This window comes from Macrotis lagotis, chromosome 8 (assembly GCF_037893015.1).
Source record: "Macrotis lagotis isolate mMagLag1 chromosome 8, bilby.v1.9.chrom.fasta, whole genome shotgun sequence".
Taxonomy (NCBI): Eukaryota; Metazoa; Chordata; class Mammalia; order Peramelemorphia; family Peramelidae; genus Macrotis; species Macrotis lagotis.
The window spans coordinates 42,780,724-43,283,296 of NC_133665.1; the positions used below are offsets into that span (position 1 = coordinate 42,780,724).

The window sequence follows — 502,573 nt, forward strand, 5'->3', positions numbered from 1 at the left end:
TTAGGAAATGTGGAGTCGATGAAAAGATTCAGAATCGAATGGGAACCGGGCAGAAAGCAGGACATTAGTCCAACTTTAAGGAATCCTAAAGGGACATAAATCAGGCAGCTAGACAGCTCCTACAAGAGCCTTCCTTGATCTACTTTCCCCATCTCATGATATTCTATTCCCCCCCCACACCCCACCCCCGTCAGGAAAATGTAAACTCTTGGAGGACAGGGATTATTTCATTTTTTTTTTTTGGCTTCCATGAAAGGAACTTTGGAGATCTTCAAGTTCAGTCCTTTCATTTAACACCTGAGGAAGTTAAGGTTTACAGGTTATGTGATTTGCCTTAGACGCGGGGTCACACAGTGCTTTTCACATCATCATGCGGATGGCTCTATACTTCTATTTATTTATCTTTTGGGGTTTCTGCAAGGCAAATGGAATTAAGTAACGGGTCTGAGGTCAAATTTGAACTCAGGTCCTCCTGACTCCAGGGCTAGTGCTCTATCCACTGGGCAACCCAGCCGCCCCCGGCTCTGCACTTCTAGTAGCAAGTTGTAAGTAGTAAGTAGCAAGCTGCTAATGAATTCTTTTTGGAGAATTTCAAATTCAAAGGAAATTGTATTCAAATTTCTTTTTTTTTTGAGAAGGCAATTAGGTTAAGTGACTTGTTCAGGATCATACGGCTGGTTCAAATGCATTACCTATACTGTGATTCTTTTGTTAACAAATGGATGCATTCCAGCCACATCCCTTGATCAGAAATTTCAAGATCAAATAATAATAATATTATAAAGGACATAAAAATGTTTTGTCTCTACAATAATATTAGTAAATGCTAACTAAAGTACTGTCAGCTGTGACTAAAGACTGCATCTGGAAGTGAGGAGGAAGGTAGAGGTAGAAAGGACTGGTTGATTTAGAGTTTGGTGAAGTCTAACAATGGTAACTTCTTTACATGAGTTGTGGCTAACTTCACCTTCATATAAAAAAGCTTTGTTCTCAGTAAATCAGTTACTCAAGGTACAATTGGCTGTTTTCTACTCTAATTGACCTTAACTTTGTCTTATAATATAGAAGTGTGCTTTCTTTAAAAAAGGTTTTTTTGATGCTTTTAAAAAAATTTCTAATCAAGCATTTATTTTCTCTCAAAATGAAAAAAAATGTTGACTCTATGCACAAATAATTTCCCAAATTGACCATTTTTAGAAATGTGTGTTGGTGTCTTGAGGCTACCACCTTTCTGTTAGGAAATGGGTTGTCCATGTTTCATCATAGACACCCTGGAATCATGATCTCCTTTCATTGTTTACTCTGGTACCAGTTGCAGGTGATGGAGAAAAATAATTTAAAACTACAATATACCATTAGAGCTGTACTGTTAAGAAAACTTGACATATGAAAATAAGTTTAACAAAGTATAAAACTTAAAGTGGGAATTATTTATTTTACTGAAAGATTCTTCCAGTTTAAAAAGTTAATTTTAGGGTAAAAGTACATTTCTATGGTGCAATAACATTCTCAAATTCTAACAGTATAATTTCTTAGTACACTTCTTGAACAAAGCAAGGCTTAACTGTAATGGGCAGCTGGATGATGAAATGAATAGAGCACCAGACCTGGAGTCAGGTAGATCCCCTCTCCAAATTTGACCTTAGACACTTATTAGCTCTAGGTGACCTAGGCAAGTCACATAATATTGTTTCAATTTCCTCATCTGTAAAATGAGCTGGAGAAGGAAATGGTGAAACCACTCCAGTATCTCTGCTAAGAAAAACAAATGGGGTCACAAAGAGTTGGGTATGACTGAAATGATTAAATAATAACAACAAAAGGCATTTGGAACTGAAAAAAATTGATCACCAAGAGGCCAAGCTTCTACTGATGAGCATCTGATCAAGCTATACTGGGCCTCTGAAAGTCCAACCTACATACAGTTTTTCAGTCACCTGGTTAGATGTGAAACCTTTCTGGCTGAGTAAGATGGGCCAGAATTTGTCCTCCACTGGCATAAGCTCTAAGGAGATATGACTTGTTGAGATATCAGATCTGTGATATTTTAAAATGTTTTGAAGATGGTCAGGCCAGCAAAACTGGCCCAAGGAGCCACAGAACCCAGAGGGACAGAAGTTCTTTTAAGTCTCCCTTTCAGACATCCTATCACTCAAAGAGTTGTCCTTGTTTATTTGTTTAATCCTGTGATACTGTATTGGCAACCACCAGAACTGAGAACTAGAATCCTCATTCACTGGGAGCTGACATCTCATTCCCTGCTTCATTTCACACATTCTTTCCTCTCACTCACAAGTATGAAAATGACTTTAATTTCTTTCCCTTCTTTCCCTTCTCCTTCCTCCTTCCTCCTTATTACTTCACACAGTCTGTTGTAGGCTACTTTAGGGGGAAAGTTGCATTGTGATCATCTCATTTCCAGGTCTCTTTTCCCTTCATAATTTACCTGTCCTGATTCACAATATTTCAGCACCCTTTCTGTGACCAGATGATATAAATTAATTTGATAATTTAATCCATTTTTGAGTTCTAATGGATAAATGTATTAACACTATAAAGGATCTTTTAAACACAATGCTTTTTTTTAAACCCAAAGGAATGATTTTAATGATAGAGAAAGTAAAGCTATGGTGGATAGAGCATTGGACCCACAATAAGGAAGACCAGAGTTCAAATCCTACCTTGGACACTTACTAGTTATGTGACCCCCAGGCAAGTCCTATTTGCCTCAGTTTCCTCACTTGTAAAATGAATTGGAGAAGGAAATGGAATCTTGGGACAATGAAGAGTCAGAAACAATTGAACGACAACAAAAAAATTATAGAGATTTCAGGCATTTTGGAGTAGGCTTCTGAAAGAGATATTTTTGGAGGAAGTCTACATCAAAGTCTAGCTTACCCAGATTCACAAACTTACATGAATATTAAAAAACAAACAAACCATATGTATCATATGCAATTCCCCAAAGGACAGAATAATACATAGAAATGCAGAGAGGAACAGAGGAAAGGAAAAGTTAAAAAAAAAAAAGTATTATTGCCATGGAAATAATGTAAATGTAAAGGAATTATGGGATGCTCACAAAAAAGAAATGATACAATAAGAGGTATGGAAAGAAAATGACTGAGTGGATAGTTAAGAGACAACAGAGTAGATATGGAGGATTGGGTCTAAGATAGTAGCATAAATGTACTCTGGGCTTCGATTTAGGAAGACTAGACTTCATCATCTGTCTTTAAAACTTGCTAGCTGTGGAACCTTCATAGGTATGTGCTGAAGCCAGTTTTACTGGCTCCTGAGAGTCTATTGTTAAATTTTGCTGCTGTTGTTGTTGTTGTGTTTGTTTTGTTTTTTCCAGGCAATGGAGGCAAGTGACTTGTCTAAGGTCACACAGCTAAGTATTAAGTGTCTGAGGTCAGATTTGAATGCAAGTCCTCTTGACTCCAGGGCCAGTGCTCTATCCACTGTGCCACATAGCTGCCCCTATTGTTAAATTTTTTTGGAGAGCATTTACTTACAAAGTAAAAATTGGCAAGTGCTTATAAATCAGTGTAATTGTTTTATTGATTATCTGGACTCAAAGTATGATGGAGAAAATGTTAATTATGCAGACTAAACTTAAAATTATGGTGTGTTTTTGGAGAGCCAGTTGTTAAATATTTAACAGCACATCCCTGAACCCTGGACATGTATCCTTTCTGAGCCTTCATTTCCTCATCTGTAAATTGAGAATAAAAAAGCACCTGTTGTATTTACCTTAAAGGGTTGTTGTGAGGTTCAAATGAAATATATATATATATACATATATATATATAAATATATATATATGATACATATATACATATATTTTATCTGTTAGATAATCTAAATCTATGTATATATTAAATTTATATTTTATATATGTATAGATAAGTGTCTATTTATCTATAGCCATCAGGCTTTGTAAACATTAAAGTGTAGTGTGCATGTCAGCTCTCACTATTCTAACCATAAGATTGTCAGTGGAAGAAAAGTGACAGATGCTAGTGTTAGTGAGTAGAGATATGTCACCACAGAATGTTGGATATTAAGTACATTCTATGACTGTGCTAAGCAGAAATAGGCCCTGCCCTCAAAGAGCTTATGTTCCAGTCTAACGGGTGAGACCACGTATGCATAAACCAGTACCCACAAGATAAATACAGAGGAGGTGGAAGATAGCTTTAGAAGGGTAGGCACTAAAGAAAAATCCTGTAATTCTAAATAGTAATACTTTACAGGGGCAGTTAGATGGCACAGTGGATAGAGCAATGGCCCTAGAATCAGGAGGACTTAAGTTCAAACCCGGCCTCAGACACAATAATTACCTAGCTGTGTCACTTAATCCCATTGCCTTGCAAAAACCAAAAAGAAAAAAAATAATAATACTTTACTACATCGAAACTATCATAAAATCAGGGAAGCATCATAAAGTGTGGCAAAGTATTGGGGAATGTCTCTGTGAATACATATCACAAACAGTTTGGCCTTTCCATTTGATATCAGGATGCTAATAATAATAGCTCATGTTTATATAGAACTTTAAGTCTTGCAAAAATTCTTTACCTATATATATCTCATTTAGGGTAAAGGTAATTCCATTTGCCAGGGAAGTGAGACAGTGGTGCTCATTTTGCTTTAGGTCTTAAAATAGAAGTCAAAAGTTTGTAGTTTTGTGACATCCTTTTAGTGTAATTAATAGCTGCCTATCACATAGCTGATCTTGTAGGGTTAAATTATAGGTATCTTCTTGAAGCTCTCCAGGGATGAAAAACTCATTAACTCCTGAGGTGGCTCTTTAAGTGTAAATTATTTTTTTGCATACCAGGTCACAATCTAAGTTGTCCCTACTCCATACCAAACATCCTCAGTCTTTCAACTAATTCTTGTATGGGCTGCTAAGTGATACAGGATAGAGTGCTGGACCTGGATTCTTTGAACTCTAAGTTCAAATTGGACCTCATACACTTGGTTTCCTGTGTGACTCTGGGCAAGTCACTTAATTTTGTTTTACTCAGTTTCCTCATCTGTATAATGAGTTGGGGAAGGAAGTGGAAAACCATTCAATTATCTTTACCAAGAAAACACCAAATGGGGTCCTGAAAAGTTGGACATGACTGGAATGCTCTCCTACCCCCTCCCTAGCTTGGTCACTTTCCTATGAGCACATTCCAACTTGTCGTTGTCTAACATGTTACCAGAACTGAATACAAACTACAGAAGGGGTCAGACTAAGGAAGAGTTCAGTTATCATCTCCCTGGTTCTTGATTCTACAGCATCTTCAGTAGAAGAGAGATACTGCTAGACCTACATTTTAAGGGTATTAATCCAACCTGGCAGCTGTACGGAGGAAGTACTGGCTTGCTCCACATCTTCATGAAATCACAGATATAATGCATAAAATACCACACCCCAAACAAACAAACAAAAAACCCACTTATTGGATATGCAGAATGAAGGGGAGGGTTGAGTCAGACTCCTAAATGAATAAGAATGCTGATGAGTTTTGTGAAGAGCAGAGAAACAAGTTGGGAAAAAGCCCTTAAAATAAAAGCAATAGTACAGTAAGGAAGAAGAGTCATCATTCACCCTTACAACAATAACCATTAACTTTAGTAAATGGAGTTCAGTGATCTGAGCTATGAGTGAACAACTCCTTCCAAACTGAATAAGAATAGAAACAGGAACTGAAACTGATTTCAATGGCACAGGAGGCTCTCAGGTGAGGATTTCCTTCTCCAATGCAGGCAACTTTTAATTCTCCTACAATCTAAAGTCTTAAGAGATTTTTCTAGAATACAGAAAGGTTTATGACTACCCAGAGTAAGACACACACAATTAGTAGAAGTCAGTTAGGACTTGATCTGAGGCCTTCCTACCTCCAAGGCTGACTTCTCCATTGTATAATATTTCTTCTGGGGATCTCCAAAGGAGACTTATTTCACATCAGACTATGGCTCATCCTGCCTCCATGAAACTCTGCCTCATGGACTATCCAGAAAACTGCCAAAGCTAATTTGAGGTAGCAACCTGACCCTACTATAGGGCAAGTCTTCAGCTTAATTGTTAAATTGATGAAGTTTTTTTCCTAATGTTCTCTTACTTCACCCTAGAGTCAGGAAGACTACTTTTCCTGAATTCAAATCTAGCCTCAGACACTAGTAATGTGATCCAGGGCAAGTCACTTACTCCTGTTTGCCTTGGGTTCCTCATCTAAAAAGGAGCTGGAGAAGGAAAGACAAACCATATATTCTGGATTTTTGAGTCTAGACCTGATTTCAAATGGTCTATCTTGTTATCTCAGTAAACCATTGAAAGATATTCAAAATATTTTCTATGAATATTAATTTAACGAATCAAGTCCAAATGATCTCTGAATCCAAAGTTCTATTGCAAAATTTTTATACACAGTCTTGTTTGGCATAGAGATGTCAATAAGTGTAAACTAAGACCTATTCCCTTCTGCTCACTAGATAAAGTGTGTAAAGCTGATGGGTCTTCTTTGACTCATTGACTTTTGGTAAGATACTGGTGAAGTTTACAGCTTCAAAACTGCAACATACTTAAGAACCATTGAGTTGACCTGTCAGAATTGACAGAGGTCATATACTTAAGCTGGACCTTGGGCTTGTTCTTAGAAGAAAGGATGAGACAGATTCAGAGCTGAGTAGAGACCCAGTGAGAGTTCTGCAAAGGAAATGGTGAAAGAATGAATGAAAGAAAGAATGAAGCAAACCTAAAGCTTTGTTCTTGCCAGTTCTAAAGTGGTTGATGCAACAGTGAACTACATTCACCAAGAGGTAGCCTGAATCTCCTTTTAATTCACTGATATTGTAAGTCACACTGACTGTGTTGGTAGTGATGGAAGGTGGAATGCAAAAGAGAGGACAGTTGTTTGAGACCTTTCAGAAATGAGAGTTTTGGGGTGGCTAGGTGGCGCAGTGGATAGAGCACCAGCCCTGGAGTCAGGAGTACCTGAGTTCAAATCTGGTCTCAGACACTTAATAATTACCTAGCTGTGTGGCCTTGAGCAAGCCAGATTGCCTTGCAAAAAAAAAAAAAACTAAAAAAAGAAAAAAGAAAGAAGGAAATGAGAGTTTTCCTGACTTGCCATATGGATATAAGCCCATTTTGTGATTTGTTGTTGTATTGTTGTTGTTTAGCTCAATAAAACCAGACTTATAGTCAGTATGTGGAGCTGAACCCCTCTAGGGAAGAGCCAAAAAAGCCTTATGTTCCTAGGGTTTCCCTCAGTTAGGATATGAGATTTTGTGAAATATTGCCCTCAAATTATATCCATACACTTGGCTCTTTTTTTTCTTTTCTTTTTTTTTTTAAGGTTTTTGCAAGGCAAATGGGGTTAAGTGGCTTGCCCAAGGCCACACAGCTAGGTAATTATTAAGTGTCTGAGACCAGATTTGAACCCAGGTACTCCTGACTCCAAGGCCAGTGCTTTATCCACTATGCCACCTAGCCGCCCCTATACACTTGGCTCTTAAGCTCAGTTTACCTGGTTTACAATTGAGAGACATAAACTAATATGCTAATTTTGAAGTCAGAAGAATTGAGATTGAGTACTAGCCCCACTAGTCTTTTAACCTGAGGATTAACCCCCCCCCCCCAAATATTTGTATTATCTACTTTAAATGCCTGCTTTAGGAGTATAATTAGATAATGATAATATATGTAAAGCACTTTATAAAGACATGAATTTACTCACCTACAGGTCTATATGTCCCTAGTTATTGAGGAGGCAGTGCATTATGGTGAAAAGAGAACTAGATATAGTGTGGGTGAAGTTGAGTTCAAATCCCCCCTATGCTATGCTATTTATTTCCCATGTGACTAGATACTTTTTCCCTGGGGGGGGGGTCTCAGTTTTTTCCTCCTGTAAAATGAGGGAGTTGGACTAGATAACTTTTAGTCTTTTCCAATTCTAGAAGCTATGATCTCCTTGAAAAATATGAGTATATTATTTACACCTTGTGATGGTTGGAGATGTGGTGACAATGAGAAACTACAGTGTATGTTGGAAAGAAAGTATAGGGAGCTTGGAATCAGAAGACCTGATTCTAGACAAGTCCTTTTACTATCCAGAGCCTTAGTGGCCTCATTTGTAAAATAGAAATGCTGATTCTTCCACTGCCACCTTATGGAGTTCTTTGTAAATCTTAAAAACAACTATAACAATATGAGCTTATTATGATTGGCTCTGACATTTCTAGTCATAAAACCTGTGAATACCATGCTCTAATATCCAGTTATTATAGTGACCATATTTTTCAAACCCAAAACCAGGACACATGATCTGACAGATTATTTTTTTTGTGAAGCCTTATTAAAAATAAACTTTCTTTTCTTGAAATCAGAATTATCCTAGAAAATTTTGAGAACATAGGATCACCATAGTGTGGCAGGCAAAAGATGAAATAACTAACAAAGGTCTGAGCTTCCAAGCATTTCAATTCATTAAGCAATGTGTGTTAATTGTATAACAAATCAGAACCAGATTTCCTCAGCTTTGACACTGACTTCAAATACAGAATAGATATTTTTTTTTCATTAAAAACAATGTCAAGTAAGACCATGAATTAAAATAAAACAATTAACCATGATACAAAATTAAGTGATCTGATTTCTTACTGGAGGAAAGATTAGAGACTTTCCAAGTTGGGAGGAGCAGAACTAACAGGTGAAGTTCCCTGAAATCAGAAAAAGAGGTACCCCCTCCCACTCCCTACAAGTGTCTGTAAACAATCAAAGGAACATGAAAACAATAACTGCTTAACCAGTACTGGGTTAGTTTTCAGATAAGACAACTGGGCTACTTGAGATGTATAATTATGAGAAAGTGCCTTGCATCATCAATCTTCTAGTTGGTATAACCTGGGTTCTTAGTCAAGGACCTCTAAGCAGGAGGGAGAGGTGGTCTCCCTTTCCAGCCAAGCAGGACTGGGTTGAAACAATGAAAGCTTCCTCACAATTCCCACAATTGAATAAAGTTTTCTCACCAGGCAGAAACTGGACCAAGACCCATAACTAAATAGAAAGGGAGCTGAGCTAGCTCCAGAATTGAGTCACAGGATGGAGTCAGTTCGGTTCACTCAATTCCCACTACCATTTGCTGTTTTAATTCCTTCAATAGCAACTATAAAAGACTGCTGATCAGCTGTGGCAACAAGGCAAACATGATAGTCTATGTTTTTAATATCTTAATTTGGAAAATAAAGTCACTGTATTTTTCAGTTCCCTAGGAACTCAGTACTTTTTTACCCCCTAAATAATTCTCTCCATCCAAACCTGCTCTCATCTAATTGTTAAGTTGGAAACCTGTATAAATGAGAGCTGTTGTTGGTTTTGTTATTGAAAAAATATTAATAATCTTATTCATTCTACTTTAGGGGTGTGAATTGGTTTTTTTTTTGGTCCCAATCAATAATTCCATTGCAAGGTCCATCAGGAAAAACCCTTCTCTTTTGTTTTAGAGCTTTTGCTCAGGAATTACAAGATCTTAAATGATTTGCAAATGATAATAGTATAAAATGTCAGAGGCAATTATGCATATATTGCAAAACCTCATTAAAAATAAACTTTTATTTTCTTGAAATAAGAACTCAAATATTTCTGAATACAAGGTTGTCTCTTTTTCTCCCAACTACCTCTCCTGTTATTATTTTAACAAATTAACATGTTTTCTAAAAGGTTTTTTGGCAAGGCAATGAGATCCAGTGACTTGTCCAAGGTCACACAGATAGGTAATTAAGTGTTTGAGGCTGGATTTGAACTTAGGTTCACCTGACTCCAGGGTCAGCGCTCTATCCCCTACACCACCTAGCTTCCCCTGTCTTCTAAAAGCTTTTTAAAGCTTTTTAAAATTTTATATCTTTTTAATAGGACTGTCACACATTTGACTTGAACTCAAAGCCAAAAATGTCCCTCTACTGACTTTGATCCACTATCTCTCCTCCTATTCCTTTAATAAGTTAAAATGCTTTTTAAACCATGGAAAGACTTAAAAACTAGAGTGATGTAAAGGTAGGAAAAATGGCAAGAGATTGATGAACTCCAACATCTTGAATCACCAGTTGCCACCTGAACAACTTTACCTGGAAGATAAAGTCATCTCAAACTCAACAAAGCCCAAAATGGAGTTCATTCTGTTTTAGTTGATGAACTTAGGAAAAGACGTTTTTTATAACTGCATTTCAATATAATTGGTTTCTTTTGTAATCCTGTGTATTTTGCTTTATACAATTAAAAAACATTATTCTTAGAAGGGGTGCATAATACAAAAAAGATCAAGAAGTCCTGTTCTATTTCTATCCAAACCCATCCCTCCTCCAGACTTCCTTTTTTCTTATCATCCCAGATCAGTCTTAGAGTCATCCTTGATTTTTGCCTGTCTTCCTGATAATTAATATCCAACCAGTTATCATATCTTTATTGATTCCATTTTCACACTCTCTCATTTTTCACTCTTCACATCCTTCACTCACATACCCACCACCCTATTGCAAGCCCTCCTTATCTCTTGTTTGGACAATTGTCATAGCCTCCTAATTGGCCTTCATATTTCAAGTCTTTCTCATTTCCATTCTATCCTCCACAGTGGTCAAATTAGCTTTTCTAAAATACAGATATGCCTATGTCATTCCCCTACTCAAAAAATCTTCAGTGACTTTCTATTGCCTCCAGGATAAACCACATAATCTTCTACTTGTCATTCAAAGCACTCCACAACATTGCTTTCACCTACATTTCCAGTCTATTCTAATCAAACTGACTTGTTACTTGTTAGTCCTATATGACTTTTAAATGCATAAATCTTTGCATAGGTTGTCTCCTATGTCTAGAATTCACAATTTTGCCTGAGGCCAGTGCTGAGTCACAAGCCTCATTTGTGGCTCAGTGTTAGTAATTTTAACCCCTCCATGGGGTGCCACTAACTCAATATGGATATAAAATTCCTGTTCTGGGGTGTTTCTCATTATTGTTCTAGTTGACTACATAACCTTTGTCAAGTGTTGAGCTGTTTGTGCCTCACTTTCCCCATTTGTAAAATGATTGTATTTCAAACTAGAGAATCTTAAAAGATCTTTTGGAGCACAGAATCTGTATGTAAATAATCAAATGGATCCAAGATTTCATTGATTCATGAAGTTCTTACCAATATTCAGATAATAACCCTTGTTCCCCTTGCCTAGTCTGTGTGACTCTTCCATGTTTTCCCCAAAATCTACCAGAGGGTTCCCACCCAACCCTTTCTCAATCCCTTCTGACATGGCAAGGGTACCTGGTAGATCACTCTGACTACCCACCTCTCGTTGCTCCCACTCACTAGGATGTCATCTTGGATTTTGATCTTCCTCAGACTTCCTCATTCTTTCTATTCTGTAGCCTGCCCAAACCTACCTTGTGCTTTTTCCATTGCTCTCTGTGTGATGCTATCTATAATTTTTCTGAGGCAATGGTATCCATGTCTCACTGATATATAATGACACCCATAAAGTATTAATATTGATAATATGGGCCTTGGCTATTATGAGAAGCCATTTTACCAAAAGCAATCCAACCCATTCAACTTTTTTTTTTAATTTCTGGCTCCCTTTCATTGTATTGTCTTTCTTGTATATTTACCCATGTTGATAAAGTAACTCTATAGAGTATCTATTCTGAAGCATGTTGAAATCTAAACAATAAATATTCTTCATCTGTTTAGTCTTTCCTTTCTGGAAGATCCATGACTCTAAGTTGATATAATACTAAACATTCCCACAAATAAATCTACTTTTTGCAAAGCACATGTTGCTACTTTTGAAGTGAGGTTGTCTAGGCAGGTCCCTTACCTACCAGTTGCTAGTTTTTCAATGTTAAATTCTACAACAAAGACTTGATTTTCACCTCCTGTCTTAAATCAGCTGGGGTTACAAAGTCAGATTTTCTTCACACTTGCAATGATGTTTTAAATTGTTCTGGTTGATTCAGAATTATTTCATTTGATCTTTCCCTTTTTTGTCTTTTTTTTTTTGTATGCTTCACCTTCCTTTTCCCTCTATTGACTGACTGACTGCCCATTGGTGACTGCTTCTAGGATAGGGGTGGAAACTTTTTCTGCCAAGGACTATTTAGATATTTATAATTTCATTTGCAGGACATATAAAATTATCATCTTAAAAATTAGCCTGCTTTATTTGGTCAGATATTTAATTAATTCACTTCTTTAAAAACACCTAGATTTATTGAATTAAGAGTTCCACCAGTCCAAATGATGCCATGGTCCTTTTATGGCCTAAGGGTCAGACGTGATCTTAAGTACCCCTCCCCAACTGTTATTTTGATGAAAGGACCAGTACAGTTGTGCTTCATTCTACTGGCTTTGCCATACTCCCCATGCTTTCCCATCCTTCCATATCCCCTTCCCCCATCCACACTTCAGCTCCTTCTTAACTTCTCCTAGAAAATAAGCTCTTGAGGGTAGATAGTTGAGTCTTTGTGATTTGAATTATATCCTGAAGGCTTCACACAGTGTCTGGCTGCAGCTTCCTTATTTTGATAATAATAATCAGTTCTCATGATCTTACCTTTGTTTTAAAGTTTTCTCTCTTCTCTACTTCCAGCATTTTAAGTATTATTTTTTAGCTCTTAATCACCTTTAAAATGAACAAATAAATATACTTTCAAATAATAATAGCAACTCCATACTGTCTTCTTAGCTAATGGTATTTTTATATGGTTGCAGTCCATGTATACATAGAGTTCTTTATTCTGCACTGTTCACTTTGCATTATTTCACATAAACCTTTCCATCCGTGGTATGATCTTCCTATTTGGCAGTCTTGGTGGTGGTTTAGTAAGTGCATTGCTGCAGAGACCAGTCTGTTTAGTCGTTTTGTCACTGTCTGGGATATTTCCAAGTTTTGGTCCATAAATAACACTACTGTAAACACCTTTGAACAAATAGACCCTTTTTCTTTTGGCTAATTTCCCTGGCATATTACTAGGTCAAAGGATATGACCAATTCATTGCTTTTTCTATCACTTGCTAGATGACTCTCCAGTAGGGTTAGTCTAGCTCCAAGAACTTGGTTGTTATTGTTGTTTAAATAATTTCAATAATTGACTTTTTTTTGTTTTGTTTTTTTTTTGTAAGGCAAACGGGGTTAAGTGGCTTGCCCAAGGCCACACAGCTAGGTAATTATTTGATTTGAACCCAGGTACTCCTGACTCCTGACTCCAGGGCCGGTGCTTTAGCCACTACACCACCTAGCCACCCCAATAATTGACTTCTTTTGAAATGCTGATGCATTTAAAAAATTATTGTGAGAACAGACCCATAGACTTTGTCAGCCAGTCAAAAAATCCATGACACAAAAAGCAATTAAGAACCCATGTTCGGGGGCAGCTAGGTGGTACAGTGGATAGAGCACAAGCCCTGGAGTCAGGAATACCTGAGTTCAAATCCGGCCTCAGACACTTAATAATTACCTAGCTGGTGTGGTCTTGGGCAAGCCACTTAACCCTATATTGCCTTGCCAAAAAAAAAATTAAAAAAAAAGAACCCATGACCTTCAGAAATGTTTGATCAATTTGTATTGCTACCAATAATATGTGAGTGTACTTGTTGCCTAAAGTCTTGCTCATCACTGTGGATTTTTAGTATTTGACTCACTTTTTGAATTTAAAGACTATCAGGAATTGGTTTATTTGGTCATATCATTATATTATTATTATTATAATTTTATATTATTTCATCAAGTTTTATTTGTTTTCATCAGATTTTTAATTTATTTGGGTCCACTTCTGGGATCTCTATTCCATTCTACTGGCCTGTTTTTCAATTGGATGGTTTTGATAGTTGTGACTTTATCATGTTTTAAAATGTGGAGGTGGTTTAAACTCACCCTCACCTCTTCCCTGCACTGGTACTATGTTTCAATACTTTAGGACCCTGTAATTTCATTACAATACTTCTTCCACCAAAAAGTGAATGAATAAATGAAATGGCATTTATTCTAAATTATTCTGGGGATGCAAAATAAGGTAAAAGGCAGCCCCTGATCTCAAGGTACTCACTGATAACATACAAAAAAATTTGTAAAAATGAATACAGAATAAACTAGAAATAGAGGGAAAGCAATTGAATTGGGGGGGGATCAAGAAAAACTTCTTGTGGAAGGTGCAATTTTAGCTGGAACTTGAAGGAAAACCAGGAGGTGTAGCTAAGTGAGTGGAGAGAAGAGGGAATACTCAAGAGGTGCTGGGGAGATAGAAATAAAAAGATTTAGCAATGAATTTGGTATGTGGAGCAAGGAGTCACAGGAGGTTTTGAGACAAAGACTTGGGGTGATAATGCTCCTCTTAATCAGGGTGAGAAGAAAAGATAATGAATTCTGTTTTGGACATGCTGAGTTTGAGATACCTATGGGACATTTTAAGACATTAAAAGCCAGTTGGTGATGTGGAACTGTAACTCAGGAGAGAGATGGGCTGCTAAATATTGATAAAAGATCATCTGCATAGATTATAATTGGATTCTTGGGAGCTGATGAGTGAGACCACAAGTGATATTACATAAGGCCAAAAGAGAAAAGAGTCTAGGTCAGGCCTTTGGGGACACCCGTGGTTGGTGATGGCATGATTTGGATGAGATCCATCAAAGAAGACTAAGAATAAAGAGTCAGAGAGACAGTAAGAGAAGATTAGAAGAGACCATCTGGAAAGATGGTATCCAGCAGCTGATCCATAGAGTCAAAATACTGCAGAAAGTTTTGAAGGATGAGAATCAAGGAAAGGTCATTAGACTTGTCAATTAAGAGATCCTGATATCTTTGAAAGCTTCGATTTTGTTATCATCTGAGTATGTATTTTGATCTTCCATGGGAATTCTCTTTGGTCAGATTCTTCTTTTTCTGTTGTTTACTCATTTCCTCAGTCCAAGACAGCACTTCCAAGGCTTTGGGTTTTTTTTTTTTGGGGGGACACCCCACTGGGACCTTTATTCCTCCAAGGTCTTATGCTCTCTTGCCTGTGCTTTGAAATGTAGATGACCACCTCACTTCCCTTTGCCTTGGAGCTGTAAGGAGGCTCCTGCTTGGCTACTTAGTAAGGAAGCCCAAACTGCAACCTGGATCTGAGTGTAGGCAACAGTAGAGTCCTACCCCCAAGGGAGAGCAGAGAAGTTTCTGCAGTCTTTCCTGGCCCCCTTACCATCTCTGGGGGGTGCAGGATGCTTTCTCCAGATTCTCGCTGTAGATTCTGCGGCCAGTGTTCCTCACTGGACACTCATTCTGGTGTAGCAGAATTCTCTCACCACCTGTTAAGCTGTTGCGGGTGATCTCTTGGCTGGGCTGTGCTGGGCTGTGCTGCTTTTTTCCAACCCCTGTCCTGGTGAAACACACCTTCCCCCCGAATCTTCTAAGTTATCTTGAACTGGGAAAATGTATTACTCAGTCTTTCTGTGGGTTCTGCCCCTCTAAATTGACTAGAGTCATAATTTGTTGACTTTTGGAGTTTTGGGGGAAGGAGTTCCTGGGAAATGCTTCCTTCACACCACCATCTTGATTCTGCCCCCCCCCCCCCACTGATATCTTTGGAAAGAGCATTGAATAATGAAACCAAATTGCAAAGGGTTTAGAAGATAGTATAGGAAGAAGAAACAGAGGCAGGGATTGTAGGCAGTATTCTCAAAAGGTTTAGGGAGAAGAGGAGAGACCTAGGATGACAGCCTTTGGGTATGGTTTTGATGAAGTTAGGGTTTATTTATTTGTTTTGGTTTTTTTTTAACATGGCAATGGGGTTAAGTGACTTGCCCAAGGTCACACAGCTAGGTAATTATTAAGTGTCTGAGTCTGGATTTGAACTCAGGTACTCCTGACTCCAGGGTCGGTGCTCTCTCCACTGAGTCATCTAGCTGCCCCAAAATTAGGATTTATTAAGGACAGAGTAGACATAGGAGAGAGGAAAAAAGTCAGGAGATTAGAGAAAATGGGGATATTGGAGGAGGAAATCTGTTGGAAGAGATGGGAGGAGATGAAATCAGGGGTATATATTGAACAGTTTTCTTTGGCAATGAGAAGGGGTGAGTCAGGGAAAGATAAAAATGGTGGGAGGGAAAAGATGGGTGAATTATGAGAGATAAGGATGAGGAGAGAAGAAGCTCTCAATTTGGAATAGCCTCTTTGGGAAAAGACAAGTCAAAGCAACCTAAACAAGTGGCTTTGATACATATAGACCAAAGAAAGGAACAATGTTGCTCTCTGATTGGAGTGCTAGAGCCCAAGGCAAAGAGCTTGTTCCAAAGCCATAGTTTTAAGAGGGCTCCTGGGCCAGCCATCTTGTTAAACATATTATATCACCCATATGTTACACGTAGCATATTTATTACTCATGCATACTGCCACTTATTACATATTAGTATTATTGATTATGCTCACATTATTTGTTATGTTTGTTTTATCTATTTGGTTACATAATATATGCTAAATATGAGTTATATGTTTATAATCTTTATACTTTCAGATGTCACATGCTTTATGTTTTTTGGTTATGTATCACACATGTATATGTGTATACAGCCATAGAGATAAGTATAGCTATAGATGATATAAATAGAGATAGATATAAGTCAGCCATTGCTTGTGGTTATGGTTGTTGTTCAGTAGTTTCAGTAATATCTGACTCTTCAGGACTCCATTTGGGAATTTTCTTGGCAAAGATACTGGAGTAGTTTGTCATTTCCTTCTCCAGTTTATATTGCAGATGAGAAACTAAGACAAATGGGGTTAAGTGACTTGCCTAGGGTCACTCAGTTAATAAGTATATGAGGCCTCCCACTTTATTGGTTTTCTACAGACTATCTACTACCTCTGGCCCTTGATTGGAAACCTGAACAGCTATAAGACAAGGGTTAAAAAAAAAAGTCTTTCCAAAGCCTCCATTCAAAGAGGACTCCCAGGATATCCATCTCTTCATGACCCATTAGGTTTACTTATCTTCCTCAGCTCAGTCTTGTCCTCAAGAAACATCATCATCATCATCATCATCATTATTATTATTACCATCTCTTCATTAGGCTTAGAACACATGGGCCTCTGACTGGAATGCTAGTGTAAGAGCTAGGACTTGAAACCAGGGATTCTGATTTTAAATTCACTGGTCTTTCATTATACAAGTCTATCTAGCTTTAAAAAAAATTTTAAGGCCTGACAATATTTTTAAATTTTATTTGTTGGAATATATGAGGAATAATTTGACACAAAGATTGATGCAAGATAATCTATAGTGTAGTAGATGGATTGCTGTATTTGGAACCACTAAGCCCTGGAATCAGATCTCTCCTCATGGCAGGTATTAGCAAGTTATCTAGCACCTAATTTATTTGCTGTAAGCATGAAAAGAAATATATGGAAAATGAGTTAGGTGTAAAAATATTTGTAAACCTTAAAAACCCATATGTCAATTTATTATTATTAATCACAAAGTTATATTTTGAAAACAATAAATTTAAGGATATTATTTTTTTCTTAGTTAATAGAGAAGAGACCATTTAAATTTTGAACTTTACAGTATTGTAAGGATGATCAAGACAATGACCCAATAATTCTAAAAAAAAACTTATGAAAAATGCTGTTCAACTCGAGAGAGAACTGTTAAACTCTGAATGCAGATTGAAGCATACTTTTAAAACTATACTTATTTTTATTGTTTCCTTTTTCAATATGGCTTATATGAAAATGTTTTGCATGACTCCATGTGTATAATTGATATCAAATTGTTTGTCTTCTCAAGCAGGGGGAAGGAGAGAATTTGGAACTCAAAATTTTTAAAAGATTAAAAAATTTTTTTCACATTTAATTAGGAAATATTTAATGAAATAAAAATAATTTAAAAAATAAAATGATAAATTTAGGTCTTGTGATTAGACTAAAATAATTTATTGAAGATTTAGTTTTATATATATATGTAATTATTGTTTAAAACTTCCTTTTACAGGATTCTTACCTCCTGGAGGAAAAGAGTAGAAAATGCAAAACAACGAAATTATAAAACCTGCCAAATACTTTTCTGAATTGGAAAAGAGTATCTTGCTTGCATTAGTGGAAAAGTATAAATATGTGCTTGAATGTAAGAAAAGTGATGCCAGGACAATTGCACTTAAGCAGAGGACCTGGCAAGCCCTTGCCCATGAGTACAATTCTCAACCGAGCGTCTCACTACGAGATTTCAAACAGTTGAAGAAGTGTTGGGAAAACATCAAAGCACGGACCAAAAAGATAATGGCCCATGAAAGGAGAGAGAAGGTAAAACGGAGTGTGAGTCCACTTCTAAGCACACAGGTAATAGGAAAAGAGAAGATTGCCAGCATGCTACCTGAGCAAATTTACTTTTTACAGAGTCCTCCAGAAGAAGAGTCAGAATATCATCCTGACACAGCAAACCAAGGTACAAATGCGCCTATTATCCCTTGCTTTGTTCATTGAGATGCCATTTTGGGGGAAACATCCCTATGGGGTCCCCATTGGTGAAAGCCATAACGTGGACCCCTTAAGCAGGAAAAGCCACGAATAATCTGCATTTCCTAGCAAAAGTCTCTAGCAGTAAAAACCATGAATAACGTGAGATTCCCAGCAAAAATTTCTATTAGTGAAAGTTGATGATGATGATGATAATATGGAGTCCCTATCAATGAAAGCCATGAATAATATAAATCAAGATCAGCATAAAACACTACAACATGCCCACAATGACCAGAACAAGGCCTTGCATGCCCAGTACTCCTGTCCAAGCAGCATTTAAGGCATCCAGGTCTCTGGGACCCGAGGCCAGTGCTGAGCAAAGTGAACCCCAAAATATCAGCCAAATCACACTATATACTCTAGAGCTCTTCCTCCCTTTGTCTAATTTCTATAATTACCACAGGGATCTTGGCAGGAATTTTTATATGTAGTCTGGCCCCCCACCCCAGACTGCCCTGATTGAGTATCACACTTTATAATCAATCTGGAGCTCCCCAGTCTCTTTCTTTGGTATCATATTGGACCCCTTGTTTTGGGGAAGCCTTAAATATCCAACTTCAGGGGATTTTCAGGCAAAACATTTCTAATTGTTACATAAACTTTGATTTTTTTTTTTGATTCTGAAAGTTGAGGACCATGGAGTTGAGTAGAGGGGAAGAATCAGATGCATACATGTTTGCATCACTTTATCCTTGTGACATCTTATTACAGTATCTATAGGCACTTCTAAAAATGGGGGAATTTTTAATTTACATTTTATATTATTATTTATAAAATTTTAAAACATTATTTTATTCAATATTTTAAAATATATTTAAATATATTATTTAATTATCAATCCAAGGATTCCTGTTGATTATATCAATGGATCAGAATGCATAATGCAGATAGAAAAGGGCATTCTTCAAGAAGGATTTGCATTAATACGTGTTATTAAATAATGTAAAATAAGCAATTATAAAAGTTTATTGCAGTGTTTTTTACCCCAATGATTCCCAACTTCTTAACAGTATGCTAGGGATCTCAAAATTTTTCAGAAGAAAATTAATTTTAAGATTTAAAGAAATAATATCTAGTGTTTACATAGCATTTTAAGGGTTTCAAAATGCTTTACAAATATTACAAATATCTCAGTTGATCCTCACAGCAATCTTGTGAAGTAGATGCTATTATCCCTATTTTACAGTTGAAAAAACTATGGCAGACGGAATTTAGGTCTTAGACTTGCCCACATAGCTAATAAATGTCTGAATCTAGATTTGTCTTCCTGACTCCAAGAATTATAATTGTTTGACAGATTTGCCATAAAGAACTCATTTAAGGAAAAGAGAGGATTGTTGCAAAAAAAAAATGCCTGGATATCACAATTCAAATTACTAGACAAAAAGACTGGTGATCACTGAGCTGTTATAATATCTATAGATAAACAATAGATTTAAAAAATGACTATGCAGAATCCCTCCTCTTTAGAATGGTATCAGAAAACATTTACATATAGTTTTAGCAACCCTCAACTTAGATACTGGGTTGTTGTTGTTTATTTGTTTTGGTAGTTTGGTTTTTTGGTTAAAATTATTTGGAAGTCAGTTATTTAGAATTGGGAACACATTTTTTCCTTGGAATCACTCCAACAAATGTTTATCATTTATTTGTTGTTTATAAAGCACTGTGTGTTAGGCTGAATGTTAATGGCTGTCAACACTATCTCAACACTATTAGGTTTCATAATTTCATTTTTTTGTTTTTTAATAGCTACATAATATGCTTTTCTATATTTTAAATTTTATATAATAGCTCCAGTATGGCTCTTCTTAACTGGTGACATCAGAACTTCTCATTATTTTTAAAAACCATTTGTTTATGTTCTTTCTTCTTTTTTATAATATCTCTATCACTAATTTGCTGTTTTCCCTAATTCCTATCCCCCTCTCCTCAAAATAAAAGTTCTTTCTTTGTAGCAAATAAGTGGTCATACAAATCAAATCATCTGTTTGCCATATCCTAATTTGATTTTCTCATTCAATACCTCTAGCCCATCACTTCTCTGCTAAGAAGGGGATCTTCTTTGACTACTTAGCAAATGGAATTGCTAGGATCAGGCATATCACTATGTGTCTGGACAATAATTTTGAAACAGTTTTTTAAATTGGTGCCTACTAGGGATTTGTTATATTAAATTCATTTGCCAATGTACTTTTTCCATTCCCTAGCCTTGAAACATTTCTTATAACAGTTAAGCAAACCCAAGAGTTGGTTAACATTTTTGATCATATATATATACATGTTTATTTTTATATATGTGTGTGTGTGTGGTGTATTTTCATTTTTCTCCCATGTTATTCTTTGTATATAGTAAAATATTCAGGTGCAGTTCTAATAAATCATCCTTTCATGAAAGTGATCTCATCTTTCTGTTGCTAGGGAGAAACTTTTGGCAAATTAGAAATGCTAATAGAGTGAATTTGGCAAATGGACTAAGAATCTATCGTCTTATCACCAACCTAGCCAAGTTTAAAAAAAAACAGAGAAAAACATTAAAAAGTGATGAATTTTTTTTGACCAGGGTAAATCTTGAAACTGATTACTAAGCCATCAAGAGATTGAGAGCATAAGCATGATCAAATCTTTCAAAGTATTGAAGAGGTATCCATTCAAATATGTCTTAGCTGGTATCCTCTATATTTTCAGTAGTCTTGAATTTATCTTTCTGCCTTAAGCTAGGATAAAATAGACAGCTAAGTGGTACAGTGGTTAGAGTGCTGGACCTGGAAGCAGAAAAAACTCAAGATTCTTACTAGCTATGTGACTCTGGGCAAATCATTTTACCTTTGCCTGTCTTGGTTTCCCCATCTGCAGAATGGGAATAATAATAGCACTTACTTCCCAGCAATTACTTTATTCATAAAGTAATGATAAACTATATAAATCCTGGATATTTGTTTTCCTCTACATTTTAGAGAGAGAATTTAAAAAATATATTTTTTCTTTGACCCACCTGCAATATATTGCATGTATTATAAAGTATGGAAGCAAGCCTTCTTTTTGAATGGCATCAACCCGTAGAAAGGTCTCTAGTTGAAACTGTGTGTTAGGCTGAATTTTAATGGCTGTCAACAATATCTCAACACTATTAGGTTTCAAAGTTTCAGTATTCTAGTTGAATGTTTTTATCACTGATTTGAAGGCCATAGGATGGGGTAGGAACATGCATTAAGCATCTGCTGTATACTAGATACTATGCTAAGTGAATTGTATACTTTCTTAAAGCAACGCTATGAGATAGGTGCTGTTATTACTATTTTACACTTGGGGAAACTGAGGAAGACAGGTTAAATGATTTGACCAGGGTCTCACTGAGAATAAGTAAACATATGAGACATATTTGAATTCAGGATTTTCAGACTCCAAGCCCTGCACTTAAATGGCAACATCAGTGGCATACTTGTCAGATTCTAGGAATAAAGTTGACCAGTATCATCAATAAATTGGTTGATTGGGGACAGCTAGGCAGCGCAGTGGATAGAGCACAGGCCCTGGAGTCAGGAGTACCTGAGTTCAAATCCAGGCTCAGACACTTAATAATTGCCTAGCTGTGTGGCCTTGGGCAAGTCACTTAACCCCTTCTGACTTGCTAAAAACCTAATAAATAAATAAATAAACAAACAAATAAATAAATTGGTTGATTGAATTTAGATTTCATCAAACAATAGTAAATACAAAAACTATGAAATAAGATTGGAAATGTAAATTGAGGACAGATTGTAAAAGTCTCAAATTCTAGGTTGTTGAGGTTGTTTTGGTGGTAGAGGCAATAGGAAACCATTGAAGAATTTTAAGCAACTCTTAAGATTGAAAAGTATGGTAGAGGGGCGGCTAGGTGGTGTAGTAGATAAAGCACCGGCCCTGGAGTCAGGAGTACCTGGGTTCAAATCTGGTCTCAGATACTTAATAATTACGTAGCTGTGTGGCCTTGGGCAAGCCACTTAACCCCATTTGCCTTGCAAAAAATCTAAAAAAAAAATAAAATAAAAAAACAAGAAGATGGTAGAGTAAGGATATAATTATTTTCTCTTTCAATAACTTAGCAATCTTACTCCTCCTAGATAATTTTCACTATCAATTTTTCATCTCCTTTAAAATTCCCCACAGGGACTTAAATTGATATTGTATTAAGTCTCCATTAATTTAGTTTCCCAGGCATAATAAAGTAAGTCCTTCATTTAATAATCCTTTCTTTTAGTGCTCCCACAGAAATTTAATTTTTTATTTACATAATTTCTTATTACTGAGTTTAATAACTATTAAATATTTTCTATTGCTCAATTTATTTTTTCATTGTATTGTTATTAGTATAGTGTTATTGTTAATTATAGTTGCTAGTATATTGAAATACAGTTGATTTTTAATTATCCATCATAACTTTGATGCTCATTAAAAATGTTCTTCATTGATATCTTTTATTTTTACATCATCTTCATTTCCAAATATATTCTATCTCTCCTTTCTAACAAAGAAGAAAACAAAATGATCAGACTACTAATAGTTCACTAATGTGACAATTCTTCAAAAATGGTCATTTTACTTTTTTTTATCTTTGTCCATCTAAGTAGTATGAGGTATAACCTCAGATTTGTTTTAAAGTGAATCTCTTTGATTATTAGTGATGTGGGGAATTTTTTTCTCCTTATGGTTGTTGAGTACATGGATATCTTCCTTTGGGAACTATAGCTGCCTATTCATATCCTTTGACCATTTATTGGGAGAATAGCTGTCATTTTTATGTATTTTAATCAATTCTATCTTAAATGTTGTCACTGAGTCATTTTCAGTCTTGTCTTATTCTTTGAGATCCCATTTGAGGTTTTCTAGGCAAAGGTAATGGAATTGTTTGCCGTTTCTTTCTCCAGTTTATTTTACAGATGAGGAAACTGAAGCAAATGAGGTTGTGACCTTTTCAGGGTCAGACAAACTAGCAAATATCTAAGGCCATATTTGAACTTGGAAAAAGAATCTTCCTAACTTCAGGTTCAGGATCTATCCAGTGCACCTACCTAGTTTCCCCTCTTTCTTATACATCAATTTGCTTTTGGAGAGCTTTCTCTAACAACTTTTCTCCCAGTTAACTGTTTTTCTTCTAATTTTAATTTCACTGATTTTGTTTCTGTAAAAATATTTCAATTTTATCCTATCAAATTTGACTCATCTTCTGTAATCCTCTCCATCTCTTGTCTTGTCATGAATTCTTCCCCTATCCATTGTTTTAAAAAAAATCTCTATGCTCTTCTAATTTGTTCATGATGGATCTTTTATAGCTAGATCATATATATATATATATATATATATATATATATATATATATACATACATATATATATATTTGGAGCTTATTGAGGTATATGGTATCATATCTTGGATGTAATATTGGATTAATTGGATATAATTTTTAAGCTCTGACTTAATTCATTACTATTTCTTTTTCTTACCACTTCTTTTTTTTTTTTAAATAAAGAGGGCACAGGGGCGGCTAGGTGGTGTAGTGGATAAAGCACTGGCCTTGGAGTCAGGAGTACCTGGGTTCAAATCCAGTCTCAGACACTTAATAATGACCTAGCTTTGTGGCCTTGGGCAAGCCACTTAACCCCATTTGCCTTGCAAAAAACTAAAAAAAAAATCAAAACAAAACAAAAAAAACCCCCAAAAACAATAAAGAGGGCACCCTGATCTTCCTGCCACTATATAGTGAGAGAATAACCAGGCTGCATTTTTTATAACATCTCTTGATATTTTAGGCTTAGACTAATATATAGGGAATTATGAACTTGAAAGAAGACCCCTCTCTGCTATGAACTTCCTGTGTTACCTTGAATATGAGATGTGATTGTGATATATTTCACTTGAAAAGTGGGAAAAATGATGCCCACAGCTCCTTCCTCTGTCTCACAATTAGCAATGTAATACAATCATGATCAGGAAGCAACTTATCCCTAGAAATGTTATTGGGCATGTTTGGAATGTTCATTAACTTTTTTTAGCCATTAAGGTTGTTTCATTGCTTCATTAAAATGATGGATGTCTAGTTGATAGCTTGAAAGAATGAAGGTAACTGGGGCTCCACAAGACCTGACCTTATCTTAGACACTTCTAGTTCTGAAGCACTTTACCTCTCTCACCTTTAATTCTTCCATCTATAAAATGAAGATAGTAAGAGCACTTACTTACAGAGATGTTGTGAGCATATAAAGAAATCACATGTAAAGAGCTTTGCAATCTTTAGAGTTCTCTATAAATCTTAGTTATGTTGTGGTGGTTGTAAAATTTAAGAAGATTATGGGCCTTGGCCATAGGAAGCCAGGATATATCTTTCCTTTGATACATCCTGTTACTATGGGTGAAACCACTAAACACTCCAGTGTCTTAGGAAAAAAAAAACTATAAATTACTGACAAAGTTGTTGAGTTGCATCAAGGAGGATATTCCCACTCTAGAACTTCTAGACCTTACTTATACTCGCAAAAACTTTATCCTATGGAGAAAAGACTTCCTCTTGGCAACCAAAGATGTTATGTAAATCCATTTTATCTGATGGTTGTGGTTTGAAATTTCCATACCATCTGTTCCTTCCCATTCACTTTGCCTTGCATCACTTCCAGGACACTGTGGAATTGCTCTTCCTGATCTGACCTCTGCCTTTATAGCCTGCTGATACATAAGAGAACAATCTTTGACTGTTTGTTTTCTGTTCCTGTCTTTCAGAACCTTTTCCTGTTTCAAATAGAGAATTATGTGAGGAGGAGAAGGAACTAATTCACTTCCCAGTGTGTGAAGGGACCTCTCAACCTGAACCTTCGTGTTCAGCAGTCAGAATAACAGCCAATAAAAACTACCGGAGCAGAGCTTCTCAAGAAAGTGCTTTAAAAAAGATGCACGAGGAAGAGCACCATCAGCAAATGTCCATTTTGCAGCTGCAGTTAATCCAGATGAATGAAGTGCATGTGGCCAAAATCCAACAGATTGAAAGAGAATGTGAAATGGCTGAAGAGGAACACAGGATAAAAATGGAAGTTCTCAATAAAAAGAAGATGTATTGGGAGAGAAAACTTCAGACTTTTACCAAGGAGTGGCCTGTGTCATCATTTAACAGGCCCTTCCCCAATTCACCATAGAGCAAGGGGAATGGACACACACAAATGAATTCACATTTAATTAAGGTGTTTGGAAAAAAGGGTGTGCAAGATAAATCTGTGAATCTACCACTTGTCAAAGTTGGAATGAGACCAATTAAGTGTCTGAAAAGTAGTAACTTTTCTGAGATTGCATTCAGGTAACACCCACGACTTGCCCCCTTTCTGAATCCTTTATCTATAATCACCTCTACTAAGGTGGAAGAAAGAAGTAATTTTGGTTTTTGAAATTATAGCTATGTGTGATCATTCTGAACGTGATGTTGTCTTTAATTAGGATTCATACTGAAACTGTGGGTTTGTTTTTTTGGTTGTTGTTTTTTGCTCAAATACAAGATATTTATAATGTGACCATTTATTATTATCATTTGTATTATTTTTTTATAAACATCCAAGAATTTGTACATGCAAATGAAGGTTGTTTTCCTCAAAGGGATCCTCTTGGGAGGCCAAATACTTGGTCCAATGATTCTACCATTGCTCTGAACATATCTGAACCTCTTCTTATGGAATTACAGAATTGTGGCATGGTCTTTTTAAAAAAATTGTTTCCATTTTCATTCTTTTAAGTGAATTTGACTTTTTAAATACCAGTCAGAAATCATCTAGAGCCCGGACTAATGCTTGGGAAAGAGTGGCACAAAAGCAAAGCATGAAACAAGATCTTGGTTATAAGATGTAAATGATGGAATGAATCTGGAGTCTGCAGAGTAATGGAGGAAGATTTTGAAATAGCAATGAAGGACAAAGAGTGTATACCAAGGAGACAGTATAGTGAGGTAAAAAGAGTGGTGGGGTTCAAATCTTGCCTCTATCTGTGGGATCTTGGGTTCGAGGGGGATCACATTCTTCTTGGGCCTCAGTTTCTTCAACTATAAAATAAAGTTGCATTAAATGACCTTAGTCTATAACCTGAAATCTAGTTCTTCTGACCATGTGTGTCAGCAGGTAGCAGAGAGCAACCAGCACTGTACAGATGCACCAGGTGTCTTCCAAAGAGAGCCAGGATTATGTAAGCATAATAAAATGGACAGTGTGGGAGACAAATTTCAGATATTAGGGAGTTTATTGAGACAGACATATGGTTGATGGAAGGCAAGGGGGGGAGGGAATCTAAAGTTATGTGATTGGTCATCTTGGAAAGGTATTCCCAAAGAAAAGTTGGAATTCCCCCAAAAAGTTGGAATTCCCAAACCGTTCTGAGCAATGGTAGCTTATATCATTGAATAAAGTGTATGGTCTCTAGGGTGCTTTGGAAGAAGGAAGGTATACATTTGAGCACATTTGTTAGAATAGACTATTATTTTATAATTACATCTTGTATATTTTAAGAAGGCATTGTCCCCCTGGCAATGTTTTCAAGGGCTCCTACTTTTTCCTCTGGATTTTCCACCTACTTCTATAGTATTAAATTATTGATTTCCTTTTATTTGGGCTTCCAGTCACATCCAAGGAGAGACCCATTCGCCAGCCTTGCCAAAGGTGCTAGTTTATAGTAATGGAATAAAATGGTGCATATAAGAGAGAAGTGAACTGATTGTCTGCTTTTCCATCACAACCCATCTTACCAACATGGACTGATTCAAAAGAAACTTTGAGAAGTGCTTCCTGAGCATAAAATGACCATTTGGAGAAGAAAAAACTAGGACAAGCAAGGTGATAAACACATAAGAGATAGCAAAACTCAATCATTAGAGAACTGAACTGCTGATTGGAAGATTTCAGTTTCCGTTCTCCTTCCGTCCTTACTAGCTCTATGACCTTCAGTTTGTCACTTCACACCTGAGCCCATTTTCTCATATGTAGAATGAAGGGATTGGACTCAATGACCTCTTAAGATTACTCTTCTAGCTCCAAAACTACAATCCTATGACCCCTCTGAGCCTCAGTTTCCTCATCTGTGAAATGGGGTTAATAATGGTTGTCCTATCTACCTCACAGGGTGGTTGTGAGGAAGAGTGCTTTGTAAAGCTGTGAAGCACCATGTAATTGTGATCCATTATTATTATTATTATTATAAATTCTGAGGTAGTTTATTAGTTTCCCCAAGACAAAATTTCCCTAGGTTCTCTGTGATAAAATAAGGGATAATGAATGAAATATAATTGATGTGAACCCTATGGAGAGTGCTAGACTTGGGGTTAGGAAACCTGGGTTTGAGTCCACCTCAGACACTCACTGGCTCATTCAGTCAGACCCTGGGAAAGTCACTTCACCTTTATGAATCTCTGTTTTCTCATCTATGAAATGAGGATGATAATACCTGTAATCGCCTACCTCACAGGGTTGTTGTGGGGAAAGAACTTGGCAGATCTTAAAAGATATAACTGTGAGTTATTATCATGCTTAGCTTCCAGAGGACAAAGCCGTTTTGTTTGGAGCATCAGTATCAAGAATATCCTAAAACCACACATCTGCAGAAGGGTTGTGTGCAACAAGTCAATGGACTCCTGAGGCAACTGACATCTTCTGGACTTTGAATGCATCACTTGTTTTTTTTCTTTTTAAAAATTTTTTAATATCCCCCCAAATACATGCAAAAACCATCTTTACCATTTTTTGGAAGGTGTATCACTGGTTTTCATAGGACCCTAAGCAAACCCCATCCCCTTTCTTGACCTCAGTTTTCTGGGAAACTGGGAAAGGGTTGGACTAAATGACAACTAGGTAGTATAATGGATAGTGAAGAAGACCTGAGTTCAAGTCTGCATCAGTGAAATTGGATATATCACAACTCATAATTCCCCAAATTTCTTATCTGTAAAATTAGGGAGATTGAATTTCTAAAATCCCTCCCATTGCTAACATTCTATGCTCTTGGGCAAGAGCTTCAGAGTTGGAAGGAACCTTAGAAACCATCTAATCCAATTCCATTCATTTTATAGATGAAGAAAAGGGTTCAGAGATTATGTGATCTACTGAAGGTCACATCTTTATTGTTCATTCATTTCAGACATGCCTGACTCTTGGGACCTCATTTCAGGTTTTCTTGGCAGAGATTGGAGTGGTTTGATATTGTCTTCTTCAGCTCATTTTACAGATGAGCAAACTGGGGCAAACAAGGTTAAATGATTTGCCCAGGGTCACACAGCTAATAAGTGTCTAAGGCTGGACTTGAAATAGGGTCTTCCTAACTCCATACCCAGCACTCTATCCACTGCATCACATACTTGCCCTTTAGGTTGCATAAAGCAGTGAGATTTTAACAAAAGTTCTATGATTTCAAAGCCATTACTTGTTTTCACACTGTACCACATGTACAAAAAAAACCTCAAAATGAAAGCAATATGGATTTTTTTTTCTTTTGTTTTTTGGTTAAAGAGAAGCACATCATCCACTGGATGAGTTTTCTCAGCTTCTGTTTTTAGGACAGTCTGACACTGTGTATGTTTATTTGGGTGCTAAGACTGGTGTTAGAGCTAGGCATAATCCTAAATCCCAGGCAATTTGATTTATGAGGAAAGAATCATAAGGAGATATATGGGAAATTAGTGTGAAGTGACTGGGTGGATGAAGCCAGATTATGTGTTCACCTTGGATGCCAGACTGAAAATTTTCAGTAGGTAGGAGGGAGTCACTGAATCTCTTTAAGCTGAGAGCAGACATGAATAACACAGTGCTTTAGATAAATTCATCTTGCAATGATCTGTGTAATGTATTGGAGTAGGGAGACACTAAGGGCAAATGGTCATCTTTGCCTCTGCTGCTGGAATCATTTCATTACATTATCATGTTCCTCTCTGCAGCTCCTGATACTGTTTATATCCTTAGCTATGGCCACCTTTAAGTTCTTCATTCCCTGCCATCATCCATCACCACCATTACCTGCTGCCATTAGCTTTTGTGACCAGGCAGCTGAGCCTCCAGAAATTATGAAATGTTGATATTTTAAAAACATCTTTTTAAAAAGAGCTTTGAACCGAGGGAATTCAATGGAATAAATGTACAATTCATCACTATCTGTTATTCAGAGAACCTACGAAAGTGAATGTTTCCCTGATTACTGTTATAATAGTCATCTTGCATTCACATTAAAAATAAAATGCAGGACGGCTAGGTGGTGCAGTGGATAGAGCACCGGCCCAGGAGTCGAGTAAATGAGTTCAAATCCAGGCTCAGACACTTAATAGTTACCTAGCTGTGTGGCCTTGGGCAAGCCATTTAACCCCATTACTTTGCAAAAAAACTAAAAAAGAATAATAATAAAATGCGTTTTGAGGAAGGCACATAAATTTTTTTATGCAAACTGTTTCCACACTAGCCACATTTTTTTACAAAAGCAAAAAATAAATAAATAAAATGAGGAAAATTTTGCTTCACTTTGCAGGCATAGTTCATCAGTTCTCTCTCTGGAAGAGGATAACATTTTTCCATCATGAATCTGTTGGCATTGTCTTGGATCATTGTATTGATCAGAGCAGCCAAGTTTTCCCAGTTGGATCAGTGACCTCCCGGTTCTTCTTATTTCACTTTGCATCAGTTCGTATACTAATGTTTTTCTGAGACCATACCCTTCATCATTTCCTACATTACAATTGTATTCCATCATAATCATATACTACAATTTGTTCAGCTGCTCCTCCAATTGATGAGTATCCCCATTATTTCCAAATCTTTGCTAACACGGAGCTGCTATAAATTTTTTGTAATCTAATCTTTTTTAGAAAGGTAAGTGAATGAAGTTTTACTTTGAAGAGCCTCTATAGGGAAAATGGTTAACATGTCTGGTGAGTGAAGGGCAAGAGATCAAGGGAAAAAAGAGACTTGATAGGTTAAAAACTCACAGGCTTGAAAAGAAGAGGAAATGCATTTTTACTGACACCAACTCTTGCCAGTAACCTTCCTCTTGCTTTTATACCCTATGATACTGACATTTTTTTGCTCCCTTAAAAGAAATATAATGAGGCAATTCTACTTTAAGTTTCAATGACTTAGGGAAGAATAACATGCATCACAGAATTGTATTTCATAACATCTTGGAAGCCTCAATATCAAAGCGTATAATCTAATTGTATCTCACTGGACCCCTTGGATTTCCTTGGTCTCTTCTCTGTGACTCATTCCTGGATGATCATCCCATTTTCCTCTTCACATCCCTTGATGTCTTCCCTATTTATCTTCTCTTTCCATTTTTATATGACTTCCTTTTCTTATTTTCATTTCCCCAGTCTCTAGCTCAGCACTGTTTCCCCTTGCTTAACATGGCTCTCAATTCTTCCACATCTAGGAGGTCAAATTACTGTGTGTGTGTGTGTGTGTGTGTGTGTGTGTGTGTGTGTGTGTGTATGTGTTTAAAATGAGATTGTATATTCGTACATTTAGTATGGGTGGGCTGAAGGTGACCCTTGCAAGAACCAAATAAATGGGATCCTACTGTATTGTACCAACACTTATGTCAGCAAAATTCAAGAGCTGTTGAAAGCCAGGGAGGGAATATTGGGATTGATGGTCGCAAATTCTATTCTTGAAATTGTGCCCTTGAATGCAATCTAATTTTTCTCTACTGTGTTTTTTTCATTAGTGAAATTGGTGTGATGCTTATCTACCTCCCATGAATATTGTTAAGATTAATTAGTTGATGGTGGCAAAACATTTTTTATAATAAAAAGTGTTCTAAAGTATGTGACATCATTGTAATGCTAACATTCACTACTAGTCTAGTCTTTCTGTGTTCCTTTTCCCTGTTCTAGCAGCATCACTGATGTGCCCACTTTTTAAAAACTCAACATAGTTTTGTGCAGTTGTACACCCTTACCCTCTTCTTCCTATTGGGGAGGCTGAGACTGGTAGATTGACTTTAGAAAGCTACAAATCTAAAGTTGTTGGGTAAATACCAGAAGTCAAGGACCACTAGGTTGCTAGAGGAAGAGGGAGCCAGCCCAGTTCAGAAAAAGGCAGCAGGTTAAAGATTCTAGGGTGATCACTACCTCAATGGAACCCCTTAGAGGCCAACTCTACTTTCAGCCCAGATGAGATAGGAAGAGCCCATGTCCCCACCAAAAAAAATATGACTTACATGTAACTTATTTTTACACATAACTTTTAAAGGACAGTATAATTTTATACTGAATAAAGACAAGTATATCTGATAGGCTTCTGAAATAATTGAGAACTCAGGAGCAGAGCAGTCAGCTTATTACAGTTCTGTGGTAATCTCCACAGGACTCTGGATAGTGGCTTTCTTGTTATTTATGTGAGAAGGGTGACTCAGTTACTCCCTTAGCACAATGAAGATCTGGTTGGACTAGTAAAATGTCTGAAGGTTTCGGGCTTATAAATATTCTTAATATCAACCTGGCTTAATACAATTTTGTTTTTAAAGCAATGGACTGGGAGATAGAAAGTCTAGGTTTGACTAGATTCAGTACTTACTGTCTGACTTCAGGGAAGCCACTGAAAGTCTCTGAGCTGAAATTCTCTCCTCTATAAAAAGAAGGCTCATCCTTGCAGTGTTTACCTTTATTGTGAGCCAAATACTTTGAGGATGGCAAAGTACTTTGGAAACCTATAGTAGTCACCTGGAAGTCCAGATTTCAGATGTAGATTTTTCTGATTTCTATTTTGCTGCAAAGCACAAGATGAACTCCTTGGAAGTTGAAGAGGAGGAGGGAAATCCTTTTCCTCTTCTTTTTCTGTTAGTTGATGGGTTTTCTAATAGTGGGCTAAGTGAAAGTACCTAAGAGGTTCTTTTGAAAATCATTTAAGGGGGCGGCTAGGTGGATAAAGCACCGGCCCTGGAGTCAGGAGTACCTGGGTTCAAATCTGATCTCAGACACTTAATAACTACCTAGCTTTGTGTTCTTGGTCAAGCCACTTAACCCTGTTTGCCTTGCAAAAAAAAAAAACCCTAAAAAAAAAGGAAATGTTAAATTTCTGTTAGAGGTTAATAAAAATAAAAGACATAATTTCTTTAAAAATAATTGAAATATATCCATGGACCTTGGGGTCCCTACCTTGAAAAATACCAATTCACACATAACTGTATCTGATCATAATTACTCTGGTCTCAACCCGCCCTCTTGATATTTACTGAGATAGCAAGCAAGAAAATTCTTTTTTTATATTTAATATTTATTTATTCTCATTTTGTACAAATAATGTTTTTATACCTTAATAAAATATTGTTGTTCAAGATTAAACAAAATACCCCCTCCCCCCATAAAATATAGACTCGCTTGAGCGATAAAGTAAAGGGGAGAGGAAAAAAAATTTTAAAAATAATAGTAATAATTGTAGGTATGGCCAGGTGGCGCAATGGACACAGAGCACCAGCCCTGGAGCACCCGAGCCCACATCCAGCCCCGTACACCCAACAATCACCCAGCCATATGACATGCAAGCCATCCCAACCCCACTGCCCTGCAAAAACTAAAAAAAGGAAAAAAAAAGACCCAAAATAAAATAAAATAGTAATAATAGTAGGGGTAGCTGGGTGGTGGACAGAACATTGGCCCCTGAGCCAGGAGCACCTGGGTCCAAATCTGGCCTCAGACACCCAATGATCACCCTGCTATGTGGCCCCAGACAGGCCACCCAGCCCCATCTGCCTTGCACCCCCCCTAAAATAATAATAAAAAATGTGCATGAGTCTTTGTTCCAACACCAACAACTCTGTCGTGGGTGGATCACATTCTTTATGATAAGTCCACGGCAAAAGTTACTTCCATATTTTTCCAACATTGCCATTGCTGATCGCAACTCCCTCCTTTTGTTTTTCTCTACTACCATGTACTATATTTTCTCTCTCCTTTCACTCTGTCTCTGCTATAGGGTAGCTGAGTTGTGCAGCAGACAGATCCCTGGCTCTGGGGCCAAGAGGCCCTGAGCCCCCATACCACCCCTTACGCCCAGCATCCACCTGGCACTATGGTCCCGGACAGGCCATCCAATCCCAGCCCCTTGCAAGAAGTAAAAAGGAAAATGTGTTACATCTGACCACTCTTCCCCCCATGGACCATCTTCTCCTCCATCAATCACATCCCCCCCTTCCCCCTGTCCCCCCTCTCTCCTTCTTACTCCAGATGTCTATGCCCCATTGAGTATATATGCTGTTTCCTCTCCTAGCCACCTCTGATGAGAGTAAAGATTCCCTCATTCCCCCTTGCCTTCCCCCCTTCCATATCATTGCAATAGCTCATTGTAATAAGGGAAAAAATCTTATTATATGAAATATCTTGGCCTATTCCCCCTCTCCTTTTTCTTTCTCCCACTACATTTCCCTTTTTTTCCTATTGACTCCATTTTTACACCATATTTTATCTTCAAATTCAGCTTTCTCCTGTGCTTCAATTATAAAAGCTCCCTCTACCTGCTCTATTAACTGAGAAGGTCCATATAAGTATTATCAGTGTCATTTTTCTATACAGGAATACATACAGTTCATCATCATTAAGTCCCTCATATTTTCCCCTTCTCCAATCTCCATGCTTCACCTGAGTCCTGTATCTGAAGATCAAATCTTCTGTTCAGCTCTGGCCATTCCAACAGGAACATTTGAAATTCTCCTGGTTCATTGAAAGTCCATCTTTTTCCCTGGAAGAGGACATTCAGCCTTGCTGGGTAGTTGATTCTTGATTGCATTCTAAGCTCTTTTGCCTTCTGGAATATTATATTCCAAGCCCTACAAGCTTTTAATGTAGTTGCTGCTAAGTCCTGTGTGATCCTGACTGCAGCTCCATGATATTTGAACTGTGTCCTTCTGGCTGCTTGTAATATTTTCTCTTTGACTTGGGAGTTCTGGAACTTGGCTATAATATTCCTAGGGGTTGGGTTTTTGGGATCTCTTTCTCGGGGGGATCGGTGGACTCTCTCCATTTCTATTTTGCATTCTGCATCTAGGATATCGGGGCAATTTTCCTGTAGTAATTCTTTGAAAATGATGTCAAGGCTCTTTTTCCTGATCATGACTTCAGGTATTCCAATAATTTTTTAATTATCTTTCCTAAATCTGTTTTCCATATCAGTTGTTTTTCAATGAGATATTTCACATTTTCTTCTAATTTTTCATTCTTTTGGTTTTGAAGTATTGAGTCCTGAATTTTAGTAAATTCATCAGTCTCCTTAAGTTCTATTCTTTGTCTGAAGGATTGTTCTCCTCAGAGAGTTTTCTTATCTCTTTTTCCATCTGGCCAATTTTGCTTTTAAAGCATTCTTCTCCTCTATAACTTTTTGAACTGTTTTATCCATTTGACCTAATCTGGTTTTTAGCATGCTATTTTCTTCAGCATTTTTTTGGATCTCCTTGACTAAGCTGCTGACTTCATTTTCATGTTTCTCCTGCATCTCTCTCATTTCTTTTCCCAATTTTTCTTCTGTCTCCCTCATTTGATTTTCAAAGTCTCTTTTGAGCTCTGTCATAGCCTGAGCCCAATTTCTGTTTTTCTTGGAGTCTTTAGATGCAGGAGCTTGTGCTTCCTCATCTTCAGACCAAGTATTTTGATCCTTCTTGGGCTCATTTGCAAAATATTTCTCAATGGTGTTCCTCTTATTTCTCTGCTTGCTCATTTTCCCAGCCTGAGCCTGGTTTTGGGGTGCTTCCTGAGCTTTTGGGACACTCCCATAATGATCTCAGTGTGTGAGGCTCTGTCCTCCCTCCTGGTCTGTGAATGACCATAAGCGTCCCCCTCTGCCACAGGGCTGAGGTGGGGGGGCCTGCTGTTCTATGGGGGGGTCTAGACTGCGATCAGAATGTGAATATGGTCAGAGCCCTAGAGCACTGTTCCAGGGGCAGAGCATTGCAGTCTCTCTCTTCACTCCCCTCCCTAGGTTCAATGGGCTCATGCCCAGGGGGCTCCTGCTTACTGGCTCCACATGCTTCTGTTTTCTGGATGTGGGCTTCAGTGGCCACAGCTGCTGGCTGTGTGCCCTGAGGGCTGGGCTTCACATGTCCTCTTTCCTGGGGCTTAGGTCAGGAAACTCCCCCGGCTGCTGGGAGCAGTGTCTTCCAGTGCCCTGGGGCTGCCTCCAGGAGGCTGAAGTTCTTTCACTCTCGTGGGCCACCCCTCCGGCGGGCCGCCCCTCCGACCCCAGGGAGCAGAGCCTTTCTGCTCTTTTCCAGGTTACCTTGAGAAGGAGAACTGCCTCACTGGGTCCCTGTGTGGATTCTGTCTCTCGAAAAATTAGAGTCCTTAGTTTCGAAGATTTATGAGAGAGCGCCTAAGACATGATCTGCTCTTGTCACCATCTTGGCTCCACCTCCTAAAGAGGCTTTTTCTTAAGGAAAGCAGGTCATAAACCCAAACTTGGGGCTTTCTGTTTATGCCTTACTACATAACTTGTACCTAAAGTGGATGCTACAGCCCTAAATGTAATGGAGAAGACAAGCCTTCTCATTAACCTGAAAATTCTTTTATATTGCAGAACATGCTTCTGTGAGTTGCTACTGGCCATTGGCCCCAAAATCGAGTTCATAATTTCAAAATTTTAGAGAGTGCTGCTTTCTTATATTATTCAACCTGTTGGGTCCTGAAATTTATTGCTGATATTGGATACTAACCTTTAAAAACATTCACACTAAAAGAATTTGACCTCAAAGATACCTTGGAGTATAGCGGTAATGGAGAACAGTGGTAATGGAGAAGAGGAAAAATAGGGTTAGAGGTTTTAAGGCACTGAGAAAGATATAAAAGATTATGATTAGATAAAGGAAGTTCAGAATTTGTGAACAAGACTTAATTTGTGAAAAAGGACTTGTAATACTTGTGGATGAGGATAAGTTCAAGGATTTTAACCAGCTCTATGACTAGCTGAAAATGGACTGAAGAAGGTTAAGGGAAGTAAAGGGTATTGGAGTGGGGTCCCAATATATATAACTATACATATACATATATGTGTGTGTGTGTGTGTGTGTGTGTGTATGTGTGTATGTATACATACATACATACACAGAGAGAGAGAGAGAGAGAGAGAGAGAGAGAGAGAGAGAGAGAGAGACTGCTAATTGGCATAGTGGATATAGAAGGATAGAGGGCTGGGCCTGGAGTCAGAAAGATCTAAGTTCAAATCCAACCTCAGACATTTACTAGTTGGGCAAATCACTTAACATCTGTCAGACAGGTGAAGGAAGGGAAAGAGTTAAAAAAAATCACAAAGTTTTCAAATAGGAAATTAGAACAACAGACGTAGTGATGGCTGAAGAGAGAGTTGAATGTAGAGAGAAATGTAAACGAGTCAGTTTTGTAAACTTTTGAGTTTAAGGTGCTTAACAAGACACCAACATTGAGCGGTGTCCAAATAACACCTGGAAATGTTGGAATTCAGGAGAGAGGATGACGATGGAGATAAAGATTTGGAAGTCATAAATAGTAGACTGACAATATAAAAATGAATGATACCAATAAAAAAAAGAATGTGGATTAAAAGAAATAAAAGAGGATCTAGGGCAGAACCTGAGAGAATGTTCATTCTTAAAGAGTAAGGAAAAAGATCAAGGGGTTAGAGACAAAGGAGTGTGTGTGTGTGTGTGTGTGTGTGTGTGTGTGTGTGTGTGTGTGTGTGTGTGAGTGAGGGGGAGTTAACCAAATGTAGTTGTCTGGATTCTGTTACTCAATGTGTCTTAGCAGAAAAATGCATCAGTTATAGCAGCTAAATTACATTGTGTGGCCTCGGGTAAATTACTTCTTCCTCTGAATAATTGCTGACATATACACAGCACAGCAAAATTTTCAAAACAGAATAAAGGTTCCCAAGTTGGAAGGAGCCATGTGACTATCTAAAGCAACCCACCCAAAGAAGAATATCTAAGATGATCCCCTTCCAATCCCTGACAAGTGATCCTCCAGGTCTTGCTAGAAAGTTTTCAGTGAGAGGAAATGCACTACCTAGAGGCAGTCTGTTTTATTTATGGACAGCACTAATTGTTCATTAAGTTGTTTTTTTTTCCCCTGATGTAAACTTAAATTTGTCTCCCTTAGATTTGGAAGTCATCTGTTCTTCTGAATTCTGCCCTCTGGAATTAAACTGTGTAAGTCTAATAAATAACAGCCCTTCAAGTATTTGAAGACAGCCATTATGTCTCACCCTAAGACTTTTCTTTAGACTAAACATGCCCAGTTCCTTCACAGATCATCAAATGCCAAGGAACTTTTTTCATTCTTTGACTTTTCAGTTTTCCAAGTTGCTACCCTCTGGAAACTCTCCAGTTTCCTAAAATGTGGTGCTCAGAACTGAACACAATACTCCAGATGTTACCTGTCTAGGACAGACTGTTAACTTCCACCTTATTCCTATAAGCCAGGAATTCTTGACTTTTTTTGTGACATGAACCCCTTTGGAAATCTGGTGAAGACTAGGAATCCCTTTTCTCAGAAGAATGTTTTTTAAAGGCATAAAATTATGCACATAAGGAAATTATGCACAAGGAAAACTCAGTATACTGATATATAGTTATCAGAATATTTTTAGAAAGTTCATGGACCTGAGGTTAAGAACTTCCATAAGCCATGATTCTATTATTGCAGCCCAAGAATGCATTAGCTCTGGGAACTGCTTCATTTGGCCCCCCAGAATAGATCATGAGTACAATTATACCCATTTTACAGATGCTCAGAGAAGTGACTTGCCCATGATCATATAGATATCAAGAATTCCATTGTGAGATTTGAACTAGGGCTTCCTCACTCTAAGTCCAACTGCTTTTCTTTCACAATATAACCTGTGTTATAAACTGTAGAGTTGCATGGAGGAGTGAGGGATGGTTTTTACCTTTTCTAATATCCTCAGCATTTAACACAGTTCCTATTGATTATCCCAATAGGACTTTTCCCCCTAATATTCTAATTTTAATTAATTTGACACCTCTATGTCCTCTCTAAGGAATTACCCTAAGATAATTATAGAATTATTAGAACTAAGATCCAGCCCAGTTTTTCATATTTCTATGACAGAATCCAGTAGTGTGAAATCTCTTCTACTGAAACAGCTTGGTTTCACAGTTTCACATTGACATTTCTACCCTAGACATTCCAGAATTCTGCTGGCATCCTTCAAGGAAGTAAAAAGCACTACTTTGTTCCCATCTGAATTTTCTAGGGAAAGATGAGACCGGTTGATGTCTCTCCCTTGTCATCTCTTCCTGGCTTCTCTGGGTTCTTTTGCATCTACACTGAAATTCCACCTTCTGCAAGAAAACTTCACTACCTTAATCTCAGTACCTGCCTTTAGAGACTACCAATTAATTTATCCTGTATATAGCGTGTTTTCGTCTCTTCCATGAGATTTTGACCTACTTGAGTGTTGTTTTTCGTTTGGGCCTTTTTTTTGGGGGGGGGGTTATCACCAGCACTTGGTAAAGTGTCTGACACAATGTTAGTAGAATAACAATTAGTTGCCAAATCCTGTCAATTCTACCTTCACAACATTTCTCCCAGTTTCTCTGCCAAAACCCTAATTTTGGTCTTCTTCCTTTCTCACTTGAACTATTACCATAGATTTCTTTATTGGTCACATTGTTCTATTTCCTCTTCAACCTATCCTCCACACAACCAAAATAATTCTTCCTAAAGCACAGGTCTCTGTGTCATTTCCCTGCTCAAAAACCTTTGGTGACTCCCTAATACTTCTAAGGGGATAAAATACACACTTCTTATTTTGGCATTGATGATCCCAGTAATCTGGCTTCAGTTTACTTTTCCAGATTCATCCTTCTAGGATAAACTACATTACTGATTATTCTCTGAACTCAGCCAATCAGTCATGTGCTAGTGCTAAATGATGTGGGATACACAGAATGGCAAAAAAAAAAAAAATCCTAGCCTTTGAGAAGCTCATATTCTTAGGGTGAGAAAAACATGCAAATGGTTGTGGGCAAGCAAGATACAGATTGGTTAAACAAGCAAATAATCTCTGAGGGAAGACACTTGTATTCACACAAGTCATGTCTAGAATTCACACCCTCCTACCTATCACAAACATGATCTTCCTTCTGGTCCATGAACTGTGTGTGATCCTCCCAGTTTGTGTCCACTTCCCTTTCATAATACCTGACATTACTACATATCACATCCACCTATTAGAATGGAAGCATCCTAAGAATATGGAATGGATAATTTTTGTTTTTGCATCCCTAGTGTCTATCTACTATGATACATTGATATACACATTTTTTTTTTTTAGGGGGGAGCAAAAGATCTGAGCAAAATTCCAGCTCTACCTTTTTCTACCTGTATATTTTCTGGTTTTACTTTCCTCATATTCTATGGTGGTTGTTCTTGAAGACAGCCATAACATCAGGTGGTGATGCCATGACAAGCAAGTGAATTGGATTTCAGTGAGGCGGTACTGTGCTAAGTTACCAGCCTCACTTTTCTCTCTGGAGTTATCTGAGTCCAGTGGCCAGATATAGATCAGAACGACTAATGGCCCTGGATATGAGGCAATCAGGGTTAAGGGACTTGCCCAAGATCATACAGCTAGTATGAATGTTTGATTAGAGATCTGAACTCAGGTAATCTTGACTCCACGGTTGGTGCTCTATCCACTCCATCACTTAGCTGCCATTGGACCCAGATGTCTCTGATGGAGGAGAAAGTGAGGATGGTGACTTAGCACAGCATCCCCCTCACTCAAATCCAATTCATGTGCTTGTAAAGGCATCACCTCCCTAATGTCATGGTCTTCTTCCAGAATGGAGGACAAACATCATTTAAAATTAGAGGGTCATACTAGAAAATCCCCAAGGTCCCTTAGAATCTAAACACTTTAATCCCCTAGAAATAGGGAGACTCTCTGAAAGACCCTAGTAATCTGCATGCATTAGTATAAGTGTAGCAGAGGTTCTGCATGAACTTTTAAAAAATATTTTTGATAAATTATTTCAATATAATTTGTTTTGCCATCTCATGTGTTTTATTTTATGGAGTCCTCCTGACTCCAAGGTCAGTGCACCACCTGGCCATCCTAGTTACAATAATTTTGAAATTCTATCCATCTATGTCTATTTATAAATAAGTAACAGGGAAGGGGCAGTAAGGGACAAACCTGTCACATGGAGAGATCCACAACAAGGAGAAACTCTTAAGGGTTGGGCTGTTTGGATGCTATTACAGATGATAGGGAAGTTTTAGTTCAGGAAGCAGGTGCTTCATTTGGATTGTTTAAAGAAATAAAACTAGGTCTTAAAACTATGACTGTCAGTCAAAGAAAGGGAACTTTTTAGCTCTTAAAGCTGTAACTTTCACAATATGAGAAAAAAAGGGGAAAGATAACAAAAGGGCAGCTGGGTGATGGATTGGGCATCAGCTGTGGAGTCAGGAGGACTTGTGCTCAGATCTGGCCTCAGACACTTGAGTTACTAGTTGTGTGACCTTGGGCAAGTCCCTTAACCCTGACTGCCTCCCATACAGGACCGTCTCCAGTTGTCCAAATTAATATCTGGCCACTGGACCCAGGTGTCTCTGGAGGAGAAAGTGAGGCTGGTGACAGCACACACCCCTTCAAATGGCTTTGGAGGGGCCCTTAGGTTACAATCTCAGCTTTGCTACTTATTAATTATATGCCCTAGTACTTATCTTCCTCTTTGCCTGGTCTTCACATCTTCGAATCCTGGATCTCAAAGGTTTCTTTCTGCTCTAAATCTCTGATCCTATGAATGTGCAGACATAGGAAACAAAGTTATTCAAAGTTCTCAGGGACTAGCTGCCTATATTTAGATTTATATATTATATATAATATATATATATATTTTCAGGGTTTTACAGGGCAAATGGGCTTAAGTGGCTTGCCCAAGGCCACACAGCTAGGTAATTATTCAGTGTCTGAGGCTGAATTTGAACCCAGGTACTCCTGACTCCAAGGCCGGTGCTTTATCCACTGCACCACCTAGCTGCCCCTATATTTAGATTTAATTTTATTTTCCTGTGTTCCATCATTTAGTTCCTTTTTTAAAAATGAATTTAATGTGTCTGGACCTGTCCTGTGCTTTACTTTTCTTCTAAAGTACTGACTGGTGTGGTAGTTACTAGAATTTTTTCTCAAATTTCTATTGCTGCTTATCACACTTTGCCTTGGTTGTACTTGGATCCCCTCTGGTAAGCTCCAGGAGGCAGTGGAGTGATCACAATATTTAACTTAGAGTATGCACACATCAATGTTGATATTTTCTGCCAGCAATCACTTCTAATGTTTTTGTTATACAGGCCTATTCAATCAGCAAGTTCAGAGTCTTGTCATTCTATTGAATAACTCAGAGGAACTGACAGCAATGCACCATGTTTTCAAAGTTCTATGTTATATCATAACCCAAACATTCTATGCTTCTCTCATAAACATGGAGCCTAGATAGCCAAAGAGTTTATGAAAATTGAGGTAGAAAAAAATTCTTCCGGTTTTCTGGAAAATAGATGACTTAGATTCCAGGCCTGGACTGACATTTATAAGCTGTGTGACCGGGGCAAATAATTTCACCTCCTCAAGTCTCACCTCAATTTAAAAAGAATGTTTATTCCACTGTAACTTATTTCTGAGGCTCTCACTACCTGAAGGCTAGCTAGATTCTACCTAGTTTCTCCTTCCCCTAAGAAGTACCAGTCTAAAAGAGAAGGCTCTATGCAATTGGTTCTAGACCTTACCAATGATGTGTCCTTAAATGTAGGGAGTGTTCCTGACACCTCAGTTATATTTAATCATTAAGTAGTTTTTACAAAGGAATGTTTACTTCAAAGGTCATTTCTTTTTCCCCGCTCAAAGAGAACCAGTGAGGAAGGGTTGTGCAATATCACCAGCCTCACTTTCTCCTCCAGGGTCATCTGGGTTCAGTGAAAAGAAAACAATTAAACCCTGATCAGACTCAAGTTCCAGGTATTCTACCTTCTCCAGGCTCCTTTGTTGGGCAGTCTGGCTGCAAGCTTCTGAAGGAATCCTGGCTCGAAGGACCAGGAGTGAAGTGGTAGGAATCACCTCTAACACCTGACCCAAGAAGAAATTACAGAGAACACATACTCCACCACTAGACCCATTTCTCTCAGAGCCAGGGTAAAAGAGGTAACTTTACCCTCTCACAAGTTCAGTTTATGGCATCAAAACTCTGGGCGAAAGGTATGATCTTCACCTTCTGAATACTGGCAGGAGGGAGGTCAGAAGATTCTGAGAGTCAGAAAGAATGACCATATTATCCTGCCAGTGTTAAAAATGCAGCCTTTCTGGCTATGCAAAGGCTTCATTCATTTACTTGGTAGAGAATGCAGAGCACTTTGGTTAATGCTCCAAAGGCCCCTCAGCATGCCTCTTTAGAACACCTATCTTATAGAGAAGGCAGTGCTGGCCTGGCATCTGGAAAACTGAGTCAAGCACCATTTTTGCTTTTTAGCTCTGAGCAAATCACTTAACCTCAGTGCTCCAGACCTTTCTCGAAAACCATTTTAATCTGTCAGTGGAAAGAGTTGTCAAACTGGGAGTTCCTCAATGTGATGGAAACCATGAATCTGAAGCAAAGAAACCCCCAAACCTGACCATAGATTTAAGGTTAGGAAGACCTTAGAGATATCTCTTACAAGCCTCTCATTTTACAGATGAGGAACTGAGTCTGAGAGATGTTAAGTGACTCGTCTAAGGTCACAAAGAATTAGTAAATATCTGAAATAGAATTTGAAACCTGGTTTCTAGGTGCCAAGGACATAAACTATCCATTTATACATCATACTGCTGTGAGGAAAGTACAAATTTTGTAAAAATTAAAATACTGAATAAATGATTATTCCCATCCCTCCCAGGTTGCAAAGAAAGCATTTTATACAGATTTTAATATATTTACTGTGATTACCACCACTATTATCCTCTCATTACTGTGAAGATAACTTTGTAAAAATTAGAATGCTATAGAAATGCATACATATTACTGCAATTAATATCACTGCCACCTAACCACCCTTCCCTTCTACTACTACCTAGCTAGCTACCTCAAAAAGTTCTTAGAAAAGTACTTCGTGGACTTCAAAATTCTTATGGTAACTCAAATTATCACAAACTTTCACAATGCTGCCACCTTATTCACAAATCTGACAAATGTGCCACCAAAGCAATTCAGGGTAAAGCTTTATGTGAAAGTCGGTAAATGTGTAATGTGTTAACATTGTCATGGTATTGCTGCTTGGGGCATCTGGGCCTCTGTGTGGCTTAGCATTTGCTGTAGATAGCAGCATTCCCTCGTTCTTCATATTCCTCTTTGCTGACCCAGAGCTGCTGGAAGGCTTGGAGTGAGGCTAGGATGGAGCCTCCAGTCCATACAGACGTCTTCCTTTCTGGTGCTGCTGCCACAAGGGGATTGTCATTAGGAAAGAGCTGGCTCAGCTCCTTCTGGAAGCGATCTGGAAAGCCATCCAGCATGGTGCAGCCCCCACATAAGAGTATGTTGGCCATCATCTCCTCTTTAAAGGAGGCCTCACATTTGTCAAGACAGGCAGCAGTCATAGAGGTCAGGCCCTGCTGGTTGGAACCAGCTAGGGAAGGCTCGAAGAGCATTTCAGAGCACAAGAACCTTTCTTTGCCAATAGTGATCAGTTTCCCATCCGGGAGTTCATAATCTACCCGTATGTCTTCAAGGGGCAAACTGAACTCTTCATCCAAATCAGATGCTGCGTAACAACACTTCTTCTTGATGTGCTCCATGATGTGTAGGTGTTCATCGTTGAATTTGTGCCCAGCTTCATTCAATAGCTTCATTAGGTAATTGGTAAGGTCACACCCAGCATAGTCCATATGGCCTATCAAGCCTGGCATGATGTCCCCCTCTGAAATGGGCACAACGTGGGAGACACCATGGCCACTCTCTACCACCAGTCCTGAGGTCTTGCCATAGGAATAGATGGAAAGCTGGGACTGAGAAGCAATATGCATGGCTGGAATGCTAAAATTCTCAAACATCAATTCTGCATACTTCTCCCGATTACTGCTGGGACTCAAAGGAGGGTCAGAAACAAGGATAGCATGTTCCTCAGGGAGGATCTTCATGGCTGAATGAAAGATGTACTCCCAGATATCTTGGACACAGTCCCAGTCCACCACTATACCATGTTTGAGAGGATTGATCAATTTGAGGGGTATTTCTGTGCTCAAAAGTTCATGTCCAACATAGGTTTCTTTTTGGTTGTCTCTCGAGTTGGCAGTCTCTACAAAGTGCTTACCGACTGTCGATGAGATGAAATAGGTGGGCCTTGGTTCTCCTGCATAGCCACACTTACAATACTGGGAGCCGAGGTCTATGATGAGTGCTTTCACCTTCCGGGTTTTCTTTGCTTTCATCTTCACCTGTGTTGGTATTCCATTATCCATGGATTTCTCATCTACATTAATTATCACACTGGCTTCCCCAGGATCACCTTTGGCAGATCCTATAGGCATGGGCCTAGAGCTGGGGCTGTTCCTCATTGCCATTTGCCTCCCTGACTGAGTATTCACATCCACATACTTGAGAACTGTGGAGAGAAATAAGCTAGGATCACTCCCTGGTGGATGTCATGGTGATCGCTATAATTGTGATGTAATAAACATTCATACTTAGAGTTTTTACTCTCTCAGTGATGATGCACTGAATGCATGTGAACTCTTCGCTTAAAAGTTTTTATCCAGTGGAAAATGCATAATCAGTTCATTTTAAACCTCCAAACGTCATTTATTCTCAGAACCTCTCTTTGTCTCTCCCCTTTTTATTCCTTTGCTAAGAAGGGATGAGTCCTCTAAAGGTGTTGTTAACACTTATATTTAAAGAATCAGGCAGGTCCAGATTTAAAGTTCCCCTGAATAATTTCTTTGAGAAAATATAAAAATTTATAAATTATGATTCACATATATTGATAAAATATAGGATTATTATTATAAGATACAGCTCATAACTTTATAAATCTTAATTGAGTAACTATAGTTGCAGAGACATAGGGAATAAAGAGCAAGTCTTGGAGCAAGGAAGAACTGGGATCAAATTCCCTTGAAATATATATTGGCTATATGACTCAAGGTAAATCACTTTAAGAATACAAGTACTTTTAAAAACTAGAAGTCGCAGAGAAGATACTGACTTGTAAGGAGCTTACCTTATTAATGAAATAAATCCAGTATTCACTACTTTAAGAGGCAACATAGAATAATAGAAAGTGAGTTTGACTGGTAATCAGAAAACTTTTTTTTTTTTAAACTCCAGTCACTAATTGTGTGACTAGATTTTTTGTTGAAGAAACTGAGGCTCAGGAATTGTATCGAAGAAAATATTAACTATCTTGTCTGCCACACAGTGTGGTTTTGAGAGTGAAATGGGATCCTTTTGGTAAATGTTGTTTGTCAAATTAGAGTACTATACAAATGAAAGCTGCTAATGCTATTTACCAATACCGTATTCTTTTTACTGTTCTACCTATTTGGGAATGCCTTCTTTTTTCTTTTTGATGTTCATAAGGTCAGTATAAAAACAAAATGTGAAACTAGCATTATTATTAAGCTCTATAGCAGCAATTAAAAGACAGAATAAATAAAAATTTAATATGTTAAGGTCAGGGGTGAGGAAACTTTTTTATGCCAAGGGTCATTTGAATATTTAGAACATCATTTGTAGGCCATACAAAATTATCAACTTAAAAATTAACGTGCCATATTTGGTGAAACATTTAATTAATTTACCCCTAAAAAGTTCCGAAATTAATTGAATTTTGAGTCCCATGTGTGGTTGCCATGGCAGCACCAGACCAAATGATGTTATGGGCCATGTACAGCCTGAGGTCATATGTTCCCAGCCCTGCTCTAGGTAAGGTGTTCTGGGGAACATACGAATATGAGTAAGACATGATTCCTTCCCTCAGATTTTTAATCTAGGTCATAATACACAAGTAAGTTTAACATGGAACAGAAAAGACAAGCATAAGTGGGGAACATGTATAAAATCTGAGGAAGGGAAGATAATTTTCAACTGGAAACCAGAAGAGGCTTCATGGAGTAAGTAAGCATTTGGGTTAATTCTTTTTTTTAAGGTTTGGGTTTTTTTTTTTTTTTTTTTTTGGCAAGGCAAATGGGGTTAAAGTGGTCTGCCCAAGGCCACACAGCTAGGCAATTATTAAGTGTCTGAGGCTAGATTTGAACTCAGGTACTCCTGACTCCATGGTGAGTGCTCTATTCACTGCACCACCTAGCCGCCCCTGGGTTAATTCTTAAAGGATGAATGATATCATTTTAACAAGTGTTAAAGACAGGATAAGGAGAATTTGTTAGTCATGGAGGATGGCGTGAACCTAAAGGCAGGGAGATAAGAAAGTTCAAATTCATACAGGAGCCAGAGGCTAGTAAAAGGGTTGAAGCAACAAGGAAACTATTTTAGTTTTCCAGGACAGAGGTGATAAGTACCTGAACTGGGGTAATGGTTATGTGAGTGGAGAGAAGGGAACACATGTGAGATATGTTGTGAAGATAGAAGCAACATTTGGCAATTGTTTGCCCATGTCAAGCAAGAGTGGTGAGGGGAGGATGACACCACGGTGGCAAACCGGGGTGTCTGGAAGGATGGGGGTGCCCTCTACAGTAAAAGGGAAGTTTAAAAACAGATAGGTTTGAAAGGAGAAATAATGAGTTCTGTATTGGACATGGATAGAGCATTTGAGCTGCTAATAGAACATCTAGTTTGAAACACTCAATAGGAAACTGATGATTCAAGCTTGGTGCTCAGGAGAGAGAGGCAAGGGTTGGATCTATAGATCTGTACAGATATGACAACCAAACTCAACGGGAGCTGATTAAATCGCCAGGAGTGAGAGCATAAAACAAAAATAATAGCTAACATTTATTTCAGATACAACTGCTGGTATCTAAGCACTCTATAATAATCTCATTTAATTCTCTCACAATAACCCTGGGAGGTAGATTTTACAGATAAAAAAAAAAACAAGCAGCATCTAAGTGACTTTTCCAGGATTATACCAATGGACTCTGAGGCCGAATTTGAACTTTGACTTCAGGGTCTGGCACTCTAATCACTGTGTCCTGGAAAGGGCTAGGTGGTTAAGGAACTTTGCTGGTCCCCCTAGCTTCTTGTGCCAACCTTCTATCTAGGAGATGCATACATACACACACATATCATATGAACTAAGTTCTTTACATGTCTCTCATATGTATATGTATAATACCTTTTTGTGCCTATTTTCTATCTACAATGTTTATATTTCTTTACATGTTTATCTCTCACATCAGAATTTTATTTCCTTGAGGACAGGGACTATTTTTTTTACTTTTTCTGTAAGGCTTGATGATCAAATGGATGATGAGCTAGCAAAGGAAACAGTCAGATCAGTAGCAGAATAACCAACTACATAGCAGATTGCATGTAACACTGAGGTTACAAAGACAAACATGAAGCAGATCTTGACTTCAAGGAACGGGCATTATATCAGGGGAGATAATGAATGAATGAAAAGGTATTTAAGAAGTCCTTAATATGGTGAAAATTTGTTGGGCCATGGGTAACTACCAGGAAGTCTTGAGTTGTTGGCCTGGTGGGCAAGATAGTTTTTAAAGTTTTTAAAATGTTTTCAATTTCCTAGTAATCTTTCAGGCTCATCTCAAATCCCACCTCCATGAGAAAAACCTTCCCTGCCCTACTGGCACTACCTTACCTTCCCCAAAATAATTACCTCGTATTTAAAACCTGTAAGCTCCTTGAGGGGTAAAGACTGTTTCATGTTGTTTTTTAGCCTAGGGCAGTGTCAAGCACAGAGTAGTATACATTTAAATGTTTGTTGATTGTTATATACAGGAAAATGGGGAGAGATCAACTAGTCTAGGGTAAGACAGATTGAATCCCTAATAGCCAAACAGAAGTCCTTCCAAAATCTGGTTTTAAGCTCTATTTGCCTAGCCTTTTCTAATACTACTTTCCATCATGTACTGTGTATTTTAGTCAAATTGGATTACTTTTTTCTCCCTGGAACAGATCTCATGATTCATGATCTCTCTCTCTCTCTCTCTCTCTCTCTCTCTCTCTCTCTCTCTCTCTCTCACACACACACACACACACACACACACACACACACACACACACACACAAAGCACAGCTCTAAAGTGTTGAAGATACTAGTGCTTCCCCCCCCCACCTTATAAAAGTATATATAGAATATATATACAAGTATAGTGGGGATGAAGGGTAGGTTTTGTTTCCATATAACTAGTTAATGTGATCACAGAAAGCAAAGGATAAAAAGACATATTAACAACATACTGTTAACCTTTTGTGAAATGTGAAAATTCTTCCTGATAGAATTAGGAGAGCCTGGTCAATGACTGAGAAAGAGATTGGCTATACCAATCCAGAATACCTTTTAAAAGGCAGTTTGACAATTGGAGAGATTTTAAGGCCCACTTGATGGGTAGCAGACACATGCACATTCTGTATGGAGATACATACATTTTAGACAGGAAAGAAGATTCAAGCGAGAACTAGTCTGGCAGTAGGGATCAGGCCTATACAGTTCAGTTTCACAATCTGCCTAGTTTTATAGTACTATACCTCAGGGAGAACAGTATGCAGACACCTTGTTTAGAGGAAAGAACACTGGAGTCTTGCAGACTCAGAGGTAGAAGATGCCTTGTCTATATGTCATTATCAATATATTTTAAATCTATGCTTCACTTGTCCCACTGTATATAGGGAGAATGCTTTGTAGGGATGGGGAAAAAAAGAGAGAAGGAAGGGAAGGAGAGAAACTCAGATGAGATTGCACTGTGTAAGGTTTTGGGGCAACAGGGCTTCCAATTGGACCAAATATGACCCATGAGTATCTGGGACTGATTTATTGAGCTCTTTACCTACTACTCTTGTAGATGGTAGCAATTATATATATATATATATATATATATATATATATATATATATATATATGGTGAATATTAACAAATTTTATTCATCTTCTGGAAACAAGTGCTATTTCTGTAGCCCATTATTGTGCTATTAGAGCAAGATAAAGTTAAAGAGGTTGGTCTTAGAATTAGATCTAGGTTCAAAACTTACCTCTAATATATATTGACTGTGTGACCCTGGGCAAGTAAGTCACCTAAACTCTCAGGTTCCTAGAGCTTTTACTAGGTCTGTAAGTTCAAAAATATTTTTATAATAATAATAATAAAATATTATTTACCTATTGAAATATTCCCTTTTCCAACTACATATGTGAGGCTGAATTTTCTTTATATACTTCAATCATAATATTGTAAGAGATTGAAGTGAATATGAGAATCTAGTTCTAAGCCAAATATGAAAGAGATTTGTCAAAATATGCTAAACAATTCCATTCTCATTTTTTGTTTTAGAAGACATTTTCCATAAAAGATGTTATATATGCTCTTAACATGTAATGAGCTTATTTTGAAACAAATAATTTAAAATTTATCTGCTTTAATTTCTAATACAGTAAATATTGATAGAATACACATACCCAAAGTTTTTGAGTGTATAAAAGAGTCCTGATTCCAAAAAGTTTGGGAATACCTTGTTCTGAGAATAAAAGTTGAACAGAAAGTACTAATATAAAGAGAGGTAAAGGGAATTTCCTCATGCAATATTTCCTTAATATACTCACTGTTCCATTCAATTTTAAGAATAGAAAATATATAAGCTTCTCTATTATGAACAAAAAACATTCTTGAATATTTTTGTTAGTTTTATAGTTGTTTATAATAAGCTTTTTCTAATATTACTTTAAATTGTCTTCACTGTAATTTTACAGAGTTGTAATGCTGAATAGGACCATAAACCAGAATACTTTTAATCCCAAAGGGCAATGGTGACTAAGGGTGCAAGTAAGGGAATGGGGTGGAGAACAGATTCCAGGAAGCTAAATTACCAAGTACTGGATCTTAATTTTTCTTTTTTAGGTTTTTTTTGCAAGGCAATGGGGTTAAATGGCTTGCCCAAGGACACACAGCTAGGAAATTAAGTGTTTGAAGCCAGATTTGAACTCAGGTACTCCTGACTCCAGGGCTGGTGCTCTATCTACTGCACCACCTAGCCGCTCCTTGGATCTTAATTTTTGAGGGACTTTTCATTGAATAGTAAGCAAGTCTAACTGAACACTGTCATGACAGAAAAAAATATTTTTATTTCTGGCATGAATAATTTTTATATTTACCTTAAGAAATGTCATTTAATCTCATTTTCTAAGGGATATGTATCTGGTGGCATGTGTGTGTTTCTGAGGGGTGGTGGTAAATAGGGATACTAGGAAGTAGGTTAGTCCACAATGATTTCCCCCATTGTAGTCATTTATCATAGACTGAGAACCACTGAGAGAAAGAGATAAAGAAAAAGAAACTACCCACAGTATTGTATATCAAGTGGTATAGAAAGGGAAAAAAAGGTTTGAGAGATTTAAAGTAGATAACCTCAGGAAAAGAGCACCCAGAAATGACCAACTTCTTTTTAATCCAAGATTTATCCTAGAGCAGGACAAAACTTCTCAGTGACTGAAAATCATTTTTCTACCAGGCTGTACCAACAGTTGCCTTATGTCACAATCAGTGATGTCATTGTCAGGAATATTCTGAAGTCACCATTTTGATTTTGGCCTCTTCCTCTGTATTACGCCAGTAGAGTCTAAGGAAAGAGCCATCCATGAGAGGAGGGGAAAAAATATGGCATTCACAAAGACATGGGTTCCACAGGTAGCGACTATAGGGGAAGGTCCAGCAAAGAGAGCTCTACTGGTTAAAGCAACTGAACAATTTTCAAAGGAGCCTGAGACTTTCCAGGTTGCCTCCCTGACAGAAGGTCCTGCAAAAAAGGCACTGCTTATCAATAATAAGAAGAAATCTGAAGAAAATGCCCTTTCCACATTAGTTAAGGAGAAACCAAAGAGAGTAAAGAAAACTAAAGCAGTGGTTGTTGACATTGGAACGGGCTACTGTAAATGTGGCTATGCTGGAGAGCCAAGGCCTAGTCACATGATTTCATCTACGGTAGGGAAACCTTATATGGAGACCGCTAAAACTGGAGACAACCGAAAAGAAACATTTATTGGACGTGAGCTCCTGTACCCCAATATCCACCTTAAGTTAATTAATCCCCTGAGACATGGTATTATTGTGGATTGGGATTCAGTACAGGATATCTGGGAATATCTTTTTCAGCACGAGATGAAGATCCCTACAGAGGAACATGCTGTTTTGGTGTCAGATCCTACCCTGAGTCCCTATACCAACAGGGAGAAGTATGCAGAGATGCTCTTTGAAACCTTCAACACTCCAGCAATGCACATAGCTTATCAATCTCGACTGTCCATGTACTCTTATGGAAAGACAACAGGTTTGGTAGTAGAAGTTGGCCATGGTGTTTCCTATGTAGTCCCAATCTTTGAGGGATATCCTTTACTAAGTGTCACAGGTAGGCTAGACTATGCTGGCTCTGACCTTACTGCCTATCTAATGACATTAATGAATCAATCTGGGAAGCACTTTACAGAAGATCAAACAAACATTGCAGAAGACATCAAGAAGAAATACTGCTTTATGGCTTCTGATCCTGTCCATGAGAGCTCCTCCATCAAAGATGACATGATTAACTACCAGCTTCCAGATGGAGAACAGATTACTATTGGCCAAGAACGTTTCCTGTGCTCTGAGATGTTCTTTAAGCCTTCCCTTATCAAATCAATGCAAATGGGCCTTCACACCCAGACTATGACCTGCATCAACAAGTGTGATGTTGCCCTCAAAAGGGACCTCATGAATAACATTTTGTTGTGTGGGGGCAGCACCATGTTGAATGGCTTTCCTGTCCGTATGCAAAAGGAGATGTCTAAGATATGCTCAAATGACACACCAACAATAAATGTGTTACCTGAAAGGGATACTTCAGTGTGGACTGGGGGCTCAATCTTGGCCTCACTCCAAGGATTTCAGTCGCTCTGGATTCAGAGGTGGGAATACCAGGAACATGGACCTTTCTTCTTATACAGGAGATGTTTCTGAAGCCAAGTTGTGCCTGCTGGAACGTGTGCTCGTAACTCAATTAACTCAGCTGCTTCTCAAGACGGTGGCCGAATATATATGTAAAATACCATAACTCGTGTTCTAGTCAATAATTACCATGTTCCAATTCCCTGTGTAAATGATCTTGTTGCTTGATTTCACAGAATTAGCAGACATCACAAATATGTCATCTGATTTAGGTATTTGACAAAATAAAAGAGTAGGAGGAGGGAGGGAGGTTTAAGGGCATATACTATATTGTTTAACCTAAAAGACTTATTTTTTCTTGGGGGGGAAGCATCTAGTTTATTTTCATATATATATATATATATATATATATATATATATATATATATATATATATATATATATATTTGCAATACTTGGGCAATTTTGTAACAAAATTGAGAGGGAGGGTCCAGTAGTTACAATACTGACTCCAACTTACTAAGGGAGATAAAAAAATTGCACATTTTCTCCTCAAAATTGGGGTAAAATTATCAAAGATGACAAATGTTCAAGATAAGAGTTCAATCATTTGTATATATACTCTGTTGGAAGTGGGCTGGCAAGGTTCAGCAAGGTACAGACATAAACAAGAGAACCAACAATTAAATAGAAGCAACTTGGACCCCAAATTCACAAACCTCTGCTTAGGCCATTCATAGAGAAAAGCAAATTGACATTAAGATTTTCCATACAGGGCCATACCAAAAAAATTTGAAATTATTCTCAGAACTTGGCCTTTCAGTAGAGTGCAAACTTATAAAATAAGTGTAAATAATTTCATATCCTTCCAAACTGGGAATAGAGCAGGTTGTATTTGTCAAGTAGGATTACAGGAAGGGGTCACTTACACAAAGAAGTATAATCAATCTGCATGTATTAAGCAACTATTGTATGCTATGCACTGTGCTAAGGGCTGCATAGTCAATATCAAGATGGGTCCTAGACGTAATCATTCCCATTTCCCCGGATAATCAGGATACAAAATCTGACAGTAGAAAGAGTTCCATTTGTCAACACTGTCAACCTTAAGCAAATCACTTAAATTCCCTGGGCAGTTTCCTCACTATCAAGTTTTTCTAGCTCTAGATCTATGACACTTATTTATTCCATCAATATATACTAAATAGCTTTGTGTAAGGTACCATGGGAGAGACAGTATGATATAGTAGGAAAAGTGTTAGATCTGGAGTCAGGTTTCTAATCATGGGATATTAGACAAACCATTCAATGTCTCTGAATCTGTTTCTTCTTCTAGAAATTGAGGGAACCAGGGTAAACTCCCCCCAGTTTTAAATCTGTGATCTTTGATTTTGTATATGACACAGTCCCTGCTACCTTCAAAAAATTACCTATAGGCAAATTATATTTTATCTTAGGTTTCCATTTTTGTTACTTGCAAAATCAGAGTTTTGAACCTTTATCCTTTAGATTTAAAATTCTGTGATTAGCTTAGAGGAATGCCTGCTATTATATGTGCTAAAGGGTTAGCTAGGAGCTTTGTCATCATGGGTTTTGTATTCAAGTACTTTGAGCTTTTAGGGAAATGAGATGCATGGAAAAAATTTGTACTAGTGTTGCTATGGTAGAAGGCCAAAAATTGTAGCACTATATTACATTGTGCACTGGAAATGTTCTCAGGAGTTCGAGGTGTAGAACATTACCTAGGCTGGGATACTCTACAGCCAAGTCATCTGTGCATCTGATCCTCGGTCTATTATCATTATCTGGTTGTAACCCTTCTCTCTCCCCACTCCTTCCTACCCTCCACTAAATAAAAGGACAAATTCATGAACTCAACAGAAATCTAGACTGTGGAATAAACTTCTGGTTCTGCTTCTGAAGAATCTGGGGGATTCAGGGTACTCCTGGGAAAAATTAATCTTATAGAGCAATTTGCTACTACTCAGGGTCATCTACAGTAAGTTTCCAAAGTAGGAACCTTAGCCCAGTGCCACTACCCCCTAAAGCAATTGATGGGGGAGGGATGGTTCACGACAATCTAAATGGAGTGAGAAAATAGGTTATCTCACTCTTACTATGAGAATCAACATCATCACCCTATTCTCACCATCCTACAAACTCCTTACCCCTGTCCTTTCCTAGTGCCAAGCATCAATTCCTTAGGTGATTTCAACTTAATACTGACCCCAGGCATCCTTACCTCCAGGTGCCACATTTCCTAATGTACCATGTCCTGTTCCCAAAGCATCTTATGGCTATGGAAGGTGCTCTGAGGTTGTTGGTAAACAGTGGCTTGATTTGGTGAACAGTTGTCACATAAGACGAGTAGGCATGAATGGGTTACCACATTGCTAATCTCATCTGTTCCTTTGTATTTTCCTATTTCTATCAAGGTTACTACCACACTTAGCCATCCAAGTTTACTTATTCTGTTATTGACTCTTATGCACTCCACATATCCCACCAATTGCCACATGTTATTTCTACTTCTGTTATTTTTTCAGTAGATACCTTTTTTCTATTTTTCTAGTTCAAACCCTCAACACCTCTTAGCTATATTGTTACAGTAATGTCCTAATTGTTCTCCTTGTCTTTCCCCATCCAAATCCATTCTCTACACAGATGAGAAAAAGAATTTCTACACATAAACCTGCTGTCCAACTCAGTAAACTCTTGGAGCTTTCTAGTCGATCAAATATAAGCTCCTTTGTTTGGTATTTAAATGCCTTCATAACCTGGCTCCAAACTACCTTTCTAGGTTAATTATATATCACTCCCTTTCTCTCGCTCTCTAATGTAGCCAAACTGTCCTCCTTGCTGTCCCTTACAACACTCCATTTTCCCTCTTTGTGCCTCATGGCTGGAAGGTTCTTTCTCCTCACCCTTACCTCATAATATCTTCTTTCAAAACTCACCTCAAATACTACCTACGTCATGTACTAGGCTCTTGAAATGCAAAATTAAGCAAGCCATGTTCCTCATGTTCTCTAAGAATTTACAATCTAATAGCAGTAATAAAATGTGCAGATATACAGATAATTAAAACTAGAATATGTTTAAGAGGAATACAAAGTGTTAAGAAGGAAAGCTCATTTCAAATTAAGAGAATGGCTTCAAGGAAAGGGTAGCATTTTACTGATCTTGAAAAGGAGGGCAATAGATCAGGGAGAGAGAGTATGGGATCTATAAGTCCAATTTAGCTGAAGTACAGCCAAATGTACATGATGAGAAATAGTATTAAAGAAAGTGAGAAGGGCAGCTAGATGGCACAGTGGACAGAGCACTGGCCTTGGATTTAGGAGTCCCTGAGTTCAAATCCAGCCTCAGACACTTGATAATTACCTAGCTGTGTGGCCTTGGGCAAGCTACTTAACCCCATTGCCTTGCAAAAACTTTAAAAAAAAAAGTGAGAAAGATAATTTAGAGTCAGATTATGGAAGGCAATAGTGAATAGACAATAATGAATCATGACTGTACTTGAAATTAGCTTATTTAAGCTGGGTTGGGCTATAAAAAAACTCAACATGCCTCACCCTAGACTAGCCAATTTCTTCCCATTTGCTTATATTCAATCAACCAATCAAACACTTGTGTCTACTATGCACCAGATTAAAAATACAAAAATGAAAACATATGCCTTCAAGGATTTTGTATCCTAAATAAAAAGTAATTTTTTTTAGAGGGGAGGGCAGGATGAAGGGAATGTGGGGGGGGGGTGGTACTGGCAAGACAGAGAAAGGCTTCGTGCAGGTAGGGTTTGAGGTGAGCCATGAATAAACTAGACTTGAACCTCAAAAGCTAAAACATACACACCTGCCAACTCCTGACATCCTGGTAGTTATTCATGGCTCAAGAGATTGGTATATTGTAAATACTTGCTAAATATTTTTTCACTGATTGTCTTCTCTGTTAGAATATCAGTTTCTTTAAGTCAGGGTCTGTTCCATTTGTTTTTGTATGTTCAGGTATAACATATAATTGGTTTTATGATTCCTTCTCAAGATCCTTTACCAGCTCATCATTCATTTAGCCCCAAACCTAGTTTCAGGGCTTACAATGCACCAGGTCTGTGCAAAGTACTGAGAATACAGAGAAAGCAAAAAATAGTCCTTGTTCTCAAGGAATTGCCACTCCACCTGGGGAAACAACATTCAAACAACTATGTATCTACAAGATAAATACAATGTAAATGGGAAGTAAACCCAGAGGCACCTGCAATGGCCAGACAAGGTAGGCTGGCAGAAGGTAGGATCTTAGTTGAGTCTTAAAGGAAACTTAAGAGGGGGCAGCTAGGTGGCACAGTGGATAGAGCACCAGCCCTGGAGTCAGGAGGACCTGAGTTCAGATCACTTAATAATTGCCTAGTTGTGTAAGCTTGGGCAAGTCACTTAAAGCCCATTGCCTGAAGCCTAAGAGGAGAAAAATGAGGATGGAGAACATTTCAAATATGGGAAATAACTAGTATAAATGTTTGGAGACCTCCAGGAAAAAGACAGCGAGGTCAGTGATATCAATGGTAAGTGTAAGATTAGTAAATAGGAAGGGGCTAGGCTGAGAGGGCTTTCAAAGCCCAAGAAGAAATTCTAAATGTTAAGAAGCCACTAGAATTGACTTGAGGCTATGGTCAGTTCTGCAATTTAGAAATATCACTTGGGCAGCTGAATTGGGGAATGGACAGAAAGGGGAGAACTGGAGACAGGCAGACCACCAGCAGGATACTACAATAGCCTGTCATGTATGAGAAGAATATCAGCTCACTGTGGTGGTGGCTACGTGAGGAGAGGCCAGGGGACATAAAGGGAGAAATTAAGATTTGACACTGCATTCAAATTTTTCACCTTTACCTTGTACATACTGAAGGGTATTAAAGGTTTTTGAATAGGAGAGTGAAAAAAATAAAAGCATTGTTTGGAGAATATTAAATTTAATGGTTGTGGAATGAATGAGAAAATGAGGCTGAAAGAGTGAGAAGTCCAAAAGGTGGCAGTAGAAATAAGTCATAAAACATGGGAAAGGAAGGATTATAAAATGTCACCAGATAAAGGAAGGTAGTCAAGGATAACAGGTTTGAGACTGGAGACTAGAAAAACTAATTTTGGGGAAGTATACACATGTGAAGGGATAGTTCATGTGTTGATTTTGACATTTATCAGTGAATTTATTTTTTAATACTGGGTTTTGAAATTCTGATTTTTATATTTCAAGCTTTCTTAAAGTGGGGGTATGGCTGCATTTGAACATGGCAGGGGTAACTCTTTTATTGCTAAGCCCACCCAATGTCTGATATTCTTATTCCTGCATGGTTTCTGAGCTTTCCTTTAAATCTTATTTTGTCTTCATTCCCCAATCACCACTTAACTCTCTCAAGAATTTTCTCCCCATCTTTATCAACCAAAAACTAAGTTTTTAAGCACCTTTTATATTACACCAGGCACTGGAATAAACTCTTGGTTTGGAGAAGCTCACATTCAATAAGAGAGAACTTTGCATCCATTTCCAACATATTTATTTATTTAAGATGGCTATATGTCCTCCTTGCAAGTTGACAGTTTCCTGTTGATTTAAGGAAGAAAAAAAGTCAAAAGGTGTAGGATATAGCATGTAATTGCACTATCTTATACTCTATTTTTCTGGGACAACTATTTGTAGAGAACAGACCTTAAAAAAGGAGAAAAACAGGCTGACCCATAGTTTCATTATCATGTTTTGATTTACTCTGGTTCTCTCCTTTTTCAGTTAGAAGAGCAAGAAAGCCTTAATGACTAGGCAGACAAGTTTAAAGCTCCCCCAAATTCATTTCTGAAATCATAGTTTAGATTCTAATTTATCTTTCCACAAAGTAAATACACAGATGACTCATTTAAGGAACTATATTTTATTTTCTCTAAACAAGTCTGACTTACATGGAACACTATTGTTCTATTAGAAACTAGGAGGGATGGGAATTCAGGGAAGCCTGAAGGGATTTGCATGAACTGATGCTGAGTGAGATGAGCAGAACCAGAAAAATATTGTACACCATAGCAGCAACATGGGGGTGATGATCAACCTTGATGGACTTGCTCATTCCATCGGTGCATCAATCAAGGACAATTTGGGGCTGGCTGACTGCAATGGAGAATACCATCTGTATCCAAAGAAAGAACTGTGGAGTCTGAACAAAGACCAAGGACTATTCCCTTTAATTTAGAAAAAAGAAACTGATATCTTATTGTCTGATCTTGCTATCTCTTATACTTTATTTTTCTTCCTTAAGGATATGATTTCTCTCTCATCACATTCAATTTGAACCAATGTATACCATAAGAAACAATGTAAAGACTGGCAAATTGCCTTCTGTGGGAGGAAGGAAGTAAGATTAGGGGAAAAACTGTAAAACTCAAAATAAATAAAATCTTTATAATTCAAAAAAAAACAAGTTTGACTTAACTTGGCTAGGTTTATAATTTAAAGTGAAAGTTTCTTTCTAAATTTGAGAATTGTCAAGATACTGACAATTTTCTTTTTCATGTTTCTCATGCAAGGCTAGTGATCTGATGGAAACAAAGTGAAGAGTGAAGAATGACTGGGATCTATTCTCACCTTTTGCCATTATAAATCACCTTGTGAGATACTGCTGGGAAAGTGGATAGAGTTTTAGCTGTTTGCTTCCCATAGTTTTAAAGAATGTCTTTTACAGACTGAGCACCCACCAATTTAGAGAATTCTGTTTTTCTTGTTTACCTCCATTTACCCTGAGCAAAGAGCTTTTATAAACCTTAAGGAGCTGTAGGGGAGTAGAGTAGTACACAGGAAAATGCACTGGATTGGGGATATAAGAAGTGGCTTCAAAACATGCCTTAGATAAGGCCTTGGTTTCAGTTGCCCCATTTGTAAATTGCAGGTTTGGTCTCCATGGTCCCTGAGGACCCTTTTTTAAGGTTGGGTCTAAAATCCTACATTCCTTATTAATGTTACTGACTTCCAGTTCAGAACTGAACCGTTTCTTCCTACTTTCCACCTGGTCTCAGCAGAAAGAAACATTACATTGTGATACAGTAGCATGTTAGAAAAAATATTGAACTTAAGTAATTTATTTTAATTAGCTTGCTATGAACTACTACAGTGATCAATAAAAAGGGGAATTATATAGCAGAACCATACATATTTATACACAAAACTATATAGATTTCTCCTATTTTAATACTGCAAAACAAAGATCTTTGGAGTACTGAATGTCTATTATCTAATAAAAATTAGTAGCTTATCAAAACACAAATTCACCGTCATTTCTGATTCTTAAGTATTAATCCTCTAAACTATAAATGAAAATTACAGCTAATTTAGCATGTCACTTAGGTACAATGTTAGTTATATTTTAGAAAAGGATGATTATAAATTGAAGATATATGTGTATGTGTGTGTACAAATATATACTGATTCAACTTAAATATTTTTATTGACATCTTTTATTTTTACATCACTTTAATGTCTCAATATTTCTTTACCCCCTCTCTCCTATAGTATATGCAGTGTTCTACACCTATGGGTCTTCTCTGAGGTGGGGTACACTTTCCTATCTCTTTTTTGATCCAAATTTGCTCATTCTAACGACAGATTTTTTTTTATTCTTTCCATTTTTACTGCTGGAATACACACACACACACACGTGTATACATGAAAAATAAACTACTTGTAGTTAAGATTTATATCTCTATATCTATACCTATATATATGTATATATGTATTTTCTTTTTGCCAAGAACTTAAAGCATGTTAATGGCCATGAAGTCATTTTCCCTTTGCAATACTCTTCTGAGGTAGGAAGCAGAAATTATTCTTATTTTCATTTTTGTTATTTTGCAAGGCAGTGGGGTTAAGTGGCTTGCCCAAGGTCACACAGCTAGGTAATTATTAAGTGTCTGTGGTCAGATTGGAACTCAGGTACTCTTGACTCCAGGGCTGGTGCTCTATCCACTGCGCCACCTAGCTGCCCCCAATCATTCTCAATTTCAAGGCAGGAAAATGAGGCACAAAGACTAAGTGATTTTCCACTGTATGTTAAAAGTGTAGTGAAAAGAAAAGCCAGTCCTGAATACTGTAGTAAAGAGAACTCACTAACTTTTAAAAACACCATGATTAAGGTAGTTGTAGCTTCATACTGTATACAAGCTGAAGTTTATGCTTTAAAAAATATAATTTTTAGGTGTTAGCCAAGGACTGACTCAAAAAGCAACAATAATTTCAGAGGATATTCCTTTTGTATTTTTCAAGCTTCAGAATTTAGAATATTAAGATAGGGAATAGGAAAATATAGAGATGATTTTAAAATAAAACTATTCACCCTCAGAGCACCTCCAAATGGCATCAGAATTATTCTAGAAGGCTCAGTTTCCACTGGATAGTTTTATTGATCGTCGGAGGTATAAAAAATTCTACACCTAAAAAAAAGAGTAAACAAAATTGAAAAATCTGAAAGATGTTGGAAAGAAAACATTTATCTTTAGTGGGAAAATTGAAAATCATATGCTAAAATGAAATGAACTTGTGGATTCAAAGATCTTGAAACCTGATATTTCAACACTTAACTGATACACTGTTAACAAAAACCAAGAAAACACTTGTTTCTAATTTTTTTATCTATTATCAGAAATGGGTTCCACATACGCATGGGAAAACAATACTTAAGTAGTTCAACACTAAGAACTAAAATTTGGAAGTGAGTTATTCTTTTTCCAATCCTGCTTGCTTATTGGTCATTTTTCCACTTTTCTTATGTCCCCAGTAGCCAACAAGAAGATACTAGAATTCACTGAAATTTCTTTGATCAGATTTCATGTAAAATCTTGATGTAGCAGAGGGCTTTCATTCTAAAGCTCTACCAAATTTAATACAGTCAAATTCTAATTTAATCAAGGTATTGGATACTCTTAATTACCCTCAAGTTTTCTACAATGAAATTTAATTTGAATGCTAAAACATATTTCTATCAATCAAAAACCAAGAACTTATGAAAACAGTGACCAGAAACTTAGAATCCTATTAAGTTTTTTCCTTAACTAACTAACATTTTGAAAAACTAACCCTGGAATACAGGAGCTGAAGCCTTTTGTTGTCGATAGGAAGCCATGATGCTGTTTGCAGTTGAATTGGGACCCAGAACCTAAGCAGAAAACAGAAATATTATAGTTAGAACATTCAAAAAGAATTATTGCTTTTTTTTTTGTGGGTGGCAAACTGTCTTAAAGATCTATCAAATGAATGAGGACAGGGCTTCTCAAAGACACTTTGCCAGCATGGTCTCACAATTCTTGAAGAAAGAATGTATGAATTCCTGCAAATGGTTTCATTTTGGCCTTTTAATTCTTCCTTAACAGAAGGAAAAACCTTGATTTTAAGGATCTGAACCTTGTTATGTATGAATAGCAAAATATTTGCTGGAAATTCACTAATTGATGCTATTTTAGAGTTGATTTAAAAATCATCTGTTTGTTCTGTTATTTCACCAAAGTTTCATACATTTGGTATCTGAGAAGATTATGAATGTTTAATGAAATTCTAAGGAGAAAAATAGACATTATAAACTTTTTTTTTTAGGTTTTTTGCAAGGCAAATGGGGTTAAGTGGCTTGCCCAAGGCCACATAGCTAGGTAATTATTAAGTGTCTGAGACCAGATTTGAACCCAGGTACTCCTGACTCCAAGGCCGGTGCTTTATCCACTATGCCACCTAGCTGGCCCCCCTACATTATAAACTTTTAAGCAGTTTACCCCAAAAGCTTGCAATCTCAATGAAGTTTATCCTTTTAAAAAAAAAAATACACACACACACACACACACACACACACACACACACACATCGTATTTTATTTTTTTACTTTCAACAGATGACAAGTATAGGTAGGTATTCAAATATGTGAACAAGAGATAAGAAAAGAAGAAATTTATGTGAACTAAAACCTAGCAGGAAACAACCCAAAGTGAATCACAAAAGATTATCATGGCCTAGTAAGGCAGCATAGCAAAGTGGGTAAAGAAAGAGCTGGTCTCAAAGTAAGGAAGAACCATGTTAAAGTCCGACCTTTGTGACCAAGGGTCTCTGAATGCCTCAAGTAATTCTATAAGACCAAAAGTTGCAGAACAATTGCTGACATCCTCTACCAAAGACATCATAGGTTCAAGCCACCACTATCCCCATTCCCACCATGTAATGATGAATATGAGAAATTCGGAGAATATGAGAAGGCTTATATAACCTAATGCACCATGAAGAAAGCAAAACTAAAAGAATATATTCTGATGACTAAAAAAAATAAAACAATACTACAGGACATTTAAAGTCAAGAGGACTTCTTCAGAACCTCATTTGAAATACTGGGTCCAGTTGTGGAAATCACAAGTAGAATATGCTCTATAGGATAGCAACCATAATCATGAATCTTGAGTCAACAGAAGGTCCCAATACAGTTCATACAGTTAATACAATTTTAAATTTAACTCTGTAAGCTAAGCTTAGCTTAAAACTGCACTAGATTTTTAGGATCAAGCTGAAGGAACTGAAGCACTTTAGCCTGAAAAAGAAAAAACTCAAGGGGAGTATGTGATAATTGTGTTAAAAAAAATCTAAAGGGCTTAATATATGGAAGAAGCAATAGACTTATTCTGTGGGCTCCAAAGGGCAGTGGGTGGGAATGGCAAAAAGACAAATCCTGCCTCAGTGTCAGGAAAAACTTGCTAATAATAGTAAAATAATAGATTAGAATGGGCTGCCTCTAAAATTGGTTAAGCTACTCTTGGAGGTCTTCAAGCTGGGGCTGGATGACCATGTGTCAGATGTGTTTATAATAGGAATTCCTTTTGAATAAGAGACAAGATGGTCCCTTCCAACTCTCAAATTCTGCTATTCTGTGAAAAGTTGTGATCAGCCTTGGAGTCATATATGACCTTTTTTTTAAATTTTCTTTTTTTGGAAATATTCAGTATAATGGCTTGTAATTTAAAAAAAAAAAGACTCACTGTATGTTCCAGGCAAGTCATTTAATTTTTTTTCAAAACTCAGTTTTTTGATTTGTAAGGTATTTTCCCTACCTACCTCAAAAGGGTGTGTGTGTGTGTGTGTGTGTGTCTGTGGATCAAGTGAAGTAATATGTCAAAAAAAATGGTTAGAAAAACAGAAAGTTCTTACATTTCAGGGATTACAGTAATCATGCATCCCATTTTTTTTTCATTTTTATGCTTTTCCTTTATAGGCAAGAGATTCTGTTCTTTTTTACTGAGTTGCCTTAGATAAATTTTCTTGATTTTTATTTTTGTTTACCAATCAGTTTACCAATGGGGAAAAAAAAATCTAAGCAAAATTACTTTTGGTAACTCAAAGAAAAGAACCAAATCCCTTACTTATAAAACTATAAATTCCTTTATAAAATAAAAAAAAAACAGAGCAATGGAATACAAATACTGAGAATTAAGTTAATGAAAACTTACAGGAATGGCTGAATTCTGCTGGTGGGAGGGGGACCAAATTTCTGGGAGTGAACTTTCCATCAGCTGCAGGGTATCCTCAAACATTTTCTGTAACTCTCTTGCTTGTTCATCATACTCAAAAAGAAAGAGTACCTTTAAAAGTTGATAAACTTCATCTAGGGAGAATAAAATAAGAGATGTCATCAAGACCTGAGAATAAAGAATTGCATCCTCAATGCCTTCAAGAAGTCATGGACTATTTTCCCCAAAAGGAATGTGGACAATATCATACACTATAGTTGTAATCTTTACATATTCCTCTCCTCCAAATAACAAGCTGCAGTTTTCAGTGGTTCTTTTTCAAGGGAAATAGTCATATTGTGATTTTATCTACCCTTCCACTGGTTTTCTTTAATTCAGTGGTGGTGTTAAGAATTCAAGTCTGATTGCTGGTTGAGAGAATCCAAGGTGAAGTCTTTCCTGCTGTGGAGTATTCATTTCCTATGAACTACATTAACTTCAAAGGCAGGGACATTACATGAGAGCATCAGAAATAATGTTCCTTTTTTTGGAAAGCCTCCTGCTTCTTATGCCTAGGATATCATGCCAGTTAGTTTCTTATCAGTCAATAAATCTCCTAAATAAAAGTTTCTACATGAATCAACATATTTGTCACATGGGCATCAAGATTATACCTTTCAGTTTTTCAATGCTGTTTATCACTTCACTCAGGGCTTCTAAGAGGGCTATGTCTTCGAGGGGACTTCCCTCTTTCAGACTGTGCTTCTTTCTTTCTGCTTTTCGGCGATTCTTGGAGGATCGTCTAATGGAAGATTTGAGAATTAGTTTCAAAAAGGAGAACTTTTCATGAGAGAATCAGAGGACCTTAGGAAAATGGGATAGTGGTGACCATAAATGACTGAGAACTACTATTAAAGAAGAAATTGACTAAAGGATATTTAAATTTGAAATAGAAATGAAAGATTTAAAAGCCATCTAGTCCAGATTCTTCACTGAGATGACACAATTGAGGCCAAGAGAAGTTTAGTGACATGCCCAAAATCATGCAAGGAGCATGTGACAGGGCAAATTCAAACCCAGGTCCTGTACATCTTGCCCCCTCCCTGTAGGTGATTTAAAATCAAAATCCCTTTGTACTGAGATACAGAAATCTGATTTAGATAGGCCAGCAACATCAAACACACACACACACACACCCCCCTAAAGTGATGAGACCTTGGGGGAGAAAAGTGGCTAAACCATGATTATTATCATCTGTAATAAATAAAAAAAAAAGACGATATTAGGTATAGTTCAACTCAAATCCTAGGCTCAAGGAGAGCAAATTTTACAAATTAGATAGATCCTTTTTTTTAGGTTTTTGCAAGGCAAATGGGGCTAAGTGGCTTGCCCAAGGCCACACAGCTAGGTAATTATTAAGTGTCTGAGACCGGATTTGAACCCAGGTACTCCTGACTCCAGGGCCAGTGCTTTATCCACTGCGCTACCTAGCCACCCCAATAGGTCCTTTTTCAAAGCTTATAATTCTACAAGGGAAATTAGTTTAAAAGGGATGGGATGCTCTCAAGAAAGAAATTTTGATAAAACAAACAAAAATGATTTCAATATCCCAAAAAGTAGAGATGACTAAAGGACTCAAGTTTCTGAATGGGGAAGAATTTACTGACCAAGTATACTGAAGCAAGGTCAGGTAACTGTGAATAAATGTAAAAGAATAAAATATTAGAATATTTAAATTCATCTAACATAAGCTTGAAATGAATGTTAAAAGATTTTTGATGGGGCGGCTAGGTGGCACAGCAGATAGAGCACCGGCCCTGGAATCAGGAGTACCTGGGTTAAAATCCGGCCTCAGACACTTAATTACCTAGCTATGTGGCCTTGGGCAAGCCACTTAACCCCCACTGCCTTGCCAAAAAAAAAATAAGAAAAGGGAAAAAAAAGGAAAAAAAAAGACCCTTGAAAGGGTTTCTAACTGTTCTGGGAGAACCACTTGGTGATCTTTGGATGAACAATAATAATAGGGATAATGAAGAAAAGGCAGAACAATTACGATTTTGCTTTTTTTCTGCCCCCACCAAATAAAATTATCTTCAAATAACTAAATGAGGGAAAAAATATGAGAAATTAAATCCCAAGATAGTTAATTGAGGATATGGTATTAGGGTAGACCTTAATGAGTTTACATTATTATTCAGATTGAGTCTAAATATCAACTAGTCCTAACATTCTATTTTATTGATAAGGAAAATGAAGCCTGAAAGCAAGGAGGTAGCTTGCCCAAGGCTAGATAACAAATTAATGTCAAGACTAGGTTTCAAATATAGGCTCTCTGTTTCTAAAATTAGAGCTCTTCCCACTACTGCATGCTGCAACTTTTGCCCTAGAAATACCAAACACCATCATTTTATAATGGGAAGGCTATAGTGCTAGGAATACAGTAAGTTATTTAAAAATCAGTATACACACGCTGATATCCTGGAGTTACTATGAGAGTATCTGCCACTCATGTCACTACCACTCATGATACTGCTAGTTTCAGAGAAGAGATCTGATTCCTGGCCATGTAGCATGTCATCATCTGTAAGAGAAGAGGAAGAAATAAAATTTTCTTTATTCACAGTTAAAAACATACAAAACTACTCATTCATTTCTGGGTTTCAATTCCAAATATTTTAATTTAACAGATAAGATGTTCTTGGTTACTGGATAAGGAATGAAAAATACATGATTTGAAAATAAATCAAAGTCAAAAGTTTACATTAAACAAGATTATATAAGATTCATTATAACTACAATTATCTTTCAATTATTACCATGAAGTACAAAATACAATGAGAAAATAAGCTTTTGCTCATCCTTTTCAAGCTCTTATGCAAATTAAATCATTTGGTACTTACCTAAACTCCCTTGCTGTGCTTGTTCCTTTAACTCTCGAACTACCAATAAACGCTTTTTATGGCGAGTGAAAATTGCTCTCTGAGAGTCCATAAATACCATGTGGTTTTTTTGGGCTGTATTGTAAAATGGAAAAAAAGTTTTGGAATAATTTTAAAGGCAAAGGAGGTACAAATTAAGGTTGAAAAACAAAACAAAACAAACTCCAGGAAAGAACAAGGGTCTCAAGTTTTTTTAACCAATATAGCAAAACTCTTCACTAACAAATGTATCTTACAATTTTGTAGTGGAAAAAGGAAAGTGAGATTCTAGCCTCCACTCTGTGAGGCAGTATTATGGGTAATAAAACACTAAAATCAATATAGAAATTAAAATTAAAAAGATAATTTTGTCACCTGACCAAATCTTAGAGAGAAAAGTTTTCTTAGGGTATCAAGAAATTAGCAAAATGAATAGAATGAAGCATCGGGGTGGCTAGGTGGCACAGTGGATAGAGTATGGACCCTAGAGTCAGGAGTACCTGAGTTCAAATCCAACCTCAGACACTTAATAATTACCTAGCTGTGTGGCCTTGGGCAAGCCACTTAACCCCATTTGCCTTGCAAAAACCTAAAAGGAAAAGAAAAAGAAAAGAAAAAAAAAGAATGAAGCATCAAAGTGGAAGAGATAGTAGAGCATGATATCTTGAAAATCAGGGAAGAAAACTCAAACAATGCTAAATGATACAAAGAAGTCAAAGAGTATAGGAACTGAAAAAAAATAGCCATATTTATAAATCTGTGTATATAATAATTGTTTTAAGCTTTAATAGCTTAAACTGCATTAAGACTTTGAAACATTCAATAGTGCTTTAAGGTTGGTCAAGTGCTCAACAAATAATAACTCATTTTTCTTGTAACAACCCTAATAGATAGGTACAATTATTAAAGAGATAAGTAAACTAAGGCAAACATGGTTAAGTGACTTGCTCAGGATCACAGGGCTAATAAGTGCCTCAGGCAAGATTTGAACTTGAACTTGGGTCTTTCTGACTTCAGGTCCAGAATTTTAAGTACTGTGCTGCCTAGCTTCAGTCTCCAGAGTGTGAGAACACTGGAAAAGACAATGGTCAGGATCTATCACGTTCTTAACCTCTGCAGTAAATGAGATATTCCAAAGCATGAGTCCCATTTAACAAAATGAAAAACTTACCTTCTAAAATGGAAGGTTTAATATTTGTCTCTATGATGTCAAGCCTGTTGTATTTGTAAACCTAAAAACAAAATTTCAACAATAATAATAGCAACAATGTAAACAGGTCTCCTCCAGTGATAAATAAATTTTCTTTAAATGGCAGCTTGGAATACTGGGGGTTAAATAAAAGCTAGGAAAAATTAAGTTTACTAATTTCAGACCAAAGATAAAAATATTTTAATATTTATAATGAAATGAAAAAAGTGAGCTAACTCAATATATTTTTTCATATCCTCAGACTAAGAGCATGAGCTCACAGGTGACTTTCCTTCCATTTTTATTATCCTAACTCAATTTGACCTATCACAAAAAGTTTAAAAATGATCTTACCAATCTTAGGGCTTCTTCCCAAAAAGCTCCTTCTAATAACAACAGTACACTCTCTTCATAGTCCTGATAGAGAAATAAGACATGATAATAAAGAGCTTTCAAAAATAAATAAAATTAAGAAATAGTCAAATTCTACAACTAAGTCAGATCAGCCTCTGTATTCATTTAAAGGACAACATAAACCAGAATTCATATTAGTTTTTATTAGCTTAAATAGTATTTAAATTGTTCCTCAATGTGTACTTGCTGAGAAAAAGAAGAGGGAACCAAGAACCCCCTGTCTTTGGAATGACATTAGGAAATAAAAGTATTACATTTCACTTCCAGCTCATGCACTGGCTCACATTGATTTAATTCATATTTCCCTAAGTATACAATGGATATTTAATAAAATTTGCTCCAACCATAGTAAGGATGAGTGATAAAATGTTATGTGAAACCAATGATCATAATAGTAACATTTATAGTTTATAAAATATTTTAAATCTTAAACTTGGTGAGAAAGATACTGTAAAGATCACTGCACTCATTTTACAGGTAGTAAACTGAGGCTAAATGATTAACTGATTAATCTGAAGTCATATAGCTATTAATCAGCAGAGCCAGGATCAGAGTCTACATTTCTTCATTCAAAATTTGGTGTTATTTCTACTATAACATGTAAAATATTTTGGGAAGAAATACAAGTTCTGTGTACCTATGATATCCTAACAATTGTATAGATCTTTGGAAGTCAGAATCAAAAAAATGTTAGAATTTGAAGGGGCAGTAGAGATGACCTAGTCAAAGGTCCTTACTTCAACTTGAGGGGTCCAGGGAAGGGACATTCTCAAAGTTGCATATCTAGTTCCATGACAGAGAAAGGATTTGAATTTATGTAAATGCAATCCATATTTTTACATTAAATCAATACCTTCCCCTCTTTTTAAAGTCATTCTATTAATTTATATGAACCACTGTATCTTGAGTCTCATTTATAATTATCTCTTATTTCTAAGTATTCTAGGAATATAGCTATCTACAGCTATGAAAAGTATATAATTTATCTTAACTAATTTTTTTAAAAATATGATCTTTAATATCAAAGCTATGTTTCCATTTTGAATTAAGGAATATGGTATAAGGGATGGTCTAAGGCTAATTTCTATCACCCCTTTCCAGTTTTCTCATAAGTTTTATCAAATAGGGAGTTCTTTCCTAAGTAATTTATATTTTGAAATTTATTGAACACTGATTACTGAGTTTCACTGTTTTTACATCCTCCCTGTCTGGTGTGTTCCACTGGTTTACTTAATTTTTTAACCAAATGGCTTTGATAGTTACTGCTTTATAATTTCCTACCATTTTCAATAATTTTCACTACTAACATTTAATCCTCCTCACTATTTTCTTCCTTACCACCATCCTGGCAGATTTCAATTTCAGTAACTAATCACTCATTATAATGAATAAGCTTGACTCCAAAGAAGAGTTAAGAAACTCTCCTCCCCCCCCCCTTTGGCAGATGTGGCTTCAATGGATATGGAATATTGCATATTTTGTCTCACAAGATTATGTTGGTAACTTTGGCTGAATTATTTTTAAGTTTTTCTTGGGTGGAGTCAAGATGGCAAAGTAAAGGCAATAAACCAACCAAAATCTCCCAACAATCTCCCCAAACAACTTTAAACTTATGGTTCAAATCAAAGTCTGGAGTGGTAAAGTCAATAAAAGAACATTTTCCCAGTCTAAGACAATTTAGAATAATGGCAGGAGAGGTCTGTGTACTGGGATAGGGGTCAGCCCAAAGAGGCGATCAGATGGGCAGCAGTCTTGAAAGAAGTATTAACAGTGGCTTCTAGAACTGGTAAGGGCATCAGAAAGCAATCAGATAGAGATTACAGGGGACTCTGATGACACTGAGTGCAGCTGGTGCCAGTTGGCAATTCTTCTGCCCATAAGCAGATGTGAGTTGCAATTTCAAGGGAGGAGTGCATGTGGGGAGCAAAGACCCTAGCTGCAGCTCTGTGGCAGAGAGGAGCACCAAGGTTTGCAATCATAGGAAAGCAGGGAACCTTGGTCCCAGGATCAAGAAGAGTGCTATGGGAAAGTTAGAAGCTGCAGGGTAACAGGAGATCGTTCTGGGGAAAGATCAGAAAACAAGCCAGGAGGGGTGATCATAACACCTTGGAAGCACCAAAAACTTGCAGATCCCTTAAAACTAGCTATGAAAATGTAATACCAAAAAAAGTCTGAAGCATGAGATCCCCCCCCCACCCCAGGTGAACTGAGCCCAATCTTAACATAAAGCTAAAAAAGGCAAGAAATAGGTCGGAAAAAAATGAGCAAATACAGAACTTGATGATTAAAAAGATACTCTGGTGGCATGCAAAGACCTACACCCAAATTCAAAAAATAACCGAAAAAAACAGCAATAAGCAAAACCTCAAAGAAAAAAATACTAAATGAACACAAGTTCAACAAGAATTCCTTAAAGAGTTAAAAGAATGGGGGGGGGGGGGTAGGTGGTACAGTGGATAGAGCACCAGCCCTGGAATCAAGAAGTACTTGAATTCAAATCCAGCCTCAGACACTTAAAAATTGCCTAGCTGTGTGGCCTTGGGCAAGTCACTTAACCCCATTGTCTTGCAAAAACTAAATAAAAGAAAATAAAAAAAGAAAAAGAGTTAAAAGAAGCTAAGAAGAGGGATAGAGGAAAAATTGAGAAAAGAAATGAAAGTGAAACAAGAAAATTATGAAAAGAGAATTAACATCTTGGTAAAAGAGGAATCAAAAAATGAATGAAGACAATAACACTCTAAAAAACAGAACTGACCTGATAGTAAAAGAGGCACAAAAGCTCATTGAAGAAAATAATTCCTTAAAAATTAGAATTGGGCAAGTTGAAGCTAATAACTCTTTGAGACTTCAAGAAACAAAGTTTAAAAAATAAAATAGAAGAAAGGATAAAATATTTCACTGGAAAACAACTGGCCTGCAAAATAGGTCAAGGAGAAATCATTTCTGAATTACTGGACTACCTTAAGTAGTCCAAAGACAGCCTTGACATATTTCAAGAAATAATTATTGGGAAAAATTGAAAGAATTCACCAATCACATCCTGAGAGAGATAAAAAAATAAAAACTTCCAGGAATGTCCTAGCCAAATTCTAGAGCTCCTGGGTCAAGGCAAAAATATTGCAAGCAGCTGGAAAGAAAATATTCAAATATCATAGGGTGACACAAGATATAGCAGCTTCCATGTTAAAGGAGCAGAGGCTTGGGAATATGATATTTCAGAGGACAAAAGATCTTGGATTACAAGAATTACTCAACAAAACTGATAACAATCCTTCGGGGGGGGGGGGGGGGATGGATATTCAATGAAATAGAGGACTTCCAAGCATTCCTGATGGATAGAATAAAAAAGATGACATTACAATACAAGACTCAAGAGAAGCATAAAAATATCAACATGCAAGAGAAATAATAAGGGACTTAAAACCATTTACATTCCTTTATAGGAAGATGATACATGTAATTTTCAAGAATTTTATCATTATTAGGGCAGTTAGGAGTCTACACAGACATAGAGCATGAATGTAAGTCAATTATGTTGGGATGAAAAAATGAAAGAGTGAGAAAGAGGATACAGAGGAAAGGGAGAAAGAAGAGGTAGAATGGAGAAAATTATCTCACATTAAAGAGGCATGTGAGGAAGAGCTTTTACAATAGTGGGGAAAATGGGGAACTGTGGGCAGTGTTTGAACCTACCTCTCACTGAACTGGTTGAAGAGGGAAGTGTGTGTATATATACATATATGTATATATAAATACACACACACACACACACACACACACACACACACACACCAGCTGCATATAGAAAACTAACTTACCCAACAAGGAAATAAAAGGCTAAGAAGAAAGTAGAAAGGGATGTATAAGTTTATATGTCAAAGAGAGGTGATCAAAGGGAGGATGGATTGAAGGAGGCAGTGGTTAGAAGCAAAAGAGAAGAAAAAAGGAAGAAAACAGTATAATCATAACTGTGAAAGGAATGAATTCATCTATTAAATGGAAGTGGAAAGCAGAATTCAACAATTTTTTTTCTTCAAGAGACACATTTGATACAGATAGAGATGGTTAAAATAAGGAGATGTCAAATTTATTATGCTTCAAATGAAGTTTAAAAAAAGGAAGGGTAACAATCATGATCTCAGATAAAGGGAAGGCTAAACAACAATAACAACAAAAAAGATCTAATTAAAAGAGATATTCAGTTTTAGTTGTGCCCAAATCTGCATGACCTGATTTCATTTTTTTTTTTTTGGCAGACACTGAGATGGTGTGCCATTTCTTTTTCTAGTCCATTTTACAGATGAGGTAAACAGGGTAAAGTGACTAGCCCAGGGTCACTCAGCTAATAAGTGTCTGAGGCCAGATCTGAATTCAGGTCTTCCCAACTCCAGATCCAGCACTCTCTCCACTGGGTCAACTTTTTGGTTTTTACTCTCTCATGTTATTAGTGAATAATAAAATCATCTGTAAATAATGACACATTTTATGGAAATAAATATCCCTTAAAGAGACAAATCTTAAAGAAGAATAAAAAAGTCTTTTATGTTTTAATTTATTCTAGTCTATCAATAAAGGAGAGTGAACACTTTGCTCATTATCTTAAGTAGTTTATTTTTTCTTTTTTAATTTTTTAAAAATTTATTTAAGGCAATGGGGTTAAGTGACTTGCCCAAGATCACACAGCTATAAGTGTCTGAGGCCATATTTGAACTCAGGTCCTCCTGACTCCAGGGCCACTGCACCACCTAACTGCCCCGATCTTAAGTTAGGTCTCCAAATTTTGCTTTTTCAATAAAAGTAAGGTAGTGACATTCTAGTCATTCATTTTAAAGTCTCAGATTTCATATATACATAGTGACCCAAAACTACTGAAGATTATACTTTCCCAAAGTCTTTTTTGGGAAAACCTGCATATTTTTATATTAATTATTTCCAAATCATCTATCCCATGACTGCCACTAATATCTTGTGAACTTTAAGTTTCAATTATTTTTTCTTGTCACCTCTATTTGAATAAAAAAAGTTGAGATCAATTAAAAACAAGATTATCAGGTAGACAGGGTCACCTCAATGAGTTATAGAGATTTGTAATGAAATCATGTACTTTGGGTATTTATATATATATGTGTATATATATATATATTTGCACCTATGTAACAATTAACTTTTTTTTTTTAAGTTTTTGCAAAGCAATAGGGTTAAGTGGCTTGCCCCAAGGTCACACAGCTAGGTAATTATTAAGTGTCTGAGGCAGGATTTGAACTCAGGTACTCCTGACTCCAGGGCCTGTGCTCTATCTACTATGCTACCTAGCTGCCCCCAACAATTAATTCTTACTATTTAACTGCATAACAATTTACTCTCCCTTATTTCCTAGTCAATAAGTGATTATTAAAAACACAATTATTAAAAAAGTAAAAATGATAATTTGTAGCAAACAAATAAGATATTAGTACAATTTTCAGAGCAGACCTGTGCTCCAGTAACTACTATAAGCATGTTCAATAATATAGAGAAATTATACTAGATTTTGGGTTCCAAATATCAGGTCTTTCATGTTTATAACATATTAAAGAAAAATGATACAACACATTCCCCCAAAAGAAAACGTATAATAAATTTACAAATTATGGCATACTAATTTTTTACTTTATTGACTAGAACTAGTACAAATTGGATTTTTTTTTCTTCTATAGTGAAGGCAGTTAGCATGACAGAAAGAAAAGAGGCTTTACCTGAGCATACTGCTCCAAAACTAGGGCTGCATCACTGTGTTTCCTTTGTTCTGCTAGTTTTCCTGAAAGAAAAGGATGTCATTAACACATGATTTGTCGAGAGAAACCTATTAGAAATCCCTTCAGTAAAGTTATAAGTATTTCATTCATACTGCTTTAATATTGAAAAAAAGATATTTAAGCCCCAATCATTTGAAATTAAGTTATCAGAGTGCTCAGATAAATGCCTCGTTAGAAAGGCATTTTAGCATAAGGACAATCCTGTATAGAATTGAAAAACAGTGATCTGAAGAGAGATGAGAAAGACACAAATTCTAAACATAGCTAATTTGATTATGAACAGTTTACTTTACTTACTCCTTAAACATGAAAACTCACTGAATGAAAGGAACAAAAAAGATAGAAGGAATTTTATATTTCAACAAGATCAACACAGTATTTTATGAAGAGAAAAGTTTTTATATATTGTACCATGGATCAGAACATGAGTTGCTTTTAAAGTATTCATTATGAAAACAATCATGTTAGCGTTTTCCTAAGCAATGTGGGTGATTTTCCCCTTTGGATCTATTGCTTCATCAGAAAAAGTCCCAAGTGGCAAAACAGAGAACCAAGTTAAATTTTATAGTTTATTTGGAATGAAATATTAACCTGCAGCAAGAGTGTAGATAAATATTTCTATCAACAATAGAAAAAAAAGCCAGAGAAAGGAATATTTAAAAACAATACCTGGATCAATTTCAGAGCTTAATTAAAAGTACACAGAAGAAAAAATGAGTCAGGAGGACCTGAGTTCAAATTTGGCCTCAGACACTTAATAATTATCTAGCTGTGTAGCCTTGGGCTAACCCCACTGTCTTGCAAAATCTGAAAACAACAACAAAAAAACAAAACAAAACAAAACGAAAAAACACAGCATTTTTGGAAAACTTAGGCAACATCCTTATTACCTAAATCCATACCTGGCTAAAAATTCCATCTTCTTGCTCCATGTGAAAAATAATTTACTGTACTTTGGAAAACATGGGCTTCCAGGACCCCAAGGAGAAGATGGCAGAGGCATACTTCCTCTGATTACCTAGGGCTGTTTTAACCTACAGCTTAGTTAAAGTGGCCTTTATGGCCTTTATAGCCTTAGTTGAATAGAGCAGCAGAGAAGTGGGAGCAGAGAAGATCTTTAGAATGTCTAGTCACTGGAAAAGCAGGACCCAGGCAGAACCCAGAGGGATTTTCAGTAGGGGGAGAGGGAAGATGCATAACTCTATTGTAGACGCCAAAGAAAAGCAAGTCAGTATCTCTAACTTCTTCCACAAGGAAACCATGGCCCAATGATGTCTCTATCCCTTTGGGGAAAAAGATTACTGGCTACCACCAGAAACCAATTCAAGCTGCCTCTTAAGGTACATACCTCTATGGTGCCTGTAAATTAACTCTTTTCTACATATAGTCTAAGGAAAACTGCTTCTTCCAGATATGACAAGACTAAGATGTGGGGGAAAAAAAAAATGAATTCTCTAAATCATTTGGACCTGTACAATTGGTCTTCGGATTACAGTTCTATACTACTAAGGTAGCTGGATGACTCTGATTTCAAATCCAGTCTCAGACATTTAGCATTTGCTAGCTGTGTGACCCTTGGCAAATCTCTTACTCTGAATGCCTCACCAAACCCTAAGAATTTTAAAATATATTTCTGCACTACTCAAATATCAGTTTACTGTATGACCATGACAAGTGTTTTTCAACCAGAATGTTATGGATAGAAACAGTGAGTTGAAAAGATCTCTCTGCTATAAATCAGGTTTCCCTAAAGCTCTCTGGCTCCATTTACAATTAGTATACTAAACTAATACAAGAGTATTACTATCCTCCCATTTTTGTATTGCTAATAGGCCAATTCTTAACCTGTTTATTCTGAACCTTTCCTATTTACTCCATAATCTACTGCCTTCTTACCCCCAAATTAGAAACTAGCCCTGTTGGAACCATTAGTTTTAGGTATTCTACCACTCCCAATCCTAATTAACAGCTGTGTAAATTACTTAAAAATTACTAAAAATGTGGCATATTAAAGTTAGATTGTACAAATGTGTCAAAGAAATAACAAAAAGAGCAGATTTATGCAGAACTGGTAAAATAAATATCAAGTCTTACCTGACAGAGTTCTGCCCATACTAGCCAACTGGTCTTTGGTATAGTTCAGTTGAGCTGCCATGCAGAAGGCATGCTGCCAGTTGCTACTGGTTACAAAAGCATCCAGAGCTTTCTCATAGGCACCAGAGCGTGCAAATACCAATCCTGCTTGTTCAAAAAGATTCTTTTGCTTCAGATGTTCTCCATAAAGGTTACTGATATCCTGAAGAGAATTTAAGGGAAAATTAGACTAAAAAATCCAGCATCAATAAAACTGCCGCAGTACAGGTTGGCTTAGTGTCTGTCTGTCTGTCTGTCTCTCTCTCTCTCCCCCTCCCTCCCTCCCTCCCTCTCACACACACACACACACACACACACACACACACACACACACACACACACATATACAGTGTGTATGTATATCTATACCTATAAAAATTTTTTAACCAATTATTTATTTAGCATGATAATATGCCTAAATAGTTCAAAAACTTGGAATAACAAAATCACCTACCTTGTACTGTTGAGAACTTGATGGGTACAATTTCAGAGCTTCATTATATAAGTTTTTGTCCTTTATCAAATTTAAACATTCTGGAAAATACTCAGGTCCTATGCAAATAGAATTAGTTAAAACATAGAATTTGTAATTAGAAGGGATGCAAGAAATTATCCATTTCAAAACTGTCCAAATAGTGAGAGATTTCATTTAAAACTCTTGAGAGATAAATGGAGTTCTAGCATCTGTCACTATCTTCAATGATAGTCTGTTGGAAAGCTATTTACTAGATCATTCTTGCTTATGTTGAACTGAAATCTGCCCCTTTTGTAACTTAGTCATTTTATTGGGATAAAAGTTTCCTTCATAAATGGCAGATCTAGGGGAGGCAAGGTGGCGTTAGTGGATAATGGGGCAGCTAGGTGGCATAGTGGATAAAGCACCGGCCTTGGAGTCAGGAGTACCTGAATTCAAATCTGGTCTCAGACACTTAATAATTACCTAGCTGTGTGGCCTTGGGCAAGCCACTTAACCCCATTTGCCTTGCAAAACCTAAAAATAAATAAACAAATAGAAAATAAAAAAAAATAAATGGCTCATCTATCTTAAGATTTCAAGATAGTAAATTCAATGTGTATGGGTGAACATAACAAGAACTTCAATTACCATATACTTGTATATTCATATATATGATATATATGTATATAATATATATCATATATACACACACAAACACACATACACGTATATACAAGCTGTCTTGAAAGTCTTAATGCAGCTAAGCCATTAAAACTTTGCTTTACAGCTATTTTCATAGTGGCAAAGAATTGAAATTTCCATACTAGAACTTTCTTCTAAAAATACCATAAAATGAACCCATCAGTAAAAAAAAAGGGTATTTATAGCTGTACAAAAATATTCATTAAGCTATATCATTTATAGTGATAAAAAATTTGCAAATAGTCTACTATGCATAACAAAATGGCTAAAAAATTTAGTCAGTATTGTAAATGTTGATTTAAAAAAAAAGGAACTACGTATACAAAAAACCTGGAAAGACCTATATAAAAGACTGCAAAGCAAAATGAGTAAAAACCAGAAGTGAATACACGCTCATCACAAATATGTACATATACACACAGATACAAATATATAAAAAGGAAGAAAGCCAAAGGAAGTGAAACCTCAGATTTGGAAACCTTAGAAATTAGAATTGAAAGGGAGAGAGAATGAACAAACATGTTTACTTTCTGTTACTTTATTTGTTTCTGTAGTGCTAATTAATTGTCTTTAATGCCTTACTTGGTATGCATATTTGATGGTCTGTTTTGGGCTATAAAATTTACATAAAAAATTTTAAAATGAGAATCCAATTATGTTGTTAGGTCCTATTGATTCTACCTCTGCAACATTTCTATGGACACTGATATCATTCTAGCACAGGTTCTCATCACAAATGATTTCGTGGCTATAAACTGTTAAGATGCTCTGATGCCAAACTACAATTATATTTTCAAAAGACAACAGAGCTATGATACTTAAGAAATATTAGGTAGATAGAAAATACATTTAATTTTTGCCTATTATCTTTTGTTAATTGCTCAATATTTGAAAGAAGTACAGTATAATAATCTTGATGACTTTATGCATAAATATTTCTTACTTCGTATGTTAATTTCATTATTTTTATTAATAAGTAAGTTTCTAGTTAAAAAATTTAAGCATTCACATTCCCTAATTAATTTTAAATATTCAATTTTTAAAACAAAAATGGAATGATAGCTGATTAAAGTAAGATGTGCAGTTACAGTAAATAATACAGATTTTAGATAGGAGAAATTATTATCTACATTGAATTTTTTTTTTTTATCAATGCTACCTTTAAAGAACTGAATAAGAAACATAACAAATATTATCATGGACTTACCACATTTACTGAGATGGCCAATAGCTTTTTCATATCGTTTCAAGTGTTTATCTATTGTGTATCGTTGATAATTGGTTTCCATCTTTCTAAGTGTGTTTAGAAATGGAAGATATTCTTTGGGATCCTAAAGAACCAAACAACAATGTTATATTCATTTCCCTTGAATATCAAATAATACAAGTCAATTTATGTGAAATTCTTCAAAAACCTAAAACAGTTTTGTTTTTCATGTGGAACAATACATTTTAATATTCAACTAAAATTTCACCTCATCTACTCATTCTCATGCTTTAATTTTATAAACTAATATCAAAGTTCTCTACTAAACAGTATTAGAAATAGATTTCTCTCACTATATTTCCTTTATTTTCAAATATTATATATGATGTTACATAGGAAATAAACTGAATTTATATATACTATGTATATAATGCAAATTTAAAAGATTTAGGATTCATTAATTGTTTTTACTGTCAATCTCTAAAACCAGAGGGAGCTAAAGCAGATTTACAAAAAGATCAGTAAGCTTTAGTGGAAAGAGCATAGATTTTAGAGTATAAAAATAACAATAAAATCATAGATTTTAGAGTATAAAAATAACAATAAAATAGCTAACATGAACAAAGCTCTTAACAGTTTACAAAGTGCCTTGTATATTGCTTGTCTCTTAACAATTCTAGGTTAAATGCTATTATTACTCACATTCTGCAGATGAAGAAACTGAGGCTGATGACTTGCTCATACCTGTGACAAGATTTAAACTCAGACTTCTCTTGACTCCAAGTCCAAAACTCTTTCCAATAAATATATCATTTAGGATCTGGGTTAAAACTCTGGTTCTGTTTTGTAGAACTTGTATGCTCTTATCTAAAGTAATTAAATCTTTTCCCCAATTCCCTTATATGCAAAATGAGTTTGAATTAAATTCTGTAATCTCTAAATTAGTCCTAAACCTGATGAGCCTTTAAGGACCCTCTCATCAAGGTCACCTTGCCTGATTAAATGAAAAGATCCAAAGTGCTGTCACTAATGGATCACTGACAACTTGGAGAAAGCTAACTAGTGGAATCCCAAAGAACTGATGTATGGTTCAATGCTATTCCCTATTTTTTATTCATAATGTAGATGTGGACCACCTGTCAAATTTGAACAAGACAAGAAGCTTAGAGAGATGGCTTATCAGATGACAAAAACTAGATCCCAAAAAATTACATAGGGTAGACTAATGAGCTGAACTGAGTAAGAAGGAATTCAACTTGTATAAATATAAAGTTCTATAAATGAATTGAAAATTTTAGCTTCACAAAAAGCAGGAGGACGACAAAGGTGAAGATAAAAAACAGACTGTGTGAAAAAGATTGAAAGGTTTTAGTAGACCACAAGCTCATCACAAGGCAATAGGGGTGACATGGTCGTTAATGATGATATTTATACGATATTTTAAGGTATTCAAAGAACTTTATGGATGTTAACTCATTTTAATCCACACAATGACCCTGTGAGATAGGTACTATTATTAACTCCATTTTACAGATGGGGAAACTGAGGTCAAAAGAGGTTAAATAACTTACTTAGGGTTACAGAGTGAGCAAGTACCTATGGCAGAATCTGAACTCAGATCTTCTTTAACTTCAAGTCCTTAGCTTGAGCCATTTTTCTGCTTAGCTAAAAATATTTATTACTATCCTATGCTGCATTAAAAAAGGTCTAGGATGTCTAGTATGAGGCAGGCAATGACTAGTTTCACCAGATACTATTTCAGTCAAGTGACAATTGTTTATTTCTGGGCAATGTGTTTTAGGAAAGACACAGAAAAGGCAAAGCATGTTCAGAAGAGGGCAAGCAGCATGTTGGGAGAGCTGGAGACTAGTTAAAGGAGAAGAGGATAATAACTCCAGAGAAAAGACAGGATGGTTACTTTTAAATATTTAAAGACAGTGATACAGATGAGGAATCAATCTTGTTCAGTCGAATGTAAACTCTGAGGATAGAAGCGATTCCTTTTCATCTCAGTATCCGCTGTGTATTCAACAGCTACTTTACTGATGGTTATGATTGCTGTGGCTACAAGTAGCAGAGAGGACGAACATGTAAGCTTTAGATACTTCCTAACAAAGTTGTCTGCTGCCGAAGAGTGCGTGGGGAGGGTCCCTCCCTTTAATTAACTGTTGGAAGTCACCAGTGATGATTCCTGTAGTTTCCCTTCCAGTTCTTAGATTCTGTGATGCCACTCTACCATGCTAAGCTACTGGGCAATTCATTTAGGTCCCCTCTGGCACAACAGACTCAATTTAAATGGGTCATTCATACCTAACTTGGGAAAAAGAAGATGAGCATTTCTATCATGTGCTTTGAAGAAGTTATTAAGATGGGAGTAAATTATATTCTTCAGGGTCTTGACTCATATACAAAATCAAAAAGTACTTCAGCAATCAGAAACATTAACTTTAAAAGAAACCATAATTTTAATCAAAGTAAAACATAGTCCTTTCCATTTTTCTAGAAAGGCATAAAACATGCTAGGTTTACTTAGCATGAAAAATATTTTACCTATTATTTTGAAAAGGTTCTTGAACTTTGTGGTTTCTACTAATTTTTTGAAATGAAATTTCAACTTCCACTATCAAGGTAATAAGGATAAAAAGATATAGCAAGGGGCGGCTAGGTGGCATAGTATATAAAGCACTGGCCTTGGAGTCAGGAGTACCTGGGTTCAAATCTGGTCTCAGATACTTAATAATTACCTAGCTGTGTGGCCTTGGGCAAGCCACTTAAGCCCATTCACCTTGCAAAAAAAAGATATAACAAGCAAAAACTGATATTATTCATACCTTCTGTGACTTCTCAGCTACCATGAGCACCAAGTCAAAGTCATATGTCCCTAAAGAATGGTCATACAATTCATTAACATCCACCAAAAGCAGTAAGTATTTTAAGGCTTCCTCTGCACTCACAGCATCAGGAGAAGATGGAGTATTTCCTATAATTATTTAAAAATACACAAGTCAACAAAGCAAAAGATAATGATTATCTTAGGTCTATACTAAGTTTTATACTAATCTGTTACTATACCAACCATCCTCCTAAAAGAAAATCTCATTGAAGAAAAAAATGTATACAAGTATACTCAGAAAAGCAACAAAAAAAGTATCAATCACAGTAGGATTTTATACAAGACAGATTTGGAGATAAGTACAGCCTGTATTTTGAGCAGTAAAGTAGTATCATATTTTGACAGAGTTGACAATATTTGAATATAAACTTTTCTGACTTTTTGCATAAAACATGCAGCACTACCTCTGCCCTCTCCCCCCCTTCCCTACCCAATTCCTTCCCATATGCAAAGATTATACCATGATGATTTACTTTGTTATTTAAAAATAATTTTAGTTTTTTTCTTGTGCCATTGGTAGAGCTACCCAGAAAGATTTGTAGTAAATCAAAGATGCAATTGTAATTGTACCCTGAAGCTCATGGACCTTCTGCAAGACAATTTCCAGTTCTGGTTTGGTCTTTTTAATGTGAGATGTCAGTATACATAAGCAGTACCTGAATGAAAAGAGGAAAAAATAATGAAAAGCATGTTCTCGTATTAATTAGTATTACTAGAGACTTCATTTAAGTTTTACTTAGAAAAATTTTACTTTTGTTCCTTTTTTAATATATGATATTGCAATAATAGTTTTAAAAGTTTGCCTTTGATAAAATCATTTTATCTATAGTCAATAACGATTAGGGTGTTTTATAACACATCCATTAAGGCTTAACCTTATTATTTAAATAGGTGACTAGGATCTTAAGTAACTGAGGTCATATACAAGATCACTAATTTTCAAAGACCTAGACATAATATATGATTGACACTAAAACCATGAAAATAATTTTAAACATTTTTGATGATTCAGAAAGAACTTCAGAATCACTGATTAAGTTAGAGTTACCATTATACACTGCAAATAACATTGTCTAATACTATCAAATGTTCAGATCAATATTTTGGAGTGGATCTGGTATGTCCATTACATACTCTGAAAGTTGTTCATAGGAATAAATCCTCAATATTATTTTTTTACTTATGAGAAACAACAAATAAAATGCAATAAAAAGTTTCATATCACTCTAACAATACACAGTTCCTCCTTTAATTTATCTTGAATAACTATTACTATAATGAACATCCTGAAATGCTATTTTGTATAAGCTTCTCAAACTGTTCAAATAGTTTCCACTTTACCCCACAACTACTGGTGAATTCCAAACTCCCTAATTGGGTAATATCCCTTAAAGTCACCGTAACCTATTTAGCCTATGTTTCCCCCATTTTTCCTTGTCCTTTATGTACTTCTACTAGGTTAGTCAAGAAGTCAAGTTCTTTCTGGACTATTCATCTCTTTGCTCATACTTCTCTTCAAAAATACCTTTCTATTTCCTCTATGGTTATCTAAGTTCTTTACCTCAGGTCAAGGTCTATACATCTTGGGAAAATTTTATGGGTCACTTAATTACACAATGATCTTATAGGATGTTATTTGCATCATTTCATTTGGCAATTAATCATATGCTATCTGGTAATATGTCTTGTACCATTACCTTGAATCGTTATTCACCTATTCATAAGTATTATTTTACAATATATTAGATTTTCAAATATCTTGATGATGATTTATACTCCTCTGTATTTCCCATGAAACCTAACATATAAGAATTATTCACTAAGCATTTGCTAATTGTAAAGGATTTGCTCAGAACAGAAAATTTCCAAAATAAATGATCCTGTTTTACTGTTTTTATTTTTAGATTTTAAGAACAAAATCTGAAGTTGATAAATATATCAATATAATATTTAAATTTATATATGAGAAAATATGATATCATTTAAATTTATATATGAGAAAATATTCTCAGTGGAGGAATAAAATCATCTTTTATTCATATAATGCTTTGAAGTTTTTAAAAATGATGTAACAATTTTTTGATATAGACAAAGTAAGTATTAAAGTAAGTATTATTCCCCCATTCTTCAAATTAGGCTCTGAGAAGTTGAGTTAATGTTGGATGTTAAGAGTCAGACTCAGAACTCTTGATTATAAGCCAAAGATCCTTTCTATAATTACTACATTTCCTCTTATGGTAAAATTCAATAAATGTAAACTCTGAATTAGATTCTAGGGTATAGAGATGGTTCTCACTTTCTACAGACCTCTCCTTCCCTCCTGGGCTCCATGTGGCCCCTATTCCCTACATGGCTTTGCAGTCTGGATTCAGTGTCTGGCACCTCCTCCCAAAGCAGCTTTAGAGCTTGGAGTGGAGAACCTTTGGTGTGGGGTTGCAACTGGGCCAAGGTCCTGTGGCTTTCCTGCCAGGTACTTGAATTTGTATAATGCAAATTTAGGTAAAGTGACAACTGGTTATATACACAAAACACAAAAGTAACTTCTAATTTTGATGAACATTAAAGTTATGCAAGTATAATTTTGCTATTTTATAATTTCTCTACGCATATACTGTACTTACTTGTGAGGATTTATGTTTTCCATGGCTACTCTCATGGCATCACAGATAAGATCTATTTTTTTACCATCAGGACCTCTGGTTATTTGGATATTGCTGGCAACTGGAGGAGGATACATAGTCTTGGTAATGTCTTCTTCCCTAAAAGAAAAAAAAAATATATGTATATATAGAGTATTAATATATGTGTATATGTGTGTGTGTGTGTGTGTGTGTAGATATGTGAATATATACATACAGTAGAACCCCACCTCATGAATACAGATATTTACACCCAAATGTGCCTAAGTAAAACAATGAAAAAAGTTACAAGGATCAACAGTATGGTTCTAAAGAGTTAAAAAGAATCTAGTTTGTCTCTATCAAATGATGATTTGCCTCCATACAAATCCTAGATGCAAATTCCAGATGCAAATTCTAGCAGGTTATTCATGTCACCAAAAGAAGTCATTCAAATTTTTTTCAATTCCTAATCATTGTTCAAAGAGAATCATAGACTCTTAGAAATCTTCTAAGGAACCATAAAAATCATTATGTCTGAGTTCCCCGCTTAAGAGATATCCCCCCCAAAAAACATCTCTTTTAGGAAGTATTCTTACTAGTAAAAAGGTTTAAGGAATGAGGGTCTCCCCCAAAATCTCCAGACACTTACTTCAATTCTGTGAAAAACAAGTTGATATGATTTACAGAATCAATCTGCTTTACAAAGGTTTCCACATTTTCAAGAAATGCCTGACCAAAAAAAAATAAGAAATGATTTCAGTTTATCAAATAAACAAAAGGAAGACATGTTTAGAGTTAATTCGCTTTTGGCCTTGAAATGAGAAAATAATACATAAATATATAATTTTTTCCTTTTTTTTTTGAAATGTATAATTTTAAAACAATTGTATTCTTGGTCAGTTTTAACTATGAAAATTTTCCCCTTTGTTTTTCTTCTCTCATTTCAACCTTAATTTTTTTGTTTCAAGATGGAAGACTTAAGTGTAGGATAGAAGTCATTTATTCCTTTATGTGATTTGAAGAATGTATATATGAAAATATTAGAGATTTACCTGTGGGTTATGGTCATGAATTAGATTTAGATTAATTCTCAGCTTTCTCATACATTCAAATGCTTCTTTAAACATAAGTCTGTGGTAAGATTAAAAAAAAAGGATGGAAAATACATATTTCAGAAAAATTCATTTCACTGGAATGGTATGCTTTCATGATTATAAAAAATTTACAAGTAGTTTATCTCCTATATACAAAAATATGAAAAAAAAAAAATATATATATATATATATAAAAATTCCAGAGTTCATTGGTTTTCTTATAAGATGTTGTAGGGAAAGGAATAATAAGACAGAAAGAATTCTCAGTGCTGTCCAAAGGTTATTTTTCTTTCAGTCTTGAAAATTTTCCTAATGTCAATAAAAAAAAAAGGCAAAACCATATATGGCACTCACCTGTCTAACCACTTCCGAATCTGAGCTAAAACCAAGGCTTGATGATAGACAACTTCTAAGTTTCCCCTTGGCATCTTTAATACAATAAGATAAATGATATATTAAATGTTATGTCTAAAAAAAGCAGACAAATAAATAGCACCCCAATTCAAAGAAAACTGGCATAACTGCTAGCACAAACTTGTAAACAAAGTAGCGGCTCAGCATTAAACTATCTTTTAATAATAACTTTCTTCTTGCCTCTTACTTTGCTACAGTAAAAGGAGAGCTTGTTAACAAAGTTCCTAGTGGGCAGGAATTTTGTCTACACTGTTCAACAGAGAAGACACAAAGACAGGCTTTTAATAAATACCTTGGATGACTTCTCACAGAAGAAATCTTAAGGGCAAATCTGGTATCAAAAAATACTCAGAAAAAATTACCTAGAAAAATTAGGAAAAATTACTTAGAAAAAATAAGCTGACCTGTAATATGAGCTTTGTATCCTGTGGCACAACAGTGACAATGCGGGAGCCTCTTTCTACTTTCCGTAGAGTTTCTTCATTAGAGGAAGTACTGTTGGTCAGACCTGCTTGAAAAGCTGAAAACACCAAAACGGCAAAACAAGTTGAAAAAACTACCATAATCACTCAATTATATGTAGTGAAGGCCTGTAGAAAAGAATGCAGATGTGTTATATGAACATCACAGAATTATACTTAGGCTCAAGTAGAGGAATAAGAAAAGTCTATAAGTCATACCAACAGGCAATCAAGTTATTCATGAATATAAGAGTTTCTGTACCACAAGAACCAACCAATATGAAGCATTCAGAAATGCAGAGGACAAGTTTATATAAACTGATGTAGAGTAAAATAAGTAGAATGAGAGAAACAACATAAATAGTAAAGATAATATAAATAAAAAACAAAAAGTCAAACTTAACAAGGAAAAAAGTTTTTCTGATTAAAGGGCTGATATCAAAGATAAAGAACTTATTTAAATTTATAAGAACAGGATAAACTGACTGAAGGATATGAAAGGATATAAATGTCAGTTCTCAAAAAAAGAAGTTATCAAAATGATATAAAAATGCTTCAGATAACTAATAAGAGAAGAAGAGTACATTTAAAACTTTTGAGGTTGCCCCTCAACCTCATGAGATCAGCAAAGAAGAAAAAATGAGAAAAGGATAACTGTTGGAAAAGCTGCAAGAAAACAGACCCATAATATACTGTGATGGAACTATAAACTTTTCTAACCATTCTTGAGATCAATTTGGAATTATAACCAAAAAGTAATTAAATTCTGTATATCATTTGATCCAACAACACACTATTAAGCATGTACTCCAAAAGAAAAAAAGAAAAACTTTTTTTTAAAGAATGCAGGAAGGAGCAGCTAGGTGGCGCAATGGATAGAGCACTGGCCTTGGAGTCAGGAATACCTGAGTTCAAATCTGACCTCAGACACTTAATAATTACCTAGCAATGTGACCTTGGGCAAGCCACTTAATCCCATTGCCTTGAAAAATCTAAAAGAATGCAGGAAAGGGCTCACATATAGGAAAATATTCATTAGCAGCTATTTTTTTGCAATGATAAAACTTTTTTTGAATTTTATTTATTTAAGGCAATGGGGTTAAGTGACTTGCCCAAGGTCACACAGTTAGGCAATGGTAAAACTTTTGCAGTAGAAACTGAGATGTCTACTGATTCTCAATGGGTGAACATATTATGATAAGTCAATATAACAGTATTATTGTAAAAAAGTGACAAAAGGTATAGATTCCTCTGAAATATGAGAAAATATGTATGAATTAATGAAGACAGAGTGAGAATAAAAGAATCAGGAAAAAATTTATGCAATGTCTACAACACCATTATAAAAACAACTATGAAAGATTTGAGAGCTAGAATCAAAGAATGAACTACTATGCCAGAAGACTGATAACGAATCATGCTTCCAAACTTTTGACAGAGAGGTAATGGACTAGCAATGAAATATACATTTTTGGACATGGGCAATGTATGGGAATTACTGACTAGGCTAAATAGATACAAGGGAAAGTTATTTTTTGGGTTAATGTTGGGATGAGAAGGAAATTAGTACTAGAAATACTCCTTCAAAAAATAGAATTAAAAAAAGAATGTCAATGCATGTGGAAGAGATCAGAAGGAGTTTCACAGGTCAACAGAGCTTTGAAATTAATGTGCTAAAATGAAGACTAGTCATATGTAATTGAATTTGTGAGTTTACATACAATCTATTTTTCTAAACTTACATACAGAAATGCAAATGATTGCTGATACTTATTAAGTTTAGAATAATAAAACATTTAAAAATTAAAAATACTGATTAAAAAGAAAATAAAGAAAATCTAATGCAAACAATTTTATCTATTCCCCAGTCTCTTCCTCAAAAAAAAAATTAGTTTCTACTTTAATCTTGGGTGTTCATAAATACTAAATTAATTACAGGTGGAACTTCAAATTCAATAAATCTGCTAAGCATTTTAGAGGTAAATTAATTAAATGTTTGAACAAATACAGCCCACAAATGATGATATGAATATCCAAATGGTCCTCATAAAAAAGGTACCCCATCCCTGTGCTAAATACAAAGAAAGACTAAACACAGGTTTGACCTCAAGGGACTCACATTCTAATCAGGGACATGATTTGTAAACAACTCTCAACATATAAGACTCATGTAGCATAAAGAAAGGTGATCTTAGATAAAGACACTAGAAATGGGTTGAGAACTAGAAAAGCCGTCTTTCTGAAGGTGAGACTGAAGAGAAGTATGAAATAAAGTTAGGGAACCCTGGTGTAGGGGAGGAGGAAGAGGAGGGATGTGAAGGGGCTGATTGGGTAGTAGGATCAGCAAGTAGTAGACCTCTGAAGCTGAATTGTACTGAGAGTAGAGGGAAGTAAAGCACAAGACAACTGAGAAGACAAAGACAAGGGGCCAGGTTGTCATAGGCTTTAAATGCCAAACATAATTTGCTATTTGATCTTGGGGTAAAATGGAGACAGAGAATGGTAAATAGGAAGGGAACAGGGTTAGACTTGTATGTGAGGAGAGTCACTTTGGATTGCTGAGTAAAGAAAGTAGAATCAGGGGTGTGGGCAAGAGAGGATCATGTCTTAGGCACTCTCTCATAAAACTTATAAACTAAGTTCTCCTACTCAAGGTAACCTGGAAAAGAGCAGAAAGGCTCTGCTCCCCGGGGTTGGAGGGGCGCCCGCCAGAGGGGTGGCCCGCTAGAGTGAAAGAACTCCAGCCTCCTGGAGGCAGCCCCAGGGCGCTGGGAGCCGAGGCTCACAGCAGCGGGGGAGTTTACTGAGCTATGCCCTGGGGAGCACCAGACACAACTTGGGGGAACAGCAGGGAGACCTCTGCCAAGGTGTGCACATGAAGCCCAGCCCTCAGAGCACAAAGGGAGGCCAGGGCAGTCCAGAAACAGAGGCAGGCGGAGCCAAGCAAGAGCCCCCAGGGCATGAGCCCACTGAACCTAGGGAGGGGAGTGAAGAGAATGCAGAGCTCTGTCCTCTGCCCCTGGAACAGGAGGCTGGGGTTCTGACCACATTCAAATCCTGCTCTCAGTCTAGGCCCCCCTATAGAACAGCAGGGCTCTCCCCACCTCAGCCCCATGGCAGAGGGAGGCAGTTACGGTCATTCATAGACCAGGAGGGAGGACAGAGCCTCATACACACTGAGATCCTGGTGGGGATATCCCAAAAGCTCAGGAAGCACCCCCAAAACAGGCTTAGGCTGGGAAAATGAGCAAGCAGAGAAACAAGAGGAACACCATTGAGAAATAATTTGCCTATGAGCCCAAGAATGATCAGTCTGAAGATGAGGAAGCACAAGCTCCTGCATCTAAAGACTCCAAGAAAAACACTCAGGCTATGACAGCTCAAAAAAGACTTTGAAAATCAAATGAGGGAGTTGGAAGAAAAACTGGGAAAAGAAATGAGAGAGATGCAGGATAAACATGAAAATGAAGTCAGCAGCTTAGTCAAGGAAATCCAAAAAAATGCTGAAGAAAATAGCATGCTAAAAACCAGTTTAGGTCAAATGGATAAAACAGTTCAAAAAGTTATTGAGAAGAATGCTTTAAAAATCAGAACTGGCCAGATGGAAAAAGAGATAAGAAAGCTCTCTGAGGAAAATAAATCCTTCAGACAAAGAATAGAACTCAGGGAGACTGATGAATTAACAAGAAATCAGGACCCAATACTTCAAAACCAAAAGAATGAAAAATTATAAGAAAATGTGAAACATCTCATTGAAAAAACAACTGATATGGAAAACAGATTTAGGAAAGCTAATTTAAAAATTATTGGAATACCTGAAAGTCATGATCAGGAAAAGAGCCTTGACATCATTTTCAAAGAATTACTACAGGAAAATTGCCCTGATATCCTAGAAGCAGAGGGCAAAATAGAAATGGAGAGAATCCACCAATGCCCCCTAGAAAGAGATCCCAAAAAACCAACCCCTAGGAATATTATAGCCAAGTTCCAGAACTCCCAAGTCAAAGAGAAAATATTACAAGCAGCCAGAAGGACACAATTCAAATACCATGGAGCTGCAATCAGGATCTCACAGGACTTAGCAGCAACTACATTAAAAGCGCGTAGGGCTTGGAATATAATATACTGGAAGGCAAAAGAGCTTAGAATGCAATCGAGAATCAACTACCCAGCAAGGCTGAATGTCCTCTTCCAGGGGAAAAAGATGGACTTTCAATGAACCAGGAGAATTTCAAATGTTCCTATTGGAATGGCCAGAGCTGAACAGAAGATTTGATCTTCAAATACAGGACTCAGGTGAAGCATAGAGATTGGAGGAGAAGGGGAAAATATGAGACTTAATGATGAACTGCATGTATTCCTGAATAAAAAAATGACACTGATAATACTCATATGAAACTTCTTAATTAACAGAGCAAGTAGGAGATTTTATAGATGAAGCACAGGAGAAAGCTGAATTTGAAGATAAAATATGGTATAAAAATGGAATCAATAGAATAAAAGGGAAATGTAATGGGAAAAATAAAAAGGAGAGGGGGAATAGGCCAAGATATTTCATGTAAGATTTTTCTTTATTACAATGAGCTATTGCAATGATATGGAAGGGGGAAGGCAAGGGGGAATGAGGTAATCTTTGCTCTCATCAGAGGTGGTTAGGAGAGGAAACAGCATACACACACACACACACACACACACACTCAATGGGGTATAGGCATGCGGAGTAAGGGGGGGGCAGGGGAAAACGGTGGGGATGTGAATGAAGGACGAGAGGAGAGGATGGACCATAGGAGAAGAGTGGTCAGATATAATACATTTTCTTTTTTACTTCTTGTGAGGGGTCGGGATTGGATGGCCTGTCTAGGACCATAGGACCAGGTGGATGCTGGGCCTAAGGGGTGGTAGGTGGGCTCAAGGCCTCTTGGCCCCAGGGCCAGGGATCTGTCTGCTGCACCACTCACCTACCCTACAACAGAGACAGAGTGAAAGGAGAGAGAAAATATAGTACATGGTAGTGGAGAAGTATGAAGGGAGGGAGTTGCAATCAGCAATGGCAATGGTGGAAAAATATGGAACTTTTGTGATGGGCTTATAAAGAATGTGATCTACCCGCGATAGAGTTAGTGATGTTGGAACACAGACTGAAGCACATTTATTATTATTATTATTATTATTCTGGTGGGGTGCAGGGCAGATGGGGCTGGGTGGCCTGCCTGGGGCCACATAGCAGGGTGATCATTGGATGTCTGGGGTCGGATTTGGACCTGTGTGCTCTTGGCTCAAGGGCCAGTGTTCTGTCTGCCACCAAGCAGCCCCTACTATTATTACTATTTTATTTTATTTTGGGTCTTTTTTTTCTTTTTTTGGTTTTTGCAGGGCAGTGGGGTTGGGGTGGCTTGCATGTCACATAGTGGGTGATTGTTGGGTATACAAGGCTGGATATGGGCTTGAGTGCTCTTGGCTTCAGGGCTGGTGCTCCATCCACTGCGCCACCTGGCCATACCTACAATTATTACTATTACTTTTTTAATTTTAATTTTTTTTCTCTCCCCTTTACTTTATCATTCAAGTGAGTCTAATTTTTTGGGGGGAGAGGGGGTATTTTGTTTAATATTAAACAATAATATTTTATTAACGTATAAAAAAAACATTATTTGTACAAAGAAAGTAGAATCAGAACAATTCAAACCCTTACTTGAGCCTTCCATACCTGCTGTCATCCTAATTCTCTTCTGCTCCTAAAAGATAATCTGTAAACAATAGATGTCTCTTCTTTTTCTCTTCTCTCTCTCTCCTTTACCCATTATAATCTGGTTTCCAAAGTCATTCCATAGGAACTTCTTTCCAAAGTTTCTAATGATCTCTTAGTTGTCAAATACAACAATCTTTTCCTCAATCCTCATTCAACTTGACTTCGTCCACCTTTGTCAGTGTTGATCATTCTTTTCTCCTTAATATTCTCTTCTCCCCACCTCCCTATTTGACTACTCCCTCTGTGTCTTTTGTTGGATCCTTTACAAGCTTAGATGTCCTTCAGGCTTCTGTCCTGGGCCCTCTTCTCTTCCCCTTTTATACTATTTCACTTGAACTCATCAGCTCCCATGGATTGAATTAGCAACTCTACACTGAAAATTCTCAAATCTACCTTTTCTGCCCAAACTCTCTAACCTCTAATCTTGCATTCCTAATTGTCTTTTAGACATTGTGATGTCCAGTCAGATATTCAGGAAACATCTTAAATCCAAAGTGTCCAAAACTGAATTTTTCCCCTTTAAACTCTCCCCTACTTCAACCTTCTCTATTATTATAAAAGTAATACCAACCTCGCAGACCTTCAGGTTCACTGCCTGGGAGTCATCCTGGCCTCTTCATTATCTCTCACACTCCAATATGCAATCTGTTTTGTCAGTCTGTCCATTTTACCTTTACAATATCTCTCATCTGACCTGCCCACATTCTAGTACAGGCTCTCATTAACTCACTTCCAGACTACTGAAATAGCCTGCTGGTGGGTCTACCTATTTTTAAGTCTCTCCCTGCTCTAATACAGCTTCCTTTTGATGACCAAAATGATTTTTCCAATCATGTCACCCTTTCTCAATAAACTCCAGTGGTTCTCTATTACTTCCAGGATCAAATATAACACATTCTGGCATTCAAAGTTCCTTCCTTCCTTTCTGGTCTTCTTACATTTTACTGACATGAACACTTTCATCCAGTAATACTGACCTTCTGTCTGCTTCACCTCTCAGTTCTAGACATTTTCTCTTCTCCTCAGCTCTGCCCACTGACTTCTCTGGTTTCCTTTAAGTTCTAATGAAAATTCCATCTTCTAATGAAAGTTTTCGTCAACTCTTCTTATTTCTAGTGCCTTCTCTGCTAATTATTTCATATTTATCGCATAGTTTACATTGTATCAGTTACATATAATCTCTCCCACTGAATTGTGAGCTCCTTGAGGGGAAGGACTACCTTTTGTCTCTTTTGTATCCGAAGTCTGTAATATGGTGCCTCACACTTATACACAAGATTAGGAAGATGGGCAATAAAGCAAAGAAACAAAAACAAAAAACTGCTTGACCTTCCTTGTCATTAGAAAGCGACTGTAGCAGTGGTATGTGACAAGGGTTTGGATAAGTTATAAGCTTCCTGAAGCCTTGTAACTTTTGATGATTCAAGTTCACAAACCTGAAGAAACAAGTAAAGGCTGCAGCTAACAGAGAAGATGCTATGGTGTATTAGGATTGACTCTGCCTATTTTTGTCCAGGGAGGAATGATCATGGAAGTAGGGTGGAAGGTACTATATTGGTTCATGACACTCAGACCTCAATGAACCAGACTGAGGAACTAAGAATGGTACCTTTATCTACAGAACTTACCAAACATCTATTTCTGCTTTTCATTGCTATGGAAATACTATAAGCTGAAATATTTGTCTACTTAATAACATCTATCCTACCCAATTTAGAAAGAGTGAGAAAACAAAATTCCTTATGTTCAAGAATGAACCTTTTTCTGGAGATGGAGAAAGGTGACAAGGGAAACTTATGTCCAAGTCCCATCAAAAAACTATTATAAATAAAATACCACCTGGGATCTTTTTGCTCCTCAAGCAAAACTGAAAATATCAACTTCTGCTAGTAAGCTTTATTTCATTAATCTGGAAGAGAACCCTCTTAAGTAATGTCCTCAAAAACTGAAAAAAAAATTTATGAGCAGTTTTTCAACTTTTAAGTAGAAAGGTCTAAATATAATTATATTAAAAAAGAAAAGACTCCCAGAGATGGTGATAAATAGGAAGGAATGGTGGTTAGAGGAATATATTAGTATTAAGTACAAGGCAATAATCTTTAAAATGCAAAAGAAAGAGTAGAAAGACACTTTCAACAAACTAGAAGAAAACTGATTGCTCCAGATGATGGACAAAATAAAGGAAAAGCTGAAAGATGAAAATGTTAATCAAGCTATTCTTTCTTACTGCTACTGCAGACAAAATATGAATAGACCTAAGTCTGTAGAACGATGGATTTAGGAGGTTAGATATATGGCAAAATATGCTGACAAGACGAGCACTGAATATTAGAATGAGTTACAAATGGGATCTTTAAAGAAGGCTGCAGAGTCTTCCTCTCTAGAGTCTTTTCATGGGACAGATTACATATATATATATATATATATATATATATATATATATATGTATTTTAGGTTTTTTTGCAAGGCAAATGGGGTTAAGTGGCTTGCTCAAGGCCACACAGCTAGATCACTATTAAGTGTCTGAGAGGCTGGATTTGAACCCAGGTACTCCTGACTCCAGGGCTGGTGCTTTATTCACTGTGCCACCGAGCCGCCCCCATGGGACAGATTTTAACTGATTCAGAATGTCTTTTTTTTTTTATTAGTTTTTTTTTTTTGCAAGGCAAATGGGGTTAAGTGGCTTGCCCAAGGCCACACAGCTAGGTAATTATTAAGTGTCTGAGGCTGAATTTGAACTCAGGTACTCCTGACTCCAGAGCTGGTGCTCTATCCACTGTGCCACCTAGCCACCTCTATTTGGAATGTCTTAATTATCTTGTATACAAATAAGGAAAGTGACTAAACTATATTTCAAGATTTACACTCTTGGGATTCCATATTTAAAAGATAATAATAAAAAATAAGCAAAACCACATAATCATCAAGTCTTTAGAAGGAGACTGAGAACTTCTATCACAGTTGATTATAGTTCCTATCTGAAAACTTACCTTTAAAAGAAGTATCTCTCAAGTACAAACACTGGCAGGTATGAGAGTGAGTTGTCAGCAGCAAAAACTCATCATATACAGCAAATGACATGATATTTGATGCAACCTACAAAGTGGAAAGCAAAGCAAGAGGGAGAAAGTCAGCATTTAGCCTGTACTCATAGCTACGTTCAATGGGTCAATTTTAAAAATTAGTCTAGATACCTCAACGTCATTAATGAAAAAGCGACACCTATCAGTCAGTCCCAGGATACACTCCTACAAAAAGAAAAGAAAATGTAGATTGTGACATTCACCCTAATTTTTCAATAGGCCATATAAAGGGACCTCTTACAGAGGATACCATTTCTACTAGAGAGCTCAGTTGGATAGTCACATGACAAAAAATGATCAAGTTTCTCCCAATGCCCATTATTTTAGTCTAAAAGATGAATTTTGTGAGCCAATTTGATAAGCCATTTCTCCCTCTCATGTTCCCTCCTAACCCAACTTTGAGAAGAAAATAGAGAATGCTTTGCTTGGTGTGAGGAAGAAGGTGTGATTATAATAGTTGAAGACATACAAATCACTAGAAAGTATAAATAGGATTACTTGAAAATATATTAAGAAAAGTTAAACTGCTCTGGGTTCAGAGGCTCCACTTGAATTCAGTCAAGTATTGCTGGCCAGAGAAGCTGAATTCTTCATCTTTTTTGTCAACAGTCAGAGTCTAGAATAATTTACATTCACTATATTTTACTAGCAAAATTTTTCTCAAAAGAATTCAAGCAGGGATGCTAATAATACTTCCATGAAAGTTTTAAAAATCTATTAATATAAACTAAAATTAAATGTAAAGGACCTATAGAAAGCTATTTTATATAGCATCTTTGCTATTACTATGTTATGTACATGGCTTTAGAGATGATTAGTATGTAAACTCATTGACAAATTTTTTCAGAGGATGACTATGGATGATTCTCAGAGGTACAACCTGACAAAACAGCAAAGAGAAGGGGCAGCTAGGTGGTGTAATGGATAAAGCACCAGCCTTGGAGTCAGGAGTACCTGAGTTCAAATCCAGTCTCAGACACCTAGCTGTGTGGCCTTAGGCAAGCCACTTAACCCCATTTGCCTTGCAAAAAACCCTAAAAAAAAAAAAAAGAGGGAATGTAGGCATATGGGTTCTTAGCTATTGATAATCATTTCAATTTTTTTTTGTTAATATCCATTGCTTTCATTTTTGTTAGCATCCATTGTTTTCCCTTCCAGGTGTTAATTGCCTTCCTCTTTTTCAGCTATATAGATATCTCTCCTTTAAGTTTTCAGAATTCTGTCATCTCCAATAATGACTTCTACTATGTCCTAGTTCAATTATTCTTTCTTTGTTCTTCATCTTGAGTATCATTTTTATTTTTTCCTCTAGCATATCAAGTACTGAGAAGTTAGAGTCCAAATATGGTAAAGTATCATTGATGATCAAAATAATTTATTATGGAAATATTGATAAGTGTTTCGCTTTTTTTCCACTTTCAGCTTCATATTTAGTTCTTGGTATAATCTGGATTAATTGGGTCTCTTGTAAGCAATTGTCAGACTGATTATTTCCTCTATTTCTATTTGCTGTTTTTTTTTTAATTTTTAGTTTTTGCAAGGCAAATGGGGTTAAGTGGCTTGCCCAAGGCCACACAGCTAGGTAATCATTAAGTGTTTGAGGGCGGATTTGAACTCAGGTACTCCTAACTCCAGGGCCGGTACTCTATCCACTGCGCCACCTAGCCGTCCCTGCCTACGTGCACTCTTCAAAAAAAATCTTTGAGAATGATCTATACACATATCCAAGATATCTGATTAAAAAATATTACAAAGGAAAACGCAAACTTTTGCAAAAAAATTACGTAGAATATTTCATACCTTTATAGCTACATAATCGACTAAGAGGTACAGAAAATACAAGATTTAACAGTGCTTACAGTTTACTCATTTCAAAAAATAGCCTTTAAAGTTCTCTTCCAACAATCTGCCTCCCATATGTACTTTGATATCATACAAGATTCCTTCATAGTTGCAATAAAATATTATGATGATCCTGATTATCAAAACTAAGGAAAGCATAAAATGGTCACTAAGACTATCTGTGCTATCATGGAGAAGGACTACCACAGAGTTCAATTGTAAGAAGCTGCTGTTTGCAGAGAGCATTTTGATGATTGTATTAAGTTACAGAATACTACAAAGTTACCTTATTTATTAACAACTCAAAGTAATTAGACCTAACAACCCTCACAGGAAAAGATGGTAATAAAATGTTTTAGACCATGACATGCAAATAGGATTGCTAGTCCACTGAGCTGACCTATCAGAACACATGTTTGTATACTCAATGCAGATAAATATAAAATTAGCTTGGCCCAGAATTAAAAGGGAAGGAGATAGTAAGCTGGCTTGTATCTGGAAAATTAAATTACACTTTCAAATACCCAAGTTTCTCTTTGAAATGAAAACTTAACTTTTTAAGACTTAAAAACCTTCCAAAAATGCTATATGACTGAGAATACCATAATCTCCAAAGGATAAAAAATATGGATCATTCAAAAAGAGCAATGCGGAAATATATGGCAGGCGCTAAGAGGCTGCAGAATATTGCCAAAACAGAATTGCACCCAAGAGACAATCAAAGAGAAGAATGGATGAGGATGTGAGCCAGGTATAAAACAAAAATGAATGCTATCAGTGGACAGTCTCTGTGTTGCACTGGTACCCACAGAGTGTTTTAAAAACCATGGAGGAAGGTTCCCAGTCTGTTGAGTGGACCATCTAGGGGGAATATATGTGAAAAACACGGGACAAGATTCATATAGGCTAAAAAAAGCATCAATAGATGATGTTGGAGGAAATACCCACATTGCTAAGAGCAATGACTGACTGAATTCAAATATACAGCCATAGGACACCATATAGGAAGGATCTAAATTTCTGTCATGGCTACTAGAACATTTCACATTTAAAGGGGATAATAACATGTCATAATAATAGCTTTTTCTAATTTTCTGTGCTTTTTAATCCTGATTATTTCCACTCAATTCTACAGAACCCAAAAAAGTAAGTTAACACTACCTCCACCCTTGAAAATTTTGTGCAATGGGAGATATACACTTGCACAACAAGCTTTAGATATTATCTCAGTACACTCAAATAATGAATAAAAATCATTATTAAACTCTTTCTAGATCTCTACCAAGCATGCAGAAGCCAGCAGAAGAGCTGCTCTAGCACAGCATTCTCTCTTGGAGAAGTCCTTTCCCAGGATCACTTACTTCACCTCCTATCACAGCCAGTGTAGTCTGTGTACATGGGTAGGGAAACTGGACTGCAAAACCACTATGATCCTTCCACATTTCGATAGTAGGAGTTGGAGATTCTATAAATATATACAAGAACATTTCTTTTTGGATTTTGTTACTTTAAAAAAAACAATAGTACAAGGTTTAAGGCACTTAAAGTAGTAACCAAGTCACTTATACCCTCCAGGATACACAGAAAGAAGTAGGAATGATACATTTAACAATATGCATATTTTTAAAAGGCAAAGTTCAACCTCTGAGAAAGGTCCAGTAATATATATTACACTTTTCTAAAAAACTAATAAAATAGAAAAATAGTAAAGTAGTCAGAAGTTCCAACCATGGTATAAATAATATATTAAATTCTTTAATGGCACACCCCAAAAAGTAAGAATTGAACTCTAGCATTTAAATTTATAAGAAAAATTAATAAAACTTATAATGTGGAATTTTGATAATTACCCCAAAGGTATCTAAGGATCTGTCCATCAGCTAACTGTAGTGCCACTGACTTGGTTTTGGGATTGTAACACAGACTGATCACAACTCCATCCACAGTCACTGATGAGCTAGCAGAAATTAGAGAAGAACAAATGATTAGTTGACAAGATTTCCTGGTTTAAGCAAGGGAAAGAATAAAAAAAGCCAGTTTCTAAATGGCATGACTTCCATTTCCATAGAGAGGCAAGTAAGATATAGAGGAATAAAATAAATAAAACCCAGATCTACAGTAAGAAACCCTCAATTGTACATACAAGTTCTATGGCCTTGGTGAAGTAACAGTTTCTTTGTATCTTGATTTCATTACTATTATATGTCTTGCTTTCTGTGTAACTACATAAGATAATTTCAAATTTGAAAAAAAGTTGCATGGTTTTGACAGCTCTACCTAAAAATATTTAATTCCACCTGTTGCAGTATTGCACACTAAATGAGAACTATACTTTTATAGTAGAACTCTACTTTCTTGGTTGCAAATACTTTGTCAGAACATAAATATAAAAAGATTCACTTTTTCTGTTGTTAAAGTTCTTTGGTAGAACACAAGGCATAGAAAACTCAGAATAACAGAATCTAGGATCTCTTGAATTTATCCACTTTCCTTTCATTATTTGTCCAGGATTTTATTACTACTCCTCTGACCTACTATTACCTTACCATCTTTTGATCTCATAACTCTTACCACTGCAATCTATATTACACACAGTAATTCAGAGTTCTGATCAAATCACTCCCCAGCTCAAAAACTGTCAGTGGTGCCTGATTCTATACAGATAATTTTTTTGGGGGGGGGGGCTAAGGGGCTTGCCCAAGGCCACACAGCTAGGCAATTATTAAGTGTCTGAGGCCGGATTTGAAGCTGTGTCCAAACACCTTCCACATTTTAGATCACACTATTCTATTCCAAGTCACACAGACCAGAGCCTATTTGCCATTTTCATCCTTTCCTTTTCTATCTCAAAACCAGAACTCATTCATCTCTCTTCCTGGAGGGGAATACCAATTATTTCCTTACTCCCATTCCCAACATTTGCCTGTTTAAATCCTACTCATCATTTAAGATCAGGCTCAAATGAGTATTTTCTTGTCCTCTTTTATCTCCAGAAAAGGAAAATTAAATTCTCCCTTCTTTTGAAATCTCAGATTTCTTTTTTATTATATATATACATATATATATATATATATACACACATATATATATATATATGTGTATATATATATATATATATATATATATATATATATATATATATCAGGCTCTGCTATGTACACTTGTTCCTGTCATTTCTTCGATCAGATTTCAAGCATATATATCAGTGAATTTTGTATTACCAATGCATTACTAAGAGACAATTAAATTAATAAAGATTTGTTCAAACAGCATAATTCCATTTTGTTATTAATGAATCAGAAACATCTAAAAGTTCCTAATACCTGATATTCAGATGTCCACTTTTGCCCTCAGTCTCAGAAAAAGTCACAGTCAACTGAAGAACAACAGAGAATGAGCCAGTCTGACCATGACTGATAGCCAAGAAAGTACCTTCTTGGATCCAAGTGAGAAGGCATAAGTTCAGGGGATTTATTTCCTGATCTTCTCTGTTTTCAAAGTGAATTCTGTTTTCAAGAAATTAAAGATAAAAAGTTTTGAAGGAAAATAATTTTTGTATGTAATTTATAAAATACTTTTGCAATTTTAATTGTTCCATGTAAATTTAAAGCAATTTAAAAATTTTAAAACTAACATTTTGTTATTATTAAAAACTGAACAGCTAAATGACTTTGTATAGTTAATCCTCAAAAACCTAAAGCGACAATTACACAGAAAATGCAAAATGACAATTAATCTAAAAATCATTTTATACTTGGATTTAGAATGTATTTTAATTTCTTCTTGGAATTCACAGCACTTTAAAAAACAGTCAATGAGGTCAAACTGTAAATGTATTACATAAGAGATTAAAAATCTTCTTAAAATCTTGCCACTTTATTTCCTTGCTCAGAACTCCTTGCTATAGATTTCAAGTTAAAGTATAAAAGAATCATTCCTCAAACCATCAGAAAACACTATCCTAAAACACGTTATCACTTCTCAGATTGTTATGCTGTTTCCATCCGCTTTGTTACAAAAAAGAAATAAGACAACTGGTTTTTAAATCTTTCCATCTGCTAGGCTTTAGGCACCTACCTGAATACACAAGTATACAAGAACTTTTACGTGATACATTTTACCACTTAATTTTGCCAACAAAAATCTAAAGGCAAGATGTGCAGGCAATTTATCCAAAGGATGATAATGTGCAATAGAATAAACTATTCAGGTTTCTTGGCAACTATATTTCTCTTTGATAATATAAAAGTCCAGTGGAGAGATTTCTGGTCAGTAAGACCTGAGTTCAAATCAACTCAGACAGTTACCTGATATATGGCCTTGAACAAGTCACTTAATTCAGGTTTGTCTCTGTCTCCACGATTATAAAAAAAAAGGAAGTAACAGCATCTACTTCCCAAGGACAGCGTGAGGATAAAATGAGATATTTGTATAAATTCTAGTTGCTGTTTTTATTTTTTACAAAGATAATCAAGGTCAAAAGATAATAATGACCAATCTCCCCAAAAGAAAAGGTTATTTGCAAATTAGTCTTTTGTTTTGGTCTGAACTTGTGATTTCATCTGTGCAAAGAAATACTGATGTGGAAATGCCACCGACATGTCAATCTGGAGTCAAGTAACTTGTCTATGGTTATACAGCTAGCATGGGTCAGAAGCAAGGTTGGGCCTTTTATCCATTATTCCCAGCAGCATATAGTCTTAACACAAAGAACTTTCTTTGTTGGAATGGATTTTTCTTTATTTTGTTAAACACTTCCCAATTACATATCAATCTGGTGGGCAGCACTCAGAAAGGCTTAAACCTCTGAAGTACACTACTTCTCTCTTGAAGTAGTCATTAGCATTCAATTAAAAATTGTTTAATTTTTAAAAATTAATTGTTTTAATTAATTAAAAACCTAATAGGCTGAGTTTCAATTGTACATCAGTAATAAACTTTTTATTTCAACAATATTTTTGAATTTCATATTTTGTATGGCTAAGAGCAAACACAATTTTAAAGTAAAAGTTTGCCAGAAAAACCATCAAGATGTGAAAAGGGTACTTATATGTTGAAAGAGTGTACTGTTAATTTCCTCTATACAGGGCCTAACTTTTTGTGTAAAACTTTTAAAATGGGACAGAAAATACATAGAATTATAAAAGTATCCAATTATACTGAAATAGTTATCAAAATATATATATATATATATTTTTTTTTAAAAACTCAAGTTCTTGGAGCCCTAATTATAAGCTGTTTTATGATATAATAAAGTAAATACTGTTCAGACTAGCCAGATATTCATATTTCTGTTATAATTTCTGTATTCCCTAAGTGAACCTTTAGTTCAACGGGCACAAGTGTAGTTGAATAGTTGAATAGCCTATATACAAATTATAAATATAATGTTTTACAATCTTATTGAATTTTAACATACATGATCTTATTTTGCATATTTGAAATAACTTGCGAACAGTTTTAAGGCAAACTATAAGAAAGAGTAAAAGAAAACAGATCAACATCTGAAGTGCTAAAAGTATTTCATTTTCAGCATTCAAGTATTCTATCTATACCTCTTGATTTTCTTCAAGCGATCTGGATAAAAGGAACTCACATAGAGAAAGACAGCAGATAGTATCACCAAAAAGAGGAAAGCAGGAATGAGAGGATATGGTTGGGACCAAGAAGTATTTGAAACAACTGGCAAACATTTATTTTTCTCAATGGTGACTTAGCAACTAAGGCTCTTTCCCTTCTTCACCTTGTACCATCAGATCATAAAAAAATTGCCTACTTGTATATTTTTTCCAGGTGAGGTATCCTAACAGAAACTTTAAATCCATTTCCCCCCACAGCTCCTATTTTCACTGTAGGGTCTAAATCTGTAGCATCACCTAGAAAACAAATATAATTACTATTATTATTATTATCACAAACAGAAATAAGAATACAATAACTCATTACAACTTTTCCTTCATTTCCACCAAACTACTTGACCAATGCATTACTACACAATAAAGGAGTTAAAGTCAGAGGGGTCACTATCCCTCCTCTCCCATATACAGACATTGATCCAGTCTCATTTACTTTTGGAATGACTAAGTGACATTAAGCTACATTCTTTTTTTTTTTTTTTAGGTTTTTTTGCAAGGCAAATGGGGTTAAGTGGCTTGCTCAAGGCCACACAGCTAGGTAATTACTAAGTGTCTGAGACCAGATTTGAACCCAGGTGCTCCAAGGCCAGCGCTCCATCCACTATACCACCTAGCTGCCCCCAAGTCACATTCTTTAAAAGCAAATTAAAGTGGAGATCACAGCTGATTTTCCTAAGCTATTCATGACTCTTCCACATTATTTCTTATTTCTATAACAAATATTAAGTGGAGGGTTGGGGCAGAGGAGAAGGGTAAAAAGCACGAGCTGAGAGAATGACTAACAAGGATTTTCCAGTTTATACAAATTAGTCTTTTTAACATAAATCGATGCATTTATAAAATAATTGTAGAAATCACAAAACTAAATTCAGTTCATTATATCAAAAAGCACTGAATTTTACTTATTGATAAAATGTTTTGACATAGCAGATGCTTCCCAACATTTATTTAACTACCCTCACAAAGTATAATCCTTCCCCAATTTTAAGTAAAATTGCCTTAATAGTGAGTTAACTCGGAATACAAATATCATTTGGAATTTGTATTTTGGTTTTAATAAATAGGAAATCCCATAGTTACTATACAGCTCCCAGGTTCCATCATACTTAGCTACCTGCTCTTCAAGATGCTTCATAAACCAACAGAAACTTAAAGTACCCCTTAGTCCAATTTAATATGAAAACACACTACAAAGGCAGTATCAAATTTAAAATTTTTTTATATAGTAAAATACAACACTAGGGTTTATTTTTTTATTTAGTCCAAGTATTATTATATCAGAACAAAACAATGAAAAATAAAATCCCAGATATTTAAAACAAAAAAACACTCATACCAGATCTATAGACAGAAATCTGGTTATTGGCATCAAGAACAGCAAGGGCACTGCTTGTTTTAGGATGAGCACAGAACACGACTTGGTTCACAGGATGTGGAAGATGCAACTCATAGGTACAGAGAGGTGGAGGTACCACAGAATGTTGAAAAGCTGTCACCAATACCTTGGCTTCAATTGAGAAACAATTATTACATAAAGGGTTAGTTACAATATTGTTTTCATTAAAAAGTAGTCATATATATACATAATATCGCATAACTAGAGATGGCAGTATCATATTTCTATTAATTTTCCTTTACAAGCTATCTTTTTTGTCTCTGCAATAAATTTAAGTATAAAATGAAAGAAAATCATAATAACAAGTTTATAAAAGATTATGGGAAATGTTTGTTAGCTTTAACAGATAAGGAGACACAAAGGGTACCCAAATAGATGCTCTATATTGGGAAGGTTTCTCCTCCCTCCAGGATGGCCAAGAACTGCTGAGGTGGTCAGTGAAATCTAAATGACTCTGGAGAACAGGAAACACACATGAGGAGCAAAAATGAGGAAACAGTCCAATTTTCAAAGAAGGGAGAAAGGTTTTTAGTCTTTAAATTATAAATTATTGATATCTTCAATTAGTGACAACACTCTAAAATAACGATGCCAAACTCTAATAGAAAGGAGGGGAAGGGATGCTAACATGGGAAGCATACAAAAATTTTTTTATAAAAATTACTTTTTGTTACCATTTTACACTACATATTGAGTCAAAACAATTAAGAAACATTTTTTGCAGGTGAGGTATTGTAACAGAATTTCCCTTTCATGAAATGGCTACCATTTGACACATATCTCTCTCTCTCTCTAGACCATATAGGACAGACTTTGCAAGGAGTCTTTCCCAGGCCTCCTTGGCACTAGCACCCTCCCTCTGAGGCTATCTCCAATTTACCCTTGAATATATTTGCCTGCATATCAACTCTCCCTGATTAGTATGTGAGCTCTTCAAGGGCAGGGGCTTTATTTGCTTTCTTTGTAAATCCAGCACTTCGCACTTTTTAAGGGCTTAATATGTGATTACCTAATTTCCTTTTTTGACAGGATAAAACAGACTTGGTAGGTCAAAAGAATGCAGTGTATGTCATTCATCCAAATCTAAGCAAAAGCAATCTGACACCAGGAAAGCCAGGATGAAGAGGTGATCAGACAGATGAATGAACTCAATGTTTTTTGAATGGCAAAACCACAGTCATCATTAATGATTCTAGGTCCATTTGGAAAGGGACCTTGGGTGGACTGCCTCAGAAACTTCTGCTTAGCTGTATGCTATTTAACATTTAAAGGGACAGACCTTATCAAATTTGGAGAGGAGAGGTGAGGAGAAGAAAGGAGAGAATTCAAATGCTGCCTTGGAGCACAGCTTTCTGCTTGGAACCCCCTTTGGCCAGGCTGGGCCTATCTCAGCCACAGGGTCATGTTCTGTATGTAGAAGAATCAGTACAGACTTCGTCCCCCTCATGGTCCAGCTTCACCCCAGCACCTATGCCAGGGACCTTCTTCTGCTCCCCCTGCCCATCAGAACAGGCTGGTCTTCTTCTAGCATGTTTATACATGTCTTCTATGTGTGGAGCCTGGCCCACAGAAAGTCCTTAATACATACCTTGTCTCCGTCTTTGCACACCTATGACACAGTCCTGGTTTTTACATCAGCAAAATTTCCTCTGTCCTATGCTTGCACAGTTGTTTAATCTAAGCGACCCCTGTTAAAATTAATCTTTATGGCCTGAGCTATAATCTCTACACCACTCCAGAACTACATTTAGCCCTAAGGTCTTATGTACCATTGGTCCAACAACATGCACCCAGAGTTCTAACATCAAACTTCAAATGGTGGCCTACAGTTATTACATATTAAAGTACAGCAAAAACTCTATTATATCTGAATTTGTGTAAATCATTTGTGAATGTTTTATTATTAAACATTTTTCTATATCTAAATTGTGAAATTTGGTGGCGCAGTAAATAGTGTATGGAACTTGAAATCAAGAAGACCAAAGTTCAAATCCAGTCTCAGTCACTTACTGTGTGTGACTCTGAGCAAGTTACAACCTCTTTCTGCCTCAATTTTTTTTTTTAGTTTTTCAAGGCAATGGGGTTAAGTGGCTTGCCCAAGGCCACACAGCTAAGTAATTATTAAGTGTCTGAGGCCAGATTTGAACTCAGCTACTCCTGACTCCAGGACCGGTGCTCTATCTACTGCGCCACCTAGCCGCCCTCTCAATTTTTTTTAATCTATGAAATGGAGATCATGAAAATACCTATCTTTCAGGGTTGTTGTGAGGATCAAATAATATATTTGTAAGATGCTTAGCAAACTTTAAAGCATTACATAAAGTTATCTATTATGATGATACTCCAGATTAGTTTCTTATATACATATTACTATATAATACTTTCTTATTATAACATTGAACATTTATATGATAGGTATAAATTTCAAACCCCCCAAATAGAGCTATAATCAGTTTTTTCAATATAGACTATACAATAAAGTAACTATCTCACATTATATATTATCTTAATAAGAAATAAGAATTCATTTTTTTTTCTTCCTTTTTTCTTTCCTGCTTTCCTTCCTTTTTGCAAAAGCTAACAAGTTATCTATTCAAATCTTATAATATGCACTGGCATCTATGTTTCACACATAAAATATGAGGAAACAAAGTTCCCAGGCAGGAAGGAAGTGAAGAACATTGCTTTAATTATTAGATTCTCCTGTCTTCTAACTTAGTTCACTTAGAAAGGTTATCAAAGTTTCCAAAAGGGAACTTACCTCCATCAATGACAGCCACACTTGCTAGGTCACATGCATTCTCTCCAGTGCTCCGGTCAGTACTCCAGTGCCAATCATAGCAGAGGTAATGCCATCCTTGACAGAGCACATGTAGTCTGTATGGAGTCACTGGGTCCCAAGTCAGGGACACAATCTTGCTCTTTTTCCAATCACTAAAGTGCAGGCTTTGCTTAAGGTACCAGTGATAGTTCCCAACTGTCCACAGCTGAACTACAGGAGAAAATAAAAAAGTTTTTAGAGTAGAAAGATCAAATTTCCTTTTATTTGCTAGTGTGTCAAAATATGGACTCTGACAGTTCCTTTAGTCATTTAACCTGAAAAAACAAAAAACTGACAACTAGGGTAGAATGTGATCAGAAGTAGTCACAGTGCTAAAAGTTTTGCTTAGTTATTTTTGGTGTTGCTAAGATAGGGTTCAGTTGGGGGGAAAGGGAATAAGAGATAATAACTTCCTTTAAAAAATGGTTCCTATGGAAGAAAAATATCAGGTATCAATCAGGTATGAATAAGGTCCTTCTTTTATCCTGGATTTGAATTTCAGGGTAATAGAAATTCAGAGAAAAAAACAAACCCAAGGTAAGAACATGTTCTTTTCTTGGAGGGCTGTCAACAGAGCAAGAGAAGATATCTTGGCAAGATTCTGCAAATGTTCCTTAACTAATAAAATATCCCACTTTTGATATAATTGTGAAGTTACTGCTATCACTATAAATTTAGCTACCACCAAAAAGGTTTTTATTTTCTTCTAATTACTTGCCCTGAAATTAAGGTTACATTGTCAAGATAGTAATAATCAGGTCATATTCTTGCATTAGTTACTCAGGTAGCTGAGAAACATAGATTAGCAATAAGAATTCTTTGAGGAAAAAAGTATATATATTAAATTATTAAAATAGTTAAATATCATCTTGTTGAGCCAAGTTAATATGAACAAGAGACATTTTGGTATGGTAAAGAAATAGTCAGTCTCAAACCTGGGAAGAACTGGGCTCACCCAGGTCCTGCATTTGATACATATCAAGCTGTGAGATCTTAGGAAAAGGAGAGGAAAGGGTGATGGTTGATTATTTTTATTTTGAATTTTATTTTCAGTTCTACATTTTCTACCTTCTCTCTTCATTGAGATGGCAAGAAAGATAAAACTCATTACAAATATGTAGCCATCAAAAAGGAAGGAAGGAAGGAAGGAAGGAAGGAAGGAAGGAAGGAAGGAAGGAAGGAAGGAAGGAAGGAAGGAAGGAAAGAAGGGAGGCCAACTGGGGCCACTCTCTATCTGGAGGAGGATAAGTGTTTCATCATGAGGCCTTTGGAATAGTATTGGGTCATTGCTGATCAGTTACTAAGTCTTTCAAAATTGATTGCTGTCACATTATTGCTTCTTACATTGTTCTAGTTTTGTTCATTTCACTTTGCTTCATTCAAACAAGTTCTTTCTGAAATCATTCTCTTCATCTTTTCTTTATTTTTAGGTTTTTGCAAGGCAAATGGGGTTAAGTGGATTGCCCAAGGCCACACAGCTAGGTCATTATATAGTGTCTGAAGACGGATTTGAACTCAGGTACTCCTGACTCCAAGGCACTACTGTGCCACCTAGCCACCCCTTCCACAATTCTACCAACAGTGTATTAGTGTGCCTAAATTTTCTCATATCTCCTTTAGCAAGTTATTTTCCTTTTTTGTCATAATAACAATCTATTGAGTATGAGGCAGTACCACAGAGTTATTTTAATTTCTATTTCTTTAGTTTTTAGTGACTTCAAAGCATTTTTCATAAGACTATCAATAGTTTATTCTTCTGAAAATTTGTCAATTCGTATCTTTTGACCATTTATCAATTGCTCTTATTCTGGGATATTTGACTCGGTTTTCTATATAGACAGTTCTTGATTTATATAAATTTATACAAATATATAAATTATACAGATTCTACTTGATGTGAAGAATTGTGAAAGAAATTTGCAATCCCAAAAATCCTTATGTAAACTTTATTGTACAGTACCATGATCTCCAGCTCCTCTCCTGATCTTCAACTTGGTACTCCACAGTCTCCCAATACCACACCAAAAAAGGGGAACCCCAACCCCCCCATCCCCACCAAAAAAAAAAAATCTCCAAGTGAAAGCAGAAGTATGGAAGGGCAAAGAGCTTACCTCCAGTTGTCGGACTGGGGGCAAGACTGAGATCTCTGGGTTGAGAGAGGAAACCTTCGCCCTGCACCACCCACCTGCGTCTATCTTCTTCCTGGTGCGTTGCCTGTCCTCTCTTTTCTGTATCTATGTTTGGCCCCCTAGGTTTCTGCCTCCCAAGTGTTTGTTCTTCATGTCACTGAATCATATACTGGTCTCCTCCCGTAACTGGCTCAGCCCCCTTCATCCCTTCCTTCCCATGTACATAGGCAAATTCATATTATAGAAAAATTACTATATCATCTGTAGAATGAATTACCTATGTGAGAACTGTTTACATGTACATGCATAATTATTAAAAACAAAATAAGCAAAATGGTAGAAAAGAGGGCACTGTAAAATCCATGAATAAAAACAGAGGGCTCAGAGCTCATGTGCTTCTAACCATCCTAATATTTTTATACATACTCAGGATAGTTAAAGCTATGACTCTACAAGCTCTCACCATAGGATGCTGGCCCTGCATTCTCTTCATATTTAAGGTCTTCAAGCCAAAGTGCGAGGACTGTAGAATCCAAATTCCATAGTAGTTCATTCACCTGTTAAGAAAGATTTTTGTTGTTACTGTACTTTGTCATTGACTTTTCACTCAAGTTTCCAAAAGCACCTAACATTGGTAAAGTTTCTGCTCCATGTACTTTAAAAGCTAAACTCTTCAAGCCTATATAAACCAAATAGTTTTGAATGAGTCCAACCTCAAGATCAATTCTTGAGAGAAGTCAACTAACCCACTAAGCACCTGCTTATTCATTAAGTGTTCATAAAACCAATTAGCTAGCATACATTAAGCATGCACTATGTGGTAAGTGGGGCAGTCAGGTGGTTCAGTGAGTAGAGTCTTGGCTCTGGAGTCAGAAAGACCAGAGTTCAAATATGACCTCAGACACTTACTAGCTGCCTGATCCTGATCCTGGGCAAGTCACTTAAACCCTGACTGCATAAGACTGGAGAAGGAAATGACAAAGCACTCCAGCATCTTTGCCAAGACATTGTGGATTTGGTCCACAGGGTCACAAAGAGTTAGACACAAAAGAACAACACTGAAGTACAAGGAATAATATACACACAAATATAAAGTGAACAAACATAAATATATATGAAGTAGGTGCAAAATAGTCTGGGAAGAGGGGGAAGACCAGCCATTAGGGGGATAAGGAAAGCTTTATGCATCGGACAGTACTTGAACTCTGCCATAGGAAGAGAGATTTTAAGGAAGAAATGCATTCTTAGGCTAAGCTTAGTGCCTGGGGAGACCTGAACTAAATCCTTACTGACTTGATTTGCTACAGGTACAGAAAACAGTACAAAGTCAACTAAGTCTTGTAACCTTCAGAAGAGCAGCAATATTTGCTATACGATTTACAGCTGCTCTATTAGCTCTAAGCATTTTTCTGTTCTTTATAGAGAAAGAGTTCATAATATACATACCAAAGAAAGGATTCTGAAAATTTAACAAATATTTAATAGACATCAAATGAATTCCAAATGCAATTCTATCTACCAAGCCACGACATCAGACTCATTTAAAATGGCACAAATTAAATTTATTCTCTCAACACAAAGTGAAAGGAGATATGTTTTATTTTTTAAATTTGTTTTGTAAAAGCCATTTGATTTTTAAATAAAATAATTCTGTAGTATATGACATAAAATGTTTATTAAAAAGGTTATTGAATGAAATGTCAGCTATAACTGATTTATTCTTCTTATTAAGAATTCACATTTTATCAGCAATTTAATTATACTAGTTTATAAGACATCTTTTAAACCAAAGAGAAGTATAAAGGTTTCCAATAGCTACAGAAAATTCACTCAACATGATAAATTCAATATTGATTCCTCATGTACCTATTTACTAACCTTCACTTGACCTTTCTGGAAAGGAAGTATAAAATCTCCATGAAGAAGTCCATTTTTTTCAAAAAATACAACATCATGTTGGTTAGGTTTATTCTGTGTAGATGCTATCAAACTACCAGAAGGCCTTAAAAGAAAACCAAAAGAATATTACGAAAAGGACAAGAGATTTTTTTCAACAGCTAATAAAGTGGAAGTAAAAGGGGTACCCACTTATTGGGAAATTGATGAACAAATTGTAAATATGAATATAATGAAATTTTTTTAAATGTAAGAAATAACCAAATGTAAAGAATTCACAGACAGAAAGATATGATTAAACAGATTAAGAGAAAAATAAGCAGAACTAGAATAATGATGACTATAAGAACAAAAAAGAAAACAACATTAAATATTGTTATAACTTTTATCAATGCAGCAAAAATGCAGACGACTAAGCATAAATCATGTCTTCCTCTCTTGAAGGGAAAGTGAACTCTAGGTATGGAATGAGGAGTCTTTTATCAGACATGGTCAATTGTAGGTTTTTTCCTTTATTGTATTTTATTGTATTTTTAAAAAAGAGGGTACAATTTCAGAGATCAGTGGGGTAAAAGAAAGGATATTAACATTTAAAAAATTTAATATTTTCATAGAAATCTCCATATTAAACGACTTCATTTATTTAGTCATAAAACTCAAAAAATATTCTTGGCTCTTTTACAACTATTAAAGATTTACCACTCTTTTAGATAATTTGCTTACTACAATTTCAAATAAGCAGAAGCTACAGTTGTTCCTTAGGACTTCATACTTTCCTTAAAATAATCAGCTCAGAATTTTCCTTGTTTCAATTACTCCTTTCTATGAGAATTTACATATACATTACTAATTATAATAGAAAAAGAATTGTATGTAAAATTGTGAATCTCTTATTATCAACTATTGGCTTTTCCTTTTAATATGTCGATGTATGACACAAGGATGGACAGATATTAAGTTTATTTTAATAATTTAAAACTGCTTTCCAGAATGGTTGGACCAATTCCAAATTACTTTTTTCTGTGCTCAGAATAGCATATATATATATATATATATGTATCAAACAGTGTATCAATGTGTTTGTCATCCCTTATTTACTGTCCCCATCCTTTGCCATCATGGCTGTGAATTAAAACCTCAGGGTTGCCTTCTTTTGCATTTCTCTTATTATTAATAAGGTAGAGCATCCTTTCCTATGGCTGTTAATAGTCTACAATTCTGGGGGAGGCTAGGCGGTGCTGCGGATAAAGTACCAGCCCTGGAGTCAGGAGTACCTGGGTTCAAATCCGGTCTCAGACACTTAATAATTACCTAGGTGTGTGGCCTTCAGCAAGCCACTTAACTCTGTTTGCCTTGCAAAAAAAAAATAGTCTACAATTCTTCCTTTGAAAACTGTATACAGGGAGCCAAGATGGCAACAAGAAGGGATCAAGTCTTAGGCGCTCTCTGATAAAACGTGAAACTAAGGACTCTAACTAAACTTTCGAGAGACAGAACCCACAAAGGGACCCAGTGAGACAGTTCTCCTACTCAAGGTAACCTGGAAAAGAGCAGAAAGGCTCTGCTCCCAGGGGGGCTGGGAGCCACGGATCACAGCAGCAGGGGAGTCTCCTGAGCTGCACCTCAGGGAGCACCGGACACAAAGTGGGGGAACAGCGGGGGACCTCTGCCAGAGCGAGCACGTGGAGCCCAGCCCTCAAGGCACACAGAGAGCAGCTTGGTCTTTCCACAGACCAGATCCAGAAACAGAAGCAGGCTGAGCTGGTAAGCAGGAGCCTCCAGGGCATGAGCCCATTGAGCTGAGGGAGGGGAGTGAAGAGAGAGATTGCAGAGCTCTGTCCTCTGCCTCTGGAACAGGACTCTGGGGTTCTGACCACATTCAAATCCTGATCCCAGTCTAGGCCCCCCCCCCACCTCAGCCCCGTGGCAGGGGGGGGGCGCTTATGGTCATTCACAGACCTGGAGGGAAGACAGAGCCACACACACTGAGACCCTTGTGGGAGTGTCCCAAAAGCTCAGGAAGCACCCCAAAACCAGGCTCAGGCTGGGAAAATGAGCAAGCAGAGAAATAAGAGGAACACCATTGAGAAATATTTTGCAAATGAGCCCAAGAAGGATCAAAATACTCAGTCTGAAGATGAGGAAGCACAAGCTCCTGCATCTAAAGACTCCAAGAAAAACAGAAACTGGGTTCAGGCTATGACAGAGCTCAAAAAAAGACTTTGAAAATCAGATGAGGGAGTTGGAAGAAAAACTGGGAAAAGAAAGGAGAGAGATGCAGGAAAAACATGAAAATGAAGTCAGCAGCTTAGTCAAGGAAATCCAAAAACATGCTGAAGAAAATAGCATGCTAAAAAACCAGCTTAGGTCAAATGGATAAAACAGTTCAAAAAGATATTGAGGAGAAGAATGCCTTAAAAAGCAAAATTGGACAGATGGAAAAAGAGATAAGAAAACTTCTCTGAGGAAAACAAATCCTTCAGACAAAGAATAGAATTCAGGGAGATTGATGAATTTCCCAGAAATCAGGAATCAATACTTCAAATCCAAAAAAATGAAAAATTAGAAGAAAATGTGAAATATCTCATTGAAAAAACAACTATTATGGAAAACAGATTTAGGAAAGATAATTTAAAAATTATTGGAATACCTGAAAGTCATGATCAGGAAAAGAGCCTTGACATCATTTTCAAAGAATTACTACAGGAAAATTGCCCTGATATTCTAGAAGCAGAGAGCAAAATAGAAATGGAGAGAATCCACCGATCCCCCAGAGAAAGAGATCCTAAAAAAACCAACCCCTAGGAATATTATAGCCAAGTTCCAGAACTCCCAAGTCAAATAGAAAATATTACAAGCAGCCAGAAGGACACAGTTCAAATATCATGGAGCTGCAGTCAGGATCACACAGGACTTAGCAGCAACTACACTGGAAGCTCGTAGGGCTTGGAATATAATATACTGGAAGGCAAAAGAGCTTAGAATGCAGCCAAGAATGAACTACCCAGCAAGGCTGAATGTCCTCTTCCAGGGAAAAAGATGGACTTTCAATGAACCAGGGGAATTTCAAAGGTTCCTTTTGGAATGGCCAGAGCTGAACAGAAGGTTTGATCTTCAGATACAGGGCTCAGGTGAAGCACGGAGATTGGAGGAGAGGGGGGAAATAATGAGGGACTTGATGATGAACTGCATGTATTCCTGCATAGAAAAATGACACTGATAATACTCATATGAACCTTCTCAGTTAATAGAGCAGGTAGAGGGAGCTTTTATAGTTAAGCACAGGAGAAAGCTGAATTTGAAGACAAAATATGGTGTAAAAATGGAGGCAACAGAGAAAAAAAGGGAAATGTAATGAGAAAGAAAAAGGAGAGGGGGAATAGTGCAAGATATTTCATATAATAAGATTTTTTTTATTACAAGGAGCTATTGCAGTGATATGGAAGGGGGGGAGGCAAGGGGGAATGAGGGAACCTTTGCTCTCATCAGAGGTGGCTAGGAGAGGAAACAGCATATATATTCAATGAGGTATAGGCATCTGGAGTAAGAAGAGGGGGGAGCAGGGGGGGGGGGGATATGAATAAAGGAGGAGAGGATGGACCATGGTGGGAGAGTGGTCAGATATAACACATTTTCTTTTTTACTTCTTGCAAGGGGCTGGGATTGGAAGGCCTGTCCAGGACCATGGGGCCAGGTGAATTCTGGGCCTAAGGGGTGATATGAGGGCTCAGGGCTTCTTGGCCCCAGGACCAGGGATCTGTCTGCTGTGCCACTCAGATACGCCACAGCAGAGTCAGAGTGAAAGGAGAGAGAAAATATAGTACATGGAAGTAGAGAAATAAGAAAGGAGGGAGTTGCGATCAGTAATGGCAATGTGGGAAAAATATGGAAGTAACTTTTGCGATGGACTTACCATAAAGAATGCAATCCACCCATGACAGAGTTGATGTGGGAACAAAGCCTGAAGCACATTTTTTATTATTATTATTATTTGGGGGAGGGTACAGGCCAAATGGGGCTGGGTGGCCTGCCTGGGGCCACATAGCAGGGTGATCTTTGGGTGTCTAAAGCCGGATCTGGACCTGGGTGCTCCTGACTCAAGGGCCAATGCTCTGTCTGCCAACCAGCCACCCCTACTATTATTACTATTTTATTTTATTTTGGGTCTTTTTTTTTCTTCTTTTAGGTTTTTGCAGGGCAGTGGGGATTGGGTGGCTTGCATGTCACACGGCTGGGTGATTGTTGGGTCTATGGGGCTGGATGTGGGCTCAGGTGCTCATGGCCCCAGGGCTGTTGCTTCGTCCATTGAGCCACCTGGCCATACCTACAATTATTACTATTATTCTTTTTTTAATTTTAATTTTTTTCTCTCCCCTTTACCTTATCGCCCAAGCAAGTCGATATTCATGGGTGGAGGGGTATTTTGTTTACTCTTAAACAAGAATATTTTATTAATGTAAAAAAAAATTTGTACAAAATGAGAATTAAAAAATAAAATTAAAGTATATACTATTTAAAAAAAAAAGAAAAGAAAACTGTATACAGGAGCAGCTAGGTGGCGCAGTGGATAAAGCACCAGCCCTGGAGTCAGGAGAAAACTGTATACTGATGCTTTTGATTATTTCTCTATTTAAGTCTTCTAAATTCCTGTTAACTCCTATAAATTTTAGATAGTTGACCCTTATCAGAGATTCTGATATAAAGATTTCTTCTCAGTTAATTACTACCTTTCTTATCATAGTTGCAATTTTAATCATGTCAAAGATTTTCAAATTTATGTAATCAAAACAAAAATCACTGATTTTTTAATCCACTCTGCAGTTTAATGAAATATTCTCATTTATCTCTTGTGAAAGGCTTATATGGCATGAAACAGAATTGTACAATTCTATATTTTGTGATGAGTATGACCAAAATGTAGTTTAAAAAATAAATCTTTTTTTTGTTTAATTCTCTGCTTAAGTTTATTTCACAGAATGAGTTTAAGCAATGGTGTCAAGGACAAATAGAAATGGAAGCCATTAATCAAATATAAGGATTTGCGTAGGCCACATTACAAAAACACTTATTAACATTATCTTTGTTCCACCATATTTTTATTTATTTTATTAAATATTTCCCTATCAGGTGCAGTAGGTGGCACAGTGGATAGAGCACCAGCTCTGGAATCATCAGGACCTGAGTTCAAATCTAGCCTCAGACTCTTAATAATTACCTAGCTGTGTGACTTTGGGCAAGTCATTATAACCCCATTGCAAAGGAAGGAAAAAGAAGGAAGGAAGGAAACAAAGATTAATTTCCCTATTACATGTCATTCTGGTTCTGGAGTACAGATCGAAAGGAAGATTTCCCTATTACATGTCATTCTCGTTCTGGAGTACAGATCACATTTGACTCAAAGATCACTTGTTTGGGGCTAGTACTAAAATATATGTTGCTCCTTCTATTGTCATCTAAGAAGAAGCAAGATAGCAAAAACAAATATTAGAAACCTAAAAGTCCAAATGTTACCATATGCAATGGTTATAACAAGTTAACATTTATATGTGTCTTTAAGGTTTGCAAAGTACTTTACAAAAAATATGAAATTAGTTTAAAATTGCACTACAACTTCTGGAACATTCTGTATATTATCTCACTTAATAGTACTTCTAAGGAGGTATGTATTTCATGATCAAGGACTAGGTTGTTCAGAGTATTTATATAAAAGAGATTAAAATATACAAACAGAAGAAAGGGCAAACATAAAATCTTTTTCAAGACTCATTCCTGATGGAGAATTGAAAATTAAAAGCAAATCTTTGACCTTTACCCAAATGAGAGCTACAAACAGTACTGAGGTCAGACCTCATCAAAGACAGAATTCAAAGAATACATAAAAATCTAGCAGTATTACAATTCTAGATGTTTACCCTCAACAATGTTTCAGGAAGAGCCCCAAAATAAGAAATATCACAGTTTTGAAGTAACCATGAGCTGGCAAACAGCAATATTTATCTCCACTCACTTCCATGCTAATGCTTGTCCAAGACCTGCAACAGGTTCACTGGTTGACTGTAAAACAAGCTCTCTATTCCATACTCTGATTTTCCGAGCTCCTAAAGACAAAATAAAGTGAATCTTTGAAAAAGAGTGAATCTAATTATATATGTATAAACTATATCAGATTACTTACCATTCTTGGGGGGGGAAAGGAAAGATGGAAGAGAGAAAAACTTTACAATACTGAATGCTGAAAATTATCTTTACATATAATTGGGGAAAAAAAAGAAAAAAGTAAAACAATAATTAAAGAAAAATGGAATGGGGCGGGGGAGACAGAAGGAAATGAAGGGAAACAACAAATAAATGTCAATTCAGCAGCTTTTTGAGGAATACCTTCGTAAACATAAAGTCCAAGATTAAGTACCAAATACAAGTTAATATACAAATAGATTGACATTTCTCGGTGAGATCCTTAAGTCTTTTTGAATTTAGAGTCTCTCTCATGTTGGATCACTTCTGTTTCTCAATGGTACTGGATCAAATTTTATATACGAAAGAAAAACTGAGTTAAAAAAAGAGCTAAATCTTTTCAAGTATTATATCTTTCAAAAACAGTGATGAGGGAGGACTAACGGCCAAGATGGCGGAGAGAAGACAGGCACACTTCTAAAGTCTCCTGATCATTCCCCATCTATCACATGAAGCAAACCTCTTAAAAGAAATCCGACCCACAAAACCCAGAAAGAAAAGCCAGAAGAAAGAACATTGACCTCAGGATTTGTCTCCTGCAGCAGCATTGGCTGAATTCGGGCAGGTGAGTCTGGGCTCAGAGGGAGGATCAGCCCCAATCAACCATTTTAACAGCTGAATTGGAGCCCTCTGAGGGCCCGGGAGCCAGACCTGCTGGATCAGCAGTGGGGCTAGACTTCAGGGGCTTGAGTCAACCAGGGAGCAGAGGCACTGGTATTGGTGCTGTCCCCCGGGGGCTTGTGGACAGGACTGGGGGCAGAGTTCCAGAGCAGGAGAGATGGGGACACCATCCCTGGGCTCTTCTGGTCTGAGGAACTCAAGAGTCCCATTACAACTCAGACCTCTTCCCAGAGTAAACAAATGCAAACTACTTCTGCCTCAGGCCCAGGTGTGTCAGCAGAAGAACTAGCCCAGCTGAGGAATGACCTCAGGCCAGGGTAAAGCCCACCATTGATTGAAGGCAAAAGAACTCAATAGCTCCAACCCCTCCCTTCAAGCAAAGGGAGAAGGCCTCAATCAAGGTCACAGACACTCCAGAGAAAGCAACCAGCACCTCCTACTGGCCAGCCAGAGAAACTGGACTCAGTGAGTAAAGCCTTTAGTGTTCCCAAGCCCCTCCCCAACTCAATGTCTTAGCAAAATGAAGAAGGGTCAGCAGAAAGGTGGATCCATAGAAAAATTCTTGGAAGGGAAAAACCCTAACTCAGAAAGACCTGAAACCTCTGAGGAGAATACAATCTGGTCTTCAGCACAGAAAGACTTCCTTGAAGAAATAAGGAAGGAGTTTAAAAATCAACTGGAAAATTTGGGGGAGACAATACCTTGCAACAAGAAAACAAAACTTTGGAAAGCACAATTGGACAAATACAAAAGGAGAATAAATCTTTCAGATCATCAACTGGACAATTACAAAATGAGAATAATTCTCTCAGATCCTCAATTGGGCAAATGCAAAAAAGAAAATAATTATCTCAAAACTTCAATTGGTCAAATGGAAAGCTCTTTCAAAAGTAGAATTGACCGACTGGAATAGGAGTTGCAAAAGGTTAATGAAGAAAACTCCTCCCCCCAAAAAGAATGGAGTCTACAGAATCTAATGACTCCATGAGACAGTAAGAGTCAGTTAAACAAAATCAAAAAATAGAAAAAATAGAAGCAAATGTAAAATACATCATCAACAAAACCACTGACCTCAAGAACAGATTGATGAGGGGCAACCTGTAAATTATAGGACTTCCTGAAAACATTGAAGAGAAAAAAAGCCAGAACTTAATATTACAGGAACTAGTGATGGAAAACTGCCATGATATCATGGAATCAGAGGGCAAAGTAGTTATTGAAAGAGTACATCGGCGGCTAGGTGGCGTAGTGGATAAAGCACCAGCCTTGGAGTCAGGAGTACCTGGGTTCAAATCCGGTCTCAGACACTTAATAAAGCTGTGCGGCCTTGGGCAAGCCACTTAACCCCATTTGCCTTGCAAAAACTAAAAAAAAGAGTACATCTATCCCCACCAGAAAAAGATCCTAAAATGAAAACACCAAGGAATATTGTGGCCAAATTCTAGAACTAACAAATAAAAGAGAAAATCCTGCAAGCAGCCAGAAAGAAACAATTTAAATATCAAGGAGCCACAGTAGGGATCACAAAGGACCTGGCTGCATCAACATTAAGGGATCGAAGGGCCTGGAACAAGATATTTCGAAGAGCAAGGGAGCTTGGAATGCAGCCAAGAAACAACTTTCCTGCAAAGCTGAGCCTTCTCTTCAAGGGAAAAAGATGGACATTCAACAAAATGGAAGAATTCCAAAAATTTCTGATGAAAACACCAGAGCTAAACAGAAAATTTGGACATCAAACAGGAGGGCCAAGAGGCACCTGAAAAAGTAAAAAAAAAAAACAAAACAAAAAAAAAAGGGGGCAGTAAAAGGAAAAAAATGCTATATAGTAAGTTAAAACTGGCTATATCCCAGTATGGGGAAAAAGATTCTCATAAATCATGAGAATTATTTAACAGAGAGAATATACCTAGCCAGAAATGAAGGACATTCATGACCTATCCATGAGACTACTATCTAAAGAGATGTAACTGGCTTTACCCCCACTTGGGAGAAAGACTCTAATAACTCTCAGGAATTTTGACTCTATTCAATAGAATATACTGAACTAGAAGGGACAGACACACAGAATTTTCTAGGACTTAGATAGAAGGATCTAAAAAAACACTACTTCCTTAAAAAGGGGGACAGGAAAGAGATGGGAGGAGGGAGGGGATTGAAAGGGGTAAATCTCATTACACTAAAAGGTACAAAAAAAACCTATGGTAATAGAGGGGAAGAAGGGAGCAGAGGAGAAACACCTGAATCTTCTCATCAGACTTGGCTTAAAGTCAACCTACACATACTCAGTGAACTTATAAAACATCTAACCTTTCAAGTATTAAAAGGGGGAAAAGGGGAGGGGGGATGGAGAAAGGGAAGGGGAGTAGGGGGAAAAGGAAAAGGGGAAATAACAAAAGAAAGGGAAGGGAAAAGGGAAAAAGGGAAAGGGGAAAGAAAGGGGAGGGTGTGATATAGGAGGGCAAACACACTGAAGGGGGAGTTATTCAGAAACAAAATACTTGGGAATATGGATAAAGGGGGGGAAGGGGGGAAAATACAAACAGAGGGAAGATAGCATGGAGAATTAGTAATCTGGCGGCTAGGTGCCACAGTGGATAAAGCACCAGCCCTGAAGACAGGAGTACCTGGGTTCAAATCCAGTCTCAGACACTTAATAATTACCTAGCTGTGTGGCCTTGGGCAAGCCACTTAACCCAATTTGCCTTGCAAAACAACAACAACAAAAAAAAAAAAAACAACTAAAAAAAAAGAATTAGTAATCATAACTTTGAATGTGAATGGGATGAATTCTCCCTTAAAACCTAAGCAAATAGCAGAGTGGATTAAAACCACAATCCTACAATATGCTGCTTACAAGAAACTCATTTGAAGCAGAGAGAGATACATATAGAGTAAAGGTAAAAGGTTGGAGCAAAATATATTTTGCTTCAGCTGAAGTAAAAAAAGCAGGGGTAGCAATACTTATCTCAGACAAAGCAGCAGCAAAAATAGATAGCACTAAAAGAGATAAGGAAACTTTATCCTCTTAAAAGGTACCATAGACAATAAAGTCATTCCAATACTGAATATGTATGCACCCAGTGGGACAGCACCCAAATTCTTAGAGAAGAAGCTGAAAGAACTACAGGAAGATATAGACAGCAAAAATCTACTAGTGGGAGATCTCAACCTCCCACTATCAGGTCTAGATAAATCGAACCATAAAATAAACAAGAAAGAAGTTAAGGGGGTAAATAGATTATTAGAAAAATTAGATATGGTGGACTTATGGAGGAAACTGAATAGTGAATACATCTTTCTCAGATCACAATGCAATAAAAGTCATATGCAATATTGGGCCAAGGAGATATAGACCCAGAACAAACTGGAAACTGAATAACCTCATTTTAAAAAAATGAGTGGACCAAAAAACAAATTATAGAAAGAATTAACCATTTTATCCTAGATAATGATGATAATGAAACAACATACCAAAACCTATGGAATTCATTCAAAGCGACTCTCAGGGGATATATTATAGCTCTAAATGCTTACATGAATATATTGGAGAAAGAGGAAATCAATGAACTAAACATGCAACTAAAAAAATTAGAGAACGAACAAATCAAAAATCCCCAATTAAATACCAAATTAGAAATTCTAAAAATTAAAGGAGAAATCAATAAAATAGAAAGCAAAAAAGCTGTTAAATTAATAAATAAAACCAAAAGTTGGTATTATGAAAAAACCACTAAAATTGATAAAACTCTGGTCAATTTGATTATCATAAATGAAAAAAGATGAACTCAGCACCAGTTTGAGAAGGAAATTATAGTGATAATTCGAACTTATTTTGCCCAAATCTATGCCAATAAATTTAATAATCTAAGTGAAATGTATGAATATTTACAAAAATATAAGTTGCCCAGGTTAAATGAAGAAGAGATTAAATACCTAACCAACCCTATCTCAGAAAAAGAAATTCAACAAGCCATTATTGAACTCCCTAAGAAAAAATCTCCAGGGCCTGATGGATTCACAAGTGAATTCTACCAAACATTTAAGGAACAATTGGTTCCAATTCTATATATACTCTTTGGAAAAATAGGGTAAAGATAGAACTCTGCCTAACTCTTTCTATGAAACCAATATGGTGCTGTTACCTAAACCAGGAAGAGTTAAAACAGAGAAAATTATAGACCTATTTCCCTGATGAATATAGATGCAAAAATCTTAAATAAAATCTTAGCAAAATGACTACAACAAGTTATCAATAGGATAATACAGAATGATCAAGTAGGATTTATTCCAGGAATGAAGGGTTGGTTCAATATTAGGAAAACTGTTAGTATACTCAATTATATTAACAACAAACCAATCAGAAATCATATGATCATATCAATACATGCTGAAAAAGCTTTTGACAAAATACAGCATCCATTCCTATTAAAAACACTAGAGGGTGTAGGAATAAATGGACTGTTCCTTAAAAGAATTAGCAGTATCTATCTGAAACGATCAACAAGCATTATATTCAATGGGGAGAGGCTAGAGGCATTCTCAATAAGATCAGGGGTGAAACAAGGGTACCCATTATCACCACTACTATTCAATATTGTATTAGAAATGTTAGCATCAGCAATTAGAGAAGAAAAAGAAATTGAAGGAATTAGAATTGGGAAGGAAGAGACAAAACTCTCACTCTTTGCAGATGACATGATGGTCTACCTAGAAAATCCCAAGAAATCATCCAAAAAACTACTGGAAACAATTAGCTATTTTAGCAAAGTTGTAGGTTATAAAATAAACCCTCATAAATCCTCAACTTTTCTATATATGTCTAGCAAGATACAGCAGGAAGAGCTAGAAAGAAAAATCCCATTCAAAGTAACCTCAGACAATATAAAATATTTGGGAGTCTATTTACCAAGACAGACTCAGAATCTTTTTAAAAACAATTATAAAACACTTCTCACACAAATTAAATCAGATTTAAATAACTGGGCAAAATGACAGTTCTACCAAAACTAAACTATTTGTTTAGTGCCCTAGCAATCAAAATTCCAAAAAAATTACTTTAATGAGGTAGAAAAAATTGTGAGTAAATTCATATGGAGAAATAAAAAGTCAAGAATTGCCAGAAGCTTAATGAAAAAAAGTACAAAAGAAGGGGGCTTAGCCCTACCTGATCTAAAATTATATTATACAGCATCAATCACCAAAACTGTTTGGTATTGGCTAAGAAATACAGTGGAGTACCAGTGGAATAGACTAGGTGTAAAAGTAGGACATGATTATAGTAATATGCAGTTTGATAAACCCAAAGAATCCAGCCATTGGGATAAAAACTCCCTTTCATAAAAACTGCTGGGATAATTGGAAGTTAGTATGGAAGAAACTTAGATTAGACCAACACCTCACACCCTTTACCAAGATAAGATCCAAATGGATACAGGACTCAGACATAAAAAAACAATACGATAAGCAAATTAGAAAATCAAGGACTAGTTTACCTGTCAGATCTATGGAAAGGGGAGCAGTTTATGACTAAGGAAGAGTTGGAGAACATCACCAAAAACCAATTAGATGATTTTGATTATATTAAATTAAAAAGCTTTTGCACAGATAATACCACTGTAACCAAGATCAAAAGAAATGTAGTAAATTGGGAAACAATCTTTACAACTAATGATTCTGACAAAGGACTAATTTGTAAAATATACAGAGAAATGAGTCATATTTTTAAAACAAAAAGCCATTCCCTAATTGACAAATGGTCAAAGGATATGCAAAGGCAATTTACAGATGAGGAGATCAAAGCAATCCATAGCCATATGAAAAAATGTTCTAAATCATTAATTATTAGAGAAATGCAAATTAAAGCTTCTCTGAGGTACCACCTCACACCTCTCAGATTGGCCAATATGACCAGAAAGGATAATGATCATTGTTGGAAGGGATGTGGGAAATCTGGGACACTATTACACTGTTGGTGGAGCTGTGAACTCATCCAACCCTTCTGGAGAGCTATTTGGAACTATGCCCAAAGGGCAACAAAAAATGTGCATACCCTTTGACCCAGCAAAACCTCTACTGGGTCTATACCCTGAAGAGATGAGGAAAAAGGGTAAAAACATTACTTGTACAAAAATATTTATAGCAGCCCTGTTTGTGGTGGCAAAGAATTGGTAATCAAGTAAAGGTCCTTCAACTGGTGAATGGCTCAGCAAACTGTGGTGTATGTATGTCATGGAACACTATTGTTCTATAAGAAACCAGGAGGGACAGGATTTTAGGGAAGCCTGGAGGGATTTGCATGAACTGATGCTCAGTGAGATGAGCAGAACCAGAAAAACACTGTACACCCTAACAGCAACATGGGAGTGATGTTCAACCTTGAAGGACTCGCTCGTTCCATCAGTGCAACAATCTGGAGCAATGTTGGGCTGTCTGCAAAGGAGAGTGCCATCTGTATCCAGATAAGTAGCTGTCGAGTTTGAACAAAGTTCAAGGACTATCCCATGCAATTTAGAAAAACACATATATCTTACTGTCTGATCTCTACGGATATGATTTCTCTCTCATCACACCCAATTTGGATCAAGGTACAACATGGAAACAAAGTAAAGACTGATAGATTGCTTTCCATGGGGGAGTAGGGGGGAGGGAAGTAAGATTGAGGGGAAAATTGTAAAACTCAAATAACATCTTTAATAAAAATTAATTTAAAAAAAAGTGATGAGAAAAACATGAATTTAGGATAAATATTCGCTAGGAAGAGAGAGGAAACAAGTTTCGAATATTAAGTTATTGAAAAACTAAAATCTACTAATTAGTCACTTAAAGGAAATAAGCAAAGAAATTAGGGAGAAAAGTAGCTACTTTTCTGAGTCACCATACTTTATAAAAGCCTCTGCCAAAATAATGAATAGGGAGGGCAGCTATGAAACCATGTCAATTAAGATATGGCTGAAGGAAAATAGTTGAGAGCACAAGTGTTATCTAACTCATCTGTAGGGTCAAGTAGTGTTTTATAGACAGTAGAATGCTCAATTAAATAATTGTTGAATGACAATCACTTTATAGCCTAGAAAGAACTGAGAAGACTTGGGGGGAGAGGTTATAACCCTTCAAATATATGAAGAAAGATTATAAGGAATAAAAATCAAATGTTAATTACTCCAAAAGGAAGAACTAGATCCAGTGGGTGGAATACAAATTATTTAGTATGCATTCTCTAATAATCAGAGGATTTAGATGGCCAAAATTAGAAGAACTATAAGAGGGGTTCTTAAATAAGGAACAAATGAAATCTTGATTATCCTTTCATCAATTAGATTCCATAATTCTTTAGCATTTATGAATGTATCTCTGAAATTTACAACTAGAAAAAATTATCCCAAATGAAATGACAATTTCTTGAACTTACTCATAAAATTAAATTTTAAAAGGAATACTTATGGATACAGTTCATCTCTATACCTGTCTCTGGGCAAACAGCACTCACAGCAAAAAACTGCCCATCTCCTCTCCAAGTAACCTGAGGTCTATGATCATCCCAGGGCAAAGCAGGCTGTTCATTCTAAGTGGAAAAGACAAGAAAAAGCAACAAAAAAATATCATTTAGATACCTGCAACCATGCATGTCTCCTCCCATAAAAGTATTAGGTTATTAAAAATAAAATACTTTGTATGTAGAATAAATCCCGTGTGAAGGTCAACTTTTTTCTTTTATTAAAGATTTTGAGTTTTATAATTTTCCCTCTAATCTTACTTCCCCCCGCCAAGAAATCAATCTGTCAGTCTTTACATTGTTTTCATGTTGTACATTGATCCAAATTGAGTGTGATGAGAGAAATCACATCCTCAAGGAAGAAACAAAAAGTATAAGAGACAACAAGATCGACAATAAGATATGTTCCCCCCCCCCCAAATTAAAGGGAAGAGTACTTGAACTTTGTTCAAACTCCATGGCTCTTTATCCAGATACAGATGGTATTCTTCACTGCAGACAGCCCAAAATTGTCCCTGATTTGTTGCACTGATGGAACGAGGAAGTCCCTCAAGGTTGATCATCACCCCCATGTTACTGTTAGGGTGTACAGTGTTTTTTCTGGTTCTGCTCATCTCATTCAGCATCAGTTCATGCAAATCCCCCCAGGATTCCCTGAATTCCAGTCCCTCCTGGTTTCTAATAGAATAATAGTGTTCCATGACATATATATACCACAGTTTGCTAAGCCATTCCCCAAATGAAGGACATACTTGATTTCCAATTCTTTGCCACCACAAACAGGGCTGCTATAAATAATTTTGTACAAGTGATGTTTTAACCCTTTTTCATCATCTCTTCAGGGTATAGACCCAGTAGTGGTATTGCTGGATCAAAGGGTATATACATTTTTGTGGCTCTTTGGGCATAGTTCCAAATTTCTCTCTAGAGAGGTTGGATGAGTTCACAGATCCACCAACAGTGTAATAGTGTTCAGATATCCCACAACCTTTCTAACAATGATCAATATCCTTTCTGGTCATAATTGGCTAGTCTGAGAGGTGTGAGGTGGTACCTCAAAGAAGTTTTAATTTGCATTTCTCTAATAAGTAATGATTTAGAGCAATTTTGACTATGGATTGCTTTGGTCTCCTCATCTGTAAACTGCCTATGCATATCCTTTGCATAGCATTTGACCATTTGTCAATTGGGGAATGGCTTTTTGTTTTAAAAATATGACTCAGTTCTCTGTATATTTTAGAAATGAGTTCTTTGTCAGAATCATTAGTTGTAAAGATTGTTTCCCAATTTACTACATTTCTTTTGATCTTGGTTACAGTGGTTTTATCTGTGCAAAAGCTTTTTAATTTAATGTAATCAAAATCATCTAGTTGGTTTTTTGGTGATGTTCTCCAACTCTTCCTTAGTCATGAACTGCTCCCTTTTCACAGATCTGACAGGTAAACTAGTCCTTGATCTTCTAATTTGCTTATAGTATCTTTTTTTATGTCTAAATACTGTATCCATTTGGATCTTATCTTGGTAAAGGGTGTGAGGTGTTGGTCTAATCTAAGTTTCTTCCATACTAATTTCCAATTTCCCCAGAAGTTTTTATCAAAGAGAGAGTTTTTATCCCAACAGCTGGACTCTTTGTGTTCATCAAACGGCAGATTATTATAGTCATTTCCTGCTATTGCATCTAGTCCATTCCACTGGTCCACCACTCCATTTCTTAGACAATACCAAACAGTTGTGATGACTGGTGCTTTATAATATAATTTTAGATCATGTAGGGCTAAGCCCCCTTCCTTTGCACTTTTTTTTCATTAAATCCCTGGAAATTCTTGACTTTTTATTTCTCCATATGAATTTACTTACAACTTTTTCTAACTTATTAAAGTAATTTTTTGGAATTTTGATTGCTAGGGCACTAAACAGGTAGTTCAGTTTTGGTAGAACTGTCATTTTTATTATATTAGCTCTACCTATCCATGAGCAATTGATATTTGCCTAGTTATTTAAATCTGATTTAATTTGTGTGAGAAATGTTTTATAATTGTTTTTAAAAAGTTTCTGAGTTTAGACTGCCAGGTATTTTATTTTTTATATTTTATTTTTTTTATATTTTATATTTTATTATTTTATATTCTCTGAGGTTACTTTGACTGGGATTTCTCTTTCTAGCTCTTCCTGTTGTATCTTGCTAGACATATATAGAAAAGTTGAGGATTTCTGCAACTTTGCTAAAATTGCTAATTGTTTCCAGTAGTGTTTTGGATGATTTCTTGGGATTTTCTAGGTAGACCATCATGTCATCTGCAAAGAGTGAGAGTTTTGTCTCTTCCTTCCCAATTTTAATTCCTTCAATTTCTTTTTCTTCTCTTAATTGCTGACGCTAACATTTCTAATAAGATATTGAATAGTGGTAGTGATAATGGGCACCCTTGCTTCACCCCTGATCTTATTGAGAATGCCTCTAGCCTCTATGTTTGTTGGTTTCAGACAGATACTGCTAATTATTCTAAGAAACAGTCCATTTATTCCTACAGTCTCTAGTGTTTTTAATAGGAATGGGTGCTGCATTTTGTCAAAAGCTTTTTCAGCATCTATTGATATGATCATATAATTTCTGATAAGTTTGTTTTTGATATATTTGAGTATAGTAACAGTTTTCCTAATATTGAACCAACCTTGCATTCCTGGGATAAATTCTACTTGATCATAATGTATTATCCTAGTGATAACTTGTTGTTATTGTTTTACTAAGATTTCATTTAAGATTTTTGCATCTATATTCATCAGGGAGATAGGTCTAAGATTTTCTTTCTCTGTTTTAACTCTTCCTAGTTTAGGTATCAGCACCATATTGGTTTCATAGAAAGAGTTAGGCAGAGTTCTATCTTTCCCTATTTTCCCAAAGAGTTTATATAGAATTGGAACCAATTGCTCCTTAAATGTTTGGTAGAATTCACTTGTGAATCCATCAGGCCCTGGAGATTTTTTTTCTTAGGGAGTTCAATGATGGTTTGTTGAATTTCTTTTTCTGAGATAGGGTTGTTTAGGTATTTAATCTCCTCTTCATTTAAGCTGGGCAACTTATATTTTTGTAAAGATTCATCCATTTCACTTAGATTATCAAATTTATTGGCAAAGAGTTAGGCAAAATAATTTCTAATTATTACTTTAATTTCCTCCTCATTGGTGGTGAGTTCATCTTTTTTATTTATGATACTAGCAGTTTGGTTTTCTTCTTTTTTTTAAATCAAATTGACCAGAGGTTTATCAATTTTATTGGTTTTGTGAAGATCAACTATTAAAAATCCTTTCTGAACCTTCAGGCTTCCATAACTAGTACATACTCAGAAATGGTGGGTCCCTGGAAAAGTAAAGAAACAGAACCTTCTTTGGCAATGAAGTAGAAGACTCTGAATAATAATGGACAACACTGAGAAGACTGAAAAATGAAGATTACATTCAATGAATTATAATAATATTTAATAACTATTACTTATGTAGCATTTTAAAGCATTTTATGTAAAGTACTTTACATATATCATCTCATTTGTTTCTCACAATAATCCTCTGAGGTGCCACTATCTTCATTTTCCCGAAGAAATAGGTTATTAGAGGTAAAGTGACTTGTCTAGGGTCACAAGGTAAGTATCTGTGGTGGGGCACAAAATCAAGTCTCTCTGACTCCATGTTCAATAGTCTATCCACTGTGACAAATTACTTCCCACAGAAGGTTCATTGACCCAGTAGTAGAGGATGCTATGTGGTGATCGCTGATATCTATCAAGTCATTTTTTTTTAAATAGGAAAGACAAGAAGCATAGGAGAAGAAATAAAAGAGACAGGAAAAAAGACAGCTGCTAACAATAGCAATGACAGCAGAGATTATAAAGAATAAAGAAGGCAACAAGCAACTAACACTGGAAGAAAGAGAATGAAATGAATAGACATGAAATAAAATTTTATGTTTTCTCTCTGTGCGCACAACCATCTGCACCTCAGGACAACAACCCTTGATGGATGGAGCATTTCTACTCTATATTTAGGGGAGGGAGAGGGAAGGGAGACTAAGAAGGCACCTGTGCTACATGCCCCAAGAAAACCTAAGACAACACCTTCCTTGCAGAAAACAACAATTGGAGGATTGGGGACAGGATACACTAAGTCCAAATATAGTGGAATACTTTGGTCCATAAATATATAAAAATCAAGCAGTAAAAAAGAACTGATTATAAAACAAGAATCATACTATATAAGATTCGATGTGTGCTGTCAAAGCTTAAGCAGAAAAATATAAAAAGACTGCATTAATCTTAAAATATAAAATGGGCGCTTGTATGTGTTTTGAAAAAGGGAATCACAAGAAAATGTTGATGATCAGGATTAGGGAAAAATTGTGAAACTCAAAATAAATACAATCTTACAAAAAGAAAGTGCTGATGATCAACTAAAATATTATGAATCTCCATGACTTAGAATGAATACCTTGTTATAATTTACTTTGCAGATTTTGAATAACCTAAATATGGAGAAGTACCATATAACACACAAGTAGAGAACTTGAACTAACTTGTATATGAGTGGTTTTCAGAGGAAAAAAAATCTGAGAGCATCCCTATTTCTAGGCCAATGTTTATTAAAAAATAAAAATATTTTATGAACAACCAGATAAGTTTGTGTCTCTCTTCTGAAGGATGACAATGCCACTTTTAACTAAGACATGGCATAAGGAGGACTAATGTAGCTGATGAAAAAATTCAACTAATCATGTGGACAAGGAACTATGTTTTTTCCCTCAGGTAACTCATTTGGGTACAGTTAATTTTGCAGTGATAGTAAAATCTGTCTATTCTTAACCAATGAGGTATTAAAAAATTACCTGTACAAACTGCTTTTTTCTTGAGTTGATTAATAAGCTATAAAAAAATAAAACTTCACTGAAAACTAAAAGCTTCACAACCATAGAATAAAGGCATTATACATTTACCTTTCACCTAGGGATAAACTAATGCACAGAGAGTTAAATTGTTTTTAACTGCTTTGTAAACTTCTAATAAAAGATCATTTTAGGACCATGAGTTTATCTGAAGAAAAGAGAACAATGCTGGGACACTTAAAGATTTCAATTTAAGGAAGTAAATTATTTCCTAGGAATAATTTTTATTGTCTTCCTGCCCTTCAATATTATCTTAATAAACGACAGACCAAACTGTTATTAATGACATGAAGTTATTACAAATAGGATTTCAGGAGAAAACTGATTTATAACTTTGTTTACTCTGGGACCATCATCTTCTTTCCCTCCCACTGAAACCCTGGGCTTTGACCTGGTTTCATTTACTCTGTGGACAAGTGAGTTTTCAACTTATTTTGCAGGAACCCAGGAATCCAGCAGTTGAACCCCCTACCATCCTTCTAGAACTTTCTTTTTTAGGCTAGTAATTTCATGTTTATTTTTCACTTACAAGAAAAATGAAGAGTGTTTGGAACAAATGATACAAAACGAAGGGTCATATCACAATGGAAAAGTTGTCTCATACATATTTTATATAGTAATGTTGTAGTGGATAAGTCATAAAGTATTCAGAAACGTACTAATCTTTCCAACTGGAACCCTCACCCAAAATGTAATCCATTATTTTTATTCCTCACAGTATCTTTTCATTAGCTACTCAAAGTAGGAAATAATGGACTGGACCTGACACCAATACATCCACCAAGGAAAAAGGGGGAAAGGAGATGGTACAAGTTGGACATTCCAACTGATGTATAGTCCTTTTCAGTTATTATAGTCTAATATCTAAATACAACTTCTTTGGTTAAGGAGTCTTTTCCAATCAAAACAACATGGCAAACAAAATTGTTTTAATCAGGTAGTTACATACAGTATACATAGTTTCCTGCCTAAAGAGAAAACATTCACTTTCATACAAGAACAGAGAGATACTCAATAAACAAGCAATGCATTCTCTTAGAGATTATATTCTGCTTTCATACATTGGTTTGAGGGGATACAGTAAAAGGAGGTGGCTTTCCTTAATAGTTTATGATTAAACTTGCCTAATAAGGTTCATTTTCTAGGTAGTTCACAACAGTACCATTTTGTGAAACAACCGGGAAGCTGAGAATAAGACTTCAGAGGGGTTAGGTCCTTCTGGTTGAGCTACAATTTCTTAGTAGGGGGGCAGCTAGGTGGCGTAGTAGATAAAGCACGGGCCTTGGAGTCAGGAGTACCTGGATTCAAATCCGGTCTCAGACACTTAATAATTACCTAGCTGTGTGGCCTTGGGCAAGCCACTTAACCCCATTTGCCTTGCAAAAAACTAAAAAAAACCCCACTAAAAACAACCAATTTCTTAGTAGGACAGAGTCTCTCTCTTCTCTTTCTTTGGCTGATCCTTTTGGCCAAGACTTTAACATCCTACTATCACTAAAACCTTTCCAAAGGGTGAAAGCAGAGGAACTGCATATTTTTTTCTAAATGTTATTAAGACCATTTAGTGATCTCTCTTTCAGGGAAGGAAGGCAAGAATAAAACAACTCCTAACTAAACAAAAAGTTGTTAATTCCTTTAAAAAAAAAACCCCAAAACCCATTTCCAGCAGTTCTTTTAAGTATTATCTTCCCTCATTAGAATTTAAGTGCCTTCAAATCAGGGACTGTTTTGCTAAGTGTTTAGCATGGTGTTTAAGTATATAGTTAAGTACTTAATAAATGCTTGATCTCTTTTTAATATGCAAGAAACAATTCTCATAGTTCTTTAGACTTGGAAATTTGTTCCAAGTCAAATAATCCAAGAATGTTACAAAAACTATGGTCTGAGAGTGGCAAATATATTCAGAAGTGTCATCAGCTTTAAATAGCAATTAGAAACCACCTAATAAAACTTCCTCATTTTGAAAAGAAGCAAACTGAGGTCTCCATAGATAAATGACTTGCTCAAAATCACATAATAGATTGGTAGCAAAGCCAGTACTAATATTTCCTTTCATTACTTTCACTATGTTTTTAATGGTGAACATTTTATAGGTTTTGGAGTAAGCTAATCTTAATACAAATTCTTAAAAAGAGAACTATTCCTTATCAACAACCTTGTCAACAAATATACAAGTGAGACAGCAGTATTTAAATTTAAGATGTCAAGGTGATGCCTGTTACACACAATCAATCTATATAAATGCTATTAAAATTATGATCCATAAAAAGGCTCAGCTAGGGAAAATTTAACATGATAAAACTCTTTGTCTCAAGAGTTCCAACAGGTCTTGAGAACTGAAAATTTATTATACTACATAAACCAAATAATTTACCATCATTTGTTGGATACTTTGGATTTTCATAAAATATTTATATATTTGTTAATCAAATCTGTTACCACTTCTAGAAATTCACTCTTTTGGGTCTAATCAGACCACTTCAATTAAAGAAATAACTTAGAAAGGAAGTCACCTTTGAAGTTCATAACAGTCATCCACTTAACTGAGATACATTAGCAAACTGAAGAAAAGGATTACCATGTGTTTGCGATGTGCAGCTTGTTTTCCTTCTGATCCATGGAACTGAGTCTCTTTTTTACCCCATCCAACAGTGATAAATTTGCCTAGAGAATAAATTTGAAAATAAGAAAGATAAAACAAGCCAAATAAATTACAACAGAAATTTCCATTATTTTACTTCTAAGCTATTAAACAGCAATTATTTGAGTTTTTAGAGTTCTCATTTAACAGATCCAAAATGATTCATTTGAAATACTTTGTTTCTTAATATGCATATCTACTATTCTTTTTTTTAAGGTTTTTTTTTTTTGCAAGGCAAATGGGGTTAAGTGGCTTGCCCAAGGCCACACAGCTAGGTAATTATTAAGTGTCTGAGACCAGATTTGAACCCAGGTACTCCTGAATCCAGGGCTGGTGCTTTATCCACTGTGCCACCTAGCCACCCCCACATATCTACTATTCTTTAAAACAATTTTAGAGATTCATCTAACAATTAGGTCAGTAATCTTATCTCACTTCTTAAGTGAGCATTTTTAAATATGATGTATCCATGAATACTGGAAAAAATAAAAATGAATTTTATCATTTTTAAGCTTTCAACTAAAAAACTTTAATTCAATTTTATTTTCAGCTCCAAATTTTTACCCCCTTTGGACTTCTGCCCAAGAAACGAACTGTGAGTGTTCTCTTGGGTAGGGGTAAATGAGGAGATAAGTTTCTGAAGAGGGACTCTATCTCCAAGTCATTCACTCATGTCTGTAAGCACAAGCTCAGTCATCAATCTGCTATTAATCTACCATACACAATTATTTGCTTATAATACAGCTAAGTCATTATTGCCCATCTTTAAAACCATTAGATCAAATGGCATTTCAAATTTAGACTTGCACTTACTTTCTCCAAAATCGTCTTGATGGATTTGCCTCTCCATGATTGGTTCAAAGTCTTTGGTCATCAAAATTAAGGTCTGTTGGCCTTTGAGGTAAAAGAAAAAAAAATGCTTTGTTTCCCAAGTTTTTGCTATTCCCTAAAGACAATAATCATTCCCCAAAGAAAATGTTTAGTCCTCAAAAGGATAGGGAACTAGATCTATGATTTCATACTAAAACATAGCACCACCAAGTGAAGAGATTAAAAAAAAGGTAATCAAGATGTTTAGAGAATCTCCAAGTTAGCATGTGCCAGAGGTGAGACTGAAGCCAGTTCATTCTGACTCTGAAGTTGGTCCTCTATCCATTATAGTAAGCTTTCTTTCATCAGAATCAAACTATATTCTAAGATTTCCTTTCATTCATTAGCTTGTCAGTGCTAGAGCTCATATGTATACCTGGGTGCACATGCTGGCTCTCATTCCTGTAATTACATCAGGAATCACAATTCTGTTTCATGAATATCAACTACTATTACTTTTCATGAAACAATACTAAGGATACCAGTAATATACTGTTACAGATAAAATTACACAGGGGGATACAGACAGATATGAAAGGGAAAAACAGAACTTAAAAAAACTTGTTGATAAGGGTATCTCATTCTGGCATCTCTAAATGCCTAGATATGAAATACTGAACTGGTCATGGAGGATTAAGCCTCAAACTGCACCCTACATTCTCATGCTCTCAAATATTTTATGACCTTGCTTTCCTTTTCCATAAACTAAGAAAATAAGGTTTTAGCACCACATTGTGCTATAAGCTCTAAAGACACAAATGGGATTCCTGCTAGACTATGATGCTAAAGTCTTCCTTTTGATATATAGTTTTTAATGATACCACTTGAAGGTCCCAAGTGACTGAGTCAGAATATTTTATGAGGGTGAATGTAGGTTAAAACTGTGACAATTCAACCTGTAACAAGAAGAACGAGTTCCTGGTCTGGACTCCAACTCATGACAGACAAACCACTGGCAACATTCCCAACACACTCCAGCTGAAAAACACAGGGGAAAAGAAAGATGAAATGAAATTCAAGTGATCAGAAACTGGGAACAATAGAGTGCTTGTTTCAGTTTCCTAGCCCTGAATCAAGACAACAAGAAAAAAACCCTTAAAAGTCCTTACCCAATCTTTTTTTTTAAAGTAATAATGCAATCTGTTCAAACTGACTCCTATCTTTATGAGCTAATTTTAAAAGCTCTTCATTCTAGCTCAATAGTATTTACTGAACCTTGTACACAGTATTATTGGTCTCCTGCCTCCCTGAAGATGTTTTTCGCTCATTCCTGGGATGTTCTATTCTTAATCTCAGCCTCTTAAAAACCCTAAATCTCCACAAGCCATGGCTCAGATGATACTTCTTACAAAAGGCTTTGCCTAATTTCATGCCAATCCCAATAGTCAGGGCCCTTTCCCAACTCAAAACCAATCATCTTGGTTTCCTTGTAAATTTTCTTTTGTTTTCTGCTGTCTACTTTAACTTTATTCCCCACCCCACCCCACCCCCTTCCCTAAGAGGGCTATAATTAAGCTTGAAGATATGTACATGTACACACACACACACACAATATACATATATATAACCTACGCACATATATATGTATATGCATATATATATACCCCTACATTTATACATAGATATCTATAATAATATATACTTACATGCACAAATACATTCATATGCATATATGTAAGACTGTAATATGCTTATTTTCACTAATCCTGTTTCTTTAAAGGTAGATAATAACTTGCTTCATATGGTTAAGTTTTTCCATATTTTTCTAAATCCACCACTTTATCATTTCCTACACTACAACCTTATAATGCCTAGTTATTTTAAATAGTCTAAATAGATTAAGATTGTTGACATATAGTGTGGCCTCCCTAGTTTTCTCTTTTGATTAAATCTGGTTTAGCTTTAACTGACATCATGATTACTACCTCTGCTTTTTTTATATAAGATACTTGTGATCTTTATTTTATGTTTGTGTGTGTATCTCTTGTTTTATATATATATATATATAATTTTTTATTTCCTGAAAGCAACATATTACTATATTCAAATTTTTATCTAGTTATTTGTTTCTATTTTATGAGTAAATTCATCCAATTCACATTCTAAGTTATAATTACTTATGTTTATTTTTCTCCTTCCCTTCCTATTTTCTTCCCTATCCTTCTCACTTCTCTGCTTTACTTCTACCTACTACCCTTGCCCTATTCCTTAACCTACACCCCCTCAAAGAATTCCTCCCTTATCCTCTCCTGCTATTTCCTTTTGTTCTGTCTGAATTTAGACTTATATCCTTCCAGATATATATGTTGTTTCTTTTTATCCCATTCTCATTAATCTACACCCTTCTATACCCCCCATCTTATTCTTCACCTTCTAACTCAGTACCTTCCCTATCCCCTTATTCCTTTCTGACTTTAGAAGACTTTTATACCATTCTAGATATATTTGAACTGTTACCCCTTTAACCTATTCCCAATTAGAATAGGCTTCTGAAGCTACATGCCCTTCTCCCCATCAATTATAACTCCTTTGCATCAGTTCTTCCTCTTGCACCTCATCTGTATAATTACTCTTTTATCTTTTCCTAGGCCATTTTTTTCTTTTTTCCCCTCCTAAAACATTTTACTCAACCCTAGTCCAATCTTTTTTTTAACTATTCAATTACTAATAACAATCTTAGACAGTTTATAGTTCCACATAAAAAAAGTAAAAAGTTTGTCCCTATCGAATCCCTTGTAATTAATCTTTGATACTTAACATATTTCTCTTGGATCTTGTATATCAAATTTTCTATTAAGCTTAGTTTTTTTGCAACAAAATCCTGAAAATCTGGCAATTCATTGAATGATCATTTTTTTCTATTAGGATTATACTTAATATTGCTGAATATAATATTTTTGGCTACAACACCAGACAGAGTTCTTTTGCTCTTCAATAAATAGCATACCAAGATCTGCAATCTTTTAATGTAGCTTCTGCTAGGTCTTGTGAATTTCTAATTATGTTTCTGTTGTATTTGAATTGTTCTTTCGTGTTGTTCATATTGTTCTAACTTTAATGAGAGGATTTTAGAATTTGGCTATAATATTCCTGTAGGTTTTCCTACTAGGATCTCTTTCAGTTTGGTGATAGGTGGCTTTTTCCTATTTTGTTCTAACACTGCAGGAAAATTTTCTTTAATTATTTCTTGTATGACTGTATCAAGATTCTTTTTTAGTTGCAAGGGAATGGGGTTAAGTGGCTTGCCCAAGACCACCCGGCTAGGTATTATTTTTCTTTTTGATCTGTTCTCCAGATCAGTTGTTTTTCTTATATTTCACATTCTCTTCTCTTTTTTCATTCTTTATATTGTGTTTTATCAGTTTTTTTGATTCTTAAAACTTTACTGTCTACTTACTCAATTCCAATTTTCAAGGATTTATTTTCTTCCTTAAGATTCTAAATTCATGGGCGGCTAGGTGGCGCAGTGGATAAAGCACAGGCCCTGGAGTCAGGAGTACCTTGGGTTCAAATCCGGTCTCAGACACTTAATAATTACCTAGCTGTGTGGCCTGGGCAAGCCACTTAACCAAGGAAGAAAAAGATTCTAAATTCATAGGGGCAGTTAGGTGGCACAGTGGATAGAGCACCGGTCCTGGAGTCAGGAGGACCTGAGTTCAAATCAGGCCTCAGGCACTTAATATAATTACCTAGCTGTGTGGCCTTGGGCAAGTCACTTAACCCCATTGTTACCAAAAAAAAAATCTAAATTAACTAGCTCATAATTTCCTACACCACAGCAATATTCAAACCTTATACTGTCTAGTTTTAAATAGTCTAAAAAATAGATTCATATAGATGACATATAGTATGGTCTCCCTTTCTTGTTAATTGACTTTCTTTTCATAATCTTCTTTGTCTTGGTAGTTCTTTTTTTTTTTAATTTTCCTTACTTTCTCTTATTTTAAAGTCTTTTTTTGGGTTCTTCTATGAATTCTTTTCGACAGATAACCATTTGACCTTTGGGGTAGGAGAGACTTTTTTTTTTTGCTTCAGTTTTCTTCTCTGAAGATGAACCCCAGTCTTCTCTATTCTTATACCAATAGTCCACAACTGGGTTCTTTCTCCTTTACCTAATCATTATTTTTAGCAGCTTGTTATTATATTCACCTCTAGTCCTGGGGGTGGGGATGGTGCCTCTAGCCTCAGGTCCTTTCTCCTGTAATCTTTTGGAGTTTTGTCCTGGGCCAAATCTCTGCACTTCTTCCCCCCTCCAAGCCACAACTGAGTTCTTCATCACACTATACTGGAAATGCTCTTTACTCCCTGTGAACTTTCCAGTGGCTATAATCTTCAGCTCTCTACTGTGGCCTAGAAGTGAGACCAATAATTCAGTTCTCCTGTAAGTGCCCTCAGGCAGTAGCACTCCCATGCCATTGCTTCTGCATTCCCTGGGTGTGTGCTGGTCCCTTCTCGTCTGGGATCATGTCTGGGCAGCCCAGCTAGGCCTGGCATCCCTTGCCAATAAAGGTTCCCTCATTCTTCCCCCTATCAGATAGATAGCCAACTCCCAACACACTGTTAGGGAGGTGAAAATCCTTGTGCCCAAGGCCGAGGCTACCTCTCTCAACAGAGTTACACCCAGGGATCACCTTACTGTTTTGGGGTGCTAACCTGAAAGTGTTTGCATTTCACTAAAGCTCAATCTCCATCCTGGGTCTTTCTTCAGAGCCTCTCCATTGTCCCAGGAGAACGACAGTTTTGCCCCAACTCTTATTTTGCCTTGGAGGAAATCTGGAGAGCTGGGGAATTTACTGACTTACTCTACTATCTTCCCAGAATTCTTTCTCTCTAACCCATTAATCTTAATACTGTGTAACACTGATTTTACCTGACTAGTGCTGAGGTTACAGAGCAGAACATCTCCTGCAGCTGTGGCCACACATACAGACTCCTGATCGAGCAGGTCCTGGACCCCCACGATGCAGCCACTGCCATCCTCTGGCAGAAAGCCCTCGGATGCCAAGGAAATCTCACAGGTTACCTTTGACCCAGAGGAAAAAAATGAGAAAATCAAGGTTATCCAAACAGCACAGAGCACACAAATCATAAAATAATGTTTAATGGGTTTAAAAGAAAACAGAAGTTTTGTAAAATGCTTTCAACTAGGAAAATTTTAAAGCTCTATATAATAAAGATTCAATGAGATCTACTTAGAAAGATGATAAGCTAATGGTAATACACTCTGTCTTCAAATTGGGTAAAAGCTGAAATATAAAGACTAAATGCTCACCTCCTGAATGACAGAAAGGATGATGGAAAGAGAGAATACATTAAAAGGATTTCTACTTTTTCAAACCAATCCTATTTATTCTAGGCAGGAATTGCATTCTGAGTATTCAGATATCTTCATTGAGTTCAAGTCAATAGGTTCAGCCAAATTACAACATAGGGAAATAAAAGAAAAGCCATGATAAACAGGAGAGGTGCTACAGAACTGAAGATGGGCAAATGTTCCATTTTTTTGAAGTCAAAAAGTATATGATTTAAGCTGTAAAATGATGGCCCTGATTAAATTCCAAGTAAAATTCTAGAATCTATCATTAAACTAATGTTTCATCAATATTCAGAAAAAAAGAGGTGTTTGGGGACAGCTAGGTGGTCCAGTGAATAGAGCACCAATCCTGGAGTCGGGAGAACCCAAGTTCAAATTCAGCCTCAGACACTTAATAATGGTCTAGCTGTCTGATCTTGGACAAGTCACTTAACCCCATTTCCTTAAAAATAAACAAAATATAAAAAATATGTGATTGTTGTGTCCATCAACAACCTCATTCCCTTTCTTGGGGAGAGTTATTAAACTAAAAGATCCAAGGAATGCTGTAAATATAACAAATATGAATTTCATCAGGAAATTTGGACAAGGAACAGCTAGGTGGTACAGTGGATAGAGTACCGGCCCTGGAGTCAGGAGTACCTGAGTTCAAATCCAGCCTCAGACACTTAATAATTACCCAGCTGTGCGGCCTTGGGCAAGCCATTTAACTCCATTGCCTTGCAAAAACCTAAAAAACAAACAAAAGAAAATAAAAAAGAAATTTGCACAAAATATCTAACACTATCCCTGGGGGGAAAAAACAGATATGCTGTAAATGACAATGTTTGAGTATACTTACAACTAACTGAATCCCAAACTGGCCCCAAAGGGTAGTGATTAATGAATCTGTGTAAATTTGAGGAGCTTTGTAGAGGAGATTTATAGAGAAGTGCCATATGGTTCTGATGGTTTTTCTCTTTCAAATTTTCATCACTGACTTTTAGGGAGGCATAGATAACATGCAGTTAAGTCAGTAAGTTGGTATGAAACCTAGAAGGATAACTAATATAGTATATGATAGAATTAGAATCTCAAAAGCCCTAGAAGGCTAGAATAACAATTTAGTTAAAAATAAAGACCTACTACTTGGACTTTTAAAAATTAACAGCATACTACAGAATGGAGGTAATAAATATAGGGAAGAACTTATGTGAAAAGGATTTTGGGGATGTTAGTAGAGGTTGAGCTTAGTTTAAGTGTGTTATGACAGATTAAAAAAAAAAACTAACATGACTTTAGGCTGCCCTAGAAGAAATATAGTATCCAGAACAAAGCAGGTAAATGCCCTACAGTACTACTGCCCAGAACACAGCTAGATGATATCTGTTTAAATGAAAAGCAGTTTAGGAATGGATAAGCCAAAAAATGTCCAGAAGACGATCAGGATGCTACATGAAGGGCTGGTTAAAGGAACTAAATAATTTTAACTAAAAATGGGAAGATAAAGAGAAAGTTGGTGACTGTCTTCAAGTATGTGAAGGGTAGTCAAATGGAAGCCTTGTTCCACTTCATTTCAGATGATAGTTCTAGGAACAACAGTGGAGGCTGTAGAAAGGATTTTTAACTAAATAACAAAGGTAAATTTTTTTTTTAACCAAACTGGTCCTATCCAAAAGCAAAATGAACTACCTGGCAAGACTATTCAGGAAAGGTTGTACTACATGGCTCCTGAGGTCTCTTCCACCTCAGAAATACTAAGGTTTTGATTTTAATTATTCAAAAACTATAAGCAGTGATTCTAAAACTAAAGTGAACACCAGTACTTCGATAGCTGTTTGTAAGAGTGGTATGGTGTGGGGAGGGAATGGGTTTTAATAGTTCCTTTCAGTTTGTTTGCATTTTCTTTTTTAGATAACATTGTTTCTTTCCAATGAAACCCCCTCCAAGGAACAAGAAAAGCAAATCAATGGCTAGTTCTGAAAATACATGCCTTATAACAAGATGGTGTTCCACTATTTCTCTTCTGAGGCAAGAGACATATTTTACCATCACACCTCAATTCTAGCAGTTCCTGAAATAATTTTGGGACTTTACAAGCCCTCAGAAAGCAAAACCCAAATTTATATTAATATATCAAAGGTATAAGCTATTTCACTCAACAATTCAAGCAACGAGTCATCTCTAATATGCACCTATAACATCAATAAACAAAAAGATTGATGTCTATTCTCCCACCCCATTAAAGTTCTTTTAGAATATCAAACAAAAGAAAAACATGTTAAGAACATGTTAACTCAAAACATGTTAAGAATATATAACATAGGGGCGGCTAGGTGGCGCAGTGGATAAAGCACCGGCCCTGGAGTCAGGAGTACCTGGGTTCAAATCCGGTCTCAGGCACTTAATTACCTAGCAGTATGGCCTTGGGCAAGCCACTTAACCCCATTTGCCTTGCAAAAAAAAAAAACACACCTAAAAAAAAGAATATATAATAACATAGATGAGTATTCATTCAATGGAAATGGAACACTGATTACATATATACCAATACATATATACATTTACATATCTTAGGCTAAATTTCTGCCAACTAGTCTATAGAAAACAGAAAGAGATCATGACTCAAAATAAATCAGTAGGGATTTTTCATGAAAGGAAGACTGAAAACCATACAGTTAAAATGATGCCACTGGAACCTACTTAGAGGAAATTTAGAAGAACTAGCAAAAGGCTATGACAAGATGACATAAAATTTTCACACAGTGACTTACTTCTCTTGCAATAGGATCCACTTCTATAAGCCCATATCCTGAGCCAATGAGCAGTGTCCCCTGATCAGTGCGAAGGGAAAAGCACTGGGGTTTCCCAAGAGTCTGAATATCCTTGAATTCCAAGGTCCGAAGTAACTTGAGGTTGCGCATGATGAATGTACAGCTGTTGAGAGAAATAAACCTTCAAATTTAAGCAACATTCAATCAAAAAAGGAAAATGAAAGTTTAAGTTACAAAATTTATGAGAAAATAGTTATCAGAAGAAAGGATTAGAAAAGATTATCAGGCAATCACAATACTTAATGCACAGATCTCTCTCTCATTATATGGAAGCATACAGCAGAGGGTCAAGAACTGAAATATATTTCTGACTGCCATTTAAAACAAGCAAATTTGTGAATTTCATATTTCTTTTCTTTAGCACTGAAAAAAAATTCTGGATACTTCAAATAATGGAAACATGAAAGCACCCAAAAGCTTATTTTTATCTACAGATTATTATCATTAATATAATCTATGTATTATCAAATGAGTGACAAAACATATGCTCTTATATAAAAGAAAACAAAATTATCTGCATGACCTTGAGCAAATCACTTAATTTCTCTATAAAAGGAAAAATGTTGGACCTAATGACTTCCAAGATAATTTCCAGGTAAAATCTATTATCCCAAATTCTCAAATTATGCTGAACAAGAAGCATTATAAAATTACTACTATGAAAAATGTCTTAGAGAGTTCAATGACCCCATAAAAAGTTGTTTAAAATAATTAGATCCTCCTAGTGAGCATTTTTTCAGTCCAATACTATGAAAAAATTCCAAAAGACTGCCATATAAACTTTTTTGAATTGATATAAATCAATCTTTATGACTTCAAATTTAAAACTTAATTAAATAACAGTAAATTTTTTGTATAGATCACTTTAATGCTGGTAGTTAAAGAACAGTAGAAAGTTCTAAATTGATGTCAGAAGTGAATAGCAAGCACTAGAATCTCAATAGTTTTAAGATTTCAAAATATTTATCCCATTTGTTCATTGCAAATAAGCAAATGATTCACTTCTTACATGTATCCAAAATCTAATCAAGATTATTCCCATTTATCCTCTTTTTCTCAAGTTTCCTACCTCCTTCCTATTCCCCATATTTACTACAGACAACAATTTCCTATTTCCCTGAGAAAATTCAGAACCATCTGACAAAAAGCTTATTCACATACCCTCCCTGCCCCCTCATGTTCTTGGCACTTCTCAACATTGCCAACCACATTAAGAAGCCTAATAATCTTTCTGACTGTACCCTTGTTCCTATCCCCTTCCTACTACTTCCAGAACACTGGATGGATTTCTTTTATTAGTTCCCTCTTAAGACACTTGGATACATCATTTGACTTCAATTGGTCTCAGTCTTCTCATCTGTAAAATGCAGATAATAATAGTGTCTAAACTCCTACAGCTATTGTAACAATCCAATGGGACCGTAGAGTGCTGGCCCAGTCTGGCACACAGTAGGTACTGTATAAATACTGGCTACTTTCATTATTATTACAAGCTTACAATCACTTTGGCCTCTCCAAACCTTTAAATTGTTTCTCTGACAACTGTACTCTAAACCAGAAACTGATCCATCTTTCATCCCTTCTCACTGCCAAATTTCTTAAAATCAAAAATTTCTAAACACTTTCCATAACTATCCACTTCTTCATTCCTTGTTTTGTTTTTTTCCTCAATGCCTTGCTATCGAACTCTTCCTCGTCCATATCATCACTTGCTCCACAGTTAAGAACAGCCTACTAATTGTCAAATCAAAAGGCTTTTCTTTGGTCCTCCACTACCTCTCTGTAACATTTCCTAAATGACTTGCTCCTTCTAGTGTGTGTGGGGGGGAACAATTCTGGCAGTTTGGCAAAATTTATAGAACAATATTTTTTAATTTAATAAAAATCCAAAGGATTATGAAGAAAACTAGTATTACTGAAGTTCACTGACCCTAGAGGTTAAGAACTCTTGTTCTAAAGGTTATAGAGCCCATCACAGAGATGTAACTAAAGTACTCCACACAGAATCAGGAAGCAGCATGGTCAAATACTACCTACTGTGGAGTGGGGTGGGGGGCTCATTGTAAAATCCCTGGCATGTCACTTCTCTGAAGCTGTGTTTCCTTACCTGCCAAATAGGGATAGCTGCAGTATCTACCTCTCTTGGCTTTATGAGACAAACAGATAATAACAATGTGGGTAGAAATCTTTGTAAAATCTAATGAGCTATATAAATATTATTATCCTTCACTTCAGAGAAAGCACATTCCTTTGGTTTTTATTTGGTCCAATATTTCTTATCTAAACCCCTGCTATTTGCCCTTTTTTCTTCTCTATCTCTTCAGGAAAGTGCTCCAGAAAGTTCTATCCCTGAACCTCTTTTATTTTCTCTCAGGTATCCTATCAATTCTCATACTTTTAACTAGCATCTCTTTGATGGAGAACATCACTAAAAATAAACTGGATGATTTTGATTACATTAAATTAAAAAGCTTTTGCACAGACAAAACCGTTGTAACCAAGATCAAAAGAAAGGTAGTAAACTGGGAAACAATCTCTACACAACTAGTATTTCTGACAAAGGACCCATTTCTAAAATATAGAGAACTGAGTCAAATTAAAAAGCTATTCCTCAATTGACAGATGGTCAAAGGATATGCAAAGGCAATTTACAAATGAGATCAAAGGGATCCATAGTCATATGAAAAATTGCTCTAAATCATTACTTATTAGAGAAATGCAAATCAAAGCTTCTCTGAGGTACTACCTTACACCTCTCAGACTGGCCAATATGACCAGAAAGGATAATGATCATTGTTGGAAGGGCTGTGGAAAATCTGGGACACTAATACATTGTTGGTGGAGATGCAAATTCATCCAACCTTTCTGGGGAACAGCCTGGAACTATGCTCAAAGGGCCACAAAAATGTACATACCCTTTGATCCAAGCAATACCACTACTGGGTCTATACCCTGAAGAGATTATCAAAAAGGGTAAAAACATCACTTGAACACTACTGTTCTATTAGAAACCAGAAGGGACAGGAATTCATGGAAGCCTGGAGGGATTTGCATGAACTGATGCTGAGCAAGATGAGCAGAACCAGAAAAACACTGTACACCCTAACAGCAACATGGGGGTGATGATCAACCTTGATGGACTTGCTCATTCCATCAGTGCAACAATCAGGGACAATTTGGGACTGTCTGCAATGGAGAGTGCCATCTGTATCAGAGAAAGAACTGTGGAGTTTGAACAAAGACCAAGGGCTATGACCTTTAATTTAGAAAAAAAATCTTATTATCTGATCTTGTTATCTCTTATACTTTATGTTTCTTCCTTAAGGATATGATTTCTCTCTCATCACACTCAATTTGGATCAATGTACAGCATGGAAACAATTTAGAGACGGACAAGTTGCTTTTTGTGGGGGTGGGGTGGAGGGAGGGAAGTAAAATTGGGAGAAAAATTGTAAAACTCAAAATAAATAAAATCTTAAAAAAACCCAAACTATCATCTCTTTGCAGATATCTCCTAAATTCATATAATCCCGATGCAGTTTCTTTCCTGAGCTCAAGATCTAGATCTTTAATTTCCTATAAGACACCTCAGCATATCCAAAACTAAAATCATTATCTTTCACTTGAAATCTGCATCTCCCTCTAACTTAAACATCTATTATGTCAATTCCAGTATTTCATGTTCAGAACTTTATCTCAAAATATTTCTTCTCCTTAACTTCACATCCAACTACTTAATCCATCAAATCTATTTTGTTGGCATGTCTTGAGTTAGGTATTATCTATTCCATGATAAAATGAACAACAAAACAATAAAACTCTTTTTTTCTTTTTTCTCCTCTAATGCTGCTGTGATAGGAAATGTATACAGATCCTGCTGAAGCTTTCAATAGTTATAATAAACTACTTGCAAATTTACCTATATATCCAGCTTCTCTTCTTCTTTCATCTAGTTTGAATGACCAAAGTATAATTTTTAACCTGGGCTAAATTAGTGGCAAGATATGGGCTACAATTCACGAATCAATCAATGGTCTTTAAGTGGTATATGGATGGTAACCATTCTCCTCCATTCTCATCATCAACTACCTTATTTTCATTCAGATTCTTAACATCATTCATCAAGAAATTTGTCAACAGTTTCCTAAATGGATTCCAACCTCCAGTCTTTTTTTTTGCAAGGCAATGGATTTAAGTGACTTGCCCAAGGTCACATAGCTAAGCTACTATTAAGTGTCTGAGACTGAATTTGATGTCAGGTCTTCCTGACTCCAGGGACAGTGCTCTATCTACTGGGCCACCTAGCTGTCCTCCTCCCATCCATTCTTAAAAAGTTCTCTCAAATTAATCTCTCTACACCACAACTGTGACCATTTATCCCCTCACTGAAAATCTACAGTAGTTTCTCTCACTGCCTATAAAATAAAATCTAAATTCTTTAGGAAGTCATTTTAGACTTCATTAGATCTGTTCCAAACTATCTTTCTAATTAGAAAGATGATTATGATGCACAAGTGCTGGACCTGGTCATGTTCTAGCTATGTGAAAATGACAAAAGACTTAACCTCAACAGGCTTCAGTTTCCACATCTTCAAAAAGAACAGAAGACATGTGAGTGCTTACCTCATAGAACTGTGACATTCAAAAGAGATAATGAATGTAAAGCACTCTGTTAAGTTCTGTCAGCTGTTATTATGAGGACCTGCTGGGAAGATCATGGATTTGGAGATGGAAAGGACCTTAGAGGCTGCCTAGTCTGACCCAAATGGGGCTGGGGCCTCCATTTGAATTTGACTTTTTTTTTTTAGTTTTTTTGCAAGGCAAATGGGATTAAGTGGCTTGCCCAAGGCCACACAGCTAGGTAATTATTAAAGTGTCTGAGGCTGGATTTGAACTCAGGTACTCCTGACTTCAGGACGGGTCCTCTGTCCACTGTGCCACCTAGCTGCCACTTGATTGACTATTAAATCACATACTGACTCTTCTGCCCCTGAGATGCCCTGATAATGAAGAGTGAAGAAAGGGGATGCCTTTTCTTCATTCACTCAACACACTTAATGTGACTAATGCTTCCTAAATATTTCTTTACAGCTCTATATTCCTTCCTCTACTCTAGAATCCAGCATTAGTACAGTGCCATGACTGACTTTGGAGGTGGCTAAAGAAACTGAAATTTGGGGAGATTAAGTAACTTGCTCATGTCAAGGAGGGAGTGTCAGGTAGGAAACTTGGCTCTGGAGCCAGTAAGCTCTAGACACTGTTCCATTACTTTCCCTTAAAACACCCTTCACTCAAGGTTTCCTAACAATCTCTTCCCCTGATTCATTCCCCTCTCTCCTTCTGTCTTTCCCCTAATTCAGATAGTTCAAATCCTATCCATCCAGGGTCCAGCTCAGATGCCACCTCCTCTACGAAGTCCTCTTTAATCAATCAACAGCCATTTAATATAAGTGATTAATACAAAATAGAGGCAAAAAGAGGCAGAAGATAGTCCCCTCTCTCCCCTCCGGGAGTCTACCTAAGGGGAAGACAACCTGCCACCCGAGGGAATTAAGGAACCCCAGAGAAGGCGCCGTAGTGAAGGGCCTTGGGAGTCCCCTTCCATCCCCGGCTCCGCCCCCGGGGGGTCGGCGCGGGGAGCGCACTGCGCATGCTCCTCTCTGCCACCAGCCTGCCAGCGCCGGGAAGGCCGGGGGTGCCCACCTCCATGCCGCCCGCGCCTGGCTCGCAGCAAACGGGAAGAGGCGGAGGAAGGAATCGCGGAATGGCGCGGCCCGGGGGACAGAGGATCCATCAGCAGCTAGTGGAGGTTGGGGTCGCATGTGGCGCAGCTTCCGAGGGGCTCCCCGGCACGCCCGGGCAGTCTGAGTCCCTTCCTGCGGCGGGCTCGCGCCAGGAGCAGTGGGCAGGCGGGGCTGGGGCGCCCCGAGCGCACTCATTCTGCCTCGGGATCCCCGTGCCCCCCCCAAACGACGCGCGCGTTTACCTGCGGCCGCTCTCTGGCTGCAGCAGTGCTTGGCGCCACGCTCACGCCTTCGCCCGGCGCACCCTGCAGAGCCGCGCGCCTCCCGCGCCTCGCGCCCTGACGCGCAGGCGCCGGCCCGCGCGCGCGCCCGCTCACACCCGTCTGCCTCCTGATTTCCGGTGGGCGAGCACGCGCGGCAGTTCCGCCGCGTTCCCTGGGTCCGCGAAGGGTGCACGTGGAGCGGTGGAGGCTGGAGGCCCTGGGAGAAGGGGGCGGGTGGAGGGGGAGGGAGACCCGCGCGCCCGCCCGGCCCCGGGGTGACCACGGGGAGGCGCACGTGACGACAACACAGCCCCGTGACGGTGTCCTATACACGTGACGACTTCAAGGGAAAGGGCGGCCGCATTAAAGAGCAGCGAGCTAAGCGGGGCTCCGCCCCACACACTGAACCCGCATACGGATCTACCTTCTGTTGTATTAGCACAGAAGCTCCTGGGGATGGGACCGAGGAGGACCCCCCCCCCCCCGAAGGCATGCAGCCTCTTCCGGCCGCGTCAACCGGTTCTGCTTCTGAAGTTGGCTGGGAGATCTAGGTTACATCGCGTTGTAAAATCTCCCGCCCCTCCCCCCATCCAATCAGATCATCAGGTGCCAAGCATCCCATCAGATCATCAGGTGCCAATCAGATCATCAGGTAGCCAAGCATCCAATCTGATCATCGGTTGCCAAGCATCCAATCAGATCATCAGGTGCCAAGCATCCCATCAGATCATCAGGTGCCAATCAGATCATCAGGTAGCCAAGCATCCAATCTGATCATCAGTTGCCAAGCATCCCATCAGATCATCAGGTGCCAAGCATCCCATCAGATCATCAGGTAGACAAGCATCCCATCAGATCATCAGGTGCCAAGCATCCCATCAGATCATCAGGTAGACAAGCATCCCATCAGATCATCAGGTGCCAAGCATCCCATCAGATCATCAGGTAGACAAGCATCCCATCAGATCATCAGGTGCCAAGCATCCAATCATATCATCAGGTGCCAAGCATCCCATCAGATCATCAGGTGCCAAGCATCCAATCAGATCATCAGGTGCCAAGCATCCCATCAGATCATCAGGTGCCAAGCATCCAATCAGATCATCAGGTAGACAAGCATCCCATCAGATCATCAGGTGCCAATCATCCAATCAGATCATCAGGTGCCAAGCATCCCATCAGATCATCAGGTAGACAAGTGTCCCATCAGATCATCAGGTGCCAATCATCCCATCAGATCATCAGGTGCCAAGCATCCAATCAGATCATCAGGTAGCCAAGCATCCCATCAGATCATCAGGTGCCAAGTATCCAATCTGATAATCAGGTGCCAAGCATCCCATCAGATAATCAGGTAGCCAAGCTATGGGTGGGTTTACAACATCCAGGAGTCATCTAGGACTTTTTCCATTCCACATTACCAATATCTAGATCTGGGCCTCCTTGGTTCTCTGAGAACTGTTAGAAAAGCTTAATATGAGCTTCTAAGTTCTCACTCACCATCCTTCTCCCCTCCCCACCAGCTGCTCCTACACTCAACACTTGTTGTTAGGTGGTATCCAACTCGAAGGAATCAAGACACACCAAGAGTTTTCTTGGCAAATACACGGGAGTGGTTGGCCATTTCCTTCTCCATTTTGCAGATGAAGAATTGAGGCAAATAGATTAAGTGACTTGCTTGGTCTCACACTGCTTGTAAGTGCTGGGATTTGACCTTAGATTTTCCTAACTTGGATCTGGAGTGCTATCCAGTTGCCCAACTCAGCTCTTAATAGTAATCAAAGGGGGGCGGCTAGGTGGCACAATGGATAGAGCACCAGATATGAATCAGGACAACTGGAGATACCTGAGATATAAATAGAAAAAGTACAGATAGCCCCCTGCCCTTAAGGAATTCACTTAATAGGAGAGGAAAAATATCTAAAGGTTTCAGCTAGATGCAGTTACAAAGCTGATTTAATATCATTTCTATAGGCAAAAACCATATCGTGTATATTTTTATATTCTTTTGAGATTTGCCCAGTGAGGGGCAGCTTGGTGGGGTAGTGGATAGAACACCGGCCCTGAGTACAAATGCAGCCTCAGACTCTTAATAATTACCCAGCTGCATGACCTGGGGCAAGTCACTTAACCCTATTGCCTTGCACCCCCCCAACAAAACCATATCAGTCTCTGATTTTGAACCAGCAATTGCTTCTCTGGATGGCAGCAGTGGGAGCTAGACTGAAAGTAGGGCTGGTAGTGTAGGGTACGAAGTTATTCCCAGAGTTCTTGGGTTCAGTGTCCTGGGTTTCTCTAAACATTAAAGCCCATAAGGGTGGCTAGGTGGCATAGTGGATAAAGCACTGGCCCTGGAGTCAGGAGTACCTGGGTTCAAATCCGATCTCAGACACTTAATAAATACCTAGCTGTGTGGCCTTGGGCAAGCCACTTAACCCCATTTGCCTTGCAAAAACCTAAAAAAAACAAAACATTAAAGCCCATGGTTGTCCAGGCTTGTTGAATGTGTCTGGACCATGTTGCCACCTGTCTCTGTCTCTGTCTCTGTCTCTGTCTCTCTCTCTCTCTCTCTCTCTCTCTCTCTCTCTCTCTCTCTTGGAACCTTGCTGCTTTAGCTAGATTGTCTTTGGCCTAGAGATAGTATTTGATCAGTAATCAGTGAGGAGGACACTGGCACCTCCACTGGGGTGGCTTCCTTAGATGCCAGCTACAGGGTCTGGGCTGCAAGCAGAGATGTTGGTGTAGTGGAGGGGTGGTGCTATTAGTGGCAATTGGTCAGCAGCTAGTGAATATATCTTACCTTTCTTACTAAAGAGTACTTTCCTTGAATCTGTCAGCAAAATTTAAGTGTCTACTATGTGCCAAGGGTTACAAAGAAAGGTAAAGAACAAACAGTCCTGCTCTAAAGCATGATATACAAATGTATATAACTGTATATAGATAAAATATATAATATATAATAATAAATATATAATAGACATATATAATAAGATAAATGTATATAGACATTTTATATGAAATAAAATGAGTAGTTTCAGAGAAACTGGGACTTTAGCCGAGACCTGAAGGAAGCCAAAGAAGCCAGAAGGGAGAGCATTTCAGGCATAGGTGAACAGCTCCTGCAAATAGATGAAGCCAAGAGATTAAGCTAGGAACAGTCAGAAGACCATTACCACTAAATCACACTACACATGAATATGTTGTAAGAAGACTGGAAAGGGGGCAGGCATGTAAATTAGGAAGACTTAGAATGCCAAACACAAGATTTATATTTGATCCTTGGATACTGAGGAACCATTGGAGTGTATTGAATGAGGGAGGGGTTGATTATAGGACGATCAATTTGTTTTTTTTCCTGTAAATTGTTTTTTATTATTTATTTTAGACATTCTTTTCAAATTTTAAGTTCCAAAGTCTCTCCCTCCTTTTTACCCCTCTCCTAACCCATGGAGAAGGCAAACAATATGGTGCAATCATGACAGACATAGTTCCATATAAAGAATTAAGTGAGAAAATTGTACTTCAATTAGCACTCAAGAGTTAATACCAAGAAATGGGATATAGTATAAATAAAGGGAGGTGGGGACCACTGAGACTATCTGTATGTAACTGCTGGAGTGATGGGGAATCTTACTGGGATCCCTTTAAAGGATCTGGGCATATGCTCTGGGCCTCCTTTTTGTTTTTGTACTTAAAAGATTTTATTTTGAGTTTTACAATTTTTCCCCTAATCTTACTTCCTCCCCCACCCCTCACAGAAGGCAATTTGCCATCTTTACGTTGTTTCCATGGTATACATTGATCCAAGTTGAATGTGATGAGAGGGAAACCATATCCTTAACGAAGAAAAATAAAGTATAAGATTGCAAGATCCCTAAATTAAAGGGAATAGTCCTTGGACTTTGTTCAAACTCTACAGTTGTTTCTCTGGATACAGATGGTATTCTCCATTGCAGACAGACCCAAATTGTCCCTGATTCGTGCACTGATGGAATGAGCGAGTCCATCAAGGTTGATCATTGCCCCCATGTTGTATTGTACAGTGTTTTTCTGGTTCTGCTCATCTCACTCAGCATCAGTTCATGCAAATCCCTCCAGGCTTCCCTGAATTCCCATCCCTCCTGGTTTCTAATAGAACAATAGTGTTCCATGACATACATATACCACAGTTTGCTAAGCCGTTCCCCAATTGAAGGACATTCACGTGATTCCTCCTCTGTCTTTAATAGGCGCCCCTCCACTAGCACCCAAGAACCCCGGATAAGGGGCTGAACCAGCGCCCTCACGGGCTGCCGCAGGGGGCGCTGGCGCACGCACGAGGCCCGCTGCGCGCGCAGGCCGGCGCTCCCGCGTGCTAGGCCGGAAGTGCGTGGCGAGGCGCCGGGAGGCGGAGCTGGCCGGAGGCGGAGCTGGCCATGGCGGCCGATGCCGGCGGCCCCGCTCCCGCCACCCCCTCGCTGGTGGATCGCTACTTCACCCGCTGGTACAAGGCCGGTAGGTAGGAGCCCCGGCCGAGCCCCGCCCCGGAGGGGGTCCGTGTGGCCGTGGGCCCAGCCCTGGGGTTTCTAATGTATCCGAAAGTCAAAGTCCATGGCCGGAGCCACGGGGGCGTGCGGTGGGGGAGGGGACGCGTCCCGGAGCCCCCGAGGCCGGGGCTCGCAGCCTTCCTTCCTCATGGGCTCTCCCCCCGCCCACACCCTGCCGGTGTGGGAGAACGAGGAAGGCCTCCACCCCGGCCCTTACAGCATTTGTTATTAAATAGCCTGTTTTCAGTGTTGATGCTTTCTATTGCTGTTTTGGGAGCCAAAAGAAACTGAGGCACTGTACAGTGGGCCTGCGCCTGTTACCTGTGTTCGGAGATCGCGTGCCTTCCACATGATGGGCGGCTTCTTCAGGAGACTTAGGTTATAGCAAGCATTAATTTAGCAACTGTGACAGACTTCTTTCTCCTGTACTTCCTAGATGTGAAGGGAAAGCCATGCGAGGATCACTGTATATTGCAGCACTCTAACAGGCAAGTGAATCTATTAAGTTTATTTTAATAATTGAAAAATTGATACTATTTGAACATAATAATAATAAATAACAATAGTAGTAATGTATATTTTTATATTCTTTTAAGATTTGCCCAGTGAGGGGCAGAACACCGGCCCTGAGTACAAATGCAACCTCAGACTCTTAATAATTACCCAGCTGCATGACCTGGGACAAGTCACTTAACCCTATTGCCTTGCACCCCCCCCCCAACAAAAAAGATTTGCTAAGTATTTTTTCTCAAAAAACCTTAGGGGGCAGCTAGGAGGCTCAGTGGATAGAGCACGTGCCTTGGAGTCAGGAGTACTACCTGAGTTATAATCCGGCCTCGGACACTTAAGAATTACCTAGTTGTGTGGCCTTTGGGCAAGCCACTTTAACCCCATTGCCTTGCAAAAATCTAAAAAAAAAAAAAAAAAAAGATGAAACCTTATGAGACAAGTAGTACAATTATGCAATTTCCATTTTATAGCTGAGAAAGGTCAAGTATCATGTTCAGACTTTTGTAGTCAAAATCTGTGGGATTGTGATAATTCATTTACATGTAGCACCATTCATTAATGATGCCTCATCTAATTTGAAGCTTTTGAGTCAATAATTGTTCCTTAAATCCCTAAATTGTTATAAAAGTCTTCAAGTGATTCACTTTGGGTTGTACTTTCTTGAGAAGTGGTAAAAACTAGTTCATCCGAAAGTTCAGTTAATCAATGAACATTTATTTTTGCCAGGCATCATGCTTAATAAGAACTAGGTTAAACCCTAAAGAACTTACATCATAATGTAATAATAGGAGATAAAAACATGATAGGTTTATATAATAATATATCTAATAGATATTATATAATATATTAATAGAAGCTATACTTAGAAATAAGCTTATAGTTTGGGGAGGAACTGCACTTCCATATGGGGTATCAGAGAAGACTCATTTAGAAGGTGATGTTGAGCTAAATCTGAAAGGAAAGTAGAATCAATGAAAATCTATGAAGAGGGATTGGTCATAGCCATTGGCAAGGCACAGAAATTTTAGAAAATCACTTTAACAGCTGTGGGGAAATGCATTGAGTAGGGAAGAGACTTGAAGCCCAGTTAGGAGGCTGTTCTAGTGGTTTATGGGAGAAGTGAGGAAGACTTGAAATAAGGAAGTGGCTCTATGAATGATCAGGAGGGGACATAGGGGGATATAGTAGGCAGAATTTGACCGCTGATTGGATTGGTAATATGAGAGTAAGGAGTTGAGGGTGACTTAGAAACTTTGAACCTGGGTGACTGAAAGGATGATGGTGCTCCAGATTAATATGGGGAGAGGTGAGAAAGTGAAAGATGAAAAAACTCTATTTTTGACATGTTAAATATCCAATGGGCAGTTAGCCTTGTGGGACTGGAGATCAGGAGAAAAGTTGGAGCTAGAGCTAGAGATCTACAAATCATAATAAAAATGAAAAAGAAAAGGATCCAGGATAGATGCTTGGGCTACACCCAGAATTAGTGGGTATGACCCAGATGATGAGTCAGTGAAATGGACTGAGGAATGGCCTCACAGGAGGAAAAACAGGAAAGAGCAGTGTCATGAAAACTCAAAGAGGAAAAAAATATCCAGGAGGGAGAGGGTTGTCTAATACTTTTTTCTTTTTTAAATTTTTTTAGTGAGTAGATTCTTACCAACTTTCTCTATCAGCTTGTAGGTTGAGTAACACTCTATTCTCCTGAGAGGATTTTATCATTGATAGATTTGATTATTTTTTGGTAACTTTTCCAAAGTGACTGCATTAACTATATAATATTTCCTACAAAGCTTTCTTCACTTCACAATAATACATTTATCAGCTATCTTTTAAATGTCTTCTTTGCTTTTTTCTTCTTTTTCTTAATAACATATAAAAATTTTCAACATTTTGTTTTTTAAAAATTTGAGTTCCAATTCTCTTCCTTGCTTCCTCTTCTTCACTTCCCCCTTCCCCTTTAGAAGGTAAGCAGTTTGATCTAGATTAGTTGTACAAAAAAACTTACATATTAGCTATGTTATTTTACAAAATACATATAACCCCCCCCCCCCAAAAGTAAAGTTTAAAAAGTGTACTTCAGTCTGTATTCATTGTCCATCAGTTCTTTTTCTAGAGGCATTTAGCATTTTTCATCATATCTTGGAATTATCTTAAATAATTATATTACTGAGAATAGCTAAGTCATCCACAGTTGATCATTGTACAGTATTGATATTAGTGTGTACAATGTTCTCCTGGTTCTTTTTACTTCACTTACAAATGCCTTTGGTTGCAGATACACCTTTTTTTCAGGTCTCTAGTGTATATTTTATTTTTAGTGATTTTTCTTCTCTTCTCATCCAAATAATTATGAAGAAATAATTAGGAGGCTAGAATGGACCTGAGAGCACAATATAGTCTAAGCTTTCTTAGCTACTTGTGTTTTTGATAGAATTTTCTTTTGTTTTATAGGATTTAAGGTTATTCCTGGTAGTGTGTAACACCTGTACTTTTTATTTTTCTTTTTTACTTTAACTTGAAAATAACAATTCTGAAACAATTTTGAGATGGCAGTTATGAGACTAACATAGGGGTCTGCTCAGGCAATGACACCATACTTGATACAACTAGTATTTAGACTTTGCTTTCTGAGGTATTTTGGGGAATAATTTAGCTAGTTCAAATGCCTACATAAATCCTTTCTGGATACTTAGCTGTTACTATTATCTCCTCTACCAAATTATCTCATATGTATTTTCTAATAAAAGTATATATATTGTTACCCCATTCCAATGTAAATTTGTCAAAGGCAGCAACTCTTTCTTTTTTTTTTCTTTTGGTCTTTATGTCCCCAGATGGAAATTGTAATATTTCATATCCTGTATTTAGTAGCTGGCTTTGAGACTAATAAAGATTTAAGATTATGTTTTAATTGATTAATTAAAGATACTGGGATATATGTATGTCCTGGAACACTGCTGTTCTATTAGAAACTAGGAGGGATGGGAATTCAGGGAAACCTGGAGGGATTTGCATGAACTGATGCTGAGTGAGATGAGTAGAATGAAAAAAAAACATTGGACACCCTAACAGCAACATGAGGGTGATGATCAACCTTGATGGACTTGCCCATTCCATCAGTGGAACAGTCAGGGACAATTTGGGGCTGTCTGCAATGGAGAATACCATCTGTATCCAGATAAAGAACCATGGAGTTTGAACAAAGTCCAAGAACTATTCCCTTTAATTTAGGGGGAAAAAACCTGATATCTTATTGTCTGATCTTGCTATCTCTTTTACTTTATGTTTCTTCCTTAAGGATATGATTTCTCTCTCATCACATTCAATTTGGATCAATGTATACCATGGAAATAATGTAAAGACTGGCAAATTGCCTTCTGTGGCGGGTGGGGGGAAAGAAGTAAGATTAGGAAAAAAAATTGTAAAACTCAAATAAATAAAATCTTTATATTTAAAAAAAGAATAAAATTAGCATAAAAAAAGAATATATCATTTTTATTTTCCAGCATTAGTTTTCAGAATTGAGAGATCTCTAATTCTAGATGACTAGCCTGGTTATTTAAATAAAATATACATTCACACACACACATATGCAGAACAGATGAAGGTAACTTGAAAGAAAGTATTAGAAGCTGGAGGAGGAAAAATGGCTTTTGAATTTGTAGTTTCAGCTTAGTCTTGAAGGATGCAAGGGGAAAACTAAGAAATGGAGGTGAAGGGACCAAGCATTCTCCACAAGAGGAACATGCAGAGAGAAGAGAGGGAGGATTTTGTTAGAGAAACTTCAAGCAAGTGTGGGTAGAGCAGGGTGTAAGTACATGGTGGTATGTGCAAGAAGGATTTAGGTTTTAAAGATCTTTTTGTTTTCTTTTGCAAGGCAATTGGTTAAATGACTTGCCCAAGGTCACAAGGCTAGGTAATGATTAAGTGTCTGAGGTTGCATTTGAACTCAGGTCCTCTTGATTCCAGTGTTAGTACTCTATCCACTGCCCCACCTAGCTGCCCCTGAAGAGCTTTAAGTGATAAACAGAAGAGTTTTTATTTGATTCTTTAGGTAATAAGAAGGCACTGAAGCTCTCACCTACCTTGTCAGGAACCTAAAAAGATATTTTAAAAAGTAGGAAGAAAGCTTAGCAGAACAAATTTCAAACTCTCCTACAAAGCAGCTTTCATCAAATTGATTTGATCCTGTGATGATTGACCATGATGGACTTGTTCACCTCAGTAGTACAATAATCAAAGAAAACTCTAAAAGACTTGTGATGAAAAACATTATCCATATCCAGAAAAGGATCTATGGAGTTTAAATGCAAACCAAAGCTTACTATCTAAATTTATTAAAAGTTGTCTTACGGGGGCGGCTAGCTGGCACAGTGGATGGAGCACCAGCCCTGGAGTCAGGAGTACCTGGGTTCAAATCTGATCTCAGACACTTAATCATTACCTAGCTGTGTGGCCTTGGGCAAGTCACTTAACCCCATTGCCTTGCAAAAAATAAATAAATGAATGAATGAATAAAAAAAAGTTGTCTTATATATTATGTTTTTTTCTCTCTTGTTTTTTTGTTTTGATTTGAGTCTTATCTCACAACATAATTAACATGGATCTCTTTTTAGCCTCTGGGGTTGGGGGAAGAGGGAGGCTGAGGAAGGAAAAAAATGTAAAACTTAAAAGTCTTACAGAAAAATGATTGTTGAAAGCCACTGTTTCATGTAGTTGGCAAAAAAAAATTTTTAAAGCATATATGTAGGGAAAGCTAGGTAATGCAGTGTATAGAGCACTGGCCCTGGAGTTAGGAGGACCTGAGACACCAAATAATTACCTAGCTGTGTGACTTTGGGCCAGGCAGTTAATCCCATTGCCTTGCAAAAAAACAAACAAACAAAAAAAAGCATGTATATGTCTTAGACCTTAAGATGACACCAAAACTAATTACAGGAGGAAGAAATTTTCAGAGCTGTGAAAACAGGAGAATCCTTAAACTGCACACCCATTTGATCCAGCCATATTACTATTAGGCATTTCTCAGATGGAAGAAAGAGGAAAAGGAACCATATATTTAAAAATTTATAGCAGCTTTTTTTGGTAGTATCAAACAGTTGGAAACTAAAGGGATACTTGTAGAATGGCTAAACAAATCACAGGATATGAATGAAATGGGATATTATTGTGCTTTTAAGAAAGGGGGTGGTTGCAGAGAAACAGGGAACTTTTATAAACTAATGCAGAGGGGTGGCTAGGTGGCGCAGTGGACAGAGCACCGGCCCTGGAGTCAGGAATGTACCTGAGTTCAAATCTAGACTCAGACACTTCATAATTACCTAGCTGTGTGGCCTTGGGCAAGCCACTTAACCCCATTTGTCTTGCAAAAACCTAAAAAAAAAAACTTAAAGAAAATAAACTAATACAGAGAACAGTGAGTAGAAGCAGAAGAATAGTAAATGCAGTGAGAACATTGTAAAGACAAAACAACTTTGAAAGATTTGTGAAGTCCAATCAATGCAGTGACCAACCATAAATCCACAAGTTGATGAAACTTGCTACTTAATTTTCATGCATTTTTGGACATAGCTGATGTGGGAATTTGTTTTACTTGGCTGTTATAAGGGCTTCACCCCTCTTTCCTCAGTTTGTAAAGTGGAAAGAGAAGTGCAATAGTATTGGGGCGGGGCGGGAATAAAGTAATCCATTGAAGTATCTTCTTTTTTTAATAAAAAAGGATGGAAAGGAAAAGAGGCCAGGCAAAAAAGACAGCTGTTTTGAAAGCTACATTATATACTTCAAAACAAAAAAAAGCTTTATATAATATAGACCAGTTTCATGTATAATCTTGAAAATTCAGGATGAGAATATCCAGAAGAAATCAAAATTGGGAAGAAGCCATTAGATTGAGCAATTAAGAGCTCATTGGAAATTTAGGAGAGTTGCAGTAGAATGATGACACTGGAAGTGGGATTGCAGAGGGTTTAAAAGAGAAAGGTAGTAGTTCATCACACTGTCATTTAAGGATCCCTTAAAAATATCCGACTGCATTTGCATTGTGTTCATAAATTTTTTTGTCTCTATATAGTGAGTGGTTTGTCCCTTTCAGTGGGAGTACCCTATATAGAGAACTGTTACTAAAATTTAACAAATATCATTCTGTTCTCTTCAGTCACTGTAAAAATGAAGATACGAGTACGCAGGGTAAAAAAGCATATATATATATATATATATATGTATATGTATATAGATCTGATATCAGATCTGAGTATGTATCATCCTCATTTGTAATGAGCAGATACTTATATCTAATTTTATAGGAAAAGATGAGATACTATATATGAGGGAATTTGTAAAGCTTAAAGTGACTTACTGACCTTTATCATTATTTTAAATTTCTCTTTTCAGTCTCTTAATAACCCTGATAACTCTGATCCTGTTCTATTACCTACTAAGATTTAATCTGTTTTCTAATATTTTTTGTATTTTCTTAGAACAGCAGTTTACAGTTTTGTCTGAAGCACATTAGTCCTTCCTTCTTTTCCTTCACCCTGCAACAGCCATAGGGGGCATGGAAATCATTGCCTCTAGACAAAGTGTTGAGTAATACAATGTAAACTCGCAGAAATTTTACCTGAGACAATAATAATTAAAAAATTAAATAACGGTTACTTTTTTTTTTATAGAATCTGTGTAATCACATTGGCAGAATCTCATCCACTTCTTCAAAATGGAAAAACAATTAAGAGTATTAACTATCAAATCAGTGCCAACTGTAGCAGACTTCAGAACAAGGTTTCTGGAAAGTTTAAACGGGTATGGATATTTGTTCTTATTATTGATCATTATTAATAATATTGAAAAAGTCAACCTTAAGAATAGATGGTAGTTAAATGTTAGATATCAAAAATCCTTTCTGATAATTTAAGGGAAATAATTGTTCTCTATACTGGTGTCAAATTCTTGAGTATTGTTCAGAGCTAGCAAAGATGAAAGCTCAAAAAATTATTGTCATGTAGTTGCCCTGTAATTAATAATTAAGTGGTGTGGCTTTTAAAGGGAAGTATTGGGATTGGAGAGCATATCTTCGGTCATGGTTTTTCCATATAATCTTTTGTGATTAGGAGGTAATACTTTTAGAATTGTTACATGATGGGGAAAGAGTTTTAAGATTTACAAAGTACTAAACAATACTTTCAAGTTTTGCTGGGTTAGGCAGATTATAATTCCTTTCCTTATTTAAAAAAAGCTTAAGTTTATGTGAGTAAGCTTGTACAAGATATACAAGTTCTTGCAATATTTAAGCAACTTTTGTTAGTTGCATTTTATAATCTGACTGAAGTAGATTTCTTTTTTCCAGATTTTTTTATACTACATTTTTAAAACATATGTCGAACTTTAATTCTGATATATTTGTGAGCTCATTGGGTCATAATGAGAAGCCAATTAGTCTTCATCTCCCCACTATCCATGGATCTACCAGTTTAGCTACTTGTGAATCGAGTATCTTCTATTTCCAGCACTTTTTAATATATATATACAAATATACACACCTCAACCATCCCCCTTGTTACAAGTACTCTTTTTCATACCCCTGCTGAAAAATTTCCATAAAGAAATGGGATTTCTTCTTGAAGTATCTTAAGGTCTTCATCATATTTCATGTAATATTTCAGTGTTATTCATTTTAAAACAATTTTTAAAATGCTTTTAACAACTAAATATTTTTAAAAGGGTAAAGCAGACTTACATGGATGAATTTCTCAAAAAGTCAAATGACTCTAGGTCTTTGCTAAAGTCATTTAAAAGCTGCTGAGGAAACCTTTTTTAAGCCCCATGACAGTTATGAGAACTTCACTTTCTGATTTGTAAGAAAAGATGAAATTAGGAAGCAAAACTTAAAAATTTATATATCATATAAAATTTATTATTATAAAGCAACTTTAATAGCATTATATAGCAATCTTGGAAAGTTTATCCTAGAAAGTAGGCAGTACTATTACAGTTCAGTTCAGCAAACATTAGAAGGTACTAGCTAGGTGCTGGGGACAAAAAGAAGAAATAGATTATTAAGTATGTTGGGTTTGTCATTTCATTTAATAATGGGTCTCATTTCCTTTGTCATGAACTTAATCCTTTATTACTTTTTTTAATGTATGAATTTAACTTTTTTCCCAGCCCAAAAACCTTGAGTTAGTATGCTCTTACCTCAAATATAAACTCCTTATCAATAGTTTTTATCAACAGTATTATTCCCTTGTTTCCAGCCTTATTTCACAGATATTTTTTCATATACAGTATACTCCAGCCAAACTGGATCACATAATTTCTTGATTTTTATCCTGACTTTCCCAAGTTATGTGTTTTGTTCTATCCTTTCCCCAGTCTTGTCCTTTTGAAATCCCCACCCACCCACCCAAGACTGGCTTGAGTTGACACTTCCTCCATGAAATATCTTTGGTAAACACTACAGCATCTTCTTCAGTTTTTCAAGACATTTCATTTAACTCCTTCTCTGCACTTAATCGAACTTCTAACTTGTGTTAGTTGTCCATAAGATCATAAGATTTACATCTGGAAGGACTTTTTGAGGTCATCAAATCCATCTTCATTTTACAAATGACAAAACTGAGGCTTCTAAAGATTTCAGTTAACTTGCCAGAGGGGTCACATAATTAGCAGAGTTCAGATCCAAATTCTGGTACTTTGATGCCAAAATCCAAAGATCTTCCCATACTACAATTGTAAATAAACATATTATTCTTCCCTTACTAGATTGTCAACTCCTTGAGGGCAGGGACTCTTTAAAATTTCTTCTTTGTGTATTTGTAGTCTCTAGTACAGTGCCATGAACATAGAATATGATCAGTAAATGTTTGCTAAATGGAGTGAATTTTCACTTATTAAATTTTTCCATAATAAAGTTAGTCACAAATATTTACACATTTTTTTTAAAAAAAGTTCACCTCTATATAATACTTTAAATTTTACTAAATTCTTAGTTTTAAATTTAAGGACTGCTTCTATGTTAAAGAAAGATTAAAATAAAAATAAATTCTTATTCTTTCTTTTATATCTAGGGGGCACAATTTCTAACAGAACTTGCACCTCTGTGTAGGATATCCTGTTCAGATGGAGAAGAATATACTGTGTCAAGGTCAGTTGAATAGAACTTGGGGGAGAAAGAAAAGGGAAGGAGTTTTCTCTTAAAAGTAGTCCTTTCAAAACATTTTTTTTTAACAGCTGTGTGAGAGGACGGTTGATGGAAGTAAATGAAAATATTCTAGCTAAGCCATCCATTTTGCAGGAAAAGGTAAAAACAAAAGTGCCTTTTTCATACCTTCTTGTTTATTTTTTGTAATTTTGCCTATGTCAGATTTTGGATTTATTTTCTAGCCATCCACTGAGGGATATATTGCTGTGGTTCTACCCAAATTTGAAGAAAGCAAGAGTGTTACTGAGGGATTGTTGACGCAAAAACAATATGAAGAAATTGTGGTGAAACGAATTAATAGCAAATCAGAAACATCGTGAAGACAAATAAAATAAAAAAGCGACTCACAAATCTACATGTGTTAAAGGATCAACTGCTATAGAGTACATGATTGATCAAGAAAGTGGTGGTAGGAACAGTCCTCTCCATACTGTGGAATGGCCCTACTTCAGTTCCTGGCCACTTCAATATTGGTGATTTTTGCCTGTCCTTTTTGATAAATTCTACTTAGGTCATCTTCCCCTCATCTACCTCTTAGATTGATTGGCTCTGCCCAAGAATGCTTCATTTCTCCTAAGCTCTTCTCATTTATTCAAACACAACATAAACAATTAGGAAGGTGCAAACACTATTTTGTTTTCATTTTGAGTTCACTTTGGTGAGATGTTGTGCCAGAACATTTAGACATTGCCCAAGCACAACTTTTGATTGCCTGATTTGGAAGAGAAGAGATTAGGAATGAGAGGACATATAAACTAGACTATCCGTCTTCATATATTTTTATTATTTTTTTTTAGGTTTTTTTTGCAAGGCAAATGGGCTTAAGTGGCTTGCCCAAGGCCACACAACTAGGTAATTATTCAGTGTCTGAGACCAGATTTGAACCCAGGTACTCCGGACTCCTGGGCCAGTGCTTTATCCACTGCGCCACCGAGCCACCCTCAGTCTTCATTTATTTATTTTTTTGACCAGAGCTATTATTTTATCAATATGGGGGAGCTTTTGGTGAGTATCTCTCTTTCCCATTGCAGATGGCCACATGCTCTTCAGCTAAAAAGAGCCAAAGAAAGCTGTTTGGTGTCCTAAGAGATTGCCAAGGGTAAAATCTGACACAGAGGCAAGACTTGAATCCAGGCTCTCTCTTTCCAACATGCTGTTTGCCTTGTCATCTGATCTTAAGTAAAGCTTTTTGAATTTCTGTCCCTTTATTATTTCTGGGGTATTCTCCTTTATCTTGGTCCAGAGCTGAGACACTGAGATTCAAGTATATGAATTCTCAGTAAGTGAATAGCAAATGAGTTATAGTGCAAAAGCATTACAAAAGGTATAAAATATTATCCAACATGTAATGTTTGATATTCCTTTTTGGGTCTTGACTGATGAATTTGTTGAAGAATGCACATCTATTAACTGCTTTCCAACTTAAGAGTATTAAAGTTGCTGAGGGTTTTGAGAAGTTAAGAGTCAACACCAGGTTATTGTAACTGGAATTTGGAGGCCAATTCCCCATCCCTGGGGCTTCTCTCAGGTAAAAAAAAGCTAACTCAGTCTTTGAGCATTTATTGCCTGGCTTTATATGCATGTGTAAGGCTCTAGGCACATCAGGGTTCTTAAAACCTCAGGATCTAAAAATCTAAATTTTAAAGGGAGAATATGTCATGTGACATGAAGAATTTTAGGACTGGAGAGAGCCTGAGAGTTCATTTTCATCAGTATAAAGAGAGGTCAGTTACAACTCTCTTGTACTGTTGAAGAACCTGCAGGGGAGAGAACTTGCCCAGATTACATAGTTGTTGTATCTAGACAAGAACCCAGTTCCCTTGACTCTCCATACCATCCTTTCTACTATATAATTTGATGTTGAAACCTCTATACATTTTAGGAAAAAACCCAATCTAGGAGCTGAGTTTCGAACTTTCTCATGCAGAAGTATGGGACAAAATGTGGGTTCTGAACAAAGGAAAAATAGGTGAAGATCTTTAATGTGTTACAAAAATAGTCACAGTATTACAATGGTCAGAATACTGAAGATCTGGCCCCTATATCTTTTTTTTTTTTTTTGGCACTCTAGTTTCTATGTGTCTGAGCCAAATTTGAACTCAGGTCCTACCTGATCCAGGGTCAGTGCATCTTTTGCACCATCTAGCTGCCCTCCCCATATCTTTTCCTATTGGTTGCTAAATGCATTCATTTGTTTTTATTAATGGAAATGTATCTCCAGTTTTAAACTGAAGAATTCAAGCTATGGGAAAACATTTTATTTTGCAAGAAATTCAGTTGTAGCACATTTATTCCATTTAAGTAATACCCGTAAACAGTGATTTCATAATTACATAGGCATATCAGAAAATAAATGATTTCTAGAGATTTAAGGTATTGCAAAGCCTGAGGAATTTACAAGAAATGAAACTGCTTAAAAACATTAAGTGTGAAAAATGAAAACTAAGCAGAACATAACAGTATGTCAGAGGGTCTTAAGAACCTCTTGATAGCTGCTTTATTGGATTGAAGATTCATTGAGAAATTTTGGTTTTCATTCTTTCATCAATAAATATTTTCCTTCTCACATCCTTTGATGTCTTCCCTATTTATCTTCTCTCTCCATTTTTAAATCACTTCCCTTTTCTTATTTTCATTTCCCCAGTCTCTAGCTTTGGCACTGTTTCCCCTTGCTTAACATGGCTCTTAATTCTTTCACTTCTAGGAGGTCAAATTACTGTGTGTGTGTGTGTGTGTGTGTGTGTGTGTGTGTGTGTGTGTGTTTAAAATGAGATTGTATATTCTTACATTTACTATGGGTGGGCTGAAGGTGACCCTTGCAAGAACCAAATAAATGGGATCCTACTGTATTGACCAACACTTATGTTGGCAAAATTCAAGAAGTGTTGAAAGCCAGGGACGGAATATTGGGTTTGATGGTCGCAAATTCTGTTCTTACAAGTGTCCCCTTGAATGCTATCCAGTTTTTCTCTACTGTGATTTTTTTCATTAGTGAAATTGGTGTGATGCTTATCTACCTCCCATGAATGTTGTTAAGATTAATTAGTTGATGGTGGTAAAACATTTTTTATAATAAAGTGTTCTAAAGTATGTGACATCGTTGTAATGCTAGCATTCACTACTAGTCTAGTCTTTCTGTGTTCCTTTTCCCTGCTCTAGCAGCATCACTGATGTGCTCACTTTTTACAAACTCAACAGTTTTGTGTAGTCATACACCCTTACCCTCTTCTTCCTAATGGGGAGGCAGAGGCTGGTAGATTGACTTTAGAAAACAGTTGCTTGGTAAACACCAGAAGTCAAGGACGACCAGGTTGCCAGAAGAGGGAGCCAGTCCAGTTCAGAAAATATTGAATAAAGACAGTCAAGTATATCTGATAGGCTTCTGAAATAATTGAGAACTCAGGAGCAGAGTAGTCAGCTTATTATAGTTCTGCGGTCATCTCCACAGGACTCTGGACAGTGGCTTTCTTGATATTTATGTGAGAAGGGTGACTAAGTTACACTTAGCACACTGAAGATCTGGTTGGACTAGTAAAATGTCTGAAGGCTTGAGGCTTATAAATATTCCTAATATCATCCTGGCTTGATACAATTTTGTTTTTAAAGCAATGGACTGGGAGACAGAACATCTGGGTTTGACCAGATTCAGTACTTACTGTCTGACTTCAGGGAAGCCACTGAAAGTCTCTGAGCTGAAATTCTCCTCTAAAAAGAAGGCTCATCCTTGCAGTGTTAACCTTTATTGTGAGCCAAATACTTGCAGATGGCAAAGTACTTTGGAAACCTATAGTAGCCACCTGGAAGTCCAAATTTTAGATGTAGGTTTTTCTGATTTCTATCTTTTTCGGCAAAGCACAAGATGAACCCCTTGGAAGTTGAAGAGGAGAAGGGAAATCCTCTTTCCTCTTCTTTTTCTGTTAGTTGAATGGGTTTTCTAACAGTGGGCTAAGTGAAAGTACCTAAGAGGTTCTTTTGAAAATCATTTTGGGAATTGTTATGAGTGCATAGCAACCTGAGAAGGCATTCTTAACTTTTTCTGTGTCAATCATCTCTTCTCAACATAATTACATAATTTTAATTGCACAAAGTGAAATGCATACAAAGTAACCCATCATTTTCAAATCTAGCTATGAATCTATTAGAGAAATGTGATATAGCAATATGTCTAGCAGCAGTTCTCTAATAACTAAATGACATTTCAAGATAATTCACGACGAATAAATGGTATGAAAATATCTGATTTCTATTGGTGACAGGTATTGCTAACATTGCTGTGATTTGTTAACATTTATAATGAAAGGAAATGTTAAATTTCAGTTAGAGGTTAATAAAAATAAAAGACGTAATTTCTTTTTAATTTATTTTTATTAAAGATAATATTTGAGTTTTACAATTTTACCCCCAATCTTGCTTCCCTCCCCCCAACCACCCACGGAAAGCACTCTGTCAGTCTTTACTTTGTTTCAATGTTGTACTTTGATCCAAATTGGGTGTGATGAGAGAGAAATCATATACTTAAAGAAGTCTAAAAGGTAACAAGATCAGACAATAAGATATCTGGGTTTTTTTTCCTAAATTAAAAGGAATAGTCCTTGCACTTTGTTCAAACTCCACAGCTCCTTATCTGGATACAGATGGCACTCTCCTTTGTAGACAGCCCAAAATTGTTGCCGATTGTTGCACTGATGGAATGAGTGAGTCCTTCAAAGTTGAACATCACTCCCATGTTGCTGTTAGGGTGTACAGTGTTTTTCTGGTTCTGCTCATCTCACTCAGCATCAGTTCATGCAAATCCCTCCAGGCTTCCCTGAAATCCCATCCCTCCTGGTTTCTAATAGAACAACAGTGTTCCATGACATACATATACCAGTTTGCTAAGCCATTCCCCAACTGAAGGACATTTATTGGATTTCCAATTCTTTGCCACCACAAACAGGGCTGCTATAAATATTTTTGTACAAGTAATGTTTTTACCCTTTTTCCTCATCTCTTCAGGGTATAGACCCAGTAGTGGTATTATTGGGTCAAAGGGTATGCACATTTTTGTTGCCCTATGGGCATAATTCCAAATAGCTCTCCAGAAGGGTTGGATGAGTTCACAGCCCCACCAACAGTGTAATAGTGTCCCAGATTTCCCACAACCCTTCCAACAATGCTCATTATCCTTCCTGGTCATATTGGCCGATCTGAGATGTGTGAGGTGGTTCCTCAGAGCAGCTTTAATTTGCATTTCTCTAATAATGATTTAGAGCATTTTTTCATATGGCTATGGATCGCTTTGATCTCCTCATATGTAAATTGCGTTTGCATATCCTTTAACCATTTCAAAAGATGTAATTTCTTTCAAAATAACTGAAATCTATCAATGGACTTTGGGGTCCCTACCTTGAAAAATACCAATTCACACAAACCTGTATCTAATCTTACTCTGTTCTCAACCCACCCTCTTGATATTTACTGAGATGGTAAGCAAGAAAATTCTCTCTTTTATATTACAGCAAGTGCTTCTGTGAGTTGCTACTGGCCATTGGACCAAAAATTGAGTTTGTAATTTCAAAATTTTAGAGAGTGCTGCTTTCTTATATTATTCAACCTGTTGTGTCCTGAAATTTATTGCTGAGTGATATTGGATACTAACCTTGAAAAACATTCGTGAGGCTAAAAGAATTTGACCTCAAAGATACCTTGGAGTATAGTGATAATTGAGAACAGTGGTAATGGAGAATAGGAAAAATAGGGTTAGAGGTTTTAAGGCACTGGGAAAGATATAAAAGATTATGATTAGATAAAGGAAGTTCAGAATTTGTGAACAAGACTTAGTTTGTAAAAAAGGACTTGTAACACTTATGGATGAGGGACAAGTTCAAGGATTTAACCAGCTCTGTGTCTAGTTGAAAATGGACTGAAGAAGGTCATGGGAAGTGAAGGGTATTGGAGTGGGGTGCCGATATGTACACCCACATTCAGAGAAAGAGAGGGAGGCTGCTAATTGGCATAGTGGATATAGAAGGATAGAGGGCTGGGCCTGGAGTCAGAAAGATCTAAGTTCAAATCCAACCTCAGACATTTACTAGCTGCGTGACCTTGGGCAAATCATTTAACATCTGTTAGACAGGTGAAGGAAGGGGAAGAGTAAAGAAAAACAAAGTTTTCCAACATAAGAAATTAGACCAACAGACATAGTAATGGCTGAAGATGGAGTTGAATGTAGAGAGAAATGTAAACAACTTAGTTTTGGAAACTTTGCGTTTAAGGTGCGTAACAGGACACCAACACCTGGAAATGTTTGGAATTCAGGAGAAGAGGACAAGGATTGAGATAAAGATTTGGAAGTCATAAATAGATTGACTACAAAAAAATGAATGATACCAATAAAAAAAGAATGTGGATTCAAAGAAATAAAAGGGGATCTAGGGCAGAACCTGAGAGAATGCTTATTCTAAAGAGTAAGGAAAAAGATCAAGGGGTTAGAGACAAAGGAAGAAGCCAGGAAAATGTGTTGTCATGGAATCCACCAAAACAGAATTTGGGGGGGGGGGGGCTTAACCAAATGTAGTTGTCTGGATTCTGTTACTCAATGTGTCTCAGCAGAAAAAAGCATGAGTTATAGCAGCTAAACTACATTGTGTAGCCTCAGGTAAATCACGTCTTCCTCCGAATAATTGATGGCATATACATAACACAGCAAAATTTGCAAAATAGAATAAAGGTTCCAAAGTTGGAAGGAGCCATGTGACTATCTAAAGCAACCCACCCAAAAAAGAATATCTAGGATGATCCCCTTCCAACCAGGTCTTGCTAGAAAGTTTTCAATGAGAGGAAACCCACTACCTAGAGGCAGTCTATTCTATTTATGGACAGCACTATTTATTCATTAAGTTGTTTCTTTTTTTTCCCCCGTGATGTAAACTTAAATTTGTCTCCCTCAGATTTGGAAGTCATCTGTTCTTCTGAATTCTGCCCTCTGGAATTAAACTGTGTAAGTCTAATAAATAACAGCCCTTCAAGTATTTGAAGACAGCCATTGGGCGGCTAGGTGGTATAGTGGTTAAAGCACCAGCCTTGGAGTCAGGAGTACCTGGGTTCAAATCTGGTCTCAGACACTTAATAATTACCGAGCTGTGTGGCCTTGGGCAAGCCACTTAACCCCATTTGCCTTGTAAAAACTTGAAAAAAAAAATAGTCCGAAGGAAGACACTTGTATTCACACAAGTCATGTCTAGAATTCACACCCTCCTATCTATCACAAACATGATCTTCTGGTCCATGAACTGTGTGATATTCCCAGTTTGTGTCCACTCCCTTTCATAATACCTGATATTACTTACATGTGTACATATCACATCTACCTATTAGAATGGAAGCATCCTAAGAATATGGAATGGATAATTTTTGTTTTTGCATCCCTAGTATCTATCTACTACGATTCATTGATATACACATTTTTTTTCCGGGGGGGGAGCAAAAGATCTGAGTAAAATTCCAGCTCTACCTTTTTCTACCTGTATATTTTCTGGTTTTACTTTCCTCATATTCTATGGTGGTTGTTCTTGAAGACAGCCATAACATCAGGTGGTGATGCCATGACAAGCAAGTGAATTGGATTTCAGTGAGGCGGTACTGTGCTAAGTTACCAGCCTCACTGTTCTCTCTGGTGTCATCTGAGTCCAGTGGCCAGATATAGATTAGAATGACTAGATATGGCCCTGGATATGAGGCAATCAGCATTAAGGGACTTGCCCAAGATCATACAGTTAGTAAGAATGTTTGATTAGAGATCTGAACTCAGGTAATCTTGACTCCACGGTTGGTGCTCTATCCACTCCATCACTTAGCTGCCATTGGACCCAGATGTCTCTCTCTGATGGAGGAGAAAGTGAGGCTAGTGACAGCACAGCATCCCCCTCACTCAAATCCAATTCATGTGCTTCAGAAGGCATCAACTGCCTGATGTCATGGTCTTCCAGAATGGAGGACAAACATCATTTAAAATTAGAGGGTCATAGTAGAAAATCGCAAAGGGCCCTTAGAATCTAAACACTTTAATCCCCTAGAAATAGGGAGAGTTAGGCTTCTCTGAAAGACCCTTAGTAATCTGTAAGCATTAATAATAATGCTAGCAGAGGTTCTTCATGAACTTTTAAAAAATATTTTTGACAAATTATTTCAATATAATTTGTTTTCTTTGTCATCTCATGTGTTTTTATTTTATGGAGTCCTCCTGACTCCAAGGTTAGTGCTCTATTCACTGCACCACCTAGCTGTCTTATATGTTACAATAATTTTGAAATTCTATCCATCTATATCTATTTATAAATAAATAACAGGGAAGGGGCAGTAAGGGACAAACCTGTCACATGGAGAGATCCGCAACAAGGAGAAACTCTTAAGGGTTGGGCTGTTTGGACGCTATTACAGATGATAGGGAAGTTTTAGTTCAGGAAGCAGGTGCTTCATTTGGATTGTTTAAAGAAATAAAACTAGGTCTTAAAACTATGACTGTCAGTCAAAGAAAGGGAACTTTTTAGCTCTTAAAGCTGTAACTTTCACAATATGAGAAAAAAAGGGGGAAAGATAACAAAAGGGCAGCTGGGTGATGATTGGGCATCAGCTGTGGAGTCAGGAGGACCTGTGCTCAGATCTGGCCTCAGACACTTGAGTTACTAGTTGTGTGACCTTGGGCAAGTCCCTTAACCCTGACTGCCTCCCATACAGGACCGTCTCCAGTTGTCCAAATTAATATCTGGCCACTGGACCCAGGTGTCTCTGGAGGAGAAAGTGAGGCTGGTGACAGCACACACCCCTTCAAATGGCTTTGGAGGGGCCCTTAGGTTACAATCTCAGCTTTGCTACTTATTAATTATATGCCCTAGTACTTATCTTCCTCTTTGCCTGGTCTTCACATCTTCGAATCCTGGATCTCAAAGGTTTCTTTCTGCTCTAAATCTCTGATCCTATGAATGCGCAGACATAGGAAACAAAGTTATTCAAAGTTCTCAGGGACTAGCTGCCTATATTTAGATTTATATGATATTATATATAATATACATATTTTCAGGGTTTTACAGGGCAAATGGGCTTAAGTGGCTTGCCCAAGGCCACACAGCTAGGTAATTATTCAGTGTCTGAGGCTGAATTTGAACCCAGGTACTCCTGACTCCAAGACCGGTGCTTTATCCACTGCACCACCTAGCTGCCCCTATATTTAGATTTAATTTTATTTTCCTGTGTTCCATCATTTAGTTCCTTTTTAAAAATGAATTTAATGTGTCTGGACCTGTCCTTTGCTTTACTTTTCTTCTAAAGCACTGATTGGTGTGGTAGTTACTAGAATTTTTTCTCAAATTTCTATTGCTGCTTATCACACTTTGCCTTGGTTGTACTTGGATCCCCTCTGGTAAGTTCCAGGAGGCAGTGGAGTGGTCACAATATTTAACTTAGAGTATGCACACATCAATGTTGATATTTTCTGCCAGCAAACACTTCTAATGTTTTTGTTATACAGGCCTATTAAATCAGCAAGTTCAGAGTCTTGTCATTCTATTGAATAACTCAGAGGAACTGACAGCAATGCACCATGTTTTCAAAGTTCTATGTTATATCATAACCCAAACATTCTATGCTTCTCTCATAAACATGGAGCCTAGATAGCCAAAGAGGTTATGAAAATTGAGGTAGAAAAAATTCTGCTGGTTTTCTGGAAAATAGATGACCTAGATTCCAGGCCTGGACTGACATTTATAAGCTGTGTGACCTGGGCAAATAATTTCACCTCCTCGAGTCTCACCTCAATTTAAAAAGAGAATGTTTACTCCACTGTAACTTTTTCCTGAGGCTCTCACTACCTGAAGGCTAGCTAGTTTCTACCTAGTTTGTCCTTCCCCTAAGAAGTACCCGTCTAGGGTGGGGGGGGGGGGGCTAGGTAGCACAATGGATAGAGCACCAGACCTGGAGTCAGGAGTACCTGAGTTCAAATCCAGCCTCAGACACTAATAATTACCTAGCTGTGTGGCCTTGGGCAAGCCACTCAACCCCATTTGCCTTGCAAAAACCTAAAAACAAAAAAAAAAAAAGAAAAGAAGTACCCATCTAAAAGAGATGGCTCTCTATAATTGGTTCTAGACCTTACCAATGATATGTCCTTAAGTGTAGGGGAGTATTCCTGCCACCTCACTTATATTTAATCATTAAGTAGTTTTTACAAAGGAATGTTTACTTCAAAGGTCATTTCTTTTTCCCTCTCAAAGAGAACCAATGAGGAAGGGTTGTGCAAAATTACCAGCCTCACTTTCTCCTCCAGGGTCATCTGGGTTCAGTGAAAAGAAAACGATTAATAGTGGAGATCATTTTGGATGCAGGGGGAGATGTTGGCCTTTTAAGTAAAGGTCTTTCTCAAGAATATGGGCATAATCCCCCCAAGTGTGGAACATAATCCACCATCACACTACTACTTCCTACTCTGGAGAGGGAAAGGGGATTTGGTTCATATCAACTCCATTAACACATACCTATAGGACACATAGTATCAAATTCCAAGTCCAAAACCCTGATCAGACTCAAGTTCCAGGTATTCTACCTTCTCCAGGCTCCTCTGTTGGGCAGTCTGGCTGCAAGCTTCTGAAGGAATCCTGGCTCGAAGGACCAGGAGTGAAGTGGTAGGAATCACCTCTAACACCTGACCCAAGAAGAAATTACAGAGAACACATACTCCACCACTAGACCCATTTCTCTCAGAGCCAGGGTAAAAGAGGTAACTTTACCCTCTCACAAGTTCAGTTTATGGCATCAAAACTCTGGGCGAAAGGTATGATCTTCACCTTCTGAATACTGGCAGGAGGGAGGTCAGAAGATTCTGAGAGTCAGAAAGAATGACCATCTTATCCTGCCAGTGTTAAAGATGCAGCCTTTCTGGCTATGCAAAGGCTTCATTCATTTACTTGGTAGAGAATGCAGAGCACTTTGGTTAATGCTCCAAAGGCCCCTCAGCATGCCTCTTTAGACCACCTATCTTATAGAGAAGGCAGTGCTGGCCTGGCATCTGGAAAACTGAGTCAAGCACCGTTTTTGCTTTTTAGCTCTGAGCAAAATCACTTAACCTCAGTGCTCCAGACCTTTCTCGAAAACCATTTTAATCTGTCAGTGGAAAGAGTTGTCAAACTGGGAGTTCCTCAATGTGATGGAAACCATGAATCTGAAGCAAAGAAACCCCCAAACCTGACCATAGATTTAAGGTTAGGAAGACCTTAGAGATATCTCTTACAAGCCTCTCATTTTACAGATGAGGAACTGAGTCTGAGAGATGTTAAGTGACTTGTCTAAGGTCACATAGAATTAGGAAAAATCTGAAATAGAATTTGAAACCTGGTCTTCTAGGTGCCAAGGACATAAACTATACATTTATACAATCATGTTTTCTGTGAGGAATAAACACATTTCATAAAAATTAAAATACTGAATAAATGATTATTCCCATCCCTCCCAGGTTGCAAAGAAAGCATTTTATACAGATTTTAATATATTTACTGTGATTACCACCACTTGTCCTCTCATTACTGTGAAGATAACTGTAAAAATTAAAATGCTATAGAAATGCATACATATTACTGCAATTAATACCACTGCCACCTAACCACCCTTCCCTACTCCTACTACCTAGCTAGCTACCTCAAAAAGTTCTTAGAAAAGCACTTTGTGGACTTCAAAATTCTTACGGTAACTCAAATTATCACAAACTTTCACAATGCTGCCACCTTATTCACAAATCTGACAAATGCGCCACCAAAGCAATTCAGGGTAAAGCTTTATGTGAAAGTCGGTAAATGTGTAATGTGTTAACATTGTCATGGTATAGCTGCTTGGGGCATCTGGGCTTCCGTGTGGCTTAGCATTTGCTGTAGATAGCAGCATTCCCTCGTTCTTCATATTCCTCTTTGCTGACCCAGAGCTGCTGGAAGGCTTGGAGTGAGGCTAGGATGGAGCCTCCAGTCCATACAGACGTCTTCCTTTCTGGTGCTGCTGCCACAAGGGGATTGTCATTAGGAAAGAGCTGGCTCAGCTCCTTCTGGAAGCGATCTGGAAAGCCATCCAGCATGGTGCAGCCCCCACATAAGAGTATGTTGGCCATCATCTCCTCTTTAAAGGAGGCCTCACATTTGTCAAGACAGGCAGCAGTCATAGAGGTCAGGCCCTGCTGGTTGGAACCAGCTAGGGAAGGCTCGAAGAGCATTTCAGAGCACAAGAACCTTTCTTTGCCAATAGTGATCAGTTTCCCATCCGGGAGTTCATAATCTACCCGTATGTCTTCAAGGGGCAAACTGAACTCTTCATCCAAATCAGATGCTGCGTAACAACACTTCTTCTTGATGTGCTCCATGATGTGTAGGTGTTCATCGTTGAATTTGTGCCCAGCTTCATTCAATAGCTTCATTAGGTAATTGGTAAGGTCACACCCAGCATAGTCCATATGGCCTATCAAGCCTGGCATGATGTCCCCCTCTGAAATGGGCACAACGTGGGAGACACCATGGCCACTCTCTACCACCAGTCCTGAGGTCTTGCCATAGGAATAGATGGAAAGCTGGGACTGAGAAGCAATATGCATGGCTGGAATGCTAAAATTCTCAAACATCAATTCTGCATACTTCTCCCGATTACTGCTGGGACTCAAAGGAGGGTCAGAAACAAGGATAGCATGTTCCTCAGGGAGGATCTTCATGGCTGAATGAAAGATGTACTCCCAGATATCTTGGACACAGTCCCAGTCCACCACTATACCATGTTTGAGAGGATTGATCAATTTGAGGGGTATTTCTGTGCTCAAAAGTTCATGTCCAACATAGGTTTCTTTTTGGTTGTCTCTCGAGTTGGCAGTCTCTACAAAGTGCTTACCGACTGTCGATGAGATGAAATAGGTGGGCCTTGGTTCTCCTGCATAGCCACACTTACAATACTGGGAGCCGAGGTCGATGATGAGTGCTTTCACCTTCCGGGTTTTCTTTGCTTTCATCTTCACCTGTGTTGGTATTCCATTATCCATGGATTTCTCATCTACATTAATTATCACACTGGCTTCCCCAGGATCACCTTGGGCAGATCCTATAGGCATGGGCCTAGAGCTGGGGCTGTTCCTCATTGCCATTTGCCTCCCTGACTGAGTATTCACATCCACATACTTGAGAACTGTGGAGAGAAATAAGCTAGGATCACTCCCTGGTGGATGTCATGGTGATCGCTATAATTGTGATGTAATAAACATTCATACTTAGAGTTTTTTCTCTCTCAGTGATGATGCACTGAATGCATGTGAACTCTTTATTTAAAAGTTTTTATCCAGTGGATAATGCATAATCAGTTCATTTTAAACCTCCAAACATCATTTATTCTCAGAACCTCTCTTTGTCTCTCCCCCTTTTATTCCTTTGCTAAGAAAGGATGAGTCCTCTAAAGGTGTTGTTAACACTTATATTTAAAGAATCAGGCAGGTCCAGATTTAAAGTTCCCCTGAATAATTTCTTTGAGAAGGTATAAAAATTTATAAATTATAATTTACATATATTAATAAAATATACGATTATTAATATAAGATACAGCTTATAACTTTATAAATCTAATCGAGTAACTATAGTTGCAGAGACATAGGGAATAAAGAGCAAGTCTTGGAGCAAGGAAGAACTAGGATCAAATTCCCTTCAAATATATATTGGCTATATGACTCAAAGCAAATCACTTTAAGAATATAAGTACTTTTAAAAACTAGAAGTCGCAGAGAAGATACTGACTTGTAAGGAGCTTAGCTTATTAATGAAATAAATACAGTACTCACTACTTTAAGAGGCTGCATAGAATAATAGAAGGTGAGTTTGACTGGCAATCAGAAAACTTTTTTTTTTTAAACTCCAGTCACTAATAGTGTGACTAGATTTTTTGTTGCAGTAACTGAGGCTTAGGAATTTTATGTAAGAAAATATTAACTGTCTTGTCTGCCTCACAGTGTGGTTTTGAGAGTGAAATGGGATCCTGTTGATAAATGTTGTTTGTCAAATTAGAGTACTATACAAATGAAAGCTGCTAATGATGTTACCAATATCATATTTTTTTACTGTTCTACCTATTTGAAAATGCCTTCTTTTTTCTTTTTGATGTTCATAAAGTCAGTATAAAAATAAAATGTAAAAGTAGCATTATTATTAAGTTCTATAGCAGCAATTAAAAAACAGAATAAATAAAATAATTTAATATATTAAAGTCAGGGGTGAGGAAACTTTTTTATGCCAAGGGTCATTTGAATATAACATCATTTGCAGGCCATACAAAATTATCAACTTAAAGATTAACCTGCTATATTTGGTGAAACATTTAATTAATTTGCCCCTAAAAAGTTCCTAAATTAATTGAATTTTGAGTCCCACGTGTGTTGCCATGGCAGCACCAAACCAAATGATGTTATGGGCCTTGTACAGCCTGAGGCCATATGTTCCCAGCCCTCCTCTAGGTTAGCTGTTCTGGGGAACATACGAATATGAGTAAGACATGATTCCTTCCCTCAGATTTTTAATCTAGGTGATAATACACAAGTAAGTTTAACATGGAACAGAACAGACAAGCATAAGAAGGGAACAACATTTATAATATCTGAGAAAAGGAAGATAATTTGAAGATATGGAGTAAGTAAGCATTTGGGTTAATTCTTTTTTTTTTTTAAGGTTTGGTTTTTGTTTTTTTTTTTGCAAGGCAAATGGGGTTAAATGGCCTGCCCAAGGCCACACAGCTAGGCAATTATTAAGTGTCTGAGGCTAGATTTGAACTCAGGTACTCCTGACTCCAGGGCCAGTGCTCTATTCACTGCACCACCTAGCTGCCCCTGGGTTAATTCTTAAAGGATGAATGATATCATTTTAACAAGTGTTAAAGACAGGATAAGGAGAATTTGTTAGTCATGGAGGATGGCGTGAACCTAAAGGCAGGGAGATAAGAAAGTTCAAATTCATACAGGAGCCAGAGGCTAGTAAAATGTACGGAAAGGGTTGAAGCAACAAGGAAACTATTTTAGTTTTCCAGGACAGAGGTGATAAGTACCTGAACTGGGGTAATGGTTGTGTGAATGGAGAGAAGGGAACATATGTGAGATATGTTGTGAAGATTGAAGCAACAACATTTGGCAATTGTTTGCCCATGTCAAGCAAGAGTGGTGAGGGGAGAATGACACCATGGTGGCAAACCGGGGTGTCTGGAAGGATGGGGGTGCCCTCTACAGTAAAAGGGAAGTTTAAAAACAGATAGGTTTGAAAGGAGAAATAATGAGTTCTGTATTGGACATGGATAGAGCATTTGAGCTGCTAATAGAACATCTAGTTTGAAACACTCAATAGGAAACTGATGATTCAAGCTTGGTGCTCAGGAGAGAGAAGCAAGGGTTGGATTTATAGATCTATACAGATATGACAACCAAACTCAACGGGAGCTGATTAAATCGCCAGGAGTGAGAGAATAAAACAATAATAATAGCTAACATTTATTTTAGATACCAAGAACTGCTGGTATCTAAACACTCTATAATAATCTCATTTAATTCTCTCACAATAACCCTGGGAGGTAGATTTTACAGATGAAAAAAAAAACTGAAGCAGAGTCTAAGTGACTTTTCTAGTATTATGCGCCTGGCCTGTGAGGCCGAATTTGAACTTTGACTTCAGGGTCTGACACTAATCACTGTGTCCTGGAAAGGGCTAGGTGGTTAAGGAACTTTGCTGGTCCCCCTAGCTTCTTGTGCCAACCTTCTATCTACAAGATGCATACATACACACACAGATATATATCATATGAACTAAGTTCTTTAAATGTTTCTAATATGTATGTGTATAATAGCTTTTTGTGCCTATTTTCTATCTACAATGTTTATATTTCTTTACATGTTATCTCACATTAGAATTTTATTTCCTTGAGGACAGGGACTATTTTTTTACCTTTTCTGTAAGGCTTGATGATCAAATGGATGATGAGCTAGCAAAGGAAACAGTCAGATAAGTAGCAGAATAACCAACTACATAGCAGGTCACATGTAACACTGAGGTTACAAAGACAAACATGAAGCAGATCTTGACTTCAAGGAACTTGCATTATATCAGGGGAGATAATGAATGAATGAAAAGGTATTTAAGAAGTTCTTAATATGGTGCAAATTTGTTGGCCCATGGGTAACTACCAGGAAGTCTCGAGTTGTTGGTCTGGTGGGCAGGATAGTTTTTAAAGTTTTTAAAATGTCTTCAATTTCCTAGTAATCTTTCAGGTTCATCTCAAATCCCACCTACATGAGAAAAGCCTTCCCTGCCCTACTGGCACTACCTTCCCTTCCCCTAAAATAATTAGCTTGTATTTAAAACCTGTAAGTTCCTTGGGGGTAAAGATTGTTTCATGTTTTTGTTTTTTTTTTTGCCTAGGGCAGTGTGAAGCAGAGTAGTATACATTTAAATGTCTGTTGATTGTTATATACAGGAAAATGGGGAGAGATCAACTAGTCTAGGGTAAGACAGATTGAATCCCTAATAGCCAAACAGAAGTCCTTCCAAAATCTGGTTTTAAGCTCTATTTGCCTAGCCTTTTCTAATACTACTTTCCATCATGTACTGTGTATTTTAGTCAAATTGGATTAATTTTTTCTCCCTGGAACAGATCTAATGCTTTCTCTCTCTCTCTCTCTCTCTCTCTCTCTCTCTCTCTCTCTCTCTCTCACACACACACACACACACACACACACACACACACATACAAAGAAAGAAGCACAGCTGTAAAGGGTTGAAGATACTCGTGTTTCCTCCCCCCCCACCTTATAAAAGTATATATAGAATATATACACAATACAAGTATAGTGGGGATGAAGGGTAGGTTTTGTTTCCATAGTCCCAACCTATAACTACTTCATGTGATCACAGAAAGCAAAGGATAAAAAAGACATATTAACAACATACTGTTAACCTTTTGTGAAATGTGAAATTCGTCCTGATAGAACTAGGAGAGCCTAGTCAATGACTGAGAAAGTGATTTTCTATACCAATCCAAAATACTTTTTAAAAGGCAGTTTGACAATTGGAGAGAATTCAAGGCCCACTTGATGGGTAGCAGACACATGCACATTCTGTATGGAGATACATACATTTTAGACAGGAAAGAAGATTCAAGTGAGAACTAGTCTGGCAGTAGGGACCAGGCCTATACAGTTCAGTTTCGCAATCTGCCTAGTTTTATAGTACTATACCTCAGGGATAACAGTATGAAGACACCTTGTTTAGAGGAAAGAACACTGGAGTCCTGCAGACTCAGAGGCAGAAGATGCCTTGTCTATATGTCATTATCAATATATTTTAAATCTATGCTTCACTTGTCCCACTGTATATAGGGAGAATGCTTTGTAGGGATGGGGAGAGAAAAAGAGAGAAGGGAGGGAAGGAGAGAAACTCAGATGAGATTGCACTGTGTAAGGCTTTGGGGCAACAGGGCTTCCAACTGGACCAAATATGACCCATGAGTACCTGAGACTGATTCATTGATCTCCTTACCTACTACTCTTGTAGATGGTAGCAATGATATATATATATATATATATATATATATATATATATATATATATATATATATGGTGAATAGTAACAAATTTTATTCATCTTCTGGAAACAAGTGCTATTTCTGTAGCCCATTATTGTGCTATTAGAGCAAGATAAAGTTAAAGAGGTTGGTCTTAGAATTAGATCTAAGTTCAAAACTTATCTCTAACATATATTGTCTGTGTGACCCTGGGCAAGTAAGTCACCTAAACTCTCAGGTTCCTAGAGCTTTTACTAGGTCTGTAAGGTCAAACATATTTTCATAATAATAATACAATATTATTTACCTATTAAAATATTCCATTTTCCAACTATACATATATGTGAGGCAGAATTTTCTTTATATATTTCAATCATAATATTGTAAGAGACTGAAGTGAATATGAGAATCTAGTTCTAAGTCCAATATGAAATTTGTCAAAATATGCTAAACAATTCCATTCGCATTTTTTATAATAATAATGTTATATATGCTCTTAACAGGTAATGAGCTTATTTTGAAACAAATAATTTAAAATTTATTTGCTTTAATTTCTAATACAGTACATATTGATAGGATACACATACCTAAAGTTTTTGATTGTGTAAAAGAGTCCTGATTCCAAAAAGTTTGGGAATACCTTGCTCTGAGAATAAAAGTTGCAGATAAAGTACTAATATAAAGGGAGGTAGAGGGAATTTCCTCATGCAATATTTCCTTAATATACTCACTGTTCCATTCAATTTTCTTTAAGAATAATAGAAAATATATAAGCTTCTCTATTATGAAGAAAAAAAACATTCTTGAATATTTTTGTTAGTTTTATAGTTGCTTATAATAAGCTTTATCTAATATTACTTTAAATTGTCTTCACTGTAATTTTACAGAGTTGTAATGCTGAATAGGACCATAAACCAGAATACTTTTAATCCCAAAAGGGCAATGGTGACTAAGGGTGCAAGTAAGGGAATGGGGTGGAGAACAGATTCCAGGAAGCTAAATTACCAAGTACAGGATCTTAATTTTTTTTTTAGGTTTTTTTGCAATGCAATGCGTTTAAGTGGCTTGTCCAAGGCCACACAGCTAGGAAATTAAGTGTCTGAGGCCGGATTTGAACTCAGGTACTCCTGACTCCAGGGCTCATGCTCTATCTACTGCACCACCTAGCCGCTCCTTGGATCTTAATTTTTGAGGGACTTTTCACTGACCAGTAAGCAAGTGTAACTGAACACTGTCATGATAGAAAAAAAATTTTTCATTTCTGGCACGAATTATTTTTATATTTACCTTAAGAAATGTCACTTAATCTCATTTTCTCAGGGATATATATCTGGTGGCATGTGTGTGTGTGTGTGTGTGTGTGTGTGTGTGTTTGAGGGGTGGTGGTAAATAGGGACAGTAGGAAGTAGGTTAGTCCACAGTGATTTCCCCCATTGTAGTCATTTATCATAGACTGAGAACCACTGAGAGAAAGAGATAAAGAAAAAAGAAACTACCCACAGTATTGTATATTAAGTGGTATAGAAAGGGAAAAAAAATAGGTTTGAGAGATTTAAAGTAGATAACCTCAGGAAAAGAGCACCCAGAAATGACCAACTTCTTTTTAATCCAAGATTTATCCTAGAGCAGGACAAAACTTCTCAGTGACTTAAAATCATTATTCTGCCAGGCTGTACCAACAGTTGCCTTATGTCACAATCAGTGATGTCATTGTCAGGAAGATTCTGAAGTCACCATTTTGATTTTGGCCTCTTCCTCTGTATTACGCCAGTAGAGTCTAAGGAAAGAGCCATCCATGAGAGGAGGGGAAAAAATATGGCATTCACAAAGACATGGGTTCCACAGGTAGCAACTATAGGGGAAGGTCCAGCAAAGAGAGCTCTACTGGTTAAAGCAACTGAACAATTTTCAAAGGAGCCTGAGACTTTCCAGGTTGCCTCCCTGACAGAAGGTCCTGCAAAAAAGGCACTGCTTATCAATAATAAGAAGAAATCTGAAGAAAATGCCCTTTCCACATTAGTTAAGGAGAAACCAAAGAGAGTAAAGAAAACTAAAGCAGTGGTTGTTGACATTGGAACGGGCTACTGTAAATGTGGCTATGCTGGAGAGCCAAGGCCTAGTCACATGATTTCATCTACGGTAGGGAAACCTTATATGGAGACCGCTAAAACTGGAGACAACCGAAAAGAAACATTTATTGGACGTGAACTCCTGTACCCCAATATCCGCCTTAAGTTAATTAATCCCCTGAGACATGGTATTATTGTGGATTGGGATTCAGTGCAGGATATCTGGGAATATCTTTTTCAGCACGAGATGAAGATCCCTACAGAGGAACATGCTGTTTTGGTGTCAGATCCTACCCTGAGTCCCTATACCAACAGGGAGAAGTACGCAGAGATGCTCTTTGAAACCTTCAACACTCCAGCAATGCACATAGCTTATCAATCTCGATTGTCCATGTACTCTTATGGAAAGACATCAGGTTTGGTAGTAGAAGTTGGCCATGGTGTTTCCTATGTAGTCCCAATCTTTGAGGGATATCCTTTACTAAGTGTCACAGGTAGGCTAGACTATGCTGGCTCTGACCTTACTGCCTATCTAATGACATTAATGAATCAATCTGGGAAGCACTTTACAGAAGATCAAGCAAACATTGTAGAAGACATCAAGAAGAAATACTGCTTTATAGCTCCTGATCCTGTCCAAGAGAGCTCCTCCATCAAAGATGACATGATTAACTACCAGCTTCCAGATGGAGAACAGATTACTATTGGCCAAGAACGTTTCCTGTGCTCTGAGATGTTCTTTAAGCCTTCCCTTATCAAATCAATGCAACTGGGCCTTCACACCCAGACTATGACCTGCATCAACAAATGTGATGTTGCCCTCAAAAGGGACCTCATGAATAACATTTTGTTGTGTGGGGGCAGCACCATGTTGAATGGCTTTCCTGTCCGTATGCAAAAGGAGATGTCTAAGATATGCTCAAATGACACACCAACAATAAATGTGTTACCTGAAAGGGATACTTCAGTGTGGACTGGGGGCTCAATCTTGGCCTCACTCCAAGGATTTCAGTCGCTCTGGATTCAGAGGTGGGAATACCAGGAACATGGACCTTTCTTCTTATACAGGAGATGTTTCTGAAGCCAAGTCATGCAGGCTGGAACATGTGCTCAGAATTCAATCAACTCAGCTGCTTCTCAAGATGGTGGCTGAAGATATATCCAAAATACCATAACTCGTGTTCTAGTCAATAATTACCATGTTCCAATTCCCAATGTAAATGATCTTGTTGCTTGATTTCACAGAAATAGCAGACATCACAAATATGTCATCTGATTTAGGTATTTGACAAAAGAATAGGAGGAGGGAGGGAGGTTTAAAGGCATATACTATATTGTTTAACCTAAAAGACTTATTTTTTCTTGGGGGGGAAGCATCTAGTTTATTTTCATATACATATACATATCTATCTATCTATCTATCTATCTATCTATCTATCTATATGCAGTACTTGTGCAATTTTATAACAAAATTGAGAGGGAGGGTTCAATAGTCTCAATGCTGATTCCAACTTACTAAGGGAGATTAAAAAATTGCACATTTTCTCCTCAAAATTGGGGTAAAATTATCAAAGATGTCATATGTTCAAGATAATAAAAGTTCAATCCTTTGTATATATACTCTGTTGGAATTGGGCTGGCAACGTTCAGCAAGGTACAGACATAAACAAGAGAATCAACAATTAAATAGAAGCAACTTGGACCCCAATTTCACAAACCTCTGCTTAGGCCATTCGTAGAGAAAAGCAAATTGACATTAAGATTTTCCATACAGGGCCATACCAAAAAAAATTGAAATTATTCTCAGAACTTGGCCTTTCAGTAGAGTGCAAACTTATAAAATAAGCGTGAATTATTTCATATCCTTCCAAACTGGGAATAGAGCAGGTTGTATTTGTCAAGTAGGATTACAGGAATGGGTCACTTATACAAAGAAGTATAATCAATCTGCATGTATTAAGCAACTATTATATGCTATGCACTGTGTTAAGGGCTGCATAGTAAATACCAAGATGGGTCATAGACCTAATAGTTCCTATTTCTGTGGATAATCAAGATACAAAATCTGACAGTAGAAAGAGTTCCATTTGTCAACACTGTCAACCTTAAGCAAGTCACTTAAATTCCCTGGGCAATTTCCTCACTATCAAGTTATTTTCTAGCTCTAGATCTATGACACTTATTTATTCCATCAATATAAACTAAATAGCTTTGTGTAAGGTACCATGGGAGAGACAGTGTGATATAGTAGGAAGAGTGGTAGATGTGGAGTCAGCTTTCTAATCATGAGATATTAGACAAACCATTAAATATCTCTCTGAGTCTCAGTTTCTTCTAGAAATTGAGGGAACCAGAGTAGATAAAGTCCCCCCAGTTTTAAATCTGTGATCTTTGATTTTGTATATGACACAGTCCCTGCTACCTTCAAAAAATTACCTATGGGCAAGTTATATTTTATTTTAGGTTTCCATTTTTGTTACTTGCAAAATCAGAGTTTTGAACCTTTATCCTTTAGATTTAAAATTCTGTGATAGCCTAGAGGAATGCCTGCCATTATATGTGCTAAAGCATTAGCTAGGAACTTTGTCATCATGGGTTTTGCATTCAAGTACTTTGAGCTTTTAGGGAAATGAGATGCATGGAAAAAATTTGTACTAGTGTTGCTATGGTAGAAGGCCAAAAATTGTAGCACTATATTACATTGTGCACTGGAAATGTTCTCAGGAGTTTGAGGGGTGGAACATTACCTAGGCTGGGATACTCTAGAGCCAAGTCATCTGTGCATTTGATCCTTGGTCTAGAATTATCTGGTTGTAACCCTTCTCTCTCCCCTCCCCTTCCTACCCTCCACTAAATAAAAGGACAAATTCATGAACTCAACAGAAATCTAAGCTTTGGAATAAATTTCTCGTTCTGCCTCTGAAGTATCTGGGGGATTCAGGGTACTCCTGGGGAAAATGAATCATATAGAGCAATTTGCTACTGCTCAGTTTCATCTACAGTAAATTCCCAAAGGAGGAACCTTAACACAGTGCCACTATCCCGTAAAGCAATTGATGGGGGACAGATGTTTCATGACAATCTAAATGGAGTGAGAAAATATATTGGTATCTCGCTCTTCCTATGATAATCAACATCATCACCCTATTCTCACCATCCTACAAACTCCTTACCCCATCCTTTCCTAGTGCCAAGCATCAATTCCTCAGTTGATTTCAACTTAATACTGACCCCAGGCATCCTTACCTCCAGGTGCCACGTAGAATCATATGACTCTAGGTCATTCCTAAAGTTAGTTAAAATCTGCGGAGGAAGCCCTTTTAAGCCACATGACAGTTATGAGAACTTCACTTTCTGATTTGTAATAATAATTATTACAATAATATGATACTATTAATACAATACAAATACAAATGCTATTAATACAATAATAATTTTATATATATATATATTATATATATATATATTAATTAAATGTACCCATGTGCTGTTCCCAAAGCATCTTATGGCTATGGAAGGTGCTCTGAGGTTGTTGGTAAACAGTGGCTTGATTTGGTGAACAGTTGTCACATAAGACTAGTAGGCATGAATGGGTTATCACTTTGCTAATCTCATCTGTTCCTTTGTATTTTCCTATTTATATTAAGGTTACTACCACACTTAGCCATCCAAGTTTACTTATTCTGTTATTCACTCTTGTGCACTCCACATATCCCACCAATTGCTACATCTTATTTCTACTTCTACGTATTTTTTGCAGTAGATATCTTTTTTTTCTATTTTCTAGTTCAAACCCTCAGCACCTCTCAGCTATATTGTTACAGTAATGTTCTAATTGTTCTCCTTGTCTTTCCCCATCCAAATCCATTCTCTACACAGATGAGAAAAAGAATTTCTACACATAAACCTGCTGTCCAACTCAGTAAACTCTTGGAGCTTTCTAGTCGATCAAATATAAGCTCCTTTGTTTGGTATTTAAATGCCTTCATAACCTGGCTCCAAACTACCTTTCTAGGTTAATTATATATCACTCCCTTTCTCTCGCTCTCTAATGTGGCCAAACTGTCCTCCTTGCTGTCCCTTACAACACTCCATTTTCCCTCTTTGTGCCTCATGGCTGGAAGGTTCTTCCTCCTCACCCTTACCTCATAATATCTTCTTTCAAAACTCACCTCAAATACTACCTACTTACCTTTCTTGATTTTCCCAGATCCAAGTGCCCACCCTCACAAAATCACCTTATATGTATTTTGTATATATCCTATACATGCTTATTTATGTACACATTTTCTCTGGTAACAGATTGTAAAAGCAGGAAACATTTCACTCTTGCCTTTGTCGTAATCTGGTATTGTAACTTGTTTAATGGATATTGCCTTGAACATTAAATACTTCCCATGGCCCCATTCTTGGTGTGTGTATGCCCTTTAGATAACGATCCTAAATTAAGTTGATGTCATCTTGTATATTTTTTTTGTGGTTTCACTGATCTCTTGCAAGGTAAAATAATTCAACAAACATTTATTATACATTTGTATATGCAACCTCATGTACTAGGCTCTTGAAATGCAAAATTAAGCAAGCCATGTTCTTCATGCTCTCTAAGAATTTACAATCTAATAGCAGTAATAAAATGTATAGATATATAGATAATTAAAACTAGAATATGTTTAAGAGGAATACAAAGTGTTAAGAAGGAAAGCTCATTTCAAATTAAGAGAATGGCTTCAAGGAAAGGGTAGCATTTTACTGGTCTTGAAAAGGAGGGCAATTAGATCAGAGAGAGGATGAAAAATGTACGTATTTATGTGCATGTTAACAGGAGAATAGATTTGGAGAAATATGAACAAAGGTACATTTGTAAGTATGGGATTTATAGGATCCAGTTTGGAAGTACAGCCAAATGTACATGATGAGAAATAGTATTAAAGCAAGTGAGAGGGGCAGCTAGGTGGTGCAGTGGATAGAGCACTGGCCTTGGAGTTAGGAGTCCCTGAGTTCAAATTCCATCTCAGATACTTAATAATTACCTAGTTGTGTGGCCTTGGGCAAGCTACTTAACCCCATTTGCCTTGCAAAAACCTAAAAAAAAAATTAAAGAAAATAAACTAATGCAGGGAACAGTGAGTAGAAGCAGAGGAATAGTAACTGCAGTGAGAACATTGTAAAGACAAAACAACTTTGAAAGATTTGTGAAGTCCAATCAATGCAGTGACAAACCATAAATCCACAAGTTGATGAAACTTGCTACCTAATTTTCATGCATTTTTGGAAATAGCCGGTGTGGGAATTTGTTTTACTTGAATAAGGGCTTCACCCCTCTTTCCTCAGTTTGGAAGGTGGGAAAGAGAAGTACAATAGGATTGGGCGGGGGGAATAAAGTAATCCATTGAAGTATCTTTTTTTTTTAAATAAAAAAGGATGGAAAGGAAAAGAGGCCAGGCAAAAAAGACAGCTGTTTCGAAAGCTGAATTATATACTTCAAAAGAAAAAAAAGCTTTATATAATAGACCAGTTTCATATATAATCTTGAAAATTCAGGATGAGAATATCCAGAAGAAATCAAAATTGAGAAGAAGCCATTAGATTGAGCAATTAAGAGCTCATTGGAAATTTAGGAGAGTTGCAATAGAATGATGTCACTGGAAGTGGGATTTCAGAGGGTTTAAAAGAGAAAGGTAGTAGTTCATCACACTGTCATTTAAGGATCCCTTAAAAATATCCAACTGCATTTTCATTGTGTTCATAAATTTTTTGTCTCTATATAGTGAGTGGTTTGTCCCTTTCAGTGGGAGTACCCTATATAAAGAACTGTTACTAAAATTCAAAAAATATCATTCTGTTCTCTTCAGTCACTGTAAAAATGAAGATACGAGTAACACAGGGTAAAAAAATACATATATATATATATGTATATAGATCTGGTATCAGATCAGAGTGTGTATCATCGTCGTTTGTAATAAGCAGATACTTGTATCTAATATAGGAAAAGATGAGATACTATATATGAGGGAATTTGTAAAGCTTAAAGTCTCTTATTGACTTTTTTTTTAAGGTTTTTGCAAGGAAAATGGGGTTAAGTGGCTTGCCCAAGGCCACACAGCTAGGTAATTATTAAGTGTCTGAGACCGGATTTGAACCCAGGTACTCCTGACTCCAAGGCCTGTACTTTATCCACTACGCCACCTAGCCACCCATCTTATTGACTTTTATCATAATTTTAAATTTCTCTTTTCCATCTCTTAATAACCCTGATAACTCTGATCCTGTTCCATTAGCTATTAAGATTTAATCTGTTTTCTAACATTTTTTGTATTTTCTCAGAACAGCAGTTTCCAGTTTTGTCTGAAGCACATTAGTCCTTCCTTCTTTTCCTTCACCCTGCAACAGCCATAGGGGGCATAGAAATCATATAGACAAAGTGTTGAGTAATACAATGTAAACTCAGAGAAATTGTACCTGAGACAATAATTAAAAAATTAAATAATGGTTACTTTTTTTTAATAGAATCTGTGTAATCACATTGGCAGAATCTCATCCACTTCTTCAAAATGGAAAAACAATTAAGAGTATTAACTATCAAATCAGTGCCAACTGTAGCAGACTTCAGAACAAGGTTTCTGGAAAGTTTTAACGGGTATGGATATTTGTTCTTATTATCGATCATTATTAATAATAATATTAAAAAAGTAGACCTTAAGAATAGATGGTAATTAAATGTTTGATATCAAAAATCCTTTCTGATAATTTAAGGGAAATAATTGTTCTCTGTACTGGTGTCAAATTCTTGAGTATTGTTCAGAGCTAGCACTTATTTTAGTAAAGATGAAAGCTCAAAAAATTATTGTCATGTAGTTGCCCTGTAATTAATAATTAAGTGGTGTGGCTTTTAAAGGGAAGTATTGGGATTGGAGAGCTTATCTTCGGTCATAGTTTTTCCATATAATCTTTTGTGATTAGCAGATAATACTATTAGAATTGTTACATGATGAGGGGAGAGTGTTAAGATTTACAAAGTGCTAAACAATACTTTCAAGTTTTGCTGGGTTAGGCAGATTATAATTTCTTTGCTTATTTAAAAAAAGCTTAAGTTTATGTAAGCTTGTATAAGATATACAAGTTCTTGCAATATTTAAGCAACTTTTTTTAGTTGCATTTTATAATCTGACTGAAGTAGATTTCTTTTTTCCAGATTTTTTATACTACATTTTTAAAGCATATATCGAACTTTAATTCTGATATATTTGTGAGCTCATTGGGTCATAATGAGAAGCAAATTACTCTTCATCTCCCCACTATCCATGTATCTACAAGTCTAGCTACCTGTGAATTGAGTGTCTTCTATTTCCAGCACTTTTTTATATATACAAGTATACACACCTCAACCATCCCCCTTGTTACAAGTACTCTTTTTCATACCCCTGCTGAAAAATTTCCATAAAGAAATGGGATTTCTTCTTGAAGTATCTTAAGGTCTTCATCATATTTCATGTAATATTTCAGTGTTATTCATTTTAAAACAATTTTTAAAATGCTTTTAACAATTAAATATTTTTAAAAGGGTAAAGCAGACTTACATGGATGAATTTCTTATAAAGTCAAATGACTCTAGGTCTTTGCTAAAGTCATTTAAAAGCTGCTGAGGAAACCTTTTTTAAGCCCCATGACAGTTATGAGAACTTCACTTTCTGATTTGTAAGAAAAGATGAAATTAGGAAGCAAAACTTAAAAATTTGTACATCATATAAAATTTATTATTATATAGCAATATATAGCAATTTTGGAAAGTTTATCCTAGAAAGTAGGCAGTACTATTACAGTTCAGTTCAGCAAACATTAGAAGGTACTAGCTAGGTGCTGGGGACAAAAAAGAAGAAATAGATTGTTAAGTATGTTGGGTTTGTCATTTCATTTAAAAATGGGTCTCATTTCCTTTGTCATGAACTTAATCCTTTATTACTTTTTTTTAATGTATGAATTTAACTTTTTTTCCCAGCCCCAAAACCTTGAGTTAGTATGCTCTTACCTCAAATATAAACTCCTTATCAATAGTTTTTATCAATAGTATTATTCCCTTGTTTCCAGCCTTATTCCACAGATATTTTTTCATATACAGTATACTCCAGCCAAACTGGATCACATAATTTCTTGATTTTTATCCTGACTTTCCCAAGTTATGTGTTTTGTTCTATCCTTTCCCCAGTCTTGTCCTTTTGAAATCCCCCCCCCCCCCCAAGACTGGCTTGAGTTGACACTTCCTCCATGAAATCTCTGGTAAACACTACAGCATCTTCTTCAGTTTTTCAAGACATTTCATTTGACTCCTTCTCTGCACTTAATCGAACTTCTAACTTGTGTTAGTTGTCCATAGGATCATAAGATTTACATCTGGAAGGACTCTTTGAGATCATCAAATCCATCTTCATTTTACAAATGACAACACTGAGGCTTCTAAAGATTTCAGTTAACTTGGAGAGGGATCACATAATTAGCAGAGTTCAGATCCAAATTCTGGTACTTTGATGCCAAAATCCAATGATCTTCCCATACTACAATTATAAATAAACATATTATACTTCCCTTACTAGATTGTCAACTCCTTGAGGGCAGGGACTCTTTAAAATTTCATCTTTGTGTATTTGTAGTTTCTAGTACAGTGCCATGAACATAGAATATGATCAATAAATGTTTGTTAAATTGAGTGATTTTTCACTTATTAAATTTTTCCAGAATAGTCACAAATATTTACACATTTTTTAATATAAAAAATTCACATTTATATAATACTTTAAATTTTACTAAATTCTTAGTTTTAAATTTAAGGACTGGGGGCAGCTAGGTGGTGCAGTGGATAAAGCACCAGCCTTGGAGTCAGGAGTACCTGGGTTCAAATTTGGTCTCAGACACTGAATAATTACCTAGCTGTGTGGCCTTGGGCAAGCCACTTAAGCCCATTTGCCTTGCAAAAACTTAAAAAATATATTAAAATTAATTATTGTTCTTTCTTTTAAATCTAAGGGGCACAATTTCTAATGAACTTGCACCTCTGTGTAGGATATCCTGTTCAGATGGAGAAGTATATATTGTGTCAAGATCAGTTGTTTTTGAAATAGAACATGGGGGAGAAAGAAAAGGGAAGGAGTTTTCTCTTAAAAATAGTCCTTCTAAAACATTTTTTTTAAACAGCTGTGTGAGAGAATGGTTGATGGAAGTAAATGAAAATATTCTAGCTAAGCCGTCCATTTTGCAAGAAAAGGTAAAAACAAAAATGCCTTATTCATACCTTTTTGTTTGTTTTTTGTCATTTTGTCTATGTCAAATTTTCGATTTATTTTCTAGCTATCCACTGAGTGATATATTGCTGTTGTTCTACCCAAATTTGAAGAAAGCAAAAATGTTACTGAGGGAACGCAACAACAATATGAAGAAATTGTGGTGAAACAAATTAATAGCAAATCAGAAACATCGTGAAGTCAAATAAAATAAAAAAAAACAACTCACAAATCTACATGTGTTAAAGGATCAACTGTTATAGAGTACATGATTGATCAAGAAAGTGGTGGTAGGAACAGTCCTTTCCGTACTGTGGAATGGCCCTGCTTCAGTTCCTGGCCACTTCAATATTGGTGATTTTGCCTGTCCTTTTTGATAAATTCTACTTAGGTCATCTTCCCCTCATCTACCTCTTAGATTGATTGGGTCTTCCCAAGAATGCTTCATTTCTCCTAAGCTCTTCTCATTTATTCAAACACAACATAAACAATTATTTTGTTTTCATTGAGTTCACTTTGGTGAGATGTTGTGCCAGAACATTTAGACATTGCCCAAAGACAACTTTTGATTGCCTGATTTGGAAGAGAAGAGATTAGGAATGAGAGGACATATAAACTAGACTATCAGTCTTCATATATTTTTATTATTATTATTTTTAGGTTTTTTTGCAAGGCAAAGGGGGTTAAGTGGCTTGCCCAAGGCCACAGAGCTAGGTAATTATTCAGTGTCTGAGACCGGATTTGAACCCAGGTACTCCTGACTCCAGGGCCGGTGCTTTATCCACTAAGCCACCTAGCCGCCCCCAGTATTCATTTATTTATTTTTTTGACCAGATCTATTATTTTATCAATGTGGGGGAGCTTTTGGTGGGTATCTCTCTTTCCCATTGTAGATGGCCACATGTTCTTCAGCTAAAAGAGCCAAAGAGGCTGACGTGGGCGCCCAGGCGGGGGGGCGAGCTGCCTGCGGCTACTGCGACGCCAGGGAGCTGGCAGGGAGGCATGGGTGGGCTCCTGCTGGGCTCCGCGTTTCCTCTTCCTCAGTGTGAGAAGGTTGGACAGTGCGCACTGGGCTGAGCGTGTTCGTTATGGCAGCCGGCCTCCTCCGAGCCTTGAGCCCCTGCCCGGGGCCTGGTCCTGCGGGGCTCACGGGCTGAGGGAATAGTCCTTGCACTTTGTTCAAACTCCACAGCTCCTTATCTGGATACAGCTGGCACTCTCCTTTGCAGACAGCCCAAAATTGTTCCCAATTTTTGCACTGATGGAATGAGCAAGTCCTTCAAGGTTGGACATCACCCCCATTGGAAAAACACTACTCTTGAACCCAAGAAAGAAGTATAAATCCCATCTCTGACTCATGACATACAACTAACCTTGGAAAAATCTGGTTACATTCTTATTGACTATTTTTGATATGTGATGGCTACATTTCTGGAAGTTTAAAGCATTCTTTTCCTTCATCTATCATTTTTACATTTGGTGAGGACAAACCTAGGTTTTTCATGATGCTGAATTCGTTGCTCTTATGTATGTTTCTGTTAATGGTACCTGTTTCTGCTCAAGATGATGAATGGATTGATCCTACAGATATGCTTAATTATGATGCTGCTTCTGGAACAATGAAAAAAAGCTCCTCTGGGGAACTTTGGGAAATCGGAGAAAAAGGAAATAAGTCTTACGGATTCCAACTTGTCATGTGATGATGAAATATCAGAATGTAATAACAAACTTGATTCTTTAACTCATAAGATTAATGAGTGTGAAAAGAAAAAGAGGAAAGAATATGAAAGTCAGAGTAATCATGTTTTTAGAAGATACTTAAATAAGATTTTAATTGAAGCTGGAAAACTTGGACTTCCCAGTGAGGATGGAAGTGATATGCATTATGATGCTGAGATCATCCTTAAAAAGAGACATTATTAGAAATCCAGAAGTTTCTCAATGGAGAAGACTGGAAATCAGGAGCCTTAGATGATGCACTAAGTGACATCTTAATTAATTTTAAATTTCATAATTTTGAGACCTGGAAATGGAGTTTTGAGATATCCTTTGGTGTGGATCCATATAATGTATTCATGGTACTTCTGTGTTTGTTGTGCATTGTGATGTTAATAGCTACCGAATTGTGGACTTATATTCGTTGGTATACTCAGTTAAAGCGCATTTTATTCATCAGTTTTCTTGTCAGTTTTGCATGGAATTGGGTCTATTTATATAAGTTAGCCTTTGCAAAACATCAGGCTGAAGTTGCCAAATTGGAACCATCAAACAATATTTATGCTGAGAAGATGGACTGGCTTGGAGGCCTGTTTGAATGGTTTAGAAGTTCATCTTCGTTTCAAGACGATCCTTGCCAAAAATACTATGAGCTACTCTTAGTTAATCCTATTTGGTTGGTTCCACCCACAAAGACATTGGCAGTTACTTTTACCAACTTTGTAACAGAGCCATTGAAATATATTGGACAAGGAATTGGTGAATTTTTGAGAGCGTTTATAAAGGAAATACCAGTATTACTTCACATTCCAGTGTTGATCATCATGGCTCTGGCCATACTGGCTTTCTTCTATGGGGCAGGAATGTCAGTTGTTAGATTACCATTTGTTGGATTGCAATATTTAAGACACTCTGAAAGAGAACCTTGATATTTAAGAGACTCTGAAAGAGAACCCTACCAGGCGATACCTCAAGGCAAAGGAAGACCACAGGAGGAAACTGATTATAGGCTACAAGGTGGAACAGAAATCACCCATTTTGGATAAAAATTCAGAAGAGATGTGTGAAATCCCAGAAAACAGCAAAGTGAAAGAAAGTGACAGTAAAATAAACCATTTGGAAGAGCCATCCTGTGAGCAGAAAGACCCCAGGGAGTAAAGAAGGTGAGCTTCCAGCAAGTGAGAGCTAAAACCAAAAGCAGCTTCTGCAAGCTGGGACCCACAACATGTCCACTGCCTTAGCTGGAAGATGGGACAAGAATCAAGAAGATAGTCAACGTAACAAGGAGGAGGCTGGCCATGGACAAATGTGAAAATCATGAGGTCTCATGTTAGGGTTTTTTTGGAGTATTTTTCTTATCAAGCATTCTGTATATTTTGTTAATGTTCTGGTATTTTTTTGCAGAAAGTGCCAACAGGAATGACTGAAGTGAAATTACTAGTTCATATAGCAAGTAAGTTTGTGAAAGTAGGTTCTGGGTAGATGTAATGACTATATTTAATTTCATATTCTTTCAGTAGAATTCTGGCATTTTCATTGTTAATTATTAATTTTGGAGGAAGGTCTAACCTCACATTCTAAAATAGTTGTTAATTAATGATCATAAATTAATCTGAACTAATGACAATTTGCTAAACATCACTAGTGCTGATAAATTAGTGAGAAGTCATAATTAGAGAATATTTTTAAAGGAATAGTTTTATTGGTTTTCCGATACATAGTGAACAAATCTAATGAATAACAGTATTGCCAAATAGATTCCTCCCCTCTAAATTGACCTTAACAGCCTAGGACAATTAACTGCTAAGCTTGAAATGAGGAGTTGAATTTCTCAACAGGAACAAACATCACTTCCTGTCCATTATCAGGGATTGGGTTTAGTTTTATAGACTGAAGTTAGTTTTGAATGCACCTAAATTTATTTTTATCTTAACTCTTGTAAGCAGTGCTTTCCACAAGATATTCCACACACTTCCTCAGATAACCAAGCAAGCAGGACTTGAATGTAAATCTTTCTCTATTAGACCCCTAGTCTGAGTATTACAGTGAATAAAACCTTCAGGGCCAATGAAGTTTTAGAGCTATTTGTTCAGATACTGACTATTCTCAGACCAACAAGTTTATGTTATATTCTAGTTGTTTCTCTTTATTTCTTCCTTTGCAATCAGGACTTCTTTTGATATCCTGTGAGGGCATAATAGAATTGCTGGGGGGAACCCAAATAACCAGTCTTGTCTATCATTGTAGTTACTGCAGAGTCAGGAGACTAGCCTAAAAATAATCTGAAATACAGTGAATAGACTTTGGCAGAACTAATGTCATACGTGTTAGTTTGGGTTTTTTTTTGATTGTTTACTTATTGTATTGAAGTTACTAAAAGTGCAATCTAGATAAAGGGGAATTAGCTATATCATCTCTAATTTGTTTTGACCAATGAAATTTTCTTACATGATATTTAGCATAGTCTTCCATTACTAATTTGTGGAATCTAAATTATCAAGGTTTAATTTTATTGACATATATATAGTAGAACACTAAGGCTTAGCAGGATACAAATTCATATAGGAGTCTTACTCTACCCAGAAGAGAATTTATAATTTTTGTGTATTGGTTAAGGATTTTTTAAATGCTATTTGCCCTTAATTTTAAGCATATTTGTTTAGCAGTTTTCAGATATAAATGTTCTCTTAACTAAGAAAGATTATCTCTGAGAGATAGCATGGAGTAATGGATAGAGGTGATCATAGAGTCAGGAAGACCCATTCAAGTTCAAGTTCCATTTCTTAACACCTCTGACAAGTCACTTCTCAATCCTCTAGGGATCTCTATCATAATCATAGAGAAGTCTTGGGTCTTCATTTGTAGAGGGGAATTTCTTCTCAGAATTCCCCTACACCAAAGAAAATCACAGGTGTAGTCTCTGTCTTTATTCCTTAGTTATCTTTCTTTAAAGCATATTACTATGATGCTTTGGGTTTGCAAATCCTTGATTATTTCCCGAAGTAGATATTGTTAATATTTTACTTCTTCATGTTTTCTTTAAAATATTTGATCCAAGAAACTTTTCATTCCTTCTGTTTGATTTTATTGTTTCTCAGTTACAAACGTAGGAACATTCTTTATTCTTATATAATGCCTAGTTAATGACATTTTTGATATATAAATATTGATTTAAAAATTTTTACACCTTTTCAGGAAGACAGCTAATGAAAAATATCGAGATATGCTTTGGTATAGATTTGTGGATATGGAGAAAAGAGTTGAGAAGCAGCTAGTTCATCAGTGATGGTTCCCATGATCCCCATATCCAGTCTGTATTGTTCAATAAGCCAAAACCCTTGCTTCTAGGATTTTAGTGACATATTTCAAGCTGTTATTTTTTTTTAAAGACTAATGTCACTGGAGAAATAGAGACAGATAGTTGTTGCTGATTATGTGCACCCATACAAGATTGATATTGTAAAAACAAGTTGAATATATTATTTCCCTATCTAGTTAGTTGGCAGGGAGATTAAGGCTTGCCACTATTTTCCATTATGGTTTCCTTTGTGGTTAAGGCATATCATGACAATTATGCTTTCAGAAAAGTCTTTGTGGGAGGAGGCAGAAGCATCGAGTCTCCATTCATTGTAGTTCTGTACTCTGAAACCCACAAAATACTGGGGGGGGGGGCGCTGTAATTGCCAGAGGAGAGCCCAGGAGGGGTCCCTAGGAGCCTGCAACTCTTCCTTCTTGTAAGAGATCATGGCTTCATTGGCACTGAGCTCCCAGCCAGATATTCTCTCCAAAAGGCAGCTTACAGCCTCCTTGCACTTCAGAACAAGACCACCCCTCAGCAAGACAGCAAATCATCGACCAGAAGCACAAAAAGGTGCAAAACATGGCAAGAAAAGGACCTTGACCTTAAAAAAAAAGGACCTTAAGTAGCAGGATCACTGAGAGAAGGCTGGGGTCCAGACAGCCCTGAGGCTTTGCCACTTTGGGCATGAAAACACCAGGAGGAGGGATTTCAAGGTTACAAGTTAATTTTAGTGAGTAGATACAATCTGCAAAAATGGAATTGAGAATAAAGAGGATCAGCTCTAAAGTTTATAATCTCTTTTAATAACAAAAATGTATACATAATAAATTTTTATTTTTATATATAAAGACTGAAGTGAAAAGGTTTTGATTTATCACATTTTTCTAAATTGTACTATGTCTGGGTGGTTTCCTACACTAGTCTGGCCAGGTAATTAATACTACAGGAAGAAGTGGCTACTTCCATCCTCTGTGAGCAGCCCAGCCACACAGTTTCTCTACCTCAGGAAAATGAAGGTGCTTCTGTTCATTTCTGTTCCTGTTGGATTATGTTGGTAATAGAAATGTGGATGATTTGTGTGGGTTTAGTGTAGATCTGCAACTGGGTTGAAGTTAATTGTCTTGATTAGTTTTTTAATTGACTGGAGGAATTCTAAATAAACTATATCATCTGTGCTGAAAAAAAAAAGAGCCAAAGTAAGTTGTTTGGTGTCCTAAGAGATTGCCAAGGGTAAAATCTGACACAGAGGCAAGACTTGAATCCAGGCTCTCTCTTTCCAACATGCTGTTTGCCTTGTCATCTGATCTTAAGTAAAGCTTTTTGAATTTCTGTCCCATCATTATTTCTGGGGTATTCTCCTTTATCTTGGTCCAGAGCTGAGACACTGAAATTCAAGTACATGAATTCTCAGTAAGTCAATAGGAAATGAGTTATAGTGCAAAAGCATTACAAAAGGTATAAAATATTATCCAACATGTAATGTTTCATATTCCTTTTTTGGGTCTTGACTGATGAATTTGTTGAAGAATGCCCATCTATTAACTGCTTTCCAACTTAAGAGTATTAAAGTTGCTGAGGGTTTTGAGAGGTTAAGAGTCAACACCAGGTTATTGTAACTGGAACTTGGAGGCCAGTTCCCAATCCCTGGGGCTTCTCTCAGGTAAAAAAAAGCTAACTCAGTCTTTGAGCATTTATTGCCTGGCTTCTTTATAAGCATATGCAAGGCTCTAGGCACATCAGGGTTCTTAAAACCTCGGGATCTAAAATTTTAAAGGGAGAATATGTCATGTGACATGAAGAATTTTAGGACTAGAGAGAGTCAGAGTTCATTTTCATCTGTGTAAAGAGAGGTCAGTTACAACTCTCTTGTACTGTTGAAGAACCTGCAGGTGAGAGAACTTGCCCAGATTATACAGTTGTTGTATTTAGACAAGAACCCAGTTCCCTTGACTCTCCATACTATCCTTTCTACCATATAATTTGATGTTGAAACCTCTATACATTTTAGGAAAAAACCCAGAGAGAAAGTGAATGAGTTCTAGGAGCTGAGTTTGGAACTTTCTCATGCAGAAGTATGGGACAAAATGTGGGTTCTGAACAAAGGGAAAATAGGTGAAGATCTTTAATGTGTTACAAAAATAGTCACAGTATTACAATGCCCAGAATACTGAAGATCTGGCCCCTATATCTTTTTTTTTGGCAGTCTAGTTTCTATGTGTCTGAGCCAAATTTGAACTCAGGTCCTACCTGATCCATGGTCAGTGCTCTATCTATTGCACCATCTAGCTGCCCTCCCCATATCTTTTCCTATTGGTTGCTAAATGCATTCATTTATTTTTATTAATGGAAATGTATCTCCAGTTGTAAATTGGAGAATTCAAGCTATGGGAAAACATTTTACTTTGCAAGAAATTCAGTTGTAACACATTTATTCCATTAAGTAATACCCGTAAACAGTGATTTAATAATTACATAGGCATATCAGAAAATAAATGATTTCTAGAGATTTAAGTATTGCAAAGCATGAGGAGTTTACAAGAAATGAAACTGCTTAAAAACATTAAGTGTGAAAAATGAAAACTAAGCAGAACATAACTAACAGTATGTCAGAGGGTCTTAAGAACCTCTTGATAGCTGCTTTATTGGATTGAAGATTCATTGAGAAATTTTGGTTTTCATTCTTCAATAAATGTTAGCAAAGATACACATGCCCATTATAAAATCACACTGCAGTTTAAAGTTTTGAAAACTGCTATGGCATTTATTAGTTGCTAAGAATTGTCACAAGTTTGAGGATCTGAAATCTTAATGGGAAGGGAAAAAAGAACCGGTTGAAAGCACTTAATATTCTCATAGCACTGGAGAATCTGAGGATTATTTGCTTTCTAAAAATGTCAGGTTTGCTATGTTATGTTCCAGAGATCTGATCCCAAAAGCTTCTACGGTTTTTTCGTCCATGCTATCTTTAGTTGTAACTGTTTGCCATCTGCTTTCCATCCAGGGTTGAAGAGAATTTATACAGTCATTTTCTGATTTGCACTGTAAAAGCAATTTTATAAAGTTAAATAAGACCTGTTTTGCTATAACACTTCTTTTGTAAACTCACATTTGTTCCAGTGTAATTGACATATTAGGGACAAATTTGACCAAAACTGAAATTTCTAGTTTGCTTCTATGCTATTTCATCTTTGAGAAACAAGTGAGAACTCAAAAAAATCTATAACACTCACAGTAACTCACAGCTGCAGCCCTTCTAGCATCCATTTCCACAAGCAAACTTCAGGTCCTTTTCAAGGTAGAATATATTTTCGTCAGTTGGAACACCAAAGACACACCCTATTCTCCTTCCCTGCCTCCTCTATAAGCCACAGTTCCAGGTCCTGGAGTGAGGGTCCAACAAGATCACCCTTTCACCCACAGATTTCAACTTTTCCAGTCCAGGCCCCTCTGTGAATCCAGAGTGCAGGCTGAGCAATGTTGCTTCCACTACCAAGTATTTTAACTTTTTATTGTGTAAAACTGAAGTTTTTATAGGCTCCTTTTTTTTTAACGTGTCACCAATGAAGTTTTTAGTTTTTGTTTCCCTTACCCCATTTTTCCTGAATACTCTGTTTTTTTTTAATTCATGATTTTGCATAGCATAGTGAATTTTAGGGACACATATGTCATTTTACAGCAAAACTGCTGCACATTCTTTCTCTGTATATAAAGATAAAGGTTTGTTATGGAAGAACCAACTCACCTTATGCATCAGTTTATAGCAAACTGGGAGAAGTTGGGCCAGTGCAGCCAAGACAAATCTTGTTTTTAGAATACATTTGTCAACCTGTATTACAGAAAGACTGTCAATTTAAGCTCCAAATTTGTGACTCTTTTACATTAAAAAAAAACCAGGGAACATTTAAGGCAAGTAATGGCAACAGGTGTGAATACTTGGCTAGAACAATAATTTAAAGACTCCAGATACTTTGTCCCCAAATTCATGAATGAGACAGTTCTCAATGAGGGCAAACCTATCTTCAGTGTGGGATTAAGATACTTGAGGGAATTGTGACTCCTCTCTTGAAACCTCTTCAGTGTCTTGGAACAACAATCTTTCTTTGTTTGAGCAAATGATATGAGGACAATTTGTAAAGTGGTTAAGTCATTTTTGGTAAAATTAGAGCAATTCCTTTTTAACTGAATAAATCTATTGCTTTTTGTCATTAGTTTTAATAAGAGAAAAGTTATTCAGGAAGTTGAGCCTTGGGGAAGAAAGAGAAATTTCTCCCTCTTTACACAGAACTGTGAAATCTTTATCAATATAAGCAGAAGGATAAAGCATTTTATTTTTCTAACTGAATAACATATCTTTTACCTTTGTAAATATTTTATTCTGAATAGGAGCTTTAGCTGTGAGTTGGAGCTGTTGGCACAGAGGAATCAGCTTGTTTACTTCCAATAGAAGTAAAAGCTTGTCATCATCTTTTAGCTGAAATGCAAATTAAGAAATTATAATCCCAATAAATAATGGTTTTAATTTTTATACCTTATGCTTTAACTTAAAAAGCAGACATACAGTACCTGTTTTGAGAAACCTTGGAGAAATGAAGCAAGTTTTAAGCCCTCTGTAGTAAAAACCTGATAACAGGGAGAAAGAACATTTATTTTAGACCTGTTTTTAAAAATATTTTACAGTAAATGTATTACAATATTTTAATTTCTATACAGTCTAAGAAAAGTTTAAAAGTTGTGATTAGGCACTAAATCTTTCCTATTCAAATAAGTAACAAAGAAAGGTGAACTACAATTGAACATCTATTTTTCTAATAACTTATCAACTTAATGTTAGTATGGCTAATCAGTAATTGTATATATTCAAAATCCACAGCAACAGGAAAAAACCTGGTTTCAAAATAACATCATTATGTATTACCAGACATATATACACACATATGTGTGTGTATGTATATATATATATATATATATATATATATATATATATATATATATGTCTATATAAATTATGTATTGTAACCAGACCTCACTGTAATGTCACAAACGTCCTTAGGTAAATAGTATCATTTAATCAAGTCAAAAAACAGGATAGCAATGATGCTAAAGCACTAAATTGCTGGCATTTGTTTGCTTACCATTTGTAAAATGGTTCTTATTAAGCTAACAGTTCTCTAATAACATTGTTTTGCCTGATATTTTCATATTCTCAATGTTAATGTTTAAGTTAAGCCTGTATATTAAGGAGGGCATATAATTTGTGTGTATTTGTTATAATGGATAGGTATGCAATACCTTGCTATGTTACTATGGCAAATTATAAAAAATATAAAAATTATAAAAAATGCACAGTTGTGGGATAGAGTAAAGTTACTTGGACTATATGGAGAGCAGGCTCACAGCCTCATTTAAAACATATCTTACATTGTGTAGTTGGATTAGTGTAAAATTTAATGTCTGTGGAAGGAGCAACATTGGTTTGATCTTGGGATAATGTCACCTTTAAGGAGTTGGGAAATTGTTCTTAACACTTAATTGGATCAGGGAACTAGGGTTCAAGTGGTTAATGAGGTTTCCTGATTACCTGAGTCATAAAAGGCCTAACTTATGAAGCGTCTTCTCAGTCTTATCAAGAATCCCTATTGCTGGAGTCAGCACATCTTTTGAGGGCTGCTTCTGTGATCAAGTGTGATTGCTGAGCATAGTTACATTCATCTCCGTGCTATTGTATGCTTGTTGGATCTTTTTATTAGTAACAAATTTTTTATTAAATGTTAAGTTTCATGTTTCTTTGCTTTCCAAACAAGTCTGAATCACTGGACTCAACTGAGTTAGGCTTGGTCTACCCAGAACAAGAGCCAATTTTGACTAATATTAAGTCTGTATTATAGGAAATACTAAGTGGTTAGCAATAAGAAATACTAGTTGTTGTTTTTTTGTCTTATCATGTAGAATTCTAAAATGATTTTACCTTTCTGTTCTTTAAAAGAAATATTTTCTTCAGGGAGGAGCATCACTTTCCCTGCTTCACTGAAGTGACTAATGGCTCCATATGGATAACAGTTCTTGCTACCAACTCAAGGAGTAGGGGAGGGGAGACTGACTAACCGAGGATTTGGTCATCTTGGAGAAGGGAATCTTTACTTTCTGTCCGAGGTGATAGGAACGTTCAGAGAAAACCACTAGTTAAGTAACTAGGACAGAATAATCCCTGCCAAATGGTAAAACTATGTTTACTTTAGCTATGTATGTTGACGAGACAATTTCAGGATAGTCCTGTTACTACAGGACTGTAAAGTAATCAAAAAACCTAATTAATTGCAAGTTTTTCAACATTTTATGTCTATGTCACTGAGGCTGTTGACTGAGTATCTTCATTTACCTCCCTTCTGAAATTTCTTTGTTTTTTGATACACTGATTTTCCTCCTGTCTGTATTTTGTTTGCCCTGTTTACTGCTATCAGATTAATTTTCTCAAAGTACTGCTCTTGGGACGGCTAGGTGGCACAGTGGATAAAGCACTGGCCCTGGAGTCAGGAGTACCTGGGTTCAAATCCGGTCTCAGACACTGAATAATTACCTAGCTGTGTGGCCTTGGGCAAGCCACTTAACCACATTGCCAGGCAAAAACCTAAAAAAAATCCAAGGAAAAAAAAAGAAAAACAAAAAAACCAAACCCAAGTACTGCTCTGATGTCACTTGTTTATTCAGAATCCTTTAACAATTAACCATTAAGGATCCAAGACTCTTTAGTTTAGTACTTAGGGTTCTTCATAATTTTGCTTCTTCAGTTTCACTTTCTAGAATTATTTCTCCTACTCCCCTGTGTGAACCTTATTCTCTTGCCAAAATGGTCTTGTTACTCCCAAGTACACTTCGTGCTTTTCCCATTTCCATGCTTTTGTTAACTGTTCCTCACTCTTAGAATATCCTCACTTCTGTTTCCATCTATTAAAATCTTACTAATTCTCTAAGGTATAATTCACCCCCCTCCCCCCCAATGTCTTCCCTGATTGTCTCATTTGAAAGTGATCCTAGACTGTAAGCAATCTGGTAATGGTGGCTATCTTCAGTTATATATACTTGCCAAGAGTAGTTTAATAAATATTTGATGATCAAGTGGTAAAGCTAATATTCTCAGGGGGAAGCAAGGTTCAAATAATTTTTAAATTTGGAGGAAATTTGGTTCAATGGTTACTCCATTTTGGTTAAGGATTTACGAACCATTTTGTGGTTTTTGTGACATTACAGTGAGGTCTGGTTACAATACATAATTTATATATACATGATTTGTGTATATCTATATATATAGATATAGATATATGTCCAATACATAATGATGTTATTTTGAAACCAGGTTTTTTTCCGTTGCTGTGGATTTTGAATATACAATTACTGATTACCCATACTAACATTAAGTTGATAAGTTATTAGAAAAATAGATGTTCAATTGTAGTTCACCTTTCTTTGTTACTTATTTGAATAGGAAAGATTTAGTGCCTAGTCACAACTTATGAACCATTATGATGTAAACTGAGAATGGAGAACAATTCCCCAGGAGAAAGAATTTCTTTTTTGGGGGGGGGGGTAAGGCAATGGGGTTCAAGTGACTTGCCTAAGGTCACACAGCTAGGTAATTATTAAGTGCCAGAAATGAACTCAGGTCCTCCTGATGCCAGGGCTAGTGCTCAATTCATTGCACCACCTAGCTGACCTGAGAGAAAGAATTTCTAAAGGAGAAAAAAAGACTCCTTGGGTCTTTCTCCACTTGGATCCTCTCAAAGGCAATGACCAAGTCAGGTTTGCTAGTCTTTTTGAGGAGCAGAATCCTTTTCCAGGTAAAGTACTGAAGGGAGCATAGCTACATAAACTTTAAGGAAGGATAAGCTGTGTGTGTGTGTGTGTGTGTGTGTGTGTGTGTGTGTGTGTGTGTGTGTGTGTGTGTGTTGTGTGTGTGTATATCACTGAAGTGGAAATTGGAAATTTGTTATGAAGGCAGAAGGCAGTTGGGTTGTTGTGAAATTCTCTTAAGGATTCAACTCCACCTCTCTATGTTAATAGGTTAATTTTTTTTAGCTGATTGTGAAGTATAAGTTTGAAATGGCAATCAGACAGCTTCATTTATTAGACCTGAAAGCCAAGGAAGTCAAATGATAGAGGATCATTGGGATTTTACAAGAGGTTAATGTTAACATTTTTCCTGATCTAATCAGTCATTCAGTCCTCTCAAATCATTCCTTTCATCATACTTTTTTGCTTATTATCTCCATTCCTGCTGCCCCTACTTCAGTTAAGACCTTGACACCAAGATGACTTCAAAAGGCTGACTTCTTGGCTCTTTTAACTACTCCTTCAAATCCATTTTACTGCTGCTGCAGAACAATCTTAGTAAAAAGCATAAACTTACTTTTCACTGCTCCCCAAATACATATCCCTCCACTCAGCCTTTTCTTTCAACCCTCTTCTAAGCCTTCCTTTCCTCATACTATTCATTCTTTAACCTGTTGAAGACCTACACATTCTACAAGATTTATCTGAATTCTCAAAGCTCCCCAGAAGGGATTGCTTCAACTTTTGTAACCTAAAAATATCTCTGAAATTCAGTATAATACTGTTTTGTATTCTTTAGCATATAGATGGGAGCATAGAAAATAACTGATGGATTAATGTATCAGACAGCATATTACACTTGGGGAAGTCTTCCTGGTAGATAATTTTTTTTTAAAGCTCCTACTCACTATTTGGAAGCCTCTACAACTCCAGGATATGCACTATGAGTTATATCATTCTATAATATGTTATAAGAATGTGGTGATGTGGTGTGGGCTGTACAAAGAAGGAAGTAAAAGACTTTTGCTCTTGAGATTATGAAAAGCTCATTGACCTCACAAGTATAGATTATAATATAGCAATATGGATAGTTCAAGGGGTAAAAATAACTAATACATATAAGTAACTACTTCCATTAGGCTTATTCCATAAGCCTTATAGGATCATATAGACTGAGAGTTGGAAGGGACTCAGAAATCATATAGCTCAATTCTCATTTTATAAATGCCTAAGGTCTAGAGACTTAAGTGACAGGTAAGTAACAGAGTTGAGATTTGAATCAAGGATAATTGGTTTTAAATCCAAAAGTCTTTGCATTGCACCATAGTGATGGGTCAGAATCCCATTTGCCATTATGAAAAATTTGGAGCTTTTAAGGAACTTGTGAGTTCAGAAGTGTAGGAAGGGAAGAAGCTATGAAAAAACAAAACAGCTTTCTTATGTTTGAAAAGCTTAAGGAAGTTTTCTCAGAATAATTATTTTTAAATGCAGAAGATAAAATGCATACAATTACAAGGGAAACTAATCAGATTGAAATTAAGATATGATTTTTCCCCCCTATCAAAATTTAAGAACTGCCTGACTTAGAAGCATGGACCCTGGCAGGCATAGAAATGTCATCCTGGTAGTCCTGGCCTGCTTATGTTGCATGCAGTCTCAGTTTTCTCTATTCTTTCTATCCACAAATATCTTCTCATTGTTGCATTTTTCAGTTGGTAATGCTCTCTGAATATATAAACAACATATATTTTTTGCAAGGCAATGGGGTTAAGTGGCTTGCCCAAGGCCACACAGCTAGGTAATTATTAAGTGTCTGAGACCGGATTTGAACCCAGGTACTCCTGACTCCAGGGCCGGTGCTTTATCCACTGTGCCACCTAGCCTCCCCCCCCCCCCAACAATATGTTTTTTAAAAGTATCCTGTGTGGAAAAAATGAGCCTCTGGCAGGTAACAGAAGGTCCCCTACTTAGAATTTAGGCTGGTAATAATTAATGTATAGATTAGATACATTTTAGATAAAACATGTCTATATCCTGAGTGTATAACACCCAAGAAAATAGTTTGTTAAAAAATATACTCTAAATTCCAAAACTCAGATTTACAAACAAGCTCTTGGAATATAGCATTTATAAATTAGGGCTCTGCCTATTATAAACAACTATGTTTCTAAATGATAAGGAGCAATAGACAGTGCTTTAGGATATCAGAGAGAAAGATAACTGGGAAACAGCATGATAAAGGTAGTCTTATGAAGCAAGTGGCAAAATTTACACACGTGGAGAACAGAAAATATTCTAGCTGTAGGAAACGTAGAAACAAAAGTGTGCAGAATTAGCAGTGTGTTTGGGAAATAGTGAGTAGGAACTACTCCGTACTACCCATTGTGCTAGGAAACAGTTCCAGCTCACAAGGATTTTTTGCATTGTTAAAGAATATGTATACAAATAAGTAAATTCAAAGTGATTGGGATCGAAGAACCAATAATTAGGCCCATTAAGAGTTGTCTTATTAAGACATTCAAGTGCAGAGTTCAAATTGGAAGGTACTGTAGTGAGAAATAAAAAGGGACAAGAGTGGTCACGTTTATTAATGAATAAACTGGCAGTGGTGGATTTAACACATTGAACTAAAAGACTAGAGGAAAGAAGCTAGCTATAGTCTTAAGTATAGGGTGAACTTGGGTTATAGCAGTAGGAATAAAAGGTATGAAAAGTAAATAGTTAGGACCTAAAACTAATTTATTATGAGAAACAAAAGGAGATTAAGCAAGATTGCTTGCAAATTTTAAGTCTGTATGACTGAGAACAACAGAAGTCTGAGATTAGGAAAAACAGGAGGGGACTTTTTTTTGAGGGATAAATAGAGGAAAATTAATAAATTTGGTTTGGGTTATATTGGGTTTGAAGTGGCAAAAGAAGGGGTTTTTTATTAGGTAGGAATGTTGAAATTATAGTATTAGAATTTGGGAAAAAACAACCCTGACAGAACTGCAGAGATTTGGGGGTTGTTGGTATATTGGAGATAATTGAAGCAGTTTAACCATGCAAAGAAATGAGGGTTGATCAAATTGAAGATGGGCATCCCAGAAAGCAATGTGTAATTATGGAAAGAGACTAGGAACTCTTCTGAGCTTTGCTGCTAAAATACATATGAACAATACTGTGAAATAAGTAGTTCAATACTATCCTCATTTTGAAGTAGTAGATACTGGGACTCAGTCAAAATGACTTGCTCAAAGTCCCACAGGTATGGGAAGTCAGAACTTTGACTCAAAATCAAATCTTCTGCCTCTAATAAGTTGTATGTTCATGGGCAAGTCATTGTATCTTTAAAATGAAGACCTCCATTTCTAAAATTATGAGTTGATGAAAAGTGAGGCCAAAAACTGAGAAACTGCTCATTTGGGCCACATATGAATAAATATGCTCTTAAGGATAATAATTCCTCTTATGTTCAATCAGAATGCTGAACATCAGTGAAAGGAGAAGAACTCAAATCCTGTTAGGGCACATAAATAAAATCAGATGATAGGGTAGCCAATCTTACTGAGCAATTACTTTGCCAATGGGTAAAGAACAAATCGAAGATCTGATGAAATTCAACTGTATTTGGATCTAGTTGGGGGTTCTTCACCTCTCATCTAGAGTAACTGCGGGATATCTAGGAGCTTACAGTTTACTTGAAGAATCCTTTATGTCTGGTACTAAATCAAACACAGGATAAAATCTGAATTCTAAATATTTGAAACTTATCTGATAAAATCCCAACTATAAAAGTCAAGGTATTAGAATGAATCTGAGAGCAAGTATTAAAGGTCTTTGAAACTTTACTATTGTCACTAGAAATGGACAGGACATTTGTCACAGTTGCAAGAAGCACAATTGGCAGGTGTTATATGAGTAACTGGCATACAATACAGTTTATCATCTAGCATGAGTTGACAGGTGATGATTTGTACCCCAGTCTAAAACTTCAGGACTAAGAGATTTTGGTTTAGTTCAAAAGAAGCAACTCCTATATAAGATTATTTTTAAAAATCAAGTCATTCTTCTGTCTTTTTTCATTAGCTATCCCTCACTTCATCCAAACTAAGTATGTCTTTCCCCAAAGACTTTTGGCTGCGAAGTCAATGCACTTACTTGACTGAAGGAGATTTTCAAACTGAAAGATAATTCCAATTTTAGATTAAGGGAGGGTACTTTGGAATGGAGGAGAGAGTAGTCCACTTATCCTTAGCAAATTAATGATTCTGAAGTTCCCTAATTATAGAATCATTGAATATTAGGAATAGGAGGGAGATCTGGCCCTAGGTAACAGAAAAAGGAAGTCTAGAATTAACACTTCCCCACTGTGACAAAATGTTGCCCTTAGAATGTGGTAGAGACCAAACTTTTTTCTGAAATTCTAGATATTGTGAGTTAGGGACCTGATGGGAAAATTTTTATCCATCTATGGAAAACCTAGAAACTTCAAATATTCTTGTATTAATTGGCAAAACCCATTATTCCTAGGAATTTTTATCAAAGATGTTCAAAAATACTATACAGAAGACTGCTACAATATCCTAATTCTATACTCTCTTGAAGTGACAAGAGAACAGGAAGTCATTAGTGAGAACATAGATATTGCATATTCTTAGCAGAAAATATTATATAGTAATGTAAACTAGAACATAGCATACCTCTACTTGATAAATTAAATCCTGAGTACTCTTCAACAGCCCTTCCCCCCTGAAATAAACAACAATTTTTTTAAAGAAAAATTACTATATGGAGATTTGTCTATTTTATACATTATTAATGCTCTCAATTATTATATATGAAACAAAACCTCTAATTTATTAAAATCTTAATGAATCAAACAACAGAATTTTTGTGGCTAATTATTCTATTTAACTATTAACCATATAATAAGTGTATATTTTACATGAAAAAGTCAGTCAATCTAAACTAAATTATACCTGAGTTTTCCATGTCATACATAGCTACATCTTTGACAACATTTCTAAACTTTGAAGAGGAGAGATGTAATTAATATGCACATTCATGGTAACTGAATTCCTGTTTGCGAACTCCAAAGAGATTCAAACTCAGGTCATCTTCTCCTTTCCTTGGGACTTAGAAGTATTGGTACTTAGGACTAATTGTCAAAGGCAAGTGAATGTTATAGGACAAGGAAAGGTGGAAAGTCAACTATAAATGACTCTAACTTCAAGGAAAGAAAAAGTGAGATGAAGCAAGAGAATTGAGAAAGAAGAGAAGTGAAGCAAGAAATTAGTACCTTTCAGATCATTCAGAGAATAACCTAGAGAGCAAATTCTGTTTCCTTTAGAGTCATTCAGCTTAATTATAAAGGGCCCTGAGTGTAAAAAGAAAAGGTAGGAAGTCTAACTTAAAAAATACTTAAGTAAAACAGGGTTTAGTTACCCTGTTATTGAGACCCTAGCTAATTAAAAATGTGTAACTAATATCCAGTTTATAAAAGTAGTTAGCCATGAAAGGTGCCAAAGAACAGAGCCAAAGCACTTGCTTCAAGCAAGTATAGAGAACACAGGTAATTTTGCAGTATAATGTGCTCATAGATTTAGGGGCCTTACTTTGGTCATCTGGTACAACCACACAACTTTACATTTGAGGAAACTATGAAGTGTTTTGTGGGGGTTTTTTTGAATACTCACATCTGTGCAAGCACAAAATTGATCTTTTTCCTGGAGTTGAAGATGGATTAAAAGATCTGTCCACTTTAAGTTACTAGGGAAGATCAAATCTTCCCTTAAAAAGTGAAAGTTTTGAGATGGAAGCAAAAGGGGAAAAAAATCTTAATTATGTTAGGGTGTGGAAGGACACAAAGAATTTAACGAAAGGAGAATGAAAGAAAGACCCTTGATTTATAGGTAAACATTAAATTCTACTGGAAGAGGAAGCTAAATCCTGTTAGAGGGAACAACTTTTTGTGCTTCAAGGATGAGAAGAGGAGACAAATGATAGTAGTCACTAACTTCCTTCTAAGGAATGCTGATGAACAATAGAGAAGTTTGTTGTTTTCCCAGGAAACACATCTTAGATCTGTCAGAGAGCCTCTTGAAATCTGTCAAACCTTTAGGCCACTACCCTCTCTGTGGTGGCAAGTGACACCACTGGGAGAACACTTGAAAGAAAAAAAAAGAAGCAGCATTTCTATGTATTTTTTTTAAGTCCTGGAAAAAAAATCCTGAATGTCTCGAAGGAATAGGTATTGTTTTTAGCACTACTTGACAATTGAAGGTGTAGATTCAGAAGAGAAAGGCACTTTTGGTAAGTGAAATGCTGACTAAAAGGTTGGTGTGAAAAAATAGGATTATAGTTTTAGAACATCATTTAAAACATAGGGATGGTGTGTACATAAAATAGCCTGTAAACATGTGTTTTTCCCAGTCTTGCAAATCTGATCAAAGGAGCTTTAAACTGAAAATACAGTGGAGGGAGAAAACTGTCCATCTATATTTGCCAAGATAGATATAGAGAATCTTATGTGTAATATACAAGTATTTGAAGAAGAGAAGACTAACAATGAAAAGACTCACAAGGACTAATGCTGCGTGAAGTGAGCAGAACAACCAGCAACAAAGTATGATTAGAGTAAAGCATTATCTAAGAGAACTAGTAATCTCATGGCTGCAGATTTTCATATATAAGTATATAGACAATGGGTAGAAAAAAGGGTAAATTAGAGATCCTAATCAAAGGAAACAAATTTGACCTCAAAAGTATCATTGAACCTTGGTGGGATGAGATTCATGGCTAAAAATGACTCTGTCAGAAGTAAGCTTTATTCAAAAGGATCAGAGATTAAAGGATGAGGGAATCACAATGTTATATTAAGAGTGTGTGTGTGTGTGTGTGTGTGTGTGTGTGTGTATGTGTGTATGTGTATATATAATATATATGTATATATATATATATATATATATATATATATATATATATGGTTATGTATACACATGAAAATAAATTCAGGGGATTCACAGTATTGACCAGGTGGTTGAAGAGTAATAGGAAATACCAGATTGGCTAATATGACAAAAAAGGAAAATGATACATGTTAGAGAGGATGTGGATAAACTGGGACACAGATGCATTGTTGGTGGAGTTGTGATCTGATCCAACCATTCTGGAAAACAATTTGGAATTATGCCCAAAGAGCTATAAAACTGTGCATACCCTTTGACCCAGCAATACCACTACAAGGTCAGTATTGTAAAGAGATCATAAAAAAGACGGAAAGACCCACAAGACAAAAATATCTACAGTAGCTCTTTGTAGTGGCAAAGAATTGGAAATTGAGGGAATGCCCATTAATTGGGGAATGGCTGAACAAAATGTGGTATATGAATGTGATGGAACACTGCAGCTAGGTAGCACAGTATATAGAGCACTGACTGACCTTGGAGTCAGGAGGACAGGAATTTGATTCTGGCCTCAGACTAACTGTGTGATCGTGAGCAAGTCACAACCCTGATTGCCTTACATCCACATTCCTCACATGCCACCTCCAGTTGTCCTAATTCATATCTGGCCACTGGACCCAGATGGCTCTGGAGGAGAAAGTGAGGCTAGTGACTTAGTACAGAACTCCCTCCTCATTCAAATCCAATTCATGCATTTGTCATGGCATCACCTCCCTGATGTCATGGTCTTCTTTGCGAATGAAGGACAAACATTGTTTTGTAAGAAATCATGGAGGATGAGACTTCAGAATAGTCTGGAAAAACTGTATGAACTCATGTTGAGTGAAGCGAATAGAATGAGAAAAACATTGTAAACTTTTTAAAAATTTTTTTTTAGGTTTTTGCAAGGCAATGGGGTTAAGTGGCTTGCCCAAGGCCACATGGCTAGGTAATTATTAAGTGTCTGAGGCCAGATTTGAACTCAGGTACTCCTGACTCCATGGCCAGTGCTCTATCCACTGTGCTACCTAGCCATCCCCCCACCTAACTGCCCCCAAAACATTGTAAACATTAAAAGCAATATTGGGGTGATGATTAACTATGAAGAACTTGTTCATTTCAGCAGTACAATAATCAAAGACAATTCTAAAAGACTTGTGTTGGAAATTACCATCCATATCCAGAGAAGGAACTATGGAGTTTAAATGAAGACCAAAGCTTACAATCTTCAAAGTTGTCTTATGTGTTATTTTTTCTCTTTGATGTTTTTTTCCTATTTCAATCTGATTCTTCTTTCTCAACATGATTGATATGCTTTTATTTAAGTTATACAAATATAACCTAGATTGATATAGATTTATTTATTTAACACAGTTATACAAATATAACCTATATTAGATTGCTATCTATTGGGACAAGGGGAGGGAAGAGAGGGAAGGAGAAAAATGTGAAATTCAAAACCTTGCAAAAAATTATTGTTGCATGTAGTTGTAAAAAATAAAATATTGAGGGGGATAAAGAAATCATGAGCAGGGAGATTTCAGAAAAACCTGGAAAGACTTACATGGACTAATATGAAATGAGAAGAACCAGGAGAACATTGTGCATATTAACAGAAACTTTATGTGATGATCAACTATGATAGACTTAGCTTTTCTCAGTAGTAAAGTGAACAAAGACAATTCTAAATAACATATGATACAAAGTACCATCCAAATCAGAAAAGGAAGCAAGTAGTCTGAATTCAGACTAAAGCATACTATTTTCACTTTATTTTTTGTGTGTTTTTTCTCTCATGGTTTTTTCCTCTTTTGTTCTGATTCTTGTTTTACAACATGACTAATGTGGAGATGTGTTAAAACATAATTGTACACATATGACTTATATCAGATTACTCACTGTCATGGGGAGGGAGACAGAAGGAAAGGGAGGCAGAAAAATGTGGAACTCAAAATCTTACAAAAATCTAATGTTTAAAACTATCTTTACAAATAATTGGAAAAAATTAAATTAAATTAAAAAAAAGAGCAACAGGAGAACATGAATCTGTAGGTACCTGCTGGTAATCACATAAGCAAGGCAGATGAAATCCCTTTACCAGCTGGTTCTTCTGATGTCAGGCTATGTCAGTGGAAGACATAGTTGGTACTAGTGACATAATCTATCTCAGCCTAAACTAAGACAAGGAACTAAAATATGGAAGTTGTGAGATTTTGCAGGCAAAAAATCCTGAGCAAGAACCTGGAGATGCAGAGAATTTTCTACAAATTGTTTTAAGCTTTTCTTATTAACGTGTTGTATGAGTGTGATCCTCCAGGACCTATTTAGCAAAAGTTGACTCTTTATGTGTATTCCTCAAATTATCACTGTGTATCTTTCTCTCCCACATTAATTTTTTTTCAACATTCAGCCTTTTAAAAAATTTTTATTTAAGGTAATGGGGTTAAGTGATTTGCCCAAGGTCACATAGCTAGATGTCTGAGACTGGATTTGAACTCAAGTCTCCCTGATTCCAGGGCTGGTGCTCTATCCACTGAGCCACCTAGCTGCCCCTACATCCTTTCACTTCTAAATTTATGATGTCCAAATTTTTCTACCACCCTCCCTCACTTTTAACATAATTTCATATTAGTCATGTTTTAAAAGAGAAATTAGAAATAAGGAGGAAGGAAAACTGTGAGAAAGAAAGGAAAAACATAAAAGAAGTTTTAAAAAAGTGAATATAGTAGTCTTTGCTCTGCCCGCAGATTCCATTGTTTTTTTTTCCCCCTTCTGGCTATGGATGGCATTGTTCATAGCAGGTCTCTCAGAATTGTTTTTGATCTTTGAACAGCTAGGAGGAACTGAATCTATCATATTTGATCATCTCTTAATGTTGTTGTTAATCTGTACAATGTTCTCTTGGTTCTGCTCACTTCGCATCAGTTCATGCATTTCTTTCTAGCTTTCTCTAAAGTTTGACCTTTTGTGATTTCTTACACAACAACAATACTCCATAACATTCATTACATAACTTGTTCAGTCATTCCCCAATTGATGGGCTTCCCTACTTTCCAATTCTTTGCCACTACAACATGAACATGTGAGACTATTTCCAGCTTTTATGATTTCTTTGGAATATAGACCTAGGATTGGTATTGCTGGATCAAAAGTTTTATTGCTCTTTGGGCTTAGTTCCAGATTGCTCCCAAGAATACAATTCCACCAATCCTCTCCAACATTTTCCTTTTATGTCATCTTAGTCAATCTGATAGCTGTGAGGTGGTATCTTAAAGTTGTTTTAATTTGCATTTCTCTAATAAATAATGATTTGGAGCATTTTTTTCCTATGATTATATATAGATTTAATTTCTTCATATGAAAACTGCCTGTTTATATCATTTGACCATTTATCAATTGAGCATTGATTTATAATCTTAGAAATTTGATTCAATTCTTTATATATTTTAGAAATGAGTCTGATTTATCCAGCTTTCTGTATTCCTTCTAATTTTGGATGCATTAATTTTATTTGTACAAAAACTTTTTTTTTGTTTCCATGCTATGCATCGATCAAAATTGAATGTATTGAGAGAAAAAAATATCCTTGAGGAAAAAAATATTAGAGATAGCAAAATTATGTAGTATAAGACACCTTTTTTTTTTAAATTGAAGAAAATAGTCTTTGGACTTTATTTAAATTCTACAGTTCTTTCTCTGGATACAGATGCTACTCTTTGTTGCCTGATTGTCCCTGATTATTGCATTGATGGAATGAGCAAGTCCATTAAGATTGATCATCACCCCATGTTGCTGTTAAGGTATATATAATGGTCTTCTGATTCTGTTTATATCGGTCAGCACCAATTCATGCAAGTGTGCAAAAACTTTTTAACTAAATAGAAGTCAAAATCATTTATTTTGCAATTTATAATATAATATTCTCTACTTTTTGTTTGATCATAAACTTCTCCCCTCTCCATAGATCCGACAGATCAAGTATTTCTTATTCTCTTTATCAGTCTGCAATATCACCTTTTGTCTAAATCCTAACTTTTGACCTTATTTTGATATATCTTTCTTTTCACTATTAAACATCAAGGATATAATTTATACTTCCTGCTTCTGCTTCCTCATCACTCAATCCTAATCTTCTATAAATTTACTTCTGCCCCCTCTGTTTATTGATACAGCTCTCTTGAAGATTACTTTATAATTCACGAATTCAAAGATCATTTCTTAGTCTTAATCCTTTTCTACCATTTAATGCTGGTAGTTACTGCCAAAATCTGCTCTCAGCATTTCTATTTCTGTTGATGGCAACATTACCTTTTGTCACAGAGATAAAAATCTCAGTCATCTTTTGTTTTTCCTTTCCTTGTACATCCTTCATCTGATCAGTTATTGAGTCTCTCTCTTCTTTCTCATACCTACCTGCTCTTCACCAACTAATACAAACCCTCATTTACCTTTTACCAAGATTATTATAATAGTCTCCCAGCATCTTCCCTTCACTCACAAATGCCAAAATAATCTTCCTAAGGCACAATTCTGTTTCTTCAAAAGACTTCAGCAGTTGCTCATAATCTCCTATCAACTCATTAGCTTTTAATTTAAGGCACTCTCCTCCATCATTCCTTTTAGAGTTATCTGTGCTAATCAATCTGTACAGTCAAGCTTTTCTCAAATCTTATCAAACCACCACATATTCATGGGGAGTATTATCAATGTCTGCAATATAATCCCTACAGTTATTTACTTTTCTTCCTACAAAAGTTAATGTTCTATCTTCCAGTAAATCTTTCCTTATTCCCCACCTGACAGTGATCTGTCCCTTTATACTAATATCTTCTTTGCTCTTATCCTTAACCCATTCCATCTTCTACCATACATAGGTCTGTGTCAGAGGCCTGGATGTCAATTTTATTATCATTAAGGGTCAGGTAATATGTTTTTTCACATGTGTCTTTTCATGCACAGTGACCTTCAGCAGTGAGGTGGAAGGGGGCATAAAGCATGGGGACTGGAGTCAGAAAGAGCCGAATTCAAATCCCACCCCAATCACTGTGAGAACTTAAGCCACATATACTGATAAAATATGGCAAATCATTTGACCTCTGCCTCAGTTTCCTCAAATATATGATGGGAATAAAAACACACTTACTTTGTGGGTTAGTGTGAAGCAAAGCTAACTTAGTCTAATGGTTGGCACCTCTAGGCATAATACAAGCCTGATTCCTCTCTTCCCCTCTTTCTCTCTTGCCAGTTAGTCTCCTGTATAAAGAAAGCACTTCAGAAATGCTTGTTAAACTGTGCAGTGACCCTGGGAAAGTTAAGACTTGCTGTGCAGTGCCCCCTAATTCTTTACAACATAAAATGAACATGAACATATTCTTTGACCGAGAGATTCCAAGTAGATCGTTAAAAAAATAAAAGCTCTATTTATACCCCAATATCTTGATGGCACTTTTTGGTGTAATAAAGTACTATAAACAAAGTAGATGCTCGGCTTTACTCTCACTTATTAGGAAGAAGGTAGGTAGAATGGAAGAAATAGTCCAGGAAGGAAGTCAGAGAGAGGTTCTGAGGGGATAAATGAGAATCCAATTCAATATCAAAAGGTTGCTAAGCAGCATGATGTAGGGAATTGATGAAAAAATCATGCCTCTGAGACAGAAAAAAATATATAGTTAGTGAAGAAATGGTTACAAACATAGCAATAAATAGAATTTGATTTTTTTGGACCAAATGGGAGAGAATAGAACCTCACAAAGGCTAGTAATAATTCATTTAATAGGAGTCTCACTCTCTAATCAAGAGGATTCTTTACTAAAATTTGAAGAAGGAAAAAAACAAGATAAAATTGTAAAATAATCATTGAATACTTTATAAGATGAGGTTCATGTAAGAGGAAAGTGGGCTGGGAAAAATACTATTACATTAGATGCTTATCCACTGTTATATCTAAAGAATACCTACAAAATTAAAATTTTAAAATAAGGAAGTAAAGTAAGACTTCATAGAATCATTGACACTTGGGGGACTCTCTATTAAAATATGGAATATATTACTTTGAATAAATGTGTAACATTCTATTTCAAATAGAAATTCCCTAATAGAAAAGGGAAATAATATTTTATATATTAACAAAAACATGGATATAAGAATACAAAGTCCTTTACCATTTGACTATAAGTTTTCTAGCCTTTTTATTTTACACTTACACATTCTTCAGTCTAGTCAAACAGGTATTATTGTTGTTCCTCTGGGTAGCTAGGTGGTACAATGGATAGAACACTGGCCTTAGAGTCAGGAGGATGGGAGTTCGAATCTGATCTCAGATACTTACCATTTACTAGTTGTCCTTGGGTAAATCACTTAACCCTGATTGCCTTGCATCCAGGGCCATCTCCAGTGGTCCTGATTCATATCTGGCTACTGAATCCAGATGACTCCAGAGAAATTGAGACTGGTAACATTGCACAACACCCACCTCACTCAAATCCAAATCATGGGCTTGTCATGACATCACCTCCCTGATGTCATGACTCTCTTTGATAATGAAGAATATTCCTCATGAAGAATATTCCATCTTCCCTCTTTGCCTGTGTACAGGCTGTCCTGTACCCCAATTGCACTCCTCACTTCTTCCTCATAAAATTATTAGTTTGATTCAAAACTCCTTTGTTTCAAATGCCACCTCCTACCTGATTCCTTTTCTGTCCATTCAGTTATTAGTACTCTCGCCACCTCAAATTACCTTGTGATTATTTATACTTATTTTATACTTGTCACGTCTCCTAGTCAAATGCAAACTTAATGAAAGGGGAAACTTCCATTTGTATTTTCATCTCTAGAGCCTAATACATAACAGGAGTTTATGGACAATCCAACCTGTTGATGATTTGCTTATGAAAACCAATAAATCTGAAGAATTAAAGTAGAGAGAGAAATCAAAATGGTATCTTTGTGGGAATATGCTGTGTAGATAATCCATCTGCAAAAGGATGATAGGGAAGATGCTTTCCTAAAAATTATGTAACTGAAAACATTTCAACGTCATGATGGAAATATCATGATGGAAAATTTCAACTGTTCTAAAGTAGAACACAGTAGATTTACTCTGCTGATTTCATTTTTTAGGAGGGAGAAGAAGCTGTTGGGAAGCTATTTGCTTCTTGATTTTGACCAAGGTGAAAAATAATAGAAGAGAATGAGCATGTCATTTTGGAGTTACAAAGGAAAGGAACTTAGGCACAATCCAACTTGTATGCTAGAATTTGAGAAAGATGACTTAGGATAAAAAAGACTAGTATGACCCCATAGCCAAGAGCTCTAAAGAGAATATTCAAGATGGGACAGAATTCTTAAGGACAAAATTCTGTTGACCAAGTGCTAAAAATAAGAGAAACATCTAAAGAAATCAATGTGATTGCACAAGATGCTTTCGGATGAAATTAGATTTTAAAAATATGCAAGAGCTGAGATAACCAAAGACAAATGCAAAAGGATGGGGGGAATCTGTCAGGAAGTCCAGTTACAAAAGTAAGACAAGTGCTCTTTTAAAAATGATATAGCAAAAGAAGAAACCAATGGGCAGGGAAAGGAGGAACTGCTAAGGGGATGTGGTATGAGTTTAGCAATCAATCAACAAGCATTGATTAAGTATCTGCTATGCACTATGCTCTAGGAATAAAAGGATCAAGACCCTCCTTGGTATGAGCTGACATTCTGATGTTACAAGAAAAGGACACCAACTCCCACTGCTTTTTTTCCATTGAGTGAAAAGAGGAGAATAAATATAAAGAAGGGCTTGAAATCTAAGATGATGGAGAGACAGAAACAGAATATCTGTTTTTTAAAATGAATTCAAGTCTTTCGGTCCAGATGAATCAGATCTTGCAGATCCAATCTTAAGAACCACTGTGGATAATTTCTGAAAAATCATTAAGAGATACCAGATGACTAAAGATGAGTTAAATGTTCCTGCAAGTGTAGGGAAAAGAAGGCTATTACTTAATATAGGTCCCAAAGGAAATTCTAGAACACACTATTAGTGTAACAGAACAAACAAAAATAGGTGTGTAGAAGGGAAATGTATGAGAGATATAGTAATCATTATATTGTCAGAAATATAAGATCCCAGAAGTGTAAGACCTGTACTTAATACATATTCAGTAACTTTATTTCACCACAACTGGAAAGTATTCTGATACAAATATTGGAAAATACTCATTGGATAAGAACTGTAATATGGTTTAACATTCACTTCACCAGCTTATATATTCCTGCTTAATGGTTGACTTGTTTTCATGGAAGAGTTTTCTCTCTTAAGTAAATTTTAATTACCATATCTTGATACTAACTTTCAAATAATAGAAAATAAATAGTCATTAGCAATTTAATATTCATATTTTCTTAACATGGAAGAAATTGGTTGGATTGAGGATATCAAAATGGTATTGTATTTACCTAGTAAATAAGTAAATGGAATAGGCCATACTGGACATGTTCTGCCCATGTCGAACAATTTCATTCTCCTGGTTCTTCCATTTTTCAATTTCGCAGTTTACATCTGATGTAAGTAAACGAAGCTTAAGTCCAAGTTTTGCTATCTTTGCTTGTTCCTATAAATAATAAATTTCAATTTTTGGGTCATTATTACTTTTTTTTTGGTAAGGAAATGGGGTTAAGTGACTTGCCCAAGGCCACACAGCTAGGTAATTATTAAGTGTCTGAGACCGGATTTGAACTCAGGTACTCCTGACTCCAGGACTGGTGCTCTATCTACTTTGTCACCTAGCTGCCCCCATTATTACTTTAAAAAAAATTTTAAGGAGTATAAAATAAACATGATTCAATAGGAAACAAGTCTTACCTCAGAATCAAGTTTGGTTGTTTTAAATGGCTTCAGGTTTCCATTATTCTTCTGTTGTAATAAAAAAAAATTTAAGGTAATATTAAAAATGGTAATTTGATCATAAAAATATAATTGTCAATGAAAACAAAATGAATTCCTTCGTTAGAATAAGGTATTTGCAATAAGATGTTAATGCTTACATTAATACTATAAAATGATAGCAAATATGAAATTAGACCTATAACATTTTATATACAGAATTCATGTTTTTCTCATTTCTTCAATCCTCATTTCCTCATTTTTTAAAATATTTCTCCAAATCTAAGAGTTTACCTCAATTAGTAAATTACATTTAAATGGGATACCTTTACTAATCTTATTTTCTAAATTTTGTAAAAGATTAAACTTGTATTATGGAACTTTGATTTTCTAATATTATATTTAAACAAATATGAAAATAATATGAAAATGTATGAAAGTATTATATTCCAAAACCATTTTTAGTGAATTATTTTGAATTTAAAATGTATATTTCATAGAACAAATGATGATGAGGATTCTAGGACAGCCCACAAGAACCTGCTTAACCCCAAAAATCTCATTTTGAAACCTCATTGTGTTGTGGCAATGACCCTGAAGAGCTTGAAGATCATATCAGTAGACTATGCTTTGCTAAGTTGAAAAAACTTCAAATATGGGCCTAGGATACTGTAGGCCTATTTTATTGGAAACTGGCCTATCTAGATTCAAAAAGGCTCACCATCAAACTGATGGGGTTTTTATTTTAACTCCAACAATTCTTGAAAATAATATAGTAACTTATAGAGAGACTGATATCTATGTCAGTAAAGCATCCCTGAAATTAAAGATTTTTGAAACACTGAAGAATCTGAAGTGTAGAGATTTACAATAATTACTATATAGCAATCTTCCTAGGAGAAAATGAATTAATACAAGGAACTCACTAACTCCTTCCCGAACAATCCTGTCTTCTAGGCAATGAGAACAAGGACTCACTTAGCTCTAAATCTCTGTTAGTGAATCTATGATCTGGGACAAGGGTTCCAGAAAGGATGAGAGCTGGGAGAGGTCACAGATATTCAGGGGATGGGGAACTGTTGGTTCACACTCTCAGAAATACCTTTTGATCTCAGGTTGACTTTAAGGGTACATTTTTGAGTAAATAATATTCCCTCTCTATAAAACATTTCTAATAAACAGGGAAGTTGGGCTATAGGTGACCTTTAAGGTAACTTCCAGCTCTTAACATTTCTATGATTTATTTCTATGATTCTATATTAAGGAAGGGAAGGTAAAAGACTATGCATAATTCTACCATTTGGCAGTGGGCAAAAAAGATGTGATTCTGAGAAAGAATGGCTTGTAGCAAAGGTATAGACAGATGTGGATAATGTGCTGAGAAGTTAAGTGACTTGCCCAGGGATACACAAGCAATATGTGTCAGAGGGGGGGACTTGAATCCAGGCCTTCCTGGTTTCAAGGCTGACTTTCTATATTGAGATATTAAAAGGCAATTAATTGCCTAAGAAACTTTAGTAAATAGGCTCAAATATGCAAAACTATTTTCTAACACTTACCACTGGCTTTGGAAGTGAAAGGTAGGCACGCTTCTCTCCTACAACCAATACATGTATTAGTAAACAAAATTATTTTAATAAATGTAATATTTCTCATTATTATGCTTTTCATTATTTTAAATGTTATTATATAAACTCTTAAGGAAGTCTTAGGTAGTAGTGCTATATCCTATCAACCACATGCATTTAGGAATGAAGTTCTTTCATTTATGAACCTGGAAACTGAAAAGTCACATAATTTCATATTAAACCTATATTAGTCAATTACTTAAGTTATATTCAAAGGGAGGAAGTAAAATATTTCAAGTATATTTATCCTCATCTATAACCAGCTTTCATTTCTTAAATAAAATTTGACCAAAAAAACCCTAAAACAGATGATTCCCTTTAAAAGATGCAAATGTGGACGGGTCATCAAAATCCATGCATTTTCATTCAGAATCTTACACTGGCTATATTGAAAGTTGTTGTAATAGTTTGCCTGACTCCACATCCTCTCAATTATAGTAGCTGAACTTAACTACCACCTGTAGGTTCAACCTTTCCTCAGACTTGAGGACTAAAACTTGTCCTTGAAAGAGAGAACATAAAGAATTATGTATGAGGAAATCAGAATTATGTCACTAGTTCAGCATCATCCAGGCAATGCTGTAAGTATTCTTATCTTGGTAATAGCATTTAACCCTATTTTTCTTTACCTTTTGGCAAGATTTACCTAAAACCTCATATTTCCCTATCCTGCTAGACTTTACCATCTGGGCTTGCATGGATTCCTGGTTTTGACTTTATAAAGTCTGGCTTTTCTTACTACCATTTGATCCTTTATGCAGACAATGTACTATCATTTTGATCCTATCAATTAAAGTATTCCTTTAGCTAAAACAAAATAGTTGCTGAGTTGCTATTAGAATATATAGTTAAGCATGTGAGATGTCCTACTTACTCTTCTTCAGTAACCTTTGTCAATTTGTCTTTTTTCCTTTTCCAAAGCATTTCTAGTGCTTTGGTCTCCTCTACTATATGTTTTTTCTTGGATTTCCACTCTTCATGTGATTCCAACATGTAGATGGCTCCCAAAATGGTTCTTCTGCTTACCCTCGGCACCATGTAGGAGGCAGTTTGTATAAGATGTCTTTGTAAATTTGGACATTTAAAATATTAAGCCACTTTCATCTTTACATCATGCTTTGTTTCCCTGCTAAAATAGTAAGTTTATCAAGGATATTTATTTTCTATCTTTCACAGTACCCAATACTATGAATGCTTAGTACAGTGCCCTGAATGTAAGAACTCTAATAAATAATATACTAATATTCTGGACTCAGGTGTTCTACCTCCTCATCACCTAGTTCCTTTTAAGCTCTCTGTCAGCTAGCTCCTATCACTCTACTGAAACTGCTTTGTCAATTCTTGCCAAAACCCATGTTCTTTTTTCTCTTCATTTTCTTTATCTATTGATTTGCCCCTCTGTTTTGAAAATTTTCCAGCTTTCAAGGCACTATTTTGGTTCTCTTATTACATCTCTATGACTGATTGTTTGGCTTCTCTTAATTTCTCACACTCCTAACTGGATGTAACCCTAAGGGTCATACTTTGACCCTCTGACTCCTCTCTTTAACTCTCAAATTAGTAACAACTATCAGCTTTGAACTATCACTTTTATCTATATTGAATCCATAATCTATATTTTCAGTCCTAATCTCTAGTCTTGTACTTCAAACTGCCTTCAGAGATATTTAGATATCCTACCCAAAATCTCAACACAGATAATTCAAGTCATTGTTATCTTTTGTAAACTATCTGCCTTCCCAATTTTCCCATTTCTGTCCCATATTTCACCTTTCTTCTTATCACTCAGGCACAAAACCTATTTTCATCACTTATATCTATTATCATTTTTCCTCTTTTGTGGTATCTCTTGGATTCATTCCTTGCTTTCCATCACCACTGACAGCACTCTAGTATAGTACCTTAATATCTGATAAAATCTCAGAGGGAGAAGGGACCTCAGAAGTGATCTAAAACAAGTAATTTATGAATCAATAATCCTGCTTCTTACATACTAACAATAGAAGACTTCTACTAACAGAAAGCTTACTACCTCATTTTGCAACCCATTCTACTTTTGAGCAGCTACAATAAATTTTTCTTTATATTGAGCCTAGCTATATTTTCCTATAACTTCTTTCCATTGCTCTTAGTTCTGCTAAGATCAAATCAGGCCAAAAATATAGGTCTCTTCCACAAGGCCACTGTAATATTTGTAACAAATATCTGTAAACAAATCATCTTCCCCCTTAAGTCTCTTTCAGGATAAATTTCTCTATTTCCTATAATTTAGCCAATAAGCATTTATTGAGGACATATTGTAGTCATGTAGTCATTTTATTTTCTTATAATCTTTTTTGCCCCTTTCTGGGTATCTAATAAGCTTAATATCATTCCTAGAGAAGAAAGTGAGATTGGTGACATAGCACAACACTCCCCTCACTCAAATTAAATACATGTGCTTGTCATGGCATTATCTCCTTGATGTTATGGTCTTCGTTGAAAATGAAGGACAAACATCATCAATACTCTTCCTAAAATGTGGTACCCAGAAATTCATATGAGATCTGAACAGAGATAAGTAAAGTGGGGATATTAACTCTCTGATACTAGACTCTACACTTATTTAATACAGCTTATTCATTTGGAGGGGAGGGTGAGCTAAATATTCATTGAGATTGAAGTATATAGCACTCTCAATTTAGCAGAGAAGTATCCATTGCTAAAATGATCTGATGGGGGAAAAATCAGATATGGGATACCCCTCTGAAAAATGTTTTGCCATGCTGGAGCATGGACAATAGCAGAGATCATGGATAAAATAAGGGACTGGGAATCCCTGGATTCCAACAAAGAATGAGGGATTACTAATCCCTAATCAAAGCAAACAATGGCTTAATTCAATAAGTTTATCAAGGTTGAAAAGACTGAAGCAATAAGTTAGAGTAGTATTTAGTTCAATTCCAAGATCAAGGCAGGGAAGGGTCCAGAGTCTGAAAAGTCATGTAGTTTTAACAACACATAAACAAGAAAATACATGAAATGAATTATTATCACAAGAAAGAAATTAATTCTCATTTGCTTTCTTTTGTATAGCCCAAGTATGGGCTTGAATCCTCAAGTATATAATTCCCCATCAGAGAAAAAAGTCAGAGGATTGATGTATGCAGTATAAAAACATGAATACTTAGAAATTTAGAGTCAGTTCTTTAATTAAAATTAAGGGATAAGAATCCTTATTATTACACATTCTATTGCTGATATCCTCTGCTATGGGTTAACACATAGGAAAACAGAAGGCAAAGCTGGGTATTTCATATAGAATCATAGATTTATGCTGGAAGGGAACTTAGAGGCCATCTAGTCTAACCAACTCATTTAATAGATCAGTAAATTGAGGACTGATGATACTGATTAGCTTGCTAATATGAACCTACCTCTTCTTTCTAAGTCAAGAATTTTACTCCTTATGCTATTCTTCTCCACATTTCATCCTTGCCTATTGGCTTCCTTTAGTTCTCAACTAACATCCCATCTTCTACAGGAAGCCCTTCCTAATTCCTCTTAGTTTTTTTTTTTAGTTTTTTAGTTTTTTAGTTTTTTTATTTTGGCAATGGGGTTAAGTGGCTTGCCCAAGGCCACACAGCTAGGTAATTATTAAGTGTCTGAGGTCAGATTTTGAACTCAGGTACTCTTGACTCCAGGGCTGGTGCTCTATCCACTGCACCACCTAGCTGCCCCATCCTAATCCCTCTTAATGCAAGTACATTCCCATTCTTAATTATTCTCTATTTTTCATGTATATAGCTTGTTCGTACATATTTGTTTACTTGTTATCTCCCTTACTACATACTGAGCTCTTTGAAAGCAGGGACTATCCTTTGACTCTTTTTGTATTCCCTTGTAGTATGAATGAGGCAGACTATTGTAGCATCTTGGTAGATAAATATATGGTGATTATTTGTGTTTTTTATCACATTTAATCTTACACAGAAGAGTGTGTGTGTGTGTGTGTGTGTATGTGTGTGTTTGTGTGTGTGTGTTTACTTAACTTTTTGTTCTTATGGGAGAGTCAAGTCATAATGTAAACTCTTAGTCTGACATTATGGGGAATGGAATAGAGAGCTGGTCTTGGAGTCGAGGTCCTAGTCATGAGTCTTGCTTCTGGCACATACTATTTGTGTGATCATGAGAAAAATCATTTAAACTCTTAATGCTCCAACAATGAAGACTGTAAAGTTACATATGAACTGCCATTCTGCACTGGTGGAGGGAGGTTGTTTTGTGGGATTTCCCTACCTTATTGAAAACCCAGATCTGAACCAAAAAAAAAACCCCAAAACCCCAAACCAAACCATATATAACAGTCAACCCCCCCCAACTTCTTGAATCTGTCCCTCTTCTTTTCACTTCCAATACACTATGATCATGTCACTTCTCTTTTCAAAAGCCTTTACTACTTTTCTCATTTCTCACTAGTCCCTCTTGTATTTTCTGTACCACATTAAAAAGTACTCATCCCTTCTTTTTGACCTGCTCCTTCCCATCTCTGTGCTTTTGCTTAAGATATTTTCCATTATGGAACAAACTTATTTAAAAAATTCATCTATTTAGTGCTTATTTATTAAGTGACTATATGCAAAGTCTTCTGTTAGGGGTTGAGAATATAAAGATTAAAAAAGAAATAGTCTTTGACTTTAGGAAAGCTTAAGTGAGGGATGAAGTGGAAAGATACAATGGTTATTCTGATAAGTATAATACAAGGTAGAGAATGATAGGAACAATTAGATGAAGAATGAACAATGAGAAGATATGAGGATTTCAATGAAAAGGGCAGGGGAAACCATGGAGATCTAGTATTACTATATGGAAAAATTGGTACCTGAGTTGATCCCTGAAGGAAGAAAGGGATTCTGAAAGGTTGAAATCAGGAAGTAGTAAATTCCAGGTCTGGGGATGACCTGGGTGAACACACAGAGGTTAAGAGGTAACATGCTGATCTGGAGGAAAAGCTAGTAGATGGAATGCAGAATATTTGAAGGGAAACAAGATGAAATATGTATAGTAAAGTAGACTGGCACCAGATTCCTGAGGGCCTTAAAAGACAGGCTAAACCATTTATGTTTCTCCCTTCACAGCATTTCTTGCATTTTTCTCTTCCTTCATTGAAGCCCTCCATCATCTCTTGCCTGGACTATTGCAATGGCTCCCTAATTGGTCTCCTGTTTCAAGTCTTTCCCTATGCTATCCTTCTTCACATGACTGTTGAAGTGATATTCTTAATGCCTACACTTCTAACCATATCACTCCCTTGTTTCATAAATTCCAGGGTCTTCTTTTTATCTCTAGGATCAAACTCCTTATTTTGGCATATAAAGCCCTTTACAACTTGGCTCCATTCTACCTTTCCTGCCTTATTATCTAATATTCCACTAATAAACCTTTTGGTTCAGCTAAATTGGTCTTTTTGCTGCCCTTCATCTCTCCTTTGAACAGGATGTCCCCCCAAGCTTGAGATGCCCCACTTCTTCACTTTTGCCTTAGAATCTTCTTTTCTTCAAATTTACCTCGTGTTACCATCTCCATGAGTCCTTTTCTGATCTCCCTAGGTCCTAGTACTTTCCCTCCACAAAAAACTAACTAGAATTTATTTTGCATACATTTATATATGTATATGTATCTCCGAATAGAAATTAAGTTCCTTAAGGGCATTTGTCTTTGAATTCCTAGTTCCTAAGTACAGAGTTAGACAAATAGTAGATAATTCATAAATTCTTACTAATTGGATTTTTATCTAGAGATAAGGGAAACCTTTAGTAGTTTCCTTTGTTCCTGGACAGGACAATATCTTAGGAAAATTATTTTGTCAGATGTGTGATCTATCGATCAATGAAGAAAGAGATTAATAGTAGAGACACCAATCAGAAGTCCTAATGAGAGGGATAATCTGAATGTACAAAAGGTCTATTTTGTAAAAAACAACATGGAGGTAGAATTGACAGAATTTGTCAATAAATAGTATATATGGGGATATTTTGGGGGAGAGGCTCAGACAATTGAGATTTTAAACTTGGGTGGCTGTGAGGATGGTGGTACTCTTAACTGAAACAGTGAAGCAAAATGATAGGTTTAGGAGAAAAGAGAAGTTCAGTTTTGTACATGCTGAAATTGAATTGCTGGCAACAAAATCCAGATGGAGATTTTAATCAGATAATTAAAGATGCAGGACTGGTGCTCAGAAGACAGATTAGGGTGGGGTGTGTAGATCTGTATCCCCTAGCACCCTAGCTATTAAAATTGCTTTCTTTCTTCAAAGACTAACTCTTTAACCTCCAAAAATCTTCCTGAGATGCTCTGGCTATGCTGAATCTCATACCAATATCTTTACAGACTTATTTACTTTTCAACTATTTTCCATTTTTTAAAGTCACATTGAAACAATCATCTCTTCCATGAAGTCCTCCATTATTCTCACAATTAAAAGTTATTCCCCTCTTCTGAAATAGAATTCCTTACTTTTTTAATGCATTCATTACATTTTATCTTGTATTCTATACCTATGAATGATTTGTATTAGATTTTATACTCCTTGGGGGTAGAAATACTGTCAATCATTTTTTTTAGGTTTTTTTTTTTTTTTGCAAGGCAAATGGGGTTAAGTGGCTTGCCCAAGGCCATGCAGCTAGGTAATTATTAAGTGTCTGAGACCGGATTTGAACCCAGGTACTCCCGACTCCAAGGCCGGTGCTTTATCCACTACGCCACCTAGCTGCCCCGTCAATCATTTTTGTAACTAAAATAAATCTTATTTTGCTCAGAGAAATTTCTCTGTTTACCCTTTTGTTAAATTTCAATTGTGCCAATAGTATTTCCAAAATGTCTGTTGAACTAAATATTTCACAAATGATATGGCTTTTTAAAATAATGGTGATTTTGATTTTTTTAAGCAAATGTACACAGCATTTGAATCAAGAAGATTCATCTTCCTAAGTTCAAATCTGACCTTAGACATTTATTAGATGTGAGACTCTGAGCAAGTCACTTAATACTTTGCCTCAGTTCCTCATCTGTAAGATAAGTTGGAGAATGAATTGACAAACTAGTATCTTTGCCACACAAACTCCAAATGAGATCACAAAGAGGGATATGACTGAATGACATGACAGCATTTTAGAAACATGTAATAGCTGTATATAGTGAATAAACATTAATTCAATGAGATCATGGTTCTAAGTGGCATTTTATAATAATATGCTCCTGATAAGTGATATAATTAAACTATACAAAAAAAAGATTTTTTCCTAAGAAATAACAAGACTACAATGAGATTTTTTTCTGATAGCAAGTATAACAAGCTCATTACTAATGAAAAACACTTTAGATGAAATTAAATGGAGAATCAAAATAATTTTTTACTTTATATCTTATGGTGCTATTCTATATGTTGTAAAAATGCCAATAAACTTACCAACCACAAGAAATATTCCACGGTTGTGTAGTCATCAGGTAAAGAGATTCCATCCAAGAGGAAGGACAGCAGTTCAAAAATCAAATAGCTACATTCACTACATTATGAAGTGTTCTAGAATCCAAGCTAATAGTACTAAGTATGGGATTGGTTCCAAGAATAAAGAATAGTTATAAGAGAAAATTGGTAATGATAATAATGATAAAATTTAAATATTAAATTTAACAAGCTTAACAATACTAGTTAAGTAATCAAATAAAATTCCCACTTAATTGTACTTATGAAGATTTCAACTACTTAAATACTAGGATAAATAATGACTGGGGTCAACAATTATAGATAACACCATCATTTCTCATCAGCCATACCATATTTAATTTAGTAAAGATAAAGAATAATTTTTATATATAATTTCTGAAAATTTACATATTTGAGCTTAATAGCTAGCCTGAGTGACAAAAGATGATTCTTTTAATATCTGATGAAGCCTGAAACAAAAATTATAAACTTAACAGTTGAAAACTGAAAAATGTTATCAGCATTCTGACTTACCTCGCTTTCCTTCAAACACATCATTTATTTCTCTTACTAATGTTGACATATCACTAATCTGAGATTCCCAAGCTTCACAAAACACATCAAGATTTTCTTTAGCAATCTTGCTGGACGGATGTAATGTCAGAGTTTCAGCAGCTGAAATTATCTGAAGAGGAGAAACCATATGTAAATGAATTTCAAAAAGTTTCCTCTCACTTTCTCATCTTCAACCTCTCTTTAATTACCTACAAACATGATTAGGTCTCCCTCAAACTCACAAACCCTTGCTTGGTTTTGCCAGCCCCATGAAACTATAATCCTATTTCTTTCCTATTCACTATCAAAAAACTCTTGACTCAGAGAACTTCCTCACTCTACCATCCCATGGAAATCTCTGTCTCAAGGGTTGTCTTTGGCCTCCCAACTTGCTAAACCAATAGTCTTTTCTTTGTCCTCATTCTTCTTGACCTCCGGTGCAACTCCTCACCTTGCTAACCAGGCCCAACTCCAGAACACTATTTTCTTTCCTGGTTTCCATGATACTGATTTCTTATATCTGCTTCTTCTTTGCTGGCTCATATTCAATCTTTCACCCTTAGATATTTCTGGAGATTCTATTCTGGGCCCTTATTTTATATTTTCTTCCTTGTTAACTTTCATGGCTTCAATTCTACCTCCACAATATGTCAAGCATTTACATTCATCCTCCATTTACACAGTCACTACTGTAGTTCAAGCCTTAATCTGTTCTCACTAGGATAGTCTCCCAATTAGCTTTCTTGAGAGCTAGTCTTTCCCCTCTCCAAACATAGATGCCAAATGCACAGGTTTGAATACATGACTTTCCTGCTCAAAAAAAGTTCAGTGATTTCTTATTATCATTGAATAAATTACAAATTCTCCAGCCTTTTATTTAAGGTCTTACACAATCTGACTCCAATCTAAATTTTCAGTCTTATTTCACAGTATTCCCCTTCATGTACTCCATGTTTTAGCCAAACTGGATTTCTCTCCCTACTTTCCAGAATCTTTATCTTTCTTCAAATGTCAACTCAGATCATGGGGTGCCTTCTCTTTGAAACTCGATTATGAGTCCCCTCGGTTATGAGTGCTTTCTCCTTTCTCAAACCAACTTGTATTGACATATCTGTGTATATGTTGTGTCCTTTTTGAAGTTAGGGGCTTTTGTATATCTGTCTTAATATTTCCAGCACTAGCACAGCGTTTTGCAAGTGGACTCAATAAAAATTTGTGGAAATGAATTGAATATTTTCATAGTACCCAAACAATATAGTAATCTCCTTGCAAATCTGAAACAACTGAGAAAGCCATGAATAAGAACTAGCACGGGTGCAAATCATACTTCCCTGGAAATGCCATCAACTTTAAAATAGTGCTACTTAAACAACAATAATTTTTTTTTAAGAAGGTCAGTATCTAGATGGGCTAACTTAAAAAGTGGAAAACATCTTTGCCTGAAAATGATCCTGGTTTTAATGGTGGTGCTTGTCAAATTAAGAAGAGATGATACTCCAAGTAGATTGAAGTATACCCTTCCATAACATCCTAACTCTGCATGTAACCTGCAAAAGGTTTTACAGACTAGCTGAAGGCAATTTATGCTAATATGATAAAGAAACGTCTTCCTTGTGTCATGGTTAGGGGAGAGCACATAGTGGCTTTATATTATTGTGAATCTAAGGAGAGATGATAGTATATTGGGATTAAATTTTATTCTTTGCCTGTTTCCATTCCCTAGCCTAATAAACATTTAGAGACAGACCTCAACTGGTTATCTTCAAAATAGCATCTAGCTGAAATAACTTTCTAGTTGGCAATCATAATTATTAAAAACCCTTGCAAAAACTGTGTGTGTCTATATGATCAGGTACAAAATTATATTATCTGATTTTTAGTACCCCAGACTGATAATTTCTTGCTGTTTTAAAGCTTTCCCTATTACAATGAAACTTTAACAATTACAAAGCTATTTCACCTTCTTGGGATCAGTAAATTATTGTCTATCAATAACCCAAGGGTCTTTTTATGAATTGCTGGACTTCCCACCCCCCTTCCATTCCAAGCTGAGCACTGACCTATAGTAAGTCCTTAATACATTTCCCTCCTTAAGGCAAATATCCTTAACTTGCTTAGCATGAAAATTCAATTGTAAACTTTTAATTCATAGAAAAATGTTATTTAGGAGAAAAAAAAATCCAGTGCAATCATACCTGTTGACCAGTGACCTGAAATGTCTCCTCTGCATGCATACAAGTAATTTCAAGGGGTTCTGTCCCTGATATATGTCTCAACAATCGACAAGTCTAGAAAACAGCAACATTTCTATAGTTTAATTTGAACAAATTCACATTCTAAATGGAGATTAACACCTGGAACTATGAAGATCTGGTTCAATTAAGTATAAGTAAAAATAAAAAAGGATCACATATATATATAAAACTTACAAAACATTGTAAAAACACATTCATGACTATGTTCCAGACAGTCAAGGTTGTTAGAATCTTACACAAAAAGAGATGTTGGAGTAATACATGATATTGAATTGTTCCCTGAGAACAAAATGGCAGAAGATACTGTTAACAGATAATAAAGTATGTTAAATACACTGAACTCACCTCAATAAGCTGTTCTTTCTGTTCAGATAGCTTGCAAGTATATTCTGCCAAAGCTTCTAAGTTTCCTTCTACTCCAGTAATTTTTAATGCTTTCAAAATCACATGATCCACATGGTGCTTTAGAAGATCTGTTGCAAGCAATGTTGCTGCATTGTGGAGCTTCATTTGTTGGAATAATAGTGAGAGACAGACTAGTAAGGCTCACTGACCACTCATTAATATTTTAAAAATCAAATATATTAGTATCCCATTGCATCACTTAGGTTTCTGAGAAACTGTAGAGGAAAAGTGGAAAAGTGGCATATTGTGGCAAATCTAAGTGCAGTGTAGTGTGGTGGCCCAAACAACCTCAAATTCTTTTCATTTTACTACCAATAAGTCCTTTCTTACATGGTTTGATCTTCCAGCCAGATCATTGCCACACCTGTCAGAGTACATGAGGAATGAGTCACCTGTCCTGGAGAGTGCACTTGTAAAGTCCAGAAAAAAAATACAACAAGAATGGAGGCTAGAGGCCACAACCAAAGGAAAGCTAAGAGGAGAGGAGAACTGTCATGTTCTTTTGCTTCTCTTAGAAAAATTGATGATTGTTCCTAAGACCCAAAGGAGCATTTTACCAGTGACAGAGGACTTTTCACCTCTACTTTTCTTAGAGTGAATCACAAAGGGTGATCCAATCAGGAAATAGGCATGGATTGAGATAGAAGGGGGGAAGGATATGTTGGGAAAGGACCATGATATAAAAAATAAAAGGCATCAATGAAGCTTTCGTTAAAGAAAGTTAATGAGAGATTTGATTTAGACCTTGAATTGAGATTTTTTTTCAGGGAATGGATCTATGATTTCATTGGGGCAAGAAACTTCTAGAAAAATTTGAACTTCCTTTACCAAAAGCAAATTTGCAACTGTTCTGCAACCTATAATCTTAGTTTCTTGAGGACATTGAAGGGTTAAATTATTTTTCCAAGTTAACAAAGTCATTATATATCAAGGGAAGGATCTGAAATCTGGTTTTGTTTTTTTTTTAGGTTTTTGCAAGGCAAACGGGGTTAAGTGGCTTGCCCAAGGCCACATAGCTAAGTAATTATTAATTGTCTGAGACTGGATTTGAAAGTAGGTACTCCTGACTCCAGGGCCAGTGCTTTATCCACTACGCCACCTAGCTGCCCCAAAATCTGTTTTTCTTGATTCATAAATCAGTCCTTTAAACACTATACCTATTTCATTGGGAATGAACTTTAAAATCATTTGTTTACTTTTTAAAAAAAGATGAATCAATCATCCAAAAACCTACTGGAAACAATTAGCAATTTTAGCAAAGTTTCAGGTTATAAAATAAACCCTCATAAATCCTCAACTTTTCTATATATGTCTAGCAAGATACAGCAGGAAGAGCTAGAAAGAGAAATCCCATTCAAAGTAACCTCAGACAATATAAAATAACTGGGAGTCTATTTGCCAAGACAAACTCAGAAACTTTTTGAAAACAATTATAAAACACTTCTCACACACATTAAATCAGATTTAACTAACTGGGCAAATATCAACTTCTCATGGATAGGTACAGCTAATATAATAAAAATGACAATTCTACCAAAACTAAACTACCTGTTTAGTGCCCTACCAATCAAAATTCCAAAAAATTACTTTAATGAGTTAGAAAAAATTGTAAGTAAATTCATATGGAGAAATAAAAAGTCAAGAATTGCCAGGAGCTTAATGAAAAAAAAAGTGCAAAAGAAGGGGGCTTAGCCCTACCTGATCTAAAATTATATTATACAGCATCAGTCATCAAAACTGTTTGGTATTGGCTAAGAAACAGAGTGGTGGACCAGTGGAACAGACTAGGGGCAAAAGTAGGAGACGATTATAGTAATCTGCTGTTTGATAAACCCAAAGAGTCCAGCTATTAGGATAAAAACACCCTCTTCGCTAAAAATTTCTGGGAAGATTGGAAGTTAGTATGGAAGAAACTTAGATTAGACCAACACCTAACACCCTTTACCAAGATAAGATCCAAATAGTTACAGGACTTGCAGACAGTACAGATAATACTATAAGCAAATTAGAAGATCATGGGCTAATTTACCTGTCATATCTATGGAAAGGAGAGCAGTTTATGACTAAGGAAGAGTTGGAGAACATCACCAAAAACCAACTAGATGATTTCGATTACATTAAATTAAAAAGCTTTTGCACAGATAAAACCACTGTAACCAAGATCAAAAGAAATGTAGTAAATTGGGAAATAATCTTTACAACTAATGATTCTGACAAAGGACTCATTCTAAAATATACAGAGAACTGAGTCATATTTTTAAAACAAAAAGCCATTCCCCAATTGACAAATGGTCAAAGGATATGCAAAGGCTATTTACAGACGAGGAGATCAAAGCAATCCATAGCCATATGAAAAACTGCTCTAAATCATTAATTATTAGAGAAATGCAAATTAAAGCTTCTCTGAGGTACCACCTCATACCTCTCAGATTGGCCAGTATGACCAGAAAGGATCATGATCATTGTTGGAAGGGTTGTGGGAAATCTGGGACACTACTACACTGTTGGTGGAGCTATGAACTCATTCAACCTTTCTGGAGAGAAATTTGGAACTATGCCCAAAGGGCAACAAAAATGTGTATACCCTTTGACCCAGCAATACCACTACTGGGTCTATACACTGAAGAGATCATGAAAAAGAGTAAAAACATCACTTGTACAAAAATATTTATAGCAGCCCTGTTTGTGGTGGTAAAGAATTGGAAATCAGGGCGGCTAGGTGGTATAGTGGATAAAGCACCGGCCCTGGAGTCAGGAGTACCTGGGTTCAAATCCCGTCTCAGACACTTAATAATTACCTAGCCATGTGGCCTTGGGCAAGCCACCTAACCCCATTTGCCTTGCAAAAAAACCTAAAAAAAAAATTGGAAATCAAGTAATGTCCTTCAATTGGGGAATGGCTTAGTAAACTGTGGTATATGTATGTCATGGAACACTATTGTTCTTATAGAAACCAGGAGGGATGGGATTTCAGGGAAGCCTGGAGGGATTTGCATGAACTGATGCTGAGTGAGATGAGCAGAACCAGAAAAACACATGGGGGTGATGATCAACCTTGAAGGACTCGCTCATTCCATCAGTGCAACAATCAGGAGCAATTTGGGGCTGTCTGCAAAGAAGAGTGCCATCTGTATCCAGATAAAGAGCCGTGGAGTTTGAACAAAGTTCAAGGACTATTCCCTTTAATTTAGAAAAAAAAAAACCAGATATCTTATTGTCTGATCTTGTTACCTCTTAGACTTCTTGTCTCTTCCTTAAGGATGTCATTTCTCTCTCCTTTCTTTTTTTTTAATCAAATTGACCAGAGGTTTATCAATTTTATTGGTCTTTTCATAATACCAACTTTTGGTTTTATTTATTAATTCAATAGTTTTTTTGCTTTCGATTTTATTAATTTCTCCTTTAATTTTTAGAATTTCTAATTTAGTATTTAATTATTGATTTTTGATTTGTTCTTTCTCTAATTTTTTTAGTTGCATGTTTAGTTAATAGATTTCCTCTTTCTCCAATTTATTCATGTAAGCATTTAGAGCTATAATATATCCCCTGAGAGTCGCTTTGAATGAATCCCATAGGTTTTGGTATGTTGTTTCATTATTATCATTATCTAGGATAAAATGGTTAATTCTTTCTATAATTTGTTTTTTGGTCCACTCATTTTTTAAAATGAGGTTATTCAGTTTCCAATTTGTTCTGGGTCTATATTTCCTTGGCCCAGTATTGCATATGACTTTTATTGCATTGTGATCTGAGAAAGATGTATTCACTATTTCTGCCTTTCTGCAGTTGATCATTAGGTTTTTCTGTCTTAGTACATGGTCAATTTTTGTATAAGTTCCATGTACTGCAGAGAAAAAGGTATATTCCTTTCTATCCCCATTCCCTTTCCTCCATAAGTCTACCATATCTAATTTTTCTAACAATCTATTTACCTCCTTAACTTCTTTCTTGTTTATTTTATGATTCAATTTATCTAGTTCTGATAGTGAGAGGTTGAGGTCTCCCACTAGTAGAGTTTTGCTGTCTATGTCTTCCTGTAGTTCTTTCAGCTTCTCCTCTAAGAATCTGGGTGCTGTCCCACTGGGTGCATATATATTTAATATTGAAATGACTTTATTTTCTATGGTACCTTTTAGGAGGATGAAGTTTCCTTCCTTATGTGATTTCTCTCTCATCACATTCAATTTGGATCAATGTACAACACGGAAACAAAGTAAAGACTGACAGATTGCTTTCCATGGGGGGTGGGGGGAGGGAAGTAAGATTGGGGGGGAAAATTGTGAAACTCAAATAATATCTTTAATAAAAAAATTTATAAAAAAAAAGATGAATCATTACTTCTGGGTGTCCAAAGGCAGTAGAGCTTCTAAGTCTAATATTTATTTGAAAGGAAATATTTTTTTTTCTTTGGGGGGAAAAATTATTCTCTTTTGATTGTAAATATCATCAAGGGGGGAGTTTTCTAGATTTTGCCAACTCATGTACCAGAAAGCATTTTTTTTCTTTTGTATAATAAAGATAGGATGAAAGAGCTGGATAAAACAGAGTATCAACTAGTCCAGTAAGAATCTCATTTGATTCAAAAGTCTCAGTTTAAGTCTGTAGTAAAAGAATTGAGAGCTGCAGGATTTGTACCGTTTGTCAAAGGAGGCTAGACAATGCTTTCCCTACTGAATCAAGTTGACTGCTTTAATCTTATTTTCTAACTCAGCCATCTGGAATAATTTAAATTGAGATAAATGTTACTTATCATAAGTTTTAGAACTGAAAGGAGTCATAGACATCATTTAATATGATCCTTCCATTTTAAAGTTAAAAAAACTGAGACCCCAAATTGAGACACCTGATTTGCCTAATACGGTCATGAAGATGGTAGCATTCCAAGGTGTCATTATTGATCCTTTTCCTCTAACACTTTCTATTCCCTCTACTGCTTTTTTCTATGATTTGCTGCAGACTTTTTTTAAAAGAAACTAAATGCAGTTTGTATCCTTTGAGATTTCTTGTAAACTATAAGATTATATTTAGTTAATAAGCTTGTACCATTCCAGATCTTCCTCCAATAAATTGAAAGACAAACCCAAATGATTTGTTCTTTGTTTACAGATAAAGAAACTGAGGCTCAAAGAGGTTAAGTGACTTGCCCAGGATAATGTAGCAAATAAAGATGAGAGGTAGGATTCAAACTGAGCTCTTCCTGACTCCATGTTAATAAGCTTGTACCATTCCAGATCTTCCCCCAATAAATTGCAAGACAAACCCAAATGATTTGTTCTTTGTTAATATATCATTCTATATCAGTTTTTAATTTCAGAAAATGTGAACTATCTAACAGAATCCTGAGAGGCAGAAGGATTTTGAAAGGCCATCCAACATTAATTATTTGTTAAGGGACAACTTTGTACCAGGCATGGTGCTAGACACTGGGGACACATATACGGGACACTTAGCTCAAATTCTCCCTGAACAATATATCCCCTCTACCACACTTCCAATAAGGGGTTACCTAGCCTCCATTTGAATATTAATGATAAATTACTATAATGCCTTAAAGTTTATACATGTCATTTGATCCTCACAACAACTTCATGAAGTATTATCATCTCCATTTTACAGATAAAGAAACTGAGGCTCAAAGAGGTTAAGTGATTTGCACAGGATCATGTAACAAATAAAGATGAGAGGTAGGATTCAAACTGAGTTCTTCCTGACTCCATGTAGAGCACCCTCTATATAAAACCACATTTCCTCTAATAAAAGGTCTCCAGTGAGTAGGAACCCACTAGGCTAAGCTTCAAAAAAGCTCAGTGCTCTCATTGTTGAGAAGCTTTTCTTACCTTGCCAGATAATTTCCTCTCATTATTCTTAGTTCTCTCTGGGACCAAGCAAGACAAAGCTAATCCTTTTTCCAAATGTTAGCCCTAACTCATCTCTTCTCCAGATTAAATATTCCTCATTCTTCAATCAGTCAATTCTCATGTGACATGATCTTGAGACCCTTCACCATTCTGGTCCCCTTGATCATGTGCTCCACCTTGTTGATGTCCTTCATAAAATATGATGCCTAGAATTGGACACATCTGTATCCAGATAAAGAGCCATGGAGTTTGTTGTGCTTTGACTAGGGAAAAGTACAGCAAAACTATGATCTCCCAAATCCTGGATACTAAGTCTTTCAAGACAACCCAAGACTGCATTAGCTTTTTAAATTATCATATCATGATGTTGATTGAGCATTAAGTTCACTAGCCCCTTCATAGCTTTTTTCACATAAACTACTACTTTTACATTAACTATCCCTATTTTGGTACACAGGAAGTTGATTTTTAAATTCAAGCATCTCAAAAGATACTGACCATCATTCCAGCTTATAAAGAACATATTAGAACCCAAATCTATGAACCAAGATGTGAGTTTCACAGGGGTTTTTAATCTGTGGTCTATGGATAGATTTTAGGGGATTTGTGAACCTAGAACTTTTAACATTGTGCATTGTGGTATCTGTTTTCAATAAAATCATAAAACATCCTAGAATTTTGAAAGGAATAGAATTCAAGTTCACTGATTTATAACTTGGGGGCTTCAGTCTCTCCCCCCCCTTAATTAAGACATTAATTTAACCTTTCAGAGATCAATGACAGTGGCTTAGAAATCATTTGACACTTCTTTTAGTACCTTGGATGTAGTTCAGCTGAACTTGGCACCTTAAATTCAATGGAGCTTTGGATTCCATAAAATGGGAAGAATAAAAGTATTTATCACAAAAGGAAGTTGTGAGAAAGAAATAAGACAATGTAAATAAAGTGTGTTTGGCTTCTGTTTTCTCTAAGAATAATAATCTTTGGACTGGGAATTGAAACTTACAGTCAAAAGTAACAATAACTGACTTTTTCATATATAGTACACTAAAGTTTGCAAATCTTCATTTCACTGATCCTTACAACAACCAATGAGGAATTGTCTTTATTTTACAGATAATGAATGTAAGGATTTATATAGCAGATTTCTGTTCAGATATAAGTTGTTCTAGATTCAGAGGTGTCCAAATTGCTAGAGCAAAACTCCAAGGACCAGATTAAAATGTAATTGGGATATTTTAACAAAATAAACAAAAAACAAATGCAACATAATGTTAATTTGTGGTTTTCTAATTTACTCTGAATATTGCAAGGATTTGTTTCTGTTTGAGTTAGACAATACAGGCTTAAATGACCTCAAAAATCTTTCCTGAGATTCTACAGATTTATGATTTATTTTGTCAAAATGGCTTAAATGCACAGAAATTTATAATTCATACTAGTATTTAACATATAAGTACATGAATGAAGAATTAAGAGAGATTATAATGCAAACTGTACTTACCTCTCTTTTAAATTCATTCATGCTCTGGCTTATTTTTAATATAGCTAGTTCCAGATCTTCCATGATATTCTTTGTTTTCTTGCTTTGCTAAAATGAAAAGAAATTATTCCTATTATCCCCCTAAACCAATTATAATTTCAGTTCTATGAAATGTAATTTGGGGTTGGAATTTTTAAATGTTAAAATTTATTTCACAAAGTTGCTTTGCAGCTTTTTAAATTTTTTTTCTTAGATTTTTGCAAGGCAAATGGGGTTAAGTGGCTTGCCCAAGGCCACACAGCTAGGTAATTATTAAGTGTCTGAGACCAGATTTGAACCCAGGTACTCCTGACTCCAGGGCTGGTGCTTTATCCACTGCGCCACCTAGCCACCCCAGCTTTTTAAATTTTAAAGGCTATTATTCTTCAAATTTCCAATGTTATACCTTAAAATATACAAAGTCAAACTCATATTTGTTATGAAATTAGTTTTTCCACCCTATTTTTATTAATGGCATCACCATCCACCTTTATTCCAGTTACCCAGGCTTAAACTTCCAAGTAATCTGACTTTTTCCACTTCATGACTCTCCCAATTTCAAATACTGCCAGTTTAACCTCTGCAATGTCTCTTTTATTTCCACTATCACCAACAAAATTTAGGTTCTGATCTTTTACATTCATTACTGTAATACTCTCCTGATATTCCTGCTTATTGTCTCTCCCCAACTGCAGTAATTCATTCAATCCACAGTTACCATATTAATTTACTTAAATCTTCTGTTATTCTTCTACTTCTAATACCAATCCTTTATCTATTAACTTAAAGGCAAACTCCTTACTTAAGTATCAAAATGTTTAAGTAAGGAGTTTGCCTTTAAGTTAATGTGAAAAAGAGCACTGACTTAGGAATTAAGAGATCTGAGTTTAAAATAACATCTTCAAACAAGAACAGGTGTTCTAAAAATCTTAGTGCAATTTTAAGGCTTCTTCCAAAGTTGAAAATATAAAATCCTATTGCTAAGGAGAAAAAAACAAAACTAAAAACCTCTCTTTCTCTCTTCTCTCTCTCTCTCTCCCCCCAAAGTTGCAGAACACAGAATGATCTGTTCTGGGACCAATGAGTACAGAACACTAGGGAGAGAGATAACAAACAAAAACCCCTCCCAAGTACTTAAAAACAAGCAACAACAAAAACAAAAATCAACCTTGTTCAACAGAAATTGTGATAAATACAGCATAAAGCAAAACAATTAAAAATTAAGAACAATGAAGGAAAAAAAGAGACAATGTTTGCTAAAACCTTTCATGACTTCCTCAAGTACAAGATATACCCAAATAAATATGTTTTAATAAGGTTATTTAACAAGGTTCAGTCCTGAGGCTATAACCCCTCTGGTATCACCTTGGGATCCAAACCTGCAGACTCCAGGGCTGGTGCTTTATACAATGCACCTTAGTTGCCCCAAGGAACATATTTCTAAACCTGAAATGCTCTTTGAAAGAATGGAAGAAAGAATTAGTAGAGGAAATAAAAAACAAAAAAATATGAAATGACAGTGGAATTTTCACATTTTGCATGATGCAAGAAATGGTGCCATAAAAATTCGGAGTTACGTAATAGGTCAAAGGCTCTTAACTGCTTCAAAACAATTTTTTTGTTTTGTTTTGTTTTTTAATTTTTGCAAGGCAATGGGGTTAAGTGACTTGCTCAAGATCACACAGCTTAGGTGTGTGACGTTGAATTTGAACTCAGGTCCTCATAACTCCAAGGCTGATCTATCTATCTATCCATTGTGCCACTTAGCTGCCCCTAAAACAATTTTTTTATTAATTTAATTTCACTATAACTGGATTTCTTTATACTCTTATGCATTTTATTTAATGCATTTAAAAACTTCATTCTGAGAAGGGGTCCTCAGGATTAACCAACTGCCAAAGAATTCCATGACAAAGAAAAAAATGTTAATAGGAAGAACTTTATCTTGTAGACAATTTTTGGAAAAAAAGTAGCTTTTTTTGGTGCTCATAGAAGGATATAGATCTCTAGGAGAAGGAGTAACCTCTAGGAGGAAGATAAATATTAAAGGACAAAAATGTAAGTACAATGATTGGTCCCTGCCTGCTGAGGGGATATTTATTGCAATGAACTAACACAGAGTTTGACTATTTTCCCAGAGCATATAGGAGGGAGAATCTTATATATCTGTGGTGATTCATGTAAGTATAAATAATATCATTCCAAAAACAGCTAAAGATAATCGAATTAAGACTTAAAGAAAAACCAGAAGAACAGAGAGATGCAGGTTTTCCTACCAGGCTGCCCTTCTCTGGACTTCTCCATCAATCCCTGGAAACCTTTCCAATCCTGGCAGATCACTTCAGATCTGGAACTCTCTGTCCCAGGCTCCCTCATTCAGATTGAAGGGAGGAGGGCTCCTCTCACAAACTCCATTTAAAGAGAGTATCCAGGCCAGTCATTTTTTTGCTTCCCACTAAACTGTACTCTGGACTTCTCCATCATTCCTTTGTCCTTTCTTCCACACAGCCTTTTTAAGTTTCCTTTTATGTAATATCTTGAGGACAGAAGCTGAATTTCTTTGTGATTATATTTTCATGTCTTCAGTTTTAATAAATGTTTGTGGATTCAGTGACTGACAGAACTGGTGCTTTTCATCACTCTTATTGAGGGCAGGTGGGGACTTCAAAAGATAAAAGGCAAATTTAAGACAAGAACAGACAATGGAGTCTGATAACAGGATTTAGATTTCTGGCCTGATGTTTAAAATATATGAATGATTGACTCCTGATGAAGGTTGGAATCTTGAAAGCTGGGTAAAATTTTTGTTTGGAGTTTTGCAAACCTAAACAAGAGAGATTTAATGTGGAACAGGAGAGAAAAAAAAAAAAAGAAAAATCCAGTAAAAAAAAAATCCAACCCACAATTTCTATTCCTATATTGAAATGCATAAATTATGGATAATAAAGAGAATGAACTAGAGATCCAGCATAGGAAGGAAAATTCAGTCTCAGAGAAACTTGGAATGAATTCAAGACTAGACTATGACTCTTTAAATGTATAGTTCATTGAAAAGGAATAGAAGAAAGGGGGACAAGTTCGGCTAGCACAGAAAATTTAAAAAGATATACTATCTACAAAGAAATGTAGGAAGCCAAAGGGTTAGGTTAAATATAAAATATAGTAGAGAGCAACTGGCTGAGGATCAGTGGAGGAAGAAGGAAGTGCTGCTGTTATAAACCATTTGGACAGAAGAAGAAATGTTATGAGGATTTTGATACACAATACAAATCTGACATGAAAATATAATACCATAGCAATGGAACACTTAAATTATTATAGCCATCTATCATCTGACAAAAGCAGATAACAAAATTCTTGACTTGCCTAATGATAATTTAATCCTTCAAAAGACAGAAGAAATAACTGGAAGAATTGTTATTCTGAACCTAATACTGACCAAAGAGATACTAATAGTTAAAACTCAAATGACAGAAACATAGGGGAAAAGTGATCAATCAGTCTATCCTAGTTCATGATGGAGGAGGTAAGGAAGCCAACCAAGCACATGCCTTAGATTTTGAGAAAACAAATTTTTCGAGGGATTGGTAATAGCATTGGGAGGATCTGATAGTCCGATATTTTGCAGAGTCAGTATAAAAAGGATGGGAAGCTTTCATGAATAAGATAGTAAAGTCATGAACAAGTATGAATGATAATGAGGAAAACCAGAAATTACTTAAATAATATAATTGCTTATACTGACCAACTCAGATTTTTTTTTTTAGTTTTTGCAAGTCAATGGGGTCAAGTGGCTTGCCCAAGGCCACACAGCCAGATAATTATTAAATGTCTGAGGCTGGATTTGAACTCAGGTACTCCTGAATCCAGGGCCAGTGCTCTATTCACTGCACCACCTAGCCACCCCCACCAACTCAGATTTAAAAAAGACAAGTACAAAAGAAGGAATCAAGAAAAAAATAACTGAGGATGGATGCAAGAAAATGGAGTACAACACTGTAATAAGGTTAGGAGTGTAAAACCCCAGAATGAGCTAAGTCTGCCATTGAATATTAGGCAAGAACATAACAATTTTGGAGTTTTTTTAAAATAGCAATATTAGAGACAAGAGAAGAATCAAAGAAGGGATAGGATTGTTGCTTGAAGTACATGGAATGATAGTAATGGATAGTAATAAAAAGACAAGTATTCAATCTATTTTCTCTTGCAAGGACCCAGAAAGAAAAAAAACAGGAGAAAGAGGAGAAATTGGGATGCTATCTAGCTACTGTCTTTCAAGTGCTAAAGTCACAAGATTAGATGAACTGTGATACTGAAAGAAATGATAAATTTAAGTGCAGAAGCTACTTTGAAAGATCTTGGAGAAAATAAGAGTCTCAGGACTAGAGGAGGACAAAGGGACTCAAGTTTCAAAAAAGGGGAAGGCATTGTCCTCTAAAGACCTGTTACCTTTACTTTTATTCCTGGCAACATTCTAGAACAATACTAAGGAGGTTTTTTTTAATCACTTAGGAAAGGAAACTCTATTAAAAACCTGTCATGATTTCATTGAATCCAGATTATACTAAATTAAGCCCATTTTCTAGACCAATAGGGGTCACTCCTGAGGGTAAACCCTCTGGTCTCACCATGGGGTCCAAAATTGCAGTCTTGACAATGAAGTTTAACTTACACATGCCATAATTCTTTAAGGGGTAAAACTGTTATACAGACTTTATTTTAATACAAAAAGTTCTTACTGCTTCCATCCACACTGAAACCAAGTGCTGCAATTCAATTTTAATTTGGTTTGATAGCTCCAAGATGCGTTCTCTGTGCTCATGACTGGTGTAGGCAGAATCAGTAAAATCCTCTGTATGTTCCAAGATAAGTTTCAATATTGTTGAAAGATTTTCCTTAGACTGAAAATAAAGATTCTCTCGAAGAGCTTCAATAGTCATCTGAAAAATAGAATTTATACTTATATAAGTTTTATGCAAATTTATACACAAGGCACAAAATAAGTTCGTACTTATTTCCAAATTTTTAATATGACTGAAGGCATGAAAATATAAGCAAAAAGAAAATCAGCTTCTGACCTCAAATCAAATAAAAAGTGATCAAATTATACTTACTAGTCAATTACGAATTGGGCCATCATCATGATACAGAAAACCCTTTATTAGTTATCCTATTCTCCAATGAGAGTTCCAACCTTTTTTCCCTATTCAAGACCCCAATTTCATCTTCTTCTCCAAAGACTCAGCAGATGAACTAATCTCCTACTTGAATTTTCTGAACTTCCTATCTTCATTACTCTAAATTCCTTTTTTCTTTATTTTAGTCTCAGAGAAAAAACATGGTACCTGCCCTAATGAAAGCTAACATATTCATCCTTCATGTCACCCTCAGGACATCTATCAAATTCTCTGATAGCTTATTGCATCAGTCATGCTATGGAAGTAGGTCACAGAGGGAACTGGACTTTGTTATTCTAACCTTACCTCAAACCCTTGCTATGCGTGTCACTTTGACCTATAATTTAACATCTTTTTGCCTTGGGATCATCAGTCCATTCTCTGTTTTCTATTTCACCCTTCATAAAATCTTTTCTATGCATAGATTTGGTCATGACTCTTTTCTGTTGAATGATCCCATTATCTTCAGCTGTTTACTAAGTAAAGCACATTCTCCTTTGCCTAACGATTAAGAACCACCAGAAAATGATACTTTCCTACTTCTTCAGCTCTATTTTATATTATTCCCCTGCAATCATAGTTTAGTTAAAAGAGTATGGGTTTGATATAGATCTGGAAATAGGAAATTGTAGATTTATGAATGGTTAACCTTTAATGGAAGGCAATATCCAGGATATTTACTTACTTAGAATGTTTTTGTTAAGCATAATATGCTACCTGATTAATGGAAATAAACTATTTAGAATAGTCAAGAAATAAAGCAATATACATAATTACCATAAAAAGAAAACCTACTTAGATGTACCTAAGATTAAATTCCATAAAATGAGGTAAATATAAGAATAGAATTTAGAAAATTCTTGAATTTAGTGAAAAAATTATCATTGTGTTTCAGTATGAAGAAGTTAATGTGTTGATGGTAATAACACTGTCCATCATCTATGAAATGATGGTGACTCACCATTAATATGGCCTGTGCTTGCACTGGAATTATTTCTTGAGTGGAAGAGACTGATTTGTCTTGAGCTGTACCACTAAGGGTGGATCACTCTTTGTGACCAACAGCTAAATTAGCTAACAGGAGAAAAGTGGAGTTTGAAGTTAATCTTGTAAAGTCTAAGAGAGTATTTACTAATCTGGATCTAACTCTGATTATTTAGAGGTATACAAATGCATACACACATATTTCTATCCTTTATGATGACAGATGGTGATTAGTTTTTACTTTAAAAATCCTTGGGAAAATACAAATTCCTTTCCTGAGACCATCCTCACCAAAGCAATTAACTGGTTGTTGTTCTTTGTTTGTGGTTTTTTGGCTGTTGAGATATTTACAATTTAGCTTTATTTTTAAATGAAAAAAATTATTCTTCAATTTGTACTGAGTCTATTCTCTCTTTGAAAGAAGATAACAGGGGTAGAGCCAAAATGGCAACAGGAGAGGAGCCTCTTCTAGGTGTTCTCTCCATAATATTTAAAAAATCTTAAAATTATTACTCTAACTACATTTTCAACAGACAAAACCCACAGAAAGATCCAGTGAGGCAATTCTCCAGATCAAGGTAACCTGGAAAAGAGTGGAAAAACTCTGCTCCATGGGATTAGAGTGGTGGCCCCACCAGAGTGAAGAAACTTCAGCCTCCCAGGGCACCTGGGAGCTGCAGCTCCCACAGTAGAAGCAGTTTCCTGAGCTGCATCCCAGGGAGTACCCAGCACAACTTGGAGGATCATCAGAGAACCTCTGGTAGAGCAAGCACAAAGCCCAGGCCCTCAGGGCACTCAGGGCAGCAGAACCCAAATCTAGGAAATGGAAGCAGGCATGGAGCTGGCAAGCAGGAGCCTCCAGGCAACTGAGCCCTGAGTGCTCAGTCCAATGAAGGTAGGGGAGGGAGACTCCTGAGATCTGTCCTCTGGAACAGGACTCTGGGGCTCTAACAACTTTCAGATCCTGATCGTAGTCTTGGCCCCCATAGAACAGCCCCCTCCCCACCTTAGCCCTGGAGCAGAGGGGTGCGCTTGTGGTCATTCACAGACCAGCAGAGCAGTCAGAGCTTCACACACTGAGATCCTTGTGTGTGTGGGGTGTCCCAATAATACTCAAAAGATCAGGAAGCACTCCCCAAACCAGGCACAGGCTGGAGAACTGATTAAACAGAAAAAAAAGAGGAAGACCATTGAGAAATACTTTGTCTATGATCCCAAGAAGGATCAAAATACTGAATCTGAAAATGAGGAAGTACCAGCTCCTGCATCTAAAGACTCCAAGAAAAATGGAAGTTGGGCTCAAGCTATGACAGAACTCAAAAAAGATTTTGAAAATCAAGTTCAGGGAGATAGAAGAAAAATTGGGAAAAGAAACGAGAGAGATGTAGGAAAAACAAGAAAAAGAAGTCTGCAGTTTAGTTAAGGAGAATAAAAAAAATACTGAAGAAAATAACATGTTAAAAACCAACATAGGTCAAATGGATAAAACAGTTCAAAAAGTTATTGAGGAGAAGAATGCATTAAAATACAGAATTGGCCAGATGGAAAAGGAGATAAGAAAGCTCTCTGAGAAAAACAAATCCTTCATGTGTAGAATGGAGCTGAAGGAAACTGATGAATTTATGAGAAGTCAAGACACAATACTTCAAAACACTAAAATAATGAAAAATTCGGAGAAAATATGAAATGTCTCATTAAAAAAACAACTGATCTGGAAAACAGATTCAGGAAAGGTAATTTTTTTTAACATTTTATTTGTTTTCCAATTATATACAATAGTAATATGTATCCATCATTTTTTGCCAGGCTCTGAATTCTACAATTCCCCCCCCCCCAACAGAAGGTTGTCTGAAAGTCTCTACATTGTTTCCATGCCCATAGATTGATGTAAATTGAATGTTATAAGAATAAACATAAGGGGCAGCTAAGTGGCGCAGTGGATAGAGGGCCCTGGAGTCAGGAGTATGTGAGTTCCAATCCAGCCTCAGACACTTAATTACCTAGCTGTGTGGCCTTGGGTAAGCCACTTAACTTCACTTGCCCTGCAAAAAAGAAATCTAAAAAAAAAGTAAACATAAGAATAAACATAACCCCCGACCTGAAGCAGATGAGAAACCTCAAGAATAGAGAAGAGAGAGGAAAAAAAAATTGTACTGCAGTGTGTGTTCAGATTTCAATGCTCTGTCTCTGGGGTGAGTTGCTTTTTTTTTTTTATCATATGTCCACCAGAGGAGTTGCTTCAATATTTTCCCCACAGTTGCTATTACTAGCTGTACCTCCACCACTCTATTTCTCCCCACTCTCATTTATTCTATTCTCTCTCTCTTTTCATCCTGGCCCTGTCCAAAAGTGTGTTGAATCTGAGTACCCTCTCCCTCGATCTTCCCTCTCTTCTATCACCTATTACCCCCCCCCCCCTTCCTTCCCCCCATTCTCCTTCATCCATTTCCTCCCATCCTTCTCCAGGGCAAGATAGATTTCCTCACCCTATTAAGTGTGTATGTCATTTCCTCCCTGTGCCACTTCTGATGAGAATGAAGGCTCACTCATTCCCCCTTGCCTCCCCCCACCTACTCCATTGAAAAAGCTTTTTCTTGACTCTCATGTGAAATCTCTCAGCTCAGGAAAGATAATTTTAAAATTATTGGGACACCTGAAAGTCATGATCAGGAAAAAAGCCTTGACCTCATTTTTATTTTTGTTTATTTATTTTTTGCAAGGCAAATGGGGCTAAGTGGCTTGCCCAAGGCCACACAGCTAGGTAATTATTAAGTATCTGAAACTGGATTTGAACCCAGGTACTCCTGACTCCAGGGCCAGTGCTTTATCCACTGTGCCACCTAGATGCCCCTTGACCTCATTTTTAAAAAATTCCTACAGAAAAACTTCCCTGATATCCTAGAAGCAGAAGGCAAAATAGAAATTGAGAGAATCTACCCATCTTTCCCGGAAAGAGAGCCAAAAAAACCAACCCCCAGGAATATTATAGCCAAGTTCCAGAACTCCCAAGTCAAAGAGAAAATATTACAAGCAACCAGAAGGAAACAATTCAAATATTGTGGAACTACAGTCAGGATCACACAGGACTTAGCAGAAACTACATTAAGGGCTCATAGGACTTGTAATATAATAGTCTGGAAGGCAAAAGAGCTTGGAATGAAACCAAGAATCAATTACCCAGCAAAACTGAACATCCTCTTTCAGGGGAAAAGACAGACTTTCAATGAACCAAAGGAATTTCAAATGTTCCTGTTGAAATGACCAGAGCTGAACAGAAAGTTTGACCTTCAAAAACAGGACTCAGTTGAAGCATAGAGAGAGGAGGAGAAGGGTAAAATATGAAGGACTTAATCATGATGAACTGTATGTATTCCTGCATAGAAAAATGATACTGATAATACTCATAAGAAACTTCTCATTTAATAGAGCAAGTAGAAGGAGCTTTTATAGATGAAGCACAGGAGAGAGCTGAATTTGAAGATATATGGTAAAAATGGAGTCAATGAGAGAAAGAAATGTACTGGGAGTAAGAGAGGAGAGGTGGAATAGGCTAAAATATTTTGTATAAAAGACATATTTGCAAAGAGCTATTGCAATGATATGGAAAGGGAGAGGCTAGGGGGAATGAGGGAACCTTCACTCTCATCAGAAATGGCTCAGAGAGGAAACAACATATACACTCAATAGGGTACAGACATCTAGAGTAAAAAGAAGAGAAGGGGGAATGGGGGAATGGGGGATGTGGGTGATAGAGGATAGGGTAGATCATAGGAGAGAATAGTCAGATATAACACATTTTTTTTTTTACTTTTTGAAAGGGGCTGGGATTGGGTGGCCTGTCTGGGACCACGGGGTGGGGGTGGTTGCTAGGTCTCAGGGATGATATGTGGGCTTGGGGCCTCTTGGCTGTGCCCCTCAGCTATCCTACAGCACATTTTAGAAGATAGACAGAGTGAAAGGAGAGAAGAAAATATAATATATGGTAGTGGAGAGGTATGAATGGAGGGAATTACAATCAGCAACAGCAACAGTGGAAAAATATGGAAGCAACTTTTGTGATGGACTTATCATAACGAATGTGATCCACCCAAGACAGAGCTGATAGTATTAGAACACAGACTGAAACACATTTTTTTTCTCTTTCTTTTACTTTATTTCTCATGCAGGTCTATATTTTTTTGGGGGAGGGGGTATTATGTTTACTCTTAAGAATATTTTAGTAATGCATAAAAAAATCACTTGAAAAAAATTTTAAAAATTTAAAAATTTAAAAAAAAGAGAGAGAAGATAACATTTTTCACCACAAGACCTTTGGAATTGTCTTAGATCATTGCATTATTCAGAGCAGTTAAATCTTTCCTGGTTGATTTCTAAAACAAAATTGCTGTTACAGTGTACAATGATCTGCTCACTTCACTCTGCATCAATTCCTAAGTATTTCCAGGTTTTTAATGAAATCCTCCCCCTCCTCATTTTTTAGTACAACAATATTTCATAACATTGGTAATTTACTCAGATTGGCTAAGATGACAGAAAAGGAAAACGACAAATTAGCTAGAGAGTGTAGGAAAATAGGAATTTATACACTGATGGAGTTGTAAATTGGTCCAATCATTCTGGAGAGCATTTTACTATGTCCAAAGGTTATAAAACTGTGCCTAACCTTTGACTCAGCAATACCACTATTAGTCATTTCTGAATTGATTGGCATCCCTTCAATTTTTTTTTTTACATATAGGTCTTTTTCCTTTGATCTCTTTGGCATATGGACCTAATAGTTTTACTTTTCTGTTATCTTAGCCAATCTGATAAGTGTGAGGCATTACTTCAGAGTTGTGTATTAATGTCTATTCTGTTCTACTGAACTACCTTTTTACTTCTTAGTCATTACCAGATGATTCTGATAATGACTGTCTTATAATATAAAGTGTGGATCTGGTACTGCAAAGCCTCCTACCTTTATATTTTTTCCATCAATTCTTTTGATATCCTTGACCTATTGTTTTTCCAAATGAATTTTTAAATATTTTTTCTAGCTCAATAAAATAATTTTTTGGTAATTTAATTGGGAAGGCATTGAATAAACAGATTAGTTTAGGTAGAATTGTCATTATTATTTTATATTGCATTTGACCACCCATGAACAATTAATATTGCTGATTATTTAAATCTGATTATACTTGCATAAAAATAGTTTAATAATTATGTTCATGTAGTTTTGGGGTTTGTTTTGGTAGCTATACTCCCATGTATTTTATAGAGGCTATGGATATTTTAAATGGGCTATCTTCTTGTAGGATTTTGTTAGTGATATATAGAAATACTGGTGATTTATATGGGTTTCTTTTATATCCTGCTATTTTTCTATATTTCAACTAAATTTTTAGTTGAATCTCTAGGATTTTCTAAACATTATATCTTTTGAAAAAAGATAGTTTTATTTCCTCAATGACTATTCTGATTCCTTCAATTTCTTTTTTCTTCTTTTATTGCTATAACTATCATTTTTAATATAATATTAAATAATATTCATGATGATGAGGATCCTTGTTTTATTCTAGATCTTACTGGAAAGGCTTCTTGCTTATCCCTATTATAAATATTGCCTGTTGATGACTTTAGATAAATGCTTCTCATTCAAAGAAAAAATCTATTTATATCTATGTTTCCAAGTGTTTTTAGTAGAAATGAATGTTGTATTTTTTCTGCATCCTTCACATAAATGTATCATTTTATGTTTTCATAGTCAATGTATCATATCCCCTTAAAAAACCTTAAGCCTTCATGAGGGCAATCCAAACTTTTCATCTTCCTCAGCACCTAATATATTGTTCTGTACCAGTAGATGTAGCAACATTAATAGGTTTTGGTTGAATTTACTAAATAACTGGTAATAGATCTTTTTCTGTATTTAACGGAAACTCGCATGTTCTAATATATGTTCAATTTTTTTGTAAAGTACTATGTACAGTTGAGAAGAAATTATGTTTCTTCCTATTCTTAATCAATTCTTTCCATATTGCTAGCTTATCTAAGATTCTATTAATTTCTTATATCTTTCCTATTTCTTTTTTAGTCAGATTTATCCAGTTCTGAGAGGAGAAAGTTGAAGTCCCCAACTATTATAATTTTGCTATCTATTTCCATCTGTAATTTATTAAATTTTTCTTTTAGAGATTTGGATGTTATAGCATTTGGTACATACAAGTTTAGTACTGATATTATTTCATTATCTATGGGCACCTTTTATCAACAATGTAGTTTTCCTGTTTTATCTCTTGTAATTAAATCCATTTTAGCTTTAACTTTTTCTAAGATAATGATTGCTACCCCTGTTTGTTTGTTTTTTCCTTCAGTTGAAGTTCTACTCTGGCCTTTTTATTTTTTATTCTATGTATTATATCTCCCTTTCTTTTTACTCTGTCTTCAAAATTCTAACTGAATTCTAACCACTGTCTCCATAATTTTCACCCTTTCTATAAATCTCTCCCTTATTCTCTCCCCTTACCCTACTGTTCCTTAATTTACTCATTCTTCTAAGAGTTCATCGCTTATCCCCCCCAATTCTCCCTTCTTCCTGATCTGTAAACCCTTCTAAGTCCCTCCCTTATCCTATCCCCTTGCCCTCCTACTTCTCTGTGAATTAAGAAGACTTGTATTCCTTTCTAGATGTTATTCCCTTTTTCCCTCAGTTCTGATGAGAATAGGGGTCTAACACTACTAACCTACTCCCTCCTACCTCCATTGTAATAATTCTTCTATTTTTGCCTCATTTGTATGAGATAATTGCTCCATTTTGTATCTTCCCTAGGATCATCCTATCATATTCATCTTAAACCAAGCCTTCAATCTATGTATGCTCTTTCAAACTTACCCAAGCAATACCATTCTTAAGAATTAAAGATGGGGTGGCAAGGTGGCGCAGTGGATAGAGCACTGTACCTGAATTCAAATCTGGCCTCAGACACTTAATAATTACCTAGCTTGAGCAAGCCACTTAACCCTATTGCCTTGCAAAAACTAAAGAATTAAAGATAACATTTTTCCATATGAGAAGTAAACATTTTGACCTTATTAATCCTTTATAATTGTCATTTAATGTTTATCTCCTTGTGTCCCCTGAATCTGGTAGGTCACATTTTTCATTCCATTCTGGTATTTTCTTCACAAATATTTAAATGTCTTTTAGTTCATAAAATATCTAGGTTTTTTCCATTCAGGACCATACACAACTTTGCTGGATAACTTATTGATGGTTTTAAGACCAGCTGATTTGCTCCTTGCAATATAATGTTGCATGGTTTTTGGTCTTTTTTATTTCTTTCTTTTTTTTTTAAGGTTTTTGCAGGGCAAACGGGGTTAAGTGGCTTGCCCAAGGCCACACAACTAGGTAATTATTTTAGTGTCTGAGACCAGATTTGAACCCAGGTACTCCTGACTCCAGGGCCCGTACTTTATCCACTGCGCCACCTAGCTGCCCTGCCTTTGGTCTTTTAATGAAAAACCTGTTGGATCTGTTGCTCAACAGTTTGTGTAATTGCTTGTAGCATCTTCTTCTTGCCCTGGGAGTACTGATCAGACACAGTTACACCTGGGTTCAGAGCCGGTTGAGGGTCCTACAATCCTCCTGTCATTAACTGTCTGACCCTAACAGTCTATAAGGTAAAAATGCTGAAATTGAAACTAATACAGATACTCCCTGAGCTTGTTGTTTTTTGATTCAGCAGTATCTGTCCAGAGTTACTTGTACTTCAGGCAGGTCAAACTACCACTTTACTAATGTCCTCCTGAGTTGTATGCTTTACCCAGTTTTTAAATTATTTCTGTCACTCAAAATTTGTTTAAGGCTTTATTTTATATTGTTTGTGGGAGAATTAGGAGAGTCATGTAATTTCCCATCTTATTCTTTCATCTTCCTAGAATCTCTTGTTAATTTCTTGAAAGATAATTTCTAAGTACTTTTTTAAAATCATGACTTTCAGTAATTCAATAATTATTAAATTACCTCTCTTCCATCTATTTTCCAGAGCAATTGTTTTTCTCATGAGATATTTCACATTATCTTCTCTTTTTTCATCTTTTGAATTTGTTTTATTGTTTCTTGATGTCTCTTGGAGTCTTTATAAAGTTTCCACATGCTTCATTCTAATTTTTAAAGAATTATTTCTTTTTTGTGAGTTTTTGTAACCTCTTTTTTCATTTAGGTAATTATGATGTTAAAGAAGGTTTTTCTTCTTTTTTGTGCTTCTTTTATCATCTGGTCAATTTTGTTTTTTAAGGTGCCATTTTCATTAATATTTTATTCTTTCTCTGTTATCAAGATGTTAATTATCTTTTCATAATTGTCTTGCATTGACCTCATTTCTTTAACTATTTTTAACTCTACCATTCATCTATTTCCTTAATACTTTTAGGAATTCTTGGTGGACTTGGATTCAATTTGTAGTTTTCTTTGAGGTTGAGTTGTTTGGTTAGAGTCGTTTGGTTAAAGCTGTTATCTCCTTTTGAATTTTCCCTGCCACTACAGGAGCTTTTTTAAGGTCAGGTTCTTTATTGTTTGCTGATTTTTCTTGCCTATTGACTTTGAACAATTTTTTATTTTGTAAAGCTAATTTGATTTCCTTAATAGATTTACCTAGCAGGAAGGATGTACCATGAGACAATTGGTTCTAGTTATTTTATTGTACATATTTTTCACTAAATGAATAAGTTGGCATACACTCATTCACTGAATATTTATTAAGCATTATGTCAGGGGCTTTCTATTGCTCTTGGGTGATTTATCAGCTTTAATTTTTTAGAAATTGTGGTAGTTAATGATTCTCAGTTACACAACATTATTGAAGAAATACTATTATTTAACAATACCAGGCCTGACTACTCTACTACAAATGGAAGGAAAAAAGAAACTGAGTGCTACAAAATTAGAATGACTAAGAAGCTTAATTCTGGAGAAAAAAAGAAAAAATGTACTCCTTTTTTTGCAGTTGTGGGGAGGGAAAGAGTATGAGTATAGAATATTGCATTCATAGTCAGAAAGGATACACTGGTTAGTGTTTTTTTCACTGCTACAAGGGATGGGTGGCAATACATGGGGGGTAAAATAGCTGAAGAAAAGAACATATTGAGAAATTAAGGTAGTGCAAAATGGGTCACTGTTTCAGGGAAAAGGTTAGGATCATTTAAAGCACCATGAAACTTACCAGTAAAAACAGGTCTCTCTCCAACCTGTTCAATTCTAGGCTAAGCTCACTATTCCATTTTCAATGACTAGATTCTATGAGTCATTCATCCAATTGCATATTATAATATAGACTCATGTTTACTAAGAAAAATGATCTCAAACAAAAGATTTACAAAAATATTGTTAGTTTTTTTGAGGTGGCAAAAAATGAGAATTTGAGAGGGTGCCCATAAATTGGGGAATGGCTAAACAAGGTATATTATAAAACTGTGAGAAAATACTATGGTGGTGTAAGAACTGATGAAGGGGACAGTTTCAAAGAAACCTGGGGAATACTGGTATGAACTAATGCAGAGTGAAGTAAACAAAACCGAGATAACAGTTTATACACTGATAATAATATAGTGAAAACAAACAACTTTGACAGATAAATAACCAACCATGATTCCAGAAGATTAATAATGAAACATGCTATATAACTCATGTTAGAAAAGTGAAGGACTTAAGAATGCTGCATATATGTCGTGTGTGTGTGTGTGTGTGTGTGTGTGTGTGTGTGTATGTATCTTGGAAATGGGAAATTTATTTCACTTGACAATCAGTGTTTATGACAGTTTTTGACTAATTTTCTTTAGTTCTCAATGGGGGAGGCAGAGAAGGGGGAGCAGGGGAGAGAGGCGGAGAGAGAGAGAGAGAGAGAGAGAGAGAGAGAGAGAGAGAGAGAATTTTTGTTGATTGAAAAAATATATTATAATTTAAAAAATAAATTTAAGAGTTCTACCACTCTGTAAACAATTGAGAACCAATGATAAAGATACTAGGAATTTATCATCTACTTGGCTTTTCCCATATCAATATTTAAGTTAAACTCTTGAGTGATTATCTCATGTAGAAGATTCTACCATATATGCCTAATGAGGTTGTAAAATTTTATAAAAAAGAATTGTGCAATAGTAGTAACATAAAGGATGGTATCAGAGACATATGAACATAAAATAAGGTATGCTTATCATGAAAGAAGAAGGATAGCCAATAGTTAGGTTTCATGTTTTAATAGTAATTTGGCAAAGACAAGTATTTTTGAAGGAAAAGAGTCACCTATGGTGAATTTGATCTGCACTGGAAAGAGTAGCTTTTACATGAATGAGAACACAAATTTATGGAATAAATAAATGCATAAAGCTCATGTATGAATCAGCTTTCTATGATTAATCAATTTTACAAAATAATTTAGTATGTCCTAATCACCACTAGTTGAACTGAGCTACCTTCGAGTTTTTAAATTCCAAGTATTCAACAGGGTGTTAAAGCTGGAGATGGCACTTTATTGGGGGTTCTGTGGATCATGCTCACTGTTTCAGCACAGTTAATGAACTATGTTGACTAATCTAAAAGTTCTAACTATTAACAGGGATAATGACTTAAACAGAGAATGACTTCTTTGCTAACAGCAGTCATATACATAACTAATATGCACTTCAATAGAGAAATAGAAAATGGACAACTTTTTGGTCAGAGATGAGAATGTAGTCAATTAAAAATATAAGGGTACATACAGAGCCAATATGGTGGCATGAAGGCAGCATTTCATGGGACCTCTTTCCCCAAAAAACTCCAAAAGCCATCAAATTATGACTCTAGCCAAAATTTAGAGGGGCAGAACCCACAGAAAGACTGAGTGATACATTTTCCTAGTCCAAATTAACTTAGAAGTTCTGGGGGAAAGGTATGTTTCACCAAAACCAGGACTTGGAAAAAGCCCTGGTTGCAGCACAGCCCAGGAAGCACGTGAAGGGGCAGTGAGAGAACTCAGCTACACCAGACTGACTGTGAAGTGAGGAGCACTGGCTGCAGAATAGGGAGAAACCAGCCTGTACCTCCAGAGCATGGCCTACAGATGGTAAGGGGGTCCAGGGAGACTGCAGAAATCTCTCTGCTCTCCCTGGTGGCAGGACTCTGCTGTTTGCCCACACTCAGATCCAGGTTGCAGTTTGGGCTTCCATACTAAGATAGCTGAGCAGGGATCCTCCTTACAGCTCCAGGGCACAGGGGAGTGCTATGGTCATCTACATATCAAAGTACAGGCAAGAGAGCATAAGACCTTGGAGGAATAAAGGTCCCAGCGGGGTGTCCCCCTAAAGAAACTCCAAAGCCTTGGAAGTGCTGTAAATTAGTCTTGGGCTGAGGAAATGAGTAAACAACAGAAAAAGAAGAATGTGACCATAGAAAATTACTTTAGTCCCCTGGAAGATCAAAACACATACTCAGATGATGACAAAATCAAAGCTTCTGTATCCAAAACCTCCAAGAGAAATAGAAAATAGGCTCAGACTATGGATGAGCTCAAAAAAGACTTTGAAAAGCAATTAAAGGAGGTGGAGGAAAAATTGGGAGGAAAAATGAGAGTGATACAGATAAATCATGAAAACCAAATCAGCAACTTGGTGAAAGAAAAACAAAAAAATATTGAGGAAAATAATATGTTAAAAACCAGTTTAGGCCAAATGGAAAAAAGCAAAACAAAAGGCAAATGAGGAGAAGAATGACTTAAAAAGCAGAATTGGCCAGCTGGAAAAGGAGATAAAAAGCTCTCTGAAGAAAATAACTCCTTCAAATGCAGAATGGAACTAAAGGAAGCTGATGACTTTGCAAGAAATCAGGAAGAAATAAAACTCTTCCAAAAAAGCCAAAAACTAGAAGAAAATGGAAAATATCTCATTGGAAAAACAACCAATCTCAAAAACAGATCCAGAAGAAATCATTTAAAAATTATTGGGCTACCTGAAAGTCACAATCAGGACTTCATTTTTCAAGAAATAATACAGCAAAATTGCCCTGAGATCCCAGAAGCAGAGGGTAAAATAGAAATTGAGGGAATTCACTGGTCACCTCCTGCAATCACAAAAGATAAACTTCCAGGAATATTATAGCCAAATTCCAAAACTCCCAAATCAAAGAGAAAACTCTAAAATTCTAAAAGCTGCCAGAAACAAATTACCAAGGTTCCATAGTCAGGATTACACAGGATCTGGAAGCATCTACATTAAGGGCTTGTAGGGATTAGAGTAATATTCTGGAAGGCAAAAGATCTTGGTTTACAATTGAGAATCAACTACCCAGCAAAACTGAACATCCTCTTTCAGGGGAAAAGATGGACTTTCAACGAAAACAGGGTACTTTCAAACTTTCCTATTGAAACAACCAGAGCTGAACAGAAAGTTTGAATGAGAAGGACTAACTATGAAGAATTTAATGATATTGAAGTGTTTGTATTCCTGCATGGGAAGAAGATATTGATAACTCATATGAACTTTCTCATTTATAAGAACTGTTAGAAGGAACATATATAGACAGGGCACAGGAAGGAATGGAATATAATGGTATAATACAGTAAAAAGATGGGAGTCAATGGGTGATAAAGGAAAGTATTGGGAGGAAGGGAAAGGAGATGAAGAAGCTAAGAAATTTCACATAAGAGTCAAGGAAAAAGCTGGAGGAATGAGTGAGCCTTCATTCTCATCAGAAATGACTCAGAGAGGAAATAACATACACACTTAATAGGATATAGAAATCTATCTTGCTGAGTGAGATGAGCAGAACCAGAAAAATACTGTATGCCTTAACAGCAACATGGGGGTGATGATCAACCTTGATGGACTTGCTCATTCCATCAGTGCAACAATCAGGGACAATTTGGGGCTGTCTGCATGGAGAATACCATCTGTGTCCAGAGAAAGAACTGTGGAGTTTGAACAAAGACCAAGGACTATTACCTTTAACTTAAGGGAAAAAAAACCTGATATCTTATTGAATGATCTTGCTATCTCTTATACTTTATGTTTCTTCCTAAAGGATATGATTTCTCTCTCATCACATTCAATTTTGATCAATGTATACCATGGAAACAATGTAAAGACTGGCAAATTGACTTCTGTGGGGGTGAGGGGGAGGGGAAGTAAGATTAGGGGAAAAATTATAAAACTCAAAATAAATAAAATCTTTAAAACTTAAAAAAAAATAAATCTATCTTACCCTAGAGAAAAATGAGAAGAAAGGGATAGGATAAGGGGGAATGGGGGATGGAAGGGGGGAATAGGTGACAGAAAAGAGGGAAGATTGTGGGAGGGAGTACTCAGATACAACGCACTTTTGGACAGGGCCAGGATGAAAGGAGAGAGAGAGAGAGAGAGAGAGAGAGAGAGAGAGAGAGAGAGAGAGAGAGAGAACAGAATAAATGAGAGTGGGGAGGAATAGAGTATAGGGAAATACAGTTAGTAATAGCAACTGTGGGAAAAATATTGAAGCAACTTCTCTGGTAGACTTATGATAAAGAAAGCAACTCACCCCAGGGACAAAGCCATAGGAATCTGAACACAGACTGAAATATATATATTTTTTTCTCTCTCTCACTATTCTTGAGGTTTCTCTTCTTGGGTGGGGGGGGGAGGGTTTATGTTTACTCTTATAACAAAATTATAGTAATAATATAAGTATAGATCCTTCACTGAAAAAAATTAAAAACATTACCTATCTCTGTAAAACTTCTATCTTCTATAGCAAAACGTAACTAAAAACATAAATGAGAGAAAATGTGAAAAAACCTTGTATTTCTTTCTTATTCTTACCTTAAATTCTTTTATGCCAGCATATATACTGATAGAGGATACTTCATTCTCTCCATTTGGTCTACAGTCTGTTACAATTTCAATTACTTGTTCCAAAGCCAGTTTCATTCGCTGAAATACTCCAGCTTTATTTTTACGAGCTGATTCACAATTAGGATGCCTAAGACATGTCTTTAAAAAAAAATGTGAACCTCTTTTAGGTGAAAACTTACATACTTTATAGAGAAATGTATGAATTTTTATAAATAATGTCATTATAGCTGGTTTTCTAGTAAAATCTCTGTAGTTATGAGGAATTAAATGATCATTCATTCCTAGAGCCTCAATATAAGAAGCTTATTTATCCAGTATATAACAAGTATTCAATAGCTATATAAGGAATAAGCATGTATAATAGATAGGGTAGGAAGTTAGTAGCTTTGGATTCAAATTTTTCCACAGATAATGTGTAAGTTACCAATTTCCTTATCTGTAAAATGGGAATGATGATAATTGTACAATATCCGTCAAAGGATTATTCTAGAGATTGAGAATTTTTCCTTTTAGATTACTTAAAATAAAATTAACCTCTTACAGTACAGCTTTTAAAGTTAAAATTTTAACACATAAAAAAGAAAAAATGATGTAAACTGCCAGTCTTAAGGTCTCAATACAGAAACATTAAAGCCACTAATTTTCATCCTACCTTTGAAGCTGTGAGAAGCATCATAGTACACTTCTCAAGAACTGCCCGAGCTGCTGCCATTTCTGCCTTTTTCTTTTCATCTTTCAAATCCTAAAATGTAATGAAAATGATAATACTGGCTTTTTGAAGGATAATAGAAACAAATTCAACATCTGAAAATCATCTTCACTTTAAGAAAAAGGATTTTAAAATATCATAATTAAAGAAAATTGAAATATTTGAAAATTATCACCAGGTTGTGTTTCAAAAGCCTTATTTTTAAGTCGTTAACTGAAATCTGGAATGTATTTCCCAAATAGTAACAACATTTCATTTCAATTCTATAAGGTCAGCGTCCAAGGGCATATTTAATTACAATACTACTTAAAAGAACTCAGAGACTAGGATGTGCTATAGTGAACAATCTCAGTCCTGAAGAACTCATAAGGACATATGCCTTACTCCTTTGAAGAGAGATAATAACAATTGTACATGTTAACCTATAGCATACTTCTTGCTACCCTTGAGTGGGGGGGAGGGAAAAATGGGAGGGAGGGAAAAGTGGGAGGGAGAAAACTTTACCAAAAGAAATGTTAAAAATTATTTTTACATGTAACTGGAAACAGTAAAAAATGATTTTTTTTAAAAAAAGGAGAGGGATAAACCTATGGAATACTCTGGTAACACTTTCAGAAACAATAACTTCAGGGGCATTTGTCTAATTATTTTTGTTTATTTTATAAGGAAAGGTTTAGTGGGGAGAGATGCTATTAAGGGGAAATGACTGTGGTATAAAAAAGGTAACGACTCAGACTGAATTTGCAGTTCACTGAAACCTGATCTTTTTCAAAAACTGTCATGTAGCCATACTTTCCCATTCTTTATTTATGAAATTGATTTTTTAATATTCAGATATAAAACTTTGTATTTATTCCTATGAATTTCTCTAAATTTATTCCTTTATGTATCAGAAAAGATAATCACTAACAAGAACCAACAATCCTTGGCCTGGACAGTCAGAACATACTGATTTTGAAGGACACAGAGTAGAAATGATGTAAAATGTCTTATCAGCAGTTTTGCATCTTAGAGTTCAGCAGATAGTGAACTAGCTTTGGAACCAGGAAGTCATGGGTTCAAGTCCATCCTCTGGCATGTACTGTCTATTTGAACTCTGGGCAAGTAACCTCTGTGTCCCAGGTACCACGCTATGACTCTATGGTACACAGAAACTATTTCCTTGAATGAGTAGAAAGCTTCCTCTACCACAGATACCTTTTCCCTCCCTGGCTTTAACTTTCATTTTTTTTTCTATTACATGTAAAAATAATCAACATTCATTTTTTTAATATAAGTTCTAAATTTTCTCCCTCCCTCCCTCCCCACTCTTTGAGAAAGCAAACAATTTGATATAGATTAAACCTATGCAGTCATGCAGAACATTTCCATATTAACCAAGTTATGAAAACAGACAAAAGAACTCCAAGAAAAATAAAGTTTAAAAAGTAGACTTTGATCTACATTCAGTTCTATCAGTTTTCTCTGGAGGTGGATGGTATTTTTCATCATAAGACATCAACCATTTCTTGGATCAATATATTGCAGAGAATAGCTAAGTCATTCACAGTTGATCATTGTATAATACTGTTGTTACTGTGATTTTGCTCAATGCTTTGCATTGGTTCATATGTCTTCCCAGGTTTTTCTGAAGAAATCTTGTTCACTTTCTCTTATAGTACAATAGTATTCTATCAAAATCATATACCATAACTGGTTCAGCCATTCTCCAAATTATGGGCATCCCCTCAATTTCCAATTCTCTTCTCCCACAAAAAAGAGCTGCTATAAACATTTTTGTATATATGGGTCTTTTCCTTTTTCTTTGATCTCTTTTAGATACAAATCTAGTAGTGGTATTCCTGGAATTAACTTTCACCCAGAGATGTAACATGACATAGTGAATAAAGAGACAGCCTCAGAGTCAACATGACTTAGGTTCATATCTTTCTTGAGACAAAATGGCCCAAGCACTTCTCTCAGGCTCTAATGAGTTGAACTAAAGTGGTAAAGGGAGGTCTTCATGGGGAAAGAAATCACAGGTCCAGTCCCAAACTCAAAACCCCATTATTACCTTATTCAAATTGGCTCATGGTTCTAGCTTGCTCCTCCTAACCCCAACCATCATCCAATGTGGTACCTATTCTTCAAAGCTCCATATGATATACAAATGTGGCAACCATGTTATCTGTGCTTTCAACCAAATCATTGGTAAAAATCCTGAGAAAGCAAGGGTCTGGTGCTATTCCTAGTCATTCCTCTGAGTCAGTCAACCAGTTCCTAATGAATCAATCATCCACGAGCACATCCTAAACACTTAGTGCATTTCAAGGCCTGGATGAAGCATTCAGAATGCAAAGAAATGACAGCTCTGCCCTCCAGGAATCTTCACTGTGGTATGTGTGTGTGTGTGTGTGTGTGTGTGTGTGTGTGTGTGTGTACTCAAGATACAGAGAGCTAGTGGTGGGCTGAGGCAGCCTGGGAAAAATCGTTCTACAAAAGATGGGATTTTTGTTGAGTCCTGAAGAAAGCATAGGTAAAAAAAAGACAACACTCCAGGTCTGAGACATATAGGTGAAGTGACCTGTCCAGGGTCTCACAGCTGGCAGGTGTCTGAGGTCACACTGGAACTCAGGAAGTTGACCACTGTCACTAGCTATCCCTTCTTTACATACTATGGATTTAATTATGAAGGTACTCCCGGGTTTAGAAAGATTCAACTCATGGGCATTCAGATGCACACTACTTCACCCATCTTCAGGGCAGCTAGGTAGCAGAGGATAGAGCACTGGTCTTGGAGTCAGAATGGGAGTTTGAATCTAGCCTCATACTCTTGTCACTTAATAGCTATGTGAACTTGGGCAAGTCACTTAATCCTGATTGCCTTGCATTCAGGACCATCTCCAGCTGTCCTGATTCATATCTGACCACTAGACCCAGATGACTTGAGAGGAGAAGGTGAGGCTGGTGACTTAGCACAGTATCCCCCTCACTCAAATTTAATCCATGTGATTATCATGGCATCATCTCTCTGATGTCATGGTCTTCGTCAAAAAAAAATGAAGGGAAAAAACAATACTTTGTCCATCTTTTCTGCTCCTTTACTCTTTTATTTATTACAAATTTCCCAAGATGGATGGTATAGGAAATTTCTTTGAATAGTACTCAGAGATCCCCTTCTGAATGATCACTGAACTACACATCAATTCTTTTTAATTTAAATTTTCTTTTTTTGTGATCTTAATAATCAACACTCAAAGGACAAGGAAAGATTGTATGTCAAACTATGAATTCTTCATATGATTTTTTAAAAAGTTATTAAATTTAACATGTTAGGAATAATGTGGAAATGCTTCACATGTTGCATATATATACAAATATATATATATATATATATAAAATATATATAAATATAAATAATATAAAACCTGTACCAAATTGCTTATCATCTTAGGGAAAAGTGAGAAAATTTGGATCTCAAAATTTTATTTAAAAATGAATCTTAAAAAAATAATTCTGTTAACATAAGGACAAAATTTCCATTGTGCGTCCTCTTTTGAACTTTTTTTTTTTGAATCTCTATCAATAGTCTCCAACTCCCTGCTTCCATAATAAGTATAAGTATATGGTTTTTGGTCTTTGCAAGGCAATGGGGTTAAGTGACTTGCCCAAGGTCACACAGCTAGGTAATTTTTTTTAAGTGTCTGAGATCAAATCTGAACTCAGGTTCTCCTGACTCCAGAACCAATGCTTTATCCACTTGGCTACTAGCTGCCTCCCACAAATAAGTATATGTAAATAAAACAATTCAACATTTGATCATATCTGAAAACATGTCATTTTATACCTCTAGTCCATCACCTAGTTGATTTTCTAAAATTACTTTTCCTCAAGTATGAATAATCAATATAAATAAATAAAAATATTTTTCTCATTCAATTTTTTCTGTTTTTTCTCTAATTATTAATATTTTCACTGAAAACTAAAGTGGATGCTAGGCAGGTTGGTGGTTCAGCAGACAGATTGCCTTATCTAGAGTCTTAAAGACCTAAGTCCTCAAAGACTTACATCTATAAACTGAGGATAATAATAACATATACCTCCCAGAATTATTGTGAGAATTAAATAAAATTATTTTTGTAAAGTGCTATACAAATTTTTAAATGTAAACAATATATAAATATAGCTATTATTATTAACAATAATAAAAGTACTCAAATCATCAAATCTTAAGAGTTTAAATGATCCAATCTCAAACCTAATCCAATCTCTTCCTGAAACATGAATGTGCTATAAAATAAATATTAGACAAATGAGCAAATTGAAAATATATGGTATTTTGGTTGACATTCTTCAAGCATTTGTGAACTGGCCTGTGTACCTAAAATCTATTTAAATTTTTTTTTATATAGACAAACAGTACACATAATTGTTACACATTCTTGTGGAAAAAACAAAACAAATAAAAGTAAACTTTGCTTTTTTGCTATAAACTTCTATACTAAACTTTACTATAAACCTAGAAAATACATACATTTTGTCTGTCTCCAGTTAAGTGTGCAAACTCTACCATTTCATTTCCAAACTGACTGAATATTTGCACAAACTCCTGAAAACTCCTCACAGTCTCCAATTGTTCCATAGTTGCAAGGACCTATAAAACAAAATATAATTTTTAACCTTAACAATAATAAGATTTACTTATATAATTTTAAAAAATTATTCCTGGAGTTTTTATTTGTAAAGGAAGTAAATCAGGGTAATTTTTGATCAAATTGGGAAGTTTATTAAATAAACTGATTGCATGTTAGGGCTCTGGCCTCAAGATAAAAGGTCACTTTTAGGAAAGGAAAAGAAAGAGGTCACTTCCAGAGATTGGCTGACTTAAGTTCATCTCTGTCTCTAGAGTCTTGGAATCAGACCATTCTGACATCATCAACTTGAATCACTCCCATAACACAGAACCCTGGGGACCCACCATCACCATCCCCAACCTGCTCTCACCATTCAGGTGTCTTGGAGAACTACTACCCTGAATTCATGTTACTATGAAGGTGTGCTTTACTACAATAAAGCCCTTAAGCTCCCACTGATGTTTTTACATCAAAGGCTACAATTAGCTCTAAGAAATGGCCTTTAAATGACATAGTAAAGAAAGTAGTAACAAAATATCTGCCATATCCCACAAATACACTCAGCATTATTAAGGCTAACATACATAAAGGTCACAAAAAAGAAGAACAGATATGTAAGAATCATGTGTGGTCACAGTGGTAGTGGGGAAAGATTCATATATTGGAACATGTGTGACCAAGGCAAGTGCAAGGAGAGGAAATTCATGCCTTTGATGCTTTGAGGCCCTAATCTTGGTCTTATAGTCACTTCCAGGTGACTATCCAATAGTCAGTGCTGGTCAGTGTTTGGTTGTAGTTTTTGTGTCAGCTAGAATTCTTAGAGGCTTTGTGCCCAAGATATCTATCACTATAAACTGAAAAACACTAACCCATTTTATATATGATTCATTAATTTCTCTGAAACTATAAATCCTAGCTGTGCCCAAATTAACTGTTCCCCAAATTATGGTTCCTAATATGATGTAACTAAAAAAAGGTACACCATTTAAATGGGCTCTATTTTCACAATCATCCTTTATTATTTTTTTAAACATAATATCTTTAATCCTTCCTATTGACTTCTCTGGCAATTCTATTTTTTTTAGGCTTTTGCAAGGCATATGGGGTTAAGTGGCTTGCCCAAGGCCACACAGCTAAGTAATTATTACATGTCTGAGACTGGATTTGAACCCAGGTACTCCTGACTCCAGGGCCGGTGCTTTATCCACTGTGCCACCCAGCCACCCCAACACAATCATCCTTTATAAAATTCACTTCTATAGCTTATCAAATCAATACTGTAGAGTAGAAACAATTATTTGGGTTAGGAAACTTTTAGAAATAAAAATTACCCTTAAAAAGATGATCACATCATCAACACTCTACTTTAATCAAGCACACCTCCAAATCATTACCTAAGACTGGTAGGCCTGTTTTATTTTTTAACAATTTAATTTTATTCTTACCTGTCTTTGGAATCCAGAATCAAAAAGTGTACTGTGTGAATGGGAAAGGGGAGAATACCTCCCAAATGTCTAAGGATAGAGTATAACTCTTTTGACCAAGAGCAGGAAGTCAACATTTTCTGTTCAAATCCCATAATCTTGCCACAGGATTTATTTGCTACATAATGGTTATGGAAAAAAATCAAGTGCATACCAATTTCCCACTTCCTAGGAAGCTGCTCTTCTTAGATCAGACAAAGGCATATATTACCCAAGATTACCACGGTCTCAATCCTCATCAGCTTTATTACAACACAACAATGACAAGGAACTGGGTTTGTGCAAAACACTATAGTTAGCCTGTAGAAACATGCTTAGAGTCAGTGCCAAATTTCCTAAAACTGTAGGAAAAGTAAATCCCTAAAATTCATTACACAGGCACAAACTCCTCTAGGTCCTCACAAATAAGAATTTTTCTTTAGTGCTCCCCCAGGTGGATGATCTGAACTGGAAGCAAAGGGGTATGGATTAAGGGTGGGAAAGGAAAGAACCAAATACTTGTCACGTGCAGGATAAGTGACTGTGCCTGGAAATGGTTTCAACAGTGTCATATACTAATGGACAACAGTTACTTCCTAAGGTCCTTTCGCAGACTAACAATAATGATAAAACCTTAGACTTCTACATAGTTCAGAAACATAAAAAAGAACTTTCATATTCATTACCTGACCTGATATTCCCAATCACTTGGCACACTAGGGATGATCTTCCAGTCCCTGTTTAGTTCTAAATCCTATGATCCTAAGAAATCCTGCCTCCCTCTAGATGCTGACCACTTAACATAAGTTTCTGGAAATAGCATTAGCTCCTAAAGGAGTCTACAAATCTGAGGACTAAAGCAAAATCCAGTCATTTGTCTCAGAGAGATACTCTACTTTCCCTGATGAAATTAACTTAGGCCTAAGAAGGTTAAATTGATTCCATAACATTTTTTACTGATCTTATTTATTTTAGCCTATCAAAAATTAATTGATTTTGTCCAGACTTAAGTCATGACCTCTGAACTTAATATAGAAATTCAGCTGGCCTATAAAGAGCTAAGTTTAGAAATATAGTTCTCTTGTTAATCACTGTTCTATTCTTGCCTCAAAAAAAAATCTGTTATCCCTGAGGAACACAAGTGGATACCAGGGAGTCTGGTCTAGTATCTTTACACCCTCAAGCTATCCTCCAAAGATGTCTGCTTTGTTATCCAAAGAAATCTTGTTCACTTTCTCTGACCTTGCACGTGGACTCAAATAATGAATATTTCTTAGCCACAGGAAGGAAGGAAGGAAGGAAGGAAAGAAGGAAGGAAGGAAGGAAGGAAGGAAGGAAGGAAGGAAGGAAGGAAGGAAGGAAGGAAGGAAGGAAGGGGTTGTTGCTAGTCCTTATACCCAACTTCCAACCAATCATGATGTTCCCCATAGTCAACTCTGTAACCAATCATGTTGTCCTCAACCCTCATGATGCTGCCAACCCTATAACCAATTGTATTCTTTCCTCCCATATTCAAAATCTTGTTCTTTGTAAATTATTCTTCAAAAACTATAAAAAGGGGGGTGACTAGGTGGCAAAGTGGATAGAGCACCAGCCCTGGAGTCAGGAGTACCTGAGTTCAAATCCAGCCTCAGACACTTAATAATTACCTAGCTGCGTGGCCTTGGGCAAGCCACTTAAACCCATTACCTTGCAAAAAAACAAAACAAAACTATAAAAAGGGAGCTGTTCTTCTACTCTAGGTATTTGGCTAATCTGAGGCAATTCACTAACTCATTCAATCTATTAGCAAGTTCTGTCCATTATTAAAATGTTATCTAGCTCAGAAAACATGCCTTAACATCTTCCTTTGTTGAATTTAACTAGCAATAGGACTAATGTCTACCTCTTCCCATTTATGCTGGAGATAATCTAGCAGCCTGGATTACTCAGAATGTTGTAACAGAATCATGCTCAGATAGGAACTGAACTTCCTTTTAACTCTGGAATTCTATAGGGTGGTAAGAGTGGAAAGAACACTAGGTCTGGAGCTGACTCTCTTAGCTTCTAGTTGATTTTGAGCAGGTCATGTAACTTTCCTGTCCCTATTTTTTCTGAAGAAAAGTAATCGTTGTTTAATGTAATGTACACGGAATCATTGCTATGACTGACCCACTTCATTTACTTGGTTATCACTCATGCCAAACAAACTATTGTGCTAATAAAAGTTAATTTATAATATATTATGCTATAATAAAGAGGATTAAACTAACCCTAGAAACCTTATTAACAACTCTCATAACTGTTTTTTGTAGAAAGAGTAGAAAAGCCAAATACCTTGTTTCTTGAAGTTATAATTTGTTTAATGACTATTTGGTCAGCCAGTAACAACACTTTTGTCACAGAAGAAAGAAGTAACCTTGCAGCTTTTATGACTCCTGTTTTGTCTGTAAAAATTGTTACTTGCCCATCAGATTCTGCATTATTCAAGCTGGTTACATCTGTAAGTTCTGCAATTGTTTCTCCTGCCGAGAAAACCCAAATAAAAACAAAATTATTTAAAAAAGATAAGCATATACTTAATATATTTAAATCACACTTAGTTATATTATGCTGTCCTGGATATCATGTTGCTGTACATCTTCTACTCCACTTTGTGAGGAAGATGATTAAAAAATAATCAGCAAAAGATATTTTTAAAAGACTTTATATATATATGTATATTTTTGCAAGCCAAAGTGATTAAGTGGCTTGCCCAAGGCCACGCAGCTAGGTAATTATTAAGTGTCTGAGGTTGGATTTGAACTCAGGTGCTCATGACTCCAGGGCCAGTTCTCTATCCACTGTACCACCTAGCACCCCTAAAAGAGACTTTTAAAAAATATTTTATTTTCCCAAAAATTTTATGTAAAGACAATTTTTAACATTAATTTTTTAAAAAAAAGTTCCAAATTTTCTCCCTCCCACTCCTTATTCCTCCCTAAGATGGCAAGCAATTTGATAAAGATTATATATGTGCAATCATGCAAAATATATTTTGACATTAGTCATGTTGTAAAAGATATAGATCCAAAGGGGAAAAAACTGTGATAAAAATAAAATGAAAAATAATATGCTTTATGTACCCCTTATATCAGATTACCCACTGTCAAGGATAGGGCTTAGGAAAGGGAAGAAGGGAGAAAAATGTGGAAGTCAAAATCTTACAAAAATGAACAGTGGAAATTATCTTTACATGTTAATTAGAAAAAATAAAGAAGGAAAACTGAACAACCAATAATAGTACACAATTGAAAAAATAGTATGCTTGTATCTACATTCAGATTCTATCAGTTCTTTCTCTGGAGCTAGACAAAGTTTTTTCATCGTAAGTCCTTGTCTTGAATCACTGTATAGTTGAGAAAAGCTAAGTCACAATTTATCATCATACAATATTTCTGTTACTATGTACAATATTCTTCTGATTCTGTTCATTTCACTTTTCATCAGTTCATGTAAGTCTTTCCAGGTTTTTCAGCCTGCCCATCTTTTTTTTTTTAAGGTTTTTGCAAATGGGGTTCAGTGGCTTGCCCAAGGTCACACAGCTAGGTAATTATTAAGTGTCTGAGGCCAGATTTGAACTCAGGTACTCCTGACTCCAGGGCTGGTGTTCTATACACTGTGCCACCTAGCCACCCCTGCCCATCATTTCTTGTAGCACAATAGTATTTCATCACAATCATATATCATAATTTGGTCAGTCTTTCCCTAATTGATGAGCATCCTCTCATTTTCCAATTCTTTTTCACTATAAAAAAGCAGCTATAAACATTTTTGTTCATAAAGATCCATTCCCTTTTTAAAAATCTCTTTGAGATACAGATCTAGCAGTGGATCTAGCTGCATCAAAAGTTTGGACACTTCCAAATTGTTCTTCAGAATGATAGGATGGAGTTTCCAACTCCACTAAATGTATTATCATCCCAATTTTCTCACATCCCTTCCAACATTTATCTTCCTTTAAAAGAGACGTCTGGTTTCATTAACCATTTAGCCTCAAATATCATACCTCCTACACATATAGGAAAGTGTAAGAACTAATACTGATAAGGCTGTCCTACCAGCACCTCCAACTTGACATGTTCAAAAACATAACTATATTTTCTCTAAAACCTTCATCTCAATTTCTGATTTCCATACTTCTGCAGTCTACCATATTCAAGTTTGTAGAAAATCTATTTCTTTCTCCCTGACTTCTCATATCTAATCAGTTGTGTTGTAGAATATATCTCTTCAAGATCCCTAGTATCTACTTCTTCCTTTCCAGTCACATTATCACTATTTTAGTACATGCCTTCATTGTTATCTATGAGGACTATTAAAATATACATCTGTAATTTATCTTCCCATTTGACTCTCTATTCTTTTACCACTGTATTGAAAAAGATCTGATTGTGTCACTCTTTCCCTCAAAACTCCTTAATGAATGCTACTACTAGATAATGCTCCAATCTCTGACATTCAAGGCACACCAAGATATGATTTCATTCTATATTTCCAGTTTTATCTCATACATCTCTTTCTTCCATTGTCCAGCTAGACACTACCTTAAGTAGGCCCTACTTTGCACTGTCCTTATACATTTATCATGTATTATTTTGTATTAAGTGTATTAATATCATATATTACTATGTGTTATGCTTTCATTGAAATAAGTGGTTCTAGAGAAGGAAATGACAAATCACTATAATATCTTTGCCAAGAAAACCTCATAGACAGTATTGGAGTGCTATGATGTGTGGGTTATGAAGAACTGGACACAACTGAATGATTGAACACCACAAACCTTATATTAGATCACTATCTCCAGGAAGGCATAAATTGTGACTGATTTAATCTTTGTGTCCTCTCTAGAATTTAGCATGCTGTTTACTTCACATAAGAGATGTTTTTTAAAATGCCTGTTATATTCGCTAAGTTTAGTTATTAAAAGTCCGTCTGGGCTACACATTTGATAGAAGTGATTCATGCCAATAAAGAATCTTCAAACCTGTATATATTCTTTATTAGTTACATGACTTTGAATAAATCACTCTGTGTCTTGATTTCTTCATTTGTAGTGGGAGTTCTGCTGTGCAATGCCCTGGTCAGGCAAGTAATTGAGGATATTTAAGCTGGAGAAGATCTGGAAAACTGGGACAAATCTTCATGTATATGAAGGGCTATCATATCAAATAGGACTTAGACTTGTGCTGCTGGTTCCAGAAGGCCAATAGGAATTACAAAGAGGTAAATTTAATCATGATACAAGGAAAGTAATCAATAGAACTATGCAATAATAGAATAAGCTGTCTCAGGAGGACATATCAGAAAGGGGGCCGAGAGCAGAGGCTGGATGATGACTTGTCAGAGAGGATATGGAAAGGAATTCTTATTCAGTTGTGGGTTGAATGACACTTGAATGGACTCTGACAACCCCTCCAAATCTGAAAGTCTATAAAAATATGGTTAACCTTTGCATCATCTGCCTTACAGCATTTATGCTTCCTTTCTTCCATCCTTAAAAAATTTTATTTTTTTCAAATAAAGCCTGGCTTCTCTTTTCTGGCCCTCCCTCACCAACTATGAAAAAAAGAAAAATAAAACTGCTAAGGCAAATTCCTGCATTATCCATCCCCTCTGAAAACCCCATTTCTACCACCAAAGTCTTAATTTGTCTATCACTTCTCTATCAGGAGGTGGTAGCATGTTTTATCATGAGTCCTTTTGGAATCATGATTATTCATGGTATCGATCAGAGTTCCTAAGTCTTTCAAAATTATTTGTCCTTAGAATATTGTTGTTATTGTATAGATTGTTCTATGGTTCTACGGATTGTATATATATAGGTCCTTTTCCTCTTTTTATTATTTTTTTTTGGAAATTATGAAGACCAACTGGGTCAAAGACTTTGTACAGTTTAATGACTAGATCAGTTCACAGCTCTATCAACAGTGGATTAATATATATTTCTTCCCCCAGTCCTTCTAGCATTTGTCATTTTCTTTTTTTAGTCAATTTTGTCAGTCTAATGGATGTGAGATATATATTCAGAGTTGCTTTATTCTCTGTTTCTCTAATAGTGATTTCAAGCACTTTTTAAATATTGCTGTTGATAGCTTAGATTTTTTAATATGAAAATTGTCTCTTTGTATCCTTTATTTATAAATTCTTATAAATTTTAATCAGTTCCTTATAGTTTAAAAATTAGAACTTTAAAAGAGAAATTTGTTGTAAAGACCCCCCCTTCCCCCAGTTATCTGCTTACTTTTTAAATTTAGTTGCAATGTTTTGTTTCTGCAAAAAACTTTTAAATTTTAAATGGAAAATTATTCATTTGAACCTTCTGTGATCCTCCCTGTATTTTTTATTTATGAACTCTTCTGTTCAGAGATCTGACAGGTATTTTCTTCCTTCATCCTTTAATTTGTTTATGATATCATTCTCCATGTCCAAAATGTGTATCTATTGGAGTTTATTGCTATACAATATGAACTATTGGTCTAAACCTAATTTTTCATATTCCTTTCTAATTTTTCTAATAGTTTTCGCTAAACAGTAAGTTCTTACCCCAAAGGGTGGGATTTTTAGGAGTTTATCAAATAGTAGGCTACTGTCCACAATTGCTTCTGTATATTGCGTACCTAGTCTGTTCCCCAGATAAAGCTATTTCTTAACCAGCACCAAAATGTTCTTTATTCTTATTGTTTGTAGCATAATTTGAGATGTGGTATTGCTCAACCTTTTTCCTTACCACTTTCCCCCCCCCCATTAATTCCATTGAGATTCCTAAACTTGAGTTGAAATTTAATATTTTTTCTAGTTCTATAAAGTAATTCCTTGGTAGTCTGACTGGTATGGCATTGTGTAAATAAATTAATTTAGGTAGTATTGTCATTTTTACAAATTGGACTGACCTACCCATTACAAATGAATATTTCTTCAATTATTTGCATCAATTCTTCCAGTCTTTCTTAACAGTCCTTGTGTCCATGCCACTTCTTAATCTAAGACATTACTTATATTTGTCCTAAAATTACCCTTTTTTTGTCTTGGGCTTGTTTTAACCTACTATATTTCTTTCTTATATTTGGTGTGATCTTCTGATTAGTCTTATTTTCACCAGCATGGTCCTTCTATTAGCACTTAGAGACTTCAGGATCTTTAATAGAGGCTTTAACTTCTGCCCTGTTGTGATTGCTCTCCCAGCTTCTGCTGGCCATTGTTGTTGTAGTTCTGACCTGAAGAACCTTTTTTGTTTCTCTTTGTTTTGCTGGCATGTGTGTGGGAGAGCTGGGCATCTTTACAATCTTTCATACTGACAACATAACCAGAAGTGTATATTATTCAGTCCCCACAGATGGTGTTTCTGGGTCAGCTGATTGCTCATTCTGTCTGGGTGACTCTATGGCAAGTAATATAGAGGGGATATTAAAGAGGAAGATTGTGTTTTGTGGCATATTTCTGACTCATGCCTTGTTGACATGGACAAGGCTCAAAAGAGTCCAGAATGGAAAGTCATGAATTCCAGTTTTGATATATTGAGTTTGAGATACCTATATTGAGTTTGAGATGCCTATAGGATATCAAAGTGAATTTTTTTTTCAATTGTGATTACGGAGAGAGAATATGAAGATAATATATATATCAATATATCCTTGTATAGATATATGCAATGCCTCTATCTGTGTATATTTGTCATCTATATAGAGATCATTTTAACACAACCACATAATGTGCAATGTAACATGAATATGTAAACACACGATGTACACATGTATACACATAGCCTACATAGGTAACATTAAATCTCTGGCAGCTGAGGAAATCACCAAAAGAAAGAGAATATAGTATAGCATTGGGATAAGAGGGCTCAAAAGAACTTTCAGTGACACCAAAAGTTAGAGGATGATGAATGATGATCTAGCAAAAAAGCCTGAATAGAAATGATTAGACAGGTAAAAGAATGAAAAGAAAGCAGTGTCATGAAAATCAAGGGATTAGAGGGTATCATGAGGAGAAAGTGATCAACAGTGTCAAGTTTCAGAGATTGAGATGAAAACTAAGAGAAGGCCAATGAATTTAGAAATCAAAAATTGATTGATAACATTGAAGAACTAAGTTTATATCAAGTTGGTAAAGTGAGGAAATGAGTACTGATTGCTTTTTTTGTTTGTTTTTTTGAGTACTGATTGCTTCTACTAGGATTTTGTTATCAAGGAAAAAATATACAGGATTAAAACTTGAGGGCATAACAGAGTCAAGTGGAGATTTTTTAAAAAAGTGGATCAGAGCATATTTGTAAGTATTAGAGAAGAAACCAATATATTGAGAACAATGATTGTGGAGAAAAAGAGATGACTGAAGGGACTTGTTCCTAGAGGAGAAGGAAGGGATAGGTTCAATGGAACAAGTGGCAAGCTAAAAAGTCACCTCTTTGTCAGAGACTAGAGCAAGGGGTGAGAAGAATGAAGGATGATGAATATAGAAGAAAAAGCTTGAGATGAATTGCTTTTATTTTCTCAGTAAAGAGATTATTTCCCTAGGTTTCTGGGCAGGGCTTAAACCAATAGAATATAAACAGTCCTTTAAAAGTAATCCAAGTCAGGTGCAGCTAGGTGGTGCAATGGATAGAGCACTGGGGAAGACAGGAGGACCTGAGTTCAAATCCAACCTCAGACACTTAATAATTACTGAGCTGTGTGACCTTGGGCAAGTCACTTAACCCCATTGTCTTGCAAAAACAAGCAAACATGGTCAAAGGATATGTGGAGGCAATTTCCAGATGAGGAAATCAAAGCTAACATTATATGGATATGAAAATTTGCTCTAAATCATTACTTATCAGAGAACTGCAAATTAAAGAATCTCTAAGGTACTACCTCACACCTCTCAGACTGACCAATATGACCAGAAAGGACAATGATCAATGTTGGAAGGGATGTGGGAAATCTAGGACACTAATGTATTGTTGGTGGAGCTGTGAACTCATCCAACCATTCTGGAGAGCAATATGGAATTATGCCCAAAGAGCAATAAAAATGTGCATACCCTTTGATCCAGCAATACCACTACTGAGTCTATACCCTGAAGAGATCATGAAAAAGGGTAAAAACATCACTTGTACAAAAATATTCATAGCAGCTCTGTTTGTGGTGGCAAAGAATTGGAAATTGAGTCAATGTCCGTCAGTTGGGGAATGGCTGAACAAATTGTGGTATATGTGGTATGGAACACTACTATTCTATTAGAAACTGGGAGGGATGGAAATTCAGAGAAGCCTGAAAGATTTGCATGAACTGATGCTGAGTGAGATGAGCAGAACCAGAAGAACATTGTACACCAAAACAGCAACATGGGGTTAATGATCAGTCTTAATGAACTTTCTCAGACCAAAGACTACCTTTAATTAAAAAAAACCCATTATGTTATTATGTAATCTTGCTATTACTTATATTTTATTTTTTTTCCTTAAGGATATGATTTCTCTCTCAACATGTTCAATTTAGATCAATGTATAGCATGGAAACAATGTAAAAACTAACAGACTGCCTTTTGTGGGGGGGTGGGGGATAGAAGTGAGATTTGGGGAAAAATTGTAAAACTCAAAAATAAATAAATAAATTGATTTTTTAAAAAAACCCAATACAATAGAATGAAAAATTAAAAAAAAAACCCAAAGCAAACAAAAAAGATAATTCAAGCCTTCATGATAGGAGCATCTTTGACATAAAAGTAACATAAACATATGCATCTAACATACATACATATATGTTATAGTATATATATATATATATTTGTGCTATATGTATCAACAATTAAGAATTTTCTACGTGTGCTATTGGTATTAGACATTGGTATTAGATATAAAAAAACATAAATATTCACATACCTGCTTGTTTTGCTTCCAAGCAAGCGATATTTATTTCCTCCTTCAAATCCCAATTTTCATTGGCTATAGCTTCTCCTACTGTAACAAATTTACCAACTGCCAAGTTGACTGCTTGACCCACTCGTTGAATTGCTTGCAAAGTTTTATCTGACCATTTTGTTTTATCTTTATGATTAATAAGTGTAGTTATCTATAAATATAAGAGAAAAATATTAGAATTATATATCAATTACTTTTTAAAACTTAAAAGCATTTAACTAATTATAATTATGGCTAATTATGGTTATTATGTAGCATGAGTTTTTTTTTAATGGATTAATTTAAGCATTGCACTTTAACCAGTACTATCACCCATATCACACTTCAGGACTATTACTCCACTAAAATCAAACTTAACATTTATTCGGTAGACATTATCCCCATCTTCCAACAAATGTTTAGAACAATCAACTCTATTCTTCCTTTTGTTGTTTTATCAAATAGTTATAACAAGTGTTAGGTGGGAGGTGGATCTCGGTGGAGTAAAGATGGCTCATTACCTTTATAGAGCCCACAACTGTTATCACCAAATGCTACTCTTAGTTCCCAGTTTCTGTTTCCTTGATACTCAAATTCAAGCTCTCCCGGATTGTTCCAAGTCTAGCTTGAAAATGACAGAACTACTCATTTTTAGCATACTTTTATATTTTATTCATTTATATGTTTCATTTTACTGTGCCAGAAGAAACGAGACAAGTCATTTAAACCTCTCTAGGTTTCAGTTTCCTCATCTGTAAAATGAGGAGTTGGACTAGATGGCCTCTGAGATTCCTTCTAGCTCTTTATTTATGATCCTAGAAGAAACGAGGGAAAAAAACCCAAGTTTAGTTCCTAAAAAGACATAACTGTCTGAAGGGGTCTTTAAAAGACACATACATGAAACAATGTCAAATATTAAACTAAAAATAATCAGTCTGTACATACTGTTTTTTCACTGAAAAAATACATAAAAGATAGGAACAAATTTATGAGGGATGCAAATAGTTGGTTTAGATTATCATCTGTAAAGTTTGCTAAGGAGTAAAATAATAATAATAATAGGAAGGGTTTTAAAAAAGGTTAAAAGCACTAACCTACTTCAGAGTATGCAGACTTTACTATGATTCCAATGTTCTTTACAATTAGCATGAAAAATGAGAATATGTTGTATTCTTCTCAAGCTGCAGAAAAATTTCCCTTTAGATATACAATATTTTCAAAATTAACTCTGTTCTAATATCCAAGTTCTAATAATTAAGAGAATTTGAATACTTTACATGCGTAAGAACAGGGACTATGTCAGTTTCTTTCTTGGTAAGTGTGTAGCATTATAAAAAACACTGAATTCAAAATCAGTACGCATATGTGGGACCTCAGGAAAGTTGCTTAATCCTTATGGGCTTCTGCTTTCTCATCAGTAACATGTGGGAATTTGACTAAATAGCCTCCAAGATTCCTTGCACTCTGAATTCTATGATACGCATAAATGATGACTTTTAAAATGGTAAAAAAAGAAAGGAAGGAACCTAACTATAGTTTGGGCAAGATGAAAAAAGATAGAAGTAGCAATTGTTGAAGGGTTCCTAAAAGATGACACTTTAAAGTTTACAACATGCTTTCATGGGCAGCTAGGTGGCGCAGTGGATAGAGCACCGGCCCTGGAGTCAGGAGTACTTGAATTCAAATCCAGCCTCAGACACTTAATAATTACATAGCTGTGTGGCCTTGGGCAAGCCACTTAACTCCACTGCCTTGCAAAAAATCTAAAACAAACAACAAAAAAACCAACATGCTTTCCATGTGCTATCTCATTTACATGTACTATCTCATGCCCTCTCCATCATCCTCTTACTTTTTTCTTCCTTTATCCCTTGCCTTGTTTTTTACAAAGGAGTCAAGGCTTCCACATAAAACCTAGCAAATATCTTAAAGAACTCTAAGAGACCAATGATAAAGAAAATCAAGTAGAATCAGAAATTACTTTCATCTTCCAATACGGAACTAACTAAAAATAAAACAAACAATCAAAAAACCAAAAGAAAGCATAAACCCTCACAAGTAGCTGATTGAAGTTAATAGAAAGGTGTCACCAGGGAAACCAGCCTAATCACAAGTTAAAAATAAGTTGGAAACTAAAGAGAGGAACCTACCCAGAGAAACCAGGATAAGCACCCCCAAAAAGGATTTGAATTAAGTCAGCCAGGACTCTGAGCAAAAGGGGACCTAATCACATCACAGCACACTAAGACAGGGCCAACTCAGTGCCTTAGGGCCAATACTAGGGCAGAGGAATCCATTATTTTGAGATCAGGATAATTTCTAGCTTCTGATTGGGGTCCATCAGGGAACAGGAAGAATAGAACCAACTACTCAATGAGGATTATGAAAGAAAAAGATCAAGTTCAGCTAAGACTAGAACCAATATCTCCAAGAGACTGAAAAGAAAGCCAGGAATTGAAGTATGGGGGGAAAACCTAATAATGGTAGATACCCTATTTAGATCAGCAGCAGCAGTTACATTACAAAGGGAACAGAGTCAGTTAAAAGATTTTCCCAGTCCATTCAAGAATGCCAGAGGAGACTGGATTGAGCACAAAATCCCAAAACCAAGAATGGAAGTTGAAAATAATGAGTAAACAAAAGGGCCTGATAATTAATGTATAAATGTAGAGCTATAGATTTAGAAAAGATTAAGAAGTAAATCCCATGGGAATTCAGGGAAACCTGGAGGGATTTGCATGAACTGATGCTAAGTGAGATGAGCAAAACCAGAAAAACATTGTACAGCAACATGGGGGTGATGATCAACCTTGATGGACTTGCTCATTTCATCAGTGTAACAATCAGAGATAATTTGGGGCTCTATGCAATGGAGAATACCATCTGTGTCCAGAGAAAGAAATGTGGAGTTTGAACAAAGTCCAAGGACTATTTCCTTTAATTTAGGGGAAAAAACTGGTATCTTATTGTCTAATCTTGTTATACTTTATGTTTCTTCCTGAAGGATATGATTTCTTTCTCATCACACTCAATTTGGATCACTGTACAACATGCAAACAATGTAAAAACTGACAAATTGCTTTCTGGGGGGGGGGTGGGGGAGGGAAGTAAGATTAGAAGGAAAATTCTAAAAACTCAAAATAAAATCTTTAATAAAAAAATAAAAAAAGAAGTAAATTCTGAAATCCCTCTTATAATTACAACAGTCAAAGAGGGGAAAAATAGCTTGGTCACAAAAGCTATAGAAGTGACAAGAAAAAATTTAACAAGAGATCAACATAAAATTGGAAATTAAATAAGCTGTTCAAGAGGAAAAAACTCATTAAGACAATGCATAGTTTAAATCAAAGGGGAAATATAGATCCTTGGAACAAACAGAAATCAATGATTCCAGAAGACAATAATATAGGACAATAAATATTTATTAAGTTGCTTCTCTATTCTAGCCACTGTGCTAAGTGCTGGGGATAGAAAAAGAGTCAAAAGACACCTGACTTCAGGAAATTTACAGTTTAACAGAAAAGTATGAAAAGTAGTCTAATATGGCTGAAGTATCTAACAATAATAAATAGGAGTAGTTTAAATATAGTTAGGAAGAGATCCTAAGACCTTAAGATCTAAAAAGACATAAATATTTAGCAAAACAGTTTGAAATTTATCTTTCTTATAAATTCATATTGACCAGAATTTGTTTCTGATAAATTTCCACCCTTTAAAAGATAATTTCTCTTCACATTTTTATAAACTTCTATTTTATTTAAGTTTTTAGCTAGGTGGAACAGTGGGGAGAGCCCCGGAACAGACAAATTCAAATATGGTCCTAGAAATTTATAGCTGCGCAACTCTGGACAAGTCACTTTATCACTGTTTACCTCAGGTTCCTCATCTATAAAATGAGAATAATAATGGAACATATATTTCAGTACTTTTATGAGGCTCAGATGAGATAATGTGTAAATATATGTAAAGTGTTAATAGCACAGTGCCTGATTCATATTAAGTACCTAAGAAAGACTGTTTCCTTCCTATTGGCAAATAATTGGATGCAGTAGGTTCTGTAAATTTTATATCTTCCTCATTTATTGTGCACTCATTTTAAAATTTTGGCAATTTGTTTTCCCACTTTAAAAAAAGATCAAATTAGCTAATTTAATTAATTAGTTCATCTATTTGAACATTATTTTCCCCACAAAATGCCATTTCTTAGTTTTATTCATCAGTTCAAAAGTCTTTTTGTTCAATCCTTTTTTAATTTTCAGAATTTTTACTTTTTGCTTGACTGATTACTAATTTTTTATTATATAGGGTTTTTATTTTAGTTATATGCTCAATTCATTGCATTCTCTTGTTTGCATAAGTATTGGGAGATATAAATATTTCATTCTGACATGCCTCATTAATTTGCTTATTGCCTCTATGATGTTATTTGACTCACTTAAAAAAGTTGTATTTATGCTTTGTTTTCTTATAATACTATAATTTTTCACAGATGTTCCTTCCTCCCACTTCCCAAAAAACTTTTGTAATTAAAAAAAGCATAGTCAAAGAAAACAATCAACATATTGGCCCAATTATTATTTTTTAATCTTATTTTTACTAATTTTTAACATCAACTTTATTTTTGAATATTATTCCCCCATCCCTACCTAGTGAATCATTACTTATAGCAAATAACACATTTTTTTAAAGGCAATTCAACAAAACTAGTATATCAATCGTGTCTACCACTATGTGAAATATTCTACACTTTTAATCCTCTACCTCTTAGAAAAAAAGAGGAAGAAGGTACATTTTTTCAATTCTTCTTCAAGAACACAAGCTTGGTCATTATTTCATTTTTTGGTCTTCTCCATAAAAATTGTTGTAGTCTCTGTCTATACTATTTTCCTTGTTCTACCTACTTTCTTCTGTATCAGCTAATGTAAATCTACACCTGCTTCTCTGAATTCTTTTAATTCACAACTTCTAGCTGAGTCAGTATCATATTCATGTATCACAATTTGTTTAGCCATTTCCTAATCGATGGATAAATAATTTGCTCCTGGCACTTTATAAGTACAAAAGGTGCTGCTAAAAATATCATGGCATATATGAGATGTTTAGGTCTTTTATAATTTTATAGCATATATCTAGCAGTAAAATCTCTGGATAAAAGACTAAGGTCATTTTAATAATTTTTAAAAGCATAATTCCAAATTGTTTCTTAAAATTGGCTGGTTCGATTCCTGGTTCCACTAATAATCTATTAGAGTTCCTGTCCTTTTTGTTATTATTTCTATCTTTTGTTGTCATGTGACACTTCAATTGTTTTGATCTGCATTTCCCTTTTATTACTTATTTGAGGCAATCACATAGTTGCTGATAGCTTTCAATTCTTCTCAACATCATTCATAGCTACTTGTTAATTCCAATTTATTTAGTATCCATTTAGGTTTGAGTCCTTTGTACAACTTTTTTCTCCTTATTACAAGTTTTTATTGTATTTTGATTTATGAAGGGATAGAGAACTGGCATGTATTTTTGTTAGTATGGAAATTTCTGGATGAGGAAGCATAACTTAGAGTTTTAGAAAGTTGCTGGCTGAGTGCATCAAGAGGGATACTTGAAGACAATTCTTCCAGGCTTCAAGACTAGTTCATCAACTGTCCTATCTGTCTTTTAATCTGCAAAAGATTTATTTAATAATCCTGTCTTTCTACACTTAGTTATGAATTCTTTTTGTTCCAACACATGATCAAATTTTGTAATGGTATCCATATTTTAAAAAAAATTGCTATACTCTATAAAAATTCCTATTCGATAAATGTCAAAAAGGTTATCATATCTTCTAATTTAAAAAAACTAGAAAGTATAGCTTGTTTTTCAAATAGGTGGGACCAATTTCCTTTGCCATTATCATGGCATATACATATCAGCACATACACATATTTTCAACACAGGCAAACTGAGAGGTGTCAACCTCAGAGTCATTTTAATTTCTATTTCTTTTATTAGTAGTAATTTTGAGCACTTGTTAGATGGTTGTCAAAAGCTTCCATTTCTTCTTTTGAGAACTGTTTGTTCATATCCTTTTACCACTTATCTTCTTGGAAATGGCTTTTAATAAAGTTCCTGATCTAACCTTCTTGCCTGACTTTAATATCATCTGTCTACAAAAGATATGAGAATTCATTTTCTAAAGATCTAAAAATCTGATAGCATTTTACTAACACTTTCTTTTGCAAGAAACTTCATGTAGAATTATTTACCAGAAGATAAATACAAAGGGTAAAGCCAGTGTTTGCTCATTGCCTGGGGGGCAGGGGAGAAATAAAACTAGCCATGCTGTTCCCCTATTGGAAAAATGAATGCCAGGAGGTAAAATGGAAACAAAATACTTTATTTGAGTTTTTGTACATCAAGATAACACTACAAATTGAAATCAGTTAAACTATATATATATATATATATATATATATATATATATATATATGTTGCTTTGTATTTGTTTAATGCTGACTGTATAAATTTGGTTTGTATAAAACTTAAGTAGGGTCTGTGTGATTCATAGACACTTTCATATACATTGTCTGAACCTTTCCAAGAAAGGGACAATCTTCATTTTAGGATTGATGATAATACTTTTAGGTAGTCTATAGTTGGACAAATATTAAATTTATATCTTTCTAAGAAGAAATTATATCCCTATAGATCCCAGTTGGGTTCAACTTATAAGGAACATATTTTAGGCCACTTTTCTAGAGAAAAGTGAAAGATAATGAGAAAAATTACCTTATTCAATTATATTGTCCTACAAATTTATCTTTGCTGTTGTTCAACACCAACAATGTGCCAGACATTTGCTAGACACTGGAGTTACAAAGATCAAATAAAATTCCTTGTTTTCAAGGAACTTACATACTGCTGAAGGCTTCAGTCTGGATAATTAAAAGAATAATCTGTTGCCTTCAACAGAAGCAGGTAGGTGTGATAGAAGTGTCTATGGAGTATTCAAGTGAAGATGTGCAGAAAGTATTTGATGATGTGGGACTGGAGATTGGGAAAGATTAGGACTGGGTATATGGATTGTAGATTTGAGAGACTGAAAGAGAAATTGAAGATTTTAAAGAGAAGGAATCTGTATAGTCCCTTTTAGTTCTTATTCTTTGGGTGTATGATATAGGAGGAGAAAGCTCCTGGAGAAGAATAGAAGACTTGAGATCAATGATGCAAGTTAGAAGGAATGGACCTAGAAAAGAAAAGAACTTAACAAAACCTAGAGAAAATGAGGATAATTCTAAAGGGATCTGAGGTGTAGAATTAAAGAGAAAAGAGAACTAACAATGGATGGCCCCATTTCTTTGATGTTATTCAATGACCTGGAACCTGGACAGCCTATATTTGAATCCAGGCTCATCCACTGACTGAGTGATTCAACCTGAGTCTCAGTTTCCTTATCTATAAAATGAGACCAATAATAGCAGTAATTTCATATAAAATTTGTTAGAATCAATTAAGATAATTCATAGAAAATGTTTTCTTATTTCAAAGCACCACATAAATATCAGGTGTTTCCCATAGGTTGTACCAAGAGAAGCAGAGGGAAGAGGACTCTGGACAGAACCCTGGGACACATCCCCAGACAGGTCATGGATGCTGATCCAGAATAAGAGATTAGGAATGTTAGAAAAGTGAGAAGAATACAAAAAGAGAGCAGTGTCAGAAAAACTTGTGTCAAATGCTTCAGTGTGGCTGAGAAGGATAAGGGCTAAGAAATGATGACTGGATTTAGCAATAAAGAAATTACTACTAACACTGGAGATATCCGTTTCAGTGTAAAAGAAATGTTAGAAGTGTAATGCGAAGAAATAAAGGCCACAAATATAGGCATTTTTTTCTCCTAGGAATTTGGCTATAAAAAGGAAGGAGAGATAAAAGATGATATCCTGAGGGGATAGGAGGGTCAAGTGAAGCTTTTAAAAGATGGGGGAAATCTGAGCATGTCAATATTTAGGGAAGGAGTCAATAGAAAAAGAGAGATTGAAGATTATATAAAGACAGGGAAGATGTATGGTCCCCTTTAGTTCTTATTCTATGGTTGCATAATAATAGGAGGAGAAAAGAAGAGATGAGATCAAGGATGCAAGTAGAAGGATGGACCTAGCAAAGAAAAGGACTGAAAAAAAACTAAAGAGAATGAGGATAATTCTGAAGGGATCTGAGGCGTAGAATTAGAGAGAAAAGAGAACTAACAATGGATGCCCCCATTTCTTTGATGTTACTCAATGAATACTAGATGTGCCATACAATCTACTTTGGGAGCCAAAAAAAGATAAACAAGAACAAAATTGACTGCAGGACCTACACAGATAGAAGTCAATAATTCTAGATACTCTGTAGCACTTGGGACATCACAGGTGCTTAATATATAATAACTTGAAATGTTTGTGGGCTAATCAAACTAAATGGTTCTAAGAAAAGACTTTTTTTGCCATAAGAGTGTTTTTAATTTGTCCCAAGTTAAAGAAAAACCTAGACCTTCCAAACAACTAATTCTAATGAATTGTATTAATATAATTCCCTCAGGACAGACCCAAAGTACTATCTACTTCAACTTAAAAAAATAAATCTTTTATTATCTCAAATTTATAAACTAACCACCTTGTTGATCCGTCTTTTCCCCAAGGAGATAAAGGACAAAAAGAAGTTTCTCACAAATGCCAAAACATTCAGCACTTTTCATGACAGTTAAGAACTAGAGGCAAGATAGATGCTAATTACCTGGGGAATAATTAAAAAAATTGTGGGGCATTAATGTAATGTAAGAAATGACAAATATGAAGAATTCACAGTATCAAGGGAAAACATAAATTGAATGAAGAACTAAGAAAACAAATACAGCTGCAACAATGTAAATAAAAAAATGAAACTAAATATCATGTGATTGTAATGACCAAATTTAGTCCCAGCAAGGAGATATGAAAATGTACCTCCCTCTCTTCTTTGAAGAGGTACAAAATCATGGTTATGGATCACTGTATAGGGAAGCAAGTAGGGATTTATTCAGAAAATGAGGTAATAGAAATAAAATGTATCAATAATTCTTAATGATTAATTGAAAAATTATAGTCTGTACACTCAGTACAGTACTCTCTTCAATAAATAATAGAATCTAATTTCCCAATACAATATCCATGAGAAGAAGAACTTTCTCCTAGCAACAAATATCCCAATGCTGCTCAATAATAAAGCTGGCATTTATATAGGAATTTTAGATTTACAAAGCATATTACAAATATTAACTTATTAGATCCTCATAACCACTTTGTGAGGTAAATTCTATTATTATGAGGAAACAGAGGCTGAAGGAATTAAGGAAACTTATTCAAGGCCCCACAGCTAGGGTCTGGGGTGGGACTGCAACTCAGGTGTTCCTGACTTCCAGCCCAATACCCAAACCATGCTGTGAGATTTCACTAAAAAGATAACAACTTCAGACTAGCTACAGTCTTTGGTTCAATAGTCATGAACCAATCTGTCCAGTTTTAATATAGTTCTTATGTAACTGATTCTTTTTTGGAATTCATATCAAAAAACAACTGCTAAAATCAAAATAAGCAGGAATGGTCTCCTGATTGATACAATCTCACTCTTAGATGTTTAGCAATAGTAACATTATTACTTCTCTTCCTTCTATATTTAAACGATTGATACAAGTTAAATAAATAGGATACATATCTTCCGGCATTAAAAAGGCAGGCAAATACTTTCTATTATATTGATGACACTATTTTATTGTCTTTGACTTTCTCTTCTGTTTGGCATCTAAAGTCTTTCACAATTTAACTCTATCTTTCTGGAAAGAGGGAAACCCAGAGTCAAGAAAACCTAGGTTTGAATGTTTAAACATTTACTCTCTCAACCTCAGTTTCATTCTCTGTAAAATGGAAATAACAGTAGCACTCACCTTACAGGATTGTTTTGAGAACCAAATGAGATTGTGTATGTAAAGTATTTTTGCAAACCTTAAAGTACAATATAAATGTTAGCTATTACTATTATTTTCCCTCACACACTCTATATATGACTTCTTCCACCTCTATAATTCCTCACCTCTCTCTAACAGAATCTCTAATGTTTTTTTGAAGCACTGATCCTTTACCAAGGGAAATAGATACCATTTCCTACCTTCATAAAGCTTTTCTTGGATCTTTCAGTTAATAACTGTATTCTTTCTCTACCCTAAAATGTCTTTACCACATACCTACTTTGTTACCTTTGTGTATTTTTGCTGTTTGGTTGTTTGGAATTCCCAAACTTATCACAATGTTTTAAAAATAGCAGGTACTCAATAAATGCTACTCTACAGATAACTTACCAACTACCTTTCTGCCCTGGGACCATACTGTCCTGATTGGTAACTGCCTCTCCCAAAACATTATTTCAGTTAAAAGAGATCTTCAAAATCTTTAAAGCCTAACACTGATCTGAAAACTAGAATCAGGCCTGGTAAATCCGATTTCTTTTTTAGCTAGTTTGATTTCAGACTCTCTTGAATTCCAAGGTATTAGAACTAATGTACCAATATACCAATGGATTGAGTTAATAATTGGAATTCTGAGGTCTAGAGGAAAATCTATTGCCACAACAAAACTATTCTGCAGGTGCAGAACAAGCTTTGTACAATAGCTGCAACAACAAAATTCCTGTACTCAAATCCAACTGTTTATCTGAAAACCAACTCTATTTCCACTCCTTGCATAGGACTATATAGGGAATAACTCATTTATACATACCCTGGGTGGGAGGGTATCTTCTACTTATGCCATGATGAACTGTAGAAAGGTACATTAGGCTATTCAAGACATTTCATTTGATCATTTAAAATTTCAAATGGTCATGTGTTTGATGTCATATCACCTTATACATACAAATATGAGACCTTCCCTAAGTGAAGCAGTTGGGAGGAAAAATATCTATAGATCCAAGTTAATTCTTAGGGATCATAGTACTCAAGTTTCACTGGACTTTGTGCTAGATCCCTCCTGTCCAGGACACCATGCTGTACTGCATTTGTTTTTTTTTTGTTGTTGTTGTTGGTTTTTTTGTATTTTTAGGTTTTTGCAAGGCAAACGGGGTCAAGTGGCTTGCCCAAGGCCACACAGCTAGGTAATTACTAAGTGTCTGAGACCGGACTTGAACCCAGGTCCTCCTTACTCCAAGGCCGGTGCTCTATCCACTACGCCACCCAGATGCCCCTGTACTGCATTTGTTAAGCAAACCAGCCCATGGTACTATTTCCCCCATTGAGACCTACACAGGCTGTTTTTTTCCTCAATGTTCTCTCTCTCCGTGCTCCATAAGCTCTGAGTCTCTATAATCTGTACCCTGGCTTGCTAGCAACACATTCTACATCAGTCTATCTCAATTCTGTCTTTCATTCATGGGTTGCTTGATTATCTACTGTGCTTGGAAGCCAGGCAAAATTCATGATGATGAAGTGGAGACTTCAGAATTCCAGCAATAATTTAAATGGAAGGGCTTCAGACAGGAGGACCATGCCTCAAAGTCCAACAAAAACCTCTAAATTTCAACTTTTGTTATAGATCCCGTAACATATATAGTGCCACGAACTGCAGTTTCAATTTGTGAACCTGAACTGCAAAATTAGCTTTCTATCCCTTGTGTTCTGTCTTTCTGGTGTTTCATCAGGCCTTCATTGGCTTCCATTTTTTTTTTTAGTTTTTGCAAGGCAAACGGGGTCAAGTGGCTTGCCCAAGGCCACACAGCTAGGCAATTATTAAGTATCTGAGGCCGGATTTGAACTCAGGTACTCAACTCCAGGGCCGGTGCTCTATCCACTGCGCCACCTAGCTGCCCCAGCTTCCATTTCTAAGATAACCTGTTGATAAATCCCATATTTTAGTCTCTTCCCACTATGACTCTACCTCACTTTTATTAAGCAAACACTAGTCCTGTTAGTTAACATCAAACTTGACCCACCTCATTTTAAACAAAACAGAATGGTAAGTTATTTATTGCCAGAAAAAGAAACTGAATTGGGGCGGCTAGGTGGCGCAGTGGATAGAGCACCGGCCTTGGAGTCAGGAGTACCTGGGTTCAAATCCGGCCTCAGATACTTAATAATTGCCTAGCTGTGTGGCCTTGGGCAAGCCACTTGACCCCGTTTGCCTTGCAAAAACCTAAAAAAAAAGAAACTGAATTACATCAATTACATCAAAGTAAAGTTGACTAAATTTTGTAGTCATTTGCCAATACTTAATTAGACCTATCCATCAGGTTAACTCATTCAGCTATTTGTGAATGCATTGCATAGAAAATATCCTTGATGCTACAATATGATAAAGTTTTGCTTAAAATTAGATGTTATGTAGGGGATATGAGGCTTTTTTATGGGTAAATATAGTTAACTGTAACTCTTATCCTAAGAATTATTTAGGCTAAAGAGAGTTCTATGCTAATAATGCAGAATTCTGGAGTTCAAGCAAAGTAGAGGCATGACCTAATAGATTCAGCACCAAAATAAAGTCACAATGATAAGTAGTTTCATTTTTAAATTTTGATCTTAAACAAAAGAGAATATTTTCATATACACAATAGAATATAAAAAGATTTTACAGGCTGTCCTAGTCTTAGAGTAGTTTTAAGCTCTAATAGCTTAAAATTCTCTAAAACTTTTAGGATTCCCTCTACATGAAATCCTGAATCTCCAAATCTCCATAATTATTTCCATAGAACAAAATTTTATGCACGAAGTATGATGATAAGTAGACTATCACAGAAGTTAATACCATGGAGTGCTAGCTTACATCATCACTAACTGATCTGCATCTCCAAGAACTGGCTCAAGGTTACAGTCAAGGCTTTATAATGTTAGAATGGGATTTATTTACAGTGTACTAATGATTCCACTGGAAAAAATTGGCCAAGGTTATTGCAACATCATGTGAGATATATTTGTTACAAATGCTTGAAAAGATACAAGGTTTTTTTCCTTCTTTGAAAATATAATAGCTCTAGAATTGTAGGAAGTGACCTCATGAAAAATGGGTGAGAATACAAGTTTAATTCTGGAATTTTTATGAGCTATTTCATTTTTAAAAAACCTTTATTAATCACCTACTTAAGTGACACAACAAAAGGGAATAGTCATGAAATGAAAACATGGTACCACCATGACTGGTTGCACTTTAACAAACACTAGAAAATATTTACTTAAGAGAGTTTGGTCATGAAATGACTGCAATCAAAGACTCTGATATTCAAAACAGAAGTCATGGTAACTATCCATTCATGTAGATTTTTAAAATTCCAATCTAATATTATTAGATTACCAGAGAAAGAAGTATCCAGAACATATTATCTCACAGACTATTCACAGAAAATTTCTTATATATATAATATATAATATGTATATTATATATATTTATCAAGATGCATTTAAATAGATCTTGAGAGGAAGAAATAAAACTAGTTCAGGAAATTGCCTCTATTACCTAAGGTAACATAAAGACCCAGGTGATAATTTCGAGTATAGTTCCATAGAAATGCCAGAATGTTTGCAAATGAAAAGCCATTGACTGGTATCAAGCTCAGGAATCCTCCAGAACTGTCTAAATAAGAATCCAAATCACTTGAAAGCATTCATTTTAATTTTCCCCAAAGGAAAAACAAAGTGTATAAAGAATATTGAATTCCCAGTCTGATACATAGTTGAATGGTTAACCCACAGAGTTCCTTCAGTATATACATCTTAGACATTGTGAATGAGCAATGAACCAGGTCCAGAACTGAAAAAAAAGGAAGAAAAAGGGTTACTGTACTGCTTAGGGAAATTATTTTTACTGTTCTAAACTTCTCTCTGAAAAAGTAAAAGGCCCATTAATTTTTTTTTCTAATGATACTTGGAGTTATAAACCTAAGAAAATAAGAATGGAGAAAGATTGAGGTGGCTAGGTGGCGCAGTGGATAAAGCACCGGCCCTGGAGTCAGTTGTACCTGGGTTCAAATCCAGTCTGAGACACTTAATAATGACCTAGCTGTATGGCCTTGGGCAAGCCACTTAACCCCATTTGCCTTGCAAAAAAAAAACCCTAAAAAAAATAAGAATGGAGAAAGATCAATAGCTCAAAATTCTCTTATCTTACCAATGTTAAATAAAAAAGCAATCCAACTTCTTCTCTTTTCTCAATCTAATCCTCAACTCCATAATCTCAATTTTGCTCCTCAAACTTTATTAATCACCTTCTGCATATATGAGATATTGTAGAGAAACATTCTTTTCTGCCTTTTTCAAGGGTCTTCTTCCCTTCTCCCTAGCATATTTAACATTTCTCCAGTCACCAGCAATTTCTCTCCCTCTTCCTTCCCTTTCTGCTAATTGCAAGGCTTAGGCAGAAGTACAAATAAGCATATTTTCTTGATCGGTGGTTGTACTGTATCACTCTCATCTGCATCCTCTGCACAAAAGAGTGTACATAATAACTATTTGGTAAATGAACTCTGATCCACCAAAACTAGTGCCCATAGTAGACTTTCCTTTTTCTCTTAGTGGTTTCCTAGACTTAAAACACTTTGTAAACATAAAATGCTATATAAATATTTGATATTTTTCAAGCTGTCATTACAGATTCATATTTGACTCTATTCACCAAACACTAAGTCCTGCTGAATCTTTATTTTTGAAATGTGTTTCACATCTGTCTCTTTCTCTTCATCTGCATCATTATATAATAACATATTGTTCACCCAAGGCAAACCATGGTTACTCAGTTTCTTTAAAATTTACTTGTCTTTAAAATAACTTTTGGCATGAATTCTTATCAAAAGAGCTTTGAAAGTCTGAATCATGTCATTAGTTCTTCTTGTCCACATACTAATTCATCATTTTCAAAGAATTTAAAAAATTAGACTGGTATTATTTTTTCCTTTCAGAAATTATATTCAAGTGATACAGAATCATAGAATATTAAATTAGAAGGAAGTTTAGAGGTAGAGTCTTCTTCAAAATGTAAAGTTTCTCTTTCAAAGAAGAAACAACCCATAATAGGTAGTCAACCAGTCTCTGTTTGAACATTTCCAATACCGAGAACCTCAGTACAGGAAGAGGCAGCATAATCCATTGTCGAACAACTCCAGTTTTGTGTGTGTGTGTGTGTGTGTGTGTGTGTGTGTGTGTGTGTGTGTGTGTGTGTGTGTATGTGTGTCTGTGTGTACATATACACATATTCTTTACCTTCTGCAACTTTGAAATGCCTTAGTTTTTCTTCTGAAATAATAATAATAACAACAAAAACAACAACAAAAACAAAAAATCATTGCTTCTTCTACATGACAGATCATATTTAGTCTACTTCTTTCAACTTTTCCCTGATGACATAGCTTCTGGATCCCTCACTATCTTGGTTGCATTCCAAAAGCAGTCTAGTTTGCTGATGTCCACCTGAAAGTATAAAACTCAGAAATGGATACAATGTATGTATGTGGAGACAGAAATGGATACAATGTAACCCAAGTAGTATAGCACTACAGGATTTTTACCTCTTTAATCACAGATATCAAGCTTTGCACTTGGGAGACACTTGATAAATATTTGTTGAATTGAGTTGATGCAACCAAAGATTACATGTTTTCAATAAGCAATTGCCTTGGGGGCAGCTAGGTGGCATAGTGGATAAAGTACCGGCCTTGTAGTCAGGAGTACCTGGGTTCAAATCCAGTCTCAGACACTTAATAATGACCTAGCTGTGTGGCCTTGGGCAAGCCACTTAACCTTTGCCTTGCAAAAAAACCTAAAAAAAATAAGCAATTGCCTCAAACTTTTGATTCATATTAGACTTTTACAAAGTCAAATAAAAACCTTTGTCTCTTTTCCAACATGAATTGCTTTTACTGTAACAGCTGACAAAAATCAGCATTCATAGGATCTTGAGTTGGAAGGGACTTTACAACATCATCTAGTCCAAGGGGCAATAAATTATGGCCTAAGGATGAAATCTAATCCATAGCCTTTTTGGTATGTGGTTTTTACATTTTTAAACATAATAACACCTTATTTAAAATTGTAAAGAACCATTCTTACCTCATGGACCCACAAAAAAAAAGAGCAGTGGTTAACTCCTGATCTAGTACAACCATCTCATTTTGTAGAGGAGGAAATTAAGACCCAGAGAAGTAAAGTAACTGACCCCCAAATCCAATTCTCTTCAAAATGATTTTTAAAAATTTCAAACCTGAGTCAAAATTAGAAAGATTAAATTTGTCAGGGGCTAAAAACTAGATTCAAAACTCACTTGCAAAAAATACAGAATAGTTAGAAGAGAAATTTTGCTTGGCAGTAGTTCAAGTTAAATTTATCTGGGCTTTTTAGTTGACCACACAGTCAATACTGCCTAACATAAGATGTTGGTACTTTAAAAAAAGGTCATCTTAGTGTTCAGAGCACAGGAAGAAATATATCTACATTCTATCAATTTGATTGAGCAATAGGTGAAATACTATTTAATTATGGACACTACATTTAAAAATATTTTATATTTCCCTAGTTACATTTGGCAAGTTTTAACATTCATTTAAAAAAACTTGAGAGTACCAAATTTCTCTCTCCCTCTCTCACCTTCCCCCTCCCCTAGATAGTAAGCAATCTGTTACACATGTTCAATGATGCAAAACATATTACCATAATTAGTCATGTTGTGAAAAAAGACAGACCCAAAGGAAAAAAAGACATGAAAAGAATTACAGAAAGTGAAAAATAGTATGCTTTGATCTGCATTTAGAGAAACATTGACCAACTAAATTTCACTTTGGAAGGGTGACATGAAAGGAACAGTTGAAAGAACAAGGATATTTGGCTTGAGGAAGAGACACAAAAAAAATAAAGAGAAACAAGAGCTATAGTATCTAGCATGGTGTCTTCCTACATATGGCATTTAAGAAAAGAAAAGTTGGATTCAACTCCTTCTACTCATATATAATAGCTACACAATCCTGGGCAAATAGTTTAGCCTCTTGGTATCACATGCAATTTTCTATAAGTAATAGCAAAGAGAAGTTGCTAATGATCAGCATGGGTGAAGAGATTTTCTACATCAGAAATTCCTGAAAACACAAATTTTTGCAAAAATAAAAATAAAGCAAAAAGCTGACATGTATGTATACACACATAGATACATATTTGTGTATATATATGCATATATATGAATGCATATATACATATATGTGTGTGTGTGTATATATATATATATATATATATATATATATATATATATATATATATATATATACACACACATTATTTCCTTTGAGCCTTTGAGGTAGACAATTCTGTCTACAATTACAGTTATAGAAACTAACTATGGGTTAAGTAATTTACTTGGCCAGTATCAATGGCAGAATTTGTATTCAAGTCTTCCTGATTTCTTGGTGGACCCTCTATCCATTATGTGATACAGGTTCTCACAGAGACAGTATTCAATAAGTACTTGTTGAATGAATAGCTACCTTCAAATATCTGCAAGACTCTCATGGAGAAGGAAAGAATATTTAGTGTTACTCCAAAAAGGCAAAAATGGGATCAAGGGTGAAAGTTACAGAAAGTTGGGATAAGATTAGCAATTAGAACTGCCCAATAATGAAAAAGCTTCCCTAATAATTAGTTGCAAACCACTCCAGATCTTTGCCAATCCCTCCCCTCCCCCCTCAAAACCACCCCATAATCATCATAATCCATGGGGTCATAAAGAATTGCCTACAATTAAATGAGTGAAGAACAACAAATAATTAGTGAGCTTACTAAATGGAAATACTGAAGTAAAAGTTGTATAATCAACTGTTAGGAATGATACAGAAAAGATTCGTACTTTAGAGGGAGAGTTGGACCACTATAAACTTTGAGGACCTCTCCAGCTTTTAAGTTTCTATATTCTAAAATTTTCTATTTTCAAAGCCTATGTATATACTTGCAAAATGTTGATCCAACCAACATCATTTAAATTTATAGACCTTAATATGGTTTATACTTTATATCATATACTATTATTACTGTTAGAAATAAGATACAATAATAACATGCTAACCAGTTAAGTGTGCTGCTAGGAGAAGTGGGGGTGCTAAGGTATGGATTTCTTGAATTCAGGAGTTCTGAGCTGCCAGAGCTAAAATCATTTGGTGTCCACATTAATAAGCCTGGCACTAACATGGTAAGCTCCTCGGAGCTATGGCTTAGCAAAATGTCAAAGGGGTAAACAGGATGAGTTAGAAAAATAAAGCACTACACAGTTTTGGCATATCAGTGATAGAGAATACCATCTGTATCCATCGAAAGAATTGTGGAGTTTAAACAAAGACCAAAGTTATTACCTTTAATTTAAAAACACTGTATCTTATTATGTAATTTTGCTATCTCTTGTACTTTATTTTTCTTCCTTAAGGATATGATTTCTCTCTTATCACATTCAACTGAGATCAATGTATACCATGGAAACAATGAAAAGACTAACAGAATGCCTTCTGGGGGTGCGAAATTAGGGGAAAATTTGTAAAATTCAAAATAAATAAATGAAAAGAAAAATAGAGCACTAGTTTCTGAAAAAAAAAAAACTATTGGGACCAGGCCCACGAGTGGCTGTCCACGAGAGGTAAGATAGGGACATTCAGTCTCAAAATAATAACAATGGTGATAATAATATATACAAATAAACTAAACAAAACACACTGCAATGTGTTTTAAAGCAACATTCTTGCTTTCTAAATCATTGAAAAGTAGAAGAAAGTTTAATACTAGAAAGATTTTTCTATATCTTGAACCTGTTGTCACACTATGAAATATGAAGACCTGAGTTCAAATTTGACTCTTCCACTTACTCTTGTCTCCTGTTTACCCTTTCTGGGTCTTAGTTCCTCATCTAGAAAATAAGGGAATTGGACTAATTCCATTTCCAGTTCAAAGTCCTAAAATCCTAAGTCATATGCTGTGCTTATCCGACTGCTATTGCTATCTAGTAGAGTGACCTCTCTGAGGTTCTCTTTCCATCAAATAATAATGCTCCAAGTTTGGGGAGGTTAGGAAAGGAAAAAAAGGGGAATATTGCAAAGGTGCTTGGTTCTACTGGTGTTCTTACAACCCTGTTGAGTTTATTTTTCTGCCAAGACAAAGGAAAAGGGAGAACAAAACCTCTCTCTCTCTCTCTCTCTCTCTCTCTCTCTCTCTCTCTCTCTCTCTATATATATATATATATATATATATATATATATATCTTTTCCTTTCTTTTTCTTATTTTTTGTCAATAGATGAGCTGCCCCAAAATGGCTCTGGTCACAACAGCACCAGTTCTCACTTCACCTCTTTTTTCACACCACAGCTATCTCTTTCTCCCTGCCAAATGTAGTGCCAATATCATCCATCTCCTATGAGTTTTACTTCTCTCAATTCTGCATCAAAGTTTCAATTTCTTATTAGTCTCAAGTCTCTGTAAAAACTTATTTTAAGTTTAAATTTGGCCTGTCGAGGAATATATCTCCATTTTATAACATTGTTGCTGTAGTACTGCCTCCTATAATGTTTTGCCTAGGGTCCTATTTTCATGGAATCAATTCATGTCATTGGGTGGGGTGTACCTGTACCAACTTGTTCTAAGTCTTGTTTCTCTAACAGTACTGCTGCTCTTGTTTCTATCTTCTCTAGTTATAATCCTTCTTATATGGAATGCTAAAATAAATTTTCTTCAGATAACTGTTCTTATCAAATCACCTCCCTAATAATAAACCTGCAACAATAAACCTCCACTACTATTCTATCAATAACAAACTCCTCAGTTTAGTCTTAAAGTCTATGAACCAACAAGTCCTACTTTCCATTCCAATCTAATGTAAGTATTAAGTTATAGTTTATGAATAGAAAAGGTTTAAGGAGAGAAGTGGACAGGAGGAATAGAGAGAAAAAAAGTAAGAACCACAGAAGAGAGATTTCAAGATTTCAAAACTGAAGTTAGTGATAAAAGATGCTGAAAGGATGAGGATACCAAGGACAGCAAGTAAAAAATGTTAATAGGATATCCAAGTAAACTAAAAGGACAGTGTATAAAGTCTAGGCGGAAGATGTAAATTAAGGAGCAATAAAGGTATTTGGTATCAACTAAGTAAGCAAAATTAAAGGATAGGGATACCCACTAAGTTTAAAATGTCAAAGGGACATCCAAGTAGCCTAAAAAGGATAGCATGAAAGGGCTAGGTTGATGATGTAAATTAAGGAGCAAAGTATTTAGTATCTACTAAGTAAGCAGATACATTTTTGTTAAATTCCCCAAGGTACTGAGTGTGGAGGCAGATGAGAAAGGGACCCAAAACTAAGCCTAGGGAGTTCAAAGATAGTTTTTGAGTAGAAAGGAAAAAAAAACAAAGAAAGAGAGGTCAGGGAAATCTGAGAAGAATGGAGACAGCAGCATAACCTCTAGAAAGCTACAAGTCTAAAGAGTTTCAATAAACAAGGAATGACTATACTAGCAAAGGCAGAAGTGAGGTCAAGACACATGATTATGAATGAGATTTGGCCAAAAAGAAGTCATTAATGACTTGAGGCAGCTGTTTCAAAGATTTGGGGAGAAAGCCAAATTTACAGGAACAAGAAAAAAACAAGTATCAAACAGTAAACAAAACGTAGATAACTCGTCTGAGAAGATCAGAGGTTGAGAGAAATGGTATCTCCTTTGGTAAAGTCTACTAAATTACTTAAAACTTTTTTTTAGGGTTTTTTTTTGCAAGGCAGATAGGGTTAAGTGGGTTGCCCAAGGCCAGGTAGATAATTAAGTGTCTGAGACCGGATTTGAACCCAGGTACTTCTAACTCCAAGGCCCGTGCTTTATCCACTACACCACCTAGCCACCCCTAAAACTTTTTAAAACTTAGTATGAGGGAATGGCTAAGTGGAGCAGTGGATAGGGGACCGGCCCTGGGGTCAGGAGTACCTGAGTTCAAATCCGGTCTCAGACACTTAATAAGTACCTAGCTGTGTGGCCTTGGGCAAGACAGTTAACCCCATTGCCTTGTAAAAAAAAAGTAATTTAAAAAAACAAGAAATTTAGTATGATAAAGTTAAATTTGGACTGCTACACAGAACTGAATTATTCCGAATAGTCCGAGCCCATAAGCGACCTCCAAGACGAGAACCAAGGTGGTGTTTTGTTTTGTTTCGATAATCAGCAAAAAAAAGGGCCACCGGTATTCTTAAATTTGCATTTTTAAACCTCTCGGCTGTTTTCTCCGTAATCTCAATCTCCTTTTTAAAGCTCAGTCCCAAGAACGCGTCTCCACTTCAGGACGCGCTCAAGTAAGTCCCCGCACGCGCTTCCACGCAGACAGCTCAGGGCCCCCCCCCCCCCGAGGCTGCAGGGGTTGCCCCCCCCCCGAGGCTTCAGGGGCTGGACCCCCCCAGGCTGCAGGGGCTGTCCCCCCCAGGCTGCAGGGGCTGCCCCCCAGGCTGCAGGGCTGCCCCCCCCCGAGGCTACACGGGCTGCCCCCCCAGGCTGCAGGGACTGTCCCCCCCCAGGCTGCAGGGGCTGCCCCCCAGGCTGCAGGGCTGCCCCCCCCGAGGCTACACGGGCTGCCCCCCCAGGCTGCAGGGCTGCCCCCCCCCCGAGGCTACACGGGCTGCCCCCCCAGGCTGCAGGCTGCAGGGACTGCCCCCCCCAGGGCTGCCCCCCCCGAGGCTACACGGGCTGCCCCCCCAGGCTGCAGGGACTGTCCCCCCCAGGCTGCAGGGGCTGGGCCCCCCCGCGGCGCCGTCCCGGGGCAGCTCCTTGGCGCGTCTCGGCTCGCGCCCGGCCGCCTGCCCTCCGGGCACACAAAGAGCCGCCGCGGAGCCAGGCTTGGCCCCCGCCTCCGCCCGGGCAGCGGCCCCGGCCCCGCCTCCGCCCGGAGCCCCACAGGAAACTTCGGGGCTCGCGGCGCCCGGCCCCTCCCCCACGCCCTCAGCCCGGTTCTCGGAAACCGTTAAGGGGCCGAGGGGGCGGGACGGGCAGGAGTCACGCGTGTGGTGGCAGCCGCGGCGCCCGCGGCGCGGGCTTACCTGCGACACCAGCGGGAGGAGGGTCTGCTCCACCGAGCGAGTTTGGATCTCCAGTCCGGAGTCCGGGGAGCGGAGCGCGGAGCCCCCCGGGCCGCCGCCGCCGCCGCCGGGAGAAGTGGCCATGGTGCCCGCGCGCCGGAGCAGGGGCGGAGCAGGCCGGAGCGCTGCCCGAGCCGCCACACTCCGGCCCGGCCCGGCCGTCACCCCCGCCGCCGCGCCCCGCCCCGCCCCGCCCCCCGCCGCGGGGAGGGGCCGCGCCCCCGGGAGGGGCGAGCAGAGCCCTCCCTCCCCTCTCCGCCGCCGCCGCGTGGCCCCGGCTCTACCAGCTCCGAGGCCCCGCAGGCAGCGCGCCGCGGAGGCGTTGGGGTCCCGGGGCACCCAGGGGCGCACCTGGACCGACTGCCGGGCCAGAGCCCCCCCTGGGGTGGGCCCCAGAGCCCAGGCAGCGGAGGCCGGGGAGCCTTTACCCCGTCGGGGCCAAGTTCTACCTGCCAAGGAATGCCTTTGGGGGCCCCTTTTCATTTATTCCTGTGGAAATCCTAGCCCCCGGCTTCCCGAATACCTCTGCCAGTCACACCCTGTCTGATTCACTCATCCGGCGGGCTTGGGGAGGCCGGGGGAAGACACAGAGAAAGTTCTGCAAACTGTGTCTAACTCGATCCAAGTCCTGTGAACTCTCTGCCCATCCTCGTTAAGGGGTCAGACCTGGAAAAGAGGAATCGGTTTCTTATGAGTGGGGGAGAGGGGCTCCCCTTTAACTTCTAGTGTTCCCTGTTGCGTTGTGGAGAAGTAGCTAGATGGTTCTGGGCATAGATAGAGCACAGGATCTGGAATCAGGAAGACCTGAATTCAAATATTTCCTCAAGCGCTTATTAGCTCTGAAACCGGGTGAGACGCGGGGCGAGTCCCTTAACCTCTTGCAATCTGTTTCTTCATCTGTAAAATCGAAATAGGGCAGCTAGATGGGGCAGGGGATAGAGCACTGGTCATCGAGTCAGGAGGACAGGAGTTCTAATTCAGTCTCAGTGACCTTGGGCAAGTCAGTTAACCTGGATTGCCTCACATACAGGGTCTGGCCACTGGATCCAGATGACTCCGGAAAGTAAAGTGAAGCAGCACCCCCTCATTCAAATCCAATTCATGTGCTTATCATGGTACCACCTCCTTGATGGTGTGGTCTTCTTCGGGAATGAAGGACAAACATTATTATTATTTATTATTATTTATTTTAAAAATTGTTATTGAAGGCAATGGGTTTAAGGGATTTGCCCAAGGCCACACAGCAAGGTAATTATTAAGTGTCTGAGGTTGGATTTGAACTCGGCTCCTGCTGATTCCAGGGCTGGCGCTCTATCCACTATGCCACCTAAACATTATTATTATTGTTAGATAATTCTTATATTTATTTATTTATTTTTGAATTTTACAATTTTTCCCCTAATCTTGCTTCTCTCCCCCCACCCCCACAGAAAGTGGTCTAATAGTCTTTACAGCAATGAGATAATTCTTGCAAACATCTTGCTACTGGTTGTGAACAGCAATCTAACTGAGACATTTTGATTTAGTAAATAATTTTAAACTCTCAAGTCAGTCAGTTATAGAACCAGTCTCTTTTAGGTTCATACACACACACACACACACACACACACACATATATATATATATATATATATATATATATATATATATATATATATATATATGTAGTTTTGTTCTGTCTTCCTACTACTGAGAACACAAGAAAAACAAAAGTTATTACAAATATATAGTCAAAGCAAATTTCTACATTGACTAAGTCGAAAAAATTATATTCTCAGTCCTTCAGTCCTGATAGAGAGCTATCAGGAGATATGTGGCATGTTTCTTTATTAGACCTCTGGAATCTTTGTTGGTCATTTCATTGCTAAGAGTTTAGCCCAATAGTATTCCATCCTATTTAAATATCTACCTTGTTTATTCTTTCCACAGTGTGTGGGCACCCTCTCTTCCTGTTCTTTCCTACCTCAAAAAGAGCTGCAAATATTTTTGTACATCCTTAGAGTTCATTTTATTTAGAGTGACTCCCTTAATTTGCCCTTCCTCCTTTTAATTTCTTTATCCTGTTTACCCTTTTACTCTTATTTTCTTATTTTTGTTTTCTTGTTTAATAAAATGCATTTCACCAATGCTTTGCCATCCAGTTGTATTCTTCTTTTGCTCATGATTGTGAAGTTCATTATGTCTCAGCCACCTCCCTACTTGTTTGTATAACTATCTACATATGAACCTTGATTAAGTGACATAATTTCTCCTAATCTTCCTTCTCCCCCATCTCAGTGTATTTCTCTTCCCCCTCTTTTTATTCTTTTCTTAAAATTATCAAGATTTAACTACTTCCAAGCCTTATCTAATTGGATTGCCTGTATGAGTCCTGATGATGATGATATGGATCAGAGGGGATTCATACGTCTCCCTATATCTGATGTAAGCAGTTTATGCTTTATTAGCCCTTTATCATTGTTCATTCATCTTCACTTTTTATGTTCCTCTTAATTCCTATATTTGAACTTCAAAGTTTCTCCTCAGCTCTGGTCTTGTAATCAGAAATGCTTGAAAGTCTTATGTTTCATTAAAAATTCAACTTCCCTCTCCCCTCCCCCAGTATTATACTCAGTTTTGCTGCATAGGTACTTTTTTTTTTTTTGATTTTGAAAATAATTTAATATATTAACATCAACATACAGATTCAAGGATATCCTGTCATTATTTAAAATTTCAAGAAACTGATGAATACAATCCCTACAAGACAGAAAAAAACCTCAAAAGCCAGGAGGGTTCTTTACAGTGAGTGTCACCAAGGTGTTGGACAAGTAGTGAGGCAGAAGGCACAGAAATGAAAGCCTTAGCTTACACGAGACCACACTGAGAACCCAGGGGAGAAAGGGGACTGGACAGAAGTAATAGAATTCCTTGTATAACAATCAGCAACATGAGGACAAATCAATCCACACTGTCCACCGATTACACCTCTTTTTTCTTGATGATCAGAGGTCCTACATTGTCACCAGTTTCTTCATTGTGCTTTGTATGGGCTCCATCGCAGAATGGGAACTTCTTGGACCTCCAACAGTGGCAATATACAGCTTTGTCTCCCAAGTCTTCCATGTCAAATGCATGGACAATCTTGGGGTTGTCTTTTTGGATGGTGAGGTTGACCATGGAACTGAAGCGCTTTTCTTTCACCAAAAACCTTTTGTAAGCCAGGTACCCCACCACAGCAGTCCCAGCAGCCAGGGCCACAGCTGCAATGTAATGCGCTCACACAGAGAGGTTGGAATGCAGGCCCATGGCGGCGCAGCGCGCGCGGCCCATAGGTACTTCTTGACTGTAAGCTCATGTCTTTTGCCATCTAGAGTATCATATTTATTTTAATTTTATTTTTTCCAATTACATATACAGTTTTCATTTTCTAAGATTTTGAGCTCCACATTTTTCTACCTTCTCTTCCCTTTCCCTTCCTTATGATAGCGAGGAATCTAATATAGTTTATACATGTACGATCATGTTAAACACATTTCCATATTATATTTTGAAAGAAGAATTGGAAGAAAATGGGAAAAAATGATGAAAGCCAAACCCCCCCCACAAAACCAGTATTTAAAAAGTAAAAATAGTATACTTTGCTCTGCATTCAAACTCCATAGTTCTTTCTCTGAATGTGAATGATGTTTTTCCATCACAAGTCCTTTAGAATTATCTTTGGGCATTTGCACTGCATAAAGAACAAAATTTATCATGGTTGATCATCAGGCAATGTTGCTGTTAATATGTGTAATGTTCTCCTGGTTCTGTTCACTTCACTCAGCATCAGCACATAAATCTGTCAAGGTTTTTCTAAAATCCACCTATTCATGATTTCTCATAGAACAATAGTTGGAATATCATATTTCAAGTTCTCTACTTGGTGGCTGATAAATCATATGTCATCTCTATCAAGTGTCATCAAGTACTGATTCCTCAGTACTTGAATACTTTTTTCTGACTGCAGTAGTTTTCACTGACCTAGAAGCTCTGAGTTTTGGCTGTTGTTATTTTGGTATTTCAGGAGTTGACTGATGGATTCTTTCTATTTTTTTTTTTTTTTTTTTTGCCCTCTGGTCCAAGAGATCTGAGCAGTTATCTTCTAAGACTTCTTGAAACATGATGTCTGGGACCCCCCCCACCCCTCATAGTCATGACATTAAGATAGTTCAAAGATTCTTAAAATTTTTCTCCTTGATCTTCTCCTCAGGTTTTTACCATGAGATAACATATTTTCTTTATTTTTTCCTCAATATTTTGAGTTTGTTTTAGTTTTGACTTTAGATTTTGGGATTTTGAATTCTTGTTGCCTCATGTACTTAATGACTTCTTTTTGGTCCATTTTAATTTTGAGGGAATTTATGGCTTGGTTAACCTTTTTTTTTAACTTCTTGTGCCATGTTTTCCAATTCTTTTATAACTTTCATTTTGTCACCTCAAGTGCTTCCATTCCATTTAAATAAAAATATTTAACATTTATATAAAATGTTTGAAGTGTGTGGGTAAGAGCTCACTATACCACTTCCTATCACTCTACCCTGAATTATGGTATCTTAAAGTTGGAAGGATTCATTGAATTCATGTAATTCAACTTTAGCACCAACTATGTAGTGCAATGGGTAGAATATTGGACCCAAAGTTAGGAATATATAAAAACATTTAAAAATTCTTGCTTCATTTCTTCTAGGAATTCTAGTTGAGTTTATGCTCAAGCTGTGTTTTACTCTGAGGCATTGCTTATAGATATTTTGAAGTCATTCTTTTCTTCTCTATTTGTAACTTGAGCATTTCTGCCATCATAATAGTTCATTATGTTAGCATTCTTTTTTTTTTAATACATTCTTCCAAATTGCTTCATGTCTTCAGACTTGATATTAGTGTCCCCTTTCTGGAGAGATGACCTTGTCTGGTCTTATTGTAGTTTTCTTGGAGTATTGAATATTGTGTTATTCCAGGGTCTCATAGAGAGGCTGGGGACCTACAAACTTTCAGTGCTTCCAAAGTCTAGATCAAAAACTGTTGTCTTTTCTCCTGGATCTGAACTCTACGAGTTCCTCTGCCGGGTTTGAATTTGTACAAGAGTAGACTGCTACTGGACTTTATCCCTATTAGCCACCTGGAGAGTTTTCTTGGTTTCCAGTGGCAAAATTGTAGATTTCTCTTTGGTCTGAAATTCCTGACTTGATAATTCTTCTGCATTCTGGATTAGGAGCTGAGATGAGAACAGATTCTACTCTTAAATCAGAGGTCTTGGCCATACTCCTGCTGCTACTGCTGTTGGCTTCTGAACTTCTTTCCTCATCACACTGTCAAATGCCTTCCTCCCTAGAAATGCCATTCCCCTATGCAGGTCCCCTTCTCAATCTACTTTGGGTCTCTTTTTTTGTGACCTAAAACTAGGCAATAGACAAAGCAAGCAAGTTTGTACCTGTCTCCTTTTCTGTGCTAAGAATAGGTCTAGAAGTGCCTGGGTTGAGTCTGAATTCTCTACTTACTCTGGTAAGGAGGCAGAGCCTCTCCTTAGGCACTGAAGTGCTCATGTGGCAAAGCTCCTAGCCCATCTTGTTTGCAGAACTCCTTTTTTGTTTCCTTATGACAAACTGAATTGTATAAATGATTAACTATGACTTTTTCCATATTTCCTTATCAAGATTTGTTCTGGTATTTTCTAGAGAAAGTTTGGCGAAGTTTGTGGGTAAGAGCTCACTATACCACTTTCATTCTACCCTGTAAGATCCATTGAATTCATCTAATCCAACTTTAGCTTCAACTATGACTGAATGACTGATTGACAATAACAACAAAAAAAATCCAATCTTAAACAGAATACAGAAATCCTTTCTATAGCATCCATGATAAATGTTTAACTAACCTCTGCTTAAATAACTCTAGTCAATTAGAATTTTCTAAAGAAGTAACCTTTTCCATTATTGAATAGCTCTAGTTAAAAAATTATAAGAAATAATTAAGCTGAAATCTTCCTTGCACTTTTTATTCAGAGGCACTATTTTGATAACTAAAGCAAAGGAGAACAAAGCTATCTCCACTCTTTTTACATGAAGACAGATATTATGTTTTCAGGTTAAACCATTCCAATTCTTTTAATCATTCTTCATGGATGATGGTTTCCAGACCCCCTTACTACCTATACATACTTGCTTGCATTACAATTTATTAATGTCTCTCTCAAAATGTTGTTTCCACAAATTAAACAAAATTGGATACAACTCTCCAGAAATATTCTGATCAATGAAGAATACAGTAAGACTACTATAATTTTCTTGGTATCTGGATAACATATATTCCACTATTTTGTTAACTTTTAAAGCTGATGATGCATAAAATTAGCTCAAATGAAGTATATACTCAACCAAAACCTCTTTTTTATATATAATATTTTATTTTTTCCAATTACATGTAAAGATAGCTTTCAATATTCATTTTTATAAGATTTTGTGTTCAAATTTTTCTCCCTCCCTCCCCTCTGATCTCTCCAAGGCAGTAAACAATCTGATATAGGTTATTATATGTATAATCATGTTAAACATATTTTTTATATTAATCAACTTGTTAAAGAAGATTCAGAACAAAAGAAAAACTCAAGAAAAAGAAAAAATCACCCCCCCCCAAAAAAGGTGAAAATAGTATTTGATTTGCATTCAGAACTATAGCTCTTTCTGTAGATGTGGGTAGTATATTCCATCATGAGTCCTTTGGAGTCTTGGATTATTCTATTGCTAAGAAGTGCTAAGTCTTCATAATTATCATACAGTGTTACTGTTATTGTATACATTGTTCTCCTGGTTCTGTTCACTTCTCTTATCAATAAGTCTAAGTTTTTCTGAAATCTACCATCTCATCATTTCTTACAGCACAATAATATTCCATTATATTAATATACTACAACATGTTCAGCCGTTCCCCAATCTATGGACGTTTCCTCAATTTCTAATTCTTTGTTACCATAAAAAGAGCTGCTATAAATATTACTGTGCAAATTGATTCATTTTCTTTTTTTTAAAGATCTCTTTGGGATAAAAACCTAGTAGTAATTTTGCAGAATTAAGAGTATGCACAATTTTTTAGCCCTTTAAACTTATCAAACAAAAATTCTTGCTCCTTTTTAAATGAATTAAATACTGTTTGTATTGTAATATGCAGTTTAGTTAATATAAAAAAAGAGCAAGACAAAGTCCTTGCCCTCAAAAAAACCTTACTGTGTTGTTGAGGAAACAAGAATCACCCAATAACAATTCAATATTGCGTGTATGTGTGTGTGTGTGTGTGTGTGTGTGTGTGTGTGTGACTAAATTGTAGGGTTCTATATTGAATTCAGAGAAAGAAATAATCAGTACAGACTAGAGTCAGAAAGCATTTAATACAAGAGACAGGATTTGAATTAGACTTCAAGTCAACAAGTATTTAGTGTTTACTATGTACTAGCACTACTAAACCTTGGGAAATACAAAAATAAGCCAAAAAAAAGACAATCCCTACCTGCAAGTAGCCTGCATTTTAATGGAGGAAGATTACACATAAAAAGAAGCTGAAAAGCAAGGCAGGTGGTGGTGCTGGTAGTTAGTGGTGGTGGTGGTGGTGATGGTGATGGTGCTGATGGTGGAGGTGATACTAGTTGTGGTGGTGATGGAGGTGGAGGTGGAGGTGGTGTTGATTCTGGTGGTGGTAGAGAGAAGGTACCAGTGGAGGAGTAGAGAAGTCCAGAGTACATATCAGAGCTGCAAGAGAAGTGGAGTGAGCATGGTTGGGCTAGGCATTTCCTCAAAATGGAGGTGGTCCTGGGAGAAACTTGCCAATCAGAGTTGGGGGCCACAGGAATGGAGGGATCTTCATGGGTGAGAAGGTTATAGAGTAGCAGCACATCACAAGATGAGACCTGCTAATACATAGAGGGAAAGTTCAGAGAGAAAAGCAGAGCTAGGAGAGGAGTAAATTATATCTTGAACTACAGGTAAGGATTTTTATAGAAGGTATTTCATGGACAGAAATTGATGTGGGTGATGAGGAAACTTGTTACAGGAACAGAGGATTATGTCAGGAAGAAGAGTTTGGACTTAATCCTGTAAGTAACTGGAAGCCATCATGGTTCTTTGAGCAGTGGACAGAACCATAGCCTGAGGGTTCACAGTAAGCTGTGTAAAATTGTATTTCCCATGTTGTCCATAAATCTCATTACTCACCTGTGTAATATTTTGTATTCTCATAAATCTTTATCACTAGTAGTTAATTTTTTTTCCTTAAGAGTTGTCATTCTGACAAGTTAATAAGGGTTATGCCTCTAGAGTTAGAAAGGATCTCAGATTCCCTCCTGTCTGTCCCCTGCTAATTTTATAGATAAAACTGAGGTCTGTGTCCAATGTCACAGAATTTGAACCTAGGCTTTCTAATTCCCAAACCAAAATTCTTTCTACTGTTTCACATAAGGGAAAGGATTATGTATAATCTGAACTACACCTTATATCTTATGTCACAACATTATTGCTTTATTTTATTTTTATCTCCTCTACAAGACAGCAGTTTCCTTTTGGTTGGTCTCCCTATCTTAAGTCTATCTCCACCTCAGTCCCTTCTCCATTCATCTATCAAAAATGATCTTCCTAAATCATAGATCTGATCATGTCTGTCCTTCTCCCTAGTCCATTCAATAAGTTCCAGTGGCACCCTAACATCCTCAAAATATTAATTTAAAAATATTCTGCTTGACTTTTAAAGCCCATTGATAATCTGGCCCTGTTTTTACCTTTCTAGTTTTCTCTTCTCTTACTCCTCTCCATATATTCTATAATCCAGTGACATTGGTCTCCTTGCTCCCTTCCACATGATACCCTATCTCCTTACTACCTGTATTTTCATTGACTATCCCTCATGCCTGGAATTTTCTCCCTTCTCATCTTCTTGTTTCTTTGATCCTTCAAGTCTTACCTAAAATTCCCTTTTTTTCAAGTAACCTTTCCTAATTCCCTTTATGATCTCCTCTGTTAGATCTTGAGCTTCTTGAGAGCAGGGACTGTTTGGCCTTTGTCAGCCCCCACTTAGCATTGTCCCTGGTCCATAGTCAACACTTAATTTGTTAGTTTGTTGAACTTAACAATTTAATAACTTAACAATTTGTTAATTTGAGTTGAGGGAAGGTACTATGTCTTCTTTTTTTAAAAAAACTATAATTATATACCTCTTCCACAACCAGAACAACATATTCCCTTGAGAAGTATGAGGGAACTTATTCAGCTACAATGTTTTCTTAACTTAGTAAAATAAAGCAACCAACAAACCAACAAATATTTTATTAAGTACTTACTATATACCAACCACAAGAAATACAAAAACAAAAATGAAACAGTTGCTACCATTAGGAACATAGTTGTTCAATCATGACCAATTTTTTGAGACCCCATGTGTCATAGGGTTTTCTTGGCAAGGACACTAGAGTGGTTTGCCATTTCCTTCTATGGCTCATTTTACAGATGAGAAAACTTGAGGCAAATAGGGTTAAGTTACCTGCCCAGGGTCACATAGTAAGAACCAGAAGCCACATTGAACATGTCTTCCTGACTCCAGCCCCAGTATTCTATCCACTGTGCCATCTAGCTGCCTCAAGGAAAATATTATATCCTATCATAAGGAGCCTTTTTAAGGTATTCCACTGAAGAGCCATTAAGTTATAGATATTGAAAAACTGATCTGTTCAAGTAGATTTAAAATATTCAGAGGAAAAGCAAAAATCAAGACCTTTTTAAGAACAGGCCTCAGAGGAGCAGTTAGGTGGTTCAGTAGATAAGAGCACTGACCCTGGAGTCAGGAGACCTGAGTTCAAATCCGACCTCAGACACTTAATACTCACTTAACTGTGTGACCTTGGGTAAGTCACTTAATCCCACTACCTTGCAAAAAAGGGGTCTCAGTTTCCATATCTGTAAAATGAGAGGGTTGTATCAAATGATTTCTTGTGTACTTTTTATCTATGATTTTATGATTTTTATGTTCATGTGATAGGAGTTAAAATTAGAAGAAGATCTCTGGTAAAGTCTAACTTTTAAAAAGGCAAAGCTTATTAAAGGAATTATTCTCACTGTAAATTATTCTTTGATGAAAAATGAGCTGTTTGACAGGGAAGGATGGTTGCCAGAGTAACCTTTTCCTGATTGAAAAAATGTCATTGTGGACTTTACACAGACCCAGAGGAGGTTATATGAAATAATCTTTCTCTATTTCTGTTTGGTTATGAAGAGGAAAATATTAATAATAGTGACAACAATACTTATCATGTGCCCAGCTCTATTTGAAATGCTTTGCAATCTATCTCATTTGATCCTCACAACAACCCTGCTGTTATGATACTTATTTTCTAAAAAATGTATTTATTTTAGGCAATGGAGTTAAGTGACTTGCCCAAGGTCACACAGCTAGGTAATTAAGTGTCTGAGGCTGGATTTGAACTCAGGTCTTCCTGACTTCAGGACTGGTATGCTATCTACCGTGCCACCTAGCTGCCCTAAAGATACCTATTTTACAGATGAGGAAACTGAAGTAGCAACCTGAGGTTCAAAAAGAGATTCCTTAATTCCATACAATTTGACAAACATCTACTATGCACAAATCTGTGTTAGATGCTTAGAATACAAAAGCAAACAAAAACCCAATTCCCTGCTGCTAAGGGCCTTAAATTCTACTGGAGAATACAACCTGGTTACAAGTAAGTACAGGGGTAAACCTATGATCAAAATCTGACCCTATATCAGGGCCATGAAGCAGTAGATACTCTTTCAGAACTCCACCAGCTTCTAAGACCAAGAACTGTGGGAAGGCTTTTGGAATTCTTCACAGTGAGTTCTGTGAGAGAAGCACCTGAGGAGAGGGACAAGGAAGAAGGGAATATATGGAGGAGAGATGTTGGCAGATTGGCTTGGGCACGCCAGTTTTTTCAAATTCAGCTGACTATGATGATTAGGTGACTGTTTCTGCAGACTGACTGGTCCTGGGGAGAGAATGATGAAATGTATAGTACTGAACATACACAGTTTGGTGAGATCAACCCTACCGAAACATTCCTTCCTTCTATTACTCCAAGCCATGGAGGAAGCCATTACATTCCCTGTCCCCTATTTAAGCAGGAAATGTGTTTCCTGCCCAATCAGTCAGAAACTTAGTTCTGGCTTCTGTGTTTAAAAAAAAATAATGTGCTCCCCACCTTCTACCTTTCCATTGAATAAAATGGAAAAACAAAATCCTCTATTATAAATCTGTACAATCAAAGCAAAATATATTCATTCCTGCACTGGCCATTTTTTGCTACTAGGTAGTACAATGGACAGGGTGGCAGGCCTAGAGTAATAAAAATGAATTCAAAATATGACTTCAAATACCAGCAGTGAGATATTGGACAAGTCATTTAACTTCTGTTTGCCTCAGTTTCCTCAACTGTGAAATGACAATAACAGCACCTAACAGGGTCATTATGAGGATCAAATGAGATATTTATAAAGTAATTCACACAGTTCCTTGTACATTCATATATATATATATATATATATATATATATATATATATATATACACATGTGTTTGTGTGTATATGTAATAGAAAAAGAAGAGAGACAGAGAGAGAGAGAGAGAGTAGTTGTTCAGTCATGACTCCATTATCTATACTATCTGTGGGATTCTCTTGGCAAAGTTACTGAAGTGGTTTACCATTTCCTTCTCTAGTAAAGTAAACTGAGGTTAAGTGATTTGCTGAGACTCACACATCTTATGTCTAAGGCAGTATTGAAACTCAGGTCTTCCTGACTCCAGATCCAGTACTCTATCATCTAAGACACTTATCTGCTTCTTTCACATGGTAGACACTATATAAAAGTTTATTTCCTTCCCTTCCCTCCTTCTCCATTTATGTCTCATTCTGTGCTCTGAGTCTTTCACTTCTCAAGAGGTGGTTGGTCACTGTATTAACTAGATTTCCTAAGATCTTCAAAATTAATCATCTGTAAAATGTAGTTATTGTATAGATTGTTCTTCTGGTTCAGCTCATTTCACTCTTCATCGTTTAGCCAATAAATATTAATCACTAAACATTTATTAATGTTTATTGTTTTATTAATTTATTTTTTAAATTAATTTTTATATTTAAAAATTTTGTTTTAACAAAATAAATTTATTTATTTATGTGCTGGCATTGTGCTAGGACAGCCCCTGCCCTCAAGGAGTTTACAATATTTTATTTTTATTTTATAAATTTATTTTCATCCATATACACATGTATATTTTTAAGTTACAAAATTTCCTTCCACCCTCCCTTCCCACCTCCCTCACCTCAGTGGCATGTTAGCATTGTACATACATATTTTAATAAACATATTTACAGATTAGTAATTTTCAGCATGGGAAATTAGGATTAAGGGAAAGAGATGCATAAGAAAGCATTTTTATAAAGTATTCATCAGATTATGAGCAGTTGGGGGTTTTTTTGTGTGTGTATGTTTTGTTTTGTTTTGATTTTCTTTCTCTGGATGAGGATAGCATAGTCCATAGCTGGTCTAATATAGTAGTCCTAAGTGTCTGGACTGTTGAGAGGAGCTGCTTCCATTAAGGTTCTTCATCTCACAATTTTGTTATTGATGTGTACATTGTTCTCTTGGTTCTGTTCCCTTTATTCAGCATGAGATTCTGTAAATCATTCCATGCTTCTCTAGAGTCTGACCATTTATGGGTTTTTTATAGAACAATAATATTCCATAGTATTCATGTATCATACCAGCCATTCCCCAATTGATGGACATCCCTTCAATTACCAATTCTTTGCCACTACAAAAAGAGCTGCTATGAATATTTTGGATCATGTAGGACTTTTCCCTTTTTATATAATTTCTTCTGGATATAACTAGAATTGGAATTGCTGAGTCAAAGGGTATAAACAGTTTTATTGCTCTTTGACATAGTTCCATATTGCTCTCCAGAAAGGTTAGATTCATTCACAATTCCACCAGCAATGCATCAATGTCCCAATCCTCCCACAACTTCTCCAACATTGATCATTTTCCCTTTTTTCTCATCTTGGCCAATCTGATAGGTGTGTGATGATACCTCATTGTTGTTTTAATTTGCATTTCTCTAATCAATAATGATTTGGAGCATTTTTTCATATGATTATATATAGCTTTAATTTCTTCATTTGAAAACTGTCTGTTCATATCCTTTGACCATTTATCAATTGGAGAATGACTTGTGACCTTATAAATTTGATGCAATTCTCCATATATTTTAGAAATGAGACCTTTATCAGAACCCCTAGTTGTGAAGATTGTTTACCAGCTTTCTGCTTTCCTTTTAATTTTGGCAGCATTGATTTTATTAGTGCAAAAAGTTTAATAGAGTCAAAATCATTCATTCTGCAGTATATAATGTGCTCTAATTCTTGTTTGGTCATAAACTTATACCCTTTCCATAGATCTGATAGATAATTTCTTGGTCTATTAATTTATCTATAGTATTTATCTATATCATTCCTTATGTCTAATTCCTGTATCTATTTTGACCTTATTTTGGTATAGGGTGTGAGATGTGGATCTATGCCTAGTTTTTGCCATGTTATTTTCCAGTTTCCCCAACAATTTTGTCAAATAGTGAGTTTTTTATCCCAGAAGCTGATATCTTTGGGTTTGTCAAATAGTAGATGGCTATAGTCATTTACTGTGACTTCTTTTGAACCTGTCCTAATACATTGATCCATTACTTTGTTTCTTCACCAGTACCAGGCAGTTTTGATGACTTGATGAAAAAATGATGTTTGTACTTGTTGCTTTTACTATCTCACCTCCCATTCATTTTCCACAATCCTCCTTTACTCCCCAATGTTCTCTCCAAGATCTTTATGGTTAAATCCAATGACTTTTTCTCTGTCCTCATCATAGACTCTCTGTAATATTGATGTTGTTGACCACCACCTTCATCTACATTCCCTCCTCTCCATGTTTTAGTTTTAGATCTGGTAGAGCTAGATCATCTCCATTTACATTTTTTTCATCAGTTCCCTTACTATTTCTCATCCTTTTGTTGAGGAGCTCACAGTCTAATGGGGGAAGGCAACACATAAAAAGAAGCCATTTTGTAGAATGATGAGTTTCTGGAGATCATGAAATCTAGAAGTTCAACAGAGTAGGAAATAATGACACAAATTCCTTGGTTGCCTTCCTCAGACAGAGGGTCTGAGAGGACCTCTCATATGTCCACCACCATCCTTCTTCAACCAGGGACCCCAGGGGCAGAGAGTGCTAAGGAGGTAAGAGATTCAGAGTTGATTTCAATCTTGCAAAATGATGAGATTTTAGAGATCATGAAAGCTAGAATGTCAGCAGATTCTTACAGTTCATATAGATTTTTCCAGTTTTCTCTGAAAATATCTCCTTTATCATTTTTCACAACATAATAGTATTCTATCATATTCATATGCCATAACTTGTTTAACCATGGTCACTTGGGTTCCAATTCTTTGCTGCCATGAAAAGTGGTAAACTTTCCTCTTTCTTTCATCTTTTAGACCTAGTATTACTATCATTGGGTCAAAAGTATGCATAGTACAATAACTTTTATTGATAGTTTTAATTGCCTTTTAAAAATGGCTGGATTAGTTCATAGCTTCCCCATTGCTACATTAAGGTAAGATAATTCAGTTTCCTTTTTTTTTTGTCAACCTTGCCCAAATAATAAATGTGAGGCGAAACCTCAGAATTGTTTTATTTTAATTTCTTTAATTAATAATGATTTAGAACACTTTTTCATATCTTTTGATAGCTTGGATTTCTTCCTCTTAAAAACTGCTTATTAATATCCTTTAACTATTAATTGGGGAATAGTTTTTGTTATAAATTTAAATCTATTCCTTACATATTTTAGAAATAAGACTTTTGTCAGAAAAATTAACTTCAAAGATTTTGCCCTCCCATTTTACCTTATTTTCTTTTCATATTATCAGCATTTTTGGGTACAAAATCTTTTTAAGTTTATATATTCAAAATTAACCATTTTACTTCTTAGTAGGTTTATTTCCAATGCTGGTCATCTTTTTGGCCTTTTCTTCACTTTCTTCCTTCCCCCACCTTCTTTAAACTATGGATTAACCCAGAAGTAGATTAGAAAGAAAGCAAATAGTGTGCTAAATTTAGTATGTTGATGTTAGATAGGTGGCAGCCATGGGAAAGATAAAACTGAAATATGATCAGGAGTGCATCTTTTACCCCTTCTAGTTCTCTCTGCAACATCTTTCTAAGCTAACTTAAGGTGATAAGCAGAATTGAAAGCAGAGAAAGAGATTTATATTCTAAATTACAAATTTTCCCTAGAGTCTAGGGCGTGTGGCCCTCAAAGCCCATTCATGCAATATTACATTTTATTATATTGATAATATGGATTTCATTGTAATAATATTAGGTTCTATATGTGACTTTTGGCAAATTTTTTGGTAGATGATACGACTCAGAAGAAAACCCATGCCCACCTAGATTTGTTGCTGCAAGCCATAAGCTAATAATGAAGAGGAAGACGAGAAGGTTATTTTTATGTGGGCTATCTCCTTGTTCCCCTATCCTCCTCTTTCTGATCATACTATAAATGAGGTATATCTGGGCTACATAGTAAAAGAAAAATTAAGGGAGAATGTACTTACTGGGAAGATTATGGAGGAGATTAGTCCTTGAGCTAAATCTTGAAGGAAGACAGATTTTGAAGTATGGACTGTATGAATGCATGAAGGTAGGAAATGGAGTGTTTAGTTAGAGGAACAATAAGCAGACCAGCCTGGCTAGAATGTAGAGGTTATGAAAGGGATTACAAAAGGTAATATAAAGGTAAGTGGAAACCAGATAATGGAAGATCCTTTGCCTGGAGGAGTTCAGAACCAGAATCTGGGTTGATTAAGATGTAAATGCTAGGCCAAGATGCTTGTGTTTTATATACTAGAGGCAATTGTGGGTCAGATGACTCTGGAGGAGAAAGTGAAGCTTGTGATTTAGCATAGCACCCCCTCACTCAAATCTAATTCATGTGCTTGTCATGGCATTACTTCTCTGATGTGGTCTTTGAAAATAAAAAAAAATATTATTGGCAGCTAAATGGAGATAGAAGAAATTAGGAGATTGTTCCAGTATGGGAGACAAAGTGAGAGTCTATTACAGTAACTTAGGTGAATGTTGTTATGGGACTAAACTAGAATGGTGGCTATAATGACTATAGTCAAAGATCTGAATATGAGAGATATGGAGAGAGAATTGACATGACTTGATAAGTAATTTGATGTAGATGATGAGGAAAATGGAAGAATGATGGATGATTCCAAGGTTAGGAATCTGGGTAATTGGGAGGATTAGACTGTGCTCAATAGAAATAGCAAAATTTGGAGGAGGATAAAGTTGAGAAAAGGGGAAGATAATTTTAAGCTTATTTTATTCTATCTCAAGTGGGCCATCATTGCATGGCAAATCTTTTTGCTCTTCCCTGCTTGACTATCTGTCCCACTCCCCATAACAGTCATTCCAAACTCTTCTCCTCACCTCTCCTTTGTTCTCTGTCTGTCTTTCACTCTCTCATTTTTTAGATTTTCTTGTCCACTGATTTCTTAATTTATTTATTTTTTATTCTCATTTTGTACATATGTTTTTCTTTACATTAATAAAATATACTTGTTTACAAGTAAACAAAATACCCGCCCCCCCATGAATATAGATAGACTTGCTTGGGCAAAAAAGTAAAGGGGGAGGAAAAAAATTAAAATAAAAAAATAATAGTAATAATTGTAAGTATGGCCAGGTGGTGCAATGGACGAAGCACCAGCCCTGGAGCCACGAGCACCCGAGTCCATATCCAGCCTTGTAAACCCAATAATCACCCAGCCATGTGACATGCAAGCCACCCGATCCCCACTGCCCTGCAAAAACCAAAAAGAAGAAGAAAAAAGACCCAAAATAAAAAATAAAATAGTAATCATAGTAGGGGTGGCTGGGTGGCAGACAGAGCATTGGCCCTTGATCCAGGAGCACCTGGGTCTGAATCTGGCCCCAGACACCCAATGATCACCCTTCTATGTGGCCCCAGGTAGGCCACCCAGCCCTACTTGCTCTGCACCCTCCCCCAAATAATAATAACAAAAAATGTGTTTCAGTCTTTGTTCCAACACCATCAACTCTGTCGTGAGTGGATCACATTCTTTATAAGTCCATCACAAAAGTTACTTCCATATTTTTCCAATGTTGCCATTGCTGATCGCAACTCCCTCTTTTCTTATTCCTCCACTACCATGTACTATATTTTCTCTCTCCTTTCACTCTGACTCTGCTGTAGGGTTGCTGAGTGGCGCAGCAGACAGATCCCTGGTCCTGGGGCCAAGAAGCCTTGAGCTCCCATACCACCCCTTAGGCCTAGCATCCACCTGGCCCTATGGTCCTGGGCAGGCCATCCAATCCCAGCCCCTTGCAAGAAGTAAAAAAAAATGTGTTATATCTGACCACTATCCCCCCATGGTCCATCCTCTCCTCCTTTATTCACATCCCCACCCCTTCCCCCTGCTCCCCCCTCCTTCTTACTCCAGTTGTCTATACCCCATTGAGTATATTTGCTGTTTCCTCTCCTAGTCATCTTTGATGAGAGCAAAGGTTCCCTCATTCCCCCTTGCCTCCCCCCTTCCATATCATTGCAATAGCTCATTGTAATAAAAAAAAATCTTATTATGTAAAATAGCTTGGACTATTCCCCCTCTCCTTTTTCTTTCTCCCATTCCATTTCTCTTTTTTTCTTATTGACTCCATTTTTACACCATATTTTATCTTCAAATTCAGCTTTCTCCTGTGCTTCAACTATAAAAGCTCCCTCTACCTGCTCTATTAACTGAGATGGTTCATATGAATATTATCAGTATCATTTTTCTATACATGCAGTTCATCCTCATTAAGTCCCTCATATTTCCCCCCTCTCCTCCAATCTCCATGCTTCACCTGAGTCCTGTATCTGAAGATCAAACCTTCTGTTCAGCTCTGTCCATTCCAAAAGGAACCTTTGAAATTCCCCTGGTTCACTGAAAGTCCATCTTTTTCCCTGGAAGAGGACATTCAACCTTGCTGGGTAGTTCATTCTTGGCTGCATTCTAAGCTCTTTTGCCTTCCGGTATATTGTATTCCAAGCCCTATGAGCTTCCAATGTAGCTGCTGCTAAGTCCTGTGTGATCCTGACTGCAGCTCCACGATATTTGAACTGTGTCCTTCTGGCTGCTTGTAATATTTTCTCTTTGACTTGGGAGTTCTGGAACTTGGCTATAATATTCCTAGGGGTTGGTTTTTTGGGATCTCTTTCTCAGGGGGATTGGTGGATTCTTTCCATTTCTATTTTTGCCCTCTGCTTCTAGAATATCAGGGCAATTTTCCTGTAGTAATTCTTAGAAAATGATGTCAAGGCTCTTTTCCTGATCATGACTTTCAGGTATTCCAATAATTTTCAAATTATCTTTCCTAAGTCTGTTTTCCATATCAGTTGTTTTTTTCAATGAGATGTTTCACATTTTCTAATTTTTCATTTTTTGGTTTTGAAGTATTGATTCCTGATTTCTGGTAAATTCATCAATCTCCCTGAATTCTATTCTTTGTCTGAAGGATTTATTCTCCTCAGAGAGTTTTCTTATCTCTTTTTCCATCTGGCCAATTTTGCTTTTTAAAGCATTCTTCTCCTCAATAACTTTTTGAACTGTTTTATCCATTTGACCTAAGCTGGTTTTCAGCATGCTATTTTCTTCAGCATTTTTTTGGATTTCCTTGACTAAGCTGCTGACTTCATTTTCATATTTTTCCTGCATCTCTCTCCTTTCTTTTCCCAGTTTTTATTCTAACTCCCTCATTTGATTTTCAAAGTCTTTTTTGAGCTTTATCATAGCCTGAGCCCAATTTCTGTTTTTCTTGGAGTCTTTAGATGCAGGAGCTTGTGCTTCCTCATCTTCAGACTGAGTATTTTGATCCTTCTTGGGCTCATTTGCAAAATATTTCTCAATGGTCTTCCTCTTGTTTCTTTGTTCATTTTCCCAGCCTAAGCCTGTTTTTTTGGGGGTGCTTCCTGAGCTTTTGGGACACTCCCACAATGGTCTCAGTGTGTGAGGTTCTGTCCTCCCTCCTGGTCTGTAAATGACCATAAGCGCTCCCCTTTGCCACGGGGCTGAGGTGGGGGGTGGGCCCTGCTGTTCTATGGGGGGCCTAGACTGAGATCAGGATCTGAATGTGGTCAGAGCCCCAGAGTCCGTTTCCAGGGGCAGAGGACAGAGTTCCGCTGTCTCTCTCTCTTCACTCCCCTCCCTCAGCTCAATGGGCTCATGCCCTGGGGGCTCCTGCTTACTGGCTCCACCTGCTTCTGTTTCCAGGTCTAGGCTGCTGAAAGACCAGGCTGCTGGCTGTGTGCCCTGAGGGCTGGGCTCCATGTGCTTGCTCTGGCAGAGGTCCCTTTGCTGTTCCCCCACTTTGTGCTGGTGCTCCCAGGGGTGCAGCTCAGGAGACTCCCCCGCTGCTGTGAGCTGAGGCTCCCAGCACCCTGGGGCTGCCTCTGGGAGGCTGAAGTTCTTTTGGCTCTGGCAGGCCACCCCTCTGGTGGGCCACCCCTCCGGCCCCGGGGAGCAGAGCCTTTCTGCTCTTTTCCAGGTTACCTTGAGTGGGAGAACTGCCTCACTGGGTCCCTTTGTGGGTTCTGTCTCTCGAAAGTTTAGTTAGAGTCCTTAGTTTGTGAGTTTTTATCAGAGAGCTCCTAAGACTCGATCCCTTCATGTCGCCATCTTGGCTCCGCCCTCGTCCACTGATTTCTTTACTGCCTTCAAATATAGCCAGAATTTGTCCATTCTTAAAAAAAAATATTTATTGTAGCTTACCATTCCATATCTTTTCTCCCTTCATGGCTAAATTCCCAGGGGAAAAATGATGTTTGTACTTGTTGCTTTTACTATCTCCCCTCCCATTCTTTTTCCAGCTCCTTACAATCTTCTTTACTCCCCTATGTTCTCTCCAAGGTCATCAATGATGTCTTTATGGTTAAATCCAATGACATTTTCTCTGTCCTCATCATAACCTCTCTGTAATATTGATGTTGTTGACCACCCCCTTCATCTACATTCCTTCCTCTCCATGTTTTTATGGCATCACTTTATCATCATTCTCTTCCTAACTGCCTGAGGGATTCTTAGTCTGTTCTGCCTCAGCAGCAGCCATGTTCTGTTCTTGGATATACCCAGCCTATTTCTTGGATCCTTTTCTTTTTTTCTCTTTACGTTCTTTTATGGATGAAACTATCTCTACACAGATGACTCTCAGAGATGTACATCTGACCCCTACTTCTCTGCTGAGCAGGACAAGATCTTCAGTTACCTGCTAACATTCTCCATCTGGATTCTCATAGGTTTCTCAAATTCAGACCATTCAAAACAGAACTCATCTTTCACTCTAAATCTGCTTTCTCCTAACTTAACTCTTTGTTGAAGGTGTCAACATTCTTCTAATCACTTGAACTTGAGTCATTCCCATTTCACTCTCACTCCTCCTCCTCCTCCCCATCCAATCAGTTACTAAGTCTTGGGTATTCAGCCTCTTCATCACTTCTTCATCTGGATATGTCTATATATTCAGACCCTTCTTCCCACTCATACCACAACTACCAAAATTCAGACCTTCATCACATATATTATCTAGATTATTGCTATGTCAAATAAAATAGCACTGGTAAAGTACTTAGCATAGTTTGGGCCAATGCTAAATATGCTAAATGCTAAATAATTGTTTTTCTGATACAGTCATTTTTAGTCATGTGCAACTCATTGTGATCCCATTTGGAATTTCCTTGACAAAGATATTGGAGTGGTTTGTCTTCCTTCTCCAGTTCATTTTACAGATGAGGAAACTAAGGCAAACAGGATTATGTGACTTGCCCAGTGTCACAGTCTACTTTGTATATGAGGCCAGATTTGAATTTAGGTATAGAAGTCTTCCTGACTCCATGTCTAGCACTCTATCCATTGAGTCACTTAGCTGTTACCTAGGAAATGCAGACTGAAAGGATCAGGGAAATGAATGGGAGGTGAGACAGTCATATATGAGTATAAATGTTAGTTTTGTTATTGCTGTTATTATCATTGTAATTCTACTTAATTTCCCTGTATCCAATTTTTGATCTTCTCCAATCCACCTTCCACAAAACTGCCAAATTTATATATCTAAAGTACAGAACTGACCACTTCACTCCTCTGTTCAAAATGCTGCAGTGATTCTCTGTTACCTCAAGGATACTCCTTTATTTGGTATTTAAAGTCTTTAACAATCTGGTTGTAGCCTATACATACATACATACATACATACATACATATATACATACATAGCTATCTGTTTCTGAGACTGTATTTGAACTTCAGTCTTCCTAATTGCAGGTCCCATTCTGGTTTCACTGTATCATATAGTTGTCTTCTCATTTCATCTCTTTAACACATGCTGCCTCCCATGCAGATAGGCAATTCCAATTCATCTTTGCCTTTAGAAAGTCCAACCTCAACTCTAGTGCCACCTCTGTGAAGAGATCTTTCCTAATTACCCTAGGTGTTACTGATTTCTCATAACTTTGTATTTATTTGTTTATATTCTGTATTTACTTATCTATTGTATTTATTTGTATATATTCTGTATTTACTTATCTATTGTATTTCTTTGTATATATCCTGAATTTACTTATCTATTGTGTGTATATATATATATATATATATATATATATATATATATCTATATAATCCTGGCTTTACTTATCTATTGTATATATTTGTATATATCCTGAATTTACTTCTCTATTGTATTTATTTGTATATATCCTGGATTTACTTATCTGTTTATTTATCCTATGGTTTGCCAACAGCAGAATGTAAGTTTCTAATAAATTGCAAGCCAGGTTGTTTTTGTTTTTATTTTTATTTTGTTTTTGTTTTTTAAACACTAAACCTGAAGTAGGAAAAGTATACCAAAGATAGAAACTCTCAGGGAACTGTCAATAGGAGAAAGTCAGACTTTTTTGGCTGCACATGAAAGAAAGAACATTCTCCCTTGGAGTAAAATCAATTAATTAGTTATTGATAGCAGCTGAAAATTAATGTAAGCAAGTTCAAACTCAGAAGACTCTTTAAAGGCTTGTCTTCCTTCTGTGCTACAACCTTTCACCATCAGCATCACAAGAACCCCATCTGGGAAGTAGCACATCACTTGATCTGTTAACCCTTATCAAGCAGTACCAAGAATGGTCCTTAAGGGTGCATATAACTCTGTTCCTAGGATTTCAGTCAGCTGAACAAGCATTTTAAAAATCTACTATGTGACAGACACTGTCCTAAATACTGGAGATGCAAAGAAAAGATAGACTTTGTACACAAGGAGTTCACAATCCAATGGACAATATGCGAACAAATATGTATAAACAAGCCATATATAAGATAAAAAGGAAATAACAACAAGAAGACACTAGAACTAAGGAGGATTGAGAGTCTTCCTGTAGAAAGTGGGATTTTAGCTGGGTATAGAAGGAAGTCAGGAGGTGGAAATGAAAGCGAGCATGGGACTAGCTCAAGAAAATTCTTCTAGTCCAGAGGTTATTGGAAGCTGGGGACTGTAAAATGAAGACACATTGTTCATATTCTCATTGTCTGTTGTGTGAATCTACCCACATAAATTTTGTGACCATTCTTGATTTAGGTTCTACTCTAGTCTACAACCACTTTTAAATGTTGAGAAGAGCGCTGCCAGCCCCAGATCTCTACCTGGAAGACAGGAAGTCCATAAATTCTATCAGATCAATAGCTTCTTTAAGTTTTGATAGGGGATAGAAGCTTGGACTTAAATCCTAGAAACCCTTTTGTCTCCTTTAGCTAACCTGCTCTGAGTGGAAACCTGTGTTCACCCAAGTCTTGATAGATTGAGAGACCTCAGGTAGCTTTTGAGATGCCTTGTTTATGAAAACTATGGCCATTAAGGTCCAAAGTTATCACTCCCTGAGGCAGGGGACATCCATAGGAACCTCTTTGTCCTATAATCAAGAGTGCCATTATCACCATAGAATTTCCCTCATTCTGCTTTGATGTTCAAATTCTCCAGTTACAGAAAGGAGAGAAGGAGAGGAAGGGAATAAACCAGACACTGGGCTAAACTCTTTTCTTTTTCATTTTTTTTAATAAGGCAATGGGATTAAGTGATTTGCCCAAGGTCACACAGCTAGGTAATTACTAAATGTCTGAGGCCAGATTTGAACTTAGGTACTCCTGACTCCAGGGCTGGCGCTCTATCCACTGTGCCACCTAGCTGCCCCTCAATAATTTTTTAACATTTCTTTCTCTACCTCCCTTGCCTCCCTCCTCCCTTGACAGAAAACAATGTAATATAGGCTCTTTATCTATAACCATACTAAACATAGATTCATATTATCCAAGTTGTGAAAAAAAGAATCACATCCAAGCTTAAAAGAAAAAAGATTAGAGAGAAAAAAACAACATAATTCATGACTTTTTAAATTGAAGATAATAAGCTTAAGCTTTGATCTGCATTAAACTCTATAGTTTCTTCTATGGATATGGATGGTATTTTCCATCACAAGTCTTTTAGAATTGTCTTTGATTATTATACTGTTGAAACAAGCAATTTAATTATAGTTGATCATCACCCAGTGTTGCTGCTAGTATGTAGAATGTTCTTCTGGTTCTGCTTATTTCTCTCTGCATCATAGAAGTCTTTCCAGGCTTTTCTGAAGTCCTGTCCCTCATGGTTTCTTATAGAATAAGAATGTTCCATCACATTCATATACCACAATTTGTTCAGTCATTGCTCATTGCTTTCTTATTGCTAAATAAAACAAATGAGGCAACCCTTCAATTTCCAATTCTTTGCCACAATGAAAAGAGCTGCTATAAATATTTTTGTACATGTGAGGGTTTTTTTTACCCTTTTTTGTGATCTCTTTGGGATACAGACCTAGAAATCATATTGCTGGAGTTTTATTGTCCTTTGGGTGTAATTCCAAATTGCTCTCCAGAATGTTTGGATCTGTTTACAACTCCACCAATAATGCATTAGTGTCCCAGTTTTTCCCACATCCCCTCCAATATTGATCATTTTCTTTTCTAATCATATTTGCCAATCTGATAGGTGAGAAGTGTTTTAATCTGCATTTCCCTAATCAGCAATGATTTAGAGTATTTTTTCATATAACTAAAGATAACTTTAATTTATTCATCTGAGAATTGCCTTTTCATATCCTTTGACCTTTTTATCAATTGGGGAATGCATTCTTATAAATTTGACTCAGTTCACTATATATTTGTCAGAAACACTAAAAGTTGTTTCCCAACTGATTGCATTTCTTTTGCTCTTGGCTTAATTGGTTTTATTTGAAGAAAATCTTTTTTAATTTAATGTAGTCAAAATTATCCATTTTGCAATTTATAATGTTCTCTATGTCTTCTTTGGTGATAAAGATATGATCTGTAGATGTGACAGAAAAACTATTCCTTTTCTTCTAATTGGTTTTTTAATCTAAATCCTGTGCCAATTTTGACCTTATCTTGGTAAAGAGTTTGAAATGTTGGTCAATGTCAAATTTCTGTCATATATCTTCCAGTTTTCCCAGCAGTTTTTTTTATTAAAGAGTTAGTTCTGATCCCAGAAGTTAGAATCTTGAGGTTTTACAAATAGCAGATTATTATAGTCATTTATTACTTTTTCTTTTGTACTTAATCTATTCCACTGATCTACCACTCTGTTTTTTAGCTAATACCAAACAGTTTTGATGACTGATGCTGTATAATATAATTTTAGATCTGGTATGCCTAGGCCACCTTCCTTTGCATTTTTCATGAATTTCCTTGATATTCTTGACCTTTTGTTCCTCCATATGAATTACCAGCTCAATAAAGTAATTTTTTGGAAGTTTGTTTGGTATGGCAATGAATAGGTAATTTAAGTAGAATTGTCATTATTATTATATTAGCTTGCTGTACCCATGAGCAATTGACATTTGCCTAGTTATTTAGCTCTGATTTTATTTGTATGAAAAATATTTTATAGTTTTTTTCATATAGTTTCTGATTCTTCCTTGGCAGGTAAGACTCCCAAGTATTATATGTTATCTGCAGTTACTTTAAACAGGATTTCTCTATCTCTTGCTCTTGTGTCTTGTTAGTAATATATATAGAAATGCTGAGAATTTATGTGGGTTTATTTTATATCCTGCAACTTTGCTAAAATAGCTAATTGTTACAAATAGTTTTTTAGATGATTTTCTAGGGTTCTCTAGCTATAGTATCTTCTCAGCTGCAAAGAGTGAGACTTTTGTTTCTTCATTACCTATTCTAATTCCTTCAACTTCTTTTTTCTTCTGTCATTGTTAAATCTAACATTTATGATATAATACTGAATAATAATGGTGATAACAGACATCCTTATTTCACCCCTGAACTTAGTGGGAATGCTTTTAGCTTATCCCCATAACATATAATGCAACTGCTTATTGTTTTAAGGAATATTCCTTTTATTCCTGTACTCTCTAGTGCTTTAAGTAGGAATGGGTGCTATATTTTGTCAAAAACTTTTTTTAGCATCTATTGAGATAATCATATGATTCTGTAGGTTTGTTATTGATAATGGTCAATTATGCTGATAGTTTTCCTTATATTGAACCAACCCTGCATTCCTGGTATAAATCTTGCTTGATTGCTAAGTTCTTTTTAATGAATATTATTTCAATTGATTCTCACAAAAGCCCATTTTATAGTTGAGGAAACTGAAGCCTCACATCCTTACTATCTGTATGATACTGGCTAAGACTCTTAAAATCAACATCAGTTTCTCTTATCTTTAAAATGGGAGTGATAATAGCACCTTCCTTTCTAGAGTTGTGAGAATAAAATGGGTAATTTTTATGAAGTGCTTTTTAAACACTAAAGTGTTGTAAATTATTTGCAAGTTTGCAAGTATTTCCACTCTTTCCCCTGTTTATAATCCTTTAATTTTCTTCTTTCAATGTTCTAGGATAGTTTTGCTTAGATGAGTATCTTGCAAATTTTCTTGAATTTGGTTTTGTACTCTACTGTGCCACTCCTCTTTTTTTCAAATTTATTTTTATTAAAGATATTATTTGAGTTTTACAATTTTCCCCCCAATCTTACTTCCCTCCCCCAGCCCCCTCCACTGAAAGCAATCTGTCAGTCTCTACTCTGTTTCCATGCTGTACATTGATCCAAATTGAGTGTGATGAGAGAGAAATCATATCTTTAAGGAAGAGACAAAAAGTCTAAGAAATAACAAGATCTGGCAATAAGATATCTGGGTTTTTTTCCTAAATTAGAGGGAATAGTCCTTGAACTTTATTCAAACTCCACGGCTCTTTATCTAGATACAGATGGCACTCCTTTGCAGACAGCCAAAAATTGTTCCCGATTGTTGCGCTGATGGAATGAGCGAGACCTTCAAGGTTGAACATCACCCCCATATTGCTGTTAGGGTGTACTGTGTTTTTCTGGTTCTGCTCATCTCACTCAGCATCAGTTCATGCAAATCCCTCCAGGCTTCCCTGAAATCCTGTCCCTCCTAGTTTCTAATAGAACAATAGTGTTCCATGACATACATATACCACAGTTTGCTAAGCCATTCCCCAATTGAAGGACATTTACTTGATTTCCAATTCTTTACCACCACAAACAGGGCTGCTATAAATATTTTTGTACAAGTGATGTTTTTACCCTTTTTCATGATCTCTTCAGGGTATAGACCCAGTAGTGGTATTGCTGGGTCAAAGGGTATGCTCATTTTTGTTGCCCTTTGGACGTAGTTCCAAATTGCTCTCCAGAAATGTTGGATGAGTTCACAGCTCCACCAACAGTGTAATAGTGTCCCAGATTGCCCACAACCTTTCCAACAATGATCATGATCCTTTCTGGTCATACTGGCCAATCTGAGAGGTGTGAAGTGGTACCTCAGAGAAGCTTTAATTTGCATTTTTCTAATAACTAATGATTTAGAGCATTTTTTCATATGTGTGCCACTCCTCTTTAAAAAGATTATATTGTTAGGGGCAGCTAGGTGGCATAATGGATAAAGCACCAGCCCTGGAGTCAGGAGTACCTGGGTTCAAATACAGTCTCAGACACTTAATAATTACCTAGCTGTGTGGCCTTAGGCAAGCCACTTAACCCCGTTTGCCTTACAAAAACCTAAAAAAAAAAGATTATATTGCTCATAATTGTCCATAATATTTCTTCCTAAAATTTTACAGATGGGTTTATATTCTCATTCAGTATTGTCTATAGCAGCCATCTCCCTCTGGCAAATTAATTCTTTTAGTCTCATTAATGTAACAATTAGTTTGTATTTCTTAGACATCTGAATGATATCATCTTCATGTTAATGTCATTTCTATTGTCCATTTCTAATTTTTTATTATTTAATTTTTAAAATAATCCCAGAATAAATCATTTTTTAGTATTCCCTATTTTGAACAAATATTAATCAAGTCTACCCACTCCACTTAGTGATAAGAAGTTATACATAGATACTTATCAGGGGAGACACTTTCACTAGGTGCAAACAAGGGACTTTGTCATGCCCTTTGGGACTTGTATGAAAACATTGAGTTAGTTGGAATTAGAGAGTTGAATGCTTGGACGTTGAGACGAGAGAACTTCCAGCTAAGCTTGGGGGGATGGGGGAGGGATTTGATTCAAGCCCCAGTCTCAGGTTTTTTCTCCCTCCTTGCCAAAAGGAAACCTTGTGAACTTGGAAGTGTCCAAAGGATTTGAGCTTTTTACTTAGCATCATAGCAGTATCTCTAGAATTCCTGATGGCAGCATCCACACAGAGTGAAGGACAGTCAAGGCATGATGAAGAAAGCATATTCAAGGATCTTCAAAACACCCTGCAGAAAGTTACAATACACATAAGAGGACATGGCCCAGAACACTCTCAGTGTCCCTCCAACATAAAATAGAATTGGTAAATATTTAATAAAATTAATAAAAATGCAATAAAACATAGATAATGTTAATATGTGGTTTTCTAAGTCACTATATGGTCCACAGGGATCCTTATATATGGTTTAGTGGCCCCTGTTTCTGATTGAGTTTGATTCTACTGATCTAACCTCTATAGGACTCTAGCAAAAGGAATTCCAAAAATTTGCTTCCTAAGTTCGAGCCCACTTTTCCCTGGGCTTTGCCATATACCTGTGAGAGAGTGTCACAAACTTTTAGGAGTAATGTTTGTATCAACTCTACCAATTATATTACTTTACTTTTCAGGAAGCTAATAATGTTTGACTGACTAAATCAATGATAATCAAGGGGGAGGAGGAGCTCACCAGAGAAAGCTTATTACAGAGATATCTCAATCCCTTTTAAGGATACTCAGATTGAGACTTAGACTCATCAGTGCAAGTGTGACTTGTAATAGTTCATGTTCTATAGTCCTCTTTCTTACACTTCTACAAATTCTGATTTTATCTTTGACAAGATGATTGTCTGACTGTTAGACATCTGACTCAAGTATAACTTTTACATAGAATAGAATGAAAAAGTCTTCATTAAGCTATTACGGTATGCTAGAAATTGTGCTAAAAGTTCTGGGGACACAAATAGAAAATGGAGATCCTACCTGTTCTAATAGGGCTGACTTCCTAAAAGACCGAGACAGCACTTAAAGGAAATTTCACTTTCATGGCAAGAGGTACTTAGGTTTATCAGGCAAAGTATTTGGCTAGGTTTTCAGGCACTGAGGACCTTGGGGAGCCATATCAGGGCAGATGGTCCTTGATTACTGATGGTGAATCCAGTCTTATAATGGAGTTAGAGATTGGAGCTCTCTAATACCTTGGATAGAGGTGAGTATGAGAAGGGTATGGGTGGAAACAGAGCAGAGCGTGTTGAGTTGGGGAAGGGGAAGATCAGAGTTTTCTGCCATGGCAGACAGTGGTATTGGTCTGGAACTGGGTTGCCCATTATGAGTAGCTTGGTGACATATTGGATAGAGTACCTTTCTTTTGAGTTCAAATCCTGTCTCAGACATTTAGTATCTGTGTGATCCTGGGGAAGTCACTTAACTTTGTTTACCTTAGTTCTTTTTTTTTTTTTAGTTTTTGCAAGGCAATGGGGTTAAGTGGCTTGCCCAAGGCCACATAGCTAGGTAATTATTAAGTGTCTGAGGCCAGATTTGAACTCAGGTACTCCTGACTCCAGGGCCAGTGCTCTATCTACTGCATCACCTAGCCGCCCCTTACCTTAGTTCTTAATCTAAAAAATGAGCTGGAGAAGGAAAATACAAACTACTCCAATGTCTTTGCCAAGACAATTCCAAAGAGGGTCATGAAGAGTTGAACATGAATGAAAAATGACTGAACAACAACAACCACTTATTATAATACAATCTTTTTTATTATTATTTGACATTTGGCATCTAATACTATTTGACATTTAGCATATATATCACTTCCTTTTTTAATATAGAGAGGCATGAGACTTCTGTGTATCTATAAATCTTTGGTTTCTATAACTTCTTTTTCTTGAACTAGATGCCTATTTCCTTCATGGATTTCTGTCTTTACTTGGTTAACCTCTTGATATTTGAGTATTTTACTAAAACCATGCTCCTTTCCTTTAAGTAAGTTCATTCTTCCTCACAGTTTGCCAATCTCTGCTACATATCAATGGCCATATGAATCTATTCTATAGATTCAAAGACTGTTATAGTTGAAAATCACCACAGGAATTATTTTTTTCTCCCTCATCCTCTTTCAGATGAGGAAATTGAATAGTAATTTTTTTTAGATTTTTGCAAGGCAGATGGGGTTAAGTAGCTTGCCCAAGGCCACACAGCTAGTTAATTATTAAGTATCTGAGGTCGGATTTGAACTCAGGTACTCCTGACTCTAGGGCCTGTGCTCTATCCACTGTGCCACCTAGCTGTCCCTCAGATGAGGAAATTGAAGCCAAGACAGGTTAAGTGATTTGTCTAAGATCACAAAGCAATAATAGAGTTTGGGTTAGGTGCCTAAGTTCTCCAACTTCAAATCCATTAGTCTTTACTATACTGCACACACAAGTTCCCTCTTGGTGTCTATTTTATCTAAATATTCAAGCTGCTTATCTCTGGGGGCCCTAGATGGACAAGGTACAGCACAGGGAAAACACACACACACACACACACACACACACACACACACACACACACACACACACATATACTCACATACTCACATCCTTCCCCTGGTCATTTATACCAGCTGAGAGATATAAGGGTCAAAGAACTAAGACAGAAGCAAAGAAACCCTTGAGAGTAGGACTGTCATGACCATGGAGGTTCATTGCAGAGGAACCCCTTCTCATTTTGTCTCTCAATCACACTGTCCTTCATTTAGCATCATGATGGTCCACTTAGATAACAACAGTGGCTTGTCCCTATTTTGGGTCTTCTTAAATAGCCTATGGTTAATGCCCTGAAAGGTACAGGATCACCAGGTAAATTGCACTTGTGTACTATTTGCTTCCCTGTCTACCCAGTGATGGTTTTGTATCTGTTGTTAATATGCAATTTATGTGGATAGCTCTATTCTTTGACCATTTCATGGTTTCATTTCCTTAGGTCATAGAATAACAAGATGGATGCATTCTAAAACAATGCTTAATAAATATTCTCTACTCATGCCATGTATGACTTAACCAAGTTCCTTCAAGTCTACTGGAGTAGTGATATCACCCAGATCCCCAAGCTCTCCTCTAAATCTATAAAAAGGAATCCCATTGCGAACACCTGAGCAGGACCTAGATCACAGGGATATAGATTTCAAAAGAATCTTAGAAGTCATCTATTCTAATCCTTTTCTTGTATTAGTGAAGAAATTGAGAATCAGAGTGGTTAAATGGCTTGACAGAGTCATACAATAAGTGCCTTAGGCAGGATGTGAACCTAGGTCTTACTGACTTCAAGTTCAATGTTCTATCTACTACACTATCAGCTATCAACCAATTACTATTTACTAATATGTAAGTTAAGATAGTAGCACCCTCTGAACTCTACTTCAATCCTGGTCCCATGACCATTATTCAAAGGAGCAAAAGTTGTTGAGAAGGGACCCCATCATCATCACCACCACCACCACTACCAAAAATTGCTGGCTAATTGCAGCTGACAGGGCAGACAAACCATCTTAGCTGAAGCATCAAGATTTTTTTTTCTTATTGCTTTTTGAATTTTACAATTTTCCTCCCAATCTCTCTTCCCTCCCCCCACCCACAAAAGAAGGCAGTCTGATAGTCTTTATGTTGCTTCCATGCTACACAATGACCAAAATTGAATGTGCTGAGAGAGAAATCATATCCTTAAGGAAAAAATAAAATATAAGGGATAGCAAAATTTCATAATTAGATGCATTTTTTTTTAAAAAATGAAAGGTAGATGCAACTAGATGGCACAGTGGATGGAACACTGGCCCTGGAGTCAGGAGTACCTGAGTTCAAATCCAGCCTCAAACACTTAATAATTACCTAGCTGTGTGACCTTGGGCAAGCCACTTAACCCCATTTGCCTTGCAAAAAAAAACCCTAAAAATAATTAAAGGTAATAGTCTTTGGTCTTTGTTTAAACTCTATAATTCTTTCTTAATTGTCCCTGATTGTTGCACTTTTGAAATGAGCAAGACCATTAAGGTTGATCAACACCCCCATGTTGCTGATAGAGTGTTCTGGTTCTGCTCATTTCACTCAGCATCAGTTCATGCAAATCCTTCCAGGCTTCTCTGAATTCCCATACCTCCTGGTTTCTAATAGAACAATAGTGTTCCATAACACACATATACCACAATTTGTTCATCCATTCCCCAATTGAGCATTCAATCAATTTCCAATTCTTTGCCACCACAAATAGAGTTGCTATGAATATTTTTGTACAAGTGATATTTTACCCTTTTTCATGATCTCTTTAGGGTATAGACCCAGTAGTGGTATTGCTGGATCAAAGGGTATGCTCATTTTTATTGCCCTTTGGACGTAATTCCAAATTGCTCTCCAGAAAGGTTAAATGAGTTCACAGCTCCACCAACAATGTATTAGTGTCCCAGATTTCCCACATCCCTTATAACATTGAGCATTGTCCTTTCTGGTCATATTGGCCAGTCTGAGAGATATGAGGTGGTACCTCAGAGAGAACATCAAGATATCTTTAAGGAAAGACAGGAAGGCATATTATCAGCTAGGTCAAAACCACTGGCACCATTCTGACTGCAACTGGTCCCCTTAGAATTCTGTTGAGACAGCTCAGGACCCAAAACTTGAGACTTGGGGAGAAATGTCCCCAGATCAATCTGTAGTCTTGCTTCCAACCTAGCTTCTGCAACTATCATAAATGGGAGTAACCCTTGTATCTACATGACATGATTCATGCCTCTTCATGTTCTACTCTGCTTGTCTCCTCAGCAGTCACAGCCCAGGAAGTTCTCACCAAAGTCTGCATCATGGTCAAATACTTTAATATCAGAAAACAATATGACTTTATTAAGAGACAACACTAATGAAGAGCATTAAGATCTGCTTTGCTGCTGCTGCATGCTAAGGACATGGTCCACCTGACTTACAGTTGAACCCTGTTAGAATGTGGGCTCTGTATGAGTAGGATTGGACTCCTTAAGAATAGTCTTGCTTCTCTAATGGTATACTCAGTACTTAGCATGATACTCTGCATGAAATAAGCACTTAGTAAATGCTCATTCATTCATTTATTCATTCCCACCCTACAAGTATCTCCACAAAATCCTGGAGCTCATACGCTGGGCCTCTGACTGGACCATAAGCCAAAGAATGGGACATTGAAAACTGCCTGACATCCAGCAAAGCTTCCATAATAATTAAGATCTCAAATTGGTGTTCCTGGCCTGCTGCAACCATTAGCAATTCATCAGAGATAATATTTCACTCATTTCCTGCGTGGTATCTCTCACCACCCCAGTGATCCTGAATGAAGTTGATATTTTCACTGAAATGGCACCATTTATCACAACATACAAACTCCAAAGGACCCAGAACATATATCACTGCATATGGCTTTTACTTCCATGGGTCCCTTCAAGATACCCTTTCAATTCAAAGTCCACACTTACTTTGAACTTCTGGAATAGTTTTCACACACACACATGCATATATATATATATATATATATATATATTACATATGCATGTATATTTCTATATATTACATATGTACATGCATGTACATTTCTGTATATTTGTGTATATAAATATATGTATAGATATTTGTCCAAAATATATCAACCATAAGTGAGTGACTGATGAGAGAGCAAATCAGATGCTCCAATTTGCTGAAGGGTAGATAAGATGACTAGCCTCTCAGAAATTTATATAATATTCCTCATATCCCCTTCATAGCTCCCCCACCCCATTCCCCTCCTCTTGTGAACTAAAGTTTTCATCCTCCAAAGTATCATGTCTATTCTCACAGCATTGCTCATGTGGCAGAGGAAAGGGAGAGGCAAGCATACTGGCTTACAGCCACAAACCTGTGAAAAGAACACTGCCTTGGGGAAGGAAGTTGCATCAGATAAAGATTATTTCACCAACACCTATTGATTCCAAATGAACTCCCCCAGCTTTAGATTATGCCCTATTTCCTACTTTTAGGATTTTACATTAGAGTAGGCATTTACAGAGCTCTTGTATGTCGTATCATTTATCCTTTCTCAAATCATGGCTTGGACCACATCCCATTTCCCCAAGAGAGGGTCTTTCTTCTGTTTCTGGTGATTGCTTCAGTCACTGTGTTTTTTACCTTATTTCTCTCCACTCACCTAACCAAGAGTAAGGGATCTCCTATGCTTTATCCCACCCAGCCCTTCATTGCTACTGCTGCCATAAGTTGTGTGGCATTCAACAACAACATTCCAACAAATGGAAAAAGTGAAAAAGGTCTATAGAGAAAAGGCCAGCTTGCTAACAAGATCAGTTTTCTTTGGGAAGTCTGGTCTGGCTCTCTCCAGAAAGACAATGAGGCAGGAACTCAAAATAAAAATCCTGCTCATGATATCCTTGTCTACAACTTCCCAGATTCCACTTGAAGATTCCTATAATAGTAAATTCGGTATTTCATGAGAAAGCCCATACTATTCTTGGACAGCTATAATTGTTGACTTTTTTTTTCCCTTCTGAGTCAGAGAAGAGTACCTCCCTGCAATTTCTACCCACTGTTCCTAGTTCTTTCTGGATCAAGAAGAATTAGTTTAATTCCTCTTCCAAAAAACAATCCCTCCTTATTTGAATAAGCAACCATGTCCTCCTTTAGTTTGTTTTTTTTAGACTCCCAATCTAGGGGCGGCTAGGTGGCGTAATGGATAGAGCACCAGCCTTGGAGTCAGGAATACCTGGGTTCAAATCCAGCCTCAGACACTTAACAATTACCTAGCTGTGTGGCCTTGGGCAAGCCACTTAACCCCATTTGCCTTGCAAAAACCTAAAAAAAAAAAAGACTCCCAATCCTCAGGTGGCACAGTGGATGGAACATTTGACCTGCAATTAGGAAAACTTGAGTTCAAATTTGACCTCAGTCACCTACCAGCTGTGTGACCCTGAGCAAATCACTTAAATCTGTTTCCTTATCTATAAAATGATCTGGAGAAGGAAATAGAAAACCACTTGTATCTTTGCTAAAAAAACCCCAAATGGGGTAATGAAACAAGACAATTGGATGTGTCTTCTTTGTGTTTCTTTGCCTGATTAAAGGAGATTCTTTGTAGTCTGGGTTCTGATTTCACATTCAACTAACCTTGGTAACTTCAGAGTTACCATTATCTTTTAATTGCCAAATCAAATGACCTTTTCTCAATCCTCATTCTTCTTGAATATAAAATCAACATCTTCTGACTGACTCTTTCCTCTAGGCTTTTTGTGATGGAGTCCTCACTGGGACCTGGAGAAGCCAGGATTCAGAATGACAACAAAAAGCTTTCAAAGTAACTTTTATGACTTTGTTGACTTGAAAGAACAGTAATCCTAAAATGGGATGTATCCAGCCTTGAAGACAGCCATGTGAATTGAAGAGATTATGCGATCCTGGGTCTTCATTTGGTCATGGTTGCACCATAGAAGGCACCTGTTCTACATTCATTAATGTGCACTTTGGAGGAGTTGGCATGAGAATGACCCCAGCCCTTGGTTTGACTTGCATGAAGAAATGGATCTAATAGAAACTATTTGGACTGTGCAGAGGTGATCTGAAATGTCCATTTCAGTGGTCCCACAAAGGACTGCTTGTTTTTGTGGTTTTAAGGTTTACAAATAATCATTGCTACTTTTTAAAGGCATTTCATCAATGTGTGCTTGTGAGTTTTTATTTAGTATTTCTTTGTGTAGAGGTAATAAATCAGTTGTTCTGTATCCAATTTATACTGAGCATATTTCTCCTCCTCAGTCTTGGGGAGACCATAGACATTAGCCAAATGTAAGTTTTATAATTTTTAAAAGTAAATTTAAATAATATAATTCCTTTGTTTTGTAGGGTGTGAGAAAAGGAGCCTGATCTCTCTTTAAGACTGAATTGAGCCTCCCTCCAAATAAATGGGGCTATCTACTGGAGTCAGCTACAATTATTATTGTTAAACTAAAATGGATAGGACTTGAAATATAGTTACTTATATTAACTAATCCTCCCTTTATTTCAATTGAATTTGTCATTGTGTTGTGTGTTATTTTCACATTAGGAAATACACAGTTGATTAGACACTTTGGGGTGCTTGTCACTGTGCATGCTATTTGTCCTTGGTGCCAAAACACTACATTTCATAGCTATAGCTCTGAGACACACACATATGTGTATATGTATACTCAAAACATGTTTACCTATGTACGTACTTTAGTTAACTATCTATAATTTAAGTAAAGTTTTTTCATCCCAGATGTCATAACTCTGTGATATAAACATATAAAACTACAACTTTCTGTATCACTTAAATATGCATGTATATACATATACATATACATTTCTATGCAAATAGATATAGATGCATAGATATAGAGGGAACTGGGTCCAGATTTCCTCATTTAAAAGTTCCTTGTATCAGTGCAATTACTGTATCCAGGCCCTATCCCCTCCCAGCAACACACAACACATGCCACACAACCACATGACACATGTGATATATGTATGCATGTGTATTTATACATACACATATAGATAAACCTGATCCTGATTGCCCCCCTCTCTCCTCATATATATGTATTTACATACATATGTATAAAGCACTTGAACCTATTACCACAATTGTATAGGGAAATGGAAGAAATCTAGTTCTAATTTCACTATGTCCCATCTCTGCAACTTGTATTTAAGTCAACTTAGGAAATTAGCCAGCACTGATTAGGAATTAGCCCTGTCCCAGGGTCACAGAGACAGTATGAGTTAGAGGGAGGGAAGGAGATTTCTATTTACTCTTCCAGTCTGTCTCTCTCCAGGAATAATCCATATCTATATCTATATCTAATCTCTATCTCTATTACTCTATATCTAATTTATATTCATATCCATATATATATATATACACATATCCATATGTATAAAAGTATTTACTTGTTTGGGGCCTGTCATATATAAACTGTGATTTAGGAGTCTTTGATAGCAAGTTCTTCCCCACTGCCTTATGCCATTCAGATAATATTAGACTAAATCTTACTTCTGTTCATTCAAGTGACTATAGAGAGTAGTTCCCCCATCCCCACCCCCTACCCCCAACAACTTCTTTTGATGTGTTCTTAGTGTACACATATTATTTACATGAAAATGAATCAGAGACAGTCTTAAAAACATGCTAGGAGTTATAGTTAGAAGGAAACTTAAAGATTTTGTCCCACTTTCTCATTTCACATAGTTTATAAACATTCAAGAATTCAGGAACTTGAAGCAGAAATAGCTGAACATATTTTTCTCCCTCTTTGGAACAATCGTTAATTGTATGTCAAGAGAAATACTCTAGAGAAATGCTTCTAACAGCATTGAAAGAAGCATGTGGGCAGCTAGTACCATTTTACTAATTAAAGGATCCTTTTACCATGGCCACCTCTTAAAAAATGACAAGCATTTAAAATAGAAAATAAAAAATAGCAAGAGGTGACACAACAAAGCTATTGTGGTAGTAGTGAAATTTGACTGAAAGTAAGGTTTTCAAATTCTAAAGGGGTCACAATTTCCATATTTTGAGATATAACTATTTTCATTAAATAGCAAAACCACTCACATAATAATATGTAAGACCAGTTCTATTTTTTCTTATAGCATTCAACAGGAAAAAGGAATGTGTCTAGGCTCCTCAATTGGGTTGATCAAGGAAATGGCAAGTTTTAGGGTTGCTAATCAGGATTACTGGAGGCAGATGGTCAATGAGGGTTTATTTATATCCTACTTTGCTAAAGTTGTTAATTGTTTCAAGTAGTTTATTAGTTCATTTTCAAGGATTCTCTAAGTATACCATCATATCATCTACAAATAATAAAAGTTTTGTTTCCTCATTGCCTATTCTAATTTCTTTAATTCTTTAATTTTCTTCTGCTATTGCTAAAGATGACCTTTCTAATACAATAATGATTAATAGTGGTGATAATGAGCAAACTTATTTCTCCCCTGTTCTTATTGAGAATGCTTCTAGATTATCCCCATTATATATAATGCTTGCTGAACTAATAAATAAAACTAAAAGTTGGTTTTATGTGAAAAAGGTCAATAAAACAGATAAACCTTTAAATTGTTGAAAAAAAGAAGAAAGCTACATTACCAGTATCAAAAATGAAAAGGGTGAAATCACCACCAATGAGGAGGAGATTAAAGTAATAATTTGGAAGTATTTTGCCCAAGTGTAGACTAATAAAGCTGACAATGTAAGTGAAATGGATGAATACATATACAAAAAATATAAACTGCCCAAATTAACAGAAGAGGAATAAAATATTTCAGTAACTCCATTTCAGAAAAAGAATTTGAACAAGCCCTCATTGTACTCCCTAAGAAAAAATCTCTAGGACCAGGTGGATTTACAAGGGAATTGAACCAAATATTTAAAGAACAATTAATTCTAATTCTTTATAAACTATTTGAAAAAAAATAGAAGTTCTGCCACATTCCTTTTATGATATGAATATGGTGCTGTTACTTAAACTAGGGAAAGCCAAAACAAATTTAAAAAATTGTAGATTGATTTCCTTAATGAATATTGGTGTAAAACTTTTAAATAAAATATTAACAGGGGCAGCTAGGTGAAGCAGTGGATAGAGCACTGACCTTGGAGTCAGGAGTACCTGAGTTCAAATCCGACCTCAGACACTTAATAATTACCTAGCTGTGTGGCCTTGGGCAAGTCACTTAACCCCATTGCCTTGAAAAATCTAAAAAAAATAAAAAAATAAAATATTAACAAAGTGATTACAACAAATTATCACTAGAATAAAACACTATGATCAAATAGAATTTATAGCAGGAACAAAGTGAAGGTTTAATATTAGGAAAACAAGCAACATAATTGAGCATATCAATAACAAAACTAACAAAAATATGATTATCTTATTAGATGCTGAAAAAGGTTTTCACAAAATATAGCACAAGTTCCTATTAAAAATACTAGTGATGAGGGGCAGCTAGGCGGCACAGTGGATAAAGCACCAGCCCTGGAGTCAGGAGTACCTGGGTTCAAATCCGGTCTCAGACAATTAATAATTACCTAGCTGTGTGGCCTTGGGCAAGCCACTTAACCCAGTTTGCCTTGCAAAAAAAACTAAAAAAAATACTAGTGATGGGGCAACTGGATAGAGCACTGGCTCTGGAGGCAAGGGGAGTTCAAATATAGACTCAGACATTTATTACTTACTTGGATGTGTGACTGTGGGCAAGTCACCTAACCAAAAATCTCTAGCAAGCATAGGAATAAACATTTTCCTTAAAAAGAATTTGAACTTGAATACTACGGGGGTGGGGGGCAGAGTAAAGATGGTGGTATGAAGGCAGGATTTCCCTGATTCTCATTCCCCCAGAACTCTAAAAACCATCAAATTATGACTCTAGCCAAAATTTAGACAGGCAGAAACCACAGAAAGACTGAGTGATACAATTTCCCAGTTCAAGACAACTTAGAAGTTCCATGGGAAAGGTGTATTTTACTGGGACTTGTGGTTGGGAAAAAAAGCCCTGGCTGCAGGGCTTACCACGAACATCTTGAAGGGGCAGTGAGAGAACTCTGCTGCACCAGAGTGTGGGAGCCTCAGAACAGCCCTGTGGTAGGAACATGCAGCAGGAATCGGGGAAGCCAGCCCGCAGCCCACAGATAGTCAGGGGACTGGGGGAGACTGCAGAAATCTCTCTGCTCTCCCTGGGGCAGGACTCTGCTGTTTGCCCACATATAGATCCAGGTTGCTGTTTGGGCTTCCATATAAGGTAGCCAAGCAGGGACCCTCCTCACAGCTCCAGAGCAGAGGGGAGTGCTGTGGTCATCTATATATCAAAGCACAGGCTAGAGAGCATCAGACCTTGGAGGAATAAAGGTCCCAGTGGGGTATGCCCAAAACCTCCCAAAGCATTAGAAGTGCAGTAAATTAGTTTTAGGCTGAGGAAACAAGCAAACAAAAGAAAAAGATGAATATGACCATCGAAAATTACTTTTGTCCCTTGGAAGATTCAGAAGATGACAACTTCTGTATCCAAAGCCTCTAAGAAAAATAGAAAGTGGGCTCAGTCTTTGAGCTCAAAAAATACTTTGAAAAGAAATCGAGGGAGGTGGAGGAAAAATTGGGAGGAGATATGAGAGCGATGCAGATAAATCATGAAAACTGAATCAGCAGCTTGGTGAAAGAAATACAAAAAAATCCTGAAGAAAATATTTTAAAAACCAGTTTAGGCCAAATGGAAAAAGAAAAACAAAAGGCAAATGAGGAGAAGAATGACTTAAAAAGCAGAATTGGCCAGCTGGAAAGGAGATAAAAAAGTTCTCTGAAGAAAATAACTCCTTCAAATGAATAATGGAATGAAAGGAAGCTGATGACTGTGCAAGAAATTAGGAAGAAATAAAACTCTTCTAAAAAAGCCAAAAATTAGAAGAAAATGTAAAATATCTCATTGGAAAAAACAACTGACCTTGAAAACAGATCCAGAAGAAATAATATAAAAAATTATTGGGTTACCTGAAAGTCATGACCAGGAAAACAGCCTAGACTTCATTTTTTCAAGAAATAATACAGCAAAATTTCCCTGAGATCCTAGAAGCAGAGGATAAAATAGAAATTGAGGGAATTTACTGGTCACCTCCTGAAAGACATCCCAAAAGAAAAACTTCTAGGAATATTATAGCCAAATTCCAAAACTCCCAAATCAAAGAGAAAATACTAAAAGCTGCCAGAAAAAAACCAATTCAACTACCAAGTTTCAATATTCAGGATTACACAGGATCTGGCAGCATCTACATTAAGGGCTCATAGGGCTTGGAATATGATATTTCGGGAAGGCAAAAGATCTTGGTTTACCGAGAATCAACTACCTAGCAAACCTGAACATCTTCTTTCAGGGGAAAAGATGGATTTTCAATGAAACAGGGAACTTTCAAACTTAACTACTGAAACAACCAGAGCTTAACAGAAAGTTTCATTTTCCAGTACAGGACTCTGGTGAACCATAGAGGGGGTGGATGTGAAAGACTAACTATGAGGAACTTAATGATATTGAGCTGTTTGTATTTCTGCATGGGAAGAAGATATTGATAACTCATATGAACTTTCTCATTTATAAGAGCAGTTAAAAGGAGCATATATAGACAGGACATAGGAAGGAGCGGAATATAATGGTATAATATAGTAAAAAGATGGAGTCAATGGGTGATAAAGGAAAGTATTGGGAGGAAGAGAAGGGTGAGGAAGAAGGGTTAAGATATTTGACATGAGTCAAGAAAAGGCTTTTTTCACTGGAGTGTAATGGGGGAAGGCAAGGGGGATTGATTGGGCCTTTATTCTCATCAGAAATGGTTCAGAGAGGAAATAACATACACTTTTAATAGGATGAAGAAATCTGTCTTACCCTAGAGAAAAATGAGAAGAAAGGGACAGGATAAGGGGGAATGGGGTGAGGGAAGGGGGAATAGGTGATAGAAAAGAAGGAAGATTGTGGGAGAGGGTACTCAGATACAACATACTTTTGGACAAGGACAGGATGAAAGGAGAGAGAGAGAATAGAATAAATGAAAGTGGAGAGGAAAAGAATGGAGGTAAATACAACTTATAATAGCAACTGTGGGAGAAATATTGAAGCAATTTCTTTGGCGGACTGATGATAAAGAAGGCAACTCACCCCAGAGGCAGAGCCATTGGTATCTGAAGTACATTTTTTTTTCTCTCTTACTATTCTTGAGGCTTTTCATCTTCTTATGGGGGGAGGGGGGTTTATGTTTACACTTATAACAAGATTATTGTAATAATAAAACATTTTTTTAAAAAAGCACTGCATGGGGCAGCTAGATGGCACAGTGGATAGAGCCCTGGCCCTGGAGTCAGGAGTACCTGAGTTCAAATCCAACCTCAGACACTTAATAATTACGTAGCTGTGTGGCCTTGGGAAAGCCACTTATTGCCTTGCAAAAACCTTAAAAAATAAAAAAGAATTTGAACTTTAATTGGTAGAAAATAAGGAATCACTAAAAATTCTTAAATAGAGGAGTGGTCAATTTTATATATGAAGGTCAATTCAGCAATATGAAGGGTGATTTGGATAGGGGGAGATAGTGAAGAGAAGACTGTTATGAGGCTAATACAATTGTCCAGATAGGAGGTGATAAAGGCCTATGCTAGAGAGAAGGGAAGGTATGTGAGGGAGAGTATGAGGTTATGATTATGCTTGTTTCAGCAGTTGGAATGAAGACTTCTTGAATTTGTGTTGAGAAATATACCTGATGAGTTACTCTTATCCATTTCAATTTCCTTATTTGTAGCAAATGCTTCTCTAAGGGAGTCATTTATGTTGTCACTAAGGAGAGAAAAAGGAAATCCCTAGGAGTTATGTGTTAAATTTTTTAAAAATTAAAACATTTTATGTACACCAAGACTTGAAGAAGGTTGAAGATGGAAATGGGATGCTATAACCTTCAAATTCATGTCTAAATTAGATTGTTGATAACTTCAAAGTTGGCTTCCCTAATATCTCTTTTTAGTACAGGAAAAGTCTCACCTTTTATGTATATTAGAAATACTTTCTCCTTTTCAGGGTTTCCTGATGGTGATTGGTGGGGAGCAATTTTTTGTATTACATAGGAGTATTATCCTTGTGATACCATATCTCTTTGTTACTATCTTATTAAAAATTTTTGTATTTCTTTCAAAGGTACATTGGGGTAGTTGATGAACATGATAGTTGTTTGAGAGAGATAAGAATATGAGCAGAACTGTTTCTTGATTTACTCAAGGATGATTAACAAGGGAGATGTGTAGGGCTTTATTTTTTTATTTTCAGGTGCTATGATATCTACCATATTTCCCTGAAAAAGTCCAAGTTTTATATTAATTTTTGCTCCAAAAGTTCATTGGGGTTTATTTTCAGGGGAAGTATTTTTTTATGTACAACAATCTACATTTATTAATATTAGCATTTACATATTAATGTTAATAATATTATTTATTTATATTTAATTATCCTCATCAGGTCCTTGTAGGTCTCTAAGGGATTTGTTTTGGGTTTGTGGGGGAAAGTAGTTATGATTCAAGAAACACTGAAGTGCTACATATTTTCTGAGAGTGATGAAAACAATGTGGGAATTATCTGTTGAAGATTTAATTTGGGGGACTATTTTATCTCTTTCACAAATATAATGCAAGTGTAAAGCATTTAGAAGCAGGGTTAGTCCTGATTAAATAAACCAATATTTTCTGACAGCTGCTAATCTTTGTGAGGTCGAATAAAATTCTATTCAAACCTTAACCTTTCTTTGGGGTTCTTTTAATGCTTTTTTTTTTTAGGTTTTTGCAAGGCAAATAGGGTTAAGTGGCTTGCCCAAGGCCACACAGCTAGGTAATTATTAAGTATCTGAGAGGATTTGAACCCAGGTACTCTTGACTCCAAGGCTGGTGCTTTATCCACTACGCCACCTAGCTGCCCCTCTTTTAATGCTTTCAATCATTTCTAAGTCACATAATGTTTAAGCCTATGGTTACTCAGCTAGTTTCATAGGCAAGATTTGAAAGCAAACTTTGCCTCCAAAACCAGTATTCTTTTTGGATACTACGACAATTTCTGTGTTCCATCCTTGTTTCTTGTCCACATCCTCTGAACTTAGTTTCTATTTTATTTTGTACATATTTAAAAAAAAAAACTTTTTGTCTATGTCCCAAAGATGTATGTTTAATTCTATACTTTGGTTCCATTATGTCTTTCAAGTTATGGTGGGCCATTGCTTTTATCAGGTCTTAAGATCTTTTTTTTATAAGTTGCTTTGCTTTAGTGTTTTTATACTATATAAAATATTTAACTGGTTCTGCTTACTTTACTACATCAGTTCATGTTTTTCTAGGTTTCTCTGAGCCCATTCCTTTTAATGTTTTGTTTTTTTTTTTTAGGTTTTTTGCAAGGCAAATGGGGTTAAGTGGTTTGCACAAGGCTACACAGCTAGGTAGTTATTAAGTGTCTGAGGCCCGATTTGAACTTAGGTACTCCTGACTCCAGGGCCGGTGCTCTATCTGCTGTGCCACCTAGCCACCCTGAGACCATTTTTTAATAATTTTTTTACAATATTATAATATTCTATTACATTCATATATACTACAATTGTCATCCTCTTAATTTCCAGTTTTTCAGGTTAGCAAAAAAGATGTCACTATAGGTTCTTTTCCTCTTTATTTGATCTCTTTGGGATATATATTTAGTAGTAGTGTTTTATTTATATATATGTACATACAAAATTTAGTCATTTTGGGTTTTTCAATTAAATTTAATAATTTAATTTTTCCCAATTACAATCCAAAGATAATTTTTAACATTCATTTAAGTATTCTTTTTTTTTAAGGTTTTTGCAAGGCAAATGGGGTTAAGTGGCTTGCCCAAGGCCACACAGCTAGGTAATTACTAAGTGTCTGAGACTGGATTTGAACCCAGGTACTCCTGACTCCAGGGCTGGTGCTTTATACACGGTGCCACCTAGCCACCTCAACATTCATTTAAAAATTCTTTTTTAGTTCCAAATTTTCTCCCTCCCTCTCTTTGAGATGTTAAGCAATTTGATATGTTACAGATGGTGGTGGGGGGCACAGTTTTAAATTGCTTTTTAGAAAGACTGGACCAATTTACAGCTCTAAAAACGTGTAGCCATATCTAAATTCTTCTCACCATTGTCGTTTTCCTTTTCTATCATCTTTGACAATTTTATGTATGAATTAGAATCTTTCAGTTCTTTTAAAGTAGTGTATTTCTCAGGGGGGGTGGAGCCAAGATGGCAACAAGAGAGGAACTTCTCTTAGGCGCTCTCTCATAAAACTTCGAAACTAAGGACTCTAACTAAACTTTCGAGAGACAGAACCCACAGAGGGACCCAATGAAGCAGTTCTCCTACTCAACGTAACCTGGAAAAGAGCAGAAAGGCTCTGCTCCCCGGGGTCAGAGGGGTGGCCTGCCAGAGGGGTGGCCCACCAGAGTGAAAGAACTTCAGCCTCCCGGAGGCAGCCCCAGGGCGCTGGGAGCCACAGCTCACAGCAGCGGGGGAGTTTCCTGAGCTATACCCCAGGGAGCACAGGGCACAAGGTGGGGGAACAGCGGGGGACCTCTGCCAGAGTGAGCACCTGGAGCCCAGCCCTCAGGGCACACAGCCAGCAAGGTGGTCTTTTGGCAGCCCAGATCCAGTAACAGAAGCAGGCAGAGCTGGTAACCAGGAGCCCCCAGGGCATGAGCCCATTGAACCTAGGGAGGGGAGTGAAGAGAGACTGCTGGGCTCTGTCCTCTGCCCCTGCAACAGGACTCTGGGGCTCTGACCACATTCAGATCATGATCCCAGTCTAGGCCCCCTCCCCAATAGAACAGCAACCCCCACCCCAGCCCTGTGGCGGGGGGGGGGTCGCATATGATCATTCACAGACCAGGAGGGAGGACAGAGCCTCACACACTGAGACCCTTGTGGAAGTGTCCCAAAAGCTCAGGAAGCACCCCCAAAACAGGCTTAGGCTGGGAAAATGAGCAAGCAGAGAAATAAGAGGAACACCATTGAGAAATATTTTGCCTGTGAGCCCAAGAAGGATCAAAATACTGTCTGAAGATGAGAAAACACAAACTCCTGCATCTAAAGACTCCAAGAAAAACAGAAATTGGGCTCAGGCTATGACAGAACTCAAAAAAGACTTTGAAAATCAAATGAGGGAGTTGGAAGAAAAACTGGGAAAACAAAGGAGAGATGCAGGAAAAACATGAAAATGAAGTCAGCAGCCTAGTCAAGGAAATCCAAAAAAATGCTGAAGAAAATAGCATGCTAAAAACCAGCTTAGGTCAAATGGATAAAACAGTTCAAAAAGTTATTGAGGAGAAGAATGCTTTAAAAAGCAAAATTGGCCAGATGGAAAAAGAGATAAGAAAACTCTCTGAGGAGAACAGATCCTTCAGACAAAGAATAGAATTCAGGGAGATTGATGAATTTACCAGAAATCAGGAATCAATACTTCAAAACAAAAAAAAATGAAAAATTAGAAGAAAATGTGAAATATCTCATTGAAAAAACAACTGATAAGATATGGAAAACAGACTCAGGAAAGATAATTTGAAAATTATTGGAATACCTGCAAGTCATGATCAGGAAAAGAGCCTTGACATCATTTTCAAAGAATTACTACAGGAAAATTGCCCTGATATTCTAGAAGCAGAGGGTAAAATAGAAATGGAGAGAGTCCACCGATCCCCCCGAGAAAGAGATCCCAAAAACCCAACCCCTAGGAATATTATAGCCAAGTTCCAGAACTCCCAAGTCAAAGAGAAAATATTACAAGCAGCCAGAAGGACACAGTTCAGATATCGTGGAGCTGCAGTCAGGATCACACAGGACTTAGCAGTAACTACGTTGGAAGCTCGTAGGGCTTGGAATATAACATACTGGATGGCAAAAGAGCTTAGAATGCAACTGAGAATGAACTACCCAGCAAGGCTGAATGTCCTCTTCCAGGTAAAAAGATGGACTTTCAATGAACCAGGGGAATTTCAAATGTTCCTGTTGGAATGGCCAGAGCTGAACAGAAGGTTTGATCTTCAGATACAGGACTCAGGTGAAGCATGGAGATTGGAGGAGAAGGGGAAAATATGAGGGACTTAATGATGATGAACTGCATGTATTCCTGCATAGAAAAATGACACTGATAATACTCATATGAACCTTCTCAGTTAATAGAGCAGGTAGAAGGAGCTTTTATAGTTGAAGCACAGGAGAAAGCTAAATTTGAAGATAAAACATGGTGTAAAAATGGAGTCAATAGAAAAAAAGTGAAATGTGGTGGGAGAAAGAAAAAGGAGAGGGGGAATAGGCCAAGACATCTCAAATAATAAGTTTTTTCTTTATTACAATGAGCTATTGCAATGATATGGAAGGGGGGAAGGCAAGGGGGAATGAGGGAATCTTCCCTCTCATCAGAGGTGGCTAGGAGAGGAAACAGCATATATACTCAATGGGGTATACGCATCTGCAGTAAGAAGCGAGGGGACAGGGGGAAGGAGGGTGATGTGAGTGATGGAGGAGAGGATGGACCATGGGGGTAGAGTGGTCAGATATAACACATTTTCTTTTTTACTTCTTGCAAGGGGCTGGGATTGGAAGGCCTGTCCGGGACCATAGGGCCAGGTGGATGCTGAGCCTAAGGGGTGGTATGGGGGCTCAGGGCCTCTTGGCGCCAGGGCCAGGGATCTGTCTGCTGTGCCACTCAGATACGCTAAAGCAGAGTCAGAATGAAAGGAGAGAGAAAATGTAGTACATTGTAGTGGAGAAATACAAAAGGAGGGAGTTGCGATCAGCAATGGCAATGTTGGAAAAATATGGCAATAACTTTTGTGATGGACTTACCATAAAGAATGTTATCCACCCATGAAAGAGTTGTTGGTGTTAGAACAAAGACTGAAGCACATTTTTTATTATTATTATTTGGGGGAGGGTGCAGGGCAAATGGGGCTGTGTGGCCTGCGTGGGGCCACATAGCAGGGTGATCTTCGGGTGTCTGAGGCCGGATTTGGACCAGGGTGCTCCTGGCTCAAGGGCCAGTGCTCTGTCTGCCACCCAGCCACCCCTACTATTATTACTATTTTATTTTATTTTGGGTCTTTTTTTTTCTTGTTTGGTTTTTTCAGGGCAGTGGGGATCAGGTGGCTTGCATGTCACATGGCTGGGTGATTGTTGGGTTAAGAGGCTGGATATGGGCTCTGGTGCTCCTGGCTCCAGGGCTGGGGCTCCATCCATTGCGCCACCTGGCCATACCTACAATTATTATTACTGTTTTATTTTAATTTTAATTTTTTCCTCTCCCCTTTATCGCTCAAGCAAGTCTATATTTTGTGGGGGGAGGGGGTATTCTGTTTACTCTTAAACAAGAATATTTTATTAGTGTATAAAAACATTATTTGTACAAAAAGAGAATAAATATAAAAAAATAAAGTGTATTTCTCTAAATCATAGTGATTTGGAGCATTTTTTTCCCATTAGGTTGACAGCTTGGACTTCTTCCTTTTGACCATGGCCTGTTCATATCCTTTCACCATATATTTAGTTATTGAGGAATAAATGCCATTCTTACATATCAGAGAAACTTGGCACAAAGATTTCCCTCCAGTTAACTACTTCTCTAATTTCAAATGCATTGCTTTGATTTACACAAAAATGATTCAACTTTCTACAATCAAAATAGTACATTTTATCATATATGTTGCACCCTGTCTCTTGTCTGGTCATGAATTCTTCTATTCACAGTTGACAAAAGTAATTTTTTTCCTTGTTTTTCTAATTTATGATGTGACTTGTAAATCTAGATTATATAGTTATAATTATGGTATGTGATATGATCTTAGTGTATAAATAAAACTAATTCTGCCAGACTGTTGACCAGTTTTTTTTTTATCAACTGTTTTTGTCAATGAGGTCTTATCCCATTAGTTGAAGTCTTTGGGTCCATTAAACACTATGCTTGTTTTGGTGTGCTGTGTACCTAATTTTCCTATTGCTTGACTTTTTAAAAAGAAAAATTAATCAGTATAAATTATTAGTCATTATTGCTTTGTAGTACAGTTTGAAGCCTGATGTCATCACCAGGATCGCCTACACTTTAAATTCAGCATCCTGGATCATGTCTTATATATTGTTTCCATTCATCATTTATTTATTTATTTATTTATTTACTTATTTATTTATTTATTTATTTATTTCTTTATTGGGTTTTTTTTTTGCAAGGCAAATGGGGTTAAGTGGCTTGCCCAAGGCCACACAGCTAGGTAATTATGAAGTGTTTGAGACTGTATTTGAACTCAGGTACTCCTGACTCCAGGGCCGGTGCTTTATCCACTACACCACCTAGCTGCCCCTTTTTTCCCATTTATCTCCTGCATTGCACCACAACATACATATGCACCCTGCTTAACAGGTGTTATCCATCCTAATTACCATGTTGAGGGAATGTGGTTTGTCAGATTTGTGCCCTGAAATGCCTTCTCCCCTAATAACCATTGAAATCTTAATCATTCTTTAGTTTTCCCTTGAATTGCCACCTGCTAATGAAGGTGGGAAGGTCAGCTTGGGATTTCATCACAGAGTACTCTAATTCATTCCATCACTAGGTTTGGCTTCAGGGTAACATTTTGGGCACAACTAATTTGTAGGGAGGGCACAGTCTTCATTGGTACAGAGACAGACATTGAGAAAATTCTTCCTCAATTTTTCATTAGTTTCCCTCCCTTCAAACTCCCCAAACACATCCTCGCCATCATAAGATTCCCCACTCCTACATGGTCCCCACCAGTACCGTTGTACTACATGGCTTCCTCAACCCTCATATAAACTTCCTTTCTCCAAAATACTCTTATGCTAAAAAATAAAAAATCATTTTCCAATCACTAAATACACCAAGAGTGTTGGAGTGGGGCTAAAACAGGACAAAAAGATGGATGAATTTGTTTAAGTTTTTCTTCATTAATCATATTAGAATGAAGCTTTTTTGGCCACGTGATTCAGATGAGATTTAAATAAAATCATTAATCATATTTTAAACATTCAACACTGATAAATTTATTTCAAAATAGAGTTTTCATTTACAAAGAAATGACATTGGCACCTTGTCAAAAGAAGTTGAAAGCTAAGAAATATCATTTGTGCAAGAATGCTTTTACTACCTTCGTTTGTTTTTAATTTCAGACCATGTCTTCTCAGTTTGAAATATGTTGACTCACAGATGATATTTTCAAGTTGTTACATATGCAATTACTGCTACATATCTTGGTTTCAAAAAATCAAATGGCATTTGTGAAAATGAAATACAAGAGTATCATTGGAACAGACATAAACATTTCTCCAAATTTGCTAAATATAGACGCGCAGGATCACACACATAGTTGATCACCATAAAAAAATAATAGGGATCTCTGAAGAACTTCATTTGAGATTGAATTTCACACCACTTGTGTTTTTTTATTTTTTGAGTTGAACAAAAGATCCATTATAGCTCAATTCATTAGCTTAGTATCCTTGGAAAAGTCATTTTATTATTGTTTCTCCATCTGTAATATGATGAAAATCATACGACTCCCTTCCCCATGAGTTTATGACACTCAAATGAAACCATACATATAAAAATTCTCTGTAAATCATTAAGGATTATGAAAATGAATTATTCCTAAGCAGTGGAATTTTAGGAAATGAAACATTTTGTTAAGAGTAATATTAACAGGAAGAAATCCAAAAAAGAACAATTGGAAACAGAAATAAAATAGGTAGCACCAATACACAAGTGACCTAAGCATAACCTTCCTCCTGGGCAAAGTTAAGAGACAGTTTGCCAATTGGAGTTGGTGGTGGCAAAAATGCAGGAAACATTCTCTGTCACCACTAGTGACAGCATTCACATGGGTGGGCCTGTTTTCTCATCTGCCATGAAGTTGCATAAAGAGAATCTTTAAGGCACCCATAGTGGCATTCCTTCTAGTTCTAATAGAATTTGTTCCTCTATGAAATTTAAGTTTCTTTTATTCTTGTGAAAACCTGTAATGCTGTATTTCTAAACCAGGAAATATCAAGACATTCCAGGGGGATCATGGACCCATTTGGCATCTGATGAAAACTAAGGATCACTTCTCAGGATAATTTTTTAAAATTTATAATTAAAAGATATTCCACATTTTGATTAGAGGCTGATAAAAATGAAGATGTAATTTTTTTTCCTATCCAAGTTCACAGACCCCCTAAAATCTATACATGGAGGTCCATTGACTACAGGTTAAGAATTTCTATTCTGAATGATTTTTTTTTCCCCTTAAAGGCAACAAGGGTTAAGTGTCTTGTCCAGGGTCACACAGCTAGTAAGTATCAAGTGTCTGAGACCACACTTGAACTCAGGTCCTTCCAACTCTAGGGCTGGTGCTCTATCTATTGCACTACCTAGCTCTAAGGTTTTTTTTTTTTTTGCTTTTTTCCAAATGTGGAAATGTGTCTGAATCTGATTCAGGTTTTCTGGTAGGACATTTTAAATGAGGGGCTTTCTCTAGCTATACACTGGGCTAATCAAATTTTTAAAAATAAAATTCCATGTTAAAAGGTTTGTCCTGTATATCTTAGCTGTATTTTCAAAAGGAAAAATGCAAATTTAAAAAATGGATATTGACTGTCAGAAGCAATCTTCAGCTTTAGGAATTTATGGTGAGAATTTCACTAAATTTGGTATTTTTTAGGCATTGCATTTCACCAAAAACAATGTAATGATCTTACTCAAGAAGAAAAACCCAGTAAAGAAAAAGCACAGGGGCTAGGGTGGTGGTGGAAGGTGAGAGGTAGAATATCAGCTGTCCACAGATTAAGTGCATTGGTAGATGAGTCAGCAGCAGAACAATACTAGACAAGAAGCCACAAGAGGCAGGCTTTGGTCCTAGCTATGGCACTTAGAAAAGTCACAAACTGTAAGAGAGATCAAATGGAAATAATGCTACTTGCCTTGTTATGAGGAACAAATGAGATAAGTAATGTATGTAAATGGGATATGATAAGTTATCTAGTTCACATGGTAGGACTATTGTTACTAAAAAATCCAATTGTTCAATAAAAAACCTTGCATATAATAAAGGAATTGTTTTTCATAACAATTTAAGGATCTAAGAACCAATAAGAAAGTCTAAATTTAAACTGGTCCCCAGTGAAACCTATGAAATTTATTAAAGAATTTCATTATATATATATATATATGTATATATATATACATATATATATATATATATATAGTACTGGATATTCTAATTCACATTTCCATTATAGATATCTCACAAAAGTCTGATAAAGACTTATGTCAGGTAGATACAGGGCACTAGAAAGCAGACCAAGTATTTTGGCTTAAAATAATTTTGACTATAAAATAACTTAGGTAAATAAAGCATTTATTAAATGCTTAATATGTGCTAGGAACTATGTATCTTAATAGTTGGGAGGGACTGCAGAGGTCATAATGGCCAATGCATTCTACCAACTGAATCTTGTTTAGAACATCTCCAATGAGGATGCCCATTTCATGTTTGGGTAGTTCTAATGGGCAAGGAGTTGCCTTCCTTCGAGATTTCTCCTATTAGTCTTAGCTCTCCTCTCCGAGGTCTAAAAGACTATCTCATCCTTCTATGAGGCAACTCTTCAAGATTTAAAAAATTCTAAATATCCCTAGATATCACTTGTTGCTTGGTTTACAGCATCCTCACTATCTTGACTGATCTCTCATAGGCACTCTCCAGCTAAATTAGGGGTGTCTAGAATTGACTTCAACTTTTAAACTGTGGTCTGACTATAGAAAAATTCAGAGAGGTAATCAATCATCTTCTTTGTACATCAAACAAAGATATTTAGTGGTTTCAGGTATAATATATGTTCAAATCATTAACTTCAAAAGAAAAAACTTTATTAAGTCTAAATATATGAAGCATCAATTAAAAATAAAATTAATGTTACCCCAACATTAGCTGTTAACTAAGCTTGAAAACACTAGGCAGAAGATATTTCCATTAGAATGCAAGTAAGGTTTAGCAGGCCCACAGAGGGATCTGAAGCTTAGGACTGGAATATGGACAGAACTCTGGATGCTTGAGAAGGTAACCTGCCCATAAAATCAGAGGTAGAAGGCCATCTGAATTGTCTTTTTTTGAATCTAATATTAAAAACTAGGTATTGAAAAATCCCTTCTGATAGGTGGGTAATTCTGAAGCTTGGTGTAATACTAGATATAAATGGAGAGTTAATAAGTAAAATAATAGACACAGTAGGTACTTGGAAACACATTTTTGATACTTCTGGAGAATCAAGATATAATGACCATGTGAGTGAAACCACAGCAATAATATTAGGAAGAATAATAACAACAGTAATACTACCTTATGTCTGTACAGTGCTTTACAACTTCTAACAGGCTTTTTCAAGTAGTCTTTTATCTGAACCTCAAGAAAACTCTGGAAGACAAGAGTAGCAATATCCTTAACTGGTAGATGAGGGATCTTAGGCTCAGAGTAATTTTGTCTAAGCTTACAAAGTAAATGACAGAACTGGGCTGTAAACAACTCCATTTATGATTAATGATGCCTCACAACCACTCAACTCTCCTGTAAGTGAATTTAGGGATTTTTAATAAAAGCAAATGAAGATCTTTTGAAAATAGGAACTAATATACTACTAGTTATATAATATATAATATAGCGATTTAATATTTGAAGATAAGTCACATTTACTTAATATAGGAGTGAACACAAAGGCCATACATCATCTTTTCTAATATTTCATTCGGAGTTAGACTTCTCCCATACATTTATCTTGTTAGAACTTGCATTACACTTCTTTGTATACATATGCTTTTATCCTAGCAGACTGTAAGTTTCTCCAGGATAGGAACAGTTTTTTTCCCCCACTTTTGAATCTAGTCCAGTACTCAATATAGTGTCCTGCAGAAGGAAGGAACTCAATAAAGGGGTGAGGACTGGTCCTGTGATCTTACTATATAGAGATCCCAGGTAAGGAAACTACCTCTACCAATTCAGGTTGATACCTTCTTTGTAATTTATAGTCTCATCAAATTGTGAAAGAACACTAAGGTTAAGTGATTTGCTCAGGGACCTGAACCCAGGTTTTCCTGACTTCAGAGTCTATTCTTTACTCACTGTGCCAGGCTTCTTCTTCTTTTTTAAAAATTTATTTAAGGCAGTGGGGGTTAAGTGACTTGCCCAAGGTCACACAGCTATGTAATTGTTAAGTGTCTGACAACGGATTTGAACTCAGTTCGTCCTGACTCCAGGGCTGGTGCTCTATCCACTGCACCACCTAGCTGCCCAGCCAGGCTGCTTGTTAATAAATGCTCAATTAATATAACTGATGTTGTTATGTCAACAGCTATTGACATCTGTGTTTCTTATTCAATTAACAACTTATTTAAATGAAGAGGTGTAATAAAGAAAATTTTACATGACTTCTAATACTGCTAACAGATGTACATGTGTGTTAATTACCATTACAGAATCATCTGTGGTCACTGAACAAATATTTGCCTTTGAATCCTACTACATAGAATTAAAAATTTTGTCTTGGCCCAAAGACCACTTTAAGATTAGAAACTCCTTGAGGGCAGTTAGCCTCTAGCTCAGGTCATGCACACAGACTGGAACTCAATTAAATTAAGAATGAAAGATGAAAAGGTAGACAGACACTGAAAAGACCTTGGGCAAATCTCTTTAAAATTTACTTTTCTGTTACAACATTAGAGTATGCTATATAATGTGAACATAAATGTTCAAAGTAAAAAATAAAAGAGCTGTCTTTGGCATAGTATGTAACATGCACCAAGTGAACAGCTGAAAAGCTCCAGTTTATACACACCTCAGAAAAAGAATACATCAATAACTTCAGGCTATTTTTTTAATTAAATAATTTCTTTTCTGCAATAGCATAAAGGCATGTTTAACTGCTTCCTGATGAGTTCTGATTTATCAGTACAACATGCCATCATTTTTATTTTTAAAAATTGTACATGAAAATTCAATATTTTTAAGCCTGTTCTCTTTTTCTTGATAAGATTTTATATATATATATATATATATATATATATATATGTATATATATATATACATATATATATATATATATGTAGGAGCATATTTTAAGGTGGGAATTATCAACTGAAATGAGAATCACTGAGTCTAGAGCAAGGAAATCATCTAATTATTTAGATTACTTTATTTTACAGGAGGAAATGAAAGTCTAGAGAGGTAGTAATATTACTTGCCTTAGGTCACACAGGCTGGAAACTGAAAGAGGAACAAATAAGAACATGAAAGTGCAGTTCGAATGATCAGCCTGCTAGTCCTACAGCTAGGGACTTCTAGACAAGAAACTTTCTATGTCCTAGTTTTTTGCAAACTTCAAGACAGCAAATGGAATATTTATTTGAACAATTTTCATTTTGTCATTTATTTGAAAGCTCACCTGAAATATAAACCATTCATAACAATGTACTAAAGCAGGACCTTTTGGGCTTTTTTTTTTTTTGCACTCAACTGAATATTATTTAGCTAGAGAATTGAATGTAAAGAAAAAAATGTTTTGTGGAAGAAATTATCAAAAGTTATCTATTGAAATCTAGTTTAATGTTAATACTAACTAGGTTAAATCATGAAGCAAGTAAAAAAAAGACAGGCTTTGAAAACCAACTTAAAATATAAAAATGTCCTTTTTCTGAAATCCTCCTCCTATGATCCTTGGAAAGGAGGTGACTCTGATTCTCAAAGGCTATGCAAATGGAATACAAACTTTGGAAGATTTTAGTCAACTAAAGATAAGCTTAATTGAATTTAGAGAGGTTCCTCATCACCAAGAAGTTGGCTACTAGCTAATTAACATTTTATGGCCATAATAACTCATGAGACTCTTTTAATAATAAAAAAGTGTATAAGTGTTATTATACATTTATAAGAAGTTTCCACATCAATTAAATTACATATTCTGAAGCATTCACTAGGCAGTATGGTAAAGCAGAAAATATGTCAGATTTCTTGAGTCAGAAGATCTGGATTCCAGTGCCATCCTTTCTACTTTACCACATATGAGAGGCTGGGCATGTCATTTAAGCACACTGGGCTTCAGTTTCCTCACCTTTAAAACAAGGGGTTAATATTAGATGACTGAGGTCCCTTCCAGCCCTAAAATAATGCATGACCTTAATATTCTTATCTGTAAAATAGGGACAATAATATTTGCCATACCTTATCTCAATTTATGTGGATGAAAAATGGTAACAGTAGTAACAATACTTTAAAAGTTTAAGTGTGTTCTACAAACTTAAGGCATCATTATTAAAAATAAATAAATGATGTGAGTAGAATTTCAAATGGGAAGAAAAACTGGATTTAAAAAATCAAACCATTACTGCACTTGATATCTCCATTTAAAACAGGGCAAAATGTACAATTGTACATCCTATTTTAAAAAAATTAAGTGCAGGGCTAGCAAAAGTAGTCAAAAAAAGTACTTCATTTCAAATATTAGTAATGTGACTGAATTTTTATCCTTAGGGGAGTCTTTTTGAGTCACCTAGGGTAAAATCTAAAATCCAAGCCAGCTGATTACATAACATTTGTTCTTCCTTAACAATGGTATGGAGTTAGGGAAAGAGGATGGAAAGACCATCATCCTTTTTCCTTACGCAGTTGAATTCTGTAAATCTCTTAAGTTTCTTGAAAACACTCTTCATGGAAAAGTGGTTATTACAGAAATATTCAAAAACAAATTTCTTAAAGCAGAATAAATTAATTATATGATATGCACTTTTAATAACAGGTAATTTAGAGGTCTTAAAATTACTATAAGCACATATATCCTTCATTTTTCCTAAACACTTCAGGAAAAAACAGCTATGATTTTTGCCCTTTTCAAAGTTACTTGAACAACATCCAAACCAGCTGTTTTAGCAGGTAATAGCCATGACTCCAGTGTATAACTTAAAACTTCTAAAGGTAATATTCTCAAAATTAAGTCATAACAAGTTTTTCTGCCATAAGATTGAATATTAGTATACAAATCCACTAGTAGCATTTGTTTTCTTGCAAATGAAAGTGCTCCATATGTAGACCAGTAAACACATTTTTCTTTCCAAAATGCTACTTCACTGGGCCTTCCTTGATCATTACAGCTAGAAGGACAGAAGTCCATGGCTGATCTGAATTCCCTGGAAGGAGATTTTCTTAAAGAAGCTGGTGCAGTATCACTCTGATTTTGAATCTTCTGAAATTCCTCTGAAAGTAGAAACAAAAAAAAGTCTTTAAAACTTAAAGGAAAAGTTTTTTTTTGTAATGAAAAAACATCTAATAGCAAGAAAAGAAACTCATTTATTTTATTAAATTTATATTTATCCAATCAAAACAAAGACCCAATTTCCCTACCTGTAAAAAAAAAAATTAGAGATGGGTTGGACTTCTACTGCATCTCTGACAATTATGAATTAATTAAAAAATTTATAGTCTCTTTATACCTGTAATGTACATGTCTAAAGATTATTAGAACAGCAACTTTTGGGTGGGTGGGTATGGAACTGCTGATGATGTACATGATTTCCTGTGACTATAGGGAAGGCTGAGTTGACCCTGGCAGTCATTCTTTGTATGGGAAAAAGCACACTTGCTGCTACTTGTCCAACAGGCCCTAGCGCCTGCCAGGAATTCTCAGCATGTTCCATATCCTTAGCCTGTTGAGCTAGAGTGACAGATCATGGTGTTGAGAGATTTTGTGTTTATGATCCTAAGAACCTTTCCTAAGAGAATTTTGTTTCCTTGTTTATTTTTACATTCTGAAAAGAAAATTCTAGGAAATAGTTCATGTCTTGAGAAAAAAAAATCAATCCTATTCAGAGTTGGATTTCTGTAACTAAAGGCAAATAAGTCGGCTTACAAACTTTCAGGCTTTTTTTGGGTACCATAGCTTTGGGGAGTTTAGATTAATACTTATATACCAGAACACTTGTTTATTAATGGCACACTTCTAGATAAAAATGCTTTTCAGGAATTTTTATCTTTGATGCCTTTGAAAATACTAATGATATTGAACATAGGTATTAACTTTGCCATTCACAGGTATTTCATTCATCTAAGAAATATATAAAATATTCTGCCTGGGATAAAGATGTAAGGAGAGACTGAGAAAAGATTATACAACTCTTTAGATCATTTGACAATATTTTTGGAAATATTAGTTATAGCCAAGCACAGAGGGTAGGTGAATAAATGACAGAATATTAAAGTTGGGAGAGGTTCACTTAGTCCAACTCTTAAAAAGGAAACATATCTATAGGAAGGAAGCAACTTGCTCAATGTCATTCCTGGCAGAACCGTGATTAAAACCAGTTCAATACTATTTTTCCTTTAATGCTCCTTCCAATGTACTATACTGCCTTTTTACCCATACAGAAATTTGAAATCAAATTGAAGCAAACTGAAAACAATTTGAAAAACCTCCTAAACTTAAATTCATCTTAGTGACCCGAAATTAACTTAGCAACAGCCTCCATCTCCATCTTCACCCCCCACATTTATTTTTATGCAAATTAAAAGTATTCATCAGAAATGCAAAAGTGTGTGTGGGAGTGGTGCCTAATCCTTGAGAAGCAAGGATCTAACTAGATAACAGAATTAATGAATTTTCAACTCTTTGGTTACATTACATAGGTAAGCTGGTCAAAATCTTTTGTAAATTTATTTTAATTTCAACTTAAAGTTTAGATAACAGTATTTTAGATGTACTTTCAGTATCTCATTTTTTTTTGACCAAGGAAAAAAAAAGACAAGTGCCTTCTTATTTTCTTAAATGAGGAATAAGCCAAATCTCACTTTATTATCATTAGCAAGAGGCAAATGTAAGAAAAGGGCCAGGTGTGAATTAAAACAAGAGCTTTTGGCACCTTAATGCCTTTCTTTTCATTCTTTTAAAAGAAACTTCATTTCTCCTCTGCCCATAAACTATTGAATTTAATGTAGAACCAGCTCTAAAACTCAAATCACAAACTGCTGTAACATATAGGAGATCTCTACACTCAATAATTAAGCAAAGCCTACAGTACACAGATTTAAGAGGATTTTAGAATAGCCTCACAGATTTGTAGTCTGGTTTCAACTGAACAAGATTATAAATTCCTCAAAGGCAGGGCCAGGCTACATATTATTCTCATATTCTCTACAGTTCTGAATCAAAAGTTTTTTTTATCAGTTATAGTTTAATATTCACACTCAATTTAGAGACATTTCTCTACTTTACCTTACCGTTGTGTCTGTAGAGACCACAGTATCTGACTTGGGGTGGGCGTGGGGTTTGTAGGACTTAATAACATGGCACTATAAATATTAGAGGCAACTACAAGTATACAGAGAAGTATGGGACCAATGATAGCTCCTTCCAGGCCTAGGTAGTATGCTCCACCAGCCACTGCTAAACCAGTCAAGTAAGGATGGCCTCCTCTGGAATAAAAACACAGAAAGGATATCTGTTGGGCAAATAGGCTTTTAAAAACTTGACATCTTAGAAGCTAAGGAACTGTTAAAAAAGTCTAAATGGCAATTTCTAAGCTAACTAAATGATTAAAGCAGACAGAATTTAAAAAAAAAACAGGTGATGTTGATAATCATTCAAAAAAGCTCAAGTTAACTAACTTAGTGATGCAAAGTAAAATTACTTGGAGGCATCACATCATTCATCAAATGGGCAAACATGATTAACAAAAGGCAGTGCTAGCAAAGTTGAGGAGAAACAGGTACACTTATCTACTGCTGGTCTAAATTCACATTTTAAAAATATTTCTGGAAAGAAATATGACATGTTACAAATATAAATACAAGAGAGACATAATATAAATTACAAAATTAAGCATACTTATTTTTGAAAATGGTCAATGTGGAAATGTTTTGCATGTAAAATAGGGATCATATTTCTCGACTCTCAAAGACTAGGGAAGGGTGTTGAGTGAGGAAGAGAACTTCAAGCTGAAAATGACAAATAATTTTAAAAAATCACACTGATAAAATAGTTCCATGATTGGGAAGATACCTTGAAACTGTAATAAAAAACAAAAGAGCTATTTGTAAAAAGATTTTCATAACAATGTTATTTGCAAAGACAAAAATTGGAAGCAACCTAAAAGTCCAAATGGTTATATAAATTGTAGTACATTACATAGTGAATATTATAAGTTTAGCTAGTTGTTAGCTAGCTGCTGTTCAATATAAATTTACCTTTCAATAAAACATTTAAAATAACAAAAAAATTCATGTCAATTAGAAAATAAGTTGTGATATTCTTCAAATAAAATGAAATAAAAAGCATAAATTTTAAAAGTAAATTCAAATCATGAATCCACTATAAAAGAGCATAGGGAGTGTTCAACCACCTTGCTACTCCTTCCCCAATTAAGTCTCTTAAGTGAAATTTGAGGAGAAAATAAAGCTTCTAAAGATGAGAGGGAGAGAAAAGAGGGCTCTTTTTTTGCAAGACAATGGGGTTGAATGACTTGTCCAGGTAATTATTAAGTATCTGAGGTTGGATTTGAATTCAGGTGCTCCTAACTTTGGGATCTGTGCTCTATCCACTGTGCCACTTAGCTGCCCCAAAAGGTGGACTCTTGTGGTGAATTTATAGGAAGATATGATAGTACAACCATCCAAGTTGATTAGATAAAGGATTCATGTGAGCATTTGGAAGCTGAATGTAATCAGGTTCATTTACAGAAATTTCATGTCCAGGCAGTCTGTTTTGTTTACTAACTTTCTAAGTTTGAATGGGAAGATTAGTATGAGAAAAATGGATTATTTATTCCTAGAAATTATTCTGATGATTTAGATCATTGGTATCACTGGAACCATGATGTCGGAGGAATACAGTTGCATGGGCTAACATTAATATAACATGATTTTATTGTGTTATTTTAGTGGAAAAAGATACAATAATGACCCACAATTCAAGCAAGTCTTCAAAGTTGTAAGCTGAAGAGCAGATACATCGTTAGAATTTACTTTTTTGCAATTTCTTATGCAACAGAAATTGCAGGCCCAGTCTCTCCAAAAAACAAAATAAAAAATCTGTGCCCCACTTCTTTGGTGCTCAGATACTCTGAGAAGATTTGCCAGAAGTTACACAGAAAGTAAGTGATGGAGAGTGAAACTGAATCCAGATTCTGTGACTTCAAATTAAGGACTCTTTCCTGTGGCAACTATAATTCCTGGAACATTACTCCCAACAAAAGTGTGGAAAATTATGGCAATGAATTATAACGGCCATTCACACAGAACACACTGAGAAAAGAACAGTGGACAAACAGTGAGAACAAAGAACTATGAAAAAACATTTTTCTGTCTGTTTTCTAGTCCCACAGGATCATGCCACTCTTGTAGGCAATGCGGTACAATGGAGATCAAAATGAGCTTGAGAATCAGGAGCTCTAGCTTCATGCTAATGTCTAGGTAATAAAGGACAAGACAATGTACTACTCTGCACCCTAATTTCAGCATCTGTGAAAGGATAATAATATTTAGTATCATTTATCCTCATAGGGCAATTGGGATAAAAATTCTTTTTAAACTGCAAAACACATCAGAAAAATGAACTGCTTATTTATATCTAGGTGGTTAGCACAAAAAGCTGAAGCAGTTTATAAGGAGTTATAAAACCAAGACAATATTACTGTAGAGGCCGCTGATGGTAAAGTGGACAAAGCACTGTGCTTGGAGGCAGGAGAGCCCGAGTTCAAATTTGGCCTCAGACACTTACTAGCTGTGTGAGTGACCCTGAACAAGTCACCTGTTTGCTTTAGTCTCCTCATCTTTAAAATGGGGGTATTATCCTACTTTATAGGATTATTGTAATATTTGTTTAAAAAGGGCCCTTAGCACAGTACCCAGCATAGAGGTTCTTCATACTTCTTTCCTTCCTGTCTTTTTCCTCCCTCTTCTCACACCTTCCCCTATGAAGTGAAGTTTCCAAAAGCCACTATTCATAATGGGAATCTTTGGAGCATCAAAAAAAGATTATACTTAAGACTACTCCACTTGAGAAGCAGGGTTACGTGTAATGCACATTCATGAACCAAAGTGAAATTAAGAGGAAAGAAGTCATGTGTTCAAGTCCCATTTTTGTCATATACTGACTGTGTGACCCTGAGCAAGTCACAACTTCTCAGTGTCTCAGTAAATTAAGACTCTCAGATTAGAAACCAGCTGCCCATCTGCACAAGTAGGGGGAATTTCCTTATATTAATGAAGTCATAGGACTGGAGCAAAAAAAATTTTCATCAAAAATATTTTCAACATTTTCAAAAAAAAAGATGAGTATATTTCATTTATATAGTAGATATGTGAAATGTCTCATTCCCCAATGATGCCAGTCAAACAATGTGTTATTTTAAATATTTTATTAAAATGACAGCATAAATATTTATTATTTTCTAATGATAAATAATGTGATACAAAATTAAGAGCAATGTTTGAAGAAACAGGAGGGGACAAGGATTTTTTTCTGGGGGTTTTTCTTGGTTTCATGTTCCTTAGATACAAGGAGTACTACTGTGTGTGTGCACACAGTTGTGCAAGTCTCCAGATTAGAGGAAAACAATGTGGTGGTCTTTTTATAATCAGAGATACTTCTCCTTGAACATTATATCAATTCTAATCAACCTTCCCTCTCTGATTAATGCTCAATAAGTATAGAAAATGTTTTCTTTATTGTAGCAAATTTCTAGCAGAATTTACAATTTATCATAGGCTTCTGTGAAACTACTTATTAAAATTCCCTTCCTTTAAAAAATTCCCAAACTTTTTATTTTTTTTATTTTTATTTTTTTTTGCAAGGCAAATGGGGTTAAGTGGCTTACCCAAGGCTGCACAGCTAGGTAATTATTAAGTGTCTGAGACAGGATTTGAACCCAGGTACTCCTGACTACAAGGCCAGTGCTTTATCCACTACGCCACCTAGCCGCCCCCAAAATTCCCAAACTTTAACATTTATAAACATTTTAGAATAGAAAAAAATTTCCTTTTAATCTTTCCTTAATTTTTTTCTTTATTTAAGGCAATGGGGTTAAATGACTTCCCCAAGGTCACACAGCTAGGTAATTATTAAGTATCTGAAACTGCATTTGAACTCAGGTCCTCCTGACTCCTGGGTCAGTTGCTCTATCCACTGTGCACCTAGCTGCCCCAGAAATTTTTTTTTTTTTAAAAGAAAGAGATGCAGGTTCTTTTTCTCCAGGAGATATACTGTTATAGGAGAATATGGGCTGAAATGGAATCGTTACTTGTCAAAAGTAAAGGTTTATGTTGAAACCAAGGGGTAGAGTGATGCAACAAATAAAAAGCTAGTTGTGGAGTTAAGGGAACACCTGGAGTTTGTCTCTATGACAGAGACCACCTAACCTTGGCTGTCTCAGGTAACTCTTAACACTGCAAATTAAGTTTTGATCTGTATCAATGGAATTCCTGCATTGGGATTTCCTCACAGGTCAGGACCGAAATCAAAAAACAACAAATGAGCTGAAATTATTAGAAGGGACAAGGAAAATTGTTTAAAGATGTGGATATCTGATTTTTAAAAAAAGTTTTTTAAATGGAAAAGTTCAGAAATAAAACACTGATTCTTCACTTTGGCTTTTATCTGATAACATAGCACTAAAACATGAGTCTGCATTCTGACATTTAGTTATATATTTCCTTTAATTCTTCAATGGATTTGTGATCACATTGATGTGAGTATTCAGTCCAATGATGCAGATTATAACTCATCATTTTCAACCCAGGCAACTCGTTTCTGTATTGTAATCACCCAACAAACTGGAGGTCTTCTTTTGGGCTTTTTAATATTTCATGGGTAACTGCAGCACCCAATCTATCTGTTATTTCTCACTCTGCTTTCCAATTTAATGTCCAATACAGCGGTGCCTGGCACAGAGTAATTTAATAAATGCTGATTCATAATACATTTTCTGCATGTTATTTTTTTTATCAATTCTTGCACAAAAACAGGTTTTTCATTAAAAAAATAGCCTTATTTTATGAAGTCAGTTTTTATTAAATAGAATAGAATGCAATAGAAATGCAAAGATTGCTAGAGTAAGAAAGTCTAAAAAAACTTCTAAAATTACTTAATATTTTTTATTAACATGTGAAGACACTGATAATTATAACTAATGGTGCTTTGAGTTTTGTGAAATACTCACCCAGATATATCAGAGTAGATTGCAGTATCTACAAAATAGGTTGGTAAGAGGTGAAAAACAAGAAGCAAGACGGCTTTACATCCTTCTCCCTGAGTAAGCCACAGGTCTAGGACAGCAGGTATTGCTGCCCAATACGTTCCCAGAAATGGTACTGCTCCAAGGATTGCCGCTAATGCTAATAAAGTCAAAAGAAAATAAAATTTATACCATAGAAAAATAATAAACAAAACTGTTCATTCTTTGCAATTCTTGCACCCCTGCCCCCAACAACTCACATATAGTAAAATAACCCACTCATTGGAATGTTCAAGGAATTAATGGATTAAAAAAATAAGTGAAGATTAAACTGCTTAACTAAAGTCAAGCTTCAGTGAACTGGAAGAATATTGTTTACTGAGGAATTCCCCCCCACAGGGCCTGGTGAAGTACAACGAACACTTGGTTGTTTCAGCTCTGTCACTAATTCACTACCACAAAGTACAAGTCTTCTCCAGAACTTAGTTTTGTCAACTGAAACAGGAACAACATTTCCTGCCTATCTTAAATGATTTTTGAAAGAATCCAATGAAAAGAGCACTTTTGAGAATTGTAGCAAATGGGAAAGGTGCCAATCATAATTAAATGCCAATGACAACTTTTCAATAGTAGCAGGAACACATTCCTGGTCAAATTGCTAATGACCATCATGCTTCTTTCTCAGGTCCAGAGGCTACCCACAAGTAAGACGGCACTGTTCTCTCACAGGTGACCAAAATTTGTTTCTGATAAAGGTAAAGACATATTCAGAATGTGGTAAGTTCCAGGCATCTCCTTTTGAAGGCAAACCCCAAGAGCTACCCTGCCCTTATTTACCTGCAGACTATAAAAGAACAGAAAAAGGGTCAGCACCAGGGCCCTGTATCAGTTTGAAGATTTCCTGTGCCAGTCTAAAACTGGGAAGATAGAATGTGCTGGTCCTTTACAGTGAAAACTTTAAGCTAATCTGGAATTTAAGGTTCACAGGATTTAGAAGTGGAAGGGAGTTTATAGCTCATCTAATTCAATTTTCTCATTCTAGAGAAGGAAATGGAACCTGAGGGACATTATATGACTTGATTTAAGTTATATAGATGACTCCAGAAATAAAGAGAACTTGGAACTAGACAAGAAGTTGATCTGAGCTATAAGGATGAAATAACTACTGGGCACCTGAAAACTGAACATCATGATGTCATTTAAGCTATAGTGATCCTACTCAACATGCCACGGTCCCAAACAGGAGATATTATTTTTGTTTTTGAAATGTTTAGTTTCATGAATCTGGTTACTGTCTCCTCTGATGGCTCCTCCCTTGGTTGCCATTTTCCCCCTTTTATAACCTCTGATTCTCTCTAATCTTCAATCTCTCCTTATCTATTGTAAACTTTAATGTTGCCTACATACAAATACCCAGGTTTCCTCCATCCTTATAAAACTCTCACTTGAAGCTACTGTCCTCTTATGCCATCATTTTTTTCCTCCTCTTCACAGCCAAAGCACCAGAAATACCTAGCTTCACTCACTGCCTTCTACTTCTTCTCTAAACTCCTTCTAATCTACATTCTATCTTCATGCCTCTCATTACTTCAAACTTCTTTTTTCCAAAGTGACCAAGGTTCACAGTTGCCTTTTCTCAGTTTTCATTTTTCTTGATCTTTTGCATGAAGCACAAGACCCCAGTGACCACCTTCTCCTCTTAATTCATCTCCTAATACTCTCTCCTCTGTGTTTCCAAGATGTTGTTCTCGTGGAGTTCTCCTCCTACTTATCAAGCTACTCCTCCACTCCCTATAAGCTGAGTAGTTCCAAGGCTGTCTCCCAGATGACTCTCAAATCTATATATACAACCTTATCCTCTCTCCTGAATTCTAGTCTCTCACAGTTGACTTGGTCATTTCCAACTTGATGTTCTGTATGCATTTCAAACTTAATATACCTCCAACTAAACTCATCTGCTTTTCTTTACCCAATCCATCTCTCTTCTGAACTTCCTTATTTATGTCAAAGGTACTATCATCTCCTAGTTAACTAGTTTCACAACTATAGTCATTCTAGATTCCTAATTCTCCCTGCATGTCAAATATTCACTCACTTGCCAAATTCACAACATCTCTTGCATTCCTCTTTTCCCTATTTTCAAGATTGTCAGTCTAGTTCAGGCCTTTATCACCTCTACATTCTTGTAGCACTTCCTCAAATCTTTCCCTTCTAAGAGTCTCTTGAACTAAAGTGATATTTCTAAAGCCCAGGTTTGGTTATGTCATTCACAAGTTCAAGTAAGCTCCAATGGCCCTTTCTTATATCTAGAATAAAATGCAAACTCCTCTCAGCAACTTAAAGCCTTTCACAAATGTTGCAAAATTAACTTAGCACCCTTTTGCTGAGTTGAAAGGTCCCCAAATATTGTACACTGTATATAATTCTCAGACTTTTAATGTATTACTGTTATTCTGACTTCTCCCCCTCTTTCTGTTAAAGGAAACAGCTCTCTTGAAGGATGAGGGAAGTTCACTGAAGGAAACCAGGTTAAGTAAAAAAAAAAGACATCAATAAAAACTTATTTTTTTTAAAAAAGGAAGCCTTTGGTAACTGGGCTCTGGTTTTTCTAGGAATATTGCACATTTCTCCTCATCATACCAATTTAGGTCAAACTGACCTCTCTGACATATGCCACACCATATCCCATTTCCCTTGCATTTGCAATCTGGCTCCTATGTCCAGTTAAGTACTCTTTCCTAAAATACTTTATTTCCTTAAAAGTTCAGTTTAAGTGCCACTTCCTCCAGAAACTTTTTCTTAGTTCCCTAATCTGCTAATGCTTCCTTCATCCTACCAAATTATATATTTTACACACACACACACACACACACACACACACACACACACACACTCTCTCTCTCTCTCTCTCTCTCTCTCTCTCTCTCTCTCTCTCTCACTCACTCACACAATGTTATTTTCCCCAATAGCATGTAGGTTTCTTGGTGCAAAAAATGCTTTATTGATCACTTAGTACTCAAATACTCACTGGTTATATGACCCTAGTCAAGTCCCTTCACCTCTGTCTAATGGAATGGAGAAGGAAATGGCAAATCATTTCAGAATCTTTGCCAAGAAAAATTCCATGAGAGATCACGTAGAATTGGATAAATGCTTGCTTTATCTTTTCTGGTTTCTAGTCACAGATCTTCCCTGTGACTAGATCCTACAGATTGTGGTCTGTCTTTGGTCTTCTTCTTCCACATATTCCATCCATCCCTCTAACTCCAACCTCTCCCTCCAAGCCTCATAACAACATTTCTAGTTGCTTTTAGATTAACTGAATCTAGCTGTCCTACTAATACCTCCAGGGCAACATGTCTAGAAACAAGTTCTTATCTTTTTAAACCTTGAAGTCATGAACTTATTTGTAAAAAAATACTTTGATGACTACTTCAATATTATTGTTTTTAGATGTTCAGTCTTATCCAACTCTGCATGATCTCATATGTGGTTTTCTTGGCAAAAACACTGGAATGGCTTGCCGTTTCCTTCTCCATTGGATAAAGCAAACAGAGGTGAAGTGACTTGGTAAGTCTTTGAGAACAGATATGAACTCAGGTCTTCTTGATTTCAGACACAAGGCTCTACCCACTGAACCATTTTGTTATTCCCAAGGCAAACAGAGATTAAGGGGATTTGCCCAGGGTCACACAACTATTAAGTAACTGAGGTTGGATTTGAACTCAGGTCTTCCAAAATTCTATTCACTGAGCCAGCAGCTATCCATTTCAATATAGTTCCATGTATTTTATGCATTTAAAACTATAATTCTCAGGTGTACAGAGACTACCTTTTTGTGTCTCTGATCATAATCTTACCTATTTTTACTATTTCAACATTGGAAATTATTTCTAGACTTGGTAATATTTCTAAATATTAATCACAGAGCAAGGAAATTTCTATTTTTAGTAGTATATGATTATAGTTTATGTAATATCCTTATTGTTAACCCTTTAAATACCAAAAACTTTTCTATCTATGTAAAAAAAATAATCCAAAGGTCAGCCCAAAATAAAAACTTTCTTGATTAGGAAAGCAAAGATCAGAACAGGATAATGAGAAGATTTGAAACTATGAAGGTTGAAACAAGAAGATTGGTTACAGGAAATGAGAATCTTTAACAGGCAGAAGAGAACACCTGGGAGGGGACAAGGAAACTTTTCAAGACAAGGGTCTTTGAACAGGAAAGAACCAGAATTAATGAGTGGAAGTTAGAAAGAGACAGATTCTGATTTAATAGAATGAACCAGGTTGAGTTCTTAGTTCTATGTACTTCTTGGTTAAAACTCCATGAATAAATGAGGAAAGAAGGTATCAGTAACAGCACAGTTCTAGGTAAGCTTTCTTCAGGATGACAAATGTCTACAGGAAAGAAAAAAATCTAAAAGAACTGGGGTAATTCTACAAGTGAGGGAAAAACTGGTGAGGATTAATATAGAAAAATGGACAGAAAATCAACTAGGAAATCAAAAGAACAAGGTTGTTGTCTCAGTTCTGACTATCAGGCTGTGTGACTTTAGACAAGTTACATCATTCATATTTTGAAGTCTCAGAACCTTCATCTGTAAAAATGAGCCTAAACCAGATAATCGCTAACTATGTACCATACAGAATGAACATGAAAAGAGTTCAATTATAAAAAGGGTGCTAGATGGTTCCAGGAAATACTTGGAACTCAGAAAAGTTGTATAGATAGCTCAGGTAGCAGTACAGAAATGAGTCCTGGCCCCAGAAAGTAACAATAACAACAACATTCTGTAGGGCATAATCACAAAGCTACTATTATTGCTTGCTGTTAGACAATCATCATAACTATTTATGTCAAACCATGCTCTGAGCCCAATTCTCCAAAGAATTAGAAAAAGTAATACTTCATACATGACCCTTAATCAAAATATCAATTTTCTATAAAATGATCTAAGCATCTCTTAAAAGAATATAACTGAGTTTATGGTAGTTACCTGAAGGAATGAAGACAATATTGATTCCAAATATGGTGTGAGTCAACCAAGTATACAATCCATAGAACCCAGCCATTTTCAAGGAAGCATCAAACACACCTCTAAAATGTCCAAAACAAACAAACAAACAAACAAACAAACAAACAACAAACCATAGGAGATAAAATCATTGTCACATTGTAACTTGGAAAACTCAATTATATTTTAGGTTAATGTCCATATTGTTAAATGTTAACATATTGCTAAATGTCCATATTATTAAATGTTAACATATTGTTAAATGTCCATATTATTAAAACCACATTACTATGAAAAATAAAATAACCACTTTTAACTTGTATCTATGTAATAATGTGGATTTTTCAGACACAGGTTTTAACTACTTCATTTCACAATGAAAAGTCTTAATTATGTTCTCATGTATCAATAGTTAATGACTCAAACTGCTCACCCAAATATTTGAGACCATTTTCTAAATTAAAGTCCAAAGAGATGTTTATTAGACTGTTGCTGCATTTTGTCTTTTGCCTCACTTTTTTGGCTTGTTTACCTCATGTATGAGGTTAGTTCATCTTAGACTTGGATAACTCTATGGTTCATTATTAATTTTATATAATATTTTCTCATAGACTGGGTCATGTCCTTAAGATGAAAAGAAAAATAAAAGCAAGTAAAAAACTCAACAGGGATTGGCAGTAAATGATTCTCTGTGGTTACCTGTAGGATAAATCTTTACAATTTCCCTAGAATCTTCTATCTTAAAAGGATCACCTGGGTTGAATTACTTCGGCTTTTGAATTTTTTTCTTACCCATTTATATTTCTACACCCCAACATTAACATGGATAATCAAAAATTTATCAGGAGAATCAATAAAAGGATGCAAGGATGCAATACATAGAATACACAGTTTCTTATTTTAGTTTTATCACTAATTAACTGCTAAATAGCCATGCGAAAATCATTTCCTATAGAAGTTTGGGCCTCCTTAAATTCAGATTCCCCTTAATTTTTTCTATATTCTAATTTATTTTTTTTTTAGGTTTTTTTTTTGCAAGGCAGATGGGGTTTAGTGGCTTGCCCAAGGCCACACAGCTAGGTAATTATTAAGTGTCTGAGACCAGATTTTGAACTCAGGTACTCCTGATTCCATGGCTGGTGCTCTATCCACTACGCCACTGAGCCACCCCTATATTCTAATTTCTTAGATGATTTTGTTATAAAGTCTCTTCCATCTCTAATAATCCATGATGTAATTACAATGAATCATCAATTAAGTACATGTGTTTATTTACTCAAGTAATTCACTCACTTTGCCTTCATCTCAGCAGCTATGTTATTGCCAAAACTAATAAATTATTTTTATGTGGGTAACAATGTTGATGACATAGATGAACCAGCCTGTGATGTTACCCACAGCAAGTGAAAAGGCAAACTTAAACATCTCTTCCTTTTATAATCTAACTTCTTCATCTGAATTAAGGTTACAAAGCAATAAGCAATTATCTATAAAATTCATGTAGAGGAAAAAAAAAAGAATATAGCCAAGGGAAAATTCCATAAATTTAGCTGATTAACTAAAGTCTGTCAGGTAAACATTGTCTTGTGATTATGCCCTACAGAATATCACTGTGGTTGTTATTGTTACTTTCTAGGGCCAAGACTCATTATTCCTATACTGCTACCTGGGCTATCTACACAAATTTTCTGAGTTCCAGGTAATTCCTGGAATTATCTAGCACCTTTTTTTTTTATAATTGAACTCTTTTCAAGTTCATTCTATATGTAGCATATATTACATCTACTTATTGTGGATTGGACAATTTGCTAAATGCTAGGAATAGAAGGAGAAGCAAAAAAACATGGGAACTGCCATCAGGAAATATCAGGTTTTAATAGGGAGACAATATGAAAACAACTAAATATGTTCAAGTAGATGAAAAGCTATTCTCCTAGGATCTGAGAGGGAATCAGGAAAGGCTCCTTGCCAAAGGTAGGATTTAAGGTGAGTTTTGAATGTAACCAGGGAAGATGGCAGTAGAAGAGAAAAGGGAGAGTATTTAGGCACAGGGTACTCTAGTGAAAAGTCAAGGAGTTGGAAGAGATTTTTTGTGTGAAAGAAACAGCTTGAAGACTAATAGCTTATTTGTAGTGTAGGTAGTACAGCAAAAAAATAAAACCGCAAAAAGGAAGAAAAGTCATATTGTGAAGGTATTTAAATGCCAGAGGATCTTATATTTGAGCATGAATGTAATAGGGAGTCACTGGTATTTTATGAGGCCTGAACTTTAGGAAGATCATCACTTTGGTTGCTGATTGGAAGATGGATTGAAGTGGGAAGAACCTTTAAGAACTCCAACCTAAATACAGCAGGGGATGGAGTCTGATTTGGGAACTAAGTCCCAAATTAGGAACTAAATTAGAGAGATCAGCAAATCAAAGAAAACACTCAAGAGTATCAAAAACCTATTGCAAAGTTAAAAATCCCCCAAAAGAGTAACTATAATGACTGAAAACAGAGACTAAGGGAAAAATGGATTTTTCTAGAAGAATTTAATTCATTCAGTTGTTTCAATCATGTTTGACTCTTTCCATTTGGGGTTTTCCTGATGGATGAGAATAGGGAAATTATGGGACCTGAGCAGCAGGTGAACTTCAATGAAGAAAGGCATCAACACAGGAGAAATGAGGTAATAATAAAAGGGAAAACAAGTCTGTCTGATATTCCTGAGCAATGGGAAAGAAATAAACCAATTCCCAACCTTCCCCTCCAAATATAGCACACCAACTCCTTAATTGCTTAAGTAACTTGGTGTAAAGGTTAACTGATCTTAACAATAGATCTTGGGTCCATAACATTTTCCTGATGGAGAACAACTTATAGGAAATGCCATTATGTAATGAAAAGAACAGCAGATCTAAAAATGAACTGGACACCTGTTAGTTCATCTCTTTTGCCACTAATTGTGACCTTAGAAAAATGACTTTATCTTTCTGGGCCGAAGTTTCTTCATTCAGAAAAAAGAAAGGATTGTACCAGATCAGAAGTCGACAATATATTTTATTTTAAAAGGTAAAAAATCATTCTTAGCTTATAGGTTGTACACTGACCTAGATGCTCTTTGATCTCTTTAGCAGCAAGACTCTATGTATAAATATTCATCTGTGACTGATAGCTGGATAGGGTGGGGTGATGGTGGTAGTAGTTGGAATAGGGGTTGGAAGAATCTGTGACCTTAGGAGAAATGTTCGCCTCAATTTTTAGAAGTCAGGATCTTTGTTAATAACAAACTATGAGCAACAGTTCTATGTGAATTGACTTTATTACTGTTATGTTAAAAAATAAAAAACCAAATAGGAACTATATAATTTTATGTATATTCATAGAACTGGAGAATTATGAACTTCAGAAGTAATCTAGTCCAACTTCTTACTTAATGAATTAATTCTCTTTATAATTTCCTTGAAAAATGATCAACAAAGCACTGCTTGAACAATGTGACGGGGAACATAATAATGATGTTTTTGTCCTTCAAGATCGAAGAAGACTACGACATCAGGGAAGTGATGCCATGACAAGCATATGAATTGGATTTGAGTGAGGAGGGGCTGTGCTAAGTCACTCCCACTTTCTTCTCCTGAGTCACCTGGGTCACATATGAATCAGGATGACTGGAGATGGTCCTAGATGCAGGGCAATCAGGATAAAGTGACTTGTCCAAGGTTACTCAGTTAGCAAATGTCAAGTATCTGAAGTTGGATTCAAACTCCTGTCCTCCTGACTCCAAGTCCAGTGTTCTATCCACTGTCACCTAGCTGCCCTTGATGGAGAACAAAAGGCACTGAATTTTGGTCTAGATGACGATTTACATTCTTCTCCTAGCCCTATTTTTGACTTCCAAACCATGACTTCTCTACTATTGGCTCATATTGGATCTCACCTTGGATAACTTACCACCCTCATAGCCCATTCATTCATCATGGAATATCCTTGTATAAGGCCTGCCTCCTCTCTCCCACCAGTGAATTCCTCCTGGAGCATCCACTTTGTGAGGCTGGCCCAGCCAGCCAGCCCATCTTCATTCTTCTCCCTGACTTCCTCTGAACTTCACAATCATCTACGTCTCCTCCCCATTGGTTTCTTTTTACTTTTTGTCTTCCTCCATTAGAATTTAAGGATGATGAGGGTAGTGACTGTTATTCTTTTTTGCTTGTATCTGTCTCTCCAGTGCTTGGCACTTAAAATAAATAAAAAGACTTTCTAGGTCTTAGGCAATATGCCAGGTCCTGGGGATACAATGAAAGGCAAAAACCGGTTCCAACCTTGAAGGAGCTCACATTTTAATGAAGGAGTTTATATGGAAATAATCTGACTTGTATAAGATAAATACAGAACGGATGAGGGGAAGGCATTAGCAGCTAGGGGGATGAAGGAGGATCTACCAGGAAAGGTTTCCACAGAAAGTAGAATATCTCTGATACAGGGAAAATTCTTCCTTATACTGAATAAAAACTTGTCTCCTTGTAATAGGAACCTTACTACTTCATTTAATTTGAGGATATATGCAAATTCAACTGAAATCTATCTCACTTATCTTACTGTTCCTTGTTAGCCTTCCTGCTGCAGTATGCTTGCAATGATGACTTCCTAGCAAGGAGTGTTAAAAACATCATTCAGGGAATAGACTATCAGAAAAGGCAGGTTAAGTAGAGTAGGTTGAGAGATAACATATGGAAAAGTTGAGTATTCACAGAAAGTTTAAAAACTTAAAGAAAGGTTCCTAGCTCAACATTAGGTAGACCTTGTACAGTGGATTTAAGTGAGGACATGTAAAAGAAATGCACAAGTCAATAAAAAGTAGATGGGTTGTGATCTAAACTGTTGGAGAGATACCCACATCAAAGGGATCATGGAACTCAAGAATACTGAATAATGAATGAGATGAAAGACAAATTTATTTTCTTTAGAAAAAATACTTATGATACTTTAATAGTCTATTTACATTCCTTTTAGCACTATCAAGTGGTTAAGAATCTATTATATTTACTAACCTGATTATTTTAAAATAATTTCACTTAATTTTCCTATATTTGTACTATTTTATCACTGCTAGTAGAGAAACTTGTCCCAGTGAACTGATATTTATTTTCTTGCTGCTTTAAACCTGTTGTTTCCATTTCAATTTATGTAAACTATACTCAGTAGATATTAAATTTCCTGAGTTTTTAAAAGTATGTTTAATTTGCTCTAAACAGAAAGCAAAAAACCTTATATCCTGAACAACTATTCTAAATATATAATAAAAACTAATGAAGCACACACAAATGGGAAAAAAAAACCCCACACAAACAATAATTTCTCAAGTGAAAATGTCTTAACAACAACATTTATATTATGTAATATGTTTTTCTTGTAAGCTTAAAAAGGTACAGTATAAATATTAACCAGGATATTATACAATGTTTTAATTTGATTCATGTAAGCAAATTCCCCCTGCCAACGAAACCCCAAAACTACAATAACTTTAAGCCACAGCCATACCCGTGTGCATGCACTCATGTGAAAATATCACACATACTAAATTGCACTACAGCCGTGACAACATGCAACTTAGTAATGTGCAATATCTCCACCAGAGCAAGCAAAATGAGAACATCAGGGAAGAGGGGTATGGTATGCATATTTGCATGCTTCTAGGGAAAAGGAAAATGGCTCAGGGAAAGATGTACATGCCACTAACTCAGTGAGATCCATGAACTCAAAATCAAATCTCATCTTCATTCACCCAGCAAACTGACAATTAAAAAAATTAGAAAAATTAAAAATCTAATATTCAATGAGATTAGTGAATATATAAAATAACTATGTACTTCTGAATGGAAAGCTTAAATATGGGGAAACTTTCAATGTCTGTTCATGCAATTAATTCTCAATAATAATCCATTTCACTTAAATTATTATTGGGTTACAAATAATTCAAATTTTTCTACTTTACAGAAGCTTTAAAATGAATAACTGTTATATACATCTGATATTACATTTTTTTTCTGATATATTCTAAAGGCAAATTGTATAATGGAGAAATTACAATGGTAATTATCTACACGACATTTTTAAAGTCTTATTTCAAGAGTTCATCTTTCCCAACTTAAAATGATGCACCATGCAGGCTTTCATGAAGGAAAATTAGATTTCTCTTGAAAAGAGATCTTCTCACTATCTTGGCCACAAACGAGTTGTCAATGGTATGAAAGAAGGTACTTCAGTAGAATTCTCAATCTTCATATAATTTTCCTGTTATATCTTTTTCATAACCAGTGAAAACATTAACTGTTAAAATGATCTTTAATTATAATTCTGAGATTACACAAACTTTGAGATGCTCAGACTTAAAAAAACAACTAAAAATTATCATTAGACCCCCCCAAATTTTCCAATTCCATCTGCATAACAAAATTTAAGGAAATACAATTGGTAACATTTTAAATGTTTATTAAACCTAATCAACACACAAAAAGGATTTTTTTTCTTGTCATGATTCATGGCTTGGATTTGTAGGCTAGCAATGTTAAACTTCATACTGGGTATATATTATTGTATCAGCAAGTTAGGCTTAAATTATTTAACTGTTGATCATATTGCAATATTAAATGGAAAAGGGAATATCTAAAAAGCTCACTTGTTCCTTGTTCCTTACCTGAGGGAAGTCTCTGGAAAAACAGGATAAACATGGAATTCACCAGAGAATTTATGCACTAAAAACTTACATAGGTTCATTTTTAAGAATAATGAAAAACATTTTAAAACTAGGTTTGATATTAGCACAGCATATTATAGTTTTAATTAAGCCAAAATTTTAGTAATTGCTATTAACTGTAAATTTTAGTTTAGTGAGTAGGAAAATATTTGGTCTCTAAATTTTCAAGATGATGCTTAAATATGCTATTTCATGTCACCAAAATGACCAAATATCTTTGACAAATAAAAAACCAGAAAATATTGTATGTATCTGAAATCTTGCTTTTAAGATTCTTATATAGAATATACATTTCAGTGACATGCAGTGAGCATGATTTCTCTAAATATTTAATGTTTGTATTGTGCCTTATATCATTATTCCATTTATCTGAATTCTACCTTTTATATCAAGGTCTATAAGGATACTTTTTCCATGAAAGTTTTAGTTCCATTCTTTTCATCTATTCAATTTCTATTCTTCCTTTAAAGCACAATTCAAATTCTATCTTCTTTGTGAAGCCATTTGTAAATCTTCTTACTGATAATGCTTTTGGGGGGGGGTAGGGTTGCAAGGCAATAGGGTTAAATGACATGCCCCAAGTCACACAGTTAGGTAATTATTAAGTGTCTGAGTCTGCATTTGAATTCAGGTCCTCGGCTCCAGAATGGTGCTCTATCCACTGTGCAACCCAGCTACCCCTGGTAATGCTTTTCTTCTGAGAAACAGAGATAGTACTTTTCTTCTGTGAGACCTTCTAATGCATTCTTCATGAGACATACCTTGCATTATTATAACTGCTTACATGTATATATGGACTATAGGTTCAATGGGGGCAGGGACTATGTTTTATTTAAACTTGCATTTCTTCCATAACATCATAGTGTTCTGCAAACAATTAGTGGTAAATAAATGTCTGTTGAATGAATCTCTCACAATGAAATCATTCATCACAAAGTTCTGTGGAGAATACAAAAAATGTAACAGACATAATAATCTCTTGCCCTTTGGGAGCTTCTAATCTAGTGGAGGAGATGAGTCATGCATATATAATTACAACACAAAGCAAGACATAACTGTTTCATGAGAGCTACAGAAAATAAGTTATTATAGGTGTTCAGTATAGAGAAGGATTATATATGGATGAGATGATCATGGAAAGTTTTAAGTTGATTTTTAACAGCCAAGAGATATAGACTGAGCAAAGGAAAGGAGGCAAGAAATTTCCAAGAATGATCCAATTTTGCTAATTATAAGGACTCTTAATAAGGAACACTAGGAAATAAAGCTGGAAATACAGGTTAGGGTTAGACTATCAAGGGCTTTGACCATCAGGATAAGAAGTTTAGATTTTATCTGGTAGATAATGGGGAATCAAATGAGTGGAAGCTACTTAGTTTTTATTTTTGTATTCTTATTTGTGGCAGGGAAGTAATGTTTTAAGTTTTAAGTTAAAACTGAAGAAATCTTGGAGAGCACTGATTTTAACTTCTTTATTTTAATAAGAAAGTTCTGAGGCTGGAGAAGAAAACTAATTTGCCAAAGTTACCTTGCTAGTTAAAGGCAAAGCAGAGCCAGAACCCAAATCTCTGAACTCCTAAGCCAAAGCTCTTTCCCCATTATTTCCCCAAAGATTAACACAGTGACAGTGTGAAGGATAAATAGGAATTGGCAGAAACTTGAGTTGAATAACTTTTATATTCCAGAGATGAAGCAATAAAATGTCTGACCTGGAAGGAAGGGTAATGGGAATGGAAAGGAAGAGGCTTATATGAGAGAATACAGGGCTCATTCACAAAAGCATGAAACATTAGAGTTAGCAGAGACTTTGTAAGAGATCTCATTTAGCTCCCCATTTCCCTCTGAAGGAATGCACCCTACAACAAACATCTTTGATTTGATGGCTGGACATGTGGAGCAAGAAAGAGGGAAGGATAAAAATTAGTTTGGGGGAGATTAAGAAGGGTCACTCATTGAGTAATGGCTGATACTCCAGCCCTGGGCTTTCTCAGAGGCCCTCCTCTCCTGGAACATAGTGGGTAAAAACCAATTGACATGTATAGGAGCCCTAACTACTACCTCAGTTTCCAAGTCAGTTTGAGACCTGTCAGTTCTCCATTACCAAGCTGTGTCTTGGCTGGTGGGAGAGAGGTTGATGGTAATAGCCCATCTCATGTGAGAAAGAGAACCCATTCTACCTTATACCCTGTATACAGAAAAACCAAACAAACCCAGACCAGTGTATCACCTCTTCATGACCACTAAATACCCAGTTACTTGGGGGGAACATTCAGACTTTGGCAATCCTAGATCTTTAAGGTCTACATGTAGACACTTGCTTGCTCAGGAACCTACTGCCACATGGAGAAGCATGACCTTTTTCATTTTGCTTTACCAAACCAATGAATAAAAGTGCATCAGTACTCCATAAATACACTGTCCACATTTCAACTTTTGCCATCAATGTCTCACCCAGGACCAAGACGTCGCATTTCAGGTCCAAGCAGGAGGAAAGTGGTTTCATCTTTCACTATTTTGGCATAAAGCAAAAAAAAAAAAAAAAAAGAAATAAGAAAGAGAGGGAGGGAGGGAGGAAGGGTCTGTGGAAGAAAGGAGGGAAGAAATCCTTGCATTGAATAAGTATTAAATCCCAGATGATCTGAATATTAAGGGCTTACTAAAGCAAGATCCCATGCCCTGTTATCTTTAACCCTTTATTCATTTGTTTTTGGAGAGAGGATAGCATTTCACTCCTTTGCCATCACAAGTCTCTAGGGTATGAGATCCTCAGTCTTCTGGCTAGTCTTACGACTAGCAAACTCCCATATTCTTTGTCCTTTATACCTGTTACGGAGAGGCAAAATTATCTTTCCCCTCTATCGCTTCTGTGCTTGCTTTCTCTCAACCCTATTCTATTTTTAACAAACTCCCCTTCATCACCTCTCTCCCTTTTATTCTTTATCTTGCTTATAAAGAATCTATCTCTGAAAGATGCTACCTCCCTTAGCACACGATGTGCTCTCATGTCACTGACACCCTGGGAAAAGAGGAATAGTGGCATGCTCCTCATTGTCAATGTCCAGTGCACTTATTTCTAATACTATCATTTCTCTTGAAATTTCCCTGTTTGGATCCTTACTGGATCTTATTAGCCTCTGGGTCACTCTCATCCTTTTCCCTGCCAAGTCTAGAATCTGGCTTACAGAATTTCTCCCTATCCTAATTGCTAAAGTTATATATAATAAACTCCCAGTTTATTAACCATTCATCTGTGAACCTGAACTCTGACATTCCCCTCTCTGATCATGTCATGTCCTCTCTCTCTCATTTCTCCTAAATCTATTCTCATTCCTTACACGATTTCTTGCCCCTCCATTCCTATGCTCTTACCTCTTCTTCTCTGTGTCATAATAGAGGCTTACTTTACTCCCTTCAGGCTCAACCCTCAGACAATCAGGAAAATTATACTGTCTTCCTTCTCTTGAACCCCCTTCCTCTAGGTTTCCAGAGTTCTTGTCCTAGGTCCTCTTCCCACTCAATGCTCTCTGTCAGTAATCTAGTCAAGCTAGCTCCCATAGGTAAACTAGCAACTTTAAGAATATGACTGTTAGAACTATATATATATAAATATATATACATATATATACATATATGTGTGTGTATATATATATATATATATATATATATATATATATATATATATATATATATATCAAGCTTCAATTCAGTTTCCAATTGGGCATTTCAAAAGGGATCTTCTGGGGATATCTCAAATTCAACATGTCTAAAACAACTCATCTTTCTTTAAATGTTAGCTTTAATTATTTTTAAAGCACCATGTCTCTTTTGGGGGGGGGGGCGGGGGTGGTTGCAAGGTAATGGGCTTAAGTGACCTGCCCAAGGTCCCACAACTAGGTAATTATTAAGGGTCTGAGGTCAAATTTGAACTCAGGTACTCCTGACTCCAGGTCTGGTGCTCTATCCGTTGTACCACCTAGCCACCCCCACAATGACTTTTAAAAATCTTTTCTCACATCCAAATTCTCTCCTCCATATCCCCTTTCCTATCCAATGAAAAGGCTAGAAAAACAAAACCTATTACAAATAGGTAGAGTCAGGAAAAATAAATTTCCATCCAGTCATTGCCCAATCCCACCTTACCCCCCCCCCCAAGGCAAGAAAAAATATGCTTCTTTCTGTACTCTTGAGTCCATCAATTCTCTATCTGGAGGTAAAAAGTATGTTTCAATATGAATTCTCTCAAACTGTGGTGGAGTATTATATTGATCAAAGTTACTAAGTAGTTCAGAGATGATTATCTCCACAATATTACTAGTTCTGTGTAGACTGTTCTCCTGGTTCTGCTCACTTTACTTTGTATTGTTTTCTCAGGTTTTTCTCAAACTATTCTCTACATTATTTCTAACAGTACCATAGTATTCCACCTCAATTATATACCACAACTTGTTCAGCCTTTTCCCAAATGATAAGCATTCCCTCAGTTTCCAGCTCATTGCCACCGTAAGAATAACGTACTCTAAATATATATATATATATATATTTTTTTGTGCATGAGTCCTTTTCCTCAATTTGCTCTCTCTGGGGAATAGCCCCAATACAGTACTGTTACATCCAAGAGTAGCACAGATCATGCATTTTGGGCATATAAATTCATTAGGTCTTCCTCTAAACTCTTCCCCTCTTTCAAACTTCCTTAGTTCTGTTAAAGGCAGCAACATCCTTCCAGTTTCTCAGACTAATAAACTTGGCATTGCTCTTGACTCCTCACTCTCTTACTCCACACATCTTATCAGTTGCCAAATCTTGTTATTTCTACATTTATAACATTTTTCATATCCAGTTCCTTCTTTCTATTTAGTTAGCTACTGCCTTGGTTTACCTCCACCACTTTTACCTAGATGATTATAATCTTGGCTCAAATCACATTCTAGTCTATCCTACACACTTCTGTCAATAATTTCCCTTAATTCTGATGAAACGCCTACTCAATCCACTTTGGAGGTTTCTTATTGCCTCCAAAATAAAAGATAAACTCTTTGAACTAGCTTGAAAAGCACAAAACACCCTACCTAATCAACATATTTTTTCTACCTCACTGGATATCCTTTGCAGAGTTTCAGTCTGCAGTCCAGTCAAGTTCCTTACTTACAAGCACTCCACCCCCAGCCTTTGCGTTGTCATCTTGAGCAACCTCCATGCCTGGAATGTAATCCTTCCTTCCTCTGTCTTTAATATAGTGCTCAGATACCATCTTCTGCATGATCCTGGAATAGCTAGTGCTCCTTTCTCCCAAAGTTGAGAATACTCTGTGTATGGATAATATATTCACTTATTAATTTTATACTAGTCAGTCTATAAGCATTTATTAGGCACCTACTATACACCAGAAGTTCTGCTAAGTGCTGGGGATACAAAAGAAGGCAAAGGCAATTCTTGCCTTCAAGAGGCATGTGATTTAATGGGGTTGCTCTAACCTGCTTATTCCATTAGAATGTTAGCTCAGTGTGTAGAGAGATGGTTTCTTTTTTTGACCTGTATCCTGAGTAGCTGGCCAAAGGCCTAGCCCACAGAAAGGTGGTTCATCTACATTTGACACACTGAATGCTTTGTCTCCTCCGCCTGTGAGTATCTACACTTTTTACCTTGGAATTCATGGTGACTTCCTCCCACCCATTTTCTCTTACCTGCTTTGTATGCTGCTCAACGGTGCTGGATGAAGTCCCAGAATGGTGCAGAGTGAATCTACTGCAAATTGAGGTCACCGGGTCTCAGTCAGACCCTCACTGCGACACAAGGAAGGTTCTGTAATGAACTGGCTGATTCATTCATCCCCCAACTCTCAGGTCTGACCATACCACTTCTACATCAGCCCCTTCCCTTTCAGCAGAAAGCCTCTTCTCTACTCTGCACCTCCCCTATTCTCTTCTTTTAGTCTAGAAGGCAGAGATGGTTCCTTGTTATAAACCATACCAAAATAAGGAAGGGTAGCTCTCTTTTCTTATGCCCTAGAGTTCAACTCCTATGTCCACAGTGTCTGGAACATTTGCCCCCTTCTCTATATTCACATAATCACTACCTATTATTAATAGTGCAATAACTGGTGAACAAATGCCCAATGGAAGAATACTTCCTGTAGCTTCTCAGAACTGAACAAAATTCAGTCTATCAATTTTTTTATTTGCCTAAGGACTATCTGTGAGTGCTACTTCCTCTTAGTTATCCTTCCTTGTTTTGGTATGATTTATCAACACCAAAATTATTTAATTTTTTTTTGGCAATGTTCATTCATTTATCACTGGGCAAGGAGCTCATGTTCCTCATATCTGGAGTACCAGAAGGCAAACTGCAACTTCTTGATCTAAAAACTGATTCTTAGCATCCTTCTACATTGTCAGTGTCATCACAGAAGTGGGTAACTCTAAATAGCTGTCCACTAATACTTCACAATGGTAATGATGTGACCCTGAGTCCTCAGATTATATTCCAGTGCAACACATGCTAAGGTTGGTCTTACAGAATTGGAAAGACATTAAGTATAGTCAAGCTAATTATGGAAAGGCAGATCCTTAGCAGGTGGAGTAGTCACCTAGTGATAATTTTCTCCACCCCGCCTCCCCCCATGGCAACTCAGGCAACCAAGAAAAACAGTAGAGGTAACTAATATTATTAATGATATACAAAAAGTCACTCACTGAAACATATACTTTTGGAATGTAACAACAGTATAATGAATAGAGGAAACATTTCACTAAAATTATTTGTGAAGCTCAATAAATTTTTTTGTTACATAAATATGAAAAATCAAATCAGATGGATGTAAAGTATCAACCTCTGGTTAGCTTCTCTCTGTGGTGGGGAGCTTTCTGGCTTACCCTGATTAGAGGGATAAGGGTATAAAATTTAAGCATTTGGGCTAAAGAGGTTTTCAATTTCAACTCCTGCAAGAATTAACAGAAATAGTGACAACATATAAAAAATTTAGCTGAGCAGCATAATAAAAGGACAATTTGCCAAGGATCAGTTATGCAAAGAGTTGAAAAAAACTTGATTTAAGCTTGATTCTTTCAAACTTGAGCCCTGACACTAAGGAGTCAAATTAGAAATATTTATACCAATTTGTCTTCTCCCAAACATTGTGAAGGAAAATCATGATCAAATTACTAACAAAACATATAGTAAGGATATCTTAGTAGAGAGCCAAGGTAATTGTATACACTTTATTCGCTTAATATATTCCAGAGTGGCTACAATGTGAAGTGCCAAAGAGAAGATTTTTGTAATATGGTTTCTATCATCCAATGGCTCATTGTGTCACACATAAACTCTTGTTACAAAAAGACAATGGATTTGTGCAACTACTGGGCAGGTTTGATGGCACAGTGTGACCTTTTCATTTCACTCACAGTCAGGTGTCATGAACTGGTCGGGTTATCCTAAGGGTTGCTATAGACACTAGTGAAGAAATTAGATGTCTTTTTCTTATTTGTAACTAATGCATCATTCTTGTAATATTGCACTTCTTTCCAACCAATCCTTCTCCCTCATTTCTTGTGGGCAAGAGTTGGGGGAGATCAAAACACTTTCAGTTACTTTTAAAATCTTGCACTTTCACAAATTGTTTCAAGAATGGCTTTACCTTTCCAGCTCTACTCATCCCTTGGTGAAGCCTTTTCTGACCTCTATTTACTCCAATAGATGTCATCCCTTTCACAACACTGTATATCTTTATCAATGAACCTCGACCATTATGTAATCTTATCTCTCATACTAAATTGCAAATTCTTTGAGAGCAAGAACCATGTCTCTTCATTCTGTACTCCCCATTGTGACCAGCACAGACTTTAAGTGCTCAGTCTCACTGTAGTTTAATCACACACAAATACCAAGCTTGCAAGTCCTGGCCCCTTCTTCTCAGTCTATTCCACCTGGCCTGATAACTGAATCTTTCTACAATATGTATGTCTTCTATCTATTTCTTCACTGGCCTATTTCCCTACATGAAACTGCTACTTAGGCAAACTACTCTATTTACTGTCCCCAAGACATGCTTTGTATTCCCACACCTCCGTGCCTTTGTTCATGTTGTTCTTCCACTTTGAAAGGATCTCTTGCTCTCTTTGCTTATCTAAGCACTAACTTTTCTTCGAGTTCCAATACAAGTTTTAGTCTGCTTAGGCATTACTTAACCACATTAAAGTCCACTGGTCTCTCTTCTCTGAACTCCAATAGCATTTAATAACGATATTGCTCATTTGGTATTCAGGATTGTCTATCTTACATTTTTATTTCTCTTTTCTACTTAAATCCCATCTCCCTCTCTGCTCCAAGGGCAGAGGATATTATACAAAAATGCTATTGTAAATTATCTGTTGTTGATATAGATAGAGAAATCATGACCATTATATTTTTAGATACATCATAATAAAATATGAATTTGAATGGCCTCAAGTGTAATAAATGGTCAAAAGTAAACATATTAAAAATGCTAGATGGTTGTTTGTGCAAAACTGAAAACAATGTATGAATTATAACAGGAACTAAACTGATCAATTCGTTACTTTTTTTAAAAAGCAAACTTGTTAGTTTAACAAAGTATGATGTAACCCCCCCCCCAAAAAAAAACCCCCAAACAAACAAGGTATGACGCCTGCTATAATTAACTCTGGTCAAAATTTACAAATACCAATGTCCATTTCTATGTTCTTATAACTGAAAGAGGGATGGGGAAAATTTACAGAAGGTTTAGGGAGAGCAAAAAAGATAACCAGAGAGATGAAAAATAGAACTAAGAAGGAGTTAAAACTATTGAGATTATCTAGGTTGAAGAAAATTCTGAGAGGTGACCAATAGTAACTATTATAGTGAAGATAATGGGCTATCTGTTCCCTTCCTATTAAAAAAATTAGAAATTAGAGAAAGAGGAATTAAGATATTAGAAGGCATTTCTGACAATAAGAGAAATACAAAAATTTTTGAAATTTTATATTACATTTATTTCAATTTTTTGAGTTTTTCCCTATAGTCAAGATGGAAAAGGGAAAATGAGACAAAAGCTACGGGTTGATAAATTCAGAGCTTATTGAATGACCAGATTAAAAACTATAGACACAAATGGTGAATGACACTTTAGGAGAAAGTCTGAAAAGAGGTTTCCTTGACTCTGCAACCTTTTCAAAATCAATGGTTCAGATAAGCATTAATGGCATATTTATCATATATACAGAGTACATGAAGTAAGGATGAATAATTAATAAACTGATGACAAAAATATCGAGAGCATAGAAGACAGGGCTGAATCTGATGGAATTGAAAAGTGATAAATATCAATTTATTTAAACAGGTTCAAATAAGTCATGTTAAAAGCATTGGAGAATTTAAAAGCTAATGTAATCTGGTCATGTATTAATAAGAAAGATATCATGTACAAGATGAGGGTGGTAATATCCTCATTCTTCACTACCCTGGTCAGACCACAACTGGAGTACTATGTTCAGTTGTAGGCACCCATTTTAGGAATAATATTACAAACTGGAAAGTATCCAAAAGAGGAGAATCAGGATGGTGAAGAAGATCATACTGTGTGAAGATAAGCACTGTGTGAAGGTACTGCAGTTCTTTATCATGGAGAAGAAAAAGCTTAAGGTGAAGAAAATCAGAGAAGAAAAGACTTAAGAAAAATCTTAATGCTATTTTTAAATAGTTGAAGGATTGGAAAAGGAGGTAAACTTGCTCTATTTGGCTTCAGAAGGCACAAAAGAGAAAAGGGTGGAAGTAGCAGAGAGAAAGATTTGAGCATAATATAAAGAAATTTTTTTCTTTAAAATTATAGCTAGTTGAAAAATCCTTTATGTAAGGGGTCTTGGAGTCCCTTCCAACTCTGAGATTCCATGAAGTGGGTTATTAAAGAATGTTATGGTACTTATTTCTGCAATCCTTTAAAGACAGGATAGATTCTAATATGTCTATCAGAACTTAAGACAAAAGAATATACTAGATGACCTGTTTAGATCCCTTAACTGAAGTTCCATGAAGGCAGGGACTGCTTAACCAAATTTTTTTCAAGAAGCTAGGGCATATTTTTGTACTTAATAGGCACTTATTGTTTGTTGCAATGAATTCTTACCTCATAAATGGTTAAACAATAGGCCTTCCCCTCTTTGGGTACTATTTGCTTACTAGAAATATAGTTTTATTTTATTGTTAGACAAATATTAGAAAAATGTAATATCCTTCTAAATACATAATGCTCCCCATTTTTTTCATTATTAATGGCAGAAGCAGCTAATCCCTTGACTAATTAATATCAAATCTAGGAGAAAAATGAATTGTGCCAAACTTTTTTTTCATTGAAAGTTTGCATTTTTCATTGCACCGCTAAATTGAATGACTTTATAGATATAGCATATAACTGCATATTGGGGATTCTCAATAAAGAATATCAACAAAAGATAAAATAAAAAAGGAGTTCCAAATGATTAGTTTTTGAATGTAATGAGAAAATCAGGCATTGCTTTCCTACCTTATGGCTTCTTCCACAGACTGACCAACTATGTTAGATGAAGGGCCCGGCTGAGACAGTGGTGTTAGACTAATTACCCATTTCACTGGTTTATAATATTCATCACTGGAACTTAATAAATAAAACAGTGTGGTCAAGAAAATCACCTGTAAAACAAATCAGAGTTTATGAAGACAATATGATAATGACATGAAAATAAACATACTTCTAAAGTGAGTTAGAAAATATCTATGATGTAATAGCTATTTAAAATCATATGCTCTAAAAGATTTTTGGAACATTTTAATGAACTCCTTTCTCCTTTCTTTCAGAGCTATTAAAGAAAAAAATATAAAACCTTTCCAAATCTCAAATTTTGTTATTCTTTAAATTAAAACAGTTATGGACTTCATATCACTCATCTATCAAACTGAAAAAGATGGAAATTGTCCATTTTGGAAGAGCTACGTAGGAAAAGAGGCACAATAATATGTTTTGGATGAAGCTGGCATAATTTTAGAAAACTATTTAGAATCATATAAGGCATAGTCCCTAAAAAGATCAATGGAAAAAGAAAAGGTCTAACATATCTCAAAATAGTCATAGCAACACTTCTAGTGATAAAAACTAGAAATGAAGTGGTATGCCTACTGATTGGGGATTGGCTGAAATGGTGGTATATGAATCATGAATGTAATAGAAGATAATTATACCTTAAAAAACTAAATATGAGGAATTTATAGACACTGGGGACACCTGCATAAAATGATTAAGAATGAAGAAAGTAGAACCAAAAGTACAAATGTAATCCATTAAATACTATATATGAAGACAATACTAAATGATAGACTCCAGATCAAATAGGATGACCAAAATTTTAAAATATTTTTACTGATGATTTTTGTCTTTCCATCATATTCATTCTGGGTAACTACTCTCTGCTCAGCAGATAAAATCTATCTCATGAAATCAAGAAAAACAAATTAAGTAAATTGTTTTTCTTTTTTATAGGGGATTATTCAGTCTCAATGGGGGAAGGGTTGAAATAGGATTGGATCTTTTTTAATGATTACGAGATAAAGAAAATTTATATCAACAAAAAATTTTTAAATGGAAAAAATAAGCTAAACTATTTGATTAAGTGATAGATTCACACAAAATATATAACATTTTTGTTCAAGTGGTCCCACATTTCTGCTATGAAAATGGAGGAATATTTACTTACCTATTCTCCAGGAACGTCTAGAATAATCCAAATTGATGTTTAAAACACACTTAGTGTTACTTTCTGGTTTTTGTTTCTTTGTAGGAGGTATTATAATTGGTGGGATAGGATGAAGTTGTTAGGAAGCTTGTCATATTAAGTCAAGTTAGGAAGATTATGATATTAAAAAAATTAATCAATGGAGAGAGAGAGAGAGAGAGAGAGAGAGAGAGAGAGAGAGAGAGAGAGAGACAGAGGAAAGGTAAAGCAAAGGAAACTGGGTTTTTTTGAGGCAATTTCATGAATTGGCCCTAAGACCAATTTTCAGAATAAGGTTTATAAACTAGTCCAGCTATAAATCTTTTCTATTCAGGTTCTGATACCTCTAGCAAATGTTGTATCCTGGTATAACCTCAAATAAGACATTTCTGAGTGATCTCAACTAACTTGGCCTCTTTACCTACTTGGAACTTTTTGAATATTCTACTTTTCTATGACTCCTAGGAATACTAACCAGATCATGCACTGTTCTGTGGTTTAGATTAATAGAAAAAGAAAAGATAGATATTTTTTCCTAAATTGACTAGCAAGTGTCACCAACAGCTGCCCACTTGTGGCTCTGTCTCCATGGCCCCTTACCCAGGCCCAGAGGCACTGTCCCACCTACATAGCAGAAGCAGCCAGGTACCAGAGTCATTTTCTTCTCCTTAGTTTATACATTCAAAGACTTTGTTTTACTGTACATGGTACTACTAACTATATAATCTTCTTTAAATTCTTTCTTCCCTGGGTTCATGTGATACTAGAGGAAAGAAAACTAGCCCTAGAGTCAAAACACTGATGTTCAAGACTGACCTTAATTAATACTTAACCAGATATAAACTTTAGACAAGTTCCTTTAGTCTCTGTAAACATCAGTTCTTCCAATTGCAAATGGAAATAATAATTATACTACCTGTTTCAAAAACTTTAGTGAGGAAAATGCTTGGTCAATTTGCATCTGTCTTCCAAAACTCCTAATGTGAATCCTTCATTTGGACAAAAAGTCTCCTCACAACACTCCCTTCCAATCAGCCTATAGTCTCTCTCTCCCCTCTACAACCCACCCTACATATCACTGTCAGATTAAGTCAGTTGTGCTATTCCCTTGCCTCAGAACTCCAAAACTCAAAGAACATGTTGCAATTTATTTCCTGAGTGATGCTGAGTAAGTTTAATCTACTTCCCTTGACTGGCTTTAGTTCTTTATCTGTAAAATGAGAGGACTGACTATATGGTCTTTCAGATCCCTCCTGGCTCAAAAGTTATGGTCCTAAGATACTCTTCAGCTTAACAACCAGTATTCTCCACAATGTGACTCTAGTTTTATTTCCTACTATTGCTTTAAAGTTTCAGAGAAATTGCCCTATTCATCAATCTCTGAATAAATTTTGTGCTGGCTTATCTTTATCGAGGATTGTTCCTTCATCCTGTCAAAATCCTAAGCATTCTTTCTTTTTAATTAAAATTTTTTTTTGTTTTTTTTTTGCAAGGCAAATGGGGTTAAGTGGCTTGCCCAAGGCCACACAGCAAGGTAATTATTAAGTGTCTGAGGCTGGATTTGAACTCAGTTACTCCTGACTCCAGGGCTGGTGCTCTATCCACTATGCCACCTAGCTGCCCCTCTATCTCTATTGTTGATGAGCAGATCATGCAGACCTTCTGAGTCCTTTCCCCCATTTGTTTTCATAATCACCTGGATATTAATATTAGTTCTTTTTTAGTTATTAAAGGCTATGTAAATGGGAGTATTAATAATGATAAGTTTTACTAATTTGTTCTATAACACTTTCCGTTAAAATTCAGAGTTTTCTAAATATTTGAATAATATCCTAAAAAATTCAGGCAAATAATAGATTTCTTTGTTTCTTTTTTTTTTTTGTGCAAGGCAATGGGGTTAAGTGGCTTTCCCAAGGCCACACAGCTAGGTAATATAATAATAGATTTCAAAAGAAATTTTGAAAGGCCAATGTATGGTTAAATCTGTACTTCAATATTTCATACTAAAAGAACTAAAACTTGATGGCTTCTTCCTTTTTAAATTTTAGTAAGGTAGAAAAGTAGAGAAAATGAAAAGAATGCATCTTCTAAAAAATAAACATGTCTTTGGAAAGAAAAAGAAAGTCAAAAGAAGAGTAGTATAGACTTAAAAGGAGGTGGTGGGAACATACATACCAAAGATAGCACAAAATTGAGGAGGGCTGTCCCACTATAGAAAAGAATAGTCAGTAATGTTGTAACTGTGGTAAAAAGCAGGCTCACATTTCGACTCATCACTATCCACAGAGATTCTAGGATCTGGAAAGCAGAGAATAAAATGTCTGAATTCAGTTAGCAAAAAATTTATGAAGTATGTCATAAAACAGGTATTGTGGTTGTACATGGCATGAATGTACACGCACGCGCACACACATGTGCACACACACACACACACACACACACACACACACTAAAGCAAAGTAATCTGAAAGGGAAAGGCATTTGCCAGCAGATTTTCATTGCTTTTAGCATGTCCTAGACCAAATAATGTACAGAAAAAAGCAGTAGTTAAGAGATGCTGCCAATCAAAAGCTTTACACCATACAGAAATTGGCTCCAAAACACCACTTCTAAATCATAATTACAATATTATCAATAATATATTAACCATAGTTTAAATAAAATTAACCAATAAGGAGGAAGAATATTTTCAAGAGAAATATTTTAGCAAACTGATAAACCTATAAAATCAATCAATTACTATCTGAATCAATGACACAAAGGCATAAATTATTATACATAAAAAAGATAGGGGTGGCTAGGTGGCGCAGTGGATAAAACACCAGCCCTGGAGTCAGGAGTACCTGGGTTCAAATCCGGTCTCAGACACTTAATAATTACCTAGCTGTGTGGCCTTGGGCAAGCCACTTAACCCCATTTGCCTTGTAAAAAAAAAACAAGGATATAGCAATAAGGGGCAACTAGGTAGAGTAGTGGATTAGAGGAAGGGACCTGGAGACAGGAAGGCCTGAGTTCAAATCTCACATCAGATACTTAATAGCTATGTGACCCTGGCCACATTACTGAATACTGTTTGCCTCAATTTTCTCATCTGGAAAATATGTTTGAAAAGAAATGGCCATTGTAGTATCTTTGCAAGAAAAGACCAGAGTGGGTCATGAAGAATCAAAAATGACTGAAACAATGACAACAATCAAAATAACAAAACATATGGAAATGTAAATTAAAACTTGAAAACAAATCTACTGGTATCAGCCTAATTCTCAGATTCAGGATCTTGGAATCGTGTATTCACTATCTAAAAATTAGACCATGTTAAATTAAATTAAATACCATCATTAAATACCATCAATACTCTCTCTGCTTCAATTAGAATAAAGAGTACAAAAAAGGGAGAGCTTATGAGAAAAAATGGCTGGTTATTGAAAGCACTGAACAAGGGAAACAAAAACTCTTCGACCTACTGGTAGGTAACCTGTAGTTTGCAACATTCCAGAGTATCATGTTCCAACAGATTTTCATTATTTTCAGAGTTTCATTTGCCTGGACCAAATAATCTACAGAAAGAACAGTATACAAGGAATGTTGCCTTAAAAGGACACAAAGCCAGACTCCAGTTTCACACCATGCAGAATAGATTGTGGAATATCAAAGACCTGGAAGGTTTGGAAAATGGACAGGTGTTTCCCAAAGCTCCTAATGAGTAATGAAACTCCTAGAAGAAAGAAGATAATACATTTGTTTCTTTACCTTGTCTACAACTATTCCACTGAAAATTTTATATTGTATAACTTTATATAGAAACTATCCAAAATCTTACATTTATCCTAAAATACTTAAGCTTTTTACAGTGAAATTTCATACAAAAAAGTGTGTGGGGTGAAAACAAGTCAGGGTTACCAAATTGATCAAACTTCTCAGTTGCACATAATAGAATTAATCAAGTTAAAAAGGATTAATGAAAGCATCTTTCTAGTAAATAGCAGAAGAGATATAAAAAAAGTGTTTTCTGTGTATGAGGAAACCACAGCACTCTAGAAGTGTCTAAAATTTTTTTCTGCTATAGTGTTCAAAAAAGGAAAAATTCAGCCCTTTAAAGAAGAATTTCTAAAAAAGAATTCAGGTTGAAGAACTTTCAGACCCTGTGAAGCGGACTAAAAAATGTTGAAATTGCATGCACACAGAAGACAAAAATCCTATTAAGAGGGCTTTTTGATGGTGAGAGGTAAAAGGAAAGGTTTTTCTCGTCATTTAAAAAAACATTTTTTTAAACATAAAAGACATAACTATTACATATAATACTAGGTGATGTGATGAAAAAAATCTCTGCTCTCAAACTATATTACAATTTGTAATGTCATTAAGTGCACAAAACAGGTCAAACAAAAATGGATGAGAGATGGGGAAGGAATAGACATTATTTTTAGCCATGGGTTAATCATATTCTTTTTCTGATGTTGAAGCATTTGACAGTTTCAAAGACTCTGGTGATGAAACCTTTCTTTTCTAGATCTTCAAGAGCTGTAATTGTGTGTGTGTGTGTGTGTGTGTTTTTTTTTTTTTTAGTTTTTGCAAGGCAAATGGGGTTAAGTGGCTTGCCCAAGGCCACACAGCTAGGTAATTATTAAGTGTCTGAGGCCGAATTTGAACTCAGGTCCTCCTGACTCCAGGGCCAGCGCTCTATCCACTGCGCCACTTAGCTGCCCCAAGAGCTGTAATTGTTAAGAGGGGTTAGAAGAAGAGAAGAAGGAGGGGAGCTTTTTAGCTAATTTGCTCGGGGGGGGGGGGGGCGCAACTGGTCAGCAGTGGAGATGCTGGGCTTTTTCTCCAGAAGGGTTCCAGGCTGAAAGAATGGAGTCTAGTATTCCCAGGGCTCTTGGGCACAGGGTTCTGAGCTATCTCATCCAATGGGCCTGAGGGGAAGGGATGGTAAAGGTGGTAGCAGTAGTTTGATTTTTCTTTCCTTCAGGATATTATGCAGCTTGTAAAAAATAGTCTGGCCCAGCAGATTCTGAGTTAACCTTAGAGTCAGAAAGACTTGGGTTCAAATTCTGCCTCTAATACACAACTGGCTGTGTCAGTTCTCTGGTGAATTCTCTGAAGTTCTTGCTTACTGGAAGCATTTGCTTTGTTCTGGAAACTTCAACTTTGGGGCTGGTTCTTAAGGAATCCTAAGTTTAAAGTACAGTCTCAAAATTGCTTTTGAGATTACTTTAAAAGACAAATTAAATGTAATAGGTAAATTCTTTGTAAAATGTAGCGTTTTGCTCCCTACCTCAGAAACAAATAATTTCCTATTACTAGATCCTGATGCAAATATAACCTACAGGATGAAATCATAAGGATAGTTCTGTAGTAATAAATTGAGTAGTATTTGAGCCACAGGAGAGGATACGGAAATGAAATAAATATCTGATGTTATTGTTCTCAAAAAGGGTCATGCTGACATCAGGGAGATGATGCCATGATATGCATGTGACTTGAATTTAGGGGGAAGGCTGTGCAAAGTCACCAGCCTTTCTTAAATGTCTACTATAACTTGTCTCAATGAAGGAGACTCAGGGGGCATAATAATAAGATGTCCCAAAAGTCTTGGTGATTTCTGTCTTTCAAACTTTAATGAGTTAAAATTGCACTAAGACTTTTTAGACATCCTCTAACAGCTCCTGCTACTATAAGGATGAATGAGTACCTGGTGAGAGAGGGTGAGAAGCAGTGGTTTTAGCAGTCTGTCTTGTCTTAACAGACATCCAGAACACAATTCAAAAAATACCAGACCTTCCTTGGAAAATGATGGGTTTGGCTTTTTGTAACCATGAATTGTCTTGAATGATTAGTTTGTTAGACAGAAAATTATTTTCTTCCAAATCAGTAATAGATGCTATTTCCATCTACCTAAGTCTAAGTAATAAATTCAACCAGTCCTGAAAATCTCTAAAAGCAGGAATTCAGAGGCATCTTGGTCTCTCTTCTTTTCTTTGGAATACAAATTTTTTTTTTAGGTTTTTGCAAGTCAAACGTGGTTAAGTGGTTTGCCCAAGGCCACACAGCTAGGTAATTATTAAGTGTTTGAGACTGGATTTTAACCCAGGTACTCCTGACTCCAGGGCCGGTGCTTTATCCACTACACCACTTAGCCAAACCTCGGAATACGAATTTCAACACTTTGGCAAGAGTCATTGTCTAGAACCAGCATAAATGAGAAATCATATCATTGAAAAAAGGAGAATTATGTAATTATTAAGTGTAAAGAAAATCAATCCAGCTTGGGTTTGGTTCTTTTACTTATTAAGAGACTTACTGGCAACTCAATTACTTAAATTTTTATAGGAACCTCAATTACTTTCTCTGTAAAACATAAATAATACTTGCTGTTGACAAGAGTTTAACCCCAGCTATTGGATGTGGAGACAAAAACTATATTCAAAGCCAAAGAGAGTGGCTTAGTTTCTCCCTTGGTACTATCTCTGCAATTAAAGGCAGTGCCACCAGATGGTGGTGGTATTTTATTAGCATTCCATAATGAGAATTGATAACTGAAAAGGGTCAAAGACAAACCTTGAAAATAAGATTGTTTTAAATTAAATATATATTAAAATATTTAAAACAGTATGATTACAACAGAATTTTCTAAGAGCCAAAGACAATATCTTAGGAGTAAGAATTAGAGAAACTGAAATTAGATGGGTACTCTTGCAGGTACATAATTATCAACAATTTAATTGTAATTTAATTCACCCTGGAGTTGCATAAACAGGTAAACTTAAATATCAACTGAATGTTTCCACATATGAAGTAGAGCAAATAATGAGGATTGTATATGAAATTTTGAATTTTTATATGTAGTTTGCTTTTTCCCCCTTTTAAGTACATAATAAATTCCATGTTTTACTCAAAACTTTCCTGCTTGTCTATGTTTCCTTCTGAATTTCCTTCTATTCACTTTAAAAAATGCTTCAGAGGCAGGTAGGTAGGTGTACTGGTCCTGGAGTCAGGAGGACCTGAGTTCAAATTTGACTCCAGACACTTATTACTTAGCTGTGTGACCTTAGGCAAGTCACTTAATCCTACTGCCTTGCCAAAACAAAAAAATAAAATAAAAATAATTTAATAACTCTTCTTTGACAATATTGAGGAAGGTAAGAAACAAAAACCTCTTGTAACAATTAAGCATCATCAAGCAAAATAAATCTACACATTTGTTATGTCTGAAGATGTGTTTCTTTTTGCACCTTAAGATTAGAGTCATGGTTGATAATTTCATTCATCAAAAATTTTTTGTTTTTTGCCCCATTCATCAAATTTCTTAAGTGTTTCTTACTTGTTTCTTTAAAATCTTGTCATTATTATATAAATTACTGCCCTAGTTCTGTTCACTTCATTCATTCTTTATTAATACATAAAACTCTTTCCGGATTTCTCTGAAAAAGACCTTTTTTTTACCATTTTTTTAATAGGGTGATACTTGCCCATTATATTATATATCATAATTTTTCAGTCATTCCCTGATCAATGGGCACCTCCTTAGTATCTGGTTCTTTGCTATAACAAATAGAGCCACCACAAATATTTTTTTTGTATCTATGGGCTTTTTTATTTTTTAGAATATTGACCTAGCAATCGTATTGCTAGGCCAATTGTTCTGATTAGAACTTATTTTCTTTGGTCGTAAATTATATTTTCATTCAGACAGGCAAAATTCCTTCATGGGCTGCCTTGATGGAGGATAGCATGGTAAAAAGAAAAGTGCTACATTTCAAGTCAGGAAACTTAGTTTTAAATCCTGTTTCTGAATACGTTTATAGATATGAGCAATGTGGGAATCTGATTTGCCTGACAATATATATTGGTTACAAGGGTTTTTACTCTTTCCCCTAAATTTTTGGGTAGAAAGGACTGAGGAAAGAACTGACTGATAACTGCTCTTTTGCAGAAGGAATCAGTTATGCAGGAAAGTTCTGTTTTGCATTTATAATATAGCTAGTACCACTTATATAGCACTTTAAGATTTGCAAATATATACTTAAGACACAAGAAATCTATATTTAATAAAGGTTCCCAGTTTCATATACAATTCTCTTTTTCTTTTCTTCAGAAATACTTATTTTATTTGGTATTTTTAAAACTCAGAATAAAAAAGGAAAAAGAAAACCAAATAATATTCTTATTTTAATATTCTTCAAATCTGTGTCTATGGGAAAATCACTTACCATCCCTAGGTTTCAATTTCCTTATCTGTAAAATGAGAGACCAGACGATCTAGGAGGCCCCTTCTACTTCTAGCTCTGTAATTCTATAACCTCTTATTTACCTCAAGGGCTAAAATAGGCTAATGTTCTTCTTTCCCCTTCCTTTTTTACTTTTGGTGCATGACTCAAGAGAAAGCTTAAAACACATCATCATCTGAAAAAGGGTAAACCATCACTTGTACAAAAATATTTATAGCAGCCCTGATTGTAGTGGCAAAGAATTGGAAATCAAGTAAATGTCCTTCAATTGGGGAATGATTAGCAAACTGTGGTATATGTATGTCATGGAACACTATTGCTCTATTAGAAACCAGGAGGGATGGAAATTCAGGGAAGCCTGGAGGGATTTGCATGAATTGATGCCGAGTGAGATGAGCAGAACCAGAAAAACACTGTATACCCTAACAGCAACATGGGGGTGATGTTCAACCTTGAAGGACTCGCTCATTCCATCAGTGCAATAATCAGGGAAAATTTGGGGCTGTCTGCAATGGAGAATACCATCTGTATCCAGATAAAGAACTGTGGAGTTTGAACAAAGACCAAGGACTATTACCTTTAATTTAGGAAAAAAAAAAAAAACCTGATTATCTTATTGTCTGATCTTGTTATCTCTTATACTTTATGTTTCTTCCTTAAGGATATGATTTCTCTCTCATCACATTCAATTTGGATCAATGTATACCATGGAAACAATGTAAAGACTAACAGAATGCCTTTTGTGGGTGGAGGGAAGTAAGATTAGGGAAAAAATTGTAAAACTCAAAATAGATAAAATCTTTATAATTCAAAAAAGAAAAAACACATCATCATCATCATCATCATCATCATCATCATCATCATCATGCACTCACACCCCAACTGATTATTTTAGAAAATTTTTTAAAAGGTATCACAACTTTTTCTTTGGAATGTCAAACAAATGACTGAATAAATAGAATTCTGAAACTTTAAACAATTTTGTTCTGATGATTCATTTCATTACAGGGAGGTGTATTTGATGATGTGTCTCCTAATAGATCACTGGTATAGGGTTATCATTAACCCTCTAAAAGAATAAGCAATCAGATCTACCAAAAATATCTGATCCCTCTTCAAGTGTTTACTAGGTGCGTTCTGATGAGTTTGAAGACATTCATTGCTTCAAATCTCTACAGAACAAATAGAAAGAATAGCACTATGATGCATATGCTAAGATGACTCCCAAAATTTTTGGGATCAGCTCAGCCAGTTGAGAGAGTGACAAAGAACTACTTTCACGGCTTTCAAAAATGTAAATGCCAAGGCAATAAAGACATGCTCTCTATACAAGAAGGTCAAGTACAACACATTGAATAAAAGACTTTACAAACAGAAAAGTTATAGGGTAGTTTTAACACTTTTCTTTTTATATATATATATGATAGCATAAACCAAATTACTTACAGAAAGAAATGTCTCTATGTTCTCATGAACAAAGGAAGCAATATCCTGCCAATCCAGAATATCTCCAAGCCAGCTATTCTGACGAGTTATATTCATCTTTTGACCTTTGTGCCTTCCAGAAAGTGTTATATTCTACAAAGTAAACCAGAATGGGAATATTAAATCAAGTTAAGTTTTTTAAAAAAAGCAATGGATTTGATTGCACATATATAATCAGATTGCTTACCATCTCAGCAAAGGGTGAGGGAAGGGAGGGATAGAATTTAGAATTCAAAACTTTTAAGAAAAGTCATTTAAAATGGTTTTAACATATAACTGAAGAAAAATAGATATATTAAAATCTTTTTTAAAGTAATGATATTTAAAAGCATATTTAAAAGAATTTAAATGAACATTTAGAGGTGAAAAAAGCTTTGAATTATTACAAGAAGTGAAATCGGGGCGGCTAGGTGGCACAGTGGATAGAGCACTGGCCCTGGAGTCAGGTGTACCTGAGTTCAAATCCGGCCTCGGACACTTAATAATTACCTAGCTGTGTGGCCTTGGGCAAGCCACTTAACCCATTGCCTTGCAAAAAACAAAACAAAACTAAAAAAAAAAGAAGTGAAATCAATAACCTACTATAGAAAAGACCAAAAGATCAATTATATTTTTGTATTTTAATTCTCTATATATTGTTTGAGCACAATAAAGTCCTACTTTACTCATATCTAAGTTTTAGAATGGATTGTGTCTCCTGACACACAAAAAAACCTGTCAATACCAATTTACTGCTTATGACAACAAGGAAGAGCACAAGCACTAGGGCTGGACACTTACTAGTTGTACCATCCAAGGTCTGATACTGGGGCAAGAACTCTTCTACCTTGCAGGGTTACTGTGAGCACCAAAGGATAGACATGTGAAATCCTCCACAAATTTTGAAGAACTGAATAAATGCTAGTTTTAATTACTTTATATTTTACAACCAAATTTTTCTTTCTCTCCTTTCCCACTTAGTTTTTCCATTTTTCCTCACTCTCTTGCCTTCCAAGTTTCTCTCTATTCCTCTTAGATACAAGACAGAAGAACACAAGGCTTCTGGGCCATACCTTTTGTACTACCTTCCTGGAAGTCAAACCACTCAACTGGAAGACACAGGTGGATGGACTTGACTCATATTCCTGATACTTTGGGTTTACTATATATCTATTTTTACACCAGAGTTGCTGGACCAGAAGTGACTGTTTTACTATGAGTTGCATATAATGATCAGCTTTTCAGTTCACTATATCTCTAGAAGGACATGTCAGAGACAGCATCTACTCCCTGTGGAAATGCAGAGGCTCCAGAGACAGTTGAGAAGTCAAGAAATTGAGAAGTCGAGAAGGCCAAGTGCCAATAGCTTATTCCTATACCTGTGTGTGTGACAAGACTGAAGCTACTTTCTCAGCCTCCATTATCCTCTATAATTTCCTGAAAGCCGGGATTCTAGGAACTAGGCATGACAGGCAAGGTCTATTAAGGCAGGAAGAAAGAAGTCATAGTCCTATTTCAGGAGGATGTGAATATGTCTATTTGTATAACTTATACACGTGAATTCTTGTGTATATGTAAAACAGGGGGTGACATATCTATTACTGACTGAATTAAGTATAAGCTGCTTCTGGAATTTAAGGCCTTCTAGCTGTTATTATTATTTCATACTACAATTCCCCATAATAAATTGTACACTCTAGGTCCATTAGGCCATTGTATCCCTTTGTTCATCTTGTCCTCTCCTGTTTCCCAATCTGTCTTCATTCCATTCTCTAAACCTGGAATTAACTGAACATTCCTCCTTCAAGGAACCTGGGTCAGATGGCTCTTCTAAAACAAGGCAGAAATTATTTTCTCCCCTCACATTTCTCATAGCATGTGGTTTTTATGTCTCCTCTAAAATCATCATACCTTGAATCATAATGTTTGAAGAATTGTTGAACTGAAGAGAAACTTAAGTACCAGTTTTTATTTTGGGTGATCACACATACAGAAATGAGGAGAAGACTGGGGAGCCCAGAGTGAGGTATTTCAGAGATGCTGACTGAAAGGATGGGGAAGGGACTGCCAGGGGAGGAAACCTGAGTTTATGTGATGCCAACTATGGGCAGGCACTGTGCTGAGTGCTCTCATGTGTTTCATCTGACCTCACAAAAGTCCTATGGGTAAGGTGCTGTTATTATCCCTATCTTAGAATTGAGGAAATTTAGGTATAGAGATTCAGTGACTTGCCCAATGTCACCTGGCAGATACAAGCCTGACACTGGATTTGAGACTAAATTAGATCTCTCTGACTCCAGGCCTAATGCTCCATCCACTGCACTCCCTAGCTGCTTCCAAAAAAAAAAAAAGATGGGAAGAAATATACTCTGGCTAAAAGTCCAGAGAATGACTACCATTAAAGCCTACAATATTTACTGGCATAATTTCTATCTTCATGTAGTTTCCTCCAATTCTGAGGACATAAAATGTTTTTCTCTGTACTTTATAATGAAGGTTAAAGATTTTAACTTTTTCTGTTGCTTATGAACATCACTAGCTTTCCTCCACAAGAAAAATTCCTTTCCTTGTTTTTATCAACCTACAGATGATTAAATGTCTTTCACATTTAAATTTCTGGAAAGCCCGCTCTTGGTCTTCACTTGTTCCTCTCTCACTTCTCAGTCCTCTTTGGCATGGCTTCTTACCTCACCACTCACTGGAAAATGCTCTCTTCAAAGCTACTGGTGATTTCTCATTTACCAAATCAAATGGCCTTTTATCAAATCCTCATTCTCTTGACCCCATTGGTGACTTCGTCTTCTCTGAGCTTTTAGAATACTGCTCTGTCTCTTGATTCTTCTCTCTAACTGCCCACTCTTCATTCTCTTTTTCTGGATCCTCCTCTACTAGACTATGCAAAGGCTCTATTCTGGGCATATGTCTGCTCTTTTTCCATACTCTCTTAGTTACCCCCTCAGTTATTACGAATTTAGCTAGTATCTGATTACAAATGGGTTCCAGAACTATATATTCAGCCCATATCTCTTCCGAATTTTTGTCTGACATCCCCAACATGTTTACTGGCTTATTTCCAATTGAATTTCCTGTATCCATCATAATCTCAGTATGTCCAAAACAAAACTCATAACCTTTTTTACAAGACCTAAGCATCCTCCAAACTTCCATATCTGTTAAGGGTACCACCAGTCTTCCAGTCACCTAGGTTTTCAACTTTGGGGTCACCACTGATTCCTTACTCTCTTTCATACTACATATCTTATCAGTTGCCAAATCTTGTTGCTTCTACCTCCACAATTAACTCACAATTATTTCCATTTCTCTACTTTTCTCTACTCCAGTCCAGTCTGTCATCACTTCTCAGATCTCATTGGTCCCCTGGCCCTAAGTCTTTTCCACCTCCAATTTATTTTCCTCATGAAAGTGAATTTCTTGAAACATAGCTCTGACCACATCAAGCTCCCCTTCAATAAATTTCAATGAATCCTTTTCTCTCTCTCCCTCTAGGGCCAAACTGGTCTTGTGTCTGCTTCCTACACATGAGATGCAACTCCCATTTCCATGCCTTTGTGGTGGTGGTCTCTGGTGTCTGGAATACACTCCCTCTTCACCTTGTGGAATATTTAGTTTCCTTTTTCATTTCTATTCCCAACTTCTAGGATAGTGTTGGGCAAACAGATAAATGCTTTCTGACTGAATACTTAATCTGAAGTTACAGTGAAGGAGGAAAAGCAAACAGTAAGAATACAGGCCTAAGTTATCCTGGCAAAAAGGGCTTTATAAAAACACCTATGTGAAAAGTGCTTGCAGATAAACATTCCTATTCTTTTCATTCTGTTTATATGTTCCAAATAAACTTTGGTATTCAAGATTTTCTAAAAAACAAAATTCTAATGCACATTCTTCTTTCCTTTATTTTTCTGTTTACTTTTATTATTTCATTAGGTATCTAGGATAATCAGTATATGACATAAAAAAGTAAAATTTTCTACTCATGAGATTCCAATTCTTTGCTTTGGAATTAGCTGGATCATATCAACAACTCACTACTCTGCTATTCCTGCATAAATTCTGGGAAAAACTACCCCCTTTTCCATTCTGTGGTTAATCTATGGCTCATAATTTCTGCCTAAATCAGCACTGGTTGGGCAAGAACATACCTGATTCTAGTAAGTTCTTAAATGCCAACATTTTTTTACTTAGTAATCTTTTACAATTTTCTATTTGTGAGTTTGGAGTCAAACATAAATAGATTAAAAGGAGAAGGGAATATTGTGAAGATGTGGTAAAAGGTTGGTTTTAGATATAGATTCTTGGCCTTTTCTATGAAATTTTTTTCTATTATCAGGGATAAGGGGAAAATAAAAGCATATAAATAAAATGTGATAGGAGAAAAACTATTTATTTTATGCAAGGAAATATGTTAATCTAAAAGGATTGACCGGATTAGGGCTAACATTAACCAGTCAATTTCTATTAATTAATTGCAGAAACTAATTTGAGACCTTATGTTCAATAAATGAAAATAATAACATTAATTGAACCAATATCCTCATATGCTAGTAGAATTTACAAAATAATTTATAGCTGAGGTAGAATCTTAAAGGTCAGAAGTTACTAGAGATCACCTAGTTCACCTATTTGAAGAAAAAAATAATCTCTAAAACATCCCTGGCAAATAATTATACTGACTTATCTGGACTTCCAGTGATGTGAAGCTCATTATCTTTTATGAAGCATTTTTCATTTTTGGAATATTTTAACTATTAGGGATTTTCCCCTAATAATGAGGTGAAACCTACTGTCCTAAAAATTCCATATCTTTCTAAGGTGCACCAATTACATAATTACTACTCACCTTTACAAACCAAGAATGATACAGTCTGTCCCAGAGTTCTAGCACTTGCTTTTCAATCACAGCAGTATTATTCACTTTATCTCCCAAAATCTTATGAAGCTACAAGAGACACATAGACAGTTTAGTATTAAAGAAAACAATATTATGAAAGTAAATCACTAGCATCTGTTTAGGTCCAGCTAATTCCAAAGGAAAGAACTGGGATCTCATGAGTAGAAAATCATACTTTTTATGTCATGCACTGATTGTCCTAGATACCTAATGAAATAATAAAAGTAAGCAGAAAAATAAAGGAAAGAAGAGTATGCATATATATACCAAAATAAACTTTAGCATTTGAGATTTTCTAAAAAAATAAACAGTAAAAAACTCACCCAGCAATTCAAAACTCCAATGCAACACTCTTCTTTATTTTTTTGCTTCTATTACTTCATTAATTATCTAGGATAATTAGTTTTGTTCTAATGAATAAATAAAACAAACTGCTAAAAAAGCCAAAAGTAAGTAATCATATGGGCCAGTTAACTTTGCACAAAAAAATTCTGCTCCTGGTGTGTTGGCATTTGTCATTTGTTACCACTCTTGAATGTTATGATACAATCATGATTATTACTATTAAAGTTTCAAAGTAATACCTATGTAAATTTTTGTAAACTTCAAGAGTAATATATTTTCAATAACATTACAGATAAAGGTGCTTAGATATCTGCATCTGAATTGTATGCTTGTTTTGAATGCAAAATAATTCTTATTTGTGAAGAAAAGTTAATGTATATAAACAAATGTTAATCAACAAATGAAATGAAGAAATACCTTATACAACAAATTAAATAAAATGTCAAAACCATTTTTATTAACTTGTTTTCTTTATTTCTTTTACTTGTTTTTCTATAAAATTTTTTTGATATTCTGAATATTACAAACGACTAACATGAGCGTTTCCACATAAAAAGAAAAGATTGTTCATGAAGCCACAAATCTATTAAGTACAGCTTGTATTTTAAAAAGAATATGCTAAATTCAAAGACCATTTTAATATCTAATTATAATTTTATATTTAACCTTTTTAGATTTGTCTCACTGCTCCTCCTTATTTTTCTAATTTTACACCTGATTGTCATCTAACCCAGAAGTTTGTTTTTGAAAGATTCAGAAATTTGTTGACCAAGCTTTCTGTATTTTTATCCAAATCACTTCTACAAACTGAAGGCCTATCTTTGGTTGAATAACTGATCATTCTAGGAGCGGCTAGGTGGCGCAGTGGATAAAGCAATGGCCCTGGAGTCAGGAGTACCTGGGTTCAAATCTGGTCTCAGACACTTAATAATTACCTAGCTGTGTGGCCTTGGGCAAGCCACTTAACCCCACTGCCTTGCAAAAACCTAAAAAAAAAAAAAGCTAAAAAAAAATAATTGATCATTCTGCTCAACCCATTACAAATACAGCTTTACTTATTATTTGGTACTAGCCTATTAACAAATTTTTTGCCAATTCACAAAATAATTTAATATCCGGTATCCTAATCTCTTAAAAACTATAAATTTTAAAAAACAAAACAAAAATAATTTTTCTTTCCTTTTTCTTTTGTCTTGCTTTTCCTTTCTCCAATGCAACCGAGAATTAGTAGCCTGAGATTGAGGATGAAAAAGTTTACAGTTTAAAGGGAAAAAAAAAATTATGTAATATGGTAGGGAAATACTGAGCATGCATATATTTTTCCATTTTGTCCAGAGAGAAACTCTGATAAAGAATGCCAAACACCTTGCTGAGAACCTTATGTACCTCTTTTTCAATTCACATCCTCAAATATTAGCTAAAGATTAGAGTCTAGAGAAGGCATTGAAGAACGAACCATACTGCGTACCAATTTTTCCTCATGCAACTTAAGTATTGGTCCAATTAGCTTGACTTTCACCAGGTCCATTATAATACACATGAACACAAGTGGGGTCCTGAAAGGAATCCCATTCACCAAAATACTCAGAGGAAAAGATGTCCTACTCCTAGACTAGTTATAGCTACATTCAGTCAAGTGTAAGGATACTCACATATCTCAATAGTCAAGGACTAACTGGCTATATATATATATATATATATATATATATATATATATATATTATGTATATATATTATGATAATAACTATTATTAATATGATTACTACTAAGGATAATAGTAATAAGAAAGGGAATAAGCATTTATTAAATGCCTTCCAGATACTTTATTATTTCATTTGATCTTCACAACCACTTTAGGAGGAAGGTGTTGTCATGATTCCATTTTACAGTTGAGACAGATGGAGGGTAAGGGATTTGCCAAGGGTCACACAGTCAGTAATAATCCTAGATGTATAATGGTAGTTATGCTACTTCATTTTTTCAAAAAATGTTCATCCCCATGAGTCTTTTGTGTTTGGCTTTTCTTTTGTAGGATTCACAGTTTGTTTTTTTTTAAAGTCCAACTACTTTATATTACATATCCATGCTTCTTTTTTTTTAGAGAGAACCATGACATAAGCCAGATCTACACTTTAAGTAACTTCTCCCAAGGGGTGCAGGGTGTGGGCATAAAGAACCAGGAATAATTATCTTACTCAAGCTTGAAGATTAGGGAGGTCACAAGATGTAGTGAAAAGAACATGGGATAGAGCCACAGGACTCTGGTTTGAACTAGCTCTGGCATCTGCTACCTTGGCTAAGTCATAACGTATCTGAGCCTCAGTTTCCTCATCTGTAAAATGATTCCAAGTCTTCAGTTCTATGAATACCAGCCAGTTTTTATATTTACTGACAAACTAATCAGCAACCTGCACCCTGATTTCTTTTACACTTACTGATCCAATTCTCCTTCTGTCTCACCTTCCATTTGTTTCTCAATTCCCTGAAATCTTATTTCTTTCCTCACCATATGCCAGAAACTGTTCTCTTCAAGGACACTGAGGATCTCCTATTATTGTACAATATATGGCCTTTTCTTAGGTTTCCTCTTCTTCACCTCTGTGGTGTCTGATGCATGACCACTCTCTTCCTTACTTTCTGTGGTATTCATCTGCCATCATTCACCTTTTGCAGGTTTCTCATCCATAATAGGGCCCCTGTCCACGGCTTTCCCCTAAGGCTCCATAAGGGGCCTTCATTTCTGTTTTCTCTACGCTTTGAGAGATCTCCTCACCTTTCATGGCTTCGACTATCATATCCATGGAGATAAATTCCAAATCTACATATCTGCCCTTCATGTATATACTAAGCTCAGGCTTGAAACCTTTAACTTACTGCTTGACATCCTCAACTAAATGTCACAAAGTCTGTTCAAGAGACCTGAACTCTTCCTCCTCACTTCTCTTCTTCTATTGAGTGTGCCTATACTATCTCATTCTCCTAGGATAACAACCCAAGAATCATTCTTGGCAAATTGCTCTCTCACTCTACACATCTAAAAAGTAATCATCTCTTGTCAATTCTCCAACATTTCTCATACCCAACCTATTCTCTCTACTAACCTTACAATTACCCTCATTCATTCATTCATCTAATCTCCTCTTGAGTAGACACTGCCATACTCTCTTTTTTTAATTTTATTTTTTAATTCTCATTTTCGTACAAAATTTTTTTTTGCATTAATAAAATATGCTTGTTTAAGAGTAAACAACATACCCCTCCACCCCATGAATATAGACTTGCTTGGGCGATAAAGTAAAGGGGAGAGAAAAAAAATTAAAATTAAAAAATTAAAAAAATTAAAATAATAGTAATAATTGTAGGTATGGCAGGTGGCGCAATGGACGAAGCACCAGCCCTGGAGCCAGGAGCACCTGAGCCCATATCCAGCCCCATAGACCCAACAATCACCCAGCCGTGAGACATGCAAGCCACCCAATCTCCACTGCCCTGTAAAAACCAAAAAGAAGAAAAAAAAAGACCCAAAATAAAATAAAATAGTAATCATAGTAGGGGTGGCTGGGTGGCAGACAGAGCATTGGCCCTTGAGCCAGGAGCACCCGGGTCCAAATCCGGCCTCGGACACCCAAAGATCATCCTGCTATGTGGTCCCAGGCAGGCCACCCAGCCCCATTTGCCCTGCACCCTCCTGCAAAAAATAATAATAATAATAAAAAATGTGCTTCAGGCTTTATTCCAACACCAACAACTCTGTCATGGGTGGATCGCATTCTTTATGGTAAGTCCATCGCAAAAGTTGCTTCTATATTTTTCCAACATTGCCATTGCTGATCGCAACTCCTTCCTTTCTTATTTCTCCACTACCATGTACTCTATTTTCTCTCTCCTTTCACTCTGACTCTGCTGTAGGGTCGCTGAGTGGCGCAGCAGACAGATCCCTGGTCCTGGGGCCAGGAAGCCCTGAGCCCCCATACCACCCCTTAGGCCCAGCATCCACCTGGCCCTATGGTCCTGGGCAGGCCTTCCAATCCCAGCCCCTTGCAAAAAGTAAAAAAGAAAATGTGTTATATCTGACCACTCTCCCCCCATGGTCCATCCTCTCCTCCTTTATTCACATCCATCCCCTTCCCCCTGCACCCCCCCCCTTCTTACTCCAGATGTCTATACCCCATTGAGTATATATGTTGTTTCCTCTCCTAGCCATCTCTGATGAGAGCAAAGGTTCCCTCATTCCCCCTTGCCTCTGCCCTTCCATATCATTGCAATAGCTCACTGTAATAAAGAAAAAAACTTATTATAAGAAATATCTTGGCCTATTCCCCCTGTTTTTCTTTCTCCCATTACATTTCCCCTTTTTTCTATTGACTCCATTTTTACACCATATTTTATCTTCGAATTCAGCTTTCTCCTGTGCTTCAACTAAAAGCTCCCTCTACCTGCTCTATTAACTGAGAGGGTTCATATGAGTATTATCAGTGTCATTTTTCTATGCAGGAATATATGCAGTTCATCATTAAGTCCCTCATATTTCCCCCCCTCTCCTCCAATCTCTATGCTTCACCTGAGTCCTGTATCTGAAGATCAAACCTTCTGTTCAGCTCTGGCCATTCCAAAAGGAACATTTGAAATTCCCCTGGTTCATTGAAAGTCCATCTTTTTCCCTGGAAGAGGACATTCAGCCTTGCTGGGTAGTTCATTCTTGACTGCATTCTAAGCTCTTTTGCCTTCTGGTATATTATATTCCAAGCCCTACGAGCTTCCAATGTAGTTGCTGCTAAGTCCTGTGTGATCCTGACTGCAGCTCCACGATATTTGAACTGTGTCCTTCTGGCTGCTTGTAATATTTTCTCTTTGACTTGGGAGTTCTGGAACTTGGCTATAATATTCCTAGGGCTTGGTTTTTTTTGCGATCTCTTTCGTGGGGGGATCGGTGGATTCTCTCCATTTCTATTTTGCCCTCTGATTCTAGAATATCAGGGCAATTTTCCTGTAGTAATTCTTTGAAAATGATGTCAAGGCTCTTTTCCTGATCATGACTTTCAGGTATTCCAATAATTTTTAAATTATCTTTCCTAAGTCTGTTTTCCATATCAGTTGTTTTTTCAATGAGATATTTCACATTTTCTTTTAATTTTTCATTTTTTTTGGTTTTGAAGTACTGATTCCTGATTTCTGGTAAATTCATCAATTTCCCTGAATTCTATTCTTTGTCTGAAGGATCTGTTCTCCTCAGAGAGTTTTCTTATCTCTTTTTCCATCTGGCCAATTTTGCTTTTTAAGGCATTCTTCTCCTCAATAACTTTTTGAACTGTTTTATCCATTTGACCTAAGCTGGTTTTTAGCATGCTATTTTCTTCAGCATTTTTTGGATTTCCTTGACTAAGCTGCTGACTTCATTTTCATGTTTTTCCTGCATCTCTCTCCTTTCTTTTCCCAGTTTTTCTTCCAACTCCCTCATCTGATTTTCAAAGTATTTTTTGAGCTCTGTCATAGCCTGAGCCCAATTTCTGTTTTTCTTGGAGTCTTTAGATGCAGGAGCTTGTGCTTCCTCATCTTCAGACTGAGTGTTTTGATCCTTCTTGGGAAATATTTCTCAATGGTCTTCCTCTTGTTTCTCTGCTTGATCATTTTTCCCAGCCATGGCCTGTTTTTGGGGTGCTTCCTGAGCTTATGGGACACTCCCACAAGGGTCTCAGTGTGTGAGGCTCTGTCCTCCCTCCTGGTCTGTGAATGACCATAAGTGGCCCCCTCTGCCACGGGGCCGAGGTGGGGGGGGCTGCTGTTCTATTGGGGGGGCCTAGACTGCTATAGGATCTGAATGTGGTCAGAGCCCCAGAGTCCTGTTCCAGGGGCAGAGGACAGAGCTCTGCAGTCTCTCTTCACTCCCCTCCCTTAGCTCAATGGGCTCATGCCCTGGGGGTTCCTGCTTACCAGCTCTGCCTTCTTCTGTTCCTGGATCAGGGCTGGGGAAAGACCAAGCTGCTTGCTGTGAGCCCTGAGGGCTGGGCTCCACGTGCTCGCTCTGGCAGAGGTCCCCCACTGTTCCCACACTTTGTGCCTGGTGCTCCCTGGGGTGCAGCTCAGGAGACTCCCCTGCTGCTGTGAGCGCCCTGGGGCTGCCTCCAGGAGGCTGAAGTTCTTTCCCTCTGGCGGGTGCCCCTCCAACCCCGGGGAGCAGAGCCTTTCTGCTCTTTTCCAGGTTACCTTGAGTAGGAGAACTGCCTCACTGGGTCCCTCTGTGGGTTCTGTCTCTCAAAAGTTTAGTTAGAGTCCTTAGTTTATAAGTTTTATCAGAGAGCTCCTAAGACTCAATAACTTCTTTTCGCCATCTTGGCTCCGCCCCCTCCTGCCATACTCTCTTAACTGGTGTCCCATTCTCTCCTCTCTATAATCCTTCCCCTTCCTCATAAGTTGCCAAATGGACATTCCTAAAAGCCGCCTTCAGAACAAGTCTCTCTCCTACTTAAGAAATACTAGATTCTTCCTGGGCCTAGGATGAAATTCCACTTTCTCTGATTAGCATTTAAAACCATTCATAATCTAGCTCCAGCCTCTCATGCCAAGCTGAATCCCCATTATTCCCCTATATCCATGATTGCTGCATCTTCCTGTTTTCAGTCTCTGCACAGACTATCCTAGGTCCCGTGTGCCTAGAATGCTCTCCCTTCTCATTCTGATGTCTTGGAATCACTAGCTCTCTTCAATTCCTTCAAGAAATTCTCAGATGACTTCTGGCCAAGATGGCGGAGATAAGACAGGCACAGTTCTAAAGTCTCCTGATCTTTCCCCATCTATCACATGAAACAAACCTCTTAAAACCTGACCCACAAAACCCATAAAGAAAAGCCAGGAGAAAGAACATCTACCTCAGGATTTGTCTCCAGCAGCAGCATTGGCCGAATTCAGGCAGGTGAGTCTGGGCTCAGAGGGAGGATTAGCCTGGGATCAACCAGATTAACAGCTGAACTGGAGCTGGGAGTCTGAGGGCCCGAGAGCCTGACCTGCTGAATCAGTGGTGGGGCTAGATGGCAGGGGCTTGAGTCAACTAGGGAGTACAGGTATTGGTGTTGGTGCTGTCCCCCAGGAGCTTGCAGACAGGGCTGGGGGGAGAGTTCCAGTGCAGGAGAGCTGTGGACACCATCCCTAGGCTCCTCTGGTCTGAGGAACTCAGTCCACACCTCCATTACAGCTCAGACCTCTTCCTGGAACAAATGCAGACTACTTCTGCCTCAGGCACAGGTGTGTGAGCAGAAGAACCAGCCCAGCTGACAAATGACCTCAGGCCAGGGTAAAGCCCATCACTGACTGAAGGCAAAAGAACGCAATAGTTCCAACTCCTCCCTTCAAGCAAAGGGAGAAGGCCTCAATCAAGGTCACAGACACTCTAGAGAAAGCAACCAGCACCTCCTATTGGCCAGCCAGAGAAACTGCATTCAGTGAGTAAAGCCTCTAGTGATCCCAAGCCCCTTTGAACCAGCCCTTCCTCAACTCAAGGTCTTAGTAAAATGAAGAAGGGTCAGCGAAAAGGTGGATCCATAGAAAAATTCTTGGAAGGGAAAGGCCCTAACTCAGAAAGACCTGGAACCTCATGAGAATATGTTCTAGCCTTCAGCATAGAAAGACTTCCTTGAAGAAATAAGGAAGGAGCTTAAAAATTTGGGAGAGACAGTTAATACCTTGCAATAAGAAAACAAAACCTTAGAAAGTACAAATGGATAAATACAAAAGGATAATAAATCTCTCAGATCCTCAATTGGACAAATACAAAATGAGAATAAATCTCTCACATCATCAATTGGACAATTACAAAATGAGAATAATTCTCTCAGATCCTCAATTGGGCAAATGCAAAAAAGAAAATAATTCTCTCAAAACCTCAATTGGTCAAATGGAAAGCTCTTTCAAAAGTAGAATTGACCAATTAGAAAAGGAGTTGCAAAAGGTTAATGAAGAAAACTCCTCCCCCCAAAAAAGAATGGAGTCTACAGAAACTAATGACTCCATGAGACAGCAAGAGTAAGTTAAACAAAATCAGAAAGTAAAAAAAAATAGTAGAAAATGTAAAATAGAGAAAAAAAAGGCTGGACTTAATATTATAGGATCTAGTGATGGAAAACTGCCCTAATATCATGGAATCGGAGGGCAAAGTAGTTATTGAAAGAATACATCAATCCCTACCAGAAAAAGATCCTAAAATGAAAACACCAAGGAATGTTGTGGCCAAATTCTAAAACTATCAAATAAAAGAGAAAATCCTGCAAGAAGCCAGAAAGAAACAATTTAAATATCAAGGAGCCACAGTAAGGATCATGCAGGACCTGGCTGTGTTAACTTTAAGGGATCAAAGGGCCTGGAACAAGATATTTCAAAGAGCAAGGGAGCTTGGAATGCAGCCAAGAATCTACTTTCCCACAAAGCTGAGCCTTCTCTTCCAGGGAAAAAGATGGACATTTAATGAAATGGAAGAATTCCAAAAATTTCTGATGAAAAGACCAGAACTAAACAGAAAATTTGGACATTAAACAGGAGGTTCAAGAGACACATGAAAAGGTTAAAAAAAGGGGGGGGGGGGCAGAAAAAGGAAAAAAAAAACTGCTACCCAGTAAGTTGAAACTGGCTATATCCCAGCATGGGGAAAAAGATTCTCATAAACCTTGAGAATTGTAACTCTAACAGAGAGAATATACCTAGCCAGAAATGATGGACATTCATGACCTATCCATGAGACTGTTATCCAATGGGATGTAACTGGCTTTAACCCCACTTGGGAGAAAGACTCTAATAACTCTCAGGAATTTTGACTCTATTCGATAGAATATACTGAACTAGAAGTGACAGACACTCAAAATTTTCTATGACTTAGATAGAATGATCTAAAAAACACCACCTCCTTAAAAAGGGGGACAGGAAAGAGACGGGAGGAGAGAGGGGATTGAATAGGGTAAATCTCATTACACTAAGAGGTACAAAAAGACCCTATGGTAATAGTGGGGAAGAAGGGAGCAGATGAGAAACACCTGAATCTTCCTCTCATCAGACTTGGCTTAAAGTCAACCTACACATACTCAGTTAACTTATAAAACATCTAACCTTTCAAGTATTAAAAGGGGAAAAGGGGAGGGGGGGATGGAGAAAGGGATGGGGAGTGGGGGAAAAAGGGGGGAAATAACAAAAGGAAGGGAAGGGAAAAGGGAAAAAGGGAAAGGGAAAGAAAGGGGAGAGTGTGATATAAGAGGCCAAACACACTGAAGGGGGTGGTATTCAGAAACAAAATACTGGGGAATATGGATAAAGTGGGGGAAAGGGGGGAAATACAAACAGAGGGAAGATAGCACGGAGGGCAATAAAGAATTAGTAATCATAACTTTGAATGTGAATGGGATGAACTCTCCCTTATAACCTAAGCAAGGGCCAAGATGGCGGAGAGAAGACAGGCACAGTTCTAAAGTCTCCTGATCTCTACGCCATCTATCACATGAAACAAACCTCTTAAAAGAAATCCGACCCACAAAACCCAGAAAGAAAAGCCAGGAGAAAGAACATCTACCTCAGGATTTCTCTCTCTCAGCAGCTCTGGCCGAATTCGGGCGGGTCTCAGCATAATGAAGAAGGGTCAGTGGAAAGGTGGATCCATAGAAAAATTCCTGGAAGGGAAAGACCCCAACTAAGACAGACCTGGAACCTCTGAGGAGAATCTGGGCTCCAGCACAGAAAGACTTCCTTGAAGAAATAAGGAAGGAGCTTAAAAATTTGGGAGAGACAATTAATACCTTGCAACAAGAAAACAAAACCTTAGAAAGTACAATTGGACAAACACAAAAGGAGAATAAATCTCTCAGATCATCAATTGGACAATTACAAAATGAGAATAATTCTCTCAGATCCTCAAACAAGCAAATGCAAAAAGAAATTAATTCTCTCAAAACCTCAATTGGTCAAATGGAAAGCTCTTTCAAAAGTAGAATTGACCAATTGGAAAAGGAGTTGCAAAAGGTTAATGAAGAAAACTCCTCCCCACAAAAAATAATGGAGTCTACAGAAACTAATGACTCCATGAGACAGCAAGAGTCAATTAAACAAAATCAAAAAATAGAAAAAATAGAAGCAAATGTAAAATACTTCATCAACAAAACCACCGACCTTGAGAATAGATCGAGGAGGGGCAACCTGAAAATTATAGGACTTCCTGAAAACATTGAAGAGAAAAAAAGACCAGTGCTAAACAGAAAATTTGGACATCAAACAGGAGGTTCAAGAGACACATGAAAAGGTAAAAAAAAAAGGGGGGGGGGAGGGCGGTAAAACAAATTCAATCCAGTAAGTTGAAACTGGCTATATCCCAGCATGAGGGTGGGGGAAAGATTCTCATAAACCTTGAGAAATGTAACTCTAACAGAATACACCTAGCCAGAAATGATGGACATTCATGATCTATCCATAAGACTACTATCTAATGGGATGTAACTGGCTTTAACCCCACTTGGGAGAAAGACTCTAATAACTCTGAGGAATTTTGACTCTATTTGATAGAATATACAGAAGTAGAGGGGACAGACACTCAGAATTTTCTATGACTTAGATAGAATGATGTAAAAAATAAAAAAAAATACTACCTCCCTAAAAAGGGGGACAGGAAAGAGACAGGAAGAGGGAGGGGATTGAATGGGGTAAATCTCATTACACTAAGAGGTACAAAAAACCTATGGTAATTGTGGGGAAGAAGGGAGCAGAGGAGAAACACCTGAATCTTTTTCTCATCAGACTTGGCTTAAAGTCAACCTACACATACTCAGTTAACTAATAAAACATCTAACCTTTCAAGTATTAAAAGGGGAAAAGGGGAGTGGGGGAAATAACAAAAGGAAGGAAAGGGAAAAAGGGAAAGGGGAAAGAAAGGGGAGGTTGTGAAATAGGAGGGCAAACACATTGAAGGGGCTGAAGGGGGTGGTTTTCAGAAATAAAAGATGGGGGAATATGGATAAAATACAAACAGAGGGAAAATAGCACGAAGGGCAATAAAGAATTAGTAATCATAACCTTGAATGTGAATGGGATGAACTCTTCCTTAAAACATAAGCAAATAGCAGAGTGGATTAAAAACCAGAATCCTACAATATGCTGCTTACAAGAAACTCATTTGAAGCAGAGAGATACATATAGAGTAAAGGTAAAAGGTTGGAGCAAAATATATTTTGCTTCAGCTGAAGTAAAAAAAGCAGGGGTAGCAATCCTTATCACAGACAAAGCAGCAGCAAAAATAGATAGCATTAAAAGAGATAAGGAAGGAAACTTTATCCTCCTAAAAGGTACCATAGACAATAAAGTCATTTCAATATTGAATATATATACACCCAGTGGGACAGCACCCAAATTCTTAGAGGAGAAGCTGAAAGAAGTACAGGAAGATATAGACAGCTAAACTCTACTAGTGGGAGACCTCAACCTCCTGATATCAGATCTAGATAAATCGAATCATAAAACAAACAAGAAAGAAATTAGGGAGGTAAATAGATTGTTAGAAAAATTAGATATGGTAGACTTATGGAGGAAACTGAATGGGGATAGAAAGCAATATACCTTTTTCTCTGCAGTACATGGAACTTATACAAAAATTGACCATGTACTAGGACATAAAAACCTAATGATCAACTGCAGAAAGGCAGAAATAGTGAATACATCTTTCTCAGATCACAATGCAATAAAAGTCACATGCAATACTGGGCCAAGGAGCTTTAGACCCAGAACAAATTGGAAACTGAATAACCTCATTTTAAAAAATGAGTGGACCAAAAAACAAATTATAGAAAGAATTAACCATTTCATCCTAGATAATGATAATAATGAAACAACATACCCAAAACCTATGGGATTCATTCAAAGCGACTCTCAGGGGATATATTATAGCCCTAAATGCTTACATGAATAAATTAGAGAAAGAAGAAATCAATGAACTAAACATGCAACTAAAAAAATTAGAGAAAGAACAAATCAAAAATCCCCAATTAAGTACCAAATTAGAAATTCTAAAAATTAAAGGAGAAATTAATAAAATTAAAAGCAAAAAAACTATTGAATTAATAAATAAAACCAAAAGTTGGTATTATGAAAAGACCAATAAAATTGATAAACCTCTGGTCAACTGGATTAAAAAAAAAGAAGAAATCCAAACTGCTAATATCATAAATGAAAAAGGTGAACTTAGCACGAATGAGGAGGAAATTAAAGTAATAATTTGAAATTATTTTGCCCAACTCTATGCCAATAAATTTGATAATCTAAGTGAAACTGATAAATATTTACAAAAATATAAGTTGCCCAGGTTAAATGAAGAAGAGATTAAATACCTAAACAACCCTATCTCAGAAAAAGAAATTCAACAAGCCATTATTAAACTCCCTAAAAAAAAAAAATCTCCAGGGCCTGATGGATTCACAAGTGAATTCTACCAAACATTTAAGGAACAATTGCTTCCAATCCTATATAAAAACTCTTTGGGGAAATAGGGAAAGATGGAACTCTGCCTAACTCTTTCTATGAAACCAATATGGTACTGTTATCTAAACCAGGAAGAGTTAAAACAGAGAAAGAAAATTATACACCTATTTCCCTGATGAATATAGATGCAAAAATCTTAAATAAAATCTTAGCAAAACAATTACAACAAGTCATCACTAGGATAATACATTATGATCAAGTAGGATTTATTCCAGGAATGCAGGGCTGGTTCAATATTAGGAAAAGTGTTAGTATACTCAATTATATCAACAACAAACCTATCAGAAATCATCTGATCATATCCATAGATGCTGAAAAAGCTTTTGACAAAATACAGCATCCATTCCTATTAAAAACACTAGAGAGAGTAGGAATAAATGGACTGTTCCTTAAAATAATTAGCAGTATCTATCTGAAACCATCAACAAGCATTATACTCAATGGGGAGAGGCTAGAGGCATTCCTAATAAGATCAGGGGTGAAACAAGGGTGCCCATTCTCACCACTACTATTCAATATTGTATTAGAAATGTTAGCATCAGCAATTAGAGGAGAAAAAGAAATTGAAGGAATTGGAATTGGGAAGGAAGAGACAAAACTCTCACTCTTTGCAGATGACATGGTGGTCTACCTAGAGAATCCCAAGAAATCATCCAAAAAACTACTGGAAACAATTAGCAATTTTAGCAAAGTTACAGGTTATAAAATAAACCCTCATAAATCCTCAACTTTTCTATATATGTCTAGCAAGATACAGCAGGAAGAGATAGAAAGAGAAATCCCATTCAAAGTAACCTCAGACAATATAAAATACTTGGGAGTCTATTTGCCAAGACAGACTCAGAATCTTTTTTGAAAACAATTATAAAACACTTCTCACACAAATTAAATCAAATTTAAATAACTGGGCAAATATCAACTGCTCATGGATAGGTACAGCTAATGTAATAAAAATGACAGTTCTACCAAAACTAAACTATCTGTTTAGTGCCCTACCAATCAAAATTCCAAAAAAATAATTTAATGAGTTCGAAAAAATTGTAAGTAAATTCATATGGAGAAATAAAAAGTCAAGAATTGCCAGGAGCTTAATGAAAAAAAAAGTGCAAAAGATGGTGGCTTAGCCCTACCTGATCTAAAATTATATTATAAAGCATCAGTCATCAAAACTGTTTGGTATTGGCTAAGAAATAGAGTGGTGGACTAGTGGAACAGACTAGGTGTAAAAGTAGGAGATGATTATAGTAATCTGCTGCTTGATAAACCCAAAGAGTCCAGCCATTGGGATAAAAACTCCCGGGATAATTGGAAGTTATTATGGAAGAAACTTAGATTAGACCAACACCTAACACCCTTTACCAAGATAAGACCCAAATGGTTACAGGACATAGTCCTAAAAACCAATACTATAAGCAAATTAGAAGATCGAGGACTTGTTTAACTGTCACATCTATGGAAAAGGGAGCAGTTTATGACTAAGAAAGAGTTGGAGAACATCACCAAAAACCAATTAAATGATTTCAATTCCATTATATTAAAAAGCTTTTGCACAGATAAAACCACTGTAACCAAGATCAAAAGAAATGTAGCAAATTGGGAAATAATCTTTACAACTAATGATTCTGACAAAGGACTCATTCTAAAATATACAGAGAACTGAGTCATATTTTTAAAACAAAAAGCCATTCCCCAATTGACAAATGGTCAAAGGATATGCAAAGGCAATTTACAGATGAGGAAATCAAAGCAATCCATAGCCATATGAAAAAATGCTCTAAATCATTACTTATTAGAGAAATGCAAATTAAAGCTTCTCTGAAGTACCACCTCACACCTCTCAGATTGGCCAATATGACCAGGAAGGATAATGATCATTGTTGGAAGGGTTCTGGGAAATCTGGGACACTACTACATTGTTGGTGGAGCTGTGAACTCATTCAACCCTTCTGGAGAGCTATTTGGAACTATGCCCAAAGGGCAACAAAAATGTGCATACCCTTTGACCCAGCAATACCACTACTGGGTCTATACCCTGAAGAGATGAGGAAAAAGGGTAAAAACATTACTTGTACAAAAATATTTATAGCAGCCCTTTTTGTGGTGGCAAGGAATTGGAAATCAAGTAAATGTCCTTCAATTGGGGAATGGCTTAGCAAACTGTGGTATATATATATGTCATGGAACACTGTTCTATTAGAAACCAAGAGGGATGGGATTTCAGGGAAGCCTGGAGGGATTTGCATGAACTGATGCTGAGTGAGATGAGCAGAACCAGAAAAACACTATACACCCTAACAGCAACATGGGAGTGATGATCAACCTTGAAGGACTTGCTCATTCCATCAGTGCAACAATCGGGAGCAATTTTGGGCTGTCTGCAAAGGAGAGTACCATCTGTATCCAGATAAGGAGCTTTGGAGTTTGAACAAAGTGCAAGGACTATTCCCTTTAATTTAGAAAAAAAAGCAGGTATATTATTGTCTAATCTTGTTACCTCTTAGACTTCTTGTCTCTTCTCTAAGGATATGATTTCTCTCTCATCACACCCAATTTGGATCAAGGTACAACATGGAAACAAAGTAAAGACTGACAGATTGCTTTCCGTGGGGGGTTGGGGGGAAGTAAGATTTTTGGGGAAAACTGTAAAACTCAAATAATATCTTTAATAAAAATTAATTAGAAATAGCAAAAAAATAAAAATACAATAGGAAAAAAAAGATATTCTCAAATACCTCAGTGGAGGAGCTGGAGTTATCATTCCAACCCTGTCTCCTGGATTTGGCCTAAGTTTCTCAAAAGAAACACAAAATGCACAAATTTAGAGACCTCCCCACCCCCAGTGTTTATGTGGACTATTTGTGTCCGACCTATGGTAGAGTATTCTGAGTTGTCTTGGTTCAAATAACTAGAGTAAGATACCACTGTACATTGACTCTATTGTAAAGATGTCATTTAGGTTCTCTTGTAGCATGAAGAACAACAATCAACTTTCCTCTTCTGCCTTATTTGTCTTAGATTTCTCTAGGTTCATCTAGATTTGTTTAGCTCCTGAGACAGAGTACAGAAATGTGAATTTTTTCGTCACAGGTCTCATCTAAAGTAGTAACTGTGTGTGGGGCATAGTAATATAAAATGTTTAACTTTTTCCTTCTCAAGAGACATCAGTTGGTGCTACAGCACCGGTCCTGGGGTCAGGAGTAACTGAGTTCAAATCTGGCCTCAGACACTTAATAATTACCTGAGTGGCCTTGGGCAAACCACTTAACCCCATTTGCCTTGCAAAAACCAAAAAAATAAAATGCTGGGCCTTCAATCAATAATCTTGAGTTCACATCCATTTAAGGTTTGCAATATGCTTTACAAATATTATCTTATTTTAGTTTTTCAACAACTCTGGAGGGTAGGTGCTATTATTAACTCCATTTTATCAATTGAATAATTGAGACTGAAGAAAGTTAATGACCTGCCCAAGATCACACAGCTAATTAAATTTAAGAATGTACTGAATTCAAGTATTGTTGACCCTGTCTGGCATTCTGTAACTCTATATTGTTGTATCCCACTCTTTGGGGCAGGAATGGTCTTATTTTCACAACTGTACCCTGAGAAACCAGGTTCTACTGGGTGACACCATGGAAAGAGCACTGAGCCCGGAGTCAGGAAGACTGACTTCCTGAGGACCAATCTGACCTCAGACACTAGCTGTCTGACCCTGGGAAAGTTACTTCACCCTGCTTGCCTCAGTTTCCTCAAATGTGGAAAGAAAGTGGTAAACTACTGTGGTATCTTTACTAAGAACACCCCAATGGGATCACAAAGAATTGGGCATGCCTGAAAATTTTCAAACAACAATACTGAGCACCATGTGCAGGGCTTAGACTGAGTAATTTAGTATTATTAGTAACAATGAGCACCTGATTGTAGAATGACTTGATTTTAAACAAGATGTTTTGTTTTTGAGACCCATTTCATTATACTGTATGTGGTAGCATCTATTAAATCAGCCTTTTTAGCAGCTTGTATTAGATTTGCGCTTCTTTCTTGGGCAATGAAGGATGACCAGGCCCTCATCTCTTTGCAGCCTTGTCTATCACTACTCCTGAGATGGACCCTTCATCAGTGTGAGCACAGGATAGCTTCTTTCCTCGCTCATCATGCTCTTGGGTCTGAAATGCCTAATACCTTTCGTCTCCATGTAGGTACACCCCTTTCTTCAAGATCTTGCTCAGTTCTAGGACATATCTATGAAGGTTCTGCTCACTGCATTGATCCCTTTGCTCTTTCACTTGAAATCTCAACCACTTAGAATATGCTATTACACTGGAAACACTTAGGGAAAAGGGATGTAGCAGACCTGTCTGTGTACTTCTACCATCAGACACTGTGCCCAATATGTAGCTAGTTCTCAACAAATTCTTTTGCGTGATTAATTTTTAATTCTAAACAATTTTAAAAAGGTTTTGGGCTATTTTTGCTTTATGTAATGGCTTTTTAAACATGTTATCTTCAAGTCCTCAATATTTGTTTCTTTGGTAATATGATTTGGATTCCACTTTTTGTAGTTTTTACTATTTATGTTTCATTGCTTATTGAATAAATATGACTTCATGATTTCCATTTACCACTCCTATTTCTGGTCTGCAATGGGAAGTGAAGAAGCCTCTAGAGCAGGAGTGGGCAACATGGATCATATAAGGCCCGCAAAATCATTTGGTCTGTGCTACCATGACAACCACAGGCAGAACTCAAAATTAAATAAATCTAGGACCTTTTTAGGGGTGAATTAATTTAATGTTTGATCAAGTATGGCCCCAAAATATTATAACTATCCAAATGCCCCACTCCTGATTTAGAGGCTTAGAAGCACATGACACAATGGTACTTAATAATTCTAGAAACCTGGGAGCTCCAAAACAAATGACCAAAGCCAAGACATCTCTGGGCTTAACTGGAGCCCAAATCAAGGCACTATAATATCACTTAATAAATTAATGTTGGGGAAGCTAGGTGGCGCAGTGGATAAAGCACCGGCCCTGGAGTCAGGAGTACCTGGGTTCAAATCCGGTCTCAGACACTTAATAAGTACCTAGCTGCGTGGCCTTGGGCAAGCCACTTAACCCCATTTGCCTTGCAAAAAAAAAACTAAAAAAAAAAACTAAAAAAAATAAATTAATGTTGAACTATGATCAATAACAACACTGTAACTTTAATTTCAAAAGTTATTCTCTATTCTTTCCAAGAAGTTGGTTAAACTGTATTCTCCAATATTTGATAATAAAGTAAAATACAGCAAACAAAAAGAAAAAATATCTTTCCCACCTTATGTGTTATCCATTCTCGTCCATATTGATAGACATTATTCGCTGCAGAATTGAGAGCTCTTTGAACCACCTGAGCTTCAGGAAGCCAACTGAGGTTTTAAGAAAAAGGAAATAGATTAAAGTGTGTGTGTGTGTGTGTGTGTGTGTGTGTGTGTGTATATATAAAAAACAGAAAATAATGAACACAGAGCTATGAATACCCCATAAGCTGCCTCAGGGGTAGAAATGAAGTTCTGTCCATTCTAAACTGTCTCCGGATCTGGCCTAAGTTCTCCATAGTGGGTTTTTCTTTTGCACTTACTTATCTTACTAAGGGCAATTAGGTGAGGTGGCACAGAAGATAGAGCACTGGCCTTGGAATCAAGAGGACAGGAGTTTGAGTCCAATCTCAGACATGTGACACTTATAATTATGTGACTTTGGGCAAGTCACTTAACCCTAACTGCCTCACATCCAGGGCCATTTCCAGTCCTCCTGATTCATATCTGGCCACTGGACCCAGACTGCTCCAGAGGAGAAAGTGAGACTGGCGACTTAGCACAGCAGCCCCCCTCACTCAAATCACATTCATGTCCTCGTCACCTCCCTGATATTATGGTCTTCTTCAAGAATGAAGGATGAGGGGGCTGCTAGATGGCACAGTGGATAGAGTACTGACCCTGGAGTCAGGCTAGACCTGAGTTCAAATTTGACCACAGACACTTAATAATTACCTAGCTGTGTGACCTTGGGCAAGTCACTTAACCCCATTGCCTTAAAAAAATAAATAAAATTGGAATATTTTTTTTAAAACAATCAAGGATGAACATCAAATGACTTTTCTCTTTCCATAAACTTCTACCTTTGTAATCTTGAATTTCTTCAGGGTAATCTAGACTTGCTTTGTTTTTATTTACTGAATCAGTAATAGTAAAATAATAATAATAATAATATGGGAAAAAATAATATAAAATATTGAATTTTTTTCTTTCCCCTTTTCTTAAGAGAAGACAAGATGGCACTATGAATAGAGTTCTGAACATGGAATCAAGTAGCCTTGAGTTCAAATCTAGCCTCAGATATCAGCTAGCCACATGACCTTGTTTGCCTCAGTTTTCTCAACAATAAGGGACAATAACAATACTCATTTCCTGGGGTAGTTATGAAGATCAAATGAGATAATATTTGGAAAGTACCTAGCATAGTGTCTGGCAAATGGTAGTTTTCAAAGCTAGCTATTATTAAAAAATATTAGAAATTTTGAATTATGAAAATTTTAAAAATAGAATAAAGGATCCAAACAGTACTAAGTAATCTTTACTTTCCTAAAATTTTTTAAAAAGTAAAATCATTTTATATAACACTGGCTATGATATTAAAGCATTAAAATTACCTGACATTAACTGACAAGTATGACGCACCTCAAAATGTGATAGAAAATGCCATTTCTATGTTTTCAGGTTACTAACATTTGGAATCAGTGCTTTTAAATTTTATTTTGTTGCTCTTCCTATTGATGCCTGGGGCAGATGTTGGGAGATATGTTTTTATTCTTCTGAATAGACTTAAAAGAACTGGGAATGAGAAGTGACAGGAATCTTGCAACATAGGGATTGTATTTCTTTTGTGAGGAGCTAGGTGGCAGGGAAGAAGGACTGGTTCTGTGATTTCACTGATATTGGGAACTTTAAATGAAAAATCCCCCTCTACCAGGACATACTGGCACAAGTTCTGCAACCTTCAGTCTTAGGGGGAACAATTTGTACTGGGTCAAAAAGCCAGCAAGTAACAGAGATGGGACTTGAACTTAGGTATTTGTTAAAAACACTGAGGCTGCTCTCTAGTCCCTATGTCTCTCCAGTGCCATTATAAAATCTGGTGGAATAATTCTATTCAAATGACCCTGTTGATGGTGCATAGTGGATGGAGGGCCAGTTTTGTAGTGAAGAAGACCTGGGTTTCAGTTCCACCTGGGATACCTACTATCTCTATGTGACCCTGGCAATCTCAAAGTGCTCTAGGCTCTAAGCATGAAGGAGGTGAAATCTCAGATCTAGGACCTGTCTCCAAAAACATGCTGAGAGGTCTTGAATAACTATTAGTTTTAAGATGGGTCATTTTTTAACATAGGAAATAAAGATTTCCAAGGTCTTTGATATTTGGTGGAGAGCATTTTTTGTCACTAAATCAGTATTCCTACATGAAATGGAGTCTATTCTATTCAGTTTTTAAAAAAACTAATAGTCTTCACAACAAGGGAGGAATATACTAAACCTCATTCAGTATTACTACTACTCTGAGCAAACCTCAGACCTCAGGAAGATGGCCTTACTTCGCCCATTCTGGGTGGTTGGCAACAGTCTCATTGATTAAGCTGCTTGTGACTTGAATCATATGTACACTCTCTTGATGTACCTGAGTTAAAAAGAAAGACTTTGAATGAAAAGCAAATAATGTTTAAACATTTTTTAAATTAATAACTTTTAAAAATTAACAACTATTAAGCAAAAAAAATGCTTAAACTTTAGAATCGAGTTTGTGTTACCCATTCAACAAATAAGGGCAGTTTGACATAGGAGGCAGAGGGCTAGTCTTGAAATCAGGAAGAACTAAAGTAAAATCCTGCTTCTGACACACATAGAGTGTGATGGCACAGGTAAATCATTTACTATCTCATTGCTCTGGCAGCTCTCTGAGATTCAAAATCACAAAGAAATTTTCTACTTCCATGTTAAAGGAAACTTAGCTTTATTCTTAATTTGTTATATTAGGCCATGTTATTGGAAGAGTTGAGGAGTGTTCTGTCAATGTAGATAATCATTTAAATAATATTTTCTAAATGTGAGCTGGAACCTAGTAAATCTCTCCCTTTAGAGGGTTGAGATAGGAATTCATGTGCCAATAGCAACCCAATGAGAACAGTGAAGAAGTCAGACTTAGTGGCAGGACTAGTCCACCTTGTGTCTCTTTTGAGCTCTGCCAATAAGAAGAAAGTATCACAAGTATCAGAAGTAGAGAAGATCAGTTTGTGGGGAGCATTTTGTGCATGGATTAGCATGAGAATAAAACTAGATTGCAGCCAAGTCTAATTGGACTAAGAGCCTTGATGACTAAAGAGTAGGAAACAGAAAGCAACACAATGAGTATATAGAAAGTCAGAAAGCATTTAAAAGCTATTTATAAATGTGATAATAATGAAGTCATTTAATGTATTAATGCATAAATTCAATTCAGATATTTACTAAGTGTCCACTACTGTGTGTTGATTACTTTTTTTGTTCAAACAAAAATAACAAGGAGTATGCTGATAGCAATATTTGTGCTATTATGAATAGAGCCAACCATGTCTTCTAATGCTAACTCCAAATAAAATTTTAAGTACTATACATTATCACGAAGAAAATCTTAAGTATTATACCTTTGCTGTAAGGAGTAGAGCCAGAAGAAGAGTTCCTATTACTAGTAAAAATATGATGAAAATGCTGATTATTTTATCTAGCATTTTCTCCAACCACACGATCATCTGTGCAAAAAAAAAAAAAAAATGGAAAATAGGATTTACAAAATGACGTTTCATCAAATTTTTCTTATTTATTGAAATGCAAGACAGACTTTATTCCTGGTATTACAAAACATGACATTTGAAGAAATGTTAAAATGTAAGCAATTGCACTGGCAATGGAGTCAGGAGGTCCTGAGTTCAAATCTAGCCACAGACACTTACTGATTACCTAGCTGTGTGACCTTGGGTAAGTCACTTAACCCCACTGCCTCTCAAAAAAAAAAACCCAAACCTAAAAAAAGTAAGCAATTCTGCAAATTAAAATTACATATTTAGAATTTACATTATAAATCCCCCTAGAAATCCTCATATAAAAAATATCCAATTTAAACATTATCATCATAGCCTTGAGTTCTAATTAAGAATTTGGGAAGGAATCACAAAAAATCTGTGAAAGTAGTTTTGTATGTGTAATTTTTGAAGTTTAGCTTTTCATTAACACTTGTCAAATACATACACAGAGGTAATTTATAATCCTGAATCACTGCCAAATTTTACTAAAGTTTTTTAAAAGAAAATCATATTACGGAAATATTTATAGCACTAAAATCATATCTAACCACTGAAATAGTACAGAAGTGTTATCTATATAGTACCTGCAATATAGTTTTATATAGTAATATAGTTTCTTCAATTAATACAAGAAAATAAAAAGCAACAGGTTCAGTGTGAAAATAACTTTTTAGATCTCACAAAAAAGTAGGAAAATCTGATTTATTAAAACTTTAAAAATTTTTTTTATTTAAGGCAATGGGGTTAAGTGGCCTGCCCAAGGTCACACAGCTAGGCAATTATTAAGAGTCTGAGGCCAGATTTGAACTTAGGTTCTCCTGATTCCAGGGCTGACGTTCTATCCACTGTGCCATCTAGCTGCCCCCTGATTTATTAAACCCTAAGGAATCAATATATTAAAATGACTACAAAAATTTGTAAAAACAGGCATTCACAAATTAACAGGACTTTCTTTTGGGTTAATTATATCCACTTTTCCCCCTAAATGCTACTCAATGAGAAAAGTTAAAAATATCTTCATTTTCTGACATTTGCATAATAAAACACATTATTTGTTAAATGGGTCTGAAAAACATGGTAATGTCTTCTGTCTGCGAAATTATCACACTTTCTTTTTATACATTGATATCATGTCATTCATTTTCATTATAAAGATTATTCCAAAGCTACATTTTTACTAGGGGTGATTGCTGAAAAGTAACATATTCTGTTCAGGGACTGATTTGCTTAGTAATTTTGTAAATGAAATCTTTATTCTCCTTCCTAAACAAAGATATTTTATATTTTAGAAAGAAAACCACATAGAGAAAAATGGAGGTATTTTTTCCATTTTTACTAAGTCATTCTGAGGAGAAAGATTACATTCCTCAGAATTCTAAACTGCTTTAATATTTACAAGTGAGCCAAAGTGATTCCATTAGTAATAATATTCTGTTTCTCTAGAGATATATTAGTAATATTTAAATTAGTTTTACTGATATACATTTTGACCAAAGGGCCAAATACACTTATAAAAATGAAATAACAATGAAAAAGTATTGTGAAAAGTTTTTCCAAAAAATTTGACAATGGAAAACCAAACCAGCAAAAAATAAATTATTAATTATTATTATTAGGTTATTGATTAATTGACTTTGAAACTACCTTCTCCCATTTATTCTGTGCAATTATATATATATATATATATATATATATATATATATATATATATATATATATAATTGAGGATACTATAGCTAGACCAAACTAAATTTATCCTAGAGAATAAAGTTTATCTTTAAATATATTTAAAGTTAATAATTTTAAATCAGAAGGATTAATTTCCAGTGCATGCTATCAAAACATTCAAGACAAAAGCAAATGTAGAATAATAAACAGACATTTAAGATATGGAAGGTCTTCTAAAAATATATCAAATTTTGCAATTAATAAAAAATAAATCTATACAAATTTATATAAAAGTAAGCATTTTGAAATCAAGGATACTTATGCTGTACTTCTATTCAACAAAACAATTACATTTTCTATGGTAGATATTCCTAGACAGTATTTTTAAAATAAATTCCTTGGGAATTATACTTAAATATATTATTGTATCTTGACAGAAAATAAATTACCTATAAACAGTAGATATCCTAATTATGGAAATTTTAAAATATACACATTTAAAATATTTATAAAAACTCAATTTTTTATAATTTCCACTTATAGCCAACCTTAGCATTTATACTGAGGATGAGGAATTTTTTTTCTCAAGGGACATAACTCCTTAGGAAAAAAATCAACCAAAAACTAGTAAAGTAGAAAAGAACCTAATTTGAGTTACTATCATTTAGTTTTATGTCCCCTTTTTTTTAAGTTTTGAAGAATATGAATACAGTAAGTGTATGATTGATAAGTTGTTCTTAGCCAACAAGATAGCTAGCTAAGAACCAGAAATGGAAAACTGAAGGGGAGAATAGACAAGCAAAGAGGACTAAAGAAGAAAAGCAAACAGAAAAAAAATCACTGAAGGTGAAAAATGAAAAGGAACTTTAAAAAAAGAAAAGATTCAAATATATATAATATTATTTCACCTCTTTTGTGATGGCAAAGAACTGAAAATTAAGAGGGTGCTCTTCATCAATTGATGAATGGCTTGCATATCAGTGTAATGAAATATAGTATAATTGGGCCATGAGAAACAATTAAAAGGAAAGCTTCAAAAAACCAGAGAAGACATATACTGATGTAGAGTGAATTCAGCAAAATTAGGAAAACAAGTTATATTATAATGACATTATACAAATGAACAATTTTTAAAGACTTAAGGTCTCTGATCAATGCTACCCATCTCCTGAGAAGGAAATCATATTAGCTCTAAGGTAGTCTTTCCAGTCCTAAATTATGAATTCTATGAAAAGGTAATGATTTTGCCCATGCTGAACAAGGTATAACATTCATCAAATACTTATTTGATAAGTATCTGCTATATGCCAGTTATATAACTTAGAAATGATCTTATCCAATCCCTTAATTTTTACAAAGGAAGAAACTGAGGCACAGAGAGATTAAAGCAACTCAGATTGAATCTGGAATTGGAGTTAGGGATCTGGGTCCTAGGAGTATTTGTGGTACACTGAGCAAATCATTTCATCTCTCTGGGCCTAAGTTTTTTCATCTATAAAATAAGGGAGTCTGATTAGATGAATTATTTAGTCCTTTTCAGCTCTAGGTGTGTGATCCTTTGATTCACTCAATATCATATAGACTGTAGTAGAGTTAGTCATGTATTCTGATACTAATTTCAAATAAAACTGTAAGAGTTTTCCAGAAATCTCAATAGTCCTCTGACCTTTGGAGAAATCAAATAAAGTATTGGTCTATGTGGATCCTACTAGATGTAACAAATAGGGGGGAAACAAAAACTCAGCTTGAGGAAAAGTGGAGAAGGGAAAAAGTAGATTGAATGTGAACTAAAATTACAGATTATGTTAACATTTAGTAAACTATGTGTAGTTCCATCTGGGCCCAACTGGACAAAAAAAATCATTTTTATCCTTAAAGACTCTAATATTACTTTTGTTAAGTATAGCCCATTTAGCTGTTCCTCTGGAATATTATCTATTATTTCAAGCAGAGGATGATTTTGCCCTGTAAATTTTCCTCCAAGTAATACTTCTGAACCTCACACTATATACAAAAGGGAGAGTAGTCATTTTGGACAGCTAAAAATTGATAACTTGGCACCTACTTAGAAGTAACTATAAAAAGTAGACCAGAATATTACACCTAGTCAAGGCAATTTAACTCATTTGAACTTCAAGGCTACACAACTGTTAAATAAATTTAAAAAAGAAAAATTCTTTGCTCCACAATACAGCAAATAACTTCCTTTCAAGTTATACCATAAAGGAAGTTTTTAAAAATACCACTTAGCTACATACAACTATATAGAGGATTTCCTACAAATCTGAAGAAAAATGAAACTTTAATGTTCACTTAAGTTGGGAAAGACAAAGATTGCTATTATAGGTAGAGGAGGAAAATATAACTTTACAGATTTCAGGCATGGTTCAACACTGCCAGAACTAATTATAAATTTAATATTTTTACTGTCCACCTAAAACTTAAGGTATTCATGGCATCCTCTCTTTTCCTTCACTTTTTTAAACCAAATATTCGTTTATCTTACAGCTAAAAGAAATGTTTTCAGTAAGTAATATACCCATCTTGGGTATTTGCTCTACTAAGTTCTGCATCATCAATGGAATGTTGACCATTTCAAGTGGTGTACCTCAATATATTCAATATATTCAAAACATCTCATTACCTCTACTCCAACCATACCCCCCCCCCCCCCCCGGGAATCCATCATTCTTACTCAATTGAGTTAGAATTCTAAATTGATTTAGTTCATCTAAACCTCCTTATTTCTGTCAAGGGTATCACTCTTTTTTTTTTTTTGTTTTTTTTTGTTTTGCAAGGCAATGAGGTTAAGTGGCTTGCCCAAGGCCACACAGCTAGGTAATTATTAAGTGTCTGAGACCGGATTTGAACTCAGTTCTCCTGACTCCAAGGCCAGTGCTCTATCCACTGCGCCACCTAACCGCCCCCAAGGGTATCACTCTTGAAAGATACATTCTTATCTTACAGTGACCCAGGTTTGCGACTTTGGTGTTATCTTTGAATACTCATTTTACCTTAGCCTATAAAACTAATCAATCAGCAAATATTTATTAAATGCCCACAAGTGCCAAGCACTGAAGAAGATATAAAGAAAGGTGAAAGTCCTTGTCCTCAAGAGATTTCTGTCTGATTGGGGAAGGCATGCAAATAACCTCAAATAAACACAATGCATACAGGATAAAAGACAGTAAGGTTTAAGAAGGATAAGAAAATGAGGAGTTTCAGTATAGACTTGAAAGAAGCCAGGGAAGCTGGGAGGCAGATATGAAATGGAAGACAAGTCCAGGCCTAGAGATCAGTCAGGGTAATGTTTGTTTTGAGGAACAGATAGGAGGAACTAGATTGCAGAGTATGTGGAGTGGAATAAAGAGTAAAAATAATGGAAATGTAGGAAAGTGCTTTAAAAAGGTTTTTTTTTAAGCTTTATAGGGCTTTCAAAAAGCCAAGTAGAAGATTTTATATCTGATTCTAAAGATAATAGGGAGTCATACTCAAGGAACTGGGTAAATGACAAGTACATACATAAATACATAAAGAATAAATACAAGACAAGACAGTTGCAGGGGGTAGTGGGGTAGCTGTTCTGGTATTTGGAGGTCTCAAGAAAGGGCTCTGTAGAAAATAGAGTGTGAACTTTAACTTGAGGAGAAGAGAGAGAAATCTAAGTGGGAGTGAGGCATTCCAGGCTTAAGGGCCTGAGAGTACAAAGGTACAGAGAAGAATAAAAGGCTCCAACGTAGGAAGAACAGACAGGCCAATCTTTCTGAACAGCAGATTATGGAAAAGGGAAATAGCAAATAATGTGGCTGGAAAGAGAAGTTATGAAGGCCTTGGAAAGCTAAACAATGAATTATGGTAAATGAATGGATAGGATATTATTATGCCACAAGAAATGAAAGAAGGGATGGTTTCAGGGGAAACTCATCCTTCAGAGGAGACTTGAATGAACTGATGCAGAGTGAAGTGAGCAGAACCAGAAGGTAAAGACAAACTACTTCCTCTTGCCTTTGCATTGGCCTTTCCTTATGTCTGGAATGCACTCACCTTTAATTTTTTTCATTATTCAGCTGAATCATTACCTTTTACATGAAATCTTTCATGAGGCCCTCCAGATATCCTTCTCTTAACAACTTGCATCTCTTTTATGTTGGGACAGAATTATTGATTCTGGAACTAGAGAGGCTGGATTCAAATCCTATCCCTGAAGCTAATTTCCTGTTTGACAATGGGTGAATCAATTGACTTTCCTGGGCCTGTTTTCTTAACTGTGACATTAGGAGATTGATCCAGATGGCTTCTGAGGACTCTTCTGGATCTAAATAGATGATCTTATGACCTTCATAGGCACCTGTTACCTCCCCAATAGACTATATTCCATGAGGGAAGAAATGCTTTCATTTCTGACTTTGTATATAACTAGTGCTTGGCATAGTATTTAGCACCCAGCAGGCATTTAATAAAGCAGCTATGTTATTAAGAAAAGAAATCAGCACCACAGAAGGACTTGTGTGATTTGTTTCTTTTCAGTAAATATTGTTTGACATTCTTAATGTGTTCCCATTTTATGAACCGTTATATAGATGTGAGCTCCCACCCACTGTGACAAAGCAAGGAATTCTTAAGCTCTTTAAGGACAGGGATTTCATCACATCTTTATTTTTAAACAAGGTGTCATGAATACTTTGGCAATTTGGTACTTTTATGACCTTCCATAGCTTACACACAAAAAAAACAAAACTATAATGACAGTTGGGAATTCTAAGGGAAACAGAGTTGAAAAGCAAGGTTAGGAACACCCCCCCCCCCCAATGCATTATTAGTAGCAACCAATGTTTGTTTATTTACCTTCTTATTAAGCCAATGCCAGAGCTTGGAGATTGGGGTGGGAGGGGAATGAGAAGAGAAGAACAGTAGAAGATTATTAGAGAATGCAATGAAGTGGGAAAAGATAGAGAAATTCGACCAAAACATGAGAGTAAAATTGTTCCTGAACAAAGAGAAACTAAGAAAGAATTAAGGAAAAAAAAGAGTAGAGAAACTTGCAATTCAGTATCATCACATTCTAAAATCCAGTATATTCCACTAAATGAATAGTAACAGTAAAATTGTACTAATACAATTAAATTATTATAAAGGCAAAAATGAAATGCTTGAGGATAGTTCTTTTTTATCAATTAAATTAAAATTCCGAAGATTAGACTTACATTTCTGAAGGTCATTTTTGTAAGAATTAGGTCAAAATAATCTAAGACATTTATGAACTACTGTTTACATGCTGTTTTTAAAACATCTTTCTATAAGTACAGACATATTTTAACCTGCTTATCTATATTATATATAACTTCTTGTATTAAAAAAATCTAAATAGAAGACAAATCTAGATAATCCTACTTTGGGTCCCATAGGGCTGGTAGGGAAGGGGGAAGCATTTCTGGAATGCTTCATAATAAGTATGCAAATGAATATGAGGTTAATTAATTTAAAATGTTATGCAGCCTATAGTATAAAACTTTTTTTAAAATATCCTGAAGATGTGGAGGAAACCTGGACATCGGTAAGTATCAATAGCTTCAAATCTGAAGTCAAGAGTCCTGGGTTTGAAATGTGAGCTCTTCAGGTTAAATCTATATGGATATTCATGTAAAGTAAATAATGATTTGTGAGCAGTTTTCTAATCAAAGGTGTTAAGGATTTTCAGTGTGACTGAACTGAAAGTCATTTTAATTTTGTATGCATATATGCACTTCACATAATGAAAATAATTTACTTAATTATATGTTTGATACTTTCTTAGAATAAATTCATCTAGTTTTAATATTAAATATTAAGAAAAATTTGTTCTAAATAAAATCATTTAAATTTCTACTGTATTTGGTAACAGACTTCACCCTGATAAAGTAACTCAAAAAATCCAAGATCAATTTATAGGTGGTTTAATTCCCAATTATTTGAATATCAATTTTGATTTAAAGACAATAACAAGCCCCTTTAACTTTCTGCTGTAAATGAGAAATTAATGTGAAAAAATAATAATATAAACATAGTACTTTCTTTCCTGTTTTACAAATGCTGGTCTTAAAATATCTGTCAGGGAGATATTGTATTATTAACTTTACTTTACAAAAGCATAAAATGGAGTTCAAAATTAAAACAGGAAACATGTAAAAGTCAGGAAACTTGGGTAAAAAAAGTCAAGAAACTTGCCATGACCAAGGTAGGAATCAAAAGCACTCTAGGCTTCTGTTTCTTCCACTATGTTTGAAAGTGAAACATAATTAAGGGGTAGGATGAGATTATCTTTCACCCAGAATATGGAATAACAATCTCTCCAGTATCACAGAAAAATGAGAGACGCAGGAAATTCATCTGACTCCAATATCCATGCTCTTTCTATGACATTTGACATGAACTTATAAATCTCCTTAAAATGTGCAATATGTGCCAATAAAAATGAATACTATATCTTTTTCTGGGTTTTGAAGAACAGACATTAAGATTGTATCACAGAAACAAGAATGAACTTTTTCAGGAAAGAAGATTAAATTAGGTCTTTTCTTGTTTGAGCCTCATATGTAAGATGCTTCTCTTATAAATCACATATTCCTTTGTAATTAGAAATAGCAAACATTCCGATTACAACTCCATCTTGGTTGTGCTGCTCCTGTGTAAAGGAGAAGTCTCTTAACATAAACCTAGAAAAAATTAAATGTGAAATCACTTGCTACAAGGAAAACGTTGATTCAACACAGAACTCATTTAGCAGTACTTCTGAAATTGTCTTTCAAATAAGAAAATAATTGTTATCAAAAATGTCTTAAAAACAATACACTTTAGCCAAAAATACACCCCACACTTGAAATACTGTACCTTGCTATCAACTTTTAACATGAACTTTCCAAGCCCTATAATGGGCCATGGGGCGAGAGCTTCTTGCCGTTCCTTTAAAAACTTCTCCAAAACTTTCCACCATCTATAGAAACGTTTCTTCAAGAAGTTCACAACTCCAAAGTGTATAATAAGTTTTTTGAGTATCCAGACTGTAATCAATTTAAAAAAAAATAAAAGGCCAAAATTTTTTTAAAATTATATTCAACTTTCATCCTAGAGATTCATGGAAAAGTAAATAACTACATTCTTGTAATTAACCAAATCCACTAAAATAATTTTATAGATTTCAAGACTGTTTTTAGAAGGAAAAATAGCTAAAACTACTGTGGATCAGACTACCTAAAGCTGGGATCTATGAATTTGTTTTTTAAATTGTGGAAATTGTAATTGTTTTTTTTAGGTTTTTGCAAGGCAAATTGGGTTAAGTGACTTGCCCAAGCCCACACAGCTAGGTAATTATTAAGTGTCTGAGGCTGGATTTGGACTCAGGTACTCCTGACTCCAGGGCCTGTGCTCTATCCACTGCGCCACCTAGCTGCCCTGATAATTGCATTTTAATATAATTGGTTTCCCTTATAATCTTTTGTATTTTATTATATACATTTAAGAACATTATTCTGAGAAGGAATTAATGACATTATAGTCTCACTGTAACAATGTATTGGAATTTAGCTATAGGACTATGCTATAGTTAGGTGTTTCTGATATTACCAATTGGTGACCTCACAGGTTCTTTCCAACTCTAAAATTCTATTTTCATATCTAAGTGACAGCACTTTTATTTTGGGAATCCATATCAGTAATTTTGGTCATTTATATGACATGCAGTTTGTCGACAGAAGAAGAAAATCATGACAATCGTACAATTTTTGCAGCAATAATACAAATCATGTGGTTAAAAACCTTTGTTTACATGTATAAAAAGCATTCCTAAAAAATCAAAGTGATAAATATAGGTACTTTTTTTTGCTGATATAATACAATGTATAAATGTATTTTGTACTAAACCCCCCCACAATTTTGATTTTTAAGGAACAGCAAGAGTCTGAAGCTTGAATCAAAAGGATAGCTGATACAGAGATTCTTCCATCATAAGGACATTGTACTCTACCAAACATAGAGTAGGAAGAAAAGAAAGAACAGAGATTCTCACATTTAATCTGAACTTCAATTAAAGAACCATAACTATAAAATTTCACCAATTTCACTGATATTTACTAGATTACACTATGAATGACAGGGAAGGCTCTTCCTTGTTGATCTTGATCTAGAGTTGAGTTGCAGTCTCATGACTACAGAATCTCCAAATATAAGGAGAATTCAAAGGCATCCTGATCTCATCTGTATTTGAATTTTTTTTTTATAAAAATTATGACAAAAAATGAGCACTTTAGAGCACTGGCCCTGGAGTCAGTAGTACCTGAGTCTTTCTGAGTTACAGGTAAAGACTTCCAGTAATAAGGGAAGTCACTAGCTACCAAAGAAGTTTATTTCACTTTGGGGTGTCATAACCCAAATTGCATTACTTCATAGTCTATCAAGATATATTGATTTCCCTTTAATCAAACTACAAATACATTTTTATGCAATTTTTATTCATGGCTCTCAACTCTGGTCAGAGGGCCAGGTAAAAGAAATCTAAATCTTTGCAGTCTCTCAAATATAAGAAGTCATGAGAAAGTGGCAGGAAATAGCTAAATCTAGAAAAATAATCCTCAAAATGCCAAGCTCAGAAATACATATCTTAGTTTGGACTGTAATTAAAGTTTGATCTAGTTTTTAATCAAGCAATATAAAAATCCATTATTTTATTGAAGTCTTGTAAGATATATTTATATTTTCTTATTTTACCTTGAAGGACTAAGTTACAGGCATCTTTATTTGCTGCAATTATTTATTGCAATTATTGTTGCAATTATTTTCTATTTGCCCTAAATTTACACCATTCAAGATTTATGGCTACAGCAGACCAGAATTATATGCAAAACTTTATTTCCAAACATATCTGACAGCCTTCATCTTTCCAGAAGAAAGAATATGAATCTTTTTATTTGCCCTTAAGTTGAGCTCCACAAACACCTAACTAAATTAGTGCTTTTTTTCTGAACCTTTTTCAGCTCCTTTATACATTAAGGTATTTATCAACCAAAATAGCATATAGTGTTCTAGATATGGATATACCATGATCTCATACAACTATAGAAAGTTTTTAGTTTCATATCTGATATACTCCTTTTTTTTGATAATTCCCTGTGTTCTGTAATCTACTTTTAGGACTCAGCAAGGAAATACATTGATTATGCAAGTGTGGGGTTTAGCAAGACTGAAGATGTGTAGTTCAAAACAAGTTCAACCATTAAGGAAGTAGTATCATTCGGTTCTGGTAATCTTGCCTAACTTAACTTGTTCCATAAAACAATTATGTGTTTTTTTTCCGTTTGCAAAGCAATGGGGTTAAGTGACTTGCCCAAGGTCATGCAGCTAGGTAATTATTTAGTGTCTGAGGGCACATTTGAACTCAGGTCCTCCTGACTCCAGGGTGCTCTATCCACTGCACCAACTAGCTGCCCCCCCCCCCAAATATTGTTAATCTGGTCCTCTGGTTCTATACCAGGACAAGGACTTCTGTTTTCAAATTTTGAAATGGTTTCTTGCATTGAACCTTAACTTTTGAGTGGAGGAATTCCAATAAACTTTTTTCTGGCTTGATCTAAAAAGAGGGTCCAGATTATTCTAAACCCTAGGGCAAGTCTTACACTTCTTCACACTTACACAATACTTGGTGGGTTTTCTCTGGTCATAAATTCTGTTCCTCAGCTTATCCCAGGGTCCCTACAATCACCTTGCAGTTTGGGATGATGTGGGGTGCATCTTGAGGTGATTAAGTAGTTTCAAAACATGGCTATTCTCAGTGTACTAAAAGAATAGTAGGACCTTCCAAAAGCAACTGTGTCTTTCATGTTTATACTGCTATATCATATTGCCTCCTAGACCATTAAGAAAGAGGAATTTTAAAAGCACAGCTTTTTAAAAATAGATTCCAAAAAACTTCAGGTTCCAGATTCAACAAAGGGCTTTCTAGGAATTTCCTGAAATGATATATGGGCATGGTATATATTCAATCCCTGCTATACCTTATACATTGTCTTATAAAGGATCAAATTATTAAAGCTTTGACTAAAAATCATCAAGCTACTTAGGTAGAAAAGTCAATAAGGACATCTATGAAAATGAATATATAACTCAATATGTGTGTGTATGTGTGTGAATACACTGAATTCAACACATTTCTCATCTTTAAAAATTCAATAAACATACTTCTTAAACTGAATTAGTATCTTATCTAATGAAAAAGGATGTAACTTTTAAAAGTAAATAAAGGTTAGTTCTATCAAACTAGATAATTTGTTCACTTTCCTATTCCTTGTGTATGATATCACACTGTGTATAAGTACAAATAATCAGACTTCCCTATGATCCCTAACATCTTGCACATTGATTCCATATTCAAATGCTACCTGCAAACTCACAAAAGATCAACTGGAAATGGAAAATAGAACAATAAATTATGTAATGACCTGCAACAGGTACTGGAAGCAACTGGACAATCCACAAATTCAACCAAATCTGGACTATGAGGATGGCCCATGCAAGGGTGACAAAGTAGACATCACTGGTTTTCTTTTTTCTAAGAAATGTTCCAATCTCAGGCCTTTGTCTGCCCGTAGTGGGAGATGGGGAAGAGGCAGAGGAAGAAGAAAATGTATGAGTGAGTTCTCCATCATTTGCAGTTTCTGAAAAAGAGCAAAATCATATACTTGAATAATTTCTACTTAACACTATAGTTGGGCAGGTAATCAACCTATCTCATTTTAAGTTTTGAAAACACAGATTATTCAAATAGTAAATTGCAAAGAATTCTGATATATGTTTTGTAAGCCATAAAAAATAAAATTCTACTAAGTTCAGTGGACTAGTATGGTTATTAGCATTTCACAAACTAAATATATGGTCTTATTGGCATTTGATATGTTTTGTTTTTTCTTCTGTCAAACAAAAAGATTAAGAATATCAATTAAGAAATATTTCTGTGTAATAGGAATAACATTACTTGACATCAGACAATATGACATTTAGATCAGATTATGTAACTAACAATGAAACTTTAAATCGCAGTTCTTCTGGTTTCGTTCTCCTCATTAGTAAAATAAAAAGAGAGGACAAAATCACTTCTAACGTCCTATCATTCAGTGATTTTTAGTAAATAACTGAATTTAAAGGAAACAAATTACTATACCTACAAAACATGTATTAATGGTTAAAAATGCCTGTCAATTCCATTCTCACATATAAATCCCAAGGTAGCCTAACTTAAAAGAGGCTTGTTCATCATTAGAAGATATGAATTTTTAAGTAGGGTATATTGTCATGTTGCTTGGTCTAACCTTCCAATCACTAGTGATAGGGATATTTGGCTTAAATTGCAATCAGGAATATGAACATTTACAAATTGACCTCTAATATAAATGACATCCCAAAAGACCTCATAGTTTACCATATAACATTATATAGATGTTTTGCTTTTAAAATAAACAAAAATTTATTTTAATTATACTTGTTTTCTTAAGAGGTAAGGGACCATAAAAATTTAAGGTAAAATTATTAAAAGTTTTCTCATATTTAGTACTTGTCATATATCCTTAGGACACAGTGAAATATGATTTCAAATTTTTAAAAGTTAGCATTAAATTGTTAAAAAAGCTTAATTAGATATCTCAGGATACTGAATCCCACAGAAATATTAAATACTTCCATGCCTCTGCATATGGGATCTCCAATATCTGGAAATTATTCTTCCATTTGTTATTACTTTCCCCCTTTTATATTGTCTTTATATCTGCTTATCTGTTTACATATTATATGGACCCTCTACTCTCAAAGTTGAAGCTCCATTTTATTTTACTTTTTAAATTTCCAGTAACACAATGTTTTATATAAATAAAGTAGGGTAGAATTAAAAAAAATCTTAATTTTAAGTTAAAAAAATCTTTATTTCTAAATAATTTAATTGTAAACACTGTAACAAATTAAAGTATCACAATCATCATTAATCCAAATAGATTCTCTCAGATCAGACATTCAAATAAGGCATACAAATTAAAGTATGGTTTTAGTATATGATCTATAAAAGGACATTTTTTTTAATTATACCCTTTCCCTATGGGAAAAAAATGACTAATTACTTTTGCTCTTAGTTCATAAACAAATCACTTGCACTGACTTTGCCTGCTCCTCTCACCCCACTACTAACAATTATCTCAAAAATCTCCTACTGAAATCATTCTTATTACTCTTACCTTGCCCTATTGGCAATCTAACTGTATCCTAGCAGTTTCTATTGAACAAGTTTTATCCACCAAACCTTAGAATTTTAAAAAGAGTATGTTCTGGGCATAAGTAAAGAGAATGGATTTCTACAAGTCAAAAGAGTGTTGAGTATTGGTCTATTGAAGTTACTCAGATTCCTCTACTTCTGGGAGAACTGTCATCACAAGAAGGAAAGCAAACAGCTAACCTTCAGATGAGAGAATGAAATAGGAATTAGCCAACACTGGAAATTTCTTGATGAAGGTCACTGGCACCCTTACTCTAAATGGGTCAATCATGAGATATTGCTGTTACTGTCTTTAAAGAAATCTGTTTCTTGTGGGTATAAAGCATATGAATACGAAGGAAAAAGGGGAAAGAAGCAATATAGGACCCTTTGTTGCTGTGACAACAAGGCTATGGTAGACTGGGATCCCTCCTCTTTTCCTTTCTATTTCGATTAATGTTATTGATCTCAGGAAGGTGACTAGGAAGATGTATCTTCTGTTTCCTGAGATGTATCTCCTATGTTAATGACCATGATGACATGGGACTCTGATGTTCAGTAATATACAACACCACTAAGAGTCAGTCTCTGAAGATTTTGGATCTCACACTCATCAAAAGCAACCTCTATGGCAATACCATCTAATGTCAATCCTTTTCTTTCAGTGAAAATTCGTGCTCAGGAGGGACTAGCTCCCTCTGCCCAAGGAAGTGGGGGGCAGTGAGATTAAAAAAATAGGAACCAGTGGGAAGGAACATGGTTCCTCAAAGGTCTCTAATCAAGCCCTCCCCTTTCAGAGATGAGAAAACTAAGGACTAAGTCCAAGAATGGCCCCTAGTCAGACAGATATCAGAGGATACTAAGTGAAGCAAGAAGAAAACCTGAACCAGGAGGAACAATTTCTTTTTCTTTGTATACTTACCACCTGAGGTATTCTCCCTTTACTCTATCTCTTTTAAAAAATAATGGATCTTTCTTGCCCCCAGGCAAGCACTTTCTGCTGGTACTGTGAAGGCCATGCCCACTCCCTGACTATCAAACTCTAATCCCCAATCTAAAATAAAAAATAAGAACTGGAGGGTGGGGTTCTGGATAGAAGAACTAGTATATGCCTGTCTAAGGCCAGGGAGCAGAAACTAAAGTCAAGTGTTGGCAAAGTTCCTACTGAACCATAGGGGAAACTCACTGGAGTTATCAACAGAATAACAACATTAAGATCCCCTTCCTCACTCTAAAAGAAAAATAGGGAAAACATTCATAGCAGATGATTAGAAGAGAGTGGGGATGGATGAAGGGAAGGGAAAACTTAGGAAAAAAATCAAGAGTGAATAGATCAAAAGGAATAAAGAAAAAAATGGATTAAGGAAAAGGGAAAAAGAGTAGTGGCACAGGGAATCCAAAGGAGAAGAGGATTAACAGGACAAAATAGTAAAAAAAAAATTCAAGTGACAGGAAAAAACTGAGACCTAAAAAATAAAAAGAAAAAAATTAAAGAAAACTTCAGAAATAATTTATTAAGCATCCTTTTAACAAAGCAAAACAAAAAATTAAAAGAACAGATGAAGAAAGGAAAGAAAAACAAGTAAAAGCAAAAAAAGTGGGGTGGGGGAGAGGCAAGCAGATAAGAATGTAGACATGCAATAAAAGGAAAAGTACATAAGGTTAAAAAAATATATATGCTTAAGATTGGGACTAGGAAGAAAAGAGAAAAGTTTTAAAAATGGAGTAGTAACAAGAAAATTTAAGAAGTTTTATAAACCCACATACATGATCAAAAGATATTATAATTTTATATTATATTCTTAAACACTTCAGTCACCTGTGAGTTGTTGTGCTGAATTATGCTCTTCCTGTCCTGGCTCGTACCCTGTGATGGATATGGCAATTGTGGCCAGTGTAGAAGCAGCAATAGAAATCACCTGACCAGGTAATTCTGTACCTATAAAATAAATATTTGTTTTTTAAAAGGAAAGGTTGTTTCAAATTAGAAATACTTTTTAAAAAATCTTAATAGCATTTTATTTTCCAATTACATAAAGTTTTCAATATTTTTATAAATTTTTTACCTCTCCTCCCCTCTCCCCTCAAGACAGCAAACAATCTGTTATAGATTATACATGCACAGTCATGTTAAATATATTTCCATATTAGTCATGCTGTGAAAAGAATAATCAGAACAAAAGAGATGAACAAGAAAGAAAAAACAAAAAAAAAATGAAAATAGCACGCCTTAATCTGCTTTCAGATTCCATAGTTCTTTCTCTAGATGTGGATGGCATTTTCCAACACAAATCTCAAATTAGAAATACTTTAAATATAGTCTTACTGTTTTAAAGTTTACACCAAAACAATAGATATTACTAAAATGTAAATTCCAATAAAGGATTTAAGATTTTACACATCTACAAAGTATAAGCAAAAAAATTCAATTGAATTTACAATAAAATATTGCTATATTTTACTATATGTGAATTTCATATTAATATATATCTAATAAGTGGTATCAAATCTTAATGACATCCTATCCTTTAGAGGTTAACAGTATTACTTCAGTCCAGACACCTCCTAACTGAAAGTCCAGAATGCTTTCTGATCACAGGTCCAGAAATCAAGGTATGACCATCAAATATAAAGTCAATCTCATGGAAAATTTTGCACTCAAATAATGGTGAAGTCATATAGGAAACCAGTATATCAAAGAGATGTCATTTCCCTACTCCAATTTTGCCAGTGTTATCTAATTTGTGCCAATGTTATAAAAATTTAATGTGCTTTCTTTTGACATTCAATCTCACTCCTACTTTCTTTGCTTCATTCATTCACTCATTCACTTGGGGATTACTTAGTTGTACGTATTCCACAGTGCTGTTAATACCACCATAGAATTGTGAAATATCTCTGTAACCAAACCTCATCATAAAATCAAAAAACCTTACTGAATTTCCTTTAGTCAACTGTAAAGTTGAAAACAACTTGCTTCACAAATGATTGGAAACAATAAAATATCCCTTCATTTAAAGATTTCTCTGAGACTATGAACCTAGAAAGACATGATAACAGTCTCAGATGCCTCTTCAGCAGAAGAGCTTTCTTAGGGCATTATAATCTAATTCATTAAATCAATAAGTAGTGATTAAGGGTTTACTGTATGCCAGACACTATCTCCTACAAGAAACCTGCTTTCTAATAGAGGAGCAACATTTAAAGATACATATAAGATACATAAAGAGGAATTGAGCAATAATATGATTAGACTAGAGGGTCCAAATAAATTACATATAAAATAAAACAAAAATAATCAATAGAGGAAAGGCATGAGAATTAAGGCTGATGAGGAAAGGCTAATCCTTTTTTTAAAAGGATAAAATTTTAGTTTAGTTAAGTTCTAAAGCCTCTTTTTCTTTTGTCACAATTCTTGACGCACCTAGTTTTTAGCTGAAGACCAATGAGCTTATATTGTCTCAGAATTCCATTGGACTTAATTTCAAGTGCCAGTTTGAGAATATCTATTATACTGCTATATTAAAGTTTGACTATTTATTTACCTGTTAATGATTGTGGACAGGTAAATGAATGTCTAAATGGGATCATCTTCCAATTAAATGGATTTGGGGTCTTAAAAATATAAAAATAAGATTTGAGAGAATGAAGAAAATTCAAACATTATTAAGGATATAAACTTCTCTGGGATCTAGGCAAAAATATCCTGCTCAAGGGGTGGCTAGGTTGCGCAGTGGATAGAGCACTGGTCCTGGAGTCAGGAGTACCTGAGTTCAAATCTGGCCTCAGACACTCAATAAATACCTAGCTGTGTGGCCTTGGGCAAGCCACTTAACCCCATTTGCCTTGCAAATTATATAAACATATATATATATATATATATATATATATATATATATATATATATATATACACACACACACTGCTCAAAGAATAACATACTTAAGAGCACTTGAAAAATGTTTACTTAGAGGCAGCATAATACATTAGGAAAAAAGAGTCAAACTTGGAATAGGAAGTGCTAGGTTAAAAAATCCCTCTTCTTTGAAACCTACTACTTTTTTTTGCATGGACAAGACCCCTTCCTTTCTGGGAATTTCTGTTTACTCTTTTTCTAAGGTAGGGATAATACTTATAATGCCAAGCCAGTGGGGTAGCTTTGAGTTCAACTGGAAATGTATTGAGACACAATTAGGGGGACGGAGCCAAGATGGCGACAAGAGAGGATCGTCTCTTAAGTCGCAGCAGCCCAGATCCAGGAACAGTAAGCAGAAGCCCTTAAGCAGGAGCCCCCAGGGCATGAGTGCACTGAGCCTAGGGAGGGGAGTGGAGAGAGACGGCCAAGTTCTGTCCTCTGTCCCTGGAACAGGACTCTGGGGTTCTGACCACATTCAGATCCTGATTGCAGTCTAAGCCCCCCCAATAGAACAGCAGCTCCCCCCCACCTCAGCACCATGGCAGAGGGGTGCACTTGTGGTCATTCACAGACCAGGAGGGAAGACCGAGCCTCACACATTCAAAAGCTAAGGAAGCACCCCAAAACCAGGCATATGCTGGGGAAATGAGTAAGCAGAGAAAAAAGAGGAATACTATTGAGAAATACTTTGCCTGTGATCCCAAGAAGGATTAAAACACTCAATCTGAAGAGAGGAAGCACAAGCTCCTGCATCTAAAGACTCCAAGAAAAACAGAAACTGGGCTCAGGCTATGACAGAGCTCAAAAAAAGACTTTGAAAATCAAGTGAGGGAGACAGAAGAAAAACTGGGAAAAGAAATGAGATGCAGGAAAAACATGAAAATGAAGTCAGCAGATTAGTCAAGGAAATCCAAAATTATGCTGAAGAAAATAGCATGCTAAAAACCAGCATAAGTCAAATGGATAAAACAGTTCAAAAAGTTATTGAGGAGAAGAATGCTTTAAAAAGCAGAATTGGCCAGATGGAAAAAGAGATAAGAAAGCTCTCTGAGGAAAACGAATCCTTCAGACAAAAAATAGAACTGAGGAAGATTGCTGATTTTACGAGAAATCAGGACACGATACTTCAAAACCAAAAGAATGAAAAATTAGAAGAAAATGTGAAACATCTCATTGAAAAAACAACTGATATGGAAAACAGATTTAGGAAAATGAATTTAAAAATTATTGGAATACCTGAAAGTCATGATCAGGAAAAGAGCCTTGACATCATTTTCAAAGAATTACTACAAGAAAATTGCCCTGATATCCTAGAAGCAGAGGGCAAAATAGAAATGGAGAGAATCCACCAATCCCCCCGAGAAAGAGATCCCAAAAAACCAAGCCCTAGGAATATTATAGACAAGTTCCAGAACTCCCAAGTCAAAGAGAAAATATTATAAGCAGCCAGAAGGACACAATTCAAATATCGTGGCGTTGCAGTCAGGATCACACAGGACTTAGCAGCAACTACATTAAAAGCTCATAGGGCTTGGAATATATATACCGGAAGGCAAAAGAGCTTAGAATGCAACTGAGAATCAACTACCTAGCAAAACTGAACATCCTCTTCCAGGGAAAAGATGGACTTTCAATGAACCAGGGGAATTTCAAATGTTCCTGTTGGAATGGCCAGAGCTGAACAGAAGGTTTGATCTTCAGATACAGGACTCAGGTGAAGCACGGAGATTGGAGGAGAGGGGGTAAATGAGGGACTTAATGATTATGAACTGCATAGAAAAATGACACTGATAATACTCCTATGAACCTTCTCAGTTAATAGAGCAGGTAGAAGGAGCTTCAATAGTTGAAGCACAGGAGAAAGCTGAATTTAAAGATAAAATATGGTGTAAAAATGGAGTCAATACAGAAAAGGGAAATGTAGTGGGAGAAAGAAAAAGAAGAGGAGGAATAGGCTAAGGTATTTCATATAATAAGATTTTTCTTTATTACAATGAGCTATTGCAATGATAGGGAAGGGGGGAAGACAAGGGGGAATGAGGGAATCTTCACTCTCATCAGAGGTGGCTAGGAGAGGAAACAGCATATATACTCAAAGGGGCATAGGCATCTGGAATAAGAAGGAGAGAAGGGGGGACAGGGGGAAGGGGGGGATGTAAGTGATGGAGGAGAGGATGGACCATGAGGGGGAAAGTGGTCAGATACAACACATTTTCTTTTTTACTTCTTGAAAGGGGCTGGGATTGGATGGCCTGTCTGGGACCACAGGTCTGGGTAGATGCTGGGCCTAAGGGGTGGTATGTAGGCTTGGGGCCTCTTGGCCCCAGGACCAGGGATCTGTCTGCTGTGCTACTCAGCTACTCTACAGCAGAGTCAGAGTGAAAGGAGAGAGAAAATATAGTACATGGTAGTGGAGAAGTTTCAAAAGGAGGGAGTTGCAATCAACAATAGCAACAGTGGAAAAATATGGAAGTAACTTTTGTGATGGACTTATCATAGAGGATGTGATCCACTCGCAACAGAAGCGGTGGTGTTGGAACACAGACTGAAGCACAATTATTATTATTATTATTCTTTTTTGGGGGGGTTGCAGGGCAAATGGGGCTGGGTGGCCTGCCTGGGGTTGCATAGCTGGGTGATCGTTGGGTGTCTGAGGGTAGATTTGGACCCGGGTGCACCTGGCTCAAGGGCCAGTGCACTGTCTGCCACCCAACTGGCCCTACTATTGTTATTACTATTTTATTTTATATCTTTTTTTTTTTTGCAAGGCAATGGGGTTGCAGTGGCTTGTATGGGGTCACACAGTTGGGTGATTTTTGGGTGTATGGAATTGGATTTGGACTCAGGTGCTCCTGGCTCCAGGGCTGGTGCTCCATCCACTGCGCTACCTGGCCATACCTAAAATTATTACTATTATTTTTTTGTTTTAATTTTAATTTTTTTCTCTCCCCTTTACTTTATTGTGCATACAGGTCTGTATTTTTTGGGGGGAGGAGGTATTATGTTTACTCTTAAACAAGAAAATTTTAGTAACGTATAAAATACATTATTTGTAGAAAATAAGAATAAATACTAAAAAAAAGGAAATGTATTGAGCAAAACTTAAAAGTGGATGTATCACATGTATTATTAATAACAACACTGTTATAAAAAAGAAATCAATAAACATGAAAAGTTCAACTCTGTCTTTGCTTTAGGAAATGATGGAACGGTTTATATAAAAAAAAATCTGGCCTTATTTATTACTTAACTCAGAATAAAATCATTATTGTGGCAATCAGAATGGACTTAAGACTGATGGTTTGCTGATGATTTGGGGGATTAGGGAAGGAAAGAATGTGATATAAAGAAATGTATATTCCTACACCTGTCAGCAACAAACTCCTAAGCTTGTAACAGCAGTAAAGGAATGTCACTATTAGTCATGGGACTATGGTACTATCTTGTTTATGAATAGGAAATGATGGGCTAAGGAAAGAAAATACTGGTAAAACATCAAAAATCATGCCTTAATTTTCCCATACCAAAATGAATTGTTCGTATTTTGTGTTTATAGACTTGTCCTGTTACTACTGTTTTTCTCTGTTTTTGTTTGTTTGTTTTTTAGGTTTTTGCAAGGCAAATGCGGTTAAGTGGCTTGCCCAAAGCCATACAGCTAGGTAAATATTAAGTGTCCGACACTGATTTGAACCCAGGTACTCCTGACTCCAGGGCCGGTGCTTTATCCACTACGCCACCTAGCTGCCCCTTACTGCTTTTCTAATGATAGAAATTCTTGTATTTAAGAACTTTAAAAATAGTTTTCTAGGATTCTGGGAAGACGGAGGAATTGGTCAGAAAACTTTTAACCTTCCTTTACCTCCTTTGACCCTACCTTTACCAAAAATATTCAGAACCTCACCACAAAGGGAATGTAGAGCAGCGAAAACAAACAAAAGTCAGGGTTTAATTGCTGTACTTCTAAGACAATTTGAGAAGAGTTTAGGAAAGCCAATAATGTTTCATCTTTCATTTTCACAGAAGACTATGATATCAGGTAGATAATGCATGATAAGTCATCAAACTTCATTTGAAGGAGGGGGTTGCTATGCTAATTTACCAGCCTCACTTTCTCCTAGTCATCTGAACCCAGATTTGGATCAGGATGACAAGAGATAGCCCTGAATGTGAGGCAATCAAGGTTAAGTGATTTGCTCAAGGTCACACAATTATAAGTGTCTGAGGCCACATTTGAACTCAGGTCCTTCCTGACTTCAGGGCTGGCACTCCACCCATTGCGCCATCTATCTGTCCTCTAGAAAGGACAAAATAGAGGTTTGTCCTGAGTAAAGTGCAAATACCTCCACATAGACTCTGAAGAATTAACAAACAACAAGCCCTCAGGGCATGTGGGTTGAGAGACAGCCTCAGCCCAAGAAAACTTTCATCTCACACTCAAGTAAAGGGGTCTGATGGCCAGCTGAAGGTTCTTCCACTATTGGTTCTTCCACCAAGCACAGCTGTGCTGACTAAACACATCCTGGGCTGGGGAACCTGGGTTATGGCTGTAGGGAGAAGATGAGGTCAGTAGCAGAGGGGCAGGGATCCTACAGAGATTGCCACCAGAGATCACACAGAACAAGATCATTTGCAGGGTAGTGTACTGGGGCCCTAATTTTGGCTTGAGTGGAGAGGAAAATACAAGGTAGAGACCCAGGACAGACAGTAAGAAAGAACCGTGATTTGGGGCTCTCCAAATTATGTCTAACAACAACCAAAAAAAAAAAAAAAAAAAAGACAGGACATCACCATAACACCTTAGGAATAGAACTTGAATACACTAAGAACTGCTAAAAACAAAAAATTAAAAAATTAAAATGAGTAAACAAAGGAGGAAAAAATCCAACCCAACAGCTACTATGGGAATAGAGAAGATCTGGGTTATATTCAGAGGAAGATGATAAAGCTAAAAATGCCACTCCTTTTTCAATAAGAAATGTCAAATGAGGGGTGGCTAGTTGGTGCAGTGGATAAAGCACTGGCCCTGGAGTCAGGAGTACCTGGGTTCAAATCTGGTCTCAGACACTTAATAATTACCTAGCTGTGTGGCCTTGGGCAAGCCACTTAGCCCCATTTGCCTTGCAAAAATCTTAAAAAAAAAAGAAAAAAAAAGAAAGAAGGAAATGTCAAATGGTCCCAGGCACAAAAAGATCTTGAAAGAATTTTAAAAGGACTTTAAAAATCAGAGAGACTGAGGAAAACTTAGAGAAACTAAAAGAAATTCAAGAAAATCAAGTCAAACAGCTTGAAAGAGAGAATCAAAAACTTGAAATTCCTTGAACACTAGTATTGGGCAAGGGGAAATTACTATCTAAGACACCAAGAAATAATAAAACAAAATCAAAAGAATGAAAAAATTAAAGAGAAAGTTAAGTATCTTATCAGAAAAATTAATCTAGAAAATAGATGGAGGAAAATTAATATAGAAATAGTTGGACAACTTGAAAATTATAATAAAAATAACCTCGATAAAATTTACAAGAAATTATCATGGAAAATTGTCCTGAAGTTCTAGAACAAAAGGGCAAGCAGAGAGAAAAAAATCCAAAGATTACCATCTAAAAGAGATCCTGAGGCAGAGCCAGGATGGTGGCAAGAGTATAGCCTCTCTTAGATGCTCGCTCCAACATATTTCAAAAACCTTAAAATTATGACTAAAAATTCGAGACAGAACCCACAGAAAGATCTGATGAGACAATTCTCCAACCTAAGGTAACCTGGAAAATAGTGGGAAGGCTCTGTTCCACCAGGTTGGAGGGGGCAGCAGCACACAGGAGAGAAGAAGCCTCAACCCACAGGGAACAGCCCCAGGGCATCTGGAAGCTCTGGCTCCCAGCAGCAGGAGTTTCCTGACCTGCACCCTAGGGAGCACCAAGTACAACTTGGAAGACAGGCAGAGAGACCTCTGCCAGAATGAGTGCAAACCCCAGGCCAGTCTGGCCTTCCTCAGTGCAGCCCAGGAAACGGAAGGAGGGCTGTGGAGCCACCCAGCAGCTGTGCCCTGAATGTTCAGCTCACGGAAGATAAGGGCTGGGGATAAGGAAGTGGAGGGAGACTGCGGAGGTCTGTCCTCTGTCCCTGGGACAGGACTCTGGAGATTTGACTATATTAAGACCCTGGTCGCAATCTGGGCCCCCCATAGAGCATGGAGCACCCCTTCACAGCCCTGGGGCAGAGGAGTGAGCTAGTTGTCATTCAACAGACCTGGAGAGTAGTTAGAGTCTCACATACTGAGGTCCTTGCAGGTGTTCAAATAATACTCAAAAGCTCAGGAAGCACCCCAAAACCAGGCATAGGCCGAGGAAATGAGTAAACAAGGAAAAAAAAAGGAACCTGACCACAGACAATTACTTTGGTCCCATGGAGGACCAAAATACTCAATCTGAAGATGAGAAAGTCCAAGCTTCTGCATCTAAAGACTCCAAGAAATATAGAATTTGTGCCCAGACTATGACAGCACAAAAAAAGGTTTTGAAAATCAAGTAAGGGAGGTAGAGGAAAAATTGGGAAGAGAAATGAGAGAGATGCAGAAAAACATGAAAAAGAAGTCAGCAGCTTAGTCAGAGAGATCCAAAAAAAATGCTGAAGAAAATAACATGTTAAAAACCAGCTTAGAACAAATGGATAAAATAGTTCAAAGAAGTTACTGAGGAGAAATGCTTTAAAAAGTATAATTGACCAGATGGAAAAGGAAATAAGAAAGCTCTCTGAGGAAAACAAATCCTTCAGATGCAGAATGGAGCTAAAGGAAGCTGACAACTTTGCAAGAAATCTAGACACAATAATTCAAAACCAAAAGAATGAAAAATTAGAAGAAAATGTGAAACATCTCATTGAAAAAAAACAACTGATCTGGAAAACAGATCTAGGAAAGATAATTTAAAAATTATTGGGGTACCTGAAAGTCATGATCAGGAAAAGAGCCTTGACCTCATTTTTAAAGAATTTCTATAGGAAAATTGCCCAGATATCCTAGAAGCAGTGGGCAAAATAGAAATTTAGAGGATACACCAATCTCCCCTGGAAAGAGATTAAGAAAAAAACAAACAACCCCCAGGAATATTATAGGCCCGTTCCAGAACTTCGAAGTCAAAGAGAAAACATTACAAGCAGCCAGAAGGACACAATTCAAATATCGCAGAGCTATAGTCAGGATCACACAGGATTTAGCATTACATTGAGGGCTCATTAGGGCTTGGAATATAATATTCTAGAAGACAAAAGAGCTTAGAATGCAACAGAGAATTAACTATCGAGCAAAACTGAATATCCACTTCCAGGGGAAAAGATGCACTTTCAATGAAACTAGGGAATTTCAAATGTTCCTGTTGAAATGACTAGAGCTGAACAGAAAGTTTGAGCTTCAAATATAGGACTCAGGTGAAGCTTAGAGAGGGTCGAGGAAAAGGATAAATTATGAGGGACTTAAGAATGATGAACTGCTTATATTCCTGGCATGGAAAGATGATACTCATAATACTCATATGAAACTTCTCATTTAATAGAGCAGGTAGAAGGAGACTTTATAGATGGGGCACAAGAGAGAGACTGAATTCGAAGATACAATGTATGGCAAAAATGGAGTCAATAAGTAAGAGGGAAATTTACTGGGAATAAGAGAAAGGAGAGGTAGAATAGGCTAAGAGATATCATGGAAAAGATATTTCATGTAGCTTTTGCAATGGTATGGAAGGGGGGAAGGTGAGGGGGGGGAATGAGGGAACCTTCATTCTCATCAGAAATTGCTCAGAGAGAAAACAGCATACACACTCAATAGGAATATAGACCCCTAGAAGAAAAAGGAGAGAAGGGAGATAGGGGGAGAGGAGAGGGTGTTGTGGGTGATAGAGGAGAGGGTAGATCATAGGAGAGGACAGTCAGATATAACACATTTTCTTTTTTTGCTTTTTGCAAGGTGGTGGGATTGGGTGGCCTGTCTAGGACCATGGGGCCAGGTGGTTGCTGGGTCTCTGGGGGTGGGGATGTAGGCTTGGGGCCTGTCTGCCATTCCACTAGGCTACCCCACAGCACATTTTGAAGAGGGAAAGAGTGAAAGAAGAGAGAAAATATAATAGATGGTGGTAGGGAGTAATGGATGGAGGGAATTACAATCAGCAACAGCAACTGTGGAAAAATATGGAAGTAACTTCTATGATGGACTTATGATAAAGAATGTGATCCGCTTGAGACAGAGCTGATAGTATCAGAATACAGATTGAAACAAAATATTTTCTTTCTCTTTCTTTTACTTTATTTCTCATGAGGTTTTATATTTTTGTGGGGAAGGGGATATTATGTTTACTCTTAAACAAGAATATTTTACTAATGTGTAAATAAATTACAGAAAATTAAAAAAACTTTATTGTTACTCTATAACTCTATAAATACAGAAATAAAGTATTATTAAACAAAAACGAGAGAGAGAAAGATCCCAGGAGGAAAACTTACAGAAATATTATAGCCAATATTCAAAGCTCTCGGGTTAAGGAAAAAAATACTGGAAGCAACAAGAAAAAAAAATTGTTAAAGATAACACAAGACCTAGCAGTTACTATGTTGGAAAGACGTTAGATATTGGAATACTATGTTTCACTGAGCAAAAGAATTAGAATTACAACCAAGGATAATTTACTTAGCTTTAAGTATAATTCAGAAAAAAAGGGCATTTAATGACTATAACATCCAGGAGAATTATAAGGTAAACCTTAAAAATCAAATATAAGGGACTCAATAAGGTTAAATTGTTTGCTTCTTAAATGGAAAATATCAGCAGTACTTTTAGATGTCATAATCATTATTTGACTACTCCATCATTATTTGAGTAGTTAGAAAAAAGTAACAGAGGGAAGCTGAGCTAAGTATGATGGGTGATTCCTAAAAAAAAATAAAACTGTGTAAGAGATAAAGGGAGTAATTATCTTATACAGATGAGGCATAAAAGGAAAAACCAATACAGAAGCTAATAAGGGGAGTGTGGGTAGTGCTAGAATGGTTGGATCAATTCACAACTCCACCAGCATTTTATTAGTGTCTCAGTTTTCTCATATCCTCACCAATATTGATCATTTCCTCTTTTTGTCAGGTTGGTCAATCTGTTAGGTGTGAGGCAGTATATCAGAGCTGTTTTAATTCATTTCTCTAATTAATAAATTCAGAGCATTTTTTTCAAATGACTTATAGATAGCTTTAATTTCCTCATCTGAAAGCTACCTGTTCATATCCTTTGGAATATGTTCATATCAATTAGGAAATGACATATTCTTATAAATTTGATTGTTCTTTATATCTTTTAGAAATGAGTTCTTTACTATTTTTCATTATGTCAGCTCTGGAATGAATTCACTTACTGTAATTAATTAAAATGAAAGTTCACTGAAGACAAAGAAAAAAAGAAATGAGTTCTTTATCAGAAATACTAGCTATAAAAATTGTTTCCCTTTATATATTTAAGTTTATTTATATTACATATATATGTACATATATGATATAGTTTTGATGGTTGCTACTTTGATAATACAATTTTAGATCTAATAAGGCTAAGTCATCTTCCTTTGCATTTTTAACATTTTTTTCCTATATAATTATTTAGGTCAGGATATTGAGAAAGTTTTCTGTATTTCTTCTAATCTTGGTTGCATTTGTTTTGTTTGTGCAAAACCTTTTTTAACTTAATGTAATAAAAATTACTCAGTTTGCATTTTATAATGTTCTCTATCTCTTATTTGATCACAAACTTCTCCTTCTTCACAGATGCAAGAGATAAAATTTTCCTTGTTCTACATCTTGCACCTATTTTGACCTCATCTTGGGACAGAGTGTGAGCTGCTAGTTTATGCATAGTTTCTGCCATACTATTTTCTACTTTTCCCAGCAGTTTCTGTCAAATAAGCTCTTATCCCAGAAGCTAGAGTCTTTGGGGTTTATCAAACAGTAGATTACTATAGTCATGTATTACTATTTCTTTTTATCTAATTTATTCTCTGATCCACTTCTTTATTTAATCAGTACCAAACAGTTTTGATGATTATTGCTTTTATAATAGTTTTAGATCTGGTATGACTAAGTTACCTTCCTTTGTATTTTTTAACATTTTTTCCTATATAATTATTTAGATCAGGACATTAAGAGTAAATACAATGTATGGATTTTATGACAATCATTAGCACTTAAAAAGGTAAGGCTAGGTGGTGCAGTGGATAGAGCACTGGCCCTGGAGTCAGGAGTACCTGAGTTCAAATCTGGCCTCAGAAAATAATTACCTAGTTGTGTGGCCTTGGGCATGCCAATTAATCCCACTGCCTTGCAAAAAATAAAAAATAAAAAAATAAATAAAAATTTAAGCACTTAAAGAGTTTATTTCTGGTCAAAGGTAGAAAGGTCCCATAAATAAAAAATATTTATAGCAACAGTTTTTGTAATATTAAGAAATTGGAAAAATACAGCTAAAGTTAACTGGGGAACAGCTAAACACCTTTATGGTTAATGCATGTAATGGAATACTTTTTTGGGGGGGACAGATAGCATTTTTTATTGTAATTCCATCAGAGAAATTGCTTCAATATTTTTTTCCCACAGCTGCTATTAGCTGTATTTCCTTCCATCCTATTTCTCCTCACTCCCATTTATTCTGTTCTCTCTCCTTTTACTCTGATTTTCCTTAGAAGTGTGCTGTATATGACTACCCTCACCCATGAACTTCCCTCTTCTAACTCCTACACCCCTCCCCCCGCTCCCATCTCTTCCCTCTCCTGTTTTCCTCTAGGGTATGAAAGATTTCTATACCTAATTGAATGTGCATGTTATTTCCTCTCTGAGCCAGTTCCAAATGAGAGTGAAGTTCACTAATAATGGAATATTCTTCAAATAAATGATAAATATGAAGACAACAGAGAAGCCAGGGAAAGAATGAAATGACTTGAAGCAAGTGAAGTAAAGAAAGTAAAGAAAACAACATGTACAATGACAAGACCAAAAATGGCCTTGAAACTGAATAATGTATAATTACAATGATCAATGTTAATCTCAAAGAAACAATGAGAAATGATGGTTTCTGAAATTCCTTCTCATTCTAGATCTATGATTCTATGATCTCTCTCTCTTTCTCTTCTTTGCTGAACTGAGAGATGGTAAGTGTGTAGGACTATACAAATATTGTCTAATTTAGTTGAACAGTTGGTTAGTTTTGATGAATGACTTTTCCTCCTTTTTTATTTGTTGCATGAGATGGTTGTCCTTGGAGGGGTGGGGATGAGGAGAGGGGATATACTCCTACATGAAAGTGATGTATCAAAGATGATAATAAATTTTAAAAATCAAACTAAATGAAAACTTGTTTCAGAATTCATAGTGAACTGCATTCCAAATGGTTGTTTGCTGTTAAGTCTAAATAAGCTCCAAAGTTAAGAATATTTCTGACTCCTCACGAATGGTTGCCTTTCCTTAGCAAGTACAACTTTTATGAACTTCTATAAATATAGAGAGAATGCTTTAGGAAGATAATTCTTTAAACCTAATTTCTCAAAGAACTTAAATAATTACCAATATAAAACTTTTAAAATGATATATTTGAATAGAAAACGTGGCAAGTTTTTTGTTTTTACTATAAATTATTTGGCATTTATTCTCCAAGATACTTCTTAGAATACTACTATTAATAAAATAAAAGTTCTTACCAGAGGAGACTTTTTCATTCTGCTTTTCATGAAGAGTACCCACAGACATCAGAAAAACTATGACTAGGAATACAGGTATCCTCCAGGAGCCAGCCAGAGATGCTGAAAATAAATAGTAAACAAGTCTACTAAGCCCTCTGTAATGAACTTGAATGGACAGTTAGAGTGTGTGTGTGTGTGTGTGTGTGTGTGTGTGTGTGTGTGTGTATAAAATTAACACATTTAAAACTATACTGGGGGCAGCTAGGCAGTGCTGTGGATAAAGCACTGGCCCTGGAGTCAGGAGGAACTGAGTTCAAATACAGCCTCAGACCCTTAATAATTACCTAGCTGTGTGACCTTGAGCAAGTCACTTAACCCCATTGCCTTACAAAAAACCAATAAAATTAAAAAAAAATTCTATACTGCAGACTAGGTCTCTGAAAGGGGAAAAAAAGTGAACAGTTGAGCTTCTGTATGAAAAATCTGACCCAGCTCTAGAAATACAGATTCAATCCAAAGCTTTCCTAAGAAGCTGACTGACTCTAGGAGACTCAGACTGAGAAAACACAGAAGAGGCTATACCCTCTAGTACTTTTTAAAGGATTCTAATCTCTCAGTGTTAAAAATCCATTCTGTATCAGGGTAAAATGCTAATACCCATATGAGTCAGAGTTTCTACAGGTCCTTTCAAATATGGGGCCTGGTTGGATTTCCTGGGACTTCAAATGACCCCAACCCACTCTGAATTCCAAGAAAAGGGTAAAGGCATATATAATAAACTATAACATTCCTCTCTTTAATGTACAAAGTTTAGATTCTAAGGGGTGGTTTTTCTCCTCCTTAATCTCCCCAAATCAGCATGGCTCAAAAAAATCCAACCCAAAACTCAAAGGGCTACTGGAATAAATTCTCCAAGAATCATGAGAACGGGAATGGACCTTACAGGTAATCTTGAATGCTATTAAAAAAACACTGATCAAAAATGTTTTACAGAAAAACAGAAATGAAATAAAATGGTAATGCAATATATTTTTCTAAAAAATAGCTTAAATATTGTGCTGTTTTACCTTATAATTCTGTTTTTCAATTGTAAAAAACAAACAAAATTCTAAAAACAATCATTTAACAAAATTAAAAGATGAAAAATTGAAAATGTAGCATTGTTATAAGTTAAAGTTTCTAACAATCTAATAGTATTTTTAATAAATCTAAACTTTTAGATAAATCTTGAAATATTTGTTTTAATTTGCATGGTACACTTCTTGGTATCAAAAACAAGTGACCCACCTAAATGGAAAAGTAATATAATCCAGACAGGAATTGAAACTGCTCTCAAGTAGCGTTCAGTACTTGCATTCCACTTGAATAAAACAGCCAACACATAGCCAACTACCAACGTCCAGATCTTTAGGAATAAATGAACAGAAAATATAAGGTTGAAAAAACATGGGTATGTAAATAAACACAAACATAGCTATATATATATACAAAACTCTAAAGTAGTTGTATTTTAAAACTATTATCGTGGTAGTTCTCTCTCTCTCTATATATATATATATATTAGGTTGTTAAGAAAATAGTACTAGGAAAATTCTTTGATCTAATCTTATTTTTAAAAATGAAAATAAATCATCCATTTGGTTGAAAATTGTAAGATGCTTTAAAAATGTTCATTTTTGGTGTTAAAAAATCTTTAGGCTTTTTTAAAACCTTAGTTTAATATAAAATCTATTAACACTAGAAAATAATTCATATGTAGGAATACTAAGTTCTAATTGGATATTATTGTAAACACTATATTTAATAAGACATGTTCTACATGAGAAGCCCCATATGGGATATCAAGGTTTCTCTACATCTATATCAATCAGGAAAACAATTCTATCCATTAAATGGTTTTCATGAAATCTAGATGATCTGTATATAAAATGTACTGCAAAACCTAAAAACACTATAAAATATAACTGCTTACAAAAAAAAGATATTCTCAGAAAGTAAGGTAGCATGGAGCAAAATTTAAGCCATCTGATTTGGTATTAAAAAAACAAAAAACAAATGGGTTAATCATGAGTTATACTCTCCAAAGCACTGTCATTTGAGAAATTATCGACTTCCATGCTTTGTCTGTATTTGAAAGGAAACTGACAAGGTTATTTGACTATTATGAAATTATTAAATGAGTTATTGGTGTCATTGTTTTATTTGAATATTTTACATGGGTACTATAATAGAAAACCTAACCATGTGCTAGAGTATCAGTACTGTAGAATTCTGGCAGAAATCCTCGCACAAAATGGAGTGATATTCAAAGGTTTGTTTTTAATCTAAAGATGTATTTGTGTATACAAACTTTCTTCACCTAAGGACATATTCATATATGAGTTAATTTGGAGATTTACCATGGCATTATTTCTAGTGCTATGATTAAAGATAAAAATATATTAGTAATAAAAATAAATAATATAAAAAATAAATAATAAAAACATGTAAGTAAATTTCTGAAGGTCTGGTAAAATTTTGCTATACTAATATCAATAATTTAATTAGGTATATTTCTCTTCAGCTTAGAAAAACTGACCCTCCTTCTTGTTTTAAACATCTTTGACTGAGGGAAAGTAATACTTGGAAACTGTGATAAAAGCTTGTAAAGGTCCAGTTCTATGAAATTTTCACCTGGAGGTAATTTACTGCAATAATTTGATATTGACCACAATTCTGTCCAACCTATTTTAATTAATGAGATCTGTATATTTTCAAAGTTTTCATTGTTAAATTTGCTATTTTGATGTAGATTTTGTTTTGAGTCTTGCTCTGGAGATATATTTAAAAACAAAACTTATTCCTGTACCTCTTGGATAAGTGTGGGAGGTCATTGTTTAAGCTTCATTTCTAACTCTATGGTGTGAAGTTTTAAAACATGAATTGTATATTAAAATGGCTATGATGACAAAAAGCCCAATTTTCTGTGCAAGAAAATCTGGAAATGTCTTTAACTAGACTGGAGTCACCATGTAAGTAATGGGTTTCTTTCAAGTTTAAAGTAACATTTTTGGGGGGGGGGGTTATACTACCCAAATTGGTAAATTTTTGTACAAGTTATATTGAACAACTTTTTACAACCTGGATGTTTTTACAGTATGAGCTGAAAGAAATTTAAAATCTGTGGAAAAATTATTTTAAAATCATCTCTGTTATGTTTTAAAATGCTTTATAACTGCCATTTAGAGAACTGAAGTTTTCCGCATCTACCTAAAGTGAAGAGAAAATTATATCTACAACTATCTGGATATCACTTATGGGAGTGTAAGTTATTTGAAGTTATTGAATGCTAAAAACCTAAAATTAGTAATTGGTTAATGATTTGGTTTTCACATCTAGCAAACAAACTTGAAAAGGAAGATTTTTTTTTTTTGGTGTGAAATTTCTTATGTATGCTTGAACTGTTAAACTTTTATTGCTTACTACAATTCCATGAAAGGAAAAATAACTATCCAAGCTGTGATTGGTGAAATTTGACACTTGGGGTTAAAAACTTTGGGATTGTATAATTGATTTTATTCTGAGGTTTGAATTCAGTTGCAAGTTGTCTGACAGATCATTGTCAGTGATCCACCATTGCAGAGAAATGCCACAAACCACTCAGAAAGAATGCAGCTCTAAACTGCTAGAGGCAGAAATCTGTCTGGGAAAACCTGACTTTGCCTTCAGCCCAAGTTAGACCCTTTCTGGTTCCACTTTCATTCTGTGCTCCTTTGAAAAGGAATGTTTCCCCATCTGCTTATTCCTGAGTCTGGTTATGAGGTAGAATTGTTAATGCATAGTTGGTTATCAGTGGTGACTCTTACCTAACTAAAATCAAACAGAGCTAAGGATATTTTTATCAACTGTATATGCGTTAAGCCAGCAAAGACTATTTTAATGTTGTTATAATTATGTCCCAGTCTTTTCTCTTTTTAGCAAATTTCCACCATCAGAGTAGGAGACAAAGGTGCATATACAATATTCCCTGGTACCACATAGTTTTCCCCTACATTTAAAAAGACCTGGATTGGGGACCTGCTACAAGACATAAGCTAGATACCCTGATTCAATTACCAACTGGCTCCAATCTTTGTTGGGATCATGAAAATTATTTTTATTCTCTATATTTCTCTGCCCTGCTATTGTTCTCCAAGTTCCTCCCCTGGGTGGGGTTCCTGTTTTTACTCCTTAATGACCCCTATACTTACTCATCCCATTCCTAATCATTTTTTTTCTTTTAATCATTTTTGGTCCCTGTTTTGTTAATCTTTCTAAAAGATTAGTTTCCTTCAGGTTAAAAGCAGTACATCTCCAACTAGTGGCTCAAGTTGGATATCAACCTCTACACAACTCTGGAACCAGCATCTCTTGGATGCTGTCTCAGTTGATTTCTGGATACACATCAACTTATTCCCAAACATGACCTACTAGACAGGGTCAGCTCTATGTCCCCTTTTCAGCTGGAAGAAGCTTCAGAAGAAAGGACCTTCATCTTCTCTAAGTGTCACCTATTTTTATGTGTGTAATTAACAAAAGGTTTTCTGTGGTATCCAGTGCAACAAATTATTCATCCATCCTTTAGACTAGCAATCCTCAAACTTTTGAGGCCTTCTACACTCTTAAAAATTACTAACAACCTCAAACAGCTTATGTTTAAATGAGTTTTATCGATGTTCATCATTATTAGAAATTAGAAAACTGATAAATTTTAAAATAAAAATAGTAAAACCATTACATCTTAACAAATACATGTTAATGAAAAAATTATATTTTCAACAACTAAAAAAATTAGTGAGAACAACATTGTTTTACCTATTTTTGCAAATATCTTTAATGTCTGGCTAACTGGAAGACAGCTGGATTCATGTATATGCTACTGCATTTAAATTGTTACAATATGTTGGTTTGGTTAAAGCATATGAAAAAAATCTGGCCTCACAGGTAAGAACTTGGAAAAGGAAGTAATATCTTTCATAGGTAAATAATTTCTTAGTGTTATTACGAAAATAGTTTTGACCTCTCAGACTCCTTGAATCCCTGGGGACTCCCATGAGATTGCAGAACACACATTAAGAACTATTGCTTTAGAAAGATATTATAGACCAGGTGGAAGGTAAGTTGAAAACTTAGAAGTGATTCAGAGTAAGAAATGTCATGTTGGAATTTCCGATCTGATACTAACTCTGTTTCACCTTGAGAAAGTCATCTAATATTCTGTCTGTTTCCTCATTTGTAAAATGACTTACTAATTATGAAACTATGAGATGTTTTCCTGGGAGAGGTTTCTTCTTTAACAATATACCACTAGATTGAAGATGACTCTTATTTAACAATTTTGTTCCTATGAAGAAAACTAGCAGCCCTATCTCTTAATTTATTAAAAATTATACTCCAAAAAAGTTCAAATTCTTAGCAAAATTTGATCATAGCCTTAAGGGTTATTATCATTTAACTAGATTCAGTTAAAGTCACATATAGAAAAGCTCAAACCTTTTAACAAACAATTTATCTTTTCAAAAATCTGGATCATTTATTCCAATGGACTTAGGAGTTAAGTTGTCAAAGATGGTAATTTTTACAGACCTGGAATATTGCTGAAACTATATTTCTATGACTTCTACAACGGTAAAAAAGCATAAGTTCTCTGCTGGTGATTTTATAAACACTATGAAAAACCTGGTTGGTATCTATAAGAGAAGATTCTAGATGTGTTCCTATTATTTATTTAGATCCTGTCCTAACTCCTCAGTCTTTGTTAACTAAGACAGCCAGGTGACAACAGTGGATAGAGTACAGGGCTTAGAGTCAGGAGGGGTTGAGTTCTTTCAAATTCATTCTCAGACACTTTTAAGCTGCTCAGACACTTTTAAGTGATTGATCTTGTTTGTCTCAGTTTCCTCAAGTTATAATAGCAACGGGGGCGGAGCCAAGATTGGAAGCATGAAGGCAGGATTTCCCAGAAACTCGTTCCCCAATAAACTCCAAAAGCCGTCAAATGATGACTCTAGCCAAAATTTAGAGGGGCAGAACCCACAGAAAGACTGAGTGATACATTTTCCCAGTCCAAGATAACTTAGAAGTTCCATGGGAAAGGTGTGTTTCACCAGGACTGGAGGTTATCAAAAAATCCCTGGCCACAGCTCAGCACAGTCCAGTCCAGCCCAGCCCAGGGGTCACTGGGAACAGCTTGAAGGGGTGGTGAGAGAACTCTGCTGCACCAGAATGAATGTGGAGTGAGGAGCACCGACCACAGAACAGCCCTGAGATGAGAACCTGCACCAGGAATCTGGAGAAACCACAGGGGGTCAGGACTCTGCTGTTTGTCCACACTCAAATCCAGGTTGCAGTTTGGCCTTCCATACTAAGATAGCAGGGCCCCCTCCTGACAGCTCCAGAGTAGAGGGGAGTGCCTGTGTTCATCTACATATCAAAGCACTGGCAAGAGAGCATATGCCCTTGGAGGAATAAAGGTCCCAGTGGGGTATCCCAAACCATCCCCAAAGCAGATGTCCCAATAATACTCAAAAACTCAGAAAGCACCCCTAAAACCAGGCTGGAGAAATGAGTAAACAGAGAAAAAAGAGGTACACCACTGAGAAATTCTTTGTCTATGATTCCAGGAAGGATCAAAATAATCAATTTGAACATGAGGAAGTATAAGGCCTGCATCTAAAGACTCCAAGAAAAACAGAAGTTGGGCTCAGGCTATGATAGAGCTCAAAAAAGATTTTGAAAATCAAGTAAGGGAGACAGAAGAAAAATTGGGAAAAGAAATGAGAGAGATGCAGGAAAAACATGAAAAAAAAGTCAGCAGCTTAGTCAAAGAGAGCCAAAAAATACTGAAGAAAATAACATGTTAAAAACCAGCATAGGTCAAATGGATAAAATAGTTCAAAAAGTTACTGAGGAAAAGTATGCTTTAAAAAGCAGAATTGACCAGATGGAAAAGGACATAAGAAAGCTCTCTGAGGAAAACAAATCCTTCAGATGTAGACTGGAGCTAAAGGAAGCTGATGACTTTACGAGATGTCAGGACACAATACTTCAACACCAAAAGAACGAAAAATTAGAAGAAAATGTGAAACATTTCATTAAAAAAAACCAACTGATCTGGAAAACAGATTCAGGAAAGAGAATTTAAAAATTATTGGGATGCCTGAAAGTCATAATTAGGAAAAGAGCCTTGACCTCATTTTTAAAGAAATCCTACAGGAAAATTGTCCTGATATCCTAGAAGCAGAGGGCAAAATAGAAATTGAGAGAATCCACTGATCTCCCCTGGAAAGAGATAAAAAAAACCCCCAAACAATTCCCAGGAATATTATAGCCAAGTTTCAGAACCTCCCAAGTCAAAGAGAAAATATTACAAGTAGACAGAAGGACACAATCCAAATATCTTGGAGTCAGGATCACACAGGACTTAGCAGCAACTACACATTAAGGACTTGTAGGGCCTGGAATATAATATTCTGGAAGGCAAAAAAGCTTGGAATGCAAATGAGAATCAGTTACCCAAAAAAACCTGAACATCCTCTTCCAGGGGAAAAGATGGACTTTCAATGAAACAGGGGAATTTCAAATATTCCTATTGAAAAGACCAGAACTGAACAGAAAGTTTGACCTTCAAATACAGGATTCAGGTGAAGCACTGAGAGTGGAGGAGAAGGGTAAAATATGAGGGACTTAATGAAGATGAACTGTATGTATGTCTGTATAGAAAAATGATACTGACAATACTCATATATGAAACTTCTCATTTAATAGAGCAGGTAGAAGGAGCCTTTATAGGTGAAGCACAGGAGAGAGCTGAATTTGAAGATATAATATATTGTAAAAATGGAGTCAATGGCTAAAAGGGAAATGCACTGGAAGTAAGAGAAAGGAGATGTGGAATAGGATATGATATTTCATAAAAAATACATATAATTTTTTTATAATGAACTTTTGCAATTATACAGAAGGAGGAAGGCAAGGGGGAATGAAAGAACCTTTACTCTCATCAGAAATGGCTCAGAGAGGAATCAGCATACACACTCAATAGGGTATAGACATCTAGAATAAAAAGGAGAGAAGGGGGAAAGGGGGAGGGGAGATGTAGGTGATAGAGGAGAGGGTAGACCATAGGAGAGAACAGTCAGATATAACACATTTTCTTCTTTTACTTTTTTGCAAGGGGCTGGGATTGGGTGGCCTGTTTGGGACCACGGGGCTGGGTGGTTGCTGAGTCTCAGGGGTGGTATGTGGGCTCGGGGCCTCTTGGCCCCAGGTTCGGTGATCAGTCTGCTGTGCCACTCAGCTACCCTACAGCACATTTCAGAAGAGGTTCAGAGTGAAAGGAGAGAGAAAATATCATATATAGTAGTGGGGAGAAATGGATGGTTAGAATTACAATCAGCAGCAGCAACAGTGCAAAAATATAGAAGTAACTTTTATGATGGACTTATCATAAAGAATGTGATCCACCTGAGACAAAGCTGATGGTATCAGAACACAGAGTGAAACACATTTTTTTTTCCTCTTTCCTTCACTTTATTTCTCATGAGGGTCTATATCTTTGGGGGGAGGGGGTTTTATGTTTGCTCTTAAGAGTATTTTAGTAATATATATTTTAAAAATCACTTGTACAAAAATATTCATAGCAACTTTGTTCATACTGGCAAAGAATTGGAAATTGAGTAAACATCCTTCAATTGGGAAATGGCTTAACAAAATGTGGTATATGTGTGTGATGGAACACTGTTGTTCTATTAGAAGTCAGGAGGGATGGGGATTCAGGGAAGCCTGGAAAGATATGCATGGACTGATGCTGAATGAGATGAGCAGAATCAGAGGAACATTATGCATCCTAGCAGCAACATGGGGGTGATGACCAACCTTGATGGACTTGCTCATTTCATTATTGCAACAATCAGGCACAATACTTAAATTTTTCTTCCTTAAGGATATGATTTCTCTCTCATCACATTCAACTTAGATCAATGTATACCATGGAAACAATGTAAAGACTAACAGACTGCCTTCTGTGGGGGGTGGGGGGAAGGGAAGTAAGATTAGGAGGAAAAATTGTAAAAAGTTCCAAATAATAAAAAATTTTTTTAAAAGTTATCATAGCTCAAACTCCCTGGATTGTTGCAAAGATCAAATGATAACATATTTGAAAGGTATTTTTCACAATGCCTGCTACACAGTATTATGCAAATGCTAGCTAACATAATAATATCTAATTATCTTAACTACTAAAATATTGATTTCTCAAAATGATTATAATGAAAAGGGAAACCCTCTATTCTTTATCACATATAAGTGCTAAGTGAAGTCATGGGAGTTGATGCAAGTCCTCAGGGAGAGTAAATAGAAAAACAAGTCAAGAATAAAATCCTTGGGGCTGGCTATACTCAGGGGATTGAGAGAGCTGAAGAAGCCAGCTAAGGATGTGAGAGATGGCCTTCAATGAAATTTCCTCATAAATGCACTCTTAAACACAATTATGAGAAAAGACCTTTGGTAAAGCTTCCTCCTGAATACCACTTTTGTCTCACCTTATCTTTATTTATTTATTTTTTTGTAAAGCTGTAACTGGTTTCCATAATTTCTCATGATTCTTGGAAAATGAGGTTATTTCAAGAAGAACTGGACTGGCTCTCTTTCTGACTGAATGTTTCCAAATTTGGTCACAGGAAATGTATAATGAGGTTTTGTAAAACATCACTTTTAATAGTGTACAGATTAGCTGTGAATAATTATGGTAATAAGGGACTGAAAATCATAATTTTCTGATAGAGATTAGTCATGAATAACTAGGTTAATGAGGATTGAATTTGCTTTGTGCCAGTTGGGTAATATTAGTAAAAAGACTGTGAGTTTGTCTTACCAACCAATGGTGGGATAAGACAGAATTTAGAGTTAGGATTATTATTATTATAATAAAAAGGGGCCTATGAGCTTCTATCTTTGACACTCCATCTGATGCTACTTTGCAAGGGGGCTGTCCTTTTTCCTTGAAGAAAAATAAAAGACCTTTCCTTTCCTGCTCTCTGACTGAAAACTCTTGATTCCTGTGGTCATTATCCTGCACAAAGAGACAAAAGTAAAAAAAATCATACAGCTAGAAAAAGAACACTAAGAGGGCAAATCATAGGAATCAAGAAAGAAAGAAAGAAAAAAAGAAAGAAAGAATAGTAGTGATGTCAAATTAAGGGATCATTAGGCTTAATAGGATCTTCAAAATTACATGTGTCTGAGGCCGGATTTGAACACAGGCACTCCTGACTCCAGGGCCAGTGCTTTATCCACTGCACCACCTAGCTGCCCCTAAATGCTAGTCTTAATGGTATGGGAACACAATGAATTCTTGGGTAACTTTTATATGAACAATCTGTTGCAAGTTCCCTGTAAGCCTTAATTATATCACTGTGAAGTGGTTGTTATTGATGTTATGTGTTGTTCATCCTCATGTGCAGCTTTCACTTTAACACATTGCAATATATATCGACTTCATTTAATTGTGCAGAATTTCTACAAATAATGTTTCACTCCTGAAAGGAGGTAAATGCTTTTGTCTTTTAATGTCTGCTAGAATGATTGTATAAAAAATAATAAATCCGTGGACACTTAATAAGTACCTAGCTGTGTGGCCTTGGGCAAGCCACTTAACCCCATTTGCCTTGCAAAAAAAAAAAAAGACTAGGATTTATTTTTTTTTTTAAAAAAAAAGAGAGATTCAAGGAGAGCCAAGAGAGTGGATTAGGGGAAGCCTAATCACAGAAGAAAAAAACTCCATAAAAACCAAATTGACCAAATGGAAAAAAAGATTTATAATCTTGATGAAAAAAAAGAATTCCTTAAAAAGCAGAACTGGGCAAGTTAATGACTCCATGAGACATCAAGAAATAATAAAACAAAGTCAAAAAAATGGAAAACATAGAAGAAAGTGTGAAATATCTCAACAGAAAAACAAGTAACCTGGAAAATAGATTAAGGAGAGTTAATTTAAGAATTACTGAAAATTATCTGAAAATCATGATCAAAGAAAAAGATAGATGAATTTCAAGAAATTATCAAGGAAAACTGCCCTAATAGTTTAGATTCAGAGAATAAATTAGAAATTAAAAGAATCCACCAATCAGTTCCTGAAAGAGATCATTCTGGGAAATGAAAACTTCTGGGAAAATTATAGCCAAATTCCAGGGCTCCCCAGTCAAAGAGAAAATATCATGAAGCTATAGTTAGGATCACAAAAGATTTAACAACTTCCAACAAAACTGAATATAATCATTCAGGAGAAAAAATAGATATTTGGTAAAATAGAAGATTTTCAAATATTCCTAATGAAAAGACCAAAACTCAATAGAAAATATAGCATTCAAACAGAAGACAAGAGAAACAGAAAGGTAAACCTGAAAGAGTAATCATAAGGGACTCAATAAAGTTAAACTGTTTTGAAAATTGTTTACATTCCTATAAGGGAGGATGAAAAATGCAATTCCAAAGAACTTATCATTATTAGGGAAGTTAATAGGTGTTTACATAGACAGAGGGAAGGGGTATGAATAAATTTTGTGGGAATAATCTACATCAAAATGAAGGGTTAAGAAAGAGAGTTGCACAAGGAGGAGGAAGGAAGAGATAGAATGAGGGAAATTTGCTCACATAAAAGAGATGTACAAGGAAGAACTTTTAAAGAGAAGATGGAAATGGGGGGAAGGTGTAGGCAATGCTTGAATCATACTCCCATAAGAATTGGTACAAGGAAGAACTTTTAAAGAGAAGATGGAAATGGGGGGAAGGTGTAGGCAATGCTTGAATCATACTCCCATAAGAATTGGTTCAAAGAAGGAAACTATATTTATATACTTCAGTTGCATATAGAAATGTAACATACCCGAAAGGGAAATAGGGGGAAGAAGAGACGAAGAGAAAGGAGATGAAAACAGAGGGAGAATTAAATGGGGTGTAATGGTTAGAAGTAAAATAGACTTTTGAAGGGGAGAAGGAAAGGGGGGCACTATGATGATGTTTTATCTCAAAGAAGATGTTTCTTTCTTCTCGAAGAAAGAACATGATGTTAGGGAGGTGATGCCATGACAAGTGAATGAATTGGATTTGAGGGAGGGAGCTATGCTTAGTCACCAGCTACACTTTCTCCTCTAAAGCCACGTGGATCCAGTGGCCAGATTTGAATCAAGACAACAGGAGATGTCCTGGATGCGAGGCAATCAGGGTTAAGTGACTTGGCCAAGGTCACATAGCTAGTGAGTATCAAGTGTCTGAGGCTGGATTCGAACTCCTGTCCTCCTGACTCCAAGGTCAGTGCTCTATCCACTGCACCACCTAGCTGTGGGGGGAAGTAGGGAATAACAGGATAAAAGGAAACATGTAGTTAGTAATCATAAAATAGAAACAGATAGCAGAATGAATTAAATACTAGAAACCAACAATATGATGTTTATAAGAGACATAGGTGAGGCAGCTAGGTGGCGCAGTAGATGGAGCACCAGCCCTGGAATCAGGAGTGCCTGAGTTCAAATGCGGCCTCAGACACTTAATAATTACCTAGCTGAACACAAATTAAACAAGGCAGCATTAGCAATCTTGATCTCAGACAAAGAAAAAGCAAAAATTGACCTAATTAAAGAAATAATCAGGGAAACTACATGATGCTAAAAAGGCATGCGACAATGAAATAATATTAAAAAAATTTTACAGCAAATTTCTGTTAAATACCTCATTTCTCAAATATATATACATATGAAATTGAGTCAAATTTATAAAAATGAAAGTCAATCCTCAATCGATCAATAGTGAAGGGATATGAACAGGCAGTTTTCAGAAAAAGAAATCAAAGGTATTTCTAGACATATAAAAATGCTCTAAATCACTACTTATTGGAGAAAGGCAAATTAAAACAACTCTGAGGTCCTACTTCACGCCTATCCAAAAATAACAAATGCTGGAGGGAAGAGGGAAAAACAGGTATACTAATGCTGATTAAGTACTGAACTGGCCAAATATTCTGGAGAACAATTTGGAACTATGTTCAAAGGACTATTAAAAACTGTGCTTATATTTTGATAACATTAATATGTCTGTATCTAAAGAAATCAATGAAAAAGGAAATACATACAAAAATATTCGTGGCAGTTTTTTGTGGTGTCAAAGAAGTGGAAATCAAAAGGATTGTTAATCATTTGGGGAATGGTTGAAGAAGTTGAGCATATGATTATGATGGAGTTCTATTGTGTTTGTAAGAAATGAGAAGAGGGAGGGCAGCTAGGTGGTGCAGTGGATAAAGCACTGGCCCTGGAGTCAGGAGTATCTGGGTTCAAATCCGGTCTCAGACACTTAATAATTACCTAGCTGTGTGGTCTTGGGCAAGCCACTTAACCCCATTTGCCTTGCAACCCCCCCCCCCCCAAAAAGAGAGAGAGAAGAGGGATGGCTTCAGAAAAACATGGCAAGACCTAAATGAACTGATCCAAGGTGATGGCTGTAATGCTGATCAACTTAACAGGCTGCTCTGCTCTATGATCCAAGGCAATTTCAATGGATTATGATGAAAACATGCTATCTATGTCCAGAGAGAAAACTGATGAATCCTGAGTACAATTTTATTTTCATTTTTTGCTTCCTAAAAATTATGCCTAATTTGGAAATGTTTTACATGATTCTCTTCTCAGTGAGTGTTAGGGGCAGCGAATTTGAAATTTATAACTAAAAAATGCTAAAAATAAGTAATAAATTTAAAAAAAATAATTAAGAGATAAATAACCTGGTGGTTAAAGTTTGAATAAAAGCTTTTACTATCTATCTTTGTACTGTACCTATCCACAGATAATTCAGCTTACTCTGGCCATCCAAAGCAGTTGATCAATCTGGTTCTCTTAATGTTTTTAATTCCCATCCCACTTAAAAACAGTATCTCACTGAGTACATTTGATGAAAATCTGCATGCTAACATTCCTAATTTTTCTTACTAATATCTCATTAATGTCTCTGTCTAGGACTCTGACCTAACTCCCCTTGACAAGGATACTAACACTGATCTTTTAGCTGGGACAGCTGTTCATTCACTCTTATTCAGTAATCTCATTGATTAGTTGCTTATAACAGGAGAAATATATTCAAGTATTCATATATTAGGAGAAAATAGCATTTCTCACAACCAACATTGAGTTGTCCTGTTCTACCAAATATCTAATACTTATGATCATATGAAAACCTTCATTTTCTACTAAACATTCACACAATTATTAGATTTATTTTTACCCTGGTATAAAAGTATTTGTGTTATCTTTTCTGTTATTTCTAGTTTTTGAGTTATTCACTAGATAACCATATCGAGGCCAGACATGGGACTTCTAAATGAACTGTACATATTCAATTATCTTCGTTACACACACATTACAGGCTGTCTACCACAGAAATTATTTTTCTGCCCATTTCCTCTGATTTCCTAATACCAAATGGCTGAGAACTTTTATTAGATATTATATAGGGGGTCCCAGGTCATTTCAAAGAAAGAAATCTTACAATTCAACAATTTATTAAACATTCCCCTCAACTCCAAGTCCCTATCAATACCTTAGAAACACAAATTTACTTAATAGTTTAGAACTATATATATATATATACACACACACACACACACACATACATACATATATACATATATGTATGTATATGAAAAGGTATAAGAATTTGGAAAGAATCTAGTATGTTCCTAAAAGTTAGTAGAGTGGGGTTGAGGGCAGCCAGATGGGGCAAGAGGATAGATATAGCACTGGTCCTGGAGTCAGGAGGACCTGAATTCAAATGTGACCTCAAACACTTAATGATTGATTGCCTAGCTGTGTGACCTTCGGCAAGTCACTTAACCTCATTGCCTTAAATAAATTTTTAAAAGTTAGTGGGGTTAAAAAAATGGATTGTTTGAAACACATATAGTCTGTCATCAATGGACTCTGTTCTCCTAAAAGTAAGGAAAAGGCTTAAGGTTTTCTCTTCTGATGACTTATTTCATAATTTCTCTGCTACAAGAGTAAGTCACTTGACTTTCAGACTCAAGATTTTGAAACCTCTTTCCCAGGGAGGCAGTTGTTCTACCACATGTTTTAAAGAAATGATGTAAACTCTAAGTTTTTTGGTTTCTATTGTTGTTCAGTTGTTATTGAATCTTCATGGGGTTTTCTTCGCAAAGATACTTGGTTTGCCATTTCATTCTCCAGCTCATTTTATAGCTGAGAAAACTGAGGCTAACAGGGTTAAGTGACTTGCCCAGGGTCACAGAGCTACTAAGTATCTTAGGTCAAATTTGAATTCAGATCTTCCTGAGTCCAGATCCTGTGCTCCATCCACTAAAACACTTGCCCAAACCCCTCAGGGTATTACTAGTTTATTTAATGATTATTCTCAATTCATAAATTTCATTCTGAGTCTAAATGATCTGTGAAAAATGTGACTTTAAAAAAATTCCAAATGGGGCGGCTAGGTGGCACAGTGGATAGAGCACCCGCCCTGGAGGCAGGAGTATCTGAGTTCAAATCTGGCCTCAGACACTTAATAATTACCTAGCTGCGTGGCCTTGGGCAAGCCACTTAACCCCATTTGCCTTGCAAAAACCTTAAAAAAAAATTAAAAAATTCCAAGGAGATTTAGGCAAGATTAATTTACTGTAATTTTGTCAGACAGATATGGGAAATCCTCTTATATCAGACATTGAACAATCAATCAGCAACAATTCAAAAGTAATTTTTAAGTGATGTTAATACTGAAGTCTCTCTCTCTCTCAACTTTCTTCTTAACTCCACCTCTTGGAATTTCTGACTTCCCTCAAATGTACAGTTCAGGTACCATCTCCTACACCAGACCTTTCCAAGACCCCATAGAAAATTAATGTAGTCTCTATATACTTTCTGTTTACTTTTGTGTTCTTTACTCACTCTGCCTGGCAACCCACGCCCCCTCCCTATAGAATAGAAACTCTTTGCAAGAAGTTGTCTTGTCTTTGTATCCCCTTAATGACTGGAATGCTCTCAGTGCAATTCTGTAATTGGGGGGAAGAAAAATAAGTAAAATGATAAACACCAACACAGAGATATGAAGAGGAAAACTTGGACCAAGACCATTAGATTTTCCCCTTACCCCTATCCTCACATGACAAGATCTGAAATCATCATCTGATAAGATCATAGATCTAGTATTGCAGAGGGCCTCAGAAGACATAAATTCTAATTTTCTTATTTTATAGATGAGACTGAGGCCCAAGGAGATTAAGGAGGCTACACAAAGTCACATAGTTGGTTTAATCATTTATTTAACATTTTTATCATTGACTCAGATAAGCAGAGATGTTATGCTCATCAAATTTGCCGTGCTTAAAAAAAAGCTGCTAAGAAGATTAGGGGGAAAACTGTAAAACTCAAAATAAATAAAATCTTTAATTAAAAAAAAAAGCTGATAAGAAAACTCAATGCGAGACAGAATCAGGACAATCTAGTTAGAGTACCGGGTCGAACCTAATAAAGTTCAGTAGAGATTCATTCAAATTCTTGCACTCGCTTCCCCCAAAAAAGTAAAAGAGAAAAAACCCAAATTTCACAACTATGAGATAGAGTAGGTTAGACAGCCATCTGATAGCTGTCTTTAAATATCGGAAGGACTGTCACACGGAGGAGGGCTTGGGGTTCTTTTTGACTCCAGTGGCAGAGTTGAAAAAAAGTAAATTGATGCCTAAAATCCAGGGAAGGAAAAAAAAACTTTCCTAATAATTAGAAATGTTTGAAGGTGTGATACTCGCAAATTAGATGCTGCCTGCCTCAGTGTCCTCGTTTTAAAAATGGAGATAAAAGGGATAATTTTGCAAAACTATAACCTCCCTGCGTTGGTTGCGATGCTCCACTGAGCTCACACGGGTGCTTTTAGTTCTGTGCAAATGTTAGAGCGTTATCTCGTTCGTGCTATAGACGGATCGCGCCTGTTTTCTGAAAGGTTTGGGAATCCTGAAGACTTCTCCCAGTTTGGCACAGCTCTGGGGGGCAGGGTCCCCAAAGTCTCTGGGCCGGGGTCCCGGGGTCCCGGGGTCCCGGGGCGCGGGCAGGGAGGGGAGGGGCCCGGCGCACTCACCCACAGGGTGTTGAAGTAGTCCAGGCCCTGGCAGATGAGGGCGCAGGCGTAGGCCAGCAGCACCTGCACGCCCAGGTAGCTGCCCAGCTGGTAGAGCGCGTAGAGCAGCGGCGCGCCCGCGCCCAGCAGCAGCAGCAGGCGGCGGCGCCGCAGCACCTGCTCGCCCAGGGCCTCCACGCCGTAGTTGGCGAAGCAGAGCGGCAGCAGCAGCGCGGCCAGCACGATGGGCGTGTGCGCGCGGTGCAGGCGGCGCAGCCAGCGGCGGCCCAGCCGCGTGAGCGAGCTCTTGAAGGGGTGCAGGAAGGTGCCGCACAGCACGGCCCACAGCAGCGGCCGCAGGAAGGCCTCCAGGATGAAGTAGACGAGCACGGCGGCGCCGCAGCACAGGCACACGAACAGCACCGCCCCCGTGTTGTAGAAGGCCTGCTTGATGGGCTTGTCGAAGCGCAGCGCCAGCCCGCCCGGGGGGACCCCGCCCCCCGCCTCCCCGGGCACGGCCGCGGGCACCCGGCCCGAGCCCTTCCGCGGAGGCGGCGGGGCCGGCTTCTCGGCCCCTCGGATGGCGCCCCCGGGATCCGGGGCCACCGCCGCCTCCGTCTCGCCTTTCCCTCCGGGCGAAGGCGGCCGGGCAGGGCCGCCAGGGCCCGAGGTCGCCTCGTCCACCCCGTCAGCCATGGTGGCTCCGGGCGGCCGCAGGAAACGGTATTGGCCCGACCACGCGGGGCGCGGGGCTTCTTGGGACTTGTAGTTCTCCGAATACTGATCCCTGATTGGATGGACCAAAACCACACCTCCCTGGGCGCACCCTGGACCTGGGAGCTCCTTTACGCTCGTAGCTGCGGTCAGCTAACCCTCTTTATGTAGAAAAAACTCTGTAAGAGCTATTCTATCGATCGTCGTTTGGGTATCAGTTCCGATGACCTTTCACCTGTCTTCTAAGATGACCCGTGTAACCGCAGGATTACTGATCAGACGACAAAGTAACAAAAAATTAAATGACGAATCCCTAAAATCATGCTCCCTGGGCTAAGACTTCAGAAAGCATGGCTTTAGGAGCTTGCATAGTTAACTCACCTTTGTGACCTTCACCCTCTGGCCTGCGATGACCTCATTGCGTAAATGAGGGGACTTGGAAAAAAAGGACTTTTAAAGCCCATGAGCGTCTGAGCAGCAAAATGTACTGCGATGAGATTGCTTGAGGCGAGGACCTTTTTTTTTTTCCTGCCAAGAACTATCTGGAGATTTATAACGCGGTTCCCCAGCCGTTCAAAATTATCAACTTAAAAATCAGCCTGCCATAATTGCTCCTAGATGAATTGAGTTTCGAGCCCCGCCCCGGATGATTTGGGGAGTGAGGGGTCTTGTCCTGGGCGTGGGGGGGGGGGGGGGGCTGCCGTTCCTTACCCCTGTTAAGTAGCAGCCCTCTTCTCTTACTTCAGAGCTTACTCTTACAACATGACCACAACTGGCCAGGCAGGTCCTAGCTCTGCTTGTTTTTGCACATTCCAACCCCAGAGCCCAAAAGTAGATCTTCATTCAAGACAACAGTAGATTGCCCTGCCAGTTGCTTTCTTTTCTTTCTCTTTTCATAAATATACATATTACTCAGACAGCCTAGGTATTAGGGACTGCTGGGTCTTTGCATTTATTTTGCATATAATGATGACAGGTTTTTTTGTGGGAGGGTAATGTAGCTGCTTAGGGCCTTTCTAGGATAAAGCCACTCAAAATCCTCCTTTGGAGTAGGGGTGCTTTGTATCATTGTACTTTGTATATAGTGGATACCAATGATAGCATTTATATAGCATTTTAAACTTTTCAGAGCACTGTGGCTTATCTCCTTTGATCCTCAATACCACACTGTCAGTAGGTGGTCCTATTCTCATTTTACAGATGAAGAAACTGAGACTGAGAGAATGTTTAGGGGCTTGGCCAGGGTCACACAGCTACTCTCTGAGTTTGGTTTTAGGTTCGATTCTTCTTAACTAAGTTGTGAAAATTAGGATAATTTTATTTTTTTATCCTAAATTTTAAACTACTAGGAAATTTTTAATGGGGAGAAAAGAAAAGCAGAAGCAGTTTTGTATAGTGTATAAAATTCTGACATGGGTTTGAGTCTCAGCACCAACATTTTGTAATCAGATAATCCAAATGTTTTGGACCAGGCAGTTTTTACTTTGTTTTCCAGTTTGAATTAAGTATTTCATGGATCACCCTGGCCGAATAAACCTTCATCTCATGGCCATCTTGTTGGCGGTGAGCCATTCTAATACTTAATAAGTCATAGCTAGGACCACATTTATGCTTTTACCAGTTTGGTGGGACCTTCCAGAGGGAGTCTTGTAGAACAGCCATACCAACTATTTTCCAAGCACTCTTCAAGCAAAACAGAACTACTGGACTTTTTTTTTACTCCTGGACATAAAGAGATATTATATCAATATTCTTAATACTTTTGGATTCCATTTAGATGGGTGCAGCATCTCAGGCAGCTGTGGAATGACACTGTCATCATCATCATCATAGCTTTCATTTAAATAGCACTTTATGGTTCCAAGTGCTTTACAAATTTTGTCATTTTATCTTTCCAATAACCCTGGGAGGTAGACACTATTATTATTCCTATTTTACAGCTGAATAAATGGAGGTAGATAGAGATCAAATGATATGCCCTAGGTCACAGACCTAATAATTGTCTGATTTGAATTCAGGTCTTCCAGACTCTAGGTTCAGTGTTCTTAGCTGTTATACCACCTAGTTGCCTCACCAGTGTCTTCATGACTCATGTATGGGAAGACAGTCAAAGACTACTTCTCCCAAAGACTACTTCTCTCTCTATGAGAGGCAATCATGAGATTTGTCTCCAATAAAACCACATCAACTTGAAAAAATTAAAATTTAATTTAATTAAAGCAAATAAAAAGGGATTTTCCATGTACCCTGTAGAATAGAAAAAGAGACCTGAACAAATGAAATATTTAAATAAACCTGGAACTGTGACTCATGTACCACTTGCTTTTATACAAATACATATACATACATATACATATATTTACACACATGTATATATATACATGCACACATATAATGAAACAAAACTTTTAAACTATCCTGTTTGTATATTGTAATTGTATAAACAAGTTTCCTGATTATGTTCTAACTCTACCTTAGTTCATACCAGTCTTCTCACACACTTATTCTTCATTCATTATAGCTCAACCCCAGAGCAAGCTCCCAACTTTATTTTTTTTGTGCGAATGGTTGGTTAATTAGAATATTTCTAACCTAACCTAACCCAGGCACCCATAGCCATGACAGTGCAGGTGCCATTGTGAAAATTGCCTCCCCTCCCAGCATACCCATCAGGAAAAAAAACTAATGATACAATTGATGCAGGATCAAAAAAGTTTGGAGACCACTTCTCCAAAGATACTCTAAAGGTTTCTAAAACTACATGAAAAGATCAGACATCCCTTTTACCAACACACTTCTTTAACTAAAGAAGTAGATTTGGAGAGCTGCTGTGGCTAAGGTATTAATTATCTGCTGCTCTACTGAGCTCTAAGCTTACTCAGGTTCTCAAACCATAGACAGTCAGTCTTTCATTTTACCTGTACTAACCTTTTCTTGCTTGATAGAACTTATAAAACTTAGATGCAGCTCATGCAATTTTCAGAAACCCAATGTCACCTCCATACTTCTATGAGATGTGAAGTAGAAATTTAATGGAGGACAGGGAGATATGGAAAATAAGACAGCCCTCTTTTTGGGACAGAATCACACAAGTGAGAAGAGGGCATTAATTTAATTTCAATTAACATTTGTTAAGAACTTCCTTTATGCAAAGAACCATTGTAGATGTTAAATATACAAGATAGATGACAGTATCTACTAAGAAGTTTACAATCTAAGAGGGTTGAAAAAATGTGTACACAAGAATTTTTTTGCTTATGTGTACTTTTTTTTTTAGTTTTTGCTAGGCAATGGGGTTAAGTGGCTTGCCCAAGGCCACACAGCTAGGGACATGTTTTTAATTTTTTTTTCCCCTTTCCTCAATTGTGTAGGCATGGTGGGAGGGAAAGAATGCAGAATAGAAAATAAAATACAATTAATTTTAAAAAGTAGAAAAAAGTAGAAACAATGAAAGAAAAGCTATATACACAAACTGATACAGGGAAAGGAGAGATTTGGGTAAAGTTTTAGAAATTTGAAGAATAGATTACTTTCATTTGGGGAATAAGAACAGGAAAGTTTCATGAAGAAGATAGCTTCTAAAACGTTTTATTGCAAAAATAGCTTCTTAGGTGAGCCTTCAAGCAAGTGAAGGGCTAAGAACATAGTGGATTTAGAGGTAGGAAAAAAGGACATTAGTGATCACCTAGTCTGAGCTATTGAACAAATTGTGATCCACAACTGGAAAGTAACTCATAGAACTCACTTCATCTCACTAGTTCCTCTACAGTATAGACTTCAAAAGGGGGCAGGGGGTTGGGAAGGGGGGGGTCAAAAATGTAGAGGTAGGAGAGGTCAGAGCAAGAATAGGAAATGGGGTTTCTAAATTATTATAACTAGAATCAACTTCACTTAGTGTACAGAGAGAAAGATTAACCAGATTGGGTAGTAGGAATACCCAAAGCAGGAATCAATTAATTTTTAAAAAAATTAAGGGTCTACTAAAGGAGGCACAAAGTTTCAGTAAGACATTGTGCTTGCAATTATGGAGATTACAACATGGTAAGAAATGGAGTGGTCAAGTGAATAAATAGTGTACTTGACCTTAGGAGTCCTACATTCAAACCCTGCTCAAACACTAGTTTTATGATCAAAGGGTTAAGTGACTTGTCCACGGTCACCAGTGGTACCTTCTCTGAAACTCAGTTTTCTCATCTATAAAATGTGATTAGATGATCTTTAAAATTTTTTCTAACTCTAGACTTTTAAGATACATACTTTAAGCATATTTATTTTTCATTTCATTATTGATTTAGGCTTTTAAATTTGGCATTAGACTATATAATATTTTATTTCCTTCCAATTACATGTTAAAACAATTTAAAGCACTTTTAAAGCTTTGAATTACAGATGCTGTCCCTTTCTCCCTTCCTTGCCTCCTTCTCTGAGACAATATTCAACCAGATAGAGGTTGTACATATTCAATCATGTAAATTGTCTGCTGTTACTGTGCACAACATTCTGGTTTTACTCCTTTCACTTTGCATCAGTTCATATAAGTCTTTCCAGGTTAGAGATTCTTAATCATGTGTCTGTGAACTTGTTTAAAAAAAATTGATTTTGATAATTATTTAAATGAGTTTCTTTTTTAATCCTATGTATTTTATTTTTAAACCTTTATTCTGAGATGGAGTTCTATGGCCTTCACCAGACTGCCAGAAGGATCCAAGACAGAAAAAATTTGAGAAATCTTGCTCGATGGAGCTCATGGTTCCTCTGAAGTGATTATTTGGGGTTTTGAGGGAATTAAGGGAATTAGGACAGTTAGTGGTTAATTATGGGATTTAAGTGTACTACACTGACTCCATCTTGTAACTCAATTCTCAAGCTATCTCAATTCCTCTTCTATTCAATTATGGGTCTAGTCTAACTTCTGTCTTATGGGCAAATTTTGTTCAGTTGTTGGAATTGTGGGAAGACCTTGTACTGTTTGAACCTAGCCCCGTGTGGCTGGGAAACTGGACCATCTCTCCCTGCTGTTTAGAGACCCTTATCTAAGAACTAAATTATATTGATCAGTCAGATCCAAAGATTGATGCAAGTAGTTTTCTAACATTTGTACCTCTCAAGCAACCATATGTTTTATCTAAAAACTGGCACCATATTGATCAACTATGTTCCTTTGATTGTTCATAGACACTTGGGAGAGTGGGCCACCTCTTTTTCCAAATCCAGGGAATTGTACCTATTTACTCTTCCCCTCCCAACTAATCTTTCATCCAATTAAAAATCAGATTACCTAATGGTTTATTTTTTTTTCCTTTTAGTTAATACATATCATTTGATTCAGTCCTAAACTGAGGAAGGGGCCTGATCCCAAATTTTTAGGCAATTGACATGCATTGCTCAATAAACTAATATGCTTGGAAGATCAAACCTCGGTTTCATTGGTTGTTTCTTCTTTTACCTGCCATAGTTTTGCAGATTGGTTTCCTTCTCCTATGTAATGAACGAATGAACTAAAAACCTAATAAAACACCAAGTATTTGTTGAATCAAAAAACCAAAAACAAAACCACCCCAAAAAACAAAATACTGTGTTAAGAACTGGGAAACAAATAAGAAAAGTAAGGCAGTCCCCCCCCCCCTCAAAGCAGTTCTTTTGTTGGGGAAGACAGCACACAAACAACTAAATATATATACAAGATGTTTATAGTGTAAATGGGAAGTAATCTTAAAGAAAAGACATAGGGTCATAGGTCTAGGGGTTACATCAGAGGGAATCTAGTTTAAGTCTTCTTCATTTTGTAGATGAGAACTAGAAAGAGGAATTATTTTTCCCAAGGTCACACAGTTAGCAAATAGCATCTCTGGTATCATAACTCAGATCCTCCAGCTTCCAATTGAATGCTCCTTCCTTTGAATTTTTTTAAAATTTTATTTATTTAAGGCAATGGGGTTAAGTTTCTTGCCCAGGGTCACACAGCTAGGCAAGTATTACGTGTCTGAGGTCAGATTTGAACTCAGGTCCTCATAACTCCAGGGCCTGCACTGTATCTACTGCACCACCTAACTAACTCCCCTCCTTTGAATTTCATCGCATCTCCTTATTCAGTCTGAAAAAGAGAATTAGAGGGGACACAAATGAGTTCTAAATATCTGAAGGGTTCTCATGTGGAAGAGGGGTTGTATTTGCTTTTGTCAAGTCTCAAATTATACATTAATAAAATGACCCAGATCAAAACAATCCCTTTGCATTCTGATATGATTTCAGCATCTCAGAGGAATTGGTTGGGGGCTGTGGTAAACTAGCTGAATAAAGTATTAATAGGAGAGAAAGGCATTACTGTATCACAGTATCTACTGGCTGTTCTAAGTCATCTAGTAGTGATTTAGAATCTTCAAATGATATTAGATGGTAATAATGCCTCCATTTGAGGGCTATCAGTGTAACTTTATAGTTTTTAAGGTTAGGTGCACCTATTCTAGGAATGAAACATATTCTATGATTATTTAATTAATGACTTCTTGTGATTTTCATGTAAAAAAACTTTGCTCGTTGAAGTAGTGCATTGTTAATTATACTACTAGAAACCAAATTATGTTGCTCTCATAAGTGGCTGGTTTCTTTTTTTCACTTGTGGGCATTATTTCTGTAAATATGTTCATTTTACTCTGTGTATTTTTCTAATAATGCATTTATGTTTTTGTTAAATCTTACTTTTAAAGTCTTCAATTAAATAATCTCAAACATACAATAGAGTTGACAAGCCATAGACACACATTAACCATATTATGGTGGTATAGGCTTCAATAGAGACAATGTGGCAGCCAAGAAGGAAAACTCTTTTCTGGGGGAGAAGGGTAATGAAAGGCTTCATGGAACATTTTGACTTGGATTGATAGAATTTCAACAGATGGGACAGGAGAGCAGGAAAATTATTCCAGTTGTAATGAATTACTCAAGCAAAGGGAAACAAAATATGCAGGTAATAATGTCTAGAACATAAGGAATGGTATGACACAAGGCTTAGTAGGCAGCAATTAGAACCAGATTATGATAGAACTTGAAAACCAAGCTAAAGTTTTGACTTGACTAAGAAGGGAATTAGGAAGAATTTAAGTACTTTGAGTAGAGGAATTACATGATTAGTATTGTGCAATAGGAAGAATTAGGCCAGGGTAGGAAATACTTTCAAAATGAAAGTATGATCAGCAGTATCAAAGAGATTGGGAAAAATTTCTTGTAGGAATGGGATTATAGCTGGAACCTGAAGAAAGGCAAGGAAGCCAGGAGGTTGAAATGAGGAGGGAGAGAATTCCAGGTTTAAGGAATTGTCAGTGAAAATGCATAGGGTTGGAGGTAGAATGTCTTGTGCCAAGGAAGCCTGTGTTAGAGTAGGTGGCAAGGAGTATGTGTAAAAAAAAGACTGGAAAAAATAGGAAGGGGCCAGGTGATGAAGGGATTTAAAAACAAGAGGATTTTATATTTGAGTCTGGAGGTAACATGGAGCCACTGGAATTTATTGAATAGGGGGTGATATGATCATACCTGCACTTTAGGAAAATCAAGTTGATAATTAAATGGAGTATGGAGTGAGGTAGACAGAAACTTGAAACAAGAGGATCAACCAGAAGTATATGAAATAATCCAGGTGGGAGAATGAGGTGATAGACCAGGGTAATAGCAGTATTAGAAGAAATGAAAAAGCTATATGATAGATATTATGAAAACAAGATTGATAGGGCTTGGTAACAGACAGAATAGAGTGAGAAGAATGCATGGAAATGATAGCATCTAGTTTGTGACTCTGAATGAATGGAACTATTCTCAGCAGTATTAGACAAGTTAGGAAGAAAGTAAGATTTTGGGAGAAAGATAAGTTCAGTTTTGAAAATATCTAGTTTAAGATATCTGTGAGACAACTGATTTGAGATGCTTAATAGATAGTTGAAAATTTGAGACTGAAAGTCAAGAGAGAGGTTAGTGCTGAAAAATTAGATCTGAGAATTATCTGCATAAAGATCATAATTTTTATCCATGGGAACTGAGGAAGTCACCAAATGAAATAGTGTAGAACAAGAAGAGGGACCAGGAGAGAGGTCTGGGTGATATCCACTTTTATCAGGCATAATTTGGATGAAGATGCATAAAAGGACACTTCAGAAGGAAGCGTTAGGGTGGGCGGCTAGGTGGCGCAGTGGATAAAGCACCGGCCCTGGAGTCAGGAATACCTGGGTTCAAATCTGGTCTCAGACACTTAATAATTACCTAGCTGTGTGGCCTTGGGCAAGCCACTTAACCCCATTTGCCTTTGCAAAAAACCTTAAAAAAAAGGAACAATTAGGTAGGATGAGGAGAACCTAGAAAGAAGAGAATATCAAGAGAAATGTGATCAACAGTATCAAAGGCTGAAGAGTTATCAAGAAAAATGAGAGTTGTAGAAGGCAGAGTTCACAACTAAGAGATCAGTGATAACTTTTTTTAGGTTATAAATGTGTAGTCATGCAAAACATCAGTGGTAACTTTAAGGAGAAACTTGTTTTAGCTAAATGATGAGATTGGAAACCAGACTACAGACAATTAAAAAGAGAGTGAGAAGAAATGAAATGAAGGCACTGATTGTAGTTTAATCTTAAGTAATTTAATCATGAAAAGGACGAAAGAAATAACCAGTGGAAATTAATGGATCAATTATGAGCTTTTGAGAAAGGGGGGAAAGAAAACATTTAGAGCAGTAAGGAAACAGCCAGTGAATAGGATGTAATTAAAGATTAGTGAGAAGGATGGATAGTTCAATCTGCTGGAGAAGATTGTATGCAAAGGGATGATTTGTGCACATGGAAGGGTTTGCCTTGGCAAGGAGAAGAGCTGTTATCTTCAGGTGAAATTGAGGGAAGGAAGAGATAATAATAAAGGAATCTGAGTAAAGTGAGATGAGGAGAAAAAGGGAATATAAGGGAGTTATTGGGTGAATGTCTCAATTTTTCAATGGAATATGAGGTAAGGTTCTTAGCTAAAAAGCATGGGAACAGGAAGAAACAGGAGTTTTGAGAAAAGGCAAAAAGGTTTTTTTTTTTAAAAAAAGCATTTGGAGGGGGGGCAGAGCCAAGATGGAAGCATGAAGGCAGGATTTCCCAGAAGCTTGTTTCCAAAAAATTCCAAAAACTTTAAAATTATGACTCTAAATTTTAGCAAGGCAGAACCCACAGAAAGACTCAATGAATCAATCTTCCAGCCCAAAAGAACTTGGAAGATCCATGGGAAGGTTCTGTTCCACCTAGGTTGGAAAGAGTTACAATGCAGCTAGGGTCACACCAGCACCTGAGTGAACAACCTCCAAACATCCAGGAACAGCCCATGGGACATCTGGGTCTCGGGGACCATCTGGGTACCTGGGGGCACCTGGGCTTGAGGCAGAATAAGTGGTTTCTAGTCCTCTCAACCCAAGGATCACCAAACACAACTTGGAAGACCAATGGGAAACCTTTGCCAAAGTGTGCAGGAAGCCCAGGCCAGTGCAGCCCTGGTCCTAGGAAAGGAAAGCAGGCCTGAGGAGCCACCCAGCTGCCCAGCAGTTGCTTCCAAAGTGTTCAGCCCTTGGAAGGTTAAGGGGGTGGGGGGAGATTGCTGAGGTCTCTCCACTCTCCCTGGACAGGACTCTTGTACTTTGTTCATATTCAGACACTGGTCCCAGTCTGGGCCCCCTATTACCACAGAGTAGGGACCTTCCTCATAGCTCTAGCAGAGGGGAATGCTTATGGTCATCCATAGACCAGAGAACAGGTTGAGAGCACAGTCAGAGCCTCTCACAAAACATTGAAGGAACTAAGATCCTTGCAGGGTTGTCCCAATAACAACTCAAAAGCTTGGGAAGCACTCCAAAACCAGGGCATAGGCTGAGGAAATGATTAAACAAAAAAAATTGCTTTGGTCCCATGGAGGATCAAAACACACACTCAGAAGATGACAAAGTCAAAGCTTCTGTATTCAAAGCCTACAAGAAAAAAATAGGAAATGGTTTCAGGCTATGGAAGAGCTCAAAAAATATTTTGAAAATCAAGTAAGGGAGGTGGAGGAAAAATTGGGAAGAGAAATGAGAGTGATATAGAAAAATTATGAAAGCCAAGTCAGCAGCCTGGTCAAGGGGATACAAAAAAATACCAAAGAAAATAACATATTAAAAATCAGTTTAGGTCAAGTGGAAAAAGCAATCCAAAAAGTTAATGAGGAGAATGCCTTTAAAAGAAGAATTGGGGGCAGGTAGGTGGTGCAGTGGATAGAGCACTGGTCCTGGAGTCAGGAGTACCTGAGTTCAAATCTGGTCTCAGACACAAAACAATTACCTAGCTGTGTGGCCTTGGGCAAGCCACTTAACCCCATTGCCTTGCAAAAGAAAAGAAGAAGAAGAAGAAGAAGAAGAAGAAGAAGAAGAAGAAGAAGAAGAATTGGCCAGATGGAAAAGGAGATAAGAAAGCTCTCTGAAGAAAAAACTCCTTCAACTGTAGCATGAAGCTAAGGGAAACTAATGACTTTGTGAGGAATCAAGAAACAATAAAACAAAAACAAAAGAATGAAAAGCTAGAAGAAAATGTGAAATATCTCATTGGAAAAACAATTGACTGGGAAACAGCTCCAGAAAAGACAATTTAAAAATTATTAGGCTACCTGAAAGTCATGACCAGGAAAAGAGCCTTGACTTGATATCCTGGAAGCAGAGGATAAAATAGAAATTGAGGAAATCCACTGATCTCCTAAAAGAGACCCCCCAAAAATAACTCCCAAGAATATTATAGCCAATTCCAGAACTCCCAAGTCAAAGAGAAAGTATTACAAGCAGCCAGAAAGAAACAATTCAAATTTCATGATGCTACAGTCAGGATTCCCTAGGACTTAACAATATCTACATGAAGGGTTCATAGTATTGAAATATGATATTCTAGAAGCAAAAGAGCTTGCATTACAACTGATAAACAATTACCCAGCAAAACTGGGCATCCTCTTTAAGGAAAAAAGATGGACATTCAATGAAATAGGAACTATCAAACTTTCCTGTTGAAATGACCAGAACTGAACAGAAAGTTTGATATCCAAGTAAAGGACTCAGGTGAAGTATAGAGAGGGTGGGCAGGAAAGGCAAATCATGAGGAATTAATGAAGTTGAACTATGTGTATTCTTACACGGGAAGATGATACTGATAACTCATATGAACCTTCTCATTTATTAGAGCAGTTAAAAGAGGCATATCTAGACAAGGCACAGGAGGGAACTGAATATGAAGATATATTATTAAGATGGAATCAGTGAGTGATAAAGGAATGTACTGGAAGAAAGGGAAAAGAGAGATAGAATGGGCTAAGATATTTCATGTAAAAAAGGAAAGAAAAAGCTTTTGAAATGGAGTGGAAGGGGGGGGAAGATAAGGGGGAATGAGTGAGCCTACATTTTCAATGGAATTGACCCAGAGTGGAAATCACATACATACTTAATAGGGTATAGAAATCTATCTTACCCTAGAGGCAAAAGAAGAGGAAAGGGAAGGGAGAAAGGGGGCAGGGGGAAGGGAGGGGTAATATAGTGATAGAAGAGAGGGAAGATCATGGGAGAGGATAGTCAGATACATCACACTTTTTTTTGTAAGGTGGTGGGATTGGGTAGTCCTCCTGGGACCATATAGCTGGGTGGTTGTTGGGCGTCTGGGGTGGAATTTGGGATTGGTCCTTGTGGCCCCTCAGTGCTCTGTCCTCTGTACCACCCAGCTGCCCCATAGCACACTTTTGAGGAAGGACAAAGTGAAAGGAAAGAGAAAATAAAATAAATGGGAGTAGGGAAGAATGGATGTAGGGAAATACAATTAGCAATAGCAACTGTGGGAAAAACTATTGCAGCACCCTCTCAAATGAACTTGTGATAAAGAATACAATCCATCCTAGTGACAGAGCTGATGGAATCTGAACACAAAGTGCAATTTTTTTCTTTTTTCTCTCTCACACTTAATTTTTCATGAAGTTTTTCTATTTTTGTGAGGGGGATTATGTTTACTCTTACAACAAGACTATTTCAGTAATGTGCAAATAAATGAACAATGTTTTTTTTTTAAAAAAAGAAAAGACATTCTAATGAGTGGGATAGTGAATTGATTAGGAAGAGGAGGAACCAATTGAAATTAGCTAACATAAAATTTTATCGGCTCCTGTCAGCTTGGTTTTGTGATTTTTTTAATAGCATTATTCAGTGGCCCATGAATAGAAGCAAAGACAATGGATTATGGGAGTGCTCCAGGGTCTAGGCTTTACAGGACAAAATCAGTGATAGAAAAAAGGGGACAAAGGGTTGGAGAGAAGAGGACAGTATAGAGTTGAACTGGTTCATCAAAAAGTCTAGATGGAGAAGGGATTGCATAGAGCAGGGATTGATGACCTGAGAAATAATTAAGGCATGATGGGATTGAAGGTAATAGAATAAAAAACAAGGTTAGGAATTAAAAAGCAAAGGGAGATAGTATAGTAGCAGATTATGATCAGATAGAGGAATTTTATTTTATTTTTTGGGGGATAACAAGGATAATTTATTGACAGAAGAGATACATATTTCTAGAGAAAAAATTAAGTGAATTCTTTAAATCAAAGTTCACATGAGAAGATGAGCAAGAGATGAAAGAGTGCAACATACATCTCTAAGTGGTGAAAGGGGAACTTTAAGAAATGTTTTTTTATTTCATTTTTTCCAATCACATGCAAAGATAGTTTTAAACATTCATCTTCTGGTAAGCTTTTGAGTTCTACATTTTTCTATCACCCTTTCTTCTCTCCCCTACTCCAGTAAATAATCTGATATAGGTTGTACATGTACAATCATATTTAGCATATTTCCACATTAGTCTTGTAAAAAGAAGAATTAGAACTAAAGGGAATGGGCCAGCTAGAAGGCACAGTAAATAGAGCATTAGCCCTGGAGTCTGGAGGACCTGAGTTCAAATCTGACCTCAGACACTTAATAATTACCTAGCTGTGTGACCTTGGGCAAGTTGCTTAACTCCATAACCTTGCAAAAACCAAAAATAAAAAAGTACTAAAGGGGAAAAAATCTATGAGAAAGAAAGAACAATTATGAAAGCAGCTTTAAAGAATTAGACATAGTATGCTTTGCTCTACATTCAGATTCCATAGTTTTTTCTCTGGATGTGGATGGTATTTTCCATCATAAACTTTTTAGGATTGTCCTTGATCACTGAACTGCTGAGATTAACTGAATCCATCAGATTTGCTCATCTCATGATGTTGCTATTAATGTATACAATATTCTCCTGGTTCTGCTCACTTTATTTAGAATCACTTCTTAAAGTCTTTCTGGTCCCTCATTATTTCTTACAGAACAATAGTGTTCCATCACATTCATATCGTATAATTTGTACAACCATTCCCCAGTTGATAGGCATACTCTCAATTTCCAATTCTTTGACACTACAAAAAGAACTGGAAAAAATATTTTTGTTCATGTGGGTCTTTCCCCCTCTTTTTTTGTATCTCTTTGAGATACAGACCTAGTAGTTGTACTAATGGATCAAAGGGTATTCACAGTTTTATTTCCCTTTGGCATAATCCCAAATTGATCTCCAGAATCCTTGGATCACAACTCCACATATCCTCTCCAACACTAATAATTTTCTTTTTTTTTTTTGTCATTTTAGCCAATCTGAACAGGGTATTAGGTGGTACTCAATGTTCTTTTAATTTGCATTTCTCTAATCAATAATGATTTTGAGCATTTTTTCATAGCTCTATAGATAACTTTAATTCTTCATCTGAAGAATATTCTTATCCTTTGACCATTTATCAACTGGAGAATAACTTGTACTCTTACCATTTATTCTTATAAATTTGACTCAGTTTGCTTTATATCATATAAAAATGAGTCCTTTATCAGAAACACTATTTGTGAAAATTGTTTCCTGACTTTCTGCATTTCTTGGCTGTATTGACTGTATTTGTGCAAATTTTTTTTCAATTTAATGTAACTAAAATTATCCATTTTGAATTTTATAATATTCTCCATCTCTTCTTTGGTTATAAACTGCTCCCCTTTCCATAGATCTGACACATAAACTATTCCTTGTTCTCCTAATTGGCTTATAATATCACCCTTTATATCTAAATCATGTACCTATTTCAACCTTATCTTGGTATAGGGTGTAAGATATTGGACTATGCCTGTTTTTGCCATACTATTTTCTCAGGAGTTTTTAATCACATAATGAGTTCTTATCCCAGAAACTGAAGTCTTTGTGTTTATCAAATAGTAAATTACTATAATAATTTTCTACTGTTGCTTTTGTGCCTATTTCTATTCTACTGATTCACTTCTCTATTTCTTAGCCAGGACTAGACAGTTTTGATGATTGCTACTTTTATAATGTAGTTTTAGATCTTGTATGGTTAGGCCACCTTGCTTTGCATCTTTTTTCTCACTAAATCCCTTAATATCTTTGACCTTTTGTTCCTCCAGATGAATTTTGTAACTGTTTTTTCTAGCTCTGTAAAATAATTTTTTGGTAGTTTGATTTTGGTTTGGCACTGAATAATTTAATTTCAGTAGAAGTGTCATTTTTCATTATTTTAACTTGGCCTACCCATGAGCAATTGATATTTTTCCTATTGTTTAGATCAGACTTTGTGTGAAAAGTGTTTTGTAATTGTATTTATGTAGTTTCTGGGTTTATTTTGGCAAGTACAATCCTAAGTAGTTTATGTTGTCTACCATTACTTTAAATGGAATTTCTCTTTCTGTCTCTTGCTGATGAACTTTGTTGGTTCTATATAGAAATGCTGATGCTTTTGATGAGTTTTTTTAATCTCCTGCTACCTTGCTAAAGTTGTTAATTGTTTCAAGTAATTTTTTAGTTGATTTTCTAAGATTCTCTAAATATACAATCACATCATCTACAAAGATTAAGTTTTATTTCCTCATCACCTATTCTAATTCCTTCAATTTTTTTCTTTTCTTATTGCTGAAGTTAACATTTCTAGTATAACATTGAATAATAATAGTGAGAATGAGCATCCTGTTTCACCCTAATCTTATTGAGAATGCTTCTAGCTTATCCCCATTACATATAATGCTTACTGATGGTTTTAGATAAATAATGCTTATAATTTTAAGGAAAACTCCATTTATTCTTATGCTCTCTAGTGTTTTTAATAGGAATGGGTGCTGTATTTTGTCCAAAACATTTTCAGCATCTATTGACATAACCATATGGTTCCTGTTATTTTCCCAACTACTGATTGTTTTCTTAATTTTGAACCATCCCTGCTTGCCTGGCATAAATCCTACCTGATCATAGTGTATACTTCTTGTGACAACTTGCTTAAGTCTCTTTGGTAATTTAAAATTTTTGCATGTATTCATTAGGGAAATTGATCTATAATTTTCTTTGTTCTGGCTCTTCCTCATCTAGGTAACAGCCCCATATTGATATTTCAAAAGAAATTTGGTACAAACTACTTTCCCTATTTTTTGAAATACTTCATATAGAATTGGAATTAATTGCTCTTCAAATGTTTTATAGAATTCACTTGTAAATCCATCTGGTCCTGTGGATTTTTATCTTAGGGAGCTCAGTGATTATTTGTTTAATTCATTTTTCTGAAATATTATCTAAGTATTTTATTTCTCTTCTGTTAATCTGGGAAGTTTATATTTTTGTAAATATTAATCCATTCCACATAGATTGTCAGGTATATTGGCATACAGTTGGGAAAAATAGCTCCAAATTATTACTTTAATTTCCTCCTCTTTATTAGTGAGTTCATATTTTCATTTTTGATACTGATAATTTTGTTTTCTTCTTTCTTTTGAAATTAAATTAACCAAAGGTTTATCTATTTTCTTGTTTTTTTCAAAAAATCAACTCTTAGTTTTATTATTTATTAGTTTAATTTTTCGTAATTTCAATTTTATTCATTTCTCCTTTGATTTTAAGAATTTCTAATTTAGTATTTAACTGGAGATGTTTAATTTGTTCTTTTTCTAGCTTTTTTATTTGCCTATCCAATTCACTAATCTTCTCTTTCTTTATTTTATTTGTATAAGCATTAGAGATATAAAATTTCTCCCAATAATGGCATTTACTACATCTACAAGTTTTGGTACAATATCTCATCATTGTCATTGTTTTGAGTGAAATTTTTGATAATTTCTATGATTTGTTATTTGAGCCATTCATCCTTTAAAATTAGGTTGTTTAATTTCCAATTAATTTTAAGTCTATCTTCCCATGGCCCTTTATTAAATATAATTTTGATTGTATCATGATCTGAGAAGATGCATTTAATATTTTTGTCTTTCTGCATTTGATTATGAGGTTTTTAATCCCCTAATATATGGTAAATTTTTTTGTAGGTGCCATGTGCCATAAAGAAGAAGGTATATTCCTTTCTATCCCCATTCAATTTTCACCAGAGGTCTATCTTACCTAGCTTTTTAAAAATTCTATTCATCTTCTTAACATTCTTTTTGTTTATTTTGCAATTAGATTTATCTACTTCTGAAAGGGAGAGGCTGAGCACCCCCACTAATATGGTTCTGCTGTCTATGTCTTCCTGTAACTCATTTAGCTTCTCCTCTAAGAATTGGATGCTATATCACTTGTTGCATATATGTTTAGTATTGATATTACTTCATTGCCTATGGTATCTTTTAGGAAGATAAAATTTCCTTCATTGATCCTTTTAATGAGATCTGTTTTTGATTTTGCTTTTTCTGTGGTCAAGTTCACTACTACTACTTTTTTATTTGACCTTAAATATAATATATTCTGCTTCAGCCTTTTATCTTTACCCTGGGTGTATCTTTCTGCTTCAAATATGTTTCTTGACAGATTTTGTAGCATTCTGATTTTTAATCCACTCTGCTATCCACTTCCATTTTTTAGGAGAGATCATTTCATTCACATTCTCTGTTATGATTACTAATTGTATTTCCCTCTATAGTGTTTTCTTCCTGTTTGTACTTTTTTCTCTCCTTTCATCCTATCCCTTGTCACCAGCTTACTTCTACCTGCTGCCTCTTTCAATTTATCCTTCTTTTATTAGTCCCCTGTCTTTTACCCCCTTTCCCCTTATACTTTGCTCCTCTCTTTTCCCCCGTCTCTTCTTCTCCTCCCCTTTATATCAAACTCTCCTTCCTCTTTCTTTCTCCTTTTCCTTCCTACTTAACTTTAGGGTAGAATGAATTTTCAAACCCAATTGGGAATGTATGTTATTTCCTCTTTGAGCCAATTCTATTGAGAATAAGATTAACTGAATGCTCACACCCTCTACTATAATAAATCCTTTATACTTCTTCATGTGGTGTTATTTACCCTCTGCTGTCTCTGCCTTCTTTTCCCTGTATAATCCTTTCTTTCATGTCCTGTTTCATACCTTTCTTCCCACATTCTCTTATGTGAGCACTCCTTTCAACTGTCCTAATAGAAATATAATTTTCAAGAGTTATAAGTATCATCACACATAATCAATTTATATCCATGCCCTCTGTCTAAGGAAGCACCTTTAAACTCTCCTAATTGAAATACAATTCTCAAGAATTGCAAGTATTATCTTTCCATGTAGGGATGTAAACAATTTAGTCTTTTTGACTAAAATTTATTTCTTTCCATTTACTCTTTTAATGTATCTCTTGAGTCTTGTATTTAAAGATCAAATTTTCCATTCAGTTCTGGTCCTTTTATCAGCTAAGTTGAAAGTCTTCTATTTTGTTGAAAATCCATCTTTCCCCCTGAAAGAATATACTAAATTTTGCAGGATAGTTTATATTCTTGGTTATAATCCAAGCTCCTTTGCCCTCCTGAATATCATATTCCAGGCCCCATGATCCTTTAATGTTGTAGCTGATAGTTCCTGTATAATCCTGATTGTTGCTCCTTAGTCTTTGAATTGCTTCTTTTTGGCTGTTTGTAGTATTTTCTTCTTTAGCTGATAATTCTCAAATTTGATTACAATATCCCTTGGAGTTCTTATTTTGGATCTCATTTTGTAGGTGATTGGTGGATTCTTTCAAGGCCTATTTTATCTTCTTGCCCTAGGATATTACAGTAATTTTTCTTGATAATTTAATGAAAGATATTGTATAGATGATGGCTTTTAAAAAAATTTTCCAATAATTTGCAAATTATCTTTCTTGGATCTATTTTCCAGGTGGGTCAATGTCCCTAAGAGGTATTTTACTTTTTCTTTTATTTTTCCTGTCTTTGATTTTGTTTAATGGAATTTTGGTGTCTCATAGAGTCATTAGTTTTCAGTTGTCTAATTCTATTTATTTTTAGGATTTTTTTTGCAAGGCAAATGGGGTTAAGGTACTCCTGACTCCAGGGCTGGTGCTCTATCCACTGTGCCACCTAGCTGCCCCTGTCTAATTCTATTTTTAAGAATTTATTTAATGGGGAATGGAGCCAAGATGGCAGCATGAAGGCAGCATTTCCTAGAAACTCCTTCCCCCTGAAACTCCAAAAGCCAACAAATTATGACTCTAGCCAAAATTTAGAGGGGCAGAACCTACAGAAAGACTGAGTGATACATTTACCTAGTCCAAGATAACTTAGAAGTTCTGTAGGAAAGGTGTGTTTCACCAGGACCAGGGGTGGGAATAAAGCTGTGACTGCAGCATAGCGCAGCCCAGGGATCACCAGGAACAGCTTGAAGGGACCATGAGAGAACTCTGCTACACCAGAATGAGTGTGGAGTGAGGAATAACGGCTGCAGAACCTGCAGCGAGAATTGGGAGAAACCAACCTGCACCTCCAGAGTACAGCCCACAGATGGTAAGGAGGTCAGGGGAGACTGCAGAAATCTCTCTGCTGTTCCTGAGGCAGGACCCTGCTGTTTTCCCACACTCAGATCCAGGTTGCAGTTTGGCCTTCCATACTAAGATAACAGGGCTCCACCTCACAACTCCAGGGCAGAGGGGAGTGCCTATGGTCATCTACATATCAAAGCACAAGAGAGCATATGCCTTTGGAGGAATAAAGGTCCCAGTGGGGTGTCCCAAAATAACCCCCAAAGCATGTCTCCCAATAATACTCAAAAACTCAGGAAGCACCCCAAAACCAGCCACAGGCTGGGAAATGAGTAAACAGAGAAAAGAGAGGGACACCATTGAGAAATATATTGTCTATAATTCCAAGAAGGATCAAAATACTCAATCTGAAGATGAGGAAGTACAAGTTCCTGCATCTAAAGACTCCAAGAAAAACACATGAGACAGATTTTTCCTGAAATTTCTTCAAAAATCTTAAACTGAAAATTGTTTCTCTATGTCTTTTTGATGGTTCTATCACTTTAGGGTCTGTTTAGAGGCTTCATTTAAAGTTGTTTCACAGGGAGGTTAGGAAAAGCTTCAGTAGCTTCCTAGCTTCTCTCTACCGTCTTGACTGCCTAGGAAGTTCAGATGGAACCTCAAAACTGTAACATTTCTGGATATGGCAAGATCACAAATATATCCATTTCTGTGTATCTGATGTGGATTGGAGAAGTAGGACATGGTAAATGAGTAAGTTGAGGAACTGAGAAGCTAGGAGTGATCATCATATCAATGTTGAAGTTGTCTAGTATAAGAGAAGGAATTGAGGAGAGAAAAGTAGTGAGCAAATCATTGAACTGGTTGAGGATGTTGTGGAGATTAGAAGTTAATGATCACTAGAATTTGATAACTAGTATGGATTGAATGAACCTAGAAGGAAGAAAGTTTACTAAGTAAGGTTTATAGCAGTAGAGTAGTATTTCTGTTAATGACTGGGAAGGGGAAAGGAGGAGATATGAGTGAAAGTATAACCAAGTGCTGGAAGAGACATTAAGGAAGCTGTGTCATCAAAATAGAGTAAAGTTTCAGTGAGTTCAAGAATATGAAAAAAGCAAGCAAAAAAAAAGTTTAATATAAAATCTCAGAAGAAAGGACACTATCTAGAGATGAATAAGAAAGTTAAGGACAAGGATGTTAATTCTTTAAATATTTTTTTTCCAATTTCATGTAAAAACAAATTTTAACATTGATTTTTAAAAATTTTGAGTGAAAATTCTGTCCCTCTCTTACCTACCCTTCAGTGTAAAGGCAAGTAATTTGATAAAAGTTATACATGTGCAGTCATACAAAACATATTAGTTACATTGCAAAAAAATACAGAGAGATAGAAAAATATCTAGAGGTGGGTAACAGATTTAAGGCAAGGATGTTGATAACTTTAAATATTTTATTTTTTTCCCATTCCATGTAACAACAAATTTTAACATTGACTTTTTTAACTGTTTCAATTTATATTTAATAATTCTCTGTATTTTTACAAGTGATTATTTTATACATTACTAAAATATTCTTGTTTAAGAGTAAACATAATTCCCCCCCCACAAAAAAAATACAGACCCTCATGAGCAATAAAGTAAATGAGAGAGAAAAAAATATTTTTAAAAATGTGCTTCAGTTTGTGTTCCAACACCACCAGCTCTGTCACTGATGGATCACATTCTTTTTTTGTTTTTTTAGGTTGGTTTTTTTTTGGAAGGCAAACGGGGTTAAGTGGCTTGCCCAAGGCCACACAGCTAGGTATGTATTAAGTGTCTGAGGTCGGATTTTGAACTCAGGTACTCCTGACTCCAGGGCTGGTGCTCTATCCACTGTGCCACCTAGCCATCCCTGATCACATTCTTTATGATAAGTCCATCATAAAAGCTACTTCCATATTTTCCCACTGTTGCCATTGTTGATCGCAACTCCCTCCATTCATACCTCCCCACTACCATATACTATATTTTCTCTCTCCTTTCACTCTGTCCCTCTTCTTAAATGTGCTTAAGGTAGCTGACAGGCGCAGCAGACTGATTACCGGCCCTGGGGCCAAAAGGCTGGAGCCCACATACCACCCCTTAGGCCCAGCATCCACTTGGCCCCAGGTCTAGGTGAGGCCATCCAATCCTAGTCCCTTGTAAGAAGTAAAAAAGAAAATGTGTTATATCTGACCACTCTTCCCCATGGTCCATCCTCTTCTCCTTCACTCACATCCCTCCCCTTCCCTCTGTCCCCCATCTTTACTTTTTACTCTAGATGTCTATACCCCATTGAATATATATATATATATATATGTATATATATATGTATATATGTATATATACATATATATATATATGCTATTTCCTCTCTTAGCCACCTCTTAAAGAGTGAAGGTTCCCTCATTCCCCCTCACCTTCCCCGCTTCTATATCATTGCAATAGCACATTACAGTAAAAAAATCTTATATAAAATTTCTTAGCCTATTCCACTTCTCCTTTCTCTTACTCCCATTACATTTCCCTTTTAGCAAATGACTTCATTTTTACAGTATATTATATCTTCAAATTCAGCTCTCTCCTGTGCTTCATTTATAAAAGCTCCTTCTACCTGCTCCATAAAATGAGAAGTTTCATATGAGTATTATCAGCATCATTTTTCTATGCAGGAATACATGCAGTTCATCATCATTAAGTCTCTCAAATTTTACCCTTCTCCTCTACTCTCTATGCTTCACCTGAGTCTTGTATTTGAAGATCAAACTTTCTGTTGAGCTCTGGTTGTTTCAACAGGAACAATTGAAATTCCCCTGGTTCATTGAAAGTCCATCTTTTCCCCCTGGAAGAAGATGTTCAGTTTTGCTGGGTAGTTAATTCTTGGTTTCATTCCATGATCTTTTGCCTTCTGGAATATTAAATTCCAAGCCCTATGAGCCCTTAATGTAGTTGCTGCTAAGTCCTATGTGATCCTGACTACAGCTTCACAATATTTGAATTGTGTTCTGGCTGCTTATAATATTTTCTCTTTGACCTGGGAGTTCTAGAACTTTTCTATAATATTTCTGGGGGTTGTTTTTTTTTTTTTGGATCTCTTTCCAGGAGAGATAAGTGTATTCTCTCAATTTATATTTTGCCCACTGCTTCTAGGATATCAGGGAAATTTTCCTGTAGGAATTCTTTGAAAATGAGGTCAAGGTTCTTTTCTTGATCATGACTTTCAGGTATCCCAATAATTTTTAAGTTATCTTTCCTGAATCTGTTTTCCAAATCAGTTGTTTTTTCAATGAGATGTTTCACATTTTCTTTTAATTTTTATTCTTTTGGTGTTGAAGTATTGTGTCTTGATTTCTCATAAAGCCAACAGCTTCCTTTCGCTCTATTCTACATCTGAAGGATTTGTTTTCCTCAGAGAGCTTTCTTATCTTTTTTTCCCCATCTGGCCAATTCTGCTTTTTAAAGCATTCTTCTTCTCAATAACTTTTTGAACTGTTTTATCCATTTGACTTATGCTGGTTTTTAGCATGTTATTTTCTTCAGCATTTTTTCAGATCTCCTTGACTAATCTGCTGACTTCTTTTTCATGTTTTTCCTGCATCTCTCTCATTTCTTTTCCCAATTTTTCTTCTATCTCCCTTACTTGATTTTCAACATTTTTTTTGAGCTCTGTTATAGCCTGAGCCCAATTTCATTTTTCTTGCAGTCTTTAGATGCAGGAACTTGTACTTCCTCATCTTCAGATTGAGTATTTTGATCCTTCTTGGAATCATAGACAATGTATTTCTCAATGGTGTTCTTCTTTTTTCTCTGTTTACTCATTTCTCCAGCCTGTGCCTAGTTTTGGGGTATTTCCTGAGCTTTTGAGTATTATTGGGACACCCCACCCCAAGGATCTCAGTGTGCAAAGCTCCTGGTCTGTGAGTGACCAAAAGCATACCCCTCTGCCACGGGGTTGTGGTGGGGAGACCCTGTTCTATGGAGGACCCAGTCTGCTATCAGGATCTGAATGTGATCAGAGCCCCAGAGTCCTGTTCCAGGTACAGAGGACAGACCATGGAAGTCTCTCTCCACTCCCCTACCTTTGGTAGGCTGAGCACTCAAGGCTCAGTTGGCCGGGGGCTCCTGCTTACAGGCCCAGCCTGCTTCCATTTCCTGGATCTGGGCTGCCTTGGCCACTGCTGCTTGTTGAGTGCCCTGAGGGCTGGGCTTCATGCACTCATTCTGGCAGAGTCCCCCCATCCCCATCTTCTAAGTTGTGTATGGTGTTTCCTGGGGTGTAAGTCAGGAAACTGCCCCATGGCCTTGAGCCCCGGCTTCCAGGCACCCTGGGGTTGCCTCCAGGCTGAAGTTCCTTCACTCTGGTGGGCCACCCCTCCAACCCTGTGGAGTGAAGCCTTAACACTATTTTCCAGGTTACCTTGATCTGGAGAATTGCCTCACTGGGTCCCTCTGTGGGTTCTGTCTCTTGAAAATTTAGTTAGAGTCATAAATTTATGATTATTGAAATATTATGGTGAGGACACCTAGGAGAGACTCTTCTCCTTTCACCATCTTGACTCTGCCCCTAACATTGACTTTTAACAATTTTGAGTGGAAAATTCTTTCCCTCTCTCACCTATCCCTTCATTGAAAAAGCAAGTGATTTGATACAAATTTTATGTGTGCAGTCAAGCAAAGCATATTTCCATTTTATTGCAAAAAAAACTGACAAAGAAATCCAAGAAAATAGTTTTAAAAAGGATGCTTGTTTTCTGAATTTGGATAGCATTTTTCTTCATAGCTTATCTGGAATTTTGTTAGAGCATTGTCATGATCAAAAGAGCTAAGCTATTCTTAGTTGATTATGGAACAGTGTTGCTCTTTCTATGTACAATATTCTGGTTCTACTCCACTCTTCAATAGTTTATATAAGTGTTTTCCATTTTTTTCTGGAATCATCCTGCTTATCATTTTATCCCCTTTTTAAAAATCTTAATAATTTTTCCAAATTTTATTGCATGGAAAGATAATTTTCAACATTCATTTTTGTAAAATTTTGAGTTCTAAATTTTTTCCTTCCCTCTCCTCTACAGGCTAGCAACAAGCTGATATGGATTATACATGCACAATCATATTAAACTTATTTTCATATTACTCGTGAAGTGAAAGAAATATCAAAACAAAGGGGAAAAGCCAGGACAAAGAAAAAACAAAAAAAATTAAAAACTGAAAATAATAAGCTTTGCTCTGAATTCAGACTTCATAATTCTCTGGATGTAAATGGCATTTTTCATCACATTTTTTAGAATTTCTTTGATCACTATATTGCTGAAAAGAGCTAAGTCTATTATAGTTGATCTTCACAATGTTGCTGTTAATGTGTGCAATCTTCTCTTGATTCTGCTCATTTCATTCAGCATCACTTCATGTAAACCTTTCTGGATTTTTCTGAAATCTGCCTGCTCATCATAACTTGTTCAGTCCTTCCCAATTCATCAATTATCAATGCTTAACTATCACAAAAAAGAGCTGCTATAAATATTTTTGTATGTATGAGTCCTTTTCCCTTGTCCATGATCTTTTAGGGATACAGAACTAGTAGTTGTATTGCTGGATCAAAAGGTATGCACAATTTTATAGCACAGTTTTTAGTCATAGTTTCAAATTGCTTTCTAGAATTGGTTGGATCAGTTCACAAATCCACCAATAATGCATTAATGTCTTAGTTTTCCCACATTATTGATCATTTACCTTCTCTGTCATATTAACCAATTTGATAGGTATGAGATAGTACTTCAGAATTGTTTTATTTTGCATTTGTCTAATCAATAGTGATTTAGATCATTTTTCATATAAATATGACTAGTTTTAATTTCTTCATCTAAAAATTGCCTTATATATCCTTTGATCATTTATCAATTGGGGAATGATTTGTATTCTTATGAAGTTGACTCAGTTCTCTACCTATTTTAAAAAAATGACATCTTTATCAGAAACTTTGGCTGTCAAAATTGTTTCCCAGCTTTCTGCATTCCTTCTAATTTTGGCTACATTACTTTTGTTTTTGCAAAGTATTTTTAATTTGTGGAATCAAAATAATCTCTATCTGATTATAAATTACATAAAATGGTAGTTTCTACCAATCATTTTTTTTGCAAGGTTTTGAATTTAAAATTTTTTTCTCCCTCCCTCCCTTCCCCCTTTCCCCAACAGAAGGCACTCTAATATGGTCTTTACATTTCTTTACATGCTATGTATAGATCAAATTTGAATGTGAGAGAAAAAACAGATCCATTAGTAAGAAAGAAAACATTAGAGATAGCAAAATTACATAATACATAAGACAATTTTTTAAAAATTGAAGATAATAATCTTTGGTCTTTGTTTAAACTCCATAGTTCCTTCCCTGGATGGAAAATACCTAAAATTATCCCTGATTATTTCACTGATGGAGTGGGCAAGTTCACAAAGGTTGATCATTACCCCATGTTGTTGTTAATGTATATAATGTTCTTCTGGTTCTGCTCATCTAACTCGACATCAATTCACACAAGTCTTTCCAGGCTTTTATGAAATTTCATCCCTCATGATTTCTTATAGAACAATAGTGTTCCATCACATTCATGTATCACAATTTGTTCAGCCATTCCCCAGTTGATAAGCATCCCCTCAATTTCCAATTTTTTTCCATGACAAACAGAGCTACTATAAATATTTTTGGACATTTTTACCCTTTCTCATGCTCTCTACAGGTTATAAACCCAGTAGTGGTATTTCTGGATCAAAGGGTATGCACATTTTTATTGCCCTTTGGGCATAATTCCAAATTGTTCTCCAGACAGGCTGTATCAGTTCACAGCTCCACCAACAAAGCAGATTTCCTACATCCCCTCCAATATTGATCATTATCCTTTCTTGTCATATTAGTCAATTTGAGAGGTGTGAAGTGGTGTCTCAGAGATGCTTTAATTTACATTTCTCTAATCAATAATAATTTAGAGCAATTATTCCAAGACAAACAGAAAATTATCCATCTTCTTAGAGAGAACTCATATTGCTGAAGGAAGCCATCCAGCCAGGATTGTGATGCTTTGAATTCTTTTGGGTATATTTCTAACTGTAGTACCACTGCAAGGGAAAATGCTTGAATATCAACCCTGTGTACAACCAAAATCTTTGCTCTCCTGTTAGCAATCCCTTCATCAATGATGTCTTTCAGTTCAGGAAATAATGGTTGCCAACCTGATCCACACTTGCACTTCTTTACATTTTCCTCTTGCACCTGTTGATGGAGGTAATCACACTCGACTTACCATTTTTGAATTATTCACAGATCCAACTTCTCTTTGCAGAAAACCACGAGATTGTTGCCCCAGGCATCCTCCGTGATTCCTTTCTTGTACATGATGGAATAGCTCTTTCTTTTTGCACTCATCTTTTTTGGGAGTCAAAATATTATTCCCTTTAAATCTAATCAAGTATTAATTGAAGACTTACAAGACAGGAATGACAACAAAAATATCAGTTAAGAATGATGATCCAAACAAAAGCAACAAAAAATTAAAGGCACCAAAACTCAAAAATATTTCTTTATTTCATATGAGTGCATTAAATATGATGGTTATAACACACTGACATTTTGAATTATGAAGATTCATATTAGACACAACCATGTTCATTTGTTAGCAAGAGCACACGTTATTCATACCTTGTGTCTGATGGGTCATTCAGCAATAAGTTTCAAGTTCATCTGTTTACAAAAGTTTTTACCTCATATCCAAAAGCCCCTATTTGAGTATTTGCAAATACTTAATTATAATTTATATTTTCATTTACTTTAGTAAGAATGTCAATAATATTATTTATTTCTATTTAATTGTTATTTTATTATTCAATACATCTATTGTGTATTGCAATGGATGTAATAAGTGTCCTTCTGACTGATAATCTTAACTGGGCTTATTTTGGGGGTAGGGTTAATATGATGGCATTCTGAAAAAATCATCCTAAGGCTTATTTTGAGGACAACACAGTAGTTTCTGTCATACTATTTTCCAGTTTTCCTAGAATTTTTTGTCAAACAGTGAATTCTTATTCCAGAAATTAGAGTCTTTGGGTTTATCAAACAGTAGATTGCTATAGTTATTTATTATTGTTTCTTTTGTGCATAATATATTCCACCACTGTATTTCTTAGCCAGTACCAAATGGTTTTGATGATTTCTTTTTTTTTAATATAATTTTAGATCTGGAATGGCTAGGTCATTTTCCTTCACGTTTTTCACTAATTCCCTTGATATTCTTGGCCTTTTGTTTGTCCAGAAGAACATTGTTACTATTTTTTTCTAGCTCTGTAGAATAATTTTTTGGCAGTTTGATTGGTATGGCATTGAATAAGTAGATTAATTTAGGTAGAATTGTCATTTTTATTATATTACCTCAGACTACCCTGAGCAATTGATATTTTTCCAGTTGTTTAGATTTACCTTTATGTGCAAAGTGTTTTGCAATTGCATTCATATAGTTCATGAGTTTGTCCTGGCAGATAAACTCCTATATATTATATTGTTGACAATTAATTTAATTGCATTTTATCTTTTTTTATCTCTTGCTTCTGGGCTTTGTTGGTAATACATACAAATACTGATAATTTATGTGGGTTTATCATGTATCTTTGCTAAAGTTGTTGTTTCAAGTAATTTTTTAGTTGATTCAATAGGATTCTCTGAGTATACATCATATCATCTGCAAAGAATGAGTTTGTTTCCTCATCATCTATTTTAATTCCTTCAATATCTTTTTCTCTTCTTATTGCTAAATCCAACATTTCTAGTACAATTTCACTCCTGATCTTATTGAGAATTCTTCTAGTTTATCCTCATTACAAATAATGCTTACTAAAAAAAACAAAACAAATAATGCTTACTGTTGCTCATCATTTCTAATAGCACAATAGTATTTCGTCAAAATCATATACCACAACTTATTCAGTCATTTCTTGATTGATGGTTTATCCCCTTAACTTCCAATTCTTTGTCACCACAAAAAGAGCTCCTATAGATAATTTTGTACATATAGATCCTTTTCCTTTTTTCCATATTTCTTTCTAGTGATATTGCTTGGCCAAAGGATATGTTGGGTTTAGTTTCAAATAGGCAAGGATCTCTGAAAGGTAAAGAGGCCTGGCCATGTTTGCCAGTTGATAGAAAGGGAAGGATTCAAGATATACATACATGTTTCTATCTATCTATCTATCTATCTATCTATCTATCTATCTATCTATAGCTATATCAATCTATCTACCTATCTACCTATCTATCTGTCTGTCTATCTATACATACATACATATATATATATATATATATATATATATATATATATATATATATACATAGAGAGAGAGAGAGAGAGAGAGAGAGAGAGAGAGAGAGAGAGAGAGAGAGAGAGAGAGAATGATTAAGGAAGTAAGGTCATGAGGGGGAAAAAAGTATGGTTCAATCTGTACTCAGATTCCATTAGTTCTTTCTCTGGGGGATGGATAGCATTTTTCATAAGTCCTTCCAAGTTGTCTTGGATTGTTATATTGCTTAGAATAGCTAAGTCATTCACAGTTGATCATCTTAATGATGATGATGATGATGAAAATGATGATGTTCATCATTCATTCTCGAAGAGGACAATGACATCAGGGAGGTGATGCCATGACAAGTATGTGAACTGGATTTGAGTGAGGGTGTGTTGAACTAAGTCTTACAGTGTTATAATTACTGTGTATGATTCATTTCACTTTGAATCAGTTTGTATAAGTTTCTTCAGGTTTTCCTGAGAACATTTTTTCATCATTTATTATATCACAATATTATTCCACAATAATCATATACCACAAAATGTTCAGCTATTCCCCAATTGATGGGCACACCATTAATTTCCATTTCTTTGTCACCAGAAAAGAGCTGCTATAAATATTTGGGTATAGTTCCAAATTGCTCTACATAATGGCTCAATCATTTTTTCCCACATCCTCTCCAACATTTATCATTCTCCTTTTGTTTCCTATTACCCAATGCAATAGGTATGAGATAGTATCTCAGTATTGTTTTAATTTGAATTTCTCCAATCAATAGTAATTTAGAGTATTTTTCATGTCACTATAGAAAGCTTTGACTACATCTGAAAAGTGACTTTCATATTTTTGATCATTTGTCATTTGGGGAATGGCTCTTCTTTTTTTAAATTTCACTCATTTCTTTCTATATTTGGGATGAGAGAAACTTGCTTCAAAATTTTTTCAAGCTATGATTGCTAACTGTATTTCCCCCTGTTTTTCTATTCTCTCTCCTTTCATCCTGTTCAAGTGTTTTACTTCTGACTATTGCCTCCCCTAATTCACCCTTCCTTCTATGAACACTGTGTCTCCCCCACCCCCCTTCTCTGACCCCCTTTTCCTCCTACTTTCTTGTTAGGGTAAGATGGATTTCCATACCTAACTGAATGAATATTATTCCCTCTTTGAGCTAATTCCAATGAAGCTATGATCCAAGAATTCTCTGCCACTCCCATTTTTCTCCTTCACAATAATAGTTCTTTCTTGCCTCATTTATTTGAGATAATTTACCCCCATTCTATATCTCTTTTTCCCTTTATCATCAAGCATTCCTCTTCCTTACATTTTAATTTTATTTTTAATGATATCATTCTCATATTCAATTCATACCTGTAATCTTTGTCTACCTTCAACTGCCCTAATAATGAGAAAAATTTTATGAATTATCAGGATTATCTTTCCATGTAGGAATGAAAACAGTTTAATCTTATTAAGTCCCTTGTGATTTCCCTTTCCTGTTTATTTTTTGTGCTTTTCTTGAGTCTTGCATTTGGAAGTCAGTTTTCTATTAAGCTGTAATCATCATCAGTAATGCATAAAAATCCTCTATTTCACTGAATTTTAATTTTTCCCCTTGAAGATTATACTCAGTGTAGTTGAGTAGATGACTCTTTGTTGCAATCCTAGCTCCTTTGCCTTCTGGAATATCATATTTCAAGCCATCTGATCCTTTAATGTAGAAGCTACTAAATCTTGTGTTATCCAGATAGTGACCATGATATTTGTCTTGTCTCCTTCTGTCTGCTTGCAATATTTTCTCCTTAACCTGAGAGTTTTGGAACTTGGCTTTAATATTCCTGGGAGTTTTCCTTTTGGGATCTCTTTCAGGAGGTGATCAATAGACTTTTTTTCAATTTCTATTTTATCCTCTGGTTCTAGAATATCAGGGCAGTTTTTCTTGCTAATTTTTTTGAAAGATGATATCTGGGCTCTGTTTTGATCATGATTCAGGAAGGTTAATAATTTTAAAATTATCTCACCTGGATCTGTTTTCTAGATCAGTTGTTTTTCTAATAAGATAATTCACATTGCTTTCTATTTTTTTCATCTTTTTTGATTGTTTTATTGTTTCTTGATATTTCCCAGAGTTGTTATCTCCCACTTGTTCAATTCTAATTTTTTTAGGTTATTTTTTTGTGAGGCAAATGAGGCTAAGTGGCTTTCCCAAGGCCACACAGCTAGGTAATTATTAAGTGTCTGAGGCTGGATTTGAACCCAGGTACTCCTGACTCCAGGGCCAGTGCTCTATCTACTGCATCACCTAGCTGCCCCCCTCACCAGTGAATTTATATGCCTCTTTTTCCCATTTGACCAACTCTACTTTTTAAGAGTTCTCCTTTTCAGTAAATTTTTGTATAACTTTTTCCATTTGGCCAATTCTGCTTTTCAAAGTATTCTCCTCATTGAAATTTTTTGGAATTTGGTTTAATCTGTTTTTAAAGTGTTGCTTTCTTTAAGTTTTCTTGTGTGTCCTGTATCAAGCAGTTGATCCTTTTTTTCATGATTTTCTTCACTTTCATTTCTCTTCCCAATTTTTCTTCTACTTTTCTTACTTGATTTTTAAAATCCATTTTGAGCTCTTCCATGGCTTGAGAACAATGCATATTTTTCTTGGAGTCTTTGGATGTAGGAATTTTGACTTTATTATCTTCTTCTGAGTGTGTTTTAGTCTTTTTTTTAATCACATAGTAATTTTTTAATAGTCACATTTTTTTCTGTTATTTGCTCATTTTTGCAACTTATTTCTTGACTTTTACCTCTTTCCTAAAGTGAGTCTCTGCTTCCAGCACAGAGGGTACCGTCTTAAGCTTCAGGGATTTTGTGTAGCTATTTTCAGAGATATTTCTAGGGACTTATAAGTTTTCAGTTTTTCCAAGGTGGTATTATTTTTTAATTTAAATTTTATTTTTTCCAATTACATGCAAAAATAACTTTCAATATTCATCCATTTGCAAGCCTAGTGGCCTCCATGGCCACTAACAATCTATTTAAAATTGTACATGTACGATTGTGTACACAATTCCATATTAGTCATGTAGTGAAAGAAGAATTCCAGCTAATGGGGAAAACATGAGAAAAAAAGAAGAAAAAAACATAAAATACATTTTTACTCTGAATTTAGTTTTCATAATTTTTATTTGCTTGCTTTTGTTTTTTCTGGATTTCATTTTCCATAACAGGTACCTCAGGTTTGTCTTTGATCACTGAACTGTTGAGAGGAACTAGTAAGTCCATCATAGATGATCCATTTCACAATATTGCTAATAATCTGTACAATCTTTCTCCTGGTTCTGCTAATTTTTATTCTGCATCAATCAATGCAAGTCTTTCCAAGATTTTCTAAAGTCCTTCTCCTTTTGATTTCTTACATAACTATGGCACTTCATAACATTCATATTCCATATGCCATAAATTGTTCAGACATTCCCCAATTGATGGGCATCCCCTCAATGTCCAATTTTTTGCCACTACAAAAAGAGCTGCCATTAATATTTTAGTACATGACAGTCTTTCCCCCTTTTAATGATCTCTTTAGTATAAAAACTTAGTAGTGGTGTTGATGGTTCAAAGGATATACACAATATTGTTATCCTTTAGGCATAGTTCCAAATTGTTATCTAAAAAGGTTGGATCAGTTCCTATCTCCAGCCATAGTACAACAGCATCCCAGTTTTTCCTCGTCCTCTCCAACACTGATAATTTTCCTTTTTTGTCATCTTAACCAATCTGATAGGTATGAGGTGGCACTTCAGAGTTGTTTAAATTTGCATTCCTATAAGCAAATATAAGCATTTTTTGTATGACTATAGATAGCTTTAATTTCTTCATCTAAAAATTGCCTGTTCACATCCTTTGACAATTAATCAATTGGAGAATGACTTGTATTCTAATAAATTTAGTTTAGAAATGAGTCCTTTATCAGAACAGCTAGCTGTCGAAATTGTTTCCCAGCTTTTTGCATTCCTTCTAATCTTGGGTTTATTGGTTTTGTTTGTGCAAACACTTTTTAAATTTAATGTAGTCAAAATAATTCATTTTGCAATGTATAATGTTCTCTATCTTTTGTTTGGTCATAAACTTCTCTCCTCTCCATAGCTCTGACAGATAGATTATTCCTTGCTCTTCAATTTGGCTTTTGGGAATCACCATTTATATCTAAATCCTATACCCATTTTGACCTTATTTTTGGTGTAGAGGGTGAGATATGACTCTATACTAATTTTTTTTTGCCATACTGGATTCCAGTTTTCCCAGCAATTTTTGTCACTAAGTGCCATTAGTGATAAATTGGTTAGTGATAAATTCTTCTCAAAAGTTGGAGTTTAGGTTTATCAAATAGATTACTATAGTCATTCACTATTGTTTCTTTTGTGCCTAATCTAATCTAATCCATTGATCTTTGTTCCTTAGCCAGTACCAGATGTTTTTGATGATTGCTACTTTATAATATAGTTTCATATCTGATATAGCTAGGTTATCTTCCTTTGTATTTTTTCATTAATTCTTTCAAAATTCTTGACCTTATGTTGCTCCAGAAGAATTTTGTTATTATTTTTTCTAGCTCTATAAATTAGTTTTTTGGTAGTTTGAGGCACAAGGTGTTATGATCTAGGAAGAGGTGTGTTTATTACTCTCCTGACCTGTGCTTTGGTTTGTGAGTGACAGTCACTCTTTTCTACCTGGAAACTGTGTTGAGGGTCTTTACTCCACTGTGGCCACAAACTCTAATGTGTTAGTGCTCCTTCTTGCCCTAGGACTGCCACCCGGGACTGCAACATGGATTCGTAGATACTGGAAAAGCAAGGTTCTGAGGATATGGCAAGTAAATGGGCAACAAAAGAGTCCTACCCTCAATGCCGGCAAAGAGACCTCCTTCTGATCAGCTATTTGACCCTCTCATTGTCTGTGGGCTGAGAGCTCTGGAAGCAGCTGCTGCAACCACTGATTCATTCTGCCAAGGTCTGCATTGGATGGGCTAGGGTCTGGTCTCCATGAAGAAAATTATGAAAAAATCCTTTTTTTTTCCAGTCCAGGATCTGGACTGGACTGTGTTCCATTAACATCCCAGTGCAACAAACCTTTCCTGCCAAACTTTTTAATTTTCTTAGACTGAAAATTGTTTCATTTTGTCTTTTTGTGGGTTATGCCACTCCAGGCTTTGTTTTAGGACATTATTGAAAAGCATTTGGAGGAGTTGGGGGAAGAGCTTAGACAAGTCCCTGCCTTCTTATCACCATCTTGGTTCTGCCTTCAACCTGCTCTGTTTTCCATTTGGTCTTAGTTTTTTCTCCTTAGAAAACCTGGTAGCCATTTCCCCACCCCCACAATCCATCCCTGTGATGGACTTGATATAGATACCCAATTCATGTTGGAGCCACTAAACTCAAGTGCTCTACCAGTCTCAACCTCACTAAGAGTAGATATCAGAGGCATGCATGCCCAGCTAGAAATTCTTTTTAAGAATATTTTCATCTTTGTTTTTCCATACTTCTCAATGCATCTCTCTCCTTTCCCCCTCTCAGAGAGGCATGACTTACAACAAAGAATTTTGAAGAGAAAAA

At 36.2% G+C, this 502,573-nt stretch overlaps 10 protein-coding genes and 1 pseudogene across 28 annotated transcripts in view; 5 read left to right on the forward strand and 6 right to left on the reverse strand.

Annotated features, from left to right (window-relative positions):
• Positions 1-31,603, forward strand: part of MSANTD3 (Myb/SANT DNA binding domain containing 3) — a 32,285-nt gene extending 682 nt beyond the window's left edge. The window contains exons 2-3 of the mRNA XM_074196745.1: positions 18,011-18,460; positions 25,288-31,603. Of these exons, the coding sequence (XP_074052846.1) occupies positions 18,043-18,460; positions 25,288-25,697 (828 nt within the window). The 5' untranslated portion in view covers positions 18,011-18,042 and the 3' untranslated portion in view covers positions 25,698-31,603. The remainder of the gene's footprint in view (positions 1-18,010; positions 18,461-25,287) is intronic.
• A 12,126-nt stretch (positions 31,604-43,729) lies between these two features.
• LOC141495440 (actin-like protein 7B) lies at positions 43,730-45,175 on the reverse strand. The gene has a single exon (XM_074196749.1). It carries the CDS (start codon positions 45,078-45,080, stop codon positions 43,824-43,826), a length of 1,257 nt encoding a protein of 418 aa, XP_074052850.1. The 5' UTR covers positions 45,081-45,175; the 3' UTR covers positions 43,730-43,823.
• Positions 45,176-46,406: 1,231 nt separating this feature from the next.
• LOC141495438 (actin-like protein 7A) lies at positions 46,407-52,780 on the forward strand. Of its 3 annotated transcripts, none has more exons than XM_074196748.1 (2): positions 46,407-46,632; positions 51,160-52,780. In XM_074196748.1, the coding sequence occupies exon 2, from the start codon at positions 51,306-51,308 to the stop codon at positions 52,638-52,640; it is 1,335 nt and encodes a 444-aa protein (XP_074052849.1). In that variant the 5' UTR covers positions 46,407-46,632; positions 51,160-51,305; the 3' UTR covers positions 52,641-52,780. The 3 variants fall into 3 exon arrangements, with proteins under 3 accessions (XP_074052849.1, XP_074052848.1, XP_074052847.1); XM_074196747.1 differs by having other exon boundaries at positions 46,407-46,628; positions 51,104-52,780; XM_074196746.1 differs by having other exon boundaries at positions 46,407-46,628.
• A 4,205-nt stretch (positions 52,781-56,985) lies between these two features.
• ELP1 (elongator acetyltransferase complex subunit 1) lies at positions 56,986-147,925 on the reverse strand. Of its 2 annotated transcripts, XM_074196752.1 has the most exons (38): positions 147,821-147,925; positions 141,775-141,937; positions 138,578-138,730; positions 134,604-134,685; positions 133,651-133,731; positions 132,775-132,860; positions 125,239-125,338; positions 116,930-117,020; positions 110,905-111,028; positions 109,490-109,583; positions 106,838-107,068; positions 104,017-104,187; positions 102,821-102,920; positions 100,368-100,550; positions 98,895-99,001; positions 98,406-98,509; positions 95,314-95,367; positions 95,110-95,215; positions 86,314-86,429; positions 85,850-85,923; positions 85,454-85,532; positions 85,051-85,130; positions 84,402-84,539; positions 82,351-82,436; positions 81,719-81,867; positions 78,888-79,011; positions 76,976-77,073; positions 76,483-76,684; positions 74,329-74,390; positions 68,534-68,596; positions 68,162-68,222; positions 66,973-67,086; positions 66,542-66,653; positions 64,747-64,874; positions 64,073-64,227; positions 61,674-61,752; positions 60,934-61,030; positions 56,986-58,163 (listed from the first exon to the last, which is right to left on the reverse strand). In XM_074196752.1, the coding sequence occupies exons 2-37, from the start codon at positions 141,922-141,924 to the stop codon at positions 60,963-60,965; spliced, it is 4,005 nt and encodes a 1,334-aa protein (XP_074052853.1). In that variant the 5' UTR covers positions 141,925-141,937; positions 147,821-147,925; the 3' UTR covers positions 56,986-58,163; positions 60,934-60,962. The 2 variants fall into 2 exon arrangements, with proteins under 2 accessions (XP_074052853.1, XP_074052851.1); XM_074196750.1 differs by lacking the exons at positions 56,986-58,163; positions 147,821-147,925 and having other exon boundaries at positions 58,188-61,030.
• Positions 147,926-152,189: 4,264 nt separating this feature from the next.
• On the forward strand, positions 152,190-333,541 carry ABITRAM (actin binding transcription modulator). 11 transcript variants are annotated; one of them, XR_012470783.1, is made up of 8 exons: positions 152,192-152,335; positions 152,804-152,855; positions 159,549-159,678; positions 161,943-162,019; positions 162,106-162,175; positions 188,230-188,359; positions 271,194-271,362; positions 333,112-333,531. XR_012470783.1 is itself a non-coding variant. In XM_074196762.1 (6 exons), exons 1-5 carry the CDS (start codon positions 152,257-152,259, stop codon positions 188,354-188,356), a joined length of 465 nt encoding a protein of 154 aa, XP_074052863.1. In that variant the 5' UTR covers positions 152,190-152,256; the 3' UTR covers positions 188,357-188,359; positions 237,054-237,196. The 11 variants fall into 11 exon arrangements, 4 of the variants coding, with proteins under 4 accessions (XP_074052863.1, XP_074052862.1, XP_074052861.1 ...); XR_012470784.1 differs by lacking the exon at positions 333,112-333,531 and adding an exon at positions 325,943-326,153; XR_012470786.1 differs by lacking the exon at positions 162,106-162,175 and having other exon boundaries at positions 152,190-152,335; positions 333,112-333,541.
• On the reverse strand, positions 173,864-175,308 carry LOC141495444 (actin-like protein 7B). Its single transcript, XM_074196756.1, has one exon. The coding sequence runs from the start codon at positions 175,212-175,214 to the stop codon at positions 173,958-173,960; it is 1,257 nt and encodes a 418-aa protein (XP_074052857.1). The 5' UTR covers positions 175,215-175,308; the 3' UTR covers positions 173,864-173,957.
• Positions 180,573-182,943, forward strand: LOC141495443 (actin-like protein 7A). The gene has a single exon (XM_074196755.1). The coding sequence runs from the start codon at positions 181,469-181,471 to the stop codon at positions 182,801-182,803; it is 1,335 nt and encodes a 444-aa protein (XP_074052856.1). The 5' UTR covers positions 180,573-181,468; the 3' UTR covers positions 182,804-182,943.
• Positions 192,484-200,958, forward strand: LOC141495445 (chloride channel CLIC-like protein 1). Its single transcript, XM_074196757.1, is given in 3 exon segments — positions 192,484-192,631; positions 192,633-192,900; positions 192,903-200,958. Coding segments are annotated over 3 exon segments (1,140 nt in total). The 5' UTR covers positions 192,484-192,496; the 3' UTR covers positions 193,640-200,958.
• CTNNAL1 (catenin alpha like 1) lies at positions 197,183-298,280 on the reverse strand. 2 transcript variants are annotated; one of them, XM_074196753.1, is made up of 19 exons: positions 298,086-298,279; positions 276,005-276,194; positions 268,432-268,619; positions 264,553-264,672; positions 259,983-260,072; positions 259,298-259,468; positions 244,067-244,267; positions 239,310-239,396; positions 231,888-232,046; positions 231,483-231,575; positions 229,267-229,417; positions 221,199-221,236; positions 219,619-219,669; positions 219,213-219,367; positions 208,518-208,566; positions 200,575-200,631; positions 200,369-200,482; positions 199,754-199,837; positions 197,183-199,050 (listed from the first exon to the last, which is right to left on the reverse strand). In XM_074196753.1, exons 1-19 carry the CDS (start codon positions 298,206-298,208, stop codon positions 198,886-198,888), a joined length of 2,286 nt encoding a protein of 761 aa, XP_074052854.1. In that variant the 5' UTR covers positions 298,209-298,279; the 3' UTR covers positions 197,183-198,885. The 2 variants fall into 2 exon arrangements, with proteins under 2 accessions (XP_074052854.1, XP_074052855.1); XM_074196754.1 differs by lacking the exons at positions 197,183-199,050; positions 199,754-199,837; positions 208,518-208,566 and having other exon boundaries at positions 200,397-200,482; positions 298,086-298,280.
• Positions 300,806-301,412, reverse strand: LOC141494749 (CDGSH iron-sulfur domain-containing protein 1-like; annotated as a pseudogene).
• Positions 333,542-354,212: 20,671 nt separating the features above from the next.
• TMEM245 (transmembrane protein 245) lies at positions 354,213-468,865 on the reverse strand. Of its 5 annotated transcripts, XM_074196763.1 has the most exons (18): positions 468,165-468,865; positions 452,310-452,427; positions 451,041-451,142; positions 437,233-437,352; positions 433,618-433,833; positions 430,019-430,188; positions 427,997-428,020; positions 421,328-421,432; positions 420,242-420,324; positions 417,929-418,019; positions 399,718-399,816; positions 394,842-394,973; positions 387,343-387,465; positions 383,946-384,091; positions 366,670-366,770; positions 361,652-361,826; positions 356,715-356,909; positions 354,213-354,698 (listed from the first exon to the last, which is right to left on the reverse strand). In XM_074196763.1, exons 1-18 carry the CDS (start codon positions 468,837-468,839, stop codon positions 354,668-354,670), a joined length of 2,706 nt encoding a protein of 901 aa, XP_074052864.1. In that variant the 5' UTR covers positions 468,840-468,865; the 3' UTR covers positions 354,213-354,667. The 5 variants fall into 5 exon arrangements, 3 of the variants coding, with proteins under 3 accessions (XP_074052864.1, XP_074052865.1, XP_074052866.1); XM_074196764.1 differs by lacking the exon at positions 427,997-428,020; XR_012470788.1 differs by lacking the exons at positions 354,213-354,698; positions 356,715-356,909; positions 361,652-361,826 and adding an exon at positions 379,111-379,209 and having other exon boundaries at positions 366,685-366,770.
• Between the last annotated feature and the right edge of the window lie 33,708 nt (positions 468,866-502,573).

Coding starts and splice junctions, on each gene's coding strand:
- LOC141495440 (XM_074196749.1), bottom strand. CDS start 45,080: ATGGCAATGAGGAACAGCCCCAGCTCTAGGCCCATGCCTATAGGATCT.
- LOC141495438 (XM_074196748.1), top strand. CDS start 51,306: ATGGCATTCACAAAGACATGGGTTCCACAGGTAGCGACTATAGGGGAA.
- ELP1 (XM_074196752.1), bottom strand. CDS start 141,924: ATGCGCAACCTCAAGTTACTTCGGACCTTGGAATTCAAGGATATTCAG. Junction 77,074..78,887: donor TGGCCATCTCAGTAAATGTG/GTAAGTCCATGA, acceptor CTATTTGCATAG/GACCTGAGTATTTTCCAGAA. Junction 61,753..64,072: donor AGCAGAATTCAGCCATTCCT/GTAAGTTTTCAT, acceptor TTTTCTGCTTAG/GTTCTGGGTCCCAATTCAAC.
- ABITRAM (XM_074196758.1), top strand. CDS start 152,257: ATGGCGGCCGATGCCGGCGGCCCCGCTCCCGCCACCCCCTCGCTGGTG. Junction 159,679..161,942: donor TTTCTGGAAAGTTTAAACGG/GTATGGATATTT, acceptor TTTTATATCTAG/GGGGCACAATTTCTAACAGA. Junction 162,020..162,105: donor GAAGAATATACTGTGTCAAG/GTCAGTTGAATA, acceptor TTTTTTTAACAG/CTGTGTGAGAGGACGGTTGA.
- LOC141495444 (XM_074196756.1), bottom strand. CDS start 175,214: ATGGCAATGAGGAACAGCCCCAGCTCTAGGCCCATGCCTATAGGATCT.
- LOC141495443 (XM_074196755.1), top strand. CDS start 181,469: ATGGCATTCACAAAGACATGGGTTCCACAGGTAGCAACTATAGGGGAA.
- CTNNAL1 (XM_074196753.1), bottom strand. CDS start 298,208: ATGGCCACTTCTCCCGGCGGCGGCGGCGGCGGCCCGGGGGGCTCCGCG. Junction 268,620..276,004: donor CTTGGAAGCAAAACAAGCAG/GTATGTGAATAT, acceptor TTTTCTCGGCAG/GAGAAACAATTGCAGAACTT. Junction 200,632..208,517: donor ATTTAATTTATCAAGTAGAG/GTATGCTATGTT, acceptor CCCTGTTATCAG/GTTTTTACTACAGAGGGCTT.
- TMEM245 (XM_074196763.1), bottom strand. CDS start 468,839: ATGGCTGACGGGGTGGACGAGGCGACCTCGGGCCCTGGCGGCCCTGCC. Junction 452,428..468,164: donor ACTACTTCAACACCCTGTGG/GTGAGTGCGCCG, acceptor TTATTCCTAAAG/ATCTGGACGTTGGTAGTTGG. Junction 356,910..361,651: donor ATCTACTCTGATATATCTGG/GTGAGTATTTCA, acceptor TTTTTATTCCAG/AGGAGGCCATCCTTACTTGA.